This window comes from Microcebus murinus, chromosome 5, assembly GCF_040939455.1.
Source record: "Microcebus murinus isolate Inina chromosome 5, M.murinus_Inina_mat1.0, whole genome shotgun sequence".
NCBI classification, from domain to species: domain Eukaryota; kingdom Metazoa; phylum Chordata; class Mammalia; order Primates; family Cheirogaleidae; genus Microcebus; species Microcebus murinus.
The window spans coordinates 105,521,430-106,098,145 of NC_134108.1; the positions used below are offsets into that span (position 1 = coordinate 105,521,430).

The window sequence follows — 576,716 nt, forward strand, 5'->3', positions numbered from 1 at the left end:
TAATACAGTTAATCAATCAGACATTCAACTGTCCAGCCATCTCATCTATATGACCATAACCAAACACCCACCAAAGAGACTAGAAAACATATGTCCACACAAAAACGTGTACACATATGTTTATAGCAGCATCAGTCATAATTGCCAAAAAGTGGAAACAACCCAAATATCAACCAGCTGAAGAATGAATAAACACAACATGGCATATCCATTTAATGGAATATTATTCAGTCAAAGGAAGAAATGAAGGACTGTTAAATGCTACAACATGGATGAACCTTGGAAACATCACACTAAGCGAAAGAAGCCAGATACAAAAGACTAGATACTGTATGATTCCATTTATATAAAATGTTCAGAAGAAACAAATGCAGAGGCTGGGCATGGTGGCTCATGCCTGTAAACCTAGCACTCTGGGAGGTGGGCAGATCATTTGAGCTCAGGAGTTTGAGACCAGACTGAGCAGGAGTGAGACCCCCATCTCTACCAAAAATAGAAAAAATTAGCCAGGCATGGTGGCGCATGCCTGTAGTCCCAGCCACTTGGGAGGCTGAGGCAGAAGGATCCCTTGAGCGCAGGAGTTTGAGGTTGCTGTGAGCTAGGCCAACGCCATGGCACTCTAGCCAGGCCAACGGAGTAAGACTCTGTCAGAAAAGAAAAGAAGGAAAGGAAAAAGGAAAGGAAAGGAAAGGAAAGGAAAGGAAAGGAAAGGAAAGGAAAGGAAAGGAAAGGAAAGGAAAGGAAAGGAAAGGAAAGGAAAGGAAAGGAAAGGAAAGGAAAGGAAAAGAAGGAAAGGAAAGGAAAGGAAAGGAAAGGAAAGGAAAGGAAAGGAAAGGAAAGGAAAGGAAAGGAAAGGAAAGGAAAGGAAAGGAAAGGAAAAATACACAGAGACAGAAAGTAGATTAGTGAGTGGTTGCCACAGGATGAGGGTAGGGAAGAATGGGACTAACTGTTAATAGCCATGAGTTTCTTTTTCAGGTGATAGATATGTCCTGGTCTTAGTGGTTGTGGTTGAACAACACAGTGAATATAATAAAAACTACTGAACAACATACTTTAACGTGGTGAACTTTATGTTAAGTATCTCTCAATTTCAAAACTGCTATTAAAAAACAAAAGCATAGTAAACACTGCACTAAGGAAATTGACAGTTTATCGGGAGGATGTTTAATTTAGAAAATTTTCCCTCAAACATAGAGAAAAATGCACTTTGAAACTAAACAAGAGACAAAGCTAAAAAGAGGCAGAACCACTTTAGGCAATGAGGAACTGTTACCCACCTGTCTGCACCACTCCCCCTTGCTTAGCAGTTGTTTGTAATCTTGCAAAAAAAATATATTAAAGGCTAAAAATACTTACTTTTGTCTTGATATCACCAGTTAGGTTAAGCACTATCTATGGTTACTAAAGCCAGGCTGAATCCACAATCTTGGAAAAGGAAATTTGAAAGCAAGTAAGAAGGAATGGTAAAAAGAAAATGAGAGGGGAGAGCCAAGAGGAAGACAGAGAGTAGAATGACAAGAATGAATGGAGGGCTCCTCCCTCCATTTCTGTGCCATGGGCTCAAAGTGATCGGAGTCACTATTACATGCCCAGGGCTACAATATTTACTCTGGGAGATAAATATCAAGACGAGGCTGGGCACAGAGGTTCACTCTATAATCCCAGCACTTTGGGAGACCAAGGTGGGAGGACTGATTGAGGCCAAGAGTTTGAGACCAGCCTAGACAACATAGGAAGACCTCATCTCTACAAAAAAACTTAAAAATTAGCTAGGCATGGTGGAGATTCTCCAGATGCTTGACCTGATGAATTCAGTCTTATTTGAGAGACAAAGTAATCTACATAAATCAATCAGAGTGTTAAACTGTGAGGTTCTACTAGAAAAGGAATTTAGAGAAGGAAGAAGTTAGTATAGACAAAGTAGACAAAGAGGATTTCATGGAGGATTTGGACATTGGTTGGCCTTGATGGATGAGTAGACTTCAATAAGAAGAAGAAGGAAGAAATCTGAAGAGAGAAGTTAGAGGTAAAGCTATGAAAAGTTATGAATAGGTCAAAACAGAGTTTAATTGGAAAACAAGTTTAGAATTATGCCATATTGTATTCATTCTTCTTGTTCATTCTTTTTTTTTTTTTAGGAGTATCAAAACAAAAGTTTATTAAAACTAATGTCCATGCTTGTATAAATTCACTTTTTAAAAGGCTGGTACGATGCTTGTAAGCAAGGACATCTGTATCCTACAACACATAGCATTATTTTCTATCAAACTTGGAAAGCGTGCCACAGTAAACATGATTCTCGTTAGTTGGGTAGGTGAAACCGGATTGGAGAAGCATTATCACTTTTAAAGGAAGGATACCAAATGCTAAGCAATACATTGTCTTCAAAAGCAACACATTTTTTACTTCATGTCAATTCAACTTTCTTTGTAGGTAGGCATAGACATGGACTTGGAAGAAAGGTGTGATATTTATAGAAAAAGCCGGATAAGGTATTTCGACTAATTAAAATTCACCCACATTTACATGGTTAGCTTACTTCCTTGAAAATCTTCACATATAAAAAGTTTGATGGTAACTAGATGAAATGTGGCAAAAAGAGAATAAAAGCAGCTTGGGTTTTCAGAAGTGGGTCTGTGCCATGACAGGGGTCCTTCAGGTTAGGAAGTGGAACATAATCAAAGCTACTTAGTGTGTTTGAAAAAGTCACTTTCTATAATTTAGGGGAAATTCTTCTTGTTCATTCTTGAATGAACAAGAAACAAGTATCCAGAATCAATTAAAATAAATAAATAATAAATGTGTTTTTTATACAAGCAGAGAATGTTCACATGTTAGGGCACAGGCTCAATTCTACTCAGTGCTTTTTTCCCTAGCACTCCTAGGTAGTTTTTTTTTTTTTTTATCTCCTAATTAAGAATTGATCGAGTGTATAATAAAGTACACTGAAAGAACTCATGAGTTACTGTATTCATATGGTAGTCTATTAATCTATAGCCTCAGTGCGGGTAAATATAGTAAACATACACTTTCTACCTCTGTATGTGTCAACTTACCTCAGGTTCCTTGGGATTTGTGTAAAGCTGTTTAAGGAAAGAAAAAAATACAGCATTTAATTTCTGAAACTTACTAGATTTCTCTTCACAGAATACATGTTCTATGGAAAGAATTCGATTTGTGCTCTATTAATTGACGGTTGAATTATATGGTATATTTCAAGCTACGGATAAGATAAGCTCTTATTTTATGAACCTAAACAGTCTCTATAGTTCTTACTCTAAACAATGGAAATTGATAACCAGATACTAATCCCTATTGTGGCTGAGAAAAAATGAATCATAATTTGTGATAGTTTAAATTTATTAAAAATAAGTCATAGATCTAAGACTCTCAGAGTCAATAAATACATGACCACTTCCATTTTGGAGAGATTTTCCTTAGGAAAGTTGTAGAATGATTCCCCTAATGAAATATCATAATTCAAGATGCATTTTCTACGTGGTTTTTGAGTGTCAAATCTTACTTGGCATGTAATAAATTCTAAATACTAAAATATCAGCCTATCACTTTCAAAGAATGATATAATTATTTAATTTTAAGTTAGAAAATACGTACAACTATTTTATATAGAGGCATTTCTAAAAACCGTAGCAAAATTTTTAATAGTTACATAATTAAATGAAAAAAATCTTAGCAAATATAAATTAACTTACTATATATACATATTATATAAGTATGTACCTATGTATTAATATGTTTGGATACACACACACACAAGGTTGTTGCTTCATTGCAACATGTGTGTAATAGCAAAAACAAACAAACAAAAAAACACACCTTGGAAATAACCAAAATGTTTCTTGATAAAGTATCCATTAATTGTAACATACTGCCATTGTTCAATAAAATTTTAATGCAGACATTAGCAATAAAAAGAATGAGGTAGGGCTATATTTGCAGATATGGAAAGCTCTCTAAGACATATTGCTACATTAAAAAAAAAGCATGGTACAGTGCATAATGATATCACATGTATAAATTTTTATAGTGTATATGTGTATATATGTCATATTTCATCAATTCTAAGATGCACACTTTAAGCTTTAATTAGCAGCATTTTTTTCTTTCTTAGCATTTTTGTCTTTATGCAATATCTAAAGACATAAAATATCTAACCTTTATGTAACTGCATAAAATTGCGATCATTAACAGTTAGATTTGATAAAGTACATTACAAGTTGTCCAGGGGGGATACTCAATAAATTATTAATAATGATAACTTTGAGTGGAAGAGAAGTAGAGAAAGAATTTTACTTCTCAATGTCCTTACTCTCTGTATAGTTCTTTTAAAAGATTCATGTGTACATTTACTTGTATTATATGTATGCATGTCATATATTGTAACATAAATATATGGGGTTTTTTTTTCATATATAGCTTAGAAGTTAAAATTTAAGACCTAAAATTCCCTATGAATTTACCCGAGCATTCACACTCTGGAGGCCCAAAGAACACGGAGTGAATGCAGGATCAACACTTGTTCACCTTCTCCCAGCCCTCTCCTCCACAGACACTTGCTGCCACATGCAACCATTTTCAATTCCCACTACTCTTGTTCCTTAAGTTCAATTCTGAGGGTTCGGTGAACTTCCATAAAGTCATCTCTACTTATTTTTAGGAGCCATAGGATATTGGACTCCTCTACACCTAGAAATACTACAGTCAGCTAGCAAGTTGCACACTCGTGTGCCGAGTGTACAGCCAATTCAACCACGTCCCCTTTTCTAGTACCCATTTCTGTAACCCTATCCCCGAATGCACTAGCTCATTCACGATTAATGAAGGTTTTCTGCGTGCTTGGCCCCGGTGACTACATATAAGACCAACAAACCCCTCCAAAGCAAAATGCACAACTTGTGGTGACAGACTGTGGAATATACACGGGGTGGTCGATGTCAATAAAAGGTGAGTTAACAAAGGGCTGAGAGAGCCTGGCAGGAAGAGAAATTTCTGGAAGAAGCGAAACTTGACAGAGAAGGTGACGTATAAATCAGATCTGAAGAGCTGTCAGGAGAGGATGCGGGAGGGGAGCATTCCAGGCGGAAGGTGGGGGTAGCGGGTGCACAGCTACCCCCGAGGAGGCAAGCAGGAAAAGGCACAGCTAGCTTGAGGAAAGTTATAAATTCAGTGACGAGACCTTAGGCCTCTAAAAGTCTAGTGACAAGGGTAGAGGAGCAGAAAACAAGCCTGGAAGCTGAGGTATTTTGCCTGTTTTACGTTTGAATTCATGTAAGGCGGAATGGGGTGTGAAGTCAGACGTCCAGTGACGAAGGGCAGTGACTCAGCAGGGGTGCTGAGGCAGAATGTTCGCTGTGGGGTTCACCTCATGGAGGTGAGGCACCGAATTTTAGCGTGAACTCGGTCTCCCCAGAGGGACTCCGTCGAGGGAGGGCGCCAGGCTGCCGACGGGGGCCTGGGGGCAGGAGGCCGGCGCGCCCCCCAGCGCTCACTCACCCGGGCGACAGGTCCCGCTGCCGCCCTCAACTCCGCTCCGGCCTCGGCGGCCACCTAGCCAGGCTCAGCCGTTGGGAGTCCGCGATGGGTTCGCTTCAGGGCGCCCCGCGCGGCTCCCCAGGGCGCTGCTCCCCGCGGGCGCCGGGCTGCGGGCGCGGCTGCAGCGGCTCGGGCACCCCCTCCCCGCGTTCCCCGACGAAGAACTCGCGTGCTGCGCCTGGGGGACCCCGGGCACTGACAGATGGAGATGGGGTGTAGGGGGGCAGTGCTAGGGACGTGGAAGGATTGAAGCGTCTGCTGTGAGGAGATTGGCATGGAAATACGTAAATAGATAAGATAGTGTTTTCTATGACCTTCGCAGTTTTCTGAAGTTGCTTAGTGTTTGCCTTGAGAACATAAAATGTTTCCTGGTGAATCAGTTTGCTCAGAAACCTGTGTACTGGTGATGTGGCCTAGAGAACAGAAAGACCTTGAGGAAATCTCTCTTCTCCCCAAATCCCCCCCACACACACACACACACGCTCCCCTTTCCAGGACAGTTCTGCTTTTCCTCCCTGACGTCCTGTGACCGTCGGGTTTGGTTAGGTGTGTCCACTAAAGAAAAAAATCAGGCTTTTAAAGAATTCAAGTTAGTGTTACTCAGAAGTCGTACTGAGGAGTGTCCCTGAGCCGGCTCCAGAGCGGTGCGTCAGCCCCAGCTCCACATGCAGGTGGCGGGGCTCTGCACGTGCTCAGAAGTTCCATTAGAGCGACACTTCTTCAAGTTTTGGATGTGAGGGTAAGTCTAGCTGTAGATTACAGAGGCGTAATCATTAATCCTGTCAGACATTATCTTGTATGTACAGGAAGAGGGAACTTATCTTTGATAACTTATCTTATCATTGAACTTATCTTTTCTAAAAATGCAAGGATTCAGGCAAGAGAGTGGGAACCAGTGCTGTATCCTGCTTATTGTCTTCAGGACATTCTTCCAGAGGGCTGACTGAGCTCAGTCACCAGTCAGGGGCTGTGTGAAATTCTAGAATGAGCAAGCAGCTTCTTAGTTTGGCTGCTTTGTCTCATGGGTGTTAAAGTCAATCTTTGAATGTAGAACAGATCAATGTAGAATGAGGACTGGAAGGTCTTGTCAACGGGGAAAAAAAAAAAAACAATGAGTATAAAAATCACAAGTAAAGGTAACTAGGTAGGTAACTAGGTAGATCACAGTGATTACTCCATGAGTAAGGCAGCACAGTTGCTCACTTCCGGGGAAGAGGAACTAGCGTGTTCACTGCTTGCTACAAAAGACGCTGAGCCATGGGCCCTAGGTTCCTTAGCTGCCTCACAATCCACTGCCTGCATCTGGGCCCAGTGGGACTTGGGGGCGGGGTAACTGGCCTCCCTTATGATACTCCTGCCATTTACTGGGCCCCGAGTAATAACCACTCTCCCTCTTGTCCTCTGAGTCTCAGTGTCTACTTTGGGCACTTAGGAAGCTGTGGTAGGTTTTACACTTACCATCTTTCCCTGTCAGAGGTGCATCTATATATTCTGATACAGTAAGAAACAAATTACAGAATATCAGATCCTTAAAGAGCCTTAAATATATTCATTCATATGCCTTTACCTACAAATTCCTTTTTTGAAAATATAAAGAAATAATACTAATATAGACAGAGATTTTGTTCCAAAGATATTATAAGGGAAAATGCGTTTGTATAGGCAACAGGTTTCTTAGGCCAAACTAAGATGACTGTGTTTTTTCCCCGTCTGGCCCTCCCGCCTAGCTGGCCTTCTGGGGAGGCATGAGTCAGCATACTCATGTAACCAAGGTGTTACCTCCTATGTGAACCCATGTGATCATGCTTTCCCATGGCATGTTGCCACTATTGTTCAGAGCCATATATAAGCGCTTGCCATGTTCTCGGCCATGTTTTCACCACTGCTATATTCCCCTGACAATAAAGACCATGTCTCACCTGCCCACTGCTACTCGCCTTTTCTTCCAATTTCCAAAGCCTGTGCCTGAGCACACGCTAGCCACAGAGCATCCTCCTCACAGATATGTGTTGCTGTTCTAGGTTTGTAGCACCGTGATCCATGTGATAGTTTCATTAACTCTGGCAGAAAACTAGGTTCATGGAATACTGCCAAATGATAACACTCTTGAGAATGGGGATAAACGAAAAATATATCTTCCACAGAGTTCTCTTGAGGTTTAATAGAAAGTAAACACCATGCAGCACATATATAAGACATTCAGTGCCCAGGACCCTGAAAATTAAGTGTCCCTGAAAATACAATGAAGGAATATATACAAAAAAACATTTAGCACATTAGTACATGGGTAATGGCTTAATCAATGCCAGCTGTTAATAGCAGTAGTTTAGTATTAGTATAGTGAAGAAAAACACTGAACTGGCAATCAGGGGACCTGAGTCAGTCCTGGAACTGTGCTACCTAACAAATAACTAATTAGTTGAATAACCCTCAGATTGTGAAACTACTCTAGTCCTGGGTGTCCTCATTTGTAAAAAAGAAATGGGAGAGTTCAGATAATCTCTAAATTCCCTTCCAGTTCCAAAAATCTATAACTCTATGATGACAAGTTTGGTTTCAAGCCTCATTAATCGAGAGAAAGATGATCCTATTGACAGAAATAAAAACATCAAAATCATCAACTGGTAATGTCTAATGTTGTAAGGAATCTGCAATTAAAGTGCACAGATTCTCAATATTTGTTATGTTGTGATTTTCTTAACATACCACATGATTATTAAATAACAACTTAAGTAGCCAGCCATTCAAGTAAAATATATATAAATATTGAATAACTATCCACAGCTCATTTCCTCAAGCTTTTCTTCCAGGATTATCAATTTGTGGCTGTGCCAGCACATTTATACCTTGTTTAGTTGTCAATTCTATTTGGAAAAAACAAAAACAAACAAACAAACAAAAATTCTGCCAATGCAGAAACCCCAAACGTCTGGCAGCAAGGACCTAAGCAACTAATAAAATGATGCTCATTAAGGAAAATAAATGTAATCATAAAAGTATCTTAAATATACTCTCAGTAGATATCCTAATCTTATTACTAACAGAGGAAAACTATGTTTATGCCCCTTGTAATGGGTTATAATTTGTGCCCCCGTCCCCCAAAATATGTCCAAGTCTTAACTTCCAGTGCATGTAAATGTGACCTAATCTGGAAAAAGGGACTTTTCAGATAAAATTAAGTCAAGAATCTCAAGGTGAGGTCATCCTGGTCTAGGGTGGGCCCTAAACCTATGACTGGTGTCCATATAAGAAAAAGCAGAGGAGATTACAGATGCTGAGATGGGAAGGAAGGTCATGTGAAGACAGAGGCAGAGACTGAAATTATGCTGCCACAAACCAAGGAACTCTGGGAGCCACCAAAAGCTAGAACAGGCAAGGCAGGATTTTCCCCTAGAGCCTTTGAAGGGAGCATGGCCCAGCTAACACCTGATTTCACACTTCTTACCTCTAGAATTGTGAGACAATAAATTTTTGTTGTTTTAAGTCATCAAATTTGTAGTAATCTTTCATGTCAGCCCTAGGAAAATGAATATGCCCTTCTGTGAAATTTGTCAGAATCAATATGGAGTCACTAGTGTTAAAACAAACACAGAAAAACAAAAACAAACAAAACAAAACAAAAACCCTGACAAATAGAGCCAAGTAATACCATGAAGAGAGGATTCTCATGTTTGAATGCCTGATAACAAAACTATCACAAAAGACCTTGCAAGAACCACAACCTTGTACAAAGCCATCGCAACTTTACACACACACAAAAATATACTTTTGCAAGAACATCTGCCCAGCAACTACCTCTCCAACCTTAGATCGGCAGTTGTTGTTGATCTTTGTAGCCAATGTAGGAGTAGATGACCTTAGCCTAATCTTTTCTGCCAAAGGAATATTCTGTCTGATATCCAGCTTTGCGTCATTATTAGCACATAGCACAGACTGTACAATAACAATAACCTTGGTTTTATCTCCTTTATTGCAATACCAAGAAAACCCACATTTACTAACTTTGACTTGTTTTCCCTTTTACCTCAACAACACATCTTAGTCAATCTGGAAAGGGCAAGATTGTAAGGTCAAAGTCCCTACCAATGGGATGAGACACAGCCCAAGGTCTGCATTAGGAATAAAAAGATGAAGAACTTCCCTGTAACACGCTGCTGACTGGCTGCTTTTGCAGCCACTAAACTCCCTTCTGATCAGAAGTAAAGATTTTGCCTTGCTGAGACAATTTGCAGTGTCTGTTTTCTGAACGACACCACAGGCTACTTCCAACAAGTTGGGGGCTCGTCCAAGATCACCCATTCCCTTTGGAAGAAGGGATCCCTGTTCCTGGGGGAAACGTATCCTGCTACCTCATTGTGGCAGTCCTTGGAATCACGGCAACCAAGACACCCCCCCCCAAGCGGTGAATGAACCCAGGCTCTTGGCAACACAGGGAAAAGGGCCTGAGCAGGAACCGCAGCGACCAGGTAACTCTGTGCACAGACCAAGGTAAGACAAGTTGAGGGGGCAACAAAGTATTTCTTTGGTGGTCAGGACATCCTGGAGGGTGTGTGTGTGTTACTGAGACATGCCTTGGGCATGAAGCAACTGTGAAGTCCTGACCCGCGGTTCCGTGGCTGCCTCATATGACTGAAGGTAGTATCTAGTCTTGAACTGGATCCTAGTTGGGGATTTATACCAACACGCCAATGTTAAGAGGAGCCTAAATTCCCTCGAGTGAAGTGGCTGGAGACAGACAAAGCACAAGCTGAGAGTGTAAGAAACCACCCGGGTGGAGGGGTGGGAGGTTTGAACCTCTAGACTAGGACACACACACAGCCAGGAAGGATGGGAAATAACATGAGTAAGAAAATCTCTAGAGAAAATAATAGCAAAGATAAATTCCCTGATAGCCACTAGTACTCATAAATGGTAAAATACTGTTGTTTCATTGAGATGCAAGAACCCATTCTTAAATCCCCTTTCTCTTGACCTGAGTCAGAACTTGGGGATGCCCATTTTCTAGCCAGATAGACTTCTAGGTCTTGGTTTGACTCCAATTTCGTGGATGCCTAATATCTCATTGGTACCTCAGGTTGTTTAGTGGGGGATACCCCACTGAAACTCTCAGTGCCTCAATGTATGACCATTCCTAAAGTCCTCCTCCTTTTCTTTCTCCTAGCTGCCATGAGGGGCAACATTACATTATATGAATGAAATTTGGCCCAAGAATGGACCTCTTAATCATAATGCCATCTGCCTCTCAATTTTCTTGTTGCTGCTGGCACAGCAAGGGGGTCTAAAGTTCTCTATGTTCAGGCTTTCTTTAAACTTGCTAGAAATCCTAATCTTCACTCTGTCTGCCACATGTTACTTCTTACTCCTGAATCTCTTTCACAATCTTCACTTTCCCCAAAGGTGTTTCAGAAATCTTCCAGGCCACCACTCCCATCACAGGCTCAGAGGCATAGGAGGACAGAATGGTTTCAGGGCCCATTACCCAGGGATCAGAATACTGCTCCCCAAATCCTGGACACTCTGGCTCTGGCCTTGGCTCAAAGGGTCCCAGGTACAGGTTGGGCAGCTGCTTCAGATGGCACAAGCCATACACCTTGGCAGCTTCTGTATGGTGTTAAGTCTGTAAGTATACAGAATGCAAGGGTGATGGAGGCTTGGCAACTTCCACCTAGATTCCAGAGGATGTATTGGGAAGCCTGGACGCCTAGGCAGAGGCCTGCCACAGGGGTGGAGTCCTCGAGGAGGACTGTGCCAAAAGGAAATGTGGCTTTGGAATCCCCCACACAGTCTCTACTGGGGCACTGCCTAGTGGGAAGGGGGCTGCTGCCCTCCAGACACCAGAATGGTAGAGCCACTGGTAGTGTGCACCTGTCAGGTGTGGGGACCAAATGTCAGGTTCTTGGCTCCTAGTACCGAAGAATGGTCACTGGACTGAGTAGACAGAGTAAATGAGCAGACCAAGCAGATGCAAGCAGGCAAAGTGCCAAAGTTTATTAAAGCATAGAACGTTACAGACAAGGAATGGGTCAACCCTCACCAGTGGAAGAGAACTTGTGTTTAACAAGATTTTCCCTTTTATGCTGATTCTCTAATTTTATGTTAAGTTGAGGAGTGGAATATTCATAATTTTTCTTGGCAAGGGGTGGAGAATTCCAGGAACTAGGAACCCTCCCTATTTTTAACTTTGTAAGGCAATTTCCAGGGGTTGCCGTGGTATTTGTAAACTGGCATGGCACTAGTAGGTGTGATTTTTTACTATGTTAATGAGGGCAGTTCATTTAAAAACATTTTTAGCTCAACTGTGCACATGCTCCAAAGAATCTCTTTTGTGGCCTTGATCATATCTCTACTTTGTGGCCTTTCTACCTCTTTCTGGTTGGTCAGTCCTTGGAGACACCTATGTAGACCAAACATCTGTTCAGTCCTTGGAAGCCCCCTCTGGTCAATTTGTTCCCCCTATTGTAGACAAAGCATCTCTTAGTGCCATCTGCTCCTCTCCCTCCTTATCCTTACTTAACACACCCTCAGCCTGGAAAAGCTGTGGGCATTTGACACCAACCTGTGAGAGCAGCCACATGGGCTGTGCCCAGCAAAGCTGTGGAGATGGGGCTGTCCAAGGCTTCAGGGGCCTACCCCGCATACCAGTGTGCCCAGGATGTGGCACATAGAATCAAGGGAGATCATTTTAGAGCTGTAAGATTTAGCATCTGCCCTGCTGGGTTTCAGACTTGTGTGGGGCCTCTTACCCCTAACTTTTGGCTGATTTCTTCCTTTTGGAATGGGAATGTTTACCTGATGTCTGTTCCACCACTGTAACTTGGAAATAACTTACTTGTTTTTTATCTTACAGGCTGCTAGGTGGCAGGAACTTGCCATAAGTCTCAGATGAGACTTCTGACTTTGAACATTTGAGTTGATGCAGGGAAGAGTTAAGAGTAAAACTTTTGGGAACTACTGGAAAGGGATGATTCTATTTTGCACTGTGAGAAAGCCATGAGATTTGGGCGGCCAGAAGCAGAGTGATATAGTTTGGATATTTGTCTCCTCCAAATCTCATGTTGAAATTCCATCCCAATGTAGAATATGAGGCCCCGTGGGAGGTGTTTGGGCCATGGGGGCGTGTCCCTCATGAATATTAATACACCAATCATTCCCATTTATTCTTTTAACAACAGGAAATACTTATTAAGCATCTACTATGAGCCAGGTATTGAAAACATAGTGATGACTGAGTCTTCGGGTGAACACCATTAAAATATATGTCTTTACAACATTAATGTAAAAATACTGCAAGTTATGGACATCTGAATCATAAATAATCAAACCATGACTAAAATCTCATTTAATTCTCACCCAAGCCTGTTAGAAAGTTCAGAGAAGGTCAATAACTATTACAAGCTTCTAGAGCTAATTTATAGTGGAACCAAACTTGAACTTAGGTTTTTGAGTAAACCAGAGTTGTTTTATTTATCCTTTGCTACTTAACCTGAGAAATCAGACTGTGAATCCTTACGATTGTAAAGAATAACTCTCAATTCTCACTTTCCAACAGATTCCAATTTTCTACAAAGTTGCAGCCTGATGTATGGGTGGTTTAACTTATATAAACAGAAACAAAAATTAGGTCATTAAGTAAAAGAGAAACTCCGCTTTCCAGCCTGGAGTTTTCTTTCTTTTTAAGAGCTTGCCTCCGTTGTGCGCAAGGCACCTTGGGAGTTGTAGTCCTAGGCCGAGTCCTGTGGCCGGAGGCGCTAATCCATTGGGACCCAATCATCAGAGAATCAACTTGCTCTCCGCGCTGCGATTGGCTGGAAGTCAGCGGCCGCCCGCCCCACGCCCAGTCGCACAGTCTCTCCCGTCAAGGCGCCACAAGGGCCGGGCGGAGTGTGGCTGACTTGTCTGTTCCAGGGTCGAGTCGTCAGTGATACTTCAGCGCAGCAATGGCAGAACCGCAGCCCGCGTCCAGCGGCCTCACGGACGAGGCCGCCCTCAGCTGCTGCTCCGACGCGGACCCCCGCACAAAGGTGAGCACGGGACCTCATTCTCCCGCCCGGGTCCTGCGCCGGGCGGTTGTGGCCCGGGAGGGGCCGGAGCCCGGGACTCAGCCGGTCCAGATTCTAACCCATCCGGTCGCGCTGCAGGTTCCCGGGCCTTGGGCGGACGGGAGTGGGCCGGGAAGAGGGCCGGTGGTGTCCGATGGGGTGCTCCGTGGGGGCCGCGAAGACTGGAGGGGCTCCATTTCTTCGGGTAATTTCAAAGAGTGTGACTGTATTTGAATTAACTTGTTTATTTTGAGACGATAAGCCTGGCGAACCCAGGGTCAGGTTCCTTGTCTGGGTGTGTGTGTTCCACAGGCCAATTAATTTCAGAACTCCCAGTCATAGATTCAAAGGTCCCCTGTCCACGCCAGGGCCGCCCAGAATCGATCAGTTTTCGTTACCACCCTGACTGCAGGCTTAACTCCTCCAAACTAGTTTGGTCGCTCGAAGTTTGCGCCCAGAATTTCGCTTTTGCTTGGCTTTTGCTGTTGCCTAAGACCACATTTCTTCTGCCTTCCCTGTGTGGGGTGGGCCCCGAGAGAGGTTACAGAATCATGGAGCTTACATCTGAAAAGAATCAGAAATTCCTTCTCTGTCCTTCTCGTTTTACAGTAGTGACCTGGTAAGAGAAATGACTTGTTGCATATGAAGGCTTTTGCTTACTGAACATGTCTATACTAAGTCAGTGTAACTCACTCAGGTGTGGTACCTCCGTGCGTAGACGTAGCAGCCGCTGGGGGAGGTTATTCCATCAGTCAAGTCATCGGTGTCAGCAAATGCATTTGTATTTATTAATTTGATTGCATCATTTGTAAATTTCCTGATTATTGAATATGTGCTTTATGCAGACCTCTGAGAGGCAGATTGGTGATTAAAGACTTTGGTCTTGAATTATAAAGCTCCCTGGAAGCACAGAGGAGGTAGAAGTTTTCATAGGTAGCATCAATAATATAGTGTATGCATAGGGTATTTGGGGCCTCAAGGCCTGCATTTGAATCCCTGCTTGTGTCATTGGCTGCAGTGATCTTGGCAGGGCAATTGGGCTGAGTTTGTAAAAGGAGCATAAAAATATCTCAGAGAGCTGCTATGAGGATAAAATGAGATGAAATGTATTATGTTCTCTAAACTGTGAGGAGTGATACAATTCAAGGTTGTATTTCAGCAGTGAGGATCCGGGCATGCATCAAACAGAAGGTGGTGGTGGGCCCATGCCTTGAAATATGGGTGGGATTCCAGCAGACAGAGTACATGAGAGGGCTGAAGGGGGGAAGGAAGCATCTTAGCAAAATGGCAGAAAGATGCAGTACAGGCCATGGTTTGAAGCAGGGGTGGGGAACCTGTGGCCATCTAGATCCCTAAGTGTGGCCTTTTGACTGAATCCAAATTTTATAGAATAGATCTATAAAGCCACAGGTTCCCCACCCTTGTCGGTTCAGATTATCTAAGCAGTGGTGGAAAAGGCTAACATGGTAGATTGGGGCCAGATCATAGAGAGAGCTTTGGATGTCACATCTAAGGAAGTTATATTTTATATAGGTAGTAGGGAATGATTCAGGATTTTGAAACATTATATAAGGTAGATTGGAGGGATCCAAGTCTGTAGGTGATGAGACCACTTAAAAAGCTCTTCCAGGCCGAGCACGGTAGCTCATACCTCTAATCCTAGCACTCTGGGAGGCTGAGGCAGGCGGATTGCTTGAGGTCAGGAGTTTGAAACCAGCCTGAGCAAGAGCAAGACCCCGTCTCTGCTATAAATAGAAAGAAATTAATTGGCCAACTAATATATATAGAAAAAATTAGCCAGGCATGGTGGCACATGCCTGTAGTTCGAGCTACTCTGGAGGCTAAGGCAGTAGGATTGCTTGAGCCCAGGAGTTTGAGGTTGCTGTGAGCTAGGCTGATGCCATGACACTCACTCTAGCCTAGGCAACAAAGTGAGACCCTGTCTCAAAAAAAAAATAATAAAATATCTTCCAGAAGGTGAGATAAACAATGAGGGTCTCATTTGGAAATGAGAGAGCAGCAGTGGCAGAAAGTAACTTGTTTATTGATCATTTGCATCTTTGTTATAAAGACCAAAGAATATACAGTTGTACCACATCTTTGGCAATCTTTTGACTAACTTTCTTCAAAAGGCCAAATTCTTTTCCTTGTAAGTAGTGCTCTCCTGAAGATAATTCTTTTTACTGTTTCTGTCTGTGTCCTTTGATACACAGTAGAAAATGTCCTCAGGGTTCCCATTATTTCTAAATTACCACTACCAATTTCTGTTTTCACATCATTCCATTGATAGATAGATAGATAGATAGATAGATAGATAGATAGATAGATTTTTTTTAAGTATGGGGCCCCTGTCCCATCTGAGTGGTAGGGAATGGGGTCAAGGAAAACTTTTCAGTCTTGGTAACAGTTGAGCTGAGTTCTATCACATAGGGAGGAAGTAGCTTGATAGAGTTGGATACAGGGGTAGGAGTAGTAGGGAATAGCGAGGAAGAAGGAGGAAGGACAATGGCCAGATGGGTGGCTGACTGTCCTAGGCTATTCTCTGGAGAGAATCATAGTAAAATAAAGGCACAATGACGTGAGAGAACTGAGTCAGGTAATATAATGAAACTGTAGTTACAGGCTATGGGAGTTGAGGGAAGGGTGCACAAAACAATGATTGGGGTACTCAAAGAAAATATGAGAATTCCCATTATGTTCATTTATTTTTCTCACCCTGTAAAGATTTCTATTTGGTAAATATAGTTATACTGATATTGTAAGTGTATATGATTGAAATATATATACATTTATTGGAGGTACATGCTTTTTTTTTAAGCGATAAGGGTATGAAATAGAAAATGTTTGAGATGATCAGCTTAAGGAAGACAGTAATAAAATTCAATGTTGGAGAAGTATACAACAACCATATGTACTTGCTTAGGGGACTTTTCCCCAATTTGTCACATTCCGACATAGATTAAGTAGGGGAAATAACACTAGGAGGAAAGGAAAAAATATATATCCCACCATATTGTAAGTCAGGAAAAAAGAAAACCATTCATTTTTGTTTTGTGGGAGGTATGACACCTAGGGATAGAGAATTAACAAACCCTTTCCCCTTTTATAAGAATTTGACTTTTGGTTAATTCTCTGGTTCTGTTTCCCAGGAAACAATGCAAAATGGGTGTTTTGTTATTAGACAATTTTGCTTATGATAAAAATAACTCAATTGTTATATTGCATCTGGAGAGAGAGAATTATAAATACCTGAGAGGAAGCCATAGCTTTGGACTTCCTTGAATGCAGTGACTCTTATCACTGTCCTTTGTGGAGATTCTGGAAGCTGTGCCTATGGAGTTACTACTAGAGATATTGGCTCCTGTGACATAGGGATTTCTACATTAGGGTGATTCTCATACGTGATGTGGATCTTCTCCCTGCACCTGAGCTACGTAGACTCCTGTAAGTTTGATTTATCCTGGAAATAGACATATGGTGACCAAATACACTCATATCCTGTTGTGGGGGGCAATTGTATAAAGTATTTTTGAAGGCCTCAGCTTCTGGGAAGATGGAGTAGGCAGATTTTTCCCTGTTCTTCCTGCTAAGTACAACTAAAAACTCTGGACATGATATATAAAAGAAAAAGGAAGATTCTGAAAGGTGGTGAAAAAGAAGGCAGACTGGTGGTAAGTTTCCTGAGTTTTCTTTTTGCCTAATATAGCTGAGTTGGAGCTGAAGAAACTGGCAACCTGGAAATGCCGATGGATACAGACAAAAAAAGGAAAACCTACCGAAAGTCTGCTCTGTTTAGCCACAGGACCAAGAAAGGGACAGTATTCTCTAGCAAGACAGAAAACTTTTAGACAATAACTGCTCTACTCCAACTAGACACCACAGAAGAAACTGGCCCCAGCCCCATCCATGCCAGGAAAAGCTAAATGGGGAACCTAGACTTTAACCCGCAGGCTATAATGATGTGCCCAACCTTCCCCTGTCAGGATGGTGTCAGGGAATGCTGAGTAGGAAGCTGGGACTTTCATCCTGCTAGGCTTTTCCCACCTTGCCATGTCGGTGGAAACACATGAGAAACCTAAAACTCCACCCCAACACAGCAGTGGAAATATTTTAAGACAGTTATAAATGGGAAAGGGTGAAGGGATTTTAAAGAGAGGTAAGGTTTCCACACTTAATTCAAACTGATAAAACATCACCAAGTGACTGTGATAAGTTACATATATATATGTGTGTCTATATATATATATACATATATATATATAGTAACACCTAGAACCACATTTAAAAAGCTACAAAGAGATAAATGCAATAACACTATAGATAAAATTGAATTTTAAAAATGTTCAAGTGACCCATGGAAAGGCAAAAAGAAAGACAAAGCAAAAATGAATAATATGGCCAATTTCATCCCTAACATTCCAACAATTACATTAGATATAAGGACATTAAAGGCAGAGATTGAAAGGGTGGATTGAAAACCATGCCCCAGCTGTATACATGAAACTCATTTCAAATATTATACAGGAAAAGGAAGGAGAAGATGTACCATGCATACATTAGTCAAAAGAAAACAAGAGTGGCTATATTAATATCAGATGAAGTAGACTTAAGAGCAAAGAAAATTGCCAGAGATAGAGAAGTACATTATATAATAATGAGAGCTGTGATTGACCAAGAAGATATAACAATCATAAATGTGTGCTGCCAAGCAACAGAGCTATAAAACACCTGAAGCAAAAACCAATACAACTGAAAGGAGAAATAGAAAACTCTACAAATATAGTTGGAGACTTTAAAACTCCTCTTTCAACAATTGATAGAACTAGACAGAAAATTAGCAAGGATATAGAACTCAACACCATCAACAAACAGGATCTAATCAATATTTATAGAGTGTTCTACCCAACAACAGCAGAATACCCCTTTTTTCAAATGTTCACAGATCATCTACCAAAGTAGGCCATGCCCTAGGTCCTAAAACCAACTGCAGCAAATTTAAAAGAATTGAATCATACAATTCTCCAATCACAATGTGTTTTTCACCACAATGGAATTAAACTAGAAATAAGTAGCAGAAACATAACAGGAAAATATCCAAATACTGAGAAACTATACAACATATCTCTAAATAAATAATCCATATATCAAAGAGGAAATCTTAAAAAATATATTGAAGATTTCTCAGGAAATCTTAAAAAATATATTGAACTGAATAAAAATGAAAAAGAATCTCAGCTAAAAACAGGACAAAGAAGGAAATTTATAGCACTGAATGCAGAAATTCTAAAGGAGAAGAAGTCTCAAATCAATAATGTAAGTTTCCTCCTGAGAACCTAGAAAAAGGAAAGCAAAATAAACCCAGAGGAAGTAGAAGAAAGGAAATACTAAAGAGCAGAAATCAATGAAATTGAAGAGATAATCAATGAAACAGAGCTGGTTCTTTGAAAAGACCAAGAGAATTGGCAGAACCTGTAACAAGACTGATGATGAAAAAAAGAGGACACAAACTACCAATACTGTGAATGAAATAAGGGATACCACTGCAGACCTTGCTGGTGGCAGAAAGATAAGTGAATACTAAAAACAACTCCATATACATAATTTCAACAACTATGAAGGGACCAATTCCTTGAAAAACAAACTACCACATCTCACCTGATATGAATTAATTAATTTGAATAGCCTTATATATTAAGAAAATTATATATATAATTAACAAATTTCCCAAAAAGATATCTTCAGATCCAGGGGATTTCACTGGAGAATTCTACCAAATGTAAAAGAAGGATTAACATCAATTATACATAGTCCCTTCCAAAAAGTTGAAGAGGAGGGGAACACTTTTCAATTCATTTTATAAAACTAGTATTAATCTGATACCAAAACCAGATGAAGACAGTACAAAAAAAGAGAAAACTACAGATAAGTATTTCTAACCTATATAGATGTAAAAATCCTTGACAAAATATTAGCAAACAGAATTTAGGACAGGCCTGAGGCTTTGCAGGACAAACCTGCAGGTCCTCAAATTACACAACAAATATGTGGCCAGTGGTTTGTTTCTGATTTGCTGGCTTACTTATCTTAACATTTCTAGCCTTTAGACAAAGCTTCACGTCTTTGTGTATGTGTGTATATATATATATATACATATATATACACATATATATATACATATATATGTATATATTGTGTCTGTGTGTATGTAATTATATACCATGACCAAGTGGGGTTTATTCCAAGGGTAGAAGTCTTTCTGGTTCAATATTCATAAATTAATATAATCCACCATATTAAGAAGGCAAAGAAAAAAAAATCACATTTGCAACTAGATTGCTTGGGCTGGATTTTTTTTCTCCGCCACTTAATTCTCTCAGCAGTAAAATGGGGGTGACAATAATACACCTCATATGGTTATTGTGAAGATTATGTGAATTGGTTTCTTTAAATCACTCAAAACAATGTCTGGCACACAGTGGTTATGTTCCTGTTTTGATGAATGTCTTTGTATATAAATGTTTGTCAGAGTTTCTAATTATTTCCTTCAGTAGATTTTTAGAAGGAGAACATCTTGGTCAAAGAGTATGAATTCTTTTTTTTTTTTTTATGAGACAGAGTCTCACTCTGTTGCCGGGATTAGAGTGCCGTGGCGTCAGCCTAGCTCACAGCGACCTCAAACTCCTGGGCTCAAGTGATTCTCTCCTGCCTCAGCCTCCCAAGTAGTCTGGGCCTACAGGCATGTGCCACCATGCCCGGCTAATATATATATATATATATATATATATATATATATATATATATATATTTTTTAGTTGTCCAGCTAATTTCTTTCTATTTTTTTAGTAGAGACTGGGTCTCGTTCTTGCTCAGGCTGGTCTCGAACTCCTGAGCTCAAATGATCCACCCACCTCGGCCTCCCTGAGTGCTAGGATTACAGGCATGAGCCACCATGCCCAGCCGAGTATGAATTCTTGAAGACTCTTGAGATCCAAATTGCTTTCCAGAAAAATTGTAGGATAGAGATAGCATAGGTAGGGTTGTCTAACTTTGGGCAAGTATTTAGCATGGCATCTGTAGCAAAAATATTCTGTGCGTAAGGTACATGGATTTGAGTATAGCCTTTATGGACTGAACAGAAGTAATGATAAAGTCATTTATAGTCTAGCAATACTAATGTTGGTACTAGGAAGATGTTGAATAGATAAAATATAAACTGAGTCAGAACAGATTTTAAAAGATAGTTTTTAGATTTTATCCTTTTTTTCCTTAACAAGAGACCATTGATGGATGCACCTTGGTTGGATGTATATTATCTCATAATTCTGTAGGTTAGAGGTCCAACATAGGTCCCACTGGTCTAAAAATCAAGGTATGACAGAGCTGCTTTCCTTATTGGAAGCTCTGGAGAAGAATCTGCTTCTAAACTCATTCAGGCTGTTTCCTGCATTCAGTTTCTTTCCATTGTAGGACTGAGGTCTCAGGTTCCTTGGTGGCTATCAGCTTGGGAGGGGCGTGGGCATCAGCCTTTAACTCCTTACCTACATAGCCACCCAGCAGCCGCAGGGCAACTCCTTTCACACTTGCAATCTCTCCAACTTCCCCTACTGCCACACCTCTCTTCTGCTCTCTTAGCTATATCTTTCGGTCTCTTCTGCTTTTAAGATCTGTGTGATTACATTGAATCCATCTAGATAATCCAAGCTAATCTCTCTGTTCTAAGGTCAACTGATAAGTAACCTTAATTCTACCTCAAAGTCCCTCAGCAGTAGCACCCAAGCTAGTGTTTGATAGAATAACCAGGGACACCTCTAGATTTTAGTCCTAGCCTGCAACTCTCTCTAGAAACTGCAGTGCACTGCCTGAGCACCAAGTCTGGTGTGGGCAGGCCAGCTTTCCCCCATTAGGCCTGCTAGCTAAAGCCTATGTAATTGCCTATGGTCCAGCATGAAAGATCACACACAAGATTTTGTCCTGGAGCTGGCTTCCTCAAGCAGACATTGTAACTGGTAGAGAAGCAGCAGTCACTCATATTACCTGGGAGATGGGAATGTTTGTTATTTTTGTAGTGTTTACAGTGTCTTGTTTTAATCTGCTGGAATATGCAGTAAAAGTAGTCTTGCCGCTTGTTAAATTTTTTTTTTTAATTTTTAATTTTTGGTCTCACTTCTTTGCAGTCACAGAGTGACTTTGTAGGTATATTTGAGATTATATTTCAACAAGAGAAAACCAAGGCCTCGTTGTGTCAGGCCAGCATCTGGAGGTCAAGAGCTGCTTTTCTCTTTCTCAGCTGCTTGCTAAAACTGAGACTGTTAGGAATATAGCACCTGACTAAGAAAAGCAACCCAAATATTCTAGAAATATGTAACTTGCCTTTTAACTGATTATAAGCTGTTAAAATAAAGAATTTAATTATTTTCATTAAGATCAGTTTCAATAAGATAAATTGGTTTTTAGGCTAGTTTGGTTTTAAATTAGAATTTAAGTGCTTAAAATTGTAAATTTTGGCCAGATGCAGTGGCTTGTGCCTGTAATCCTAGCATTTGGGGAGGCTGAGGTAGGAGGATGGCTTGAGGCCAGGAGTTTGAGACTAGCCTAAATATGAGCAAGACCCCATCTCTACAGAAAAATAGAAAAATTAACCAGGCATGCTGGCACGTGCCTGTAGTCCCAGCTGCTCGCTAAGGCAGGAGGATTGCTTAAGCCCAGGAGTTGGAGGTTGCATTGTGCTGTGATGATGCCCCTGCATTCTAGCCCAAGTGACAGAGTAAGAGCCTGTCTAAAAAAAAAAAAAAAAGTATATCTTGGTTATTTAAAATTTAGCAAAATAGAAAAATGTAGTTTCCTAATGATGCTGAATGAAGTATATTTATATTTTATATAATGTGCATTATAGGGGAGAGTTATAGCTATCTGGCTGTAAAGGAAGTGATCAGAATTTTCAGGCCTGTTTTCCTAAGTCCATGTGTATAACAGAAAAAAATCTTTTTGGAAGCAATGATGAGGTTAACAGACTCATGGTCTGGGGTGTACCTATAGAAAAAGGAGACCTGAACTTAGAATCAGAAGCCTTGGACAATTAATTTAATTACTCAGTGTCAGTTTCTCATCTATAAAATAGGAATGTGAATATCTATAGATAGTTAAGACCTCACACACAGAGTTATTATACCTAATGAAGTCAAACGCCTAAGTAGTCTTAATAATCTCAACTCTGTGAATTTATATACTTTCTGCCTTTCTCTCAGTCAAGCCTTCTGCTTCCTGATATGTAAATTGAACAGTTTCACAAAGGTATTAGCAACAGTAAGTTTTTATCCTTCTAGTTATTTAGGAGTCTAGGACCTTGTCTCTTGCTAATTTACATGGTTATCAGTAAATGCTTCTGGAAGAGCATTTATGCATTCATTCAGAAAATAATATAGTCATCAAACTCATTATTTATAACATCAGTGCCTTAGTTGAGGTGGCCCAAAAGCAGAGTGGAGACAAGGCAGTAAATAGTTTCTCTGAGAGGTGGTCACTGAGACCTCTGAGAGTGGAGAAGGAAGGCCAGTAATATATATACACGAGTAGATTACCCCCTGGGCAACCGAGGTTCAGACCTGCTGGGGAGCCTCTGAGGGACTTTGTGGAACATGCCTCATAATTGCCCCACTAAGGGACAAGGATGCCCAGTTTTTTATCCACCTTTTTTTTTTTTTTTTTTTTTTGAGACAGAGTCTCACTGTGTTGCACAGGCTAGAGTGAGTGCCGTGGCGTCAGCCTAGCTCACAGCAACCTCAAGCTCCTGGGCTCAAGCAATCCTTCTGTCTCAGCCTCCCGAGTAGCTGGGACCACAGGCATGCATCACCGTGCCCGGCTAATTTTTTTCTATAGATATATTTTTAGTTGGCCAATTAATTTCTTTCTATTTTTAGTCACGACAGGGTCTCGCTCTTGCTCAGGCTGGTTTCGAACTCCTGACCTTGAGCAATCGCCTCTGGCCTCCCAGAATGCTAGGATTACAGGCATGAGCCACTGTGCCAGGCCTATCCACCATTTGGTGAAAGTCATTCCTGGAGTGTAAACTCTTTAGCACTTTGGATCTGCTCCAGCTGGGACTGTAGCCAAAAAACACCACTGGGCAGAGAGCCATAGGAAATTGTAGGTGATAGGTAAGGGAATTGCGTCCAGATGATGTCCAGGGTAGGGTGAGAGGGCAAAGTTTTTCTTTTCTTTTTTAACATTGTGTTATAATGGTAGACTATTTTTGTATCATGTTACAGAAAGCACAATTAATGTTGGTAAGAAGTGGTAAAAAATTAAAGGTGTGTAATATATACTGTTTCTCCTTAGGATTTTCTATTGCATCAGACCATGCTAAGAATTAAGGATCCTAAGAAGTCATTGGATTTTTATACTAGAGTTCTTGGAATGACGTAAGTAAAATATTTATTGGCACCTTAATGTTTAAATACCTGGCTTTGCAAATGTAGGGAATGGTTTCAGACCCATTTAAAAAATTAAAGTTTGTTTCAGAAGTAACAAAAGTCCTTCTGGACAGGAGTCTAGGCATGACTGGAAAGGACTCCTGTTAAATTCCTTTTCTCCTGTACCCCAGCCAGGCTCAATGTTCAACAAAAGACACAAATAGTTACATTTTCTCCAATCTCCCTTTTCTTTGATAGCTATCAGCTAAATCCTTAATATAGTCAGACCCCTCTTGATCTTCTGACTACTTTTAGCCTCTTGTTTATTTCAAAAAAGATACAGAGAAACTCAGACTTGTGGGGGGATGGGGGGAAAGGGCATTTATTGAAACCTTAAAACCTGTACCCCCATAATATGCCGAAATTAAAAAAAAAAAGATACAGATATAAGGATTTATAAAACTGGCCTTTTTTTATAGGCTGCATTTTCTTTTGCCAAACAGGTAATATCCACTGATCTTTCAATCCTTAAAGCATATTTACTTGTTTAGTTTTCTTTTTCTCCAGCTTTATTGAGGTATAATTGACAAATTATTTTGTTGATTTGTTTCCCTGGTTTTTGATCCTATTGATACATAAAGAATAAAATAATGATCTTTAAATTTACTGCTTAGATACACTCCATGGACATTGACAGCAAAATTTAAGAACTCAACAAATGTTTTTATTAAACTGAGTGGTATATATATATATATATATCTGAAAGAACAATAAGGTAATATAGTATATTTTTCACTGAAAATAAACAAAATTCTCTTTTCAAGATACCTGTTTCCATTTATAAATAAGTACTGATTTCAGCTAAATTTCATTATATTTGAAGAATTGATGAATTATAAAAATTTGCTTTTTTATTTTTGCATTTCAGGTATTTACAGAGGAATAAGTTTTTTATGAGGTTTTTCTCACTGATATTTTTTTCTCCTGCTTTTCCCATTAAAATAACCTAATTACATACAGTTCTTATTCTTAATAAAACTTGAATATCACGTTATGCCTTTTCTGATTTGTTTTGGTTTTGTTTTTGTTTTTGAGACAGGGTCTTGTGCTGTTGCCCAGGCTAGAGTATAGTGACAGGATCATAACTCACTGTAGTCTCAAACTCCTGGGCTCAAGCAATCCTCCCACCTCAGCCTCCTCAGTAGCTGGGACTACAGGTGCACACCACCACATTCAGCTAAGTTTTTTTTATTTTTTATAGAGACCAGGTCTTGCTTTGTTGTCCAGACTGGTGGCAACAAACTTGTGGCCTTAAGCACTCTTTCTGCCAAAGTGCTGGGATTACAGGTGTGAGCTGCTATGCCTGGTCATCCTGTTGTTAATGATTCAAGCTTGGGGTTTTTTTTTTTTGTAATTTCAGGCTACTCCAAAAATTTGATTTTCCTACTATGAAGTTTTCCCTCTATTTCTTGGCTTATGAGGATAAAAATGACATCCCCAAAGATAAAGATGAAAAAGTAGCATGGGTATTCTCTAGAAAAGCTACACTTGAACTGACACAGTGAGTATAAATTTCTTTCTTTTTATTTATTCTAGATTTTTTTAAAGGTGGTTTTAAAAAATCTTTTGTTATGTTTTATTTCCTTACTACTTTACTTCAAACCAGGTCTACCTAATCACTTCACATTTGTAACAACATATTTGAGTGTTTTTACATGGACCTTTTGGTCTCTGTATTGTTCTGGTGGCATAGTTAGGGTAAGTGAGATCATTTGTCTTATAAATAGAGATTATAACACCCTGCAATGGTAAGATGTTTGCCAAACTGTAGCTAACTAATATTTAGGTGCTACAACTAAAGTCTTCCAGCAGTTTTGTTCTTTTAATTATCTTGCTACATTTTTGATGCAGAAATTGTTATAGCATGTGTTCCTTTAAAAAGTTGCCAGACCATTTTATAATGATTAATATTCAAATTTTAAGGTATTTTTATAACTTTAACATTTAAAAATGTAGAAAAGTATCTTGACATTGTTTCTCTGCACTCTATAACAACTACCAAAAGAACATTTGTTTCACAGTGTATGATGTAGTGTGCTTCTTGTTTTAAAAGGAAGCTTTGGAATCAAACAGACCTAGACATGAGTCTTGGCTCTGACACTAGTTCTGTGGCCCTTAACTAATTTTATCACCTCTCATAAGTGGCAGTCTCGTCTATAAATTGAAGACATTCAAAACTAGCCCATGGAGCTGTTTTGAGGGCTTAAAGAAATATGAAATACTTAGCACAATGAATGATAGTTGCTATTATTATCATTATTGTTCTTACTGAGATGAGGTTTTATAGTCTCCTTAGTCTAGTTAAAATACTTTGCCCATTTGCCCTTTCTACAGTTGAATATATTTGTAGTAGCAGTGGTTAGACCAACTATGAAAAGTAACATATACACATGGTAAGACTTAAAAGACAGGTTGTTGCAACTTTCTTTTCAGAATATCTGTTCTACAGGACATTTTAGTTATGTTTTCACTCCTTTTGTAGCAATTGGGGCACTGAAGATGATGAAACCCAGAGTTACCACAGTGGCAATTCAGACCCTCGAGGATTTGGTATGTTTGTCTATTTGTATGTAATATATATGGTTTTGTGTGATTTTGCATTATGTACATAATTATGGTTATAATAAACCTAAAACATTAATGGCCTAATTATTAAATATGATCAATTTAATAGAGGTCTAGTTATTTTTATTTTCCATAAATAATGTTATTTGGGAATTATTTTTAGTCTTAGTCTAAATATTACATTTACTCTTTCACAATGATTTTACTTTAAGTCTCTGTATTATATTTCTAGTAGACTTTGTAATTTTAAAACAGAAGCTACAGTTAATTGTAATCCCAATTTCTGCTAGCATATAATTCCATCTGATATAAAATCTCTCAACTGAGATGACAGGATTACAGGCTTCAGTTGGCTGCTATATAGTCAACACCAATAACAAACCTATTAAGTATGAGTAAATGATTATTCTTTTTTAGTGTAGACTATTCTTTTTTTTTTTTTTTTCTGAGATAGAGTCTCATACTGTCACCCAGGATAGAGTGCAGTGGTGTCATCATAGCTCACTGCAACTAAACACCTGGGCTCAACCAATCCTCCTTCCTCAGCCTCCTGAGTAGCTGATACTACAGGTGCATACCACCACGTCTGGCTAATTTTTCTATTTTTTGTAGAGATGGGGTCTCGCTTTTGCTCAGGGTGGTCTCAAAATCCTGCCTCAAGCAATCCTCCTGCCTCAGCCTCCCAAAGTGTTAAGATAACAGGTGTGAGCCACTGTGCCTGGCCTCGTATAGACTATTCTTAACAGATTGAACTACATATGAGCCAGTGTTGATTTATTTTAAATAACTTATAGTTCAGAACAACTAATTAATTCATTTTACCTGGCCATTTAGACCTATATTTGTTCTTTAATATACTGTACATTTTGAACCTACTTGAATCAGTCTGTTTCTAAGTGCCTTATGCTTTGAAATAAACAAGTTTTGGAAGCCACTTGTAGCACTTGGATACCCTGTTGTAATTGTTTCTTCTCTGTATGTTTTTTTGGGGGCTGTCAACTTAGGTCACATTGGAATTGCTGTTCCTGATGTACACGGTGCTTGTAAAAGATTTGAAGAACTGGGGGTCAAATTTGTGAAGAAACCTGATGATGGTGAGTCTGCCCCTTATTGTGTTCAGTCCTCTCTTTAGTTAAGTAATTAATACTTACTAAGCACCCACAGAGGGCGCTGGGGTAGTAAAACACTTCGGCTGCAAATAACAGAAGTCTACTTCAAACAGCTCTTAAAAAGAAGGGAAATTATTGGAAGAATACATGAGTTTCTCAGGGAACTGAAAGATAGCAACTAAGGGTGGCTTCACAAAGGACCAGACACAGGACCTGGGGGGCATCAAAAACCTGGGCTCCCACTCACCAGACCTACCACATTCTCTCATTGGTCATCAGGCTTTCACTATTTTAGGGTGTATCTGGCCACCCAAAAATAAGTTCCTTAAAGTCTCTCTGATCTCAAACTCCTGTCCTCAAGTAATCCTCCCATCTCAGCCTCCCAAAGTGCTGGAACCCAGGCATGAACCACCACGCCTGCTTAAAGTCTATTTTATCTGATATTAATATAACTGTACCAGCTCTTTTTAGTTAATAATTGCTGGCATTTTTTTTCATCTTTTACAACTTCTGTATGTCCTTATGTTTTTAGGTATGTTTCTTGAGACAGCATATATCTGGATTTCCTTGGATTTATATGTATTATAATTATTTTACTTAGATCTGTTTCTGCTATCATAATTTATTTCAATTTTAATTTGAAACATTTCACTATTTCATTTTAATCTTTTTCTTTTTTAATTAACATATTTAACATCCAAATCATCTCCCTAATAAGAAAAGAACTTGTTCCCCTCCACTCCCATCATGTTACTGTTACCTAGACTGGAATATTATTGATTTATTTTTTTTTCTTTTTAGCTTTGGCTTTTTTTAAAAAACATAACAAAAAATATATTAAGGTATTTGATCACCTTATTTTCATACATCCCTTGTAATGTCTTAAGTACCTCAACCAAAACTATTTTCAAAGGGCTTGTAAAGCAAAGCTTTGGAGACTCTCTGTGCCTGGACACCTGTTTATATGAATGACAATTTTGTTGAAAATCCTAGGTTTATTTTCCTTCAATTTTGAAAATATCACTCTATTTTCTTTTTGCAAACAGTGTTGCTATTGAAAAATCTGCTTTCAATCTGATTATATTCTTTTGTATATTTTTCTGTTTTGTTCTGAAAGCTTTTTATATTATTTCTTTATCCTTGCCTCCTTTCTGGGAGATTTTCTTGAACTGGAATACCAATTAGTTAATTTTCCCTCAAATGTATCTGTTCTAATATTTAACCTATCTATTGTGTTCTTAATCATCCGTTATAATTTTCATCTCGAATTTTTGCTTGGTTCCTTTAATATTTTCTTGTTCTTGTTTTGTATTGGGGACATTTCATACTGCTCATTACTTTTACATGTTTAAATGGTTCTTGGTCCATTATTCTAATATTTCTTTTGTTTGAATCTATAATCCATTGTTTTGGGGTTTTTTAATGCTTATGTTTCACAAATTCCTGTTATTTTGGCCTCTGAGCCTTTTCCCCCTGCAGTTGTTAGCTGTTGCAATCCATCAGCCTGTGTGAACAGGGAAGGACCAGACCCCAGTACTTAACAACCCAAGTGATCTCAGGAGGATGGGCTGGGTGAGCCCAGAGTGGAGACCCCTTTGCACCTAGAAATGAGACTTAACACTTAACACTCCACCAAGCAGTTCTTCAGGTCAGGTCCTCCTGCTTTTTTCCTCAGGGAGAAGCAGTCTTAGGAGATACTTCTGAGGTTGTTATTTCCTATTCCTGGATATGTGGCGAGAGGGCTGGGGAGATCAGTTGGCCCCCACCTGTTTATCTTGATTTCTTAAAGCACAAAGCTCCTGCGCTGTCCTTATTTACTCCAAAGGACATCTGAGCAAGTGTGAGGGCAGGTACTGCTGCTCAAGGCACTTGGGGCGGTGGGGTGCAGGGGGAGCAAGAGCAAAACTCCTGTTTATTCTCCCATAGCTGTGATGCACGTCCTTCTGATCTAGGTGAAAACTATCGCCTCCTACACAGACCAGGTTAAAACAGTCATCCCGGCCGGGCGCTGTGGCTCACGCCTGTAATCCTAGCTCTTGGGAGGCCGAGGCGGGCGGATTGCTTCAAGGTCAGGAGTTCGAAACCAGCCTGAGCAAGAGCGAGACCCCGTCTCTACTATAAATAGAAAGAAATTAATTGGCCAACTGATATATATATAAAAAATTAGCCGGGCATGGTGGCACATGCCTGTAGTCCCAGCTACCCGGGAGGCTGAGGCAGAAGGATCACTCGAGCCCAGGAGTTTGAGGTTGCTGTGAGCTAGGCTGACGCCACGGCACTCACTCTAGCCTGGGCAACAAAGCGAGACTCTGTCTCAAAAAAAAAAAAAAAAACAGTCATCCCATCCCATCCCTAACCCTCACCACTAGGGTTTCTTTCTCTCTCACTCTCCTCCCCCCCCCTTTTTTTTTTTTTTTTTTTACATTTTCCATCTGTGTTCCTCTAGGTTTGATCTTGGGGAAAGGAGCCAAACCAATCCAACATCTTGATCCCCAGATAAATTTCTAAGGTCACATTTTTTCCATTTAAGCAAACAACTTTGACCTGTGACCCTTTCAATCCCAGTTATGAATTATTGGGGAAAGAATCTGATTGACAGAGTTTGGGTTACCTAGTATAGTGTTGAAGGGGCTGTGTGACCCAAGCACCTAGGTCTTTTGTGTGGGTAAGCCATGCTACCAGCTTCCTTCAGCCACCCCCTATCCTCTTTTTCTTCTTTATTTTATTATTTTTTTTTCCACTTCTAAAAGGTGTGATCTTTTTCTTCTTTAAAAAAAGACAATTTCTGTGACTGCTGAACTGGTAGCATGAAATGGTTTCATGAAGGTGAAGCAAATACCTTATAACTCTGAAACCTAAAAGATGCAGCTAGTCCCACAGTTTATTTCAGGAGGGCTGGTTTTCAGGTATGTATGGAAGATAACTTTTAGTCATTATGAAAAACATGCATTTGGGCAACACTGACAATATAGAATTTTTATAAATTAAAACTATAAACGAAAGAATGTACTTCATTAAAATGCCAATTAAAATTGAATTAATAAAATTTGTTTTAATTTTTAAGTTTTTTTTTGTTGTCTTTTCAATAATGAAAACTTTCATTTTATAGGTAAAATGAAAGGCTTGGCATTTATTCAAGATCCTGATGGTTACTGGATTGAAATTTTGAATCCTAACAAAATGGCGACTATTATTTAGTGCCATGAAAATGCTCCTTTGAGATTTTGGTGAAGACAGAGATTAAAAAGGAAACAATGTGATTCAAGATATTCAGATAGCAGAAGCATCTAGGACTGATGGATCATGGTCGCAATTCAAATTATTCTTAAATTCATTTCCCTTTCCTATTTCAGCTGGATTTTTTTCGCCTAACTGTTCAGTCATTCTGCTTTTAAAGTAATGCTTTATCTTATGTCCTTGAATATAGTTGTATAACTTTACTTTTTAGTTAATAATTAAAACAATTCCCTTTAGAAGCTGTATTTATTTGCCGCCTTCTATCTCCTAAATAATACGTCTCTTCAAGTTTGCATTTGAATCATCATTTTCCAAAAAAAAGTATTTAACATGTTTTTGTCATGGTTATCTTCTGGGGTTTCAATTCCTCAGAAATAACTTTTCACAGTGGAAAGTAAAGAACATAAAACAGGAGTGAAACTTCATGTGTACTTCAAACAGTACAAAGTGTTTATTTTACAAAAGAGCAGGTACTCTTGAGAGTAATTCAGGATCATGCTGACAAGAATACTGATAGAAAAAGTAGTTTCTTTTTATTTATAAAGTACATTTAAAGTTCAAGGACTAACCTCATTTAATTGGGAATGGGAAGAGGGAAAAGAATATTTACTGGGTACCCAGACACTAGACTGTAACATATTTTATCTCATTTAATACTTACAACTATCCCTATAAGAAAGAAAGCAGGCTAAACATGTAAAATAACTTTAGTGAATTGAAGGCAATATAAATAGTCTCAAATATTTAAGATCTCATCATCATTTTAGTATTTAGATTGTGCCTCAGAATTAGTACCTCACAATACCTCCTCCTGTCGCAGAAACCTGTGAATTTGAGCATTGTGCTCTTGGCTCTCGAGTCTCAGTACCATGGTGAGGGAAGAAGTAGAAGAAGTGTTAGCACAAGACTGCTCTAGGACCCCCTGTTATTCCTGCACAGGTAATGCTTGTATTAGTTGTGAAGAGACCTCCCTACTCCAAGGTCTTCTGAGCAAGTAGCCACGTGTAATAAATTATGTTCAGTAAAAACTTAGTTATCAGAAATCTCAGCGGTCTTCCCTCCCATGATTGACATTTAATGGGTTTTTAAATATCAAAGTGATTTTGAAAATCTCTAATGACCTGGAAAATAAAAACATCCAGTTTGTGGTTGACTACGTTTGGCTTTTCTTTCTGTAGACTCTAATGGAAAACCTTTGGATAGGCCATGCCAACTGTGCTTGCACTGCTAGAAGCACTTTACATTTCCTTTTTGAATGAAAAATTGATTTGTGTGAGCAGTTTAAACAAACAACAGTACTTACATACTGAAATAAAATAAAATTTCAACTAAGACTCTGTTTGAATTTTAAGCTTCTGTCTAACAAGTTCTTTATTTTAAAAAGCCTGGCGTTAGTACTGAAAGGATTTGAAAAGTCATGCAGGTTCGTTCTGAACTAGCAATAGATGTCGTTCTGTACAGCTGTAAAGTGGGTAGTTTCTATGGATAAGGAAGTGTGGGAAAGGTGGGAAGAGGAAAGTAAATAATAAATAAAAGATTGTGGTAGATAAAGTGCAAAGAGAAGAAAGGCCATATATCAAAAGGTGAGTCATAGGAACTTACAAAGACCAAATTTACATGTTGAGTACTAGAGTTAGCAAATAGAAGGGCTAACAGATTCGTCAGTTCATTCGCTTAAGCCTTATTTCCAGGAAAGAAGTCTTCTCTACTAAGTAGAGAAATATCTTTGCCAAAATATAGCCCTTGCTTATTCCTTAAATTCATTCATATATGAATTGAAAAAACTATACAGTTGACCCTTGAATAACATGGGTTTGAACTGCCTAGGTCCACTTACACAAGAATTTTTTCAACTAAATGCAGATTGAAAACTCAGTATTTGTGGGATGTGAAACACATTATCTGGAGGGCTGACTTTTCATATATCCGACTGTGGGACTTGAATATCTGAGGATTTTGGTATCCATGGGAGATCCTGGAACAAATCTTCTGCATATATTGAAAGATGATTGTATATCCTATCACCAGGCCTTGCCTGGGAAAAGAACAATTCACTTCCAAATTAACTTGCCTGAGAAGTGATGATATGAAAGGGTGAACTAGATCACAAGAAGTTTTCTTGTTTTCCATGATTACAATCAATATAGAATAAGGCAGTCTCCCATGAACTCTACATAGCTAAGAGTGGAACTCAGTTATGATACAGGTGGTTTGAGTTAAAAGCTGATGGCTGGAAGGGTATTTTGACCTGGATTGCACACAGTGTGTCTTAGTTCAGGGTGCTATAATAAAAATACCACAGACTGGCTGGCTTAAACAACAGACGTATTTCTCACAGTTCTGGAGGCTGGGAAATTTAAGATTGAGGCACCAGCAGATGCAGTGTCTGGTGAGGCCCCCTTCCTGGCTTGTAGACAGATGTCTTCTCGTTGTGTTTTAACAAAGCCAAGAAGTCGTCTCTCTGTCTCTTAAGAGGGCACTAATTACATTCATGAGGGTTCCTCTTCATGACATTACCTCTCAAAGGTCCCACCTCCTAATGCCATCACGTGGGCAATTAGACTTACACATGTGAATGGAAGGAGGGACACAAACATTCCACCCATAATACAGTGTACATAAATAATCTGCCCCAATGCAACTGCTTGTGAGGAAGGCTAAATCAGTAAGGATGCTTGCAGCTGGCAACAAGAAAAAAATCAACTATGGCCGGGCACAGTGGCTCCATGCCTGTAATCTAGTACTCTGGGAGGTGAAGGCAGGAAGATAGTTTGAGCTCAGGAGTTTGAGACTAGCCTGAGAAAAGAATGGGACCCCATCTCTACTAAAAGTAGAAAAATTAGCTAGGTGCACACCTATAGTCCCAGCTATTTGGGAAGCTGAGGCAGGAAGATCACTTGAGCCCAAGTTTGAGGTTGCAGTGAGCTATGATGATGCCACTGCACTCTAGCCAGAGCAAAAGAGCAAGACTTTCTAAAAAAAACAAAACACAAAAACAACTCTATCTGATATAGCAAGCACTTCAGAGAGTCCAAAATGGGTTGATAGAGGGTTCAGAGAGATCCAGAACCCCAGATTCCTCCCATCTTTCCCATTCTGTCACTTTCAGCATTTTTCTCTTTAGGCAAATACTACTTGTGATCAAAGATGCCTACCATGATTCCAGGTATCAGGGGCAGACCAACAATGTCCAGTGAAAGAAAATAACATTTTATTCCTTATGTGTCTTTAATAAGGAGTGAAAACCCTTTCCAAAAAAGTCCTCAGCAGAATTCTCTCATGTCTCAGCCAGAGCTGGGTCACATGCCTGTCCCTAATCACTGGCAAAGAGGATGGGGTCACTCTGACTTAGATGGATCATATTTACCCATGTTAGCTGTGCGAGGTGCACACTGGATCAAAATTGAGCCTGCCAGCCAGAATGGAAGAGCAAACGGGCTTTGGGGTAGGTGTAAACAGAAACTGCAACAGGGTGAAATTAGATATTGAGAACCTTGTTGGTGCAGAGTGCTGTCAGAAGTCAGGAGACATTTACTGCCCTCAAAAGAACATAGGTCTAAGATTGTGGTTCTCAACCATATTAGACTTAGCAGACCCTGTTTTAATGTTGTAACATAATACCTATGACACCAGCTTCATCATGAAAATCAAATTCACATGATATAACCTAGCCACATACATGATTTTAAAGAGTCAGTCAATGCCTTTATAATATTATAAAGGGGAAATAAAGTCAATTTGTAATAAAATATTGTGCATTTCAGTATGTAAATGCTCACATACTACTACATTAGAAGACAGTGGTCAGGTGCTTGTCCTGAAGTATGGAAGAAGAAAATCTCTTTAATATAGCCGGGCATGGTGGCGCATGCCTGTAGTCCCAGCTACTTGGGAGGCTGAAGCAGAAGGATTGCTTGAGCCCAGGAGTCTGAGGTTGCTGTGAGCCAGGCTGACGCCATGGCACTCACTCTAGCCTGGGGCAACAAAGCGAGACTCTGTCTCAAAAAAAAAAAAAAAAAGAAAATCTCTTTAATAATTGTTGACACTATTCAGTATTTTAAATGAAGACGGAATTTATGGCTCATGAAGAGTTATAATTTTACAACTTTAAATACATATTGAGGGGAGGGGGGAAATGGGCATTTATTGAAACCTTAAAATCTGTACCCCCATAATATGCCAAAATAAAAAATAATAATAAAAATAAATAAATACATATTGATAACAGGTGTGTTTTATTGGTGACTTAAAGAATGTGAATAATATTACTATTGGACATATTTTCCAAAATGGTGATCAATTCTTGCTAAAGTTAAAAGAATAACATACTCAGGTGTAGGATGGTTTTGTCCTTAGTGAATATTAAAATGATATATGCAAAGAAGCAAAACAATAGTTCTCCATTCAGATAATAAAAAGCAGGCTTTAAATTTGCTTCATTTTAGGATACTTTTAGATTTACAGAAATGTTGGCGAGATAGTACAGAATTCCCATATACCCATACCCAGTTTCTCCTATTTTTAAAATCTTACATTAGTGTGATACTTTGTTACAATTAATGAATCTATATTGATATTATTAACTAAAGTCCATACGTAATTCAAATTTCCTTAGTTTTTAGCTACTTTTTCTGTTACAGAATGCCATCCAGGAAATCACATTACATTTAGTCATAAAGTGACTGAGAGGCTCCTCTGGACTGATAGTTTTTGAGACTTTCCTTGTTTTTGATGACTTTGACAGTTTTGAGGAGAAGTAGGTATTTCATAGAATGTCTTTTAATTCGAATCTTTTTTGTCCTGATGAAACTGAAGTTATGGGTTTTGGGGAGGAAGATCACAGAGGTAAAGTTCCTCTCATCGCATGATATCAAGAGTACATGGTATCAACATGACATAGCACTGATGACACTGACCATAGTCACCTGGCTGAGGTAGTGTTTGTCAAGTTTTCCACTGTATAGTTATTCTCTGGCACTCCATTTCCATATTGTCCTCTTTGGAAGGAACTCATTATGTGAAGCCCACTCTTAGCGGGGAGTTATGTTCCACCTTCTTGAGGGGAAAAGTAGGCTTTTTACCTATTTGAATACTCAGTGGGACTTTCCAAATTTGTATGGGCCACTACAGGATATCTAACATCCCTACTCACCGTCCACTAAATACCAGTAGTGAATTCAACCAAAATGCCCCACAAGTCTTCAAAACAACCTCTAGGGGTCAGTACTGCCCCGTTGAGAACCACTGGTCTAAGATTTCCAATTTTGGTTTATTTAGAATGTGAACGGAAAGCATTTATAATGAAATCTGAGCGCAGAATTCATAGTTTTATGCTTTCCTCCTTATTTGCATATGATTTTTTTTCTGCCTCTAATTCTGCAGAAATTTATTTTAGCTATTTGCCTTTGAGCGAATCTTCAGAATATTCAACTTTCTTTTTACATAAATTCATTTTATTGCTTTATATATTTCATTCCATTGTATAGTCAGAATTACAAAGATAATGAATTTAACATGTTGGTAATGGACACAATTGATGTCTTTTAAATAAAGCCAGAATTTATGGCTCATGAAGAGTTATAATTTTACAACTTTAAATACATATTGATAACAGGTGTGTTTTATTGGAGACTTAATGTGAATGATATTACTATTGGACATATTTTCCAATATTTTGGAATATTCCAATATTTTCCAGATGAATTGTCCAAGCAACTCATCTGGGGAAGCAGAAATGCACAGGTGTGTCAGAGGTCAGCCAACTAGCTGAAGTTATTGAGCCTGCCAGGGCATCAGCTCTTTACTGAGGAAATGGTGAGTCAGGTTAATATAATAATAGGTTAAGTGGAAATTGGTTAAGAGAATTCCTACTGTAAATGCATGGAAATGAGTCCTATCAATATTAGCAAAGACTGCAGAAGACTTTTTTAAGTGCCAATACCTAGGACTGCTAGAGTTGTAATGAAATAAGCCCTCTTACAGACTTCATCCAAATTACACATAAATTTTGCAATATGTTTCAAGAGTTGTTAAAGTCTTTAAAATGGTCAAATCTTATCTGGTAATATTGTGATATTCTAGGAATTCTGTTTCCTAGAAAATAGAAATCTTAGTTTAAAATATATTCAATTTGTTACTTGCCATCATTTTTATGCCTGCACATTTTTGCATAATAGCAACAAATTAGAAACAAATGTCCAAAATGGGGAACTAGTCAACTTTTATAGCACCTACAATGATAGAGTATTATCTGTTCTATCAATTTTAACACCACTAAATTGTGTTTTCAAAGAGCACTTAAACATGGAAATGCTCATGCAATATTAAGTGAAAAAAGCAGGATGCAAACTTATGTACATCATGCTTTTGTTTAAAAAGAAAAGGAACACATACACAAAGAAATGACCAGAAGAAAATACACCAAATTGCAATTATCCCTGGCTGCTGGGATTACCAATGATTTTATTTCCTTCCTTACATTTTTCTGTATTTTCCAAATTCTCTAAAATGAGTATCACTTTTGCAATCTGGAATAATTAATAAAAAATATTTCTTAATTTGCTAGCATTTACTTTTTTCACCTTTTGAGTAAAATGAAATATTTTAACAAACATGTTTTTTCCATTACCCAAGGTTCTATTCAGGATGGGAACACTGAATAGAAGATATTTCTACGTTAAGTTGTTCAAAACTCTTTGGTTAAAATGACCACGTTCAATTCAGTAACATTCAAAATTTCTTTGTTTCAAGATAATGTTTAAAAAAGTTGACACAAGTAAAAACTCATGAAGAAATTTAGCATTATATTTTCATCCATACTGCCTACTCTTAGCTGACTGATTTTGAAGGAACTTTTCTTTCTTGCTTATATTCATTTTGTACTTTAAAACTGTAGTCTAAAATTGTACCGTGAATCTATGGAATCTATGGGCACAAGCAAAAGTGCTAGCCCATGTATATTGAAAACCAACACAGTGTGGTCATCCTACCAGTATTTTGAACCGCCTCACTGCTCCTGAGGGTACTCCAAGGGTGGTCCTGGTACCAGCAGCAGCAGCAGCACCTGGGACCCGGTTAAAAATGAAAGGTTTCAAGCTTTCTGCATCTCAGACCTGCTGAGTCAGAATGTGTGTGTGTGTGTGTGTGTGTGTGCAAAGGCCCTCCAGGCGATTTGTGTAGACAATAAAGTCTGAGAAGCACTGTTGTACAGACTCTTTTAAAGTCACCAGTATCAACAGAGAAAGAAGTACACATATCTTCAAAAATATGATTTTTTTCTCACCTATTATACATATAGTAAAACAATCATGATTTGTGGAAATAAATATAAGGGATATGTATCTAATCCACAAACACAGGGGTTTTTCTTTATTTAAAACTGGATTTTTTCTTTATTTTATTCTAAGTTAAAGCCCCCCATTTTCTGAGGGGTTAGAAACTGAATCTCAGTAAATTCAGGATTTCTCCTGCTGTGTTTATTTGAGGTAAAGTCTTAAATGCCTGTAATGTCTAGAAGTTTGGAGGAAGGTAAGCACCTAGTCTTCCATAGGTGAACCATTCTATTGGCATTTGCTAAAATGTCAAATATCCCATTTGGTCCTTTGTTTGGTCTATGTAGATTGCTGTTATACTATCATTCATTCTTACTGTTGAGGCTACTTCAGGTCTGGTACCTCCCCTGCTACTTGAGTCTTAGTATTTCCATGCTATGTCAGCCTACAGAAATCTCTGGAGCTCACACTTCTCTACAGCATTTACCTGAATGGGAGCACTGGATCATTCTTCTACTCTTACATTACATGAGACCATGGGAAACTAACTCTGGGATTTACATAAGGTCCTATCTAATACCTCTCATAGCCATTTCTTCTCAGGGATCTTGCTGAATTCCAAGGGGTCTATTTGGGAGGCCAAATACAGTCCCCTCAGCTGTTAGACCACCAGGCACCTCTATCTCAGGACTCTATGATTTCTCTTTATCTTAAAGCACAGGTGCAGAGGAAGGTAGTGCCTCTTCACAGGGACATATTAGGCCTGGGGGCTCTCTTTCCTGACTCCCCACCCTACAACTCAAAGCATAAGGTTTAGATTTTTGAAAGTCAAAAACCTTTTCCTTCTGTAACATCCCTGGGCCCGTGGTCTAGCTGCCTGAATGGGGATGAGCCTTGGGTTACAAAAAGTTGCAGGGAGAAAAGTTGGTATTTTAAAGTATCATGTCATGTGAATGATAGGATAAGGGATTTAGTGGAGTATGCACAGCATGATCAGAAGCACACAATTAAATATTAAATGTTCTTGCAGAACAGGAAGGCTGGAAGTATGAAACATGGATTCTATATTGAGAACATTATAATCTGTGGAGGCAAACTACATAAAACAACTGGAACACAGCAACAAAGCAAAATAGGAACAAGAATAAAGTAGGTTTAAAAACAATACTAGCAACCCTATTTGGGGCTGCTAATGGCAAGTTATAGCATCTGAAGGATAACGTTGATGCTTTCAACCCTAAATCAGCGGTTCTCAAAATGTGACATGCATCAGAATCACCTGGAGTCAAAACACAGGTGTCTGGGGCCCTCTCTGATTCAGTAGACCTGGGATGGGCTCTTGAATTAGCATGTCTAACAAGTTCCCAGGTGATGCTGATGCTGCTGATCATGGACCACACTTTGAGAACAATTGCACTAAGAATCAACACTCTCCACGGATTGTGGGTTTCATGTTACAAATTCATTATAAAATCATCTATTCAGCAGCCCTTCCTGATATCCCTTATCCTTTCACCTGTAGCCCCACCTAACATAATGAATGTGTCATTTGGGTTAGGCCCAATCTCCTTTCCAGAAATGGCATAAATGAAATCTCTATTCTTTTTGTTTTTAGAGATGGGGTCTCACTATGTTGCCCAGGCTAGACTGCAATGGATGCTCACAGTGCACTACAGCCTTGAACTCCTGGCCTCAAGCTATTACCCTGCCTCAGTCTCCCAAGTAGCTGGGACTACAACTGCATGCCACCATGCCAGGCTAAAATCTCTATTCTTGACAGCCCCTCTTCTATGCATGTATTTAAAGCTCAGAAACATACTCCTCACTCTGTTTCCCCTCTACTCCCTGTTTCTTCCAGTATACCCCAGGCAAACCCTGTTCCACAATGAACATATTCTCCCACATTCTCAGCATTTTGTTTCCACCCACTTTCCTTGTTCAGTAAGATTTCCAGAATCTGCTTCCAGAATCTACCTGAATGAATATGATGCTTGTAAACAGACTAGAGGCCAGAGAGTTAGGAATTAATAAGTGAATTTAGCAAGATTGATGGATATAAACTCAATAAACAAAAATCTATTGTATTTCAATAAAACAGCATAAACAATTAGCAAATACAATTTTGAAAATGGTTTCATTTAAAACAGCATCTGGGAGCTGAGCACAGTGGCTCATGCCTGTAATCCCAGCACTTTGGGAGGCCAAGACGAGAGGAATGCTTGCATCCAGGAGTTCAAGACCAGCCTCAGCAATATAGTGAGACCTCTTCTCTACAAAAAATTTAAAAATTAGTAAATTCTCCTCAAATTGATCTTTAGATTGAATGAAATCCCAATCAAAGTCACAGAAGGACGTTTGTGGAAATTAACAAGCTGATTCTAAAATGTATATGGCAATGCAAAGGGCCAATATGGCAAAAACTGATCAAGCAAAATTGGATAACTTTCTCTGCCAATATCAAGACTTATTATAGGCCAGATGTAGTGGCTCACACCTGTAATCCTAGCACTTTGGGAGGCTGAGGCAGGAGGATCACTTGAGGCCAGGAGTTTGAGACCAGCCTGAGCAAAAGTGAGACCCCGTCTCTACAAAAAATAGAAAACTTAGCCAGGCATTGTGGCATGTACCTCTAGTCCCAGCTACTTGGGAGGTGAGGCAGGAGGATCCCTTGAGCCCAGGAGTTTGAGGTTACAATGAGCTATGATGAGGCCACTGCACTCTAGCCTGGGTGACAGAGCGAGACCCTGTCTCAAAAAACAATACAACAAAATGACTTATTGTAACACTACAATAATTAAGGCAGTGTGGTATTGCTATAAAGATAAATAAATACATGAAAGGGACAGAATAGAAAGTTCAGGAACAGATCTCCATGTAATCTTTGTGACAAAGGTTTATAACAATGGAAGCACTGAAGGGAAATAGGTACAGGACATTGCAATAGGCAGGTTCCCAGGAAACAGACTCCAAGATGGAGATTCACATACAGACATTTTATCAGGGAGTGTTTTCAGGAATAACACCTGCAAGGAAGTAAAGAAAGCACAACTAGGACAGGACAGATTTGACTGTAATGCAGTTGCGACAGAGTCCTCAGCCAATCCCAATGAGCTTTTAGAGATAGTGCAGATTTAAGGAAGGGAGCCATGCCTGGCCTTTGTACCCCTGCACTGACAATTCACTGGATGTAAGCTAGCCCCAGGGAGGGAACCTAACCTTGGATGAGGCAGCTCCCTCCTAGCAAGGAAAATTCCCAGGGAGAGACTCAGTTGTAAGCTATCAGCAGGCAATATTTCTAGTAGTTGGAGGAGTAGGTATTTTGGCCCTGAAACAGAGATCTGGGAAGGGCACCACAGCAAACAATATGTTCTGGTTTTTGCGCCACTCGTATCCACTTACTTTATACAATAAAGTATAGTCCATCTGGGAGTCATTCCTGTAGGATTCTGATTGGTCTTTTTCTAGAGATACTTATTATAAGAGAAAGGTTAAGTGGAATTAACTACTGATCCTACTACTTTTGTTTGTTTGTTTAGAGACAGGGTCTTGCTATGTTGCCCAGGCTAGACTCAAACTCCTGGGTTCAAGTGATCCTCCCAAGTCAGCCTAGAGTTGTGGGGATAGGAAACATAAATGCTCTGAGTGGACAACTGGGAGCAATGGCGGTAAGGGAGCTACTCAAACAGATCCACTCATATTTCCACTCTTTGGTTTCTGAACCCATATATAATACCTATTGGGAAAACAGCATTAATAATGATCATTTGGTCCCTGAGCACAGGAAATCCCACCCCCCAAAAAATAATAATGAGCATTCATTTAGGGTTTATAACGTGTCCTAGAGGATAGCACTTCATCATCACAGAGTATGGTTTCCAAGATAGCACTTCACCTATATCTTCAAAAGACCAGCAGCTTCTGCGATAGGCTCAGTGGATTCCATGCTCACGTACCCATAACTACATCTCCTTTCTATAAGAGGGGCTTCTTGGTCTAATGAGACATTTCGTGAAATCTTGTGTTGGTAGATTACTCTTTAGGACTTTGGACACTGATGCGGGCTGAGGCCCTGTGCTCAGAAATGCAAGCACATACCCAGAATCTATGTTGATTCCCATCAAGATGAATTACTGCCCCTAAGAGGTAGAAAGGGCAATGAAGTCAACTTGCCACCACGTGGCTGATTGGTTTCCTCAAGATATGGTGTCACATCAGGGGCTCAGCACTGGTCTCCGCTGCTGACAGGTCAGCAGAGTTGAGTGGCAGTAGCTTGATTGGCTTGGCAAGTGGGAGCCAGTGCCATTGGGTTCATGCCTGGCTTTCATCTCTGCCTCTGTGACCAGTTGATTTGTGTTGCCAACCCTGGTGGGTGATGACAGAGTCTGATATGAACCGGCCATGTTTTCTGTCTTCTTCTGTGGTGGATGCTCTCTGCTGGGCATGCAATGCCAACATCTTCATACTTCATGCCCACAGTTATTGATCTGTTGCATTCTTCTTTCCCACTCCATCTTGTCCCTAATCACCCAACCTTTCCCATTTTAGTGCCTGATCAACCAGTCAAGGTATTGGCCACTGCTCTTGACTCTGTATATATTTTTACCTTGGGGCATTTCTTTTCCACACAGCACATCACACTAACTCTGCCCATTAGGATGATTACCACTCACTACTAATATTTAGGGCCACCCCTGCATAGCAGCGCCAGTCCCCTTTGGCTTGCACCCACATACCAAGTTGACACATCCATGAACCAACCTCATCCTTTTTCCTCTCTTGTCAGCTGCTCATGGACCTCCTGTCCCCACCCCATATGGCCTAGGGAAAATCTGAGGAAGAAATACTGATACAACTGTGTTGGATAACATGAGGGTCTGGGTAACCTGCCCATATAGCTCTCTTACAACAAGTGCTCCCTGCTTGTAAATCGTACAAAGTGTACCACTTCCATTGTATGGCAGCTTAATACTGGGTCCACTAGATGTTATGACTTCATGGGTCTCAGCTCACAATGGGCAGTTCTGGCCACGTGGTCACTTGCTTTTTCTTGGTCAGATGCTCCACCTTTACCAGTGTCCAGGCGAACTTCAGGAACACTGTGGAGATCTCTGTTTTGAATAGGATATAATCATCTATAATCATCTGCTGAAAATGGCATAGCCTTGCTCCAGAACTCTAGAGGTCTACGTTGTGATTCTCCCAGGGCTTGCCATAAACTCCACATAGCATCTTGTGCTATCACAGCTACCTCAAACACCATAAGGTCTGCTGGATCATTTTGACCCAAGTGGCGAGGCTCTTGCACTGCTGCCCTTATCTGCTGCATAGCCATTTCCTACTTTGGGCTCAATTCAGCTGGCATCCTCATGTGGCACTCAGTAAATGAGTTAGAGTAGTATTTCCAAGTGTGAAATATGCTGCTCCCCTACTCCAAAGAGGCTTTCCAGATGTTACACATCCTTCATGATGGGAGGTGTAAAGTTCGATAATTTGTCCTCTGGATTGGAGGGGATGATCTGGTATGCTGTAGACCCTGGGCCTTGTAAACACTTCAGTGATGTGTTGGGTCTCTGAATCTTTATATGGTGTATCCATGCTTTTTGGAGTTCCTGTGTCTTATCAAGACATCTAATGTATTTGTAGTTTCTTGTTCATTCAATTAAATAAATAAACATAATGTCAGCGATATAGTGGGCCAATGTGATGTTCTGCAGAATGTCCAGGTGGTCTAGGTCACTTCAAACTATGACACAGGTGAAAGAGTTACCATAGCCTTGGAATAAGATAATATATATTTTTTTGTTGTTTGTCTCATGAAAATGCAAACTTGCTCCAGTCCTTTGGAAAAATACATCCATCAGATCAAAGGCTGCATACTATGTAACTAAAGCTGTGTACAAAGATAGCACATCTGGTAGAACATCTGCAACTGGACAACTACTTATTGAGTTTGTTGTAGAACACCATCATCTTCCAGGATTAACTTGGTGTCTATGTAGGCCGGACTGCTGAGTTATATGAGATATGATGGTGTTCACCACCCCTGCTTCCTTTAGGTCTTTAAGGCTCACGTTAATCTCTGCCATTCTTCCCAAGATGGGTTATTGGGTTTTGATTTACTATCTTGGCCAGAGGGAGGGTGTTTCAATAGTTTCTAAGTGGCATACCCTATAGGCTAAGGAAGCAATATGGGAGTTCTGTCAAACACGAAGAGTGTCAGTTCTGATTATACAGCCAGAGGTGAGTGAAATGACTCTGGGCTGGAGATGTGAGCTGCTCCTGAGCCAGGACTTCATGTATTACATAAACCCCCAACCCCCTACTCTAACAAGGGGCTATGATGGTGCTTTGGGTTCCTAAGTGTCAAGGACAACTTGAACCTTCTGTCCAACAGTCTTCAAACTACTGGATATTCCTCTCTCCCTAGTGTTTGGGTACCCTCGTAAATGACTGTGGTCCCTCTAGGCAGGACTAAGGGAAACCATTACCGGCACGCTTGCTGTGGTTTGACAGAGTTATTCTTTCTGGCAACTTGGCCTCTCATTCAGCCGGTGGACTCTGGGTCTAAAAATAGGTTCGTGTCTGGAAACTGGGCAAGAAATTGTGATTTTTTAAAATATTGGGTCAATGGCCCTCAGTGTTTCTACTGTCCATCTTAGATTTCTTTTGATTGCATAGACTGAGACATACTTTTGTTGGCTCCATCTACTTCCCCCTGGGGAGTCCATGTCCTATTAACCTTCTCCATAGCTTTTCCAGGTGATCTTCCCCCTCACCAACTGCCTCCCTGACCTTACTGGTCATCATGATAATTGCACCCACCTTCTTTCTTTCTTTTTTTTTTTAACGTATAAATGAATTGCACATAGTCAAGCAACTTGTTTCTGAAGGTGAAGTGCATGGCTTCTGTCATGTTGGGACTTTTCATCCCCATTACTATTAGGCAGCTCAGTACTGTAACAGTATCTCCCACCGAGTAGGAACTACTGCAGAGTACAGAGTCCCCGCTGACTTCTCCATGATGCTGGTGTCCTCATCATTGACACTTTTTTTTTTTACTGTTTTGGAAGCTCTTATACACATTCCCGCGGAACATAAGTTAACTGGTGGGTTTTCTAGCCATACATAGAGTATCCATTCTAGCATGCCCACTTCTCAGAATAATTATATTGGAAGTCAGGAAAATATTATTTTGGGAGAAGAGAAAAAGGCAGTCACCAGAAGGGAGCATAGGGGGTTTGTGGGATGCTGGTAATGTTCTATTCTTTGAACTGGGTAGGCTTTGTGAAAATCCAAAGCTGTATGATTGTTTGTGCACCTTACTGTTTATCTGTTAAACTTCAATTAAAAATAAAAGTTGTTTTTTTTAAAGGAAGCTATCATAAATGGATAAAGAGAAACACTTTGTAGGTTAGAACCAAGATAGAGCATGTTCTCCCCAGGTTTTCACATTGATACCTCTTCGCTACAGAATATGATTTTCACTCATTAAAGAACACACTCTGCTCATTAAAAAGAATGTTTTTTTAATTCAAGGGAAAAAATAACATGGCTTCCCTTGAAACCCTTCTCTCTTTGAAAGGGGAACCTTTGTACACTGTTGGTGGAAATGTAAACTGCAACCACTATGGAGAACAGTATCGAGTTTCCTCAAAAAATTAAAAATATGACTACCATATGACCCAGAAATCCCACTGCTAGGTATATATATCCAAGACAAAGGAAATCAGTATAAGAAAAAGTTATCTGCACTCCAGTGTTTATTGCAGCACTATTCATAATAGCCAAGATTCGAAATCAACATAAGTATCCATCAGTGGATGAATGGATAAAGAATATGTGGTACATATACACAATGGAATATTATTCAGCCATAAAAAGGATGAAATCCTGTTATTTGCAACAAGTTGGATGGAACTGGAGAACATCATGTTAAGTGAAATAAGCCAAGCACAGAAAGACAAACCTCGCATGTTCTCACTCATATGTGGGAGCTAAATATTACCACAGTTGATCTCATGGAGACAGAGAGTAGAATAATGGTTAACAGAGGCTTGGGAAGGGTAGCAGCGTGGGGAGGATAAAGTGGGGATGCTTAATGAGTGAAAAAATATAGTCAGATAGGAGGAACAATATTTGATAGCACAATAAAGTGACTATAATCAACAAGTTAGGGTATACTTTAAAATAACTAAAAGAGTGGAATTGGAATGTTCCTAACACAAGGAAATGATAAATGCCTGAGGTAATGGTAGCCCAATTACCCAGATTTGATTAATGCACATTGTATACCTCTATCGAAATATATATACCATATAAATATATGCAACTATTACAGGTACCATAATAATTAAAAATAAACAAGAAAGCAAAAACACCCCTCCCATTGCTTCCATGAAAGTGTACCCATCTAGTTCTAATCCTATCGTCTTAACTCTTCCGTCTCCATTTCCTCCTCTTCCTTTAAATACAGATGAGATGAGAAATATTGAGTAGAAAAGAAAAGGAGCTGACTTGAGGCAGAGGACCAAGTTGCAAACCTTGACTCGACCACTAAATATGAGACCCTGAGCAAATGATATCTATGTGAGGAATCACGTGTTACCTATTGAGTCAAGACTGTGACGCTCACTTTACTTCCTCTCAGGGAAATTGATAGATTCAAGAGAGAAAAGTGTGCGTGTGAACCATCTTGTAAACCGTGCCGTAGACATTCTCTTCATATTCTGCCCTCAGCACTAGCCTTTTCTTTCTGTATAGTCTCTTCCTCCTTTGGCAATTTCATCTGCTTTCATGGCTTTAACTATCATCCCTTCGATAATGATCATTTAAGGAGATGAAAAATTAAAGCTACAATGTAAACAGAGCAAAAACATAAATATAATGAATATGCAATTATATTTGGCCTCAGTGTCAATCTTCCTAGACTTTGTGGACAGGCTGGTAGCTTATTTTCCCGCGTGGAAAAACTGCCTTTCACCTTTTGCTATTTATGTCCTTCTGGTTTTATTCCTTTTCTCTATCTTGTGATTGAGGCATTCTTCCTTTCTCATATTCTTGTTTTTTCATACTCCCTATGACTGACTGCTTCCTTCCCGTCTCCACCCTAAGGCAGTGGTTCTCAGATTTTAGCATACCAGAATGCATGGACGAAAACCCCCTGCTTTGTGAAAGAAGACGGTCACAAAGGACTGAATATTACATGATTCCCTTTGTATGAAGGGTCTAGAATAGGCAAATCTGTAAGAGTCAGAAAGTAGACTGATTCGTTCTTGCCTGGGGCTGGGGCTGGGGACAGTGCTGTAGGGAATGAGGAGTGACTTACAGTGGGAATGGGATTTCTTTTCGTATGATAATGAAAATGTTTTAGATTGGGGTGATGTTTACACAACTCTGTGGGTATATGAAAAACATTAAACTGTACACTTTTTTTTTTTTTTTTGAGACAGAGTCTCACTTTGTTGTCCAGGCTAGAGTGAGTGCCGTGGCGTCAGCCTAGCTCACAGCAACCTCAAACTCCTGGGCTCGAGTGATCCTCCTGCCTCAGCCTCCCGAGTAGCTGGGACTACAGGCATGCACCACTATGCCCGGCTAATTTTTTTTAATATATATATCAGTTGGCCAATTAATTTCTTTCTGTTTATAGTAGAGACGGGGTCTCGCTCTTGCTCAGGCTGGTTTTGAACTCCTGACCTTGAGCAATCCGCCCGCCTCGGCCTCCCAAGAGCTAGGATTACAGCTGAGCCACAGCGCCCGGCCTAAACTGTACACTTTTAACAGGTGACATACATTCCAATAAAGCTCTTAGGGAAAAAAAAGAATCACATAGAGGTCTTGTTAAAACAGATTTCTGGGCCTCATCTTCCAGGGTTTCTGATTCAGTAGGTATGATTCAATAGAATTCGGATTCAGAATTTCTGATTTAGTAGAAACTTGCATTTCTTTCCAAGTCCGTGAGTGATGCTGATGCTGCTGGTCCAGGACCGCACTGGGAGAACCACTGCCCTAGAGTAGCGCCATCCAACAGAAATGCAATATGAGCCACATATGTCATTTAAAATTTTTCTAGGAGCCACAAAAATATAAAAAGAAGTATGCAAAATTCAATTTCATAATATGCCCTAACACACTGTATCCAAAATATTTGCAACAGGTAATCAATTTAATATACTTATTCTTTATGAAAAAAAAATTTTTTTTAGACACAGGGTCTCACTTTGTCCTCCAGGCTGGAGTGCAGTGGCATGATCACAGCTCACTATAACCTCGAACTCCTGGGCTCCAGGGATCCTCCTGCCTCAGCCTCCCAAGTAGCTGGGCCTACAGGTATACTCCACCATGCCCAGCTAATTTTTAAATTTTTTTTGTAGAGACGGGGGTCTCACTATGTTGCCTGCGCTGGTCTCAAACTCCTGGCCTCAAGCAACCTTCCCGCCTTGGCCTCCCAAAGTAGGATTACAGGCGTGAGCTACCAACCAGCCAATATAATACACTTATTAATGAAATATTTTATATTATTTTATTTTTACAAAGTCTTTGAAGTCCAATATTTACAGCACTACACTCATACCATATTCCGAGTACTCAATAGCCACAGGTGGCTAGTGGCTACCGTTATGGACAGTCCTAGAGTATTCTTTTTTCCCTTTCTTGAAATGGACTATGGCTAAACCTCATGTATATAATGGTGATAATAACAGTCTATACCTAATAGGATTGTTGAGGATGTGAAATGAGTCAATACATGTAAAAATGCTTAGCATAGTTTCAGCCATGTAAATAAGTAGTCATTGTTATCTATTATTTCCCTAATAATAGTCATTGAATGAAAGAAAAAGATATCTGGCTCAGTACATTTTGAAAAAAATTGAAAAGAAAGACATGTTAGCTATTTCATGTTCTAATCTAAATCACTGAAATAAAATAATGATAGATTTTAACCAGTTTGTATAAGATAAAATGCTTCTGACTGGAAGAAACAGAAAATTCAATTCCATCAGATTTAAATAATGAGAAAATTAAATGCTGTGTAACTGGGACAGAAAGGGAGGGTACATTTCAGTTTTGGTTAATACAATTCAAACTGCAGTTGTCATCATTGTAGACAGGCTCTTTCTGTCTGTTTACTCTGAACTCCAGTATTGGTTTCATCCTACAGCTGGTGACTCTCTTGGTTTGGGGACAGCTGCTAGTGCAGGAGGCACTCAGAGTGACTGTCCCCCAACCACTGAACAAAGTCCTTCTCTTCAGTATAATAGGAGGCATCTGGGATGCTGGTTATGTGCTATTTCTTGACCTGGGTTTGCTTTGTGAAAATCCAACAAGCCAAACAGCGATTATTTGTGCACTTTACTGTGTATGTTAGACTTCAGTAAAATACAAAAGGATTCTTAAAAAGGAAACAACCACAAATGGGAAAAAAGAAACCCAGTAAGAGGATAAAAATGAAGTATGTTTTCCTCTTTTATAAGAAGTATCATATATGGTTTGCTTTTTTTTTTTTACTTAACGTTATATTGTGAGGTTAATCCATGTTGATATGTATACTAGAGTTAATTCATATCCCTTGTTGTATACTGTTATATAAATATACCACTATTTATCCATTCTTCTGTTACTATTTAAGACTTTACATGTTTTTCTTATTAGAAGAAACACTACTTTGAACATGTTTGCACAGGGAATAGATGTGAGAGAACTATTTTTAGGGTTACATCTAGGGGTTACAACTAGGAGTGATATTTCCAAGTCTTGGTACATGCCGTCTTCAACTTCACTGGATAATGCCAAATTATTCTCCAAGGCGATTTACCTATGAGGATTAGGTTTAGTTGCAGGTTATATGAAGTCCAAAATAACAGTGGATTTAAAAAATAGCAATGTATTTCTCTCTTACATCAGGTAAGTCTAGAGATAGGCATGGGGAGTGGTGGCTTCACAAGGTCATCAGTGACCCAGCAGACTTCTATCTTGCTGCTCCACCATTCTTAGCATATGGTCTTCATCTTTTTTTTTTTTTTTTTAACATGGCAACATTTCATCATAATGGTCTTCATCTTATAGTGCAATATAGATGTTAAAACTTTAATCATCACATACACATTCCAGCTAGCAAGAAGGAAGAAGAGGAAGAGATTTCTAAGTATGTCTGATTGGCCAGAACTTAGTTACCTGATCACACCTAACTGCAAGAGAGATGCTGGGATATGTAGTCTTTACTCGCGGTGACTAAGTGCTCTACTAAAAATAGTGGATTCATTTACCAAGGGAGAAAGGGAGAACTGATATCGGAAGTAAATGAGCAGCCTCTGTAACAGTGGTTATACGATTGTAGTGTACACGTCTAGTAAGAGTTCAAGTTGCTCCGCAAACTTATCAACAAGAAGGATCAAGTTTTACCTTTTTGCAATCTGATTAGTATGCAATGATTTCTTGCTTATTCTTCTAATCAGTTTTTATTTAGGTTTTACTATGTGCCCGTTTCTGCTGAAGGTGCTGGTACACAGCAGTGAATAAATCAAAGTCCTAAATTCACAGAGCTTACATTCCAGTGGAGAAAACAATAAACAAACAAGTATACATGTGTGTGTGCATATATAAGTCACATGCTAATAACTGCTGCTGTGGAGAAAGATGGAATGCAGGTAAAGTTGCTATTTTATATAGGTTGGGCAGAGAAGACCTCATCGATGAGTGACAGTGAAGCAGAAACCTGAAAAAAGTCGGGTAGTAAGCCAGGTGAACGAATAGGGTGGGGAAGAGCATTTTAGGCAGAGGGAATAGCAAAGAGGCCAAAGTAATTACAGTGGAGTGCATGAGAAGGAGAGTAGTAGGATCTGAGGCTGTCAGCTGATGTGACCTGGGCACACCTCGATATGTACTAGTATATTTGGACTTGTGCTCTTGTGCTGCTGCCATCACCATGAGAAAAACATGCTTCAGTGAGCCCCTGCCCTGGACTCCAGAATGGGACACAGGTAGCAGAACCATCCTGAGTGTCCCACAGGCTGAAGCAGAATGACCTCAGCTGATCTGCATGAGCAAGAATTAAGTGCTTATTGTTGCATGCCACTGAGGTTTTGTGTGTTTGCTATGCACCATTTTTGTGGCCATAAATGACTGGTACATCTCCAGTTTCTTAGTTTCTTGTTCTTTTTTCTAACTTGTTAAGTGGAATGATTAATTCAATTATTTACAATATTTTTTAATCTCAAAAGTATATTTAAAATATTTTTTTTTCCTCTGAGAACTGTTTTGGTCACATAAGACAATTTTTGATATGTAAAGTGTCCATTGCCATTCTTTTATAATTTTTTAAAGTTTTTTTTAATAATTTCAGTTTCTATTTCTTCCATTTTAAGAAAATAAATTTTATTTTGCAATCTTTTGATATTATTTCTAGTTGTATTGCATTGTGGCTAGAGATTGTAAACTGTATCATTTCGTTTTTCTTTTCTATTATTTTTTTTTGTTTTTTCCACAGTTCCAAGATGGCCACTGATCATTTCTTCTTTTTGAACTTTACTGTTTTAAAATTTCTTTGTGAATGATATGGTTGATTTTTGTGACTGCTCCTTGGACAAGAATAGTGTGTATTTTCTGTTATAGGATACTAAGTTCTATTTAAACTATTAAATCAAGCTTATTGATGGCTTAATTAAAATCATCCACAGCCTAATTATTATTAGTCTTTTTGGTACATCAAAATTTAAGAAATGCATATTAAAGGCTTGTAATAAAATTAGTTTTATGAAAATCTTGTTTTAAAAAAATTTTGCCTCATGTATTTTGCTACTAAACTGCATGATATATAAATGTTAATAAAAATTATATCTTATTCATTTACTGGGCTTTATATCATTTCAAAACATCCTTTTTCTGTATAATGCTATTGCCTTTGCATTCTGCTACATCTGAAATTAATGTTGCCACTCCTGCTTTTTGTTTGTATTTACCTGATTTTACCTGACATTTTTGCTCTTCTGCTTTCAAATTTTCAAACTTATTATTTTTTAACAAGTCAATCAAAGTGTATAGAAAAAAAGTTAATAGTTTCCCTCTCCTTCCCCAATCCCATCCATCTTGAAGAAACTAACATTAATGATTTGGTATCCATCTTTTGTCATCATTCCCTAAATTTATAAACATGTATACACATATTGTGGTAGGCTGAATAATGTCCCTAAAGACAACCAGGTCCTAATCCCTGGAACCTGTGAATATTACCTTATGTGGAAAAAGGGTCGTTGCAGATGTGATCAGGGATCTTGAAATGGGGAGATTATCCTGGTGGGTCCTAAATGCAACCACAAGCATCCTTATAATAAAGAGGCAGACGGAGATTTGACACTGAAGAGGAAAAGGCAATGTGTCATCAATAGCAAAGATTAGAGTGATGTGGCCCCAAGCCAAGGAATACTGGCAGCCACCAGAAGCTCGAAGAGGGAAGGAACAAATTCTTCCCTATAAGCTCTGGAGAAAGTGTGGCCTGGCTGACACCTTGATTTCAGTCCAGTAAAACTTAGACTTTGTATTTCTGGCCTCAAGAACTGTGAGAGAGTAAATGTGCATTGTTTTAAACCACCAAGTTTGTGGCAATTTGTTACAGCAGCCATAGAAAACAAATGCATAAGACAAATTTTTCCTCTTATTTTTTGTAAATTTGACATTATATTCTCTACAGTGCTCTGCAACTAACTTTTTTTCTCTTAATAATGTATAGATTATATCTTTTCAGGCCAATATCTATAGATGTCATTCTTTTAAATAATTGAATAATATTCCATGGTATGGATGTTTCATAATTCATGTATCCATTTCCCTATTGATGGACATCCTGGTTGTTTCTAGTTTATTATCACAAATAGTGCTGCAATAAACATCCTTGTGTGTGTTATGTATTTTATATACTGGGATTTATTTTTCTGGAGAGGAGAGAATAGATTTTTTATTCATTAGAAAAACTTGGTGGCTTTTGTTTGTTTAATTATAAAACTTTTATTTTGTTAGATTTAGGGGTACAAGTGGTTTTTGGTTGCAAGGATGAATTGTATAGTGGTGACGTTTGGGCTTTTAGTATCTGTCAACTGAACAGGGAACATTGCACTCAATAGGTAGTTTTTCTTCCCTCACGCTCCTACTACTCTCCCCCTTCTGAGTCTTCAATGTCCATTGTACCACTCTGCATGTCTCTGCACACACGTAGCTTAGCTCCCACTGAGAACAGACTCTTAAGAGGATCTATACGTAAGTACATTTTAAATTTTAGTAGATACTATCAGATTACTTTCCAAGAAAGCTGTAAAAATTCACACTCCCATCTGATTTGAATTTCCCTCAGGACAAGTGAAGTTGAACACCTTTGTATATTTTTTGGAAATTTGCATTTTCCATTTTATGCAATGCTTGTTTAGTTCCTTTGCTCATTTTTTCTTTTGGATTTGCTTTAACCCTTTTTCTGTCACAGATTTTAGAAATATTTCTCAAGTCTTTGATTTTACTCCCCTTCCATCAACTGGGACAGAATTTCCTTGCCCACACCTCTAAACAAGCCTGAGAATCTAAAATACCTTCCCCTGCATGCCTTAATCAAGCCCCACCTATCAGTTCTTCCAAACCATATTTTGGAACAGACATTTCTCCCTTATCTTTCATCCTAATCCACCATTGCCTAATGGACCTCAATGGTCTAATCTGCACAGATGCTGACAGAATCCACAGAGTATTAATTAGTGTGGGCTAGGTTACGCTACAGTAACAATGATCCCCCAATTCAATGGCTTGCAACAACAAAGGTTTATTTTTCCCCACACTACCCAGACACCGAGGGTCTCTGCTGCAACTAATCCTTATCTGTAACACTGTTGGTCATCTTGGCAGAGGAATAGAGAACATAATGGCTTCAGCGATAACGAATACACATTAGTTTTGCTTACATTTTGCTGGCCAAAATTAGTGTTCACATGGTCATGCTTGAGTTCACTAGAGTGAGAGTGAAATCCTTTTACAAGGTGAGTTGCTAAATATTTATGAAGATTATACAGTCTATGATACACACACTGATAAGTGCAGGCAGTAGAAAAATCACAGTCATACAGGGGCATTCAATGGCTTGCAGAAAGTAAACCAAGACCAAAAACCCAGAATAGCTGACTACTTCAATCAGTGTAATCAAATGGCTCCTCCCAGAACTGCTTTTCTCCTTCTATCAAGGTATGCAAGGACCACTGCCTGGGCCTTTCAGGCTGCACTGGATTGAACATCCCTCTCCCTAGGTTCAGACAGAGGCAGGACTCCTCTGAGGCTACTGCGCCGCTGACCCTTTTCTGGCACGGTGCTGTCAGTGCACAGATTTGTCTGTGCCTGTATTATAATGCCCTACATCATCCCTTCAAGCACCAGAAGCCTCTCATAAGATGCTTTTAGGACCAACCCTCTCTCTAAAAGAAAGAGGTAGGTAGTAAAGGATGTTTGTCCACAAAACACTCTTATCGATACTCTGTTCTTGGTCATTTCAACTTGGCTTCTCTAAGCCAGTGGTTTTTCTAAAACGCATCCTAGGTCTATACATCTTGGCCATTCATCACCCCCACTGTGTCTGGAGGTCTCAGCTGTCTTGCAGCACGGTCATATTCCTTTACCATCACTGTGGAAAGCACTGGTGCTGCTCACCCTTATCGGGCTCTCTTTCCCTTCTGGACACACGGTAGGACTGCACTTTCTGGCTTCCTTAAGGTTGGTTCTCAGACTAGTTCTGGCATGAATTTTGAGTAGAAGTGATGTCTGGTTTTTTTGGCCTAGAGAATTTAATTGTTAGTGGGAAACTCTCTAAAGTTCTCTCTTTCCCTTCTGGAAAAAAGATATTGACATTTTGAGGTTTTTACTATTGTGTAACATGGCCTCTCTTGATGGAAACAATTACATATGTTTTCAGGGATTCAAGATGCACACAACAAATTAAAGACACTTATAATCTTTGATATATCTTTAGACATATAATGAGTATAAAACGTTCCACAACATCTGAGGTATAGTCAAAGCACTCTTATCTTGCCATATCAAATTTAAATTGGCTCAAGCACCCAGGTGCCATTCAGGTAGGAAGTTCAGAATCACTCTATTAGCCTATTCCTACTTACCCTACATGATTTTTTTCAGTGTAGTCTACACACCTTCTGTGTCAGAATCACCTGAGTTTAAAACACAGACTCCCCGGGAACCCCTCAAATGAGTCTCTGGCAATAGGAATCAACACATTCCATGAAGTCATTCTTGTGCACATGATCTTTCTCAGTCTGAAATCACCTTGCCCTACCTTTTTCATCTGATTTTCACGTGACTTCTATACTAACACAATCCAATAGAACTTTCTGCAGTATAGAAATGTTCTATACATGCATTGTCTAATAACTGTAACTACTGTGGCTATTTTTTTGGGGGGGGGTACCAAATTTCTTTGAAAGAATGGTACAAATGAAAGAACTCAAGTGGATGTTTTGGTACAACTTATAGAAAAGGTAAAGGAAACCCCAAGCATGCACTGCCTTGGTGACCAGGGAAGTCACCCCATAGCACTGGGGAAGTTAGCCTAATGCTTAGCTCTATCACTATCTCCCAAAGTGTGCTTGTCAAAGAGACAGTCTGCCATGCCAGATTTGGGGGCTCCCATTTGCCAGAGTTTGTTGGTCACCCAATTCTTTGATGGATTTCACCTGCTCATTCTGGTAATGGAGCTCAATGAAGTCATACAAGTGAGGGTCATTTTCATCAGTGGTCAATTTGTACAGAGTCAGCAGTGACTGATACATGCTTTTTTCCAAGTGTAACATTCACGCTGTTGCATTCAGCCTCTCACACAGTCATCACTGTCTGGTTTCTCGATATCCTGAAGAAAGATTTGGCCACCTTGTTGGTTCTGTAGCCTTATCCATATCTCAGCATGTTCCCTCTCCTTTTGAGATTGGTGAAGTATTTAGCAAAGTTCTTCAAAGCCACATCATCATGGTTAAACAGGTAGACATAGGAGGTGCAGAGCTTCAGGTTGACCTGGCAGTTCATGGATGCCTCGGAGTCCTGGTGGTGTTCTCAGCACACCTGCGAGGGAGATGCAGTGGTCATGATGGTGGCCAAGTTGAGGCTGCAGTGGTGCCTTGGGGCGCCAAGGGCATGTGAGTAAGTGGCAGAGGGCTGGCTCCCAGTGGTCCACTGTGTTGGGGAAGAGCGCTGGGTTCCACTGGAGCACTGTTGGACACCTGTTGTGGCTACTGAGTTCTTAAACTGTGACCAGTATGACTGAGAAGCTGGATTTTAGATTGAATTTAAATTAAAATAGCCGCATATAACTGGAGGCTACCATATTGGACAGTGAAGTTCTAGACTGGTTAGTTTCTTGACATAACTGATTGAAGAATCTCTCTATCCCCTCTGTGCCTGGCACATAGTTTTTTAGGTTCCTGGTATATTAAGACATGGAGAAATGAAAAAATAAGTTTACAAAAACTGTGGTATATTTTAAGTGTCGACCTTATATTTACAAAGCAGCTTTACTGTCTTGTTCTCAAGATAATTACAGTATTTAAATATTAAATCATAGACACATTGGTGTTGATGACAATGCCTAAGAATAGTTATGGTACTCAATTAGCTTTCTGCCTTCAGCTTAGCAAATATAAAAGATGTATTAAGATGATAATGAATCCTGCTGTAGAATCCTCCACGTATCTTTAAAGTGTTTACAGGGAAAGATATACACTAGTGAATATAATCAGATCAGTAATATGCAAAGTAAAAAGGAATTTAAAACAAAGAATCCTACACATTCTGGCCTTCTAGAAGAGAATACAAAGAGAAATTGTGAGAAAATGATTTGACTGGAGAATTTGGGACTTGATGTTTCTCACTTATGCTTGGCAACCATTACTTCTCCCATCTATCTCCCTCAGCAGAAAAAAAAAAGCAAAGTTAAAAGATTGACATTCTGCAGCATTACAATAACATTAAAATTTCCTTGCAGATAATTCATTGTTTTAGCTCCATTTGTCTCATGTAATAATAAAACCCTGGAGAACTCATAAACAAGACATATTTTTATCAGCATGGAAGTGTGTATAAGTTTTAACTCTTGTCTGAAGTGAAGGCAAGGGACTAGAATAAGATAGTTATCACAAGGAAATTTACCACTAGTTTTCCCAGCTTTTTCCACAAACAAGGTGGCTAGTGCAATTAATTATACACAGAATGTAGCAAATCATACTTAAGTCAGAGAAAGAGAAAACTCAAATGTAAATAAATGGTTCAGACCAGCAAATAAATCAGAATGCAGACATGCAGGTCACAGTTTCCAACACAGGCATTAAAGTTGAACCACAAATTTGACTCAAAGCCTCATGGCAGCCAACGTGAAAAGGGAAACATATCCAGTTACAGAATCCACTTGTCCATGAGGAAGACACATCAGTTACTCAAGGGTAGCCAAGTATTTCATGATATTCTGGCTCTGAAAGAAAATTCTCTTGTATGATAAAGTCCAAAAAACAACCTTATAGTAAATGCTGTTGGGGTTCAGAAAATGATACCCCAAAACATTACGCTTTGACATGCTGAAGCAGCAACTTCAAGGTCTCTCTGACCCTTCCCCCAATATCTCAATCTTGTTTCTCCCAAAGCACAGGATGAGGCTGTTCTCTGAAGTTCCCTTATCCACCTAGAAACCGGACCCACCAAAGAGGAACATAATTGCTTTTGATCCCCTCCCTGAAATTTAATCAATTAGAGAAGATTAAACTTCATTATCACAGAGACTGAAAATTAAACACCATGCTTAGATCCCCAACTTTGTCCTAAACTATTGTCTGTTCCCTAATCCTATTACATTCCCAAAGAGAATCATTTGCAAACTATTGCCTGAATATTGGGCCCATTCATTCCCCCTAAAAATCATTTGCTACCTCTCAAAATTACCACATTTTCCCCATCTCCTCTTCCTCTATGAAAGATATATAGGCATCTGGACCTCACTGGGTTATTGGATAATCATCTTCCAGTGAGTTCCCTGTGCTTATGCACATTAATACATTTGTATACATTTTTCTCCTATTAATTTGCCTATTGTCAGTTCATTTTCAGCAAACCTGAGGGTGGAGGAGAAGCTTTCCCTCAGCACCTTTAAAATGTACTAGCAGGCTATGTGGAGCTCTCTTCTAGAACAGCTTAACATACACAGAAGACACAACACTTAAAATACAAGTCAGTATAACACACACCTGGCTGAGGTTCCTGTGTATGTAAGCTCAGGACAATACGGTTTGGTATGCAATTTTCTAATGGATCAGCTAGTACTGTGTACTGACTAAGGCAGATACATATTATTTAGAATTCAGTAACCCGATCAGCAGATGGTAGAGGGTTGACAGCCTTTTGTGAAGAGTGAGTCACATCATTAAAATTCCCTCCTAAATAGGAACATTCCTCTCTATATGGCAGTGTGATAAAGGGAGCCTCTGCAGGCAATGCAGAATTTTCCTTAAAAAGCAAACAAACAAACAAAAAAACAACAACTGTTCATTCTGCAATCACACAGGCAGTAGGAAATAACAAAAACAGAACAGCAACAAAAAAAACTCTTGAAATATATGAAAAAGTAAGTGTTCAGGACCATCCAATAGAGCAGAAGATCTGCAAACTGACATGTTTTTCTTTTCTTTTTATTTTTTTAAAGTTCACTTGAGTTACCAATATTGAGAGATCAAAAGGTTTCAAATCTGGCAACCAAAGATGCTCATACCATACTGAAGCAATCTGCTGGGCTGAGTACAGAGCATTTACCCACCTGCCTGGGCTCTTTAGGCATTGCAATGCCCTGTTGGAGAATGATAAAGATTTGGACAATTTTCAAAGAAGAAAGTATCAGTTGCTCACTCTCACTGTAGAAAAATCTGAATAATGCTCCTATGAAATGTAATTAATCTAGCATTTAGTCACTGGATCTAAGCCAATTAAATTTGAGGACATGTACTGAAAATTACTTTAGTTTTGGAACAGGTGATTCTGATCCATTCTTTCTGACAATTGGTCACCAACGAGATCAATTATACCTTAAAGTTCATTATAGCCAGGTGTGGTGGCTCACACTTGTAATCCTAGCACCCTGGGAGGCCGAGGTGGGAGAATTGCTAAGGAGTGGCAAACCAGCCTGAGCAAGAGCAAGATCCCATCTCTACTAAAAATAGAAAAAAAAAAAAAGTCATCATAATAAAATATCATCAGCATATAAGAAAATGGACTTTCTTATCTCCAAAGCAAGACAATAATCCAAAAGGGCCACAACTTGGCTATTTTATGCCACTTGAAATACTTTCTGATCTATCTGAACAATTCTATTGATCTGGACTTTCGAGGTCATACAGAAATCCTGGTTTTATAAGAACTGAGATTCTATATTTAACTCATGCAACTTAATCTGAAAGTAGTTCTTATTCATAGAATCAGAACATGAGAAATCATTTGAAGCTACATTCTTTTAAAAACAAAGTTTATTTTCCTAATTACAAAATGTACATTGTCAACAATTTAGAAAATATTTTACAATTACATTATTACCCTACCCCCAACTATTTATTTTGGAAAATTTCAAACCAACAGAATACAGATAAGCAGGCCAATTCACCCACTTACAAATGATGAGTCAACAAATTTCCTCAGAGCTTCTTGGCAGTCAAAGTGAAAAGGGAAAAACAGGCCAGTTATGTAATTCACATTGTCTATAAAGAGAAAACAACACATCAGTTACTCAAGGGTAGCCAAATGTTTTATGACTTTTGGCTCAGAGAGAAAATTCTCTTGTGTTCATATAAGGAACACAGAGTGATATCACACAAAACAACCTGTAAGCTATGTCTTCTAGAATTCCTCAGTGTAAGCAGAGGGTACAGGGTATGAGGTAGTAATGGGGTTTAAGAGCAAGAATTTCACCACCCAGCTACCTGGATTTGAATCCTGGCTGTATCGTTTATTTTATTATTTTATTTTATTCTATTTTATTATATCAGAATATTATGGGAGTACAAATGCTTTAGTCACATAAATTGCCTTTGCACTGCCTGATTCAAAGCTACAAGCTTCTCTATCATTTATTAATTTACTTTGATAATTACTTAACCTTTCTGTGCCTTAGTTTCCTAATTTATAAAATATTGTGATTAATAATACCACCTACTTCAAAGGGCTCTCATGAAGCTTAAATAAGGTGCCACTTATAACACACTTAAACATGGGTACAGGTACTATGTACCTGACACACAGTAAGCATCATTATTATTAAAGTAAATGCTAAAATAAATGCTTACACATTATGCTAATAATACAGAAGAAGGGCACTTGACCAACTAAGGCCTGAGGGAAGGTTTCCTGGAAAGAGGATGCCTGTGCTGGTCTAAATCTTGGTTTACTACTTAATTGCTCTTTGACCTTGGCCAAATTATTTAAACTTTGCACCCCATTTGCTAAAACTGAGATAGTCATCAGTGGTCAATAAGCTAATATTTGCAAAATTAAATGCACTAATATATGAGGATTAGATGAACAAATATACCAGAGCATGACTTTAATGACAATAAATATTTCCTCTTGGATCTGGTAGAAAAATAAATGAATTACTCTTGCATTCAACTTTTACTTGTGTCCGTTTTTCCAATTAAACAATTTTAATTTAGAAACAGTTGTACATAAATATCCATTCAGATCACAAGAAAACTACCTGGAAGGAATGTTAAGTGACATCGCTGGCTTAGCACAATTCTCCTTTTTGTGGTCTCTGACTCTGCTGACCCCTCTATCTTGCCTTTCTTTCCTACCTTGGCTTCAGAGCTTGCCAACTATACTTACCTGATTCTCCTTTTCTCTCTCTGGCCATTCTTCTCAGACTTCTTTGTGGGCTTTTGACCATCTGCCACCTCCTTTTAAAGTTAGTGCTCCTTGGGAGTCCTATCCTTAGTCCCCTCTTATTTCTTCTATATTTTCTCCCTGATTGATTCCATCCATGCCTAGGGCTTACATTACCAATTATAGGTTAATGTCCTCCAAATCTATTTTAGCTCAACTTCTTTCCTCATTCATAAACCTGTATACAGTTTATTGGACATTTCCCTCTGGATGTGGAGGTTCCCTTCATCAGCTCACAGTCACATTGCTATAGTCTCTCAGGGGACCCAAAAAGCTGGACCTTTCTTTTCCAGGTAAAGGAGGGAACAGCAGGAAACCAACTATTATCTTCATTACTGACAGTATTAGTTCCCTATAGCTGGTGTAACAAATTACCACAAACTTAATGGCTTAAAACCATACAAATTTATTATCTTATAGTTCTAGAGGCCAAGAGTCCTAAAATTAAGGTGTTGTCAGGGCTGTGTTTCTTCTAAGGGCATTAGGCAAGAATCCATTTCCTTGCTTTTTCCAGCTTCTGCAGGCTGCCTGCATTCCTTGGGTCCATCTTCAAGGCCAACAGTATAGCATCTTCACATCTCTCCCTTTGACCTCTGCTTCCATCATCACATCTCCTCTGACTTTGACCCTCCTGCCTCCAGCCCAGCCAAACAATCCAGTATAATCTCTCCAGACCCATAACTTAATCATACAATCTACAAATACCTTTTGTCATGTAATATAACATATTCATAGGTTCTAGAGATTAGGATGTGGACATCTTGGGGAAGGGGCATTATTCTGTATAACACAACTGACAAACTTGATACCGGATATTACCTGTGAACAAAGAGCTTCCTAATGCCAAACTCTGAAATTAAATAGGTTTACTTGCTTTGTAGCCCTGGACTAGGCACCCTCACCCCCACCCACAGACTTTGCTCTGGGAAAAGCAGAGGAGAACACTATAACAGTTCCCTTTTGTGGGAAAAGAGAGTCTGGCGTATCCACAAGTGTCTTAAGTTACTGAATAGTGCTGGTGACATTCCTTAGGAGGGTGACCAGATTGTGGGGTCTGATGATGAGTTCAAATATGGCCTCAAACTGGGTCTCTCTGCCCAAAGATTTGCTCTTCCTGTCCATTTTCACTTTCTACTTTTACTAACGAAGCATCCTTTGCCTGGAATTAAGTCCTTCTCAACTAGTCTCCCCCAATCCCGGCATCCAGACCCTCCAGCCTGCCCCACTGCCAAGGGTCCCTGACTCTCCAACATCAGCCAGGGTCAGACCTGCGCCCAGATTTCTAGGACTTCAAAGTCCACGCTCTTAACTGCTCTTGCTCAACTGCCTTGTCTTATGAGAAAGCTATTTAAAGTGGCTTTATACTTTACAAAGTACCTTTGGAATGGGCTTTATACTTTACAAAGTACCTTTGCACACATGATTTCATTTTAGCCTCGCAGCTCTCCAACGAAGCCAGCATGGGTATTACCCGCCGCTTTATACAGTGAGGAAACTGAGAAGGGAATTCAAGGCTCGGTTCACCACATCCTACTGCTACAGCTGAGAGTCACTCAGCAGCCTCCACATTAACCGCGCACCTAGTGCCTTCTAGTCCCCGCTCCTCGGAGAACCTTCCTGCACCTCGCACAACTTGCCGACCAGGTCTGCGCCAGTCTGGACTAGGCCACCGCTCCCTCCACTACAGGCGCCCAGGACCGTCCCTAGCCGAAGTGACGCGCGCCGGTGACGCCATACAGTGACGTTATGGTGACGTAACTTACCCTGAGCCAGGTGCCGCAGGGCAGTCACACCCTGGGGCCCCCTGCTCTGGAGGGGCAGCGGGTCGGGCGGGTGGGGAAAAGCCAAAGAACCCGCCTGAGGCAACCTCGAAGCCCCAAACCCCAAGACCCCACCGGTCAGCTATCGGCCGGTTGCTAAGTGACGCCAGCGCGCAAACGCGCGTGCGCGGCCACGGCGGTGTGCGTGAAAGCGGACGCGCGCCGCGGTGGCGGCGGCGAGGACGGCGGCGACGGCAGCGGCCGAGGGGGCGGTGGCTTCGAGCCGGGTGCGGAGCAGGCGGAAGAGGCGTCTGTGCCGCCGGCCAGGTCGCAGAGGAACATCGTTGGGGTGAGTGGCCCGGGCCTCGCGGGGGAGGTGGGGCCTGGCCGCACCTGCTGCGCGGGCCCGGGGCGCGGAGACGCGCGCCCCCACCGCACCCGCGCGCGCCGCTCCACGCCCCTCTGCCGCTTTTTCCGGGGGCGGGGAAGGCGCGGGGACGGGGGCTGAGCAGGGTCAGTTTCTGGGCCCGGGCGCTCGGGGAAGCCGTAGCTACGGGCCTGGGAAAACTGATAAGCCTGGAAGGTGTAGGAAGTAGGTGCCTGGGGGATTCGGGGTGCTCTGCCAGCCTCCCAAACAGAGGAGTTCGAACCAGGGGCAGCTTCGGTTCTCCGAGCAGCCTCGCATCCTGTCTGAGACGACGTTGCCCCAGACCGAGAGGCGGTGGAACCGAGGACCCCGGGCTTGGGTTCGGGAAGTTTGGGGCTGCTGGGGCCCTCATCTTCCCTGCCCTGGCCAGGCTCTGAGTGGGAGCTGGTTGTTATGGAGAGAGTTGTGAGTCAGTGCCTGTGTGCGGTGTCAGACACACCCACGATCTAGGGAAGGCGACCTGTCAGTATAGAAACGGGGCAGCCAACCTGTTGCCTAGAGTTTCCAACTTCACATGTAGGTGCATGTGCTTCTTTCTCATTTTATCACATTGTTGCTGCAGATTTTGAGACCAAGGGGTTGATATCTATCCTCAGTTATTACCTCCTCATAGTCTCAATAGGCTGTTAATGTTTCCCAGAACTGTGTTGTGCTTTACTAGGGGCAAGGAAATAAGGAAGCACTGTGTTTTGTTTTTCTTAAAAAACAGTGTAGCCTTGCTGTTTTCTGGGTAGAAAATACGGATTCTGTTCGATGCGTGGGCTGGAAAATGTTGATGATCGGAGTAGCCAGAGTGTAAAGGTGCAGCAGATCATCAGCCCAATGTTCTTTTAGTGCGCCAGGCTTCCTCATGGGTAGATGTGTAGTGGTTGTAGTTTCCATCCTTGGGAGGGAGGAGTATTGGAAATAGGGAAGAAGTTAGTCTTTTCTGACTTTCTGTTGTTTGAGGCAATACATAGAACCAGGAAAAGACAGACTGTACTAAAATTTAATAATGATTTGTGTAAGAAAGTTGAGAAAAAAATAACTTTAGAATTTTCATGCAGCTCTAAAATTCTGTGATTTAGTTTCATAACTAAGGATCTGTAAAGTATGTTCCCTGAAGTTCTAATAAAAAGATAGACTGTACTAAAATTTAATAATGATTTGTGTAAGAAAGTTGAGAAAAAAATAACTTTAGAATTTTCATGCAGCTCTAAAATTCTGTGATTTAGTTTCATAACTAAGGATCTGTAAAGTATGTTCCCTGAAGTTCTAATATCTTGGAACCAGTAATAATTTTGCTCTGTAACACTTAGAATACTTGGAATTCAAGATCTCTTCCTCTTTGGACTATAAAAGCTTAACTATCCTGGATTTGAGGCAACACAAGATCAGGAAAATGGGCCCCACATATACTCGCCATCAAATTGGTACTGACTGATTAAAATTATGGTGCTCAAATGATGGTAGTGTTCACCAGGGATTCGGGGGTAGGGGGGTAGACCCACATCTTAGGGATGTGGTGAGCATTATGGAGGGGAAGGGCATACCTCTAACCCTTGCTAGGGAGAGGCAAAGATATAAATGTAACCAAAATGTAAAAAAAAACCCAACCCAAAACCAAAACCAAAAAACATTTATCACGTGTCGAGCAGGTGGGAGGGGGGAGGAGGGGATGGGTATATACTTACATAATGAGTATGATGGGCACCACCTGGGGTATGAACTCGAAGCTCTGACTCAAGGTGGGGAGGGGAGGCAAGGGCAATATATGTAACCTTAACAACATTTGTACCCCCATAATATGATGAAATAAAAGACAATAAAATGAGAAAAAAAAAACAACAACCCAGCTTTTAGGACAGGAATCACCTTTGATTTCTCCTTGCCATATCCTCAGCTCTTAGAGTACTCTTACAGTGTTTGCCACAGAGTAGGCATGCAATAGATATTTATTATATATCATGCTGTGCATCAGTGGTGTATATAGATACACCTTTATCAGTGGTGTATATAGATACATCCTTCTATATAGATACATATCTATATAGAAAGCATTTAATTCAGTCCTTCAAGTACTTAATACATGTGCCCCCCTCTGCCCAGTATTATATTTGGGGGAAGGATTGTGGGGTTACATGTGACATAGAAACCCTGGCTTTTTTCCTTTAACAGCAACAGTCTAGATAGGAAAAGAAAACATATGTATGTAAAATAATTCTAAAACCAAATTAGTATGTAAACAAGTGCTATGTGAGGACTGAAAGTGAGGTAGAAATTTAGAAAAGATAGGACATGTGGGCTGAGTTAGGGAACTCATTGGAAGATTTCCTTATCAATTGAAAGCTCAGGTAAGATCTGAGCTGGTCTTTGAAATAAGTGTAAAATTTGAATTAGAGAAGAGATAAGAAATCATTTGCTGAGAAAATAATGTTAATTTGGATGTTGGAAAATATATTGAGCAGACTTGCATGTCTGGTGACTGGAAGGGAAGATCTCTGATAGCGGAATATTGGAGAGATAAGGTTTAGCAGGTTGGGAAGGCAATGTGTTAAAGACTAAGACAGGCTTATCAGCATCCCACTGATAACAAGATAGAGCCTGCTGGTAAGATAGAATGGGGCTTGTGTTAGAGTCTTAGGCAAGAGTAAGTGTTATCCTTACTTGAAATTAGGATCTTATGGCTGAACCAGGATGAGGTTGTTATATATTTTTTATTTCAATTGCTAATTGGAATAAATGCCTCACTAATGTGCATGCATTTTAGGTAGTCAATAGCCATGTCTCAATTTCTAAAATCTACCTGATGTACTTGGGCCATTCTGTTGGTACTGAATGACGTACCAAGAGTAGTCATCCAGCCACACTCGGTGACACAGTTTTGCTTTTGATTATCTCTGTGGGTTTATTGTTACTGCTGATTCTGTAAATAATATAAATAATGTTAGTTGGGAAAGGAGCCTTTCTGATGAAAAATACTCACAAATATTGACAAAAAGATTTGAGAATAATTAAAGACACTGCTGCTGAATATTGAGCTTTTGGTCTTTATTTATAACATCGTTTGTTATGTGAAAATTCTTTTGAGTGGCATGTAAACCTGAAGTGGAATTGCCAACCAAGACATGTAAAGTTACAACAGCAAATGTTCCATTATTTAACAACTCAGCAAATATTTATTGGGTGCTGGCTATAACCTACTCTATTGGGTGCTAGGAAGACAAAGATGAATAAGACACAGTATACTCCCTGACATACTAAGTACTCATTAGAGGAGCTAACCACTAACCATTGAATGTTGTCATAAATTAATCACTTTTGGAATGAATAAAGTGGTGGGTAATAGATTGTGTTGGCTAGGGAAAAAATTGATAAGGAAAGCTTTGAAGAGAAGAAATGGAACTTTAAGTTATCCCTGAAGGTTAAGTAGAATTTTGCTACATGTAAAGGGGCAAGAGTGGGCCAGCATAAGCAAAATTGCTGAAGATTAAAATTGAATGATGTTTTTGGAAATATCTTGAATTGTTTCTTGTAGGCCTGTTGCATGGCAGAAGTGATGAAACAGGAGAAAGGTATTTTTGGAGCCAAATTATGAGAGGGTCTTCTACTCCATTTTAAAAAGTCTAGACTCTTCCCTTCCCCTTTGAATTAGCAATGGAGAGCCACAGAAGGTTGAATAATCAGATCAGAAAATTAATTGACAGTTCATGTGCAGATTGCATTAGAATGAAGAGGCAGGAAGACCACTTAGAATGTAGATGAGCAATGTTGGTAGCCTGAAGGAGGACAGTGGGAATGGAAAGGTTGTAGAGGCATTTTTAGATATTAAAATCTCTAAATTTTATGACCAGTTAAAGGTGAGGGAGAGTGAGAAGTCAAAGGGGACATGTCTAGTTTGAGCAACTGGATGATTATAGGGACATTAAATTAGAAACAGGCTTTCAGTGGAGAGAAAAAATAATGGCATGTTAATTCTAAGGCCCCTGTGGGTGTTTAAATAGATCCACTAGGTCATTGAAAATTCTACTTCAGAGTTTATGAGATGATTAGGAACAATTGTAATGTAGATGACAGCTGAGACTATGGGGATAGCAACCTTCTGGGAGGTCTGTTAGTATAGTGGCTAACTTCAGGGACTTTGGTGTTAGGAATACCCCAGGTCAAATCTCTTTTGTGCCATTTATTGGTTGAGTGACCTTGGGCAAGTTATTTAACATCTTTAACCCTAGGCTTCTTATCTAAATATTGTTGTGGAGGTTAAGAAAGGTAGTATGTGCATAGTGATTAGCACAATGTCTAGTTTATAAATACTTTGCAAGTGGCAGCTGTTGGTATTATTAGTAGTAGTATTAATAGATGTAGAGGTAGTAGAAGATCTAACTACCCAGAAAATGGAGAGTGAGAACAGGATTAGACAGTGAATGGAACTTTTGGAAATAAACACTTAAATTAGTGTTTAAACTTAGATTAGTTCTTGTCTGAGTCCCGTTTGTGCTGGTATAGCAGAATACCAGAGACTGGGTAATTTATAAAGAACAGAAATTTATTTCCTCACAGTTCTCGAGGCTGGAAAGTCCAAGATCAAGGTGCCGGCACCTGGTTAGGGCCTTCTTGCTGTGTCGTAACATGGCAGAAGGAATTGTGTGGGCAAGAGAGACAGGGAAGGGGGCTGAACTCATCTTGGGAAACCATTCCTGAGATAACAAACCCATTCCCACTATAATGGCATTACGAGCCTTCATGGCCTAATCTTAAAGGTCCCCCCTCTCAACACTGTTGCATTGGGGATTATGTTTTTGACATGTGAACTTTGAGGGACACATTCAAACCACAGAAATTCTTAAACTTGAATGTATATCAGAAATACTTGGAGGCCTTGGTAAAACACTGATTACTGGGTCCCTCTCCCATTGTTTCTGATTCAATAAGTCTGAGCTTGAGAAGTTGCGTTTTAACAAGTTCCCAGGTAATGCTGATGTTGCTGTTCCCGGGACTACACTTTGAGAACCACTGACATACAGGTCAGATGAAAGAAGAGGAACCAGCATAGACACTAATAAAGATGTTGAGGTTTATTGAGAACCAGGAGAGAGTTTAGAAAAGAATAGGAATTTAACAGCCTCAGACTCTCTAGGTCCACTAGTCTGATTTCTAATTCCATAGATCTCATCTCATTTTTGTCTTCTCCAGAATCTAGTATAATGCCTAGTATGTAGCAATAACCTGTGAAGCTGCTTAATACTGTCCTTGTACCTGATTGCATGTACTTCACACACAGATTTCATTCATCCTCTTATATCTCTGCTGGGTCACAGGGAGGATGCTGTTTCTAATTTTATACACACTCAGAATAACTGCAGAAAATTTCTTTCAAATAGGTGACATGTAGCTATGTGCATTTGACTTTGTGTTAGATGCTCTCCCCTTTCCCTTTTTGAAAAATGACAATCCAATGTCCAAAGTAATTGTCAATGATATATACCAAGAGTCCAATCTATGTCCTGTATTAGGCATCTTGGAGTTTTAGAAGGGAAGCAAATGATATACTCCTAGTTTCTGGGACATTTACAATAAAGTGGATGAAATGGACAAAACCCCAAAGGAAAACAACAGGAAGGGGTATAATCACAGAAACATGGGTGTAGAGGAATCTGAATCTAAGGACATATTTCTTGTTTGCCAACATTCATTGGGTCTTACCTGTCATATATACTGAGGACTTATGGCGTATAGTACAGATGTTAGTCTTGTTCTCTGAGAGGAAGTTATAAAGAAGTTCCACTGTGTAAGGAAATCAAACAATAGCTGTGCAAAGTTATAAATACATTCGTAAAGGGATTTCAGGAATTAAATTGGAGCTTCATGACTGACAGGTTAACTACTCAATGTGCTTCCTGCTCATAATTCATATAAGCAAAAGGGTCATTAGTAGCTAGCTGCCATTTATCTAGTGGCTGCATTATGCAAGGCCGTTTCTATATATTGTTTAATCCTTATGATAACAACCTTGTGAATTCATTGGACGTCATCCCAATTTTACTAATAAGGCAACTGAGTTCCCGAGAAGAGTTTGTCTGTATAGTTTGTGGCCAGTGAGAGGTGAGACTGGGCTCAGGCTCTTTCTACTTCATGTCAACTCTGTGTCAACATGGGGCCCTAGAATGTGAACGTCCTGATGAAGAAATACAATCTCATTTCTGCTGATTTAGGAAGAGTTGATGGAGGAAGTTAGGATTGTAATAACTGCCTAAATATTTGAAGACAATTTGATAATATAGTTAGGGATGAAGGGGAAAGGGGGCTGGGCAATTAAAGACCCCAAAGCTGATTCTTCTGTAATGACATACTATATTTGACCCTAAATTTTTTAGATGGCTGACAGGAGATCTTACATAATCATTCCTATTCCCTATTTCTTTATGTATAGGTGCAAAATTCTCTAGAGGAGGAACTGTACATTTTCAAGCTAATGACATTTATAGTAAATTCAGAACTCTTTTTTTTAATCCTTTCAAATCTCACCCCAAATAATGTATACTTGAGATTTCCCAGGTAATCTCCTTTTTCTCCACACTACTAATTTCCACAAGTGTTTATTTTTAAATCTGTTTGCAAAATAAATATATTCTATGTATGGTTCAATGTAGTTATTCTGACTTGATTCATTTCTTGCATTTGACTGAGTCACACTTTTTGGTACTATTTTATAATAAGTTTCTGGAAATATAGACTGTAATTATCTTTGTAAATGATAGTCAATTTCAGCTAAAATTATAATAAATATTTCAATAAATTTATAATGTTACAAATGAGGAAACTGTTAAACCCTATATTAGTTATCTATTACTATGTAAAAAATTACCCCAAGCTTAGCTGCTTAAAACAACAAATATTTTTTAATCTCATGATTTCTGTGGGTCAGGAATTTAGGACCAGCTTAGTTTAGCTGGTTAATTCTGGCTCAGAGTCACTGAGGAGTTGTAGTCAAGCTTTTGACCCCTGACTCAGTCATCTGAAGGCTTGTTTGGGCCAGGAGGATCTGCTTTCAGGATGGTGTTCTCACATTGCTGTTGGCAGGAGGCTCAGTTCCTTGCTGTTGGCAGGAGGCCTCAGATCTTTGTTGGGGCTGCTTGAGTACCCTCACAGCATGTCAGCTGGATTAATCCAAAGCAGGTGATGCAAGAGAGAGCAAGGAGGAAACCATATGCCTTTTATATCCTATTTTGAATATATATACTGTCACTTCTGCTATATTTCATTTGTTATAAGCAAGTCAGTATGTTTGGCCCACACTCAAGGGAAGGCAGTTAGACTTGACCTTTTGGGGCGGTTCAAATAATTTGTGAACATATTGTAAAAAACCATAAATCATTTTTTATATTAAGCCATTTTCTCAGCTGAAATTGTCTCTGTTCCAGCACATGCTGTAAATTTTCTGACTCGTATATTCACAGTATTTTCTGGAAATGCTCTGAAAAAAAGGTAGTGGTTTTTAAAATTTAAAATAAGTTTTCATAAATTACAGATTTATTGTACATTCCTTGAAGTTTTGCATCTATTTTCACATTAGCTTTAATACTAATGCAGTTGGAATGCTTTCATTTTTATTCTATTTTATAATTTCTTCTTATATAATCTTGTTAATACTTAAGAGTTTTAATAGTTAATCCAAAATAGAACCAAACATTTCTAGTTAAGGTAATTTACCTTCCAAACTTTTAGAAGAAAAATGCTTGTTCAACCACTGTGTGAGGGTTTCATGTTTCAATTTCTATATACTACAGTGACTTTGGGTTACATGGCTTAGATGAATCTGTTAAGTTATATAAAAGTCCTTTGGGTGCTTTACAAACTTTTATACTTGAGTAAGGTTCTAAGTGGATACATTTTATTTCAAATCTCATTCTTTAGAACGTATATATGAGTCTTATAATTGGTTTAGTCATGAAACTTTTTCAGAATGTATCACAGTTAGGTTTATATTTTGGCATTTTATATCTTTAGATGTTAACCAGATCTTAACTTCATTACCTCTATCCCTAACAAGTATCAATTACCTGCTCACTCTTTTCTTCTAGCTGTTTATTTTAACTTAATTTCAGATAAACAGAAAATTTGCAAGGATAGTACAAAGAATTCGCATGTAACCTTCACCACATTCCTCAGATGTTAACATTTAACATTTACCACATTTGTTTTATTCTTTTTTCACTCTTTTTAAACTCCTGAACTGTTCAAGAGTAAATTGCAGATATAAACCCCAATCCTTCAGTATGCCTTTCCTAAAAAGGAAGATATTTTATCATCCTCAAATACTATTACTATGTCTGATCTACAAGCCTTATTCATATTTAATCAGTTGTCCCAATTGGCTTATGAATACCCTTTATAGCAACAAAAGAATAAAAATTCAATACACAAAAACAAAATAAAATAAAAAAACAGCCATGAGGTAAAGTTACTTTTGAAAAATATAGACCAGTTTTGTTCTTATTTATTTATTTATTTATTTATTTATTTATTTTTTTTTTTTGAGACAGAGTCTCACTTTGTTGCCCAGGCTAGTGTGAGTGCTGTGGCGTCAGCCTAACTCACAGCAACCTCAAACTCCTGGGCTCGAGCGATCCTTCTGTCTCAGCCTCCCGAGTAGCTGGGACTACAGGCATGTGCCACCATGCCCGGCTAATTTTTTTTATATATATATATATATCAGTTGGCCAATTAGTTTCTTTCTATTTATAGTAGAGACGGGGTCTCGCTCTTGCTCAGGCTGGTTTCGAACTCCTGATCTCGAGCAATCCGCCCGCCTCGGCCTCCCAGAGAGCTAGGATTACAGGCGTGAGCCACCGCGCCCGGCCTGTTCTTATTTATTTTTTAATAGAATGTCTCTCATTTGAGTTTTATCTGGTTATGATTAGATCCACATAATGCATTTTTGGCAGGAATACTGTAGATGTGATGTGTTTTTCTCAGTGCTTCATGTAAAGAGGCTAATGTTGTTGATTTGTCTCATTATTGGTGATGTTAACTGATGTTAACTTTTGACCATTTAGTTAAAATGGGTTCTTCCTGGTTTCTCCACTGTAAAGTTACTATATTTCCTTTGTAAGTAGTATCTTCTGGGGAGATACTTTAAGGCCATGTAAATAGGTCGTTACTCCTTAAACTTTTATCCACTAGTTTTATTGTAGGATCCATTGATGATTCTTTCTTGAATAAATTATTGTCATGATTGTTGCAAAATGAAGATCGTCTATTTCCCTCATTCCTTTACAGTTATTAGTTGGCTTTCCCCTCATTAATTAACTTGTTAATTCATATCTCTATGATCTCATGAATTCTGTGTTATTCAATGCCTTATAATTCTTTACTATCATTTTTTAAAAAATTCAAATTGTCCCAGATTTGTCCAATGGGAACCCTTTAAAGCTGGCTGTGTGTCATTCTGATATGTCCCCATCATTCTTTGATACCTCCTTATTTTCTGGTATAACAAGACAGTCCAGGTTCATCTCATATTTTCCCTGCCCTTTCCCTGCCCCTTCCCTGGAAGCAACTTTTTCCAAGGAATGATTGATAGAAAATTATATTTAGAAACAAATTCTCAGTGCTAGATGTGCTAACAGCTACTGGGGTATCATTGCTTCTGGGCTCTTTTAGCAAATAGATAGCAAGGGGCATGTGTGTGTGTGTACACGCGATGTGTGCGTATGTATATCTACTTTAGTTCCAACCTTACACTACAGGGTTTATTCTGTCCATTTCCCCTTTCATGTCTGTAACTCCTTTCTCCAACAGTGAGAACCGGCTCATTTTATTGACAACTTATTTACTTATTTGCATACTTCTAATGTTCTGAGAAAGCAGGTTCAAAATTGCTAACCTGGCCAGGTGTGGTGGCTCAGGCTTGTAATCCTAGCACTCCTGGGAGGCTGAGGTGAGAGAATCGCTTGAGACTAGGAGTTCAAGACCAGCCTGAGCAAGAGTGAGACCCTGTCTCTACAAAAAAAAAAAAAGATTATCTGGGTGTGGTGGCATGTGCCTGTAGTTCCAGCTACTAAGGAGGCTGAGGCAAGAGGATCGCTGGAATCCAGGAGTTTGAGGTTGCAGTGAACTTATGATGATGCCACTGCACTCTAGCCAGGGTGACAAAGCAAGACTCTGTCTCAAAAAGAAAAAAAAATTGCTAACCCATACCTCTGTGAAAAAGAAAAGAAATCCACTAACTAGAATTTACCACTTTAAAAAAATGTTAGCTTAAGGGCATATAATCCAAATCTGTGTTCAAAATTACAGTTCATTATCAACCCCCACCCCCTCCCAGGCTTTCTTCAGTGCGGTTATTTGAAATGCAGTTTGGTTCATTTGATTCTGTTTGTGCTTCATATTAGGCTCCCCTCCCTCCCTTATTGTTGATTTTATTTATTGTCCTTTTTTGAGTATGTGAAACATTGACATGTTTTCAGAAGTCAAAAAGGTATTCTCAGAGAAGTTTCATTCCCATTTTTTCTGTCCTTTCTAGCCTGTTCCTACTCCCCTGTTGAAAATTTATTTATCAGTCAAGAAGCTATGACCTTGTACATGCAGCTTTAGTAGAGAATAGCAAATTGTCTTCTAAAGTGCTTAAACCAATTAAATATTTTTATTTATTTTTAAGCCTTTATATTAATAACATGAGCATCACTTCTGTCGTGCCTGCTAATGCTCATGCTGCAGTTTTCAGTAAAACTAAAGTTCTGGAGATGAAAGGCAGCCTAATGAAGAAATACTTTTTTGTAACATCTCATCTAACATCAACTCATTGCCTTTTTTTAAAATTATTTTCGAAGGAAATAATATATGAACATGGTACAAAATTTAAAAATACAAAAGATTACACAGTGGAAATTTTCTCTTTCCCATCCTTACTTCACAGACATCCAGTTCCACCTCCTGGAAACAGCCTGTTGATTCATTAATTTGTTCACCAGATATTGATTGAGTGCCTCTTAAATGCCAAGCACTGTTCTGGTGTTTTGGGGATGCAGGGGTGAACAGTATAGGCCAAGATCTGCCTTAATGGAGCTTCCATTATATTGGGGGAGATTAAAATTAATAAAGTTTCTTGTATATCTGTTCAAAAATATTCTGTGAATATAAGGCATGTTTTAATGTTTATTCTTAAACACTTACTGTACCATAACTTGCTTTTTCTCATTATATCTTGGAAGCTGTTCCATATCAGCACATTAATGCCTACAGAGTACCACGTCATGGTTTTCTTAATATAAGCATGTCCCAAAATAAGCTAATTTGGATTATAAGAATTTAATTTTAGTAGTTTTATTTGACACCCCTAATTTAGCTTATCAGCACCTCACTTCATAAGTGCTATCATTACTAGGCATTTCCTGGCTTGCATCAAAAGCACCACTATGAGGTCATCTTTGAGTTATGTAATTGGTGGGTTGGTGAAGTTCACTCCTATACTTAATTTGTTGTTTTGAAGTAGCAATAACTTTGTGTACATTGCATTGTTTTCATTGATTCTTTGCTCTCTTTGCTGTTCTGTCACCCCTGATTAAAGGTTTAATTACCTAAACATTAAAATATGTATAATGTGTTAACTACTGAAGTAATTGTGTACCATTTATTTCATTGGTGATTAATTTCTTTTGATGTGGAGAAATCACCCAATGACAGTTTAAGGAAGGGTTAATTATCCCAAGGTGAGAAAAATCTCTACCTCTCTGTTGTCAGTATTTCTTTAGGACTTTCAATTAATTCTTAATTGCCTACACTTATTTGTCAGTGCTTGAGAAACTTCGAAGATCACTCACATTTTTTGTTTCAGGCTTGATTATAGTAAGGAACATATAGTCATTAAGTGGAGTGGTGAGTAGCTCCCATTATTTCTAACTTCTTCCATATAAAGAGTTGAATTCATATAAGTTGTATTAGAGTATGGTATGACTCCTTTTTGGTAAGAATTGACCTAATTCAGGTGGAATCGGGGAGGAGATGCCCAGGCAGCTTCTCTCTCATTCATGCAAACATGAGTTGACCTCTTGCTAGATTAAATAAGGCTCTGGGTACAAAGGAGAATAATTTATGGTTCCTGCCCAGAAATAACGTGTAATCTAGTGGGAAAGGCACATTCAAAGGTAGATGTTTGTAATGTGAAGTGGTAAGAGCTGTGATAGAAGTATATCTTGAAAACTATTTGCTTAGAATTTATATGCCATGAATACTTACTGTGTTTGTCCCAAAATAAAACAGGGTCTTATATTTATTTTTCCTCAAGAAGACACTCTGGGGCTTATTTTCAGGGGATTTTTTTTTTTTTTAAGTACGGTACAATCTACATTTATTCAAATATAGTTAAGTCATCTTCTTCTGGAATATCATTGTAACTCTCCAAACCCCGAATTCCATCCTGAATTTCTTGCGACTCTATTTACTTTAGAACCATTGGCCCCAATCTCTCATGCCTTGCCATAGAGCTCTCATGGGGCAGATGAGAAGGGCTGCTCGTCTTCTTTACCGCTCCGCGACAAAATGCAGGGGTTGTGCAGATGCGCTGCGTAGCCACGCCCATCGCTAGGTCTTATTTTCGGGGTGGGGTTTATGTTGGGCAAATGCTTAGAAATCCTGCTAGGGCTTATTTTATGGGTAGGTCTCATTTTCGGGGAAACATGGTAGCTGTCTGTCTAATAATTCTGTGGAGATAGCTAATAAGCTCTGGTGTTCAGAGAATGCTTCCTGGTGAAGGTGACACCTCACTAGACCTACAGAATAGGGCTTTACCTATGCAAATGGTGAAGGGAATATGTATTTTAGGCAGAGAGATGACAAGGTTTGTAGGGTAAGTAACCATAAGTAGCTTGATGTTTGTAGGATCAGAAGTAAGAGATAGGGCATCCTCAGAGAGGAGGCTAGAGTGGTAAGCAAGGGTCAGTCCAAGGAGGGCCACGTATGCCCTGTCAGTGTACTTGCACACCAGCCTAATAATACAATCATTAATAACTACCACTTGTCGAACACTTAACTATATACTGGGAACTGTATTAAGTGCTTTATAGATATTCTCTCATTTAATCCTCTGGGACCTTCACAAGTGAACATATGTAGGTGCACAGAAGTTGAATAACTTGTTCAAGGCCCTGTCTAATGAGTGTAGAGTGGATTTCAAAGTGCAGACTCCAGAGCCTTTTAATTGGAGAAGCATTAGGAAAATGTTGAGAATAGCATGATCATATCTTCATTTTGGATTGATTATTCTGTGGGCAAAATGGAGATAGAATTGAGAGAGGCAAAGTAGGATCAGAAGGATAATTGGGAAGCTGTTGGAGTAGTCCAGGTGAGAGAGGATTGAAACCTGAACAAGAATAGAAGATATTAAATAGGCATAGGAGTGACCAATTTGAGGAATACATAAGAGTTGAAATCAGAAGATTTAGCTAATTGATTAAGAAATGTTGGGGTCAGGGAAAGGAAGAGAGACAGGGTGTTAGTTTGGATTACTATGTAGAGTTACCACATATTAAGATACAGAACATTGGAGACAAATATGCATTAAGAGAAGATTAGTTTGGTGTGGGGTAGTTGATTTCAGGTGCCAGTGGGGACATGCAAGGGATTCATATGGCAGGCATAGGAATCTGTATGTATGAATCTGAAATTCAGAAGAAAGGTCTGGGTTAAAGATAGAGATTTGGAAGTTATTAGGTGGCAGTTGTAACCAGGAGAATAGGTAAATAAACTCACCTGAAAGTCATAACCCTGGGAAACATGACTCTTAAGAAGGCAGTAGTGAAAGAAGAGATACAGAGGTAAAAGAAGAACCAGGACAGCGGAGTGTCACAGAGGCCAAGGAAGTAGAGAGTTTCAAGAAGGCCATGTTCAACAGTGGTATGTGCTGCAGCAAGATCCAGGAAGGTAAGCACTGAAAAGTGACTTCCAGTTAAGAAGTCATTGCTAACCTTGGTAAAAGCAATTTCAGAGGCGTGGTGAGCTGATTATGAGACTTCAATGGATTCAGGAATGAATTGGAGGTTGGAAAGAGGCCAACTTTTATGAAAAGTTTGAATAAAAACTGGAAAAGGGGCCGGGCGCTGTGGCTCACGCCTGTAATCCTAGCTCTTGGGAGGCCGAGGCGGGCGGATTGCTCAAGGTCAGGAGTTCAAAACCAGCCTGAGCAAGAGCGAGACCCCGTCTCTACTATAAATAGAAAGAAATTAATTGGCCAACTGATATATATATAAAAAATTAGCCGGGCATGGTGGCGCATGCCTGTAGTCCCAGCTACTCGGGAGGCTGAGGCAGAAGGATCACTCAAGCCCAGGAGTTTGAGGTTGCTGTGAGCTAGGCTGACGCCACGGCACTCACTCTAGCCTGGACAACAAAGCGAGACTCTGTCTCAAAAAAAAAAAAAAAAAAAAAAAAAAAAACTGGAAAAGGGATTTAAAAGTATGTGTGGAACACAAGGTTGAACAGTTGGCTCTAAACTCTGAATATTCTCAACCTTGGGAAAGCTGGTTTGGGCTCAGTCCAACTAGCTGAATGTCCTCGATACTTTTGGGGAGTATAGAATAAACTCAAGAGAGTTGAGGTCAGGTGCTTCTGCTGTAGCCTGCGGGTGACTCCTATCATAGAATGGAGTGTAATTCGTTGTCAATACAGTATACATGTCAGAAAATCATCACCAAAGCGCCTCATCCTAAAATATATTTTTGGCCAAAAAAAGAAAAAAAGTGATGAAGGACATTGGTGGAGGAAACCCTGGGAAGAAAAAGATAGCATAGGGTGACTGTTACATGTTAGGGACTGTCCTATGCCTTTCATGTATTTTATTTTATATTATTATTTCTTATTTTATTTTATCCTCATAGCTACCCAATGGAGGCTGTAGGTTATGCCCATTTTCTAAATGAGGAAGCTGAGATCCTATATCTTCTTTATCCTATCCCAGGTTTTGTCACTGAATGGCTGTGACCTTGGGCAAGCCTTTCAGTTTTCTTATCTTTAAAAAGTTGTGGTTGTGATGCTTCAGTTCTTTCCAGCTCTAGGTTTTAGGAATCTGTGAGTATTTACTAATAGTGTTCTTATTTGGGCATGAAAAAAGGCTATTCTGGGAATTTGTGTCACCCCCCCCCCCCAATTAATAACTTAATAGTAACGCTGCCAGGTTGTCCAGACTGAATGATTTATTTTCCCATCACAAAGTGGGTACCCATTATGTATGTGGCCTTAGAAAGCTACTGTAAAATAAATCAAGTAAATAGGCTCGGTGACAGGCTCTCCGTCAGCTGTTACTGGCCCTGGGCTCATGGGCAAATAGCTACCTGCAACATTGTGTGATGATTTTAAAGTGTGTTATAGGTTAAGTGCTAAGTATTTTTTATTAATTTAGGAAGTACTTTGGCATGTGGCCTTTAAGAATTACATTATTATATTATCGTAAATCTTGATTAAGGCAACAAAACATATTTACTATGGCCAACTTCACAGCTGGGGTGAAACATTTTATAGTGTGTATAATGAGCCACTAGATGATGATGATTCTCTGTTCATATCTGAAAAATGAGAGTTGGGAAATGAATTAGAAGCTTTAAAGGTCTATTTGTGAAAATTAATTTCAAGGAATAGAGTCATGTGCCCAGTGAGTACTTAATAATTGAGGAGAAGGAAAAAAGGGAAATTATGAGGCTTTCAAAATTAAGTCCATTTTGGCAATGGTTAGAACAAAAATATAATGCTAATGTGACTGTCAAAAACATGCTTTACATCATGATGTAAAAAGAAACAAACTTAACAAATACTAGGCTTTTAAGATTATTCTCCCAAATTGGAATCCATGTATTCTATATATGGCAATCCTGGAAAGCAGAGGTCCTTATTGCACATGCAGTCTCCCCTCAGAGGATATTATGAACATTTATGGGAACATTTTTGTATTATAGGTAGTGTATTTTTATTTGTTTTTATTTTTTAAAATTCTAATTTTTTTACAGTTGGGATCTAACTGTTGCTCAGGCTGGTGTCGAACTCCTGGGCTCAAGTGATCCTCCCACCTCAGCCTCCTAAGTAGCTGGGACTGCAGGCACATTCCACCATGACTGGTTTGCTGGTGTACTTTTAAAAAGTGTTCAGTAGGTTATATATCTCTGAATTTTACTTCAGAACAGTAGCAGAACTATAACAAATTTTTAAAAATAAAAAGTGGCCCTTGATAGATCCTTTTTCACACGTTCACAAAAAAAAAAAAAAAAAAAGTGGGAGGCCGGGCGCGGTGGCTCACGCCTGTAATCCTAACTCTCTGGGAGGCCAAGGCTGGTGGATTGCTTAAGGTCAGGAGTTTGAAACCAGCCTGAGCAAGAGTGAGACCCTGTCTCTACTATAAATAGAAATAAATTAATTGGCCAACTAATATATATAGAAAAAATTAGTCGGGCATGGTGGTGCATGCCTGTAGTCCCAGCTCCTTGGCAGACTGAGGCAGGAGGATTGCTTGAGCCCAGGAGTTTGAGGTTGCTGTGAGCTAGGCTGAAGCCACGGCCTCACTCTAGCCTGGGTAACAAAGTGAGACTCTGCCTCAAAAAAATAAAATAAAATAAAAAGTGGGTATTGGGTTTGAGAAGGTTGATGGCCATTATATTAGTTTTCTGCTGATGTATAACAAAATACCACAAATTTACCACTTAAAACAACATGAATTTCTTTTCTCCCAGTTTCTGTAGGTCAGAAGTCCAGGCACGGCACAGCTGGCTTTTCTGCCCTGAGTCTTACTAGGCTGAATTCAAGGTGTTGGCAGGGCTATGATCTCACCTGAAGCACAGGATCCTCTATCAAACTCATTGGTTGTTGGCAGAATTTGGTGACTTGTTTTCATATCACTGAGGTCCCTATTTTCTTGCTGGCTCTCAGTTGGGGTCCCTCTTAACTCCTAGAGGCCACCCCCTAGGTCCTAGCCAATGAGCCTTTCCCAATATGGCAGTTTGCTTCTTCAAGGCCAGCGGGAGAATCTCTCTCCAGTTGGCTACGAGAGTCTTATGTAAAGTAACTGGAGTGACTATCCCATCATATTTCCAGATCTTGCCCACACTCAAGGGGAGGGGATTATACAGGCATGTACACCAGGGGGCAGGAATCTTGGGGCCATCTTATATTTCGGCCTACCCCAGCCACACGTCTTCATCCCTATCTATAACTCTTCACTGTCAGTGGAGTTCAATTATTTAAAAAGGACCACAATAGCTACTTTAAGCATTCACACAGGTATTGAGTACCTACTATATGCCAGGTACTATTCTAGGCACCGAGGTGCATGGGGTAGAGCCCTTCCTCTCGTGGAGGTTATCTTCTAGGGATAAATGTGGTGAAGAAATTTAAATGAAGTGGTGGATTAGAAGTGGGATGGGGGCGGATGAACTTTTAGATGGGGTGGTCAAGGCGTGGAGATCTGAATGGTGAGTGGCCAGTAGTGTGGAGCTTTGGGAACAAAACATTCCAGTAGAGGGATGGTAATTATAAGGACCATGAGTCTGGAATAAGCTTTGACTATGTTTAAGGGATAGTTAGGCCAGTGTGGCTGGAGCAGAATGTGTGAAGAGAGCAGGAATAGGAGATGAGTTCAGGGAGGTAGTTGGGTGACAGCTCACAGCCTGGTAGGCCTTGATAAAAGAATATGATTTTTTTTTTTTGCGGGAGGGATAGGGTCTCGGTTTGGCCTGGGATAGGGTGCAGTGGCATCCTCATACCTCACTGCAACCTCACACTCCTAAGCTCAAGCTATCCTCCTGTTTCAACCCCCTGAGTAGCTGGGACTATAGGTGTGTGCCACCGTGCCTGGCTAATTTTTCTATTTTTTGTAGAGACAGGGTCTCACTCCTGCTCAGGCTGGTCTTAAACTCCTGACCTTAAGCAATCCTCCCACCTTATCCTCCCAGAGTACTAGGATTACAGGCATGAGCCACTGTGCCTGGCCAAGAGTATGATTTTTATTCAAAGTGAGACAGGAAGGCATTGAAGGGTTTTAAGTAATGGAATGACTGATTTGATTTACATTTTCAAGGGATTTGTGTGGAGCAATGGTCTATAAAGGGAGGAAATGTATAAATACAAAGAGATACAATCTATAAAGGAAAAGAACAGATTCTTACGAGTGTAGATGAGAAAGGGACTCTGGCTAGACTGGAGTCAAGGAAGGCTGCCTGTGGAAATGGCACCTGAGTTGCATCTGGAGGATGGGAGGTGAAAAGAGGAATGGTGATTCCAGCAAGGCCCTGTGGCATAAGGGAGTATGTCAAGTGCTTGGAAACCTTAGGAGAAATGCCTGGAGTTAGGCAGGGGCCAGATTCCACAGGCCCAGTTAAATGATTTTTTTTATCTGTTGTTCTTTTATGTTAAGAGCCTTGGGAAGCCACTACAGGGTTTTAAGAAGGGGCAGGAGTCATGGAGGAAGAAGTTAAAGGAAGTGGTTCCTAGTGAGTTTTGTAATTTGAGAAATCTTTCTGGCTGCTGCATGGAGGTTGGTTTAGAGTGAAGTCTGAGTAGAAGCCAGGAGATCAGTTAGGAGCTATGTGGTGGTCCAAGTCAGAGGTGAAGGGTGGAATGGACTAAAATGGTAGCATGGAAGTTGCAAAGAAGTAAATCGACTTGAGAACTATTTTAGGAGGTAAAATCAAAAGACTTGCTGTTGGATTAGGTTGGGAGGTGAGATGGAGAAGGTATCATTCTGGCTTCCACGGCTGGATTCACTGAGCTAGGGAACATTGCTTGAAGACAGGGTTTTACTAGGGAGGGGCATAGAGAGGATGAACTGAGTTTTGAGGTACCTTTGAGAAAACCAAGTGAAGATGTAAAGTAAGCAGTGGTATCCAGGAGTCTGGAATTCAGAAAAGAGGTCTGTTGATATGTGTATGACCTATTTTGTTAATTTTGAGAACTCAAATAGGCCAGACACTGCAAAGTGCTAGGGATGTAAGGGTGAGTAACGTTCATTCAGCATTCAGCGTTTGTTGAATGCCTGCAGACCCTGAGTCCTGGTCACTGCTCTCAGGGAGCTTAACAACTAGACAGGTCCATAACAAAATCTCAATAAGGCATGATGAGAGCAGTGATGGAGGAAATGTAAACTGATTCAAGGGCATATAGACGGGACACCTGACCTAGATTGGCAGCTTCAGTGAAGGCTCTTGCCGGAGGGCATGAAGACTTTTCTGAGCCTTGAAAGAGGCACAATTAGCCAGACAAAGGGGAATGGGAGAAATTCTAATAGTAAAAGGCCTGGAGGTTTGAGAGGAGATGGTGACAATTCAGAAAAGCCAGCAGCTTTATATGCTGCCTTGCACTATAGGCTGAATAAGTGAGAAGGCAGTTCACTAGTCTGTGCTTAAGTCACATGTTTTTATGTTGGTGAGGATTGTGGTGGGACTCTATATAGCTGTTTGGAAGGAGAAGAGAATATTCATAGCTGGCAGGAAGTTTTACCTTTTTAAATTTACAAATGAGGTTACTAAAAGCCAAAGAGGAGAGCTAACTTGCTGATAGGAGAGGCAAGGCGCAGGTCTCTCTCCCAGAGCTCAGGCTAGGGTCCTTTATACTGCTACAGGAAATGAGTGCCACTTAACCGTATACTCTCATCTTCTCTCTGACACATTTATATGGAAAGAGAATGCCCTGGAAATACCCAGAATGCTGCCATTGAGTAATGCAGGTCTCCCTATGGGCTTGTCTTTTGGAGCTGACATCAGCCTAATGTTAGTTCCTTATGCATATGTTAAAGTGGACCTCTTTAATGGGTCTTTCCCCTTGGATTTAAACAGAGCATTCTTTCTGAAATGCTGGTGTTGGTACCCTCTTTGCATCTTTGTTTCTACCTACTTGTGTCTTTGTCCTTTTTTCATAGTATACTAGTCGTGAATAATAGTAGTAGTAGTAGTTGTTCTAGTGATAGTAGTGGTAAATGTTTATTGACCATTTATTATATACCAGACACCATAATAATTGCTTTGCTTTGTCTCATTTAATTCTACCAATAACCCTGAGAGCTAGCATTTTACTATTACCCACATTTTACAGAAGAGAAAACTGAGGGTTAGAAAGAGGTGAAAAAAAATCTATCAAAAGGTGTGTAGAAAACATTTACAGTAGGTAAATGGTGGTGCCAAGATTTGAATTCAGGCAGTGTGACTTTGAGTACTCTTTATTGCCTTTCCTAAGACAATCTCCAAAGCAGTGCTGTCCAACAAAAATATGAGTTACAAATGCAAGCCATTTGTGTAATTTAAAATAGTCTAATAGCCACACTGAAGAAAAAGTAAGAAGAACTGAGTGAAATTGATTTAATATATTTTATGGAGCCTAATAGATCTAAAATATTATTTCAACATCTACTCAATAAAAAATAAATGAGGGCCGGGCGCGGTGGCTCACGCCTATAATCCTAGCACTTTGGGAGGCCGAGGCGGGCGGATTGCTCAAGGTCAGGAATTCGAAACCAGCCTGAGCAAGACCCCGTCTCTACCAAAAATAGAAATAAATTAATTGACCAACTAAAAATATATATACAAAAAATTAGCCGGGCATGGTGGCGCATGCCTGTAGTCCCAGCTACTAGGGAGGCTGAGGCAGTAGGATCGCTGAGCCCCGGAGATTGAGGTTGCTGTGAGCTAGGCTGACGCCACGGCACTCACTCTAGCCTGGGCAACAAAGTGAGACTCTGTCTCAAAAAAAAAAAAAAAAAAAAAAAAAAATGAGGTATTTTACTAAGTCCTTGAGATACAATGTGTATTTTACATTTATAGCACCTCTCAGTTTGGACTAGCCACATTTCAAGTGCTCAGTAGCCACACATGGCATGTGGCCACTGTTGTGGCCATTGCAGCTCCAAAGGGATACAAGAATTTATGAAAAGTTTGACTCTGCATTCTGCTTTATGAGCCAGAGAAAGCAAAACCCTGCTGAAAATTGGAAGATGAGGCATTTGAAGATAGTAGTAATTCCAGGGTATGATCCAGTGACAGCACGCCCACCCTGCCCCAGATCCATTCATCTCTGACTTGAAGGAAGTTGGGGTGGGGAGAGTGTGGAGGTTAGAGAAGAGTTTGCTCTCCTATTGTAAGATTATCTTTTTTCTTCCCAAATTGAGACTACATTTCCCAAGATTGTTACTCATCGTAGTTAGTTTCTATAATACTCCATTTTTAAGGAACCTTGGAAATAAATAGGCATTGTTGGCTGGCCACCAGATTTTGCAACATTGTTTGTATAGAAAAGACTTTAGAATTCTAAGGCTTTTAAATAATTTGGTTTTAGAATGTCATCTTTTGTTAATTGTAGAGAGAGCAAGGTTGGGGAAGGAATCAGTTATTTGCTTTATGTTTTCTAAATTACAGCACAAGGAGAAGAGTAATGAACTTTGTTAGTGGGTATTTGGGGTAATGTGCATCATCTGCTCTTTCTCCCTCTGTGGCTAGCCTGGGCTTGGCTCAGAGTAAGCCTTTACCAGTTGTTGAATTGAATATTGGTTGAAAAACAGATAATTCCTGGAACTGAGCTATATGAATCGTTTCCTTCATTAACTTCCATTCTTAAACACTTGCTCCCCATAGGTCCTACCCATTATAAAAAGCAATGTGGGCTTATCCTAACAAACTAAATAACATGGAAGTGTAGAAAGAACAGATCCTATCCTGTGTTCTGAAAATGCAAACCTGCACATTGTCTAAAAAACACCTGAACCTGAGTTTTATATTTTTGTGAATGGAAAAATAGAATAGTGATAGATCAAAGATTTTAAGGGTGTGTTGACTCTCAGGATCATACTGTTGTTAAGGTTTATTTATAGTCCATTGAAAGTATTTATATTAATAGAATTGACAGTTGGAGAAAACCCTAAATTAGTAGAGACTTTGAGAGAGAACACTGGTAAAGGTGCTGCATAATAATTAAGTGGCTTTGTAAGTTCAAAAATATTTGGAAAAAAATGAGAAACATAGGAAGTGTGGTAAGGGAGTATAACTTGGTTAGTAAAGTGGAAATTAGGAAAGCAAGTACTTAGTGAATATTAGAGGAAAGGAGAGCATCTTAACAAAAATTTTTGATTTTAAATAGTTGAGATATTTTTTTAAATGGACACATATATGTTTGTAATTGATTCCTGAAACTGATGTGGAGTCCCACATTAGTGTTCACTGTATTAATAAATATTTGTTTATTACATCCTTGTGACATACCAGGAAGAAAGACCTAATCATTGTCCACTGGGATTTGGACACAAATTTAGCTAATTCTGAAAAGTCTTTTGTCAATTAAAATTCTCTCTGTATCGATGTTCACTCATTTCTCATTGTTTTGCTTCTTGATACAAGTCATATCATCAGTATCTTTTTTTTTAAATGCATCTTTTTATAAACACAAATATCTCAGCATTCTTGTAATAATTTCCACTGTTTAAATTTTATGAAATGTCATTTAATAAAAGATAAATCCGTTCTTGTTTTTAGAAAAGGAAACACTTCAGAAATACACTGAATTTAAACAAATCAATACTTTCCATTCATTCCCTGTCTTCTCACAATTCCACTCCCCTCCCTGGAGGTTAGTGCTGTTAACAGTGTAGTGTGTGTGCTTGCAGTCTTTTTTTAATGTCTCTATTTACTTAATTACTTCAGTAAATATTTAGGTGCCTGGCATGTACATATACAAATGTATTTAGATACACATGCATACATGTAAACATACAAACATACATGTTCCAGGCATGTACATATACAAATATATTTAGATACACAAACATATATACATATATTTTTTTTCATAAATGAGTCCTATTTTACTGAGGCTCTTTCATGTGCTTTGGAGTTCAGGTGAGGTACAGATCTATTCCATTTTTATTAATGGCTGCATTGTACAGATGCATTATAATTTATTTGCCACTTATCATATTGATGGACATTTAGTCCCTCTAGCTTTTTGCAGTTATAAGCAATTCTGTAATTAATAACCTTATATATTTCTAGAAACATAATCACTGGGCTACAGGAAATGTATATTTAAAGTTTTGATTCAGATTCTGCTGAACTAACCTCCCAAAGGCAGAACCAGTTTATACTTCCAATGCTATATGAGAACATTGTTTCCTATAATGTAATTTACTTATAGAGTTTTAGAACTTGGAGGACCTCAGACTATAGCCTAACCCCAGCCCTTAACCCCCCTTTTCAAGGAAAAACTAAGTCTTCCTGGACTTAAAAGGATTTGCCCAGGTGTTAGCCCTGCAGAACCATGAGCCCTTCTCTGGTTCTATCTTTGTTCTCCTGAAGGCATCTTAGTTTAGACACATTTTATTTTGTAAGGTTCTACCACAGTGTTTATCTGTTTCTGTCTCTTTGTTGACACTAAAAACAAACTTCATTTTCAGTTTCACATTTTCCATTAGTGCTGCTGAGTCCCTTGCCCTTGCCATGTTGTCTGCATGGAACATCTTTCATTTAATATCCTTAGAAAGCCACTTTTTTCCATTATTTAAACCCTACCCTATCCTCAGGGTGTATGGGTTACTTTCGATTTATCCCTGGGTACAACAAAGAGGGTGTTTTATGAATCTTGTTTCAGCAGCAGCAGCAGCTGATTCCATCTTCTTTGCCAAGGAAAACATAAGCTGCTTCACCTTTATAAACTTTGAGAAGGAAATGGACTGCAGGCATTTGTTACAGCACTTTTGCTACACTTGAATGTTTCTCTTTTGTCAAATAATGTGATGCTCTTTTAACTAATGAAATCTAGCTTAATATTTAAAAAATTTATTAACCGCAATTTATTTTTTACCTTATATATGACCTTCAGAAAATATTCTGCCTATAAAGTATCAATAGGTTTTCTTCTTCTTGTGTCAATATATTTATTCCTTAAGTACCTGCATTGTGGGTTTTTCTTATAAAATAAAGTATGGTCTCAGTGTCTTCTTTTGATGAGCTATGAGAATTAGTGCCAGTAACATCCCATGTTGGTCCTATAGCTGAGCTGGTAACATAGCAAGATTATAACTTAAGGTAAAGAATCAACTGATGAAATTCTAAGGGACAGAGATCAGCCTTGATGCATATTTCAACCATGGTAAAAGAAAGAGAATTCAATATTAGATGTGAATTAAATTTGGTCCATGAATGTTGTTCAAAACTGAGGATAGCAGTCTAATCATAAGCTCATCAATTATTCATTAGTGTCTTGAGGGTATTAGTGCATAGAATACAAAAGACCCATCCACTACCCTTTAGAGTTTTTGTTTTAAAACAGAAAGAAAAAAATACATTATTCTCTCTTTTTAAAGGGATTTTATTCTCCTGCAGTGTAGGTGAAGTGTATATGTACACTAGAAGAAGGTGAAAGGTAATCTACATATTTGCCTATTTATGGGGGTTTGTGGAAGTTTGGTGGTAAAATTAAGTTTGAAGCATGAAAATGTGACTTTTATAGGAAAAGTTTATTTTCCTAATCTTAGGAGACATGGACTTCCTGGACTTAAACTCTTTTTGCTGAGTTTTTTGGTCCTAAAATGGAAATTGTTGGCTTGACTAGTGCCTGTTCATTCATTCCCTTATTCTTATATGCACACTATAGATTTCAATTTGGGAAGAATTCTTGGTCATTTCAGAGGGCCCTTAGCTGAGCCAGTAAATGGTTGTAGTTTTGGACAGTAATTTTAGGGCTATGCAGGGATAATTATCTCTGAGTTTTATCCTTTTTTTCATCACAGTAGAGAATGGTATGTTGAAGTTAGAATAAAGATAATGCTCATAAAACTAAAGGGAAAGAGATTATATAGGAGGAAAAAAACCCAGACTAGTATGATTTGTGAATATTTTCTTTAGATTATGTTCTAGAATGGCACAATTCAACTTACAAATCAAGATTTTTAAGTTGTACTAATTTCTCAGAGTGGATCTTTTTTATTTTACAATTTCACAGAAAATAGCCAAGATATTGAGGTTTAACAAACTATAGTCAAAGTATGCACAGTAGAACATTTTTATAACATTCTACAAATGAAAAGCCAATTTCCTTTACACAGACAATAATGCAAATGTTCACAGTAGCTTTGCTACAAAGAAATTAAATTGTTGCAATTGATGATTCCACTGTTTTTAATGGGAGTTCATGCTATAATAACCTTTATTAATTAGGAAAATATCATATAATTTAAATCTCGGCAAGAATATTACAGACCCATAAGTTGCCACTGAAGAAATTAAACAGAAATGGCTTGTCCTGTATTTTCAAATATTATTACAACTAATAACCTCTGCACTCATCATGACTTTTTCATTGTTTTTTGGCTCCAGGTTCATATATTTTTCTGCTCCCAGCATACACTTCATACAATTTTCAATGTACTTGGGACCAATAAAGCTGAGTACAACAAAGGATAGTTACGTAATCTCTGAGATATATGTGATAGCTACTTCTTAGAGTTGGAATCCATGACTTGTCATTCCCAAAAGTCATCCCATTTTATGGAATATTGCCTTATAAGGAGTCACATAGTAGAGCATAAGAGCTAAGACTGGGGATGGTTGGTGGCTGGATGAGGTAAGTCTTTGGTAAACATTCAGAATTTAAGCTGTGAAAATCCGATGATAAGTTTTTGTACTTTTGTGAAACATAAGCTGAAGAACGTAGTTCATAGGGAAGAAAGAAGTATTATCAAAACAAAGGTTCCAGCCTAGGTTTAGTTGCTCATCACTCAAAGATCCAATTATTGAGACAACCAGGATTGCTAAGAAGAAAGGAATTTTTTAATAGGAAAGATGTCTTGTGGGGAGAATGGGCAAGCCGCCTCAAATACATCTCTCCAACTAATAGAGATCATGAACTTTTAATACATTGACTGCCATGTGAGTTGTATTTAACTCATGTGGCCTCAGGCCAGTTTTGAGCCTGGGGCCCCGTGAAGCAAAGTCCTACACTTGGTTCCTGAAAATCTTACTTGTTATTGTTACAATTTATATTGACAATTTAATTCTAAAAATGTGAATTGTGTTGCATATTACTCAGAAAACAATACAAAATAACAAATTAGGATCATTTTGTTTTAATGAAAGTGGCCTCAGAGAAAATTTTTGTTTTCTAGTGTGGCAGTCAATGTGTTAAAGGAGGGCCACATGGGGCGGGGCAGGTTGTGGTGTAACTAATAAGGGGCTACATGCATAGTGGGCAGGTTGTGGGGGATGGTGAGTGTTGGCATCAGGAGTCTGTCCAGTAGTCTTCAGAATCTCCTTTTGTCTTGCAGAAAATCCACCATTTCTGGGAAACAACTCAAAAGGTCAAGTAGTTAGTTAAGGGGGAGGATTATAAAAAAACCTATAGGGGTCATTGAAATTTGTTCATGGAGCTTGTTACAGAAACAAGCTTCAGTATTTGGGGGAGCTTTAAACAGAATGAAGCTCACATGGATCATTTGATACTTCGTATATTCTGTTGGAGGGATACCTTATGATACCTGATTTGAATGCTTTTGTTTGTTTGTTTGTTTGTTTGCAGGTATTGGGGAAAGGTTGTTTTAGTGTTAGAGATTGGATCCAGGGAGACTGAAGAAGGCTTGAATTGAACAGAAAATAAAAATAATATTGCAGATTATAAATTAGGCCTTTTTTTTTGCCTTGGGAGTCTTAGATATGCTGTGATTGAATAACAAAGGAGTAACTTCTTCTAGCCACTATGAAATTAGTTATGATTGCCAAAGTGAGCATGGAGCACTGTATGGTCTAGAAGAATACTTCTCAAAAGATGGCTCAAGACTGCTGGTCCAGAAAACATTGGCAAATAACAGGCAATCTCATAGTCTTTCATTTATATATATCCTTTGGCAACTTACTAATAACCAATCAAGTGAGTCATTAAGAATATGCAAAATGTGTCATTCCTAAACCCATTTTAATACTAGGGTTTATAAAGGATTCTGATTTAGTGCTCTTAGAAGTCTGGATACCTTGCAGTGTGTAGCAACATTGCAAAGCACCTGTCCCACATATGAACATGCATAAGTTAGAATTATTTTATAGTTTTGAGAGATACATATCATCAATATATGTTGAGTTGAGCTTTTCAGTTGTTTCTATTCTTGTTTTTTTCATTATAAATTGCTGTTTAGCCTTATCGTTTAAATTTGTTATAGGTTATTTAGTTAATGCTGTAGTATATATTGATACATATTTGTATCAACAGGATTCTTGTTCTGTAATTTTTCAGTAACTAGACTTTACATTGCAGTTCACATGTGAATTATCTGCCCATGTTAACAAAGTGAATATACATGTAATCCCCTAAGAGGATTTAAAAATGGCACTTTATTCTCATTATGGGGCATATTTAACTGGTCTGAAGAGGTTATGTTAACGTTTGAGAACTGCTGGTCTAAGGAGTTAGTTGGTGAGTCTACAAGTCAGAGTCCGAATCATTTCTGATTTCTTACGTGTCCCCCCAGCATGGTTCTTGTAAGTTCAGGACTTCGACAGACCTTGGTTTGAATCTGATTGGCTATGCCCTTGGACAAGTTACCCAATCTTATCTGTGTCTCAGTTTCCTATCTATAACATAAGAATGTAAAAAATACCTACCTATTTGAGTTTTATTAATATAAACAAGTGCTTTCTATGTCTTTACTGTAAAATGCTTAATTTGTTACCAGACTGTAATTTTTAAAAGCTGTTTTTGGGTTAAAATGTCCAAAAATACTTATTCAACAAATACTTTACTACTTTTTGTTAATTTTAGTATATGTTTCAAATAATCTTTAGTATTTCAAATATGGGGGTCACATTGTTATAAAATCTGATTACTAGGAGTAGCATCTCATATTGGCCATTTTCTTTCTTTTTTTAATCCCAACCTCTAGAACTGTGAGGTCATATTGACCATTTTTTTATTGTTTGCTTGTTCTGGCAATGTTACATTATCTTCAATCAGTGATTTCCTTCCAGGAAACTTTTCAATTCATCTGTCATTTTGTGAGCAATAATTTAATTAAAACTAGATACCATTTGGAAGATTCACTTAAACAGGCACATGTAAATTTAATATTTCCCATAAACAAGTAAGGACACTGCCTTCATCCCTGACTCTTTGTGGAATTCCCATTCTTCTTTCAAGACATGTATTTACAAGTCATGTATTTAGACAAGCAACTGTTTCTGAAATGCAGATCATGAGAGGGAGACAATCTTCATCCACATATCAAGTATTAGTAAAGCGTAATTGTTTTCTCATTTTTCTAGGTTAAAAATAAATATCAATAGTAATGTTAATGTTTTCTTCCCAAATTGCTATGGTTTGTATTGCACTCTCTGTGGTACATGAGCACTCCATTTTGGAAAGCAAGTAGCCAATTATTTGAATATTAACTTTTACTCTGATAGAAGAATATAACCGATAATATTCTGAATTCCTGTGTATTTAATATTCTGTTTATCATTTTTGTAGTTGTCTTGATATACTTATGGAAATATTTGGTTTTCTAAAATTCATAAAATCATGGCCTACTCATTTTAGAATTGTTGTCATCTGTTAATAGTTCTACTTTACTCAGGAGACCGTCTTCAAATGAGGTAGAGACTTTTGTTAATCTTTGTGTTGTTGTCACCTAGGACTGGGCCTGTATTGTAGAGAGAGCTCAATAAATCTTTCATCAAATTAATTATATACAGATTCAGAAGTAGTTTGTCCCTTGGCGAAGAAGTGGAGCATCAGTATGGTAATTGGTAAATGGAGTTACATGCACTCTCAGTAAAATAATCTTGTCAGACATTTCATGGTACAATTCTTTAGTGTTCAAAGCTGAGTATATCTATAAACATTTATTTACAAACCTATAAAATCATGGAATGACAGAACTTTGGAGCTGGACTGGATATTCTGTCTTCCCCAGAAAAACAGACATGTCAGGAGTCCTGTCATGTGAACTCCAGTCTTGTTTCTTGCTATAGCACTTCACTGGCTGGATGATATTACCCTTCTGTAAAGTTTATAGTTGGATTTGCAGAATATCAGAAGCAAGGTTACACCTAGCAGTATGGTCAGTCTTCACCTGTGTATTTAGACTTTTGGATGGCAAAGGTAGAGTATGTATCAAAGGAAGTGAAATATCCTTCCCGTGAGAAAGTAGAATGTGAATTTTTTTTTTTTTGAGTGTTTAAGATTCAGGCAGGACATCATTTGTCTCCCCAAGCGATATTAATTTAAAGTTTGAAGAATACTACTTCAAATTACACACCACATGGGTAACAAGAGTAAAAAGGAAATTGCTAAACCATATGCTTGTAAATGCCATCTCTTTCCTCAAGAGAAAGGTCCTTTATATTTTGTAATTAAAGAGCAGAAGGTCTTTTTTCCCATAAAGGCTCTTCAGTCAGGAAATACGCCAGGCAGAGCGCGCTCCCAGGGGAGATTCGTACAGTGTTCAAGGACTCTTTGGCATCTCCACCTTGTGGAACTTTGCTCTTTGACTATTTCCTGATTAAACCTTGGAGAATAAACTTTAATTCTGAAAAAATGTAGTTAGCCTTTGTTAAAGTAAGTTCATAAACAGTTATGCTTTGAGCTTTAAGTAAAGAATTTGATATTTAGGTCAACTTGGTTTTTTTTCTCCTTAAGAGGCAATTGTAACATGACAGCATTATGAACTACATATGGTACTCTCACTTTATTAATGGACATTGTTTATTTTGGTTATGAATGGTGTGGATTTCTTACTGCATAATAAACAGTAACTCTCAGAGTTTTAGTATTGCTGCTTTAGTCATTTTTTGATTTTTGATGCATTTTAATCCATGAAAGTTAACTAACCAAGAAAAATAGTGTAGTTTCTATACCACTGTCCCTGGTAAATAAATCCATATGAGGTCAGAGCCCTCAACTAATAATTGCATCATTTCCTGGCTGAGATACTCCTGTCCTCTGTTAGTGTTAAGTCCTTCTTCCTCCTGCCTTCCCATTCTTCTTCCTCCTACCTTGAAGGAACAGTTTGAGTAAGTAGATTACCCTTTCCCTATCCTATGAAGATCAGCAGCTGATCCAGGACTATCAACAGGAGCAAATCTCAGAACATTTTGTTTGCATCTGAGAAAATCTGCTTTAAATATAGAAAAAGTCAGACTGAAAATCTCTTAGGTAAGGATCTTTTGTTGGGTTGTATTGGCTAGAATATCCTAGTAGGCCATGTTACCCCAGTATCTGATATACCTGTCTTAGTGTAATGAACTTTTTTTTTCCTCCTGTCTTAATGTAATGACTCTATGTCCTTGCCTTTGAGTTAATTAATTTTTCTCTGTGGAGATAATATATAGTCCCTCTGCTTGCCATTTCTGTCTTAGTCACTAAATCAGGTACTAGTGGTTATGGCAAATTAATACACTTGTTCTATTATACACAAACTAATTTATTTTGTAATTTTATTGGCTAAACTTATTGAAATATTTGTTTATGATTTTGCTACAAATAAAACATTATTATAACATTTTTAAACATTGCAGAAATATATAGCACGCTATGTAAAATTTTCCCACGGCCCCAATCTATTGGATTAAGCCTTGTTAACAATTTGATATTTTTGCATTATCAGTGTTTATTTTTATTTATTTTATTAAACAAAAACTTTTACTATACTACCATTTTGCCACTTACCTTTTGCATATAAATACATATATTTAAGATTTTTCAGTGTCATCAGTATCTAACTTTATTTTTTTAAATAGTTTATAATATTGTATAGATGTACCATTATTTGTTTAATTAATTCCCATTAAATGAGCATTTAGATTTTTTCCAGTTTTTTGCTGGTACAGAATGTGCTGAAGCTTATGTCCATATGTATTTATTTTGTATTCTTGTGTAAATTTTTTCCACATGGCAAACCAACAACGTCTTTTATGGAAAAAAATCCAAACTTTCCTCCATTGAATTGAAATGCTACATTTATATAAATACAGATAGTCCTAGACTTACAATGGGTTACCTCCTGATAAACCCATGGTAAGTTGAAAGTATTGATCTCTTTACAATATTGTTTCTTTCTATTCCCAAACAAGGTATGCCTCTTCATTTATTTTTCTTAAATCCTTCCATAGAGTTTTATAATTTCCTTTACATGTCCTGTGAATTTATTCCTAGATATTTTGCATGTATTTTGCAGTTATAAATTGCAAATCTTTTTTCTCATATTTTTTAGCTAGTTGTTTTTGGCATGGAAGAATGCTATATATTTTTACATAATTATTTTATGTGGTCACCTTAGTGAATCTGTCTTATTTTCTCTAATATTTTTCAGTTGATTCTCATGGATTTTTCATGTGGGCAATCATCTGCAAATAATGATTATTTTGCCTTTTTGGTAGCTAATCCATTTACCTTTAATTTTGTTTTCTTAATTGCATTGTCTTTTGTTTCTGAAAAATGTTAAAACTTGTAAGAGTAGACATCCTTGTTTTACTTCTGAACTTTATGTCTGAATGTTTTTCTTTCTAATATTTTGTTATTTACCAGATGCTTACATCTGTTATAGTTAGGCTGTGTATATGTGTGTATCAAGCTAAGGAAGTATTCTTTTATTCCTCCTATTCAATTAAAACTTAAAAAAAACTTGGTAATGAATGTTTAAAAGGTATTTTAGCTTTTATTGAGCTAATTATATGATTTTTTTCTTCTTTGACCTTTTAATTTATGGGCTTAATTTTTCTTTTTTTTTTTAATATTCATCTGTCCTTCTTGGAATTGACCCACTTTGTTCCAAATCCTTCTACTAAATTCTGTTTTCCAATATTTTATGTAGGATTTTTTTCATTTATGTTGACTTTTGAGTGTATGGGTATAGTCGCATCTTCATGTCAGGGTTCTCTGTTGGCTTCATAAAAAGAAGTAGAAAACTTTACTTCTTCCCATATGCACAGAATACTTTAGATGACATTGAAATTATCTAATTCCAGACATTTTGTGGAAACTTGTTGATAAATCTGTTTGAATCTGGCATATTGGGAGGTCAGGGATCAGGAATACATTTGGGCAGGTAGAGTATCCCTTTTTCCTATCTAAGTCAAAGATTAAATAAGTACATCAGATAGGTAGACTCTGTGTTTTCAGGGCTTTTGCTAACATTATTAAATTCCCTGGTTGTTTCTGGAGCTATGCAGAAAAGACTTCACATAGAAGGACTGAACTCTTTTCTGCATACTCAATGCCCAGCATTTTCTTTGGAAAGCCTTGTTTGCAACCCTTTGGCCCTTGTTTGGCATCTGGGAGCTTAAATTTTGGAAGGGTTCTCTCCATTAACTGGTAAGAATGACAGACTGTGCCTAAACTGTGTGCACAAGCAGTGTGGTTTATGCTGAACACCTGCTTTTCTTCTGGGAGTCTGGAATTTGGACACATGCCAGGCAGGAGCTACCTACATGAACAGCCCCCATCAAAAACCCTGGGCATTGAGTCTCTAACAGGCTTCCTGGTTGGTGATATTACGCATGTGTTGTCACGACTTGTTGCTGTGATAATTAAGTATGTCTAATGTGACACCATTGGGACAGGACCCTTGGAAGCTTGTACCTGATTTTCCTTGAACTTCCCCCCATGTACTTTTTTCCCTTTGCTGATTTTGCTTTGTATGCTTTTGCTGAAATAAATCACAGTCATGTGAATACAGTAGTCTCCCCTTATTTGCGGTTTCACTTTCCACGGTTTCAGTTACTTGTGGTCAGTTGAGGTCTGGAAACATCAAGTGGGAAATTCCAGAAATAAACAGTTCATAAGTTTTAAATTGTGTACTATTCTGAGTAGCATGATAAAATCCTATACTATCCTGCTCTGTCCTGCCTGGGATGTGAATCATCCCTTTGTCCAGTGTCTCAGTTATTAGATTGAAAAAAAATAGCATAAAAAAAAAAGAAAAGAAAAAACATAGTATATATGGGGTTTGGTTTATCCAGAATTTCATACAGTCACTGGGAGTCTTGGAACATATCCCCAGGGAGAAGAGGGGACTGACTTAACTGTGTGCCGAGTCATGTGAGCCTTCCTCATGAATCATCGAACCTGGGGATGGTCTTGGGGACTCTTGACACAGGACCTGTAGAATTTTCATATTTGAAGAGATTTGAGCAGCTTTCAGAGTTTTCTTTCTTTCAGTAACTGAAGTTCGTTTTCCACACCAAGCTCAGCAACCACAACCTTTCTAACTAGACAAATAATCCCTATTCTTAGAAAAAGGAATAGGAAACATTGTGATATTAGATTGGGAACTGCAGGAGTGAATATTTCTCAGCTTCTCATTATAGGCTGTGTCTTTATTATTTAAGTAAAGTTTCTGAGAAGTTTTCAGCATCTCATAGGAGATGCTGTCCTGGATTAGAAGCTTCTGGAGAACATGGGCCCAGTCTGTCTCATTCTAGATATCATCCTAGCTTTTGGCTCATGGTGGGTACTCAGTAAATGTGTTCACTAACAAAGAAAACTAATTTCAGTTAAAAATTATTTTTATTTTTTGTTAATATGCCTTGGAATTTTTTGTTTGTTTCTGTTTTTTCCCTTTTATGTAGGTGACTAAGCATTGGCTCTAAATGTTCTTATGTACTAATTTTGAAATTGCTGGCAGTTGTGAAATTCATAAAGAAAATGAAAGACTTTTATATAATAATTCTTTTAGTTATTGCTACATAATATAGTTCTCTAAAACTTAATGACTTAAACAAGTAACTTTTATATTTCATATAATTCTGTGGATTAGGAGTTTGAACAGGGCCAAGCTGGGTTGGCTTATATCTGTACCATGTGATATCTCCAGGGGTTAGAAGATCTTCACATATCTATCCCTCAACTAGGATGGCTCAAATGGCTGTGAGCAGGTTGGAAGGGCTTGACTAGAATCATATGTCAGGGGCCTTAGTTTTCATTTCATGTGGTTTCCTTGGTTCTTCTCCATACAGTCTCAGGATTCTTGCTTTCCATGTGGCCTCTCCATCATGGTTGGGGCAACTTAGAATTCCCAAAAGAGCAAAAGCTTCAGGATCTGCCAAGTGTTCTTAAGGCTAAAGCCCAGAACCTCACTTCTATTGGTTAAAGCCGTTCCAGGGCCAGCCCAGATTCAAGGGGAGAGGAAATGGAATCTACTCCTCAGTGGGGATATGTGTGTATAGGGAAAGAAAAGGAATTGATGGCAGCTGTCTTTGGGATTATTTACCATAGTAATGATGCATTTGTACAAACTCCAGAACTTCCGATTCTCTTCATAAACTTTGATTTTAAATGATATATTCTTGTTTTTTAGCTGAAGCATCTTGATTTTGTATGACAGGCCAAAACAAAGAAATATTAAAAGATACTAGCTAGTTATAAAGTGTAACTTAAAAAATAATTATCTACTGTAACCATGTCATTATAGGTGTGGAAACAATCTCATGGAAATTAGAGTATTTGTCACAGGATCACATATGTAGTTAATGACAAAATAACTTTTAAAGCTTAAGAAACAGTTCAATATACAGTTTTACTGCATGAACTTCAAAAATATTTTCTCTAATTTCATTATCAAGTTAAAATTGGTGGTTTAAAAATTTTATTAATGTGTAATTTCTAAAACATGCTTTTTTTTTTTTTTTTTTTTTTTTTGTATAAGGGGGCAGACCCAAACCATCACTTTGTAGATAAACTAACCCACTGGTGAAAAAAATACTCATTTTTTGTATACAAGCTATGAGTTGGTGACTCTGTTAGCGCCATTTGTCTCTTTGCCATAAGATTCAAAATAGTATCATATCTTAAATGAAATTTTTTCAGTGGATATTTTGTTTGTATACTGTGTGACTGGATAAGGGATATGAGCCTGCAAGAGTCTAAATCAGTGACTGTTTTCCAGGCTGCTCATTAGAATCACTTCAGAATGGGAATTTCAATGCCCAGGCCCTTTCTAGTCTCTGAGGGGGAGGACTCAGCATCTTTTCTTTTTCCTTCTTTTTTTAAGCTCCCCATGTGATTTTAGTGTATGGTAAGCTCATTGAGAATCACTGGTCTAATTAAAATTATTTCTGTATGCAAATAAAAATTATGTTTATTCTATATACCAAGTGGCTATTTTCTGTACCCAGCAATATTCTCTTTATGTCTCCATTTGGAAAAACATAATTAACATGTAAATTTAGCAAAATGAAATTATACGTATTGAGAAGTGAAGACCTGTAGAATCTATTTACATATTTACATATGTAGAATTAATGTTTATGGTGTATATTGAAGAATTATAAATTTCCCTTCTGAGCTGGTTAACCAAAAATCAGTCATTGTTCATGACTGTTGAGTCATTTAGCAAATGATTTGAGTCTTAGCCATGACCTGGATAAAACATTAAGAGAATATTATACCAGAGAATGTATTCACTTGATATATGCATTGCATTCTTTCAGTCAGGAAAGAGTCTGGTTTTTTTTAGAGTGATGTACTATCACTGAAGTATTGGATAGTGATGTGAGAGTTTGTGTTGAAGAGGAATGAGATTTTGAAGTCAGGTTCCAGTAGCTTTCAGAATTTTCTGGCGGACCTAGGAAATTACCGTGTTAATTTGAACATTGATTGGGTAACTCAGCGAGAAACATACCCCAAACCCCCAGTCTGATCCTTTGTCTAGAGTACAGTCAGTTTTTGATCACATGTTAGACCAGGAGTTGGCAAACTATGGCTTGTGGGCCAAATGTAGCTCTTTTCTATAAATATTTTTATTGGAACATAGCCATGTTCATTCATTTACTTATTGCCTGTGACTGCTTTTAGTCTGCCACTACAGAGTTGCATAGTTTTGACATAGATTATATAGCCTGCAAAGCCTAAAGTATTTACTAGATCTGACTCTTTACAGAAAGTTTGCCAAATCCTGTGTTAGACTATTGTTGTATTACACCTTAGACTATTGTAACACACATTACTCACTCATACTCCTAAATAGATCCTCTTAAGCTGAATTGGTCTTTCATACACAGGCAATTGGAGATAATTCCATCTTTAGGGCTTTGGCAATGAGGGGAGCATGCTGCTAGGCCTCTGAGGCTCTTACTAGAGGGAACGAAGATTTTGCTCACTTCCCTGGGTTGTATGTTTCCTTGCCTTGCTCTTCCTCCATGTTCTGCATCTCTGTCATTGGCTGTTGCCCTGCTTTCTTGAGGGTGGCAGGTGGTAACAGGTTAACTGGAGCAGGCAGCTTGGGAACAGGTCCATGGGGATCTTCCACTGCAGTGGAAGGGGAGAAAGATCATTTTGACATGCTTTGCTAATAATTGCTCTGGATGTGGAAGTTTAAAGATTAGGAGCTGCTCCACCTTTAATTGTGGTTCAAGTGGAGAGTTCAAAAAAGTGTGGAAGTCTAGTGGAGAGCATATATGGTTTAATTCCCCTAGTCTCTGGTGCAACACACAGGTAGCTGGCTACCTCTGAGCAGTCAGCCACCTCTCCACCTGGGGCACCTGAATGCTAGCAAAGACCCTGACTCGTTTGCTGGGCACTTACTTGTCAAAGCAGTACCTGCAAGTACATTAGGAATTTAAAAATAAACATTTTTAGCTTTCGAACATAACTCTCCTTTCTAACATGTAAAGTTGTTAATCAAGTTTTAGCCTTTTGATTTTCAGTTAATTTTGTAGAAAGGTATTACATACAAAAGCTTACATACCTGTAAATGAGATAAGATGTAATGATGTTCTGGTAAACACTGACAACTTGATCATCAGAGCCACAAGTCTGGAATGGAAGTTACAGTCTTGAGAAAAATGTTGGAGTTGTTCTTTTGCTGGTGGGGAGGGTTAGGATGCTACTGTAAACTTTAATTGATAAATGTCAGGTTATTTTTGTGACTGTAGAAGATCATAGTTTTTTGAAAAATATTAAGATCGTTTCAGACAAAAACCTCTTATTTGAAATCTGAATACTTCATTTATTCTGTTTGTAATTTAGGCCTAGATCTATGGCTGAATGACTTTTCTATTGGGTATACCCAACCATGCACTAAATATATCTGTGTAAAATAGAAGTTATTCTGGTTGTTGATTTTTCTTTTCCTGAAGTACTATAAAGAATACAGGACCTGTATTTGGGCTCAATTTTCTAGATTATGATGGCTTCAAATGCTGTTAGTGTTTGAAGACCCTGACATTTTTGCTCTCCTACTGTGATAGGCAGTGAAGGTGGTAGAGTTAATGGGAAGCAGGCTAAATTGCATCTCAGAATAAATAGGTTAATATAGATTCCATTAATGATTAATTCTCTGTCATGTCATTTTTTTAAAAAGCACTTTAAGTTTTTAGTTAGCTATGTTTATGGTATGTGATTTTCTAAGTGTACCCCCCTCCTCCCACTAACTCTTATCCTTTCTTTATATAATAGATCAGCGACTATCATCAGTTCTACAAGATGAGTAACAGCCATCCTCTTCGCCCCTTTACTGCAGTGGGGGAAATTGATCATGTGCACATTTTGTCTGAACATATTGGTGCCTTGTTAATTGGGGAGGAATATGGTGACGTCACATTTGTTGTGGAAAAGAAACGATTTCCTGCCCACAGGGTAATTTTAGCAGCCAGGTGCCACTATTTTCGGTAAGTGTGTAACACTTTCTTGAAGATTCAAGTCACTATTAAAAAATGCTGGTATTTTCCACTCTAGGAACAATATGCAACCAAGCATAATGACAAATTCTAGAAGTCCCTCAATTCAACATCTATAAGAATTTCATCTTTGTAGACTTGTTATTTTTTGAGAATCACCTTTTCCTTTAGGAGCCATCTTAGAATTAAGGGATTAAAGGCTTCCCAGGCCAGATAGTACCCAATCAACCATTTTTCAAGGTCTCAAGAATATTTCTCAGGCTGAGTCTTTGTTGCCCTCACCTTCTCACAGTATATGATTAATGGGACTTAAAATGATTTACTGGCGAGTAGGCTTCTTGTCATATAGATAGTCTGACCTCCAGACCTGTTAATAGACATGTGTACCTCTTGTTTTGAGACTACTGATGTCCAGGACTTTTCAGTAACCCAACAGATTTGTCTAAGATACTCCGTTTGACAGTCCCAAATTGAAAGAAACTTAAGTATTGATTGAGACTAAGTTTCATAGTTATAGTAAAACTAAGACTAAATAAAATATTTATATATTTAGTTAATGTAAAAATCCCACTTATATAGAGCTATTGTCTGTCACTTGGACAGGATTATAAGTATTAAACTGATCTCTACTTACTCTACATTTTACCTGATATTAGTTAAAAGGAAATCATCATTGAATAGTCAATAGACTGATATTTTATCCTTGATAATGGGCCATATTCTATTTTCCAGGATAAAGATGGTTCATAGAATTATAGATATGCCTGGGAAACTCAGTATCTAACATGGAGATGGCAATAGCTCAAAGAATATTTTAGTTACTTTCCAGTGAAAACTGACATCTGATTTTTATAATCAGAATTAATTATGCCAGCCAAGCAGCAACACCTAGAGTCACACATGTAGTAAAGTGTGTCTTTTAGAAATATTTACTATTTAGCTAGAATTCCTATAGTTTCTTATGAACATTTTTAGAACTTCCCATCTTTTATGTGTAAAATGCCGCTGTAGGTGAAACCAAGAGCTTAGAAAAGAGTTCTGTTAAGAGTTCTAGCTTATGTTCTCCTATTCTTCCTGGTAGTCAGCTCTACCAAAGACATCTGGCCTTGGTCTCATCATTATTTGTTAGCAGCCTCTGTCCTCTGCACACTTTTCATTTTCTGTTTCTTTTCCTTTTTTTAACTTTTGGTCCAATTATTATTGCTAAAGTGTTTTTTTAGAGTCCACTCTTCATCAATGTAGAACTTTTCTGCCTTATGTTTCATACTTGTTAATGATTTATATCTTACCATCTTTAATAAGTAATTTGAAACAACTGTATGTGGATATCAGTATACTCTTTTTTTTTTTTTTTTTTTTTTTTTTCAGTATACTCTTAAAAAAAACTCAGGCCGGGCGCTGTGGCTCACGCCTGTAATCCTAGCTCTTGGGAGGCCGAGGCGGGCGGATTGCTCAAGGTCAGGAGTTCAAAACCAGCCTGAGCAAGAGCGAGACCCCGTCTCTACTATAAATAGAAAGAAATTAATTGGCCAACTGATATATATATATATAAAAATTAGCCGGGCATGGTGGCGCATGCCTGTAGTCCCAGCTACTCGGGAGGCTGAGGCAGAAGGATCACTCAAGCCCAGGAGTTTGAGGTTGCTGTGAGCTAGGCTGACGCCACGGCACTCACTCTAGCCTGGACAACAAAGCGAGACTCTGTCTCAAAAAAAAAAAAAAAAAAAAAACTCAAATACTTTTAGAAATTTGAGTATCATATTGAGTGAATGGAATATACTCATCTCACTTATTGACCTTGTTCCTGATGTCTTTGTGCATATTGAATGTTTGTAATATTTGATGTCTCACTAGGTTAAGCTCAGAGTCATTACCAAAGCTATCTTAGACAGATTCTCATTGCCAACACTATTTGTGTGCAAAGGAAAGTTAACTGTCAGCAGTCAGGAGAGGCCTAAGTGCTGTCATAAGAACCTATGGATTCCCTGGTAAGGACAAGCTAACTGTGCTGGAGGAAATTTTTCACAGTAAACATTGAAATTCTATGCTTGTCTTGTTGGTGAAGTTGGGGGTTCATATTTAGTGTTCTAAGGGGGCCTAGTCAAAACCACTTTTAAAGCATTGAGATAAAGACCATGGATCACACTGGAGTGGGAGTAAGTCTTGTTGAGGTCTCCCTAGCAAGGAGTAGTTTTTTAATTTGGTAATTTTAAGGTATGGTTGGATGCTTTCTGGACTAATGAAAACCTTCGTGGGTGTTTTTAGGCAGAATATAACTCAATGAAGAGGTATGCTCAGAATATGCATAAATCTTTTGCTGAATAGTTTCACCTGTTTTCCTCAGGCAAGCAAGAATGCCAGGTTCTGAGGGAGGGTGGGAGAAGTTCCAGGCAGGTATGGAGGTCAACCCTGAAATGCTGGTCCTTCTGTGAGAATCTTAGGAACAGAGAGAATTTCTTTCTCATTCCCGTTCTCTTGCTGTCACTTACATCTTTCTTGTTCTCCACCCTTCATTCCCTTTTCTGCACTCCTTGTCCTCTTCTGACCACCCTTTCTTTCCTGACAGGTTGGAGCTTTAATTGGTTCATAATATTCCTCCTAGACTAATAGACTAAGAAATTCAAATTCATTACATGATTGGATTGTCTAGTTTTCTTTTCTTAGATTAACAGATAAGCAATAATGTAAGGCTTTTTTTTTAATCTGAAAGACAAAAAAATCAAATCACCCATAATCTCATCAGTAATTTCATTTTTAATTATAAAGTGATACATGAAAGTCCTTGCCTCTCAGTCATCTAATACCATTCCCCAGAGGCAGCTGCTGTTAACAGTTTAATATAAATTTTCTCTGATTTTTCTTGATTGAAACACATATATCTATATATGCATATGTGCTTACACATATAAGTATGTGGTTATACCCTTTTTTCTATGGAATTCATATGGATCTGCAGTTTGACTTACTTGCCTATAATATCCTGAACATCTTCCCAAGATAGTACTTAATGATCTCTCTTTTTTTTTTTTTTTTTTGAGACAGAGTCTCGCTTGTTGACCAGGCTAGAGTGAGTGCCGTGGCGTCAGCCTAGCTCACAGCAACCTCAAACTCCTGGGCTCAAGCAATCCTTCTGCCTCAGCCTCCCGAGTAGCTGGGACTACAGGCATGCGCCACCATGCCCGGCTAATTTTCTATATATATTAGTTGGCCAATTAATTTCTTTCTATTTATAGTAGAGACGGGGTCTTGCTCTTGCTCAGGCTGGTTTCGAACTCCTGACCTCGAGCAATCCGCCCGCCTCAGCCTCCCAGAGTGCTAGGATTACAGGCGTGAGCCACGGCGCCTGGCTTAATGATCTCTCTTGATTTTTATAATGGCTGCACGGAATCTCAGTTTTTAAATTATTTTCCTATTGATGTTCATTTATATTTTTCCAGTGTTTCGGTATATATTCTTATACATTTCTTTACTGTATGATTTCTCTAGAATTGAGTCCTACAAGAGAAATTACTGATTTGAAGGGTATGCACATTTTAGATTTGAATATCTATATTTTTTTTTTTTTTGAGAAGAGTCTCACTTTGTTGCCCAGGCTAGAGTGAGTGCTGTGGCATCAGCTTAGCTCACAGCAACCTCAAACTCCTGGGCTCAAGCAATCCTACTGCCTCAGCCTCCTGGGTAGCTGGGACTACAGGCATGCACCACCATGTCCAGCAAATTTTTTCTATATATATTAGTTGGCCAATTAATTTCTTTCTATTTATAGTAGAGACAGGGTCTCGCTCTTGCTCAGGCTAGTTTCGAACTTCTGACCTGGAGCAATCCGCCCACCTCGGCCTCCCAGAGTGCTAGGATTACAGGCGAGAGCCACTGCGCCCAGCAAATTTGAATATATGTTATTAGAGTACTTTCCAGAAAGAGGTGTCCATTTATAAACTCAAAGCTATGCATGAAAGAACTTGTTTTCCCATTGCTTTAGCAGTGCTGGATATTAACAAACTTTTTAATTCCTGCCTGTCTGACAGGAGAATGACATCAGATTGGTGTTTAAATGTTTTTTCTAACTTTTATGTTTTCCTGTAGACTTTTACTTTTTAAATTGCCTTATCTTTATACTGATTTCATTGTTCTCAAAAGATCACTTTCATCTTCCTATTTAGCACTTTTTTTCTTTTTCTTGTCTTTTTTTTTTTCCTTTTTTTTAGAGATAGAGTCTTGCTATGTTGCTCAAGCTAGACTGAAACTCCTTGGTTCAAGCAAACCTCTGGAGAAGCTAGGACTAAAGGCATGCATCACTGCACCTATCATCTTTCTATTTAATATCTACATATCTTGAGCTCTCAGAATATCTAACTAGTTTAATTGTTTATAGGATTAATTCATAATAGTTTTAAAATCATCCCTCTTGCTTTCTTTGGAAAATTATTTAAAATGATTACTTTGGCTGGGTGTGGTGGTTCATACTTGTAATCCTAGCACTTTGGGAAGCCAACTTAGGAGGATCTCTTGAGGTCAGGAGTTTAAGAGCAGCCTAAGCAATATAGTGAGACCCCATCTTTACAAAAAATAAGACAAATTAGCCAGGCCTGGTGATACGTGCCTGTAGTTCCAGCTACTCGGGAGGTTGAGGGAGAAGGATTGCATGAGTCCAGGTGTTGGAGGTTGCAGTGAGTTATGTTGATGCCACTGCACTCTACCCAGGGCAACAAAGTGAGGCCCTGTCTCAAAAAACAAAGCAAAAAACAAAATAAAAATGATTACTTTGCATATCTTCACCCGAATCTTTGTGTCATTAGACAGATTTATGTATATATAATGTTGATAACCATTATTTCCTATATTTTGTAACAAATCCTATTTGAGATTTCCCTCACATGTTTCTTCTCTAATGTGCAGAGCATTACTGTATGGTGGAATGCGAGAATCTCAGCCTGAAGCAGAAATCCCTCTCCAAGACACCACTGCAGACGCGTTCACAATGCTACTCAAATACATCTACACTGGTCGGGCAACGCTGACAGATGAGAGGGAGGAGGTGCTGCTGGACTTCTTGAGCCTAGCTCATAAATATGGATTTCCAGAGCTGGAGGATTCTACTTCTGAGTATCTCTGTACCATACTTAACATTCAGAATGTCTGTATGACTTTTGATGTTGCCAGTCTCTACTCGCTTCCCAAGTTAACTTGTATGTGCTGCATGTTTATGGACAGGAATGCTCAGGAGGTGCTCTCAAGTGAAGGTTTCCTCTCCCTTTCTAAGGTGTGTCATTTGTCTGCAAGTAATTTATAGACATGCATTGTTTTATTTATACCTATACAGTAGAAATACAGCAATGGGCTAAGATAAAAAAATAAAAATCATTGGTATTGAACAGGTTATCTGGTCTAACCACTTGCATCTGGCTGCTGAGGCTCTAAATCATATAAGACAGAGGCTGATTGGTTCTGTTTTAAGGTTCTTCCAGTAAGTTTTGTATGCAAAAGAGACTATGTTGCTGGGTGGTTGTTTTCAAGGTGATGATAGTCAAATAGGTTCCTTTGTGGTATTGCATATTACCTTTGGTTTTGTTTTTCTCTGACAGAGAGTGCAACTAATTTCTTATAGCAAGAGGGAAATTTATAAAGGAGATCTGATGCATCATTGGATGTCTTTAAGTCCCTGCTTTTTTTGCTGGCTCAAAATTCACTGTTACAGATAGAGTAGAACTATTTTGTTCAAATCTTTCTCTCAACTCTGGGTGGTGATTGTCTCTCTTGTCTCTCTTTGTCTTGTTGTATTCCTCCTAGAACCTGGATATTTCTAATGAGAAAACCTATTGGAAAGCTATATGTCTTGATTTGTATGTAGATTTTGATTTTTATTGTTCTACTTAATTTTTTTTTTTTTTTTTTTGAGACAGAGTCTCACTTTCTTGCCCAGGCTAGAGTGAGTGCCGTGGCGTCAGCCTGGCTCACAGCAACCTCAATCTCCGGGGCTCAGCGATCCTACTGCCTCAGCCTCCCTAGTAGCTGGGACTACAGGCATGCGCCACCATGCCCGGCTAATTTTTTTTGTATATATATTTTTAGTTAGTCAATTAATTTCTTTCTATATTTTGGTAGAGACGGGGTCTTGCTCAGGCTGGTTTTGAACTCCTGACCTCGAGCAATCCGCCCGCCTCGGCCTCCCAGAGTGCTAGGATTACAGGCGTGAGCCACCGCGCCCGGCCGTTCTACTTAATTTTTAAAGGCAAGGATTTTTGAGGATTGTATCAGTATTGTTGGAGGCCAGTTTGGAGATCTGAGAACCAAAAATGTGGTAATGCAATAATACTGTAGAACAAAAGGTTTTGAATTTTAAATGTTGGATGTATCTTAATGACTTAAAAATGTACACTCTTCTTGAAGAACATATATATATTGACAGCTCCTTACTTTGCCATTTTTCTCCTTGCTGTTTTAAAAAAAGACAGGTGCCAATGTGTTTGGAAATACTAGATACTTGATGTAGTGTGGTACAAGATGCTTGACCAGGAAAGAAAGGTGCTAGCATCCTCTCTTGTTATTCACATAGCCATAATGAGCACGAGGCGTAAAGAAAGAAGAAGGTCAAAAAGAGTTAATTGGCTAAATATAAGTCATACTTGCAGTTCTGTAAGGTTTTGTGATTGATCATGCACATGGTTGAACTTCATAATAACTGGAATTTTACCTTTTTATCCTTTTCAGACAGCACTTTTAAACATCGTATTAAGAGATTCATTTGCAGCTCCTGAAAAAGATATTTTCCTAGCCTTGTTAAACTGGTGTAAACACAATTCAAAGGAGAATCATGCTGAAATCATGCAGGCTGTGCGTTTGCCTCTGATGAGCCTCACTGAACTTCTGAATGTTGTGAGGCCTTCAGGACTCTTGTCTCCTGATGCCATTCTGGATGCTATTAAAGTACGATCAGAGAGCCGGGATATGGACCTCAATTATAGAGGCATGCTCAGTAAGTACCTATGTATCCTAAACTCACCAAGAAGTTTTGTTTGCATCTATGCCATTCTCAACTACAAAACTATAGTACGGGTATAGATGATATATATATATATATATATATATATATAGGTCTGTGAATATACAGCTCTGCGTCCTATGGAATGTCTTTCCCTGTCTGTCATTCTGAGATTCCGTCTGAGATTGCAATTGCCTTTGTAGACCACCAAATAGATATTTCTTGCCATTCCTGGACAGATTTCTCCAGCTGCTCCCCAGAATGTCAGAAATAGACACTTCCCTGAAAAGCTTCTGCTCACGCTAAGATCTTTCCTCCACTTTCTCCATCAAATAAATACTGAGTATGTGCTGGGTACTTACTATTTTAGGTACCATGAGCATGTAGCTTCTAAATAACAACAATCATTGCTAACATTTATGTAACATACGTAGTGTAGCTAACACTTATGTAGCATTTCCAACACTTAATCACCACTTAATGTGATTTTTCTTAATGAAAATAGTAGCAATTTTAAAGGGCTTACTATGTATCAAGAATAGGTCCTACATGACTATTTAATTCTCAGAATGCCCCTTTGAAGTGAGTACTATTTTTGACTTCATTGTACAAATGTGGAAATGGAAACACAGAGAGGTTAAGTAACTTTCCCAAGGTCACACAGAAAGATGCAGAGCTCAGAGTCAAATCCATGTAGTTTGGCTCCAGAGGCTGTGTAATTAACCACTAAACTATGCTGCATTAATGTAAAACATAGTCTCTGTCTTTGATCCTTTAATTTCATTGTGGAAATAAGTCATAACTGCCTTGAAAAGTTATACAACAGTATTCAAGAGGGTACATGTTATGGAACTTCAGAAGAGGTAATGATTGGAATGAGGGAGGGAGATTTCGTAGAGGTTATGAAACTTGAGTTGAACCTTGACATTTGATTTGAATGGCATCAGGGTTGGGTGAATTTCACATGGGAAGACTGGTGAGGGTAATAGAGAGAGGTTAGAGCATCTGAGGCACCATGAATAGAAGACCTTGATTAGAGTAGCTGGCTTATATTAATTAATAACAAAGTATGTGAAGGTCAGCTCAAGCCAAATTATGGAAGTCTTTGAAACTAGATTATAATCTCCTTTATATGCAGTGAGGAGCCAATTTAAGAGAGGGAGAGTAGCATATGTACAGTGGTAGTTTTGAAAGATTTATCTACGATGATGTGCTTGAGGATTTGGAATAGGGAAAAACTGGATTCAGGGAGACCAATGAGGTGCGTATTTAATTTTTGCACAATTGATACAACCTTAAATCAGATTGATGGCAGGGAAAATGGAAAATAATGGATGTAAGGAAGGGATATCATGGAAAAAAATTAGATCTTGATGATTCACCAGATTTAAATTTGGGGATTAAGTTTAGGAGACAGTTACCGTATTCTATCAAATCTAAGAAACCATAAATTCTGAGGCACCGTTATTTTATGTACCACTAAGAAAGGAAACAATAGTGCAAATTAAACCATGACACACTATGATGTGTGTTGTAATTTCAAAAATGTTAAAATTTGAAAAGTAGCTATGTATTAGAGTCCAAGAAATAACAGTACTTTTATGAAGATGCTGAGCTTGTTTTTAAATTCATTGAGTTTGAGGATTTCTGGGACATGTAAGTTGTAAGTTCTGTTTCATACTAGTTATTTCCCTGAGTGATCTCTTCTTTACCATGGCTTCAAACACTCTTTTGAAATACTGATTGATCTTAAATAGGTGTTTTTAACCTAGACTTCTCTCCTAACTCATCAGACCTAGATTACTTTTCACTGGGCATAGAAGAAAAGTATAGGTGTTAGGCCAGATAAATTTGACTTTAAATCCTGATCTAGTCACTTACTAGTTGTATGGTCTGGTATTAAATTATTTAAGGAGTTTTATCTTTGATTTTTATATCTCTTAGCATTGTTATAAGAATTAATTGAAATGTGTGCAAATAATGTGTAAGCTCAATTTAGAAAGCCATTCTTATATTATTATTATTATTGATATGTTCTTTTTCGTCTCTGTATATCTGTGTGACAATTTTCACATTGATCACATGTGATAACATTTTTGTTTACTTGTCTTTGATCCTTGAAGGCAGAGATAATCTTTGTAGGCCTTATTGATCTTTGTATTCTGAACATTTAACACAGTGAATAGCATATAGCAGGTACTTGGTGAATGAATGCAAGGAGAAATGTCTAATAGGAAATAGCAACAAATTACTGGTGTTTAGGAAGCAGTCAAAGCTGGTGATAAAAGTACGGAAACCTGGGCTAGAATATAGAGAAAGAAGTAAATATCAAAGTCTGAGACTTGGAGACCTACAGCCAGGGGACTTAAGGTAGAGAAAGAGGAGTTGGAGAGGAGGGAAGATATTTAGAAGAGAATTATGGAGGCCAACCAGAGGAGAGAGCTTTTATATGAATGAGGGTGGTCAGTGGTATATCATGATGCTGGGAGGTCAAGGAGAATGAAAATTGAGAACAACTTTTGTATATAAATTGGGGTGAGTTGGTGAGTAGTCTGCACAGAAGACTATCTGCACAGTGAATGAAACTGTGAATGTTTGAAAAAATAGTAGATATATATAATATGCTGCCTCTCTGATTTGTGAATTGGGTTGAAAGGTAGTAGAGAAATAGTATATGGTAGCTAGAGAGAATAGTTTGGGAGAGATCCATGTAGAAATTAGAAGTGCTAGAGAGTGGTACTAGTTAGAGGGTCAGACTTGGATAAAGTGTAGGAGGATAGAGGTTGGAGAGGTAACAAGATGAGTTATTAATTTCAGACTTTCCAAATATTCATTGTCATATCTTCTTTTATATAAGCTCCTTTTCCCTCTTTTTTTATATTTGATTTGAGGTGCTGTTATAGGAATAGGCATGGGACATGGTTGCAGAAGTAAGGAGATGTTTTGGACATTTTACGTAGTTACTGGTAGGTTGAAATTGATCAGCTGATCAGTGTAAGACCTGGCTTATACCCATGGGATTAGCTGTGAAAGGGAATACTCAGCCAGTTGAGGCACTCAGTGCTGGAATGATACACTTACTGAGATTATTGCTCACTAAGGTTAAATTCTTCGTATTGAAGTAATTTATAGGGAGCTCTAGGAAGAGATTATATTATGTTTGGGAGTCTTTTATCTAACTTCTAAACTTGAGTAATAATTAAATAGCAGTCTGCTTTTCCTGACTTTTAAAGAATATGAATAGTAAAACCAGTTATATAAATACTAAGGAAGCATAACACTTTCCTATCCGATCCTTAAAAAACAGGTATTTTCTAAGTAAATGTTCTCTAAACATTCATATCATTATTTTCTTTAATCAGATTTCTTCACTGTTAGAAAGGATCTAAAATTTCAGAGCTGTTATTGGGCTGATTTGGAAAGATAGGTCTGCTTGTTTTGAAATTATTGACAGAATTTTTTGTTGTTGTTCTTCCCTAGGTGTAGGTTCTGTGTCTTTGGGGACTTTTCATGAAATGTAGAAAGGTTCTATCTTGGGGCTGAGACATAGACACTAATGCTTTTTCTTTCTTTGAGTTCATTATCATTGGTTACTGGAAAGTTTAATTTGTAAAGATGCACATCCTGAGGCTTTTACTAAATCAAAGAGATTTTTTTTTTTCCCTCTTTAAAAAAGAAAAGTGTATTCAAAGGGTGTTTTTAACTTACCTGTGATGGTTGGTCTTTCTGGAAGGTAGTTTACACTAGTTTTATGCATACATATATGATGATGAACATTCTTCTATACAGTTGGGGAAAGAAAATTAACTTTTTAATAAAGTTTTTTTTCCTTAAGATATTTGAACTACTTGTACCATATTAAGACCTATAGTTTTATCATAGCTGTAGAAATATTTCTGTTTTGAAGTTTAGTGCTTTTTCTATTAAGGCTAAGTTATACTTTGTTTTATACATCTTAGATTTTAGGCTGGGAAAGAACAGTAATTTCTTGTTTCTGCATGTTTATAGTAGGGAGCACATAACAAATTCTATTCTCAAGATTTCCTTATTGAGTAAAAGTCAATCTGTTCATAGGACTGATAAGTTAAATTATTGGTTAATGTGTGTGTGTGTGTGTTTTCATTCCTCATACTAAGGAGCTTGCCACTGTGGTATTATCATTGTTGGTTTATTTGCTTAGACTCCTACTAGACTGAGCTTCTGGAGGACTATAATTATGTCTTTTTGTCTGTGTTTCTCCAGCACCTAGCACAGTGCCTGAATCTAGACTTTTTTTTTTAAATAAATGAGTGACTGAATGAATCCATCCCTTGCTTCTAAACTAGACTTTAAATTCGTTTCACCTGTCATATAAAAACAGTAATAACAATAATGAACCTTTAATACTTTGAAAACTCTTTGACTTATGATACTACTGTGTTTTCCCAACTGTAGTTTGCTGTGATAGGGAAAGTCTCATCTCTAAAGTAGGGGGTTTATAAATCATCTCTAATAAGTTTTCCTCTTTGGAGGCATTTAGTGTCTATATATGTGCTCTTGTCTCATTAGATGGTGAGCTCCAGAAGGGTGAGTCTAGTACAGTGACCAGCACATAGGAGGCAGCTTAGGACATTTTTCTTCTTTGAATGAGTAGGTTGAGGGTCCTTTCAGCTCTGTGATCTTTCCAAGCAACTTTCCTAAATTACCAAGTAAAATCAGGACCAGAGCTGGAACCAAAGTGCTGGTCTTATGTCTCTTGAGGGGAATGGTGTTCCATAGGTTCTCCTGCCTGGCTTCTTTTTTATTTTCCTTCTGTGGTGTATCTGAGTACCAGTCTTTCCAATATGGAAAAGAGGCTTGCAGAAAATGAAGACAATGGGGAAAGTTAAGGTATGGTAGGAGTTGTTGAGAAAGTCATTTGTAATGCTATGGTTTCGGGGGAATATTCACAGGAAGGGAGGATCCATACATTCTTTGGGGAGGTCGAGGTAGGGAGTAGAAGATTATTTAAGTGACAGAATTGGGTAAGTAGATTGCAGTGGGCAGAGAACTAAGTCTGGATCCCAATAAGCCATCAAGGTGAATTCAACCATCTCAACTTACATGTAGTAGAGAGTTCAATAGAAGATGATTAAGACATAACATAAAGCAATGAAAGAAAAACAAAGGGTAATCAACTCAGCATCACTCAGATTTTCGGCCTCTGTAACTAGGGGCAGTTCCTCCTTCATTTCTCCTTAGTTTTTCTTTCTAATAATTGGCTTGTTTCTACCTAGCTGTAGAGCTTCAAAGCTTAATTTTTTTGCTTAATGTTTGTAAAATGCATTAAAAATTGCAAGTGTAAAAATATTATGATTGTTATTACTGTCTTGTTTAATCCCTACAACCTTGTATATTTTGAGAACTCTTTTCTCTACTGATAAACAAATACAGGCACTGAGAATATTTATGGTTTGAATCATTTTATTATGATTTGAATTTTCTCATGATCACTCTTCCTGTGATTAAATTAAGTGATTAAATTCATCACTTAATTATAGATTTTACAAAAAGTATTTGGAGTTGTATTTTTATCCAATGAGATATTCATAGTATAGTTACCATAAGAGAATTTCCACTTGTATAAAGTTCACCATTTTGAAGTGAAAGATATTCTCAGGGAATGAATCCATATCAAGAATTGTTAGAAAAGTTCTCAAGTACTCTTGAAGTAAACTTCAAAAGAAGACTTAAATTTGTGGTAGAAATTTTATTTCATTTTAGACTTTAGTTTTAGTCACTTGAAATTCTTGTGCTTAGTATGTCATCCCTAGCTTGATAAATTTTAGTGCTTAAGAAGCTTATATTTAGAGAAAATCAAAAGGTGACATTAGTTTATAAATCTGAAAGCTTGGTGTTCCCTTTGGCTTAGTCCTGACTCATGGTGTCAGAACTGGAGGAGAGGGTTCCAGGGGTCAGCAGCAGCAGACTTTGTTCTTCCACATTTTATACCTAAAGAAGGGGAAAAAATGTTTATTTTTACCAAGTAGTTATATATCAGTGATGCCTGTAAGACACAGATTCGAAGCTTTTGTTTGCTTGCTCGTAAACTGCTTCATCTCTAGATTGGAGGCCTCAGGAGGAGAGGGCCTATCTTTGTTGAGTTCACGAGGTCCCTCCCAATGCCTTACACAGTAACTGGTACAGATTGAGTCTTCAGAAGGTGCTTTTTGACTGAATGAATGCTTTATACTTACACTGTACTTTAGCATATATTATTTGTAGTGTAATTTTTACAGTAACCCTGTGAGGTGGGTTGGGCAAAGTATTATTTTTAGATGGGAAAACAGATTCAGAGAGACTAAAAGGCCTTACTCAGGGGTAGTGAGTGATAATGCCTGAGTCTTAAACTTGATTTTTTCACTTTAAGTACAACTTTTTTTTTCCCACTATACCAGGCTGTTTCTTCCCTGTAGGTCTTAAGCAACCTTAGAGGAAAGTGGGTGTTAGAAAGAGGGGAAAGGTATTGTCATCCATCAGAAACCCTTCATGAGGGAGGTTGCAAAGCATTGCGTTATTATAAAAACAGGGCCCCTGGAGACAACTGCTTGGGTTCTAATCTCAACTCTGCTACTTGCTAGCTCTGATACCTTGGGCAAGTAAGTACATCTAACTTTTCTCTGCCTCCACTTCTCATCTGCAAAATGGACATAAGAGTAGGATTATTAATGAGGAGTAAATCAAAGGAATTAATATTTGCAAAGTGCTTAGAACAGTGTCTGGACTCTAGCACATAATATACATTATATAAGATTTGGTAAATAAATAGGAAGACTGTAGATGTTATCACAAGCTGATAGAACTTAGAAAGTTATAAATCTATGGCATTTAAACTTCTGGTGGTAAGAAGTTGAGCATGACTAGGATTGTTTTGTTTTTGCTGAGTTGCCTCTGTCTTTTGCTAGTTGACTGAACCCCACGCCAGCTTCCATTTTTCAGCTGCATTTATTATCTTCTTCTGGAGCCACTCTCTTTACCTGTCTTCATTTGAAATTAATTTTTTTTTTCTCAAAAAATCTGCAGTGGTGAATTACTTATCATCTTTTTCCCTAAGAGCCTGATTATAGCTCACACTTTGCACTATTCAGATCACACAGCCAAGATGTATGTGTTCTGTGAGAATCCAGTATTTATTTATAGTTTGTAAACTTACATAGTTTTCTTGCAAAGTACTTTTTAATATGTATGTTTTATAATAGTAATGGCTATATTTTTTTAGAGCTTACTATGTGTTTTACAGACATCATCTCATTTCATCCTTAAACAAAAACACCTGGGGGATAGATATGGCCCAGTTGAGAAATTGAAGGTTAGAGAGGGTAACTTCTCCAAAGTGATACACTTGATTAAACATGGAGCCACTATTTAAACTCTGACTCTTCAAAGTCTTAACATTATTCAGCCTCTCGTCTCTCCCTGGAGAGTGTGTTTTAGAGTGTTAGGAGGACAGGTTCCAGATCTGTGAAGCAGAGTTTGCATCTAGGCCTTCCCAGGGATATATGGCACTTAGTAAATCTAATGTTGGAGAGGGAGGGGATTTAATAATAACCACAATACTGATGTTGATGACAGACTATCTGAATGTTTATTTTTAAAAATTCTCAAGTGAAGTAAAAATATATCTTCTTTTAAACATAATCTTTTTCTTTAAGCTATATTGATTCAGCAGTCCATGTATAACTATCACTGTGCTATACTGGAACCTTTTCTTTCTGTTGTTTATCAGATGTCTGACCTGTTTGCTTTGCTTTTGTACATTGTCCTCAGTCCAGATGGCAGGTACAGGTCATCTTACATGCTATTTTTGTTCAGTAGATATGAAATTTAAGCTACTAATAGAATGGGCTCGGCAGAGCTGATTTGTTTGTCCTAGTACATGCTTTTTTTTTTTTTTTTTTAGTATTATTAACTTTTAAAAAATAACATTAATCCCTAGGTACTTTTGTGGCTGTGATAGTGACATTAAATTTAAACTCTGAATGGTGTCTTAATCCTCATAGACATTCCATATTGTCTATCCCCATAAAACTATGCCATTTTTAAATTAAATGCAAATACTAGAGTCAACTATATATAGAATTATACAATCTAATTTTTCTATCCCCCAAAATGTAGAATAACTTAGTAGGTAACCATTGACCTTGTTTTTTCTGTTTTGAACTGTAGTACCAGAAGAAAACATTGCAACTATGAAGTATGGAGCCCAGGTTGTAAAAGGGGAGCTGAAGTCTGCCTTATTAGATGGTGATACTCAAAATTATGATTTGGATCATGGATTTTCTAGGCACCCAATTGATGATGACTGCCGTTCAGGCATCGAAATTAAGCTAGGTCAGCCATCCATTATCAATCACATACGGATACTCCTGTGGGACCGGGATAGCCGGTGAGTCATTGGCATGACAACCTAGGTTTGTGGTCATCTACTTTGGTTTTACAGATTTTGATGGTTTATTTCTTTGTGATCACCCTATTATTTTTCTTAAAGATTAGTTCTGGGGAAAGAGTTAAAGGATATTTTTTAAAGAATAGGTAACATTTTTTGTTTTCTTTATGCTTATAAAAGTAATGAGTATGTGTTTATTTTAGAAAATGTAGAAAAGCACATAGAAGAAAATAAAAATTGCTAGCAAATCAACATTGCTAATAATCTCACCACCTGTGACTAGTCTTTTTATATATTTGATTAGTAGGGTTTTTTTTTATTATGTATAGACACACACAAAATGGAAACCTATATAAACATAGTTTTATAAAATAAAGATTAGATGTACAAAAAGCTAACTTCATTTTATAATTTATGTATTGTGAACATTCTACTCTTTAAAAAAATATTCCTCTAAAATGTTATTTGTAATAGTTTTCTGGTATTCCACCATATGGGTTATTTATTTGCTTGATTCATTACTTTTGGATATTGTGACTTTTTTTCGTCTTTTTTCGAGATGGGTCTCCCTCTGTTGCCCAGGCTGGAGTGCAGTGGCACAGTCATAGCTCACTGCAGCCTCAAACTCCTGGGCTCAAGGGATCTTCCTGTTTTAGCCTCCCAAGTATCTGGTACTACAGGTGTGGGCCACCATGCCTGGCTAAGTTTGTAAGTTTTTTTAGTTTTTTTTTTTTTTTTCCAGAGATGGGTTCTTGCTGTGTCACTCAGGGTGATCTTAAAATTCTGACCTCAAATGGTCCTCTTGCCTCAGCCTCCCTAGCCACTGTGATTACAGGCATGAGCCATTGTGTCCGGCTATTATAACTTTTCAATTGCATTTTATCCTATGGATGAAGAGAAAAATTGTCTTTCAATGTGTGGATAAACGTCATCCTCAAAACAAATTTTTAAAAATATTTGATGGGCTTTATACTGGGAACCCACTCAATTTCTCAGTGGCTTCAGAATACTGCCTGCCTTCTAGCCACTGTGTTACTTCACCCTCTGTCGCTTCCAGGTCCATCGTGATGGCAGTAGTACCAGAGCAGTATGGGTGACCAAGAAATGAACTGCCACCTGTACTACTATTTATCATTGACCTAGACCCTCCATACCCATAAACTAGATTCTGTTCGTGTCGCTGTAGGTCTGGGCATGAGGGGCTTAATAGTAATGGTGATGATACCCTGCAGGCTTTACAAGGTAATGTGTTTCTCTTGTCAGTACCACCGGCTACCACCCTGGGCTTTTACACCATTTGAGCCAAGTATGAGGGAAGTCAACATTTCTCATGTGCATGGGTACTTGCGGTCCCCAGGTTACTCCCCCTGTTTCCTTTTTTTATTAAGAATATATTTCCTGGTATATATTTTTGGATATATGATGTTTAATTGGCAAAGTGGAGCTAATTCACATACCTCATTTCCAAGAGTCTCTGATTAATAACAGTATAATAATAATACTTATATAGTACTTTCATTACTTTTATATGGTAGGCATTGTTCTAAAAGCTTTTCATATTTCACTCATTTAATTAATAATGAAATTAGTATAAAAATAATAAAAGAAAAGGTTAGTCTGTTGAAACTGAAAGTAGTTATCATTTCTAGGATGTTAAATATTTATAGGTCACTTTGTTTTAGTGTGTACATTACATTCACAGGGGACTTAACTTTACCACATAACTGTTCTTTTCTCACAGAAATTGTTATCTTTCTAAGCAAAGGTGAAAAATTCAGAATCTTAAGCCAAAAAGATTCTGACATGCTGTAAAATTATATCCTGCATTACTGATAACCCAGAGAGGTTCAATAAAAGGTTATAACCAGTTTGAGACTGAGCGATAAAATGAATGGGAGTGAGGGGACAGTAGAAAATGAGGGGATGACACAAAATAAGCTGACCTTTTCTGGCCACAACTGTGGGTTGCAGCCTGACATTTATGGTCACCTAAATCTTTCGAGATTGTTCCTGTTGATATTACAGTACAAGTAATAACTGCATCTCAAATTTAAATTTGGTTCATGACAGGGGAATATAGATTTGTTGAGTATGGGACCAGCATGTAATGGTCCAGGGTAGCTGGCTAGAGGAAGATGATAGGCTGTTTTCATTATTGCCAGATTATTAGCTGGCAAGTTTTAAGTTGTACCCAAAAGAAGCATGCTTTATCTCTTCACTCATGTCATTTGTTTTTTTGCAGACTGCTTGTATGTGTGGGATGGTAGGAGACTGGGAAGTAGCAGGAGATAAGCTGGCCTCTGTGGGGAACCATTCCAAGTTGGCTTTCCTCCTGAGATGGGAGGCTGAGCACATTGCCCAGGAAGGGATAGGGAGAAGGCATGTCTCCTCCTTCCCTATTTTCTGTTCTTTCTCTTTCTCATGGATTTATTAATCTGCTAAGATGGTATGGGAAAGGCATCTGGCCATGTTTGAAAAGGAGCCAATGCTTTGTGTGTCTGATACATTCTAATCACTGTGCTAGACCCTGGGGATATGAAGATAAATATGGTATGGTCCTTGTTCTTAAGCAGTTTATTATTTGATAAGGCAGACACACAAACTGAGAGATAATTTCAATGCATTGTGGGTGAATGCTACAATAGAGGCAGGTATACACCTTTCATTGTTATCTGAATTTGTGCAGAAAATACAATTATTGGCCAGGTGCGGTGGCACACAACTATAATCCTAGCACTCTGGGAGGCTGAGGCAGGAGGATTGCTTGAGCTTAGGAGTTAGAGACCAGCTTGAGCAAGAGCAAGACCCTATCTCTACCAAAAGTAGAAAAATTATCTGGGTGTGGTGGCATGAGCCTGTAGTCCCAGCTACTCAGGAGGCTGAGACAGGAGATTTGCTTGAGCCCAGGAGATTGAGGTTGCTGTGAGTTAGGCTAATGCCATGCCCCTCTAGTCCAGGTAACAGGGTGAAACCGTCTCTCAAAACAAAAATAAAAACAAAAAATCAAATAAGAAAATACAATTATTGAATTCTATATTTTTCTGTAGCTTTTAACTTTTTTTAAAAGTATAGCTTTGTATTATTTTAATATGTTTTTTTTCCTTTTGATTCACAGGTCTTATTCATACTTCATTGAAGTATCAATGGATGAACTTGATTGGATCAGAGTGATAGATCATTCTCAATATCTGTGTCGTTCTTGGCAAAAGTTATATTTTCCAGCCCGGGTCTGCAGGTTAGTTCTCGTGGTTAATAATTTTGCTTTTTATGTAAGGAGATTTGGACTTTGGGAAGCAGATTGTGTTTTTCTATCTCATGGAAAAAGAGTTTTTCAGGGTATCAACTACCAAACACATCTGAAGTAAAAAACTTAGGGAAAATATAGGAAATTATATGTCTTAATATTTAGAGTATATTGTGGAACTATTTATCCAAAATGTTTTGTGTCATATATTTGTAATAGACATGTGAATAAGAAAGAACATTTGAGAAGTGGAAATGGTTTTAAAACTCCATGCTATACACTGAAAGCAGAATTATCGTTAGCTAGTGGGTATGTTCTTCCCATGAAAGCCATGAAAGATACTCCTGGAGGCTTCTCTGGCAATGCCCAGGGCCAGGAGGAGATTTTTGAATGCCAGTGCGCATGTTTTTCCCTGGGTCAATGGTTATCAGATGGGGTTTGAGAGAGCAGGTGTTTCATGTGGGGTTGGATTTGGGACAAGGAACGCCTAGCAATTGGGGCTCCAGGCTCACACTCTCCCTTCAACCAGAGCACCTCTGCTTTTATTGTTGTTTTGTATTGCAGCCTCAGGTACGATTGTTTTTAAAAAGTATCAAAGAGCTACTGTTCTAATACTTCATGTTCTCCCTTTAGGAATAAGGTATCATTTAAACATTTCAATGAAATTCTATAAAACATATATGAATTAATGAATTTGGGAGTTGGGAAACGTGGTTAAAGGCCATGAAATTCTGTTTTTTTCCTCAAAGTCAAAAGATCAAAGACAGAAAGTGATTGGTTCATTTACTCAGGTGTGGCAGGAAGAGAAGGTACAGGATATGGTGAGTGTAAGCCAAGAAGAATGTGGAGCTGGCCCTTTACCCACTCCCCTCCCCACCCTCACCCATGACCCCTCCTGACCTCCCACTGTGGCTGATTTGGAGGAGATGGGGATGCCCTAAGCACTTATTCTCTTGTTCAGAAGTCACCCTTGTACTTGTGAAACTTACGATCTAACAGCATAAGCCTGAATTCTTACCTCCACTAGGAACTCCACAAAACCTTTCAGCTTCTGGCACAGTAAAGAATGTTGCCTACATTTTTTTTTATTATGGATATGAGTGGACATAATATTGTTACCCAGGGTTCCTCTTGTGTGAAAATGAAGAAAATGAATTTTATTTCCCCATAGAGAGACTAAAGTATCTCAGGTCTCACGGTTGCTCTTTTATCAGAGGAGTTTTGAATGGATTAAAATGAGAAGGACAAGAAATTGAGTGAAGATTTCATATCTCAGAACTGCCTAGGGATACTTTGAGAGTGACAGAGGGGCCTCCACATGGAGGAGGAGATTGAGTCTGCATTGACTCAGGTTGTTACTGTTGTATGGGATTACAAAGCAGGCAGCATAACAATCAAAGCATCTGATATGGACTGAAGGACTTGGTGTTGGCATTTAATTTAAAACAACAGGAACATGACTTCTAGAATGAATCATCATGAATATATTATAATATCAGCTGTGATAGTTTGTGTGCTTTACCCACCTGAAAGCTCCTGTTGTATGTATGGAGGGAAATACGTGCCTTTAGTCATGATCCTTGGCTTTTAGAAAATACTTCCTCTGTATTTATTAATGAGCATTATTTATACCTTGTTTCCTTATTTTGTCAATCCTATCTGGCCTTGACTTTGTTGGTTTAGTTTTTATGTGTTTGGAGCCTGCTTGTATTCAAGATGGTAGTTGTCTTGGTATAACCAGCTTCCAACTCTGATTGAGAAAAACTGAGCAATGTGGTGTTACAGATAGTGATAGCAGGAAAAGGAAGGAATCTTGATATCCAGGTTAGAAAAATTTTAAAAAATTTATAACCACTTTAACTTATATTAATTACTACATTCCTTCATAAACTACCTTTTGTACTAGGTTTTGATAGTGTTTTAAAATGAACCTAAGAATAAGTATCTATTGATTATTCAAGGATGGCTTGCTGTTTCTTATCTTCACAATCATTTATTGACTACCTAAGCAATGTTCTAAATACACTTCTTCCAGGAACTTCACTGGGCAAATAAATATTTTCTTAGCATGTAAGTGTTCAATTTGTATTACGTTTGTTAATTTGCATTGTATGTCACCTTTGTTCTTTAGTGTCCTTTGTGTGTTTGTCTTGCCTCTAATAGTAACATTACAAGCTCTTGGAGGCAAGGAGTATGAATTCTAATCTTTCAGTATTCTTTTTTTTTGAGACAGTGTCTTGCTCTGTTGCCTGGGTTACACTGCAAACTCAAACTCCTGGGCTTGAGTGATCCTCCTGCCTCAGTCTCCCAGGTAACTGGGACTATAGGTGTTTTCCCCCATGCCCAGCTCCTTTTTCTATTTTTTATAGAGACAAGGTGGTCTCAAACTCCTGGCCTCAAGTGATCCTCTCAAAGTATGTGAGCCACTGTGCCTGACCTAATCTTTTAGTATTCTTGCATGGTACTCAGACTGTGACCTTGTATCCAGTAGGTACTCTATAAATGTTACATGGGTTTTGTGGTATCAAGGCACTGACTATATTATTGATTTAACAATAATATGCATATATATTTACTCTCTGGCGTGGTAAATGGTTCTGAACTGTTTATAAAGGTTACTTTGGGTTTTTTTAAGGAAACTGAACTTTGAGGTTAATCCTGAGGGATATGAGTATCATATATTGATGAAAGATTACATTTAATACATTTAGAAAAGAAGAGGTACTCTATGAATTGGGGAATGTGCAATTACCCAGTCCTGTCTCTGCATTTAGGCTAAACTGCATATGAATCAGCATTGTATAGTGGAAAAACAATGGGCTGTGGAGTTAGATAGAGCTCTTCTCAAATCTTGGTTTCACCTCATACTTGCATTGTGATAGAATTGTGCCTCCTTGAGCCCTGGTATCTAAATCCATAAAGAACAGGAATAATGACACCGTCTTTATTTTTGATGGGACAGTTAGATGACATATTGTATTTACAAGTACTGAGCACAGTGCCCGGCTAAAAGTAGAGGCTCAATAAATAGCAGTTGTTTGAGTTATTTTTTCATGATTTTGGAGACTCCCAACTGGTGTATGACCCTCAGAGACAGAGAGTTATCCCTGCCATCTTCTTTGGCTGTAGCAGCTCCCACTATGAGGGCACTGTTTCTTACATCAGAACTTAGTCTTCTTGCTACTTTTCCATATGGTCAGTCCATGCATAGCAATCCAAAATGTGCCTTACACGGTTTTTTTTTTATCTTAACAACCTCCCCGTTTTTGTATGTTTTTAGCATATTTTATATATTTTGATTTTGGTAAAACATTTTGTAGTTTGGTAAAATACATATAACATAAGTTTGCCATTCATTTCTCTTGTGGAATGAAATTCAGTCAGCTTTCACCTGGCCAAGATAGCAGATCTTATCTAACGGCTATAAGGATCAATTCAGGCTTCAAAGCCAGAGTAGTTGTTCCATCCATAGCGGTGAATGGAGAGAAATGATCAGCTCTTTCTGGACTCTTTTTAGGAATGCTTTGTGGATTAAGTGGGGACTGCTTTATGTAGCCAAAAGTTTAGACCAATCACCTCCCTCAGCCCCTAACTATGGATGAAGAATAGTGACTCATCAATTTATGTCTGGTCTTTCATATGCCCTCAGACCCATGCTATGTTTGCCAGTCTTCTCTTTCTCATGAAAGGCAATTTCTGCCTTATCCATAATCTGCAACCTTCAAATTGCCTTCTTGGCTATCTATAATAGTAAGCTCTCTCTCAGTCCTTTCCACAGTGTTCTCAGATTGTGGAGCTCAGGGCTGAACAGAAAACGCTAGTAAGGGGTGGCGAATGTTGAGTACCCTAGGGATGCTTTTTTAAATTTCTGACTGTTTCTCAACTTGGTGCTGTTAATTTGGCAGCCATATAATATTGCTGGAATATGAGAAGACTTGAACACATAGATGTGAATTGATAGAGGTGGCTTCAAAGTGCGCATATGACTCATGGGTTAGAATTATAAGTGTGATCTTAGTGTAAAACCTGGGAGTTGAGGGATAAGAATAGCAGGGCCAAAAGCAGAGTTTTCAAGGATTTGCCTGTTGGGAGAGGAAAGAAAAGAATAGATGGCAGAGGTATTTACTTCGGGCTGGTCGGAGAGATTAGAGGAAGATTCAGAGGATCACAGTTTACTGAAGACAAGGCCAGAAAGGGTGTTGAGAAGGGTGCAACTTGACAATTAACAATGTGGCACAGGAGGGATGAACTCGGTTAACACAAAACTGGACTTCTTTCTGTCTTTCCTTTTATTTTTTTTTATTTTTATTTTTTTCCTTTTATTTTTAATCATCAAAATGGAAAAGTCTCTCACTATAAAATTATAGTATATATTTTAAATATTGATAAAACTTGCCCTCTGGAAATGTACCTGATTTCTACCAATTGCACATAAAAATTCCTTTCTCTGAACTCTTACCAATGTAGACATTGTCAATATTTTGCCAATGTAATTTATGATTTGTAAAAAGGTCTTATTTTGCTTTGAATTGCTTTGATTATCAGTGAGTTAAAGTATCTTTTAATACTGGCCACTTGTTTTTTCTTATTTATGAAAAGCTTATTTTTGTCTTCTGTATTTTTTTCTGAGATGATTATCTTTCTCTTTTTGTCATGTGAAAACTTTATATCGATACATTGATACATTTGTGTTTATGTGACATTATCCTTTTGCCTGTCATGTATTGTGTACTTTGTTACTAGTTTTTAGTGTCTTATTGGTTTTTATGCCATATAGAGTTTTATTTTTTTAAAAATGTACTCAAATCTGTCAGTCCTTTTATGATTTCTGGTTTGGTATTACGTTAAAAGGGTATTCCTCACTCCAATATTAAAGAATGTCGCTAAAATTAAAAAAAAAATGTGTTCCAAAAAAATAAATAAATAAAAAATCATCACATATCTAAAAAAAAAGAGTGTTATATTTTCATACAGTTTTTCTACCACTTATTTTTTTAGTATTTGTATCTCAATATTTAATCCAGCCAGAATATTTTTCATATATCTTTTCAGGCAGGGATAGTCAGTTGACTAAAATCATTTATCCATAATCATTTTTTACCACACTAATATGAATGGCCATGTTTGTCATGAGCTGAATTCTAGCATATGCTCTTTTCTGTCCTAGTGATTTGACTCTTGCTGAAAGTGTTTTAATGATTGTAGTTTTCCTTCCTTTTTTTTTATTCCTTTCTTAGAATGAGAAATTGTGATGTGCCAAATGTGTCATAGAAGAAAAGGGTGTCGTAGAGTATCTGTCAGCCTGTCTTCCAGACACAGGGGTCACCGTTAGAGGCTCTAAGCGATGATAAACATCTTACTAGAATGGTTCTCTTTTCACTTACAACAAGAAATTTAGGCATGCTTCACCAGCTAAGGAAACAGATTTCTCTTTATTTATTCATCTGTTGATTCATTCTTCACTCATTCAACAAATAAGCACCTACTTTGTTCTATGTATTGTGCTTGATACTGACATCTTGGCCCTGAATAAGGCTGTCAGGGTTTCTGCTCTCATGGAATTTGGGAGAAACAGATATAAACAAATAGTCAAGAACACATCAGGTAATTATAAATGTTGTGAAGATGGTACTGTGATAGTGACTGGGGTTAGGGGAGGTTGTTATTTTAAATAGGGTAGTTGGGGAAGGCTACAGAGGGAAGGTGGGTGTTTTAGGCTGAGATTAAGGGAGCGATATTTTCTGGTCATTGTTTTAGATATTCAGGATTTCTTTGGTGTACATTGAATGTTATTCAGGAATAGCTGGTCTACTGCAGGAGGCCTCATTAGATGAATACTAAAACTGTACTGTTTTTTGGTATAAGGCACTTTAATCTCTTTTATTGCTACCATACATTCCAGGTCTCTCCTCATTCCTGCCGTCCTTAGATACACCATAATTTTTTTTCACCCATTCTCATTAGATTATAGTATCTACACAGTGCTGTAGATCTATGAGACATAAAACAAATGAGGAAATAAGCATTGCTATTTATGGAAGCATTATTTCCCTACCATATTAACATTGTATAAAAGCATGTGTGTCTTCTTTCTTTTCTCTTTTGTTCCTCCACCCCACCTCCCATAACTGAGTATTGATATATTTATTTACTTTTAAAGGCAGACACTTTTATATTATTTAGTGGTTCACCAGGGTGCTTTAGAGTCATAGCTAGAATTATGTTGAGCCATTACTATCTTCATGTGATTGGAGAGCTTCACAGTTCAAAAAATGCCTTATTCAGATGTAAAATAAACAGGAATAGGTTCACTTTAAAAAAGCAATTGCTTTAGTTCGTACTTAGAGTTGTCCCTCTACCTACAACTTTGATATTATAATTGGACTAGCATAGAGCAACCCTGCATACAGAGGAACATTTTCTTCTAAGAATGCAAAGCAAAATGTAGCCACATGGTGTCACTAAATTATAACAATTTTACTTGGAGCTAAAGAAAATTTGAAAATTGCTTTTTTGCAAAACCATATTTAAATATAAATTGTTCTGAAGTCTGTGATTTGTGAAATAACATGTGAAAATATTTGTACTATTTAAGTCTTTCTACTGATGTGGAGCATTAATTATGCCCAAAGTCCATAGATGTACATTCAGGTGCTAGCTAGCTCTTGAGTCATCATCTGCAAAGCATAGGAGATATGTACGCTTCTGTAGTACAGTTATTCAGTTTCATGTAAATAAGTTTTTTTTTAGACCTTCCTTTGGGATTTTGAAATAAATAGAGGAATAACTCAAAGGAAATAGGAGGTAGATTCTCTAAATATTTTTAAGGAATGAGAAAACAGAAAAAAGGAGGAATGAGGATAAAGAGAAACAAGGTTACAGAACCTCAGGGGAGGGATAGGAAAGGAACAGTCTAATATTTATTAAGCATCCTTTTGGGCCAGGCACATATCATTACATTATGTGATTTTCACAATAGCCCTATGAGAGAGCAGAACCACTTCCTTCACTTTACAAATGAGGAAATCGAGTCTTAGAAAAGCTAAATTTGCAACCAGGTCTGTCTGACTCCTCATTATGTTGCTGCTGCAGAAATTGAGGTAAAGAAATAGCTCTGCTTTAGAGTGGGAGGAATAGATATGGAGGCCAGTAGAAGCTTTTGCTGTCTCTTTGAGAGAAGCAGTTTCCAGGAATGCTGTAGGACAGGGCCTGCCGTGGCCAAATTCTTTTAGTACTGGTCATGGCCGCCCGACTCCAAGCATATGTATACTAATAATGATGATGAACAATTGGGGAAGTTTTTGTTTTAAAAATGCTCCAAAGGGTGTGCAGCAATCCTTTATGTAGGTGTGTTTTGTCAGTTTGTCAATAGAGTTTTGAATTTCCTTGCCCCTTAGTTCCCCGTAAGATCATATACTATTATTATAGAGTTAACCTAATGTTTTTAACTCCTAGTTTGTTTTGCTTCAGCTGTGTTTGTTTGTTTATTTATTTATTTTTGAGACAGAGTCTCACTTTGTTGCCCAGGCTAGTGTGAGTGCTGTGGCGTCAGCCTAGCTCACAGCAACCTCAAACTCCTGGGTTCAAGCAATCCTACTGCCTCAGCCTCTCGAGTAGCTGGGACTACAGGCATGTGCCACCATGCCCGGCTAATTTTTTGTATATATATATGTATATGTATATATATATATATATTTTTTTTTTTAGTTGGTCAATTCGTTTCTTTCTATTTTTGGTAGAGATGGGGTCTCACTCAGGCTTATTTTGAACTCCTGACCTCGAGCAATCCACCCTCCTTGGCCTCCCAGAGTGCTAGGATTACAGGCGTGAGCCACCTCGCCCCGCCATTCAGCTGTATTTAGAAGCAAGTTCCATATATTATGAAATTTCTCTTTACAGGGTCTCTTCACATCTTGAGTCACTATTTTTTTTTTAGTTGAGAAATTTTCTATTTATTATTTTTACCTAGAATCCTCTTATGAGGGGGAAAAACACAGCAAAACAAAAAACCGAAAACTACTGTGTTTTATGTTCAGTAAGACCTTGGAGAAATGGCTGTTTATGCTTAAGTTACTCAATTGAATCTAGGCCTTTTGTTTTATTTTGTTTAAAGGATAATAACATGTTGGTTGGGCTTCTTTTGTGTGTAGTGGGGGGATTGGGACATGAGCAGATAGAACAGAGTTGTCCTTTGCATTTTATTTTATAATTTTAGAAAATAAATTGGTATCTTAATAAGCCTATTGCATGAGATGATGTTGATAACACTAATAGCCTGTTATTATTACCACAAACAGCTATTGTCTCCTTTTCATTCTGGAAGAGCAAGAACTATATTTGGTTTTGCTAACAGTTGCTTCCCAAGCAGTTAGGCCCAGGATTAAGTTCAGCTAGCACCTTCCTAGGTGATCATTAAACATCCTTTTTCTCATGCTCTTCTTCTTCTCAAATTCCTTTACTACATATAGGATTTATTTGTTCAGACAGTCACTCAACAGACATTTATTGAACACCTGCTATATTGTAGGCACCTACTTTAGGTGGTAGGCATAAAAAGATGAATAAGATACAGTTGCTGTTCTCAAGAATTTCATGATATAATGGGGATGACTTCCTTCTAAAACTTGGTAAAGTAAAATATGGTAAGCGCAATAATAAAGATTCTATATAGGGTATCCAGGAGCATAGTTATCAAGGTGAAGAGAGGATTTGAACTGAGTCTTAAAGGACCAAGGGATTGTGTAGGCAAAATAAGGAATAAAGGATGTTTTGTATATTCAGGGCACTTAGAAAGGGTAGACTCTACACTGGATTTGACCAAATCTAAACCTTTACTCAAAGCTCTGGCTCATTGAATCCTTCTGCTTTTATAGCTTTATCCTTGGTTCTGATGAAAAATGCCCTTTTTTGTCTCACTATTCACAATTGTCTATTTACCATCTACCCACCCATACCTCCGACCTATGTCCCTAAGCTCAGAGAACGTACATAAGTGACAGTCTTCTCTCACTATGTTACCTTGATAACTGTGTCAGGTATCTGGGACTGACTTGGTTTTAGTTAAAACTAATTTTTAAAAAATTTCTTTCAACAAGATTAAAGGACTCCCTGTTAAGAACTGTAAATTAGATTGTCACAGAGAATAGTAAAAATTCCCAAGAAGTGAGGAAAAGTTCTTTTTTCAGAGCCAGGACATGAGCGAGTATGTCTTTTGCTTAGAAAAATAATACATTGTTGGGTACATGTTGCATATGAAGAAATGAACATTAGTGTATCAGTTTTCCTATTCAGGATCTCCTTGAGGACTCTGTTTTGATGTACTGCAGTTCTCCTGATGTTTAGGAAACTAGGAAACCTTAGCCAGGAAGCCAGTTTCTGAGCTATGAGGCATGGACTTGCATCTATCAAGTAGATAGCAAGGAGCAGAGACAAAAGTGAGCATGGAACTGGAACTGGAAACCCAGGAATTAATGGAACTGGGTAGGGAAACATATCCAGCTTCTGGAGGGAAAAAGAAAATGTTACCAGTGGAATAAAGCTTCATTGACTTTGGTTTTTGGAAGACCAAGAATATGGAGAAACAGCTAGATACTGGAGGTAAACAAACAAACTTGGACACAGACTTATTTCTGAATTACATAGTCATTTTCCTATCCTGCTTGTTCTTAGAAACGTTACTCCAAAGAAGATATTGGTTAAGTAGTTAATAATTCTCTCACTGGAGAGTTAGGCCTATGTATATTCAAATTTTACCCCACACTGCCTAGCAGTGATTGCTCTGATCTTTCATAACATTTATTGCCCAATTAGCCATTAGTTATATATCTTGTATACTTTTCTAATTATTTTATGGTTCCTGGACCTTGCTTTATATTCCTTAGGTAGTAGTTGCTCATCAGACATCTTGTCAAATCTCATTAGGCCTCTAACATCCCTGAATGCAGGGGCCTATATAATAATTGATTTTTCTAGAAAATATCCTTTTAATACTGCTATTTTTTCCAGTGTTAGAAGGAAATACCAGGAAACAAGATTTTATAATATTTCTTTCTGCAGAAAATATGTTTAAAGAGAACTGTGAGTACAAGTCCCATGGTTAATAAAATCATCAGAGCTTCTCAGTGATCATTTATAAATGGTACACATTCCCTAGATCATGGTGTTTTCTGTGGATACAAGGTTAGCTCAGGGGAGAGTAGACCAGAAGTAAAACCAGATTGCTTGTCGGCTGCCAGAAATTCTGGGCAGAGGGCCAGGCTTGGTTCACCTTCTAAAAATTCATCTCCAGTATGAAAATAGAGGGCTCGATCTCAGCAAGGAATGGTGGTAACTTGAACGCTTGGACTCCCTTTAGCCCAAAGTGCTTTATTGATGTGAAGAAAGGTGGGGGAGCTGATTGGAGTGGACTGGTGGCTTTGACCTCTTTTAAAAGCTGTAATATTTTCTTTAGCAGCCTCACTTCATTATGTTTCAAATTATAATTTCATAAGTTAATAATTGTTCTTCCAAATAATGTGGGTCATATATACACATGAATATGTTCTGCCTGATAGGAAGCTATAGGTTTAATTTCTAATAGTCATAGAAATTCTGTGCACATTATGAAGCTATTAGGATGTAACAGCTGTTTTAGTTCATCTCACCCTGTAAAGGAAATGTGATGCAGACTAAAATGATCAGTAATTATGTATTTTGAAAGCTAAATCTCCAGTTATAGAAAGAGCTAATTTACACATTAGATACTGATAAAACTATAGTATGCTATGAGTTTCAAAGTTAGTGTTATATCCTGCCTAAGACTATGAAAGAGAATCTGTGCCAAAAGACATTTTTCCTTCTTTGAAATCCTCTTTTGCATTGCCCATTGTAATTTTGGAGTTGCAAATCAACAGTAATGAAAAACTGCTTGATATTTTTCTAAAGAAAAAAATTAGAAGGACTGTTGGAGTAGGATTTAGAAGGATTTTATTTTATGTCTGTTGATCAGTGACTACCATCTGCCTTCCATTTAATGTTGTAGAAGCATGCATGCGTTTCCCAGTTCTGAACAGATGATGTGCATGGTTTGTTGAGATATATGTGTATTCTGGATGTGTGTGTGTATATATACCTACAGTGCTTAAAATCACACTTGAAGTGTAAAACAGATAATGAGTCTCCATTTTGGGCTCATTTGCATTTTCAGCTCTTATACACAAAACAAAAGACTACAATGACACTGATTTTCTTTTCTCCTTTAGAATAAGCACTAACCAGCTGTCAACAAATATTTTGATTAAACACTTTTCTTTATTGGGGAACTTTGGGGCACATTCTTTGTATAAACATATTGTTTTCTTTGATTTCAAGGGACATATTTTCAGTATGAGTCATAGATGTATCACACCGGTAAGCTGTCATGCACAAAATATATTTTTCTCTGTAAACTTCTTTTTACCATTGATTTCTCTAGGGCAAAAATATGGGTAAGAAAAAATATTTCAATATTTTCTTGAAATAAATATGGTGAATGTGTAATAAGCCTGCTTTAAGTGAACTGAAAGATTCATAAACTGACTTTTCCAAGAAATTTTTAAAGAAGATTTTAACAGTTCTTCTATTTACAATATAATTTCACTATTGGAATTTTGTTAATATTAAATATTTTGACATATATTCATATATTTTATGAATATATTCTAGTCTTTGTGAAATCATACATTAGCATGTTTTTTACAAAAATTATATATATATAGTACATGCTATTTTGAAACCTTGAACATATATCTTTATATTCATTGTGGCTGTCATTCAATATTAGTACATAAAAATCTGCTTTATCCTTTTTAACAATAGTACAATATTATAAATGCACTGTTTTTTATTAATGTTATTAACTAACGTTAATATTAGTTCTCTATTGAGGGACCTTTAGGATGTTTCCTGTTTTGCTGTTGTAGAGCAATGTAGTCTTTGCCCACTTATCTGATTGTAAACATGCAGAGTCAAAGGATTATATATATATTTTTTTGTTGTTGTTTTATTTTATTATTATCCTTGAACCTGGGAGTTTGAGGTTGCTGTGAGCTAGGCTGACGCCATAGCACTCTTGCTCAGGCAACAGAGTGAGACTCTGTCTCAAAAAATAATAGTAATAATTTCTCAAAGGATTATAATCATCTTAAACATTTTACTAAATGCTATCCAAAAGCATTGTACCAGTTTATTCCCATCAGTGTATGATAGTATCTATTTCTCCACATCTTTATCAACAATGGGCATTATCATTATTTTTAATCTTTGTTGAGCTGATAAGCAAACCATGGTCTCTCATTTGTTTTATTGTATAGAGTTTTGATTACCTGTATTTGTAAAATTAAATAACTGCATCTGTTTGTTGATAGGCATCCATGTTTTCATAGAAAAGATGAAACTTAAGTTAGCTTCACGGATGTGTTAAGTTTTTAGTAGAGGGCTTTTCCTGTGAGGTCATCTAGGATTGTGGTTCTCAACTGGGAGTGATTTTGCCCTCTATCCCAGAGAACATTTGGCAATGTCTGGAGGCATTTTTGAGGGGATGGGAACTACTGGTATCTAGTGGATAGAAGACAGGGATGCTGCTAAACATTCTGCAATGAACAGGACAGCTCCCTGCAACAAAGAATCATCCAGCTGAAAATGTCAATAGTGCCAAAGTTGAGAAACCCTGATTTTGGAGAAAGTTGAGGTAATCCCATTAGTGAAGGGGGCTTCAATTAGGGTGTCTTTGGTTAAAATGGAGAAAGAAAATAGCTGTCAAAGACATTTCAAAAGAAAAACCAGTTAAACTTTGTGACTGATGGAATATAGAGAAAAAACAAGAAGTTGCATCAAAAAGAGTTTTAAAGTTTGGAACCTTATGTGGCTGGGAAATGGGATAACACTGGTAAACAGAAGTTGCAAAGGAGTCAGTTTGAACTAGTTGCAGAATTATTGTTTAATAAAAAATGGTGACATTTTTTATTATCTGCTTTGCTTTTGTACATTGAGATTCCAATTTTATGCTTGGGGACAGAGTTGTATTTAATTTTGGATTATGGAGACTCTAACTAGTACCAAACATTTGGTCTCAGTTTCCTCTTTCTGAAATGTTCTTCCCTCATATCCACTCCTGAAATCCTATCTGTTCCTTTAGCAAGCTGAAATGCCACTTCCTCTATGAAATTTTTGATCTCGCAAATGAAATAAAAGTATTTTTTCCTCATTTATTCAATAAATATTAAGAGTTATCAAGTGCTATGCTAGGTACTAGAGCTAAGGTAGAGAATTTTGAACACACATCCCCAGGCCTTATAGAGTTTGTATAGTTTAGTAGGAGAGTCAGATATTAAACAAAATAATTACTTGTAAATGAAGAATTATAAACTGCTATAAATGTAGCGAAGGAAAAGCACAAATGGACAGTAAAGGTATAAAAGAGGAATACAATTTAAAGTGGTGAGTCAAGGATATCTTTTAGGGAAGAGATATTTAAGCACAGACCTAAGTGATGATTAGGAGTTAGATAGGCAAAGACAAAAAGGAAAAGCATTTGGAGCAGAGACAGATAGGAAAACCTCCTGGGAAGAAAGAGCTTGGCCTGTTTTAAAAAATGAAGAGAAGTCATTCTGGCTGCAGAGTGGCTGCCAGGATAGAGGGAAGAGGTAGGCAATGACCAGGTTGTTCAGGGCTGGGAGGTGGGAGGCACATTAAAGAGCTAGTAGCAGTCTATCAAAAGTGCTGTCCCTGGGAAGGGTTTTAAGCAAGGATGTGACATAATCTGACCTTGTCTCCTTTGTGGGGAATGGATTGAGGTGGGTGGGAGTGGGAAGCAGGGGGATAAGTTGGGAGACCTGTGTTGAAGTGCAGAGCAGGTGTGGTAGTTGCATATATAAAGATAATGGCAGTGGAGTTAGAGAGAAATTAGTGGATTTGAGATGTGTTCTTCAGCTTGTGAGACTTCCAAGGAGCATTGTTGAATATACAGGTTTGGGGCTGAAAAAGGAGGTCTGGGCTGGAAATAGAAACTTAAGAAAAGTTATCATAGAGAATGATAGGAATTGATTAGATTCAAAAGAGGTAGAATGTGATAGAGTGTAGAGGAAGAAGAAAAACCTAGAGACCTGGAACCTAAAGACCTAGAACTGAGTCGGATGTGCTCCAAAATTTGCTCAAGTAGAAGAGAAGGAACAGCCAGCAAAAGAAGGGATAAGCAAGATAGTGTGGTTTCAAGAAGGATGGCCAGGTCAATGATGCCACATGTTGCTGGGGGAGGTCGAGTAGATGAGGAATGGGGATTGTCTCCTGGCCTTCGCAACAGAGTGTGCTGTTCACCTTGGCAGGAGTAGTTTTACTGATATAATAGGGGTAGAAGTGAGATTAGAGTGGGTTAAAGAAGTAAATGTGCACTTAATAAAATTAAAAATACACATGCCCATTGAACCAGCAATGCTTCCCTGTTGGTAAAATTCATTCAAAGAAAATGTGTATGTAAAGATGTTTATTGAGGCATGTTTGTAGGGTCAAAAAACTGAAAACTACCCAAATGACCATCAATAGGGAATTAAAACCAAAAAGAATTAATTATATCCATATGAATTGACCTAGAGGGATTTCCATAAAAATTGTTAGATGAATAACACATATTGTAGATAGTATTAATTATGCTCCTGCTTCTGTCAATAATCAAATAGCCTTACCAATCTATATAAATGTTTGTATGGATTTATATGAGGATAGAAAATGGTGTGGAAGGATACACACCAAACTTTAATGTTGATTACTTTAGGAAAATGAGGATAGGGCAAGAAAAAGAGGAAGATAGTATTAGGTTTTTATTTATCTTTTGTTGTACTTGCTATAACATTGTTTTTTTAAAAATTAAATAGGGATTTGAAATTGTAAAACAAAAAGTTTTGGGAAATGAGGAAATGGAGAAAGAAAGAATAGAGAACTTTTTTGAGAAACTTTGCTGTGAAGGTGAATAAAGGTACAGTGTGGAAGCCAAAAATACCTGTGCTTTTTAAAGATGAGAGGTACTAACCAAAGCATGTTTGAAAGCTGATTAAAAGGATCCAGGAGGAAGAGGTCGAAGAGGGAGAAAGATAGCCAATGGAATGAGACATATCTTCATTTTGTGTAATGAGAGGACAGGAAGAATATTATATTTTTATAGTATGATGACTTCTGTTTCCCTATGCAGCCTTTGAGACTGCAAAGCATATGTTTTAAAATATGCTGTACAGAGTTTGGGTCTGAAGGAGTCTGACTCACATGTTGATCTTCGGAGGGTTTTTTTTTTTTTAAACAAAAATTATTGACATTTTATTTTGAAAATGAAGAGTTTTGGGGTGTTGTTAATAAGGATGCCTTATGCTACTGGGTGCTTTTACACAAGTTTTTTTTTTTTTTCAGTTCTTTTTATTTTTTTGGTTACTCTCTTAGACTCCTCCTTACTCTTAGAGATAGGCTTTATTATTCTCATTCTACACAGCCTCAGGAAGGTTACGTTCGTTGTTCAAGATTTCAAAACCAGAAAGGTTTATAAGTCTAACCCCAGATATGCTGAACTTCACAGTCTGTTATATTATACAGTGTCACCAAGAAAGAACCCACACAGTCAGTTATACAGTGTCACCGATTTACATATTGAAATAACTTTCTCCCCGTTATTTGTAAGGCTTAGGAGATGCATGCTTGGTCTAGGACCTCATTGTTTTCAGGGAAGTTTTGTTTATGATATTGGCTTTATCAAGGGATTTTGACAAAGTCCACATAGTGATACCCTAATATCACTGTGTATTTATAGACAGGTAGAGCCTTATCAAAGACTTTAGAAGGTTTATATATTGTCATAATGCCTGGAAGAAGGAGGAAAGTTATTTTTTATTAGCTAAGATGGTTTATAAGACAGGTAGTACCCACAATTACCAGACATTTTGAGTATTTCATTTGGTCTTACCTGGGAGGTATTGCCCAACTGTTATATGTCACAAATGAGGAAACTGAGACCTAGAGACCATAATGAGCTTACAGTCACACAGCTAGAACATAACAGCTGGGACTGAAGCTTAGGTATGTCTGACTCTAAAGGTCTTTTTAACACACAATGCTGTCTTTTCCATCTCTGTTTATCATCTTTTGGCATTATCTTTGTTTTTTTGTGAGGCTTCAAAGATAAAAAATATTGTTTTATTTTGGACTTCAGGATTCTGAAATAATAGCTTTTACTACAGGGTGATCAAATTCATTCTCTCTCTCTCTCTCTCTCTCTCTCTCTCTCTCTCTGTCTCTCTCTCTCTCTCTTACACACACACACACACACACACACACTTTACAGGACAATAATATCCATATGCCTTGTATCTTTTAATCTTCTAAGAGCATTTAATACCTTTGGTAGGTCTGGAATCTGGCAGTTGCCAGGTATACATTTGGATGCTTAAATTGGTAAGTGGAGATACTAATTTTGCTGCTGTGGTTACTGAATGGTGCTAGATTGAAATCATTTTCATTATCAAAGAGTGAGATTCATACTAGATATCATTTTATTCAGTCTATTTATACTGTGATGATAGGGCATGCAGAAAGGCAATATTAGCATGTAGAATGTTAGGATGTGCCTCTGGGATATGCATCTAGTGCCCTGAGAAACTTTTCTAATTCCTGAAGACAGAGGCATTTCTATGGTAACTGTGGCCTTTCGTATATGGTGCCCTTGTTATCTGAATATTGGATATCTCATGCCTTGCCGTCTTGAAGGTTGCATAGGGAACAGAAGTAATCATAGTATAAAAATGTCCACTAATGAACTGTCCACGTGTAAAATTAGTTCCCACTCAAACATTCATCCCTGATGAATACTCTCCCTGCCCATCCCATTAGTTACAGTGTTTCTCTGATTGTTGGAAAGATGTAAAATTAGTGTATTCAGTTGCAAAGTTAAATTTTGCAAAAATACAGGAAATAATGATTTCATTAAATCAAGAAAAGTGAGGTTGAAGAACTGCCAGACTCACATACGAAGCCATTAGCAAATAAAATTCTGGCAGTATTAGACTAGTAAACAGTTGAAAAAGAGAAAATTCACCAAAATGATGACATGGTAGGCATTTTAAGAGAGGAATCTATTAAAAATTAAATTCCATTAGTGATGTCCAGATATTTTTGGAAGAATATCCCTCACTATAATTGTGCTGAGACAGTTAGGAAATGTTAGAAAAACTATACTAAAAAGTATCTAACAAATGTTTATTACTACTTCTACTATTTTGGTTAGCACATAGTTGTATTTATTATTTAAATTTTTAAAATTTTGTTAAATAGAAGATAAAATATGCTTATATTTAATCTCAAATTTTAACTTAATGAAACCGTTTTTCCACATTCGCTAAGAAATTTTGCTCCCTATTTTAAGTGAATTCACTTTAAATGTCCTTTCTCAGATAACTGTTGCCCTGGAATAAGGAGAGCCTCCTGTAATGGGTTGTGTACTTGTCTTTATTCATCTGTCTTCCCTCTACAGTTTTGCTGGTAATGAACAGCAGCAACAAACACTGGCTTGGAGAGAGAGAGATAGGTGTGACTCATCTTGAGTAAAATTGTCTTTTAACCAGTGAGGCAAAGAAACAGAACCTTGGTGAGCAATAGTCTGTTCTAGAAGAATGGCTAACCACCAGATTATACTTTTATCTTGGAGGAAGGACTCAAGGTCACTCTTTAAATCAAAAGACATTACATAAATAAAGATTTCCAGTTTGGAGGTGTTTAAGGGGAATGTAGCAGTGTTGTTTTTGAAGTCTTTGTTTCTATTCAGTAGCATTACCTATACCTTTGATGTTACTCAGATTCCAGGATGAATACATTTTGGAGCTTCCTAATCCATTTGAAAAGGAAAACGTGTTTGTAACTTTACCAGCCTTAATTTGGCCCACTGGTAGACTTGGCAGGCTTAGCTGCAGCAGCAAGAGTAGCCTCTGATGTGCCCTGCTGGCTGCTTTTACTGCAGCTGAGGTGAAGCCCATTATTTCTGGGGATGACATTCCTTTTTGGATTTTTTTTTTAAGTCTTAGCATCTGGGGAATACCCCAAGGTTGTGGTGGTGTTAGAGAATTCAGTATTTTGGGGTTTTGAAATATGTGAAAAGAACGTATATCAGTTGAAACTATAATGCACGGTTGATTTTCTGGTAACTTCCAACAGCATGCAAACCCTATTCTAACAAAATCAAAAGACTGTTTTTTGAGTCTTAAAGTAAATGTATACCTTAAAGCCATTTTCTAAATAGAGCTCATTTTTTATAACTCACATTTGCATTCATGCTTCCCTTGAATTTAGGCCAGAATATTTATCTGCAATTTAAGTAGCAACATGTTAGTTAAGTGGTTGATTTAAAGTAGCTGGCATTTCAATTTATTTTTCTTTATTGGAAAAGTTCATCCCTTTGGGAGGGGTTGAATTAGTCATTGTGTAGTTTAGATAACTCCTTTGATCTGGGGACGAAACATTCACAGGATTTGTGGAGTCATCTGTAACACTTGTGTGATGGGCACATCATGAATGTCTTAATAGTTGTGAGATTGCTCTTCACTGAAAAGTATGATGTGTGACTGACTCCACCTCCTCCATTTTATGGCATATCATGTAGTGTGTATATCATGCTAACCATACATCTTAATGTTTGCACAAGAATTTTACTCTGAGATTTACCTTCTTATAAGCTGAAAAGGTTCAAATCCATGTGGTTTCTTTTATTATGATGATCAAGAATATATTTTCATTAAAATGTTGGTGACACTAAGACAACTAAATTAGTAAATAGTATATTTTGTTGATTGTCTTCTATGTATGCAGTATTAAAAACATTATGGAGGTATACTGGACCCAGAACTTCCTCTTCCCAGTGGCTTAGTAATCAGTCCTAGATCTTTCAAGGTGTATCATTTAGTTAGATTACTAATGGGAAGTGTTGCTATTATCTATGTTTTTTCAAGGGTGGAAAGATTATTTCTGTTGGCTCTGGCTATTATGGCAGACAGTATCCTACATTGTCTAGAATATTTTAAAAAGACTTTTTGCCTCCTTATTTTCTAGAGAGGCCATGTGTCCCAACCCTCAACTAAAATTAGAGACTATGGTGTAAAGGCTATCCAGATTTTTCTTTCCCAGCACTCAAAATGTCAGTCTTAAAGATGCTGGGATTCAAGTAAAGCTGGCTGAGGTGACAGCTTTGTTGTTGGATCTGTTTTAGTGACTGACTTGCCCCTCCAAATCTAATCAATATCAAGCGAAATTATAGTCCCCTCACCACTATCTTGGCATTAATTTTATTTTCATATTGACCCTTCATGGTGTGTCTTTTGCCCTTTTCGTTTTCATTACGCTTAGTGTCTGATGGCTTTTTAAAATACAGTTGGCCCTCTGTATCTATGGATTCTGCATCCGCAGACTCAGCCAACCACAGATTGAAAATGCTGTATGTGGGAAAAGCCCCTAGTGAAAAATAATACAACAATAAGAAACCTACAGATTTAAAAAATACAATGTAACAATTGTTTACATGCCATTTATATCGTAGTACATATTTAAAGAGATGATTTAAAGCAGCAGTCTCCAACCTCTTTGTCACTAGGGACTGGTTTCATGGAAGACAGTTTTTCCACAGATAGGAGGATGGTGGATGGCGAGTGATGAGGAGTGACTGTAAATACAGATGAAGCTTCACTTGCTCTCCTGCCACTCACCTCCTGCTGTGCGGCTTGGTTCCCAACAGGCCACAGATCAGCCCAGGGTTTGGGGACTGCAGATTTAAAGTATACAGGAGGATATGTATAGGTTATACTATATAAATACTACACCATTTGATATAAGGGACTTAAGTATCTGTTGATTTTGGTATCCCAGGGGGTCCTGAAACCAATCCCCTGTGGATACAAAGGGACAACTGTATATTAACAATATGCTAATCTGAGTGGTCAGAGCCCAGGACATTGATCAGGTTATATTTACTATGCAGCCATAGAGTCTTCTTTCTTTCATTTTCTTTATCTTTGGGACTGGGCCAGCCTTGCCATATTGTTCTTCCTCTTGAGCGTTTCCTGTAGTGTAATAAGTTCGCAGAACACTGTGCAACCCGGACGTTGATCCTGTGATCTCATTCTTACTCTCTTTGCACGTGATCCTAAATATGCTGGACACTGCTTCAGGTCTCTGTACTGTGTTCTTGGCCTGAAGAAGGGAAAATCCCAAGACATAGCATTGGACTTACAGAAAGAGAGAGGCCCTTAGTTGCCCTTGATCCTAAGCCAGATGCCCTAGTCTTGCTTTCCTAGATTCATGCTTTGTGGTATTTGGGTGCTGAGCCAACTAATAATATGGTGATACTTCTATTTTATTCAGTTTTTGATTTCTTAGTCTTTTTTTAAAATGTAAATACACATGGAAAGAATGGTAAATGGCAGAGTAGGAATTCCTGGTCTTCAGCCACCACACTATCAAAACCCCTAATAATTTCTACATTCTAAGTGTTTTTAAAATCTATCCTCTGTTCTTCCTACTCCTTGACTTAAATCCTGCCTTCAGTGTCTCTAGCTTGCACCTTTCCGGTCTCTTTGCCCTTGTCTAGTCCATTTTCTATGTTTCTGTCTTCCTAAAATGCCAATTAAACATATCAATTCCCAGTGTAAACCTTTCAGTGGCTCCTCCCCATCTGTACCATGAAACTTAAGATCATAGCACAGAGGCAATGTAGTATAATGATTAAGGGTGGAGTTCTAGAGTCAATCTGCCAGGCTTTAAATTTAGCTTTTGTGTATCAGCTGAGTGATTTTGGCCAAGTCACTTAAAGAGTTATCCTGAGGATAAAGAGTTATCCTCAGTTTGTACACCTGTAAGATGGAGATAACAATAGTGCCTTCTTTGTAGGAAAAGAATTCTATGGTGACTAAATTGCATAAAACAGTGTAAGAATAAATGCTTAGTAAGTGTTAGATCTCTGCATACTTTGTTAGTCTCATTTCCTGTTGAAACCTTTAGCTCTAACCAAACCAAATGGCTTATAAATTCCAAATGTATGCTACTCTAGTTCATTAATCTGTATCATTAAACATAATGCGGCCTTTGCCCAGAACGCACCTTACCCTGTGTGCTGCCTGAGCACTGCCTTCCATCTTAAGATTTCACAGACCAGTCTGAACAACCTGAGTACTGTAGGCATTGAGGATTCAGCAAAGTACAGTTTGCAGAAAATTGCCTTCATGGAAATTGTGTTCTAATGGGTAAAGACAGACAATAAACAAAATAAATAAATCAAGGACAGGGACTAGGGAAGAGGATATTTATAGGGTGGGGTTTGCAATTTCAAATAGATAAGGCCTCATTATAAAAAAGGTGACATCTGAGTAAAGAAGATTAGTGGACAAGCCAATGTGGGCAAAGAGTGTTCCAGGGAACAGCAACTGGCCCTGATGCAGGAACACACCTGGTATGATTTTGGAATGGTAAGGAGCCCACTAGGGCTAAAGCAGAAGGAAAGTAGTATTTTTTTTTTTTTTTTTTTGAGACAGAGCCTTGCTTTATTGCTCAGGCTAGAGTGAGTGCTGTGGCGTCAGCCTAGCTCACAGCAACCTCAAACTCCTGGGCTCAAGCGATCCTGCTGCCTCAGCCTCCCCAGTAGCTGGGACTACAGGCATGTGCCACCATGCCCAGCTAATTTTTTCTATATATATTAGTTGTCCAATTAATTTCTTTCTATTTATAGTAGAGACGGGGTCTCATTCTTGCTCAGGCTTGTTTCAAACTCCTGACCTCGCACAATCTACCCGCCTCAGCCTCCCAGAGTGCTAAGATTACAGGCGTGAGCCACTGCGCCTGGCCTGAAAGTAGTATTTATATAAGACAGTGTCAGAAAGGAAATGGGACCAGATTGCATAGGGCTTGGTTGAGTGAGATGAAGAGCCAGTGGGGGATTATTGAGCAGAGGAGTCCTGTGATCTGATCGTTCTAACTACTAGGTGGACTATAGGTTGTACAGGGGCAAGGGCAGGCACAGTCTAACAAGAATAATTTAGGCAAAAGGTGGTGGTGGCTTGAATGAGGGTAGAAGCAGTAGAGGTGGGGAAAAATGCTTTAGGTTCTGATATATTCAGTATTTTAAAGATAGCACCAATGGCTTTGGCCAATAGATTTGATATGGGGTAAGAAAGAGAAAGGAATCAAGAATGCTACCAAGGTTTTTGGCCAGAACAGTTGAAGGATGAAATTACAGTAGACTGAGATAAGAAAGAGAAAAGGTTTTGGAGAAACTCATTTTGAGCATCTTGGATTTGAGATGCCTTTTAGATATCCAGGTGGAGTTGTTGAAGAGGCATATCCTATATCTAAAGTCCAGGGGTGAAGTCTGAGCTGGATATGTAAATTTAGGAATTATCAGCATAAGGTGCTTCTTAAAGCTGTGAGATTGAATGAAGTCACCAGTGTTCAGAGGTTGAGGACAGGAGGAGGATCCAGCACACAAGACTGAGAAGGAGCTGCCCGTGAGGCAGGAGCAGAGTGGCGTCTTGGCAGGGTGATGTCTTGGAAGCCAAGGAAAGAAGCGTTTCCACAGGATGAAGTGATCAGCTGTGTCAGGCTGCCGAGACGTCGTGTAAGATGAGGACCAATGATTGATGACTGGATTTGGCAACAAGGAGATCCTGCATGCCCTTGCGAAGCAGTTTTAGAAAAGTAGTAGGAGGAAAGCTTGATTGGAGTAGGTTCAAAGTGAAGAGAGGAATTGGGAATGGCATGTATAGACAACTGTTTCGAGAAACTTACCCGTGAAAGAAAGGAAAACAGTAGAATGGTAGTTCCCTATTCTCTGGAGGCTTAGCTACACAGTTACTTCTGGTATCAACTCTCTGGAAAAAGTTATTTTTGAAGAAACCTAGTTATTACCATTAAGATTTTTTTCTTTCCTGACAGCTGTCATTTTGGGTTGCTTACCTCCTTTACTCTGACAGTGCCTAAGTTAGGTCCTACAGAAATCTTGCTTTCTTTCTAATTTTCAAATAGGAAGGAAAAACTACTGTTCTCAACCTGTTTGGGAACAAAGATACTGCCCTCCAAAGCAAATTACCAGGACTGTCAGTTTGGAGACATGGTATTTCCTAAGACTTGGGGCAATGCCATGTGAACAAAGGATAGCTAATACTTACTGAGTACTTCTTCTGTGCTAACAGTGTTGGATGTTTTACATCCATTATCCATTTAACCATAATAGCTAGTTGGGTGATTAGCTATCCAACTAGCGAAGTGATAGAGCTTCATAAAGAGAATCTTACAGGTAAATCACTGGGATTTGTAACACCCCTTTTAGCATCATATTTTATCTTACCAGCTTTGATAACTGATTAGAATATCCAGGGATGGTTTCTGAATGTTTCTGAAGTGCCAGACACATTTATGGAACTGGACATTAAAAGGATTTGCATTTTAGGTTACTTTTTAAAAATATTACGAATTTATGGTTAAGAAGGTAGCCTTCACTTTTTTAAACTGAGAGGCAAGATTTTGAGAAAAATACCCTAATCCAATGAAAACTCCCTGAAAGATCTTAAATCCTTAGAATTTACAGGTCCCCTTTACCCATAGGTTCTGTTGTCCCTTTCTGCAGTTATTGATTTTTCCTGGTGCCTTTTCTATAATGTCTGCCTGGCTGTATCCACCTCCTTATGGATTTATTGCTCATCTTCTTACACTGCTGTCTTTAGAGGAATGCTATGTCAAACTTTTATCCCTTCTATCGGGTTACAACAATTTAAAAGTAGATTGTGCTCTTGGCCTAAACATGTTGACAATGACCCTTAACAATATTTGAATTAGAGTGTGGTTTTCAGGTGAACATCTTAGTGCACTGTTTTCTCTTTATGTATGGACCTCACTTCTTTATTTATTTACATATCTCTAGGGAAAGATAAATGCCTGAATTGGGTAAGAAAGAAATTCTGCTTTGAAATTGCTCTATTCTTTATTCCAAGTGCTATCTAGGAAGGCACTATTTTAAAATTTTGAACTTTGTAGGCACATTTTTATTTTAAAAGAAGAGGAAAAATGACTTGAAAAAATGTGTTGGTAAAACCTGAAAAGAAAGCTCTAAAAAAAGGACCCTAGCCTGACAAGAGAACAGAAGAAATGATTACTGATGATTTCAATTTCCAGTAAATTACAAAGCATACGTAATAGGCTCCAAAGAGAGATGATTCCTATGGCATACTTCATGCTGCCTTCACAGATAAGTGTGTAAATGAAAGGAAATGAATTGTTTCAGCCTGGCAAATCTATACCATTTTGGTGGAGTAAAAATGAATGAAATTGAAATAATTCTATCACTCTTTACTGAGAATAGAACATATAAATGTTTTTGATATGTTTCTAGAGAATAGTATACTTATAGATTTTCTTCAAAGAAACATAGTTTTGAATCAGAGGCAACTAAATAAGTAATAGTATTACTAGTATTACATTATATTTTATATAATTTACACTGAAAAATTTGAAAATTGGAAATACTGTTTTGTACCTAAAAAAAAAAACAGACTCCTTAGAACTTAGAAAATTTGCACAATGAGAAAGAAACGTCATTCATGTATTCATTTAACACATATTTATTGAAAGCCTACAGTCTGCCAGGTGACATTTTTAATAAGATAGAAAAAGTCTCTGCCATTAAGGAGCTCATATTTTAGGGGGAGATGGATAAAAACCATCATGTAGACAGTTTTATCATTTTACTCATTGTGTGACATGTGCTATGAAGGAGAAGTTTAGGATGTTTAAGCTGAGACCTGAGGAAAGGCAGGAGATAACCAGGTAGAGGGGAAGGAAAAGTGGTATAGGAAGAAGGAGTAGCATCTATAGAGACCCTGAGATGAGAAGGAGCTTGGCAGGTTCAAAGAACTGGGAGAAGCAGACAGTTGGGCAGTGTAGTGTGGGTGGAGCGAGTGAGGAGGGGTAGAGAGGTACAAAATAAGGCTGGAGTGGTGAGCTGGGGACAGACCTGTTAGGGCCTTCTAGATCATGTTGTGGACTTTGAACTTTATTCTGAGAGCAAGGAAACTATTGAAGGGTTTTTAGTAGGTTTGCATTTTTAAAAGATAATAGGCAAAGGACTTGAATAGATATCTCTCCAAAGAAGATATATAAATGGCAATAAATGCATGAAGATGCTCAACATCACTGGTCATTAGGGAAATGCAAATCAAAACCACAGTGAGATAGCACTTCATACCCATTAGGATGGCTGTTATCAAAAACAAACCAAACAAACAAACAAAAAGATGGAAAATTACAAGTGTTGGCAAGGATGTGGCGATATTAGAAACCTTGTGCATTGTGGGTAGAAATGTAAAAATGGTGCAGCTGCTGTGGAAAACAGGCAGTTCCTCAAAATGTTAAACACAGAATTACCATATGATTCAGCAATTCCACTCCTAGGTATATGTCCCAAAGAGTTGAAAGCAGGGACGCAGACTGATGCTGTACACCAGTGTTCATAGCAGCATTATTCACAATAGCCAAAAGGTAGAAACAACCCAAGTGACTATCAACAGATGAATGGATAAACAAAATGTGGCATGTACAAACAGTGGAATATCATTAAGCCTTTAAAAGGAATGTCATTCTTAAACATGCTACAAGATGTATTAACTTTAAAAACATTGTACTGAGTGAAATAAGCCAGGTACAAGAGGGCAAATACTGTATGATTTCACTTATATGAAGTATCTAGAATAATGAAAATTCCTAGAACCCAAAAATATAATATGGTTACCAGGGGCTGGGGTGGTGGTGCATGAGGAATTATTGTTTAATGGGCATAGTGTTTCTGCTTGGTATGATTAAAAAGTTCTGGAAATGGACAGTGGTGATAGTGAATATACTTAATGACATTGAATTGTACTCTTAAAAATGATTAAAATAGTCACAACAAAACACAATACAGGCATACTTAGGGTTTTCTAAATCCTGTTGTGGATTTTGCGGGTTTGGTTCCAGAACACCTCAATAAAGCAAATATTGCAGTAAAGCAAGTCACACAAAATTTTTGGTTTCCCAGTACATATAAAAGTTATGATTGTAATATACTCTAAAGTGTGCAATAGCATTATGTCTAAAATGACAATGTACATACCTTAATTAAAATATAATTTATTGCTAAAAAATGCTAACAGTCATCTGAGCCTTCAGTGAGTGGTAATCTTTTTCCTGGTGGAGGCTCTTGCCTCTATGTTGATGGCTGCTGACTCATCAGGGTGGTGGTTGCTGAAGTTGGGGTGGGTGGAAACTTCTTTTTTTTTTTTTTTTTTTTTTTTTTTGAGATAGAGTCTCACTTTGTTGCCCAGGCTAGAGTGAGTGCCGTGGCGTCAGCCTGGCTCACAGCAACCTCAATCTCTGGGGCTAAGCGATCCTACTGCCTCAGCCTCCTGAGTAGCTGGGACTACAGGCATGCGCCACCATGCCCGGCTAATTTTTTGTATATATATTTTTAGTTGGTCAATTAATTTATTTCTATTTTTGGTAGAGACGGGGTCTCGCTCAGGCTGGTTTCGAACTCCTGACCTTGAGCAATCCGCCCGCCTCGGCCTCCCAAAGTGCTAGGATTACAGGCGTGAGCCACCACGCCCGGCCGAAACTTCTTAAAATAAGACAACAGTGAAGTGTGCTGCATCGACTAACTCTTTCTTTTATGAAAGATTTCTCTGTAGCATGTGATGCTGTTTAATAGCATTTTACCTATGGTAGAACATCTTTCTAAATTGGAGTTAATTTTCTCAAACTCTGCTACTGCCTTAACAGTTCGCTTTATGGAGTATTCTGAATCCTTTGTTGTCATTTCAATAGTGTTCACAGCATCTTCACCATGAGTAGATTCCATTTTAAGAAACCACTTTCTTATTCCCTAAGAAACAACTTAGATTGTTCAGATTTTATCGTGAGATTGCAGCAGTTTACTTACAACTTCAGGCTTCACTTCTCATTCTAGTTCTCTTGCTATTTCCACTGCATCTGTCTTTACTTCCTCCTCTAAAGTATCAGACCCCTTAAAATTATCCATGAAGGTTAGAATCAACTTCCTCCAGACTTTTATTAATGTTGTTATTTTGACCTCCTACGAATCAAGAATGTTCCTAATAGCATACGATGGTGAATCTTTTAAAGAAGGTTTTCAATTTCCTTTGCCCAAATCCATCAGAGGAATCACTGTGTATGGCAACTATAGCCTTACAAAGTGTATTTCTTATATAATAAAGCTTGAAAGTTGAAATTACTCCTTCACACATGGGCTGCAGAATAGATGTTGTGTTAGGAGGCAGGAAAACAACATTCATCTCCTTGTATATCTCCACCAGAGTTTTTGGGTGACCAGGTGCATTGTCAATGAGCAGTAATATTTGGAAAGGAATCTTTTTTTCCTGAGCAGTAGATCTCAACAATGGGCTTAAAATATTCAGTAAATCGTGCTGTTAACAGAGGTGCTGTCATCCAGGCTTTGTTATCCATAGAGCACAGGCAGAGTAGATTTAGCATAATTCTTAAGGGCCCTAGGGTTTTCAGAATGGTAAATGAGCAATGGCTGCAACTTAAGGTCACCAGCTGTACTAGCCCCTAATAAGAGAACCAGCCTGTTTTTTGAAGTTTTGAAGCCAGGCATTGACTTCTCTTAGCTATGAAAGTCCTAGATGGCATCTTTTTCCAATATAAGACTGTATTTTCTACCTTGAAAATCTGTTGTTTAGCACAGCCACCTTCATCAGTGATCTTAGCTAGATCTTCTAGATAACTTGTTTCATCTTCTACATCAGCACTTGCTGCTTCACCTTGCACTTTTATGTTATGGAGATGGCTTCTTTTCTTACCCCATTAACCAGCCTCTGCTAGTTTCACACTTCTGCAGCTTCCTCACCTCTCTCAGCCTTCATAGAATTGAAGAGAGTTAGGGCCTTGCTCTAGATTAGGCTGTGGCTTAAGGGAATATTGTGGCTGGTTTGATCTACTAGATGACCCAAACTTTCTCCATATTAGCAATAAGGCTGTTTTGTTTTATCATTTGTTTATACACTGGAGTAGCACCTTTAATTTCTTTTAAGAACTTTTCCTTTGCATTCATAACTTGGCTGTTTGGTGTAAGAGGCCTAGATTTTGGTTTATCTCTTTTGATATATCTTCCTGTCTGAGTTTAATCATTTCTAGCTTTTGATTTAAAGTGAGACATGTGTGACTCTTCCTTTCACTTGCACACTGTGAGGCCATTGTAGGGTTATTAATTGGCCTAATTTCAATATTATTGTATCTCAGGGAATCGAAAGGCTCAAGGAGAAGGAGAGGGATGGGAATGGCTGGTCAAGGGAGCAGTCAGAACACAAAATATTTATCCATTAAGTTTGCCACCTTATGTGGGTGAGGTTTGTGGTGTCCCAAAACAATTAGAATGGTCACATCAAAGGTCACTGATCACAGATCACCATAACAGATGTAAGAATAAGGAAACGATTGATATATTGTGAGCCTTTCCAAAATGTGATGCAGAGACATGAAGAGAGCACATACTGTTGGAAAAATGGTCCCGATAGACTTGCTGGATGCAGGGTTCCCACAAAACTTCAATTTGTAAAAAAAGCGACATCAATGAAGTGCAATAAATTGAAGTGAAATAAAATGAGGTATGGCTGTATAAAAAAATCACTGTGCATATCAGGAATACATTTTAGTACAAATTGTAGGAAATTTTGGCTTAAATAATTGAGGTGCTCATTTTTCTCAGATAATAGTTTTATAATGTGGCATTGGAGCTCAACAACACCTTCAGGTGCCAGGCTATTTCTGTCTTTTCACTCTGATATCCATAGTATGTTGGCGTTTGCCCTCATGCTCATCTCTGTAGATCTCCAAATGTTTGCTCCACTTCAAATCCCTTTCAATATTATAGGCAGGAAGAACAAGGAGGACTAGCAGGAAGGGGCAAAGCCTGTAACAGGAAAGAAAAAGCTCATTCACTAGAATCTTCGTGTCATCCTGCATTCCTTTTTCTCATGTACCACATCCCAAATCATGTACCACATCTAAACCATCAGCAAATCCTCTTGGCCCTACCTTGGAAATATGTCCAGAATTGGAACCACTTTTCACCATATCCACTGTTACTACCCTGATCCACGTCACTACCATCTCTCTCTGAGATTATTGTAGTGACTTAATTATCTTGTCTTCCTGCTTCCATTCTTGCACTCTTACACAGTCTGTTACTAAGACATAATTCACATATCATAAAATGCACCCTTTTAAAGTGTATAATTCAGTGTTTTTTAGTATATTCAGAAGATTGTGCCGCCATCACCCATTATATAAAGCCAGAGATATTGTCCCTTTTTAAACATAGGACGAAAATTTTCTTAACACCTTCCAATCACTCTTGTTTCACACAGGGGTAAAAGCCAAATGTCTTGAATGGTCTGCAGTTGCCTGCGTGATCTGGCTTCTCCTTACCACTCACACCTCATCTCCTACAACTCTCTCCCCTTTTCACTCTTTTTTAACCACATTGGCCTCCTTGCTGTCCCACACCAGATGAGCACCTACTTTGGGACCTGTACACTTTCTGTTCCCTGTACCTGGAATGCTTCCTCTCTTACCTCCTTCCAGTTTTTCCTCAAGTGTCACCATTCCAGTGGGCCCGTTCCTGACCACTCTATTTAACATCATAGGCCCCTCCCCTGTGCACACACATACACACACACGCATCAACTCTGGCCATCATTCACGACACTCCCTCTTTCCCCCTATTTTTTTTTAGTTTTTATCACTTTCTAATGTACTCGGTGTCCCTGGGGGATTGGTTCCAGGACTCCTGCAGATACCAAAATCTACACATGTTGAAGTCTCTTATATAAAATAGCGTGGCATTTGCACATAACTTATACACATCTTCATATATACTTTAAATCCTCTCTAGATTACATATAGCATCTAATATGATGTAAATGGTATGTAAATAGTTGTTACATAGTTTTACTTTTAAAATTTTTATTAGTTTAATTGTTATATTGTTTGTAAATTTTTTTGAGTATTTTTGATCCATGGTTGGTTTGAATGTATGGCTGTCGAATCTATGTATCGGGAGGGCCGACTGTACTGTACAGTTTACTAACTTATTTTGCTTATTGTCTGCCCTTCCCTATTAGATTATAAACTCCTTCAGGGCAGGGTTTTTTTTGGCTGGTCCTACCACCTTGGACAGGTTGAATGAGTAGATGAACCATTTAATCTTTCACCACAACCTACAAAGGAAACTAGCCTCTAGATCAGAAGAAACAAGAAATAAGTTGTGAATGGGTGTTGACTGAGCCCACTGAAAGTTGAAAGAGCTGTTATGGTAGTGCAGTGTTTATTTGACAGATATTTATTACTAAGAGCCAATCACTGAAGTTACCGATGGCAATTAAGACATTTGTGTTCCTTGCATCATAGAGTTTATATTCTAGAGGGGCAATATATACAATAGGTAAGTAAATCAATAAGTGAGATAATGTTAAAGAACAGTGATTGCTATGAGGAAAATAGGACAAAATGATAGAAAATGAAGGTGGGAAAAGAGGGGAAGATACTACTTTATGTTCTGTAGTCAGAAAAGACCTTTCTAGAAGGTGACATTTGAGCTAAGACCTGAATGACAGGGAGGAGCCTCCCATGTGGATATCTATGAGAAGAGCCTTCCAAGCTTGGGAACAAAAACAAGAAAGAAGGCTAGAACAGATGGAGTGTGATGAGTCAGGGAGGGGCAGGAGATGAGGCTGGATAGGTCAGATTGTTCAGGGCCTTGTTGGCCATGGGGAGAGTTTAGATTTTTACTTTAAGCTAATGTGAAGTTGTTAGATGGTTTAACCAGAAGAGTAAGGTGACCTGATTCACATTTTAAATGGGAACTTACACTGGAATAGGGTTCACAAACTCATTTGCTTTCAATGACCAGGTAGCGTAAATGTATGAAGCAGAGTCATATAAACAAAATAATATTCAAACTGCATTGATAATGGCAACTTTCTTTTGGTATAAGTGTTGGGAGATGATACAGAGGTGGCAAACAAATCAGAGTGCATAAGCACTGTGTGTAGGCTTTCCTGAGACCTACGTCATTTATGCCAAGAGGAGTTATATGCCCAGTCTTGCCAGTTCTTTTAATTTCCCAAAATAATTCAGGAATACAGAATGTTTTATTAAGCTCTTCAATTTATATATTAGCAACTAATCTAAGTACTTCATAAAAATACTATGAGCCAAATCGAACAGCCCTCCAGATAGGATAGGGTCTTGTCGATGGTACTTTGCAGTCTCTGGGTTAAAGTGATGGCAGTGGAGATGCAGAAAAGAACATGGGGATGAGATACATTTTGATGGTGGTAATGACAAGCGTGGTGATAGAGTGGATGTGGAAGACGCAGGAGAGAAGGGGCAGAAGGAGGCATCGTTCTTGACACTGGGGTCTGGTGTGATTAATTGGGTGAATGGTGTTATAATTTACTGAGATAGGGAAATCTGGAAGAAAGGCATATTGTGGGTGTGAGGAGACCAAACGTTTAGTATTGGGACTTACCAAATTTGAGATGCATGAGTCATCCAAATGGAGATTTCCAGAGAGAGTTAGATACACAGTACTGGTGCTTCAGAAATGAATCTTGATTGGAGATACAAATTGGGAATTATAATTACTGACATAATAGAGGAAATCAACTAGGGTGAGGAGTTAAGAGAGTAGAGAGGAAGGCATGTGTCTAGCCTTAAAGTCGTAATTGTGTTCCTTGATAACTGTCCCTGGTCTCCCCAGTGTATGTACTCTGTCTGTATAAATTTGTGGGTTAAACATGTAGTTAAGTTTATATAAATTTTCTACTTGAGAAAATAAATTCTGTTTTATCTTTTTAGTATGCATGACAATAATCCTAGGGACCTCGGGAGTTCTACTCACATACAGCTAGAAGAAAGTGACTGGTTTTATGTTAAACTTACTAGAAGCAGAGGAAGAAATTGGAGCTTTGACTGATTCTTAGTGGGGATTTCAGGGTGTAAGTCAATCCCAGAATGAAAATTTTATAGTTGGCCTCTATACTCATGCTCTAGTTATTAAACTCCCTCCTGTTAGAATTCTTCCCTCCCTTCTGTTTTTATTACCACTTTCTCATCCTCCTTTCCTGCTTTCCTGAAATACTTGAGCACCTACTATATGCAAGGCATTGTGTAAGCATAGGTAATGTAATAGTAAGGCAAAACAAAACCATGAAGCTTTTTGTCTATTTTCAGTAATAATATATGTTCAAATGTTTTACTATTCTGACATTCATTTTCTAATTTTTCATGTTTTTTATATGGGAAGGTGGGAGGCCTAAAAAAGAAAAATTAGAATAAATATAAATAATATGTATTTCACTTTTGGAGTCTTTTATCTGAGACCACCAGAAACATTGTCATTAAGTTTCTATTAGTGTTTCTATTAGTGCTGGACTAATAGAAAATTAGTATCCAGCATTAAGACAGCTATTGTGTTTTCTTGACTTGCTGTCCTTCTGATCAAGCCATAAATGTGTGTGAAAGAGAAGGGCCCATTTAGTGCAGACCACATGATGGTGATGCTGTGTCTAGAGTTTTGCCACTCTGGCATGTAGCATCATAGAACTCAGCATGAAATACATCACAGCTCTGCTTTGCTTTGGAGTTCAGTGGAAAGTTATGATTTTATGTTTTTAAAAAATTAATACTTAAACCCTTAGGTATCTTAACATTCACTTCCAGTGAGGCACAGCTGAAGCTCTCCTGCTAGTTGTCCTAAGTCTTTGGTGTTCAGAGATAGTGTTTTCTTGAGATAGACTTTTTATTTTATAAATCTTTATAAAGTTTGCACTTTGGGTTGACCTTCAGGTATAAAACATACTGCTTTTGTTTAGTGCTTTAAAAAGAACAAAAAGTAAATCTGAACAGAGCTAGGCTTTTCTTTTTTGTTAGAATTTTGTATCTGCTTTTACAGCATGTAAGTGCCCAGAGGCATCTTAGGATGGACATGATTTTATCAATCTTAAATAAAAAATAAATGCTTTATAGGTTTGGGATTTGCAAGTGTGTAATACGCTGTAAGTCAGTGAATCTGTTGTAATACAATAAAGTTTATTGTAGCATAAACCAATTTATCAAAAATATGGCCCATGGATTACTAGCCTAATCCATAAAATGGGCCCCACTATGGAGCATTTCATATTAATTTATTATACCTGCACCATGTGTATTATTACTTAGCACTTATTAAATGCCAATAGTTTTTTGGGCACTGAACAAAATCAAAAGATGGAACTTGACCCAGGCCAGAAAGTTGTAGCACAGAAGCAACATAGAGGAAGATAAGTCCTGCTTTTCTGTGTGCCTCCGTTTTGGTACCTGTGCCCCAACTATACTTTTGAGTCCTAAACTATTTCAGTCCCATCTTAAAATTTGGAGTACATATAGAAACGCTCATGATTCACGTGTCCTGTTTATTATAGGTATTGATAAAGAACCTTAACTTGTAAGAGGGAAGCACTAATAACATCAACATCCCTGCCCTGAGGGGTTTCTAGAAATATTTATTTCCCTCAGTTTGTGGACTCTAATAGAGCACAATTTTTCTTTAGTTGCATATCTGTGAGCCTAATTCCATATAGAGCCTGACACAGAATCATGTTTGAAAATATCTTATTTTTAATAACTGTAGTCAAACCTCATTTGTCTCTTATAATTGGTCTATTTTCCATTTTATTTGTGGTGGATCTCTGTACTCAAGTTGAAGTGGTTCACCTACCAGTTTTGCTTTCATCATTTGGCTTGTACTCAGAGAACACAGGTCATTTTTCATATTATCCTGAGAAAAATATAATCAAATCTTTTAAAAAATTAATAGACAATTCACAGCCAACTAGAAGTGATTTGTGAGTTGTTTTTGATCATCTGTGCTTCTGCTTTTGGTTAATAGAAATAATCAAAAGTTGGCTGTGGCACAATATAATTCTTGAACAGAACAGTGGTCATCTGGTTATAAATACAATACCAGCCATCTGTCCTACAGGAATTTAGGCACCAGTGTCTCAGATGCTTTGCTTAACTTCTGTCCATCGTAGAAATTAGTGTTAACCCTGAGTTCATTTCGTTACATGAATAAGTATACTTAGTAAGACTGATGTTGGTAGTATTGGGTAGAACTGAGATATAGACATTAATTAAGGTTTCATTAGTTGTTGACATTAGTTAAATGTGCATGTGATTAAAAATTTGGTAAACAAAGGGCTGTAGGCTTAGTAAATTTAGATTTAGAAAACTAGGTAATCATTTGGGGTACTGAAATTACTCCTGCTTATATATAAGAAATAGTAAAAGAATGTTCTGTAGATAACACTTGTCACTCCTAGCATGTACTTGGATTTCAAAGTTAAAATTGCAATGAACAATTTATCATTTCTCCCACTCCTCCCACTCCCATTTGCCTTTTATTGTTCAAGTTGACAATGTATGTGTTCCTCAGAAACTCCTTAATTCCCCAAAGTAATTTCTAATTTTGTCTCTTGATTTTAATACTATGAATTCCATCATTACTTTTTTATCTTAAGAAACTAATGAATTTCTAGGCATTAAGTGTGTAGGAGTAGATTCATACTAGGATATTTTTTCTGCCAAATTGGCATTTTAGTACTATGAATTTGCAAAGAGTGGTTGTGGATTCTAACATGTGGGTCTGATGTTTAATTTTTATCAGTAACTTTATTAGCAGGGGTACAGATTAAGCTATAGCATCAAAGAGACCCAATGACATTGATAAAAATAGGATATTTTTGCTCTCACTTAACAGTCCAGGCCTGATAGGCAGGCTATTCCTCACAACCTCATGGAACTCAGCCTGGCAAGGTGGCCCTGTCATCCCTCAGATGTGACTTCCACGGTTCCTTTGGTGAACTCTGTGATAGCAGAGGCATGCATGCCCAGTGTGTTAAGACCAAGGCTTGAAAGTGTTATGCACCACTACCACTCACAGTCCATTGATGAGAACGTAGCCACTGGCCACACCTACTGGCAAGGGAAGATGGAAAGTATAATCTCAAGTTCAGTAGCCATTTGCCAGCTAAAATTTGCTGTAGAAGAGGGGAGGACAAATTTTAAAGGTCTGTTACTCCATCTTATATCTGATGTTTTCTTAGTGTATGCCATAAAATTCAATGTCATGTTATCAGTACAGGGAGCCAAAGTGAAGTACTTTCCCTAACTCTTCCCCTAACCCTTACCTCTCAAAAATAACTAAAACTAAGGAAATATGCTAGTCCCCGCTACTCAGGAGGCAAAGATGGAAGGCTTTCTTGTGCCTATGAGTTTGAAGCTAGCCTGGGCAACATAGCAAGACCCTGTCTCTAAAAAAAAAATACACTTGCCCTTTTGTTAAAATGGAAGATTAACTCATACATTAGATTTTCAGAATCAGCAGAAATGGATAGAATTATTTCCTGCCCTGTAGGAGTCTTTGATAATCTTTATGCATTTACATATCCACAAAAATATATCAATCAGAAGGCCTGTTGGCCATTTGTGGAAGGATAATAAAAGGAAATTTACTGAGATAAATTCTGAAAGAGCATGCCCAAGCACTTTGTAGGGGACCTGTTGTTTCCAGTGTCAGTGGTATGGCTGTTGTCTGATGCCTTTGTTCATTCGGATCATCTCACTTTCTTTTTTGGAATACAGACGTATCAGGCATCCCCTTGAATCCTGTGTAATTCTCTATGCACACAGAAAATGCACCAGTCATACAATCCATAAATACTTCTGATTTCTGTGAGAGTGATTTCTCATGATTAAAAAAAGTAGCTAGGAGTCACAGTGACATATTTTCTCCTTCCCTAGGAAATTAATTTCTGATTATGATTTTGACTGAGATTGAAGTGGTTTAACTACAAGGGATAGAATGTTGCTGATCATGCCATCATGTATTTTTACCCATGTTATAAAATGTTATTAAAAAATTAATAAATAATTCTAGTGCCTATGTTGGACTTAAATGAATTTTACTAAGGGGGAGTCATCTCTAAGGGCTTCATCACCCAAACACTGACCAGCTAGCCAGATTTAGCTGGTTTTCCCTTGTTTGACACTACTACCCACTCCAGATGCAGAGAGAGAAAGAGAGGGAGGGAGGGAATGAATTATTCTAATCTCTGTTGACTCTTCATTGTCAGTCTTGAAAAATTTAGCAGGAGGTCAGAGATCAAAACTCTTTGTGGGTTTATTTTATAATGTTTATCAAGCAAAGGTGGCTTTAAGAAGTAACTGAATTTCTTACTTAAATACTACCAAAATGAATATCAGCTATGCCAAAACTAAAACTAGTTTTTGAATGGAGAACCAAGTAACCCCATGTTATTTAGTCAGTGTGTACATTTTTCAGAAGATAAATAATGTTGGACTTACTAGAATGCAGTTTCGCATAAAAATCATGTTCTACAGGAGACAACTTAGATAATTTTGTGGTCAAGGTAGCTCATTCATTTATTAAATAAACATTGATTTAATTCTTGCTACTTGCTCACCATTCTAATACTAATCCATTTTTCTACTTTCAGGCAAGAGTCCTCAATTTTTAAGGCTTTTTTTTAGTTGTTGGAATCCTAAGGAGAAGAAAAATTTCTCAGCCAAACTTACATTTCATAATATATAATCATTAAAAGCTTTTTCCTGATACTGTTCTATCGTCTAGAAATGGAAACTCAGCCAATAGCCAGCTTTCCTATGATAAACCTTCTATACTTAAAAATGATTTGAGGTCATCTCCAGGATTCAAAAATTTTGTCTAGTTTCTCTTTAGTCACCTTCTTATATATTTTTTAAATGAATCTATAAGCCAATATATGTTGATAGCAATAAGTAACTGTGGAGAAATCAGAGTAATTGAAGGTTCATCCCTGCTTTCTAAGAAATTTGTTTAGTTGGTGAGGAAAGACAAGTTATGTCTTGTCACTTCATAATAATTGAAGAGATGTCTCAAAGCAGCTTAGTGAGAAATTAACAGTGTAGCCAAAAATGCTAAAGGATTCCAGATAGAAGCAGAACACAGTGTTTGAAGAGTGCAAACTTTGGAGCTACACTGCCTGGGTGTGAACAGTGGCTCTGCCATTAACTAGCTATATGTCTGAGCAGATGCTTAGCTTTTCTGTGCCTTGGTTTACCCATCTGTTAAATACAGTAATAATAATACTTACCTTAGAGCATCATTATGAAATTTAAATTAAATTAGTTAATATATATAAAATGGTAAGAACAGTGCCTAGTACATAGTAGGTATAATAAAAATAATAATAGTGATGATGATGATAAGAACCACTGTAAACCAAAATGTTGTTGGAAGATCTTGGGGTGAGATGAAGTCAGAACTCTGGTTGTAAGCAATGGGAACCCCCCTTGAACGAGCTCAGGTGAGTGAAAAATCAGGGGTTCTTAGCTTCTGTAACTGCCGAAATGGCAAGGCCTCAAGGGTAGCTGGAGCTGAGACAACTCAGACACTTCAAAACCCCTCCACTCCTCTTTGCTGGTTTTTTCTGCATGTTCGTTTACTGCATGCAGCAAGTTGCCTCCATACCTTGGGAAAACATGACCAGAGATAGGTCCTGAGCCGTTGCTCACAGTATTGCCAGCAGAGAGGCCCTGCAGCTTGCATTTTCTCCCCCCACCCCCCAGCTTTTATTTTGAAATTTTTCGAACAAAAAACAGTGTTGAAAGAATTTTAAAATGACACTTTATGATACAAGTATGTATAAATCCAAGCATGTTACTATATTTATCACATGTCTATCAATCTCCCATCCATCAATACATCTTTTAAAAGTACACTTGCAAATAAGTTGCTGATATCCTCCCAAATACTTCAGCATGGATATAATAAATTTAGAGTTCAGTATTTGTTTACATTTTTCTTTTGATGTAAAATTTACAAAGAAATTCACAAGTCTTAGGTATATATGCACTGATTTTTGACAAATACATACACCTTGTAATCCAAATTGTTATGAGACTCACATTTTATAATCCTAAATTTTAAAAGATCTGAGGAAATGGCTCTGACTAGCTCACCTTGAGCCTGGCGCCCATCCCCCCTAAGCTCATATAGATGGAATGAAGGAAGCAGCATTTCCCACATGTAAGACGATGCTGTGCTCGACAGACAGAACTATAGATATCTGCAGGAGAGAGATTTCTGGAAGTTGAATTACACTAACTGAATTTGTGCTATACAAAAAGCATATCAGTTTCACCTCCCTTCGAAAGCTGCCTCTAATGTCCCATGTTGACGATTACTGATGATTTCTTTATTCTATGTACCTATGCTTCATTATTTTTTTAATTGATATGGCACTTTTCCCCTCAACTTGTTTTAAAAAATAGATTATAAGCTCTTAAGGGTAAAGATCAGTTCTTTTCAAATCTAACCTTATTCCTTGTATAATGTGATGATAGATATTCAAATACTTCTCTAACCAGCCAGATGCTTTACACAATCAGCAAAGTGTTTATAGCCACAAATAAGAGGAAACTGTGGGCTTAAAAGCTTTAAATAATAGTGAAGTACACATCCTTATGTAAAAGTACAGACATTGGCTAGCTTCAGGGGTTGATTAATTTGGCAGCTTAATGATATTGTCAAGGATCTAGGATTTTCCCTTCTTTAAACTCTGCCATCATTATTATGTGAGCTTTGCCCTCAAACTGGATCCTTTCGTGATCACCAGATGACTGTTACAGGTCCAGGAATCATGTCTAGATGCAGTAACATCTTTTCCCTTCATTACTTAAAAGAGCTAAGAAACCTTTCCCAGAATCTCCCTAGAAACCTCCATATATTGTTGGCTACAACTCGTTGAAATTGTCAACCCAATATCAATCACTGGGGGTAAGGATAAATGGAACCATGGTGATGACTGCTCAAAATTTATGCCCGGAAAGGGCATCCCTCCTCTTTTCACATGGAGAGGAGAACATACTGATACAATTATGATTCTGCTAGTAAAAAGGAAGGAAGGAAAATTCTATAGGCAACAGATAGCATCTAATGCTCAGCAATATCCCTTAATGGAAATGCCTGATCTTGTCCTCTGAAGGTGGTGGTGGGTGGAGCATATTAAGGAAATTCTATATTTAATTCTTGTTGTTGCCTCAATGCTTTTTCAGATGGTAACATTTGATACTGCACTGGCCCTGGTCTTCTAGGTGCTTAATATTTTTCTACTTCTGAGAATTTATCAGTCTTTGACTCTTATTGTATTTTGGAAATGTGCATTTTATTTATTTCTTCTTAATTTTATCTGGAATTAATTTCTATGAGCCTAGTGTCTAAGCCTAGGTTCTCTGGAAAACAGCCTGCGACAAAGATTCAGGTGTTGAACTTTGAGATTTTCAGGTCTGGGTCTATAAGAGTAAGGGCAAAAGGAAACGAAGCAAGGAAAAGTACACAGAAATGGATTTGATGTATTATAGAGCTAGCTTTTGCTTTACAACAAGCTATGAAGAGATGTGGCAGGTCAATTGGCAGGCATGTTCATCATCCTTGTCAACAGGATTTCTCTGAAATGGTTGCAAGGAGGAACTACACTTAGAGTAGTCCTTGGAAAAGAGAAAGAAAGGGGAAACATATTTGCCAGATTTCCTCCTCTTTCCTGTTCCTAGTTGATGGAGGTTTACTTTATAGGAAGTAATACCTCCAAACCCCCAAGTTGTGTCATTCTGGCCCTTTGTGGCTGCTCAGGATGCTAGATCTCATGCCCTACATTGTGGTGTTTCATACAAGTCTAAAAGTGACTTGGATGGGGCATCCACTAAGAGAAGTAGAGGGGAGGGAGGAGGGAGAGAGAGAGGAGTTGACTGCAGCTGTCTGAAAAGATACACAAGGTTTATGTCCCAATATATGTAAGAAGGTTGAAGTCAAAATTTTTTTGGTCATAGCATTACTTTGCTGTTTAATTACTGGCTCACAAAGTAAGCCAGCTACTACTTTTGTTATCCAGAGCTCTAAAGCTTGAGATAACTGCCTTGTGAACCATTTTACTTTTCACTGGTCTGAGAATCTCGTACAAGAAGTGTCTACAGTGTTCCAGAGTTCACAAATCACCTTGTTCTTGTAGATCTAAATCAACATCAACTTCTTCACAGTCATTCTGAACTATGACCTGGGTGGCATGTAGTGGTTCTGGATACCCTGGGATTGTCCAGCGTCTCCAAGTTTATCAGGATTGATGGGTTCTTTGGAGCACTAAACACTTGGGAATCCTTTGAGTTTTGGCTTTGAATTCTGAAAGTTCTTACAAGGCCAGCTTCTTTTCAAAGAGACCAGTTTTCACTTTTAATTCAGAATGCAGTGAGAATATTGTGTTGAATTGGTGGCAAAAGAGGCACAATCTGATGGAATGAAGGAAAGAATGACTGTCTTGGGTTAATTTGGTCTTTGTTTTCCTCATATGTGTCTTCTACTTTCTTTGGTTAAATATCTCCTTGTTTTTTCCATTAGTGTACTTTACTCAGATCACTATGACTGCTTAATAGATATTACAGAGTAATAGTAGCTGTTTTTGTGTGGGAGATTGAAGGATGAGCTTGTCAGAGATGAATGTTAATTGGCTGCATCTAATAAGGCTGAGGAGAGTTCTTGCTTCTGTGTCATCCTAGGAACGAACACAAAGCATTTGGACATTCCCATCATGTCACCAGCTGAATGCTTTTGACCTGTTCTAATTGCCTATACTGGGCAGCTCTGACAAGTGTGGGATAGATAGCGCTTTGAACTGCATTGGAGGCATAGGAATTCTTTGCCAGTCTCTGGTTTGTGCCATCCATAGTTTTGAATGTGTTTTGAAAGGATCTGTGTTCTTCCACCTGCTTTAGGGACTGACCTTAATCTAGGGACATAAAGTCACATTAGGCCTATTGGTGTTTAAACACACAGTTCTAAATGTATCTGGTTAGTTGAGCCCTTCTTATCCCTATTTTTTTTTTTAATTCATGGAATGACTAAGTGTTACTTCATTTAATGTAACCTTGAAAATAAAAAATACTCCCACCCCCCATTTCCTAGTCCTATGAAGATGATTACCTTTCTCTTTCATTAACTTTGGGTACTTGTTTTCTGCCCTAAAGCATGAGGCTACTTGTAGGACTGATTTAAGGTGAGATATTTTCTCCATTTTGAGGCTCTACTTATGAGCTAGAATCATAAAAATTCAAGAATTGTGCCAAATTTTCTTTTGTTGATGACTGTGATTTAGTCTGTTATGTAACTGTAATGTATAATTTACACATCCTGAAGATCATCAGTCTCTGTACAGAGTGACTATATTTAATCCTCACTTCTTTGGAAAAAGAGAACATTACCAATTATCTTTGAAACTGTGTTTGTAAGACAATGCACATTGATCCACCCTCTGTCTCTATTTTTTAATTTTTGGTGCGTCAAGTAGCACTTTATGATTTATTCTATGCTTTTCATGTATAAAGGATAAGAGGAGAAAGAGCTTAGTAGCTGAAGACTATATCTTGCGGCCTCCCATTGCTTATATTGTCTGAACCAAAAATAACAGACATAATATCTCTACCATCTCTGTTAAAATGCAGGTCCAGGGAGAACAAAAGGGCAAATCTCTTCCTACTATTATCTTTTAGTTGCAGAAGAAAAGTGTGGAGAGAGGATATTGAAATAAATTATTTAATGATGGACAGTTCTATGTTTAGTGCTAAGAAAACACTTCTTTTTTCTATGTCATGATGCCACTAGTTCCTGTGTGATTTAAAGAGTTTATGAAAAATAAAATGGTTAATGTTAGTTTCCTAGTATCTTAGCCTTTACAAGTCGAGTTTCAAGCTCAAATTCCATAATGATGTCTTTTTAAAACAAATTTGCTTATTTACCACCCAGCATTTTGCTTCATTGCCTTGCCCCCAGGCTCTGCTTATATGAAGTTGTCATGATGTAGAGGAAATCTTGACTGTTTTCATGTAGGACTGTGTTCCATTAAAAAAGAAAGTCTTGAATAAGAAAATGATGTTCTCATTAAATCAGCTCTTTAAGAGTAGGTGGAAGGAATTGCTATTGATCTAATGGATTTAATAGTTCATATACAAAGTCTGTGTAATAGAAGTAATATTTTGCAGCTGAGTAACTGTAGATTAATAAATCTTCAGATAGAATTCTGGAAGCATCTGTGCAACTAGAAAATTACTTTTTCTTTCCTTTTTTCAGGCACAACTGGACTAAATCTATTTCTTAAATACTTTTGAATTAAATTATATCCACATAAGTAGGTCTACTAAAAATTATATGAAAAATTGAAATAAAATCATAAAATATAAATGTTGGGTTCTTGGCTACATTTACTCTGGTGCCAGTCTGTTTGGAATGGCTGCAGTGTTGAAGGGTAACCAGAGGTCACTTGTAGAAATTCTTTCTTTGTTAGAGGGTTCTTTAATAGCTAGTGGTGGTCCATTTTAGTTTTTAGTTGGATGAAGTAGTCCTTTTAAGGTGGGTGGTGAAGTCAGACATTTAAGCTTCTCTTCAAGCTTTCCCTTTGACCCTTTTAAAACCTTTTTCTTTTATTCTACCCACTGAGACCACATCACCAAGCTCTCCTTCTTTGTCATGAAAGGCCAGCTATTCCCTTTCCCCTCCCTGCCCTAACCTTTAATGAGTGGTTGGTTCTGTGAAGATATGGGGACTCCCAGGACATGTGAGATTTTAATAGGTATGAGTGACATTCTACAGACATTTTGTAAGACATGAAAGGGGGTGGGCTTTGTTTGTGTTTTGTTCTCATACAAATTACATATTCTATTCATGTATTACACCTATAATATTCAATTTGGGTAGCATATACTATTTGAAGTTTCTTGAGGAAGTAAGTAAAATAATAGTAATGATAATAACAGTGGTATTAACAACTATACCTCTGTTTATTGAAATGAAAAAATGTGGAAGGAATTAGGACTGTTAATAAATTTACAACTAAAACAATAGATGAATATTAGGAATAACAGCAGTACCATGTGTTTTTAGTAGAGCATTGCAATTTACGAAGCACTTTTTACACACTCCATCTGAGGTTAGTGTGCCTTATATGGTAGCAAGGGGGTGGATTGATTGGACTCCTATGGTTTCTTTAGCCTTAAGAGCTCTGGATCTAAATCTTCACACTAGCAATTTTAATTGGCATTCTTACTGTACTCTAAGACTGGTTGAATAGTCAGATAGAGATAGTCTACTATTGGTGGCAGCTGTTCTTCTGTATGTTTAATCCTTTCCCTCCTCTGCTTCTCACACCACTGTCACTTTCCAGTTTGAAAACGAGAGCATATGCAGCCATCTTTATTTACTTTTGTTCTGTGCTAGCATTTGCCTTCTACTAAATGAGGTTGTCCTTTGTGTGACAGCTGGCAATTTGTTTTTACAGTCAAGACTCATATACTGCATTTTAGAACCTGGGATATGTTAGTATGGCTACAGAAATAAAAATATCATCTGAGCGAGCACTGCACTGGTGTTGGTGAGCTACAGACAACTCCCCCCCACTTCTTAAAAATGCCACCACCTGAATGTGGCCAGTTAATGGCATTGGTACTTTTGCTTGTTTACTCCACCTCTTCTGAGAGTTTCACAATCAATGGTAGGCTGCGAGAATAGCTGTACATAGACATGTCTATGTGTATGTTTCTCCATATTAATCTTTTTCCCCAAAGCAGAATCATTCCTTTGGTTCATTTTTATGAGCAGTAACCCTAATTTGATTTTAATATCAGCCCAAGGATTGTTTCTTCTCTTCCATTGCCGTTGGAGTTGTTGAAAGCATTATGGAACTTTTTAACCAAGATGGGAGTGCTTCTTAAAATGTGACTTTGTCAAACGAAGCTTAAAAGAAAAATTGTGTAAGCCAAGTATATACCTCAGGGTTCCCTGGGCTCTTACAGGTTCTGTGGTTAGGCATTGGAGTAAAGGTGGGGCACTGTGAACTCCTTGGAATTTATACTTGGAATGTATGATTCAACCCAGTTAAGAACTACTATACTTGTTAACATAGTTTTTTAAACTGGATTCTTGTTATGCCTTTGTTAACTTTGCTGTTTTTAGACTATACATATTTTAACATCTTATTTTTACATGACACGTATCATAATGTTAAACTTTAGCATTAGGCTACATGGAAATACTTAGGTCGTATCTACAAAATTCTATCAGCATAGTAGTTAGTTGAACATATTTATTTAAAGAATGGTTTATAATAATAAGGATTTATTTTAAAAATCTGCCCCATCAGAGTTAAAATCTCACTTCTCAAAGGTGATGAAGATATTTTCTGAAATTTATTAAACTGTCGATGACTGCCTCTAAAAGAATTAGTTGTGTGTTTGTCTTTTGTGTGTGTGAAAGGGTCAGGCAGAGTAGTTTACCTCCCAGCAACACAGTTCACTCCGTTATGGAAACTGGTAAAGATTTTGTAGAGCATGTTACACAAAGGTATTAAAGAATTCAATTCAGCTCGGTAAGCAAGTTCCCACCCTTGTCTTGGCACTGGAGATACAGTGGTGAATGAATCTACCTCCCTATTCTTAAACAGCTCACAGTTTACTGGAACAGTGAATTTTACAGAGGTCATCTCAATTGATGACAACTCCTTTATAGTCGCCATATGGTGTTTAATATGCACATGTTCCACAGGCACTCTCTGATTAAACAGGTGATGCAAACCATGCTGTCCCTTTCCTTCTTTAAAACCTAGTGATAGTTTTTCTTTGCCGTGTGGATCAGGCTCAAAATCCCCACTCTGAGCTTTGAAGAGGGCCCCAGACCATTTCATTCCCCTTCCTCTACTTGTACACATTTAAAGTTAAGTCCTTCCCAGAATTACACCGTATGTTTGGAATGCCCTTCTTGTCATCTAGCTAAGCAAATCTTTTACTTTTTGCCTTTTCATGTAAAACTTTTCTATATTTATGGGGGTTGGGAGGCCCAAATCTGTGGTTTTCCCTCATATTTTGAATTTTGCCTAATGAATATGCACTTAATCATTATAATTTAGATAGGATTCAAGCTATACTAAAGATATTTACAAAATACTATGGGAACAGAACACAGACAGGAAATTATTATTTCTGGAGAATTCAGAGAATGTTTTATAAAGAAGGTAATATTTATCTAGGTCTTGAAGCATGTATAGGAGTTTTTTTGGGTGGGAAGGTTATTTTGGGCAGAGAGAACAGTGTACAGTTATGCGCCACATAATGAAATTTTGGTCAGTGACAGACTGTATGTACGATTGTCCCATGAGATTATAATGGGCCCGAGAAATTCCTATCTAGTGATATGGTAGTTGTTGTAACCTAGTAGTAGCACAACACAGTAATCATGTGCTTGTGGTGATGCTGGTATAAATAAACCTATGAGCTGCCAATTATATAAATGCATAGCAATACAATTATACAGTATATAATACTTATTAATAATTAACTATGTTACTAGGTTGTATGTTTACAATAATTTTCATTGCAATTTTAGAGCGTACTCCTTTTGCTTATTTTTTTTTTAAGTTAACTGTAAAACAGCCTCAGGCAGATCCCAGAAGAAGCCATTTTTATCATTGGAGATGGCAGCTCCATGTATGTTACTGCCTCTGAAGACCTTCCAGTGGGATAAGATGTGGAGGTAGAAGACAGTGATATTGATGATCCCAACCCTGTTTAGGCCTAGGCTAATATGTGTGTTTGTGTCTTAGTTTTTAACAAAAAGTTTGAAAAGTAAAAATAAAAGTAAGAAATTTTAAAAATAGAAAAAAAGCTTATAAAATAAGGATATAAAAAAGAAAATATTTTTGTACAGCTGTACAATGTACTTTAAGGTAATTGTTCTTACTAAAGAGTCAAATAGTTTAAAAAAATAAGAGTTTATAAAGTGAAAATGTTACAGTAAGCTAAGATTAATTTATTATTGAAGAAAGAAATTTGTTTTTATAAATTTAGTGTAACCCAAGCGTACAGTGTTTATAAAGTCAACAGCAGGACACAGTCATGTCTTAGGCCTTCTCATTCACTTACCACTCACTCACTGAGTCACCCTGGGCAACTTCCAGTCCTGCAAGGTCCATTTATGGTAAGGGCCCTATACAAGCATACCATTTTTAATCTTTTATATCATATTTTTACTGTACCTTTTGTATGTTTAGACATGTTTAGATACACAAATACTTACCATTGTGTTACACTTGCCTACAGTATTCAGTACAGTAACATGCTGGACAGGTTTGTATCCTGGGAGCAATAGGCTGCACCATACAGCCTAGGTGTGTAGTAGGCTATCCCATCCCAGTTTGTGTAAGAACAATCTATGAAGTTTGCACAACAATGAAGTCACCTAAGGGAGTATTTCTCTGACTGCAGACTGTATCCCTGTTGTTAAGCAGCATGTGACTATATATGAAAAGTTATGGCATCATGAAAGAACATGACATGTTTAGGGAATGTGGCTGAACTGTAGGGTGTATATGTTCATTTGGTGGTGCTAGGACAAAAAGCCATCAATAAGATTTATACAATCTGAAATGCAAAAGCCAGGCTCATGTCGTTCTTTAAGTATGCTGTGTACTAGCATGTTACCAGGCAGGTTTGGTCACTTGATATATATTGTTTTGATGAGACCTGAAGCTAAAGTTAGCTGGCTCTTTGATCAGGGGTGGGAAACTGTGAGAAATCCTTTAAGAACCATCTTTATTCATCATTTATCAGGCACTCATTCAGCAAATATATACTGAGGCTGCTGCTTTCGGGGCAATGAGGGAAATATAAAGATATTTCTGCCCTGTTTGTGCAATGCCTCTTCCCAAAATTAGAGTTTTATTTGATTTTTCTTTTGAGAAGCATTAATTCTATGCCATTTTATTATATTTTATGCATGCTTGCTGCTAAAGTTCTGTGTACTCATTGCTCTCTCTGAAAGGTTCAGAACCATTTCAACCCACTCCCTCCCCACTCCCCTACTTTATTTCAGGAGTTCTCACTCTGCATTTTGAGGAGAACACAGGTGCTCAAATAGCTGGCATTTTCTGTGTATTGTGCCTTTCTAGCCAGTATTTATAAGGTCAAGAAGGCAGATCATGCAGTATTATAGATGTGAGAGCTGATTTGTACTGAACCTTTTAGGCCTAACATATCTTAGCTGCCATTCTTACAGTTGATGCAAAGAGAACATAGTTTAGCTGTAGCAAGGAAAAACTGAATAACACTGAAAGCAAATGGATTTTATTCTTAAAGATTGTGCTTCTGGTAATATGTCCTTTTACCTGTGTGTGGAAGAACATTCAAACCTATTCTTAAGAATTATTTCAAATTTATAATCCCATCCTTTTTTTCCCATTCTCATTTATTGAGTAACCTCCCATATGTGAGCACTTTGCTGGGTGTTGGGTTACAAACAGTAAACATTATGCTCCTTGTCCTCAGGGAGGGTACAACAGTTATTCTCAGCCCTGCTATGCTTTAATTGTACATATAAGCCTTAAAAAATACAGAAGCTAGATTCTCCGCCCTAGAGATTCTGACTCAGTGGTTCTAATGTGGGTAGGGAAGATTACTGACCAGTAAATAGGGAAGTACAGTTCTCTGAAGTAGGCTGTGGGATAGTTTGTAAGCATAGCTAAGGAGCACCTAGCCTAGTCTTAGAAGGTCAGAGTTGGTGGAGGATTGGGGAGGGTATGGGTTCAGAGTGAAAGGCAAAAACCTGTCTTGGTTTTTTTGGGATAACATGTATAGATTGCAAGAAGAGAGAACACGAGAAATCGGTAGTTTACTGTGGGGAACCTAGAAGAAGAGGCAAGGAGCAGTGAGAGGTGAGACTGGAGAAATAAGCAGGGATTCCTCAGCCAGGGCAAGAAATGTGAATTTTATTCTGGAGACAATTGGAGTCAGAGAGCAATTGATGGGTTTTAAGTAGTGGAATGATAAGATTTATTATGTTTTCACATAATCACTCCTGCTGCTCTGTGGAGAATGGCTTTGAGGATATAAGAATAGAATTTGAAGACTTTTACAGAAGTCTAGGCAAGAAGTGACAGTGGCTTGAATCAAGATAGTGGCAGGGGAGAGGAAAAGAAGAGGACAACTTTAGGAAATGTTTAGTTAGTAGCATATACTGAACTTGGTGAAAAGTAGATGTATGTGTTGGGGGAGGTAGGAGACATGAATGTATCAAGACTAGGTTCTTAGCTTGGTGTGATGGCATGGTTGGAGATACCATTCACTAAGATGGGAACACAGGAAAACAGAATTTGGTAGAGAAAGGTGATAACCTATTGAGTTTGAGGTACAAGAAGTACAGCTGTCAACTGGACATTTGGGAGCAGGATCTGGGAGACATTCGCATGTCAATACTAACTGAAACTACGAGTACATGAGATGATTTAGTGTGTATAGAGAGGGAAGGTCTGGGATAGAACCCTTAGAAGCACTTACATTTCAGGAAAAAATGAGAAAAGGGGGAAGCTTAGGAGACTGAGAATGAATCGTAAAGGTAGGAGGAACATCAAGAGAGTGAATTGTCACTTAAGAGAACTTTTTGAGAAGGAAGGAGTGACGATGAACAGGGTTAAATGTCACAAAAAGGTTAGTAAGCAATTTCCATTTTCTTTAACAACAAGCTTGTTGTGTCAGAAGGAAGCACAGTTGCATGGTATGGAGAGAAGTGGGTTGAAGGGTGTGATGTAAAATAATCATGAGTAGGCCATGGTTTCAAGACTTGTGAGAAAACGGTAGGATGGATGGTGGTAACCAGAGGTGGAGGGGTTGAAGGATTGTTGAGATGGGGAAATTTGATTATGCTGTTCATTCCCTCCTGGAGTTATCATTCATTAAAAGCCCTCTATAAGCCAGATTCTGTGCTGTATACTGAGAATAGATTCCAGTCCTCATGGATCCTAATTCTAGTAGTACATGTCTACACTCCAATGTTTATTGCAGCACTATTCACAATAGCCAAGATATGGAATCAACCAAAGAGTCCATCAACAGATGAATAGATACAGAAGTTGTGGTACATATATACAATGGAATATTATATAGCCACAAAAAGAATGAAATCTTGCCATTTGCAACAACACAGATGGAATTGAAGAACATTATGTTAATTAAATTAAGCCAGGCACAGAAAGACAAATCTTGCATATTCTCACTCACACATATGTGAGAGCTAAATATTAAAACAATTGATCTGGCCGGATGCGGTGGCTCATGCCTATAATCCTAGCACACTGGGAGGTTGAGGTGGTCGATCGCTCAAGGTCAGGAGTTCAAAACCAGCCTGAGCAAGAGCAAGATCCCATCTCTACTAAAAATAGAAATTAATTGGCCAACTAAAAATTTATAGAAAAAATTAGCTGGGCATGGTGGCACATGCCTGTAGTCCCAACTACTCGGGAGGCTGAGGCAGAAGGATTGTTTGAGCCCGGGAATTTGAGGTTGTTGTGAGCTAGGCAGATGCCGTGATACTCTAGCCTGAGCAATGGAGTGAGACTCTGTCTCAAAAAAAAAAATAAATAAATAAAAAAAATAAAACAATGGATCTCATGGAGACAGAGAGTAGAGTGATGGTTACCGGAGGCTGGAAGGGTAGTGGGGCATGGGGGAGAAAGTGGGGATGGTTAGTGGGCACAAAAATATAGTTAGATAGAATGAACAATATTTGATAGCACCACAAAATGACTTTAATCAACAATGAGTTAGGGTACACTTTAAAATAACTAAAAGAGTGGAATTGGAATCTTTCTAACATAAAGAAATGATAACTGCCTGTGGTGATGGATACCAAATTACCCTGGTTTGATTAATTCACTTTGTATGCCTGTATCAAAACAGCACATGTACCCTATAAATATATATAGCTATTATGTACCCATAATAATTAAAAATAAAAATTAAGGTTAATAAATGAATAGCAAACAAATAATAATTAGAAGTGCTATGAAGGAAATAAGCAACATGCTGTGGTCAAGAATAACAGCGAGGCCCCCCTTAAGACTGTGTGGTCAGGAAAGTCCTTTTAGAGGAGGAGCCTTTTTAAACTGAGATCTGAAGGAAGTGAAGGAGACAGAGTTAAGGCGCCTTGGAGAGAATATTTCATTCAAAGAGAGCATCAAGTACATTGGTCCTGGGAAGGAGCTTGAGGTGTTCTAGGAATCAGCAGGAATGGGTTTTGGTGGCTATAATGAAGTGACTTGGGGAGAGCAGTATGAAATGGTGCTGGAGAGTAGGCAGCCATGAGACCAGTTGGGTCATGTATGCCATGATATTAGTTTGTGTTTTAATCAAGAATAATGGGACCAGGTTTGGTGGCTTATGCCTGTAATCTTAGCACTCTGGGAGGCTGAGGTGGGAGGATCACTTAAGGTCAGGAGTTCAAGATCAGCCTGAGCAAGAGCGGGACCTCGTCTCTACTAAAAAATAATAATAATAAAAAAGAAACTAGCCAGACAACTAAAATAGAAAAAATTAGCTGGGCATGGTGGCACACACCTGTAGTCCCAGCTACTCATGAGGCTGAGGCAGGGGGATCGCTTGAGCCTAGAAGTTTAAGGTTGCTGTGAGCTAGGCTAACGCCAGGGCACTCTAACCTAGACAACAGAGCAAGACTCCATCTCAAAACCAAAACAAAACAACAGAAGAATAATGGGAAGCCATTGGAAGATTTTAAGCACAGTGACACAGCCTGATTTAGGTTTTAAGAAAGTCACAATGGGCTGTTTTGTGGAGAACGAATTATAAATGGAGGTGGGGCAAGAATAAAAGCAGGGAGATCAGTTAGTGGCTGCCTGGATTAGATTGGTGGCAATGGAGATCACTTGAGAAGAGGATGCAGGATTAAGCCCTGAGGAATGCCAGCACTTAGAGGTCAAACAGAGGAGACAGAGCTTGCAAAGAAAATTAAGAATACAGCTAATGAGGTAGGAGGAAACTCAGGAGAAAGTAGTATCATGGAAGCGGAGAAATGGGTGTTTTAGGAATGAAAGGAGCAAGTAACTCTGTTGAATGATTCTAATAGGGTCATAAACATGTCTATGGATTTGGCATTACCTAGATTAATGGTTACTATTGCAAAAGAATTTTCAGTGTTGGGGGGTACAGAAGTGAAAGGAAGTGAGGAATTGGTGCTATGCCAATAGCACTGGTGTAGATCTAATTCATTCTTTTAAGGGATATATAATGGTTCATGAATGGTTCTGCCATAATTTATTCAGCCTTTCACTATTGGTGAGCATTTACTTTGTTTTCATTTTTGTCACTGAAAATAATGCTATAATAAACATTCTTATCTCTCTTTCTCTGTGTCTGTCTCTCTCTATCCATCCTTATGCATTGGTGAATTTATTTATATTAGATAGGTTCTAAGAATGGGCTTACTGGGTTGAAGGATATACATATTTTATGTAATTTTAACCGATATTATAAATTACTTTGCCAAAAGGCTGTAACAATTCAGATTTTCACCAACAGTTTATGAGAGATTGATGATACAGGAGAAAGGGGATCTAACTGAAGGCACAAAGTTCTTGAATAGGTAAGAGGAGATGTGGTCCAAAGTTCATGTGAAGGGATTGAACTTTAATAGGGAAAAGGAGGAAGGAGAAGATTTTAGATGCCCATAATTTTGTAAATTTGGAGGTGGTAACATGAAGAAATTATGTATTCTCAGTCAAACAAAATATGAAATCATCAGTTGAAAACAGAGGACTTGGAAGGCTCAAAGTATAAACTAGTTCCTAGAAAGTAGGAAAGGGAGCATAATAGGATTGCTGGGCAGTGCTAAATTTGAAGTGAAGCCTGATTGTGTGGTTTTTCTCTAGTTGTATGCAGTTAATTGGGCTTGTGCCCAGAAGAGGTAGCTACTTGGGGTCATCTAGGGCTGGAGTTTGCCAGGCAAGGATGATGGAGAGAGAGAGGGACAGGGAAGTGAGGGTGCTCTGCAAGGCAATTATTATACATAGACCATGGAATCTAAGCTGAATAGAGGAGGGAAGTGAGGACAAAAAGGGGTTGTGAGACTGTGGTGGGATCAGTGGATTAGAGGGTTCAATGAAGGAGAAGAGTTTTTAGCAGTGAGGGTACTAAAGCAAATCAGTGGGAAGGATGTTACAGCATGCAATGTTTGGATTTGGAATTTTGGCAGGGCTATGATTTCTCTCAGCTAAGGCAAGGAGTTGCCCATGGATTTGGGTCACTTCATAAGTTGAAAATATTGGGTCACCAAGGTTTAGTGGAAGAGTCCCTTGAGATGAGGATATCAAGAGCCTGGGATGCCAAGATATTGTTTGCATAGTATAAATCATTGTTGATACGTGATGACAGGAGCGAGAGTGGAGGAGAAGTAAGCCAGAGGTATAAGTTTTCAGTTTGGTGGAATGATGGAATGAGTGTGAAGTTGGTAGGTAATGGTGACAGGAGTGAGTGGGGTGTGAGCTTTGAAAGGACAGGGAGTGTTGTAGGCAGAAGGGGAAGAAGTGGTTGGGAGTAGTCATGAGGAGAAGTTGTCTCCCACATCCCCTGGCCTTGGGGTTTATGGGGCATTGAGAAAAAAAATAGTCACTTCTTGAGGGAGCTGCTAGGTATGTGTGTTTAAATGCTGGTGATAAGAAATCAGGAGAAAGAGGTTGGAGACGGAGAGGTTGGAGAGCTGAAGTGCCTGAGAAGGGAGAACACATAGATGGGCTGGCCGTAAAGTCTTGGTGGAGAGATTAGCCTTGGCCTTCTGGAGCAGAAGGGGCAGGGCACAGGGCCTCTGCAGGTTGGATGGCTAGAAGCCCTCTTTTCTGCAGAAGGTAGCTAGAACAGCTACTGAGAGTAAGACCATAGCAGACTGGGTAGGAGAAGTTAGAGAAAAGGAGCAGGTTTGACATAGCAACTGTGGAGAATGAAGACTAGAAGTGACATGTAGAAAGATCATCAGGAAATGATGAGGGCTCAGCTGATATTGGAGACTGTGAGTTAGGCATAAACTTTTTACTTCCCTCCCTTTTCATTACATATGTAATGTCTGTTTTTCCCTGTTCTCACCAGACTGGATTAATTGGTTTCTCATCTGTTTCCATATTATTGATCATCTGCTTTTATATTACTTACCACATGTGTTACAGTGATTTACCTGTTTTCCCCTTCAGAGTGTGAGTTCTTGGTCAGTAAGGCTTATTCGTACTCTCTTCATGATCACCTAGAATAATGATGGGAATATAATAGGCACTCAGTTAATGTTCATTGAATTGAATCGAATTACACAAGTATGGTCATTTTATTTTTCTAATAGTTCTTTTCCTTCATGAATCTGATGCCATATATTCTAAACAGCTTATTAGTTTTTGTGGGCAATGTGTGCTCATTAAGGATAAGCTGCCCTATTTCCATGCTATGCAAGAGCAAGACCGGAGCAGAAGATTTAAGATATCCCACTCATCTCTACAGGTTTAGTATTAATGTATTTGCCTTGGGGATTTCTGTCAGCAAAATATCTGTTTGCCTTGTTGATGACCTTACACATGGTCACAAGGACATTCTTTGAGAATATGGTGAATGGCCATATTCCTCTGCAACCTCTTCTCCGAGCGTTCTTTTCCTCGAGAGCAAATGATACTGGGCTGTGTGATTGCAAAGCTGCAGGAGGCTGGACATGAAAGAGAGAGCTTTTCTTGTAAAAACAGGAACCTAGCAAGCAAATTAAAAAGTCACCTCACTTCTAAAATGTTGGAAATATTATACTGACATGAAGACTATCCAACCATAGAAAAAATATTAATTTGCCCATTAACATGCTCATATTATTTTGTGGGTAGTAAAATTGAAGGTACTTTAAGTATTATTCATATTCCATGTCAGTAACCAAAGCTCTGGAAGGAAGGAGGCTTCCTTAGGTTTCCTCCAAGACAGAATTATCGAATCTCATGTTAGAAGGGACCATGAGAGCACCAGGTCTGGCCACCCAAGCCAACATCTGAATCCCCCTTTCAACATCCCGCTCAGGTAGGTGTCCAGCATCTGCTTGTATATCTCTAGAGATCAGCAGAGTTCCTGAGAACAGAAACCAAGTTCTGCACTGACAAAAGAACATTGCAGGTTACTATCTCTGCAACGGTTGTTCTCAAACTTTTGTTCCCAGCAGCCCTTTAAACTCTTAAAAATTATTGAGCACTCCACAGAGCTTTTGTTTCTGCATATATATCTATCAGTATTTATTTATTTATTAATTAACTTAAAAATACAATAATAAACCCATCACATATCAACATAAATAATATTTTTAATGAAAAATAACTATTTCCCAAAAGAAAATAAGTTTAGTGAAGAGAGTGGCCTTGCCAAATCTCCTTAATGCTTGGTATAATAAATAGAAACCAGCCGGATTCTCATATCTATTACTCATTCAATCTGTTGTGATATCACAGTTGAAGGAGCCTATAGAAAACTCACTTATACATACATGGGGGGGCAAATAACTTCTTAGAATTAAGACGTTTTAACCTTATGGACCTCCCAAAAAGGTCCTAGGAACCCTCAGGAGTCCCCAGACCACACTTTGAGAACTGCTGCTCTCTCATATACCAAAGGATGAGATGAATTGGTGATGTAAATTGGTAGGTACTGCAACAAAAGAAAAAAATAGATGCAAAAGGGACCAAGAAAAATGTAGTCACACTTGTGGTCAACAGGAATTGGGTGCCTACCATGTGCCCAAATGCAAAGCACTGAAAGTACAGGTTGAGTATCTCTTATTCAGAATGCTTAGGACCAGAAGTGTTTCTGATTTTGGACTTTTTTGAATTTTGCAACATTTGCATTATCCCTATTGGTTGAGCATCCTTAATCTGAAAATGTGAAATCCAAAATGCTCTAGTGAGCTTTTCCTTTGAATATCATATCAGCACTCAAAAAAGTTTCAGATTTTGGAGCATTTCAGATTTTGGATTTTTTGATAAGGGATATTCAACCTGTACTAACACCTATATCAGTTGTTCCTTATCTTCTTCAATTTGAAGACTCATTTTGGCATCAAAAAATATTTCAGGACTGAATGAACTCTTTTTGCTTATAGCCTCCACTAATTGATGGATGCTGTAAGTAAAAGTGAACCAAAGATACTGCAAATTTAATTTTAGTTTTAATAAATTTCTACCTTATTCATCACAACAGTATCTGTGGACATTAAAAAACGAATACTGGATTATGTTTTATACATTATACATTTGGTCTGCAGGCAGCACTTAGTGCCCGTGGGGATTTGCAGAGTCCTTGCAAGTAACTCTGTGCCTGGCCAGTGTATCTGCCCTGCCACCTATGATTCACAGGCCGGGAGCTGAAGTCATTCATCAGTGCTTATCACTAGCATTGAAGATGTTTTGAGTGATGAATTTGTTTGGAGATTGTTTTTAACCTTTCAGAGTTTTGATGCTTTCAATTAAGATGGCTAGGTATTGTAAAGAAAAGTCAAAGATGCTTCCGGGGCTTCTGGTTGTCTTCACTTGCCCTTCTCTTTCTAAGAGCAATGGACAGGCACTTGCTGATCAAGCACGTTCGCCTGCCCTGTGAAATGTTGCTAAGAGTTAATGGAAGAGAAGTGGATTGAGAGAGTTAATACTGAGTGAGAGAAAAGTGGAAGTGTGGTAATAGTGCAAGGGGAGGAGTGAGAAATTAAATGGTATCTTTTTAGGAGTCTGCCTTATTGCAGTCTGCATTGCTCCTTGGGGATTTTTCTACTGAGTACAAGAAAATCAGCAAGCACTTCTTGAAAAACCCAGATGAAATTACTGCCATAAATTTTTATTTTTTTTCATGGTATAAAACCCTTAATTTAGATGGGGAGGGTTTATTACCAGTGTTTTCTTGGCATGGCTAAGTTCAATTAATTTCAGATGACAAGCTCCAGGTCCCCTCTCCCCCTCCCCACCACCTTCCCCCGCCCCAAGTATGTGGAAAGTACAATTTGTTATTGGTTTGCCTTTGGCTCTGGAGACCTCATTAAGGGCCTGAGAAAGAGATTTTTTTTTTTTCTCTCTCTCTCTTCTCCTCTCTCTCTCTCTCTCTCTCTCTCTCTCTCTCTCTCTCTCTCTCTCTCTCTCTCTCTCTCTCTCTCTCTCTCTCTCTCTCTCTCCTGTCTCTCTCTCTCTTCTCTCTTACCTCTCTCTCCTCTCCCACCTTTCTGTTTTCTGCTGGATTTAGACCATTTGCATTGTCACATGGAAAGTATGAGTGGTATATGTGTGGGGAAGCTTAGCAGACAAAAGTGGTCATGTTTACACCTTTTAAATATTAATGTGAAATGACTGTTGTTAAGAAATTGTTAGCAATTTCTGTGTTCAACTAAGATACGGAGCTCAGCTTAAGATGAGGTTTCTGAAAATAATGTGGGCACATTTAGACAGGAAAACTTACTTAGCTGCTCTGACAGTTCATATGTAACATACTTGATTGTTTGAAAGCAGGAACAAGATGTCAACAGCATATCGTATTTATTCACATTCTTAGGGCATAGCATGCTGCACCTTCAAGTTCTTGTTCCTATCAGAATACTGTGAGCGTATCTTGCAAACGAGGGGAATAATCTATCGTGTTTTGTTTTGTTTTTCTGTGCATGGTAATATAGAATCTATTGTAGTGTGAATAAAAGGAGTCACAAGAGATTCATTATTGGTTGTGAAGTGTGTACTGTCTATGTCTCTCTGCATGTGATTCTTTATTTTACTTACAAAGCAGATATAAAAATTAGAATTGAGGTGATAGAGAATATATATTGCATAAATAAGCAATTTAAACAAAAGTTTTACCATTATAACAAATACCCTGCTTTAGAGGTTGGAGATTAGAATCCTGTTACATTAAATGCTTGACAATTAATTAGCTATTGTCTATAAAGTTCCCAAGATGACAAGTTACTTAAATACTATTATTAGGAGTAGCTGGATTAGTAATAATAATGTTCAAGTGCCATTGGCAACAATGAAGAGATTTTAAAAATAAAGATAAATGGGTGTGATCAGCGCCCCAGTGATTTGTGTGCCGCATGCAGAGCGGGCGGTCCCTGTGCGCAGTGTTTCCTGAGACTGCGGCGCGGAATGTGCAGTCCTTGGCACACTGTGCTGGGGAGGATGACACAAAAGTGCTTCATTTGTTAAGATTTCTTCTCTGGTTTTTTTTGTGTTGTTTAACCTTTTGTCAAAATAGTGTTCACTTAGCAAAATTAAAGAGAAAATAAGAAAGCTGACAGAAAAGAGGCTAGACAAAAGACCACGTATAAAAGGTGAACCTCTGGCAGTTGGTGACAGGCATTGTCTAGACTCCAAGTATGTTAGATCATTCATTAATGTGTTTTTTTAAAAAAAGATACGTTAATTGATATGGATAAAAATGTATGGGGATTTAACTTGATTGTACAGGTTTTTGTTCTGTGGAGTTTATATCTGCAGGGCTCCATTTGTTTTGGATGTGATTTTGTGAGAAAATCAACTTGGAACCCAGAACTGGCCTAATGTCAGTAGTTGAGGGTGGGAGGGGGGAATACCACAGTAGAGGATACACATCAGTCCTTTTTATGGAGAGTGAAGCTTGCAAGAGGAATGGTATGGGCCTTCTTGATTTTCAGAATCAAATAATTTTAAAATCGGATGGTGTGCAGAAGCAGTGGTGATCATCAAATATCTCATGCCCCCTTTATGTTACCCAGCCCTGTTGCTACTGGGTTTGGGCTACGGCACTTGCTCCGCCAGTGGCTGGGCTGAGTGGAAGGGATGTAGGCGTAGCTGGGCCAAGGTATTTAAAGGCCAGTGTGCCCCTCCCAAACCTGCGTTACTTCCTGCTTTGTATGTTTTTAGTACTAGCTAAAAGAAAAAAATATAATAGAACCATACAAATTTCAAAACATGTATGTGCCTCTAAAGGATGAAAGAATTTTAGCTTATGTTACATATAGCTGTTTAGTGCAGTCTGCCGTTTAGAAGTATGCATAGCATTCTCTTGTCCGTGAACATGGAACGTGGACAACAGACTCTGGTTCTGGGGTTGTTCATATGAGTCCTGGGAAAGCCTCACTGTGGAAAAGCTGGGATGGGTTGGATTTTGTTTTAGATATTACAGATAGGTGCGTCAGGCAGCCAAATTTATACTATAAACCACTTTTTATAAATGATTAGATTTCTGTCTCAGATAATTTGTTGGGAATTACTTGAATGTTGATCTTGCTAGAGATTTTTATTAATTTGAAAATAACTTTTTAGTGTTTCCATAACAGTAAGATTCAAACAAAGCAGTCTTGAGACTAAGGGGTACCTCAGCCTTAAATCCATTTGTTTTCAGTATATCTAATTTATGTTATTCTTATTGATACTTTTCTATAAATATGGCTGCTGCCACCTCGGTTGGTTGCTTGCAGTTTGACTCTAGCCTCACTTGTTTAAGACTTAAAATACCTTCAGGCCTGCTTAGGACTTGAGAGAATAGCCAGATCTGAAGCTTTTGCTTGCTGTAATGGCTGCTAAGTGTTTGTTGGAATTCTGTAGTAACAAAGTTTGGAAATTCTCTAGTACACAAGGACTTTCATGGTTAATAGGTCTAGTTGTAAGGAGCAGTCATCTGGATGGACATTAGTTCTTTCTTGTTAAATATTCTTTCCAGTTTTCTTCTCTTCTCCCTCCATCTTTCTTGTTTTCTTCTTTCGTCCCTACTTCTTCCCTTCCCTCCCCTTTCCTTCCTGCCCTTCCCTCTCTCCCTCCCTCCCTCCATATAATAAAATGATAAATTTGAAGAAAGGGACTCCATATTGTTGCCTTGTGCAGGGTCCAAGAATCCTGATCATTTTGAAGAGCTAGCCAGTTCTAACGTTATACTTAGGGAACATCTTACTGAATGTGTAGCATCTTTTGTGATGTGTGAAATGAGAGAGAATGCAGTTTGAGGGGAAAAAAACATATTCTTGGGATATGCATTAGAGAGTATAGATCACAGATCAATACAAAGTTCAGATAATACTTTATCCAGCAACTGTATGTGACAGCAATGGGAGGTGCAAAAGTTCCCTCCATGTGTACATTTTGAGAAATGCAGTGTTTTTATTTGGTACAGTTGCATATTCATTTCTAACAGACTGCATCCTAAAAGAATTGGACTTTTATAGATTCTATGAATATTCAGAGAGTCACCAAAACCAGTTTTGTCCTTTACCTTATGTATCTAGACCCATCTGTCATTTGCTTCTAGATGGTTCTGGTTCTGTACTACGGCATTTGCCTTTAGAGAAAAAGGTGTATCTTGTGTTGATGAGGGGGCACGCTAGTACCTTTGCTGCCCTGCTTGAAAGTTTTCATCCTCAGGGTGGATCTTGGAGGAAGAGAGTTGTGTGTTGGGGTGGGGGCAGGGGGACAGGGGGACTGGACTACAGGGCAGGCCCTGCCTAGATTGGGATTTGGCATCAGCTCTCTTAAGCCTTTAGGGCATTGTTTTGGACACTGATGCAGCCAAGGAAGGCATGATGGCTTTGGCCACTAGTAAGTCATCAGGGTACTTGGCAAGCTGGCAAAAGCTAGACATCTTATCCATTTGCATTTTAATTGGAATGACCGTTAGCTGAAAGCTGGGATTTTTAAAGTTGTCCCATGAGTCCTTTCTCCCTTTACCCTCTCATTTTCCTGAAGCTGATTTGCGTCTTTAAAAAAATGTTTTTCTCAACATTTTAAACCCATGCATGCCCCTTTTGATGAACATAGAAATCTTACATTTCCTTTAATGTAATTTAAAACATCAATTAAAAAGTAAAATTGTAATAAAGAATTAAGGCAATTACAGTCTTAGAAGGATGCCCTTTCTTTCCTTCAGTCACTTGAGATCAGTGTGGAAGTGGGGCTGGCTCACTTGCCACAAGCGTTTTTCGTGTTCTTGCTAGTAACAGAGCACAGCATAGGTCACTTTCACATCAAGCCTGTTCAACTGCTTTGTTTTCATGGTCACAGAGGGCAGGGAGAGCCTGCTTTGCACATATAGTATATTTTATTATAATTTTGAAAATGCTTTTTCAGATTACACATGTGCCAGTCTTCCCCCCACCCCAGAATTTTGATACAACTCCCATACCGTCTCCCACCACCTCCCTGCTTTAAATGCCTAAATATGAAGAGAGAAACGGATGAAAGTAATTAAGATGGGATAAGTAAGACATTCTTATTCATGAGCACATCCCTGTCTCTCTGCCACCATCCCCTTGGGGCTGTGTTATTGCTCTTCCTCTTCACTGTCTTAACCCCTCCAGATCTACCCGCATGGTCAGCTGGGCCCCTGTCCTCCAGTCTTACTTCCACAAGAGCAAGCCAGCGTCATCAGTGCTCATCGCAGTAGTAATTCTGCTCTGTAGAAACCTGTGGGGTCTTATGTATTAAGATAGTGTTTGGAAAGGCTGGGTGCAACAAGTAACACATGAAACATGTAACAAATGCTAATTCTGTTCCTTTTCCTCCTCTTCCCAGGATTCAGTGTTTTTGCTTCCAGAATCATCTTTGGGTCTTCTAATGTATGATAGTAAAGAAGGACAGGTTTTTCATAAATGAAATTCTGATTAGGTTTTATCGATTCATCCATGTGTCTCCATTTTTGCTAACTCTGGTTCCAGTTCTCCTTGGCGTGAGAATAGGTCCTCTGCATTCTTTCATTGGTAAGAATGGATAGAGAAGAAAACTAACATTCTTTGAAGATCTCCTTATGTTAAGTTATAGGCACTGGCGCCTGAATCCTCACATTCCCATGAGAATGATACCTCACATTTCATATTTGAAGACTAAGCACAGTGATGTCATCAGCCTAACTTGGTCTGTAGTGGTGGAGTCAAGATTCAAGGCCAAAGCCATTGTTCTTTACCTTGTACAGAGTTGCTTTGTTGGTTCCAGTGAAAGGAGTGATCCTTTCAAACATGTTCAAACTTATCTGTTCTTTGGGTTGGCAGAAGAGGAAAATAAAAAAAAAAAAGATAATCATTATTCTTTTGAAAATAAACTACCTCATTCTACCTAGTAGCTATTTGATATAGGATCTGGGGCGATGCTTTTATACCTTACAGTTTTTTGGTTGTTTTTGTTGTTTTTTTTTGAGACAGAGTCTCACTCTGTTGTTTGGGCTTGAATGCCGTGGCATCAGCCTAGCTCACAGCAAGCAATCCTCTTGCCTCAGCCTCCCGAGTAGCTGGGACTACGGGCTAGCTAATTTTTTAGCTAGCTGGGACTACCATGCCCAGCTAATTTTTTCTATATATTTTTAGTTGGCCAATTAATTTGTTTCTATTTTTTAGTAGAGACAGGGTCTCGCTCTTGCTCAGGCTGGTTTTGAACTCCTGAACTTGAGCGATCCTCCCACCTTGGCCTCCCAGAGTACTAGGATTACAGGCATGAGCCACTGCGCCCAGCCCTACTTTGCAGATTTTATTTAGTAGAAAACCAAGAATATTATAACCAATTTGCTCTATTTTAGTTATTATAGATAGAATTATGATCCTGATTCATATGAAATATCATTGTATTTTCAAGAATTATTATAGATTGGCCTAAGGGAGCTTTTCTGGTAACCTGTAAAGGTAATCAAAGGTGATTATCTTTTCCTACCTCCTCAGAAAAATATTTACAGCTCTTAACTTTGGGGTTAATATGAGTTGTAATGATGAAAAAATAATGTGCATACAACAAATCTTTTATACTGTTATTTAAAAACTGAAATGTTCACATATAGAAAAAATGAGTAAAAGATATTTCTGTAAGTTTGAACTTGCCATCTGTGCTCATAATGATGTATAATAGGCAAAATAGAGTTCCATAATTTTTATAATCTCACTCTAGAGTTTCGATTTTAACACCTAAGGATTAGTTATTACTGCACTAGTGCTGGCAGCCCAGCCATTATCCTGGGCTTATAGAGAATTCACTCATCAGGCTGGGCAGTGATTCACGCCTGTAATCCTTGCATTCTGGGATGGCGAGGTCAGAGGATGGCTTGAGCTCAGGAGGTTGAGACCAGCCCAAACAAGAGTGACCCTGCCTCTACTAAAAAAAAAAAAAAAAAGAAAGAAAAAAAAATATAGAAAAATTAGCCAGATGTCATGGCATGCTGCAGTAGTCCCAGCTACTTGAGAGGCTAAGGTAAGAGCCCAGGAGTTTGAGGTTGCAGTGAGCTATAATGATGCCATTGCACTCTAGCTGGGGCAACAGAGTGAGATTCTGTCTCAACAACAAAAAAAAAGAATTCACTCATCAATGCAGATGTGTATGTCCATGTAAGATCTGGTTTTGTTTTACTTTGCTTCGATTTCTTTTTTACTTTCCGGAACATTTTTGAGGAGAAAGACATCAGATTTGATTAAAAAAATTTGAATTTGGTGAGGGAAATTTGGCAATGGAAAGATGATCAGATAATAAAATGATGTGCTGAGATAAACATTGTATTGTATGTATGAGTTACCACCATTCAATATGAAAAGATTTGCTACTGAACTTTGTCCTTTGGAAATGGCATTTTGAACCTGTGGCCACTGGAGGGCGCTGCGCCACTGCAAACCACTTATTCAAGTCAGAAGTTACCAAATCTCTTCATTTTTTCTTCTCACTAAAAAGATAAAGGATTTATATTCTTATAATGCCGACTCAGTTCATACTTAACATTCAGCCTTTAGCTGTGGAAACTTGTTTGAATGACAGTAATGGCTTCATTTCAAGTTATTTAAATGTTTAATGCTGTGTAATTTAGTCAAATGTGTATAATCCTTTATTTAACTAGATGAAAATAATATACTGTTACCATTGTTTTTAGCATTAATTAATGTGACTAATTAAAGTTAAAAACACTAAAACCAATTTCCCTGGTTTGTTGCATGATCAGACTATGGAGTGTTTCCCTCTGACCCAGGCTGGTTTTGGTTCAATGCTCATCTCCCCTCAGCCCTGCTCTATCCCTACAAAACCCCTACACCCCTCTATTTTTGTAGTTAATTTGATTTCATTGTACAGACAGCTACTCATGGTAGCAAAACTGATTAACTGTAGATTCTTTTCGTCTTAAAACTTGTCTTTGCAATGATAGGAGCTTTCTAATATTATTTTGTTATTCCAGAATGAATGTAGTAGCAATGGTTAAAATCACTAAATTACTGTCAGCACTTAAAAAGAGGGAGAAAAGACAGAAGCACATGCTGACATCACTAGTCCTGGACAATGTGAGATGAGTGAGAACTTATTTTCAGCAGGAAAAGGTAGAACCTCAGTATTCCTGCCTGAAGATCCTGTCAGCACAGCTATTGCTGCCATTGACTCTCAATAACAAGGAAAAATAAAACCAAAGCCCATACAGTTTTCAAAGCTTTAGTCTGGTCTTGGCAAATCAGATAAGTATAAATCAAAACCAGGTAACACATTTCTGGCTGCCTTCTTATACCACTGTGATGTGTTATATTAAAACTGCTTATTGCAGTTCTCTGTTTGTAGGCATAAATAATTCTTTCTCATTAAACATTGCTCCTCTGGGGTGCCGTAGAAAAGAACATTTTTACCCATTGTAATTGTTGATAAATATTCTTTATTCAAAGTAATTGGTAGGTTATAGCACCACAGAATTTTTGTCTATAATCTGGACAATTTTTTTTTTTTGCCTTAAGAAATAACATTGAATGGTCAGTTTTTTAAAGGGCTAAAAATACAGGAATATCTCATTATTTTTAGGTTAAATTCTAGATTAGAATTGTTTCCTAGGTTTAAAAAAACATCTATAAACAGAATTTTCCAACTCCTTCTCATAGTAGTTTATATTATCATATTATCATTATATGCAGTGGCACTATTCTATTTTGTGAATAAAATCTTAAAAGAGTACATTTAATTTCTCGATCAATCTTATTATCTAGCACATTAACTAGTTTTTTATCAGTAATTTTTCAGAAGAATTTATATATTTGTACCACATCATAATTTTGCTTACCATAATAATAAACCCTACACACACACACACACACACACACACACACACACACACACCCCAGTTCTCTCAGTTGGGCAAAACAAATAATTAAAACAAAAATATGCTCATTATTAAATATATGCCATATAGCACTTTTAGGAGACGAGGTTATGAAATTCATGATGAGAGAGTGATACAAGCTTAAAAGCCATTATCTCAGATGGTTTATTTTTTTCTTTTAAATTCACAAATAACACAAATGCCCAGCACTTTAAAAAGAGTCTTTTCTTCCATTTGATCCTTACAAAACTGCATTAGGTGGTAGGTATAAATATTATCCTGATTTTATAATGAAGAAAATGGAGGCCTAGGAACATTAAAATTGCTTTCCCAATCACGGAATAGCACAGAGTAAAGCTGGACCTGAGCTCTAGTTCCCTGCTCCTAGTAAGTGCTCTTTCCTCTATATCCTCCCTCCTTTAAAATTCAGGGTGCATTTGTCACCAGAGGCTCTGGAAAAAAAAGTAAAAAACATTCAGGATACAGTCCTGAAGGGGTGGTGTTGAACCCCGAATGGAGGCTGTGAACCAGGAACGTGGGAGTGAGAAGGCTGACCTTTGTTTCCCAGCTTGTTGCAGACCGACTTGGGCCGTTTCTCTGTGCCTATTTCCTCGTCTCTAAAATGAGATCCGGTTAGTCTTTTTCCAGTTGTATCTACGGCAGAGTAAACAATAGTAGAGAAATTTGAGCCTGGGTGTAAAAGCTATTTGCAGTGTAGTTTTTACCTTTTGTGTTTTTTGAAAGGGGAAATTAGCTCTTTTCTTTTTCTTTGTGTGAAAGAAAGTCAACAAGCTTGAGAAAGAAAGTATTGGAAATAAACACATAGATGAGGCATCCTCAGTCATAGACACACAAGGAGGTATTACTTTAATTATTCTTAATACACCCTATTTGGCCAGGTGCAGGACTTTAGGATTTGTTTTTCTTCCTTTATTGCCTCCTGTGTTTATAGTTTCTTCTCACTTGAGAATGAGATTTTTAAAAATATATATTTATTGGTGTGTGAGAATAGGCTGATTTCTTTAAGAGATGCAATGTTGTCAGTGTTTGACTGCTAAGATTAAATTCAGTCATAAATTAGAACATAACATTTCCTAAAGACATTTTATGTTTTAATCAGTGCTAAGATGGAAAAGATAAATAACTACTAAAGTAGCAATAAAGTGAAGAAAGTAAACAGGTGTTATTACTTAATATTATGCAAGAAAAAATAATTACTTATTAAATACACATAAATACAAGCTCGAATGATAGGTATTGGTTTTAGCTCACTGATGTGATTTCTCATGATCCTGTGTATCTGGACTGAGGACTTTGTTGGCAGCACCCAAAACACAATGCTGCTATTTAGGCAACTGACGCTTTGTCTTTCTTGCTAGCACTTTAATATTAACACTTCAAAGTATGTATTATTGTTTCACAATATTGTGTTTGCAGGTACTTTCCAGGGACAGCAGACATGACTTTCATCTCTACTACAAATCTACTACCCTGTTCTTGAGGCCATTTCTTCTCCTGTGCTCGAGTTTCATTGTCTTTTGTCCCTTTTTGTGTTTATGATCTAATTTATACTTGCCCTCAAAGAGGTGTCTCTCAACATGAAGACCCTCATAAACAGCTTCTCCCTCTTACCTCAGAACTTGCACCACTTTTTCTCATCCGCATCCCTTTCTGTATCGTTTTATCATGGCTTTTATGCTCGTATCCAACACTTACAGTCCCCCAACTGACTCAGAGGAAATCGCAGTATGCTTAACCGGTGCCTTCTCTGGGAAAAATCTATGTGCAAGTGTTGAGCCCTTTTTCGGTTCTAGTTCTCTGCTGCCTTTGACCTTCCAGATCTTGCTGACTTACTTGAAATGAATTCTAAAACCTACATGTCAAACGGACTCAAGTTTTCTCCTGTCAGATGTTCATTTTTACCATCTCTCACCTTCGTTGCTCTTCTGATTGACAGGGCTCTCCAGGGCTCTCCAGGGTTGTGGATTCTGTCTAGCCTGGAACATCTAGTACTCAGTTCCCTTCTTTCACATGTCAAATAAGAATGAGCCTTAGAACTGGGTGTGTCTTTTGAGATTGTAGCATCCACGCTTTCCATTTCGTAGGTGAGGTATATGGTGCCTAGAGACCGTGTGGGGTTTGCCCAGGGATGTGCAGCCAGCGAGCAGCAATCCCGGACTAGCTCCCAGGCCTGACCCTTTGTCCATTCGGTGGCATTTCTGCTACACATTCTGTCCGTCTGGCCACCACTGAGTGGAGCCCCTGCAGGGTGTGCACATGTAGGGACTTGACACCAGCTGCTTTTAGAGACTGCTAGATCATTAGCCAGCTCCAGCAGATCATCCCGCATATTGCTCTACCTTGACTTGGGGCTGTTGCTTCTCTCTATCAGAATTACAAAGGATGAAAGCAGAGGATCTGACAGCCAGAAATGCTGTATTTCTGGAATTAAAAACAACAACAAATTAAAAAGACAAAATCAAAAGGCAAATGTCAAAGTGGGGAAAAATACAATATTTATGAGGGGAAAAAAAAGATTAAAATCTTTGCTATTTTGCTGTTATAACCGCAAAGGAAAAGATGAACACCTCAGAAGAAAAATGGGAATAGGACATGTGACATTTAGAATAGGCAGTTCACAAAAGAAGGCATGTAAATAAGAGGCCATGTGAAGAAAAAATCGACATCATTGTGAAACAGAGAAACCATTTTGTGCCTATCAAATGGGAAAATATTTTGAATAATGCTCATAGTGTTGGTGAAGGCAAGGTAAAACAATCTCTGTATGCTGGTCCTGGAAATTATAGAAATTATGATACATATACAGGATGGAATTGTGCAACTGTTAAAAATGTTTTAGGAAAAATTATATGATACAAAAATGCTAACAAGTGAGGAAAAATGCTAAAATAATATTTTATTTTTTTAAATGGCATATGTGTATATGCATTTTTTTAAAAGCTGTAAGGAAATACACCAACTGTTAAAAGTGTTTTATCATTGAATAGAGAGATTATAAATAATTATGCTCTTCTTTAAATTTTTTGCCCTTTCTGATTTTTTTATAATGAATGTTACTACTTTTGAAATTTCAAAAAGCATTAAGAGGTTGCAGCTTTACCTTCAGATCACACATTCTTTGCAGAGCTGCTGGTTTTTGTCTGACCTTTTAAGAAGCTGTCTACCACTCGTTGGTTTATAGAGCGTGTCTCTGTAATAAGGTGAAAGCCTCATGGCACAGTGAGAAAAGACCTGACCTAGGAGCCTGGAGAGGGGACTATGCTATGTGAGTGCATTGTGGCCTGAGTCACTGCCCCTCCTCTGGGCATTTCTTCATTGAGAGAGAGAGAGAGAGAGAGAGAGAGAGAGAGAGAGAGTTGGTCCATGGTTTCTATAATGTTCATTATATCTCTAGAACTGGATAATTCTGATTTTTCCTCAACCTCTTTAGCATCCTCCTTTCCTTTTCCTGTCCCCTAATATCATCTCATTAATCCTAAATTGGGAGGGCAGACCCACTTTAAAATCTGACTCCAGGAAGTTTTGTTGTTGATGAGTAGGGGGAAAATATCCTTGGACAATTTTGAAAACCTTGCACAGAATTGCTTTTTCTAACCAGAGACTTTATTCTCTATTATAACTGTTTCATACTTTTTGCATACACTTTAAAGATCTAGACCAGAGATCAACAAGCTTTTTTGGTAAAGGACCAGGTAGTAAATATTTCAAGCTTTGTGGACCACATAAAATCTCTGTTGCATGTTCTTCTTTTTTTTAAACAATCCTTTTAAAAATGCAAAAATCTATTCTTGGCTTACAGGACACAGGCAGGCCATAGTTTGCTGACCTCTGTTGAAAACCTAAAAGGAACAAGACATTATTTTGTCATACCTGGTGGATACTTGTAAACTTGATCCCCTCCCCACTCCCAGTTTCTAAGATAGGTCTTCAGACTATAATTAACATAATCTTTTAGGATGACAGAAAAGAATTTATATAATGGATAACCAAAAGCACATTATTTTGTCCAGTTCCTCAAATGTCTACATAACCAAAAGCTCAAAAATGGAATCTACCTGACAAGACTGTTTTAAATTGTTCTTCATATTGTGTCCTTTATGCTATTCCAGAAAATATCTTAGAATCCCAGATTTGGGTGCAGACTCCAAAATTTAACCCTCATGCTTTCGGCAGAGCTACAACTAATGTTTTAAACTCCCTCTTCTAAACATAGGCATTAAACACAGATTTTAGAGTCAAACAGACTGGATTTGGTCCCAGCTTGGTCATTTATCAACTGTGTGGCCATTTCAAGTTAGTTAGCCATGCTTGGTCAAAGTTTCCACATCTCTAAAATGAGGACAATTGTAATACAGGCATACCTTTTTTAAAATTGCACTTCACAGATATTACGTTTTTTTACAAGTTGAAGGTTTGTGTTAATTCTGGATCCAGCAAGACTCTTGGCTTCATTTTTCCAAGAGCATGTGCTCCTTTCCTGTCTCTATGTCATATTTTGGTAATTCTCACAATATTTCAAACCTTTTTATTAATATTTTATTTGTTATAGCGATCTGTGATCAGTGATACTTGATGTTACCACTGTAATTGTTTTAGGACATCACGAACTGCACCCATGTAATATAGAGAACTGAATCAATACATGTATATATTCTGGCTGCTCCACCAACCAGCCATTCGCCTCTCTCTCTCCCTCTCCTCAGGCCTCCCTATTCCCTGAGATACAACAATGTTGAAATGAATCCAATTTATAACCCCAGGTGGCCTCAAAGTGTTCAAGTGAAAGGAAGAGTTGCACATGTTTCACTTTAAATCAAAATCTAGAAATGATTAAGCTTGGTGAAGAAGGCATGTTGAAAGCTGAGATAGGGCCAGGTGCAGTGGCTTACGCTTCCTAGCACATTGGGAGGTCACTGGAGGCAGGAGGATTGCTTGAGGCCAGGAGTTTAAGACCAGCCAGGGCAACATAGCGAGACCCTGTCTCTACAAAAAAAAATTTTTTTTAATTATCTGGGTGTGGTGTCTTGTAGTCCTAGCTACTTGGGAAACCGAGCCAGGAGGATTGCTTGAGCCCAAGAGTTGGAGATTGCACGGAGCTATGATCGTTGCCATTCACTCAGTCCAAGTGACAGAGTGAGACTCTGTCTCTAAAAAAAAAAAAGAAAGCTGAGATAAGCCAAAAGCGCTAAGCTTCTTGTGACAAAAAGTTAGCCAAGCTGTGAATGCAAAGGATAAGTTCTTGATAAGAATTCAAGAAATTGAATTTCCAAGTCCAAATAAGTACTCCAGTGAAAACAAAAATGATAAGAAAGTACAGTAGCCTTATTGCTGATATGGAGAAAGTTTGAGTGGTCATGATGGAAGATCAGACCAGCCACAACATTCCTGTAAGCCAAAGTCTAATCCAGAGCAAGACCCTAACTCTCTTCAGTGAAGAGAATGAAGGTGAAAGAGGTGAGGAAGCTGCAGAAAAAAAAATTGAAGCTAGCAGAGGTTGGTTCTTGAGAAGAAAGCCAGGAAAAGCCACCGTTTCTATAACATAAAAATGCAAGGTGAAGTAGCAAGTGCTGATGTAGAAGCTGAAACAAGTTATCCAGAAGATCTAGCTAAGATCATTGACAAAAGTGGCTATGCTAAACAACAGATTTTCAAAGTAGACAAAACAGCCTTATATTGGAAGAAGATGCTATTTAGGACTGTCATAGCTAAAGAGAAGTCAATGCCTGGCTTTAAAGCTTCAAAAAAATAGGCTGACTTTCTTGCTAGGAGCTAATGCAGCTAATGACTTTAAGTTGAAGCCAATGTTCATTTATTATTTTGAAAACCCTAGAGCCCTTAAGAATTATGCTAAATCTATTCTATCTGTGTTCTATAAATGGAACAACAAAGCCTGGATGACAGCACATCTGTTTACATCATGGTTTACTGAATATTTTAAGCTCACTGTTGAGACCTACTGCTCAGGAAAAAAGATTCTTTTCAAAATATTCTCAGTGACAAAGTACCTGATAAACCAAGAACTTTGATGGAGATGCACAAGGAGATTAATGTTGTTTTCATGCCTGCTATCACAACATCTGTTCTTCAGCCTATAGATAAGGAGTCATTCTGACTTTCAAGTCCTATTATTTAATACATTTCATAAGGCTGTAGCTGTCATAGATAGTTATTGCTCTGATGGATGTGGGCAAAGTAAGTTGAAAGCCTTTTGGAAAGGATTCACCATTGTAGATGCTATTAAGAACATTTTGATTCATGGGAGGTCAAAATATCAACATTAACAGGAGTCTATAAACCTGTTTACAAAACCTAATGGTAATTCCAACCCTCATGGATGACTTTGAGGGTCCAAGACTTCCATGGAAGAAGTAACTGCAGATGCGGTAGAAATAGCAAGAAAAGTAGACTGAGAAATGGAGCCTGAAGGCATAACTGAATTGCTGCAATCTCATAATACAACTTTAATAGTTGAAGGTTTGCTTCTTATGGACAAAGAAAGAAAGTGGAGATGAAATTCTTGAGATAGAATCTACTCTTGGTGAAGATGCTGTGAACATTGTTGAAATGACAGCATAAACTGAGTTGATAAAGCAGTAGCAGGGGTTGAGAGATTTAACTCCATTTAGAAAGACGTTTTACTGTGAATAAAATGCTGTTAACAGCATCACATGCTACAGAGAAATCTTTCATGAAAAAAAGAGTCAATTGATGCAGCATACTTCATTGTCGTCTTATTTTAAGAAGTTTCTACGCCCCCCCCCCAACCTTCAGCAACCACTACCCTGATCAGTCAGCAGCCATCAGCATCGAGGCAAGAGCCTTCACCAGCAAAAAGATTACCACTCACTGGAGACTCAGATGACTGTTAGCATTTTTTTTTAGCAATAAAGTATATTTTAATTAAGATATGTACATGTTTTAAGACATAGGCTGTTGTACACTTAATAGAGTATAGTACAGTATAAACATAACTTTTATATGCACTGGGAAACCAAAAAAATTTTGTGCCTCACTTTAATGAAATACTTGCTTTATTGCAGTGGTCTGGAACTGAGTCCTCAATATCTTCAAGGTGTGTCTGTACCTGCCTCATAGGGTTGCTACAGTTGTTAGAGGAGATCAGACTTGTAAACAGCCTTGGCACAGCTCTTGGCACAAAGGAAGTGCTCAACTGATACAGGATTATTATCATCTCTGTTTGTTTTAAAAGGATGTTCAGTGTTCTTCCTTAGGAACTGATTATAATCTTGAATAATAGTCCATCCCTGGAAGTGTTTTCATAAAACCTCCATCTTATCTACTCTGGAATTTATATCCAGTCTACTGGACCTGTGGTCCATTTCTTTTCATTTATTCCTCATTAGACATAAAAAACAATGAGTGATAACCCCCTGAAGAATAAAAATAAAACACTTCCTCAGTAATTTTAGTTGTGGTTCCGTAGGTCTGATTCTCCTGTGTGTTGGTTATTATGTCTCACCTTTGCCCTTTCTGTGCCCTTCTGCAGTTGAAGAGCAAAGGATCCTAAACAAGGATTTCATTATCATTTCATTTTCTCATCAAGTAAATATTTACAGAGCATCTACAGTATGCTAAGCACCGTGCCTGGAGCTGGACATAGAGCAGTGAACGAGACTTAGGCTCCTGCTTTGTGCAGCTTAAGTTCAACTAGGAGAGATAGACAAATGTGATTTGAAGAAATAAATGTGATACTTACTGATAATGTTTGGAAGAAATTGGAATGGGGAAATGAGCTAGTAAGTGGTTAAGTTCGCAGAGGGAGCACTTAAGCAGGACAGTCAGGAAAGGCCTCTCTGAGTAAGCTAACACTTGAATTACAAGAAGTTGGCCATGCAATAAGCTGAGGGAAGAGTGTTCTGGGCTAGTAGACAGCAAGAGTAAAGGCTGTGAAGTGGGAACTAGCTTGGGTGTTTGAGAAATAGAAAGAACGCCATGTGTGTCTGAAATCTGGTGGGTAGATAGTCTACAGAGTGTTGGGGGAAGGTATTGCTGGCAATGAGTGCAGACAGGTAGACAGGAATGAGGTCCTACAGGGCCTTAGTAATGTGGAATTTATTCTAAGTATGATGAGAAACCACTGGAGGGTTTAAACCAAGTGATGAAATAACTTGGTTTGTATTTTTGAAAGATCACTCTAGTGTGATCTAGTGTGAAAATGGACTGTCGGGAGACAAGAAGTCAGGTGGGCTAGGAAAAGTGAGTAGAAGAGATTGGGAAGGAGCTGCCAGTGAGGTGGGAAGGAAACAAGGACAGAATTTTCATGGAAGACCAAAGAAAACAGTTTTTCAATATGGGGGGATGGGAGTGGGCAGGAGATGCCACACAAGACAGATAAGAACAGAAAACTGACTCATGGATGTAGCAAGATGGATGTCAGTGCTGACTATTCAGACCCATTTCAGTGGAGTCGTGGGAGGAGAGGATGGAGGCTGAGGAAATAGGGATAGCAATAAATGCAGGAGTTGAAAGGAGTTGCATCAGGAAGGGAAGCAGAGAAATGATGAGGCTGTAGGGAGACTTGAGGTCAGGAGAGGATGGATGCTAAGGTGTGTTTGTATGTGAATTGGAATGATACCACAGGGGAGAGGGATTTGATAAGGTAGGAGAGTGGACCTTTGCAGGGGCCATGTTCCTGATTATGGGAGAGGGGCGAGGATCCTGAGTGCAAGTGGAAGATTGGCTTTAGGTAGAATGAGGTTCCTTCTTTCCTTATAACAGGAGGAAAGGCAGAATATGTAGAATGGATGTGCACGAGCAGAGCGAATGGGACAAAAATGGAAACCTTACCTTCATGTTCAGCAATGCTTGTGCTTGCTGGGTCTTTGTGAGATGTTATGGCCTTTGAGCTCTTTTTTGCTGCATTGCTGAGTTGTGCTGTGTATTTTCTTTTTCCCATCCAGGCCATGTATCTCAGATACAGATCTGTTTACGTGTCTGTCTCCGCCACTAAACTGGCATATCTTCAACAAGAGTGATTATCTTTGTATCTCCAGGCATAGCTCAGTGTTTGGCAAGAACTGAGTTGAAGGAATGACAGCTACATCAGTACAAAGGACTCATGTAACAGCTACACAAACATACTATAGAAAGGAATTTGAGAGCATGAACAAAATTAAATGTTTATATTACTTTAGAATAATTAATATGATTTCTTTTTTTCAAGTTGAATAAATTGTTACCAGTCATCAGGGTGAGGAGTAGCTAAAAGTTAAAAAAATAAAGGATCACTTCACTACCACCTGGAAGATGGGCTTTTCATAGCTTCTTTCAGTAGGGATGAGTGCCTGGTTGTTTTGGTGGGAAGCACAGTTCTAGGTTCAGGAGAAAATAAGAACTAAATGTGCATGGAAAAGCAAATCCCAGTATGGTAGCTTGCTTGTGGGGATCTCAAGTAGCAGGGTAAGTAGAGTGTTTAGAGCAAGAGTAAATATTAATGAGAGATGGCCTAAAGCAGACTTATGCTGAAATGAGTGAGAATAACTTTGCAGAAAGTTACAGTTGAGCATGTGTGGCTCTTTCCCAAATGCTTTTTACTTGGACTAGGAAAAAACAGAACAAAACAAAATAGCTACTTTCCCCATCAACATTATATAGCACATCCTAAATGAAACATGACTTTCTGAGTTACAAGCTGCCCCTGGCAAAGAAGCTGGTTGTAAGAGCATAATCTCAATGCGTGCCCTGAAATTAATGTTCCATGGGCCCTCCAGATTTGTGTGACATACTGTAAGTTATATCCAACCCAACTGTTCTTTTAACCACCTGCATTAAGTATCATGAAATGAGTTTCCCTGAAAGGAACCATCTGAATATAGAAGCTTTTATACCTCTTTAAATCCTTACTGCATGACCCTAGGTCACTGCTGTTGATCTTGGGAGCTATCTCTCCCACTTTCACTCTCTTGCCCTTAATGGATGGGGGTCTCCACACCAGGCTTGCTTTCTTTCTCAGTTGCCAGGTGCTGGCAAATGGTGCTGGCAGCCTCACTGGGGTAGGGTTGGGGTAGAGGCAGGCACTGGCCCCAGCATGTGTCTCCCCTTCCCAGAGGCCTGTGGGGTACCAACTGAAGAAAGGTCACAATCAAAGCTGCTCACCCCACAGAGTTCATTTTCTCTGGACTCATTAAAATGCTGCCATTACCTTTCCCCTGGATTTTTACTTTTCAAAACATTTTATGATATGCAGCCTCATTTTATTTTATATTAAGCTGACAATTTAACATCATACCAAGTATCAACTGGGAATACAATTCTGCGCTCACTGTACTGTGCCATCCTACCAAGTTCTGTCTTTGTTACTCAGCTCTCATTCAGAAAGAAATTAATTTGAATTACATGATGCTATGGTTGTCCCCTTCAAGTACTAGACTCTCACATAGCCTGGAAAAGTATCTGTCTGTGAATGTACTCGAATCTTCCCGGTTATGTGCCATTCCTCTTCTCTCTTTTTTCCCTTTCATATCATCATGGAGACCCCTCATGTTAGACTTAAATCTTTGTTTTACTCAATGGGATCTACTCAGTCTCTACTCAAAGTGATTTTTAAGGGCCCATTTGTTTCTGTTTTCTCTTCCTTTTACCAGAGAGAAGCTGATACAGAAGGAAAGGCATTTTTTTAGTCTAAATACAATGCTCTTTGTTTAGAGAGCATTTTTAAGAGAAGAGAATTTTTACATTGCTGAGGGTGCCGAGGTGTTTGCTTACTTCCCCAGGAGGGTTTTGAGCAGAGACCACATTTGTACCCATTATCTCTTACTTTAAACCTGTGTGATGGCTATTTGCTGTCTGCCAACAACAGTGTGATCTGTTCAGGAAGCACAATTCTTGGATGAGCACTGGATCTAAAGTTGACATTGGAATCATATACTCAGGGGAAGAAAAAATTTAGGTCAGGCAGGGAGTAACACAGGCAAGTTTTCAGGCTTCTGTTCAAATGGATCTCAGAGTACATTTTCATTGCTTAGAAAAACAGGTTTCATGGGTGTTGTGGCGTGTTCTGTACCTGAACTACAAGCAAAAACTAGAGCTTTTTACCTTTATGCTTTTTTTTTTTTTTGCATGGAGACAGTCTTAGGAAAAGATTTGATGTTCCCACCCATGCTTAATTTAAATGGGAGGCTAAAGGAGAATGTGTAACCCACCAATGGCCCATGTGACTAGACTTTTAGCAATCTCACCTGTACTTTCACAAAAACTTCTAAGCAGAGTGCTACAAGAATATCTTGGGTCTTCTACCTTCAATTCTAGGAATGGTAGAAATAAGCTACTGTTTATTAAGCTCCAATAATGGGTGGGCACTCTGCTAAGTACTGAATGCATGCTGTCTCCCAACCTGCACGAGGCCTACAAAGGAAAGCATTGCTCCCCTTATATATATATATATTTTGAGACGTAGTCTCACTTTGTTGCCCAGGCTAGAGTGAGTGCTGTGGCGTCAGCCTAGCTCACAGCAACCTCAAACTCCTGGGCTCAAGTAATCGTCCTGCCTCAGCCTCCCGAGTAGCTGGGACTACAGGCATGGGCCACCATGCCCGGCTAATTTTTTCTATATATATTAGTTGGCCAATTAATTTCTTTCTATTTCTAGTAGAGATGGGGTCTGGCTCTTGCTCAGGTTGGTTTTAAACTCCTGAGCTCAAACGACCCACCCGCCTCGGCCTCCCAGAGAGCTAGGATTATAGGCATGAGCCACCAAGCCCAGCCTGCTCGCCTTATTTGTAGATGAAACTAAGTGGCAAAAAGCTTAACCAGAGTCATACAGCTGGTTAAAGGGCAGGACAATACTACATTTGTCTGGCTGCAAAGAGTTGCTCATTCCTCTATTCCAAATGATGCTTCTCAAGTAAATCCTAAGTACTGTATTGCTTTTTTCTCTTCTATTTCTCTATACGTCTATAGAAAAGAACATTTATTTAAAGATTTTAGTGCTCCTTACAACTTGAGGCTTGGATTCTGAATGTTCTTGTTCTGGGGTATGTTGATTGAGCAGTAATGCAAATGATAGCTGTGTGTCTTGGTGGCCCAGTCACACAGATGTGCTTCAGAAAGGGAGTGTTACCTCATATAGCAGTGATTCAAGTCTGGGCTTGGATTTTAAAACGTTGGAAACTTTTGAAGAAACGGGCTTTTTTTTTTTCCTCCTAAGATTGTAAGAACTTTGGCATTGTAGTGTTAACTTAATCACTGTCTCATGTTTGTCATGTAGCCAACTTATGTTTTTACTGAAATGAGGGAAAATATTCTTTTTATGCTTTCCCTTTTCTCTTGTTCCATTTTTTCCCCCACATACACTGTGTGGATTATCAGATATAATCTTAAACCCAGAAATTCAGTGTTCTGTTGGCCAGGGTCTGGCTAGTGCTGTACGGGTGGGCAGCCGTCCTTAGGGGAGCTGGATGGATGGAGCGTCTGAGTTCCTGTCTCTTTGCTGTGCTCCGCTTCGGGCCCTTGTTGGCCTCGACTCACCAACATATTGCATATTTGGAAACTCTCATAGTCAGACCAAAGCTCAGGGAAATCTCTACTCTTACGGTTTTAGATGTGTTCTTATAGTTTCCATTTGATAATAATATAGTTTACAGAGAACTTTTCAAGCTTTTTGAGAACTCCTGAGACTCTTATTTTGTCTTCGCCTGCAGCCAAGATAATTGAAGCATTGCTGATCTATTTCAGCAGCACTTCTTCAGGTAGGATGTGATACTATTTGGGATGTTCACACAGACCAAAGGGAACACAACTTGTAGCTCCTCCTGGAGCTATAATTCTGGTTCTATATACGATAAAAATGAAATAGAATTTTAGCTCACAAGACATACCAAGGCAACTTGGTCATTATACAGTAGCAGCCTCTCTTGTAATTTCCAAAGTTTCCTCTGATTTTCAGTTTCCCTTCTTCAAGGAAAATGGGATTTCTTAGTCCTTCCTTGTAGCTGCTGAAATAGATTAACGCAGAGTTTAAGTGAAGTAAGTCAGAGTCCATCCAGAAGCCAAGAACCTACCTTTCTTCCTTCCTTTAGTTTCTTGCTTTGTTTGCCTATGCACATTTCTGCTCAGCGAAGAAAGACCAAAGATGGTCCTCTAAGGAAAGGAAGGGAAGCAACAGAATCAAATTTAGTGATACAGAGAAATTTGGAAAAAGTGGTTAGATGAATGATGAGATTTACCCTTATTGCCATCTATGTTTTCTCTAAAAAAATGGGAGACAGGATAAAGATACAGTCAAAACTATTTTTACAGTCAGACTATTTTTCAAGCATCCACATGCCCAGAGACACCTAAAATTAGACCAATAAATAGACATGTCAGATGATCTATATGAGTAAACCAGTGTAATATTCAAATCAATAAAATAAAAACAAAATATTTTAAAGATGGCAAAGCTCATGAGGGCAGAGCAGAGTACCCAAAAATATATAAACTTCCTTTACACGTGCCCCTCCTCATATATATATATACACACAGACAGAGACTGGGAGTAAAATTTTTGAACCTCTGACCGCCTCCTTAGTAGGAAGCACTTGAAGGAACAGAGAGGAAACAGTGCGTATTGACCGCATGCTACGTCCTCGTAGGCACTCACGCATTCTTCTGTCTCACCTAATCCCACGCAGCATCCCTGTGCAGCAGGAGTATGCTCATTTTTACTGATGAAGAAGTTGAAGCTCAAAGAGGTCACATAGTTTAAAAAAAAATTAAGTGATGGGGCCAGATTGCAAAAACAGGCTTGCCTGACTCCAAAGACCTTGTGTGAATTCTCTTTCCACCAAACCATGCTGCCTCTCTAAAGAGCCACTGATGGCTTTACTTGACGTGTTTATAGCATCTTTGCTCTTTTTGAATCAAGTGAGTAATTCTTAAATGACTCTAGGATAAGAAGACCTCCTGTACAGGCTTTATAAAAAACAAATATCTCCAGTTAGTACTGCTTTCATCCTCACTTTCTTAACTATAATCAGCATTGATTCTTTCCTATTCCCTGATAGCATTAAGTTATGAGAGCATTAGGCTGACAGAAAATAAAATCAGCAAATATAGATACTGCTCAGTAGATCAGTAAAATGTGAGAATCGGCAATAGTTAAAGTACGTGTTATCTAAAAAGTGTGGACATAAATACAAAGCATAGGCATTATAAGCATTTCAGATAAAGATAACTTTGTTTGCTAAATAAGTTTGTTTTTTTCCCCCAAGTATAAAGGAAAATACAATCTTGCTTCTGAGCACCTTGTTATAAGCATGAATCTACCCCTGGCATGTCCCATAGAGAATGGTTTGATCTTGTAAAATAAGCCATGTCTACTCAATTTGATTCAGATGTTACATCTGGCACATAGTGGGTACTAGGGAAAAGTTAGTTGAAGTGAATCACTCTCTGTCTCTAATAACATGTCTTTTAACTACTTCATTTTGTTTCTGTTCCTTTTACATCTGGATTGTTTTACTCTCCTCTAATTTTGACTGTCATCCCCAGTAATTAGAGAAAGAAAGCACAGATTAAGGTTTTTCTTTTTGTTTCCCCACTTCTGCCTCAGTGGAATTCATGCCATTTTAGGAACCCTTCCTTTTTTGGGAAGAAACCTGTCTTTGTCATGCATCCCCTGGTCCTCAGCCTTTATTAATTATCTTCAAAATTCCACCCATCCCAGGTGTCACTTCCCTTCAGCCTGGGTGTCATGGGCAGGGCCCCACATATTGTTGTTGTTATCCTCACTCCCTGTGCATATTTTAAAAATCAGTTAACAAAAGTTTCTATTTAGAAGCTCCAAGGGAAAATTAGGTAGAGTAATAACATTTTCATATGATTATTTGCCACGTTGGCATTGAGGCAGAGAAATCTGTTAGAAAAACTGTTTGCTCTTTTCCCATGTGTCCATGTTGAATAATATAGAGCTAGATATGCCGTCTCTATTCTGAAGCTGTCATGTGTTATAATAACTGGTTTGACACTTATTATCTTTTTTAATGCAAAAAGGAAATTGTCAGAGTTCACAAAAGTAAAATAGATCCTTTGTTATTTGTATTATTTTCACTTGAAAGTATTTTTTACCCTCTTTGCCTTGATAAAGCTGAAGTTTGTATGGTAAAAGACGATGGCATGACATGAAATGCCAGAATTTGGACAGTATCAGAGCAGAGCAGGATTCAAATGAATCATTAATTGGTATTTTTTAGAACCAATGTTTATAAGCAAAGCTGTCAACTCAAATCACAGCCTAACCTCATAGGATCTTAGTGATTTATCAGAATAATTATTCATCAGTGACTTTAATGTGTCTTCCTGGAGTTAAATGTGTGCTTTCCACACTGGTTCACAAGCACATAACATCCACTCTGGCTTCACTCGGGCCTGCATTCATTCTGAGGCATGAGAAGGGAAGATGTAACCTCACAAATACACTGAATTATGCTTTTAATTTTATATCCCTGGGAGGAATTTGTGATCATATTATTCCGGCCATTGTGCTGTGTAGCCTTGAAAACAAATTTTAAAATGCCAAACAGTTAAGCTTAAAAACTGCTTTCATTTACTTTCAATGAACCTTTGTTATTCAACAGTTAGATTATATGTACTGAAAAATACAAGGACAATCCCAAATTAATTTTCTCCAGCCTGCCAAATGAACATTCAAGAAATCAACTGGACATTTCCAAATTAACTTGCCAGTTTACATTCTTTGAAGAGTTAGGGAGAAGGGCTCTCGGAGTGAGCAGCGGTAGGATGGACTTGATAAGACCACTGAATCTAGAGCCATTATGTTACCAGGCCTGCCACCGCCACTGCCTCCCCCAGCAACCCTCAGGGAGTCCCTCTGTAATCCTCTGTAAATCCTTTAGGATTTAGTGTTAATTTCAAGGGTTGAGCTAGATCCTCTCTCCAGTCTGTTGCCTATCCTAGCCCTCTGTGATTCAAAGTGGGAAGTATGGCAGCAGCTTCTGCCCAAGAAGCAGCAGGGGCCCAGGAGATCATGGGCATGCCATTCTTCTCAGAACTATAGTTATTTCTATATTGGAATAACTTCTTCATTTTGAGCAATCAACAAATATTAAATGCCTATACAGGAGATGCTGTGCTCAGTACTGTGGGGCAGGAAAAAAACCCAGAAAACATAGTGGATTTGGCCGACAAGAAGAGAGCTAAAAGAGAAGAAATCGATGCGTCAAGGCAGTGTATGTTGTGTTGGATGGATGCTTTGTGTAGGACTGGTGCTACTAACGGAGGCTCCATAGGCCCGTAGCTGCAGAGCAGGAGCGTGCATGTGCAGAAGCAGGCCTGTGGGAAACAGAGTCACAGACTGGACAAAGATGGGGGAGCAAGTTCACTCCTTTTAAATGTAACCATTACTGGGAGATTTTTCTGAGAATAAGAGTATTACTATTACAGAAAATTTAGAAAATAGAAAAACATGTTGAGTAGGTAAAAATCACCCATAACCTCACATTCCAGAGCTCATAACTTCTGTAGTACTTCAGTCTTTCTTTTTGGTCACGTGTATGTGTGTGTGTTCTTTTCAAAATTGAATTTCAGATCATATCATGTATGTTTTACATTCTGATTTTTTCATTTAACATTGTTTTACTTTTCTCCACATTATTAAATATTCCTTGAAAATATTTTTGAGGGCTGTGTAATATTTCATTATATAGAGGTACCTTAATTTGACTTTTCTTATATTGAAGTGCATAGCAATTGTTTCTGTTTTGGTATTATAAATAATGCTGTGATGAATATTCTTGTATGTAAATGTTTGCTTATTTATCTGATTATTTGAGATGTAAAAAATTATTCTCTAATGTCATATAGTACTTAATATGGCAGTTGAAGAGTTTGAACTGGAAATTTTAGACATTAGATACCATCTGCATTTTTTTATGATGTTGAACAAAAATTTCGCTCTAGAAAATAAATTGTGTGTCTAAGAAAGAGACAGAAGGATTCCTCTCTGCTGGGACAGGTGGAAATAAAATGAAGAAAGAGCTGTAATAACTGATGCTGATATCTATTTATTGACTCATTCATTTATGTGAACCAGGAGCTATGCTAGGCCCTGGGAATGAAGATGGCTTCAATTAGTTCGGGTCACGCTCAGCTTTTTGTTTTCTTTTTTTTTTTTTTTAAGACAGGGTCTCACTCTGTTGCCCAGGCTAGAGTGCATTGGCATCATATTAGCTCACTGCAGCCACTTACTCCTGGGCTCAAGTGATCCTCCTGCCTTAGCCTCCCAAGTAACTGGGACTACAAACGTGTACCACCATGCCTGGATAATTTTTAAAATTTTTTTTGTAGAGATGAGGTCTTTCTATGTTACCCAGGCTAGTCTCAAACTCCTGGCCTCAAGTGATCACCTGCCTCAGCATCCCAAAGGGCTGGGATTACAGGTGTGAGCCACCACGCCTAGCTGACTTTCAGCTCTTTCTAGAACTACTGCAGTAGCCTTGTAACTAGTTCCTGTTTCCACTCCTGTTTCCCTCCATTTCCCCTACGTTACAGGGGAGTATGGGATAAAACCCAATTTCTTAATATGACCTACAAGGTCTTAATATGACCTACAAAATTGCTGTATTGCCTCCAGCCTTACTGGGCTTTTTTTGCATTTCCTAAAATGTGCTGTGCTCTTTCCTATTCTAGGGTTTTTCCACATGTCACCTCTCTTCCTAGAATACTCTTTCCCTAGTTTTCACCTAGCTACCTCATACTTACCTTAATCTCAGCTCCATTTTTACTATCTGAGAGAAGCCTTTTTTGACCACCATCACCCCTTATCTTAATTAAATCCCCTCATACTTTCTTTTATAGAAACCAAGTATTTTTCTTTAAAGCATTTATCACAATTTATAACTATACCTTTATTTGATGTATGTCTTCCCTGCTAGACTAGAAGCTCCATGAGGACAGGGATCACAACTGTCTTGCTCACTTTTACCCAGTAATTGTCACTGACCTTGTCATATGATAGTGATGAAAGAATAAATGAAAAGTGAATAAGACAGACATAATCCCAGTCTTGTTAGGGTTTGTTCTCTTACTGAGCTTCCATATTGACTCTGAGAGTAAGACAAGAGGAGAAATCAGAAATGATGAATGAGGGTTTTAATTTAGATGGTTGGTAGACTAAAAGATACCATTAACAGAAAAATAGTTAGCCTAAAAGATAAGTCAGATTAGGAGAGAAATGATGAATCCAATTTTAGGCATGTAGAATTTAAGGATGAGAGTTGGATAATCCATTAGAAAAGCCCAGCATACCAGTACCAGTCTCTTGCCTTGATAAAATAAAGCCCTAACCCAGACCTGTCATTCATTTCTTATGTTGGGACATTATTCATGAATCAGGGAACTCATATATATTTTTTTTTGATTGAGGCCCTGGAGAATTTTTTTTTAAAAAAAGTATATTGCATTTGTCCTTCTGATTGCAGATGAATAAATAGAAAGGATAAAACCATCATTTTATTTTCGCTTAAAGACGTGGCCTTCTGCCACCTCCGTCACTGAAGCCATGATGCCTCCTTCTTCGTTTGGAGGAAGAACAAAAGTTGAGCCGTTTCTTCCGTCTTCACCTCCCCAGCCAATCCTCATTTCCCCTCAACCCTCACTTCCATTATTTTGGAAAAATATCTAAATTAGAAATTTGAGGATCTTCTTTAGTGTTTTCACATATCTATCAGGATCTAACCATAGTACAGCCTTGCAGTATTAGATTTTGAATATAGTGTTTAAAGTCTTGGTATTTTGCAGAATTGCAAAGATAAATTTAAATTGGAAGCTGATTTTGCCCAAGAAATAATAGAAATATTCTTTGCTCTGTGAAATGTGAGTAATGCAAGAGTGGGCTTGATTATGACTTGAGCAGGATTATAGATCTTAGAAAGGTAAACCTAGATATAAGCTCATCTGTTCATGTTACAGGTTACAGGTCTAGCATATTTTTAGAAAATGAATGAAAGTGTGAACCAAAATTCGTCTCATATAGGTGCCTTTTGGCCTTGTGTCTATAGAAGTTACAAAATTTTATTCCTGGACTAGTTTCTTATTTTTTATTTGATTTCAAGATTTAGGCTGCCTTTGACATGTTAGGAAGGTACGAGCTAGAGGTCATACTGTTTATTTTTAATTATATAAAAGACCAAGGAATTGTCTTTTGCTGCTTGGGCACCTTTCTACAACAGTGCCCAACTCTCCTTTTCTGTAACCAACTCAGCCTGACATAGTTGTACTTGCTGCTTAACGCTCTGTAAAATGTTATTTAAATATTTCTAACTTATTGTTTCATGCTGGGTTTTATGGAACATAAATTTCTATTTAGGCCACTAATTTACAGTAGAAGTTTGTTACTAATATCACTGCAGGCTCCATTCATCTAAAAATATTGCTCATAACCTACACTAAAAATATGTTATATATTTGCACTGTATGTAAACAGTGTTGTGTTTTATTAGTGTACAGTGCTTTGTCTATGGAAATGTTGGTATTGCAGCATATATTTAGAGAGGATAGGAATACAAGTATGGTGGAAAGGCCACAGAAAAGTGAAATCCCTGTAGGATGGGATTTATGGAGTTTTCAGAGCACATTGCAGAAAATCTACATATAATACCCACATTTTCTACAAAGACAAAGTGGAATCTTGCAGAATTTTCAGAGAAGCTCTGTTATTTCATGTATTCTCCATATTTCTATAACAGGTTTATAGAGGATTGAAACTGCAAATATATTCAGCTGAAAAGAGGCAGTCATTATTGCTTTAATGACCAAATTTTTACATTCAAAAATATTAAGTGGACCAGAAATAACATAAGTTGAATCTTCTTTTTGGTAATGAAGAAACATAATTCCAAGGAATGACATTTTGTTTTCTTTCTGTGGGTGTCCTTGAGCTGGAGGAGATGATTCAGGGGATGGACGATTTAAGACTTTGAGTTTCTTTGGATCATTTTGAGCAACCTTCAGTTACTATAAGTCACATAGACTGCTGTAAGCACCTGTATTCAATTGTGAGCTCTAATCCTGTCCTTCACTAGTAAAAATAAGGGAGAGAAGTAGATTAATTGTGAGTTAATCCTAGTTACACAAGTTAGTTTTGTTCCTGAGGTCCTAATGGATTTGATTCCCTGGGTGAGGCAGAGCATTTACTGGCCTTATCTTCCTCTCATTGACAGAAGCATCACTGCTTGGCACCACCTGGTGAACCCAAAGTTGCTACTTTTGACAAGTTGAAAAGATTATTGTGCCTCAAAAACAAACTGATTTACATTGCCAGTTAAGCCACCCAGATCTAAGATTGTATCACTTTTTAAGGGTATGTTGAAATTTGATATCCATGTTCATAAATGGAAAATCTTACAACTTGTTTAAAGTACATTTGCAGAAAATTAAGGCCACTGGTTTTGGCCCCAAAATAGTGATGCTGTTGTAAGTTTACCATCCTGTATTTACATCATTCCCCAGAGCTCCAAAAGCCATCATCTGTGATGAAGGTTTTTTATAAACAACACTCAAAGAATTTTAATGTAGCAAATGAATCTTGGAAAACTGCTGTCTTTTCTAATTTACTACTTCGTTCAATGCATATTACAGGAGAAGCAGTGAATCATGTAATTGAATGTGATTTTTAAGGCCTCTGAGGTGGCACTTTCCAGTTGATACTGGCATTTTGCTTGGCCTATTGGACTGAGGCAGGAGGGCCTCTAGTCCTCCTCTCTTTAGAAGGCAGAGTGTGGAGGGTCCTTTATTAGTGATGTGCCACTCATTACACCTTTGCATGCTGTCTATCATCACCTTGCTCTACCTAGGCACACTCTCTACCAATTCTTCTCTTATTGGTTGTTTTACTTAGAAACTTCAAAAATGTTCATATTAAAATGATAAAACATTTTCCAAAAGCTAATTGCTAGATCACTAGGGCAAATGGGATGAAATCTGAGTAATAAAGATTTTCCAAAAAGGACCTTTTTCCTGAGTTCACAATAAAACCAACACTACCTAATCAATATTTATATGCACGGATGTGGTATTGCATGTAACTCCCAGAGCTATTATCCACCCATCTTCAATTTATGCTTCCATTTGCAAGACAGAAACATCCTTTGGCTTACTGAAAATTCTGTGGCTAGTGCTGGGCACAGTAGTTCATGCCTGTAACCCTAGCACTTTGGGAGGCCAAGGCAGGAGGTTTGCTTGAGTCCAGGAATTCATATCAGCCTGGGCAACATAGCATAACCTTCGTCTCTACAAAATAAATAAATAATTAGCTGAGCATGGTAGTATATGCCTGTATAGCAGCTACTCAGGAAGCTGAGGGAGGTGGTCCACTTGAGCCCTAGAGTTGGAAGTTGCAGTGTGCTGTAATTGCACCACTGCACTCCAGCCTGGGCAACAGAGCAGGGCCCTATCTCAAAAAAAAAGAAAGAAAGAAAGAAAAAAAGAAAAAGAAAATTCTGTGGCCAGGATTATGGTTCCTCTGCCATCTAAGCTTGGCCAGTTACTCACTCACAGGCCTGCACTGGGCAGGATGATAAATGTGAAAATTGGACTGAATTTCATGGCTAGGTTCTCTACTTTATTTTCTCTCCTCCTGTGGTTATTTTTTTTGTTCTTATAGAAAGGAAAACAAAGACCATTTAACAACTGCAAAGCACACAGTCTGCAGAGACCTTAAAGATTACTGGCAACAAAACATATTTATGTCTTTAATAAGGAATTGAAATTTACCACTTCACTAAATAAATTTTCCTTCTCTTTTCTTTCTCTGTTCTTTCTCTTCGGAAACTGTTGGTATTGGGAGAAACAGTTTAGGCGACAGGATGTTATACTGATGTCTTTTTTTTTCTGAGGTAACATTTTATAATGTTTCCTGCCAATGATAAAATTTTCAGGTAATTCTATATTTTAGCATATGTGGATAATTTTGAATTAAATATTAAAATATTTTACATGGCTTCCAGGTGTTTTGAGACAGAAAGAATATATGCCATATAATTAATGAAAGTGAGTGTGAAAGTTTATTGAAAGGGCAGAAGATGTGACTGTGGAATAGAGGTGATACATTATACTTCAAGGTGAAAAATTGAGTGATATTTGTACAATTCAAATTAAAATTACTCAGATAAAATGATCATGTTGCTTGTGTAATGGTCCTCTAACAAAATCTCTCTTAGAATGCCACAAATTATTAAGGGTATTTTAAGAGTGGGTCCTTTAAAATACTCTCATCTCTCTTTTCCAAATCCCTTAGGATATGTGGTTAAGCACATTCCTAGAGACTTTATTTGGACGTGAGGGATCCAGAAGCACTGTTGAAAGTCAGTGGAATAAGTTGGACTGGGCCATCTGCTTTTGTCTCATTCAGAATATTGTTCACTATTCGTGTATTCCTGAATAGGCTTTTTTCTTTTTTGGATGCAACTTCAGAGTTTTACAAACATATAAATAAGAACAGTAGGTCTGCAAATTGATATTTTATCTCCTTATTAAGAAATGTAATCATTTTCATGGGTTTTTTTTGTTCTCTTTTTATAATCTTCTAAATCCCAAATCTATCCTTTTGGGATTATCCCTACCTACATAATCAGACAAAGTTAAATATTTTAGTTAAAGAGTGAGGCTGAGAGAAACTTTGCTCAGAGAGAGGTAGTCAAGTAACCTTTGAGGAGGGTATAGAAACTATATTTCTATCTATAAATGTTCTTTGATTAGTAAAGTTTTATATACCAAGTTTGTGATACTCATTGGCTCTTTCACCAAATGTTTGAGTATCTTTTCTGGGCCTATACCGTATATAGTAGGGGATTTAATCTCTTTTGAGTTGAATTTTAAGACACTATCCTAGGGAAACTTGAGAATGACAGAGGAGAATAAAACATGACTTCTGCCTTCCAGGGGCTTACAATTTGATAGATGCAAAATAACTCTCACAGAGCAGTGTATATTGAGATAACAGAAATGCTCTAGGAGTCTAGAGGAAAGAAGCACATATTTGCAGGATGATCAAGGAAAGCTCAGTAGAAAAAAAAAAATTTCTACTGGGCCTTGAAAGATGCCCAGGATTTCTTTAGATAGAAGAGACAGAAAAATGTATTTCTGGTAAAAGTTATAGGAGTGAGAAAGGGCGTATTTAGGAAGTGGCAAGCGCTTTAGTTTGGGTGAAATATAAGGTGTATGTAGGGGGACAGTAGGAAATAAGGTTGATGTATAGGCTGGGGTCAGAATATGGAGCTTTAAGTGTGCCAAGCAAAGGTGGTTGAATTTATGTGACAGCTGATTGTGAGGATTGAAAACTGGGAAATTTCCCAGTCAGAGCTGTGCTTTAGAAAGCTATACTGGGAGGCTATGAGTAATGTAGAATGGAATGAGGAATAGAGGGAGAAATTGGAATTCACAAAGTCTATTTGGAACTAATGGTAAAAAGGCAGGTCTACTTTAAATATTATATACAGTATACATATGCCAGTTATACCTAAATAAAACTGTTTAAAGATAAAAAGAAAAAGGGAAAGATACTGAGGGCCTGAACTTGGAAATATAAAGGAAAGGTCAGATTCGAAAGGCATTTTGGAAATAGAATCTACAGAGGAAGATGGAGAAGTGGGAGTCAAAGATGATCAAGTCTTTAAGCATGGATAATTTAGGGAAATGGTGGAGCCAAATAGAAATAATGTCAAGAAGCAGGAGGAGAAAGCTTCTCTGATGAACTGATGAATCTCGTGGACACATTGAAATACCAGCAAGATATCAAAGTGGCTTTGTCCAGGAGGCAGGTAAAAATTTAGAGTAGTGTTGCATGGGGTAAATTACATTTTCAGTTGACACTGCACAAGCTGAAGCTATGGATATGGAAGAAATTGCTTAGCAAATTTGTAACTCTAACTTTCTGTGACTTAAATTAAACTTCCTAGTATTCTTGATTAATATCTAAGTTGGTGTTGTGGTTGAAATATGGGTAGAGATAATTTCTGTGATTTTTACATTGGATTGATTACTGAGATATTTGTATATAGAGACTCTAATAGAGCATAAATTCAGACACAGATAAATAGTTTTATATTTGTTCATGTGAAAGTGACAGGAATCCTCTTTCTTAGGTATAGGGGGAAAAACTTTGAGGAAAAGAAGAGTCTGACTGCTTCTGGAAACCAAAGCTAAAAGGGACAAAAATAGAGTGAAATTCTTTTCTATAGCATTCTCTTTTTGTGGTTTTGGGAAGCTGTCCTAATAACTTTTTCTAAGTCTGTAATCCTTTTTTGTTTGTTTTAATTCAGGACCACAAATAGGAAAAGCTGTCATTTGCATTTTCATTTAAGCAACTCTCTTATTAGCACATGCTCTTGTGAGTGTTCCCTGATTTATTGACTGAAGTTTAGTGCATTCTGTGTGTATGTTTGGTTGTGCATAGATTTTTTTGCTGTTATTGCTCTTAAATTTTGGTGTTTTTAATTTGTCAATAATATAGTTCTTCTAGGCATAATTGGTATTCCCAATTTTCTAGTTTTCTTAAAAATATGACTCTTAGAATAAGTGGCAGGCATTTATTTCTAGCTCTGTTAATTTAGGGTGACCATTCTTTCTTTGGGGTTAGCACTACCTTGCTCTACATCTCTGCTTTCAGCTTTTCTACCTTTATATTTTTAAAATACTAAGCCATTTACGGATAAAGTACAACCTCTGAATTAATTTATCTATTTTTGTAACTGAATTGTACCTATAGAGAAATATCTTGAAGTTTTCATTGAAGACCACAAACAAACCAACAAAAACACTTTGCCTTCTTTAAGAAAGAAAAGAAGTGTAGCTCAGTTTCAATCAACTTTAGAGAGGTTGATATCACTATAAATTGTATATCTATTCAGGGAATAATAATAATATGAACAACTTTATACTAATAAGTTAGACAACTTAGTTGTAATGGACAAATTTATTGAAAGATAAAAATTACACAAGTCACTCAGGAAGAAATAAATAACTGGAATAGCAATATAAAATAAATTAAATTTAAAGTTAAAAGAAACCCCAGGTCCAGAGGCTTTACTGGTGAATTCTACTAAACATTTAAGGAAGAAATGACACCAATTCTACAAAACTCATCTACAAAAATGAACAGAAGGGAGTATTTCCCATTCATTCTCTGAGGCCAACATCACCCTAATTCAAAAACCAGATAGAGGCCGGGCGCTGTGGCTCACGCCTGTAATCCTAGCTCTTGGGAGGCCGAGGCGGGCGGATTGCTCAAGGTCAGGAGTTCAAAACCAGCCTGAGCAAGAGCGAGACCCCGTCTCTACTATAAATAGAAAGAAATTAATTGGCCAACTGATATATATATAAAAAAAAATTAGCCGGGCATGGTGGCGCATGCCTGTAATCCCAGCTACTCGGGAGGCTGAGGCAGAAGGATCACTCAAGCCCAGGAGTTTGAGGTTGCTGTGAGCTAGGCTGACGCCACGGCACTCACTCTAGCCTGGACAACAAAGTGAGACTCTGTCTCAAAAAAAAAAAAAAAAAAAAAAAACAAAAACCAGATAGAGATACTTTGTAGAAAGAAAACTACAGACCAATATTCCCCATGAAACATAAATTAACAAAACTTTAGCAAATTGAACCTAACAGTCCATAAAAAGAACAGTGCATCATAATCAAGTGGCTTTTTCCCTCTGGAATGCAAGGCTGGTTTAACACTCAACAATCAGTCAATGTAACTTACTATGTTAACAAAACTGTATTAGTTTGCTAGGGCTGCCATAACAAAATACCACAGACTGGGTGGCTTAAACAGCAGAAATTTGTTTTCCTACAATTCTGGAGGCTAAAAGTCCAAGATAAAGGTGTTGGCAAGTTCAGTTTCTTCTGAGGCCTCTCCCATGGCTTGTAAACCGTCTTATTGTGTCCTTACATGGTTGCCCCTCACTGTGTGGCTGTTATTTTTTCTTATAAGGACAATTCCCCTATTGGATTAGGGCCCACCATAATGAACCCATTTTAACTAATTACCTTTTTAAAGATGCTGTCTCCAAATATAGTCACAGATTCCAAATACAGCCTCAGATACTGAAGTTTAAGATTGTAACATATAAACTGGGGGTGGGAGGACAATTCAGCCTATAACACAAACTACAAATTATATGATCATCTCAGTTGAGAGAGAAAAAGAATTTTATAAAATCTAACACTCATTCCCCCAAAATATCAGCAAACAAGAAATAGAAGAAAACTTCCTAAAGCTGATAAAGGACATCTATAAAAAACCAACAGCTAACTTAATACTTAATGGTGAAAGACTGAATGCTCTCCCCCTTCATATCAAGAATATGTCAGTGATATCCACTTTCATGACTTCCATTTAGCATTGTACTGGAAGTTCTAGCTAGTGTAATAAGGCAAGGAGGAGGAGGAATAAAAGACATCCACTTTCAAAAGGAAGAAGTAAAACTTTTTATTCTTAGGCATAATCATTGTCTATGTGGAAAATCCAATGGAATCTACAAAAAAGCTACTAAAACTAATAAGTTTACAGGATATAAATCATTGTACAAAAATGAATTGTATTTCTATATACTAGTTACAATTAGCAATTGAAATTTTAAAAATATACTAATTATGATAGCATCAAAAAGAAACTGAAATACTTAGAGAAGAAACCTGACAAAAGATGTACAAGACACTGAAAACAAAAACAGTGCTGAGAGACATTGAAAAAATAAATGGAGAGAGATACTGTGTTTATGTGTCAGAAGACTCAATATTGTAAGGATATCAGTTCTCCCCAAATTTATCTATAGATACAATGCCAATTAAAATCCCAGCAGGCATTTTTGAAGAAAAAGACAAGCTGATTCTGAAATTCATATGGAAACACAAAGAAGCTAGACTAGTCAAAACAACTTTGAAAAAGTGCAAAATTGGAGGCCTACCATAACCTGACTTTAAGATTTATTATAAAATGACTTTAGTCAAAATAATGTGGGCTGAGCGTGGTAGCTCATGTCTGTAATCCTAGCACTTCGAGTGGCTGAGGCAGGAGGATCACTTGAGCCCAGGAGTTTGAGACCATCCTGGACAACATAGTGAGACCTTGTCTCTACAAAAAATAAAAAAATTAGCTGGATGTGGTGACATACACCTGTAGTCCCAGCTACTCCAGAGGCTGAGGCAAGAGGATTGCTTGAGCCCAGGAGTTTGAGACCAGACTGGACAACATAATGAGACCTTGTCTCTACAAAAAATAAAAAAATTAGCTGGATGCGGTGGCACACACCTGTAGTCCCAGCTACTCCAGAGTCTGAGGCAGGAGGATTGCTTGAGCCCAGGAGTTTGAGTCCACAGTGAGCTATGATCATGCCACTATACTACAGCCTGGGCGATAGAACTAGACCCTATCTCAAAAAAACAAAACAAAATGAAAGCAATATGGTATTGATGTAAAAGATAATGGGACAGAATAGAGAGCCTTGAAGTAGACACACACAATTATGGACAACTGATTTTTAACAGATGTGCAAAGGCAGTTCAGGAGACAATGGAAAGTTTTTTCAATAAATGGATATTCATATGTAAAAATGAACTTCAATTCATACCTTGTGCCATAGACAAAAATTAACTGAAAACGGATCATTTATCTAAATGTAAAACCTAAAATTATATGACTTTTATGGGAAAAAAGAAAACATAAGAGAAAACCTTTGTGACTTTGGCTTAGGCAAAGTTTTTTAAATACAGCACCAAAAGCACAATTCATAAAATAAAAAGATTAACAAATTGCACTTCATCAAATGTAAAACCTTTGGCTCTTCTAAAGATATTTTTAAGAGAATGAGAAAGGATAAGTCACAAACTGGGGGGAAATATTTGCAAATCATAATATCTGATAAAAAAACTTTATATTTAGACTATATGAAGAAAGCTTACAACTCAAAAATTTAAAGAACAAACAACCTCAGGCTGAAAGGGGCAAAAGGTTTGAACAGATATGTCATCAAAAAGGATATATAAATGGCAAATAAGCTCGTGAAAAGATATTCAAACATCATTATTCATTTGGAAAATGCAAATAAAATCAAAATAAGGTACTACTTCATACCTATTAGATTGATTAAAATTTATTTATTTATTTAAAATTATTTTTATTTATTTATTTTTTGAGACAGAGTCTTGCTCTATTGCCTGGTAGAGTGCTGTGGTGTCAACTTTAGCTCACAGCAACCTCAAACTTGAACCCTTGGGTTCAAGTGATCCTTCTGCCTTAGCCTTCTGAGTAGCTGGGACTACAGGTATGCGACACTACGCCTGGCTAATTTTTTTTTTCAGTTGCTCAGCCAAATTTCTTTCTTTTTTTTTTTTTTTTAGTAGAGATGGGATCTCTCTCTTGCTCAGGCTGGTCTTGAACTCCTGAGCTCAAGCAATCCTCCCACCTCAGCCTCCCTGAGTGATATGATTATGGGCATGAGCCACCGCGCCCAGCCTTAAGGGTGGATTTGACTTGCACTAGGTATTCATAATGGAGACATGGAGGTCTGTGGCTATAAAACTTTGTTGGTTCCTTTACCCCTAGAGGGTGAACAGAATGACAGTGAAAGATTTCCTGAAGCACAAAATTTAATTACTTTCATAGATGGCAAAAATTAAAGATTTCATCAATAAAGTTATCCAGCTTTTAAAAAAATGTCCTGTGAAGAAGTGATTAGTAACAAATTCCATGGGTTGACTGAGTGTCTATATGGTATATGAAGAAGCATTTCGTTTTATTATAAATTCACTAGCTATTAGAGTGTCCTGTTGTTCTTACATTACACTAGTAAATTCTTTTTTCTTGGAAGGGAAAATAAATACGCAACTACAGTGTGCATAATCATGTTCAGACTAATGTTGTTACCAACCAAAAAACAAATAGCAATGTGTTGTCAGCTTCCTGGGTAGAAATGACATAAGGGGCATACTGGTTTTGTCATTTCTCATATCCAACTGTTTGATGATTGCTGTGATATTGTTAAGTTGGAAAGGAAGAAAACACACCTTAAATACACAGAGAAAAACATGTAGAAATAAGATTGTTAGCATTTTGTTACTGTGTAAGATTTAGATTCAGATCCTTGGAAATTTGATGTTGTAATGGAGAAGTCTGTTAATTTATGTGTTAAAGTTTAATAAGCAAACAGGTTATTTCCCTGAAAAACTTACATTAGCATTGACTTGCCACTCTATTAAACCTTTTTGCTAAGATTTTCTAATTGATATTTATATCATAAGCTAGTTTGAGATGATCCCCTAAAGATAATGAAACAAATGAAACAACACAAAGCTTAAACTATCCATGTTATGTTGCAAAGCATGATAGAACAAATCAATTCAGGACATAACAATAAGAAATGAAATGACTCTTTAAAAATCAAAGGCTACATGTTAACCTGTACTTTAATCAGTCTTTGCAGATAATTATATTTGCAAATTAAATGTATATTTGTGTAGTGTGAAGTGGATTCTTTGACCAATGAACATAATTTTCAACTATGAAGGTATATTTGGTAGGGACAGACTAAGCTCTGTTACAGCAACAACAAAAAGAAAATCTCAGTAGGTTAGCATAAAAAAAGTCTATTTCTTGTTGACACTGCACGTCTCAGGACCTAGACTGATGGAGGCTCCTCTATCTTATGCCTGTACCATCTGGAACAAGTCGCCTTCTTGGTCACAGCAGCAGGGAAGCCAGATTTGGAGATTCATGCACTAGCCTTTAAATTTTTCAGCATGAAAGTGACATGTTCTTTTACTCACAGCCCATTGGCCAGAATGAATAACATGGCTCCACCTAACTGCAAGCTAGCTGGAGAATTGTGCTCATGGATATACAGTGATAAATAAATCTTTGCTATAGAACGATGGTCAGATTTTTATATAACATGAATTCCACTTTGCCTGGTGTCTTTGAAATAATACCTTTAATAGAAAGTTTAATGGCATATAATTAAAGTATTCAACTGGCAAAGATGCACATAAAATGGCCGTTTTTATGTTATACTTAAATTTTTTTGTGTATTCTCATTTGTTTTAAGGAAGCAAAGAGAATATTCTTCAATTTACCATTATTCATATAAGTGGTAAATTGCCAGTTTCCATTTTCCAAATAATCAAAATGACCTTGCTTCTGACCACAAAGTGAGACTTTTGTGTTTGTATAGAAATATGTTGCTACAATGAAAACTCACAATATATTTTTGAAAACTGCTAGAATGATTTCACATGTCTTTAGTTAGGAGTTCTTGTATTAGGGATCTGTCTATTCTAACTTTTACTGAGTTATTATATTTTAGTTTTTCTCCCAATAAAGCTAAACCATTGAGGAAGAGAATCTTAATACCATGACAGGATTATCTTCAGCTTTTGTTTAGGCTATTTCCTTACTCTTTTGTGGGGACAAATCAAATATAGAAGGAATCTGGGGTAGCAGTGACACGGACTATTTGGGTCCTTTTATATTCTTAACATTAAGTTCATACTCAAATCATCAGATCCAAAGATATTCAGTGTCAATCTAGCCCAGTTATCTGACCTATTAGCTTGTAAGCTCTAATATAAAGAAAGAACTCATTTTGCAGGTAGGAAATGAAGGTTAGTAGAAAAGAGAATCCTCAGAATAGTTCTAGGCCAAAAGTGACTTATTTGCAAACAAATGTTTTCATCTGCTGTTTTGAACTGCTTTTTGCTTGAAAAATTAGTTACCCATCACAGACTCGGCAAAATCTGGACCTTAATATGACTGCAACACTACATAGAAAAATTTTTTCCTTGGGGCAATGTTTTATTACGAAAATAGAATAAAACCTTTGAAAACAAAATGATCCTTTCTAATTTAATGAAAAATTTGTTATTTTTTATTGTTTTCTGTGTGTGAGTTATGTGCAACTTTAAAAATAGTGCACATGGCTCCCAAGATGAAGAGACGTGTGAGTTATATATGCTTTACGAGGCCCCGGGCTCAAAACTAGTATGAATTAAATACAACTCATATGGCAGTTAATGTGTTAAAGCTTCCTCTCTGGGACTACAGTCTCCTTAGGGTTGCTCATCTTTATCAGTTCTGGTATACCATGTTCATTATGACATCATCTTCCCTCAGATATCATTCCTGTGATGTTAAGGCACAATACTTGTTAAGCACTTACCAAGTATCACACACCAAGATTTATTAGATACAGATATGAAAAAGACATGATCTGTGCGTTTGAAGAGCTTACAGGCCAGTTAGGGGAGGGACGAACATGTAAAAATGATATTCCAATATAATGTTGGAGTGCTTAAGAGCTTGATTCTGAACTCCCCTATACTCTACCTATACTCTACCTATACTTTCCTTTCTCATGTGTATATGCTTCTGGCTCTTGAATTTGTTGCTCTGGCCCAGGTCTCTTCATTATGTTCTAGCTATTGACTTGAAATCTCTACTGGGAAATATCTCTTAGGAATCTCAAACCTAATATGTCCCAAATTGAAACCTTGATTTTCATTCCTCTAATCAGTTCTTCTCCATCTCACTAAATGTCACGATTATCCATCCTGTTGTTGGTCTCTAAGCATGGGAGTCATCCTTTATTCTTCCGATTTTTTATTCTCCACACATTTCAGTCTGCTGGAGAATCCTGTTGGTTGTTTTTTTTTTGAAACAGAGTCTCACTTTGTTGCCCAGGCTAGAGTGCCGTGGCGTCAGCTATCTCACAGCAACCTCAAACTCCTGGGCTCAAGCAATCCTTCTGCCTCAGCCTTCCAAGTAGCTAGGACTACAGGCATGTGCCACCATGCCCAGCTAATTTTTTTTCTGTATATTTTTAGGTGTCCAAGTAATTTCTTTCTATTTTTAGTAGAGACAGGGTCTCACTTTTGCTCAGGGTGGTCTTGAACCCCTGAGCTCAAATGATCCATGTGCCTCGGCCTCCCAGAGTGCTAGGATTACAGGCATGAGCCACCACGCCTGGCCTCCTGTTGGTTTTAACTCTTCTGAAACACACCTTGAATCCACCTACAGCAGTCCACCTCCACTGCCACCATTCCAGTTGACACCAACATCATTTGTTGCCCAGACCATAGTAGTCTCCTGACTGGTCTTCTTGCTTGCCTCTCTAATTAATTCTTTAGGTAGTAGCCAGGCAAATCTTCTTAAGGTTAAAGAAGGTCAAGTTACTCTCTTTGGTTACAGTTCTTCAGTGATGTCTCACCTTCAAACTCCTCCAAGGCCTAAGAGACCTTAAAAGGTTTGATCTCTGCCTCTACTCCTTTATTCTTATCTCATATTTCATTCTGCTTCCCAAACTGAGCTATAGCCACAGGTCCTGCCTTGTCTTCCTTGAACTTATCAAAGTTCTCCCCACCTCAGGGCTTTGGGTTTGCTATTTTCTCTGGATATTCTTCTCCCTGGCTGCTTATAATTTGGATCTCATTTTAAATATCACTTTCCCAAAGAGGCTTTCCTGATAACCCTATCTTTATCATGTCACTGTTTTTATTTCCTTCAAAGTGCTTATTATAATGCCATGCCGATGATTTTGCAAAAAGCTTATGGCAAACTGTTAGAGCAGGGGAATGATTTAAAAAAATTGCTGATATTTGAGAAGATATGTAAGAAAGACTACAAAGGGGAGAAAATATTTGCAAACTACATATATGGCACAGGATTTGTATCCAGACTATATAAAGAACTCTCAAAACTCAACAATAAGTAAACAAACAACTCAATTTTTAAAAAGAGAAGGCAAAAGATTTGAATAGGCACTTCATCAAGGAAGATATTCAGATGGCAACCAAACAGGTGAAAAGATTCCCAACATCATTAGTCATTAGAGAAATGCAAATTAAAACCACAAGGAGATAACAAAAACCTTGACGAGATATCACTACACACCTATCAGAAAGACTTTATAGAAAACAACTGATAATACTAAGTCCTATCAAAGATTGAGAGCATCTGGAATTCTAATACATTGCTCGGAGGAATGCAAAATGGTACAGCCACTTTGGAAAACAGTTTGGCAGTTTTTTATAAAGTTAAACATACACCTATATATGACCCAGACATTTCATTCCTTAGACAAATGAAAACTTACATTCACACAAAAACCTGAAAGAGAATGCTTATATCAACATTATTAATAGTTGGGAAAAGCTGGATATAATCTAAATACCCCTTCAATTGGTAAATGGATAAACGATCTGTGATATATCCATTCTATGGAATACTACTCAGCAATAAAAAGGAATGAGCTACTAATAGGCACAAACAGCATGTTGTCTCACATGTTTTATGCAAAGTGAAAAAAGCAGGATTCAAAAGGCTATATACTGTATCATTCCATTTATATGTCATTCAGTAAAAAGCAAAACTATAGCATTGGAAAACAGATCAGCGTTTGCCAGGGTTAAGGGTGGGGTGAAAATTTCAGTACAAAGAGACAGATACAAGTTTTGGGTGATGGAGCTGTTTTGTGATTGCTGTGGTGGCAAATACATGAGTTTATGCATTTTTTAATGTATAAACAGAACATTACACCAAAAGGGTGAATTTTACTATTTGTAAATTTTAAGATAAACTTGAAAACAAAAAGATGATGGGCAGTGCTCTTTAAGTATTGAGTAAACCTTGATTTTGGATTTTTCTGTTTCATCATGATGATTGGCTGTGCTGCCAAGGCAACAGAATTCAGTTTTTATTCTTTTTTCCAGAAAAGAGGTTTCTGATTATAGGATGTTGGTTTCTCTTGGACAGTCCAGATGGCAATGACATTCTTTAGGCTGATAATGTTATATTGATTCTCCTCATTTTTATTAGCTTTTGTTACATGAGTGAGGTTTCCTTTTTCGTGAACTGACATTATTTCTAATATTTTATAGTAATGATGCTTTTTAAAAACCTGTGAAACAATTTTTTTGACTTGTATTCTCTTAAGAGTGTGATGATTTTCATTGCTTTGTGACCCAACATTCCATTTGTGAGCTTTAAATTCTTTAACCCCAAAAGTAGACTAATAAGTTATATAACAGAATGTTTCCCCCATTTTTTTTAGACTTTGTGCTCATCTCTTATAAAATAGCTGTGTCCACCAGAGGACATGAACATTAAGTTAACATTTATCAGACAGTGTTTTGTACTCTAACTTCATTATATTTTGTAGCAATCCATTGTGCAAGTGTTAGGTTAATTACTTGAAGCCTAGACCTACTTGCTTGAAAAATTTTCATTTTGAAGTACATCAGAGTCATTAATCACTGCACCTTTTGATCTCCTTTGAAAAAGTTACTAGCATTTATTTTTTCTATTATCTCCCTCAACAAAAGGGAACCACTTTTCGTCCTGCTGACGCGTGACCTGGTGTGCATGGCTCTGTTTCATGAGTATGTAGAATAAAGGGTTGGATTTAGAATGTGTCTTTAACTTTCCTGCACCATTTGAAACTTATCTCATTTTCTGATATCTTCTTCTACAAAGCAGCTTGATTTATTTATGTGGCAGTGATTGCAGTTGTAGCATTTTAATTCTTTCTATCATCTTTCTCCGTTTGGGATGATATGCAGGGAGACATTTGTTCCAGTAGATATCATAAGAGAATGCTGAAGAACTAAGCAAGTAGGGTCATTCTTCATATAGAATCTATCCAGTTTTCAGGCTATCCTCAATCAGAGGAGTGGTGCCGTAGTTACATCCTCAGCTACATCATAGCATTTCTTTTTAAAACTTGTCACTTAAAAACTATAAACCAAATATTTAATAGCACTCTGGATGTTTACTTTGCTGAGCCTTACTGTTGATTTTGTTGTTTTATGGAATGCTGTAGAGGAGTCCATTGTTAATCACTTTGAACCCTATAAAATATGTAACAAGCTGCTAAACAGAATGATGACAACGGAGTTTCATTTGAATTCATGCAAATGTAGAGGTTTCCCAGAAAGCCATTTTTAAAGTGTGAGCCACATTTTGAAAATAAAACAAAGAATAAGGCCTTGGAGTAGAAATCTGTAATGAAACCCATAATAGCTGAAAGAGTGCAATAAATTTTGTGGGGAGAGCTTTCCATTTTCTGTTCCTTTTCAAATTCTAATACTAAACTCTATTAGTAGTCTCTATAAAATAATGAGACATGAAGCCCTGCTGGTGTAAAACTATTACTAATCTGTTACTTTGCATAAATTTTCACTCAAACTATTGTCTGTGGTCGTCTTATGAAGGACCTGTTATATGCTTTCCAGCTAAACAGATGAGACCTATTAGCTATCTTCTTTGAGTGAATGGTGTTGGAATTTGCAGTCATTGCAGTTTTCACAGGTTGGGAAGAGAAAGGGATTGCTTACAAGGAACATGAGGGTATTTACTCCAGTCAGAGAGCTGTGTTCTTATGTGAATTGATGTTCTTTTCACATCAGTTTCATTGTCACATTAAGGAAAGACAGAAAGGTATTTTTACTCTTATTTTAAAAACAGATATATTCTAAAGTGGACACCCTCCTACATCTAGGTCATGTCACTGTTTTACTTTCAGTAATTATAATAAGAAATTTATCATTTCCTCCCTCATAAACCCTGATCCTATCCTTGTCTTACCTATTTCACTTCATGGCACCCTTTTTGTTTCTTGGTCACACAGACTTGTAATTTAAATCAGTTTTAATTCCTTTTCTCTTCATATGTTTAAGCAGTTGCCAAGTTCTTTGGATTCATCTTTCATAATTTCTCTTATATCCGCCTCTATTTTCCATTCTCATTGCCAGCATACTAGTGCAGACCATTATGGCCTCATGCCTAAATTATTACATCTTTAATTGGTTTTCCATCCTCCAGTTAATTTCCTTCCAATCCATCCTGAACATCACCACTAGATTTATCTTACTAAAACATGGCTTTTCTTAAACTTAGTAATTTCAAAGTTTGGAAGTGATTGCAATAATAATTGAAGCTATTAGTGTTATTAAGAGACAGCATTTTATAGTGGTATATGGTATTGGCTACAGAACCAAAATGATATGAATTAGAATCCCAGATTAATTTCCTAGTAATGGTATAATCTTAGGGACTGAGTTACTTGGACTTTTTGGGCTTCAGTATCCTTATTTGAAAATAGGGAGGACAATACTATAGTTGTCATGAGGAATAACTCTAATATGTAAAATACATAGCTTAGTGGCCTCAATTAATGATAGTTATTATTGGTAGAAGTATTGTTGCTGTTACTGTTTTCTGTAGGACAAAATGGAGAAAGGGAACAGAGAGAAGAGGATGGAACCAGGTAGATGTCCCCAATTAGAAAGTAAAAGGAAAAAGAGCCCTTCTACATTGGTAGATGCTTCTGAAAGAATGAGTTTGTATTTCTTGTAATGTTTACATTTTTAAATATATCTAGGTCTCCTCTCCTCAAATAAACTACAGGCAGTAGTTTTCAGATACTTGAACTAAAACTTCTTCACAAACCCATGGGTCAAAGGCCACTGGTTTTGCTGACTAGAAACTTACTCCTGACTTTCCAGATTGCAGTTTCCTATGGAACAGTGGGTGCCAGGTGGGAATGAAAAGGAGAGACAGGTGTAAGCATGGCTTGGGAACAAATGCCAAGAGTAAGGTAAATTGGGGTAGAAAAGTGGAGGCAGAGAGTGGTTGACATTTTATCCAAAAAGTTCAGGGTGAAAAGGAGGGGATGAAATGGGATACTAGCTATAGAAGGCCACCAGGGTGAGGTGGGGATGGTGGTTTTCACCACAGACTGGAGACATAAAGTAGGTAGGATAGAGGAAAGAGCCAGTGTTGAAGGTGAGTGTGGAAACAAGGACCCCATGAGTTGGAAGGACTAATGATGCTATTAACATTTTATTCTTACATGGCTCTCTGGCACTGTTGTTGTCTTAATGTGTGGTCACCATCCTTGTACCATGGAAAAAATGGGAATCATTACTCTTTTGCCTGTCTTCTGTAACTCTTGATTGTTATAATATTTGAGGAATTTCAAATGTTTGCCATTTACAAAACAATTTTAAGGTCTACATTTAAGACTAGTGGGAGTTAGAAGAGGTGGTGGTGGACACTATATGAGACAACTGTTTATAAAAATTTCTCACTGCCTGAAAACTCAGAGAGAAAATGGCAGAGCATCATGCTAGGATCACAGTGACTAGAGATGATCACCTGTCTTCAAAGAACTTACACTTGAGTAAGCACAAAATATCCATGATATAAGATATTTACTCATTAAACAAATATTTTTATGTTTTTAACACAATGTGTGCCAACTTCTTTGCTAGGCATTGGGGATACAATGGGTTAATGAGACAGAGGCCTTCCCTCAAAGTATTTATAGTATATAGATGTGTTTTTAGCTCCACTGTACAGTAATAAGTCTCATTGGTGTGGTACAAAGTAACAGTACAGGGGTTTAGAGTAATCAGAGCTCATGTGTAACTGAAAAATCAGAAAGAAACCATTTGCCATTCATTTAAGCTCGTCTTGAAGGAGTGGATAGACTTTCAATAGACAGAAGAGGTTAGTGAAAATCGAGTCAGGGTAATTTTCTGACAGGGTCAGCAACAACAAAATAATCAAAGCAGGGTAACTATTTGGACAGCCAAGAGATATTAGAGGATAAGTGATAGATGAAGCTTCAAAGGTCACCTAGTAGTTCTCAATCTTGAGTGTACATTAGAATCACCTGGACAGTTTGTTAAAGTGCAGATTCCTTTCCCCCTTCTGAGTCATGGAACCCAGAGAGTGGTCCAGTAAATTGCATTATTTTCTGAACTTCTATCATTTTCTGAACTTACGTTTTTCAAAAGTACCTCAGGTAGTTCCAATTCAATTTACCTTGGAACTACACGTAGAGAAACACTGACCTTGTGTCCCAAACATTCAATTAGTACTTAAACCTCTTTCCAAGCATCTCTGCTATTTGCTAAGTGGTTGTCTTCCCTTTGCATGAACTGGGACTCTGTCTTCTTCTTTTTTTTTTTTCTTTGTTTATTTTAATTGACTTATAAAATTATATGTATTTATTATGTACAGCATGATGTTTTGAAGTATATATACATTGTGGAATGGTTAAATCTAGCTAACTAATGTATTACCTTACATAGTGATCATTTTTGTGGTGAGAACACAATTGATTATCAACTGTAGTCGCTATGCTTGATCCTTTTATTTAACTATAGATCTCTTACTCCTTTTATTTAACTATAAGTATGTATCCTTTGACTAATATCTCCCTGTTCCCATAATCTTTCCAGCCTCTGGTAACCACCACTGTATGCTTGACTCCTATGAAGTAAACCTTTTAAAGATTCCACATGAGTGAGATTATGCACTATTTGTCTTTCAGTGCCTGGCTTATTTCACTTAACAGAATGTCCTCCAGGTTCATCCATGTTGTCACAAATGACAGGATTTTTGTTTTATGGTTGAATAGTATTTCATTGAATATTCTTTCATTTTTTTTATCCATTTATCCATTGATGGACACTTAGATTAGCCATTGTGGATAGTGCTACAGTGAATGTGGGAGTGCAAATATCTTTTCAACATACAGATTTCGTTTCCTTTGGATATATATACCCAGTAGTAGGATTGCTGGATTATATGCTAGTTCTATTTTTAATTTTTTGAGGAACTTTCATGCAGTTTTCCATAGTGGTTGTACTAATTTGCTAATTTACATTCTCACCAACAGTGTGCCAGTGTTCCCCTTTCACTCCATTGATTATTTCCTTTGCTGTACAGAAGCTTTTTAGTTTGATGTAATCCCATTGATCTATTTTTGCTTTTGTTGCCTGTGCTTTTAAGGTCATATTCAGAAAATCATTGCCCAGACCAGTGTCATGGAACTTTTCCTCAATGTTTTCTTATAGTAGTTTCATAGTTTTAGGACTTACATTTAAGTCTTTAATCTATTTTGAGTTTATTTTTTGTACATAGTGAGAGAGAAGGCTCTAATTTCATTCTTCTTCAGGTGGCTATCCATTTCTCCCAGTACCATTTATTAAAGAGACTGTATTTTTCCCATTGTATATTCTTGGCACTTTTGTAAAAAATCAGTTGGCTGTAAATGTGAAGATTTATTTCTGGGGTCTCTATTTTGTTCTACTGGTCTGTGTTATCTTCCATCTTTTTGATAATAGTCATTCTAACAGGAATGAAGTGGTATCTCATTTTGATTTACATTTCCCTGATGATTAGTGATGTTGGGCATTTTGCCAACATCTGTTTTTATGCCAGTAGTGTGCTGTTTTGGTTACTGTAGCTTTGTAGTGTATTCTGAAGTCAGGTAGTGTTATGCCTCAAGTTTTGTTCTTTTTGCTCAATCTTGCTTTGGCTATTTGGGGTGGGCATCTGTCTTCTGAGGCAGCCTATTCTTTCTTTGAGTAGACTGCTGCTTAGAAAGTTTTTTCCCTTTATTGAGTTGAAATTTCTCTATCTATTCTACCCATAATTTTAGCTCTCCCCCTCAAGGTCACAGAAAACAGTAATAGGCCTTTTCTAATGTGAAGGCCCTTCACGTATTAGAAGGCCTCTCTTCTGTAAGCTGAACACATCCAGGTCGTCTCTTGTTTTGGTTTTGAGTCCCTTCCCTATCCTAGATGCTTGCTTCTGCATTCCAGTTTTTGCATGACCTTTGTAACATGTAGCACCCAGAACTAAACACTATTCCTCATGGTCTCTGAATTGTGAGTGAATAGAACCCAGATGGGCCATGTGGTTATATCAATTATTTCCTCCTATGGTCCTTGTAAATATTGTAATGGAAAGTTGGGGACAAAGAGCTGAATGAAATCACCTTTATCAGGAGATTATAGGCCCTCAGAAAAAGAAAGGGATGGGAACTGGGAACTGGCTTGTAGTTTTGGTAGTTGTCAGCTGTTAAGTTTTGGAATGGAATATAATGAAATAAGCTACCATCCTTATCTCCCCCCAACCCCACATATAATTTTACTCTACACCTTGGCTTATAAAAATATTCAGCTCCATCTTCCCTCTTATGGCTTTCTTTCTCCTCTCTTCTCTTTCTTTTTTTTTTTCCCTTCTCTATGTGTTATGGGTTTTGCTTGTGTCAGGTTAGAGAGATTATCTCTGCTTTCCCCTCATGTCAGGTACTTTCAGGTAAGAGGAAATGTAATATGTTTCAGGAGAATTTTGGTCACAGAGGAGAGGCTTTGGTTGGGGATGGAGCAAAGTTTGCCGTTTCTATCCTTTCACTTCCTCTTGTGTGGCCCTTGACACACTCTGATTACTATAGCAAGGCTTGGGCTCTGGAGTTAAGTTAATCAGAGCTGTGGCTGAACAAGCTGAATTTAAATCATAATTTACTTTGGGAGGGTTATTTAAATGTAGGTCTATAGGTCTGTTTTAAAGCTATTGAACCACGACCAAAGAATGTTCAAATATCTTCCTGCAGGCTTCATTCATACTATGGCTACAATTTTAATTCAGTTTTTGCATCCCACCAACTTCTTAAACATTATCCTCAAAAAGCTTAAATATCATTTGTGTCAAGATGGGGTGTATTTCTAACGTGATAAACTGTACTGTATAGCCCTTTTTCCAATATAGAGGCTTGGTGAGTAGGGAAAGGGAGAGGAGAGATGCAGATTTTTTTCCCTTTCCTAAGGCAGCTCTATAATAATTTTTCTAGTTTTATAATCTTAATTATTGAGAAAAGATGTCTAGTAATTAGCTCTTTTGTGTCAAAGTTCAGTATGACTGGACAAAGTCTGTACTGTAACATCCTGGGATTTTTTCCACTTTCTCACTTTTTAAAAATTTACTTTTTAATGTTTTATTTTTAATTATTATGGGTACAAAATAGCTATATATCTTTATAGGGTATATGTGATGTTTTGATACAGGCATACAATGTGAATTAATCAAATCAGGGTAATTGGGGTATCCATCACCTCTGGCATCTAACATTTCTTTGTGTTAGGTACATTCCAATTCCACTCTTTTAGTTATTTTAAAGTATACCCTGACTTATTGTTGATTATAGTGACTTTGCTATCAAATATTGTTCATTCTATCTAATTATCTATATTTTTGCATCCATTAACCATCACATTTTATTCACCCCCTGCCCTGCTGTCCTTATCAGCTTCTAGTAACTGTTATTCTTCACTCTATTTCCAAGAGATAAGCTCCCCTCCCCTCCCCTCCCTTCCTCCCTCCTTTCCTCCTTTCCTCCTTTCCTCTTTTTCTCTTTTCTTTTTCTTTTTCTTTTTTTTTTTGAGACAGAGTTTCACTCTGTTGCCTGGGCTACAGTGCTGTGGCATCAGCCTAGCTCACAGCAACCTCAAACTCCTGGGCTCAAGCGATCCTCCTGCCTCAGCCTCCCGAGTAGCTGGGACTACAGGCAAGTGCCACCATGCGCCTGGCTAATATATATATATATATATATATATTTAGTTGTCCAGCTAATTTCTTTCTATTTTTTTTAGTAGAGACAGGGACTCACTCTTGCTCAGGCTGGTCTCAAACTCCTGAGCGCCAACGATCCACCCACCTCGGCCTCCCAGAGTGCTAGGATTATGGGTGTAAGCCACCACGTCCAGCCAGTTGTTTTCAATATTTAGTTTTAACGTATGAGTGAGATGACTCAGGAGATTTGTCTTTCTGTGCTTGGTTTATTCCACTTAATGTTCTCCAGTTCTACCCATGTTGTTGCAAATGGCAGGATTTCATTCTTTTTGTGGCTATGTAATATTCCATTGTGTGTGTGTACCACAGTTTGTTTATCCATTCATCTGTTGATGGACACTTAGGTTGATTCCTTATCTTTGCTATTGTGAATAGTGCTGCAGTAAACATGGGAGTGCAGATATCTTTCCGATACACTGAATTCCCATCCTTGGTTATATAGCCAGCAGTGGGATTGCTAGATCATATGGTAGTTCTATTTTTAGTTTTTTGCAATTTCTCACCTTTTAGCAACATGCTAAATTTGTTGGTGACTGTTAGAGTTCTTGTTTCTTTTGCTGCTGGTGCTTTTCTTCTAGAATAAGGATGTTAGTATGCTTTACGTGAACTTAATCACAGTTTCCAGATATTACTAACATTTAAAGTTTTTTTTAACTTTGCTGAATTATTTGCAGCATCTTTTTTTGTTGCTTGTTATACTGAATGATTGAAAAGTCCGTTGAGCCTCTTCTTATCTTTTTGATCCCAAAATTGATAGCTGAATTATACAAATTGTTATATGCACTGACCCAAATTCTGTGTTTATAATTGATGGGTCATGCAAACTTCCATGATTATTGATAGAGCAGCAGGATTTTTCTGAGTCTTCACACTACTACAGCATTTTGTTTCAGTAATGGTCAACTTTTACAGATCTTGACATGTTTTCATTTACTTTTTTAAAAAGTTACTGCAGTCAAGTAGTCTTGGCAAAAATCCAAGCAGTGACAGTTCTTTTGATGAGTTGTAAAATTGCTATTAATAAAGAATAAAAATATGATGACATAGGGATGAATAATTATTATTTATTTATTTTTTGTTTTTAAACCAAGGAGTTTTGAAGAACATTTAGACTTTCTAATTAGCCAGGTACATAGGAATTTTGCCTGTCCTGGTTTAATTTGTTTAGATTTTTTACACGGTTTGACTTTAGGACTTTGTGGTATGTGCTGGAGAGATTGATCCCATTCTGCCTATTTAGTGCAGTGTAGTGAGCAATTGCTTTGGTGTCCAACAGACCTAGGTTCAAGTTCAACTGTATGACTTTGGGTAAGCTACTTGTTTAAGCCTCAATTTCCTTATCTACAAAGTATAACTAACACTAAACCCTACCTCATGGTTATTGCCAGGATTAAATGAAATCATTAATGTAAAGATCTCTATCAGTGCCTGGTATAGAGTTAGCACTCAATAGAGGAAGCAGTGGTGAACAAGACTGTGAACACAGATTCTAATACAGAGTCTACTGGTAGAGATGGACACTAAACAAATCCTTATAAAAATAGTTGCTTAATTATGATTACCTGTGCTACATGGCAAAAGTACAGGATACATTTAATGAGGCTACCTTTCTATGACCAGTCCCTTGTAATGGTTTATACTGAGTGAAAATGCTCTGTCTTCAGCTAGGCGAATACTTTTCTGCTAGATGGAGGCAAGTCCCCAGTTATCTTAGCTATGTAAGCAGAGTCCCCAGCAGTCTGGTGTCTCACTTTTTGTTTTGCTCTAATGTTTTACCCTTGGGTTCAATGAGAACTTTCCTTAGAGGATCTGCAAGGCCTTTGTCTCAGGGGATAGGAATTACATTACAGACATTTAATATACTCTTTTAACTACCACCTAGGATTCTAGAACCAAGTTTTCTATTTTTTTTCTTCTTAAGCAGTACTTGGCATGATGTTCCATATTTAGGTTCTCAGTAACTTATCTTAACCAAGAGGTAAGCATGTGGTCTTTTGTCCTTCCTACTATACCCATCTTGCCAGATTATATGGTAATAGTATCAATACAAATGTCTTCTATAATTGTAAATACCATGCATTCATTTCAAGATCTGCTGATATTTTTTATTTCTTAGGTAGTTATTTGGACATTTCCCTTTTTCTATTCAAAAGTCTGCATTGAATGAAAAAAAATGTGATGATATGACTAACACAAAAAGAAGGTTTAGAAAAATGTCTATTTTAGGAATGTTTTTCAAAAACAGAATCTCTAATCTCCTTTGAATGGATGACATTTAATACTTCAGAGTAATAAAATGATAATACCAGAAGGAATGACTTAGAAGACACCTCGCTGGATCACACTAACTCTCTATCAGGTTAATACATCTTACATTAAGTATATACTGGTTGGTCAGTACCCTTCTTGGTAGACTTTTACTTCCTCCAGTCTTTTATTAGACTTTTCAGCTTAACTGTCGTCAAATATGGGGGCAGTCAACAGAAAAGGAATTAGAACCAAAGAGTTCTATCTAGGTTTCTTTGCCTATAGATTATTTAGGAAAGTAATAGCCAGCAGATAGTATTGCATCAGTCAGAATAGGCTGGGTTATACTCTACTAACAAACAACTCTAAAATCTTAGTGCCGTGTTTCTCACTCATACAACAAATTCACTAAGAACTGGTGAAGGGTTTTGCTCATTGTAGTCACTCAGGGACCCAGGCTGAGAGAGACTCCATCTCAGTACATGCTTCCATATCACAGAGTCAGGGGAAAGAGAGTTCTGGAGGATCTCACTCTGGCAATTAACTATTCCAACTCAGACATGACTCATGTTACTTCTACTCACAACTCACATGGTCTCCTCCAGCTACAGAAGAATAGGAAATTGAGTCTTCCATATGCCTAGAAGGGGAAGAGAACTGAATCTACATATCAGTGAGTAGAAATAATGACTACACTTATGAAAAAATGAACGAATCTTCTTTTCATTAGTTAAATACCATGGGGCTGGGGGTGGGTGGTAGCTTTTTAGCACTTTGACAAGCCAGCCAGACTGTTTCCATAAAGCTATTTTACCATTTAAATTGTGGCATACACATAATATAAAATTTAGTAGTAATAATAGCAGCCAACACCAACGTAACACTCTGTGTAATCCTCAGAACAATCCTATGAGAAAGGTACCCTATTTATCCCCATTTTATAGAAGTGGAATCTGAAGCACAGAGAGGTTAAGAAAAAAAGTTAAAGTCACATGACTACCAAGTAATAAAGCCAGAATTTTAACTCTGGTAGTCTGGCTCCAGAGTCTGAGCTCTTAATCACTAGGCTGTATGGTACTTTAAATTTTTTAGCAGACCATTTTCCTTATTATTATTGCTTAAATAATTATTCTATATGCCATAATGGAGACTCCAGTTCTTTAGAGGGGAAGAATCGAGGTATTGACAGGGACTGGACTAGAAGACCCAAGAAATTTCCTTCAAGCCATGTGATTCTATTATGATTCTGGAGTAAGTTCAAAAGATATTTGTTAAGTATGCCAGGCACTGTGCTGGCTCTGTGCATTACTGCAGTGAATGTGATAGACATGATCCCTATTGTCTGCTCCCATGGAGTAGGTAGTCATTGAAGGAAAACACGAAAAGTCCAAAGGAGGCGGTATATGGACAGGGGGTAAGCCTCTTTTAAATGGTGAAGGGAGGTTTCTTGTCACTGGAGTTTAGGCAGACAAAGAGGGGAATAAGGTTTGTATGAAGAAGGTCCAGAGCTTAGTGAGCAGGTAGCCCTGTGAAGTACTGGCAGAAGCCTGTTATGAACAGAGCACAGATACCAAAGACAAGAGCAGGTTAGGTCCCATGGATGCAGGTTGGTAAAGACAGTTAACTATTAAGCAGGGAAATTACATGAGCAGATTTGTGTGTTTAAAAACCACTCTAAGCAGAGGTTGGAGTGGATTGGAGGGAACAAGGAGTAGACTGGGGAGACCAATAAGGAGACTATTATAGTAACGTTGGTAAGATATGCTAGTTAGGGAGCTAGGGTGGTAGCCACAGGGGCCAGAGATGTAAATAGATTGGAGAGATTTAGAAGGAAGCTGGTTTAAGACTTGATGATTAATTGGAAATGTGCATGGGGGTAGGAGGTGGTATGGAAGAGGCAGGGAGTGAAGTAGATATCAGGGCCTATTTCTGATTTCTGGCTTGAGCAGCTGAGTGCTGGCTAATCCCTATAAAGAGAGAATGGCAGAGAAGCCATTTTGGAGGAAGAGGAGGAGAAAGCACTCTGTACCCTCTATAGTAGGAAACAGGAGTGGAAATGCCAAGATAAAGGGAGAGTAAGACAGGAATAGGGTGTGCATTGTGAAACGAACATGAAAACACATGACAAAAACAAAAGGGGACAGCTAGACAGTGACACAGCTCTAGGTTTTGAGGTATAGAAAATTAAGCTAGGAAAAACACATTCTCACCCCTTCATCTAGAAGCAGGACCATCCCATACTAATCTTAAAGTGTGTTGTGTATTTGCTTTTCTGTTCATAGAGGACATTTGTCTGTAATGGCAGTGCTTCAGTCTCTGTTAATAGGCCTCATAGTAGTCTGAATCTTTTCTTCTCTGATAAAGTTAGTATAGAAGTTCAGTTTTGTTTGGGACATTATTTATGTGGCCCATTATACCACTACAATTCATTCGCCTGCAAGTAAATATTTGATTTACAAACAAAGCAGAAATCAAGACAATTCTGTCCAACTTGAGTTTTTTACAATGCTTTTTTTTTAAAGCCTTGATACTTGTGTATTTAATATCAAATTAAATACAGAGACTATTCTATATGACTTCCTCCTACCTTTCCCCTTCATAGCCTTGAGGGATGTCTGTTGTTGAGCAGAATGGGTAGGGTGAAGTTTCTGGTGGCGTCATATTAACATCTTTGAGTATATTCTTCCTTTCTAGGTGCTTTGGACTTTTGTTTTTATTGTATATGTAGATACAGCAAGACTCTGTTATTATATGAATTCAGATCTTTTACAGAATAAATGTCCCCACAAAATAACAGTGGAGTCTAACAAATGCCTTCTTACCAACAGCAGCATTATGAAGGTGCTGTGATTGTGTTATACGTATTTATATGCATTCTAGTACTGGGAAGATATTCTCTCTTGTTGTGATTTTTCCTGGTTCCCTAAAATAGAAACTTTTGCCTTCTCTGAGGGTGGGGAGGAAGGCTTCATGAAAAAGACTGGGTTATCTTCCAGCTCTATACTTCCCAGTTGTGTAACTTTATACATGGTGTATAATGTATGGTATATAATGTATAATGTATGACTTTAACTTTTGTTTCTATCGTATGTAAAATTGGACTGTTGATAACATCTTCATAGGTAGTTGTCAGGAATAATAAAGTAATATATGTAAAGAACTTAGAATAGTATCTGGCACATAGCAAAAGCTCAGTAAACGTTCACTGTTACTGTCTTTGCAGTGTTACTCAGGATGAGGTGATATGTTTTCCCCTCTGTATTTCTCTATAGCATCTAGATTCTGTATTCAGAAACCTGCAGTCACCCACCCACTCCCCCAACTTGCAGGAATTGGCAAAGAAATGGGGAGGGACTATGTCCATCTAAAGGAACTACTACCACCCAGCCCCTACACTGGCCCCTTTTGGGTCATAGCCTACCTCAGCTGGCAGCCACGCAGCACTCTGGGCCTGGGATTGGAGTGTCCAGTGTCTGTCTGCTCTTCAGGAGGTTCCTCTTTTACCTTGGTGTTGCCTCTGAGTGCTGTAAAATAGTGGTATTTACCTCGGGTTATGATTCTTTTCATTGCCTTCATAAGCAGTCACCCAGCTTCCCTACTTCTCTTCAGGGTGTTTCTGGGCAGCACATGATAAAATGGATTATATTTTCCTATAGCAAAAACAAAGGGTAAATTACTCTGCTAACTTAGAAGTCAGTATCAAAACAATTCTAGATTTGGCCAGTTCCAAATTGGAAAACCCAGATCTCCTGGCTCCCTGACCAATGTTGTATCTACTCCAGCTCATTATCTCTCCTTTAAAAGTTCTATAAAATATACATAAATGCTTAATTAGTATATGTGGTAGAGAAGACCCTAAAGCACTATAAAGTAGATACCCAGCACATTAAAATATATCTATTATGCCATAAATTTGACATACCTAAAAGTAGTATGTTAGCTATTATATAAACTGAACATTTAATTAACACTACTGTTGCTTGCCTTTTTACAGTTTGGAAGGGACTTGATAGAAGAATTTAGAAAGCTTGTTCAAGCATGCTTGACACATTCCAGAAATAATTATGAAAGTTGTCCAGAAATTGTCCTATTATCTCTGAAACCTATTCCCAACAGTCCCCTCATATTTACACCTGCACACCACCTTTGTCATGGTCACCAGTTATTTCCACAATGCTGAATCCAGTTCTGAGTCTCTGTCTTGTTTCACTTGTCAGCAGCATTTGATTCAGCTGATCATACCCTGCTCCTTGAAAAACATCATTTACTCGACTTCCAGGATACCACTCTCCCCTGGCTCCTACTCAGTGTGTTTTGCCAGTTTCTCCTCTCCCTGACCTCTAAAATTAAAGTGCCCTGCGCTTTGTCTGTGACCCTCTTTTCTTGTCTATACATACGCATGCTCAAACTTGGTGCCCTCAATCAGTCTCAACGGCTTTAAACCATTTCTATGCTGAACCCTCCCAAATCTATATATCCAGGCTGGACTTCTCTCTTGAACTTCAGATTCATAAATTCAGCTGCCTACTTGACACTTTTACTTGAATGTCTAATAGGCATCTGAAACTTAACATAAACAAAGCCACACTCCTAAGCTAGCCTCTAAAATCCCCCTCTTCCTGCCGTCTTCAGTAGTTTGGTAAATAGTGACTGTTATTTTGCTCAGGCCGCCTTTCTATCACAGCCTTCATCTAGTTTGTCAGTAAGCCCTGTAAGGTCTGCCTTCAGAATTTTTCAGAGCGTGATCTTTTCTCAACAGACCCCACCCCTAATCATGTCCGTCTCCTATCTCCCACATAGATATTACAATAGCCTAGTAATAAGTAATAAGCTTCTACCCCTGCCCTCTGTAGTCTTTTTGTAATCTAGCAACAAAATTGATGCTTTTAAAATGTAAGATCATGCCAACATACCTAGCCTCTCCTACAGTGATTTCCCATCCTACCCAAATCACACTCCCTACAGTAGCCTACAAGAGTCACACTCCCTACAGTAGCCTACAAGACCTCACATTGTCAGGTGCCCCATTGCCTCTCGGACTTTCTTTCTAACTACTCTCTTCCTTGTTTTATTCATTTCACCACATTCTTTGCTGTTCTTGAACACACAAGGCATATACTCTCGCCTCAGGACCTTTGAACTTGCCATTCCCTCTGTTGGAAGCTTTTTTTCCCTCCAGATATCTCATGGCTCATTTCCTTATCCCGATCCTTCAGGCCTTCACTTCCATGTCATTTTCTCAGTAAGGCCTTAGTAAGGCCAAATGCCTATCTCCTTTCAGTTTTATTTTTCTCCATAGAATTAATCACCACATACTAAATATATTTACTGATTTATTTTATTTTATTTAATCTGTTTATTATTTCTTTCTCCACTAAAATGAAGCTCCCTAATACCTAGAACTGTACCTGGTATGTTGTAGTAGGTGTTCAATAAATATACTTATAAGATTGAAAGGTGAACTTTCACACTTCCTTTGTAGTCTTCAAGGGAAAGGAATCTGTTCATCCAATAGAGGCTGAATGACCAAAAAGTTTATTTCCTAGTAGTGTTTATATTTGAAAGTATTGTCTTATTGGTAGAAACAGGAGATGTTTTTGATTAGTGTTTCTTTTTATTTCTTCCCTCTGAACTCACATGCTGTCCCATCACTCCCAGACCCCTGATGGAAGAATTGGAGTTATCTGCTTGCCGCCTTTGCTCTGAAAGGCTATTAGCTATAGTCTGCACCTTGCATCATTTCTCTACTTCAACAGTTTTTCTGCTGCCCAAGCTTATATTGAGGATCCAAAGTATCTCAAAGCATTTTTTTTTATGTACTAAATCGCCATAAGCTATAAGGAAGTAGTAGCATTCTTCAAGCTAGATCTTGTCTACGAATGTTTCCATGTCAGTGTTGTTGAAGTGGTGGAAAATGTCCTTCCTTCTCTGTCCACGGAGATCACTGGGTTTTGGAGCCAGGTGGGTTTTTTAAAACTAGAATTCTAGCTCCAACACTCAGCCAGCTCTGTGTGACCTTAAAAAGGTGGCTTAAAATGTGAGACTGGGTCTGACATGTCACCTTTCAACACAAGTTACTTCTCTTTGCCTTTTCTGCCCTTTTTGCTTTTCTTTTCCTATTCCCTACCCACAAAAGAGACTTGACTGCTGGATTTTTAAAACCCTAAAGATAGAGATCCTATTTGAACCCTGCTTAAAAATTATATTCTAGGTTAACCTTGAATATTTCAGTATGCTCTTTCCCCCTTAATTATCCTTAATGAAACCATCTTCTCTACATGAACTATGTACTGAGCAGAAAACCTGGAATCTTCACTTTGCAAGCATTGTAAAGTAAGGCACATATGTCTTGGATATAAGAGTAAAGATGAAACACATCAGAAAACATGTGGAAAGGGCATTATAGTTTTCACAGTCCTTCTCAAGATGTCTTTCTTTTTCAGAGAAATAACAATAAACCCAGAAAAAGACATATATCATTTTCACACTTCTTCTTTTCAGTGAATAGAAGTAAAGATTAATAATAATGGGAAAGAACATGAATCCATGCATCTTTCTATATTTCTTCCCTCTCAAACTGTTGTGAGCTGACAGATTCTGCAGTTGATAAGCCTCAGAGCCATGGGGACAGGGGTAAGATACTGACGAGGATACTGACCTCCCCTTTCCTTTCATAGGGAGTCACCAGCTGCTGTGACCCTCCATGGCTATCCTGAGGCAGTGGGGGACATCCAGGGGAGCTTTGTCATTAGCATCTTTGTTCTTCTGTCTTTGTGTCACCTTGACCTATCAATCTTAAACATATACACATGATCATGGTTGACTCTCTATTTATGTATTCATACTCCTTAAGCCTTGAATTTATTATAATTTGTATTAATTAAATATTTAATATACATTACCACTAATCCAGCCCTTTTTGATATCATCTTTGATTCTGCATATTTAGAGGGATAAGGGAAAAAATGGCTTGCTCTAGATATCACACAAAGTCGGGAAAAGCAGAGTGATTGAAGAGTGGCGCACATATACATATTCCTATAACTACAACCATCATCGTGGTAGACATGTAATTTATAGCACTTCCTGTTTACCAATACTGAGAGAGGCTCTCTCTGTGACTTGAATAATGCCGACAGCTGCTCTGTAAAAGACTGTAGTTCTTACTGAGGGTAAAACCAAGGGCTAGGGAGCTCTGCAAGGCATTCAAATCTTTCTGCTCTCTTCTTTTTGTGAAAAACTCCCTGAATGAGCATGTTGATGTTAACATATATTCAAATTAGAATTGGGTAGATATTATTGCTCTATTAGTTTCACTTATAGAAGATTCTATAGCCTTTCTTCTCAGTGTTACATGATAAAGTATTTGTAGAGAATGGAATGGGAGATTTGGATTCAAGATGGGAAATTAGAATGTGTCTTTTTGGGTGTTCCTCACTCTACTGCTTATATTGGCTGAGGGCAGGAATCTTTACCTCTTAGCCTCATTTTTTTACATTTAATAAAATGATATTTTCTATATATCAGTACTAACCAGAGGTTCTATGTAACTTTCAATTTCAAGATACTTAAGAATTTATGACATTTAATGATTTTTCTCCAAATTGTTATTTTGATACTCAGAATGTTAATATCGACCATACCCATAGGTATGTGGTTATACTCAAACACACTTACGCCTTGATGTATTTTCACAAAGGTAAAGATCTGTGCAGTTTTTTAGTTCTAAAGGTTGGTTGTTTTTTAGTGTGTTCTAGATTTTTTTAAAGAACAAAACTTTAATCATACTTTCTTTAAGATTAAATTTAATAGTGTTCTGTGTCTCATGCTTGTAGAAAGGCTTAGAAAAAAACTGTGTGTACAACATGAATTTCGTAGCATTACTCTGGGCTAACAGTGTCTTAGCTGTGACAAAATAAGTTAAACTTATATTAAACATTTTATATGCTCCCAAAACTCTTGGGATACAGAATAAATAAAAACATCCTTCCTATTCTCTAAAAGTTTCTACATGGACAGATACAAAGTTGACCCTCTGTACCTGCGAGACCTGCATATGTGGATTCAACCAACCATGGATGGAAAATATTTGAAAAAAGGATAGACATGGTGGTTCACACCTGTAATCCTAGCACTTTGGGAGGCTGAAGCAATAGGATCATTTGAAGCCAGAAGTTCAAGACCAGCCTGAACATAGCAAGGCCTCATCTCTATTAAAAAAATACCAAAAAAATTAGCCAGGTACGCTGGTACGTACCTGTAGTCCCAGTTACTTGGGAGGCTGAGGTGGGAGGATCGCTTGAGCCCAGGAGTTTGAGGCTGCAGTGAGCTATGATTGGACCACTTCACTCTAGCCTGAGTGACAGAGTGAGACCCTGTCTCAAAAAAAAAAAAAAAAAAAATTAAAAATAATACAACAATAAAATAACACAAGTAAAAAACAATATGCTATAATATAATCACATGGTATTTTACATTGTTTTGGGTATTATAAGTAATCTAGAGATGATTTAAAGTATATAGGAGGATTTACATAAATTATATGATGCAAATACTGCACTATTTTATACAAGGGGCTTGAGCATTGGCAAATTTTGGTACCTACAGGGGTCTTGGAACCAATCCGCAGAGTTATCTGAGAGAAACCAAATATCTATAGCTATATACATGAAACAAGTAAAAATCTAATGTGTAATCACAAACTTCTGTGTGGTAGCTGACTAGTGGGGGAGTACGTAAGAAGAGACTATTTGAATTTGAATTCACCTTTTAACAAATACTGAGTGCCAGGCACTATTCCAGTCACTGAGTATATAGCAATAAACTCAACAGACATGGTCCCTGTTCTTATGAAACTCACATTTTATGGTAGAGCAAAGAAAGACAAGAAATAAATAAATATGGCAGTTTCAGATATGATGAATGGTAGAAGAAAATAAAACATGGAAGAAGGATGAGAAACTTTAAATTGGGTCATCAGAGCAGACAAAATTTGATCTGAAGCTTAAATCACAGGAAGCTATCAGGCAAGTAAAAATCTCAGGGGTAACATTGCAGGCAAAGGGAGCACTCTGCAGAAACCACAGGGTTGGAATGAGTTTGGTGTACACAAGGACCAGTGTGTGCAAGAGGTCATGCAAGTGATAGATCTGAGGCTGGAGATTTGGCTAGGAGCCTGATCATATAGGGCTATCTTAAGTGTATTTTCTTTTGCTGTAACAGAATAGCTGAGCCTGTGTAATTTATAAAGAAAAGAAGTTTATTTGGCTTATAGTGCTGGGAGCTGGGAAATCCAAGGGCATGGCAGCAGCTTCTGGCAAGGGCTTTTGTACTGCATCGTAACATGGTAGAAAAGCAAAAGGGTAAGCGAGTGCATTCGAAAGAGACGAAACATGAAGGATGGCCTCTCTTTATAACAACCCACTCTCAAGATAACTAATTTAGTCCCATGAGAGGGAAAACTTACTTTCACTAGAATTAACCCTAGTCTTGAAAGAGCGGTATTAATCCTTCCTAATGACCTAATAACTTCCTAAAGGCCCCACCTCCCAATACCACCATACCAGGCACCAAATTTCCAACACATGAATCCTGGGGGACATGCTCAAACCATAGCAGAGGCCCTGTAGACCATGCCACAGAGTTTGAATTCTATTCCAAGTGAGGTGGGATGCCATTTGAAGATTTTAAGCAACTTTTTAAAAACTAAAAAAAATTTTACTCTTGTGTAATGGAGATACAGACAGGCATGAGTAGAAGCAGAGAGCCCGGTAAGGTGTTACACTGCCCCTCTGTCACCTCTAGAGGAGAAGTGGTAGGGCTGGGCCTTGGGTGCTGGGAGTGGAAATAAGAGCCATGGGCAGATTGAGGATGTGTTCAGAGCTTGCTGATGGAGTAGATACAGAGAAGGGAGGAGAGACATTTTTGGTTAAGTGACTGCATGGTGGTAAGGAAGACCTTGGGGAGGAGCTGGTTTGAGGGATTGGAATCAAGGTTTTGTTTTGGCCATGTTACCTTTGAAATGTATGGTTCTCACCTCTATTACTTGTGGAAGATTGAACAAATTGTTTCACTTTTCTCATCTGTAAAATGAGGATAGTGATAGTATTCATGCTATATGATTGATTTGAAAATTAAATGAATTAATGCCCCTGAAGCACTTAAAACATGACTGGACACATACTAAGTTCTCAGTGTTAGCTATTGTCATTGATACTGTTATTATTACTATTATCCATAATAAGCCTGGTGCCGTGGTTCATGCCTGTAATCCAAGCACTTTGGGAGGCCAAGGTGGGAGGATTGCTTGAGGCCAAGAGTTTGAGAGCAGCCTGGGCAACATAGCAAGACCCCATCTCTACAAAAAGTAAAAAAGAATTAGCTGGGCATGGTGGTACACACCTATAGTCCTAGCTAGCTACTCAGGAGGCTGAGGTGAAAGGATTGCTTGAGTTCAGGAGTTTGAGGTTACAGCAAACTATGATTAGGCTACTCCACTGCAGTCTAGGTGACAGAGTGAGAGTCCATGTCTGAAAAAAAAAAAGAAGAAGAAAAATATCATCCATAATAATAGTAGTATATATACAAATGAAATGTTGAAGAAACAGACAGTAGGATATATGAGTCCGGAGCTCAGGAGAGAAGTCAGGACTGGAGATAAACCTTGATACTTATCAGATATGGGTATTTAAAACCATGGGACTAGATGAGATTGCCTATGGGGAGGGGAGAGACAAGGACTGAGGAATGGGCCCTCCAACCTTTAGAGGACAGGAAGAAGAGGCAGAGCCAGGAAAGAACTGAGAATGAGCTGTCTGAAGACAGGAGGGAAACATGAAGGTGCTGCCTTGTGGAAGCAAAGTATAGAAAGCATTAAAAGAAAGTAGTCAACCGTATCAAATGATGCTGAAAAGTAAGAGTAAGAAGAAGACAGACCTGACCATTGGCTTGGCAAAGAGTAAATTAATGGTAACCTTGACAAGAGCCATTTCAGTGGAGTAATGGGAATGAAAGTCCTATTGAAGAGGCCAGAGAGAACGGGAAGGTAAGAAATGGGGCAGTAGCTGGAGAGGGATGGGGGTGTGGGATGTCTTGGGAAGCTTATTTTAATATGGAGTATTAAAACATGTTTGCATGCTAATTAGCATGATTAAGTAGAGAGGGAGAATTTTTGCTATGAGAGAAAGGGAATATTTTATAAGATTAAAGTCCTTGAGTAGTCAAGAAAGAATATGATCCAGGAGAGACTTTGAAGGACAACAGAGATACTTTTTCCATTGTAAAAGGAGGCGAGGCAAAGTGTGGACATAGCCAAAAGTAAGATGGTAGATTTGGTGATAGAATGGTGCTAATTTTTGTTTAATCACACATTTTTTTTTTTTTTTTTTTTTGAGACAGAGTCTCGCTTTGTTGTCCAGGCTAGAGTGAGTGCCGTGGCGTCAGACTAGCTCACAGCAACCTCAAACTCCTGGGCTCGAGTGATCCCTCTGCCTCAGCCTCCCGAGTAGCTGGGACTACAGGCATGCGCCACCATGCCCGGCTAATTTTTTATATATATATCAGTTGGCCAATTAATTTCTTTCTATTTATAGTAGAGACGGGGTCTCGCTCTTGCTCAGGCTGGTTTTGAACTCCTGACCTTGAGCAATCCGCCCGCCTCGGCCTCCCAAGAGCTAGGATTACAGGCGTGAGCCACAGCGCCCGGCCAAATCACACATCTTTTAAAATGAAGTCATGAAAGAGTAAGAGAGGTGGGGAGGAGGATTTGAAGTATTCACAATAAATCGGGGACCTAGACAAATGCTATAAGCCAAAAAAAAATTCATTAAAAATAGTTTTAAACTGCATTCTGAACAATAAGAAAAAAATAAGGGAAGGGATAATCTTCACCTAGAAACATGATCTGATGCTATTTGCTACCAATGATGAAACAGAATTATTAAAACTTCCATTTTCTTCAGTAAAGAATTTGGCCTTCAAACAGGAAAGGAAAAGACAAACGTGGTTGAGAAGGAATTGAAGCCCAGGGTGGGTAAGAGAGTCAGAAAGAGAGTAAATGAGTATCTGCTACTTTAAATTAGTTCTGTTCTCCAGGTTCTGTTAAATTACATCCTACGGTGCTGGGAGAACTTTCAAATCTGATTTTGAAATTTTCATTCACCATAATTTCTAGCCAGAAGGCTAATATTACAGGTAATTTTTTTCTCCCAAAAGAAGAAATTCTATATACAATGAGCAGTAGGCTTGGCTTTTATCCCTGGCAAAATTTTAGAATCAACGATTAACTTGATGGTTTATGAGCATTTGAGAAAAAATGCGTCACACTAGTATCCAATTTGAGTTGTCTAAAAATAAGTCATTCCCAGATAAATAGATTTTCCTTCAGGGTTTTGTTGTTGGAAAATTGGGGCTACATGGTAGATTCAGCGTATCTTGATTTCAGCAAAGTGTTTGTTGAAAAACATCAAACAAAACATAACATTTTGTAGATAAGAGGAAGGATAGACTAACATTTAAGTACCTGTGTGTGCAAGGTACCTGATAAGATGATGAAATTATATAACAGAGGCCAGGACCCTTGGCCCCTTTAGGTTAGCTGGAAATCACTGACATGAAGTGCGTAGATTAATAGGAGAAAGGCATACAGATTTATTTAATGTGTGTACATGGGAGCCTTCAGAATGAAGGACCAACCCCCAGTGAGATGCAGAACCCTGTATACTGTTGTGAGGTTACAGAAAGAATGTGGGCTTGAATCCTGGCAAAACAAGTATGGGAAGGAGGGAGAAGCAGAATTCTGTTGAGGGGCAATAAATGATTACTAGAGAGACTTCAACGGGCTTGAAAAACATACAGTGGTCTGGGGCAAAGTCTGTTGGGCCCACAGAGCCGACGTAGTTTGTAACAAAAGTCTGTCCAAATTTGTTGACAGACTTTAGTCTTCCTTCCTGTGTTATGGGTTCACTTAATGAATTTGGTAGGTCCAGATTTTATGCAGATAAGGGAACTTCAGAGAATCCTATGCTTTGGGAGAGCCTGTGAGAGGTGAGGGGGAGGTGGTCAGAGGGACCTTGAGGCTCCTTCAGCTCAGCATGTAAAAACTCCATGTTTTGGGATATCAGTCTCTCAGCCCCAACAATATTTGGAGTGTTGGTTCTTGAATCAGTGATGCTTACAAGGTCTCTAATGGGGGTGTCATGGGATTTTATTCTTGTCTCTGTCCTGACTAGAAACCTAGAAGAAACTATGGTAGGCAAACAGAGAGAACTAATGTGGTAAATGACAGAGTCAAATGAAAAATCATCTCATCGCCTGGATAAGCTGTATTACTTAACAGTCATTTGGGAACCATTCATGGTCCATTCATTTTTTCATTTTTGTTGAGATCTCTGTGTCAAATACTGTTCTAGTGTTGGGAATATGTAGGAAAACAAAGAGAAGCAAATCATGGACTTTGAGGCTTCAAGGACCTTACAGAGTCAGCCAAAAGAATGCATCATTTGAGCAGGTGTTAACATAGAGGTATGTACCTACGTCTTTGGGGCCTAAAGATGGAAGTGGTCAGTTCAACCAGGGTGCTCTCTGTGCCGTGCTCCCTTTCCTCCCAAGCGCCCAACTGAAGAAGAGTAAGTTATCACTTCAAGCTCCTCTGCTTCCCTTTGTAAAAAGTCCTTCATGAAGCACCTCTTGATGTTTAAATGTCAGGGATGTAGCTCATTAATCTTTGCAGCCTGTTATGTCTCACACCCCCACCATCCTAACCCCCACCACACTTACCCCACCACCTTTACCCCCACCACCCTCACCTCTACCTCCCTTACCCCATCACCCTTACCTCTATCTCCATTACCCCTACCTCCCTTACCCCTACATCCCTCACCCCACCACCCTTACCCCTACCTCCCTTACTCCTACCACCCTTACTCCTACCTCCCTTACCCCACCACCCTAACCCCCACCACAGTTACCCCACCACCTTTACCCCTACCACCCTTACCTCTACCTCCCTTACCCAACCACCCTTACCCCTACCTCCCTTACCCCTACACCCCTTACCCCACCACCCTTACCCCTACCTCCCTTACTCCTACCACCCTTACTCCTACCTCCCTTACCCCACCACCCTTACCCTACCACCCTTACTCCTACAACCCTTACCCCACTACCCTTACCCCTACCACCCATACCCCTACTACCCATACCCCTACCATTCTTACCACCACCACCCTTACCCTCCTACCCTTACCCTACCCACCCTTACCTCACCCACCTTACCCCTACCACCCTTACCCCACCACCCTTACTCCTACCACCCTTACCCTACCACCCTTACCCCACCACCCTTACCCCACCACCCTTACCCCTACCACCCTTACCCCACCACCCTTACCCCACTACCCTTACCTCACCACCCTTACCCCTACCTCCCTTACTCCACTACCCTTACCCCACCACCCTTACCCCACCACCCTTACCCTACCACCCTTACCCCTACCACCCTTACCCCTACCACCCTTACCCCACCACCCTTACCCCACCACCCTTACCCCACCAACCTTACCCCACCACTCTTACTCTACCACCCTTACCCCCACCACCCTTACCCCTACTACCCTTACCCCACCAGCCTTACCCCTACCTCCCTTACCCCTACCACCCTTACCCCACCACCCTTACCCCTACCTCCCTTACCCCACCACCCTTACCCCCACCACCCTTACCGCTGCCACCCTTGAAGAAGCACCCTTCCCAGAACCTCCAGCCCTCTGAGTAGCTGCTCTTTGTGCCTGGTTCCTTTGAAGGACCTGCTTACCTCTTTCTATCCAAATACAGAAAAGTACCTTCACTTATGCAAATGTTGAACATTAACACTTCCTAGTGCCCGGGAGCAATGTTCCCTCAAACATTACACTGTTCTGGAGTAACAAACTATGAAGGTTAAGTGTACAGGAACAGCTTAATCTTGTAATCTAATAAAACTTACTCTAGTTAACATAGCACAGGTAATAACGTATCTCATCATTATTGTGCTGCATTATGATTAGTCAGAGAAGGGTCGACCTAAGAGAATGCAATTAGTATTTCTTTTATGCAGTGAAAAAGATTTTTGTGGGTTTTTTCTGCTTTTTGTTAGTTCTCTGTTACCTATAATTACCTCTACTGTTGACAGGTGGGTTTTTTTTTTTTTTAGGCCACTCTAATTTAATCTTTTTGGTGTACTCATAAACACACATACAAATCCTTTGACACTTAGGTTAGAAAAGCAAAATTCTAGCACCACTTCTAGCTGCAGGGATTCCCTCTTTTCCCTTCTAGGATGGTATCTTTTCTGTACTTCACTTACCCCTGCCGTATATGTTGCTCTTGCTCCTCTGGTGTGGTCTTTTCTCAACTTTAGCTGTTCACTGGAGTCATTTGGGTTAACTTTTACAAAATCCCAGTGCTTAAATCCCACCTCACAGGGAGTCTGATTGAACTGGTCTGGTCTGGGCCTGCCATCAGTATTTTTTTTAAAAAGCTCCTTAGGTAGTTTTAATATGCAGCTAGGGCTGAGCTGTGGTGCCATAAAAGGATAGAAATATAGCAGGTTCTTGGTGACTTGTCCAGGAGGTTCAGCATAAGCATCATGGGTCTGTAGAGGGCAGAGAGGTCCTGCTGGGCCTGGGATGTAAGATACGGAACATAGACTCTACTCAGGAGTCTGGGGAGACAAGGAATAAAAGCTTCATTCAAACATTTCTGAAATGTTTGGAGGGTATTGGAGGCTAGATGGTCTAATCTCCTAAATTAGACATCAAGAATTATATCCAATTTAGCTTCCTGGCGAGGCTTACCATTAAGAGTACCACATGATTGCAAGGAGTACACTGGAACTCCCCTTCCCATATTCTCTCCCTGGATGTACCTTATACATAGAATCCCAGAGCTTTTGTTAATGGCCCAGAGAAAACACAAACCCAGGAATCCTTGAGTAAGTATGCCAGAGGTAGTCAGATTACGGTTTGGTTTTATACATTTCAGAGATGCAGGAGTTACAGGCAAAAAAGTAAATCAATACATGGAAGATGTACATTGGTTCCATCATGGCCACAAACTCCGTTTTAAGGTTTTTATGGGGTCTTCTTGGCCAAGAAGGGATCCATCGAGTCAGTGGAGGAGCTTAGGATTTTATTTTTAGTTTACACTTGAAAGGAATCCTAAGTCATCTTCATTTTTATATGAAATCTTGAAACCTCTAGAAGTTAAATGTGCTGCCTAATGTCACACTAGTGTTATACGTATTAGAACTAGAATGAAGATCCACTTCTCTTAGCCACAAGTTCATTGCTTTTTCTATCACATCATATTGTGTTCTGATATATTCTTCTGAATATTTCCAGTATAATAAAGACCTCCATATTTTGAAAACAGATTGACTTTTGTAACTCATTCACATTCAAGCCTAGCATGTTAGATGATCTACCTGATATTTGTGGTCCATAGTTGACTGAAAATTTACAATGATTTGAAGCATTGTCAGTGAGCCAATTGTTGAACAATATTGTATTTTTTCTATATCACAGAGAATTTCTCAATTGCTTCAAAATTTCTTCCTTATAAACTGAATGGACAATATGACCTTGTGGAATGAATTTTGAATGGACTATGCTATCTGCTTGCTGACACCTGACACAAAGATTTTCATTTTAAAATTAAAAGTGAAAGCCATAAGATGCAAATGCCTTGGAGACATAACCCATATGAAATTCATTCACTTATTTACAAGCTTTAATTAGTCAATGAGTGAATATAAAATTAATACTAATAGCCCCCACTGACTTAGTTCCTCTTAGGTACCTAGCTCCTAGATACCTTGAATACTTATCTCCAGTAATTCATAAAAAATGTTGCATGCCAGTATTATTTCCATTTTGCAGATAAGAAAATCAAGCTTATGAAAGATAAAGTAACTTGTCCGAGGTCATGTAGCCTGTAAGTGAAAGAGCTGAACATGGTGTCGACTCTATTTAAAAATATAATCATTTATTCATGTTAGACCAACAAAGCCTGAATTGAATCTTTAAGATTCTAAAGATATTCTTCTAATCCATGTTATCTGACCTATCATTTTTTATTATATGATTTAACTACAGAATCCCAGTACTGACTCTTATCCTTTGACCTGGTAGATTTCAAGTTTGTTAACCATTTCGGCTCTGGTTCCCAAACATGGATGAGGGATTTACTTATAACTCATTAGTATTTGTGTCCTTCGGTCACCTTATGATAATTTACAAAAAAGTTCATGGGTTTTGATGAAGGACCTCATGATATACATGTGCCTAGAAAACTCTGTGTAAAATAATTAAGTAGGCAAATAATGACTCCTGTGAAAGGCTTTAAAACAGAGAAATTCTTAGTGATCATGCTGAGATATTCTTTTCACAGAAGACCTGTTCTTGGAATATTAGATCCCTATTCTACAGGAATCCCCACTTCACATCTTTATTTCATTTAGAACATTGGTTCTTCTATCAGGACCAACATTCTGTTTTTCAAATATCATGCAATGCCTTTTACCATCCTGAAACAAAATTTATGGAAAATATAACCTATTCACACACATAAATTTTTTTAAAAAATCGATATAACCCCAACTGTTTTTTAAGTGGAATTTAATAGGCTTATTCTAAACTTTGTAAAGTATAAAGGACAAAAATAGCCAAGTCACCTACAAAGGAGAAGAATAGGGTGGGAAAATTTGCTTTATTAGCTATCAGGGCTTATCAGGAAGGGGCACATGAGGGCTTTCTGAGATGGCTGGGTAGGATTCCTTTTATAGCAGCTTGCTAAGTTATGCCTTTATACCTTATCCAATTTTGTGTATATTGGTTATATCACAATGAAAAGGGAGTTTGAATAAATCAATATTATGTTCTAGCTGTGTCATAAAGGAGAAATGAAAGGAAAGAATTGAACTGGAAGACAAAAATGCTCCAACAGATTCCCAAATGCCCCCTAGAATGTAGCACCCATCAATGAAAACCTCCAATTTAGAAAATTAAACGACGTGGAAGTTTACAGTTGCATTCGATGGCACTTTTTTTTTGTTTAGTGAATTAAAGGACTATTTTTTAATTAGTTATCCTAAATCCCTCATGTTTCATTCTGAACCCATTATCACTGATCCTTAATGGAAACTGAGAGCAACTGATCTTTACTTTCAGCGGCAGACATGCATATTTTTGACAAACTTTTCTGTTTTATATTTGTATTCTTCATTTTCTTTTCTTTCTTTGTTTCTTTTGCTTTATTAATGTATTCTGTACTTGTCATTAATGAACTTATTTATTTCATTGATAATTTAACATTGGTCAGAACTTCTAGTGTCTGGCTAATGCCTTACTGTTGAGTGTCATCTCAAAATTGAGTGGCATCTGCCTCTCATCCATTTATGTGATCATGGATGAAAATGTTAGACATACAGCATGGTTGTGATGGGCCATATTACTGTGAACCACTAAAATCCTCTGTTCCATGTCCCTTTATCCTGAGGCCAGTGTATAGTAGCAGACATCTTTGAGATGGGCTGTCCCATCTATAAACCAGCGTAGGACATATAAGTAGAAAGGAAGACCGAAGTCAGGCTTAAAAATTATTAAATTATTAATAGATAACTATAAAATTTGAAACCAAAACATATGTTCAAAAACAAATGAATAAAATATTCTTATCTTCTAAATAATCTTGCCTCCTAAAACTGTAAATGTTTTCTAAAACATTTTTATTATTAAGCATCCTTTAAGATATTATAAAAGGAAATATGAATCTTAAAAGTGTTACCCAATCTTATTACTATAACATTTAATTTTTTTACCTTATTCAACTGTTATAAAATACATGTCAGTTACGAAGTATATGAAGTCTTTTTAAAATTTTGTGCTTTTCTTTTTCTTATGTAACATTATTTTTTAAGCTTTCTCCATGTAGCCATGATGGGTACCAATTTTAGTGGCTGCATGGTATTCCATCTTTTTGATAAAACCTTACTGTTGGATTTAACAAGTGAGAAGCCTTGACAAAGGTCCATGACCCAGGGATTTTACTAAAGGCACAAGTTTGAGTCACTGCTGGTATTGCTGCATGGATACAAATGAGTTTCTCAGCTTGTGAGTGAGTATAGTCCCCTCCCCATCATAAGCATTTCAGTACTACTGAAATGCTTCGTTATTTTCTACTGGTCCTTATATGCACAGTAACTCTTACAAAGTCATTAAAGAAAAATACGCACATAGGGTTATATAACTTGCTGGATGTGAGTTATCACAGGAATGATGCAGAATAGTGTTCATTTTAGTGGCAGAATGGGCTTTGTTAGTGTTATAAATTGTTGTAGTCTTCTACTTATGGAATAATTAAAAGCTTAAAAGGATTTACTTTTTTGTGTTATTTATTTGTCAGGGAAATGAGATGTTGTCAGTGGTATTTCAGAATTTGTAGATTTATAAGTACCTTGGGATAAATCAGTTTTGACTATTTTGGGTCTAATGTAATTTATTTATATTCCCATGTTGTTACACATTTAGTTTGTTGAAAGGAAGATTACTTTGAGCATCATAAAAAGTGTTAAAATATTTTCTTATAATATTTTTAAGCCAATATTTTAGAATTTTCCTAAATTAACATTTTTCTTCTTTCATGAATAGATTATGTTCTGATTCTTTTAATCACAATGAATTTGAAATTTCAGATCAAATAAAAGAGATTGACTAGAAGTTCTCATAAATAAGATGTTCAAACATTTCTGAATTATGAACACTATTTTTATAACAGTTTTGTTGGTATATAATTCACATACCATACAACTCACCTGTTTAAAGTGTACAATTCAATGGTTTTTAGAACCATGATAAATTTTAGAAAATTTTCATCACTTTAGAAAGCAACCCTGTATTCTTTACCTATCACCTCCCTACTAGTTCCCTAGCCCTTGACAATTAATCTATTTTCTGTCTCTACAGATTTATTTATTGTGGACATTCCATATAAATGGAATCATATAATATGTGGTCTGGCTTCTTTCACTTAGCATAATGTTTTCAAGGTTCATCTATATTGTAGCATGTATCAGTACTTCGTTCCTTTTTATGACCAACTAATATTTCATTATATGAATATACCACATGTATTTATAAGTTTATCAGTTAAGATTGGGATTGTTCAAGAGTTTGAGATCTCTGACCGTTGAACTGATGGGACTTACTGATAGGATTAGATATGAGAAGTTTTTCCTGTAACTAACTCCTAAAAAGAATAATTGAAAAATCGAAAAATGTCCTAGCCCTTTTTGTATAACCCTTCCTGGGATAAGAGAAGGGTTTTGCAGTCAAAAATTAAATCTACTCACAATTCCTCAAAAACAGACTCCCAATTGAGCCATCAGGATGATGTAGGGGAGAGCAGAGGACACAGGCCACTATAACATTAAACCTCAACCAGGTATAAAAAAAACCTTGAGAGACAGGGCCAACACCTAAAAAGATTATAAAATGACATACATTAAAAGAGTACACTAGCAGCATTCCTAAATAAAGGTGAATCCCATTCTCAAAGTTTATGCTATTTTTTTTCCTTGAATAGACACACACAGCTATTTTATAAGAATGGATTCACTGATCTTTAGCCTGCCTATCATGCTATTTTATAAGAATAGATTTAGTGATCTTTAATCTACCTTGCTTAAGGACACTGGTTATCATATTTGTATGCTCTAGTCCATACATTCTCATTCATGGTGATACCACACCAAGGGAGTAAAAATTCATTCCTGAGATCAAAAAGAACTTACTCTTTTTAGGTACAAAATACAGATATACATACAGTATATAAACACACATACAGAATAGTTGTGGAACTAAAATTAATGGGGGGAATATGTTTTAGAAAGCTCCTTAGAAGGGCAGTAATGAAAAGCAGGTTGAGAAATATTGCCAAAAGGAGGAGATTCATTACTCTAAAGAGACCTGAGATATTTCAGGCTCCATTAGGGGATTTTCCCAAGGATCTCCTATGGCCACTGTCCCCAACCCCAGGTACCGGTACATAGCTTATTAGCAACTTGTTAGGAACTGGGCCACAAAGCGGTAGATGAGGTGCAGCCAGTGAGCGAAGCTTCATCTGTATTTTCAGCCACTCACCATCGCTCTCCATCCCGCCCCCCACCTGAGTCTGTGGAAAAATTGTCTTCCATGAAACCAGTCCCTGATGCCAAAAAGCTTGGGGACCACTGTCCTACAACAACCAGGAAACTCATATCCTCACTCACTCATACTCATCCACACATACATTCTCTCTTCCTCTCCACATACGTTTTTTTCTCTTTTTCTCTAGAGAGGTACAAATGGTGGGGATGGAGAGGAGAAATGGCCCACAGTACACCTGGGTAGATAAGTCTAGACTGTCTGGTCTGTAAATGGACAGCCTCATATACAATTAGGCCAATTTCTGCATCTGAGCCTTAACACATTTACATGGTGGTTGCGCAACCCTAAACATATTTCTCCCTATACTTAGAGTCAGGGAGAGTGATTTTGTGTAATTTATTTCTCTTGGAAAACTCCTCACATATCAACACTTTTGTTTCATCAAGATCCTTTATATTTTTCCCTTAAATTTCCAATGCAGTTAAATCTGACTCTTTATGGGCCATAAGCAAAGACATAAATGATAATAGAAAAAAACATTCTTCAATTATAGGAGGCAAGAGTTCTAGGGTGCATTATTCAGCTGCTTTCTTTTTCCATGGTTGAAAGCTGATAAAACAAATGACTTTAAAAAGGCTTTCCTTTTTTTTCTAATCTTCCCTTTTGGGAAATAGTTAGCTGTGATGATCAGTTATCCAAAACAAAGGCTGCTTCATATTATGGGAAAATGAAAAGGCAACTAGAACTGATGCTCATATTCATATTTATTCAACCAATTATGTGTCAATACCTTGTTAGGTGCTAGGGCATAGAGAGGTGAATAAAACGAAGCCTCACTTCATTTTATTACAGTCTAGGCTGAGGATATGGATTAAAAAACAGTAATTATAACAATAGAGACTGCCCCAGAGTGTCCCAGGCAATGTAAGAGCATGGAGATGGACGCCTGACTCACCAGCAAGCCTACTCAAGCATCACTTTTTAGGAGCTGCCCTTACAAATAGACAAAGTCTTTGGGCAAGGGATGGGACCTGCCTGTCACAGAGAGCAACATAGCTTCCAGACCTTGGATAGACCAGCATTTTTGTACCCTTTCTGGAAATGTTGTTTAGTAGTGCTTTAGAGATGCTGAGTGCTGGAGAGGAAAAGGGCCACGCCTTCTGGTGACTGTGTCCCAGATTCTATAACCTCCCTACCCATGCTTTGTAGTTAAACGCACAATTCAACAACTGTCTGCATCACTGAAGAATGCTCCTTGGAGTTTTTGTTCCTCCCCACCCACATCCCAGTGGCTAATCAGATGTTTCCACCCTCATATTGGGTATTGCGGAATTCTGTTAAGTATAATTTCCATCTGTTTCTATACATTTCTAGCAAATGTGTAGTATATCAGCAGTGTTTTAATGCTCCATCTAGCCAATCTGTCTGGTTCTGGCTAACGCCTCTGGCTCCAGTAGGGCTTGACAGGCTCTGCTAGAGTGTTTGAACTTGATCCTGAAATCAGTGAAGAGCCATTGGAAGAAATATGAGCAGATAGGATGCTTCCCCCCACCTTTTCCTTTAGGACTCCTCTTGGCAGGCAGCAAAAATATAGGATCAATGGATAGGAATTAAGATAGATGAGGTTGCCAAACTAAAGACAAAAAAAAAAAAGTAGGAGATTGTCATCATAGTCTAGACAAAATATGATGAGGTTGGGCTTATGGGGATGATGAAGAAGAATTGAATTAGACAGGTATTTAGGTAATAAGAATAATTGACTAGAAGTAGAAGATCACTCTCTAGCTTCTGGCTGGGGTGCTGTATTAGTTTCCTATTGCTGCTGTAACAAAGTTCCAGACTTAATGGCTTAAAACAACACAAAGTTATCATCTTAAAGTTCTGGATGTCAGAATTCTGAAATGGATTTCACTATGCTACAATGAGTGTGTCATCAGTGCTACATTCCTTTCTGGAGGCTCTATGGGAGAAAGCATGTTCTTGCCCTTTTCAAATTCTAGAGGCTGCATGCCTCCTTCCATCTCAAAGCTAGCAATGGTTGCTTGATTTGTTCTCACATTGCATCATCTGAAATGATCTCAGCCCTCTGAAGCATCTCTTCCCCTTTGAAGGCCTTTGTGATTACATTAATCCCACCCAGATAATCCAGGGTAAATAATCTCCCCATTTTAAAGTCAGCTGGTTAGCAACCTTAATTCTTATCTGCAACCTTAATTTTCCTTTGGCCGTACAGCCAAACATATGCACAGATTCTGAGGACTAGGACACAGACGTCTTTGGGAGGCAATTATTCTACCTACTTCCAGTTCCTGTATTGATAATGGTGCTGTCTACTAAATTGGAAAAGGAAAAAATTCAATTTGGAGTGGGAACATTGAGGTGGTAATGTTTATTTTAGATATTTAGGAATTTTAAACATTTTTTAGAGACGAAGTCTTACTCTATAGCCCAGGCTAGAGTGCAGTGGCGTAATCATAGTTCACTGCAGCCTTGAACTCCTCCTGGGTTCAAGGGATCCTCCTGCCTCAGCCTTCTGTGTAGCTAGAACTATAGCACTTGCCACCATGCTTGGCTGATTTTTAAAAATTTTATGTAGAGACGTGATCTCACTTTGTTAACCTAGCTGGTCTTGAACTTCTGGCCTTAATACTCCTGCTTTGGCTGCCCTAGGTCCTGGGATTACAGACATGAGCCACTGTGCCTAGCCTAAGGTTTTAATTGCCTATGGAACCTTTTAGTTGAGGTGTTCAGTAGAGAGTTGGAAGTGTGGGTCTGGAGCTTAGTAATTCTTAAGTGAAGTGTTGTAGCTTAAGGACAGTAGCTGAAATCATGGCATGGATGACTTTGCCTAGGACAGCTATATAGAATAAAACAACAAGGCCAAGTGGGACTCTAAATAACACCTATGTTTGAGGAACAGAGTAATGGAGGGGAGATCATGGATAATAAAAGAGAAAGATACTGATGAAGAGCATAGAAAGAGGCGGGAAGAGAAAAAGGAAAGAATGGTATCACAGAAGAATGGGGTAGTCGGTCACATTAAGAGTGCACAGTAGTCAGCAGGACTGAAAACTATCTGAACAGATCTCATAGAGTGGTGGGGAGAAGAACAATGTCAGCATGCTGAGGAGTAAGTCGGGAAAAGAAAATGGATATTGATGTGAAGGAAAGAAAAGAGAAAGAGAGTAGCCAGAGCGAGGGTATAGGTTTGACAAAAGATTTGGATTTTTGTTGTTGTGTTTGTTTATTCTTTTAAATAATACATGGTTGGGGAAAACAATGAATTCAAATCGGCAGGGTCCTGTGACTTTCATCCTCCATTATTCAAAGAATTAGTAAAATTTATTGGGAGAGCCACTATGAGCTATTATTTTTGAGATGCCGTGAAGCACAAAAGACAGCTGTAAAAGCTAGAGAAAAGCTTCTGGATGACCCCAGTAATTATGGATGTCTTCCTATTCCAGATAGCAGGGAGAATATTACAACATATCATCAAACAATCCACTTAAAATAAGCACCTTGACAAGCACGAGGCACTGAATAGCAATGACTTTGTTTTTGCAAACGGTGAATTCTGTCAGTTGTTAAGTCTCTTGCAGTGATAGACAGTCAAGAACATAAAGAAGGGATAATAAATGTAACACCTAAACTTTGATGAAACTTTCTGTACTGATATTAAATGAGTATATGGCCGGCATAATAGCTATGATAACAGCATTAGTCAGTGGCAGCATTAGCAGCTTTGTCTGGTAAGTGTATCGTGTGCCGGGCATTGTGCAGAACACTCTACACGTAACAGATCATTCAGTCTTCACAGCAGCCCCATCAAGCATTATAATGGTTATAATAGAACCATTTTTCTGGATTATTATTGTTCCTATTTTATGGATGGGAAACTTCTTGAAGGTTATAGGGGCACATCACATTCTTAGAAAATTATGTCCTTTTTTGATCTCTGTATTTTGGAATGTGATGAGTAACCGGCTAATCTAGAGAACAACCTCAGATGCATAATTGGTTAAAAAATAAGCCTCTTGAGAAAAGATTTAAAACAGGCCTTACAAACTAGAGGTCTCAACAATGACATTTTTGTCTGGCCTATGGATTTGACTTTGGAGAATTTTATTTTTTTATGTAGTCAAATTTAGTAGTCTTTTTCCCTTTTGCTTCTGGATTTTGAGTCGTTTAGGAAATGTTTGTCTACTCTGAGAAGACAGAGGAATTTACCATTTTCCCCCTTAGTACTTAATAGTTTTTGCATTTTTTTATATTTAAATCTCTGATTCATTTGGAATTTATCCTCATTTATGGTATGAAGATGGTTCTGATTCTTTTTCTGTATGGCTATCTAGTTGACCTAGCAGCACTTATTAAAAAGTTCATCCTTGATCTGAGATGTTGCCTCTATTAAATAATATGCATATATTTTCATATGCAATTTGGTTCTATATCTTGGGTTTTCCACACCATCTCATTGAACAGTATATTCATGTACTGATACCATATTATTTTATTTTCTTTATAATATGTTTTAATATCTGCTCTTCTTTTTAAAGGTTTTCCTGGCTATTTTTGCTAGATTGCTCTTCTGAATTAACCTTATAATCAATTTGTCTAATTCCAGGAGTGCAGTGGGTTGTGGGGCAGGTTATGATATTTTTATTGGGATGTTATTAAGTTTAGAATTAGAGAGTAGTGGCATACTATGATCTTGAGTTTTCCTCTCCAAGAGCATAGTATTAATATGTGTTTCCATTTGTTCAAGTCCACTTTTGTGCCGTGTTCTTTCTTGCATATTGCCCCTCTGTCTGGTCAAGGTTAAATTTGGAGAGCTGGTAAGTTTAGGTGTTATATTTCTTATCTCCTCTTTATGTTCTTGACTGTCTGTCACTAAAGAGACTTAAGAACTGATAGGTATATAACATCCAAGTGGAACTACCTGGCTGGCAGTCAAATGTGGGTCAGGAAGTCACAAGGGAGAGAGAGGTTGGACTGGAGATACATGGTGTAGGAACCACTTTCATTAGTAATAAGTGATTTCAGGAAATGACATTTTCACTATTGCACGCTCTTTAAGATAGTTATTCAATAACATTCTCTATGGAAATTCCTCAGTGAAAGTATTTATTAATTCATGGGAGATATATGACCAGGTAACATTTTCATGTCTTCTTATCAATGAAAGCGATGTTTTAGATCTCATACTCATTTTTAAATCTTGGATGGCACAATTCTTCAGTTTCATGGAATAAAAAATATGAAGTTTTTGAGATTGTTTCATTGACTAAATTTTTGTTTCTAATTCCAAGATGGAAAGATAAATGAGGCTGGGCATGGTGGCTCACATCTGTTACCCTAGCACTTTGAAAGGCCTGTAATCCTCACATTTTGGGAGGCTGAGGCAGGAAGATTGCTTGAGGCCAGAAGTTTGAGACCAGGCTGAGTAAAAGCAAGACCATCTGTACAAAAATAGAAAAATTAGCCGGACATGGTGGCATATGCCTATAGTCCTAGCTACTGGGGAGGCTGAGGTAGGAGGCTCACTTGAACTCTGGAGTTTGAGGTTGCAGTGAGCTATGATGATACCACTACACTCCAGCCAGGCCAACAGAGCAAGACCCTGTCTCCAAAAAAAAAGATTTTCTGAATTTTATCAACTATTTAAAAATATTCAAATACAGATGCTTATTATTGTTTAAATCATTAATTTCTTAGAGCAAATGGAGTGATGATGTTTTTAAATAAAAACTCATTCGTGTGCTATAACCCAGAAAATATAATGGTTTAGCTTCAGAACTTAATAATTTCAGAATTAGATTCACTGTAAGGAAATGACTAGATGAATTAGTTTGAATTATGTGTTATTTTGGGGTTTATACTCAGGAAATCACACACACACATATAGCTACTCATAAGGTCACATATTTTAGAGATAGGATTTTCTAGAAATCCTTAATCAGAAAAGTAAACAGGAGTTTATGAATATCTGGGGTTTTGTTTGTACTTTAGAAATATTTTTATAGATTAAAAATAAAAACTTAAAAAACAACTGCTGGCTACTGTATATTATGTATTATCTTCCATTTCAAAACTACTAATAATTAACACTGATTAAACTCTTATAGACCATCTCAGAAAGTAATGCTACGGTGTTGCAGTTTAAGCCTGCTTGAGGAATCAAGTAATTCACATTATGTTGTAGGCCAGCAACCGTTTCTTTAGTGGATATTTGTCTAGCTCTCTGTTTTTCTATAGCACCAGTACCTGCGATAGTACCTAAGCAATAGAATTTCATATCATTTTCCCTCTTGAGACTTGTTTTGGGTTTTGTGTGTGCTGAGAATGTACTAGAGGGGAGGGATGGTAGAAATTCTATAGCCTTTAGCTTTAGTTGCAGACAAAGAGGGTTAAAAACAAAATTAATTTAGAAGCTTGTTGTTGGCAAGACTTAAGAAATAGTAAAACATGTTGCCTCTTCTTTGCATACAACTCTTTTTTTCTATTGATTCTACACAGCAGCTCTTTTCTTTGGAGTATGGTTTTTCAGAGATTTTTCTTGTTATTCCAATATGCAAACATAATGATCTTCACAGCTATATCTCTTGACACAGGGCTAAGATGTCAATGTGGTAGTCTTAGAATTATCTCAACCCAGACTGAAGAAAAACAAACTTTGGTGAGTCCATCTCCCTATCCATATTACAAAGCTTTGAATTCTTCAGTCTTCAATATATTTAACCTTTAGACATTAGAATAAGTGGGCAAATGGAATAAGAGAATGTGAGAATATTTGGAAAAAGGTATAGGATACTGCACTGTCGCTTGGACTACATCATGACTTTCATCTAAACAGAGTGCCATGGTTGGGACAGTCTGAAGTTTCCAGTTTCTCCCAGTGATCTTATGTGGTCCCTGCAGAGAAGCATGCTCACTCACTACTCAGGTGCCATGATTATAAATCAAGTCCTTCCAGTGTGGATGAGTAAAACTCACTTTTAGATTATATGTTAGCTGTTTCATTGGGATTCCGTTTGTGGAAAAATCAAAACAGTTATCACCAAAAAGAAAGCAGAAACCAGCCTTCCTTTGATCTGATTATATATCAGAGTTGGCCCCTTAAGGTCCTTAAATGCAGGGATTCTTGAATCAATCTGTATGAGTAGGCAAGCATCATGGATTTTGTTAGTCTTCTAATTGAATCTGGTTTTTATCATTATTGCATGTTTTTTTCAGAATTTTCTGTTGATCATCTTTGTTGTCATGAGCATAGGAAAATATTGTAAAAATATTCTGGGAAAATGAATTACTTTGCTTTTTGTTGAAAACAATCCCTTAACTGATTTTGTCTTACATATTTCCCCACATTTAACCTTTAACTACTCAACTTATCTTCCTTTTTCTAAGTTAGGACTGGAGTCTGGTATTTTGGGAAAATGACCTTTTTTTGTGAGATAGGATCTCAATCTGTTGCCCAGGCTAGAGTACAGTGGCATCATCATAGTTCACAGCAACCTGAAACTTCTGGGCTCAAGCAATCCACCTGCCTCAGCCTCTCAAGTACCTGGGACTACCAGTATGTACCATCATGCCAGATAATCTTTTAAAAAATTTTTTGTAGAGACAGAGTCTCACTATGTTGCCCAAGCTGGTCCTGAACTGCTGGCCTCAAGTGATCCTCCCTTGGCTTCCCAAAGTGCTGGGATTACAGACATGAGCCACTGTTGCCAGTGGGAAAACGACTTTAAATGCATGACCATAATTCTTTATGATCCTAGCCAAACTCTGCAAGGGGCTGCTACAGGTTGCACACAGGAAGGACTGTGATTGGTCTGTTCCTTGTTCTGATCCAGGCATAGCCAGGCTTGTTCACAGGCATCAGAAAGGGTAAACATACCTGATAATTGGTAGGTCTTGAACATAAAATTTCAAAGAACCAAAATTCAGAATTGATTCCCTACTGAAAGAGCTTCCTCGTTTATTACTCTGAAATGATCTTTCAATTTAGGCTCATTGTGAAAGCTGCCATTTGAATTGGACTGGGAGCAAATGTTGGAATTTATTGAAAACAATTCATTGCTTAATCTGTGGCAATTTCATTTTATTATGTGATCAACAGATGTGTTGCAAGTTGAATTCACAAGGAAAATAAAAGTTTAAACAGTTAAAGTATGGTCATCAGATAATTTTCCAGACCTGTAAGAAAATAAAATCTGTTTGAGAAATACTCATCTGCAACACAGGTATTTATCCTGCTCTTTCCTCGTTCATTCCCATCTCTGTCCCCCTTGGTTATGTCTGTGCGTTTATTTACAAAAGGCAGCCAGGTAGTGGAAACAGAACAAGGGATTTGGACTCTGAAGACCAATTCTGGACCTGGTTCTGTCACTTACTAACTGTGTGAATTCTCAGACTGGTAATTGAGCTTCTCTGAGCTTGGTGATAAAAGTACTTGTCCTAAGTGGGTGCTGTGGTGCACACCTATAGTCCCAGCTATGCAGGAGGCTGCATGTTTTAGGAGAGTCCCAGGACAACATACAAAAACCACCCTCCAAACTGAGATGGTGCAGACAGACCAAACAAATGACCCAAGCCAATCCAGTGTAGAGAGTTAGATGAGTTTTTTAGAAGTACTTACACAGGACTCTGATTCCTAGTCAGGATAGGAATCCTCTGAGCACTAACTCCTGGGCTGGGGCAGGAGTTTTTGGGAGAGTAAGATCCACACTGACTGCCTATTTGTGGAGCCTTAAATTTCTTTCTGGCAAGTGACACAGAGCTCGGCTGTCGCGCGCGCTCCCTGTCGCTCGCTCGCTCGCTCTCGCTCGCGCGCGCGCGCTCTCTCTCTCTCTCTCTCTCTCTCTCTCTCTCTCTCTCTCTCTCTCTCTCTCTCTCTCTCTCTCTCTCTCTCTCTCTCTCTCTCTTTCTCTCCCTCTCTCCCTCCCTCCCTCCCTCCCTCCCTCCCCCCCATCATTGTATATTTACATACAATACAGGTTAAGCATGCACAGTACTTCCCATTAGGTGGGAATTTCAGTTTACAGTTAAGTAAAAGATACTAAGGCAACTTAAAACAGTTCAAGCTGGTCTTAAGACTTATGACCGTCTTTGCAGAAGGAGCTACTTGAGAATACCTTTTGTGCTTTGTATTTCTTTAAGCTTTTTTGTTTTGATCTATGTCTTTAAGTTCAAAAGAAACTTGCATGCGTTCTGTTACACATTAAAAGCCAGTGGTAGGGAACTTGCATTTTTCCCTCACTGAGGCAGGGGGATCACTTGAGCTCAGGAGTTCTAGGCTGTGGTGCGCTATGGTAGTGCTTGTGAATAGCCACTGCACTCCAGCCTGGGCAACAAAGCGAGCCCTATCTATAAAAGAAAAAGTACCTGTCCTCCTCCCTTACCAAAGCGATTATTGATTTCAGATGATACGTTACATATGGAAACGTCATTTCCCCCAATGTGATTTTGTTTATTGAGATCACACATCCAGGACTAGTCTTTTAATCTTCTAACATGGTTTTGAGGATAGAGGTATAAGAAAACTATTTTTCCAATCCTTCTAGTATTATCACTGAACTCTTTGGAATTGGAAATGCCAGGTCCTTACTGTAAATGAAAATGTAATTCCATAATCTAAGAGGTTTTTCCAAGTACCAATTCTGACAAGAAATTTAATGGAATGGTAATGTATGTATATTCCTTTACAGTGCGATGTGGGCTTGCTTAAACTTGCTGATAGTCAGTAGTATTTGGAGATTTTTAAAAAATCAATTCTCAGGCCATAGATCAAAATCTCAACTGCACTTATAGCTTGGCAAAGAATTTTGCCTTTGGCCTGTTCTGGTGCTCCTTAGAGTCACTCTTTTCTGAGACTCTAAAATGTTAGAGCTAACTCTAAAATGTAGGAGCCAATGATTTGTTTGAAGGTGCTAGGTGCGCCACCCACAGAGTTGCAAAGAATCTTTCCCTATCTTCTCCTGCCCTGCTTGTTGGTTGGATCCAAGCACAGGTTTTGGGTTTAGAGGCCTACCATTTAGCCCACTTGAAGGGTAGCTTACCAGTACATCTCCCTGCTGATCCCGTAGTTCTTTGACATCCTCTCCACTTTTGTTGATTTCTGCAACACCCGTGTTTCACCACTCCAACCCCCAACATCTTCACAAAGCTTTTACTGCCCCAAATACTTTTTTAAAATTTAATTTGTAACTGTTGTCCACATGTAACATGGAGAACTGTTCTAAGTGCTGAGTTGTTTAACACTAGAATATTACTCTAGTGGTCTATGTATGATTAATATGGAAACTCAAAGAGGCTTTCTGACTACTTTTCCTAATCACATTGACTCCTGTGTGAGAGTGTTCCGTTTTTAGAAATTGTAGAACAAATCTGGATAAAATAACTTGAAGGTTTTGTAGTCACAAAACAGTATATCATTTGTACTGGGAATGAAACACTAGCTGTGTGTTATTTTTTGTTTTTTTTATAACAGAACCAATAAAATGATTAGTATGTGTTTTTGCAGGAGCTTATTTCTTGTTATAACCTCAATATTGGAGCAGAAATTAAGTTTCTGAATTTGAATCTGATTTTTCAGACTTCCAACTTCCTATAAGTTTGTATGAGCTGATGCAGGGTTCCTGTTTTTAGGTCATGGCTACGTGGCTTTTCTAGAAGCTATTCTTTTTCTAAGTGACTGACGGGAATCATTACTCTCTATGGCAAGAAACCAGAAGTTGGCAGGAGCTCTACAACTGCTGTCCAACTGGATGTTTTTTAACCATTGCGCCAATTTCCAAATTTTCTTCAGTTACAGGGCATCTGTTTTCTTTTCTTTCTTTTTTTTTTTTGAGACAGAGTCTTGCTTTGTTGCCTAGGCTAGAGTGAGTGCCATGGCGTCAGCCTAGCTCACAGCAACCTCACACTCCTGGGCTCAAGCGATCCTTCTGTCTCAGCCTCCCAAGTAGCTGGGACTACAGGCATGAGCCACCATGCCCAGCTAATTTTTTCTATATATATTAGTTGGCCAATTAGTTTCTTTCTATTTATAGTAGAGACGGGGTCTCGCTCTTGCTCAGGCTGGTTTCGAACTCCCGACCTCGAGCAATCCGCCCGCCTTGGCCTCCCAGAGAGCTAGGATTACAGGCGAGAGCCACCGCGCCCGGCCTCATCTGTTTTCTTAAAAAGGTTCAAAGCGAGTAATACACACGTAGTGACAGTCCTACCCAGTTCAATTGTGAGGGGCCAGGACCTTCCTCAAACAAACTTTCTGTTTAGGACTCTGAAAGAAGCCAGAGAGCACAGTGCATTCCTAGAATTGCACAAGTCAAAGCTACAGCCATCAGACAATTTTTGTATTTGTTCCTGAAACTCTCACAGTGTGATTTTGATTTCTTTTGATTGTTTAGAGGTATGAATCAGACAAAGATTGCTTTGTAACGATTGACAGTAAACACTGAAAACATCGTGATTATAGCAATATTCCTACCTCAGCCTCTTCCTAATATGAATTTTTAAACACTGGAAAGAAAAGAGCCACGGCTCTAACGTAAAGAGATTTCTGAATTTGTCTCTTTTCCGAGAGAATTAATTGAGGTAGGAAGTATTTCAAGTAGGGGCAACTCTGCAACTGAGCTCTACCTTTTCACCCGCAGTTAAACAGTTCTACTTTTATCATCTGCTTTGCTGGCCAGGGCCAATTTGATAGTAACAAGCCTGGAATGAAACACATCTGTTTATTTTCCCTTATCTGTGGTAACAAGTAGAAATGCTTTTGCTTATTTGAGCTTTGCCCTCCTTAGAATCTTGATATTTGTTTTGAATTTGGTTTTTGGCAGAATGAGATCCCTTGCATGCCAGACAGGCTCGGGGATATGTATTTAGTAGTTTGGGGCTTTGTTTTCTTTTTTTATTGACTTGCTTTGGGCTGAAGCTTTCAATTTTTAAATGTCTGATTCTTCTGCTGTTGTCCTAGCTGTGCCAGTAATGAAAGCATCCTCTATTTTGCAACTGTGCTGGAGAAGATGCAAATCTGTCTATTCTGTTTCTTTGTCTCGTGAGGCTACTACTGTTTTAAGATATTAAGGACTCACAAAATTGTGCTATTATAAACAAAGAGTATTTATTCTCTAAGTTTGCTGAGGGGAGAAAATGGGCTTGTGCTCTAAAGGAATAGATCTATATTAGATACTTTTTTGTAATTATTTTTTATCGAGATATAATTCGTATACCACAAAATTCACCATTTAAAGTATACAATTAAATGGTTTTTAGTATATTCAGAAGATTGTGTAACCATCATCACTATCTAATTGAATATTTCCAGCACCCTGTGGATAAAGAAGCCTTATGCCCACAAGTAGACACTTCTCTTTCCCTTTCCCTCCATGCCCTGACAACCACTAATTTGCTTTATGTCTCTATGAGTTTGTCTGTTCTGGGCATTTCATATAAATGGAATCAGGTAATACGTGGCCATTTGTGACTGGCTTTTCCTTCACATAATGTTCTCAAGGTTCATCTGTATTATAGCATGTATCAGTACTTCATTCCTATTTATGACTGAATAATGTTCAATTGTATTAATGGAATATTCAACATTTGATTTATTCATTCATCAGTTGATGGATATTTTGGGGTTTTTTTAGTCTTTTGGCTGTTATCAATAATGATGCTATAAACATTTATGTATTAGTTCTTGTATGGACATATGTTTTTAGTTCCCTGGGGAACTAAATCAGAACTTAAGAAATAGGAATACTGGATTATATGATAACTCTCTTTTTAACTTTTTGAGGAACTACCAGATTACTTTCCATAGGAGCTGCACCATTTTACATTCCCACCAGCAGTATAGGGTAGTTCCAGTTTCCTAACATCCTCACCATCATTCCTTGTTACCAGACTTTCTGACTATCCCCATCCTTGTGGGTATCTCGTTATGTTGATTTGCATCTGTTTGACAGCTAGTGATATTTAGTGTCCTTTCATGTGCTTACTGGGTATTTGTATGTCTTCTTTGGAGAAATGCCTTATTCAGATTCTTTGCTTGTTTTTTAACTGAGTTGATTTTTGTTTATTCGCCCATTATTTAATTGGGTTATTTGGTTTAATTGTTGAGTTTTAAGAGTTCTTCATGTATTATGAATTCTAGACCTTTATCGGATATATAATTTGGAAATATTTGCTTCCGTTCTGTGAGTTGTGTTTTTGTTTTCTTGGTAATGTCTTTTGAGGCACAGAAGTTTTTAATTTTGATAAAATCCAATTTATTTTTTCTTTGGTTGCTTGTAATTTAAGTTTCTTATACCTAAGAAACTATAGCCTAATCCAAGGTCATGAAGGTATACGCCTATGTTTTATTCTAAAGGTTTTATAGTTTTAGCTCTAATGTTTAGATCTTTGATTCATTTTGAGTTAATTTTTATATATGGTGTGAGATAGTAGTTTGGGGCAGTCATTTTGCATGCAGATATTCAGTTGTCCCAGTATCATTTGTTGAAAAGATTATTCTTTCCCCTATTGAAATGTCTGTACACCCTTGTTAAAAATCAATTACTTATAGATATTTGGGTTTATTTCTGGACTCTCAGTTTTATTCCATTGGTCTGTATGTCCACTGTTATGTCAGTACCACACTACCATCATGATTACTGTGGTTTGTAGTAAGGTTTGTTTTTTTTTTTTTTTTTGGAGACAGAGTCTCCCTCCGTTGCCCAGGCTAGAGTGCTGTGACGTCAGCCTAGCTCTCAGCAACCTCAAACTCCTAGGCTCAAGCAATCCTTCTGCCTCAGTCTCCCGAGTAACTGGGACTACAGGCACGCTCCACCATGCCTGGATAATTTTTTCTATATATTTTTAGTTGTCCAGCTAATTTCTTCCTATTTTTTAGTAGAGACAGGGTCTCACTCTTGCTTAGCCTGGTCTCGAACTCCTGACCTTGAGTGATCTGCCTGCCTCAGCCTCCCAGAGTGTTAGGATTACAGGCATGAGCCACCACGTCCGGCCTGTAGTGAGTTTTAAAATCCAGAAGTATGAGTCTTCCAACTATTTTTTTTTTTGCAAGGGACAGATTGTTTTGGCTATTTTGTGTCTTTTCCATATGACTTTTAGGAACAAGTTGTCAATGTCTGCAAAGAAGCCAGCTGGGACTTTGACAGGCATTACTTTGAATCTGTAGGTCACTTTGGGGAATATTACCATCTTAACAATATTTAGTCTTTCAGTCCATGAACACTGGATGTCTTTCTATTTATTTAGGTCTTCTTTAATTTCTCTCAACAATATTTTCTAGTTTTCAATGTATAAGTCTTACACTTTTGTTAAATTTATTCTTAAATATTTTATCCTTTTGATGCTATTATAAATGGAATTGTTTTTTAATTCCATTTCATATGGTTCATTGCTCATTTATAGAAATACAATTGATTTTTGTATATTGATTATATTAGCTATTTTTAAAAACATCTTGTTATAACTTCAAATATATTGGAACCAATTTATAATGCCAGATGTAGTCTTCCTTGAGATTTTTTCAAAGAGAATATGTATAGTTAACATTTATTGAACACTTCTCATGTGTCAGGTACTAAGCTACTACATATACTACAATAAATTATTCTCATTTAACGCTAACCTCTATCTCCATTGTACAGTGAGAAATCTTTTCCCATAGTCCTACAATAAATAAGTGGCGGAGCTGGGACTTGAACCAGAGGTTTTTATGGTCATGAGAATGAGCATGAATACTTTCATAGTCAGGAAGACAAGTAAAGCTTTTTGTTTAAAAGAAGTTAAAGCTCTGGGAGAGACTGAACTAGCCTTGGAGAGTGTATTTGCTGAGACAAGGGGGTGCTATCCTAGGGAACAACCACTGGGTTTTAAATGAAAGAGGATGAGAGTGCAAAAGGGCCTGAGAAGGAGTGATCAGATAGGCAGAAGAACCTGGGGAGAGTGTTACAGCAGGTGGGGGAGGAAGGCTTTTGAGGAAAAATGGTGTTTAATCATGCTAGATACCTCTAAGTCTGTCAAATGGGATAAAGACTGAAAAGAGGCCATGGGGTTTGGCCTTTAGGTGGACATTGGGTGGATGATCTTTCAGATCAGTTTCGGTAGAGCAAAAGAGAAAAAGGACAGGTAGAGAAGCTAAGCCTAAAATGAAAAAGTGGAATGAGGGCATATAAACTATGGGTTCAAGAAGTTTGATAAGAAAAGGAGGACAAGCGGGGGATGATTTCTGAGAAACAGGTATATTGTTTAAGAATCTGGGATGAGAGGAAGTTGTTAGTGGTGAGAGAGAAGGAGTAGCTGATGGGACAGGTGGAGGAAGGGACTGATGAAGGAAATAGGACTGGATCCAGTCAGCAACGCTGGTGGAAAGAGATGCCTTGAAAAGGAAGGAGTGACAGGAAAGAGGAAAAATAGTGAAAAGATCAGAACATAGTCAAGTGGCCACTCCTAGCTGCAAGGGAGTTCAGAAAATATGTTTTTATTCTAGACAGCTATGTGCTCATCTTAAAAAATAATCAAGGTTGGTTTACTAAGGAAGCAGAGTAGAATAGATTCTTGAGTAGGCAACTCACAGTCTCTACCATAAATAACCAAACCCATCTCCGGTGATTGGTGAGCCTGTATATAGGATACTTAAACTTTTTACTACTCACCAGTAACCTCGTTTTACTGACAGATAAATTGACACTCAGGAAGGTTAAGTTGCCGCAGTTCACACAATGAGTAGGTAGCATAGCAGAAACTAAAGTCTTCATGCTTCCAAATCCAGAGTTCTTTCAGTTACACCATTGCCGTTTGTGATTATGTATGTATAGTATTTGTAGTTCAACTAATAGACAATTTTAAGATTTAGAGCTTTACTTCCAGATATCCTAAATACTCTAAATCTAGGTAGTATTAAGTATATTATATTAAAGCCTAAAAAGAGGAAAAAGTCACTGGGATTTAGATGTGGTCCATTGGAAAGCTTTTTATAATGGATTTCATTTAGTTTTTGTTGAAAAACTCATTTGGCTTTTGAGACACAGTTATTTCTCAGTGTTTTTGCAAAGTGTTTACAAATTCTTCCCACCACAGGACCTGCTATTATATCATAAGGAACACTGGTGAAAGCTATTCCTGAACACCATTTATTTTAAAAAACAAACTTTTTCCTAGTAAAAACAAATGTTTCATCTTAGAAAACACATGATGGAATGACAATAGCGTGATGTCAAAAGGCTCTGAACTGAGGAGCAGGGGGAGTGTGTGTCCCCACAAGTCACTTCTCGTAGCCATAAAATAAAATAGTTGCTTTTTAAAAAATGTGTGTGAGAATAAATTAGGAAAAAAACAGTGAGTACTTGTTAAGTTGAAATAAACAGATAATGTCAAACTCTATTTCAGCCATGAGCTCATTTTCTTCTCCTTCATTGTCAGAGTTAACCTATTTGGGGTTTTCCTTCTTTTCCAGACCTGTGCGCCTGTAAGGGGAGGGTGAGTAAGCAATGAAATCGTTAAGAGCTGAAGCTCAGGTAGATGGAGGATGCGAAAGGGACTGGTCAAGGCCATTGCCGGATAATCAGCCTGTGACTTTTATTGTCTCTTTTTAGTTTGGGTTGTTCAATGACAGCCCTCAAGAGGGTATTCACCACCTCCTTCCTATGTATTTTGCCTGAATGCATGATGATATGCAAGGTAAACTCTGGTTCCTTGGTATGGCCTCAATTCCTAACACTCAGGCTTGATCTGAGAGTGAATGAGAGGGTAGGATCAGGGAGTAGTGAGAGAGACTTGCAAAACTGGAGCAAGTACAATTTTATACTTTTTTCACTAATCTTTTAACCATAGTCTATTTAGGTTTTAAGACCTAGAGAAGTCATTTAGTTCAGTTATTTTCAAATTGTGCTCTATGGAACCCAGTGATATGTCAGGACCAAGAAGGTAGGAGCTCCTTGGAGTTAGGAACTTGTATCTTGAAGAAAGTTGTAAATATCAAATGAAGTCATGTCCCTATTGTACTTAAAAATTCTCAGGGATCCTTTGTGTGGCATAAAGTCCAAGATCCATAGCTTAAAATACAAAGCCTTCATGATCTGCCCACTCTGTGCCCACACAGTTTCTTCTCTCCCATTCTCTGTATTCCAGTAGTACCAGACTCCTGCCCCTTCAATAACTTGGCGGGAAATTTACAAATCTCTCCATTTGCACTTGTTGTTTCTGCTACATGAATGCTTTTTCTGTCTTTGTCTGTCTAGTGTATTTCCTTGCTCCTATCTCAGTTATCCCTAGAGTTAAATAGCCACCTAACCCTGTCCCATCACTCACTATCTTGTAATCCTGCTCTGTTTTCTGTATAACAACCATCACAATCTAGAATGATATCTTTAATGTATTTGTTTGTGTTCTCTGCTTTCCTCATTCTGCACACTCCTTTCTAGCAATCTCCTGGGCTCACATGGCATCAGTTAATAACAGATCTTCATCTCCTGCCTAGTTTTTTCTTCCTGCTTGCAGCCAGCACACTGAAATATAGCCACTGCATAGCTTCACTAGCATAATGCATAGGCACCTCAAATTCACAACAGAATGCCTCAAGCTAACTAATCCTACCCTCCAACAGGTTCCTCTTTCTTTGTTCTCCTCTCAGTGAGTTGGCCCAGCCACAAAGCTGGATGTCATCTTTCATTCCTCCCTCTTCCACAGCCAGTCATTTCAGTTTGGTGATTCCTTGTCCTTAAATTCTTTTCCAGTCCATCCTCTTTTGTACATGGGCATTGTAACAACTCATTGCCCTTTACTTGCTTAAATTATATACTGTCTTTTTCCAGGTCCTCTAGAACAGTGCTGTCCAATAGAAATAATAACTTATTTTAAATTTCCTAGTAGCCACATTAAAAAAGATAAAGAGAATCAGATTAATTTTATAATGTATTTTATTTAAACTAATATCTCCAAAATATGAATTCAACATGTAATCGATATAAAAATTATTAGTGAGGTTACTAAGTCTTCAAAATACAGTGTGTCTTATATTTATACCACATCTCATTTTGGATTAGCCACATTTCTACCTCTAAATAGGTAACTGTATCTAGCGACTACTATATTTGATATCACAGCTGTAGAATGTGGAGCCTTAAAGTGCTGACATTTTCTTTGGTAGGTTCCAGCCCAGAGTGGTGAGGGTAAAGCATAAAGGAAAACCAAACAAGGAGAGAAGTGTGATGTGTAGACCTTACCCTGCTGGCCACCACCTCACAACCACAGCAAGACACACAGTAGGTTGTTCAGCAGATATGGCCCCCTCCCATCTTCTATTTCCCATCAACTTCCTCCAACCCTTTGACATCTGTTCAGAAGGAAGTGTGAACTTCTTTTATCCAAGTCCACTACTGGAAGGGCAACTCAGTATGTGTCGAAGATGAAGTTGGAGGAGGGTGAGGGAATTCTAGAGACAAACCAGGTTTTGCATCCAATACACTGACTGAGCTTTTTGACTCTGGTTGTGTTTTTCTGCAGTCCATTTTCCATACTGTAGCCAGATGTTCTTGCTAAATGCAGACCTGACTCTGTCATCCCCCTATTTTAAAATCTCTAGTGACTCCCCATTGTTTTCAGGATGGAGTCCAACATCCCTTTTGTTAAAAGTTTTCCTTGATTTGGCCCTGCCTACCTTTTTACTTCTCAACCACATCCCTCCCATCTTGAATGCTGTGTGTATTAGCTATATATTGCTGTGAAACAAATTACCCCAAACACAGTGACTTAAAACAACAGGAAGCATTCATTATCTCATAGTTTCTATGGGTTTCAAATTTGAAAATAGATTAGCTGAGTGGTTCTGGCTTGAGGTCTCTGTCTTGGTCAGTTTGTGCTACTATAACAAATATTATAGACAGGGTAGCTTATAAACAACAGAAATTTATTTCTCTCAGTTTTAGAAGCTAGAAAGTCTGAGATCAAGGCACCAGCTGATTTGGTGTCTGGCAAGGGCCTGTATACTGAATTATAGGCGGTTGGTACCTTCTGACCGTGGCCTCACATGGTGGAAGGGACAAGCAAGCCCCCTCAGGCCTTTTATATAAGGGCACTAATCCTATTCACGAGTCACCTCTGTCATGACATAATCACCTCTGCCTCCTAATACTGTGACCTTGGGGGTTAGTATTTCAACATACGAACTGGGGGAGAACACAAACATTCAGACCATAGCAGTCTCTTATAGGATTATAGTCAAGGTGCTAGCAAGGGCTGTAGTCTTCTGAGTCATGACCATGCTTGAGAGCTGTTGGCAGAGCCTTAGGGCCTCTCCATATTGGCTTCTGTAAAGGGCTCCTGGAGTTGGAGTGTCCTTACAGCATGTAGCTGTCTTCCCCTAGAGAAAGTGATCCAAGAGAGAACAAGCTGGAAGATGGTCAACTTTTTGTCGTTATCGTTTTTGCTGTTGCTTTACCTAGACTTCAGAAGTCACACATTGTTGTTTCCATATCCTATCCAACAGGATATTGGTATGGGAGAGATCCACACAGAGACATGAATAAGAGAAGACAACCACTGTGGGCTATGTTGGAGGCTGACTACCACTGTGTGATGCATCTGTAAAATTTCTTTAAGACCTCTGGCATGCTCTGACTTGTGTGTGGACACTCCTACTGTGTGGACACTCCTACTGACTTGTGTGTGGACACTCCCACCGCCACTGATGACCCCCTTTTTCCATGCTATTAGAGTAGCCTATATTTCTCCGATCATAGCACTTAATCACATTTTATTATAGTTGCCTGTTTCTTGGCCTATCTTCCCCACCAATCTCTTAGTTCATAAGGGCGGGGATCACATCTCTCTGATTCATTGTTGTATCCCCAGTACCCAGCACAGTACTTGGCAACATGTCACAGGCTCTCAGTAAATAGTTGTTGGTTGAAAGGATGAAGGAAGGGATGGGTGAATGGGCAGATGAATGATTGACCAGACATCTTAGCTTTTCTACTAGACTCTGAACTCCTAGAGAACAGTACCCTGGTCTTTTCATTTCTGTATTTCCAGGGTATTACATAGTGCACAGCAGATAATAGGCCCCTAAGAAATATGCCTTTCTCTTTCCTTCTCTTTCTTCCTATTATTTTATTTATTTGTTTGTTTTTGAGACAGGGTCTCACTCTGTTGCCTAGGCTAGAGTGCAGTGACATGAGCATAGCTCACTGTAACCTCAAACTCTTGGGCTCAGGTGACCCTCCTGCCTCAGCCTACTGAGCAGCTGTGAATACAGGTGTGTACCACCACAGCCGAATAATTTTTCTATTTTTTATAGAGATGCAGTCTCTCTATGTTGTTTAGGCTGGTCTTGAACTCCTGGCCTCAAGCCATCCTCCTGTCTTGGCCTCCCAAAGTACTGGGATTACAGGCACGAGCCATTATACCTAGCTCTTATTGCTTTTAATGGAATAAAGATGTTGAGTGGCTCAACATCTCTATTTGTCATTAGTGGTAAATCTGACTATATACAAAAATGTACCTCTTGATAACTTCTTGTTGTCAAATGCTACTGACATTTCTTTATAAGTCAACATTGTAATAAGATCTCTAATAATTTATATTTGTGATGAGAGTGTTTAACCCTAGCAGTGTTCATTCAGGCTTAAGCAAGTACCTTGACATGGAAGGTGTTTTGTGAATGATTGATGAATAAATTCAACATACTGATAAGTGCTCTTTACTAAGTAACTATGATGAGGCTTCAGATTGCATAAGACGTGTAGTTTTTCTTAGATCTTGATTTTGTTAACAAGGAATTACTGACATCTAAGTTGAATAAGTTGTTTCTGTTTCTGGATTTGAAATTTAGGAGAAAATTGATCTACTCCTGTGGCTTCAATTGTTTCTAAGGTCAGTTCTTTTCAAGTGCTCTGATAGCTATGTAGAAAGGCAGCAAGTGAAAGGGGGACTTGTTGACAGTGTTGGCTTTGCCTCCTTCCCTCAGAATATGCAGAACCTGTTCTGGTCTATTACCAAGAACCCCGGGCATGAAAGCAATAAGATATCAGAAATCTTTTTATAACATTGACTAACATGGTGATCTTTGGCATATAGTAGATGCTCTATCAAGATTGGGTAATACCCGCTTTCTCTAGGCTGTTTTTCCTAGCCTGGAAAGGAGTTGGCTGTGTTTCTGGTGGTGTCAGGGTCCCCCAGGAATGAGTGACCAATCCATTCTGGCAGAGAGGTAGTTCTTTGGACCATCTAACAAAGCTCCTGGTCTGCTCTCTTCCTTAGTTCACTTCCCAACCAACTAAAGTAATGCGATCTAAATGTATTGTGCTTTTTCTGTATTTTCTTTTCTTTTCTTTTCTGCACTCCCTTTTACTGTTTTCCTCTCCTTCCTTTTGGTGATGATTGATATTTTTATCCCTGCTTTCTTCCTCTTGCTGGATCACCAAGACTAGTTCCTCACCTTGCCTGCTTTTGTCATGCCATGGAACCTAGACTGTGGGAGAAGGACTCTCCTCCTGGGAAGCCTTTGCTCCAGAAACTCACAGCTGGGATTAGCCACTCTGGGCTTTACTTGGCGTCCTGCCAGAAAGTGGTCTTTTGGATGATGTGCCCTGATTTTTCTCTATATGATCTTCAGAGAGATCTGTCCAGGAAGCATGTGATGGGCTTCACAAATAGACTGTCTGAGGTATCCAAATCTTGAGTTGAGTGGCCTGTTAAAACAGGTCTGTGTCAAAAGTGATAAATAGTTTTTGTGGATTTTGAGCAAGTTGCCAATCGATCAGCTACCATTTAATGAGAGAGAAGCCCTGTAAGAGGAGCAAAAGCCCAGCTGCCTGTTTGGGAGCCACCTGCCTTTTCTCTTTACTTCATTTTCTTGCTAATGAAGGAACCAATTGGTTTAGAGCGATCAATGCTGACCTATTAGGATCAGACATTGTTTTGGCATTGCTAAGGCAATTAAATTCAGCAGGGTGAGGATTAGAGAGAGAAGGGCTAGGGAAAAAAGGAAAACAAGCGTTTTTTTAAATTCAGAAACAACCACTCTGGTGTTAGAGGTATAAGAAAGATTAGTTTAAAAAGAATTAATCATTAGAGCATTTTCTTCCTTGGTAAAATAATCAGAAGATTTGTTGACACTGGTTCTTAGATTTAGGAAGATAGGAAGCTCTGCTTCACTGATCTGACTTAAGGTATATACCTTTATTATTGTCTGCTTTCCTGTTTAAAGCTGTGACTCATCCAAAAAGCCTTCTCTAAGAGACTGTATCATGTAATAGGTACTGTGACCTATATGTGCTAGTTTTTCCAAAGCAGCTCTGATTTAAGATCACTTGGCCCCATATCATTTGTTAACAGATGGTGTGGTTCAGAAATTGTTAAACAGTCTATCACTGAAGACTAGATCAAGAGCATAGTATATAAAACCCCTTGAGAGTAGGGTTCATGAGCTCATCGGGGAACACACTCCTCCCCTTAATTCCTCCACCCTCAGCATGGTGCCTTCCACTTAGATGCTCAATAAATATTTGAATGAATGAATGAATAAGAGGTTGGGTCTCTAAAAATGGGTAAGCTTTGAATGCTTGGTATTCCAGGGTTAGGGAAACAACAGATATAAGCACATAAAAGCAGGAATGATAGAGTAAATTAGGGAGGCCTTAGGTTCTTTCTAGAGAGGAAGGCATACACTAAAGCAGGAGTTCTCAGACTTTCGGGTTTCACAGGCAGACCAGTGCAATTTCCAAAAGTAATTTTGCTGAATAAAGATGTTGACTGTCACTGTTGTTCCATAATACCAAAATGTAGAGTGGAGCTAATTTTGGCAATAAAGTGAGGGGCAGTTCCTTAAATTACTTATATTGTATTTTACTATATTAAAAAATTCTATGTAGTTCTTTCTGTTTCATACTAAGGAGAGCTGTTAACATAGACACGGGCATTGGCCTCCAATGGCTTGGTGCTTGTAGAGTGCCCCCCTCAGAGTTGTCAATAAGGTTGCCTTCCATGGACTGCTGATGGTGTGCCAAGGAAGCACACTGACAAGCATCACTGCCATTATCTCTTCATAATGACAATGAAGCCATGTGTCAGTTGAAGCCATGGTAACCATGGAGGCGATACTGTGCATGTTCCTCAAAGTTATTTAATGTCATTGATTTGGAGAGGGTATCTAACATCGATGCCTGGTTGATCTTTGATCCCCTATTGGTTTCCCAGGCTTTTTGTCTTGATTTATATGTCACCTATGGTTGTTCCTTTTATCTTATCCATGAAGATTTAAATATCTTGAACAGGGGGTATTGTTTTTTCAGAATGCTTTCTGGGATTTTCATTGGATAACTGCCCCTGAAATTGCCAGAGAGCTTTATATCAATAGTCGCACAACTTTTTGATTATGTAGCCATTAGTAAAAAAAATTTTACATGTGAAAAGATGATCAACATCATTAGTCGTCAGGAAGATGCGAATCAAAACTACAATGAGATGCCACTTCATACCCAACAGGATGGCTGGAATCAAAAAGTCTGGTGACAATAAATGTTGGCAAGTATATCAAGGAAATCAGAACCCTATAAACTGCAGGTGGGAATGTAAAAATGGTGCAGCTACTTTGGAAGCAGTTCTGACAGTTCCTCAAAAAGTTAAACATAGAGTTACCATTTGATCCAGCAATTCCATCTCTAGTTATATACTCAAGAGACATGACAATATATGTCTACATAAAAACTTGAACATGAATGTTTATAGCAGCATTATTCAGAATAACCAAAAGTGAAATAATCTGAATGTTCATCAACTGATGAATGGATAAACAAATATGATATACCCATTCAATGGATTATTATTTGGCCATAAAAGAAATGTACTGATACATGCTACAACATGGATAAACTTTGAAAGCATTTTGCTAAGTGAAAGAGGTTAGTCACAAAAGATCACATGCTATATGATTTGATTTATATGAAAAATCCAGAACAGGTAACTCTACAGGGACAGAAATTAGATTAGGGCTGGAGGAATGGGGAAGTGATAGCTAAAGAATACAGATTACTTTCTGAGATGATGAAAATATTCTAAAATGTGTTGATGGTTGTACAACTCTGAATGTACTATAAACCACTGAATTGTATACTTTAAATGAGTAAATTGGTATGTAAATTGTATCTTACCTAATCTGTTACAAAAAGATTTTTGAGTGGAGTCCACTGATATATTTATTCATTTTAAAATTATATGCATGTATTGCTGTGCTATTATATGCATAATAAACATATAAAAATATAGACACTTAAAAAGTATATAGTAAAAGTAGTAATGATAGAAATTGTAGTATTTTCTTTTTATAACCAGTGAATCAGAATCTTATAAACTCCTGGAGTATATGTACCCCACATTGGAAACCACTTTCTTTGACCAACATGATAGAGATTATTGTGTGTGAGACAAGCCCGTGTAGGAAGGATAGGTTTGCCAAGTCCAAAGAGCCTGATATAATTGTACTGTCTACAATCTTTGGAAGTGTCTCTACATCTCAAGGAGAATGAAAGCGTTCTGTCTTCTTGTAGCCCAGCACACTCTGAGATATGTGATGGCACCAGCAGAAAGATATTTCCAATCACTTCATTATACCATCAGGAAGAAGTTTGAGTGGCATGTGATGACAATCAATGATGGCCCTATAACCTCATATTTCATAATTACTACTAGACTATATTCAATATGTATGTGGGACTGTACAGAGAAAGAAAGGAAAAAATCTATTCCCAGCCGCATGACATAAAGCTATATTTTTATTAAGAGCTTTGACTGACAATATAAATAATAAATCACCAACATAAAGCTTGAGACACCAGAAGCCAGAGAAAAAATATAACCTGTAAAATGTACCATACTAGTATAGTTTAATATTCACAGCACCCAAGATTTTAAAGCAATTGTATACCAAATTAGGGTATCTAATATTTTAATTCAATATTTTCTTTTTTCATGTGAGTTAGTCTTCTTAATCCTTTGTGCCATTTCTTTATCATGTCAGCTGACAGTAATCCATTTGGATATTTGTCATTTGAGTGGCTCTTGAAAAGGGTAGTGAATAATTACAGCACGTTTTTCGCATATTCTTTGTGTACTATAAAGTCACTCTAAAGTACGGTCAGTTGTGAATGAAAGTGAACACCCAGTGACACCTAGCACAGGTCTGTATGTGTAGTACAAGTGTTTCATATGTGTTTATTGTTGATGCTATTGATGTTGAAGGGTTAAAGGGAGAGTATTTTGAAATTTCCTGGCTCTATTTGAAATGTACAAAGAACATGGTATTGCATTTGCTTGTTTTTTGGTGCAGTAATGTATCATTAACAATTTATTGTGGTGTATCAAGCCCTGAAACAGACCACGTCTTGAGCATATTTCTCTGGCAGACAAAGGTGCAGATTTTATGTATTGAGTTAAAGGAAATGAGACTTTCCCAGCAAGGGTAAGTAGAAAGAAATTTGGCTGTAGATATAATATATGTCTTTAAAATGTGGTGAAAATAAGCTTAAAAGATTCTTTATTAAATTTTTACCTCTATTAATTAATCTCTGTACTATAAATTATCACAGATTTCCTGCCAGTTAAAGACAGTTAAAAGATCAACTGGAGAGTGGTACATTACATAGTCCCCAAAATAAATTATTATTGTACCACTGTCATTCTCCTCTTTTGTTTAAAAAGCTCTTTTGCTAGTATAAAACCTGTGATATAACTCAGATTTCTTTCTTGAGAAAGGGTAAGACAATGCATCATAAAACTCAATTTATTAACCCCTTTAAAAATATAGCTTTTATGATGACATTTTAATACTTCAGAAGTCATGAAGGTTTAATTTTAAGTTCCAGTTTAAATGATCCTCAGATTTTTGATATTAGTCTTTATTAGAAAAAGAGTCATTTCAAGGTTAAAGTTTAGAAACATAATAGGTGTTTTTATACACATACAAAAAACTACTGGCCAAAGGATTGATGGACACTGTCGTTTTCAACACATTTCATTTGAAAAGGACCATATTGAATCTATAAACAAACTAAATTCAGTTGATAGATTTCCTTTCAGTCAATATGAACTCCGGTAATACAGGGAAGAGATAGGAAAAGCTAATATACTGTGTACAGAAAATACACAAATGCCTCACTATTCCAAAGCATCTTTGTTCCCTCTGCTTAGTGAAAAACATAAAGCTGAAAACAAATCATTGTAAAAGTTTAAATAGACTGTAATCTTAATAGCTAATACAGGTACTAGGTTATACTGTCTTCCTTTTTCTATTTTTAAAAAACAGAACAAAACAGCCCCTGATGTTAGGAAGCTGATGCTGCTCTTGTTGTACAAGTCAAATAGGACAGGAGCCCTCGTTAGTAACAGCGTGGTTTGGCTCCAGCCGATTAAACTGTGAACCTCAAAGCTGTTTCACTAAAGCAGACTTTTTGTTGGGGGCAGTTATACTAGGAGCATTTTCTTGGCACAAAGTGTACATCTGAACATTTAAATCCAGATATGCTAACAGATGTCTCTTGAGCATCATAAAACTAGATTTCACTTGAGTGAGGAAAATACTTTTTCTATCATTTTTTTTATTTTTCACTTGGAGATTACATTTCACTTTAGATGACAGTCCTGCGGAGTGTGATTAGAAAGGGTATCTAAGAAGGTAGAATTGACGCATCCTATCAGTGTGAGGTGAGCACACACATTTCAGATGAAATTGATGCTACCTAGTTCTGAGAATATGGAATGCTAATGAAACAGGCCATTATTTTTTTCTTTTGGTTTTCAGGTCTCTTTGCCACCAATGTCTGACACACTGTGAATTCGCTCTTCTCCTTTATGATTCTGCATGAATGTATTTGGCATTTGGGCAAGAATTTAGTGGAATAGCTTATCTATTGGCTGATTTCTCCTCTGGGCACAGATGGAACAAAATGAATGATATGCTTTTAGAGGGTTTCTCCCAAATCCATATGTTATATCTTGTGGCTGTTACTCATAAACTTTGACCAGATATCAACTGCTGAATAATTCATATTAGATATATTATCCCTTCATATGGCTTTTGTCTAATCATTATAGACTTAATATAGTTTCTCTCTACAACAAATATGTAAAAATTTTATTCATAAACATAATAGTAGTTGAAAAAGAAATGTGCTTTTATTATTCAATTTGAAGTTTCTAGGAAGGTAAATGAATATCCAAGATTAATCTTAAATGCTTCCTTGTTTGTTCTATCTGCAAGTATCTTTTCTTATTCTACAATATAGAATGTCACTTTAGAGGCTCATCAAGTACACTTTTTGGCCAAATGGAAAATTGAAACCAAAAATATCAGTAACATAGAGTAGACTTTTAGGGAATAAGAGTAAATCAGAAAATGTATCCCAGATATAATTATCATTAAAATTGCATTACATTTGTACCAGCCAGAATTTTAAAGTTTGATCTTATAATACAGGACCAGAATTCTCAGCACTATCACCTGCTAAATTGATCCTGTGAATGCTGTATTGCACATTTGTGGCAGTAGACATTTACTTTCAACTGAAGTCTTTGGAAGAGCAACTCATATTTCTCTAATTCTGTGCTTTTTTCTTTATTCTTCTTATATTCCATTTAAATTGAAGTTAATTTATCATGGACGTTGTTACGTATTACCTTGGAGTTTTTCCTTATTATGAAATTTAGAGGTGGCAAAATTGACATCCTACCTTAAATTATCCTCACATGACACGAGGTTTTCTCAAATGAAGTTGTTTCTTGAAACTGGTAGTCTAAGGGGAATGAAATAACAAGAGGTTTTTTGTTTAAGGTTAAATAGAGGTTTTTTGTTTAAGGTTACAAATGATAGCTTACCAAATAATGCTATAAAGATTATGTCGGGCACAGTGGCTCACACCTGCAATCCTAGCACTTTGGGAGGCCAAGGTGGGAGGATCACTTGAGGCCAGGAGTTTGAGACCACCTAGGTCTCAAACTATACAGCTTGGTCCCATTGCTATAAAAAATTAAAAAGTTACCGAGACATGGTAGTGTATGCCTGTAGTTGTAGCTCCAGGGGAGGCTGAGGTAGGAGGATCACTTGAGCCCAGGAGTTTGAGGCTGTAGTAAGCTGTGGTCACGCCACTGCATTCCAGCCTGGGCGACACAGTGAGACCCTGTCTCTTTAAAAAAAATTAGCAATATTATTTAATCTCTAACAGTCTGCCTGTTTTTTAAAAAAATTGTAGGCATATGTTGATTTAAAAAAAAGTATGTTCTTAGAGATATCTAGCAAATATTCTATTTCTTAATATTTACACGGTTAAGCCTATAATCCTAGCACTCTGGGAGGCTGAGGTGGGAGGATCACTTGAGCTTAGGAGTTCAAGACTAGTGAGCAAGAGTGAGACCCGTCTCTACTAAAAATAGAAAAGAAATTAGCTGGGTGTGGTAGTGTGTGCCTGTGGTCCCAGCTCCTTGGGAGGCTGAGGCAGGAGGATTGCTTGAGCCCAGCAGTTTGAGGTTTCTGGGAGCTAGGTTGATGCCACGGCACTCTAGCCGTGAGGGCAACAAAGTAAGACTATCTCAAAAAAAACCATTTTTTTTTTCACTATTAACCTGTCTCCACATTTATTTTACCACCTTCATTTTTAATAATTTTGTACATAAAATTAATAGTTTTATATAATTATTATTATTGTAACACTTTACTCTTGCAATAATAAAACACACATTCAAACTTCAGCTGACTATTAAGATTTTAATATCAAAAGTACATAAGGATATTTTCATACCACGTTGCACCTAAGATACCTACCTCTATTTGAAAATGAATAATCAGATATTAACACTGAATCTGGATAACATACTTTGTTCACAATACTGTGGTTACTATGCTAGTTAATTATGGTAGGACCCTATGTGATCACTGATATATTCAGGGATGCCAGATGGGCACTGAAGCAGACCTTAGGCTCTCAATACCCTTGCAAAGACTGAAGCTAAATAGCAGATAGCTACGGTCAAAGACAAGCTTGACCATATCCCTATACTAACATTGGATGGAACTTGGTTTCCATATGTTCATAGTCATGCTAAAAGAATCCTGAACATTTAGATCTGATATGGAGCACGTGTATTTTTGTCAGTATATTCCGTGCAAGATGAGACAAAATTCATTGTGAAGTCTGGAGGTCCTTTATCCTGGAAATGTTTTTCTGTTGAATTAGCCACCATATTCAGGCATTATCTTCTTGTGAAATTTTAGGTCATTCAGGAGTTATCATATATTACCCAATCAAACTGTTTTCCAATCTTCTGAGGCCTGAAAGTACTGTGATTTTCTTTATTGATTATGTGACTATTAGGAAATACTAATTGTGAAGCCCTTCTAATATGTGTCTCATGGAAACGGGTTATTGCAGTTTGTAAATGCTGACTCATCTAACTTCTGTATGAATTAAGCAGGCCTTTGTTGGTGGGATACATTTTGCATATCCAAAAGAACCCATTTGCCAAAGACCTAGGCTCAGAGGAAAGATAAAAAAGGATTTATATGTGATAGCAATCTTTGTCTCTTTTAATACCATTTTATTGAATTCTTCATAAGGTGAAAACTACTCAGTGAGTCTAAAGATATACAAATTAGGCCTGGAGAATCAAGCATATTTGATGTTATAGCAGAGAAGCAGTAAAACTTTATATAATGCAGTGTGCTTTATTTTTATATAGCCTAATTCACAGTATCACAAGACACTTTACAGAAAGAATCAATTGCAAGCTTAAAAGAAAAAGGAAACTTTTAAAGTGAGATTTAAGGGCAGAATATATTCTGATTTTGTACTTATCTTGCAACTGAGTCAGAATCACTGTGCCTTATAGGCTACCATTATTGAAGTAAGGCTTAAGGTTTCCCCACTGAGCCCTCTACTGCCAGCCTGCCAAAGGAACGTGACATATGACTGAGGAGACGCACATGTTCCCATGTGGCTCGTCAGTTATCCAATACAAAAGGTGCCGTCTCTGCTGCAGCACACTCAGTCATCCTTGGGCTTGGACAAAAGTCCACCCTAAGTCCATGTCCCTATTTATCCTCGTGGTTATCAACCCAGGCCTTCAGTTGGACACCGATATATTTTCCATTGTACCTTCTGATTTTATTCCAGCCCCTCTACTATCATCAATTAATTAATTCATTATAATTCATAATTATGTGTGCACACATGCATATGTGTGTGTGAATTTTTGTTTTTTGTCTAAACATTTAATACACTTGTAAGATCCCTTTAAAATTTTCTTGAAAATGTTATTAGCTAGACTTTAAAATTTTTGTGAAACATACAAAAGAGTGTATATATTACACATGTATACATTATATGAATGTCTTAGTCTGTTTGGACAGCTATAATACAATATCATAAACTGGGTGACTTATAAATAATAGAAATTTATTTTTCACAGTTCTGGAGGCTGAGAAGTCTAAGATCCAGGTATCAAGAGACTTGGTGTCTGGTGAGGACCAGCTTTCTGGTTCAGAGAAGGCATCTTTTAGTTGTGTCTTCACATGGTGGAAGGGGCAAGCTGTCTCTCTGAAGTCTCTTTCATAAGGGCACCCTCATGACCTAATCATCTCCCAAAGTCCCCAGCTCCTAATACAGTCATCTTCAGAGAGTTAGGGTTTCAGCGTATTAATTTTGGGGGCACATACACATTCAGTCTATAGCAATGAATTTTAATAACATGAAGGCCTATTACTCGCCACTTAGTGTAAGAGATCAAGCGTTACCTGTTCTTTTAACGTCTTTATTATGCTGGATCCTCCTATCCATTAACACGACTTGTCTCTCCATTCACTTTCATCTTTACTGTCATTCAGTAAAATTTTATAACTTTCTCCACATTTTCTACATCTTTTGGTTAGGTTTAGTTCTAGGGGTAACATTTTTGTTGCTATTGTGTACAGTATCTTTTAATTCAGTATATTCTGCCCACTTGTTTAAAAATGTGTAGAAATGCAATTGAACAGAAGGAACAATGTTGATCATCCTTCTTGTGTTTGTTAAATTTAAAGGGAGTACACTTTCATTTTACTATTAAAAAAGACATTTTACTATTAAAAAAGACATTTGCTATAGGATTTTGATGGATGCTCTTTAAAAGGTTAAGGAAATTGCCTTATATTTCTGGTTTGCCAAGTGTTTGTTAAATTTTTGAATAGTAGTTAAATGTATCAGATGCTTTTTCTGGAAATATTGAGACAACCACATAGTTTTTCTCATTTAAAGTTAATGTAGTGAATTATATTTTAAGATTTTTCTAATGTTGAACATACCTGGCATTCCTAGAATAAATCTCACTTGGTCATGATGAATTACCTATTATTATGTTATTGAGTTTGTTTGGCTAAAGTTTTATCTAGGATTGTGCATTTGTGCTTATGAGGTCACCTAGAATTTTCTTACACATTCCTTATCTGTTTTCAAGTTATATCAGCTTGTAAAATGTGCAGAGGAATATTGCCTCTTTTTCCTTCCATATGAAAGAATTTGTATATATTAAAATTGTCTGCTTTCTGATTTTTTAGTAGAACTCACCTGTTAAAGCTTTTGGGTCTTGTAGGAAGACTATTAACTGTTGATTAAATTTCTTTATATTTATAACTTTTAAAGTCTTTATCTAGTTAAGTCCAATGCCTACGCTTCTTCTTGGACATTTGTACTAATTTCTCTTTTTTCGCTGTGAATGGACCATGTATTCTTCTTTCTTTGCTAGTCTCATTTTCTTGAACACTAGATATTCTGAATATTATAATGATATGACAGTTCTCAAAATTGCTTTTCATTGTAGGCTGTGGTTGTTTGCTTGTTTAGTAACTTTTTAAACCTACTTTTATAAAGACTGACTTCTTAGTTATGTGTGGCTTCTTTATGTTCTGTGTTCTGTTAGCTTAGTGGACAGTTAGTATTTTGACGGAGTTTTTATTAAACATTTGGAGTGAAGAACAAAAAAACGTTCCCAGTCTTTATAGATTTGCTCTGTGTTAAGATATTATTTCACCACACAGCCAGGCTGTTGACAATTTAGCCTTAGCCTTTATCTCCTGCTCTCATAGAACCTGAAGGCCAGCCAGACTTGAAAGCGTAGGGGCTTCTCAGGCCGTTCTGAGTGTGCACCCAGCCCTGGGAATGCGCATGGCCTTCTCTGTTCCCATGTATTCACAGGAGTGGTAAAATACCCACATGTATCTCCTTTCCAGACTTCTTCCTTCCCAGGTTCTCAGTCTATCTATTAATTGTCTCAACTGTTGTCCCTTGTTGTGGCCAATAATTGTGCCTTTAAATGCTTTCAGTAAAAGGCATTTGAGAAGCCACTTCAGCCCTGGCTAGGGTTTGAGGCCAGCAAAACAAAGGTGAACCTTTGAGTTGGTCCTTAAGGGAGCCACCAGTTAGGTCAAAATTCACAACCATAATCACTTGAAAATAAGGTCCATATCGCTCCCTCTGTCACTAGAGACCTGCACTGGGAGCGTGGGCTGCTGTCCTCACAACCACCACGGCTCTGAGGCGCCAGGGATGACAGGTGGGCAGTTTAAAACACCACAGCACTCTCTTGTTGCTGCAGCATCTTTCTTCACCAAGCCTTCCCCCGGTTGTTGCAAGGTGCTATGGTTTGGATATGGTTTGGCCCCCACCAAGTCTCATGTCGAAATGTGATTCCCAGTGTGGGAGATGGGCCTGGTGGCAGGTGTTTGGGTCAGAGGAGTGGATCCCTCCTGATGGCTTGGTGCCATCCTTGAGGTAGAAAGCGTGGTTCTTGCTCTAGTAGTTCCCATGAAAGTCCCTGCCCCACCCTCACCCCCAAAAGCTGGTTGTGGTTGTCAAAGAGCGTGGCACTGCCTGCCTCTCCCTCGTCTCCTCTTCTCCTTGTGATCTGCACTCGCCACTCTCCTTCACCTTCCACTGTGAGTGTGAGTGGGGGCACCCTAAGGCCCTCACCAGAAGCAAATGCCGGTCTCACGTTTCTCACACAGCCTGCAGAACTGCGAGCCAAACCAACCCTTTTTCTTCATAAATTACCCAGCCCCAAGTATTCCTTTATAAGAAAATAAAGGTTTTGATTAGGTTCCAGAGTTCTGCAAAAGTTCACTCTGACAATTTTTATAAGAGCTCATTAGTTGATTTTTGTGAGGATATGGAACTCTGGTCAACCTACCTTCCTTCCTTCCTTCCTTCCTTCCTTCCTTCCTTCCTTCCTTCCTTCCTTCCTTCCTTCCTTCCTTCCTTCCTTCCTTCCTTCCTTCCTTCCTTCCTTCCTCCCTCCCTCCCTCCCTCCCTCCCTCCCTCCCTCCCTCCCTCCCTCCCTCCCTCCCTCCCTCCCTCTCTCTCCCTCCCTTCCCCCCTCTCCTCTTTCTTTTCTTTTCTTTTCTTTTCTTTTCTTTTCTTTTCTTTTCTTTTCTTTTCTTTTCTTTTCTTTTCTTTTCTTTTCTTTTCTTTTCTTTTCTTTTCTTTTCTTTTCTTTCTTTCTTTCTTTCTTTCTTTCTTTCTTTCTTTCTTTCTTTCTTTCTTTCTTTCTCTCTCTCTCTCTCTCTCTCTCTCCTCTCTCTCTCTCTCTCTCTCTCTCTCTCTCTTTCTTTCTTTCTTTCTTTCTTTCTTTCTTTCTTTCTTTCTTTCTTTCTTTCTTTCTTTCTTTCTTTCTTTCTTTCTTTCTTTCTTTCTTTCTTAATACAAGATCTCAATCGATCTCTCTCTCTCTCTCTCTCTCTCTCTCTCTCTCCCTCTCCCTCTCCCTCTCCCTCTCCCTCTCCCTCCCTCCCTCCCTCCCTCCCTCCCTCCCAAGTTTTTTTTTAAATTATTTTTTGTAGAGTTGTAGGTCTCCCTGTGTTCTCTGGGCTGGTCTTGAACTCCTGGCCTCAGGTGATCCTCTCATCTCAGCCTCTCAAAGTGCTGAGATTACTGGTGTGAGTCACCACTTCCAACCCGTAGTGTTTCTTACTTCACCATTTTTAGTTATGTCACTCCACAAGTTTTAGTGTTATTTTCATTATTCTTATCTAAACTTTCTAATATCCATTGCTTAATTTTACTTTGACCCATGGATTATTTGGAAGTATGTTTAGCTTGCAAATGTGTGTGTTTTTAAAGTTATTTTTGAGAGATATATGTATATGTGTGATTTTTACTGTTTTCCAGTTAATTGATTGTGCTCGAAAAATGTTATCTATATGATACTGATCCTTTAAAATGTTTGACATTTACTTTCCAAAAAAATAATGGTCCTGTGTACTTGAAAATAATATATATTTTCAAGTTATTTTGGGAACATTTCTCTCTTCTCTCTCTCTGTCTCTCTCTGCCATCTTGCTGTATTGCCCAGGCTGGAATGCAGTGTCATGATCATTGTTCACTGTAACCTCAAACTCCTGGATTCAAACTATCCTCCCACCTCAGCCTCCCAGAGTGCTAGGATTATAAGTGTGAGCCACTGCATCCGGCCTATTATTCTCTTTATGTCCATGTTATTTTAATTATGTTTCTCCAGTATTCTATATTTTTTTCTGACTTCTTGTTTGGTTGATGGATCAATTGCTGAAAGTAGTTAAATCTACCACTGATAATGGATTTGTTAGTTTCTCACAGTCTGTCACTTTTTACTTCATATATTTTGAAAGTATGTTATTAGCTGTATACATACTTAGAATTGTTATATGTTTCTGAGAAAACCTTTTATCAATATGTAGTTACCCTCTTTCTTGAGTAATGCATTTTATTTAAATGTCTGTTTTTCTAATATCATTTTAACTTCTGCATATATGTTTGACATATCCTTTTCCATACCTTTAGTTTCAGCCTGAAGCGCTTTATTCTCCTTCAGTTGCTTTCTCACTGTTACATAATGCATAGCTATAATTCTGGGGCTTTCCTTTATTGTTATCCTTGAAATTCTTTTTGTCTTTCTCCTAAATTGGATTCCCTATTTCTTTGTTTTCCTTTCTCCCATATCTTGATTTACTTCCTTGTTTTAGTAGAGCAAATCCCCTAGAAGCTTTATCAGATTATAGAGATTATAATGGTAATGACATGATGACAGCCCTTAATATTCCTGTCTTTTGAGTCACATTGCTCCAATTTGAACTGGTTGCCTTCTGAGTTTTAGCCCATCCTTACCTGCCTTTCACCCCCAGTTCCAGAGGCATCATTGGCTGTTGGTTTCTGAGACTTTTCAGGATTCTGTAGCTTAATCTAGATTGAGCCTTATCTCCCCTTGTTATAAAGAATCACCTTTCTCAGCTCTGTTAAGCCAATTTCCAGCCTACAAAATTTTGTCATTATCTTTTATCCTTTTCTTCTTATCCTTGTGGCTTCGAATTTTTAGAAAAGTCTTTTTATAGAAGTTTTAAGGGATTTTGGTGAGACTGAACTTTTGGTCAGTGGTTATTTTCCTCTCAGCTTTTTGACATTATCCCACTATCTTCTGTTGTTCTTCAAAAGTCAGCCGTCAGTCTTATGGTATGATATGCCTCAGCATATAATCTGTCTCTTTTCTCGCTACATTCCAGATCTACATTTTGGCTTTGATGTTGTGTGATGTGTGATTTCCTTACTATGTGTTTAGGCATGGATTTCTTTTTATTTATCCTGCTTAGGGTTTTTTGGAATTTCTTTCTTTTTAAATTTTTTTTTTTTATACATATGGGGCAATATACATGGATGGAATTTCTTTATCTGAGAATTAGTATCTTTCAGTAGTTGTGGGAAATGCTCATCTATTACCTCATTGAATTGCTTCTCTCTTATTCTGTGTATTTGCTCTTTCTAGAATCACAGTTAGATTAGATGTTAGATTTCCTCACTCCTTTATATTTCTCAATATTTGTTTTTTATGTTTTTATTTCTTTATGTTTCTATACAGCATCCTGAGTAATTTCTTTATCTTCTATTTTGTTAATTCGGTATTTGATCTTCTGGTTAAAGCATTCATTAGATTTTAATATAAATTATTATTTTTATTTTCATGAGCGTTATGTGGTTTTCTCCTTAAATATGCTTTGTCAGCTTACATAGTGTGTTGCATTGTCATACTTTCAATCTCCTGCTTTTTAAAATTTATTAAGCATGTTCATTTATATTCTTTATCTGTTAATTCTCGTATCTGGAGTATTTGTTAGTCTAATTATACCATTTGTTATTTCTGCTCTCATTGAAGCTTGTTTCCTCATGTTTTTAGTGATTCTTTCTATTGTGAGCTCATTTTTCTTTGAATTCTTTTTGTGGGAATTATTTGAGAACTGCGTACAAGTATGTTCCTCTATAGTTGACTAGGTTAGCTTCTCGCCAGCACCTAAGGGCAGACTACCAACCAAAGATCATTCAAAATGTCATTTTTAATTTGGGGTTTTTCAGGCTACCCTGGTAGGGTGGACTGTGACCTGAAAGAGAAATTAACATGCACTTAGGAATTCTCAAAGAATTATTTTTTCCTTTTGCGCATGTGCGTGAATGTTTTTTCCCCTGTTCTATTCAGAGTCAAGTTCCAATTAAACAAATCTGTCTCCTTTTGTAAGACAGATTTCTTTTGTCTTGCTTTCTTTTTTTTTAAGTCAGCCACTAAAAACATTACCTTTTGGGAGTTTGGACTTGTTAAGAGGACTCTGGTTGGACATCTTTCCCTGCTGAGATTTTAGGCGTTGTCTCCCTCTCCTGTGCATACCTGTGGCATGTTAAAATCCAAATTGGACCAGGGATCAGCAGATGACCTCAGGGTAGAGTGATCATATATCTTGGTATGCCTGGAAGATTATGAATTTGCTGCTGCTTAATTATTCATACTCAAAAGTGTGCTGGTTTGGGCAATAAATTATATGGTCACCCTACCTTAGAGCAAACACCAGCTCTAAGACTTACTCATCCCTGGGGAATGATTCTTTATCAAAGATTCTTGCCTCCACTTATTTCTTATACTTTATTGCCTTCTTAACTATACTTTTAAAAGAATTTTAAAATGTTTTATTCATTAGTTTTAGTTGTTTTTTATGAGGAGGGGATTTCTCTACACATAAGTCACCTATTTGCTGGATATGTAAGTCCTGCCTATATCTTTTAAAAGTTCTTTTCCAAGAAAGAATCTAAATATTTCTTTTTTAGGAAGAACTTACTATATTCCTTCCTTATAACAGCCTATTGATTATATAATACTTCATAGATTAGAAAAATCAGTAATTCTATTAAAATGAAAAAAGAGGACTACATGGAAAATTTATGTTTTGGGTAAATATGATTATGGGGAAAAAGAGAGTTACATCTTGATTAACAATAAACCTTCTCAAATACTATAACTGGGCATTCCAAGGAGAGTCCTCAGTTATTAAAGTGAGTGAGGGATGATTCTGGGTAAATCTAATAGAAGGTGTGTGTGTGTGTGCGCGCGCGCATACACGTGCATGTGTCTGCATGCACACGTGCATGTTCTTAATAATTTGCATGAACCCAAGAATCAAATGCACAGTAAATTGAAAAACAAAAAGCCAAAGTACAAGTTAAATCTTGTTCCTCATATTTAAGTAATAGATTGCTTTGGCCTCGGGCATAACAGTTGCATACTGTCATTTGTTTCTCATATTCCTAAAAGGTGCCATAATAAATAATGTCTGTCCTTTCATCCCTAAATAGAGAAGATGATTTCATTCTGTTATAATTGTCTCCAATGGAAACACTAATCCTAGCCCAAAAGTAGCTTTCTTGCTGTGCCTAATCTGGTTTCTTCCAAGAAGAATATATTAGGCAGCAGTATGTAGTTATATACTAAAATTCAACCTCTACAAAGGAATAAGAAAGCATTATGTAAAGTGTTTACTTTTCATTTGTCTGCATATCAAAATGGACTGATAACAAGTTCAATAAAAAATGTATGTACTTTCTGAATAGAATAAGATGATTATAAACAAAATACAGTAGGTTCAGATCAGTTAACCTGATGAAATATTGGAGACCTCATTTATCAATTCAACAAATTGGTTTAGATAAGCCAAACTTTGCTTAAGGAACTTATTTCTACCTTGGAAAGCAGTCTTTAGTATCAGGCCAGGGAGGGGACTGCTGTGTCACCAAGTAGGATAATACACTTAAAGGAAATTATGACATACAGTATATTCAGATGGCAGTAATTGTAATTCTAATTATCTAGTCTATTCAAGGTACTGGATAGCCTTTTATGATTATAACTACTCCAAGAAGGACAAATACAAGGTAATAAGCATACAGAGCTCTTGAGTACCCAGAGTGCATAGACTAGCTAAAGTGAATGATATCAGAATACATCAGCTTGTCTCCAATTTTCTTTGTACACAATTGCAATAAAATTTGATGTGCATTGCAGGGTGTTAGGAGGTTTCTTAGTGGTTAATGATTACATAATGATTTCCCTTTTATCAGAGAGTTAACACAGCTCTTGTTTCTGGACTTAGAATAATTTTTGTTACAGCTTTCATCCTGTTTAACTTAAATGTCTATCTGCATACATGCTTTTATCACTTGAGGTATGTGAGTTTTATACATTAACTTCTACACGTGGTATTTATACCACATAAATTGTGGGAAAGTTCTGGAATATAGGATAAGTTTTCCTTCCTTTAATTTTATTCCTATTTTTTCTCAATTCCTTGTTTTCTACCATACTAATCAATATTAACCCCCAAATTCTTTTTCATCCTTGGATTATCCTTCAACATTATTTGTAGAAAACAGGTCCACATTTACTTGGCCTTTAGCCCAACTGTATGTGTTTAACTCCTACAATCTTTAGTCTTAAATCATTCTCTCTGAGCTTTTCCTCACATGCATTTCTTTCCCTAAATTTTCTTTACTTTGTATAACATCTTTCTTTTGGGTGCAGTGGCTCACACCTGTAATCCTAGCCTCTGAGAGGCCAAGTTAGGAGGATCGCTTGAGCTCAGGAGTTTGAGACCAGCCTGAGCAAGAGTGAAACCCCATCTCTACTAAAAATAGAAAAATTAGCTGGGCATGTGGCACGCTCCTGCTGTAGTCCTAGCTACCTGGGAGGCTGAGGTAGGAGGATCGCTTGAGCCCAGGAGTTTGAGGTTGTGGTGAGCTTTTATCATGCCATAGTACTCTATCCAGGGCGACAGAGTGAGACTCTGTCTTATTCAAAAAAAAAAAAGGAAACTGAACTCCCCTTCCTCACTACCCACTTCATATTCTAAAAAAACAAAAATAATAAATAAATATATATTTCTTTTAAATCTTTTGTGTAAAAAAAATCCACATGAGAACTATTTCTTTGTGGTTTCCCATACTCAGTAAGCAGCGAGGGATAATCTAGAGTTTGCCTTTTGTTCTCAAATCTTGGATATGCTTTCTGGTCATATTGAACAAGACATGTAGGACTACAGACTTGCCTTTAGTTTCTTGCCATGGTTACCACTACACTTTTTTGGTTGGCTCAAGGTTAATTGCTTTGGGAAATTTTTAGCCAAGTCCAAATTTACGTTTTTAGTTTAGTAATAGACTGATTTCCAAGACATACTATTTCTGTGTTAAAAGAACTATAGTTGCACAGTCTACAATATATGCATCTATCCCCAACAATCTAACAATGGCTGGATATTCCAACTTGCCCTTTTCCACACACCTTGTCTTCCTTGAAGAAGTGTGTTCAATAATTTAGATGGTTAAATTCCTCTGAGCAAGAAAAGGTCTGATATTGTTGCCAGAGTTCAAATATCTGGTAACCCTTCACACTGTGGTTAGCAATGATAGACTGCTGGAAGATGTTCCCAGCCTCAGCCCTCTAACTTAGATGCCTGCTGACTTCCCATCCTTCATTACTGGATTCAGTGACTAGAATTTGCTTCTGCTAGAACTTGCCTAGAAATTTGTAAGCACCTTCAGGACACAGGCTTTCTAATTCACACTAACACTTCTTAATGCCAAGCCACTAGCACTATAGTAGGCATCTTATGATTGCTCAGGAAATATTTGATGCTAATACAAAGCAGGACATAAGCAATTTGGTTATTCAAATAAGGCTGTATATTTTTCCTGTTGAACATGATTTTGACCAAGTTTATGCTTTATTATTATATTGATTGTTAGTGCTTTATATTCTGAGAAAGAGCTCACGTGGACAACATGACAGCATTTCCTGGCTTATCTAGTCCCGGCGCATCTTTCCTCCTGACTTCTCCTTCAATGCTGGTTTTATCACGGAACTTAGAATTTCATAGATGGATGAATATTGAGAGTGATTCAGTCCCTACTCCTGCCTTAAAGGCGGGAACATATAAAAGACAACTGTAAGCCTCTTTCCCCCCACCCCTCCAAATCTCCAGAGTGATGGCTATCACATCTCTGCTGCTCCGAGAGGCGGCCTTGTGTTTCTTGGACATTGTGTTCCAAAGATTACTAAAATGTCGCTGCTTACTCTGAATCCCTTTCCTTGTCACTGTAGTCGGGGAAAAAAAGCCAGTGATACCTTTCTGAGACACAGTAGGTGTAGCCATAGGTCTGTCAGTGCTTTCAGGGCTACATAAAAGGCATCGATTCCATGCTGATTTCTATGCAGGGTTAGTTCCCTCTGTAGGTATCATTGTGTGTGCATGGAGGTTGGAGGGGTAGGTAGCCTGTCTGAATGCATGCAGAACTTTTTTTTTAAATAATTGATTTCAAATTGAAAACATTTCATTTATCAATTTGTTCATTCTATTGATTATGCTAAAAATGAGAAGTGTCTGAGAGGCGGTTCTTTCATTAGAACACAATAAATTAAAATGATACATTCAATTTTAAAATAAGAATATTTACGATTATCTAGAAATTTCTGAATATTAATAAATCTATCTCTGAAGTTTACAGAGTATAACTTTTCTGTGTTATCACCCCTTACCCCATATGTAGTTTGACTGTTGATATTTAAAAAGCTTTTCTGAAAGATCCTAGGCATGGAAGCAGAGTTCAGTGCTGTGTACCTTGATATCTGTATATTCCTTTTTCAGTTTTGATTTTTAATGATATTAACTTTTAAACTTGAATTTTAAACCAATATTAATAAGCTTATATGTACCTCCCATCATCACTAAGTATGGTAGAATGCTTTCTCAATCAGCCAGGCATGGTAGCTCACACCTATAATCCTAGCATTCTGGGAGGCCAAAGCGGGAGGATTGCTTGAGGTCAGGAGTTCGAGACCAGCCTCAGCAAGAGTGAAACCCTGTCTCTACTAAAAATAGAAAGAAATTAGCCCAGTAACTAAAAATAGGAAAAAAAAATATAAGGGTGTGGTGGCACATGCCTATAGTCACAGCTACTTGGGGGGCTGAGACAGGAGGATAGCTTGAGCCCAGAAGTTTGAGGTTGCTGTGAGCAAGGCTGATGCCACAGTACTTTAGCTCGGACAACAGAGCAAAACTGTCTCAAAAAAAAAAAAAGTAAAATAAATAAGGAAACCATCATAATAAGTTTCCTTCAGTATGTAATGGATATTTAAGTAATGTACTAATAATGTGGGAAATACAGAGATGATTTCATCATAATTCCTATATTCAGTAAACTTTGGTCCTTATAAAATAGTGAACCCTAAGTTTTTGGTGCTGGTCACCACAGATAGCAGCCCTCAAGCTGCAGAGAAACTGATAGGAGGACCTCACTGTACCCCTCTCCCATAGAAAAAGAAATGCACGCTTGCACAGTATACAGAGAGACCTGGGGTGGGGGGAGAAAAACATGGAAAAAGAAACAGAGCGATAAGGAAGTGCAGCTGAGAGTTCTCAAAGAATCTGAAAGACCTTTTGTATACTTGTTTCATAGCAAGTATAAGATCCTATGGCTGGAGGGGAAGGCTTTTGGATGTGTCAGGTGTGGAAAGTGGTAGAAATCATACCAGGTTTGGGAAAATTGTTGGAAGGAAGACTGGAACGAAAATCATGTGGTCTGAGTGGAAGGCACAGAGGGAAAAGCCAGGGAGTCTGAACAGCCCTTCTACGGCTGTCTAGCACCACTTGGGTAGACCATGGTCTCCACGCTGAAAATGCCAAGAACATATCCTCTAAAAGGGGAAAACAAACACAAAAAATGATAAATTAGTAGTTCTTGAAAATATGGATGAAAAGGGTTTTATCCTCTTCTGCTTCATACTTTAAAGTGTGTTTATTTTCTTAAAGGATCTGTGGATTGACGGAGCAGGATTTTCTTCTAGCTGCTGCAGCACTGTGTTAGATTTTGGAAAATGGGTTATGTCAGTCCACACCAACCCACTAAAACCCCAACTCACAGCTGCAGAAATAGCCTGAGGAAGTGACAAATTAGTGTACCTCATCATACTGTGATTGGGCTTAGCATCTTTTAATAACAAGTGTGACTCCGTGTGGTAAGAGAATAAACTAGCAGTTTTACAAAGGTATAATCTCCCAGGAATTTTGGTGATATTTAAATTTTAATCACTTTAGATTTGGGGCTATGAGTGAGCTGAAGGTATGACTAAAATTTCTATAACTCAAGGTCCAGAGACACTTGTTTCATGTTGGCACATGAGACTGATGGCCCACGAGATAGTGAATTTTGTGCATTGTATGATTCCCATGAGATTCTCGGGGGTGTGGGGCGAAAGCATATCTCATTGAACCTACTTCTTTTATTAATACGTTGAGGTGTTGTGATTTGTTGTTGTTGTTAGTCTGTGGATAAAATTATCTTCTTTTATTTTATTTGGGTTACTAAATTTTGTTTATTTGGGTACTAAAATTAGTACATATAATTCTTCCCTTCAGTTTTATAAAAATTGGAAATAGACACTGAGGCCATAATTGGTACTTAAAATGTTATTATTTTTCCCAGTTGTGATCACAGGTGAGATATTGATATAAACAGTTTGGAGATATTAGAGAAGGACAACAGCCATACTATACTTACTGGATTCACTGTGGGCGCATGGCTTATTTTGTGAGCTAACCTTGTTTCCGCTATTTTCAATGTGCTGGTGTGCAGATTACAGAAAGATTGGGAAGCTGAGAGATTTATTATTTACAGAAGGTGGGCAGTAGAGTCTATTGCTTTAGGAAAACACACAGCTCAGAGCAGCAGCCTGTCCGACATTAATGAATCATGGCGACGGCAGTGACCTTGAAGAGTCATCCATCTCATTCACCCTGTGCCTCTGCACAGGACTGTGTCTCACAAACACCCCAGGGCAGAATGGGCCTGTCTGTCATATGCCAGACGAGATCCCAGGAAGGAAGGCCCGCAGTCTCCCCTCGTCCTCCCAGTCAGTGATCATCTGGTAATCCTAAGTCTTCTTAGCATCCATCACAATCATACAGGGCTGATTTTATTCATTGCTGCCTGATTGTTGGAACACTTTCAGAGTTTAAATTTCTCTGTCTTTTGGAAAGAGGGCCAAAGTTAAACTCTAGCAAAATAAAAGGTTTCATCTGTGCACAATACCCAGAATGGTAAATTGTCCCAGGCGGACTGGATCGTCTTTCAGTAAACTAATGCTGCTGAGATCCATTAAAGCAGTGGGGGGCTGCCAAGTCCTCACATCCCAACTCATCAACTTGTTTTTTTGCTGACCACTCAGTCAGTCAGCAAGAGCAATGTGATAAGTCCTGGATGATAAACATGGTTCTGTTGCAGAGACAAAATGGATCACAGCAGAGAAGAAAAAATGTTTCAGATGAGAAAAACAAATGCCAGGAGCAAGGTCCTTTTAGGTGAGAGCAAGTCCTTTCATATCCAAGAGAGTCTCATTTCCCATGTGGAAACTAGACAGGAAAAAAGTTTTTTTAAATGTCCCACAGCAGGCACTCAGCCTCAGAAACCTGCAAATTTGCAAGCATCTCCAGGGAAACCCTTGACACCGTGGCATGTAAAGGGCAAATTTCAGTACTTGCTTAATAGAGTAGAGACATTTGTTGCAATGAAATGCAGATCTGCTGTTAGTGAGAATTTATTGTGCTGCTATAGCATCTTTATTATTTCCTATAAAATACAATCTGATTTAAAAATAACTGGTCTTGTGACACTTACAAGGTTGAATCTGATGGGATGTCCATTGCAGATGAATAGCTCTGTAAATAATTTATGTCTTTTGTCACTTGTGTGTGGATTCTCTTAGACCTATAGTAATTAGCAATAAGTTCTGGAGTAAACTAGAGAGTGAAAGTACCAAAAAGTCATATAGGTTAGTGAGTTCTATTGATTCTTTAAAATAATTCTATAGTAACGACCATGGGAAAGAAGCCAGTGTGTTTCTAAGTCTGATTAATAGCTGATTTAATTCATAAGCCTTAAAGCCTAAAGCAAAGATTCATTTGTTTTCAATTCTGTTTTATGTTTTTTGGAGCATTGAAGCTTGGATAGTTTATTTAAATGAGGTACATTTATGACTTTTAATATGATTGCCCTCCCATTTACGCAGAAAGTAATATATTATATTCGAAGAGGCAGGTTGAGTGAGTAATACCGGCTATGAAACAAAAGAAGGCGATCTGAATTCCATACTGGATGTCACTTCTCTGCTAATGCTGACATAATCAAGTCCCTTATATTGCAAGGAAAAGAAATCTGCTCGGACTAGTTGAAAAAATTGGAACTTACAATTAGGATACAGGTATAGTTGATGGAACCAAGGAAGGAATTGTGGTCAGACACCCCATTAGAGACCAGAATAGGGACTGGAAAGTGTTTATGAATTGATGTTATTTTTGTCGTCCTTCCAGGGCTGTACAGTTTCTTGTTTCTCATCATTGCTTTTATCTGCAGACAGGCATTCTCATTTTCAGTGAGAATACCTGCCAACCATAGTTGCCTTTGTTTCAAATTTAAATTACTTCCAATTGAAGCAACACCAGCTGACTAGCTAGAACCCTAATTCCTAATTCCAAATTCCTAGAAATACAATCTGATTGGCCCGGCTTGGTCAGGTACCCAAAGAGCTATGGCTAAGAGAACAGGGGTAAACCCAGCACCAGATGGGCACCATGGCTAATGTTCCAATTTTGCCCAAGATATTTCTTGTTATTCCTCTTTTCTTTCCCCTCTCTTCTTCTATAAGTATTACAAACATCTTTAGAGCAATTACTTTATAAGGTGCAGAAGGCGAGAAAAGGTGCAGAAGTTGTTTAGGCAGAAGAAATGGCAGGAATGTGAAGCTGCACAACATGGAGTGACCTGTATACAGTTTGTGTTAGTAGAGCATCAAATGAGGAGTGGGATGGCATGAAGATGAGACTTGAGGGGCAGGTGATTCGGACATTCTGTTAGGAATCTTGGACTGTATCTTGAAAGCCGTTTGCATATTTGTGTTTTTTTCTGGAGGTTGGTCATTGAAGGATTTTCAGCAGAAACTGAGAGTCAAATTTTGTATTCTCAGAAGCTTCCTTGGGCAGAAGTATGAATTGGATGGACAAGAATAGCAATAGAGACATTTGAGTGTCTCAAGTAGGAGATGATACAGCCCCGAACTAGGGCAGAGTGCTGAAAAGGAGTGACAGATTTAAGAAATATTAAGTTGGAACAGTGGGAAGTACTTGTTGATTGGCTGTAAAATGAGGAGAAAGGAATCAAAGATAATCCAAATTTCGACCTGGAAACTGGTGGCATGGTGGCATGAACTAAGATGGAAACCAGCAGCAGGTTTGAGTGAAAGACAGTGAGTTCAGAATTGAACAACTGAGGTTGAAGTATCGGCGGGACATTTAAATGGATATGTCTACAGCCTAAGCATCTGAGTCTGAAACCGAAGTCAGTGCTGGAGCTATGAACTGTGACTCAGGAGTACTCCAGTGGTAGTTAGAGGGGTACGAATGTATGCAGTCACCCAGGAGAGCATGCAGAGCAGGAATCCTCAGCCTGGGGTCCATGGATAGGTTCCTGAGGATCCAGTGAATGTTCTGGTTGTGTATAAAATTGTGTACATGTTTTGGAGAGCAAGGAAAGGGTCTGTAACTTTCATCAGATTCTCCAGTGGGTCCACGAATCAAAAAAGCTTAAAGAGTTCTAGTGTAGAGCATACATCAAAGGAAGCGATATTTTCCCACAAGGGGATGAAAATTGGTTCTTGGGGGGCACAAAATACTTTACTCTTTTTTATGTCCAAAGTGCAGATATACATACATAAACACATATACAATATACCCATGGTATTAAAATTTCAAGGTGGAGGTCGATTAAAAAAATGTCTTAAGAGGCCCCTAAGGAAGTGATAATGAAGAAAGGTATAAAATATTTGTGTGGAGTAAGAGGAGCAGTGGGTTCTCATCTGTTTTACTGTTAGTGTCTAAAAGCCGAGGACAGAAAGAATCTATAGTTTTTATTGCTGACAGCAATATTGCTATACCACACCTTTTCTTCCTTTCTATTATCACATCACCATCACCACCACCACACATATATACTATCTGAAAAGTTTATTACAGTGAATTGAGTTTACCAAGGATACACAGAATAAAGGAAAAACTTCGAGTTTTTCAGGAGGGAGTCTTTTTTTTATGCCATTTCTGGTGCAACACTTTCAAGATGCTGTACATAATAACTCTTATAAATATCTTAGAATTAGCACATTTTTAAATCAGTCTTGCACATTAATAGATATGTCTAGTTACCCTATCTGCTGACTGATAAAGAAAGCACCATTTGTGGTATAGGGGAGCTTGAAGCTTCCAAGGATTGTCATCCCCTGGGTCTCTACCTCTTCTTCTTTAGCTAATAATTTTCTCCACTGAATAATTTTGAGCCATCACTGCGAACATGACACCAGATCTATATGTTGAGTAACTTTACAGAATCAAAAAGGACCTAATCTGGTCCTTGAGGAGCTTCTCTTACCCCCAAAAGTAAAAACAGCAGTTCATTTCAGAGGCCAGCCACTGCTACAGTGTGACTATCAGAAATCATGCTGTGAGTCCTTCTCAGGAAAACGTAAGTCACTGTAAAGTATCAAGAGGCTACCACTTCACTGGGTAATGTATTATGTATATTCACAATCTTAATTCTTTTATACGTCGCTTATGAAAAAAGATGGACAAATTAACTAAATTTTAGTAATCTCTTCATTATTTTATTTTAATGTAAATTATTGACCACCCTTGGGGCCAGAGCTGAGAGCAGCAAGTTTTGGAGGGGGAAAGCAAGATCAGCAGGTTTCTGGCTACAGTGATTCATTAAGACAGAAATCGTTTATCTGTATTAACTCTTATTCTAAAGTGTTCTCATTTTTAAACATATGTGGGGAAGGGTTTTCATAGGGTAAGTGTCTACTTTGTGTACTTCAAGAAAAACAGCTCAGCCCTTTGAACCCGTATTCTTCTTGAATCCTTATCACCAGACCTCCACCGGCAGGACATTGAGAGCATGCTTTGTGTGTTTTCCTTACCTAACCAAAGACCAAACACAGCAAAATTGTGAAAGCTACGATACAGGGTTGCTAGAAGAAACTGAACATATATGACGTGAAGGAAAGATCATCGTTCTTTCCGTTCTTAGTGAATGATCATAAAGCTGAAAGGCTTCTTTTTTATTCTTCCAAAAAGGCTTCATAAGATAGATCACCATTAAATTTATCATTCTTTTCCACTTTCCTTCATGGACAATCACAGTTGTGTGCTTGAAACTATTTAGAAACATTTCTTTCTTTTTTTGAGACAGGGTCTCACTCTGTTGCCCGGGCTAGAGTGCCGTAGCGTCAGCCTAGCTCACAGCAACCTCACACTCCTGGGCTGAAGCAACCCTTCTGCTTCAGCCTCTCAAGTAGCTGGGACTACAGGCATGCGCCACCATGCCCGGCTAATTTTTATATATATTTTTAGTTGTCTAGCTAATTTCTTTCTGTTTTTTAAGTAGAGATGGGGTCTCGCTCTTGTTCAGGCTGGTCTCCAACTCCTGAGCTCAAAGGATCCTCCCACCTCGGCCTCCCAGAGTGTTAGGATTACAGGCGTGAGCCACCGTGCCTGGCCTAGAAACATTTAAATGTTTAGCAACTTCCAAAGCATTTGGTTTTAAGTATGTCTTTTGGTCTTAATTCATAAATCATTCTTTTTTGTTAAGGAAAAACCAGGCCTCTGTTTTACATATACACCTTGGTTCTTTCCTGTAATGAAGTACACAGTATACACATGCTTTATATGATGTGCTTTGGGGACAGCTTTCCTTTTCAGAACCTGCATCTCGTGTCAGCTAACTGGCACCCACAGCGCTGGGGAAATGGAGTGGTTCCTTGGTGACTTCAGATAGCTATCAGAATTAATCTGTAGATGGGAAAAGATTTTCCTTGAAAGGAAGCTATAGGAAACTGCAGAGCAACGCTTGGTATCTGTCATTGTGAGGGGACACTTAGGCCATGATAGAGGCAAGGAAGTGGAGGGTGCTTATTTTGCAAATTAAAATTGTGACCCTCTTTTCTAGCTAAGCAAAAATCAGATTCAATGGGTTTTTAAAAATATTTAACTTGTAAGATCTTTACATTTTGATAAATAAAACCCATCCACTTATGATGCAGGTTTTACTCTTTGTTTTATTCTGGCATTTTCTTACTTTGAAGCACTGGAGAACCAGATACTTTAAGGAAGCAAAAGATGAGAGCCGGAGTTCAGTGTAATCTCTTCCTTTTGAGTGAGAAGTATCCAGTTAACATGGAAAGGAAAATCTTTGTTTTCTGTTGTTTCTTCTGAACCTTGTTTCCTAAAACCAGCAATTGTCTAATTTGTGAGCAGTCTTTCCTATCAGTTTTTAAATATAGAAATTATTTTTCTATAATTTGTCTTTAAATTTTTCATTATTGACCGTACAGAAATGTTACTTGTGGATCGACTGGCCCTTGAGGGATTGTATCTTCAGTTGCAAGTAGCCTGTTTCTTTTAAGTATGGATGGCATGATTATAAGTATGTCAGATTTTTACTTAAGTTATAATGTTCTGAAACACAAACTTGCTATTTAGCTAGACTCAAAGCATAGCTCTTCACTTCCAAGCTTGTGAGCTTGAACAAGTTGGTTGACTAACATTGTGATTATGCCTCAATTTACTCATCTGTAAATGGGCATGGTGATATTGACTACCTCATAAGTTATGAGGATTTAATGAGCTAAAACAGGTAAAGTACCTGGCATACACTAAGTATTCAATAAATGTTAACTACTTTTTTTAATTTGCCATAATTATTATAATTTATTATTATGAACTGTTCAACATTAGCCTGGATATTAAAAGTGTTACAGTTTACCCTAGTCCAAAAAACACCTCGGAGACTGGATTACTCACAGTCTCCACCAACTGCTGTGGAATTCCTGTTGTCATAGGATTCCAGTGTCCTAGGGCTTGAATCGTTTACACAAAAGTTGTATCTTGCTGAATGAGTTTGAGGACTCTCTGGGAGAAGTCTTGGAATAGAAAATATTCATCTCTTCTCAAGAAATACATGGCCTTGTCTTATTCATCCAACTATTTGGTTTAGGTTTTCTCTAGTCTGATATGTTGGTATTTTCCATTTTATCCTGTTAGACATGCTAAAAAGGAGTAAGGTTAAAGGATTTGCTCTAGGTTAGCTGGGTTTGGTATAGTAGAACTAGGCACAAAACCAGTTTGACTGCTATTTGTGGATGTGATTTATTACATAAAGCCCCCCATAGCTAATGCAACATGTGCCATATCACATTAGCTGCCAAGGTCAGGCAAGGAATAGTGCAGTTTTCTATCTCCTGGATTGAATTGCTTAACTGTTAATTCTAAACAATTTATCATAAATATTTAAAGCAAATAACCAATTCTACTTAATCATAAAGCACAACTCTTATTACTTTGAAAGCATTTGCATGGAAAATTACACATCACTTTAATGTATTTTCTGTCTGTTTTTGTGTCCATATAGAAATAGCAAACCACAGATGCATGATGACATCATCATCACTGAACCACAGAAGGAAGCAAAGGAAATAATTTTGTGAGCTGAGGAGTTAAACTGTTCTCTCCCAGCTTGGCAGTACTTTTCTTAATATTTTTAGGAAGGAGTTCCTGTGTGTAGAGTCAGCTGCAAGATCAAGGACAGTTGACATGCATTCCTGCAAAATGAGCCCCAATTTTAAACATAGTGTCCTCCAAATGTCCCTTGGCACCAATGAATGTGATTTTTTTTTTTTAATGCTACATTAGGTTCTCTAGTTCATCCCACTCAGCTCCATTGCATTTTCTCTAATGTTGTGTCCAATTTTAAATGACTTGAATGATGGGCCTTCCATCTTTTACCTGGCCAGTAACCCCGAGCGCCCAGGATCCTCGAGGCCTCACTCCCTGTGACAGCCGTATTGCAGCAGACCTGAGAAAGGGGTGGCAGAGCTCACAAGGTTTTAATTGCTGCCTAATAGGCTATAGCAACCTGAACATTTTATTAAGAGAGCATTTAAAATTAGCATTATTATTCCAGAAGATGCTTTCACACTGCAGTGAAAATCATGCTGAGAGAATGTCTGATATGTAACCTAATTTCACCATTTTCTTAATTTCTTCCCATTACTGCTAGTAATATACCTCTCAAGCCATTTTATATTCTTCTCTTTGTACTTCTCTGATTACATAAATAATTTTATCTCTTCCCTTTATATTTTTCCCAGAGTATTTGTGATAAGCATAATCCTGTGAATAGAATTAGAATGTATTACATGCATATGCTTCAGAGTTAGAATAACTTTTAAAGAAGCAGAGACTGATGAATCCCATGGAAGTAGGCAATATACACCTTCTCAGGACAATAATCAGGATAGTTTTTTCCCCCCTTCATTTTTCTCTTAGATCCTTCCGTTCTGTCATTTCTGGGCTACTCTCCTATTACTGAGACTCCATGAGTGAAAGGCAGATTTCAATAATATCATCCTTCTAGAGAGAAATTTTTATTTCTCCTCAGTGATGATATTTGAGCAACTCTGCCATCATTCCATGGTTATTTAATTCTATTGTATTTATAAGCAATTCTCCAACCTGCTGACGGTTGTCACTTAGAAACCTTACTGGTGATATTTCTTTCTTCTGCTATATTCATCAAATCCTGCTGCCTCATTTCTGCCACTGTACATTGTGATATAATCCCACTAGAATATGGCTACCTTGCAGAAAGGGTTTTTGAACAAAAGAAACAATGTCTAATTAAAATTTATATGTACCAAGCCCTAAGCATCAAGTTTCATATTCTGTATACCACTGGGAAAATTATTTGTCCTTTGTTCTTTGGGAGCAATTTATACTTTTCTAAGAAATAATTTCACGTAAATATTATTTACTATGACTAATCTTAACAATCTTTTAAAATGTTTGTATTCTTAAATGCAGTTCTTATAATGATTACCATTTGTTTATCCACATTGATTCACTCCTTTAGTATTTGAGTGCATTCCAATGGACACTGTACTGGGTTCTTTGAAAAAGAAGATGAACAAGGAATGGTGTCTGCTTTCAGAAAGATCACAGTCCAGTAGGGGAGGCTAAGAAGAGGACACTTAACTCTTACACAGTGTGAGGCATGCTACAATAGAAGTTATATGAGCACTGATAAGGGAGAAATTAATGCTTCTTAGGATGAATCAGTACTTGTGGGAGATTGCATAAAGATGTGCCATTTGATCTGGGCTTTCCAGAAGTTAAGGTTCACTAAGGGAGCAAGCAGAGAAAGGCACGCCCAGGAGTAAGGCAAACCAAATGAGTAAGGCAAAGATACCTGAAATACCTTTGGGGATGACCCCTGATTCAAACATAGGGCCTATAATAGAAGTAGCTAACAATAGATCACTCCATTTTTTACAGCTTAAATTTTAAAGCATAATATATAATCCTCCAATTTTATGTCTCTTGTAAATTGGTAGCATTACCAGTTGTCTATGGTATTTGTCAAAGGATTTTTTAAAATTTTATTTATTTATTTGTTTTAGGGACAGGGTCTTGCTGTGTCACCCAGGCTGGAGTACAATGGAGTGATCTTAGCCCACTGCAGCCTTGAACTCCTGGGTGCAAGGGATCCTCCCATGTAACTAGGACTATAGACACAACTACAAAACATGACTAATTTATTTTTTAAAAAAAATATTTTTTTTGTAGAGATGGAGTCTCACTATGATAACTCCTGGCCTCAAGCAATCCTCCCTCCTCAGCCTCCCAAAGCACTAGGATTACAGGTGTGAGCCCTGTGCTCTGCCTATCAAAGAATTTTTCTCTTTTTGAAAGATAGGATCTTGTGTGATTTCACTAGTAAATTTTTTTCTTTTTATCTAACATGTATAATTTTGCTAGCCCTCCAATGATAACAGAGACCCAATAGTTCATTCTGTTGAGAATTAGGAAAGACCAAATGATTAAAATCAACAGATTATGCCACAACCCCCAATTCTCAATCATCTCTCCCCACCTAAGAACCTCTTGAGTCAATATTTTGAACACCCTCCCTAGGAACTTGCTCATAAATTGAAAAATTGGCTAGTTTGATTTTTCTCCCTCCTTTCCTTCCTCCTCTTTCCTGCTAATGAGTGGTGAAATGGCCTAATGACTAGGGCCAGAGGGAGAGGATAGCAGAGCAGAGAGCCTGAATAACCCACACACTGAATTACAGCCCCTGCATAATTGAGTTTTCTTTGGCTTCCTTCTTTCCAGAATTCAGCATTTGACAGTTATTGAGGTATGCACTGTTTCTCCAGGCACTAAGACGAGCTGTGTCTTCCGTTTCTGCCTCGATCATTTTATTCAACTCCGTGGGCTAGTTGGCTTGTGCTTCTGACAGGGACTCCATAAAATAGGCTGGGAGAACTCAGAATGACACAGTTCGTTTTTCTGCCTAGAGTCAAACACAGAATGGCCTTTTCATGCCCTTGTCTTGTTAGATGGTCCATGATACAGGCTGAAGAGCGTCTGTGTGGCAGGAGCGGCCCTGGAAGATAAGGAAGGTGCTGAGTGGATTATGAATGCAGCCCAGCTTCGCACAGGTCCCAGGATGGGAAGTGGCTGTTGGTAGTAGGATGAACAGTTCTCCAGGTTTACTGGGGAGTGCGAGTGGTTTCCTGAAATGTGAAACTTTCAGTGCTAAACCCGGAGCAGTCCCAGGCAAACCTGGATGGTTAGCCATCCATTGTGTTTAACTTAACTTTTTTTAGCTTAACAAAAAGGTCACACTGAGCTGAAATCATTTCCTATTGTCTTTAAATCCTATCTGACTCATTGACCAACCCAGGAGGGCAAAAATCTGAGAATTTCCCCAGCCTCCCTGAAATAAGCAATAAAATGGAATGGGCCCTTGTTGAAAGCTTTCGTCATACTCACCTGCTTCTTGCTCTCCACTCCTCTGATTTAGATCCCTTGGCTGCCCTGTTCCCCACGCCTCTGAGCTATTTCTTTGTTCTTCCTCCCCCTCCTTTTGCTGCTGCTGCAATAACTCCAAGGATTAAAGAGGATGTACAGTATGTACTTTCTCCTGCTTTGGCAATCGCTTCTCATGGCGCTGCCTAGATGCAGCTGGCTGGGCTGGGGCATTAGGAAGCCTCCAGGGGACTCACAGCTGAATCTATCAGGTCCCCTGCAGCAGCTGTTATCTGAAGCAACTGGGTTATGCCAATAGCAGCAAAGGAAGGTTGTGGTGCGGGAGTGCAGGAAGAACACCAAACAATCCTGTTTCTGCTCCAGAGGGTCTAAATCACCCCATCTGCACGTGGAACATGGTGATTATTCTGGAGAAAGTGGGAAGGGGAGGAGATGGTGTTTTTCCACAGTTATCAAGATAAACAGAGCGGCCAATGCTGTCTGCGCAGCTGTTTCAGTGTGACGATGAGCTGAATTATTTTATTTTTACTCAGTGGGAATTAACACCTCCTCCCCTTCTTTTAGAGGGAGGGGGAGAGAGAGACTGCACCTAACAAAATCAGTTGATGTCTTGAATCTTTCTGCAGGATGGTAATAATTTATGGAATTGTCTGGACATATCCTTGTTTGGACATTTAATTAGTGGAAAAAAAACTAATCCAGAAAATAAAATAGCTAAGTAATTAGAGACAACCATTTGAGGAGGTACAGCAACAGAGTGAAATGTGATTTCAGGACAAGAGGCATAAAGAGTCATAGCCCTGAGACTAAAGGTGGAGAAGGAAATAGGAGAAATGCTTATTATCTCCTGTATCATTGTCCTAAGTACCAAAGTTAGTGGTTTTACTGTTGTGGCTATAGTATCTTGGAAGGCCCAAGATCTCAGACTTTGTGAGTCCAGCAAAGATCCCAGCTTGAACCTTTATCTTTACATGAATAACCAAAGGGATGGATATTCTTGTGAAATATAGTGGGATTTTTTTGTTTGTTTTTGGGTTTTTTTTTGAGACAGAGTCTCACTTTGTTGCCCAGGCTAGAGTGCCTAGTGTCAGCCTAGCTCACAACAACCTCAAACTCCTGGGCTCAAGCAATCCTTCTGCCTCAGCCTCCCAAGCAGCTGGGACTACAGGCATGTGCCACCATGCTTGGCTAATTTTTTCTATATATTTTTAGTTGACCAATTAATTTCTTTCTATTTTTAGTAGAGATGGGGTCTTGCTCTTGCTTAGGCTGGTTTTGAACTCCTGACTTTGAGCGATCTGCCCATCTCAGGCTCCCAGAGTGTTAGGATTACAGGTGTGAGCCACCACGCCTGGCCAAGATATAGTGGTTTTGGATAATGATGGCAGATTCTTACTCTCTTTAGAACACAAAACCTCACTAAAATGATAGTAAAAGGATTTTCTTTACTATCAAGGATAAAGAAAATGGGAAGAGGAGGCAAAAACATAGAAGAGAAAGCTGTAAAGTGGATAAACAAATGGTAAATGATTTAACAGGCCCAAGAAAACTAAATCCTACGCTACTGAATACTTAAATACTTAGGAATTAAAGGCACAAGTCATCTCTGAAGTGGTGGTGAATGAGGTGGGTAGAAAGGGCTAAAGTGAGGAGGATGTTTAACGAGGTGTTTATGAAACAATGCAAAGCTCTAGATCCTCTTCACTTCATAGAACTTTGTTTCTCTCCCACTTTCAAGGCAAACAGGAAATTTATTTTCTGATGAGGGTAAAATGAAGCATCCCTAAACCAAAAGAGATACTATGCACAGTTGAGAAAGGTCATATAGGAGGATTAAGTGGTCATACATTGAGACCCCACCTCTCAGTGATACCTCCACACATGTACACACACTCTCCACACACACAGACAAACACTTCTGCACTCCTTCACCACTGGGCTTCTAGAACTCTGGAAGTCAGGCCCACATCTTCCATGTAGGGTTACCTTCCTAGATAATCTGACCACTCCAAGAGGGAAGAGCTAAAATTCTAAAAGTGGAGTTTTCTTGACAGTTGACCATTTAGGTAACCCTAAAGTGAATGTAAAAGTCTATAAGCTTTACTGTATTCTCAGAATATCCCATTGTATTTCTAGTTTCCTTCCTGACAAACTTCTTGACAACCAGACATCTGAGGAAACTAATATGAAACATAAAGACCAAAATAAACAGGGAAAAAAACTATATAGGGAGATGAAAACTTAAAAATCAAACAAACAGAAAATACATTGTTATCTTCAGAAAGATTAGAGTACATATGCCAACCCTAGACTAAGAAGTATCCATGAAAAAGGAACATTTAGAGAATAAGTAGTATAGTTAGAAATTAAAACATTAAAGCCGAATTGGAAAACTCAGTAGACAGCAGATGATAAAGTTTAGGGTAGAACAAGATGACAAAAAAGATGACAAGTAGAGAAAGTTAAAAGTACAAGTCAAGATAAGGAGGTCCAATATCCAAAACTAAGAGTTTCATACAGAAAAATAAGAAAAAATGCAGGAGAAGAAATTATTAATAATAACAATAATTTAAGAAAATTTACCAAAACTGAAATATATGGGTCTCCAGATTGCAAGGGCCTTCTTAGTGCCAGTGGAAGAAAATAAACCCACACCAAGGCACATCATCATGAAATTTCACAATACTAAGGATATAGAGAAAATCTATTAATGTATGCTTCTAGAGCGACATATTATTTTTAAAAAAGGAAAAGGGGAAAGAGAAATCAGGTAAGATATCATAATGACTTCTCAATAGCAAAACTAGAAGATTGACAGGCAGTAGGACAGTACATGCAAAGTTCTGAAAGAAAACTATTTTCAACCTAGGCCACACACAGTGGCTCACTCCTGTAATCCTAACACTTTGGGAGGCTGTGGCAGGAGGATCCCTTGAGCTCAGAAGTTTGAGACCAACCTGAGCAAGAGCAAGACCCCATCTCTACTAAAATAGAAAAATTAGCTGGGTGTGGTGGCGCATGCCTGTAGTCCTAGCTATTCAGGAGCCTGAGGCAAGAGGATCACTTGAGCCCAAGAGTTTGAGGTTGCTGTGAGCTTCATTGACGCCACTGCATTCCACTTAGTGTAACAGAGTGAGACACTGTCTCAAAAACAAAAAACAAAACACAACCTATTTTCAACCTAAGATTCTATACCCAGCCCAACCATTCAGATTTGAAGGTAAACTAAAGATAATACTCAAAGTCTTAAAATTTTTATCATCTAGAAACTACTTCTCAGGAAGCTATTGGTAGATGTACTCCATCAAAATGAGAGTAGATCAAGAAAGAAGAAAGTGTGAGATGCAATGCAGGCTATTTAACACAGGAGAGAGATGAAACGAATCCCTAGAATAATGCTGAAGGCAGATCCCAGGAGGACAGCTTGCATAAGGCTTAGAGGGCAACTTGACTTAACTGAGACTGGAAGACTTCTAGGAAGTTTAAAGACTGAAACTAGGAACACTTCTTCAAGAAGAAATTGCTACACACATCTGTTGTGTCAGAACACCTTAGGAGTGTAGTCAATTAAGGGAGAGTTGGAAGAACGAGGTAAATTACTGTTGAGCCTCATACAAAACTAAGCAAAACAAAATCAAGACTATTTTTATTGCTAGCAGGGAAAAATGTGTGGAAAAGTACTCCATGTATTAGTTGTAAATAACATTTACATAATCATAATATAAACACTGAATATTAATCCAACCAAAATTATAATCTAAATTGGGGGGATGGGAAAAGGTGCATGTGGAGAGGGGAAGGCTAAATCCTCATCTTCTATAGCAGTAGCTTGGTAGAAAAGCCTAAAATCGAAGATCAAGAAGTAGCATTACAAGCATGTTAATTATAGGTGTGAGAAAATTCTGAAATAATAAATTAAAATAGGTAAAAATGGTTGCCCCTGGGGTAGGAAAGAAATGGAACATGGAAGGAGTATTTTTCATAATAAACTTTATAGGCTGCTTGGCTTTTAAAGCTCTCTGTGTGTTTTGTGTGTATAACTTTATTTTAAAAGTATAAAAGAAGAAAAAGAAATAGTTAAGCCAGCTTTTGTTTTGTTTTGTCTTGTTTTCATGAAGGGTCCAAGAACCATAGCAGTAGCAATGACTATTAGTAACATAATAGATCTTTCTTGCTTATAAAAAAAAAATCCTCTCTCACAAAGTATACATTTTACTTTATGTTCATTCACTTGTAAGTTTTTCTTTTCTTGAATTTCTGAAACCAGTGTGAGGATTGACATTTTTTTTTTTTTTCTGATCACTGGCTTAGCACTAATGCTGTACCAGTAAAGCCTAGGTCATGAATGGTTGAACTCTCAAGAAGCTTTGGGAGGGAGGGGGAAAAAATCCTTGCCAAACTATTCCATCTCCCACCTGTTTGTTAATCCACCAGAAATACAGATTGGAGACAGGCTTCAAAACTGAACTTCAGCCGGGCGCGGTGGCTCACGCCTGTAATCCTAGCACTCTGGGAGGCCGAGGCGGGCGGATTGCTCGAGGTCGGGAGTTCGAAACCAGCCTGAGCAAGACCCCGTCTCTACTAAAAAAAAAAAAATAGAAAGAAATTAATTGACCAACTAAAAGTATATATACAAAAAATTAGCCGGGCATAGTGGCGCATGCCTGTAGTCCCAGCTACTCGGGAGGCTGAGGCAGGAGGATCGCTTGAGCCCAGGAGTTTGAGGTTGCTGTGAGCTAGGTTGACGCCATGGCACTCACTCTAGCCTGGGCAACAAAAGTGAGACTCTGTCTCAAAAAAAAACAAAAAAAAACTGAACTTCAGCAGTGCATAGGACTTGTAATACATAAAATATGCATATGGAGAAATGTCTTTTAAAATGATTGGGCAGACTGTTAGGTTTGAATGTGTCCCATGTCTGCTCAGCTCCTACTATAAGTAGCAGACTCTATAGACCACCAAATAGTGCCACTTGGAGCAGCTTGCTATTTTGGTTTCTCTTTCGCTTGTACTGAAAGTTCTAGCACCTTGACCAATTTTAGCAGCAAAATCTCTTTTATCAGTAGTGCTGAAATTAGTAATCCTTTATGCTGTTTGGAAACTTGAGTACAGTGAAATCAGTCATGTACTTCCAGCTATAACAATCCCTGAAATAGTGTATTATACATATCTGTACCAGTTTTGGCACTTAGGACAAAAATACTTGTGTGTGTCTCTTCTCTCTCTCTCCCTCCCTTCCTCCTTCATCTGTAATTGTTTGCATTGCTTTTGGTATTGTATTAATCTTGGTGGTGAGCATTTTTCTCAAGTTTTCTGTTGTATTATTTTTATTTACTTTGACTATTCTGCTTCTTGCTAATAGCTTTGTACATAATTACACTGATGCTTGCATTGCATCCGAAGTAAATCTCTAGATTTTTAAATTAATATTTCTGATCCATTCCAAGGGGGAAAGGAGGTTCCTAAAATCTTTGGTGAGTATTGAAGCAGTCTTGGGATAGCAGGTGGCATATGTAGGACTTTATGGTTTGGGCTTGTTTTGTCCAAATATATTCCAGTTAGTACTCTGAGAAGCTGTTACCTGGAATACAGATTTTTATGCATGGGTTGTAAGGAACACAGAGGCTTCAAGGGACAAATGTTCTATCGAGCTTCGAAATCTCTAGCCTGAAGATGAGCCTATATTATCATATAACTCTAGATATATAATATATGGCAATATATATTATATATTGCTATTATATATATGAACCTATATTACAATTGGTTGTATGAATGTGTGGGGTATGGGTTTTCCATAAAAGGAAATAATGCCTGCAAAGTCTGTACATGCATTGTATTCAGAAGCTGTTAGCTTTTATTTTGATTCCAATGCTAGTTTCTTAGGAGGCTAGAGTGAAGATTTGTGATTTCCTCACTCCCTGTGCTCTCTTTATTACTCTCTTGGTTTTCACACTTAGTTCTCGCTTCTGTTTTTCAGACCATCTTCAGCAATTCCTATCTTATTTTTCAAGGTATACAATGTTTACATTCTTAGAAGGATTCTTAGATTTTTCTTTGGGGAAGCTAATTCTTTCTCCTTCTATTGCCTCTCTTCCTCTTCTATTTAATCCTCTACTCTAAAAGGAAAAACAAAAGAAAAAATTTTCCTCCAACCCTTAAAATTTTAAGTTATAATAAATGGCATATACCCACCGTAGTCTTAGGTTATAAAAAAGAGAAACTTCCGTTACTCACCATGATCTTAAAGCAGGCATGTTACAGGCCTTAGTCGCCAAATGCGTTCTTACAGATTCATGGGGAAACTAACAAATTTAATTTTCTTCTGCTTTTTCTCTAGTGCACAATTCCATTAGATTCATTTGTCTGCATTCGTGGAATTGTGTAGCCTATTGGATAACCCGAAAAAGATAATGTAGCCATTTTAAAGATAAAACTAGTGAAATTCTCTCCCCTGCCCCCAGCATATAGGGCTAGAGGAAAAGTTAATGAAAAAATGCAAATGTTGAACTTTAGGTAATTTAGTTCTATTTCTTAAAATATACTTTGTGTTGGTTTCAAATGTTTTATTGAGTAATAAAATTGGTTAGAGTTATTCCCACGTGGGAATTTGTTCACATTAGCACTTAACAGAGACAGAAGAAGGCATTGGTTTATTCATATTCATTTTCTCTCTGTCTCTCTTCCTGTCACCCTCTACCTCCTCCCTACCCCCTTCTCCTTCCTTCCCTCTCTCTCTTAGTCATTTTTCATTTTATATACTCCACCTCTCATTTTCTGTCTCTATAATCCCTTGAAAATTACAATCTGAAAAAAACCAGAAAGATAAAAAGAAAACTAAACCATGAAATAAGCAAGATATTTCTTCCCATGAAATTCAAATCAGTTCTTCTTTCCAAATGCTAAGAAGCCTACTTAATTAGATTTTTGCTATATCCTACTAAATAGCTGTAATAGGTGTACTATGTCTGTATGTCAGACTCATTTACATTATAGCCATGTTCTTAGAGCTAGTTGTGCCTTCCCATTTGACTCTTCTTTTACTCCAGAAGGTAGAGGTTTTATAACTATTTATCTTTCTAATTTAGCAACCTTGTCTATAAAGTTTTGTGCTTTAAATAGATCATCTACCAATTTATTTGTCATTTATCTCCTTCCTATAAATGTAAGTTTCATGGGGAAGGGATTTTACCTGTATTCTTCAGTCCCTCACGTCAGCACCCAGCGACAATAGCTAGCACATAGTAAGTTCTCAGTTAATGTTTGTCGGATGAGCAGTAATCACTGGGAGTGGGGGGCGGAGAGGGAGTTACTTCTCCTTTAACTATGTTTGTATTATTTTGGTCTTTGAAGCAAGAGTAGTTCCCAGGGAGGACTTTTAAAGTATATATTTTGCTAAATTCAGTGTTTTAAGGTTAAGCTACCATATATGAATATGTAATAAGCTCTTATGTTTGTCTCCCTACCTCTACTACCAGTGTGGAGCCTGAGACAGAGAGGAATTGAGGAACTTACCCAGTTTGTTTGCCTAATGCATTATGAATCTCTGACTGGCACCCAGGTCTTTCTTTTGACTCAGTTCTTTAAGTCATACAGTTTGATATGATCAAGCTTGTGTCCTTTCTAGCCCATTCCTCATAGGGCTTAGCATAATTTCTTGTACTTAGTAAGTATCTATTAAATCTTGACTAATAGCAGATTTTCCCGGTATACCTGTAAAGGCTACTGACTGGTAAATGTACAACCAGGAAATTTAAATGAATTAAATAAATTTTAGATCTTACATTATTTTCATATGATTTATATAATATTATAATTAAGTTTTTTCTGTGATATCAATTCCAAGTATAATTTCATAAATTGAAGGCATATTATGGCAAATTTTAGGTTCTGTATATTTCAGGGCCAGAAAAACCCTACTGTTCAAAATTCACTTTTCCACCAAATAAAAAACAATTAAATATTTACCTCTAATGTTGGAGTGACTTTCTATTTTGGGGTTATAATGTATTAGTTATACATAATCCATGGGTCATAATGTATTAGTAATTATTTATTTCCCCCTATCATATCCCTTTTATATAATGATTCTATGTAGCATCAGTTTTCTCTGAAAAACAATACGACTTAGTGTTTTGTTTGCCCTTCAGGTTGAATAGTGTGGAGGTGCTGGAACATGATTACTCCCTCTGCAGGGCCAATGGTCAGAAAGCATCAGGGCTGCTCTCTGAGACACTAACCTCTGCTCAGGCTAACTCTGCACACAGTGTTTAACCTTTCGATAATCCTTCCTCTCCCAAATAAGCAAATGCTGCTGGGGCCCTTTGCTGAAGTCAGGAGAGGAGAATCTGTAGCTCCATAGATCAGCCAGAGGGAAGGTTTTCCAAGAGTAACAAATCTTTTCTGTTGCAACATGCTTTTTCTAGAAGCTTTTTGTTATTCTGGCAGTAAACTTGTTTTCCACTTGCTGCCTTAGCAACAAGACCTGAAGTTACTTCCCCTCCAATCTGTAGTTTGATTAGAAGAGCACTGACATTATACTCACAACTAGAAGAAAATTTTATATTGAGGAAACCCACAGACGTTACCTGAACCTTGGGTTAGAGAATTATTCATGTCCATTCTTAGTATCTCCTGGAAGGGAAAGGTCAAATAGGAAATCTTGGAAATGGTGACTCCAAACTCTGGGTCATCCCAAATTTCTAGTAAATGATGTAGCTAAAGGTTTTGTTAGGTGACTACCTCTGGCCACAGCCAAGAACAGTTTTGTCAGAGTTCTTCATGGCCACTTGGAGAAAGAGCGTAAATGTCAAGGATCTCTTCTTGTGTACCAGTTTTAGGCTAACTCTAGTTTCCAAGATTCTTTGTTTAACCTAAGAATATAAAGTTCAGTTTGAGAATAAAACTTAGTTTACCAAAGAATAGAATTCTGATGGGTTTTGGCTTTAGTTGATCCCTTGAGAGCTCATTTAAGTATTTTTTACCAAATTCAATTTTATCTTGGAATGGAATGCTCTCAGCGCAGAAGTCAGGTGATGACATAACTGAGGCAGAGGTGAAGGGTTAACTATACCATAAGTGGGCTCATGGTATACCAGGACTGAAGACTAGAGAATACCAAGGGTTTAAAGAATTAAAGAAAACAAGTTGCTGTTTTTCTGTATTTTCTTTAGTATGTTAAAGGTGTATGTGACTTAGAAATTAAATCTGTTAGCCATCCTGATAAGAAATGATGGAAAGATAGATTAAGAATAAGCATTTGTACCTTCCCAGAGCAGGCAGGGAATCCAATGAAATCTCCAAAGCAAAATGCTATTTTACTGTAAGGAAATGCTATTTTTCTTAATAAATTAAAACTCCTAACTTCCAGTGTTTATACAAAAAAGAAACTCTTCAGTGGGTATGGCTAGTTGGAGCACATGGCCCTCACCCTGGGTTTCACATTCTCTGCCAAGGAGGGCAGCTTGACGGGGAGGAAGGACTTGAAATTTTAAACCCAAATATGGGCAAAAGGTTCTTCCCTTGCTTCCTCATGCATAGGTAAGACAGATCAAGAAATTTTTATTTTTTATATTTTTATTTTTTGAGACAGTCTCTCTCTTTGTTGCCCAGGCTAGAGTGAGTGCCCTGGCGTCAGCCTGGCTCACAGCAACCTCAATCTCCTGGGCTCCTGAGGCGATCCTCCTGCCTCAGCCTCCCAAGTAGCTGGGACTACAGGTGTGCGCCACCATGCCCGGCTAATTTTTTCTATGTATATTAGTTGGCCAATTAATTTCTTCCTATTTATAGTAGAGACGGGGTCTTGCTATTGCTCAGGCTGGTTTCGAACTCCTGACCTGGAGCAATCTGCCCGCCTTGGCCTCCCAGAGTGCTAGAATTACAGGTGTAAGCCACCGCACCTGGCCAAGAACTTTTTAAATAGAGGATCAAAGCAGGAATACCACAGAGCCAGGTAATCTACATTCTGAATGTAGCTTGCTTTCTGTGGCCCATGGTACCCATCCTGAGGTACCCTAAGAGGAAAGAGGAGTCCTTGCCTATGTTTTTGGAGTCTGCTCCCCGACCTGCCTCCTTGTGGATGCACCCTTTTAACATCCATAGTCAGTAAGACAGTAGACCCCCTTATCCTCAGGGGATACGTTCCAAGCCCCTGTGGATGCCTAAAACTGTGGATAGTACCAGCCCCTATATATACTGTGGTTTTTCCTATACATAATACCCACGATAAAGTTTAATTTATAAATTAGGCCCAGTAAGAGATTAACAACAATAACTCACAACAAAATAGGGCAATTATAACAATGTACTTTAAGACAAATTATGTGAATGTAGTGTCTGTCTCTCTCTGTCCCTCTCTGTCTCTCACAGTATCTTATTATACTGTGCCACTGGTAACTTAAACCATGGAGAGCGAAACCTTGGATAGAGGGGCACTGTTATACTCTCCCTGAAACCAGCATTCTTGAAGTCCAAGCCAAGAAATTCTGCATCCAGCAGTCTACCCCTTGAATTACTATTTAATGATATCCTACTCTGCCAAGGATTGTATTAGATATTTTAAATACTTATCTCATTTAAATACCCTGTAAAATTTGTGTTATTGACCTCATTTTATAGAGGAGGAAACTAAGGTTCAAAAAGGTTTAACACATCTTTTTCCTAAGTGACACATGTAATTAAGTGATTGGGCTGGGCTATAAACCTGATTCTCCTGGACTGTAAAGTCCACATCGTTTCAAAACTCTGTAATACCTTTCAGTTTTAGAGTGCTGTCCTAGGAGGGTTTAGGTTTTCTTTTATTAAAGAAGAGAGAATCTCATTCGCCTATAATCCTATAGCTCCTAGAAGCTTCTGTATTGAAACATCCTGTTCTGAACGGTGTTCAGTATCCAGTCTTTGTCAGCCACTTGAAGACAGCTAACATAGGGAAGGGAGGAGAATATTGGAAACAGACTCTTACACTGGGGCTCGTGTGGGCAGCATTCATCCTCATCAGAAATGGCCAATCTGTTGCTTATCTGCCTTCCTCGGCACTGTGTAAGTTTTAATTATCTTCCAACTGTCTGAGCTGCTGTTGAGGACCTCTGTGAGAACAAAGGATATATATTACATTTTTCAGCAGTTCTCTTCTCTGCACACTGATGAATTCACTTGCTGCCACTGCCCTTATTATCAGGTTAAATCAGAGTCTGACTGTGCACTGGAGAGATGGTGCTGAAAAGGAAAAAAAAAAAAATCTTAAACTTTACCTGTTATTTAAGATTTCCTATAACTGAGAAAATGTGGTATCTACTTCACCTGTTTAGGTGTTATGACCCAGAACCAAGTTTTGCTTTGTTTTTCCAAAGAAGTAAAAAGAGAGAGAGGACTATCTCTCGTCCCTATTCTCTGGATTTTCAATAACTTGGGTAGTGATAACTTCTCTTTTACCTTTGGGCTGCTCCATGGCGAGCCCCTGTAAAGAAATTCGCTCATGATCAGGGATGGTCCCTGCACGGCCTCCTCCCCTCCAGTCATTGCTCATGGGTCAGGGCCCTCTTTCCCCTGAGCCCCTAGCGCCTTTGGATTCTGTGCCCCAGCTGCTGTTATCAGTTGCTGGTGTTGGGCTGTTAGTCAAAGCCTATTTGCCATGTCTAGATCTTTAGCATGGGGAAGAAGTGCAGGATATTTACAGTTTGCTTGGGGAAAAGAAGCATGGCTTCTTTCTTTTGATGTTACTGTTTTTTAAAATGTGTATTTGAGTAAGGACTTTATGCCATTTTTGTAAATTATGCTGTAATTTTATAGAGACTTAGTATGGTAGAACTAGAATAATTAAACTTGTTATGAGCATTACATATAACAGGCTAATCAAAAATTGTGATGTAAAGTGGTGAATTGCTAATTTGACCTCAGGATTATGTAGCAGAGATAACATTATCTTCATTTATATAGAATTTTTTATCTGGAGGCATCTCTCAGTGCTTTTCCAACCATACATATTATTTTGTTTATTATCACAAACACTATCATTAAGGCTGTAAAATGTATTCCAGTACAACTTTTTATTTTCAGTTGCTTATAACTGGGGGATGAGGGAGGGAAAGCTTGCATATTTTCTCCCATTCCTGATATTTACACTGGGTAAAATTTAGGAAATGACTGTTACCTAACCTTGGAAAACCTGGTTCTATGTACTGTTTTAAAAAGAAAGAAAAGGAGAGAAGGAACATTATTGCATCCCCTTAGGTCAGCCTGGACTATATTAACCTTAAGAATCGCCAGTGGGGAAAGGCCCTGTTAGTCACTTCCTTGCTCTTTTGTGCACATTAGGAGAGCTGTGTCTCCTCTGGTAGAGACCTGACCTAGAGAATAGGAAAATGGTCTGATCAAATTCCACCAAACCACATCCCCTCTATTCCCTCCAAGGTTGCAGACAGCAGCACTCAGGCTGTCACGGCCGTGCACGGTTGAAAATGCTATGCCGGTTGAGTTCCTGTGGGTTTAAAGATATGGACAAAATTAGATTCCAACCAAGGTGCCTGGTTTAACACACCCCTTCCCTTCCATAGAGTGCCAGGGAGATTGTCACTGCCAACAGTAAAGAACAATACAATCTGTACTACCATTAAGAACTTACTTTAAATGAATCTACCCACCCACCCAAACCCAGTAAAGTCAGCACCTTCTCTCTGCCTTGAGGGCTCAAGAGATTAGGGCCAACCTGCTGCTTCACCAGAGGGCTCTGGTTTTTGTAGCAGTTGCCCTGATTCTTAGCACAGGAAGAGTGGAGTCTCCTTGCCATGGGTGTGAGCACGCTGAACAGCCAGTCCAGGAGATAGCTTTAATATTGGTTATGAAGATGAGTGATCAGCTCGTGTCAAGGAGCAGATGGCTAAATGAGGTACTCAGGGAATGCCATGAGATTCAGGCTTGAAGAAACAGGAGAGAAAATAGCCCATGATATAAAAACCCCAAATATAGTCTCCTTAATGTGAATTTCCTAAATCAGCATTTACATTATACAGTTAACTTGGAGTGATGAGAAATGTAAGGAAATTACCGAATTAGTGAACACCAATTAACTCAGAACTAAAATTATATCATCTAAATTGAAGGTTGTTTTACACAGCAGAGGGGAGGATATTACTAAAACCTTGCCCAGTCTGTCATAGCCTAATTGAAATCTGTTCATCTAATATACCCTATCCTTCAGAGTGCATAGTTCATGATTTGGAAGAGCATTATCAGTTAATCTAGTTATTTTCCTGGTTCTTCCTTTGAATTCTGTAAGACAGTATGTGGCACATTCCCCATGGAATTGTGTGATGCTCAAAAGAGTGAGTTTGTCTGTTCATTAACCTGTGAACTGTCAGGTCCCTTTGGAGAGTGAAGAGAGCAAGTTGCTCCGAGGTTAGTGCTGGTTTGTTGGAGATGAAGCCTCCAGGGAGGGCGAACAGGCCAGGATGCTCAAGGCCTGCCCTGTGAAACTCTGCACTGTGTGCAGATGCCAGATTCGTGTGGCCAGGAGGGAGGCTGCAGAGCAGGCTGGGCCCTCTCTGCAGATCACTTCCTCTGGTCAGGAGCAGGCTTCCCAGCAGTGAAGTGGGGGGGGAGGGCTGGCGTAAGTATATAAGGTTAACTTCCTAACAAGTTTTTAGGAGCAATATTAAAATAAGAAACTGTGAGTAGTTTTCAGTAGTTTCTGGGATTTTTCCTTTTAGAAAAGAAAGCAATATTGATTTCATGCATTTGTTTGCAGTGGATGAAATGTTCCGTTGAGTCAGAAAGCATTTGCTTTTGCCTGTATTTGTGTACTTGTGCACAGGCACTTTCCTAACCATTCAGCGAGGGTAGAAGCTGTTTGGTACTCTCCAGTGTAAATATCTTAGGGACATATAATTGAACTGACATTCAAGGGTTCAACTGAACAGTACCTAGTTTGATTTCTAAGTAAACCAAATCTAAGTTTTATTTAATACTTAATTCTCTAGGAAGTGACATCTCCCTAATTTTACTGTAATTCTTCCAGGCTCAGTTGGAGCTTCCCTAAGGAGCAGGTGCAGGGTCTGAAGTCAAGTACAAAGTCTCCTTTAGTCCATATCCTCATACACTGTATGTTTAAATGTATCTTATTTTTTATCCTTGGATTGGTTGTATGGAAGCTTATTTTCAACAAATTTTCTTTTCTTTTTACCCTCAGGTATATTCGAATCGTTGGGACTCACAACACAGTGAACAAGATTTTTCACATTGTGGCTTTTGAATGTATGTTTACAAATAAAACCTTCACTCTCGAGAAGGGACTGATAGGTAAGTATTGCAATTACATTTTTGAATATATACTTAGATATTTTATCTTCAAATATTTTGTTTTTCCATTAATTCATCTTAATCAGCTCTAAGGACTTTGGTTGATTCAAATGCCTTATGGCTGAGGTGACATAGGGGATGGCTTACATTTTTAGAAGTAGTCAAAATAATAATTTCAGAAAACTTTAAAAATGAATATAAGTGTTATACTGGTAGTTAGGAATTGCAGATATTTTAGTGATTCAATCACACTTGCTAGGTAGGGAATGCTTATGATAGTCAGGCAAAGCCTTTCCTACAAAGAGTTTTTCTATATTTAATGGTAGGTGAGTTCAGGTAGGAAGTCTATATAACATTGATCAGATATTCATACTTTCCAAGGCTATGCAGGTATTTTGGGCTTTGATTTGATATGAATGGTGTGCTCACCTGGGGGAGTTTTTTCTTTTCTTGGATGTATGAATCCATATTTGTCCAGTGTAGCCAAATTTACCTCAAGAAAGTGCCTCCAGATAATTTAAATGGAATGACTGAATTATCTTTGCAAAATTTAGGTTATTGGGTAGAGAAATACCGTGTGACTGATCTTTGGAAAGGGTATTTCTAATTTTGGTTTAGTTGGTTGTTTGATTTCTGTTGTGTTTTGATTTTGTTTCAGGTAATATTTAGTCTGGCCACTGTGTACAGTCCTTCCCCGGTCTTGACAGTCTGGATATCATGAGTGGCTTTTCCCATCTAGACTGATTGTTCTGCCTCTCTTTTCCCATGCCCATGGGTTTTTATTCATTTCCTGTGAAGATCATAGTTAGACCAATTTGATCCTTGAATTTGTACCATTACTGCAGCTTCTTTGAGAAGGGACTGTGCATATTCAGGTGTGGGGGATAAGCTGCCCCTGCCTTGTATTACCTAAAATAGAATTCTGTGCCTTTGCAAAGGAACTCATGTTTCCTCTCCTTCTCAATTTCTGTCCATACTGGGACACATGTTCATACTGACGTATCTCCTACAAATGTGGTTATAACTATAATGGGAGAGATGAGTTTGCTAATTCTTTGAAAAGTCATAGCCTAAATGTTCCTAACACCTATTGTGTCTCAAACATAATCCTTTATTTAGGGAAATTTAGGAGAGTAATATTAATAAAGTAGCAGGAGTGGAAATTTTCCAATGTATAGAGAGCTTTTAGAGCTCAACTAAAATGATTATTTTGATTTTAATTTTGATATGGATATAATTTTAATATTAAATATAAAGGTTAATAATTTTGTGACTTTAATTTGAAAGTAAACATTTTTTGAAGCATTATCTAATATTATGGTCTTTTAATTCTGTAGGGTGTATGGAATTATGGTATGGAGGGTAGTGGGAAGGGCACATTTTTCACCTGAGTTCTTCTGTAGACTGTAGGCCTCATTGTGTATGTGATTGTGTAGTTAAGAGAGTCCTCAGTGAAAAGGATCTAAGACCCTTCAGATTCACAAGATGGGTAGCATCTGGCTACTCACTTCAGCCCCATGCACTTCAATTTTGAACATGCTGCATAGAAGGTGCCATGTACATAAATTAGTTCCCCTTTCTTTCCGGAGGAACAACAGGTTTGTGGACACTGTAATTATCAAAGAAACAGGCCTATCTGGCGTGAAAGCCTGTTAAAGAATGAGACTGAGGATCGGTTGTAGCGAGGGATGCTGATGTTGGTCTGCATGTTTTGTCCAAACTGAGCTAGTCAGCATTGTCAGAAGCTGTAATAGTCTCAGACGTGTCAGGAGACGAAAGAAGATTACAGAGATATAAGAAGTGTTTTTGGAGTCTGGTCACACACTTTTCTTCAAGCTTTTTTCTGTGATGCTCACTGCAAAGACCACTGCAATCATCTGCCTGTCTGTCATTGTCCCTCAAATGGGAGCAGTGGTGCAGGTAGGCAGATGTGCACATGCACCTGCCAGCACATGGCCTGTAGAGGGATCTCCCCTGGCCCTCCTTGGGACTGTCTTCACAGCTTAAAGCTGCCCCACGCTGGGCAGTGGTGTGAGTGGTGAGGGAGTTCATGAGTATCTCATCCCATGCCTGATATTGCAGTTCTGTTTACTGTGCTGTTTAAAACAGTAATGGTCAGCTTTCCATGTTGATTATTTCAGGCACAATTTAGGAGCACATAGGCCTTGGCTAGCCACTCCATGGGGACCTTTTAGAAAGGAGTGGTCCTCTAGCCAGGACACTGATAAGTTGAATCACCTGAAGTTATTTTTAAATTCTAGATGCATACTTCTTACTCCTTCCTATGTCCTGTGAAATGTGCAGTCCTCTCTTGAGAACCACTGATATAAACTCTAGATTTTCATAGGAAAAAGGAAAGTAAAACTAAAATAATGTCATCTTGAGTCTCAAGCCTACTTTTATGTTTCTAGATTCAGAACCTCTTTCGTTCACAGTTCCTGGTCTTCCTTTCCCAGTTCAGGCTCTTCTTATTATTCCTTTATAGGCCTTAAAAATGACTTTAAAAATATTTGAATTTTTTTAAATCAAATTTTAGTATTATTGTGTAGAGACATACCATGGTGAATGTACCTGATCTCGTCTGACCTTGGAAGCTAAGCAGGGTTGGGTGTGATCAGTGCATGGATGGGAGATTATTAATGTTGTTACTTAAAATGTATAATAATGCCAGGAAATAACATAAATAAAAATAACCACATTAACAATATGAAATTCTAGTCTTCTTTAACTATCAAAAGATTTCTTTCCCATTTTTTATTTATTTTGTAGAGTATCATTTGATCTTTTGGGTAGATGCCCAGTAGTGGAATTGCTGGATCAAATAGTAGATCTACTTGTATCGCTTTAAGGTGTCTCTATATTGCTGTCCACAGAGGTTGAACTAGTTTGCAGTTCCACCAGTAGCGTAGGAGTGTTCCTATCTCTCCACATCCACTCTAACATTTATTGTTTGGTGACTTTTTGATAAAGGCCATTCTTACTGGAGATAATTGATATCTCATTGCAGTTTTGATTTGCATTTCTCTGATGATTAGAGATGTTGAGCATTTTTTCATCAATACATGAGTGAATTAATAAAATGTGGTATATGTATACCATGGAGTACTATTCAGCTTTAAGAAACAATGGTGATATAGCACCTCTTATATTTTCCTGGATAGAGCAAGTATCTCAAGAATGGAAAAATAAGCATCACATGTACTCACCAGCAAATTGGTATTAATGGATCAACACCTAAGTGGACATATAGGAAAAACATTTATCGGGTGTCGGGCGGGTGGGAGGGGGGAAGAGGGGATGAGTATATACACACATAATGAGTAAGATGTGCAACATTTGGGGGATGGTCACGCTTGAAGCTCTGACTTGAGGGGGGAGGGGTGGCATGAGCAATATACGTAACCTTAACCTTTGTACCCCCATAATATGCTGAAATAAAAAATAAAGACATTAATTAATTTGAAAAAAAAGTTTCTTTCCCATTTTTGACAACAGCACATCCGTCCTCATGTTCCTTCATTTGCACAGATTCATGGGGATGTAAATTCCTCCAGGTTCATATATCCATGGGAAGGGCCCTAGCTCAATCATATTGCCCAGAGCTGGCCCCTTTTCCCATCCTTGCTGCTGCTCCCATAGCCCCTTCTCATTTGGTGGCTGTGTCTAGATCTTGCTGGGATGTATTCTCCTTTGGGAGAGCCAGCCTGTGATGACTGTCTCTTCTCTGTTAGGAGGCATTTATAGGAAATCCTAACCTGTCTTACCAATGAAGCATGGAAGAAACAATTAGAAGAGTTGTGACCACTATTTTGTAAATCCCAAAGAATGTGTTTGTTTTACCTCTGCAATCCAGTCTGTGATATATACATAGCATTTGCCAAGTCCTTCTACTTTTTCATAATGATTTCCAAATCTTCCTTTTCATTTAATTTTGTATTTAAATTCACTTTTTTTATTGTTCTACTAGTTATCCAAGTAGAGAGAATGGTTCCTATCACCTGGCTTTAAAGAACTAGCAATTCATAGCTTACCTAGTTTTATCTGTATGTGATTTATCAGATTATTTTGATGTCAGTCTCAGACGTTTTATCATTTCATCCATAAATACTTCATTATCTCTAAAACTAAGGCCTTCTTTTTGTAGCCATAATCATAATACCATTATAGTACTCCACGGTTGAACAGTAATTCCTTAAGGGTATTAAATATCCAGTCAGTCTTCATATTTCCCTAATTGCTTCAAAGTCTGTAGTGAGAATATGTGTTTTTATAGGTTGTTTAAATCAGAATGCCGATAAGGTCCATATTATGCAAATAGCTGTTGTGATTCTTAAATCTCTTTAAATCTGTAGTTTCACTTCCATTCACTTGTCTGTCTCTATCTTTCTCTCTCCGCCCCCCCACACCGCCTCTTCCCCCCGCCCCCCCCCCCCGCCCCCATCTAATTATAATTCATTTGTTCAAGAAGCTAGGTTTTTGTCCTTTAGAGTTTCTAACAGCCTGGGTTTGGGTCATTGAATCCTCATGGTAATGTTTAGCTTGTTTATCCATTGCATTTCTTGTAACTTGGTAGATAGAGGCTTAATCAAATTAAACTATTATTTTTTGTAATGACACTCCCCAGGTATTGTTATATGTTATCTCTCAAGAAGCTTAGAAAATCTCTGGTTGTCTCTCTCTTTTAGATGTTCACATCCATTGATGATAATTTCCTAGATCCACTATTTCATAATTTTGGATTGCAAAGTGGTTATATTCTAATTCTGCCATTCCTTCTGCATTTAGTTGCAGAAAGAGAAAATTTTCCTCAACAGTCATTTGGCAATCCTGAGAGGCAATTTGTCCAAGAAAAGAAGAATAAATGTTACAATCTTTCCTTTTATTGACCAGTTTTCAAACTGAAGAGGTGATTCTCTAGCATCCTCCAAAAGTAACCAATAAGATTTGTTTCTGGAGTGTTTTTAGGGACAGGTGATTATATTTTCAATTTATAGGATTAAAACATTTGACATTTTTAAATCACTTGCAGTTATTATTAATTATATTCAAGTTGTCCCATCTTTAGCCTCTTCAAATTGGTTCTTGAATTCTTTTGACATGACTTCAGTGGTCTTCAATAGTACCAGGTTTATTTTGTACATTTCCTGCCTTTGATCTGGAATCAGCCATTTCTTCAATAAGCCTTGGTTCTGTTAAGTGGGAAATGAACTAGGGAAAATATATATGACATATAAATTATTTATTTATAAATATATATGACATATAAATTATTTATATGTCATATATATTTAACATATAATATATAACATATATAACATATAACATATAATAATTTATATATGACATATAAATCATTTATTTATATGTCATATATATTTAACAGATAAAATATATAATGAATGTATGCTGATACTTCTAATTCGAATTCAATAGTACGAGGTTTAACCTTTAGATCTTTCATCTACATTTTTCCATGCCGAAAATCTTGGTTATCAGTGATACAGCACAATAATTCCTGCTTTATCGCCAGCACATACAAAACAGCCTTAGAATAACAGTACCAATACTATCATGAACCATATGATTACTGAAAACCATATGATTACTGAAATTATTTTGGGTCCTTCTATCACTAAAGATGTACAGTAGAATGGCTATATTTTTAAGTCACTTGAAATGATTCTCTATGTGGTTATGCCACCATTTCAGTATACAGTGAGGTTCATCTGTTCCATTCTACTTTCACTATTTAGGGTTTGCCTTTAAAAATTTTTTGTTATATGAAATACATTGTTTCAAAATCAAATCTACAAAAGAACTGTATTCAGAAAAATCAAGCCTCTATCCCTGACCTTTCTACTCATGTAATTGCTCTTTCCCCCTTAGTTTTTTTCCTTCAATTTAAAAAATAGGAAAAATATATTTATTTATATATTTATTTTTTATATCCCCTAACATTCTTAAATAATTGGTAGCATACTATATACATACTTTTTTTCACTTTGCTTTTCTATACTTAACATTTATTTTAGCTAGTTATATAGAAAGATATTTCTCATTTCTTTTTAAAGCTATAGGGTACTCATCAGGATAGATATACCATAGTTTATTTACCCTACTGATGAACCATTTGGGTTGTTTGCGGTCTTCTGCTACTACAAATAGTGCTATTACCTTATGCATAGTCTTTCCTATTTTTGCCAGTGTATCTTTGGGATATATTCCTAGAGGAGGGATTATATAATCAAAGGGTAAATGTACATATAATTTTGCTAGATATTGCCAAATTCACCTTCATAAGGATTATACCATTTTTAAATTCTCACTGGCATTGTATGATAAAGACCGTTTCTCCACAGGCTTGCCAATGGGGCATATTGTCAAACTTTGGGTTTTTGCCAGTTTGATAGGTGAGAAATGATATCTCATTGCAGTTTTAACTGCATTTCTTTTATCAGAGAAATTGAGCATCTTTTCATATGTTTAAGGGCCATTTGCATTTTTTTTCTTTTTAAAATAGCTCTTATGAGTCTTCTAGATGAACAGAGAATATGTTTTTAGTAAGACTTGGGGGAGCAGTAAACACTTTACTTTGATATTAGAGTGTGTTATTTAGTATTACAGGAGTCTGGTTTTCCTTCCTACAGTCTCCTTGTTCTCTAGAAAATATAAGCTCTCATAAGTCCCTCTCCGTTCGTATCCTTGGCTCTGCCTCTCTTCTTAAGAGATAATAACTAAAGCATGGAGCTCTAAGTTCAAAATTCAAGACCCCTTAACCCTTTAAAAAAAAGGATAAGAAGGTCCTGTTATCGGCTTCAGGTCATAAATGTTACCTCTGTGTCTGCCAGCATGGATCCAGAAAGGCTGGTGGCTTATTGTTCTAGTGTCTTGTTAGTGTAGTAGTCCCCCCTTATCTGTGGTTTTGCTTTCTGTGGGTTCAGTTGCCCAAGCTCAACCATGGTCCAAAAATATTAAATGGAAAATTCCATAAATAAGTTTTAAGTTATATACTGTTTTGAGTAGCATAGTGAAGTCTTGTGCTTCCCACTGTGTCCCTCTGGGGACATGAATCATCCTTTGGTCCAGTGTATCCATGCTATATATGCTACCTGCCTGTTACTGTGTAGGAAAAAACAGTGTAGAGAGGGTTCAGTACTGTCCAAGTTTTCGGGCATTGACTGGGGTTTTAGGATGCATGTCCTGAAGATGGGGGGGGGGCTACTGTAATTGTGCTATCTGAAGAGGAACACTGCAGCCCATATCCATCTGCTGCTATCTTCAATACCACCAGAAGCAGACAGAAAAGAACATGTTTTTCCTTCCTCCCATCTTCCAATCTCTTATCAATTTCTTTGATTGGAAGAACCAGAAGCCAACCTGGTAAATGAAGTCTGGGAAGTATAGTTTGCAAAGGTTTAGTGTTGAGCAAGGGAAGGAATGGAGCTGAAAGCAAACAGATGACTGGCACAAAAGCAGAAAGACAGACAATGCAAAAGGGGCTTCTTCCAACAGGAAACAGTATGCAATTCAAAGTAGCTGGCTAAGCACATTGGCAGTGTGTGGAAATATGTGTAGTGGAGAACAACAGACAATGGCACAAACAGGTGTGGAGAAAGGTTAAATATTGCCTTTGGCCATAAAGGAACCCAACTTATTCTCTTGCCTAGTGAGATTAGGCTTATGAAAAATGGTGTTTTGAGCTGGGCCTTGAAGAATTCAGTAAATATTATGGAGCATTACAAAAATGCTAATTTACGTGGCCATAAAAATGGGTGACACTTGTTTCCCTCGGAGGAGCTGAAGGCAGTAAATAGAAATAGGTGGTCTGTGATAGCTACTGTCATTTAAAAGTACTTTGAGATTGTAACAATATGTTTAGAATGCTGTAAAATTTCTGGGAAAATAAACAGAGCTGGAAATCTGTGCTGTGAAGGGCTTTTGGCATCCAGTGAACTAGAGATATAATATGACTTCTGTGCTTCACAACTGTGTTTATTAAAGTAAGTGCCCTCTGGAGCAGAAACAAAGATTTGGAGTGGGGGAGTTCATTAACAGATGAAGGTGTTAGAATATGGTAAAGACGCAACTTTCTTCTGGCTTGGCAGAGGGGCCCTAAAAACCTTAATGCAGATAGTTTCTTACGATGGCACTGGTAATCTGGACTAATGTAGATCAGGAGGCTTATTTCTTAGACTTATTTCTCTAACTAGATATTTAGGCTGGTTCTAATTGCCTGTGAAGCTTAATTTCTTTAGCTACTGTAAATTACGTGGCATTAAGCAGACATTTATTAAGAGACTGCCAAGTGTATCTTAGGCACTGGGGAAGAAAAGCACACAGGTATAGTTTCTGCCTTGGAGGATCTTACGATCTAATAGAAGAGAAAGACACTTAAAGAGAAGGTGACAAACACAGTAAAGTAAGTGACATATTGGGAGGTTTCAGCAGATGCTGTGGGTATGCTGAACGGGGGCACTAACCTGAGCTGGGGAAGTGGTGTTAGGCAAGAGATCCCAGTGAAGGGAATGAATTGGGCCAGTCCCTAAGGAGAGAGGAAGAAGGGGGAAAGTTCCAGAAAGAAACACGCAAAAGAGTCAGCATGGGCAAAGGCTTATCATCAGGCCCACTCCACAGCCAGAGCTCCTTCCAGTGGACCACCTTGCACCTGGTAGGGGAAATGGAGAAGTTACAGTTACCTGTAGTCTTTCACTTTTCCTCTGGAGAAGATAAAGCATTATTTTCTCGCAAAATCTTAGTTTTGTAAAAACTCTGATAAAGTAAATAGCCTAGAGTAATGAATACAAGAATATAATACAGTTTGTTTGTTTGTTTGCTTTCCATGCTGGGAAGCTGGTGTTCTCAAATAAGAATGGATGCAGTTCTTATGTGGGATCTGGAATCATGTAGAGGGGATGGTTAGAAAATGGCTTTCTGATAATCATCAGAAATCAGGATTCTTGGTTTAGTGTGTGGTCAGATGTATACTTAAGTATCCTTTTATTACCCTTTTTTTTTTTTTAAGAATAAAGACTACCTGGAAAAAATTTATTGCTCTCATTTTACAGGATTTACTTCTGCATTTTAAGGACTGAAGTTTTTGGACTCTGTATTCCCTCATTATAGCAGGGATATATAGATACAGCAGTGTGTGTGTCTAGGTAAATGTCAGCATGCACAACTTGTTTTTAAATGGCGCATCTTGGACTATGTATCCAGCATTATGTGATAATAGAGCTTTCTCACAAACCATGGTTCTGCCTCAGACTGGCATTATGAATAGCCAGGTTGTAAATAGGCAAGATATTTCTCTGGCACCGACTGTGAAAGATATTCTGCTGGTCAAAGGGACAGAAAATCTAATTTTGTGGCCTAGTCCTTAACCCAATACCCCCAATCTTCCATCCCCAAAACTAACTGGTAGGTAATTTTTTAATTTAATATTTTGAGTAAGTATTACAAGAATATGTTTGTATTGCCTCCCTTTTTATTAAAATGGTTATACATATTCACATCTTTTTTCAATGACAGTGTTTCTTGGAGCTCTTTCCTTAGTAGTACATATAGAGCTTTCTTGTTCATTTTTACATTTGTACAGTATGCCACTGTACAAATCACCAGTCTTCTTTGATAGACATATAGGTGTTCCCAGTCTTTTACTATCAACAACAATTCTGTAATCACCCACTATATAAATGGTGCTGTTTAATCAGAGGCAGTTCTCCAATAAAGCCTAAAACAAAAAAAAATCCTTTATGACCCCCAGGGCTGATTACATAATTTGTGGGGCAGATGCAAAATGAAAATGAGACCCTTTGTTCAAAGAGCAGGGAAAAAGTGCCATTAAAGCCTTTAAAAAAATTTTTTTTCTCCTTTCTTCTACAGTCTCTTTCAACTTGGCATGCTGTTTTTTATTTGCTATTTAACAACATTCTAAGTTAAAAAAATTAAACTTTTAAATTATTAGCATGAATTTTACCATTCATTTTTATATTGTACAATGGTGCTGTTCTTTTCTTTTTTTAAAATCTCTTGGGCTACCTGAAAATGGTGGTTTTAAATGCAAACATCAGATCATTTCTCGTATGCAGAATTACCAAAATTAGACAATTCACATTTGGTAGCTCATGTGTGTATGTGAATGTAGTTCTTACCAAATGGTAAAAATGCTGCCTAAAGCTTATTGAACTATTTTTGTTTCACATCTTGGTACACATTCTACCGACACCCTCTACCTTTGGCTTATTGATGAATAGATGAGTAAGGAAGGACTTAAAGGCAGGAACTGTGAGTTGTCCTGTCTTTTCTTTTCTTTCTGTGTCACTATGTCAGTATGTGTATTTGGCTAATACAGGGCAATAGGGGTGAAAAAGGATATGATAGAGTTTCCTGGTTATTAGTGCTTCTTGGAGTGCTTTTGCCTTCTTTGTACATTTGAGGCAAGTTCTGACTTGAAGGGAAAGCACGGCCTCTCGGGACTGTCAGCAGCTCTGCCTGCTCAGCCATAGACATAGTCACCTTGTGCTGGATTTGAGTCTCATAACTCCCATGCATTGTGAGTCCACTGAATTCTGTGCTCATGGGACACCGTGAACACTGTACACAAATTGGGGCAGTAAGGAACAGTGGACACCCCGTATTTTGCATATCTCCTCTGCTTGTGGGCTTGCTTCATTGTCTTCAGACCTTATTTTTAAAACATAAGTTCATTTTTCTTGAGAGTGGGTTCAAGGGGAAAAAAATCAAAACAAAAGTTTAAAGACAAGATTATAAATAATTTTAAGACAAGAAGAGTGGAGCATTAAACTAAGTGAGTCCCATTAGAGTGCAGGGCTTGTCTGACTGCACAGCTCTCAGGACCAGGAAGGAAACTGGTCCTGCTTGCCACTTCATCTCACATTGTTCTAGAAGTTCTGACAGCAGGGGCTAGCAGGGACTAGGGATTAGGGGGTGGTGAATAAGAAATAGGTGTAATAAATATTGGGGAAAAGTGACCAAATATTATTTGCAGGTGGATAATGTACCCAAGGGCATGAATTAAAAAAATATAGAACTAATGAGAACTCTAAGGAAGATAGCCAGATTCAACACCATATATATGTATAACCAATGGTTTTCTCAAATCCCCCAAATAACCAGTTAGTATAATAGGGAAAAAATTCTATTCCACTCATAGTAGCAATGAAAATTATAAAATATCTAGTACCAGTCTGTGAGTCACATTTCTTTATACCTAGTTCATCTCCAGCCATATTGCCAAGGACCACCCATCTCTGACCCACTTCACGCCCTTAGTGATGAGATAGGGGTCAGGAACAAAGACTGGAGGCCGCAGGCTGCTGTGTGCTCACAGATAGTGTGGCTGCAAGGTGAGCATGCTGGGGAGACTGGCTGGAGCTTTTAACCTTTTTGTTTTCTCCCACAAACAACAAATACCTACTAGGAATAAAGTTAATAAATCCACAGGTTTTATTATAAAGAAACTATAAATTTTTAAGGGGCACTGAATAATGGAAAGACATATTCCTAGATAGGAAAATTTTATATTGTAAAGATGATGGTTCTTCCCATCTTACTCTAGAGTTTTAACATAGGACTACTCAAAATCCCAACTGTGGTTTTTAAAAAATTTTTGGCTAAGTTTTCTTAAATTTTTTTCCAAGAGGATAAATAAATGGAAATATCCTCCCCAAAATAAAACCTAATAAAAAATAAAAATATGAATGAATAAGGGGTTTATTGCCACCGGGTATTAAAATTAGTTCTACATTCTAAAGTAGCATGGCATTAATGCAAGAATAAACTGGTAGATAATTAAGCAATCATCCAACCTCTGGATTAGATCTCAGTACATGTAAGAATATAGTGCAAAATAAAGATAATATTTCACATCAATTAAGTATAGAAGGGTAATACAGCCAATGATTCTCAGATAGTTAACAATTGAAAACAGTTATGTAAAATTCTTTGCTCATTCTGTAGACCCAAACAGTTTCTTATAAACAGTTAGATTTTACAGTGTTACTCCAAAAGAGCTGTAGGGAACCGTTAAGAAGTATTTATCTGATCTCAAGTAAGGAATGACTTTCTCAGCATAAAAGCAAAGGCAGAAACCATAAACAGAATTCAAAGGTGTTTGACAAACTGGGAAAAAATAATTGCAACATACATGACAAAATAAGTAAGAAAAAGATATGCATCCCCAAGATAAAAGTATACAAACTGCAATTTATTAATAAAGAAAGAAAAAGAAACATAATAGTCAATAAACTTGAAAAAGTTTGATCTCACTAGTAAAGAAATACATATTGAAACATACCATTTTTTGGCTTAATTGACAAATATTTTTATTTTTTATTGACATGAGCATTCCAATACTCATTTTTCATCAAACATCAAACAATACAGAAGTATATATAGCAAAATAAAATATTTTCATGTTTTAACTTCATTAACCTGATTATAACTAAAATTGAGCATCTTTATATGTTTGTTGACCATTTCTATTTTTTTATGAATTACCTCTTCACATTCTTTGCCAACTTTTCTCCTTGGTTGCTTGTCTTTTTATTTTTAGATTATGAATATTATCCTTAGCCTTTTGTGTACATTGCAAATATCTTCTGCCAGACTATTAATTACCATTTTAACTTGGTTTATGGTGTCTTTGCTATTTAGAAGTTTTTTATTTTGAATTGGGTATATCTCTCAGTCATTTTTTTCTTCAGGATTTTCTGATTTGATTAGAAACTCCTTCCCCAGCTCAAAATATAAAAATATGCTCCTATGCAATAGTTGTCAGTGGTTGGTTGTTTTGTTATTGTTGGATTGTGTATATCTGTGTGTGTGTGTGTGTGTGTGTGTGTGTGTGTGTGTGTGTGTTTAAGCATTTAATTCTTTAATCCACTTAAAATTTCTTTCATGTTTCATCTGAGGTAGGGGTTTAACTTTTATTTTTACAATTTGTGGCCAATTGTCTTGAAATTCTTTTGATTATTCCATTATTTCCTTCATCAATTTATCATAGATTTGTATATCAATTCTAACTTCTCCATCATACCATTTAAATCACTGCAGGTTTATCATCTATTTTGGTATCCAGTGCTGCAAATCTATACTCAGTTATTTTTCTAATTTTTCTAGGCTATTCTTTCAAATTTTCTTTTCTAATGAATTTGAAAATCATCTTGTCAAGTTTTTTTTAATTAAAAATAACACTTTTTTTTTTAAGAGGCAAGGTTCCACTATGTTGCCCAGATTGACCTTGAACTCCTGTGCTCAAGCCATCCTCCCACCTCAGCCTCCCAAGCAGGTGGGATTACAGGCGCACACTACTACACCCAGCTCAAGTTTTATTTTAAACTCCTGTCAGCAAAGATATTTTAAATGAAAATATTTAGTATTTATTAGTAAGGTATGAGAAATGGGCAGTCTTCATATGCTGCCAACATATGGATGGTACACGTTTTCTAGAAGACAATTTGGCAATATATATTAAGAATCTTTAAAATACCCCGTGATTTACTACTTTGACCTTTACTAAGTTATCCTAAAGAAATATTTAGGAACATTTCTTCTATGTGAATGTTCGGTACATTGTTATTTATGATAATCAAAAAAGGGGAAGGACTACAAATGTCCAGCAGTATGGGCATGATGGAGTAAACTGGCACGTGCACACACCATCATTTCTGTACGGCTGCTCATAGCATAGGCCATGCCCATAATGGAATGTAAAATAGAAGTAGGGTGCCATCTTCATGGCCAGATTGATGCCAGTATTTTTAAATTAAAGATAATATATGTATTTTCATATGTGCATGTATTAATGTGCTAAGACAGCCATTAAAAAATACCCCACAGACTGGGTGGTTTAAATGACAGAAATGTATGTCCTAACAGTTCTAGAGGCTGGAAGTTCAAGATCAAGGTATCAGCAGGTTTGCTTTCTTCTGTGACCTCTCTCCCTGACATGGGGACGGCACTTTCTTGCTGTGTCTTCACATGGCCTTTTCTCTGTGTGAGCACATCCTTGTTGTCTTGTCCTCTTATTATAAAAGGACATCAGTCATATTGGATTAGGACTCCACTCTTATGACCTCATTTAACCCTAATTACCTCTTTAAAGGCCCTACCTGTCTCAAAATACAGTCACATTCTAAGGTACTGGGGGTAAGAGCTTCAACATGTGAATTCTGGGGGAACACAATTCAGCCCATAACAGTACTTAAAAAAAGGCTGTAAGGAAGAACATCAAAATGTTAACAGGTTTTCTAGATGATGGGATTACCTGTGATTTTTATTTTTTTAATTACATTTTTGTCCCTTTGCATATTTTATTCAGTGAATGTGTTACTTTATAATCAGAAAAAATTAATGTTTCTTTTTTAAGTTAAGCTATTTCCATATTGCCTGTCTTAAGTAAGAGACCAGGCAGAGTGGACAGGGCCGGCACCAGTGCCTTCTGTGCAGCTCAGCATACCCTGTACTACCAAATATAGCCCACTAAATTAAGAAAAACCCTGTTTCTAGGTGAGATAGGGAAATTTCTTTATGAAGTACAGTGAGTTACCTGATGATTCAATTGAAGAGTCCTTGAGAATCTGGATGAAAGATGCCACATAAAAAGAGCATATACCGTGCAATTCCATTTATGTACAATACTAGGTAATGCAATCTAATCTGTAGCGACAGATAGCAGATCCGCAGTCCTCCGAGGCTTGAGGAGGAATTACAGAGGGGCAGGGGATGATGGAAAGCTTTGTTATCTTGATTGTGCTGATAGTTTCATGAGTGTCTGCATATATCAAGACTCATCACACTGTATACTTTAAATATGTACAGTTCATCATATGTCAATTATATCTCAAGAGAGAAGTTTAAAATGGGAGGGGGCACTGGCAGAAAAGATTTCAGTAGCCTTTGGGGCATTGCAGCATTGCTTATTAAAATAGTGATGTGGGCTAAATGAAACCTTTAGGATTTGGAGGCTGTTAGAGCAGACTGCTGTATAAAGGTCTTGGGAGGGGGCCTCTAAGCCTGATGCCCCTTCCTGCCTCATAGTCCTATGTAACAGGGTTTGGGTGTGTCACGGTTTTGAGTAAAATAAAGGGATTGTGTGAGAGGAGAAGCCTAGTGGGTGAGCCAGTCTGGGACACAGCAATCTTTTTGAATTTATTGGCTCATTAATATTCTGAAGATGGGTATGTTTCTTTTATAGCTGCATTAGATACTTATCTTTTTAAAGACAGGAATTGGTATAGTGCTACAAGAGAGAAATGTACTTAAAAATCACAACATTACCTGTGGTAAAATTATCATAAAAACTACCTAGTGCTCAAGCAGGGGATTACTTCAATTCTACCTCCATAATGACAGAAAGTGGTCGTTGGTGAAGTTGTTTTCCATGAAGCTGTGATGAAATCAACTAAAATGGTAATAAAGCAGAGTGTAAAAGTGAGGGACTCAAGTGGGATGTAAAAGTGCAGAAGGTGTTAGAATGTTCAAATTGGAATCTTCAGGAAATGATTCTATAAAATATCAAATATGAATTGATTGGGTTCTTAGTTCAGGAGCGTCAGGAGTGCAGGCAGGTCGCGGGGCTGCGGGGACACGAGGGAGGTGGACACCCCATCCCAGTCCCAGCCCGACTGGGCAGCTACCGTTCTGCTAATGGGCAGAGGGCTGGAAGACAGAGAAAGTGGTCTTTGGTGGCAAAGTATAGTTTAGGAAAAAGTATAGTTTCCTTCTTCCTGGCTCAGGGAGTCAGTCACCCTGGAAGCATTATCATAATGTTTTCCAATGATTCTTTAATGAATTAATGTTCAGTAGATGCCTGTTATAAAAAATTGAAAGCACACCTCAATAAAACCTCAGTGAGCTATGGAAGCACACTAAAATACACATGATCAGAGATTGTTTTATATTATAGTAATAACTTTTGTATTGGTATATTATCCCAGATGGACAGATCTGTCCCCTTCTTGCTACCATTGTTACTGGCACCCTAATGCAAGTCTCTCCTCACAGTTGTCATTTCTGTCTGCTCACTGATCCCTCATTCCATTCTAGTCCTTCTCATTGTTCTCCACAATCCAGCCAGTGTTATCTTACCAGAACACACCTTTGCTCAAAATCACTCAGGAACTTTCCATTGCCCTTAGGGGAAAGTTCAGAATTTTCACCGTATCCCTCAAGGTCATGCATGATTTAGTGCCTGCATATTTGCTTCATCTTGTACTACTCCCCATCCAGCTTTTTATATTCAACCCACACAGGCCTTCTTTCCATTCCTAGAATGCTCCATTTTTTTGTCTGACTACAGGGCCTTTGTACTTGCCATTCTCTCTGGTATGCCCCTTACCTCTCCTCGTCCTCAGCCTCAATTCATCAAACCTCACCCCTTTTATTTAGGTAAGAGTCTATTAAACCTTTAAATTTCAGGCCTTCCCTGACTCCCTATCCCTAGTCTAGGTAAAGTTTCTTTGAATGATGCTCATAGATCTGAGTTTTTTTCCCTTTCAGATTACTTAATTTTTTTTTGTAAATACACATTTATTCACGGGGTTTGATAATAGAAGGGATTGTGTCTGTTTTGTTCACTGCTGAATTGCCAGCACTTGGAATCTTGACACCCAGTAAGTGTCGGACGAATGAATGGAATGATGTGTTGCATTCTGAGGACCAGAAGATCAACCCAAATCCTGGTTCCCACTCTGCTGCTGAGTTCCTATGTAATAAATAAGACAATATTGCTAAGCCTCAGATATCTCAGTTATAAAATAAAAATAGCTAACCTACTGATGTGGTGTTTTCTTTTTAGTATCCTTTAGGTGTAGAGAATGGTGTTAATCATATATGTTGGGTCATAATATGCCATCCTCAGTGGTCTATGCGGGGCTTTCTCTTATATTAATATTTCTTCTTACTTGAACCCTGCCCTTTTCCCCTCTCTCTATGGCATCATCTCTAGTATGTTTGATTATTTTCTTAATATGTACTTATTCTTGTGAAATCTATAATTTGGAGGGGTTGTATATGTGCTTTAATTTTCAAAAATGTTTTTATGCTATCAATCTTATTCTTTTTCATATTTTTCTTACCCAGTATTTTATTTTTAAGATCTATGCATCATTGCATCTTACTGTTACTTAGTATTCCATTATAATAATTATATATGTTATTAGCAAATTTATATAGAGCTCACTATGTGTGAGACACTGTTCCAAGCCCTTTATATAAACTCATTTAACCCTTACAGCAGTCTTTCCAGGTACATACTGTTATTATTTTCATCTGTTTCATTCTTTCTTTCTCCTGGTGATCGATACCCAGGTTGCCTCCAGCTTCTGGCTCTCAAAAAAGAAGGCTGCAATGAATTTCCTTGTATCTGTCTCCTTTGCACCCCCGTGAGAGTTTCTCTGGGACCTTTATCCGACGTGAGATCTCTGAGTACTAAAGAATGTACGTGTTTATTTTGTGCCATACTTCAGATTGCCTTCCTGCATGGCTGTGCCAGTTCACACTCCCATCACCAGCAGTACACAGAGTTCTTTCCTCTTCATGTTCTCTCCCACATTCAATGCATCTGGTGGCTCACGCCTATAATCCCATCACTTTGGGAGGCTGAGGCAGGAGGACTGCTTGAGGCCAGGAGTTTGAGACCAGCCTGGGCAATACAGTGCCTGTAGTCCCAGCTACTAGGGAGGTTGTGGCAGGAGGGTTGCTTGAGCCCAGGAGTTGAGAGCTGCAATGAGCTATGATCATGCCACTGTACTCTAGCCTGGGCTACATAGAGAAACCTTATTTCCAAAAAAATAAAAATAAAAAAGCTTCTGCTTTTCTGCTCTTTGCCATTATTATGGCCATAAACTAGTATTGCATTGCTGTTTTAATTTGCATTTCTCTGATTCCTAGTCAATTTCTCATCACCGCTACTGCTGCCACCCTCGTGCAAGCTAACACCACCTCTCCCACCTGCTGCCATAGTCTGCTCAGCGGTGGCCCGTATCCTCCCTAGTTCTTTTCATTCTTCTCCACACCCCTGCCAGAGTAATCTTATTGGAACACTCTTTTACTCAAAATCACTCAGAGGCTTTTTTCATTACTCCTCTGAAATGATAGCTGTCCTAATGATGACCCATACTTGCATTCCTAGGATACTTGCTACTTGGATGGTGTAGTTTCTAAATAATTATTGAATTTGGTTGGCTAATATTTATTTTATAATTTTTGCACCTGTTTTCTTAAATAAAAAGGGCCTATAATTTTTTTTCTGAACCCATCTGTAAGTTATTTTATAAACAAAGCTATATTAAAATGACCTGAACAGCATTCCCTCTTCTATTTTCTGGACCAATGTGTAATAAGATATAAATTGTCTATTCCTTGAACTAAGTGCTCCTCAAAGTTCTTTTAACCATAAATTTGATGGTTTGGTGAACTGCCATACCTGTGGGATTCTTACGAGGGATTCACCAGTTGTGTGGATTAGCCAAGCAAATTAACGTATGTCCATGATCTCAGTGATGCCAGAGAGAGTTAACCTGCTATAGGTGCAGAATGGTGTGTTTTCTCTTTTGTGCCCGTTGACTGCTGTAAATAGAAATTCCATAGTCAACTGATATCTATTGTCATCCATTCATTTGTTTTACTGAATTTTAGCCACAAAAATTTTGAAGTGTAAATTGTGTCTAATGAATATTAAGGAGCCTTCCTGACCTCAACCCCATCCCACTGATTTCCTGGACTCCTCTTTCCTTCCCCATGGAAACACACTGCTTTGTTTTATTCCTACTTCATCCCTTCCTTCCCTCTGGCCTCTGCTCCTTCCCATCTGTTTGATTTTTGTGACTTCAGAGGACAATTGAGTTATTTGAGCCTGAAGACAAGGAGATTGCCAGAAGGGGTAGATTTGGCAAGACTGGAATAGTGGGCAGCAGAGGGAGGGTATTTGGTCTCTGTAAATTTGGCAGGTGATAGGAAAAAATTCTCATGCTGGTATGTAGTTTTATGACCAGAGATTTGAGGGTAGATACATGATGTTAGTGTCAACACATACCGGCTTTAGCAAATCTGGGCAGTGCACACCCAGTCTTGCTAGTTCAGACTACTTTGGTAAGCTTTGTGTCATGATTCTCTGCATCTCAGTCTCAGCTGGAATGAAATCAGGACATGTGACATTACTATTCAGACATCTCCCATTCTTCTAAGTACATATTACTTTAAACCATAATAGTAATTTTCATATCATGTTATTTTTATTTTTCAATTGGCTGAGGACACAGTACATGCAGAGAAGATTATTCATCAGACAGTAACTGCCTGGCACCCACAGGCTACATCATAGCAGTTAAGCTGAGATCCAGAGACTGACAAACAAGCTATAAAAGCTAAAAGGCAGGATTTCTTGTGCTAGATCAGTTATAATAATTTCACATCACAGTGCTTTACATATGTGACATTTTGTATAATAAACAATTAACTGCCTGCTTTTGACATTTCAAAGTTAATGTGAAGAGAGTTATAAAAGACACTGTAAACATCACCTCCCCAAATGAAGTGGTAAATGCTGTCGGCCTCTGGGAGGGTGAGACCTAATTACCGCTCACCGTGCACTCTGTACCTTTTTACTACTACTGGCGTTTCATTGTCTTTGATAAACAAGATAATTGATATAAATGAATGTGATCCTGTAAAATGGTTCCCCAATTACAGATTTTCATGCTGGAGGTATAATTTTCCTTATGGCACATTACTGTTAATCTTTAAATGGGTAGGTTGGTTAATCTGCCTTCCACAAGAAGACATTGAGTGAGTCACCTCTTATCGCAGATGACAAAAACTTTATAAATAGGGCACAGGAAAAAGGAGTAATGATCACATTAATGAGCAAGCGCCATGTGGATTTTTGAGCGGGAGGTTTAGAGGTGGGAATGCAAGAAAAGTATCTTGGCGAAAGAGGACATGCCGTCCTCCTCAGGAAGAGGACAAAGCAGCGTGTGGTGCAGACAGACAAGGCTCAGCTTTCCCCTCGCCTTCCTCATCCGGCCCTCCTCAGCCAGGGCGTGATTTGCCGCACTGACTGACTGACAGGCCGGGGATCGCAACCAAGGAGGCCTTAATGTGCTTCCTTCCTTCATATTTGGTGGAAGGCTTTGCAAAATTACCATTTTGTCACTTATCCTAGTACTCAGCGTTCTCAATCCTCTTTGGAAGGATCTCTTTAGAAAATGCCGAACAGAGCAAGCAGAAGAGCTGCGTACGTTTGCCCCCAGCTGGGAAGTCTGGGATGAAAGGATTGGCAGTCTACTTTGAAATCCTGTTTCTTTGTATATATGTATTTTACAAGAAGGAAGAATGAATGAAAAAGAAAGTAGGTAAACACTTAGGAGAGAGTGTAAAATGGCATATCCATGACTTCCCTTAGGGAGTGTTGTGTACCTTATCACTTGGAGTCTTGGTGATCTAAAATAATAATAATAATAATCATTATTATTACTTGTCTAAGGCATTCTAATATTTACTTTTAAAAACTGATTTAAACTCGTGGCCAGGAAAACCATAGTGAAATGAGATTTCTTCCAGGACAGTTCTCTTTGGCAGTGTTATCACAGAGCCTTTCAAACATCCAGCATGCTAAGGGTGGTTTGCTGTCCAGTTTAATGTCATCTCTTCACCGAACGAATGGGCTGCCTCCCTCCCCCTCTTCCACTCTTGAAAGGTTAGCCTTTCTTCAGAATAGTACAGGTTTTCCTACAACATCTGTCAACTTGGCAACGAGCACACCCTAAGGAAATTATGAACATTTGAAGACCATCTAAATACTGTAGGGAACCTTTCTCTCCCTTTTTCTCTCCTCGCTCTCTCTTCTCCCTCCTGCTTTGCCCCAAGAAGAGTGGGGCAGCCACATGGCATTTTCACTGTCTATCTCACTGATAAATTATAAGCCTATTTGTGTCTGTGACTTGTTTAATGTGTTTTGATTTGCTTATTCCTTTGTGATAGCTCCTGAAACCTCAAAGCAGCGACTATCATAAGAAGGCAGGCTGTGGGCAGACCCCTTTGTTTAATGAAAAGAGACCCCCTAACCACTGTACTGTTACCACAAAGAGGCTTCTTTGGTCTAATGACTCAGATGATCTTGATCTGATTCAGTAGGTCAGAAATTGCTGTCCCCAGCAAATATCGACCAGAAGGAACTGCTTTCTTGGTTATTCTGAAACTGCCAGCTGCATATTACACTAGCAGGTGCTAATAGTTTTTTGCAGGTCAGTAGAATTGTTATTGGTTCTTCCTTCATTTGCCCCTTATCCTTTTACAGTTACAAGGTGGCTGATGAGGATACGTCCCCTATTTCACGTAACACCCAGATTTCTGCATGCTGGTCTCACCTCCTGTTCCACACGGGGAAAATCCTGCCTCTCCATATCTGGGGAAGTGCCAAGCCTGGCTCTTATGTTTCTCTGAAACTTTCAAATTTCTCAATATTCATAAGATGGTAGGGAGAAGAAGGGATTATTCTTTGTATAGATAGAGAAACTGAGTCACAGGATGGTTAAATGGCTTCCTTGAGATTGCCTGGGAAACCACTTACAGAACTGAGGTTAGCTCTTTTGGTACCTGCCTTCCAGTCCATCGCCTTGTCCAGTAGATCTTACAGCAGAAGCTGGGAAGGAAGAGCAGCCATTTCCCCCTCTCAGAATTAAAGTGTGTAGACATGATGAAAAGAGCTAGAATGCAGAAATGAGATACTTATTAACAGGCAAAACCAAAAATATTTATAATGAAATGTGACTTTAAAATATTTGTGACTTTAAAATACTTGTGGCTCGCGCCTGTAATTCTAGCACTCTGGGAGGCTGACGTGGGCGGATTGCTCGAGGTCAGGAGTTCAAAACCAGCCTGAGCAAGAGCGAGACCCTGTCTCTACTATAAATAGAAAGAAATTAATTGGCCAACTAATATATATAGAAAAAATTGGCCAGGCATAGTGGCGCATGCCTGTAGTCCCAGCTACTCGGGAGGCTGAGGCAGGAGGATCACTTGAGCCCAGGAGTTTGAGGTTGCTGTGAGCTAGGCTGACGCCATGGCACTCACTCTAGTCTGGACAACAAAGCGAGACTCTGTCTCAAAAAAAATAATGTGTCCATTTTTCATTTCCCAAAGCTCTAAGTATAGACCATTAAAAGAATTAAAAACTGTAGTAAAAGGCTCTTCTTAAATTACCTTTTATTGTATTTTAGACAAGATTTTTTCATCATACCCTGTATGTCTACTGAAGAACATAACATGAGTCTGCTTCCTCAATCTAGACTAACTTTGGCCTCCAGAAAGTACTATGCATTGTATGTTTTGCCAAGGTTTCTTTCTTGTAACAGTTCAGCAGCCTGAGTAGGGTTGTTCCAGGTGACTTGGAAGATTCTGGCTGCCTTTGAAGCTAGGTAACCAGATTCCCTCAGGTCCCCTGAGTTCACATCTCAGGAAGCATTCCCTCAGTCACATCCAGGGACTTGCACAGTTTACTCACAGCCCTGGGCTGGTGCCTCAGCCTGGAACTGTGAGGGTGCCCAGGGAGGCACGCTGTTTGCTCAGGCACCCTGTGTGGTTGATGAAGGAGTCTCAATTCTGTGCTCAGTATTCAGAAGTTCAAACTCACTTTCTCCTAAATTACAGTCCTGCTCCCAGGAGATCCCCAGAGATTCTTTTCTTCTCACACTACTCAGTCCAGGATGTTTTGTAGGAGCTAACACATATGAGAATTTGGTGTTCTCTCTAGGCTTTTTCTCTCTACCTCCAACGGCTGTGGCAGGAAGTTTATGCCAAAGTGGAATTGTAGGAGCATATTTGCCACAGATATGACTGGAACATTTTCTTTACAACTGCAGTCCCCAGGCCATGGACTGGTACTGGTACTGTGGCCTGTTAGGAACAGGGCTGCACAGCAGGAGGTGAGCAGCGGGCAAGCAAGCAAAGCTTCATCTGTATTTACAGCCACTCCCCATCGCTCACATTCTGTCAGATAGCAGCGGCATTAGATTCTTAGGAGCTGGAACAGTACTGTAAACTGTGCATTCAAGGTGCATTCTAGGTTGTGGGTTCCTTATGAGAATTTAATGGCTGATGATGTGAGGTGGAGCTGAGACAGTGATGCTAGCACTGGGGAGGGGCTGCAAACACAGATTATAATTAGCAGAGAGGTTTGTATAATTCTTGCATTATATATTACAATATAATAATATTAGAAATAAAGTGCACAATAAATGTAATGCACCTGAATCATCATGAAACCATCCTCCCTGCCTGGGTCCTTGGAAAAATTGTCTTTCATGAAACCAGTCCCTTGTGCCAAAAAGGTTGGGGACCGCTGCCTTATAACGTGGAGCTCCATTTAATGTTTGAACACCTCACTATTGGTATTACTTTTAGGAAAAACTCAAATTTTATAGTTATTAATGCATGTTAAAGAAATATTATTTCAAGGTCTTAAGACTCAAGTCAGAATCAATTTGACTTGAAATTGTTAAGGTTTGAACCAGATGCAGTCTCCAGCTTAAAAAAAAGAAAAGAAAGCTACTACTTTGTTAAAGGGATAGTTTTTTTTAAAAGCACCAAAATCTTCCTATAAAAAAGTATTAAATAAACCACCACTTCTTTTGGGGGGCTTTAAACTACGTTTTGTACATTCTTTGTTCTCTGACAATATGAACGAGAAACATCCCCTGAGCTATGATGACATCTCTGTTCTTGCGTCACAAAATTGTTGTGACCTGACAAGACCTTCAAACTAGTAGTGTAGAAAAAATTAACTGTTGATTTCTTTGTCTTTTAGGACATAATGAAAAATAAATCCTTGTGAATACAGCTTATAGAAAAAAGATGGCCTTTACATTATACCTTTTTTTTTTTTTTTTTTGAGACAGAGTCTCACTCTGTTGTCCGAGCTAGAGTGCCATGGCGTCAGCCTAGCTCACAGCAACCTCAAACTCCTGGACTCAGGCAATCCTCCTGCCTCAGCCTCCCAAGTAGCTGGGACTGCAGGCGTGCACCGCCATGCCCAGCTAATTTTTTCTATTTTTGGTAGAGACAGGGTTTCGCTCTTGCTCAGGCTGGTCTTGAACTCCTGAGCTCAAACGATCCGCCCGCCTTAGCCTCCCAGAGTGCTAGGATTACAGGCATGAGTCATCGTGCCCGGCCACATTATAACTTTTTGAGAAAGAGTTTCTAAAACTTGCAAAACCAATTTCAATGACTGTTTTTATGTTGGGTATTATTTTCCATGTGTCTGCATAAATAACTTGCCAGTGTATTTAGGGGGTAGGTGTAGAGTCTCTTTCTCTGACAGGTTATGTCCAGAGAAAATTTTAAAAGTCACCCCAATTAGATATTGCCTATTAGTTCAAACATAGAGCTAGATGTTAGAATATCTTTTTTTTTTCACACCTGTAAATGCTTTTGTCCTCAATTTTAAGGTCTTGCTTGTACAGTGAATCCCTCTTTGATATACTGTAGTGGTTACTGCTGCTAAACATCTGATGCTTGATTCTTTAAGGCCTGTTTGAATGAACTTTCTCAGTTAAAACCTCCAGCATTTAAACTACAGGAGTGTCAAACTACACATATGAGGGAACTTCAAAAATTTCATGGAAAAGTGGGATAAAAGATAAAAATTAAAAATATAAATTTTATTTCTCAACATAAGCTCCATCAAGTTCAAGACACTTTTATAAGTGATAATATCAGCCAGTTAGACCATTCCTAAAGAACTGAGGGTCCTGGTAATTAACCATGTCAATGCAGTCTTTTTTACATTATTAACTAAAGAAAAATGGGTGTCCTTTACAGGTATATCAGGAAACAAAAAAAACTCAGAAGGAGCCAAATCAGGACTGTAAGGTTGTGCTTAATGATTTCTCATCAAAACTCTTGCAAATTATCTTTGTTTGATTAGAGAAATGAGCAGGAACATTGTCATGGTAGGGAATGACTCTCTGTTGGAGTTTTCCTGGGGAGTTTTCTACAAAAGCTTTGGCTAACTTTCTCAAAATACTTTCATAATATGCAGATGTTATCATTCTTTGGCCCTTCAGAAAGTGAACAAACGAAATACCTTGAACATTCCCAAGCTTTGCCATGACCTTTGCTCTTGACTAGTCCATTTTTCTTTGAATTGAAACTTCTACCTCTTGGTAGCCATTGCTTTGATTGTGCTTTGTTTTCAGGATTACACTAATAAAGCCATGTTCCATCTCCTGTTACAATTCTTCAAGGAAATTCTTCAGGTTCTTGGTCCCACTTGTTTAAAATTTCCATTGAAAGCTCTGCTCTGGCCTGTAGCTGATCTGGGTGCAATAGTTTGGGCACCCATTAAATGGAAAGTTTGCTCAACTTTAATTTTTCAGTCAGAATTGTGTAAACTGAACTAATTGAGATGTCTGTGGTATTGGCTATAGTTTCTGCTGTTAATCATTGGTTCTCTTTAATTAGGGAATAAACAAGATTAATTTTTCCCTGAAAGTTGATGTGGATAGTCTGCTGCTTCAGGCTGCTTCTTCAACATTGTCTTGTCCCTTCTTAAAAGCAGTTATCCATTTATAAACCACCAATTTCTTTGGGGCATTGGCCCCATAAACTTTCCATAAAGCATCAGTGATTTCACCATTCTTCTACCCAAGCTTCGCCATAAATTTGATGTTTGTTCTTGCTTCAATTTTAGCAGAAATCATGTTGCTGGGATGGGGGCTCTTTTCAAACAGCTGTCTTATCCTTCTTAGTGCCTCAAATTAGATCCTGTTTACACATACTACAAGTTAGTATGAGTTTATTTTGGTACAAAAAATTGTGAAATCCATGCTTCTTTGAAAGAATCCATAGTTCTTTCATAAGATACAATTTTCCAGGATCTTTTTGAAGACCTCTCGTAAGAAAGTAAACTACAATTATTTTTGGAATGTGCTTTCTTTCAAATGCCCTAGCATAAGGAGAGAGAGAGAATTCACTGACCCTGGTGAACTTGTACCTTTGAAATATACCGTCACTTTGCCATCTTACTTCTGTCCCTAGGGATAGCCATCTCTGATTTCTCATCTCTGAAAAGAGGACCACTTCCTCTGAAGTTTTTAGAGCTATAACTTCATAAAGTTTGCATGTGTTTGAAGGGGAGAGGATAGAAGGGACCACAATGAAGTTTAGAATAGTGTTACCTCCTCCTGCACTGGCTGAAATGGAGCCCAGCGAGATTGTCAAAGGCCTTAAAGATACGGTGTGATTTTGCAACCTTGGTGATGTAAAAATTGAGGCTAGAAACAGGAATGATCAGAATACTTAGATTAATAGTAATTAAAACAAACAAAAAGCAAAGAAAGAAGGAAAAGGGGCTCCAGCATTCAAAATGCACAGCCTGGTTTCTTCCCGTGGGCTTCCCCTGCAGGTATGGAGAGGTGGTCACGACCGAATCCCTTGGAAGTGGTGTTAGGTAGCGGCTTTCTCACAAAGGCAGCCGAGGGAGACTTTGGGAAAGGAATAGCTTGAAAATTATATGCCATATATTAATCAATGATTTTTCTTTGGTGATGTGATGATGTCATAGATGATGGATCAGTGATTTTTCCTAACCTGATAGATACAACTAAGAATTAATGTAACTACATACCTATGGTGTAGAATACATTTTTTGCAGATTTTTGGGAGTTTCCAAGAAAGAGAGCCTTGTTCTCTAATTAGCTATTGTTCCTTTACAGCTGTTAAGACATAGCAGCTGCGGATATTTTTTTCCTTTTGAATAACTTGACAGAAGGCTGGATTGCAGTTAGGTTGGAAGCTTGCCTGATCTGGGGCAAGTTCCTATATAGGCCTGGGGATAGAGGCTTCTAGGGTTTTTCCCCCTTAGGAAAAATAATTTAGGTCTGTGAGGGAATATCTAAGTATGACTTTAAGCCAATAATCTTAGTTATCTTTTTGAACAGGAAATCTTTCGTATCTCTGTGAAAATGTTGGCAATAGAAAACAATCTACTCTGAGACTATTAAGTACTTATTTGCTGCATGAACCGCTGTGCTGTTAGAAAACAATTTTGTGATGAAAACAGCCAGGGAAACATTGAATAAAGCCCAACACAAGCACAGTTTTTGAAGATGACAGTCCTCTGTAAGTGCTAAGTGTTATTTCATTTTAAAAAATCAGCTTCAAGTGGGTTTTTCCCCACCCCCGTCAAAGGTGATATCTGGAGAGAGTTAAATAACATGTCAGTCTTATCTTTAAATATAGCTGGTACAGGTGGCCCTCAGGTCATGTCCTACTGAAGTAATACTGCCTTTTTAAAAATTTATTACTCCTGAATTAAATTTACTGGCAAGCTGTTGGCTACCCCTGGTGCTGCGTAAGAACGGAGAGCAGTGAAATTGTTTTCAGATCACTTTTTCTGTAGTTCCCCGCAGTCTGAGTCATTCCAATATTCATACGCTTGCAAAATGTATACACTTTGTTAACATGCAACTTTTGCATTCAGAGGCAGCAAATTAAATTTGTCTGAGCAGAATTGCTATGTGCGCAGAGGGGGAAAAGTAATTTCTGCCCAGGCAGTTCCCCTTTGCCTTTTGCTCCTAGCACATGCTTTTTAAATAGGTGTGTAGCTGAAGGATGGCAAAGGAAAAGCAGACAGAGACAGCCGCAAGACGCTGGGTTTTGGCAGTAGGTTTTGTAAACAAAGTGACACAAATTGGGGCAGAAATTCCAGTGGGACAAGGGAGGAAACTGGAAGACCAGAAATATAGCACAAAGCTGAGCTGCATCCAGATGGTGTTTTTAATAAATTTATCAGATGCATATGAAAGACGATAATGAACATTCAAAATGGGGCGTGGCCCAGTCCCTTTGGGAAGAAAAACAGTATGGAACCTTCTGTGCATTGAAGTCAGTTAGAATCACTCTCGAATTCTTCTCAGTAAAAAAGACTACAGAACTTATGTAAACCATTGAGTAATTATTAGGCAGCCCGATTACGTGGGCTGAGCTTTGTATTTCTAGGAGGAAGAATTAATAACGGAATTATTTCCTGCTGAAATGGAGGAAGTGGCCTATATATGTTAGGAAACCCAATGGTGACATTTAGGATAAACTTTTTCTGTCAGAATTCCTATAGTGTGACTAATGCAGACATTTCTCCCCCTCAGGCCCAAAGACCTTTTTATAGTCTTTAAAAGCTGCATTGTTATCTATGTTCTTCCTCTCCCTTTGCCCCACTAAATGTTTTCTCTGTCAGAAAATATTTTAGTCTACCAAGAGTGACCAGACTCTCTGTATGTGGGACAAACATTTAGGGGAGAAGTTGAGAGAGCAGAGGGTGTGTGTAATGCTTATATAGCAACTCTTCTGCCTCGGGCATTTTTGTTTCCTTTTTAATGTTTAGATCAAGACCCAGAGATTGATCATATTTTACTTTTCTAAGAAAACTTTCACTGAGAAAGCAGTTTTTTCTGCTTTATTCAGTAACTTTTGGATTTTCTTAGCTTTTATTAAGGAACTATGTTAAGCTAGGTTGAGTGCCACAACCTTACATAAGCATCATTTTCCTGCTCTGATTTATTCACTCAACAAGTATTTATTGAGCACCAACTATCTGCTAGATACTGTTTCTTGACAATGCGAATACAGCAGTAAAAAAAAAGAAACAAAAATTCCTGCCCTTACGAGACTCATGTTCTAAACCTCTGATTGTCAGGTTAGATCAGATTGAAATACTCCTTTGAATATTAAGAATTGGAACAGTGCTAGAATGATTGTCTCATCTTAGTGATTTACAGAAGGTAAATCCACTGGGTTTGTGCCCAGGCCCCTCTCTTCTTTCTAGTTGTTGGTATCATTCAGTTATTATAGTCTTAATTTGACTCATTATCAAAAAGTAGAAATGAGAATTAAGAAAAGTGGCAGTCCTGTGATTTTGCATGACACCTTATGAAGTAGATAGCAGAGTTGATTACCAAGTTAGTAGCCTTCCAGCCAAAGCTGTGTCTTGAAAGGAAATTTGAGACTTGGGGCAAATTTCACTGATGTGGTCAGTCTCTGTGGGGTGTGTCTGTGTTGGGCTCCCTTTGTAGATACAGGCTTTAACTAATACACATTAATAATTATGTTGAGATCAAAGTAGCAACCATGGTATGATATTCTCCAGCACACAGATACAGGATTCTATAAAAAGGCAAAATTCTCTAATGTAGCATATGTGTTAGAGCACCTCAAGATTTAAGAGGGTCATAGGGAGATATTACTAGAACGGTTTTGCGTAGAAAATATGTTAGATACTGAAAGAATATTCTTTAATAAACCCATTTGCATTATTAATAAATGTATTTTTAGAAAAGGAATGCTGAGTGATTATCCTAGCCTTGTTTCCCAAAGAGCTTGAAACCATACCAATAATGATTTTGTGATAGTCTCTGTTGTAGGCACACTAATTGAATCAGATTATCTGAGGATAAAATTCTGAAGCAGTAAGATATAGTGTAGGTGAAAATCAACAAACTAAGGGAGAGGTAACAAAGACAACTAGTGAGACCAAGTTGTCTATTGGGGATATCAGCATGCAAGGTAATTATTAAAGGTTTTATCCTTTCAGAGGCTTACCATCTTTCTGGTTTTCATAAAAAACAGTGTTAAAAATGTGTGAAACTTTTAAGAAAAACCAATATTCCATAAAAGCAAAAATAGATAAATGGGATTACATCAAACTAAAAAGCTCTACACAGCAACGGAAATAATCAGCAGAGTTGGAGGGAATATTTGCTACTATGAATCTAACAAGGGGTTAATATCCTGAATATATAAAGAACTCAATTCACCTAATAGAAGATTCCCAAATAATCCAATTAAAAATGGACAAAAGACCTAACCAGATATTTCTCAGAAGACTTACAAATTGTTAAGAAATATATTTAAAAATGTTCATCATCATTAATCATCAGGGAAATGCAAATCAAAGCCACAGTGAAATACCACCTCACCCCAGTTAGAATGTCTGTTATCAGAAAGACAGAAAATAAATGCTGGTAAGGATGTGGAGAAAGGAGAACACTTAGGCACTGTTAGTAGGAATATAAATTAGTACAGCCATTATGGAAAACAGTTTGGAGATTTTTCAAAAATAGAACTAACGTTCTATCCAGCAATCCCACTACTGGGTATGTATCCAAAGGAAAAGAAATCAGTTTATCAAAGGGATACCTGCACCCCCATGTTTACTGTGGCACTCTTCACAATAGCCAAGAGATGGAATCAACCTATCAGCAGATAAATAGGCAAAGAAAATGTGGTACATATTCATAATAGAATACTATTCTGCCATAAAAAACAAAATCCTGTCATTTGTAGCAACATGGATGAAACTGGAGGTCATTATGTTAAGTGAAATAAACTAGGTACAAAGACAAATATCACATGGTGTCACTCATAAGTGGGAGCTAAAAAAGTTGATCTCATGGAAGTAGAGTAAAATTATAGTTATCAGAGGCTGAGATGGGTGGGTGAGGGGCAATAAAGAGAGGTTGGTTAATGGATACAAACATACAGTTAGATAGAAGGAAATAAGTTCTAATGTTCAGAAAAGAGTGACTATAGTTAACAATAATGTATTGTACATTTCAAAATAGCTAGAAGAGAGGACTTGAAATATTTCCAATATATAGAAATGATAAATACTTGAGGTGATAGATACCTTAAACACCCTGATTTGATCATTGTACATTCTGTGCATATAATAAAATATACATGCCGCATAAATAAGTACAAAGATTATGTGTCAATAAAAAGTGTTTAAATTGCAAAATAACTGTTAAGATCCTTTTATTGTTCAGAAGAAGGGAATATGTAATTTAAAATTTTAGGCTTTATTAAAGCTAGTATTCTTGTCTAAAATTTAAGAATAGTAAAAGAATAGAAATGTAAAATATAACTTCCAAACCAAATCAACAGAGATAGCTGGTAGGGAAAAGAAAAGAAGCTATTCATCCATTTAGAAAACTGGAGCAAAATGTACAGAAAGGTGAGGAAAGCAGCAAAGAAAAAACATAAATGGAAAGAAAACTGAATCTAACTAAATATATCAGTAATAACAATTAACGTAAGTCATGTAAATCTGCTACTTGAAAGACAAGGACATTGAATTTTTATAAAACCTATTATGTTATTTACAGAGACCAGAAAAATAAAGAGGTGATGCTAAGGAAATAGTAGCCAAAGTAAAGGTGCTATAGTTATTTGACCTCAGACAACATAGACGTTAGGGTAAAGACATTATTAGGAATAAAGAACAACAGTATATAATGATGAAAGTTTCAGCCCACCAGAAAGAGATAATAATTTAAAATGATATACTTGAAATGATGTGGTCTCAAAGTATGTAAATCAAAAGTTGACAGAATTTTTAGGATAAATTGATAAATCTATAGTCATAGCAGGAGATTTAAGAAACATCTCCCAGTAATTAGTAAGCATATAAGTGACTTAAATAATACAATAGGTTTGAGCTAATTAACATACATAGAATCATATGTCCCCCAAATTAGATAATACACATTCTTTTGAGGCATTTATCAAAAGTTAATAAGAATTAACCATATACTAGACCACAAAACAAATCTCAAATTCTAGTCATATCAGACAGACCACACTTTTTTGTTCACATTACAGTGTAATTAAAAAATCAGTAACAGGGCTGAATGTAATTAAAAATCAGTAACACATAGCTCATACCTATAATCTCAGCACTTTGAGAAGCTGAGGTGGGAGGATTGTGTGAGGCCCCAGGAGTTCAAGACCAGCCTAGGCAACATACCGAGACACCCCCTCCCCATCTCTACAAAAAAACAAGAAAAACTAGCCAGGTCTGGTGGTGCACGCCTGTAGTCCCAGCTACTCAGGAGGTTGGGGCAGGAGAATTGCTTGAGCCCAGGAGTTTGAGGCTACAATGAACTATATTGGTGCCACTGTACTTTAGTCTGGGTGACAGAGTGAGACCCTGTCTCTAAAAAAAAAATATATATATATACACACACACACACACACACACACACACACATACATACATACATATATATATCAACTTTTAAAATAGCATATATCCTACAAACCTAAATTGCAGAACATTCTACACAATACCTGACCAGCACTTTTCAAAACACTAAATATCAAACCTTGATTTTAAAGGCAAAACAGGAGTTAGAAGTAAAATACAGCATTAGCTTTAAATACATTTGTAAGAAAAGAGATTCATGAATTAAGCATTTGCTTCAAGTAGGGAAAAAATAGAGTAAATTCAAAGGAGCAGAAAGAAGAAAATAATAAGAGAAGAATTTAGTAAAATAGGAAATAAACAATTGACAAAACCAAACATTGGTTCTTTGAAAGTGCTAGTAATATAAATAAATCTGTGTAGAACAGATCAAAAAAGAAAGAAAAGGTACAAATGAACAATATTTGGAATGAGAAAGAGGATATACTATGAAAATTTTTATGCCGGTATATATGAAAATGTGAACAAAATGGAAAATTTTCCTGAAAGAGCCAAGAATGTATAAGATAATTTTGAAGAAAAAGAATAAGGAAAAGGAGGGGGAGGAGAGGCACTAAGAGATTACTATGAAATTATCTTAAATAGTAAGTAAGACAGCCTGGTAAAGGCACATGTTGGGCAAATCTGTCAGTGAAACAGAATACAGATTTTAAAAGGAAATGCAAATATATATGAAAACTTTATATGTAACAATTAGTGGGGAAAAGGATGGACTGTTCATTAAATGATAATGGGAAAGTTGGTCATTCCTATAAAGATGAAAATAATCCTATCTCACAGCATACCAAAAATAAATTCTGAATAGATTAAAGAACCAAACATGAAAAGAAAAATATGAGAACTTTTAAGAGAAAATAGAGGAAAGTATTTTAATGGGTTTGGTATAGGAAAGAATTTATAAACAAGAAAGGAAAAACACAAATCATAAAGGAAAAGATTAAATATTTAACTCAATATATTGACCTACAAAGCTTTGGCATCCTTCAAATCAATTAGAAAATAGAAAAATAGGCAAAAGATAAAAACATGCAGTTGACAGAAGAGAAATTGAGAACGATTTCAGAGGGAAAAAAGGGAAAAATGTTCAACTTCATTTAACAAAGAAATGAGAAACTAGAGCCACATTGAGATCTCACTTCACACGCATCTGTCTGACGTCACCACCAAGAGTTGGTGAGGATGTGAAGCAATGAGTTGGGAGTATGAAGTTTTACAGCCACTTTAGTGAATAATTTGGCAATATCTAGGGAACTGGACAGGAACTCATAGCAATGAGTGCTAAAAACACATATATTCTTGGGATACTTCACTTAGTAGCATGGGTTCCAGCTCTAACCAGTAAAACACATGATGTGCTATATCGCCGTTGTTTCTTAGAGCTGAATAGTACTCTACAGTATACATATACCACATTTTATTAATCCACTCATGAAGTATACCAAGAATGGAAAAACAAGCACCACATATACTTACCAGCAAACTGGTATTAACTGAGCAGCACCTAAGTGGACACATAGGAACTACAGTAATTGGGTATTGGGCAGGTGGGAGGGGAGAGGGGGGCAGGTATATACATACATAATGAGTGAGATGTCCACTGTCTGGGGGATGGTCATGCTGGAAGCTCAAACTTGTGGGGGCAGGGGGGCAAGGGCATTATTTGAAGCCTTAAAATTTGTACCCCCATAATATGCTACAATTTAAAATAACATATATTTATATGTAGATCTATAGATATCTCAATCGTGGATATTCCTTTAAGAAACTTACTCAGGAACACAAGCAGATACCTTGGTTTGTAATGGCAAAGAAATCAATGGTAACAATCTAAATGCCCCTCTGCAAGAGACTAGATATATAAATTTTGGGATATTCACTCATTGAAATACTTTATATACTTTAAACAAATTACCAGATTTATCTGTCTGGTGAATCTTCCTTCATCCTGGTTTCATATTTGGAGTCCATGTTAATATTGCTCACCAAATACCCCGTTTCTTCTCCTGGGCACCTCTCCGGGGTGCACAGCAGAGTTGTGCTTTCTCATCCCCTTTGAAGTTAGGTAAGGCCATGTGACTTGCGTTGGTCTATGAAATGTGAGCAGAGGGATCTGTGTGTTACTTTGGGGAAAGGGTTTTAAGAACCAGTGCCCAGCTTACTCTCTTCCCACTGTTGCTGTGATTGAGGAAGCACATGTCAATATGAAGCCTCTGTCACTGGGATCCCTAAGTGATATGATGAGCAGAGCCACCTGGCTCTGGCTGATCATCATTGAATACATGGGGTGAGGGAAAGACAAATGTGTGCTATGTTAAGCCACTGAGAGAATAGGGGCCTGTCTGTTACTGCAGCATAACCTACCTACAGTATTATTGTACATCTCAGCTCAATTTTTTTTTCTTTAAGAGATGGAGTCTCTCTGTTGCCCAAGCTGGATTGCAGTGGCATGATCATAGCTCACTGCAGCCCCAAACTCCTGGGCTCAAGCAATCTTCTCACTTCAGCCTCCGGAGTAGCTGGGACTTCAGGCACATGCCATCATACCCAGCTAATTTTTTTAAAAAAATTTTTAGAGGTGGAGTCCCGCTATGTTGTCCAGGCTAATACCAAACTCCTGGGTTCAAGCAAACATCCCACTTCAGCATCCTGAGAAGCTGGGATTACAGGTACAAGCCACCAGACTCGTATTAGCTCAGTGCATTGTACATCTTCTGCTACTTCCTTAAGTTCTGTCTTCCAAATCAAAGAATACAGACAGCCCCTTTTCCATGAGATGGAGGTACCATGTCTTACTTACCCTTTTCACCTCTGTTTCTTTCTAAAGTCATGGTGAGCTTCTCTGAGCCCCTTCTGTGCCAGTAAACTGTCCTTACAGGCAGTTTCACCTGTGATTTTTTCTTGTTGCTTTGAAGTTAAGCTTCATAATCAAGGGATTCACCACCAGAAAATCCATCCCCTCTCTCTCTCCCTCCTTCCTCCCTTTCTTTCCTTATCTTGGGTGGCTTTCCTCATCTACAGAGAGCAAAGCAATTGGTGAAGGCATATGTGGAGGGCTTAAGTACAGGCATGCCCAACTTTGGAAAATTAATGCGTTGCTTAGAAGATATATACAGAATTTTTTACTCTACATCATTATAAATTTAAAATTGTTTTGGCATGGTGGTAGTATATCTCACCCTTTTTCTTTTGATAAGAGTATATTATTATACTGAAAAGTACAAGTTTACATATCTAATGAGAAATTGTTTTCTTTTGCAATTCACTTTTCAATTATCCTAAGTAAACTACAAATCTTGAATGTAAGTAGCTAGGGTTAATTGTAGATTTGAGTTAAATAACTTAAATGTCTGAAGAAAATTGTAGATTTTGGGCTTTAAATGCACAGAAAAGGTCCTAGGGGCCCTAAAAGGCCCTTACTTCTTATCATTTTCTTCTCGGTGTTTAGATAATCTGTGTCATAGTTGACAGGCATCATTTTGTGGAAGCTCTTGACTTTTGTAAGTGAGCAGGTTGGTGTGGACTCAAAGTATAGAGACTCATAATAAAAACAGAGCTAGTGTTTCAAGATGAAACAGTTCATGAATGAAGGAAAGAACATCTGTGTTGCAATGTACAGAATAATAAAAGAATCACAGCTGAGGACAACTGTATATTCTGAAAAGGGATTGTTACTATGTTCTGAATCACTTTCCTATTTTATGAATTCTAAAATTCTGAATTTATCATATTTATTTAAACAAATCCTCAGAAGAATAAATGTAATAAATATCTGCAGCTTAGAGACTAATAAAACAAATGCCTATGTACCCATCACCTAGCTTCAGAAACAGAATAAGACCAATATTTCTTGGAAATGAAATCAGTTAATGTTTAGACCTTTTGGTGGTGGTGGGGGGGTCCTCCTAAGATTTTATCTCCCCTCTTCCCAAACTATCTTCAATTTTATGTAATAATTCCCTGGATTTCTTTTTTAGTTTTACATTTATGTAGATAGCCCTAAACAAAGTATTTTTTAGTTTAGACTTTTTAAAGACTTCGTATAAATGAACTCATACTCTTGTTTTTCTATGCCTTACTTTTTTTACTCAACATTATGTTGTTGAAATTCACCCATTTAGATATAGCTATAACTCATTAATCTCAATTTTAGTTTCTCATTATAGAAATATTCTACAATATATTTATCCAATCTATATTTTATGGGCTATCATGTTTCTTTGTTATAAACTATATTCAGGTTAATTGCTACATGTGGTTTGGTTTGTTTCAACCTTAGGTTCAACTTTATTTTTAAAGCTATTTAGCATGGAAAATATATTTATATCTTAAGATAATCAAGAGGCTCTAATTTCCGTTTTATCATTGATTTGAGATAGCAATTAATTAATTTCATTCTGAGTATACTATTGAGGTATATTTGGCTTCTCTTATCCTGATACCAAATCTTGTGTTTGGATTCACAGTTCCTATGGAGAATGTTGCAACAATTTCTGATTGTGCCAGTGTGATTGAAGGAGTCAGTCGGAGCCGAAATGCCTTGCTGAATGGGGACACTAAGAATTATGACTGGGATTCTGGCTACACATGTCACCAGCTAGGAAGTGGTGCAATTGTGGTTCAACTGGCACAGCCGTACATGATTGGGTCAATACGGTAAGAATATTCTTTCTCATTCATTAGCTTTAAAATGGAAGGTACACATACAAGTTCTTATTTTTTTGTAAAATGATCCTAATAACTCCAGTGAGCAAACTGTTCTTTGCTCTAAATAGCGAAAAGGGAGTGGGAGTATAAAGAGAGGAGATGACAGTGAGATGTAGGGTGCTTGTTTGGGTTTTCTGGTGGGAAGGTACACCAAAATTAGACTTATGGAGGAACTGGATAAGAGGCCTCTCTCTGGGTATGGCAAACCTCCTTCTCAAGTCTCATTTTGTCTTGGTTAGAGACTTACAGGGTAATGCCAAGAGACGTTATATAGAATGAAAAATCATTTTTGACTTTAATAAATGACTCTATAAATGAAGCAAACATCTGAATATGAGGTCTGGTTCTAAAAGATCTTAGTGATCTTTGTATCTGGGTTTTTTGTTGTTCCTTTTTGTTTTATTTTAAGAAGGGAACTTTAACTTTGTTTGATTTATAGAATTATATCATTTTTAAACATGAAACTGGCGACATCCCCCAGACTGTGTACACATGCATGGCCTAATGAGGGATGTGTTCTGAGAAATGCATAGTTAGGCAATTCCATTGTTGTGTGAACATCATAGAGTGTCCTTACCCAATCCTGGCCAATGCAGCCTTCTACACACCGAGGCTATGTGGTACAGGCGATTGCTCCTAGACTGCAAAGCTGTACAGCATATGATTGTACTGAATACTATAAATAGTGTGACACAATGGTAAGTGTTTGTGTATCTAAACAGAAAAGATCCAGGAAAAATAAATATTAAAAAAAAGAAATGGTACACCTGTGTCAGGCACTTTACATAAATGGAGCTTGCAGGACTGGAAGTTGTTCTGGGTGGGTCAGTGAGTGAGTGGTGAGTGAATGTGAAGGCCTGGGACATTACTATATCCTACTCTAGACTTTAATTTTTTTTTTTTTTCTTTTTTGAGACAGCGTCTCGCTTTGTTGCCCAGGCCAGAGTGAGTGCCATGGCATCAGCCTAGCTCACAGCAACCTCAAACTCCTGGGCTCAAGCGATCCTCCTGCCTCAGCCTCCCGAGTAGCTGGGACTACAGGCATGTGCCACCATGCCCGGCTAAATTTCTCTCTCTATATATATATATATATGTTAGTTGGCCAATTAATTTCTTTCTATTTTTATAGTAGAGATGGTGTCTAGCTCTTGTTCAGGCTGGTTTTGAACTACTGACCTTGAGCAATCCGCCTGCCTTGGCCTCCCAGAGTGCTAGGATTACAGGCGTGAGCCACCGCGCCCAGCCTCCTACCGTAGACTTTAAAAACACTGTTCACTCAGGCTACCCTATAATTTTTTTAAATAAAGTAATTGTTCTATGACATGATGACATCACTAGGGAATAGGAATTTTTTAGCTCCATCATACTCTCTGGGGACCATCATCATAACTGAAACGCTGTTATTCAGCACATGATCGGACTTTTAATTCAGGAAAGCTATCTGGGTCTTGAGTAGGCTGCTTCCCCCCCCCCCTTCTTTTTTCAACATTCTAAGAAGGGATCTGAAAGGCTAATGTAAAAATGTAATGCAAATATAATATTAAGATATGTATATACACAGACACATATAAATATTTCTGTCTCAGCCTGCCAGGGCTAGAGGTGTTGGCAGGACATGACTACCTTGCCCACATCATGCTCCATCGTGTTTGCTTTGTTGTTTCCTATTCCCATTTTAAAGTCAGCATGTATAAAGAAAAAAATAGCACAAAAAATAATGTAGTAGGATTCTAATGAGCAAAGGTTTATCTGTGTTTAGGCTAATAACCACAGAGGTTAAAGCTGCTTGCCAGGTCACTGGGACACCCTGAGGAGTTGATGCTGGGTTTCTAGGAAAATTCAGACTGTGGATTTCTTCATTTAAATTGTCAACCTCATTTTATAAAGGGCCACATCACAGGCTAAGTACCGTAGGCAACAAATCACAGATAGAGAAGCCCTGAGTTCATAGTGGGGGCCAAACAACTCACTTTGTGCTTAGGAAAGGGGAAGAGACAAGCCACATCAGTCTAGACAAGCCACTAGTACAAATAAACTCCCATCAAACAGCAAACAACGCCCCTTCCTTTTCTCAGCTGTTTACACTAACTAAAACTCATAAACCACCTATTTAATAAGCTATTCTAGAATTTTTGCCATTGATGATTGGAAACTTATCTGTATATTTTCCTATTACAAGCTGTCTCTCTTCACTTTAAAAATCCAGAAAACAATTGTCCTTCTTTTGTCTTCTGGCACTCCTTACAGTCTTCACAATTTCTTGAAGATTACCAGTCGTGTCTCTAAGATTACATCTGCAATTTCTTCCAGCAGGCTTGGGGTGTAACTCATCTGAGTCAGGAGACTTGAAATCATTTAAATTGACTAGATACTCTCTTTCTCTTCACCTATTTGGGACTTCAATTTTCTCTTTATTATGTTTGTTCTGCCATTTCTAATTTGAAGACCAGTCTTCTTGTCAATGAAGATTGAAGCAAACAGGCAGCTTAGTAGCTCTGCCCATTTTCTTTTAATATTCTTTGTATTCCATTTGCTTGCCTGGTACCCTGGGCCTCCCTCTCCACCACCGCCACCATCTAACAGCGTTCCATGTGCATCTCAAACCAAGACCTCAAACCCAGACATCTAAAATGGAATTCCACTATCCTCCTCCTCCCTGCTCAAGTCATCTCATTCAGTTGCAGCTCTCTTATGCCTAAATCGAAAACTATCCAGTGTGTCTGAGCCAAAAACATGAGAATCTTTCTGAATTCCTTCCTCTCCATTACCTTGTGATACAGCCCCCTTAATGTCAAGATAGGAGGGGAAATTAAAGGGGATACAGTAGGAAATCTAGAATTTTAGGTCCAGCAGGGACCTCACTAGGTCAGTGCCAGGGTGACAACTCAGAGAGAGACAAACCGGCTCTTCATTGTGGCAAGGCCACTGTGGCCTGTAGATCTACCTAAAGAATCAGAGATGTTGAATCTGACCACAGCACAGAGTGTCATTAGGGCTTAAGGCAAGAGAGAACAGTGTCTATTTGGTTTTCTTAAATATGGAATGAAAATGGTCCCTCCAAACAATTTTTCTTTTCCTCACTCAGAGGGGGATGAGAGCATGAATACAACTAAAGACAGAATTATATATCTCAGCACAGTATGAAGCCTCCGACTTCCTTAAGCCTAGCTATTGTTTTTTCAGTAAGAAAATCCATGCAATTGAAGCCCCATATAACTGGCTGAGCGTTCAAAGAGACACGTCTCTGTGAAACCAACATTATGTTGTCAGGAACTGCATTTGCCTCTTCTGTGACATTATTAAGAGGGAAGGGAGAGAGATTTCGTAGCCACCAATGCCTGTGGACGATGCTGGATATCTTGGCAGGCTGTGGTTAGCAGTAGCTGATGTAGCCAGATAGACGTTTATTGATGGGAAACTAGATCAGTGGCACCTCTTCATGGGGCTAGGTAATTGACCAATGACAGGTTGATTAGTCAGTGACATTTGACCCACAGCTTCTATTGCTTGTGATGACTGAGTTGCTTTCCTAGTCACTGTATCTGAAGAAGCTGAGCAATTCTGAATCAACACCTAGGGGGAGGGCATTACAGAGCAGAGTGACTAACACTTCCCCATCTAGGCAAGAGGAGAGCTAGAAATCCTGGAGTCTCTCCCTCTGTCTGCAGTGGGGCCTCGTCTCGTGGTATACTGGCTGTAACAATTCTTGTGTCTTCACTCTTGGCAAAGGACTCAAAGATGAATATCTTGATCATTGCATTCTTTATTCCTAAGGGAGGACATAATTGTTTTGGGTATAAGTGTTTCTTTTGTTTGCCTGTTTTCATAGAGAGAAACCATTTCTTCCTTTCCTGAGAGTTCACCCTGTAGCTACGCAGACAAGCAGAGCCGTCTTTCTTGACAGACAGAAAATGCATGGGCCTAACAGTAGTCAGTGGGAGCCTTACCCTCCTAGTGAGTCGGGTTCCAGTACCCCATGGTATCTTGCAGAGGGTGAACTGAGACATGATCTCTGACCATCCCTGTGTCCCCCTATTTCATTCAGTCAACAAAATGTACTAAGCCTTTTACCGTGTGCCAGGCACTACTTACTGTGGGCGCCGGGGCCCAGCACTGAGTAAACAAACATTGGTGCTCTTGTGGAGCTGGCATGCTGGTGGGGACGGGGGAGATAAACAGTAAACAAACACTGCTGGTGATATGGCAGAGATTTGGACATGTTATGGGAAAATCAGGAGGGAGACCCAGGGGTGGAGACACAGTGCAGTTTTAGAGTGGGTGCTCAGGGGAGGCTGCACCAAGAAGGGTGATGTGTGAGCAGAGCCTAAAGGATGGGAAGAGCAAGCCCTCTAGGGATCCTGAGGGTGGGCATCACCGGCAGGGTGCCGAGGCCCTGCAGGGGGCGCACGCCTGGCAGGCCGCAGGAGCAGCTAGGAGGCCCTGCGGATGGAGAAAGGAGGCAGGGGAGAGCAACAAGCAAGGTGAAGGAGGGAACTTTGAGAGGGTAACAGCCCTGAGATGCTTTGTTACCACCTTTCTACTCAACACCAACTACCAAACCCATTCCACTCCCGCACCCGATCCCAGCGTGTCATCAGCATTAGAGGAGAGCAGGGGCAGGGCTGGGAGGCCCTCAGACCTTTAGAAGCCGCTGCCTCTGTTCCTGACCTGCCTTGAACCAACCAGCTTCTGGAGAAGAGACTCTAGTTCCTACCATTAAATAGGAACCTCTCTCCCGCTCTTCTGTATTTCTTTCTCTTTCCCTTGGCAGCCTAACTGGGAAATAAAGGAGTTTGTCCTTGTTGTTGCTAGGTTTATAGGCATAACAAAAGGTATTGATTTTATTTTAGAGAAAAAAGAGAAATTACTTGGAATGTGCCTTAAAAGTGGATAATTGAGTAGTAATTATATCATCTTCATGCCATTTAAAAAACATTAAAATTTAAATAACAGGAAATCTTTAGAGGCCTGACCACATAAAAAGACCAGAGTCATAATAACTAACCAAATCTATCTAAATGTCTTAGTTTATAGTTACTCTGTCAGCTTAGTTTAAGACTTATTATTGCCTGGGTACAGTTGCTCATGCCTGTAAATCCTAGTACTTTAGGAGGCCGAGTGAGGAGGATTGCTTGAGGACAGGAGTTTGAGACCAGCCTGAGCAACATAGTGATACTCTGTATCTACAAAAAAATTAAAAAATTAGCTGGTCCTGGTTGTGCATACCTATTGTCCCCACTTCTAACCTGGATGACAGAGCAAGACCTTGTCTCCAAAAAAAAAAAAAAACAACAACAAATAAAACACTTATTATCATTCTACTTAATTATTATATCCTTTTTAGTGTTTTCAGGCTGATATGAGAAATCAAATATACTATGCACGAAGTATAACTATTACCCAGTCTTTTTCTTTTTCAGCTAATAAATGCAGCACTTTGTTGAGACTCTAATTATGATAGTCAATTAAGTCAACACTTTTTAAATTGGCTTGAAAGTTATGGTTTTGTAATTGGTATGTGCAATAGTATAACTAAAATACCCATAATGCTTTAAGTAACAAACCTAATTATAAGTAAGTAGGCTGTCCAAAGATGAGATAGTCAGATAGATGCAGCTAAATAAACCTGTCATTTCTCTGGGTGTTGTATTAAGGAGTTAATGACACAAAAATATTTTTAGTTCCTCACTTGGAAAATGTTATATAAATGCAATATGTTAGGACAAAATAGGTCTTGCCCAAAGTATGTTCTTGATGGGTATTCAAAATTTCTTTAATCTGTAGGGATGAAGCTCTTTTTATTTTGCAGTAAGAAAAAATAGTTCTAACACTTATAAAAGTTAATATCTGAATGTCTGAATCATAGATCAGTTTATGTCTTACAGTTAGTTATTAAACATAAGTTAAAAGAAGTAGTAGCATGTTGATCCAAAAAAAAAAAAATTACATATGCCACAGTGGTCCTTATTCATCTGTCATATTCTTCTTTGTGAACTGTTAAACCCATCCCAGCTTCAACTGCCCTTTCACTATGGTATGGCTACAACCAACCCTAGACTACCTATTCAGTTTGTAAATTAACAAGACCTCTTTTTTTTCCCTATCCAAATAAAAAATAATTCTTTATTAAATTTTCTTAAGAGTGTATAAAGTAACATGGGCTTATGACAATGTTTGAAACCATGCTATAATGGTTTTAAGAAAACAATAACAATTTTTTCCAATCTTCTCTCTGCCTGTCTCACCTCAATAACCAATATTACCATCACCATAGTTATGGAAATATATAAGCAGATATAGATATATAAAGGTAGTAGTAGTGTTTTTACAAAACTATGATTATTCTAATAAAAATATTCTACAACTTCCTCTACTTAATAGTGCCTCATGGTTATATCTTAAGTCAAAAGATGTGTGTGTGTGTGTGTGTGTGTGTATGATTCCTTTAATAACTGTATAATGCTCTACAATATGTATTTATCATAATTTATTCAACCATTCCCCTATTGATGGACAGTAGAATTATTTCCTTTTCTTAATCACTACAAATAATGTGAAAATAAGTATCTTTCAACATATATCCTTCCACATTGGTGCTTTTGTTTCTACTGGATTAAGTTCCATGAGCTGATTAGGGTCACAGTATATGAGAATTTTAAATTCTAATAGCCATTGCCAGAGTTAAAAAAAAAAAAGAAAGAAAATAAAATCTCCTTTTGACTGCTATTTTTTCTTCTTCCTACTGCTGACCACCCTCCTCATCCACTTCCCTCCCAAAGGATAGGCACAGAAAAGAAAAAGGAGAGGAATCATAAAATATTCAATTTTTTTCCTATTTCATAGTTCCAAATGAAGGCTTAGTTGATAAGGGTGGGGAGAGAAATTGAAGCTAATGACTCAAATAATGTTTTGTAATTATTTGAGTATTTTCTATGTCTCTGCAACCCTCAGTCTCCAGTAGGACCACAGATAATCTCAAATTGAACATAGTGATTTTTTAACATTGTGATGGGCTTGAATCTTTGCAGCGGTTTCCAAGTGCCTAGTATGGTTGTCTGTGCTGCGAGTACTCAATAAACACTCATTGACTGAACTGACAACATAGTATGTTAGTGCAACTAAAGGGAGTTCTATTTATCAACTAAATTGGACATCATATCTGCTCAGTGTATCTGATCTAAGTGTATGTGAGGAAACTGCTAAAGATCTGGCATCTTGAGCAAATGACCGAGATCAAGCTCTGGAGTTAGACACTGACGTTAGTGCAGGTAGGGATGCTTGCCTCGCCTGTTCCACGCTGTTTCCGTCTCATTCTGTCTGAGGGCTGGACGGGCAAGCAGTACATCTGTTTACATTAAGACATCCTTCTTTGCAATCTAGAGAGCTAGAAATTTCCTTTTTATAGTCTGAAGAATACAACAAACATCTAAATATATGGCTCTTCTAGCTTGGATTAAGATTGCCTATAATTCTAGTTGAAATTGGAAAGATAGTATATACAAAATTTGCTTCATTTCAGTCATGCTGAGTGTCATGTCACAACCCTGAACCAAGGCATTCTTCCTTGTCTCACTGATCCATGATTTATTACTAACTGTTGTTTCTCTCTGAGCCTCTCTGTATCACACTAAAGTCTTCCCTTATTACCCTCAAACTCAGAGCTCTAGTTCCCAGAAAAATCATAGAATAAAGAATTGTATCTGTGGTTCCCAATAGATGCTAGAGTCTGAACTGTGTGAACGCTTAGGGGGCCAGAGATCCTGGAACCTCAAAACAGTTTGGGGACATAGTAAATATGCCTCAACCAGTTTCATCCTAGAGGTATTTCAAGACTAGTGAGTATTGCTATGGCAACTAAATTGTGTGTTATCCTGTCCCGAACTCCCATTGGAAAAAAAAAAAAAAATTGTGTGTTAAAAGTACAGAAGGGGCGCTAGAATTCAGATGTTCTTTGGAAAAGCAAGAAAGGTTAAATGCCCAGAGAGAGAGAGAGAGAGAGAGAGAGAGATTGATTTACCTCACATGCCAACCATTTATCTCTCTTGAGTAATTGGAGAACTTGACAACTAGTCATCATAAAATATAGGTGAGTACATGAAAAAAGAATCCTTTTAGTTTTCAAAGATTAACCTATCAAGAAGGCATTTTTTACAGAGGATCTGAGCCCCATCTGACCCATAAACCTATGTTTAATAATTATCCAGAATTGTTGTTTAAGATCCTTCTAAAACAAATACTTCACAAATAGTGATTTAAGCAGCCATTTTAAAAACCAGAATTGTTCACCTTGGAACATCAAATGAATGGAAAGCATCCACATCCTCCTCCTTTGGTTTTACTTTGGCAGATGTTTTATATATTGCTGCCCCAGGGTAGGCCATACAGAGTCACAGAAATGTGGCTGTTCTCATGAGAGCTAAGAGGATAGGACGTTCAGCAAATTGAAATTTCAACAAACTTAATACATCAAATTGCTTTAATATATCTTCTGAGTATTAAGTGAATAAAGCTATTCTGAAAACTGATGAAGGGTCACAGTCATTTAACGTTAATCCTTGAATTATTCCAAAGCAGTTATCTACCTTTGAAGATATTCATATTCCCCAGGTACCCTTAAATTGGAGACTTTTTCCCCAGGAGCCCAATTTTGTCACCTTGTTAAGATGCTGTTGGTGCATCTTAGTAGCACCTGATGTCAGTGTATTTCTCTTTCTCTTTCTCTCTCTCTCTCTCTTCTCTCTCTCTCTCCTCTTTCTCTTCTCTCTCTCTCTCCCCTCTCTCTCCTTTTTTTATTTTCCAAAGCTTAGCTCTTTGTATACTGGTAACCACAGAGGCACTTAAGCAACCCACTCTCATATATCTAGTTAAGAACGAGCAGAAGCACTGAGATCAAGAAAAACTATTTCACCTCCCATTTCTGAATCTTTCTCCTAGGAAAAAATGATTATGATGTTGGGCTGGTTGGTGCCCCACAAGGACTCCTTTCAGCGACTTTTCTGGACACTCAGGGGCTTAGCTCTAGCTGAGTGAGGAATTTAGTTTTTAATTTTTTCTGCTGTGTTGCCTCGTTCAGCAGTGTATCACATTCACTGCAAAGAGTATTACTTACATAGATAAATGCAGAGTATGCTTTTACTTCTCCCTGGATTTTCTTTTCTTGCAGCCCTTAAGACCTAATGGTGAGGATCCTCTTTCTTCCTTTCACCTTCTGATGCCTGAAACCATGTCCCTCAATCATTATGACATTACCAGCTTTGCCACATTATTCTCTTACTGTAACCGAACACCAGCCACGACTGTTGAGACTTTCTATACAGTTTGATGTTTACAAGTGGCTAACGGTTCTTTTAGCTGCCATGGTTTACAGTAGTTCTGGAGCTTTAGCTGCTTCCACTGTCTTCATTTATCAAATAAAGAAACCAAAGTGTAGTTTGAGTGTTTCCTCCTCTTCTCCATCATGAATATGGAGACGCAGCTGGTGCTAAAACTCCACCTGGAAGGTTCTAATCTGTTGCATGATCCTACAGAGCCTCTATGGCCTTAAACAGAAAATGAGAGAAGGCATCATATCTTCTGGTTCAACCCATCCTTGTTTCCTAAGGCTGTAAATTGTAGAAACTTCCAGTAAATGTTACAACTAAGACTTGACAACATTTGTTTTTGTTATTGTTTTTTATTACTCCTCTTACTATCATTCCCAAAACATTTGTTTCTGTTACTAACACTCATGTACTCCAAAGGAGCTTACATTCAGGTTGCATTTGGCTGCAAATAACAGAAAACCTCATTGAGAAAGACTTTTTAAATGTCTTTTAGTTTTATTTTAGTTTTGTTTGTTTTAGTCTTATGTAACAAAAAGTCCACAGGGAGGTTGCTGCCAGTATTGGTTCTGCAATTCCGTGATCTCTGCAATTTTCTTGGTCTTTTTGCACGTGTGTTTTTGCCCTAGAAAAACAAGACTGCTGCTACAGCTTTAACTACGGTGTCTGTGTTTAGGCAGGAAGGAGGACAAAAGGATAAAAGGATAAAGAGCTCTACCAGCCAAGTCTGTCCCTTTTTATTAGGAAAAGCCAAAGCTTTATTTGAAGCCTACCCAGCCAACTTGCACTTAGAATTATTAGGAAGGGCTGTGTCACACCATCAGCCCTAGCGAGGTTGGCTAAGAAATTGAGGGTCACGGTAAGGGGCTGGCTTATCTAGCCAACAGCTCTGCCACAGAACCCCATCTCTTGTTTGATGTTTCATATCTGCTTTAGAATTTTAACAAATCTCTATATTTTGTTCCATATTTTTAAAAAATTGTATTGAAATATTCACATGCCATACAATTCTCCCATTTAAAGTGTATAATTCAGTGAGGGCTTTTTCCCATTTATTTTTAAGTTTCCCTTAGAGCCCACAGCATCGGATGTATCTAAAACAGTGATACAATAATTACATTTTATATTATTCTCAGTTTCACAAATGTTCTATAAATAAAAAGCCTATGTCTAGTTGCTGCACAAGTCTGATCCAAAATGACAGGCATTGTTGATACTGTATATGTTTTATTTCTTATGCATGAAATTTACTTCTTGAAAAAAAAACCTGCAAGTTTCTGTTACAAACATTGAATCTACTGGTTTTCTACAACTGGTCTCCTGTGCTTCACCAACACAGTGAGAACTCATGTACACAGTGAAATTTAGGTGGCAGGGCAAGATCCTAAGTACCTTCCGATTGTTCAAAAGGAGAATAAATTTTGTTTGGTATGGTTTTACTATAGTTATATATATTTTATCATATCCAAATTCTTTTTAAAATTGTCAATCCATACGGAATCTGTTAACCAGGTACATTTGGTTAACCAAAGCATCTGTTACCTAACCAGAGAATTGACTATTCTTTTGTACATATAAAATTTCAGTATCAGAAACGTCACCGCATATCTGTGTTATTTTATAGTGGCTGATTAATCATGTCAAAAGTCTTAGTAGAAATAACATTTTCAGTCTTTAAGATCCAGGGTTTAAAAAGTCATGTCCATCTATTCTGGAATGAAATGATACATAAAAAGACCTCTGACTTTCAAAGAGGATATGGGCAATGACTGTCATATTACCTCCAGTGTTTTCCACCCTCTGACTTCTGAGATAATTGTGGGGTGTTCGGTAGGATTATAGTGAGTCTTTCTGGCTTTGAGGACATTTGAAAGAAGAAGTACGGTCAGTGGGAAGGTAATTATAGCAATGCTATGATTTTAAATCTTGGGAAAAGTTCAAATACCCTCTGCTTTTCCTTCTACCATTTCTTTCTGCTTTTCCCTATATCCATCTTCGCTCCTCCCTAAAATTGTCATCATGGAGATGTTGATCAAATTGGTGAGTTTGCAGGACTCAAGAGTGGGCCACAGTTCAGTGGAATCACTTCTTGTGTGTCTCATCTCCTATGGGGCCCTAAGTGGTGTGGGCCTGGACACTGCTGCCTAGGAGGCCCCACCTTATCTTATCTGTGGTTTTGCTTTCTGTGGTTCTGGTTGTCCCCAGGTAGCCATGGTCCAAATTGTTGATATTAAATGGAGCATTCCAGAAATAATACATAAGTTTTAAATTGCATGCCATTATGATTAGTATGGTGAACTCTTGTGCTGACCTGCTTCATCCCACTTGGTACATGCATCATCCCTTTGTCCACCATAGCCACACTGTATATGCTACCCACTTGTTAGTCACCTAGTAGCCATCTCAGTTATTAGATCAAAAAAACATAGTATATAGTGCATAGCGTTTGGTACTATCCATGGTTTCAGGCATCTACAAGGGGTTTTGAAATATATACCCTCATGAATAAAAGGAGACTACTGTACTAGAATGTGTATTGGGTTGATCCTTCCTTATAGAAGGATCTAAGAACCAAGAATAAGTTTTGAGTGTTGAAGAAGGCAGAGAAGGCCTCCTGACTTGTTTGGGTTTGAAGCTGTTCAGACACAGTTAGCTTGGGAATAGGAAGTGTTCCACGTTCCTAATGCAAAGGGTTTTGGGGCCAGAAGTTGCACTAATGATAACGTATCCCTTTGTTTCTCATTTGCTGGAACATTCCTTGGTGTATACTTACCTCAAGAACCTTAGGGGAAGGGGTTGTTGGGATCTAGGATGGTAGATCTTGTTCCTCAGTCCCTTAGGCATGTACCATTTAATTGGCTACAGATGTCCAGTGCAAACCCTTATCAATTCTTTTCCTGATATCTAGCCCTTCTGTATTCATTTCTTCTCTGAGGTTAAAAAATAATAAAGCACATATAATCAAGCACTATCTTTATTAGGAAGATCATAGTAATCCTGTTAGAAGTAGATAAAGCATTATCTGTGGAGAATTGTTTGAGAATTGGTGTTAACCAGATAAATAATATCTTATTGATAATAGCCTTCCCAGTAAATAAGAAAATGGGTTTGTCATGATTGTGTTCACGATAGTCAGATTTTAACTGTACATGTTAGACTCAGAGACAAGTAGAAAATTCATGGAAATCAGTTGGATCTATTTGGGAAGAACATGTTAAACAGATTCATCCATTTAAAATTGGTTCCATTAAAGATTCTAAATGAGTAGTTCTGTTAAAATGCTAAGTACAATAAGGTTTTTATTGTTCTATGTTTATAGACTGCCTGGTCAGCTATCTTGTAAAATGCTTTTTATAAAAACAATAGACAGAGCTGGCAAGGGGATAGATCTATACAAATCCATTTCTCCTGGTGACCAACAAACAACTCAACACTGTCAGCCTAATTGGTGTTTAGTCTGTGATGTCATCTTCCTCTATAACTGATACATTATTATTTTACTGATGTCATAACGGCCTTATAAATGACTATATAATTTAGGTTTTTGGTATATTGTTTATTGACTTTAAACATCTCTATTCACTCTACTAATTCCATCCCCTTTGGTAGGGATCTGGAGGGTAGTGGTCAGTGACTATCCTATTTGCACATCTTCACTTTGAGAACGCAGCTCCTGGGCATTTTGGCAATTCAGGGAGTATGAAGGGTTTGGGAATGGTTTTCATTTTTAATTGGAGCTATTGCTTCTTATTTTATTATTAATTTTTTGGCATGATTTTCTTTCTAGTTTTTTTTTTTTTTTTTACTCTTAGGGGGAATACCACAAATTTGGGGTGAAAGACAAGCCAAGAATTGCCAGTACAGTTGTCACAGTAACAAAGATAGGATTATGACTATAGCAGAATCTACAAAGATCCACGTGGAATTTGCTGTGTGAAAATCTATTGAAACATTCAACAGAAGAAAGAGACTTGAGACATTTCTAGGCTAAGCACAGCCTTAGTTTAAACTGTACCTATATTTCTTACCTTGGTGCCATAACTCTTTACTGCTCAATAAGAATAGCTTTAAATTTTCTTTCCATTTCTGGTGTCAAGAAACTTTTTCTATAAAGGGATAGGTGGTAGATAGATCCTTTAGACTTTGCAGGCCACACATACAGGCGCTGTTGCAACTCTGCTAAGGGGGCATGCTGTGTTCTGATAAAACTTGACAAAAAGAAGCATCCATAGGCCACAGTTACCAATGCTTGATCTAGTCAGCTCCTTTCCTCACTAACATCTCTGGCCCATATAAGTAAAAGTGAAAAAGAAGAGAAGTGTTGGAGAAGTTTATTTTCCTCTTATGGTTTCAAAATATGCGCATGATACTTGCAAGCCTGTTATTAAAAGATGTGAATATTGAAAATCAGCATTTAGTTTGGGAACAAGATATATGACCACTGGGGTTTTCCTACTGTGTTTCATGGGAGAATGAGCCTGTGGGTCGCCGCAAGGAGGGACACTAGGAAATCTGGAAGGCAAGGCTCCAGCCCCCACTCTGACCACAGTAGAGCAGTTCTGTTTGCATCTGTTTTAGATGCTGAGATTCTTCCAAGACATTGTTTATAAAAGAGGTTCTGCTGCTAGAGAGAGTTTTTTAAACTATTGGTTTATATTTTTTGCAATTAGTATAATGCCTCTTTATAAATGAATACTTTATAAAAAGTACCAAAAGATTTATCATATGTATATCACTTAGTAACTAAAAGGAAAAAATAGAGTTAAAAAAAGGAACCACAAATCATCTAAATTAAAATCCATCTCCTTCTCTCTCTTCCCTTAAACACCTGCCCCGCCCCTTTAACAGATCTGAGAGGGTATGGTTCTAGAGCAAGTCAGAGGCAGAGTTGGGACTTCTGTCTCCCATCCGCTGCCACGGCCACTCATTACGCCGCTTGCCTCAGAGTGCCATTGTGTCCGTCAGAGGCTTAAGGAGATCCCTGGAGCCCGTTGTGGTCCTATAGGCCGAGCAGGTTACTTGAAGCCTCACCATTTCTTGTTTCCTAGTCCCAGCACCAGCTCCTTGGAGGTTACCTCAGGGATGTTTCCCAGCCCCCAATACCTAAATGTTGGTTTTCTGAACAGTCTGCTGTGTCTCAGCTGCCTTAGTTGGGTCCTCTTCTGCCTCTCCGCATAAAACTCAGTGCTGGCTCTTGGGGATTCAGTGCCAGGGTGGGAGGATCCCAAGACATCCGAGGTCTCTCCCACTGTGGGCACAATCCCTTCCCTGGCTTGTGAAAGTTCCTAATCTTCCCTGTCCACACCTCTCTGAATGAGAGTCAAGGCGTGCTACCGAGTACCGGGGAGGGGCGAGTGTGCCTGCGCACTGGTGTCTGCGCACTCCCTAGGCTGTGCTCCCTGGGTGCCCGTGTGGGTCCTGTCAGCCAAATGGGAAGAAAATTAAAAGGGGTCCAGAAGATAGGGTTATAGGGCATAGGGGAGATAAATGTTTGTTCTTCTTGATGAGGAAGGGTGAGCCAGCTAAACAAAAGAAACAGAGTTTAATTCGCAGAGTGGGGTATTCTAATGAAGACTCATGCTGTGCTTGCATCAATGTCGCAAGGTCTAGCTGCAGCGGGCCTTAGGTGGATAGGAGCGATGTATTCTTCCCTGCCTCCCTCTCTCAGATTTCCTTCTTTCAACCATCCAGTGTCCGTCACTGGAAAGCCTGGTTTCTGAATAAGAGTTTACCCTGGTAGCTTGCCTGGAATACATTTCGAAGGATTACTGTACATGGCAAGGAGACTGGCCTCTGTGCCCAGTGCACTCTGGTGAATATTCATGTCGGTACCTGTGAGGGTTATTTCTAGAAAGGCAGCTCTTGCAGAATACATTCCGAAGAGGGAGTGCTTGCTCATATCTGACAATCCTTCAGCCAAACAAAAGTGGGAGGGAGGGGAAGCTACTTCACAGTTCTGGCAAGTATTCATGAGACAGAAACTACATCCTCACATCCTCTGCAGCAGTGGGGAGAGCTGGAAACCCTCCCCATGCAGAGCTTCCACCTGGGCCTCCCGCTCTGGGGAGAATAGTATATGTAGTTCCAGAAAACAAAATGGCAACTGCCCATTTAGCTTTTGGTCTTGTAACCCACACCAGTTTGGTTTAATTACAGCTGTTTAGCAGTTAGGAAAGTTGGAGTTATTAATGCTTATCTGAAAACTGAATTAAAATTTATGATCCTGGCTTTGAAAACCTGGATCAAGAAAATTTTACTGAGTAGCCAGTGATCAAAAGAATTCCATTGAAAAATGTAATTAGCCATTTTTTCCTCTAGCTGTTACAAAAAATTACACAAAATATTGCTTTTTTCCCCCCAGCTTCTCACTGTTTTTTCAAAAGATTTATTACAGTTACATAATTAAATTGATTAATTATCTTTTGTTTATAAGAACTTATAGTTATTAATAGTAGTTAGAATTTTTACCTTTATATACTGGTAGAGAAGATGTTGCTATTATTATTCTCATTAATGTTGTCTTTCTTTTAATGGTAAGTCGTGTTCCACATGGAGGATTATGATTTATTAGATACCTCAGCCTTTAGTCAGAATAATCTACTTACTGTAAGTGTTTAAATTTTGTAGCACTTGCAACTTATTATAATTTTTTGTGTTTTAAAGGATGGTGGTTTTCATGTGAAAACCTTCACAAAACATTTCATGAAGGAAGTTCATTGGAGAAGGGACTAACATATAGGAAGTTTAAGAACAAGTAGATGAGGGCCGAGCACGGTGGCTCACACCTGTAATCCTAGCAGTCTGGAAGGCCAAGGCAGGAGGATTGCTTGAGGTCAGGAGTTTGAGACCAGCCTGAGCAATAGCGAGACCCTGCCTCTACTAAAAATAGAAAAAACAAAATTAGCCAGTCAACTAAAAATAGAAACAAAATATTAGCTAGGCATGGTGGCGCATGCCTGTAGTCCCAACTACTAGGGTGGCTGAGGCAGGAGGATCACTTGAGCCCAGGAGTTTGAGGTTACTGTGAGCTAGGCTGACACCACGGCACTCACTTCTCAAAAAAAAAAAAGAACACGTAGATTAGAGAGAGAAAGACAGGATTCCATTGTCCAGGGCCTACCAGAATACAGCTTTGAGAAGCGGGAGGCAGCAGTAACTTAGTAGAGAGCCTGGAAGGAGGAGTGAGCAACAGCTAGCACTGGTGGCATTGCCAAAGGAGGGTGAGGGTCTGAATTGGGTGGGCAAGTGTTTTAAAGTCATTTTCAGCAAGAGCTCAGGACTTTGTAGATTGTGCCCTGTGGGGAAAAGAAGATGATTTAAAGCTGGAGCAAAGGTTGAAACCCAGATCTGATTTGGGTGAAAAGGTCAGGCTGATAAGAAAGAAAAAGAGATGTGGGAAAATAATACTGGCTGTGTCAGGAGAGACCAGAGAAAAGATTTGGTAAGAACAAAAACAGAGCGATTACATTATTGAATAGGAAGACTTTTGCCTTGTAGTTGATGCCTGCTGGAATGTTCTCTTGACTGTAGTATTCAGAGACAAGCCTCCTCACCTGTTTTACCCTTCAGTTCTCTCCCTTTATCAGCAGTTTGAGAGAATACAAAGATCTGCGTGTAGCTAAATTGTGATTTCTCCCACAGACACAGATTCCTATGAAAACTCGACCCAAGGGAATAGAAAGGAGCCGTGAAGCTTATTAAATTTCTCTTTGGCTCTGCTTCTTGGTGCTTTGTAGGCTGGGTGTATGTGGACACATTAGCATGTGGTCAGAAAGGTGCAGGAGAATAAGCTCCAGAGACGAAATAGGGGTTAGAGTTGATGTTTTCATAAATTATCTCTTACGTGAGACTCTCCAAAATGGTGCGGGGGTCTGGGGACAAAGTACTGGCTTGGGGGGGAGGCTTCTTTTCTAATTGAAACATAATTCAGTCTATGGAGTGTTGAAAATGCTGTACTGGGATGAGCTATGTGGGTTTTGAGAGAAGGGTGATTTATCTGTAGTGCTTCTCTTTCCAGCATGTCTCCTTTCCTGCTTCTGTGTTTAACTCAGTAGAGCTATGATCCGCAAGGCATTTTGCTAGGGACCATGAAGAATACCAAGACCCTTGGCCGTGTGTGGTCCCTGCACTCTAGAAGCATGATCAGGTGGTTCCTCCTGAATAGATTTGGTCCTAAAAGCTGAGGGGAGGCCGCTGTATGGTGTTATGCAGAGAACCTGGAGCCACGTGACTATACTCACCAACCTGTCCCATGGCAGCCCACATTGGGGCCATTTTGTTACACAGGGGTCATAAGTGGTTTTGTTTTGTTTTGAGCCAGTCTTGCTCTGTTGCCCGAGCTAGAGTGCCATGGCATTGTCACAGCTCACAGCAACCTCAAACTCCCAGGGCTTAAGCAGTCTACCTGTCTCAGCCTCCCGAATAGCTGGGACTACAGGTATGCGCCACCACACACAGCTAATTTTTTCTAGTTTTAGTAGAGATGGGGTCTCACTCTTGCTCAGGCTGGTCTGGAACTCCTGAGCTCAAACAATCCTCCCGCCTTGACCTCCCAGAATGCTAGGATTACAGGCGTGAGCCACTGCTACTGGCCAATAAGTCTTACTTAAGTAAGATCCAAGAAGTAAAATTCTTAACACTCAGCTTATAGATCAGTGAGTTCTGAGCTCTTTAACATGTCCTTCTCTTCTTCTCACCCTCCTAATAATTTCATAGAATTGAGGCCAGGGAACAGAAAAACTCACACAGATACAAATTGCCTTCAGCTCTTAACAGAAGAAACTGATTCTGGACTTTAAAAATCACAATAGCCCATAATACTCTTCCTAGCAAATGAAGCTAAACACGAACTGGATGTGACACCCAGGGAGCTAAGCCCTGTGGTACGGGGAGGACCTCAGCGCTTCTGCCTCTTACACATCCTTCTCTGATCCTGCCGGTGAGCCAAATGAGGCCTATCCCACTGGTTGTGTACACTTGTCATGATGAGGAAGCTGCTGGGATCAAGGCAGATGGCCTCGTTGCAGAGAGGGGAATTGATGATGCCAAATTTTAACACAGGGAAAGATCTGTAAAAGCTGCCTACCTGCTTAGTGTGTCACTGCCCAAAAGGCCTTAAACTATCCTAAGGCCATTTGAACAATTCCCAACACTTGCTGCCAACATCTTGCTTAAGGAAGGGGCTGTATTGGGAAGAGTCACCTTCAAAAATATAAGAAAACTGCTTTTCTTCTCAAGAGCTGTTTGGCCTGGACAAATTTTTCTTATATATCCACACTGAAAGCATAAAATGAAAGGATTTTCATCAGTTTGGACTGTGTAGTATGAAGTCTCTAGACCATAAGCCTAAGCCAAAATTTATTTGTTAAAAAAAAAAAGAGTTTGCCAAATGATTGAGTAATCTGTAAAAGCTTGCTTGGGCAGTGTTTAGCCCATGCAAGAAAATTAACCAAGGAACTTAGAAAATCAGATTTGCATTGAAAGCAGGAAATGTGTTGATTATAAATTGTTTTTTTCCCAAATGTGATAATGTATGCAAAAACATTCTGAAACCGGTGAGGTCTGTGCAAATGTGAGGTGGTATTATGATTAGTTGTTCACATTCATTCCATACTCAGTATCCATTGAGTTTTGCAGCTGCAGCCATGACACTTCTTGGTAGGACGGTGTTGGTTTATGTTATCACCTAAAACTTGAAATTAAAAACGTAATCCCTCCAAAGAGTGAAAAGATGATCTCAGCTGTTAAACGTTGGTAGTTATTTATTGTCTCAAAGTTTTGGAAAGTTTTGTTCCATCTAGCTATCCACAGTTATATCCTGTAGGCATATTCCCTGTTGATATTTTTCCACTTTCAGATAACTCACCCGGATTATACTGTATCAGATGTAAGATTTGACAGGAGGAAAAAACCCTCCCTTTATTCTCCCCCTTCTCGATGAGCCAGCCTACATAGTGCAGCCCAAGTGCATACTTTGCTGCCGCCTCACACTGCTCATCCTGGGGCTTCAGTGACTAAACACAGAAGCGACATGTGCCAGACAACCGAGAGCTTCCACTTGCCTCCTCCCCTGGCCAGCTGCTAAAGAATATTGTTCACCGGTGCCACTGTCTCTTCCCCTTTTAGAGGAATCACTCTCCACATCCCAGATATGAGAAATTAAACACTGTCAGACAGTACAGAGACTCTCTGATTTCCTCTGGCTAATAATGTATTTCCCAAGAACCCATTCCAGCTGGTGAGCAGCCTGGATTTCCCTCCTCCTGCTATTAGAGGACGACTGGTATCCCCTTTGCCCTAAGAGGCTGTGGCCCACTCAGAGGCAGGACCCCCGTGGTGGCAGCTTCCCAGGGGTTCTCATGTCTGGAATCTGCAGGGCAGCCACCTGGTCTACTTCACACACTTTTGATAAAACATTGTTACTTGGCTCTTGTCTCCTGCTGAGAATCTCATTTTGGGCCTGCTGTCCTCCAGCAGCTCTTCTCAGCTGCGCCTGCTCCCCACCTGAGCACGAAGCTGCGCAGTCGAACCCTGTGACAGCTGACAATAAGGAGCCCTCTCATCTCTGGGAAAGTCCCTGTTTCTCACCAGTAAAGTTGTTTTTCTGAAGCTGTATATTAATTCCTTCTGGCAGCTGTTGCACTCCCTCCTGCCTCTCAAGAGTAGAGATTAGAATAGAGCCCCTAACGTGTTGTTTGTCTTTCTGCTTCTGATTCAGAAGAGCGAGAAGCGGACTCTCCTGAGTCAGGTGACGAGCCGCAGCACCCCTCACCTTCCCCTCACCTTCCCCTCACCTTCCCCTCACCTTCCCCTCACCTTCCCCTCACCCCACACCTTCACCTTCCCACTCGCCTCTGAGGAGTCTCTTCTTCTGCGCCATGGCCCCCAGGTCCTCTCTGTTCTGAGAGTTAGTCCGCCCTCTCTGACCCCCCTTACCCCTCAGCAGCAGCCCACATAGTCTTGGTACTTTTCCTGGCCTTTCACTCACTGACCCTGACCGTACCCTCCCTGTCCCTGTCGACACTGCTCCCGGGCGCCACGGCTGGGGGCGTTAGAAACTCTCATTCCACCTTTGAGAGGCTGCCTCCCTGCAGCTCCGCTGACCCCACTCAGTCCACTCTAAGGCCTTTTGCCTTGCCGCCCACGCCGCAGTCCCACCTCCCAGCTTCTACAGAGAGTCCTCTTTCAAACTTGAATGAAAAGACTGCCATCCACGGGGGGGCTTTCCCACCATTCCCGTCCTCACCTCTCTAGTCCTGTAAGCCATCTCGGCATCATTGCCTCATTTAGCCGTACCTCTCCTCTTTGTTGAGTGCCTTTTCTGTCCTGTGCCCTCCACCAGGAGCTTATCTTAGGCCCTTTCTGTTCCAAATGATGAAAACCAAGTAAAGATGGCTTAAGCCATAAATGGTGACTTTACTTAAATGATTGGGAGAATTCTCATGGAATACTAGGTCAGGAACTTGAGTGGCGCTCCAGGGACTGAAAGCAGACATTGGCAGCTGTTAGGGGTCCAGGCAGCTCTCCCTGGGCCGCACTGCCTGCTTCTCACTGCAGATGATTTTCTTCGCTGCTTTGTGCCTGTGATGAAAGAGGGTCGCCCCAGAATGTCCACACTTTTATCACCTCATTTTAAGTGAACAGAGCCAATTAAGGTAGAATCTCTACATTTCTGAGAAGGGAAATCTGATTAGTTCACCATGGGTCAGGCAGCTTTCTAGGATGCAGTTGTGCCTACAGTATAAACTGGGCTCAGGAGCCTCCCATATCTACCTTGAGGTTGGGCTAGAAATAACTCTAAAGAGAGGAGTTACTATGTAATGTACAGACATACCGAAAATACCTCTGCATATGCTATAGCAGAGAATTCTAAAGTGTTAGAACTGGAAGAGCCCTGAGAAACCATCAAATCTAGACATTTAATTTCACAAGGGATGAAACTGAAGTATTAGTTAAGTGACTGGCCTAATGTAACTAAGTCTGTACTCAGTATATATTTTTTGAATTATTGAATGGAAGACAGTTATTTCTGAAGAGCTTAAAGGATCTTTAACAAAGAATAGTCTGTATCAATTTTTGAGGTCAGGAGTATTCTTTGACTTTAACTGAAAGATTAGGAATTGATTTGATGACAAATTATTACAATATTACTAATATCCTGACAGGTGATCTTCCTTTAGTTGTTTGTTTTCACCCAAATGAGAAAAATCTTAGCACAGCAGCAGTATGGCCCCTGGCCTTCCAGTGGGGTCCTCCACAAGTGCCGGGCAGTTAGAAACAGGCGAAACGGGCACTTGCTCCTGGTCTAAAAGGCACCAATTCAGTGGAGAAGCTGTTGATCTCAACTGTTAGACCTCAGCCATTGTTCGCAGTCTGGCACAGAATTAATCCCTTAAGAAAAGGATGAAAAAAATGCCATTCAGCACAACATAGTTTGTCATCGCATGCATAATGCAGACTTTCCAATTAGAATGCTACAATTTGGAAACTTTCTTCACAGACTGATGAGAGAGCAATTATTTTAAAGAAGGGAAAACTCAGTCCACTGGGTTTGCCTCAAGTCACTCCTGACTCAAGCCGCAAAGACAAGAGTTTTGAAAACATATTCGTTATTGAATTTTATATCAAAACACCGGCAAGGAGAGCAATTAGTTGCTGTAAACTGAACCCCTGGTAATCAATGGTATGTAGCCAGCCAGAGCATTTATGGAAGATGTAAGCAAAATCGCATCTGCTAATCAATTTGAAAAAACCAGCACTTTACTGCTTTTAGAGAAACTCCACGATGAGAATAGGGAAGATGGAGGAGACAACATTTAATAACACCAGGCATTTCACGCGGTGCTCATTAGTTAGAGAGGTTTGTGGCAACAGCTAAACACAGACCCGATCTGCATCAATAGATCTTGGCCAGCAGCTTCCTTTCTTCAGCCCGATTTGAAAATGGCTTCTGATGTGTGGGGGAAGTCTGGATGGCTGCGTTTAAGGAGCTCATCTCAATTAAGGTCATAGGGAGTGTCTGTCCTGGGCAAGCTCGCTGTGCAAATATTCCCAGCCAGATTACAAGTCAGAAATATCTCTGTGTTGTTGTAGGTGCAAAGACATAAGAACATACTTTGCAGGCGGGGAAAGAAGTGAAGGGAGTTGGTGGGTTTTTCAGTTGTGCCTTATCAAAACAAAATTCCTCTCTATGGAAAAAAAGAGATTGAGCCAATTGTTTTCTTCAGCTGCGCTTGGGTTTTTTTTGTTTGTTTTGTTTTGTTTTGTTTCAGTCAAATCAAGAAAGGGATTTTCATTCCTGGCTAAGCCTAAATTCCAAGCAAATATGCATCCTGGCACATAAATTAGAAGATCTTTTTAAAACTCTGCAGCGTAGGTGAGCCTGAGCCTTAGGCTTGATGACCCGAGATCCATCAGTGTCCTTTTTGCACTCAGGAGTCACTGTGACCCCACATTTCCAGCCCCCAGGGACTCTTAATAGAGGAATACAGAGGAGATGTCTCAGCTAGTATATGCACTTGGCTGCTGTTCAGAAAAAGGAATTTAGGCCAGGAGAAATTATTGAGGTAAAGATCGATAGACTAAGCTAATAAAAATTAATATCCTCAACATGCAAACTATGATAGGCAGTGGATTAATATCCTTTAAATAGAGAGGACATTTTGTAAGTCATTAACAAAAGGATAAATGTAAGTAGAAAATGGGTAAAAATGGTCAAGTTCAATGGTAAGTAAAAAACTGCAGATTAATGAGATATATTTCATCTATCAAATTGGTAGTATTTTTAAACAATACACCATATTGTTGAAGATGCACAGAAACTGGTATTTGTTATACACTGCTTGTAGTATGAGTATAAATTGATACAGATTTTTGTTTAGGGTTGTAGTGAAAAGAGGTATACAGCTATTTTGTGATACATATCAAAGCCTCATGATGTTTATATACCTTGCTCCAGGAGTTTCACTTATAGAAACTTTCAAAGGCAATAATCATAAGATTTAGCTAAGAATGTTCGTCATAGATTTTTTTTGTAACAGTCAAATGTTATCAACTACTTAAATGTCCAATAATAAGAGACTGATTAAATAAATTACAAGATATCCATACAGTGAAATACTATGAAGTCAGTAATACGATATAGAAGAATATTGATGATACAAAAAGATATTCATAATAGACCATTAAGCAAACAAAGCAAGTTACAAACAGTATGCACTATGTGTATGTGTTTTAAAAATTACTGGAATTGCGGATGGTCTTCATTTTAAAATAATAATTTGCCTTGAAACAAATTAGAGGACTTTATAGAATAAGCTACATATAGAGCATGCTATATACAACTCTGAAAATTCTTCTAATATTCTGTCACTCTAAGAATCTCCCCTAGAACACTTATGATACTCATAATTGGTCTTCCATTTTTAACTTCTCCATATGCCATATCCTCAAGGCAGTCATTTTCCATGAAATATTTTGAGATCTGGTTAGGTTCTACCCCAAAAAGGATGGATTGTTTTTATTTGGATATTCTGTAGAAACACTAACTCATGATTATCTAGAAGGATAGCAGTTACAATAAACCTGGCTTTCCATAAATAATTCAAAATCCCATTGGAGAAAGTATCCTCAACACTGTCTTCCAATAAACCTGTTACTAGAGCTGTTAAATGAAGAGAATGAGGAATTAATTTGAAGCTTTTCTCTGGTTTTAATCTACTGTCACATAATTATAAGTAATATCAGCCCACAACATGTGTAGAACATACACCATGAACAGAGCTCACATATTGGAAGTAGAATTTTTAAAAAGAGAAGGATCAAAAGTCTTTCTAAAAGGTTTATAATCAAAATGAGAGCCAAACATAGAAATAAAAAATACACTTTGAAATTACCCAAAATAAATATAAATTATTAATAGCATGGGCTAACTACATAAAAGTACTGAGAGATTAGAATAATATTTGTGGAGATGACTAATGATGGAAATGATTCACTTTCTTATCAGGCAAATTTGTGTAACCTAAAAGCAGAATTTTTGGACACTTAAGAACAGTAGTGGAATGTGTTCTGATTCATTTAGAGTACTTTGAGAGATTAAATACTCAGGTGAATTAAAGGAAATCAGTAGGTGTCATCTGTTTAAGCTTTCCCAAACCTTTTAACAGTTTTCTCTGTTTAAAATATGAGTTCCAAAGTATTAGGTAGTGTGGGTTTAGTCATTGATAGCAAACAGAATTGCAATTGAAAACAAGGAACAGAGAGAGTAAGGGGAAAGGGAAAGGCAATCCTAATCCTCAGTAATAGCTTTATAGGTAACACTAAACTGAACTTGTGGGAAGGATTTTCATTGATTATAATTGCAAGATTAAAGAAAAATAATACAACTATTTTTATAGAGAATAGGTTACAGATTGTAAATTATGACCCAGATACATCAGCTGGGAGTAAAGGAAACATTTGGCAGCAGGATTTTAGAAATGAGCTTTGGGTCAGGATGCCAGGTTGGAACCCTGTACCTACCACTCACTGTGTGAGTTTAAATAAGTTACTTAACAGCTTTAAGCCCTGCTTTCACCATCTATAATTTGGTAAGCATAATAGCGCTTGCTAACAAATATTTAGAAGGATTTAATAAAATAAATTGTATACAGCATTTAACACAGGGCCTGATGCACAGTTTGCGTTAAAGAAATGTTGGCTGTCATGATCACTATTATTGCTGTCATTACAAGGAACGTATTTGTTCAGCAAACACTGAGTGTAAAGTTCTGTGTGTGACATTATGTTGATCACTGAGTATAGAAAAATCAGTGAGACATAGGCACTGCCTTCAAGGAGCTCACTGTCTATTCTAGCAGGTTGAGGAAGCAAACACACATGACCAACTAGAAAACAATAAGATATATCGTGTACGGGAAGGACTTTTAAGTCTGAAATCATAGAAAGCAGTGATCCTGTGGCACTGTCAGAAGCAAAGTACTGACCCTGTATTGCAATGCTCAGATTCTTTTTTTTAAATTCTTATATTTTAAATTGAGGAATAACACAGTGCACAAATCTTTTATATATAGCTCAATGAATACTTACATGCAGATATACCTGTGTCACTACCACTCAGATCAAAACTAGCACATTTCCAGCATTCAAGAAGATTCCCTTATTCCCTTTCCCAATTGATATCTACCCCAGAGGTAACCACTGTTCTGATTCCTGTCACTAACAGGTAAATTCTATCTACTCTGAGCTTCATGTAAAGGGAGTCATACAGTTAATGCTCAGCTTCTTATCTGCACAGAAAAGGGCATAAGAAGAACAGAACCAAGATAATCAGTTTCTAAAAAATGAGTAAGAAAGTTTTACTAATGAATATATGTTTGCTTGTATCTCTAAATCAGATAATCTTACCGAAACTATGCAAAAATTCTGGTGAGAATGAGATGGAGCCTAAAACATGATAATAAAAGTCATGAGGTTATCACCAAGTAGAAAATACAATTAGAAAAATCAGTTAGAAAGCACAGATTCCCCCATGAGCAGTGGTCAGCCCAGCCAGCCTGGAGAGATCTGAAAGAAGCCGGAAGGATGACTTAAGGACGTCTTCTCCCTGTAAGCCGATCTAAAGAATTTTGCCACTAGGGGGACAGGCTGCTGGGGATTGGGTGACTTGTAAAATAAACTCCTGAAGAGACAAGCCTCTCACCACAGACCGACTCCACCTCTTCTCTTCATACTTTTGTTGGGATTCATTTTCTTTTTCTAGTCCTTGAAGTGTGGTAGGACAAAGGATACAGGTGGGAGGGAGAGAATGGAGAGATTCCCTGGTGCCTGTAGCCTAAGGAAACAGCCAGTTAGAACATTTACAATCTTTGTCTTTCCCTTTGTTCAGGTTACTACTTTGGGACTGTGATGATCGAAGCTATAGCTACTACGTCGAGGTTTCTACCAACCAGCAACAGTGGACAATGGTTGCCGACAGAACTAAAGTCTCCTGCAAGTAAGTTGCATCCTTTCAGGAATTTATTCCATTTGGAATCAGGTTCCAGAGAAGATTCACAGAATCACCAATTTTTTTTTTTTTCTTTTTGAGACAGAGTCTTGCTCTGTCGCCCAGGCTGGAGTGTAGTGGCATGATCACAGCTCACTGCAGCCTTGAATTCCTGGGCTCAAGTGATCCTACTGCCTCAGCCTCCTTATGAGCTAGGACTACAGCAGGCACACTCCACCATACCCAGCTTGTTTTTTAAAAAAATATTTTAGTAATGGGGTTTTGCTATTTTGCCCAGGCTAGTCTTGAACTCTTGGCGTCAAACAATCCTCTCACCTTGGCTTCCCCAAGTGCTGAGATTCCAGGTGTGGGTCACCATGCCCACCCTGAATTATGTTCTTCTTTGGAGGTTGAAAACATATTTTAGTGATCCTTTACTTTAGTTTTAACTATTAAGTACTTGTATGAGAATTTGCTTGATGTGACCAAACAAGGTTTCTCTATCTTGTGGTATGAACTTTACTCACACTTCTGAAAATGACATGTGTACCTAAATAGGGAAAAGAAAGATATTTTCCTTATGCAATCCTTTCTCAGGTCCTCCTCCCACATCCCACACTATCCCGTTAGGATTTTGTTCGTCCTTAGAGAATTTTGCTGAAGTGATACGCACATTAGTAGTTATTCTGGAGTTTTATTCTATACCCCACACTTATATTATTCCTAGGGATAGCTTTAACTATCCCCTCATCTCAGTGTTAGCTGTGCTATTACACAAAATAAGGAAAGCCTTGTATCTTAGGCTCTCCACAGGCAAACAGAGGCATGTAATGCATACGGCATTGAGGCTCTGTTTGAGCTTGCCCGGTTGCAGGAGAAGCTAGGAGGAAGGATTCTGTGATTCTGACCAGCTGGCATCATGGTGTGTGGTAAGAGCTCAGTGCCTTTTTGTGTAGAGCCAGAATCTCTGAGAGGCAAGGTAGAGCAAAAGGCTATTTCTTTTTTCTTTTTTAAATCGAGATCTAATTAACATAAAATTAGATAGAATTCACCCTTGTAAAGTGTACAATTCAATGGTTTTTGGTATATTCACAGAGTTGTGCAACCGTCACTACTATCTAACATTTCAGGACATTTTCCTCACCCCAAAAAGAAACCTCTTCCTCATTAGCAGTCACTCCCCATTTCCCTTCAGCTCCCCCAACTCCAGCATCCAATTTCTGTCTTTATGGATTTGCATTTTCTAGACATTTCATATAAATAGGATCGTATAGTATGTGAGCTTTTTTTCTGGCTTTTTTCACTTAGCATAATATTTTCAAGGTTCAGCCGTGTTATAGCATATGTGGGAATTTCATTTCTTTTCATGGCTGAATAATATTCCATTGCATGCGTATATCACATTTTGCTTATCCATTCATCTGTCAGTAAGCATTTGAATTGTTTCCTCTTCTTGGCTATTATAAACAGCGCTGCTTTGAACATTCCTATACAAGTTTTTGTGTGGACATATATTTTCAATTCCTAAGAGTAGAATGGCCAGGTCATCTGATAATTCTGTGTTTAACTTTTTGAGGAACTGCCAAACTTTTATAGAGCAGCTGCACCATTTTGCATTCCCACCAGCTATGTATGAGGGTTCTAGTTTCTCCCATTCTCACTACCACTTGTTGTTGTCCATCTTTTTGATCATAGCCATCCTAGTGAGAGTGAAGTAGCATCTTAGGGTGGTTTTGATTTGCATTGCCCTGATGGCTAGTGGTGTTGAGCATCTTTCCATGTGCTTATTTGACCAAATTTTTTAATAGCATTAATGATGCCTTGTTTGATGCAATGTCTGATACCATCACCACTATTATTATTGTAATTATCAGATAGCATGTTTATATTGGTTAGGTTACCACTTGCTACTATAACAAATAAGCTTCAGGATTTCAGTGGCTTTGCACAATAGTTTATTTCTCAGTCATGTGACACTGTGAGTGTTCCTGGTTGTTTAGTGGCTCTTCCCCACAGGTGACTGAGGAATTCAGACAATTTTTATCTTGTGGGTCTACCATGACCTAGGCCCTCATCAGCCTTAGCATGTAGCTGGCAGAAGGGGAGAAGGTTCTGAAAAGCCTTGGCCTAGGTGTAGTGTACATCCTGTCCACTCACATGCCACTCCCCAGTGGAGCATAAATCTTGCAGCCGTCTCTGCCTCTTTTTCAAGGAGCAGAGCTGAGATCTAAACCCAGGGCTCTTGCCACGGTACCACATTGCCTCCTAGGACTCAAAGCATTATTACTAAACAGGGCTAAGCCAAGCTAGATGATGAAAAGAGGGAAATGAAGTGGCTAACTTATTTCCAATCTCCTGGAACCCTTTTTATACAATAGGAAAGCCTCCAAGGCCCATGAACAACCACCTTTCATCTTTCCACAGTCTGTTTATTGGGTCCACACCTCTCACACCAGACGCTCTGCTTCCTGAAAGATTGTCATCTTTTACATGTCATACTGGTTACTGCCACCCATCTCTTCTCTCTTTTTGTGTTATAAACTAAATTCGTCATCTCTTTTATGTCCCTCTGTTGGAGATGCTATACAATGTGAGTTTTCAACAAGAGCTGGCTGACTATTGACTAGGTACATGTTATTATTATATTTATTACATGTTGTTATTATTATTTGTATTTAGTTAAATGATTTTTTTTCTTATTTCAAAAACTCGTTCACTCATCAGATCCTCTCCCAGTAGCTTTGCATTAAGTTGTCAACATTTTTTTCTCTTTTTAATTATTTCTTTCCATCATTTGGTGGATTTAAATAATTTATATGTTTTTAACTTTGTACTTTAGCACTTAGATGCTATAGCAGTGTTTTACAAATTAATAAATAAATAATACATTAGAAGAATAAGAGTACCAACAAGAAGGCAAGTACCTGTTAACCCTCTTAAGAATTTTATGTCTATAGGCATAATCTGAATCTGTTGTACCTCCCATTTTCAAGTTAGGACTTAAGAAATATAGAAGATACGCAAATGATAAAAGATAAAAGATTTTCCTTTTTAACTGATATACTCCAGAGCAGACCTCAAGACAGAATTCTATTAGTGCCAAGAATTATAGCCTGTTCTTTGTTTTGAAATAAAGTATGTCAATCATGTTATAAGTGAAATTATATGGAATCTTTAAAGATCACAACTCTGCCTCTTGATAGCATTCTACCAAGTTGAGAAATCAGAGCACAAAATTTTGTTGTCCCATGGCAGATCCCTAGGGAATGAGATTCTCCAGTGTGTCTGTTAGCTCTGCTTCTGGTGTGGGATATTTTCTTTGATAGCTCCCCTAAGTCTTTTCTACTATAGTTGGAGCTTCTCTTGGTTTGCTTTTAGGATAAAGGGTCAATTTCTATTGTAAGCAATCCTGTTTTTGTAGTGACAAATTTTTGAAAATTACTTCTTGCCCCTCTTTCTTCACATAATCTAATTGTATACCCTTTAGCCTTATTTCAAGACTTCATTTTCTAATCACTCATTTCTTTTCTCTGCTGTCCTCCAAATTGCTGAACTCTAAAACTGTTTTTAACATCAATTTTTAAATTATAAATGTAAAACATGCACATGGAAAATTAAACAGTATAGAAGAATATATGTGAAAAGCAAAATTTTGCCTTCCAATCTTCTGTTCCCTTCCTCAGAGATAACTACTTTTGACCCCTTTTTTTGTTTTTGTAACTTCTCAACAATAAGTAATATCTTATACCTGTTTAATTTATCAACTTTACTAACTCCCTGCTATTAAAAAAAGAGAAATTTAGCTCACTTAGCCACTCTTCATTTTGTTAGTTATATTTATTTTTAGTTCTATTTATCTTTTAAAATTAAACTATGTATTTAAACCTCTGTTTTTTATGGACATCATTTATGGCCAACATTTCTTAATTCTATGTTGATGAGGAAATTTCTACCCGTACATTTCCGTCTATTTTTCCTCTTTCTACTTCCCATCTTCTATTAGTTGTTTTATTATATTGACATTGTAAATATAGCAAAACTATACTATATAAATATGATTTTTATTTTTTATTCTATACCTATAGTTAAATCTTCCATGTGTTAACTATAAATTGACCCAGAAAGGGAAAAAACACTAAGAACTAATTGTAATATTATGATTATATAAACATTGTTCAAAACAGATCTAGTAATTGACTACCAGTAGATCTAGAGTAAAGAAAATATTGTTCTGTGTCACTAAATTTGTGCCCCTCTTGGAAGAATTGTACTATATTCGGATCAAATAAATTACATTTTCTTATAAGTGTTCAGAATTATTCTACATGTTGTTTAATAGCTTCGTATGAGACAGCTTTTTGTTTTCATGAAGTTCCTAATTGCTTCTTTTTCCTGTTAGAGAAGCTTACGAAGCACCTCTCTATAGCTATGGGCCTAAAATTTCTTTTTCCTTCCTGTCTAGACTGGTAACACTGTTTCTTTGATTTCTTTTTCTTTTTGTGTAATATAGCAAAAGGGTTTTATTAACCCATTTTCCTTTGCATGAGATATTGACTTTGGGCCTGGTTACCTTTCTAGATCTGGTCTTCTGAAAACCTGATAGAAATGAAATGTCAGCTATGTTATTAAGCCACATTGCTTGGGATAAAAATTACCCGATTGGCAAATTACATTTGGCCTGGGAGGACTGTAAATACTCATATTCCACAAAAAGAAAAAGAAATCAAAGAGACAATATTACTGACCTACATAGGAAAGAGAAATATCCAAAGCTATAGCTTTGGGGCTCCCTAAGTGAGATGACTTTTGTAACTGGGCTTATTCCTTGTGGTTCTGGGATCTATGCTTCTGGAGTTGTTGTAAGAGATGTTTACTTCTCTTTGGAATGTGAGGCCTCTAAGCCAGAGTTCGTCCACACCTGCCGATTGTTGGATCTTATACACTTATTTGAGCTCTCACCTGTAGGCCAAAAAGATGAGCTCATGGACAGTTGTGCAGACTGCTGCTACAAAGAGTCCTGCTGGGAAGAAGTATCCAATGCTGTCCTGGTAGCTTGTTGTGTTTCCTTTTCTCTCTCTAGGTGAATTGGAAACCACATATGTCTTGTTTGGGTCTTTTGAGCCTGACATTTTAGTAAGGAAATAGCTTGCGGCTATTACATTGCACAGAGTAAATCTATGGGTAATTTTTTTTTTCTTAGAGACAAGGTCTTACTCTGTTACCCAGGCTAGATAGAATACAGTGGTGTAGTCATAGCACACTACATCCTTGAACTCCTAAGCTCAAGTGATCCTCATGCCTCAGTCTCCCAAGTAGCTGGGATTCCAGGCACATGCCGCTACACCTGGCTAATTTTTCTTATTGTTTAGAAACAAGAATCTCGCTAAGTTGCCCAGACCTGTCTCAAACTCCTGGCTTCAAGCAGTTCTCCCGCTTTGGACTCCCAAAGTGTTGGGATTATAGGCATAGCCCCCATACCCAGCCTGTAGGTAATATCTTTTTAGAAAATGTATTTGGAAAGCAAATTTTCAGAATTCCTGCATGTCTGAATCATAGTTTGACTGGGTATAAAATTCAGCTATTTTTGGAAGTTTGGAAGCTTGTATTTATTACCATGTAGCATCTAATGTTGCTGATGAGAAATCTAACAGCAATCTGATTCTTATTCTTTGTGGTTATTTATTTTCCTCTATAGATTCCTTTAGGATCTTCTATTCAGTCTTGGCGGTCTTAAGTTCGTAATGACATGGCTGGGTGTGGATGATTTGTCATTCATCCTGCTCATTTGCTTTAATATGGAAATCTGCCCAGTTGTCCTCAATTTATAAATCAGTAATATTTCATATGTTTAACATTTTCTAGAAATTCACCAAAATTTTTCATTTGCTGATGTCCTCCAGTTTTCAATGTCTTTATGAATATATTTCCTTTGTATTTCTTTAATGGCGTGTCAGTAGTTTCCAAGAAGGGAGAGAGGGAAATGTGACTACAGTCTCTGCAGTCTTGAGCCTGAATTCCCCAAAGCTCTGCAGCGTGGGCTGACTTGTAGTCAGCTGCTGACAACCCTCAGTGACGCTGCATCATTGTCCTTTCCTTCCTCGTGCCTTGCTGTGTCTCTGCCATGTTGTATAGTTGTCTGGTTTCCTGCCACAGTGTACCCCTGACATATTGACCTCATTTGTGGTCATTTATTAAACCATTTCTTTACTTTGTCATGGCCCTATTGAATAATAATTATGTCTGCCAAAGTGCTAGTGACCTCGGCCATCATCTGTCTGAGACTGCCCTTGGCAAATAGTCTGGCAAATGTAAATGATTAAATATAAAGAATTAGGTAATAATGAAAATTTCCTTTTTTCCCCTTGAGAATTCTGTGGTCCTAATATAGAACTACCTAGTCTTTCTAGCTTTTAGCTTCTAATCTTATCACAAATTGTCTATCTGCCTGCCAGATTTACCATCCAGGTTACCTTCTGAATAAGTTTATTCTCAACCTAGATTCAACCTAGATGTTTATTAAAAATGACATTGCAAAGAGTTTCTAATAACTTTAGAAAACACATAATTAGAATTTTTAGTCCTGGCGCGGTGGCTCACGCCTATAATCCTAGCACTCTGGGAGGCCGAGGCAGGCGGATTGCTCAAGGTTAGGAGTTCGAAACCAGCCTGAGCAAGAGCGAGACCCTGTCTCTACTGTAAATAGAAAGAAATTGATTGGCCAACAAATATATATAGAAAAAAATTAGCCGGGCATGGTGGCGCATGCCTGTAGTCCCAGCTACTCGGGAGGCTGAGGCAGGAGGATCGCTTGAGCCCAGGAGTTTGAGGTTGCTGTGAGCTAGGCTGACGCCATGGTACTCACTCTAGCCTGGGCAACAAAGTGAGACTCTCTCAAAAAAAAAAAAAAAAAAGAATTTTTAAAAAACATACAAAATTATAGAAGTATTATACAAGTAGGAAAAAAATTATGAAAGAAGAAAACAAAAAGGAAATATGCCAAAATATTAATAATAGCCTTCGTATAGTGGGGTTATGGAAATTATGTCTAATTTTCAACATTTTTTGACCAATCTTCATGTAGTTCTTTTAAAATCTAAAAGAAAACAATATTTGCAAAAAAATTTTTCTTGCTGCAGTCATAAATGTTATTTGTCCTTGCCATTATTTGAGTAACATATGCTGACAGAGTGGCATGGTTTATTCACTGCCAGCAGTAAACAGAGAAATTAAATAAATGCTATACACAGCGATATCCTAATCAGCTTTTCAGAACTTGACACTACTTATCCCAAGCATAATTGTGCTTCCCTGAAAAGGACACTTGAACCACATTTTCCTTATGTGTCAAAGCCCAGTTCTCTTTTTTCCTTTTGCCTTTCCTTGGGATCCTAAAGTCCATTTCCATCTGAGTTTCCCCTCTCAGAGGGGCCTGGCCTACTTGGGAGGTTGGAGCACCCTTCAGAACAGGCAGTCCCTGCAGCATCCTAACGTGAGGAAGTTTCTCCCCTGTGCATTCGCTGAGAAGCACTTTGGCAGTGCTTGGAGGTCAGCTTGGCTGTCGCCAGGTCTTTAGCATGATTATTCATGTCTGAGAAGCATTGCATGTCTGCTTGCTGAGTGTCCTGGCACTGGGTCCTGGGCTCTGTTTCCGTATCTGGTGCTCTTTATGCACTAGGAATCTTAGGAAGAGGAATCATACTTCTGCCTCTAAGTGTTGCAGTAGCTGAAGACAACAGGGTAAATTAAAGATGGAGCATTGCAGCCTCAGGAAACTCCCCCTAAGTGTAGCAAGATTGAAAAAAGGTACAGTTACACCTAGACAATGTACTGTGCATCTTCTTCGCCGTTGTTAGTGACAAAGTTGAGAATGCTTCCTTTCACCTGCTTTCTTAGTTTGACACTTAGCAGTCAGGTTGGGTTGGTTCCAGGAGGTCACTGCTAACCATGTGATTTGGATATTTGCGCAAAGGACCCCGTGTCACTAATGTGGCGCAACAGAAAGAGCAGGTTGTAAAGGAGAAAATGTCTTCACCATTGATACGACTGACGACTGACGAGAAGCAGTTGGTAGTTAGTGTCAGGTTTCCATTTCCAGGAAGAAATTGAAGCTCTTGACTGTCACATAGATCCCTCATTGAAATATTACTATTTCTTCTGAGTTTCTGCTGTGGTAACAGACGGGGCTGTTCTCAGATTTCTCTTCCCTGCCAGGTTGGAGGACTGTGCTTGCTTGTTCCTTCTAGAAGTGTGAGCCAATTAATGGGCTCTGGTTGTGTAATTGTCACTTTTGAAATGCTCGATGAAGATTTTATTTTTTTCTTTTCATACTTAATTCCATTTTTCTGCACAGCATTTGACAGTAATGAAAAAACCAGTCATGTTCTTTCTGTTTTTTGTTTAAAGGGCAAATATTGGTGTTAATTTTGTCAAGAGTTTTAGAACTTGAACGATAAAAGAAACATGTACATGTAAGAGGAATGGGAAAAAAATGAAAAAAAAAAAAACCCAAAATTCAGATAGCACACATGCACACAGAGGTCAAGTCTGATCCTAGGCAGATTCTTGTGATAATAATGAGATATCAGAGCTTGCTCTATAGAAGGCATCTATATATTAGACCATACTCGGAGACACTTGTTAATCAAACTGTTACCTATGGGGTTATGAAGTACCATGAGTTGATGAACAATTGAGAGTTGAAAACGTCAATAGGGAGTCAGCCAGTCATACCTGCACATTTAGGGGGATTTATCTTCTGTATTGCAGAAGATTTTTTTGAAAAAATTTTCGCATATGTTAGAAGGCACACAGAAAAAGTGGATTTTGCTGCTAAAAGTATGTGAATTGCCTGAGTTCTAAATTTAGAGCTATTAGCGGGTTCTGTGGACCCCAGTGGAAGGTTCTTCCCTACCCAGAACATTTAACATTGAAGGAGCTGGAAGGAAATAAAGTCCTCTTGTGTAACAAAAGATCAGGAGGGAGAATCTAAGAGCTCCCATTTCCCTCTTCCTTCCTTAACCCAGGAGCCACGTTATTCTGTGAGGGTAATAATTTTTCCATGCCTGTTATAAAAAAAATGAGGGATACCTCAATAAAACTTTCTCAGTGAGCTGTGTTAGCACACTTAAAATGTACATGGTCAGAAAGATTTTTCTTTTATTATGGAAATAACTTTCATATTAATATTACATTCCAAATGACAAAAATAAATCAAGATCACACTATTTCAACCACCATTATCTCTCTCCTGCTCTGCTCCTCTCTACTGATTGGCCTCTCTGCACCCTCCCATGAGTTGACTTTACTCACTGTATCCAGAGTTGCACTTTTCTGGCATTATTCCCACTTAGGACCCTTCGCTGACTGCGTCCTGTTGCTCTCTGGATCAAGACCAGAATTCTTCATGTGGCCTAAAGAACCCTACACAGTCTGGCCCCTCCTGCCTCTCCAGACTTCCGTGTCACATTCTCTATGCTCTCCATGTTCCCATCTCCCGGGCATCCTCTCTCCCCCACCACCGTCACGCTGTCCTCCTGCAGAGCCTTTGCTCAGGCCGTGGAGCCCGTACCTGAGAACCTTTTGTTCTCAGCTCAGGGCCACTTTCTCAGGCAAGTCTGCCCTGACCACCCACCTCAATCAGATCACTTTGTCGTCTCCTCTCATACAACCGAGCTACTTTCCTTCACAGCCTATATTGCAGTTTGCAGGAACCCATTCCTTGACATGGTTATTAAATTATGTTGTTCTTCCCCACCAGAAGGTAAGCTGCACAAGAGCAGGGATTTGAGCTGTTTTGCTCACTGTTTTATCCATAGTAGCCTAGCAAGGACCTAGCACTTGTGGGGCTTAGTATATGCTGGTCGTCTGAATGGATGGACACGTGAGTGCCATCACTCTCTCTCCAGTCATGTCTGTGAGTTGGTTCCATTGTCCTGTTACTGTTGGGAGCTGTCATTGTCACAGAGCTCAGTCTGGAAGTCTGTCCATCCCAGCTGAGATGCTGTCGCATGGAGCAAGGAAAAGATTGTGGGAGAGAAGAACAGTTGCTCCTGATGATGCAGTCCTTGAAGACTATGAATGTCTTCCCAACTCTTCTTTATTAATCCATTCTTGATCTATAATTCTTGATTCATTTATAGCCTTATTGTACAGATTTTAATTCAGTATTACAAGTGATTCAGTTTTCTCTAGTCTCTATATCTATCCTTGCCCCTCAAGTTAATAACTTGGATCTTCTAGTAATAGTTTTCCATTTGAGGTTGGTTACTGGCCGGAAGTCCATCACCTTTATTTTTACTACCCTTAGAGACAGTAAATTTTTTTTTATGGAGAGGCCAAATGCTTCTACAACTGTTTGCCACCTGTGCCCCTTTCACTTCGAAAATTGATTTGATTTAAAATCCCAAGTTTGTCTGGTTAATATGTTTCAATTGCTCCTCTGGATTTACAGAGTAAGAATGTGAAGAAGAAGAAAAAAAAACTGAACCTAAACTCTGGAGAGGGACTCTAAACCACTCGCCAAGGCATGCTACATACCTCTCCCCCCAGGGTCTGTTCACAGAGCAGACCTCACTCTAGAATCCTGGAGCTCTGTATACCTCCATGGCCTCAGGATGCCTGCAGGGGCCAGCCCCGCACTGCTCAGAGAGGTGCTCAGTTGGCACCCTTTACCATGACCAACCTTGATTAATCCCTTTTCTGAGGTGGGCACTGCCAGTAAAACATGGGAACTGCCCCTCAAGGGGCCTCTAGTTAGTCACATAACCCCAATGTTTATAAGCAAACTGAGCGCCAGACATAGTAACAGCCAGCATGGGTGTCTGCAGAAAAGGGTAGTAGAGCCGATTTGTTGGTCAGTGAACAAAGGTAGCAGGAAGGAAAGGCATGGTAGTTTTCATCATATCTTCTTAAAATTTTGTAAACTGGCTCAGTTTACCAAATTATAGTCATATGTCAGCAACCAGCCTAAGGCTCTGTCTTGGTAATCATGGATGATTAATACTGGCTCAGCTCTATTCCAGAGTGCTAAGGGGCTCATGTTTTCTTCCTGTGTTTAAAAAACAAAAGAAGAATGAGGAAAAAAGTGTTTCTGTGAATTCAGGGGTCCTGCACGCACACAATGTCAATTTTCAGAGCTGAAATTATCTGGCTCATTCTCTTAGCTTCAGCTGTCTCTTCCATTCGTATTTTCCACCGGCCCCTTCTAGAATGGCTTCTCAAACTCGATTTGAAAGAGGAAGCTCATTGTCATCTTTGTCCACTAAGCATTTCCTCCCCTGTGATGTCCCTCTGATGTTTGGTGGTCGCCCCCTCTCATGGGCATCTCCTGCCCCTTTCACTCTTTCCCCCTCTTTGCTTTCCACAGCCAGGGAGGTACCACACCCCTTCCTTTATACCTTTTCTTCATTCTTTCTATTCCCATCTTAATTTAGGCCTTCATACGTCTTTCCTGGAATGTTTGTATAGCCTCTAACGGATATTCCTCAGTCCGTACTCTGTGTCTGTTGCTGTTCTGGTGTCTGGAGCACTGTTGCTGGGTTGTTCTTGCTGTGAGTCCTTGATATCCTGAACAGGGACCTTCCGTGGTCTCCTGAGGAAAGCCTCAGATCCTTGCCTGGGTCATCTTCTGTCTCCACATGACCAGCTTTCCCAAACATGTTGTTTTCGAATATTCTTCCACATGTTAAACCAGATGTCCAGATTTCAAATATATAATTACTATATATCTCTGACTCTAACCAAACTTTCCAACCCTTATCTCTTTAATTCTCTCCTCACGGTCATGTTCCTACTTTCCTTTCAGTCTGGCCCAATTACTGTTGTCAGATGAGCCCATGCTTTGGATCAGCTAATTATCTTTATTTCCTCTGGCTGTTCTTTAGTCTCTACCAGACCCAGCCAAATGCTCCATGAGTTCTTCCTTGATCTTTCTCCTCCCAAACACAAGTGACTGCTTCACTGTGTGAATGTCCATTGTAATTTGCTCACATGTAACTGGATAATATTCACTCTTTCTCGAATCTGTTTCAGAGAAGGGAGGAAATAAGGGGGTAGGCTTGGAGGGAGGTTGCTTTTTTAAAATCTAGCCATTTTTCAAGGTATACTGGGATTCATCCCCTTGGAAGTACAGGGCTATATTTTCCCAGGGTAGCCTCCGTAAGTATGTAATCAGATGCACAGCCCAACCAACTTTGATTCAGTCTGATATTTGTTGAGTGACCTTAGTAGGTGGAGGCTCATACATACAAAATTGTGAGGGAAAATACTGAAGAAGAGACAGGACATTTCTCCTCTGAGGGAACTTGCAGGCTATACAGAACATTTGGGAACCATCTCTGCCTCTCTCTCTGTCTCTGTCTCTCTCTCTCTCTTATACACACACACGTACACAGACACACATGCGTGCACAGTATAAATAAGAAACAGGATCCTAGAATCATAAAATATTGTAACTGAAAGTACCTTGGAAATGATAGTCCAAGCCTCTCATTTTACAGATGAGAACTGAGACAGAAGGCACAGTGCCTCTCCCAAGTTCTCATCTAATGGCAGGCCCCATATTAGAACCCAGTTCTCCTGACTCTTGAGTCATTTTTTCCTAGAATTTTGCATGGTCTGTAAGACCATAGTCAAAAAACAAACGTATAAGTGCTGAAAGAATATAGTCATGATTAGAGTATGGAATGAAGCTAGGGAAGTTTTTCTGAAAGATGCATTTTGACCCTACCCACCTGCTACTGGCCCATGTCCAAGCTGGGACAACTGGTGATTTCCCAACTGAAGGAACCTATGGATTTTAGGTTTTAAAATCACATGAAGGTACCAGTCAGAAATAGGCTCACCTTCCAGAAAGTGTGATGAAGGCAATGGATTATAAAGAAAGCAACCTGTATTTTCATATGATTTTCTACCTTGCTCTCACTATTACTTCTATAGACTATTAATCTGTCCAGTCTATTAACTGTATCATAATTCATACTTTAAAAACTGGTTTTAAAAGTATAGCTTCTATACCAGTGGGCAAATCTAGATTATCTAGGGACTCATTATCCAGGTTGTATTATAGTGTATTAGCCTCTGTTTTTCTTCCCTTTTCCTTCCTATTGCCGATTTAAAAAAAAAAAATCATTATGCTGTTCATTAGGCCACTTATTAGACTATTTCCTTCCACCAAAAGAGACTTGCACGTGTGGGTTTTTTTCTTCTGCTTTAAGCCAAGATCCATAAAGTGTATTTTTCCCCACAGTTGACATTTTCTTTTCACAATCCTTTAAAATGGAATGTAAGTGAATTTCACCACGGTGTTATAAATTATATACTGAGTATCAGTAATAAACATTTCTTACAAAGTTTTAAAGTGTAGTTTCAGAGTGGTGATTATCTGGAATTGTACACATTTACCAGCTGCTTTGGAGGGAGTTAGCGAGTACTTTCTGCTCATACACTTTTCACCTCTTTATCCAAATTTATACGACAGTGTGGAGCCCATGTAATAAACCTAAACAAAGCCAAAGAATGTTTATTCCTAGTAATGTGATTCAACAGTCTTGACCTGATGAGTGATCATCTTGTCTGTCCTTCTACCTCCAGGCAGGGTTGTACGTTAAATTTGTCTCAGCAAGCCCATGGGTTTACCCTGGTGAGGAAGACTGGACCATATCCCTTGCTTCCTCATTGCAGGTTCTCAGAGTATTCGTGTAAATTTTTGATTCTCAGGCAAAGGAAGATAGCACATGTTGGTACTGCTCTATTAGAGAAGAATAACTTGTTTATATTGTTCTTTTTTCCTTCCTAATTCTCTAGGGAGTTACTGAATTCTCTGTAGGATTTAGCAGTGCATATATAGGCTTAATAGAAATTCTGACTGCTGGAGCTTTAAAATGTATAGTTTTTTCTCTAGGATAGGCTGAGAGTGGGGAGAAGAGGGTCTCCTGGAAGCTTGTTTGTTTGTTTGTTTCACATTTCTGAGTCTTCTGAATTCATTTTTCCTAATTAAAATAAAGATCCAAACCTATGCTAATCTAATGTTGAGGCCACAGATTTAAACTAACAGGATTTGAAAGTTCATGTTCTCACAGCACCATTGAGCTCCTCCTGTCACAGCCTCTGCCTGTTTGTGGCTGCTTCTAATGGGCTAATCAAAAGCCTCTATTGCACAGAGATGTGGTTATATGGCCCTGTGAAGACAGGGCCACAACAATGTTAAGTAGTAATCGAGTTTTTAGCAAGATGTGGCATGTACTGAGAATCTACAATTACAGATGCATTCATTTTTGGATTTCTAGTCTGATTTTCAAATTTATACCTTTCACATTGCATTAATATGGTATTCTTACATTAATATTAATTAACTTTATAAATTTTTGAGGAGATGAGAAGGGAACACAGGGTACAATCTTCTAAGCTTTTCATGTTTGGAGATAGAACAACTGATATTTTCAGGCAGTGTTTTCTTCTTTTGCCACTTCCTTAGTTAAGATTATTATTCAACTAATATTGAATCATTGCCCTGCCAGGAACCCCAAACTGTGGGGCATGGGCCTAGGCTAACTCAAAAATTTGATATTTACCCATTCACTAATTTAGCAGACATTTTTGCACTGCTGCTTTAGGTCAGGCTCTGCGCTGGACACTTCCCTCTTGTCGCGGGCTCACTGATTAATCTTCCTGGGACCCTGTTAGATTGAGGGCCCTTGATCCAAATGCAAATAGACACTTTTGTGGATTCTGACACAGTGTAGCTAGACTAGACACTCTGAGTGAATCAGTAGGACAGTGTTCATAGGAGCGAGCAGCATGCTAAATCTGGAAGCACATACTACATAGGTGGAAAGGGCTTGGCCTTGGTAGATAAATAAAGCTCACTCATTCTCTCTTCAGTCTGCCCGAGGGAGTTCACATGTGCCTTTCAGGTCAGGTCTTCCCAGAGACGGCAGGATTGTAGGCTGCACACTCAGCCAGTCCACGGCTTTGTTACCTTTGTGCTGGAAACAATAACCTCAGCCACAGGGAGGCTTAGGAAAGTGACTGTGTTTTGTTGCGCTCCTGTGCCAGGGCTTGGCAGCCCTCTCTGATGGTAAGTGTGATGTTCAGTTTGTAATGAGCACTTGCACTTTCTGTAAACTGTGTAATAGTATATAATAGGCAGTCATTTTCCACTTATCCTTGATAACAGGTGGTTTCTGTTTGGCTTTTAGTGATAGCCAAAATGTGGGTGTTTTTATCCCCCTCACCAATATGATAGATTTTCAGAGGCATCTTTTTTTCACAAGATAGATTAACAAATTGTTTCCTAAGTTTGCCCAAAACGTGTAACGGTTAATATTGCCTTGCCTTAAAAAAGTCAAAGTCAAATAAAATGGTTTCAAAGTAGCCATTTATGATAAAATGACTGTGTATGTTCTTCAGCTCGTTTTGGCTGTCTCCTGGCTGCGCTTTGACTCAAGGGATTAGTATCTTGAAATTTAGCCCAATAGCTTGGATTATAAAACTGCCAAGTCTTAAATTATTGTTTTAAATTTCCTATAAGAGATTATATCTTAAGTTTAAAGTGAATGCGCACTGGATGGCTTGGTACCCTTCCCTGAGAGAGTAAGGGGGCTGCTGTGCTGTCATCCTTCTCCTCTGAGCCACACATTGTAAGACTGAATGAGGTGCTTGCCCGGATTTTTTTTTAATCACTGGAAAATACACTTAGAATAGAAATAGACAAAAGCGTTACATTGTAACCCTCCCCGCCTCTGTTTAAAGGCTTCTCTTTATTTTCCCTTACTACTTGGAACACACCATAAGATTCAGTGTTTTTCTGTAATAAGTTAAGATTGCTTTCTCATGAGACTGACTTTCCCCTTTCTGAGAAATGGCTGGCATTATCTATTCATTCGTTCGGGTCTATAGGCCTCTTGCTAACCATTTACCCCTATTGGACGGCTTGAGTAAGACCAGCAACTGTTGATTTTGTGGTGTCAGGGAAGTCTTATGAATCACAGTGATGGGAGCCCTGGTGCTTCCATGATCACTGGGCACTGCCATTTATCTGTCACAGAGGTGGCCTTCCTGCAGATTTCTTGCCTGGGATTTTGATGTGTGTGACTTGCTACAACCAGGATATCAGTGAGTGGTAGCAACTGAGATATGGAAGTTGCTTGAGCCAACCTCATATTTAAGAGTATTTTGCCCTTTTGGCACAAAAGGTAGGATTTGCTCGTCAGAATGACAGATTGATCCCCTCTGTGTGTGGAGCTCTGTGTGGAGTTATGCAGAAAAGAGAAGATAGACCACTTGCCTATAGTCTGTTTTGAAAACATACACATCAAAAAAGCCTCTCCTTTCAGCTGGCTGTTCCCAGGTGTCACCTAAAAAGCAGACTGGGGTTGAGTTATTGTTTGCTTCCCATGTCTGCTTAAAAATTCAACCAAATCACAGAAGGACAGGTGCTTAGTTTAGGAAGACAGTTAGTTTATTAGAACTAAAAAGCAATTGAATCGCACCTGTATAAAGTTTAACTGCTCGGCAGCAAGGTGTGGGAAAGTGTGGGCAGAGACCAGGCTTCCCCTGAGCTCCTTTTGCAATGTTGCTCGGGGAAAGTGCTTCCCATCCATGTGGCACATCCATCCTCTACCTTTGTCCCCAGATCTGAATCTGGACACACTATCTCAATGACTGGGGTTTGGGAGCGATGGTTTTCTTCCTCCCGCTGTGCCTGCCGTTAAAACTGCTACTCTGTATGTGGAACTGAATCCATTCTGCACATGAAATGCACTGACCCAGGTAGAAGCAGATTTTTAATCAAATGTCATTAGAACAACCCATTTGCTGCAAAAATTTCTGGAGTCCTAGTGTTACTATGCCTACATTTTCCAGTTGTTTACTGGGATCTGATTTCTAGCCCAGCATGTTATCTGTGGGGTTTACTGAGATCAGTTGAATTAAATTAGGATTTATAGTTCTTCTCTTTACTTAGGAGTGTACATGGAGATCCCCTGTTATAGATACAACATTCACAGCATTTGCCTGTTGGCACACTGTCATAACCCAAGTGAGGGTCTTTCCTTCAAACTAGAAGTTTCCCCTACATCTGATTTGGGTGGTATTAGGTCATTAAATATGAAATGTCCAATTTAAAATCAAAAGTGTAGTTTATTATATCTCAAACAAGAAGCAGTACAGTTAATCAAAGTCTGTATCTAAACTGTCAACACAGTTTTGCCATCTTAATGGTAGCTTGTCTACCGGCAGTGAAGAAGCCTGGAGAGCGAGTGGTGATGAAATCGCAAAAGGCGTTTTTCCACAGCTTGTTGAGAATTGAATATTTTTCCATTTGAGAAGTGTTCCAAAGCCTAGAAGTGGTAGTCAGTTGGTGCAAGGTCTGGTGAATTCAGTGGATGACACAGAGTTTCCAACTCCAGCTTTTGTAGTTTGAGCAGCATTCTTTTTTGTCACATGTGGTCTTGTAAAAGGATCTTCTATTGACCAATCTTGGCTGCTTAATCACAAGCGTCCTCATCATTTTGTCCAGTTGGTTGCAGCAGACATCTGCTATAATTAGTTGACCAGGTTTCATGAGGCTTTAGTAGATAATATCAGTGCTGGACCACCAAACACACACCATTAACTTTTCTTTTTATGAATATTCGGTTTTGGACTGTTTGGGCAGTTCATCTTTATCCAACCTTTATGCCAAATTTGGTGATTGTCAAAAAGAATCCATTTTTCTCACATGTAACAATACAGTGTAGAAGTGGTTTGCCTTTATGTTATGACAGCAAAGAAAGCAACTTTGAGACAATTTCTCATCTGACGCTCATTTAATTTACATAGTATGCATCTATCCAGCTTCTTTTCCTTTCCCATTTGTTTCAAATGGCCCAATATTGTTGGAACAGTAACGTCAAACCTTGCTGCTAATTCACACGTAGGTTGAGATGGATTTGCTTCCACTACAGCTTTCAGTTCATCATTATCCACCTTGTTCTCAGGTCACACATGTGGCTCATTTTCAAGATTAAAATCACCAGAATGGAACTTCTCAAACTATCTACATACTGTGTGTTCATTAGCAACATCCTTCTCAAACACTTCATTGATATTTCAAGCACTGCATTGGTTCCATGATGGAACTCATATTCAAAAATAACACAAATGTTGGACTTATCCCCAGTTTTACAAAAATTGTTCTAAAAAAAATTTGAAAGAGAATCACAAGCAAAAACATACGTTTGAATGACTGAGGTTTTATCTTCACAATAAATATAAAACAAGAATGTCAAAGTGAAATGTCAGAGATAACTGTCAAACAGCACCTAAGGAAATTGGACATTTCATACTTAATAATCTAATAATTTAGATTTCAGGTTTGAGGATTTGTTGAAATGATGTCATAGACCAGTGTTCTTCTGTAGAAATGTCTGGGTCATATGCTTTATTAATTATACTGCAAATAAAAAGTAAGGTGAGAGGTGGGAGCTATGGAGAACTCAGGATTGTATTTTCGGAGAGGACCTAAAATCTATGCTAGTGCTGCTAGTTCCTGGTTTCCATTCTGTCTAGAAAAGAGGCCGAAGAGGAAAAGCACCTAAAAGAGGGTGTGGGAAAGCAATGTAAAAGCTGTTGTAATCATTATTACTTCTCAAGTGAGGCATTCCTTTCCTATATAAGAGCATGTAACTTATATTTTCTTGAGAAATAAGAATTCTGGCATAAAGCTATCCAAGTGTCAGGCTCCTGGTTCTAAAGTCCTGTCCCATGCAGCTATTTTCCCGAGTGATAAAGCCTGCCCTTTTAACTTCTGGCCTCAGGTCTTCCATTGTCATTATGCCCAAGGGGTCTGTGGACACAATTGTGTTTCAGTATCTTTGGATTCCTTGTGTATTTTATTTTATGCATTTGAAAACATTGTGAGGAGTTCATAGGCTTCACCAGACTGGCAGATATCCATGGCACAAAAAAGGGAAGATCTAAGGGTCAACCAAATATTCACATATGAAAACCTTTGGATAAAGCGGACATTTCAATAAAAATAGGAAGTGCCAGTTACAGATGTCTTTTTTTTTTATTATTGTGTCATTCCTCTTACCTGACTTCTGTTGATCTCCTGTGACCTTTGCCTTCTGATATGCACCCTAGGTCTGGGGCCATTTGCCGCAAAGATGAGCATGGCACGCCCATCTTTGTCACTCTACCTCCCCACGTTAAACTTGGAAATGTGGTGATCTCAGTTGTTAAACTTGAGCCAGTGGTGATGGGAGCCAAATGGACTTCACAGCAAAACCCGAGCCTTCCTTGTCAGCTCAGGTTTCAGAATCGTTTCTCTCTTTGTAGCTGCATTTGCACATTAGTCCTACAGATTTGTTCTAAAAGATCAGGGCCAAGGAATGTGGCCAGCCCTAGGCTTCCCTGTCGCCCTTGCTCTAACCCTCCAGTCCTCCCTGCCTTCTTTCAGGACTCCCTCATCACTGATGGGGAAGTACAGTTTCTACCTGCAGGAAACCTATGCAGACCTTTATCCATTCATTCAACCCATTTTTATGAAGTACCTGCTATGAGGTCAGTCCTATGCCAGGCAGGAATCTGCCTGACCACAAAATTAAAGAGCTCACAGGAGTGGGCTTGCACTTGGCTGCCCTGGGTGACTGCCATGGTTCAGGCTCCCTGTAGCCTAGCAGTTTACTGTGCACCTACTGTGTGCTGGGCACTTCACTCGTGGAGGGCTCACAGCCTGCCCCCAAGGGAAGGACAGGCTAATTGCTAGAATTAGGTGTGCATGTATGAAAGTGAGAATCTATGTTAGAATCTATGTTTAATATGAAATTGTATTAATCTTAGCCTTTCTATTAGGGACTGTGTTCTTAGAGTACTCACCAGTATCTTGCCACCAGAAAGAAAAGTGTGAAATGTGGCAGCATTATCTGCACATGAAAAATAGGCAAAGTAAATAGGCAAAATAAAAATTCCTGGGCTGGAAATCAGGAGGTGTGGCTCTCAGCCGTGGTCCTGCCATTGACTGGAGTGTCCTGGGGCAAGGCATTTACTCTCTCTCTGTGCCTCTGTCTCCATGTCTGTAAAGTGTTGTTCCTAAAACAAGGCCTGGTGCTAGGCTCTGAGGGCTGGGGATTTTTGTTTTTTAGGAGATGGGGTCTTGCTCTGTCGCCCAGGCTCGAGTATAGTGGCATGGTCATAGTTCACTGTAACGTCGGACACCTAGGCTCAAGCAATCTTCCTGCCTCGGGCTCCCCCAAGTAACTGGGTCTATAGGCATGAGCCACTGTGCCCAGCAAATTTTTTAAAATTTTTTTGTAGAGACGAGGTTTCACTGTGTTGCCCAGGCTGGTCTTGAACTCCTGGCCTCAAGTGATCCTCCTGCTTTGGCCTCCCAAAGTGCTAGGATTACAGGTATGAACCACCATGCCCAGCTGGGGACTGTTTTGATTAAAATAGTACCGTTCATTGTTATGTTATTGATACAAATGTATAATAGTTATGTAAACATAATATATAATGGATTTACCTCCAAAGTTCCTTCTATCCATACATGCCAGAGCTCTAAAGCCCTAGGATAGTGTGTTGCCTGGACAGATGTACACACACCCGCATGCATATATGCTTGAGTCGAACCAACCCCTGTAGCTGCTTCTCTCTGTCTCCTAGCCCCTTGCAGCTGTCATTAACCGTCATGTGCCTGCACCCACGCAGCTACAGGGTGATAGCTCCACCTCCAGAGCAAAGCCTGCCACCTCCGATACTCTTCTTGAGAAGTGAGAAAACAGAACAACAAGCCGAAATATATTAAACACCTCGAGGTTCCTGGAGATGAAGGCTGTAATAGATATAGTTATATATTTGAAAGAAATAGTCATATAGAACAACAAATAGAGATGCTGAAGCACAAGGTCAAATGAACTTGTGTTCAAAGAAGGGTCAAGAAGTTAATCTTTTTCTGCTCAAATCATAAAGTGCATACCTCATGGCTGGAAGCCTTTTCCTAATGAAATAGTAACATCCATTAGGTGTTGGGTGTGCATTAAAAATGTCTTCACATTTGTATTTTTAGCATGGACACAGTGATATCAGTTAAAATAATTAGCCCTTGCCTGTAATCTAAAAGCCTTATCTCTCTACTCTTACTTTTTTAGAAGGCAGATGTTTTAAAACTGATTTGAAAATCAAATTTGCCCTTCAGTGATTTCATTTGGAAGAAACAGAGAAGTAAACATTATAAAGAAGGCTTTTCGTACATTATGCATGCAAATGTGGCAGCCGAATTCAAGTTCACAAGTAGAGGTGGATGACTGTTCTGGTTGAGAAAGGTTGAAATGTTTAAATGAATACAAAGGTCATCGACCCACAGACTGTGTTCTTCTGTCATTTGGTAGCAGGGCTATTGCTTCATGTTAAACTGTACCTGCCAAAAGGAAAGAACTGAAAGGCCCTGCCAGGAAAAGTGAGGCCACATTAATAGGGCAGTGGCTGTGTCTAAACAGTCCGGGTATGCTGTTATCAAGCCCTGTGTTGACACAGTGGAATGGGATTAAGGGGGAGTATGCTCTTTTGAAAATACTACACTGCTGGTGTTGAGACTTTGGAGGCTCTGGTCACAAAAATTTGAATTTGTGGGGCAACTAATTTCTCTGATGTATTTATGAGTTTGTCTGATAGCCCCTCAAAGGTGAGGGCTATGTCTCACTTATCTTCAGATCACCACAATTTAGCACAGAGCCCGACATGTGGTAGGAGCTTAAAAATGGTGGGAAAAAGTGGATGAATGAACTTAGGAATGAATGAGTTAGTGGTTATATTTTGGGGGCAATTTTTCTTTTTTCTTAATGGAATTTCAACACAGATTTTGACAAACTTAATAGTGAAAGATAAAGTTTTCACTAGGGAAGAGCAGAAAATGAGATTTAAACTAGCCCAAAACAAATTCTTGCTCAGTATCCTGAAGATCAAAAACTTGAGCCCACCTACAGATCTGGAGAGAAGAGGTCTTCCACCAAGGAAGTGTGGCCACCCTGCCTAAAATTTGAATTAAAAATCCAATTGGCCCAACTCCTTGGTGGGTAGATCCCAAAAGGGGATAGATTGCCAAGAAGGGCTTGCAGGGTGGGCCATTACATGATACTAATCCATGGTCCAGAGAGGCTTATTAAAAAGTCTTCATTTAATGATCTGCAGCTCAAAAGTCCAATGACAGGAACCTTTTGGGAAGATGTTTCTCTATGCTATACTACATCTCTCTTGTGTCTTTATTTCTTTTCTGTTTGAGAAGCTTTATTTATCTCAGGTTTCTTGGGGAATACGATGGAAAAATTTCTGGGCTGTTCTAGTTTCCACCCTCCTTTCCTGCCAGGAGGATTCAGACTGGGCGAGAGGCTTGTTCCATTTGGAACTCATGTTCCCTCGCCACTCACTCCTGGCACTCTCCTCACACTGCACAGGCAAGAGCCCAGTCACCTCTGTCTTTGAACAGCTGCAGATGGCTCCCAGAGTTTCTCTGAATACATTTAGCTGAAGCTATTTATGTATGTGTGTATGTATGCATTTACTTTATTTACTGATTTAAAAATAAGGTCTCACTCTACTGCTTGGGCTACAGTGCAGTGGCATAATCATAGCTCACCACAATCTCAAACTCCTGGACTCCAGTGATCCTCCTGCCTCAGCCTCCCAAGTAGCTGGGGCTACAGGCACGCGCCACCACACTCGGCTGATTTATTTTTATAATTTTTTGTAGGGACAGGGTCTCAATGTGTTGCTTAGACTGCTCCTGCCTCAGCCTCCCAGAGTGCTAAGGTTATAGGCGTGAGCCACCACACCTGGCCTGAAGCTATTTACGTATCTCTAATCATTGGATATTATAAAAGGGCTTTCTTTCAACAGGCCTGTGAGCACCCACCGCATGCAGGGCGCAGAGTGAAGCACTGCATTCACACTTGCTGTCCTGTGTCCTGGTCAGGTTGAGAGTTCACTGACCTTGCTCCTGTGTCCTGGAAAGTGGATTTTCTGCCTCACAGGCCTTCAAGGAAGCCTTTGAAGGCAAGACTCTAGGAGGCCTATTAACAAACAAACAAAAATGATAAGAGATCTTCTCTGGCTTTCTTATGAATTTAGGGGAGTCTAGGGTGTAGCTGCCAGGTGTATAGATGGCTGATCTGTCAGGAAGTCAAAACTATGCCAGTTCTGCTAATGTGTCCTTGTATCTCTCAAAACACGGTGTATACAGAGAGATAGTGAAGGAGAATCTCTCACATCGGTTTCCTTTAGGATTGAGTACTGTGGTGGGTATGAGTCTAGAGAGGTGTACTGGCCACAGTGGCTCATGCCTGTAATCCTAGCACTTTGGGAGGCTGTGGTGGGAAGATTCCTTGAGACATCTCTACAAAATATTAAAAAATTAACCAGGCATGGTGGTACGCGCCTGTTGTCCCGGCTCCTCATGAGGCTGAGGCAGGAGGACCGCTTGAGCCCAGGAGTTTGACATCATAGTGAGCTTTGATCATGCCACTGCACTCTAAGGCAGAGCAAGACCCTGTCTCCAGAAAATAAAAATAAAAAATTTTAAAAGAGAGGAACACTGGTGTTCTCCATCTCAGCCTGCCCCTGAGGGGCCTCCATCCCCAGAGTGGCAGCTGTGGGCTCCGCACTGCTAGAGGGAGAGCAGGGAGGCCCCTGGCCAGCTTCACAAGGTGACCCACAGTGTCTGCTGACAGGATGTCCTAAGGGAGCTTAGTGGCCCCTCAGAGGCAGCTCGCCTTAACCTCCTTCTTCCCCGACCCTTCCACACGAGCTAATGCCTTTTTCCACATCCACTTTACGTATTCACCCAACCTGGAAATGTGTAATCGTTCTCAACTCCCTTCTCTCCACCGTCCAGTCAATTCTCTTTGCCACTGTCCTTCTTATTGACTCTCGGCAGCCTCCCCTCAGCCTCTCCCTCCACCTCCAGTCTCTCTTCTATCCTGTCTCTTGAGCTACTGGTATAAAACAGAGCTATCGTACCACCACCTGCCCACAATCCCAACACCTCAGCCTGACGTGCGAGGCCCTACGTAGTGTGGTCCAAGCTTGCCATCCACTTCATCTCGTCTTGCTGCCACGTACACCCTCTCTTTCCCTGCTGTGGACACTCGTTCTCAGGATGCAGTCTGTGCTGGCTCATCTTTGAGCAGTGTCCATGTGCCACTGCCTGCAGTGCTGGTCTTTGTTGGCCATCCCCACCCCCACCCCTTCTCTGACTGTGAATTCTAGGTCATCCTTTAAGCCATGCTCTATGTTACCTCCTCTGTGTATCCCATCCTAACACCTCCAGACTAAGAGTAACTAGAATTCCCAACTCAGGCCAAACGTGGGAAAGACCTTCTGCTTTTTCCTGGTCAGTCCAGAAACTGGACCCATGGACTTGAGGAAGGGGGAGGGAGGGTTTCAGTCAGTGGTTAAAGGATAAAGCCACTTAAAGGGTTTAAGAGAGGAAAAGTGTTCTTTTTTTTTTTTTGAGACAGAGTCTCACTCTGTTGCCTGGGCTAGAGTGCCGTGCTGTCAGCCTAGCTCACAGCAACCTCAAACTCCTGGGCTCAAGCAATCCTCCTGCCTCAGCCTCCCAGGTAGCTGGGACTACAGGCACGTGCCACCGTGCATGTCTAATTTTTTCTATATATTTTTAGTTGTCTAGCTAATTTCTTTCTATTTTTAGTAGAAATGGAGTCTTGCTCTTGCTCAGGTGGGTCTCAAACTCCTGAGCTCAAACAATTCCCCCGCCTCAGCCTCCCAGAATGCTAGGATTATGGGCGTGAGTCACCATGCCCTGCCGGAAAAGTGTTCTAATTGCACATCTCTTCTCCGGCGATGAGGGCAAGAACTGGATCTGGTTTATTCAGTGCTGCTTTCCTGCCATGCGGTAAAAGCTAGTACATGTTAATGTGAGTGAATGATCCAGGAGATCATCTGTTTCCTAATCTGGAACTTAAAAGAACTTAAAAGTCACAAGTGAGACTTGAGGACCTCTTAGAGCACACAATCAGTAAAGAGAAAATTCCACTCCAGGGTATGTACCATAGAGAGATGAAAACATATGTCTGCATATAAACTTGTACAAGAATGTTCCTAACAACATTAGTCATAATGTCCCAAAAGTAGAAACAATTCAAATGTCTATCAACTGATGAATGGATAAACAAAACATGGTGTATCCATGGAATATTATTTGGCAATAAATATACTGATACATACAGTATCTGATACAGTACTGATACATACTACAACATGGATGAGCCTTGAAAACATTTTGCTGAGTGAAAGAAGCCAGTGAAAGACCATATATTGTATGACTCCATGTAAATGAAACATCCAGAATAAACAATAACAATAAACATCCAGAATAAACAAATGCATACAATCAGTAGATTATTGGCTTCCAGGGGCCAGGGGATTGAGAAGAATGAGGAATGACTGCTAAAGGGTACAGGGTGATGTACCACCCTGTTTTGGGGTGATAAAAATGTTTGAAAATTGAGTGTGTTGATGTTTGCACAACTCTGTGAATATACTGAAGACCACTGAATTGTATACTTTAAATGGGTGAATTTAAAAGTATGGGAATTATATCACAATAAAAACGTCAGTTTTTAAAAAAGAAAAGAGAGACTGTAGAACATTTCCAGACCAGAGCTGAAAGTACCCTTACAGGAAGGACTCTCAGCGTCAGTGAGCTGGGCAGCTCTGGGCAGTAGCACGGCCCTCACTTTGCCCCACTTTGCCAACAGGAGCACTGCAGGTTATAGACCCCTGCAGCTTTTGGCTCACAGCAGGGCCACATGCTATCGGTCGGGTTTACAGCTATTGAGAAAGGAGGCTGGGCTAACACTGCAGCAGAGAAACACAGCTCTTCTCTGCCTTTTCCATACAGTTCTTTTGAGAAGGAACAGAGGTGTGGTTGACAGATTTGCTTTGCCTTTCTCCCCCATTTCCTGCACCTACCCACCCCTTCTTTATTTCTCGCGGTTCTCTCTCCATGGACGGGCTGGACCAGGGATCACTTCTTAAATGCATTTTAATTTATATATTCAAATTCATAGATTTTGTTCTATGGCTTTTGGTGAGAGGAGGGCAAAACACAGACCAGAGTGCCCTGCTCTCACAGTAAGAGGAATGGCCCTATCTTTCTCGCATGTGGCTGAGCCACAGCAGGCCACTGGCAGCCAGTGCAGGCCTCCAGTGAGTCAGCTCAGTGGCCTTGGGTTGATGAGCTGCCAGGCTCTTGATAGACCATCCAGCCGCTTTATGGCCCACTTTATGTGTTGGCCACTAGAACACAAGTATAAGTTCCTACTGTAAATGGAGTCTTACACTGGCGTTGTAGTGGGTTCTAAGTCAATAAAATTCAGATTTTAAAATCAGAATGATCCTTGCCCTTAGTGTTATAGTGGGCATAAATATATATAAATGCGGGAGTTAGAGACATTTGCATGTACTTTACCTGATTGAACAGCAACTCTCTTAAATGGCTCTTTCAATGTGAAAACAATCTTATCTGTAGCCGCAGAGCTACATGTGAGATTTTAATTTTGCACTGGCAATGTAGAGGTCTATCTAGTGCATGGTTTTCAAGTAGCATGTCTGTGTTATCCCACATAATACATTTTTACTACCAATTATTGTCTGACCTAACTCACTGCTGGTAATTCAATTTGATTCTTTGATGGCATCATAAAATATTGATAACAAAGTAGATAATAATAGAGGTGTAAGAATGGAACCAAGAGCCATTTTTATTAATGCAAGTGAAGTCATAGCAAATATATTTGATTTCTCCTGATTCTGTAATTCTTACCATTATTCATTCATTCAACAAATAATAATTAGGCACCTACTAAGTGTTAGGCACTGATCAAGGCAAACAAGATCTCTGCTTTCATCAAGTTTCCATCCTAGTGGGGGGGAATAACAGATAAATGAGAAAGTTTTAACTGCTGATAAATGCTATGAAGAAAATGAAACAGGGTGGGTAGAAAGTGACTAGGCCATGGCAGGCAAGAAAAAGCTACTTGAGGCCAGAAAGGCCATTCTGAGAAAGTGACATCTGTGTTGAGATAAATGGTAGATAGAAGCCAGCCTTCCAGAGGCTTGGGGAAAAAGAATTCAGGGAGAGTTAAGGCCTTGAAGAGGGAATGAACATGGTGTATTGCAGAGCAGAAAGACGGCATGTGCTGCTTGAGCCTGGGGAAGGAGGCAGAGGCAGGTATGAGATGGACAGAGAGACCAGTAGGTCTCAGGTTGCGTATGAACGTTAGGTTTGGTAAGGAATGTGAATTTATTCTAGGAGCAGTGGGGAGTTACTGGAGGGTTTTTAGCAAGGGAGTAGTAAGAACTACTTATTTCTGCTTTTTAAAGTTCACTCTGGGTTACTGTGTAGAGAATGAATCGTTGGGGGGAAATGTGGAACTGGGAGATTGCTAAGGAAGCTGTTGCTGTAACCCGAATATGAGATGACAGGGATTTGCACTGGGCAGTGACAGTGGAGATGGTAAGAAGTGGTTGGCTATGGAAACCAGGGTCAGCTTGGGAAATGGGGGAGAGGAGAGAAAGAAAGGCCTTGCTAGTGTTTTCTGACTCTGTCCTTGGTCCTGAACATTTCTCCTCCCCCACCACCACCCCCTTTTTAAAAATCAATGCCCAGAAAGGGATGCTTCTCTGGTTTCTGATGAGACAAAGCAAGAAGGGATGACTAATGTGATAGATGACAGACATGAGATTCAAAATGATCTTTCTAGGCCCTAATGTGGGACCAAACCAACAGGATGAGATTTAATGGGGATAAAGGTGATGCTCTCTATTTAGGTTCAGAAAATCAATTGTACGAGTACAGGATGGGGGCAGTCAAGCTTGAGAGAAGTTTATGGGAAACAGAGCTATGGTTTTAGTTGGCCACAAACCCAATATGAGCTAATAGGAAGGGGCTGCTACAAACCTTAGGCAGTCTTAATCCACACTGGCTACATAGTGTTCTTATGGTTATACGACCTTTGTGTTGGCCAAGGCATGTTTGGGCACATGCGTTCATGCTTAAAGAGGTAACTTGAAGATGGCCAGATGATGAGAGTTTAGGAAGCTGCTATGCGGGGGGGACGCCGGGACCCATTGAAGGAACTAAGGAGAAAACGAGATCAAAGGGATGGTGGGGTCATCATATTTATCTTTAAGTGCAAAGCTGTCTTGTGGGAAAGAGACCCTAATTCTGTTAACCCCAGAGGTTAGCATTAAATGCTTTTTTTATTCACACCTTCAGCACACATTTAGTGAGCATCTATCTATTCTTTGCCAGTTACTATTTTTTAATGTATCAAATGTTTTGATTTTTAATTAATATATTAATTAATATATTTTAAGAGACTTTTTTAGAGCAGTTTTAGATTCACAGCAAAATTGAGAGGAAAGTACAGAGATTTCCCATATACCCTCTGTCCCCACACATGCATAGCCGTTCCCCATTATCAACACCCCCCACCAGAGTGGTACATTTTTTTTTTTTTTTTTTTTTGAGACAGAGTCTCGCTTTCTTGCCTAGGCTAGAGTGAGTGCCGTGGCGTCAGCCTAGCTCACAGCAACCTCAGACTCCTGGGCTCAGCGATCCTACTGCCTCAGCCTCCCGAGTAGCTGGGACTACAGGCACGAGCCACCATGCCCGGCTGATTTTTATATTATATATATTAGTTGGCCAATTAAATTCTTTCTATTTTTATGGTAGAGACGGGGTCTCGCTCAGGCTGGTTTTGAACTCCTGACCTTGAGCAATCCGCCCGCCTCGGCCTCCCAGAGTGCTAGGATTACAGGCGTGAGCCACCGCGCCCGGCCCAGAGTGGTACATTTGATACAGTCACACCTCACAGGCACCCAAAGTCCATAGTCTTCATTAGGGTTCACTCTGATGTTGTACATTCTTTGGGTTTGGACAAATGTATAAAGACATGTATCTGCCATTATAGTGTCTAACATTGTATTTTCACTGCCTTAAAAATCCTCTGTGCTCTACCTATTCAACAACCCCCACCCCACCAAATCCCTGGCAACCACTGATGTTTTTACTGTCTCCTTAGTTTTGTATTTTCCAGAATGTCGTCTAATTGGTATCGTATAGTATGTAGGAACTATGGTACTCACTTATGGCCCAGAGAGACAGTATATAAATAAGTAAGTGTAGTAAAGTATTCCAGATGCCAGCATGGAAGTATGCACTGAATACAGTAGGGACACAGTAGAGGGAGTGGCCATTCTACCTGAGATGGGTGGAGGAAGGTCTCTTGGTGGGAGTGTCACTTATGCTGAGCCTTAAATAATGAGTGGGTGGGCCGGGCGCGGTGGCTCACGCCTGTAATCCTAGCTCTCTGGGAGGCCGAGCCGGGCGGATCGTTTGAGTTCAGGAGTTCGAAACCAACCTGAGCAAGAGCGAGACCCCGTCTCTACTATAAATAGAAAAATTAATTGGCCAACTAATATATATAGAAAAAATTAGCCGGGCATGGTGGCGAATGCCTGTAGTCCCAGCTACTCGGGAGGCTGAGGCAGGAGGATCGCTTGAGCCCAGGAGTTTGAGGTTGCTGTGAGCTAGGCTGATGCCATGGCACTCACTCTAGCCTGGGCAACAAAGCGAGACTCTCTCTGTCTCAAAAAAAAAAAAAAAAAAAAAAAAAAATAATGAGTGGGTGTTGTCCAGGACACTATCTGTGGTGAGGAAGGACACTTGGAAGTGCTTTAAGCAGATGAAGCAGTGCATGCAAAGGCATGAGGTGTATTCATGTAACTAAGCATGGCTTGGCATGACTGGAGGCCAGGTTGAGAGGTCAGCTCTGCCTGTTCTTGGTTTGAGGGTGAGGGAGATTTGTCCAACAGTATGCCTTAGGCAGCCCCTGAGGTATAGTACACTAAAGGGAAGGGGCTATAGAGAAGGCAGAAGGGTCAAACTGGGACCAGCTTTCGAAATTTCTAGATACTGTGTTAGGAAATTGAACTTTATTCTTTAGGTAGTGGAGAGGCATGATAAGACGGTGACTTATTTGGGCAGATAGTTCTGGCAACACTAAGCAGAGTGAATGGGAAGCAAGAGGGACCAGAGACAGAAATATCAGGGAGCAGCTGTCATAGAAGAGAGGTAGTCAGAGTCCACACTAGAGCTATGGCAGTCAGGTGATCCAGGGTAGAAGCTGAAGTGGGCGGAGGAGGGGTTCTTAGGGCATAAAAATTTTGTTATAACTCTATACCTTAGTGCCCTCGGGGGGCAAAGGGTAGAACAAAGTTGGGGGAGTTGACCAATCACCAGGCTGAGCACCTGAGGGCAAAATAGTCAGAGATCCAGGAATTTCTTCAGAGGAAGATACCACACATCAGTCCAGAAAGGCCACTATTCCCAAGTCAGTCTGCTTGTAAGAGCACAAGGTACCTCTGCCAAGAAAGATTACCAGCCCCATGCCACCTTCCCCATCACGCTGTCACTCAGGGCTCTATCGGCAGTAGGAGCTGCAAGCACAAAGGAAAGTGATCCCTTGGTTTTTTCCTAGATGTGGAGCTGTGACCTTCTGCAGGTGTCTTCGTGGTCTTTCTGAAGCACTCTTGAACCTATTCTGCAATCAGCTAACTCAGCCTGTCACTGTGGCCAGCCAGCCCCGCCATCATGGCTGCCTTCTGCTGTTGGATCACTTTCCTTGCCTGCCACATCAGAGTAGAGGGGACAAGGACAGTAACTGACGCTATTTGTCTAGGGCTCTGCAGCATTCAGCCAAACCCCATTGTGTGGCTCTTTATTCTCCAGCTCTTTTTGAGAGTTTCATTGTTTAGGCCTTCAAGAATCTTTGGATTAGAAATCTGAGGAATTCAAAGCCAGGATGTAGAAGAATGTAAGCTGTGAACCACCTACTAAATATGTGCTCCTAAAACAACACTGAGTGGCAGCACTAATGACTACAGCCAGGACTTCAAAGTACAAACCCCAAAAGTAGTCTCACTGGGAGATAAATCAGGATTCCAGAATTCTCAGAAAACTTGAAAGGAAATTTCTGACCTGCTGTAAACGGTGTTCTGCATGTCTTTGGAGTATAGCATTTGGTTTCCCTCTTAGTGACTTTGCATATGGGAACTTGAGGCACATGCTGGATGAGAAAGCCACTCTAGGACACACTTGTTAAGTATGACCCTCACACCGCCCCAGCCTCTGCGTGTGTCAGCTGTAAAACCCTGGGTCGAGTGTGGTTACAAAGTCGATTGCCTCTAAAGCAAGCCTGCTGTCTCTGGGTCTTTGTTTTATTCAGGGCTGCTCTGTCAGCTGCAGACGTGCCTTTGATAGGCCACAGCAGTGTTTTTCATGTCTAACTAGTGTGTTAATGTTTGTGAGAGACTCTGGTTAATTGGATCCCCATGGTACCACAAATGACTTTAGAAGCATCTCTTGTCAGGGGCGATAAGTGCACGTGCGTGTGCGCGCATGTGCATGTGTACACATGGGTCCTCACACTTGAGCAAGCACCATGAGATTTAAGTGTTCTTGGGCCCAGATCTCAGGTTTGAGGGTTTTAAATACTTGCTTTTCCAAAGTCAAAAGTCTTGACATCACCCCTGGCTTTTTAACCTTTCTCCTCTCCCACTCTTCACTCGTGTCTGCTGTTTTGGGAACGGTTGGAGCAGCCCAGCCGGGCTCATCTTGCCCCATGTCTAGCCCCCATTCCCAGCTCTAGGGGTTCTGTCATGAGCCTCTGCCATCTTGCTGACTGCTGTGAGCCACCCGATCCCCCCTTACTGATTCCTTTTGCAGAGTCGTAGCACCAGTGAGTACCCCTATTCTCTCATGCCTGCAGTGCTCTGCTCGGTTACTGTGCATGCTTCTGAGTACCGGCCTGTTTCCCTGCTCTGCGTGGAGAAGGGTGGCCACAGTCAGTCGCTCATGCACAGGTTGTCATGCTCTGATTGTGCAGTCTGACCACCTCGGCAGGAATCAGCATCTTATTAGTTGTCCACAGAAGAGATGGCTTCCCACTCCCCTCTTTGAACCCTGAGGTGACCTATTCCTAGTAATCTGAGCAAGCCTAACTAACATTCCTATGCATGGAGCAGAGAGACGGACAGGGCATATGAGGGCGGATGTGTTTAGAGGGGAGTGAGCAAGGCACAGGAAGAGCTAAGTACTTTAGAGCAACACAGACTAGTGTGCCTTAGGATTCGGGACCCCTGGAGAGTAGAGCAGCAAATCCTCTTTTGGCCTTTGGCCTCATACTTTCCCTCCACCAATGGACTGCGCTCACTCATCGAGCACTAGTATCATTAGTCATCTCTTTCTGTGTGTGTTGTACCTGCCTTAAATGACTTGGTGTGTGTGGAGGTAATCTCTAAGTGGTAAATCTCTATACAAAAGTAAGATGTCATTAGATCTCCTCAGCTAGGTCATAAGCTCCTTGAAGCCCAGGGTTGCACCTGATGCTTGTTTGCACTCTCAAAATAGTCCCTAATATCCCAGCTCTTCACCTGGATGACTAAGTGGCCCCTTGCAGCCAGGTGAGAGTTGACCTCCCCTGTTATTCTCATTCACGGCATGTGTTCTTTTCCTTCAAAGCACCTGTCATAATTTGTAATTTTATGTTACTTACCATTTACTTATTTATATGTCTTTCCCATTAGGCTTTAAGTTCCATGAAAGTGGAGACCCTGTCTGCTTTGTTCATATCTACATTCTCGGCACCCATGTAATGCCCAGCAGCACATGTTAATTTTTTTCTAAATTTACTGAAGCAGTGGTTCTTCAGGAGGACATTAGTAAGTTTAGAGCCAGAGAATGTCCCTGTTCTCCTAGATCCACCACTGGGGAAGCTTTGGCCTTCACCTTAGGTTCTGCTGGGCTGGTTTCCTAATGTCCCCTGAGCATCCTGCACTTTCCTACTACCTATGAATTTGACTGCTGATGACTTGGTTCAAGTGACTCTCAAAGCCTCTAGGACACATCACTGGGCAAGAGGTGGCAATGACCATAGCTGATTTATTCCTATTCTAGTTGTCCATGGCGTTGTGGGGAAAAAAGACATGGATGGCTTTGGGGCCCCACATGCAGAGGGCATTTCTGCCCTTGAAATTGTGGTACAAGTGCAGAGGCTGCCCTGGTGGCACCCACAAGAGAGCGTGCTCTCCCATATCTTCCTGTCCATGGTGATGATCTTGCCCTCTTGTCAGAGAGCTCATTAAGACATCCATTCACCACATCCCAGCAAGAATTCCATCAGAAGTTAGTTACTTTAAATTAAATGGGACTTACTGACCCTCATGTATGGATTTACCCTAATTAGATTGTGAAATTGTAGCATCATTCTTATAACCTTGAAATTACATTTTTATTCTGAATTACCTAGACTTGTAAACAATGTAAGCACCACCTAACACACATAATCTGCAGTAAGATCCATGTTAAGCTGTACATTTGTAATCGGTGATGTTGGGATAGCTTTGATTAAATAAATCATGAAAATCATAAATGGAAAAAAAAGTTAGCTCTATCCCTGAACCAGCTACATAATAGTTTTTGGCTTAATAATGGAGCATTCTCTCTTTTGCAGATCTTGGTCTTACGCAGGTTTTTCTTTTATATCTTCACCTTTCATTTATGGCACTCCCTTACCCTTGTTCAGACCTTCCAGTCGACAGAGCTTCTCCATTTCTACCGCTTACACATTGTGTATACTGTGGCTGATAATCTCTAAGAAGCCTTTGTGTGAGGCGTTTTGGTATTTTTTGTCCAACATTGGTTTTGCCCCAAGGATCCTCTTGCCCAAGCAGTAGCATTGGATTTGGACAATCCTTTTCTTCCTCATCATAATGAGATGGCCCTCATCCAGAAATGTGCTCATAGCTATATTCAAGATTAGGAGTATGGCTCAGAGGGCCAGGGGCTTTCCAGCTGAGCCGGGCAGGCAGTTAGATAAATCCAAGAAGAGGCATGACAACAGAAAAAAGGAGGTTGTCCAGGCCACAAGATGCAAATGTTATTACTAAGTTGTCCATACCTCATAATTTTAAAGAATGTCCAGTCTCTCCAAAAGACTATAGAAAGAAGTAAGCCCAGGACAGGGATTTCCAAAGCAAGATGAGAAAGTGGGAAAGTTTAGGGAAAATATTGGGGCTGTAGGTAACCTATTTAAAAGTAACTAAATAAAAACAAAGGGACAGAGGGAGTAAAAGAAAATGGCAGAAATGAGTGGTATAACAGGAAGGCACACATGTAGATGGATGAGGAACTGGGTAGGGAGGAAGGAGACTTACATCTAAGTTCAGAATTCCTGTATAGAAAACCTTCCCCTGTTGAGAAGGGTGATTATTGAATGCTATAGTTTAGTGAGATTGACTGTTGGGATGCTGTTCAATTTTTTGTTGTGATAATCTACGAATCTACCCCCAAACTCAAGATTAGAACTTCATTTCTGCTAGCTTGCCCTCATTAGATTTTTTTTTTAAGTGAAGAATAAGTAAAGAAAGCTGGAATTTGATACTGGAAAGAACAGATGTGGCCGTACACCTGTTTAGGTGTGTGTAACACATTTAGCTCTAAACATGTGTTTTACATTATGTGTAAAGGTACAAATGTGAGTGTTTCTATTTTTGAGAGACAGAGGTGAGTGTTAAGTATTTTTTACCAGAATTCTGCCCATTCATGGTACTCCCATAGCATTATATAATACATCTCATTTTGTCCATTATTAAAATCAGGGTTCTTTCATTAACTAAATAAACTAAATGAATTATCAATGCTAATTTAGTTCTTTCTCTCTCCACCAATGTGATGTTTAAGAATTTTTATTAAGATAATTTTAAATGTTGTATTTCAGTGGCTATAAAAGCACTATTATTGAAGACAAATCTTATATTTCAGTGTCCAATTCATAAGTGCTTACACCAGTCTCTTCCTTCTCTGGGCTTCATTTCTTCTTCTGAACAATGAATAATTATTCCAGCGGCTTCCCACTCTGTAAGGATATTTGGAAGATAAATGAGATCATATCCCTGACAGCATTGCCTGCTCTTCAGAGGAAGTCTGCAATATTGTTATTAGATTATTATTATTATTCTCTTCCAAACTGCACCCCACATAATGCTTGTGGTACCCATGGTCTAGCTAGGCTTTCCCTGGCAGAATGGCTTCAGTGCAGTGGCTCATGCGGGGCTGCTCTCAGAGATCACTGTGACATTCCGTGGGCAGGAATTTAGGGGTGTCTTTGGCCCATGTGTCCATGAATCTGGGGTGCTGGGATGTCTGGGACTGAAGGGAATATGGTAATAATGGCTTCCTGGGGGGAGGCTTTTGGACAGGAGGTGGCTGTGTAATTATAGGAAGGCAGGTGCTGATTTACCTATTTGCCAGTTTATTTTCTTTTGGGAGGCAGTGTTTCAATTTACTGCATTCCTTGGAGGTTTGACATATCAATTAGATGTTATCGACAGTAAGAGAGGGGCAGTTGCTGTAGATGTGAAGTTTTTACTGGTAGGCCATGAAATGACACCCCAAGGGACTGTAACAGAGTGGCGTGATAAATATTGTGTTACCTGCACATGGGCAGAGGGACTGATTAATAGGGGAGGATGATTCTATCTCCTGCACTAAAATGTTATTTATTCATTTGCTGTCAATCAAACCTTCTGTTCTAATTGGCTGAAAGGTTAAATCATCAAGATCTGCTCGTAAACCAGGTTAAGGCAGGAAGAAAAGCAGTGCTAAATCATAATCAGTGGCTTATTTATTTCTCTGCATTGTTGCATCTCTGTGACCTTGGCGAGCCTTGGTCTACCCTCTGGTTACAATAGCAGCCCTGAGCCAGGACGCACACGTGTGGGTAGAGGGAGCTGGGAAGGAGGCGATGTGTGTCCAGGCGCGGTGCTGTCACCAGAACCTGAAGAAGGAAGGCAGTGATGGTGCTTGGTGTGACATTGCCTCTGCATCATTAGACCGCTGCTGTTCTTTCTGCTGCATTGTTAACGTATAGCTCTCTTGTACAACGCCTGTAAAAAGAAGAATTATTTTTGAAAAGACAAATATATTTCCACACTAACAGTTTTATAAAGATGTCAGCGAATAAGTAAAGGCATCATTAAATCACATTTTAAAGGCAGCCTTCTCGTTGTGATAAATCTGCATTATCAAGTCTCATTTCTGAAATGAATCATACATTGTAAAACTTTATGAGAGTTGAGTAAAAGATCCCTGTTGGCCAGTACAAGTGTATATTGTCAAACCATGCAGAAAGGATAGCTTCAAATCCCAGTGAAAACACTGATAGGGTTACACCCCTTTCTTCAAAGCAATATTTCAAGTACAAGTTACTTTTGGATGGTAAGGAGCTTTTCTCACTGCTAAAGTAGCTTATTCAGAGAAAGCCGAGAGTAAACTCCTGTTCAAAGGATCACTGTACTCAGGTTGGTGCTGTGAGAACACAGCTTGCTCTTCAGAGAGGCTTGTAAAATCAGCATTCCAGAACTGCAGCGCCCTGATGGGGCACGCTCACCACCTAGGACAGCCCTGAGACATGCCCCCCACTGCCATAGTCCCAGCCTCACACCCCCTGCTCCCACCTCCACTGCCACCAGACCAGAGAGGCAGCACGCTTCAGCCTAAGGAGTGGACTGCTGTTTTGTTATCTTAATAATTAATACGTTCATATCCATGGCTGTTTATTTTAATATTTTAAGCATAGACAGCTACACCAACACATGACTCTGATATACCATATTACCATATTAACTACCGTATGATATATTGTTGATATACCATATCAAAAATATATCAGCCAAAGAGGGTCTAAATAATTGTCAGCTCCTTGGAGAGCTGAGTAAAGATGGCAGGGGTAGCCAAATGTTCAGTGCTGGAAATGATTTGTGTTTGTGTGCGTATTTTAGGTCATCATGTTGTGCAGCGGTGTAACAAATGTTTGTTGGTGGCTTGTGTGGCAACACCACCCAACATTACCTGCTTTTTCATCTTTTTAATGACTGCTGAGTTCATTTTACTGTAGGAACACATGCCTGTCTTAAGACCACCTGACTTTAATTGTTAGTCAATGACAAAACATTGCTGTTGTATTGTTCCATAGTAAGATCTCAAGTGAGATGCATGACAATCAGGCTCCTAGGCAATGTGACAAAACTGGAAGAATTTCAACTCAGAAAATCAGAAGGATGGAAGTTGAGAAGTGAATTTAGGTGGCCAATTCAGTAAAGAGGGAGTGTTTAGTCTAAAGAAGAAAAAGTGATAGCAATGACTTAATAATGTCCCTCTCCTCATCCTCCTTCTGAAGAAACAGACTAAGCAACACTTGAATGTGTGTTGCTTCTTACTACACCATGTACAAAGAACTAGTTAGGCATCACTACCTGTCAGTGTAACCAAACCTGGTGCACAGCCTGGATGCGCACTCAGAAAAAATGTACGAGAGAGTGGTCTATTAAAAAGTCACACTCAACAAATGGATTGTTCTTCCCACATCAGATAAAATGTCATATATAATTAGAAAGTGTCCGCCGGGCACGGTGGCTCACGCCTATAATCCTAGCACTCTGGGAGGCTGAGGCGGGAGGATTGCTCAAGGTCAGGAGTTTGAATCCAGCCTGAGCAAGAGCGAGACCCTGTCTCTACTATAAATAGAAAGAAATTAATTGGCCAACTAATATATATAGAAAAAATCAGCCGGGCATGGTGGCGCATGCCTGTGGTCCCAGCTACTCTGGAGGCTGAGGCAGGAGGATCGCTTGAGCCCAGGAGATTGAGGTTGCTGTGAGCTAGGCTGATGCCACGGCACTCATTCTAGCCTGGGCAACAAAGTGAGACCTTGTCTCAAAAAAAAAAAAAAAAAGAAAGAAAGTGTCATTAAATTTTAGGGCCTGAGAAATATACAGTCTGTTGATCAGTTGGGATTTGAGAATAAAGAAGATTAAGTCAAAATGAACAGCATTCCCTCTATAAAGCTCCCAGTCATAGCCTCAGTACCTTCTTGGGAGCTCCTGGCTGTGCTACACACACTCAGCCTCAGGGTTAGAACCCAAGTAAGAGTGGGGAGACATTCCATACCAAGAAAGTCAGGGCCTGGACATAGGCCACACCTATTGGAATGGAACAGAACATTTGGAAAGGGTTCTGCAGTGGAAAGGAGTACAAGTCAGGATAAGCAATCCTCAAGCAGGTCCAGCAGGTGCAGAGGGTAGTTCTGGACGACAGACAAATAGCACAGCCTAGAAGCTGGCTGGCACTTAGGTAATGTTCCAGGTAGGTGGCAACAGGTTCAAAAACAGACTGTAGCCCAAGGAGGGCTGGGAAGCTCATCGCAGGACCTTAGGCCTTTTGAGAGTTCAGGGGATTGGGTTGAGCCAGGGTTCAGGGCCAGAGTTGCCCACAGTCTGCTTTTGTCCAGCCCCTAAACTAAGAATAGATTTTACATTTTTAAAGGTGCTAAAAAATAAAGAAGAATATGGGACAGAGACCTATGTGGCCTGCAGGGCCTAAAACATTTACTATCTGGCCCTTTACAGAAAAAGTTAGCCAACCATGAGGTTAGGCATGGAGTTGAATACATTGATAGAATCGTTATTGGAACCAGAGGTGGGACGCACTATTGAATTACCAGGAATCAGTGAGAGCCAATTCCTGGACCCAAGTACATAACCAGAGCAGGATCCAGACCAAGGCTCACCTAACTGTGGAGCCACTTCCTGTATTTCCCCTTCCAGAAAGAAGACTGGAGGAAGAGCCTGGGAGAATCTGCATGTGAGAGAGGGTCAGGTGGGTCCTGCAGCAGACAGGACATGCCTCAAGAACACGGGTGTGGTGGCAGCAGGGTAGTGCCCTACGTTCATAGTGATAGCTTACAGCGCACTCACCCAGCCTCTGTCTCATCAGATTTTCACAGCCACCTGCAGGGTAGCATTTTCCAGTTGTGAGAGCAAAGACCCAAGAGATAGTGATTCACCCAAGGCCGTGCAGCTAGTGAGGACCAAAACCTAGGCCCAAACCTGGATGTTGTGATTCCTAGTCTGGTGGACTTCCCATCCCATCACAGCCCCTCTCACATCATAGTAATCCTGAGCCAGCAACCCTCTGCACCTGGCTAGGTACCTTTGGAGTACTTTTGAGGGCTGCATTTGGAACTTTTCTGCCCACAGTATTATCTCCTTATCAGTCACTACTGCTAAAATTATCTTCCTAAGACTTCCTGATCTCTTACTCCAAAGCCTCCTATGATTTTTCAACTTGCTGCCCTCTACCCAGCGGGGTATAGGCATGACCTATCTGTTACAGAATAGCAGTTCTCAAAGTGTGGCCCCCTAGACCATCAGCATCACCTAGGAACATGTTATTAAATAGAAATGCAGATTCTCAGGCCCCACCTCACACCTACTGAATCAGAAACGCTAAGAGTGGGCCCAGCAGCCTGTGTTTTAGCATGCCTTCCAGGCGATGCTGAACTTCCCAAGTTTGAGATCCCCTGGAATAAGCACATCAGAATGTGCATCAGAAGCATTTATGAATGCATGCCTGCACCTCCTCCCCATGGGACACCCTGGACGGGAGCATTGCTGGTGTTCTGTCTAGAGGGTGGTTGCCGCGTTCCTCACTGATTATGAAGGTGTTAGTGACAGCTACAACACAATTCATTGTATAGTGGTTCTGTTATGAGAACCAGTGAGAATTTCACTGCCACAGCAAATTCTTCAGATGCTGTCACCAACTGCTAAGCATTCCTGTACTAGGGGGAAATAATAGAGTTTAGGAGTATGGGACATAAACCTGCTATTATTATACATGCAGAAAACCTGCTTCTCCAGGGACTGAGACTTGGGAGTTCCAACATCTAAGATCTTCGGAGGGAACTGTATTTCCCAAATGCTTACATTTCTGTAAAAGGCATAATGGACTCACCCAGCTACCATAGTCCCAGCCAAGGACTCCCAGGAGTGCTCTGCAGAACCTGTACCAGTATGCTGGTCCCCAAATCTGTCTGCTAATCTGGGCATTTTGAAAGTTGGGAATCATAGTCTTTCCCACAAAGGCTATAAAATTGAAGATAAAAAAAAAAAATCATACGAAACAAAAATAGCCATCATTCACTGGAGGCCCAGTCACATATACTGAATCAACAAACTGTGTGATGTCAGAGTTGCATTCTTAATTTAGCATTTCCCCTTCATGATGTTTTGTCATATCCAAAAGAAATGGTTCTAAAACGGCACTGGTCAACTTTAATTATAGAATAGAGCAGTGGTTCATCATAAAGAATGAAGGGTGAATATATAGACATACTCCCCAAAGTCTTAACATTGATATTAAGAGCCTTCTCCATAGGGCAGTACTTAGGCAAGGGGTGGAATAGAAAAGAGTTATGCAAGGGATGGAATAGAAAGGAGTTATTAGCGGCAGTGGTGTTAGATTGGGGGGAGGGATTTAGTTAATCTCTAGTTTAAAGGCTCTTTGGTATGAGTTTCAGATCTAGAGTTCTGCTGACTTGATGGAAAATAAAAAAACAGCTGAATGATAAAACAGCTGAAATTTCATCTGTCTCTACATCTCACACCCCACAGCCCTTCAGGACTGCCCAGCAGGGCACCAGTGTGATCCTGATGGTGGCAGAGCCATCACAAGGGAGGAGATGAGCAAATCATCTGGCAACTGTAGGAAAATCCACTTTGTGCTTTCACACACTTGGTTGAACTTTTCAAAAATATTGACTAAACAACTTGCCAGCTGTGATTACCAACAGCTCTATTTGACAATCTTTGACAGAAAGCCAATGGGCATGTGCGACGTCATCTAGCGCTAACAGGGCCTTCGTTAGAGCCTGCGAGGAGATGAGCGCACTCCTGGACCTGGAACAGCCATTCCTGTCCCCGTGCTGCTTGCTGGAGCGTCAGTAAACTGTTTGCTGAGCGAGCCAAGAGGCAGACATTGAAACCTGCCTCTGCATTTCCATCACTCTCAGGGTTTTTTATGTTCCGATCTCCAGGAACACAAATAATATTCTTTCTAAGATGCTGCAAAATACAAGTGATAGAAAATATCATGGAAAAGGTGAATTGCCAGACAGTAAGCCCTCATGACCGAGAGCTTATTCATAAAATGATGACAAATTTATTGCGCACATTCACTGCTGGCTTTCTGAGATTAATAGCTGATCTATCTGATTTGAAAGGCTGACAATAGAATCAGAAAGAGTTACTGGTCAGTTTTCTCACCCATCCCGTTCACCCAGCAACCCTCCTCCCCAAGAAATAATATAGAAAAATAAGCTGATTTAGCTTCAGCAACAACCTTATGGTATTTTATTGCAGGAGATTTCCATGTGCCAAGGATAACTTTTAACCTTGTTGAATGCAATTTGACTTCTTGGCATCTGCCTTCAACTCTGTAAAACCCTCAGGGCAGGAGACTAGCACAGTGAATAGGGGTAGATTGAAACACAGTCTGAAAGGAAGCCATATTTTCTGATGTGTCTCGTGGCTGCTTGTTTACTATGAAGTAGTAGTCATTGTTTGATATCTTAGCCTTGGGGGCAGGAACAAAATTCAAAGCAGGTGTTAAGAAATACACTGCATCAAATCTTGGGCACACACATAACACAGGAAACCTAGGTTTGCAAAATATGGGGAGAGAATCTCTAAGGTTGCTGGCCTGAAGGGAATTAGGATTCCTCACAAGAGCAAGGGACCTCCCAAGCAGCCTCCCTCTCCCTGTTTTTGCTCCTCTGACCAAATAAAACGATCTGATGATTTAGATGGCCTACCTCCAGTCTCTCTCTGTGCCTAGCTAAATCCCCCTGCCTGTCTTGGCATCTGATTTTGTGTCATAAATTATTTAGCTTATCTAACTTAAAATATGTATTTAACGTATGACCTTGTCACCTGCCTGTCTCATTGTCCACCTGCTTGGTGAGCTCACAGGAAGCCAGCAGTCTAGCTCAGTCCTTCCTACACTCTGGCATCTGCCTAATGCCACACGGCAGCCTGGTGGAAGGCACTGAGATTCGAGGAGGGAAGCAGGGCTGCAGGGGAAGTTAGTTCTTGCCTGCCTTAGGCCAGTGTGTGGCAGGAATCTGGGGAAGAGGCCAGAGAGGGACTTGGAACCAGCCAGTGGAGAGCGAGGGGCCTGAGAGAGAACATGCACCCTTTGTAAGTCTAAGAGAGGTCTAGGCCAACAAGGATTAGACCCAGAAAGTCGTCAGTGCCAAGCTGACAGGTGGTGATGGTGATTTCTTTTTAATCAAGAAAATTTTTGAAAAGGAGAAATGATTTTTTAAAATTCCACGTCTTTGACAGAAGCTGTCCCAGAAGGAAGAGGGTTGCGTGCCCATACCGCTGCACAGCAGTTTGCAGATCAGTCACTGTCTCAAGTGTTCACTTAGGATGCAATGCTTTGTGTTGGATATGACAGTTAATGCAAATTCCAGAAAGGGCCTTTATGGGGCCTGCCTCCAAGACTTGTCACCTTTTTATTACAGAACTCATACTTAGAGGTTCCAGTGCGTTAAATAGCTCTAGGCTAATCTTGGGCAGCTCCGTGCTAGGAGTGATCGTTTTCTTCATAGAGAAACATTTTTTTGGACTCTGAAGATTTTTTAAGCTTTTCCCATCGCCCACAATTTCTTATCTGTTCAGCTGCAAATATCAGGCCCTCAATGGCTGAAGAGGGAGAGTCTATTTTTAAAGTTTTTACTGAATATCTGCCTGGTGTTAGGTGCTGAATGAATTTGGCATGTCATCGGATCTGGAATACCCGCAGGGGCTTACTGTGATTTTTAGGTATGAAATTGATCAGATTTGATTCTAAGAATGTCTAGGGATCCTTCTGGAAGGCCACTCACTAGCTTAGCTGTGTGTGCTCTAGTAGGTTTCTGAGGTCAGGGCCCAGTTTTGTTTTGCATGGGCTTTTGGCATGAATTTCCATAAAAGCAACTTTTTTTTTTTTTTTTTTTTTTTTTTTGAGACAGAGTCTCGCTTTGTTGCCCAGGCTAGAGTGAGTGCCATGGCGTCAGCCTAGCTCACAGCAACCTCAAACTCCTGGGCTCGAGTGATCCTTCTGCCTCAGCCTCCCGAGTAGCTGGGACTACAGGCATGCGCCACCATGCCCGGCTAATTTTTTATATATATATCAGTTGGCCAATTAATTTCTTTCTATTTGTAGTAGAGACGGGGTCTCGCTCTTGCTCAGGCTGGTTTTGAACTCCTGACCTTGAGCAATCCGCCCGCCTCGGCCTCCCAAGAGCTAGGATTACAGGCGTGAGCCACAGCGCCCGGCCTTTTTTTTTTTTAAACCTGAAATTCTGGGGCCATTTAGTCTTCCTTGTGTTCTAAATCCTTTTGTTATTTAAAACACTAGGAAATGAAATTGCCAAATTCTTAACATTTAAGAACTGGTTCTTGCCATTGCCTAGCCCTCACATTCCAGCCTGCAGTCTGGAGGATGGGGCGGCCGGGCAGTTACACGAGCCCCTGAGGAGGAGGCCCCCCTGAGGAGGAGGCCGCTCTGCTCCCAGGCGGAAAGGCGCCACTACTTCATTAAGCCAATAACTTTGTGTAGCATTGTTTGCTGGGGACAGGGAATCCCCTGGGGAAGGCACATGGACTTTGCTCTCTCCTTACCAGCCTCCAGAGGTGCCTGCTGGCAGACACTGTGGCCCAGCGGCTGGCTCTGTCGTCGCCAATCAGTGGAGACCTAGACCTTGGTTTTTGTATATTTCAGGCAAATTTCAGCAAAATTCCCAAGCTCCTAAGCTAGGCACTGAGAGGTCAAACGTTGGAATGAACAGCGTGGAGCCCATGCAGGGCCATGTCCCATAGTCCTAGCTGACCCCTTCTCAGCCCCCTGACTTGCTGATTTCCCTCCTCATGCCAGCCAGCAGTGGGGGGCCTGAGAAGGGTCAGTTTGTGGACTCAAAATGGGAGTGGCAGAATGTTGGTCTAGACGCTCTGCCTGGCTCCTGGAGTCTGGTCTGAGTGTTTATGCCCAGGGACAGCTAGGAGTTTTGGCCTCCCAAACAAGTGGCAGCAAGAATTTATTTGTTAACTATACAAACACACACCCGCTCAACAACAGACGGGCTTGAGGCAGAGTAAATATTTTATACAAAATCCATATGTATTAGAGCCTTTGGGAGCTCCGAGGACATGGAGAGACCCTGGATGATTTGAGGATGAGGACCCCTGCCACCTCCCGTCTCCACACTGTATCTTGTGAGTTGGTTTCTTATGGTTCTTTGAGGCTCTAGATGCTTAAACTTTGAGCAAGAGTAGCTTGGACAGTAGCTATTTCTGAACCCATCTCTTATTCCCTTATTTGTTCAAAATCCTCTTAGTGATCTGAACTTTGCAAAATAAAATCTTTGTACCTAAAGAGCTCAGCTTCTCCCGAAAAAACTAACAAAGGCTCCTAAAGAATACCTTTTGCCCTGAGGGAGTTAGAGGAAGGGAGCTATTGGCCTTGGAGCTCAGAGTTGTGTGACCCACTTGGTGTTTGGGAGGGTCTGGGACTTCTGACCACACAGCGGTGTGTTCCAGACACACTCCTCGAAGAGTCCCAGGTTTCCCTCTCGGCCTCTATGGTCTCTTGGGGAAGGCAGATAATAGACAAGAGCATAGGCCATTAATTATAAGATCCAAGTGTGACAGAATCCCTATTAGAAAGAACACATCTCTTCAAAAGACTTACTAGACATTTAGAACTGCTGCAATAGAGTTTAAATTTGTGAGGGAAACCATTAAACCTTGTAAGAAAGAAATGCCAGACCAAGAGGGTGCTTTATAGACACTTAATTTGATTGACTAGGCCTCCCCTGTTTCTACCCCGCACTAAGCTCTTTCCCAGATGCAGACACACACACACACACACACACACACACACACACACACACACACACACACACACACACACACACACACACACTCTCTTCCACCACCGCTTGTGTACAAACATGGATACAAAGACAGGAAGAAACATGAATTTGCTTTTTTTCTGCATGATACTCAAAACCATTGCGTTTCTAGCACAGCTGCTGCTGCAGGAGAGAGAAAAGCACTTGGCCCCAGAGTGTGTTTATGTGTTTGAGCAGAGAAAGCGATTTTTGTTGCAAGAAGCTCTAAGTGAGACAGACAGAGTCAGAGAATGAGAGAGAGAGAGATAATTATCTAAATTATGTTCGTGCTATTATCGAAGACGAATATAGTTAAAATGTAATTAAATATGACGGGCTAGCAGGATGTAAGCCAAGCTTTGGAATGCTAATCATCAATTACCGCATCCCCTTAGGGGAATCAGGGAGCTGTATGGCAAGGGGTGGGAGCAGGAGCTTGGGGATGGGGGCTGAGAGAGATGTAGAGTATTAAAACAGCCCCCACCCTGTTCTCCCCCACTTAGTCATTCAAATACTCTGTGAATGTCCCTGGGACACATACCTTTCTGTAGCTGCCCCAGGGGTTAGAAGCTTTCAGCTCCACTCCTATGAGGAGCCAGCAGGAGGGTCCTGACCTTCTCTGGGAGAAGCAAGCCCTCTAAAAGGGAATATTATGCTATGAGAAGAGGAGGTGAAACCCAAGACTGGCTTATGTTATAGCAGTAACTGCAAGTGCATTTACCAGAGAGAGGCTTGACATTCCCCCTCCGCTAGAACGCATAAAATGCCCACCTGAGATCCAGGAATGCCAGGCGGGAAGTCAGAGACTGCGGGACTGTAATTAGGGTGCCACGTGTCTGTGCCGCTCCCACCACTCCTTCCCCAGCCTGCACGCTACAGTCACTGGAGGAGGTTATAAAGGACTCTGACGCCCAGATTTTAAGTTTTAATTGGTCTGAGGTGTGGTCTGGGAGTTGGGATATTTAGAAGCCGGGCAGGTGTTTCTGATGTGTGGCCAAGGCTGAGAACTGCTGGTCTAGCTAGAACCAGATTTCTGCCAACCACAGGAAGACAGGCAGCAGGGACTGAAGACTATTATCAGTTCTCATATCCTTGTGGGAACTTCAGCTGTACCTGTCTCAAGGCCAAGAAAAAACAGTGTAAGACTATATATATTATTAAATTTTTAAAACACTGAAACAAGGCCGGGCGCTGTGGCTCACGCCTGTAATCCTAGCTCTTGGGAGGCCGAGGCGAGCGGATTGCTCAAGGTCAGGAGTTCAAAACCAGCCTGAACAAGAGCGAGACCCCATCTCTACTATAAATAGAAAGAAATTAATTGGCCAACTGATATATATATAAAAAAAAATTAGCCGGGCATGGTGGCGCATGCCTGTAGTCCCAGCTACTCGGGAGGCTGAGGCAGGAGGATCGCTTGAGCCCAGGAGATTGAGGTTGCTGTGAGCTAGGCTGACACCACGGCACTCACTCTAGCCTGGACAACAAAGCGAGACTCTGTCTCAAAAAAAAAAAAAAAAAAACACTGAAACAATTTTTATGTTAGTTCTGGTGCTAGATCCCCAAGTAAGTTTGAGGTTGGTGGGATTTCTGTACAAGAGTTAAAATCTTAAATCATTCCATTTTTACCACCACCTGAGCTCTTTCCAAGGCTGGGGTAGAAACCTGGCCCCCTCCTCGGACTGGGTGGGCGATGTGAGTGAGCGAAGCAGGCCAGGGCGGGCTCCAGGCAGTGAGACAGCCCCCAGAAGCTGTTCTCAGCTCCAGCCGCATTGTCATGCAGGAAAAAGGACTCATGCATGCCTGATCTTCTGGTGTTTGAGAAAAAACAGAAATCTGTATTTTGGTGTTGAATCTCCTGATTTTTAAAAATACTCAATAAACCAGCAAAACATGTCTATGAACCTCCCACGTGCAACTTCTGATCTCAGTGAGCCTTTGGCTGATGAGCATGTGACCAAACGGTCACTAACGCCATGGCTGCTAACGCTGTGTTGCCCTGCTGCCTCCGGTCTGCAGTCAGGTCAGAACAACTCGGCCCCGTTTTTCCTAAGCCTGGCACATAGATGTTCTTCATAAATAGTTGCTGAATGGACAGACAGGGTGAATGGGGCAAGCCCAGAATTCCCTGTAAGTCTGGGCAGCGAGATAGCCATAAAACGCAGTTAAGCATCATCCAGAACAATGAGCTTACTCCTGTGCTAGGGGAGGCTGAGGCCTGCACCCTGAGGCTTCAGTTTAGATTGGCATCAGCGATCTGAGGCTGACGGAGCTCTTTAGAAGGGAATGAGCAGGACCGGGGTGGATTTTGCGTGTGCTGCGTAGGACACCCTGTCTAGCTCTGCCTCTGTGAGACAGCAAGGAAAGACATGCAGGCCCAGTTTAAGAGCTGCGAAAAGGTAGTGATTCCCTTGTTACCCAGTGCTGTGGAAAATGCCCTCTCCCTCACATACCCGGTCCATAGATCATCTTCAGATAGGATAGACGAGATGAATGTGGTCCTTGGCCCCCACAACCCCGTGCCAGACGCTGAGAGCAGCAGGCTGGAGGGACGGCGGGCAGCGGGGGCCAGCCCGGGAGGCGCTCTCACAAGGAACTGTCAGAGGGATCTTAAGGCAAGGCTCTGTGTTCACTCAAGGCCTTTAATACCCGTCACATCTCAGTGCCAAACGACTTGGAAGGGCACCGCCGTCACTGCTGTAAGCTCAGTTGACAGGGGACAGCCTTTATTATTTCCTCCCTTTTTGAGAATCTTTTCCAAAGGCTCACACTTGCCTTCCAGCTGTGCTCCCACAGGTTGTAAATAAATCTGTTCTCCACATACCCTTTCCATCCCTTGTCACCACGGGCCTTGCTCCTTTTTTGGTCCTGCTTTTTTTTTTAAATTTTAAATATTTTTATTTTTGTCAAAGTTACACATGGACATAGATTTAAGAGTCAAATAGAAGCACAAGACTTATAACAAAAAGTAGCAATCTCCTGCTTCACCTTTCCCTACCCTAAGTCCCACTCTCCAAAGGCAATTGCTTTCCTTTTCCTCTTCTAAACAAAAAAATTAACATTTTGAAAAGATGTATTCAAAGCAAATATACTTAATGTCATTTAAAAATCAAAAACTATAGACAGCAAAATGTCTCCCTCCTACCTACCTCTGCCTCCAGAGATAGTTTATGCATAAACAAATGTGTGAGGCCAGATGCAGGTGTCTCATGCCTGTGATCCCAGCACTTTGAGAGGCTGAGGTGGGAGGATGGCTTGAGGTAAGGAATTTGAGACCAGGAGAGGCAACATAAAATTTGTGAGATACATCTCTACAAAAAATTTAAAAATTAGCCAGGCATGGTGCCACATGTCTGTAGTCCAGCTATTCAGGAAGTTGAGCAGGAGGATCGCTTAAGCCCAGGGGTTCAAGGTTACAGTGAGCTGTGATCATGCCACTCCACTCCAGCCTGGATGGCAGAGTGGGACCCTGTCTCTTAAAAAAAAAAAAAAAAAAAAAAAAGAACTGTAGTCTCCCATTTTGTTTTGTTTTCTCCAAGATCTCGGCATAATTTAAATGTCTTTAAAAATTCACATCAACTGTGGATTCGGCTAATACATATCATTACATCATTGGCCCTTTTTTTTCAAATGCAAATTTTTCTATGCCTTGGAGATCCCTTGAGTTTCCCTCCCTCCGCCCCTTCAGCTGCTTCCTCTTTCGTGGTGGGGATAGGGATCTGCCATAATTTACTGAACCAGCCCCCAGTGATGAGCGTTTGGGTTGTTTCTATTCTCTTGCAGTTCAAACAGTGCTACAGTGTAGTTCCCATTTCTGCCATTTCCCTATGCTGTGAGCATGTCATGAGTTAGTGCAGGGGAATTGCTAGCTCTAGCAGTGTATGTTTCTAATATCTTGCTAGTTGGAGGTGCATGAGTTTACAGTTCCTCCAGCAGTGTGTCAGAGTGCCCGTGTTCCCCCACCTTGTCCAGCATAACATGTGATCAGACTTTTAAATCTTGAGGCAAATATGTTCAACTCTTTTAGACCTATTGTTTTGGTCTGTGCCTTCATATTCTAAATTGTATGCCTCTTCTGCTATTTCTTGATTCCATTAGTGAAAATGTCTATTGTGGTCTTACTTTGAAAGATAAGAATTTAGCCTTGTCACCCTTTCCTCTCACAAGTCCATGCATATTCTTCTCTCCCGTAGCTTCCTGCTTAGATAGATCACAGTTTTTCTTTGTATCAGATTGTTTGCTTTAGCATGACTATGTAACTGTTGTTCAGAGCCAAGCCATACAGTATACTACAATCACCTTCCTTTTTCTATCATTTGTTTTTCCTAGAGTTGAAAATTGCTGAGTTTTCCATGTACCTAATTGATTTTCTACATACTTATCACTGATTCTTCCCCGTAACTCTTGTCAGAGCAGCATAAATTCTCCTAACCTGGCCCAACACATCTCTGATCAATCAGTTTCTTTTTCTCCTCTGAGATTTCTGCCCTGGGGCCACCTGCCTCCCCCCTTCAGTCTGGACTGGTTGTTCTCTGGGCCTGTTGTGCAGCTGTTATCCTGGTATCTCCTGTCCACCATCCCAGGAATTCCTATTGCCTTTATTCTATGCCAGATCCTCCATTTCCTGGATCCCATAACTGTCCTTGTCTTAGTTCAGTCCTTTATTTTGAAGGAGCACATTTTCTGGTATTTAATTGTGAATGCATTGGAGGTGATTTTTTTTGAGATTTATGCCTGAAGGAAGGTTTCTTTTTTCTGTCCTCACATTTGACTGGTAATTTGGCTGGGAATAGTACTCTGGCTGGGAACTAATTCTTCCCTCAGCATTTGGGAGGAATTGCTCCATTATCTTTTAACCCCCAGTGTTGCTTTTGAAAACTCTGACGTGTGTCCGATCCCCAGTTCTGTCTGTTGGCCTGCCTGTTGCCCTCCAGGAGCACTGAGGTCTTCTGGAGTTTCTCAGGAACGTGCTTTCGTGCAGGTCTTTTTTGTTTGTCACAGTGGCTACTCTGTGGGCCCTTTAACCTGGAAACTTCCGTCCTTTGTATTTGGGAAAGTTTCTCATGATGAGGACTTTAAGGGCCCTCAGGCTCACGCTTTCGCTGCTTTCTCGCTGGAGCATCTGCTAACTGGATAGCGGGCCTCCTAGTTTGAGCCTCTCATTCCCTCAGCCTTTTTCTTTTATTTTCTATCTTTGTCATTTTGTTTGACATTCTGGGAAATTTCCCCAACTTATTAATAAGTTTCTAACCTATTTGTTGAATTATTCACTTCACCTCAGAGTTTTAATTTTATGAGTACTTTCTTTTTCTCTAAATGTTTCTTTTTATATCATTTTATTCTTATTTCAAAGATATATTAATAATAATGCTTTCTTTTATCTTTCTGAGGATAACTTAGGGTTTTTTCCTTGAAGTTTTATTCTGCTTACTGAATTTTATCTGTATCCTCTGAGTTCTCTCCCCCCATTTGCTTTTGGTCTCATCTTTCATGTTAGAGTCTTTCCTTGGCGATCCCTGACTGGCTGTTCACCTTTACAGGTAAGACATTGAAAAGCCGGCTGGAAGTTCTGTAGGTGGCTGGGTGTGTGGGCTGCGCTGAAGCATATCAGCGGGTGGGTGTTCGCTGGGAGACCGCCCACTCGGTGAGAGCCGCACCCTGGCGCTTCCGTTCTTCAGGATCTGCACGGCCATTGCCTCCAGTCCTGCAGATACTAACTTGGTGGCCGATTTACCAGAGAGACCTTCCTTAAAGCCATGTGTCCGTCTCAATCTGTTCACACTGTTTTATTTTTGTTCACAGCCCCTCTTTAACTCTGATAAATTTGTGTTTTTGTCTGGCTTCCACTGGAATGTAAGCTCCTTCAGGGCAGGGACTTTGTTTTCTGCTGTATTCCAGTTCTAAAATGGGCCCATCCCATAGTAAGCACCTGACAAATATTGATGGAAAGGAAAGAGAGTGGGTCGTTATCTTTAGGGCCCTCCTCTTGGGCCGGTAGGAGTCTCCAGAGATGCCCTCCGGCCTCCTACCTTGGAGGTTAAGCCTGGAGCACGGTGGCCCGAAGGCCGAGTGGGGAAGGGGTGGGGGTGTCTCATCACCTAGAATATTCACTTCTGTGTGACTCCTCTGCTCCCAGCCACCGCAGGATCCCACCCTCTGCTATGCCTGGCGCCCCAAGCTGTCTCTGCTCAGGGTCTCCAGAGTGAACAACCTGCTGCCACAGTGCAAGAGCACTCATCCCGCTGTGCAGCACTAGGGGAGGGGGTGGGGAGTGCACCTGCTCCTCTCCGTGCACTCTGCCAGCCCTCCTGGTTCCGCCCTCTGCACGTCTCCACCCTCGGAGACGGCTGCTGACTCGAGGACTCGAGCCTTTCTGGGATTCTTGAGTGTGAATCCACTCGCTCCCTGCGTGTCTTCTCTCTGAGGTGCTGACACAGAACGATGCCATGTTTCCTCATCCTTCCCCTTCCTTTCCTTTCTGGTTGTGTCTGTGTGTGTCTGTGTGCGTATCGTGTGTGTGACACATAGCACATATATTTGATGGGAAGCATATATACATTTCTTTGCCACCTTTTTAGTGGAGGGAGCTCCATAAAGACCAAAGACTAAGCCATGTGTTCGGTTTGCTGTGTTTAAGTGCCAGTCTGGCCCTGCCCAAATCCTTTCTTATCTCTGTCTCTCTAGTGTTCAGCAGGTCTGCTGCAGGAAGTTTCTGACATTTGCATTAGATGCAGTAGCGTCACGTAACTTTCCAGATTCAAGAGGAGTAGGCACCCTCAGCCTTGGCACAGGATCCGGAATCATCAGAGAGGCAGGAACAGGAAGGCCGCTCTCGGCTGAGCCCTGCCATCTTCCTTTCTCCTGGCCCTGCTGTCTTCCTTTCTTTTGGGCCTGGGCGGTGCCGTCGAGAAGCACTCACACACGCCCCGCCTGTGCTGAGGCCACTGCACACTCCTCCCCGCCCGGCCGCTGGCCTGTCCTCTGCTTCCTCCAGCAGCGCCACATGGCAGTCACACCCCTTCTGGGGAACCAACTCCACTTTTCCCCCTAATTTTTATATTTGCAGTGTAGTTCATTCTGCCTCTGGCAAATTCTTTCTCATATAAACGCAGACACAGTTTTAATCCCTGTCTTCTCTCTTTTCTTTTTATTTCAAGAACCATTTAATATACATAAAAGAATAAATAGTAATATAACACTCACTCACATACTCATTCCCGAGAACTGACCGTACTTAATATTTTTTGCATACACTCCAAGTCTTTTCATTTTAATCAAAGAAATGAAACATTCCAGTTAATGTTGAAATCTCCTTTGTTCCCCATCAGTGGTCTCATTCCTCGCCCTCCCCCCAGAGACAGCCACTGGCGTGAATTTAGCTTATATCCTTCTAGAATATTTAAAGATACTTTACAGGCATATGTGTTTCCATGAGTAACACATGCAGTTTTGTGTGGGATCCGCATTGTATGTAGTATCCCACAACTTAGCCCGGGCAGTTACACGAGCCCCTGAGGAGGAGGCCGCTCTGCTCCCAGGCGGAGCATCCTCACACCCCCACCGGGGTTTTCACCCCAATTTCACGGAGGAAATGGAGACTTGAGGACGCTGGCCCTGCCTGGGGTCAGCTTGTGATCTACTCGTGTGATCCCCGCGTTTCTGCCCACTGTGATTTCCAGCCCTGGAGTCTGGTGGGAAGCTCACCAACTCACGGTCGTTAAATCTGGCTTCTGTTGTCCACTCCTCACCTGACAACTCTGATAGCTGCACAGGTGACTTAGCTTCTCTTTGCCTCAGTTTCCTCTCCTCTGAAATGGGATTCAAATTGGCTGCCTCCCTGCCCAACGGATCATGTCACAAACCAGATGAGATAGGATAAATCATGCTGGTGAGGCACTTTGTAAGCCACACAGTGGTCTGTGGATGGGAGAGGCTTTGAGGATGACATACTTGGCCCATTTTTTCACTTTCCTTATTAACAGACAACCTACCGTGTTCCAGCTGCATCCCTATGATTTTATATGCATTACAATATTTAATCCTCATTCCTCAAGCCGTAGCTTTAGAAAGATTGTTTTCTGGCTTGTTTATTACTACTATGGCAACAACATTTTTTCTTCCTTTATAAACATCATATCCATAGTATTTCAGCCTCATTATGGGTTAAATTGAGTTTATGGGTAGGCCTTGGAACCCCATCAAAATTTATAGCTGTATTTCTGTGGAAAAATTGCTTCTAAGCATCAAAAAACCAAAGTACAGGGGAATTTTTAGAACACACCAGTTTTTAAGTTGGGACCACTGTACTGTTTGCGTTGTTCTCTAATTAGTTTGTGAAAGGATAGCTAATCTCCCTGGTGAGATTATAGACTTCTTAAAGGTGGGCACTACATCTTGCATGGATCCCCCATAGTACCCAGCAGGTGCCAAGTTCAAGAATGTAGTCAACACATACTTGTTAATTCTTCCAAAGCCCAGCTGCCTGTCTTTCCCCAAGAAGTGGGTGCTGATTACAGTTGCCTGGGTGCCCCTGGGAACGTCTGTGGTCATCATCATCCTACACTGTCAGACTTGATGACTCACAGATGAGGCCCACCAGAACCAGTATGTCTTGTCCAGGTTCGCGCGGCTGAATGGTAATTATAACAGTAATAATAATATCAACTAATTGTTTTAGTTCTTTGTATGTGCCAACACATGGCTAGATGTTTTACATTTGTTAGTGTATTTAATCTTCACAAAGTAATTTTAGATTGTTATTTTTATTATTCCTATTTTACAAATGAGCATATTAAGGCCCAGAAAGGTTAAGCAACTTGCCTAAGGTCACAGAGCTGGTAAAAGCACAAAACCGAGATCCAGACATAGACAGCCTGGCTCCAGGCCGCGAGCTCTCGGCTGCTGTGCTGTGTGGCCCGCCCCGGAAAGCCCAGCAGTGAGCCTGCTGCCTGGACTGTCAGCCAGCCACCCTCTCAACTGGGGCTGCTTGGCCTGATAGTGCAGCGCTGGCATTTTCACTGGCTTCGTCTCAAGTGATCTATATTAAATCCTTGGTCAGTAGGCAAGACGGGTACTTTTTTAAATGCTTGCATCTACACTCCACCAACTTCTAACAATACAGAAAAGTACAAAAGTAAACTAATGATTCTTGAAATCCTTCCATCCAAAGCTAAAATCTTGATTTCAGCATTTGCCAACATTTTGGCAAACATTGTTACAGACACCTCTTTGAATACGTACGTGTATAGAGTCACGTTTACAGCTGGACATAATTGGGACCGCATTCTAGATGCACCTCTGTGACCAGAGGAGTGATGTTATTTCTGTCAGTGTTGGACAGATGAGGAAAGTACCTCTCAGAGAAGAGCAGTGACTGGTCGGGTCAGAGCCAGTACAGGCTTGAGACTTCACTCCTGTATGGGGTTTTTGGTTTTTATTAAGCCCTCAAAGCAGAGACCATGTTTATTTTTGGCCTCCTTGCTCCTTCCACCGCCCCGTCTGCACCCAGTGCTGGCTGTGTGCTGGGGGCCGCCAGGCCTCTGGTGCCCGTTGTCCTTCCCAGAAAGAAGCTCGCCTACCGGAGAAGAGGTTCTGTGCACTCGGAGTGGAACATTTGTGCAGCTGTCAGTGAAGCCCAGTAAAAATGGCGGGGCAGCTTTCACATGGATGAAACGGTGGTGGTGGTTTCCCGCCCTGGGAAATCTTGGCTGAGGCAGTATCCTTGGAAGTCCCACAGTGACTGCAAGTGTGGCCCAGCTGTGGTGACGGCTGTTCCAATGCCACCTTATCATTTCCCTATCAAGCAACGTTTCAAGTCATTTTGAAGAAGTTCAGGGGAAATAGAATCTGATAGTTGGGCAAGGAGAGATGTTCATGACCTCGTCCCAACTAAGCAACTTCCCTTCCTACTGATATTTGGTCTTAGCATTGGTATCTAGTTCTGCTGAAAATGAAATCATATATTCACCTCTCAGGCTGTGTTAGTGAAAATGAACTCTAATGTGATTAGATATTAATGCAGTATAATGGAGGATTGGTATTAAATTGAGACCTTCTGATCTTATTACCCCTCAAATGCTCCCTCCCGCTCAGGCTGCTGCCCTGCTTCCCCAAGCAGAATCGAGGGCGGCGGGGCCAGAGCCCTGGGCCCTGGGCTGCTGCGGGAGGGAGCCGGTGTAGGGAGAGAGGAGCGGAGGGGCTGCAGAGCAGTGGCAGGGAGAGGGAGCGGTGTAGGGAGAGAGGAGCGGAGGGGCTGCAGAGCAGTGGCAGGGAGAGGGAGCGGGCTCGCTGAGCCGCACTGCAGGGACCTCCTGTGCAGGGTGGAGGGCGGAGCCGGCGGGACCCCAGGGCCAGAATTCTGGGCCCGCCGGTGCGTGTTGGGGACAGGGAGCTTCCACTGCAGAGTTTTACCTTTATGTCGAGCATCGCTTGAAGACTTGACAGGCAGCTGAGACGAACAGCATCCTCACTGTCTCTCCTACTGCCCCCTCCGCACCCCAATCCTTTTTGTGAAACTGTGACTTGAACCTGATAGTTGTCAGTGGCTGTTGTGGCTTATCCTAGTTCTGTTTGCCTTTCCTGGAGGCATGGTCTGAGAGGCAGGCAGGGGTCCAGCTTTAGTATGTGCATGGCTTCCTTTAGAGACAGGGATGGGACTCTGATATTCTGCATGGTGTGAACCTCGGCCAGGGGCAGTTCCCCTCATTTCTCCTGGCCTGCTGGGGGAAGGGTGCCAGTGGGTGGTCAGTTCCACTACTCCCCTTGGAAGTGACAGCCAGGCCTGTGGAACCCCCACACGGCCGCGAGGGCCTCCCCGCCAGCCCGCAGGCCGTATCCCGCCCAGCAGCCCCCCACGAGACCTGGGGGTTCTGGGAGGACAGCAGTCCCCCACCACGAAAATGGACCACGAGCGCAAGCCCTGGGCATGGTCACATGGCATCACCTTCATGTATGAATAATAGCATTTTTACAGAGAGAGTGATTTTTCTTATTCTGTTTCTAGAAAATTGCTTTCAGAGGCACAGACTTTGCACACAAGATGGTAACGACTTTTTAATGACCTTAAGGGGACTGGTGTCCAGGCAGCAGTGAATCAATCTCAGTGGGAGGTTCATAGTGAGAGAGAAGATGGAACACCTGAAACCAAGAGGGGAAAAACAAACTGCAAATACATATATTTTCTTTGCTAGCATTACTTGGTAATTAGACAATTATAGGAAACAGCTTCCCAGCAGCTGGCATTTCCACTGTGAGAGCGGAGGAGGAATGGCAACAACTGTGAACTCCTCACATTTATTACAGAAAATATTACTGGAGTTTACAGTGGTGGGTGCCACGCACTCCTCCCGTGCGCTCTGATGAGCTGCCGAGCCTCAGCCCGAGACGGACCCTCCTCCCGGGTTTGCTCTGGGCCTGCTCTGCCGGCCCTGCCCACGCCGGTCAGTGAGGACTGGCCTTTCAAATACCGGGGACGAGTTTGAGCCACCCAGAGGCAGGCCAGTCCTGAGAGTAGACGGTCTGGGGGCGGTGTTTGGAAGCAGAAAAGGGGGCAGAGGTTTGTGGAACACTTGCCTCCTCCCCCGTGCCACCACGCACCTGGGGCGGTTAGATGGTAGCGCGTGACCCCACTGCACACCCCGAGTGCCGGGACCCCGCGGCCCCCACGCCCTGCCCCGCCAGCCCACTTCCCTGCCCTCTCCCACACGCTCAGCCCAGGAGCCTCCCACTCTCGTGGTGGCTGATGAGTGGCTGCGGCTGTTCCGCCGGCAGCCCTCTGAGGTCGCCCCACCGTGACCCCACTGCACACCCCGAGTGCCGGGACCCCGCGGCCCCCACGCCCTGCCCCGCCAGCCCACCTCCCTGCCCTCTCCCACACGCTCAGCCCAGGAGCCTCCCACTCGCCTGGTGGCTGATGAGTGGCTGCGGCCATTCCGCCGGCAGCCCTCTGAGGTCGCCCCACCGTGGCCCCATTTTATAAACCAGGAAATGTATTTTGTGAGCTCCTTCCAACCATCATTACATTTATATGTGTCGGCACTGCACTGTTGCCATGATGTGACCCTGGTCTGCATTTTGTGCTTGCTTATGGGGGCTTTATAAGAATTCTAAGTGACATTCGTAGATGGGTTGGGGTGCCTTCTTTGACAAGATTATAGGCTCCCAAATAGGGACACCGCGTATCCCCCGCCCCCCCAGCCCACATTAGGTGCCGCCTGCTGCCCTCCTTCAGCGCGGTCTCCCAGGGACAGAGGCCTCCCTCGGGACTCCGTCCACGCTGTCAGCAGGGTTAACGGCACCGTCTAACCGGGCAAATGGTTGTGTCCCCTCACAGGTCCTGGCAGTCAGTAACTTTTGAGAGACAGCCTGCCTCCTTCATCCGCATCGTTGGAACACACAACACAGCAAATGAGGTAAGCGTGTCTCCTCACGAGAGGTGCTGTGATATTTCATGATGTGCGGCTAAATGCTACATCCTGAGCTAAGCGGGACTGTTTGTTCTGCCCGCTAATGGCTCGGTGTTCAGACAGCTTGGTACAGAAGAAAGTCCTGCTATTGCACAGCTGGGACATCATTATCATTTCGGATGTCTCTCCACGAACAAATGAACACAGCTCCCACTGCTTTGCTTATTCCTGTCTGCAGAGCTGGCCACTACAGAGACCTTGAGAGGTCAAACTCCCCGTCCCTTGTCCCTGAGTCCTCAGAGTCCTCAGCCTCCCAAATGACAGCAATTTTATGAGGTTCCTTGCTTGGTCCTCTGAGCATGTATCTTACAGATGGCCATGCTGTTGACTTAGTTTGAGTATCACACTCTTTTATATTGTCGTACTTCATTTAGTGTGTCCCTCCAAAGGCCCTCAAGTTAAAGATAGAAAGCATAAGGAAGGGTAAGATTAAAATTCAAGAGGTAAATGAGGAGCATAAAAATAGTAACAGCCCTGCAATCTCACCCTTGCATGATCTTCCTCAGATCTATACAGGACTGGCTTTGTGGGCGTACCACTAGGACAGTCATGTGGGGCCCTGTGCTTGGGGTTTAATGCTCTATGGCACCATCTTGAAATTCTTAGTTTTTTTACCTTTGAATTATGCTTCATAAGGGGATGCCCCATGGGACAATGGAGCACACACCAGGGGCTTGGGGCCTCTGCTCACATGTGATCCTGCCTCCTGCCCCGTCTCACCTTCCCAGGATGGGCTTTTGGCCATCCACTCCCTGACCCGTGGTACCTGGCCTCTGCTTGGCCTCCTCATCCTCATCCTGCCCCACGACCATGGCACCTCCCGGCCCCAGCGGGGCCCTGGCACAGTAGAAGAAGGACCAGGACCTGGTGTGAGTCTGAGCTAAAGGCACAGGATAGGGCCCTGGTTCCTGTGAGGGCTGCACTGGCCCGGGGGACCCCTCTGCCAAGGGAGACAATGTCAATTAGCAAATAAAACACAGCAGGACAGCTCAAGAGAGAGACTGAGGGAGAAAGGAGAAAATTTTTTTGCTGCTCTTTGAACACGGGGCTCTCCACCTTCACCAAGCAGCTGGGCCCCGCACATTATGGAGTTGGCCCTGGATCCATGCATTGCCTTCGTGGAATCAGAATTTTCCCAGAACACATCAAGGTGTTTAAAATGCTTCAAGAAGCATCTTAAAAAGTGAAAATATTGTGAGATAGTTTATATTCATTTTGCCTTTTCTATTTATTTAGAATAAAAATGATCCACACCCACAATGTGTTTCTTGCAGACAGCAGCTTGCAAACAGAAACCTGGAACTTTTTCTCTTCTTTATTTAAAAACAAACCTTAAAATTACAAAAGTAAACCAATTGATCTCTAAATTTGGAAGCTAAGAGGAAAAAAAGTTAAACCAATTGATATTTTTTAAAGCAAAATTTAAGAATTCTAAACATCAGGTCATAAAAGCCCTTTTTTCTTTTCATGATGTACCAAAAGTAAATTTGAATCTGTATTTTAATACATATTTGATCCCACAACCAATATCATATTTTTAAAATTTTGCCAATAAATCCCAATTATTTTTACCATTTAAGCTATGTTAAATTAATTATGTATCATTTAGTAAATTTGAAAACAATTGAAATTCATCTTTACATAGTAATATATCAAACTAGAATTAAATATTTTTCATTTGCAGTCCTTGTTTCTTATACAATGAATCCTGCTGAAAAGACCAGGTTTTTCCTTTAATTTCTAAGTGGAACTTGAAAGTTTACATTACAGCAGAAGGAATTCTCAAGTCAGAAAAGGCTGAGAAGCCCTGAGGGAGGCCTGCTCTGAGTCCCAGCCCATCACCTCAGTGGCCAAAGGAATAAAGAAGAAATCATGGATGTCTTTTTCCAAAGCTATTCTAGATGAAGATATAATTTCCATTATAGATTCTAAAGTTAGAGTACAAGATCTCTCTTCCATGATGGGTCTCCCAAAAATAATCTGTGCGAGGGTCCCAACCACTTTGGTGGAGCCGGACCAGCCAGTTTGAATGGGTTGGGTGGTAGGTCACTAGCTAAGTGGTGCTCTGTCACATTTGGCTGATGAATAACTTGCTCATCGGCCTTATTGAATCTACCGTACTATTGATCAGGAAGAAAAAGCCTCAAAGTAGTGTTGTCAACTGGGAAACATCTTATGTCATAAAATAAATAAACTAACAGGATACCATTCTCAGAGCACACAGAGGGCACAGTCAAGCTGTTCAGCTATTCACTGGGCATCAAGAATATGGCAAACCCTCAAAGAACATTCTTCACTGCCGCACGCTGGGTTCTAGGACATTATTCGAAGTGGTATTCCTATCGCAGAGAAGAGCAGAAATGTGTGTGGGCGGAGTTCAGAGGTGTGAGGCATGGGGCTGCGTGAGGGACTGAGGAGAACTGGGGTTGGTCAGGCAACTCCCAGGAGACAGCTCTGAAGGAGAACTGTGACACACAGCGGGGCGCTTGCCACCTCATGGGGGAGAGGCAACAGCCGGAAAGGAGGCTGGGGTGAGAGTCCAGGGCAACCCTGATTGATGGTCCCCTGGTAGCCAGAATTGTGGGGTCAGGGCACCTCTTTCTCACCAGGAGGGTGGCCTACAGGGCAGGGAATACAGCCTGCCTGTCCCCACTTGTTTGCCAGGTGACATGAGTGCCTATCTCAGTCAGCCTGGGCTGCTGTTGCAGAATACCATAGACTGGGTGGCTGAAACAACAAATGTTTGTTTGTTTGTTTGTTTATTGAGACAGAGTCTTGCTTTGTTGCCCAGGCTAGAGCGAGTGCCATGGCGTCAGCCTAGCTCACAGCAACCTCAATCTCCTGGGCTCAAGTGATCCTCCTGCCTCAGGCTCCAAAGTAGCTGGGGCTACAGGCTTGCGCCACCATGCCCGGCTACATTTTTCTATGTATATTAGTTGACCAATTAATTTCTTTCTATTTATGGTAGAGACGAGGTCTCACTCTTGCTCAGGCTGGTTTCAAACTCCTGACCTCGAGCAATCCACCCGCCTCGGCCTCCCAGAGTGCTAGGATTACAAGTGTGAGCCACCGCACCTGGCCAATAAATGTTTATTTCTCACAGTTCTGGAGGCTGGAAGTCCAAGATCAGGGTGGTAGGCAGGGTCAGGCTGTTGATGAGGGCCATCTTCCTGGTCATGCCCTCACTCGACCTTCTCAGAGAAAGACAGACAGGCACAGAGAGCTCTAGTCTCTTCTTTTTCGTATAAGGACACTAAATCCCATCCTGGGGGCTCCATCCTCATGACCTCATCTAAACCTAATCACCTCCCAAAGGCCCCACCTAATACCACTCCACCGGGGGTTGGGACTTCAACATGGGAATTTGGGGGGGACACAAACATTCAGCCTTCCCTTTAGCCGCTGAATGTTTGTGAGCTCAAAGACTTCGTGCTGATTTTAGGAAGTACAGATGGAATTGGTTTTTAGCATGGACAGTAATATTGTCTTCGTGCATAAAAGGAAGAGAGAAGCGGGTCAGTAAGTCCTTTGCCGCAGCCGCCAGGCGGCCGTTTCCCCAGGTGCTGCCCATGCGGACAGCAGCAGGCGGCGTGGGGGCCCTGTGATTGAAGGTGCACTGGGGGCGTGGGGAGAGGCCGGCCTGTGTGAAAGCGGCCTGCGCTGCTGGCTGTTCAGAGGGGCCTCGAGTAGTTTGGCGGCCGGGGACCAGAGAGTGCCTGTGAGGACACCCCGACTCCGCACACCCAGCTGCTGCTGGGACAGCAGGGGGACCCCCACGACGGGAAAGCCGGGGAGACAGGCTGGGATGTCTTGCCGCCGCAGGCACGCGTCCGTCCCACCCCGTCGGCCAGGCCTCCCGTCCGGGGCGCTGTCTGTCTGCTGCATGCTAATCTCCCCGCTTTCGCCCATGCCGCAGCCTGCCAGTCCGCGCGGCTCAGATTTCTTGATCGCCTGCGCTGGCACGCTTCTGATTTCCTGCGGCCTCCGCGCCTCTCCTCGGGGAGGGCGCGTCTGCTGCCCGCATCTGTCTCTCATCTTCCTTTGTGAGCACCACGGCAACGAATTCATTTAATTTTTTAGCTATGTTTACGACTTGTGTCAATAAATTCCCCTAATGCTTACCTCTTAAAGACTCCACCACTTCTTCCGTGACCTCCTGCTCCTCGTGCACTCGGCACCGTCCTCGTGGTTTCCTGCGACGACTCAGAGCAGTGTCCTTTCCTTTCCCTGGCCTGGGGCTTGTCATCCTCTGCCCCCCCCCCCCCCACCCTTCGCTCTGTAATCTCCTTGCGTGGGTCTGGTTCCCGCACCCCCGCGTCTCTCCTTCACCCTCGAGCGCTGTTGTCCTCATCCTCTCTCTGCCCACGCCGCCGCTTCCTCCGTGCCCGGCACTGGCTGGCAGACGCGTGGCAGTTTGTCTTTCAGGGCGTCCACCTTCCCTCCGACTTGCATTCCTCTGATTCTCCTCAGTGCCTGTGACCAGAAAGGTCCTTCTTGGCCATTCCTCAGTCACTTTATGGTGGTCTCGGTCCCAACTTCGCAAACCCGTGGCCATTCCCATGTGGTTGCCCGCCTGCCCCTCCGCCAGCCGGGGGAGGCGACACTGACCCACGGGGGAGGCGATACTGCTCCCTCCTGCGTCTTCATGTCTGAGCAAGGCTGGAAACGGCCTAGACGACAGCACCGCACGCCGCACACCGCGTGGAGAGCCTCGTGTTTCCACCCCGCGCTGTGTTCAGGGCTGCGCTGGCGCTGATGTGTGGGTCTCCACCAGCCCCCTCGTTTTCATTTCGTTAATTATCTTACAAAATAACTAGGGCACACACCTATGTCTTTAAAACAAATCCAGCCGGATCTAAATGAGATCAAGTCTGTGGACCTATGAAAATCCGTCAGCAGTGTTAAAGAATAGCAGTGTTTCTTTTTGTGGCTTTTATGAAAACCTGGGTTTGAAAGTTCTGGAGTGATTTTTCAGTAAACAGGGAGTCCAAGGGCACAAGCATCCCTGGGGGTTAAAAAGGACTGTAGGAAAAAAATCCCTTTGCAGTATATAGAGGGAGGGTTCCTGCTCACAGAAACCCGCAGGAAAGCTCTTGCCAAGTCAATAACAGAAACCGAGGACGGTATTGACAGGCCTTAGGGCTCTCAGGGCTCCATCTTGCTGCGTCTTCGTGGTGAGGACGAGGCCGTGCCGTGTGCATCTTCGCGCCCCAGCGCCCCGCCTAGAGGCCTAGCTGCAGGACCGAACGACTCGACCTGTACGTCTGTCCCGCCCTCTCCCAGCAAGTCAGTCAAATACAGGAGTAAAGAAAAGATTTAGGAAGGCAACTTTTCACTATCAAGAAACCAAGGCGTTCCAAGATAGAGCTTCTGCAGTCATGCTGAGGATTTTCTCACACCAGAAAGCAGCAACTTTTATAAATGGAAAAGTATGCGTACCAAATATCTCAGCATCTCCCAGCTTAGGACCCTGTTAATAAAAATGATAACTATGATAAACTACAAGAATAGCAGCTAGTGTTTACTGAGCACTTACTGTGTGCCCGGTTCTATTCCAAGCCCTCCGTGTGTACTACACCATTCAATCCCCAAATGTGAAGTAGGCTCTACTCTGACCCTCAGCTTAAAGATGAAGAAACTCAATACCAAGTGTCGACAAAAATGTAGAGCAATAGGCAGTTCTTACCCAGTGTGGGTGCATGAACCGATCCAGCCAGTCTGGAGAGCGCTGCGGTGTGTCCTGCTGAGGCTGAGCACGTGGACACGCTGCCCCGTCAGCGGGTCACCCTGCTGCGTGCACTCAGGGGGAGCTCCCGTGCGAGTCCTGGTGCGAGTCCCGGCGCGAGTCCACTCTCCCCCAGCACTGTCACCACCCAACCGTCCAGCACAGAGACAGATGGACAGCGCCAGCGCATCACACAGTGGACACGGCCCGCGCACATGACTGTCACAGCTCGATGAAGGAAGGAAGCCAGACAGCAAAGAATACAACGTAGGATGACATCCACATAAACCTCAAAACCAGGCAAAGCTCAACTGTGACATTTATGCATACACAAGCAGTAAAAATGCTAAGAAAAGAGAAGTGGGGGGATGACTATTGTCTCTGCCAGGTATGCTTTCCTCAGGGTAGGGGAGGCACCACTGGTTTTTGACCCAGGTAGTGTTTTATGGGTGTTCACTATAAAATTATTCACCAAACTTTACATAAATTTATATTTTATGCACCATTTAGTGTCTAGTTTTCACAATCAAAAGTTTGGTTTGGGCCGGGCACGCTGGCTCGACCCTGTAATCCTAGCACTTTGGGAGCCAAAACAGGAAGTACCTGAGGCCAGGAGTTTGAGACCAACTTGAGCAACGTAGCAAGACCCCCATCATTACAAAAAAAACAGGAAAAAAAATTAACCGGGCATGGTGGCATACACCTGTAGTCCCAGCTACTCAGGAGGCTGAGCCAGGAGGATCGCTGGAGCCCAGAAGTTTGAGGTTGCTGTGACCTATGATGACACAGTGCAGCCTAGGTGACAGAGCGAGATCCTGTCTCATAAAAAAAAAAACAACAACAAAAAAAAAAAAAAAAACTGGTTTTAATGAAAAAGGAAATATTGATGAGGAAAGTGAAGCTGAGAGATGCTAACTAATTTGCACAAGGTCACCCCACTGTTGAGTGGCAGAGCCAGGATTTGAATCCAGGCAGTCTGGCTCTTAATACCCAGGCTGCTACGTCTCCCAGACAGGCATAACAGACAGTGATGTGCAGAATGAGCCCAGCTCTGCTCTGGCCCGTAGCACTCCCAGTTAGACATCGATGAACAGGTGGCTCCTGTGAGCACGCTTGGTACACCTGTTTGTGCTAGATCTCGAGAAGAAACTGAGGCAGGGCCATTCCTTAAGGCCGTTTACTGCCTGATAGAAATCAGTCTCCATAAAGAGGGCCTTAACTCCAGGTGCCATTTCGAATGGCCACACCGGGTCAGGGTAGGGACATCAGTGCAGTGGAGAGACGGGAGGCGGCAGCTGGTGAGGGTGGGTGCAGGGCCAGCACTGGGGGCGGGGGCACGTCCCTCCTTCGTAAAATGGATCAAGCGATCTCTCGGCCCCTGGGGTTGGGCAGCCATGAGCGAGCTTGTGTCTTGGAGGGTTTTGGAGGGTGGGGGGTCGCAGATCAGTCTGCACAGCGCTGTGTTAAGGAGAGTAATTGGCCTGTGAACTTGTCATAGGAGAGTCTGTGCAAGCCGGCTCCGCAGGACAGAGAGTCTGCAAGTGGCTGCTTGAGCTGCCCTCCAGGGCCACTCAGCTCGGAGCCTGGAGTGAGGCAGAATTTATTTACAGGCTTCTGGCAGGCCGGTGAGTGGCTCTGGGCTCCCAGTGCCATCCTCGTTCCCATAGCAACATGTAGCTCCAATGAAAAAAAATAAACAAGGAAACAGACTCAGTAAAAAAAAAATACTAAATACATACTCCTTCCTGGCCTGGCGATGATTTCCCAGACCCTCCTCCCCCAGGTCTGATCACGCCCTCTCTGGCTCCCTGAGGACTTCCTGAGGATCATCATCTCCGCCCAGAAGCCACCTCAAAGCATCACATGCTGGCTCCCAGGGCCAGAATTCCCATTGGGTTAGCAGCTGCCTGAAGCAGACAGCCCTGGGGCAGGGAGATTCGAGCAAATGGAGAGGCGAGCCCCTCCCTGCCAGAGCTCCTGGTCCTGGGGAGAATTCCAGCCTTCAAACTCCACTTCTGCAGGGGAGAGGACCTGGCCCTCCAGGGTTTCGTGTCCCAGCGACTGGGAAGGGATGTCCACAAAGAAAACCTGCTCAGGAATGGAAATAATGGCAACAAACCCAGGTTTCAGATGCCCTGTGTGGTGCATGCCGGGACTAGGTGCTGGGCCAGAGAGAAGGTAGCACAGGAGCAGCAGGGGCCGGGGTGCAGGGCAGTCAGGCCCAGCGGGCAGCCTGGCACCTATGAGTTTGCCTAGTAGTCGTAGCAGGAAGCTTCGATGGGGTCCCTCATTGCACTGCAGCTCTTGAGGGCAGAGACCGTGTCACGGCATCTTGTCATGGCACACAGCAGCTCCTCCACAGCTCAGACCGAGGCCAGAGTGTCGGTACAGGATTCCGAGGGAAATCAGCTCTCCGGACTCACTTACGACAACCTGGAGCTAGAGAACGAGAACTGAAGATTACACCGAGACCATGGCTGCCATGTCCTTGTAAAATGGTAGAAGTGTGGTGGAATGAGAAAGTCTGGAAGCATCGCCTGGCTGGCGGCACAAAAATGGGGGCTGGGGGTCGGGGTGGGGTGCAGTGAAAGGTGAGCCATCCAAACACAAGCAGTACTGAAGGATTTACATACAGATAATGATCAAGGCCAGGTGCTGCAGAAAGCCAGGCTAAGAGGAAAGGGCTCTGAGAAAGAACCATAGTGCACAGGGCAGGGGCAGGGTGAGCTAAGGGGGGGCCAGGCCCCAGAGGGAGGGAGCCTTGGAAGAGCTGTGTGGCCCCAACAAGTCACTGCACCTCCATCCTCACAGGACACTTGTCTTTAAATAAGGAGAGTGAACTAGATCTTTAAGATTCCTTCCCAGTGACACAAGAAAAAAGGCAGAAAAATATTTCATTTGTTGCATAATTATAAAAGAAGACCTTTGTATGGACATCTTTATGCTTGAACATATATCATGAAAGATTTTGCCAGAAAAAGAGAGGAAGAGCGACACAGCATTGAGCGTACGTCATCATGTCAAGCCCTGTGCGGTCCTCACACCGTTGTACTGGAGCAGCAATGATTCTGCATCCTCAACTGGCCTGGGTGACACTGCCCACAGGCCTGGGTGGGCGAGTGCCCAGGAGCCTCCCAGCAGCGACATAAATGGAAACGCCCCTCTCGGGAGGCTACTGTCCAGCGGTGTCCCGCTGCAGAGCCGGCGGTCAGGGACGAGGCTGGGAAGCTCCGTGCAGCTGGAGCCCTCTGAGACCAAAGGCACACACCGGGCCTGGCCATGGGGAGTTAGGAGCCACCCGGGCAGCCGGGGCCACACGAGCCAGCATTGTGGGAGAGTGGGGCCACGGCCAGGGTCTCCTGGTGCCTGTCCGGCAGGAAGAGGGCCTTACTGAGGCCACATCTGCCAGGTAGAGACACTCAGGCATCCCAGAAACCCGCAAACAAGGACATTTCCCTTTCTTTGTTTCTTAGTTTTTCAAAAAATTAGCTAAAAGATGCCTCTACCACTCTGCAGCCAAATTAATGAAGATAGAAGAGGGAATCTCTCTCCCCAGAACTCTGTAGGGTGCACACATGAAAAATAGCAGTCAGGAATTCCAGGGCTGCTTGAGGTGGTATGTGTTGGAAAGGCTCTTTTTCCAGAACCTTCCAAGAAGCAGAGTTGCAATTATGTGAGGGTACCTAGCCTTTGTGGATATAAGAAAATGATATTGGAAAGTTAAAAAAAGTTGCTGTAAGTAAGCACAGCCATCCAGAAACTTACTCCCATACCTAGCAAGGGGTCAGTACTTGTCAAAAACATTTGGGCAGGCCAGGTGCCGTGGCTCACACCTGTAATCCCAGCACTCTGAGAGGCCAGGGTGGGAGCATCGCTTGAAGCCAGGAGTTCGAGACCATACTGTGCAACATAGTGAGACCCTATTTCTACAAAAAATAGAAAAATTAACCAGGCATGGCAGCACACACCTGTAGTCCCAGCTACTCAGGAGGCTGAGGCAGGAGGATTGCTTGAGCTCAAGAGTTTGAGGCTGCAGTGAGCTATGATGATGCCACTGCACTCCAGCCTGGGCAACAGAGTGAGACCCTGTCTCAAAAAAAAAAAAAAAAAATGGGGTATCCTGTCACTTGTAAACAATACTGAAAAATTATTGTTCACAATTGGAAATATTTCCTATGAAATGAAAGAACTTGTTTCCTTAAGAGAAAACAAGATGTTGGGCTGTTCAGATACGCATATAAAACCACAGCTTATTAAAAGGGAGGTTTTGTTGGAAGCACGTGATCATCATTTTTTTTGGTTGTTTTTTTTTTTAACCTCCATGACACTCAGAGAAGTTCATAATGTTCAAAGGGACAAAAATAGACAGTCTGTTCAGTCTCTGGACGGACTGTTAGCTTCTGCCCTGAGATGAGCACAGAGAGGTGCTCGTGCCCACCGCCACCGGCGTCAGCTGTGTCTACTGAACGTGGGCCTGTGATGCCACCACAGCAGCCCCCATGGGAGGGATGGGAGGCTTCAGGACAGTGCCAGTCAGAGGCCGCGGCTTTGCATCTGACTTATGGGCAGACATCATTGAGGGAGCTATGTATTTTATAAAGATACGTTGCCTTGTAAATGTGAGCTGAAAGCTTGGATCAGGAATCCTATTTGTATCGGTTGGCATGAAAGCAGTGTGTGGAAATGACTCAGGAGAAACCAGGAAAGCAAGGCAGAGCCATTGATCAACATTTATTAAATTTTCCCAATTTCTGCTACAGTTCACAGTGGACCCTTAGGCCAACTTGGGAAAATTAGCAGAAGCCTCTGCTTTTAAAAACCTTAAAGATGCATCGAGCAAGTAGTGCTTGGGGAGTCCCTCTAACGAGAGGCCGCAGTGGCCGGCGGAGGACTCGGCCCGGCCACCAGGAGGGGCTAGCGCGTCGTGTACACCCTGCCGGGGTTCGCGGAGGAAAGAGCACCCCAGACTGTCTCAAACATGGGGAGAATTATGGCTCCCAGACAGGCAGGGCAAAGTGGCAATAAACAGCAGCTACAAAAAAGGACACCCGGATTGTGACTGCGGCTGTGTCGGATTCAGACACACGACTACGTTTCAAATTAGCCGGCTCCTCTCAGGGGAGAGATGCAGAGGCCATTGAAGACGGTTCAGCGAAGGTGCCCCTTCGTGAGCAGCGGCAATCCAACAGGCTAATGGGAGACTCCACTGCGGAGAGGGGCAGGGAGGGCGGTGCGGCCACCGGGTAATGGTTCTGCATAAATCAGCAGCGCGTCTCTGCCGGGCGCCTCATCCGCCTGCTCACACCCTCTCCGAGGGGCACCGCAGCCTGGGGGAGGTTTGGAGGGAGAGGCCGAATCGCAGGCGCTTCTGAGGACAGGGGGACTCGGGACTTGGCTGTTCCTCCTAGAGCGAGGCCCAGACGGCGGCAGCGGGGGGGTGGATGGCGGGGGTAGGAAGTGGGCTGAGGGGCTTGGGGCTCCAGCGGGCAGGAGGAACGGGGCGGGAGGAGCGGGCACGTTTCCAGATGCCGACACCCCTGCAGCAGGGGTGGGAACCTCAGCCTTGCTCGGACCATGGTGGCGTTAGAGTGGCCCAGGACCTGGCTGGGTGTTGGCTTACGTGTGGCCACGTTTGGTTGGAGGCTGGGGGCTTAGAGCATGGGCCAGGCGACTGAGCCAGGCACACTGTTCACAGAGGGTGGCCAGAGTGGGCAGGGGACAGGCTGCCTGGGGAGAGGTGCCGGGGCCCAGGCCTTTACCTGGAAGCACTGCCTGGAAGACCACTCCTCTCTGCCTCCCAACCATTCAAGGCCCCCGTGTGAACACCTGCCTCTCTGGAGCCTTCCCCAGCCACCCTTGCAGACAGAATTAGCTCGTCACACCTCTGAGCTATTACTGACCGTGCGCTGTTGACACGGTGTGTGTGTGTGTGTGTGCGTGTGTGTGTGCGCCCGGCCAGCCCCAAGGTTGGGTCCCGCTTGCAGAAAGTGAACGCACGCCCCAGTGCACGCTGCCTCTGCCCTCCGGGGTCCCGACGCAGGGACCTCATCGGAAACCAGCCTGCTCAGTCTGTGCCCAGGGAGGTCATCGAAGGTTAAGAAACAAAAGCTGTGAAAGGGTCTGTGCGAACCTCGCCGCAAATGCAGGTCTGCGCCGGCGCCCAGCACGTCTGCAGTCTCGGTCCCTCCCAGAGAGCCAGACCCTCTCCTCTCCTCTGTCAGTCTCATCGGGTCTGTTCCCACGTTCTGTTCTTTTCTCTTTAAAAATGACTTCCTGTTGATTCCAAGTTGCCAAATTTTACCTCAGGGGATTTCAAGGTTAAGGGTTTGTTTCATCTGCTTTCTTTAAACACTACTGTTATTTGAATTTGTTTCCACAGACACGTATTCCTTTGTAACTTCTTTAAATTTAAGAAATAGTTTTTGGAGCCTCCTTTGTCCAGAGTCTCTGGGCTTGGCCTCCTGCCCGCTGCCCGCCCTCCTGCACTCCAGGCTTCCCCAGGCTGCCTGTGGCTTCACCACCCTCTGGCCGGACAGCGTGGGTGACTCTCCCCACTGTCCTTCCGCACCAAGTCCTCCCTCCTCCACCCTTTCCTGCAGATGTCTCCTCCCCCTGGAAGCCTGCCCTGCCTGCAGCGTGCTGGCTGGGTCCCCTCCTCCCTGCCCCCAGGGCTCCTTGCTTGTGGCTTGCGCACCTGCCGGGCACCTGTGAAGAGGGCGTGACTAGGGCCTGCGGTCCCCGTGCTGTGGACTGTGCATGTGCGCCCTCCAAGCCTGCTCACGTGCACGCCGCGCCCGTCCTCTGGCCGGGCCCGCGGCAGACGTGGCGCTCACCGTGCACAGAGCCCTGTTCCTCCCGGCCACCCGTGAGGGTCTGCCTCTTCACATCGCTCTGTCTGTAAGACGCTCTTTTCCACTTAGGATCTTCACCACCGGCTAGTGACTCAGTGCGATTCACTGTTGCCCACGTGTCGCCTTTGAATCCGGCAGAGTCCGTGTGGCTCCGCGGAGGGCTTGGAACCAGCTCTAAAGTTAGTTGGGATGTGGGGTCCCGGGCGGCGCGGCCCTGAGGCAGAGCAGCAGGCATTAGGGCTCGGGCTGCCAGGGCCCCTTAACTGGGAAGAGCCTGCCCCGAGCTCCGCAGCGTCGGGAGAGAAATAGTTATGATTTCTTAAGGAGAAATATCCGTCGGAAAACACAAAAACCGCCAGTGGAGATGGGCTGTCGGTCGTGTTAGGTGTGTTGGGAATAACAGGCGTTTGCATTATTATCTGCAGACAGACTGGCTAATGGGCTGGACACAGTTGTGCAGTTAAACGGCCCCAGTCGGGCGAGAGGCAGATTCGGCTGGAGATGGGAGTGACGGTGGCAGCGAGGGCCCTGCCCCAGCCGGGACGCCCGTCACCTGCCTCAAGCCCCTCACCGGGACGAGAGCTGCTACCCGGCTTCCCCAGGCAGCAGAGACCGCCCTGCCCCTCACAGGCCCCTTCTCCGGAGAGCGCTAGGCCATGCTGAGATCTTTTTTAACTTTATTTCTCAATCCAGGGTTTTTATTGATTGTTTATTCCTGCGCAAGGCCCTGAGCGAGAGGAAGGACGACTGAGCCTCGGTCCTTGAGTCAGATCGGAGCTGACAGCTCCATAGACCAGGCAGGCAGGGGTGGGCTCTGGGGCAGGACGCGCCCGAAGGCTCGGCCGTGGGGGACGAACTGGCCTGGAAATTAACAGGACTGGAGAACCTTGCAAGAGCAAAAGGAGAGAAAAGCCATGCAGTATGAGAAGGGACAGCTTGAGAAAAGGTAATAAGGAGTAGGACAAATGTAAGTCAATTCTGGGATTAGTGTCAGCCTGGGGCTCAGAGGAGCAGCTTCGGAGCTATTGATGGAGCGAGAGAGCAGGGATTACACAAATAACCGATTAAAGAACACGATGGGGCGGGATAAAGAGCTCCGGTGTCAGAAGGGGGCAGGGCAGCGAACTGCAGCCTGTCCTGAAAAGGCATTGTTCATGGCGGTGGGGACGGGTTTGACCCTGGGTCCTATTACTGGGGAGAATGGCTGCTAGCCGGTTGGGAGAGGCTTTGGCGGAGGCGGGTTAAGGGTGCGGGGTGTGGCCCCCGAGGGCCCTGTCCGCTGGTGGAAAGAGGGGTGCCCACAGGTCAGCAGGACCACGTGGTTAACCCACCCCAAGTCTTGGTGCTTCAAAAGCTCACAGAATGTTAAACTATGGAGAAGACTGATTAATAGTTGCCACCTAGACGGAGATTCTCAAACTTACCCTGCCTAGCTCAGCGCAGAGCTGATGGCCCAAAATAGTTTTCAAATCTCCATAAAAGGTTGTCCCGTCTGACCTAGACCTGTCTGGCCCTGACAGGCAAGTGCCTGCAGATGGGCCTAAAGAGGGGGATTTTATTTTAAGAAAGGAAGGGAAAGGCCGCGGGTGGTGGCGCACGCCTGTAATCCCAGCACTCCAGGAGGCCGAGGCACGAAGATGGCTGGAGCCCAGGGGTTGGTTTGAGGTTACCGAGAGCTATGATGACACCCCTGCCCTCCAGCCCGGGTGACGGAGTGAGGCCCTGTTGCCATGGAAAGGAAGGGAAGGCGGCAGTGCCCGCTGCATGCTGGGGTGGCCGCAGGGGGAGGCGAGGGCACGGCCGGCGCCGGCCTCGCGCGGGATCGGCTCCCTGGAAGAGAAGACGGCCGCTGCCGAGCAGAGTGGGCGGCCAGGAGCTCTCGTGGTCTCGCTTAGTCTTCACGTGAGAGTCTGAAATGTGAAATTGAAACAGTGGTCGATTAGTGAATTGAAGTGGGTGTATGGAAAAAATAGTGATGTAGGAAGGTCAGTGCAGAATTTATATTTTCAATGTAATTCCACCATTCGTCTCCTCTGGGAACTGGATTCCACAGCAGGCGGCGTGTGTGTAAGTCACGCGTGCTCGTGCCGTGGGCGAGGGACAGGGCCCGGGAGGGTGGGGCCGTGGTCTCGCCGCCTCCGCCCCACTGCGTGCTCCCTCAGGTGGAGTGACAGGTGTCCAGCCAGCCCATACCCGATACCAGTGCCTCATCCTGCAGCCGGACAGGCCTTACCCAGGCATGGACTCACCAACACTGGCAAGTCCGAAGTCCGGTGGCTCCTCACCTGCCAGCAGGCCCCTGGGAAGGAAGGGTGAGGGCCAGTTCTCCCAACGCCGGGTGGGCCAGCTGTGCGTGCGGCCCTTGCGGCTGTCCACGCAGGGTGCAGATGCCCGCCGGCCGTGTCCAGTTATGCGCTTACAGTCTGTTCTTGGCATCTGCACCCAAGTTCAAGAGCAGCTGTACAAGTTGCATCATCTTATTTAAAAGCTGGAGCCTTTGACTAATTTAGAAGTCTAGAAGCCAGAGAGAAGAAAGAAAGCCTCAGGATGTGTTAGCACTTCATGGAGAGCTTCCCCTCCCCCTGTCCCCACAGCCCCTGTCACCTTCTTGCTTTGTTGATCAGATCGTCCCCTCAGACACAATATGCTCTTTCTGAGAGTAAGTGTGGAGAACTTTCATCCATGGGTTTTAGCCAGTGTGTCTTGAAAATGTCTTCATAATTCTGGAGAAGTTCCAGTTACATTTGAAAGCATTTGCATCACTCACTTCCTCTTCAGTTGTTCTGAGTTGGGAGCGTCTCACTCAGGCTGAGCCCCCTCACAGGTCCCAGGAGGTGATGGACCCAGGGCCTCGCACACAGAGGTCACCCTCGGAGTTGTCACAAGGGGGGCTGCGAGCTCCGTACAGGGCGTGAGGGCAGGGCCTGTCCTCAAGGTGGCCCAGGGCACAGTCGGTTCAGGCACACTCTCTGGCAGGTTTAGAAAATACAAAATGTGCATATCTGGAAACTGATTCCCTTAAAACCGCCAGCATGCTCCTAGGAAGGTCAGTCTGCAGAGCACAGACCGAGGCCCACTGCAGAGGGTGGGGCTCTTGCCCTTCAGAGAGCTGGAACAGGCACCCAGAGAGCGGACTGTCCGCGTGCGGGCTGGGCAGGGCGGGCCGGCATCCCTACCCCGCCCGACCGCGCTTCTCTCCTGCACCCGCAGCTCACGCTGGCATGTCACGTGCCTCGCGCCCAGCCATGCTGCGTGTTCTCAAGGTCAGGGCCGCTGTCACCGTGTTCTCTGAGGGCCGTGCCCAGCGCCGTGCCTTGTCCGCACAGGGCTGGCCCAGCGCCGGCAGAGTTCAGCGCGCAGCGGGCAGGCCAGCTCTCCTGGCTCCCAGCGGGTGGCGGAGGGCACGTGTGCCAGGCCGGCCGAGCCGTGTAAGGGTGGAGCCCAGGCCCTGCACGGCGCCCAGCGGGGTGTGCGTCAGCCCTTGCGGGCCAGGGAGGATTATACGGCAGGCAGGACCTTGCTCAAGAGAAGCGCCCTCCTGGCTCTTGTTTCATAGCAGCTTATTGAGGTGTGATTCTCACGCCGTGCATTCACCTCATTTACAGTATACCATGAGTATGAGTCAGTCCTCACCGAACATCAGCAACAGGTTTTGGAAACTTGGGCTTTAAGCAAAATGATGTTTAATGAAACCAATTTTACCACAGGGTAATTGACGTCAACAAAGATTAAGTTTCTATGGCATGTTTCTGCTCACAACAACATCACTAAACCAAATAAAGACCAAAACACTTCTCATATAAAACACTGAAATACACATGACCTACGCATACAGCTAAGAAAAATTAATGAGAACAAGTAAGATCACTGTTTGCCCAGTTAGCCCAGTTCTGGGTCAGGGTGGCTGGAGCTGTGCTGGTGGCCCGGGGTGCCAGGCAGATGCCAGCCCTGCAGGACGCCGCGTCGAGGGCTCATGCGTGCCACACTCGGCCACGCAGACACGCCGAGGACCTAACAAGAGTCCCTGGAGAAAACCCAGGCGGATGGGGGGACAGGGAAACCTCCCACCTGGCCCCGGTGGGAGTGGATTTTGCTCGACCTTATAACAAGACGACACATTTGAGGAACTGCTGTCCATCACCTTACAGAGTCGGGCGGCCAGCACCACCACCAACTGCTGACTTTCAACCCAGCTGCCAAATGCAAAAATACATTAATCTGAAAAGAAAAAGAGTCCATGAGACAAAAGTAAGCAAAAATGGAGTGATCCAGCGTGGACACGTTATAGGAATCATGTGGTGTCTGTAACTTTTGGAGGACAGGTTCATTTGCTTTTGTCCCGACTGATGGAAACGCGTTTACAGCCTCCTGGTTGCTGTCAGGGGTCTGCGCGGGGCAGGGCGGGCGGGGGAGGCCAGGGCTTCCCTGACTCCCACGTGGTGGCCCCAGCGCTGGGCGGGACAGGTCCTGACTTGTGGCAGCTTTGAGGTCACACCAGCCCGTCACTCACGGGGCCCTTTGCTTTCTCATCAGGTGTTCCACTGCGTCCACTTCGAGTGTCCGGAGCAGCAGAACAGCCAGAAGGAGGAAAACGGCGAAGAGTTGGGGACAGGGGACACCAGCCTGGTCGGTCAGCAGCTTGACCCGCACGCCCTGCGGGCCCCCAGCAGCAGCTCACTGCCCCCCAGCCCGCGCTCCAACTCGCGCTCGCCCAACCGGCAGCACCAATAAAGGAGGCAGGGGCCTGGTGTGACTCATGGGCCCAGTGACAGCAGGAAACAGTGTGTCCTCCCTGAGCAGGGGCCTTTGTTGACTGTCCCCACCCCACTCCTGGCTGCAGAAGCAGACGCAGAACAGGTTTTCTCCCAAGGACAGAAAGGGGCTGCCTTGTTCTCCTCGATTTGCTCGGTCAGGCTGGTCTCCCGGGAGACGCGGGTCCTCAGTCTTCACCAGGTCCCGTCCGTGCGTCTGTCCGCTCCTCCAGGCGGGCGCAGGAAGCAGAGGGCGCGTGCGGGGACCCTGCTGGCCGGAGGCTGGGTTTCCGCACTCCTTCACTTGCATGGGACACGTTGCCCTGGCAACTACGTGATTTCTTATTTCTTGTAGTTATTCTCCATTTGCCGAATCATAGGTGTTCCAGATCTTTTTGAAATGCTCTAACAGCAAATCACTTGTTTTCATCCCTTTCGACGCTGTAATTCCCCTCCCCTGGTTTTGCGCACGTCTCCTCGTGACACGCACCCGGGCGCGTCCGGTTGGGCGCGGAGGAGCCTCTGAGGAGGTTCGACACAATACACAGTGAGCAGAGCAGTCTGTGGACAGAGTTAGTGACCACGCGATCGCTGAGTTATCAACCTGTCATTCCGGAAACGCACCCAGCCTGCAAGCTGGGGCGGCTGACAGGAAACGGTCGCTGTGCTGGGTGCAGGTGTCCCGCGTGGCCGCCCGGGTCTGGCGGGCTTAGCTGCCCTCGGGCTTTGTTTAGTTCAGGAGGCAGCCGCCGCCCGGCAGCGTCCCACGAGCAGGGGCTCTGTGGCCTGGAGGTGGCTGCCAGGCCCCTGCGCTCGGCGGGCGGAGCGGCCGCTCTGAGCAGCTTTCCTCCTAGTCACCATCACAAGGGTCTCGTGTGACTGCTGCAGCTCCGTCTGGCTCTGCCTCTGTGATCTCCATCCCAGTGCACCTGGCCCTGGTCACTGCTTGGCCACCGTCTGCCCTCCTGCTGTCCCCAGACTCCCGCCGCCTCCGGACGGTGTGGCCAAGAGGGGTCACGGGGTCCTCGGTGGTCCTGCGACCCTGCTGGGAGCAGGGGTGAGGGCTCCGGGCCTGCTTTCTGGCGTCTCAAAGACACATTGGCTGGGGGTGCAGGAAGAGCCAGCGGGTCAGCTGTTTTCTCCTAGTTTAACTTAGTGTCGAGTGATTTACCCGTGTTGCAATAGTGGGGTGGCGTCAAACTGCGTGATTAAACGAACGGTTGTCTTTCTGCGTGAGCACAGCAGCAGCACACAGAGGGTCCCTGGGTGGGGGACAGCTGCTCCTGGGGGCAGAAGCCACGGTCCCCTCCCTCCCCCGGCTCTGCGTGTGGGTGAGCGGACGTCTCCCCCAGCCGCACCAGGCATTCCATAATGAGAAGAGGTTCCAGGGACAAATGGCAGATGGTGGGGCGTCCGCCGGCCGTGGGGCCTCCTGCACGTCACTGCCCGTCAGCACCCAGCAGTCACCGGCTAGCACAGAGCTCCTGCCCCTCAGCACGCCCTCACACGGCATCCCCTGCCCAGATGGGACAGGGCCAGATCAGGCATAGCGAGGGCAGAGTTCAAATGCCTCGAAAGATCGGTTCAAGGACTTCTTTCTGGACGTAGAAGTCGCCTGTCCAGGGGCCCCGGGCCTGGAGCGCTCTTCTGACCCGGGGACGAGGGGTGGCTGGCACAGGCCGGCAGAGGCACGCACCGCGCAGCCTGGCCCAGGCCACAGCGGCGGCTCCTGCCCCCTCCTGGCCTCGGCAGCTTCCTTCTGTCTTCCAGCACTTTAGAGATGCCCCTTATTATCAGGTAAAGAGAAGTAAGGGGACAGCGGGGCGGGACGTCAGCGGGAAGGACCGAGGGCAGGTCTCACACCCCACCCCGCTGTGGCTGCCACTCACTCAGACGGAGGCCTGGTCTCTGCTCCCTTGCCGGGCTGCGCGGGTGCCTTGATGGGCTTTCTGATTCGGGGCAGGAGGCTCTCGTACACGCAGCGGGGCCGGGACACCACAGTCAAGGTGTGTCACAGCAGACACAGGGCGAGGCCATCGTCTCCAGGTAACGGGGATGAGTGGGCAAGAAAGGTCCCCAGACGGCCCCCAGAAATGGGTGTTGCCAGAACTCCCCCACCCCCGCCCTTCATTTCTTAGCATGTTTTTTGGGAGAGTAGAAAGAAAACTTCATTGGGGCTTTTGGGGGAAGCCTTCAAAGTCACCTTTGGCAGCTCCTGGGAGGGCCATTTGGGGTGGGGTCCCAGCAGCTGGCTCCCGGCGGGACAGTCCTAGAGGCAGGCCTTGCTGCGAGCACTTGCGACATGGATGAGAACAAAACAGCTGTGCAGACATCTCTCTCTCACATACACACGCACACTTGTTCTCCCGTTTTCTGAGTGCTTTTTCTGTTTTTATTCTTCTGATTTTAGTTAGAACCATGTGCTGTGATGGATGTGGGACTCTTCTCCATTGCTCTTTAAATTGTCACTTTTTAAATCTTATTAAATGAAGTGTTGATTCCTGACAAATACATTTAAAAAGTGTTTTATTCCTAGAAGAGCTGGGAAAAGAAAGGGATGTGTTTGTTAGACTGATTCCTTGGCAAAAAAAAAATGAGTTTTTGAATTGTGCAAAAAATTGCTCAGCAGTTACTCCGTCGCCCCAATTGTCAAACTGCTGTTCAGACGGCTGCGACCCAGTCAACCTCACCTTCTTTTTAATCTAGACGATAATCTAGAGCCAAGGGGAAAAAAAGGTAAAATCTGCAATAAAAAGTAGAGCGTTCCTCGCACTGAGGCCACTTGGCAATAAACGGAGTGTTCCCTGTTGCAGACTTCATTTAAGAACCTCCCTTTGGACAGGGAAGAAACGTGTCAAAGAGGAAATGAAAATTAAATCTGCCTCCTTCCAGGAGTTTCTCCTCATTAGCATTTGCTGCCCGGTGTTGTATCCGAACCCGGCCTTCTGTGCGGTGACCAGCTCCTCCGCAGTGGCCAGGCGGTGGTGGCGGCGGGCACAGGCCATGCTCCATTTACTTTTGTGGCCGCAGCGATTGATTCTGCATGTTTATCCTGACAGCAGTTCCAGCGGGAGCCCAGTGCTCATTAGTGGCCCTAGGAATTTCCAGTGCAGTTCGTGGTTCTGTACCACCATGGGTTTTATTATGATGATATTAAATTACAAGTCATCCTGGTGCCTGGCGTTTACTCTGGAGTTTCCGGAAAAGAGAGAAGGGAATGGCTTAGACCTGCGGTCACCAACCCCCAGCCTGCCGACCAGCCCGCTCCGGTCCACGGAGATGAGCAGAGGGCCAGTGAGGAAGCATCTGTGTTTACGGCCACCCCCACCCCACCCCCCCACCCTCCCACCCACCCCCCACCCCCACCCCCACCCCCACCCTCCCGCCCCGTCACTCGCATCGCCACCCGGCTCCGCCCCCTGTCAGATCAGCGGTGACCTGAGATTCTCACAGGGCAGGCACCCACTGCAAACTGCGCATGCGAGGGACGCAGGCTGCGCTCCTTGTGAGAATCCAAGGCCTGATCTGAGGCGGGGCTGAGGCGGGGATGCTGGCGCTGGGGAGCGGCTGGAAATAGAGTATCATTAGCGGAGAGGTTTGACTCCACAGTAAATGTAATGCGCCCTAAAACCATCCCCCCCACCGCCCCGCCCGGGGTGTGGAAATAATTGTCTTTCATGAAACAGGTCTCTGGTACCAAAAGGGTTGGGGACTGCTGGCTTAGCTGGAGGGACAACCAGACGCCCCCATAGACACTCCTATCTCCCTGCCTAACACAGACTGAGACCCTGCCTGGTCCCAGGATTCTGAGGGCCTGGTGGTCTGCAGAGCGGATGACAAAGGGGGTGGGAAGAGTGAGGCCAGCACAGGTGGGCTGAGGAGGCAGGAGAGGCCCAGGGGTCCTCTGTCCTCACGGTCTGTGTGTGGTATTATCGAAACCTCAGGGGCTTTCGGTCTAGGTCTAGTTGCGTGTTGCACAAAGACAAGGAGGGTTGCCAAGGAAGAAGGGAATTTTTAATGCGACAGACATCAGCAGGTCAGGAGAAGCTGTCTCAAATCTGTCTCCCCAACTAAGGGAGACGTGGGCTGTTAGAGGAGGGCCACGTGCCGTGGGGCAGGCCGTGTGTAACTAACCAGGGGCTACATGCATGGGGGCAGGTTGTGGGGGGGTGAGCCTTGGCATCAGGAGTCTGCCCAGGGGTCTTCAGAGTCTCAACCCTTTGTCTTGCAGAAGATCCACCATTTCTGGGAAACAACTCAAAGGTCAGTAGTTAAGGGAGAGGCATCGAAATCTGTTCCGTGGCGAGGGCGGTTACAGGTGCCTTGCTTCCAGCAGGCAGCAGAGTGGCTGTGCCTTGCTCCTGGCCTCCTGGGTGCACCTCTGAGCACACTCCAGCACACGCAGGCCCATGTCCCCCCAGCCAGGATTTTGTGCTGGGCTAAGGCTGGGGTGAGGGGCAGGTGCATGGAAGATTACGGAAGAGCCACATACCAAGTGTTGGAAAATCACTGTTCTCTTTTTATTATTTTATTTTATTTTATTTTATTTTATTTATTTTATTATTTTATTTTATTTTATTTTATTATTTTATTTTATTTTAATACAGAGTCTCGCTTTGCTGCCCAGGCTAGAGTGAGTGCCGTGGTGTCAGCCTAGCTCACAGCAACCTCAAACTCCTGGGCTCAAGCGATCCTGCTGCCTCAGCCTCCCAAGTAGCTGAGACTACAGGCATGCGCCACCATGCCCGGCTAATTTTTTCTATATATATTAGTTGGCCAATTAATTTCTTTCTATTTATAGTAGAGACGGGGTCTCGCTCTTGCTCAGGCTGGTTTTGAACTCCTGACCTTGAGCAATCTGCCTGCTTCGGCCTCCCAGAGTGCTAGGATTACAGGCGTGAGCCGCCGTGCCCGGCCTGTTCTCTTTTTAAATTGCTCATTTAACCACTTGGGTGCGGCGCTCACCGGCGCGACACCTCGCCACAGCCGCGCTCGCAGTCCGCACGGCGGCTCGTGCTGTGCGTTGACGACGAGCCCATTTTGCTCTTGTGTGATGAGGAAAGCTTGAAAGCACTGAAAGCTTGTTTCACTTTACAGGCAGCTTTCCTTGTAGTGTAAATCAGAATAGGTAACATAGACATATCTGTTTTCAATACGTTATTTTTAAATGTTCACAATTTTATTTTGATAAATGAAAAATTAGAAAAGTCGAGTTTTGCTATTAACGCTAACGTCGACGCTCGGCTGTGGGCGCTCATCTGTGGCTGTCGACTGTAGCCGACGCTCGGCTGTGCGCGCTCGTCTGTGGCTGTCGACTGTAGCCGACGCTCGTACCGAAGTGGTTAAAAAATTAATACAAGTAATGCCTACTCATGGAATAACGTCCTGACCCAGCAGAAGGGGCGAGCGTCTGGCTCCTTCTTGGCTCTGGGTCACTCTGGACCTGGCCCATGTCCTCATTCGCTCCTTCCGAGCCACGCCACCGGCCACAGGGCTCCCTGCCCCTGCACCCCACAGCCCAGCCTCTGCCAGGCCAGCCAGCTGTACATGGACACCCCCTCAAGCTACTTTCTTCTTTTTTTCTTTTAAAGAACTGAAATATTCCCCCAGAGGCCTCCAGACCTAAAAACTCACAATCATCCACCTGTAATTTATGATAAATGTCTTGGAGCATTTACCATTTGCATCCGTGAGTATTTATAGCCCTGAGAAGGGAAGACGGGGGAGGTGGCAGAGGCCTGGAGCCACACACCTGTCCCTGCCATTGTCTCCTGCTTGGCAGAGTCCCCTCGGCCTTCTTCCCCAGGGCTGTCACTGGCCTTCGAAAGCCAGCATCTGGTTGCTGCTCCAGGCGGAAGGCACCCAAGCAGAGACCCTGGGCCAGGGCAGTGGGGGAGGCAGACAGGAGGCCCGAGAGGCCTTCAGGGCAGTGTCTGGGCCCCGGGTCGCTGGTGGTGAGGCTGTCCGAGCCCGTCTGTCTGCCGCGTGCAGCCCGCTTCCCGCCGTGCGGGCCCGGGGTTCTGTGGCCGGGGGTGTGGGCGCCCGTCTGAGCAGCACTGGGGGCTCTGCACCGTCCTCCTGCGCAGCCCAGGCTCCTGGCTAGCCCGTCCCCGTCCCCTCCCACCTGGGCCGATGGTGCCAGGGCCGGACCGTGCAGGCCTTGGGAACCTAAAAGTGGGGCAGGTTGCCGGGGCCTGGCGCTCCCCAGGCGGCTTCAGGGCAGCCTGCCGCAGGCGACCTTCGGGGAGGCCGCGCCCGCTCGAGGAGCAGCCAGGGTCTCGCCGCAGACTTCCTGCTATGAGTGTCACCGAGGCCATCCGTTCTCCTGCCAGTGCCCGGGGAGGTAAGAGGACGGTGGCTCGGGGCGCAGGGCAGAGGTGAGGCTCCTCGGGTGGCCGCGGGGCTTGGCCACGAACTCCTTTTGCCAAACTGGTGTCTGACCAGGACTCACCAGAGACTCGGAGCCGCCTCTGCCTCAGGGTCCCTGGGCTTGCAGGGTCGTGGTGCCAGCCCTGCCCCTCCCAGGCCTCTTGGGGCTGGGTGGCCCTGCCGGGCCTGGCTCTAATGTTCTCGGAGCTGGGTCCCAAACGCTAAAGCGGCCCATGGGCAGAGCCGCGTTGGGAATGCGCCACGGCGCGGAGGCGGCCTCACCGCAGCGGCCCAAGGTGCGAGCTGTGTCCGCGGACCTGCGCGTGAGCCGCTGTGGCTTCATTTCGGAAGGTGACGACTTCTTGTGCCCCCTTCAAGTCCCCCTCCCGCCGCCCCCTGCCCGCAGCCGCCTCGCGTGGACACAGGCCGCCCGGCCCCCTCTCTGCAGGCCCAGGACAGGATGGGGGTCTGCCTGGGCTCCCCCTCGTCCCCTCCGAGCCTCAGGCGGGGCTGGTTCCGAGCCCACTCACCTGTGGGGACCGCCGGGCACGGGGGGGGGGGGGGGCGGGGGGCTCGCACCAGGACAGCGTGACGCCTGCCCTGCGGCGCCTCCGCCTGGCGTGGAGGGGCCGGCCAGCTCCACACCAACACCGCCCGCGGCCGATTCGGTGCCGTGTGTGGTGGGAAGACAATTCCTTGTCACTTTGAACCCAGGTCCACTTCCCTTGTCATGTCTCCTGCTCCGAGCCTGGCCTTGGCTGCCACCCTTCTTCTTTATGTCTTGTGGCTTCTACATGACAAGCCCATGAGGTTTGATAGCCACTTCCCCCGTTGATCTTGCTTCCCCAGGGACACAGGACCGGCCCCTCCCAGCACGTGGATGTCCTGTCGCCCCACACCCTCCCCTTTGCCGGTGGTGCCACAGCCGAGTCCCCAGCAGCCTCTGCCACTGCGACAGACCCGTGTGGGTCCGTGTCCACACGGGACGTGAGGCTGCACACGCAGAAATCGGGCAGGTGTCTGTTCTCATCCCGCATAGTCTCCTCTTGGAACCTGAACCCCAGACTTCACATTGTTATTAGCTCCCACCTGGCGGCTCGGGCCGACCCCTGGAGCTCCTCGCCAGGCACAGCCCAGGCCTCACAGCAGCCCAGGCCTCGTCCCCGCGGCTGACCACCCGGCTTTGGGCCACCTAGAGCTGACAGCGTGTTCAACAGTGGGTTGGTGTAAGTGTCGAGAAGTCAAAACCCATCACAGAGCGCGCTGGGCTTTGCCATGCTGCCCCCAGGCCTCAGGTGCAGACCCTGAACCTGTCACCCTGTCGTCCAGCTCCTGCTGAGCTGGGGACAGTAAGGAGCAAGAAGAAAAAACGGGCCTGGCCTGCCTTCTCCTGCCCTCAGGCACTTACATCCCAGAGGGAGGGACACACCATCAGAGGGCAAATGTGGGCCCAGAGCGCTGTGCACCAGAGGGGAAGAAGGTTGCAGGCCGTGCAGGTTGAAAGCCAGGGAAGCTTCCAGAGAAAGTGGCAGACAGGGTGGCAGCCTGTTGCCCAGGCTGGTCTTGAACTCTTGGCCTCAAGTAATCCTCCTGCCCAGCCTCCCATAGTGCTAGGATTACAAGTGTGAGCCACCGCACCCAGCCTACAGTCCTGTTAACATTCCGTTCTTTAATTTTGGTAGGGAGTGACGGCAAACTTTAGGGACAGCCTTTGCCTTCTTCCATTGACAAGATTTTCCCACCCATGAGCAATGCTCATCTTGCATCACCTCTACCCAGTACTTGCCCAGGGCTTGGAAGGATAAACTCTTCTGAAACAGATACACATTTCATTGACCCCTTACCTACCTGGGACCTCAAAACTTCCTGTACATTCTACTTGTTTCACCTGTTTTAATTTTAAAGCTCTAAGGTCTTGGACTTTGAATTTGAGATGGCAGACTGCCAGTTCGAGAGGCAACTTACTAAATTTAATGTGCACAAAAGGTAAAATGAGCACATGCCAGGCACGGTGGCCCACACCTGTAATCCTAGCACTCTGGGAGGGTGAGACCGGCAGATCGTTTGAGCTCAGGAGTTCGAGACCAGCCTGAGCAAGAGCAAGATCCTGTCTCTACTAAAAAAACAAAAAGAAATTAGCTGGACAACTAAAAATATACAGAAAAAATTAGCCGGGCACAGTGGTGTATGCCTGTAGTCCTAGCTACTCGGGAGGCTGAGGCAGGAGGATTGCTTGAGCCCAGGAGTTTGAGGTTGCCGTGAGCTAGGCTGACGCCACGGCTCTCTAGCCCGGGCAACAGAGTGAGACTCTGTCTCAGGAAAAAAAAAAAAAAAAGTAAAAAGAGCACATGTTGTTGCTCTTCCTCCCTCGCTCCCTAAATCATAAGTAATGACCAAAAAGATACATAGTGTTTGATAGACCAAACAACAAAACAGAATGGCAAACGAGGGGTGGCAGACAAGCCAGAGGGCCGACCTGGGCCCTGGGCAGGCTGGACTGGACGTCCCCGTGTGGGACGCAGCACGCAGACGCGCGGCTCTCCTGGCGCGCAGCGGCCACTCCGCCACTCGCGAGGGACGGGCGTGGTGCCTTCCCTGCCCTGCTCAGCGGCTGTGCTTCGCCAGGGCGCACAGCGCAGGCAGACGTGGCTAGGGAGTCGCCACCACGCGGCCTCGGTTTTCCCGTCTGTCCAATGGTGCCAGCAGCAGCACTTCAGAGCTCCAGTGCCCGGCCTTTCTGGCACCAGGGACCGCTTGGTGGAAGGCGATGTTTCCACGGGCGGTGGAGCTCAGGCGGCCACGCGAGCCGTGGGAGCAGCTGCGACTGAGACGAGGCCCCGAGTGCTCCCCGGCCCCCGGCTGCTCCCCCAGGACCCCCCTTTTCCTAGGTGTCCTGGAAGACAGTTTCTCCATTTTCTGCAGATGGGGGGCGGTGGCGCTCTGCACCCAGTCCCTAGCAGGCCGCCAGCCAGGACTGGTCCACAACCTGGGCGTTGGGGACACAGCTGCAGAGGACTGTGAGGATCACACCCCGGTGTGTGCGCCAGAGGCGTGCCGCTGTTCCGATGGCCCGCTGACGGCGTCCGGCCAGCTACAGCAGTGGCCCGTGCGGCTGCATTTTTCCTCTGACGGAGCAGTCGTGAACCCGCCGGCACGCCTGCCCCAGCCGTGGCTCCTCCGTCCGCTCCTCTCCGCGCCACTCCTCCTGGCTGCGGCTCCCGTCCTTGCTGCTCCCTGTGGGCTCGCCAGGTCTCTGGGGCACCCAGCACCTCCGCCCGGGGGCCTGGTCCTTGGGGTGCGCAGGCCCGGGCAGACCGCCGACCCGCAGGAGCTGCAGTGGGGACGCTCCGCTGCGGCAGCTGAGTGTGGGGCCTTGGGTGACAGACCGTGGAGCAGTCCCCCGGTCTCCTCCCCAGGCCCTGCCTCCCGTCTCTGCCCCGAGTCTGGCTCTGGCACATGCATGTAGTCATACAAGTTTGCTTTCATGCCTGGCTTCTTTCACTTAGAGTGTTTTGAGGGTTACCCACACGGCTGCAGGATCAGCATTTGTTTTTTCTTTTTATGGCCAATGTCTGCTGTGCCACGTTCTGTGCACCCGCCATCCCTCCATGGAACTGGCTGCCTCCACCCTTCAGCTCTGGTGAGCAGCGCTGCTGCGAACACGCGGTGCGTGTACTTGAGTCGCTGCTGTCACTTCCCTCAGATGTGTCCCCTGGAGTGGCATCGCTGTCACTGGGCCATTGCTCACTCTGCATCTTACCTTCTGAGAAACCAGCGCAGTGTTGCCTGGGCAGCTGCGCCATTTGGCTTTCCCACCAGCACCGCACAGGAGTCCGATCTCCCTACAGCCCTGCCAACACTTGGTATTTTCCGCTTTTTGATTATCACCATCCTAGAGGAAGTAAATAGCCAGACTTCTTACATGCGGGCCCTGTGCCTGGGGCACACGTCTCAAGAGAAAGCGGGCGGGAGTCTTATCACACGTTCTAGATCCAGCCTGGGCGCTGGGGAGCATCGCTTTTGTCATGTGCACCAGTCATTAGAAGCAAGTCACCAAGGCTGGCCCACATCTAAGAGGAGGGAGCCCCGTTTTTGACAAGAGAAGTGCCAAGAGCTTAGGGAAGGAACGTTTTGAAATCACGACATGCCCATGGCACTTCTCACTCGCTCTCTTAGAGCAGCAGTTCCAAGTGTGGCTCGCCACAAGGAGTTTACGTCGGGATGGACATCGGCACGCTGCTGCCTTCGTCCAGAAAGTCTTGTCAGCTGGCATAGACCAAGGGCTTAGCCACCAAGTCGACTCCCGTCCCGGGACCAGCTCCTCACCTCAGCCTCTAACAGCGAAAGGACATGTCCCCGCCACCCCCAGCAGCACTGTGACCACCAACGACCACCCCACGCCCGCAGCCCTCTCCCTGGTTTACAGGGCTTAAAGTTTATACAATTTGAGAAGCCCCCACTTATAAAAAAAAAAAAAGAATAAAAATTTTATGACTACAAAATTAGGTTCAATGTGAATATAAGGAATGAGAAAAGAATTCACAACAAATTACACATTTTCTAAGGTTGACAAATACCCAAATATCAAAAAATCTGATTTTACTGGCTGTGGGACACCTCTGAACACTTTGTTCCTCTACCTTGTTGGGCTATGTCCTCTTTGCCCCTTCCCGTGATAATGATTTTGTAATATCAGAGAGGACTAAAACGATTCCTCAATCTTTCCTATAGCATGGCTGATCAAAAATTTGTTTTTTGAATTATTGATACTTCAGAAAAATTTCTTTCATCTTCACAACTCTTATTGGCATAGTCATGCGAATTTTAGAACCGTTGCAAATGTGGGGAAAGCCTTACCAAGTCCTTTCATGTCTGAGCTAGATTACGGAACATGTCGCCCATTCCTGAACTCACCTTTAATCCTCGGGAAGAGCACGGCGTGTCACACCGCACCCGCGACCGCGAGCACACTCCCACAAGAGCACACTGCTTGGGGCAGGCGGGGATGGATGAAACTGAACCTTCCTCTTTTAAGTCCACACATCTGCTGACTGCAAGAATGTTCCAGATCTAGCATCTGGCTCCACACATTTCAAGCCTCATTTCCCCTCCACGACCCACCTCCTCCCTGTGCCAGGTTCTGTGGGGCGTGTTCACGTCGCAGTTCCTACAGCCTTGGCCTTGCGCCAACGCCGGGGTGACGGGCTCCGTGGGCAGAAAGTGTCCCAGAGGCCAGCCCCACCCCAGGAAGGCTGGCCGTGACCTGCTGACTATGGAAGGAATTGCACACCACACAAATGTGTCCCTGACTCTACTTACCCATAGCCAGATCCCCAAGTGCCACGTGGCCTCACCCAACAGGAGAGAAGTGTGATGGAAAGGAAGCTGGGATGGAAACATTTGGGATGGAAGCTCTTAACCAACTGCAGTCAAAGCACCTCACTTTCGCAAATTTTATAAAATCCTGGGAGTATTCTAACACAGCGCCAAGGCTCAATCACCAGTGAGGGGCCTCCGGCTAAATAATTCCGCAGCAAGTCACACTTCTGCTCCGCCGTATCCAACCAGCTCTGCCCCTGCCGCCCGCGCCACACCTGCCGGTCCCCTCTCCTCCACCATCTATCCTCCCTCTCCACTGGATCATGCCGCCAGCGTAAACACGTGCAGCAGTTTCTCCTCATGTAAAAATGAACTCTCGTGCCGCCGCGTCCGCCCCACTGCCCGTCTGCCTGCTGCCACTGCAGCAAAACTCCTTGAAGAAGAGGCGCGTGGGCGGCCCGGCCCCCGCCCCGTGGTCGGTGCCCAGGCCCAGACGCGGATGTTCCAACAGCGTCTCTCACAGCGGCCACTCCCTTCTCCTTGCTGCTCTCCCCGTGGCTTCTGGGATTCACTCTTCTTCGCTCTCTTCCAACTTGGCTTGCAGCTCCTCAGTGGTCTCCTTTGCAGAATAGGATCCTCCTTGTCCCCCTGGACTTGGTAACATCGAGGTGTCCCCAAGCACAGCCTCCAGCCATCTCTTCTCCCCATCTACACTCTCTTCTTCGGTGACCTCGGCCAGGCTTGTGGCTTTAAATACTGGCTGCAATTCGAAAGTGCACATCCCAAGTGCACACCACTGTTCACGGCAACATTGTCACAACAGCCAAAACACGGAAGCAGCCCCATGTCTGCCGACGGATACGGAGATGAGCAAAGTGGCACCTACAGTGGGATTATTCAGCCGTGAGAAAGAGAAATCCTGACATGCTACGACACGGGCGGACCTGGAGGACATCACGCTAAGTGCAATAAGCCAGTCACAAAAAGACAAATAATTGCACAGTTCCACTTACCCAGTCAAATCCACAGAGGCAGAAAGTAGAATGGTGGCTGCCAGGGGCTGGGGAGGGGAATGGAGAGTCATGCGTTAATGGGCCGAGTTTCGGTTCTTTAGGCAGAGAAGAGTTCTGGAGACAGATGGTGACTATGGCTGTACATCACTACATTTGATAACACTAAACTGTACACTTAAAAATGGTTGAGATGGTAAATTTCATGTTATCCCACCACCATACAGAATCTGGAAAAAGCAGTGCTCCTCTGCAGCTGGCCCTCTCCACCGAGCTCCAGAGCGGCACACCGGGCCTGCTGCACGCGTCCAGCCGGGAGCCAGTCGCACCTCAGCTCCGTCTTTCCCTCTTGACCCCTCGTGCTCCCGCCCAAGTCCTTTTTTGTTCTGGAGACAGGGTCTTGCTCTGTCACCCAGGCTGGAGTACAGTGGCGTCGTCACAGCTCATTGCAATCTGGAACTCCTGCGCTCAAGTGATCCTCCCGCCTCGGCTCCCGGAATGCTAAGGTTAGCCACAGTCCCTGGCCCCAAGTCCTTGATTAGCGGAGTATCCATCCTTCCAGTTGTTCAGGTCAAAACCTGAAAGTAACGTACGTATGATCCCTCCTTCCCTTTCACCCACTTCCAGTCTGTCAGCAACTTCTGCTGTCTGCACTTCACGGCCAGTCCCGAAGCCAGCTCTTGTCACCACCTCCCTTGCCACCTTGCAGCTTGGGCCTTCAGTGCAGGGGCCTCCTGCTTCCCCCCTCCCTGCCCTCCAGGCCACTGACCCGACACCCTCCATCGCCGGCCTCTCAGTATGGCTCTGGCCCTGTGCGTCCCAGCCCTGCTGATTTTTTGCACAGTGTCGCCCCTCTAATATTCTCTGCACTTCCCTTATTTTGCCCCCCCACACACTGTAAGCAGTAGTCTCGGTCACCACTGTACCCCCAGAGCCTGGGAGGTGCCCCCATTTGAGCTCCCGCGGCACAAGACCTTTGGGGCTTGTGTCCTGGTCATTACCCTTCCAAGTTGGGCACCTTGTCACCTGGAGCAGATCCCTCTCCTCCTAGCCTGGACTCCCTCCCAGACCGGGCCTCCCGACTCCCAGGGAGGGCCCAACCTCCCACCCTCCTCTAGAGCAGAATTTGAGTCGTAGCGACCTCGCGCGTGTTTGACTGTAACATAAGGCTTATTGCCCTTTGCAGTTCTGGAATCATCTGCTGACCTGCTATGGACAGAAGTGAGCTCGTGCTCCACACACACGCACGCCCTTCCCTCTCCCAGCCTCCTAGTAGAGTTTCACCACAGAGTTGTACCAGAGCAGTGTTATTTGTATTTACATAATTTGTATGTAAATGTTTTTCACAGCTGAGTCATGAAGGGTCTATGGTTCCTCTTCCCCGATATTTATTATTTGGCATTAATAAATTGGTTTTGCTTTTTTGTTTTTGAGAAACCCAAGCCCTAAATAGTTTTTATTTGCTTAATTTTCTGTATCTACTTCCCATCTGAGACCGCAGACCCCCTGCTGGGAGTGCAAATTAGGTGCCGACACTGGCCCCACGCGGAGGGGCCTGGCGCTGCCCACAGGCCTCCAGAGCCTGCTGCGCCCGCCCTCCCGCAGGCAGCAGTGACGATGGCTGCAGGGCAGGTACGTTTTTGGGGCCCCTGCAGACCTTTCTTGGGTATTGCTATTGCACCCACGTGGGGTTCTCCTTCTCAGTGACCCCTTCTCGGGGGTTGAGGGGTTCATGGTTCGCCCTATGTGGTGCTGATCGCTCCCTTGACCACACCCTTTCCCCGTGGCTTCCTGCTTCTCCTGCCGCCGTCCCAGGGGGCTTCTCTTCCTGCTGCGGATTTCCGAGCCATGAAAGCCTCCCTGAGGCGAGCAGCAGGGTGCTGATGGGACCCCGGCAGTGGGGAGAGCCTGGGCGTTGCAGGCTCCGAGGCCACCAACCCTCTCTGCTATTGCCCACCTGCCTGCCTCCGCCACAGGACCCTGCGCTTTTGTCCTTTTGATTGTCTCTGAGGACTTTTCATCTACCCCTGACAACTGCGTGGTATGTCCGCCATAAAGCTGTGGGGACGGGTGCCACTCCCCTGCTCCACCCCTGCCGAATGTGTCTTAAACACTTTACACAGACATGTCCTACGCACCAAAGAGTTCACACAGCAGATACATTCCTCTCAGCCCTCCCTCTGGGAAAACTTTCGTCACCCATCCTATGGGCCCTTCCTTGGGTGGGGTTTGGGTCAGGGAGACACTGTCTTCCTACCAGTACCAGGCACACAACCCCCCACAGTGACCTCCTTGCTGCTGGCACAGGCTCGGCCCAGTGACCCGCCTTCCCCCAGGGCCAGCCCCGTGGCCTCCCAGGTAGGGCCACCCAACAGAAACCAGGCAGGCAGGGGTTCAGCCTGAACACTTACCGGACGTGTCACCCCAAGTAACGCAGAAGGACTAATGCACAGCCCCGCCCCAATCTCTTCCCAGCGCCGGCCAGGGCGACACTGCACTGACTTTCTGGCTATGCCGGGACACTTAGGAGAACTGGAGATACAGAGACGGCCAGACTCTCATACAATTGGTTTAATTTTTTTTTTCAGCAGGAGAAAAAAGAATAAAGTTACAAGATTCTTTTAATATTTTCACAATGTTAAAACTAAAACTGAGCTCTAGGCTATGTGTGTAAGTAAATCTAGAACACAAAAGGGTTAAATAAGATTTTCTCTTTTAAAGATACAAGAATTTAAGCTTTCCTTACATTTAACAAACTTCACAGAACAGACACTGCAGGGGAACAAGCCCTTCCTCCCCTACGCCCAGCTCTAAGCCAGGAAGTGCGCACGGCTCCGATCCCTGTGTGTGGCCGGCTCCCAGAGCCGCTGCTGCCCACTGCTGCCTCCACGCAGCAGCCGGCGGGGCCTGGGGAGGGCCAGGAAGGTCGCGCGGCCTCTTCGGGACCAGAGCTTGGTGGGGGCCTAGGCAGGCCGCCTCACTGAGGAAGGCCATGCGGTGGCCAGAGGGCCGTGGCTTGACAGCAGTGGTAAACGCTGGACAGACCTGGCCCCTCTTGCCCTGGGCTGCCCTAGAGCAAGACACTGGTCTGGGTCCTGAAGCAAGAATTAAGGCTGGGGATTTTGCAGCGGATTCCACTCTGGTGGGGGTGGAGGGTGGGAAGAGCATGATTTCCTATTTCAGTATTTCGGATCAAAAAACATTTGCAGTTGCAGGTGTTCAGCTGTTAATCTGCAGACAGAGTTGAACTGTTTGTAGTTTTACAAAAAGGAAAGTTGCTGGGTTACACTATTCCAGTAGCCTACGTGCGGGCAGAGCCACACCGCCTCTGCAGGAGCCTCTTGCCGCCACCGACCTGGGTCAGCTGGGGCACTGGGAGCAGGGGGACTGCTGACCCCCCGGGCTTTCAAGGGAGCCCTAATCCTGTCTACTTGCACCCCCCCCCCTTCCCCACCTGGCCCAGGCTGCTGTGGCTACTGAACTCCTCTCTGCCCACCCTAGGCGGCACAGGCTGCGAAACACGCCCTCCCACTCCCACCTGCCAGAGCAAATGTCACTCCTGGAGCTGGGCCACAGCCACAAACCACTCTTCTAGACTGACCAAACCCCAGTCCCTGTGAAGTGTGCTGCCTGCCCTTACTAAACTTGCTGAGTGGTAGACGTGGCCTGTTGTTCTTGGGCTGTGGGGCTGCATAGAAATGAGAGCGGAGGCACGGCACCATCGCCCGGGCCCCCTGGAGGTGCGAGCAGGCTCCAGCTGGAAGGGCAGAGTCTGTGGGCAGCAGCTTCCCTAGTTGCTCCCAGCACTTCTACTGATCCCTGTTGGCTACGAAATGTCTTTTTAAAAACTCCCAATATAGAAATCTAGCTGCAGAGGTCAGGCTGTAGACCCCAGCCACAGCTGCTGTGCTGCCATTAGCCTTATTTGATCAACTGCCAGATCCCTGCACTTGGCAAATGGCAAACCAGAGCTAGTGGGGTCAGTGTGCTCTGGTCGCTTCTTGTGACCATGGGTCCTGTGTAGAAAGGTGGGTCTTGTTCGTGGACTAGTCTTGAGTGGAGCTAATTTTCAAAGTGAGGTTACTGTTTCTCTTCTTGTGTGATGAGTTTTCATAGTAAGTCAGGTAAAAAATTTCCATAAGAATCTGTCTCCCCACCCCCATTTCCAGCTCCATGGGAGAGCGAGGCCACCACCCAGCCCAGCCACGTGGCCAATCTCAGCAGCCTCCTGTGGCCAAGGCACGAGTGGCCGTCACGTATCCTGGCTACTGGGACTAAGGATAAGTGAAGAGGTGAATGGCCGAACATTAAACAGAGTTTCTGGCAAAGCCATGTGCGTCGTGGGAACTTTAACACCAGCTTCTACTCCTCTATTAACTCAGAGTCTCCATCTGGAACACTTTCCGCTTAAGGCTTTTTATAAGTTTGACTCCAGCAGTGACAGGTATGTGTTGTTTTAAATCCACTAGCCATGCTCAAAAAAAAATATTCTTCATGTTTTAATTTTATACAATGGCTAGCAGGCACCTTAGTAACCAGCCAGAAATCAATTTCAACCACCATCAACCCCTAAACTACAGTACCAGGATGGCTGGCTAAAGAAAGGAAACGGACTGGCTGTAGTCTGACATGTGCCCAGTACAAGGTATCTGGCTGACTTTGTCCTAAATAAGGCTAACATTAGTGAACTAAGAACAGCGTCATGTGGTGGCCATGCCCGGCCTTCAGGAGCACCCCTCCCCGATGCGCTGGCAGGAGCGCCCCACTTTCCGGTCCAGTTTCACCATTTTCATGATGGCTTCCTCTCGGCCGCGGCCCATGTGGTCAAACGTACAGTCATGCTGCTCGGGGAGGCGATGTAACATACAGAACACGTAACCTGCAGCAGCGAGAGGGACAGAGGAAAGAGTGTTAGGGTGACCTCCAAACGCCCACAGCCTGGCTCTTACCCTTGTCCAGGGCACAGAGGGGACATCTCGTGGGGGCACAACGGTCACCGCAGGGGCTCTTGCTGCTGAGGAGTTTATTGTGACACACCCATCCTGTTCCAACTGGGCCAGTACTGACACTCCACAGCTGCTCAAGTCAGTCTGACACCCCCAGAACTCCCAATTAACGGCCACTCAGAGCTGTCCCTAACTGGACCCCTGAAGTGAAGAACCCCAAGTTGACTGCTATAGTGAGACACCACCCATTCCCTTGGAAATGAGTGGGCTCCCAGCCCCCTGCCCACCATGCAGGCAGGAGAGCACAGGACTGTCAGCTCGGCACTTGCCTGGCTTGAGCAAACTGTGACATCCACCACAAGACATGCACCATCTCTCAGAGGCAGGGAGGGAGGACAAATGATTATGGCTTAAATAATAAACTACCTCCTGTACAGCAGGGCTTGGGAGGATGGTGGGAGTGATCAAACCCAACCCACAAGTGAGTGGAGACTCTCAAAGGAAAATGGGTTGTTTTAAGCGCTAGAAAAGGTATTTCATGTAAATAGAGGAAAGGACAGAAATGTTGAGCTCAAACCTCCATCTCTAAGGCACATGGCGCTTCTAACTCCATCTGGTAGGTGGGAGGCTGCAGTGCCCACACCCCCCACTTGCCCTGCCCTCCCAGAAGTGAAGGAGGCCACAGGTCCTCTCTTTTTAGAGCAGAGAAGTCCAAAGGCGACACTGTCCCAGCGAATAAGAAAAAAAGACCAGTGAAGCTGGCCGAACAAGGCACTGAGGAGACCGTACAAAGTCCTTCTGCACAGAAACCCATGCGGCGAGGGACTCGGGAGAGGCTCAGAGAACAGAAGGAAACAAAGAGCTGCATCAAGGTGTAGCGCATCCCCTCTCCACTTGCTGGTCAATTTCTAGAAGCGCTGACAGGTGTGCCTAGCACACACACCGGCTGTCCCCTGGGTCTGTTGGTCCTCTCCTTCAGGGAGGGAGGGAGGACAAGATCTGGTCTAGGAAAACGACCCGCCCATGCTGGCTGCTCCCCAGCAGTTGGATCTGGCCACACCAGCAGGCTCTATGGCCTAGCTCAGGTCTGCAGGGGTGAGCCTCCTGGTGAATCCAAACCCATTCCTAAAACTTCTCTCCCGGTGCATCTGGAGCAGGCATCCGCCAGCAGCCTGCCGGGACAGCGCTCTCCTCACTCTCTCTCCAAGTCAAAGGCATTTCTTCTCAAAGCTTTTTTTTTTTTTTTTTTTTTTTTTTTTTGAGACAGAGTCTCACTTTGTTGCCCGGGCTAGAGTGAGTGCCGTGGCGTCAGCCTAGCTCACAGCAACCTCAAACTCCTGGGCTCCAGTGATCCTTCTGCCTCAGCCTCCCGGGTAGCTGGGACTACAGGCATGCGCCACCATGCCCGGCTAATTTTATATATATATCAGTTGGCCAATTAATTTCTTTCTATTTATAGTAGAGACGGGGTCTCGCTCAGGCTGGTTTTGAACTCCTGACCTTGAGCAATCCGCCCGCCTCGGCCTCCCAAGAGCTAGGATTACAGGCGTGAGCCACAGCGCCCGGCCTCAAAGCTCTTTCTTTTAAGCCCAGATCCAGGCCATGAAGAATGGGTGACCACTCCTTGCAAACTGTGACTCATCCATCCCTACATCCTCAATTTCTTTTCGGAGCTGTGGAGGCTGTGGATTTTAGAAGAATAGCAGAAGTTGAAGCAAGGACTGAATGGCCAGGACTGACAAGAGTTTCAACAGCCTTAAGGTTTAAGATTAACTAAACATTCAATGGCCTTAACTTTTAAGATTAACTTCACCTAGACAATATTCCTCAGCCTGAGGGAGGTGGGGGTGGGTGCAGAAAGGGTGGTCTTAAATGGCCAGGGACCAACCTGCCTCAAGGATGTAGCTGACACTCACACCCTGCTTGGAAGCCTTGAGCTCAGCCTGCGTGCAAGGACGCATGCCCACTGCCTAGGGGCCTGGGCCATCCATTGTGCAAGGAAACATTATTAACTGCTTCCCAAGGAGAGCAGGGCAATATGTTTGACTCTAAATTGGGATTCGGTTTAAGGAAAAGAACAGATGAAATTTTCGTCTCCCGAGAAGCTGAGCTCCCACTTGGTCCAAAAGGAAAGTTAAGATTAATGAGCTCATGTGTTATATTTACTGTTAAGTTCATTACTTGAAGATATTGGATACCAGTTGTCTTTCTCCTAAAGGATTTCACAGCAGGAGCATGGATGGCCTCAATATGCATCCCCATCTAACAAGCAAAATGATCTTTTCATAGCAAAGCCTACCTGGTGCGGAAGAACCTGCTGCCAGTTGGGGCTTAGGGTGGGGGCACCAACAGGATGGCATCAGGATGTGTCTACAGACATTTCTACCACCAAATCCTTATTTATTTCTGTATCATCAGCATCTATAATAACAGGGCAGAAGGACCCCTGCTGCCCCTTCCCTTCCCTTCAAGATCCGGGGATGATGATTCAGGAGAAGGTCCCAGGGGCCCTTCGCTGCTTCTTTTTTTTTTTTTTTTTTTTTTGAGACAGAGTCTCGCTTTGTTGCCCAGGCTAGAGTGAGTGCCGTGGCGTCCTAGCTCACAGCAACCTCAAACTCCTGGGCTCGAGTGATCCTTCTGCCTCAGCCTCCCGGGTAGCTGGGACTACAGGCATGTGCCACCATGCCCGGCTAATTTTTTATATATATATCAGTTGGCCAATTAATTTCTTTCTATTTATAGTAGAGACGGGGTCTCGCTCTTGCTCAGGCTGGTTTTGAACTCCTGACCTTGAGCAATCCGCCCGCCTCGGCCTCCCAAGAGCTAGGATTACAGGCGTGAGCCACAGCGCCCGGCCCCTTCGCTGCTTCTGATGAATGCTGCCGGCTGAACGGAAGCTGCAGGAATGGATTACCACTGGAATAACAGCCCCTGGCTTGACATAACACCTCATTAGTCAAAGGCAGACCGATGGAGGGGAGCCTGGACTGGTTCCCTCGCCCCTGCCCCCAACGTTTGCTTAGATCTAGATCGCCTTCCGCTGGTGGGCAGGCAACTTGGTGGATTTGAGAGCCCCAGGACTGTCTGGAAAAATAAGTAGGGAGTGATAACTAGAGCAACTACCCCCAACATTCTCCCCACGCACCCAAGGATTCTTCATCCAGCCAAAATCGTCTTACTTCTCTACCCAAGTTCTGTGTACCTGGTTAAGACATACCTTGATACTTAGCTTTGATTTTTGAAAGGTGAAAACTATTAAACAGCAGGTAGATTTTGGAAACAGAACTGGTAACAATTAGAATATATGGCAGTCTAATTCACTGGGGAAAAGTCTGGGAGGAAATTTTGGAAGACTAACTTCCCAAGCTGCTGCACTGAGACTGAGGTTATGAGATGGCATAAATTAAGTTCGATTCTCTCTCCTGTCAGGATCACTCACTAAGAGGAAGTTACATGCTGGAACTTGTCCCAAATGCTGAGTAGATACTATCCACTGACAGCCACCGATGGCTGATGCATTCTGGTGTCAGTAGTTAGGAGTGGGCTGTCCTGGGTATGAGGGAGGGAGAGAAGAGGAAGAGGGTGGGAATGACTGGTGGGTGGGATTAAATCTTTATCCTCTTTTCTTGGTACCCCCAGATCTGCTCCTAGAAACTGCTGCAAGTGTTATGAAACTAAATTGTTCTCTGACTGAAGTCTAGATACTAGGCTGGGTATGCAGAGAGATGAGTTCAGGCTGCTGGGGAAGACGACTGCTCCCCATTTCAGTGATGAGCACAGTTTTAGCGCATGAGGGATTCTCAGTCTTGTCTTGGCTAGGCCAGCCTCAACACTTCCTCTACCCCATGCCTTAGAAAGTAGGTGGGGACCTTCCGGAGGGGGCCACAGAAGGTAGTGTCTAGAAGACATGAAAACATAGAGGACACAGAACTGATCAGCCAAACCATGACACTGGCTCTAGTATCACCCAGAGCATCATGCAATTCTTTCCCCCTCCATATTTAAAAGAGTTATATATTAAAATTAAATTTACTCATTCACATACATATTATCCCATGTCTACATTCTCCTTATGTAAAAATGAACTGTTTAGCAGCATATAATTTTAAAAACAATTTCAATATACATTTGTTTACAATAGCTATACAGCATACAGTGCTTTGGAGGGATAAAGAAGGATAAGGTGTAGGGGAATATGATTAAAAGAATGCTCACCCCCAAAAGAGAGGAAAATAGCCAAAGTAAAAGTTTTTGAAAACATGAGCTGCTTACTAAATGTGGTTTAACCTCAGCCATTTCCCCTGCCAAGTCACGTGACTGGCTGCCCTGCTCCTCCGAGCCCAGGATTACTGGATTTTCATGAAATACTGGCCCAGGAGGAAGCTGCAGAGCTCCTTTAAGACTGCCTGAGTTGGCCGGGCAGGTGGCTCAGCCTGTAATCCTAGCACTCTGGGAGGCCAAGGCGGTGGATCGCTCAAGGTCATGAGTTCCAAACCAGCCTGAGCGAGACCCTGTCTCTACTAAAAAAATAGAAAGAAATGAATTGGCCAACTAAAAATATATAGAGGAAAAAATTAGCCGAGCATGGTGGCGCATGCCTGTAGTCCCAGCTACTTGGGAGGCTGAGGCAGTAAGGTCGCTTGAGCCCAGGAGTTTGAGGTTGCTGTGAGCTAGGCTGATGCCACAGCACTGTAGCCCAGGCAACACAGTGAGACTCTGTCTCAAAAAAAAAAAAGACTGCCTGAGTTGTTTTCAGAAAACCTGCACAAGACACTCAAGAACCTGTGGGCGTGTTTGCTTACTGGCAATGAAGAGCGATTTGGGACAAGCCCTTGATTAAAAAGGGAGGGTGAAGCAACTCTGTAAATACTTTGTTCCACGGCCCCACCCTTCCAAGCAGGGCCATCCTGGGCACGGGAAGAGGGAGAGTAGTACTAGTGAGGAGGCCCAACCACAGCACATAGTGCCAGTCACCCCTTGCGATCTGGGCTGGAAGGTCTCCCCAGGGTCTCTGACAGCTACACCCTCAGTTTGAGAAGACCCTCTTCAGCTGAGTAGCCACCATCAAGAGGGGCACACGGAACAGGAAGGGAAGAAGAGGATGCCTGCCAGACAGCCACAGTGGCTGAACCACCACAGGCTGTCATCCCAGGGCCCTGCCCAAGCCTGTGGCTATGGACAGCTGTTGATGGGGAGAGGGCAATAGCTTCTCTGACTCTGTCACTAACGGACACACAGATTAGGGCAGAAGGCAAAGAAATACAATTCAAGACCTATCTAAACCTCTGTCCTAAAGGAATCCCACATGAATGAGAAACATAGAAGGCAGCTTTCAGGTCACTCAACCTAAACAGAGAGGCCTGGGGGGCTTCTCTTGGGATGACAAGTACATCAATGAAGGCCACTCATGTGTATTAACTAGCACATCTGGACCCATTCCTCCCAACACAGACACAGGGCCGATGGCCCCAGTGACCCGTGTTCCACAAGAGACTTGAAGACGCCCTATATCTGAAGGGTCTTGGAAACACGTTTGCAGAAGAAAACTAAACGGAGGCTCGTTCTTTTGAGATTCATAAAGGTTTGACATGCAGGTTTCTAAAAAGGCTCATCTGGTGGGAACCCAACTTCAAACTTTACTCTATAGCTTTTAAAACATCTGAAATTCATACAGTTCACTCAGATGCTCACAGCCACACCTCACCTCTGTTTACACAGGGAGGGCAAGTGGGGGTTTAAGACTAAACCTACAGGACTGAGAGCAATCTGCACAAATTCCACCATTAGGAAGAGAAGCCATAATACCCAACACCTTGCTCTAAATGCTACCAAAGTTGTAACAATATTTCCCATTTCACTAACTTATGTACAAAAATCAACTACTGTCACTGCCCAGAGGAACATGCAGTGGCATCGCTCAACCTAGCAGGTCTGTATTCTGTGGTCTCTACCTCTTGGCAGTGCTGGCATGCAGGGCGCTGGGGGCAGCTGAACCAAGACAGCCTGTTTGTCTGCTAGTTCTCTTCCCCCCACAGGCCACAGGGAAGGGCTACTCTAGGGGACAAGAGAGGTGGGTGGAGCAGAAGCCAGGGGACAGAGGGAAGGACCCGGCTTACATCCTGGCTGAGGTAGGGCTCCTTCCCTTGGCTGAGGCCCGGGGCCCCAGGCCAGCATTTCCCTCCCTGCCCTAAGAACCGACTGGGTTGGAATTGTCCTTTCCCAGAGAATTTCCTGAGGAGGACAAAGAAAGTAATGCTGAAATTCACAAAGTTTGAGTTCTTGACATTTTTATTCATTCTGTGCCAGACAGAAATGTTGCTTATCAGCTTTACCATGGGTAAAAAGCACCCCGTAAAGTTGGCAAAACTGGCAGCTCTGCACACTTTGTTTTCTTTCAGAATCCCCACTTGGAGCTCCCCCCAAGTGGCTGTTTTTGGGTTTTTTGGAGTTTTTTTGAGACAGGGTCTCACTCTGTCACCTAGGCTGGAGTTCAGTGGCACGATCCTAGCTCAATGCAGCCTTGAACTCATGGGCTCAAGCGATCCTCCTGCCTCAGACTCCAGAGTAGCTAAGACTACGGGCCCTTGCCACTATACCAAGCTAAGTTTTAAATTTATTTATTTTTTTTAGAGATGGGGTCTTGCTATGTTGTCCAGGATAGTGTTAAACTCCTAGCCTCAAGTGATCCTCCAGCCTCAGCCTGCCAAAGTGCTGGCATTACAGGAGTGAGCCATTGCACCTGGCCCCTAAGTGGTTGATTTATTAAAGCCTGAGACCTCCAGCTGCTCGGGTGTTTTTACCTCACTTGCAAGAAATGTTTTACACTTTCTTGCTCATTTGAATTTCAAATTGTCAAAAGTTCAAGCAGAACCTAAAAATACTGACAGGCCTTAGGGACTGAGGTACTGTTAAATGCTCTGCTGGTGTGCGGCCTGAGGTGGCAGTGTGCAGCTGTCTGTGCACAGAGTGTCCACCCCAGGTGCCTGCTCAGCAGCCCCCTGGCCTGAGCTGGGTGCAGCACAGCAAAGAGGCCAGGCAGGTATGTCCAGTTCCAAGGTAGATCAGAGACTATTCTTACAGACACACATGGGCTCCAGCAAACAAAACCTATCCAAGACCTCCCAAAGCCTCCTGAGTTAACCCTCCAAATCTCAACTACTAACAGGTACCACTTCATATCTAAAGTGTCTATTCAAAAAATAAATGGCAAATATGCCTGACCCACATGGCTGAAACATCCAGGGAAGCTCTTTCGAAAAAAGAATCACATTTTTCCTGCAAGGTAAAACTTTTTTAAAGCTCAGGACAGCTCACTGACCTCATAGCTCATTTGTAAGTACATGCTGAGAACAGCAGGTGGCTGCAGGAAAGCTTGTTGGAAAGCATTAGCCATTTATACTCCCACCAGCAGCAATCCCTGGATTACACCACATCCGCTGACCCAAAGCCCAAGGCAGAATTTGTAGCACAGAAATGTATTAAAGGATCTTAATGCGTTTTATTTCATCAGGCCCATGGCACACGCAAAGCAGATGCAGGTGTTTCGGGAATGAAATGTATCTGCTTTACATTCTCCTCCATCCCTGGCTTTGTATGGTGAAGGGAAAGTCATTACAACACCCCGGTAAACAGAACTGGATCCTCAGCTTGCTGAGCTGGCTGACATAGTGCTCTGCTGGGCTGAGAGAAGAAAACCAGTAGACGGACAGAAGTCAGCTGCCCAGGGCACTGGAACCCAAGCCACAGTGAAACACCAACTAGGTATTGGTCTGTCTGTTTTTCAAAGGAAGGAGAATTAGAAAATTCCACTCTACTCCTTAACAATTTAATAAAAAAAAACACTAAATAATTGAGACAGTTCTAATACAGAAGCAATCATTTGCTTTCCTACAAATCAATTACAACATCAGTTGCATAGAAGCTAAATGTTAGAACCTAAAGAGTGTGGCAGAGGCAAAGATGCAAATACCTCAAGCAAAGAGCTCCATGGGCAGCCGTGCGGACTCAGCAGAGGCCTAGAGCCCGCCCTCGCCACGAGCCATCACATGGCTCTAAGAGAGCAGTGTGTGGGGGGGGAACTGTGTCATAGTTCAGCTTAATGAAGCTCCTGATGCAGTTAGTACACACATAATTTTAAAAGTATAAAAAAAATTCATCATTGTTGATATCCTTTATTACTGTTTCTCCAGATAGCCCCATTCTTGCAAAAACCCTAATTACCCATTTCCTCTCTCCTGGGGAATATTTGTCCTGTTCCAGTAATGTCTCCTTCTATCACTTAGCTCAGGTAGCCCTCACTCTACCTGACAGAGAACAAGCCTTCCATTTACTCTTGCCTCTCCCCAGGAAAAACCTGTTTTTGCAACCTGGGGGATGAAGTGGGGGCGGCAGGATGCCCACCCCACAAAGAATATGGTGACTTGTGAGAATTCTGCCACACAAGCCTTTTAACGCCCAGTACACAGGAGAAGGGGGCTAGCTTCAGGCTCATATTCCAGGCTGTTTTATCTGGAGATGCACATATATTTAAAAACTGAGAGAAAATGGCTCAAGGCAGTTTTTGCCACTGAAATAATAACTTGGTCTTTAAACGTCATTTCAGTAGCTGAAAGTGGGTGGCATTAACCACTTGGTACCTGGGGCAGCCTTTAGGATCCCAAAAAACTCCTATAGGAGGTGCCTATACTCCTGGCTGTCCCCTCCCCCCACTTTGGGCTCTCTCAGGAGAAGAGTGTTATACAGGCAAGAAACTTATGTTTTGGGGGTGACCTTATCCTCTTTTCAGCAGGCCTTCTCTTTTAGCATTTCCTTATCCTTTAAAAGATTATCTTCTCCAACAAAGCAGTCTTCTATAAAACCAGTTCCAAAACTTCAGTGGAGGTAAGCAAAAAGGCAGTACCCATCCTATCCAGGAGCTCGTGGGGGCACAGACTAGGCCCATGGGGCAGCTCAGTTGCCAGGCTCCTGGTGCGTGGCTCACTAGGGAACCAAGACCTGTGCAGCCCTCCCTGAAGTCACTTTTGAAGGCAAGAGCCAGCTCATCCAAGTCTCAGAATCTTCAAATGGCAATGCAGTCAGGGGGTATCAGACTGCAAATGCCACACCTCTCTATCTAGAGTAACACCTCAAAAAGAAGGGAATATTTTCTATCTTTCTCTGCTGGCCTTTCAATCCACATGCTGGGGTCATAGGAGAGTACAAAGATGACAGATTGGAATTGGGAGAGACCTGTAGTACCATCCCTGTCCCTGCTGTCATGGTAAGTCCCTTAACAAGTGAACCTCAAGTTCTCTTTCAGGAATGTGTCCTTTGAACCCCCAAGTACTGGATTCAGGTTCTAGCTGTACTGCTCTGACAGCTGTGTGGCTCAGGGTGAGCCATTTAACCTTTCAGAGCCTCAGCTGTGTCTTCTGTAGAATGGGGATTTACAGAAAATAATGCCCAGGAAGCATCTGACACATTGTCAAGGCAGGCTGCCTGTTCCTGGGATGACTCTGCAAGGCGGTGTTATCCCTCTGGCCTTACACGGTATTGCTGACATGCTTGGCATCATGGCCCTGCCCCAGCCTGGTCCCTCCTCCGCTGCCCACGCAGCATTCTTCCCGCCCCAGTGGCCTTCACTTCACAATCCAGACTCCGGCTCTCTTCTCCTTCAAGAAGTCACTACTGACAACAGAGAATGAACGTGGACATATTCCTCCCAACATGGGATGTATACGTTTCCTCTCTCCCTCTCCACAAATCTGTTTTTACAGACTATAAATGCATGCTAAGTGACAAGCTCAGTAAAGATTTCTTTTGCAGATATGCAAATTTTGGAGAAACTTGATTTAAATATATGAAGACTACATGGTGCAGCCTGGAAAGCATTCAGTGGTTAGGGACAACATGAAAGGGACGTGAAAGTTTCCAAGGACAGCAGAGAGCAGCTCTCTGCCCCGGTGGAGGCATCTCCACAGGTACAGTTGAGAATTCTGCAAACTTCTCTCACAAGCACAGGCAGAGCACGTGTTTCCAAGTTCAGTCACGTACTGAGCACTTGTTGAAAAGCCTCGTGTCTACTTCCCTGAGAACGTCAGGCTGAGGGCTACAGGGGAAGTAAGAGCAAGAGAAAGGAACTGGCTGTAGACCCTCTACAATCAGGTTTTTACCCAGACTGTGCCAGTATCACATGCACTTGTTTTATGCGCTTCTTTTAAGAACGAAGTCACTCTACACACTTCTTGTTTTCACCGCAATAACTTGAAAAGGTCATTCTGAGGAGCTTAAGAGTATGAGCGTGCTTTTCTCTGTCTTCACAAAATCTGAGCTTTACAGTCACAAGTCCCACAACATCTGCTGTCCACTCTTACAAGAGAGTGTGCTGGGGAAGGAGGAACAGAGAAACTGGCTCACTGATTCTCCCCTCCCCAAACTGGCTTATTGAGTCACACCTCCCCTGGAGGAGAGGAAGCTTATTCAGTGGAAGAAGAAGGTTTTCTGCAGACAAGAGTTCAAATTTGAAGTCACACTATGGACTACAGTGAAACCCCACAATGAAGGTGCTAATCCCACAGCCCAGTTCCATTTTAGTTGGAGGGGTAGGTGCAGATGTGGCTCAGGTATGAGGACTTCACCAAATGGTTCCAATCTGGGTATGAAATACACCCCGTGAATGGAGACTAAAAACTGCTAAATTCAATGACCCTTTTCAGTTCTTATTTATTAGCATCTAGAACAGCGGACTACTCATGTGGAACCCAACACACCTGTTTACCTTGTTTTCCTTCTCTTTCTCTGCTTAGCTCCTCATTTACTGTCCTTGAAATATTAGAATTAGTGCTGAACCCTCTTTCTGTACTCTCTTCCAAGGTTTAAAATTTGAACTATATATGCTAAAAATCCTGAAATTTATCTATCTGCCCCAGACCTCTCTTTGGAGCTCCACACCTCTATATTCAATTATCTACTTGGTATCTTGGCTCAGATTTCAAGACACTTGCTAGTTTCCCACAAACCTGCCTCTCCTCCAGTGTCTCCCCTTCTAAGAGAACAAGGCCACCATGCAGCCAGTTCATGACACAAACCTGGAGTCATCACTGGTATCTTCCTTATTCTTCACATTCAGTTACCAAGTCTTGTGAATTCTAGTTCCAAAATCAAATCTATTCTCTTCTTTCCATCTCTACTGCAACCACCCAGTCAAAGCCATCAGTACCTTTTTGCCAAGGCTACTGCAATAGCCTCCTCTAGGTGGTCACCCCACATCAAATCCATCTTCCTCACAGCAGCCAAAGAGATTGGATACAACCTTGTCTGTGATCACTGCACCCCTTACTTAATGGTTCCCCACTGACTGCAAAAACAGCTTCCCCATTGTCGCATGCTCTCATCCCTGGCTGTGGCTTCCATGCCCCTTGTGTCATTTACCCCCTTGCACTCTGTGTTCCAGACACACCTCCTAACTAAATTCTTATTTATTCAGGCCTCAGCTTCAATGACTCTTCCTCAGGGAGGCAGTCCTGGACTCTCAGACTAGGTTAGAGCCCCATTATACACTTTCAAGCCATCTTGGACTTTTCCCACAATCGCTAGTCACAGTTGTCACTTAATCTCTTAACTTGTCTCCTTGGATAGATTTCAGGATATCAAGCACCATGCCTCTGTAATTTATCACATACCCTGTATGCCAAGAATAGTGCTTGGTTCACTCAAAATATTTTGATCAAATGAATGAATGAGAAGTTAATTCCAAAGAGACTGTGTTCTCTGAACCCGAGCAGACAAGCAAAGGTCAATCAGGAGCTCCAGTGGTTCAATTCAGCATCTTTTCCCTAATCTCTCAACAGTACTTGTCCACTTTTCTCTGTTTCTTGAAATACTTTCCTTTCTCATCTTCTGTGATATAACACTCCTGGATTTTCTTTCCACCTTACTGACTGCTGCTCTTTGGAACCTTTTATGGCTTCTCCTCTAAAGATTACCCCAGAATGAAGTCTTCCTGCACTTTTTCCGTATATATTCCCTCCTTTAGGTAATCTTATCTAGATCCAAGTAGAATCTCAATGCTGGTGCCTCTTAAATTTATACTTCCATCCATGAATTCTTCCTCTCAAATCCAAACTCCAATATCCAACTGCCTATTTGACAAACACCTCCAACCAGAGTGGCTAATAGGAATATTAACAGTAACATGTTCATACAGAACCCTTAAGCCTCCTAACCCTATATAGTTCATCTCCTAAACTTCCCTGCCTCAGTGAATGGCAATATATGCACCCAGCTGCCATTCAAATCAAACTTAGGACCCACTCTTGATTCCTCTCTTTCCCTTACTCCTCACACTGATGTTATTAGTGGTCTTGTTAGATCTAAATGATGTCCTCAATCTGCCCTGCACCTCCTCTTCTTCTCACGCATTCCTGAGACAGGAATGACCCCAGCATGCTGACAGAACAGAAAGAAGGCCAGCAGGGCTGGGATGCAGTAAGGCCAATGACTCCACCAGGGCTTGCTAGAGCCCACAAAGAGTGGCCCTGCTTCTGCCTTTGCTGCTCTCCAAGCTTTCCCCCTTCACAGCAGTTAGAGGGATTTCTGAATTTTTTTTTTATAAATGATCTGAGATGTACTTGTTTTATATTAATATTTGTTAATTCCTCTTTAAATAGGTAACATATGAATATAATAATTCAAATTGTATGAAATAATATTCAGCAGACATCCATTTTCTGCAGGCAAATAAGAATAAGAAAAAAAAAAGAAAAAAAAAATATTCAGCAGACAGTAAGCCTCCCATCTCATTCTCTCAGTTACCTAACCCAGAGGCTAGGCAACCATCAGTTTTTTATGTGTTCTTGAGAGTCTATGCATACACCAGCATTTATGTTTCTCTCTCAAAGGATTTTAAAAATGTAAATCAGATTATGTCACTGCTTTGCTTAAAACCCTTCAATGGCTTCTCACTATGTTTACAGTAATATTGAGACTCCTTGCCAAGGCCTGCAAGCCCTCACCTGGTCCCTGCCTGCCTCTCCAACTCTCCTTCCACACTGTGCTCCAGCCACACTGGACAGCCGTCTGCTCCTCAGCTATGCCCAGCTTGTTCCCAGCTCCAGGGCCTTTGTCGTCCTGTCTAGGGCACTCTCTTCCCAGCTCTCTGAACGACCGGCTCTCCCAGCTTTTCCATCTCAGCTCAGCTCTCATGTCCTCCCAGAGGCTGGCCTCTCCATCCCTACATGTGTCTCCCCTGGCCCTCATCACACTCTGTCATTTTATTGTATCACAGCACCTACTCCTGTCAAATATTATCTTATTATCTGTTCCCTTGTTTATTGCATAGCTCCCCCAAAGAAAAATAGCACCAAGAAGTCAGGGGCTTTATCAGTTTTATTCCCTGCTCTTCCCCTAGGACTCAATAAAAATTAGTAGAATGAATAATTTGCCACCTCAAAAAAAAAAAAATCTGAGTCAACATTTGACTCATTAAAAACAGAAGACAATTACTTCTATCAATAAAACAATGTTCAATGCTAGTAACTGTGCCCCTCCCCCTACTCCCAGGAGGTGACCCACCACCACACGGTTACCTGGGCAAATGGGTGCAGTGGGCACAATCAAAACACTATTCCTGCCTGCCTTTAGATGTATCTCATATTTTTTGCAGTAGCAGGTTTAGCTTCCTAATTATGCTTTTCTATTGCCATTATTAATATGAGCCTATATTCACTGAGCTCACTCTGAGAGGCAACACAGAACTGTCCAAGATTGCATTAGATGCTCTCCTAGAATTGAAACTGCTGTAGCTCATGATCAGAAGTGAGCTGAATACAGATAATGAAGAACTGAACACAATTATGCATTCCCAGTGACATTCATTTCCTACTCTACCCTGGTATGTTGGTCAGGTACACCAGATTCCATGGAAAATGAATCTTGGGTTTGGGGGAAGAGCAATTTAACTGATGCAAGAATATTAGTACAAACCTGGCCCTATAGTTTGTAAATCTGGACACCTATTCTCAATACCCTCGCCATGCCTTCCTGGGTAAATGTATAACACAGCAGAGTAAAGCTCAGGAAAGTACATGTCACCCTGAGTATTAAACACAAAGATACACAAACCACACTGTGTGCTGACTCACAGCTGTAATCTCCCAAGGGCTAGCGGGCTGACATGGTTTAAGAAAGATGAGCATTTGGATATGTGGAAAACAGTGTCCTTAGGATCCAGTGAGGAAGAGACCTGGTATACTCCTGAAAGCACAGGCAGCCAGGCTGTCTCCTTGGACCACAGGACCTGTCCTTAAACATAGTGCCACTGCCTGCCAACTCCCACTCTACAGCCTAGAACGCTTATCTCCTAGGCAGCAAATGCAAATATCTTGACTGATATTTAACAAAAATTTATGGCTCAAGGAGAAGATCTAATATCAGCTTGGAATGTTCATCCCTAGCTGCCCTGCAGCCCCAAAGTTCTTTTCTGGAGGAGCCGTCAGAGTAAATGAAGCCAGCCTGCCTCAGACCATGCGGAGTAGGGGCTGCTGTGGAAGACAGCTATCAGGCAGAGTGCCCCACAGGCCAGTCCCATCTGTCTCCCAGCCACCCACTCAGGCACTGTTCATTTTAGCATGTGCACCAGTTGGTGAGGCCTGTGATCTTGTACAAGGAGGTACCCACCCAAAGCAAAAAGGGGCAATCCCTGTCATCCCCTCCTTTCGACTGTGTCCCAGGCACTATGGTAGGAGTATGGCAATAAACCGTATTGTACTGGTGGCTCTACTTCTCAACTCCACTGGTGACAACAAAGAAAGAGAACACCCTTCAAATCTCAAGAGGGAATAAGCAGTGGCACCTCCCAGGCTCAGGGAGTCACGGCCAAACTCCACTCTCAGGTCAATGCCAGTGCTCTTCCCACATCCATTGTCACAGCTCCATTTTCGCCCCCTCTATGTCCTTACACTTCTAGTCTTTCTCTACTCTGTTTCTGTCTCCCCTCTCTCTGACATCTTGATTTCCCTTTACTTTTTTGTTTCTCAAGGTGCCGCAGTATCTTTGGTTGCCTTAACACCAGATTGACAGCGGAGGGAGCGCAGGCCCAAGGGCAAGCCAAGTTTGGTGACGTTGGTGAGTACACACAACAAGTAGCTGTTATCTGTGCACCTCTGATCTGCCTGCAAAGCTCACAGGAGATTTGTTCATTTCCTACTGAGCTCTTCTAATCCTGAATAGGGATGGGAATGTCTCTACAGACAAAGAAATGCAGAAAGGCAAGCCGATTCTTGGAGAAGCCAGCTGATTCAATTATTAATATTTTAGGCACTTCTTCAATCCACTATAGGGATGACACATCCCCCTTTTTCAGTTTTTTGCCTCTGAACTTTGCTCCAATATTTCATGGTTAGTCTCAACTACCCAGTTCTGAAGTGTAACAGTTCCTTCTCCCACTAGTTAGGAGAGTGCCATCACTCAGCACATATTCCCAGCCTATCCAGGGCCTGTTCCTGTTGAGTCTGTGGGAATGTACCATCTGACAGGACCTGTGGGTCCTGTCTCAGGCACCTCACTCTCTAGCAGCATGGTTTGAGTCTCAGAGACTGAACAGTTCTACTGCCTCCCGACACCAGGCACCATGTGAGAACCAACAATACACAAACACTCCATGCTTGGATGTCTGGTTATTAAACAGATACACTGACTGGTAAGGCAGCCTTCTCCATATCTGCCATCCAAAAGATGGCAGTCGTCTCCAAATGCAAATTCTCTTTTTGTAACACTAGCTATAGTATCGATCAACACCAGACTTTATTTTGTCATAGAATCCTATTCAGGCTCATTGCTGGTGACAAGATAGCAAAACATGAAGTGGCAAGGCTTTTCTTAAGAGCCTGTGTCTTAGGCTCCAGTAGTTGAGGAGTAAGCGCTGTCATGTGATCTTATCAGGACTGTAGTCTGCTTAGGTAAAAGCACTTTCCAGAAGCAGAAACCAACTTCATTGATATTGATCTTCTGAGAAGAAAGGTGCTATAGAAATCTCATCTAATAAATAAAGGATTCAGGCTCCAGTGTTGGGCTGTCAGTCCAGCAAGGGAAAGAAGCTATCAAGCTCAAGGAGTCAAAAGTATTTATTGGTCACCTGTGCACTATTTACAGAGCTCTATCCTAGGGGCTGTGTGGAGGAGAAGGAAAAAAAAGAAGTCACTAGTTCCTGCCTTTAAAGACAGCTGGAGACACATGGAGGGCAAAACAGCTGAAGGTCATAGGAGCAAAGCAAGAAATCAACTGCAAATAAAATCAATACAATTCAGCGATGCGTAATAAATCGGAGGCACTAAGGGGAAGTCAACTGCATAGGGTATCCTGAAGGAGGTAACTTTTCAAAAAATATGAGGTCATGAATTAGCACTCAGGAGAAAACAGAATGTAGATGTCAACAGGAATTAAGTGCTACTTTCCCTCATATTACCCAGATGCAGTGGGAGACAAAAAGGTGGCAACGCTGTGGACCCAGTCCTCCAGAAGCATCTCATCTAGATGTGGTAACAAGCGGCATATGGGACACAACTAAAAACAGTGCACTGGATGACTACTCATTAACATCATCTTAAGTGGGTTTTGCACAGTAGGGTACTCCATTGTTACCATTCAATGTTCAATAAAAAACAACTCTAAAACGTGGATGTGGTTAAGCAATGGGCTAACTTCTATATGGTTGAAAATATGTACAGCCCATGCTTTATTCATCTTCTCACTCTTTAAGGCACCCCATGGGCCAGTCTAGGGACATGAAAAAGTGTTGGGATTCTAGGAGTTCAATAGACCTGGCTCAAACCCCAGGTACTCCCTTCATATTTCTGAGTTACTAAAACTTCAAAGGCTGAGTTTTCACCTCTATAAAAACGGAGGTACCATTTGTCCAACAATGCTTTTATAAGGGTTAAATAATATAAAACAAGTGCAGGCACCCAGTATATAGTAGGTGATCAATGCAGCTATTCTTTTTCCTTCACCCAAAGGATGATGACTGCAGGATGCAGGGTGCTCACAGTCTATTTAAATGTTTACTAAGCATCACTGCACACCAGGTACTGGTACACCTGTAAGAGCTGAGAACCACAGAAAAATAAGATATGGCCCCTGCCCTGCAATATTCACGGTTTGGGGGAAGGATAGACATGTAGACAGACACAGATAATTTCAATATGCTCAGAGAAATATATCATAAACAGAGGTCCACCATGGATCTCACAGAAAAGACTTTTGTGCAGGTCATAAGGAAATCACAGGGTTTGTTTAAAAAGACACTAGATTTTATGAAGGCTTCGGGTCAGGAAAACTGTGGAGACAAACACTTAGCCCAATCTGGCATTCCCATTTCTGACCCTGTTCTTGATGTTTAAATACCAGTTCTTTGGTCCTCGTGAATGAACCTGCTCCTGGAGGAAAGGGGCTGCTGGAAAGTCCAAGCCACTGTGTTCAAATATGTAAAGAACAGGCTTGCAGAGGAGGAAAAGGATTTGTGATAGGTTGCTCTGGAAAGCAGAGTGAGAAGGAAGAAATATGTGTCATCTAAGGAGACTGGGTTTAGTTCAGTGGCAGAAGCACCTAACAGTCTTAAGTTGCCCAGCAAAAAGAAATGCCATACTCTCTCCATGCTGGAAATCCATACAGTGGCTGGATTACCCACTGGGGCACTGCTGCTGGGATTTCTGCAGCATCAGCCCAGGGGGCCGGATTGGCACCAGATGGATGACTTCTACGGTCCCTTAAGTGCTTGGATTCTATGTCAAAGAGTGGCAGGTTTATTAGGCAGGAATAAGAGACTAGTGTGGTTATAAACAGGTTTGTGACCTCCAAAGAACCCATTTTATTCATGCCCAAGATGAAACACAGGTTTTATTTATGCAAATACACCCTTCCCCAAAGTTGAGTATTTAATTAAACCCACAAGCATACCAAATAATTTAAATTAAACCAAGCAAGCATGCTACTCTGATAGTATATATGTCTTGTCTGATTTTTTTTCTTTCCAGCAATAAAAATTCAAGGGGGAGAAAAGTATGCAAAAATTAATAATGCTAAGGTTCTCTATCTAGATCTTAGTCCTTTAGCCAAATAATCCACTGGGAAAACCCTGAGGTGGCATGTGTACCCTGGGCCTCAAGAATTTACATGGCGACTGGCCCAGTCACACTTGGTGCTTGGGCCTACTCCAATATACTATTCCAAAAGGGCTTTCCCCTAATGATAACCAGCAGGCTCACCAGAACACCACATTTCTTTGATCTTAATTTTTTTTTTTTTTTTACATATTAACACTGACTGGGTACCCATCAGAGGCCACATACTCTAACAGGAGTTGTGGGAAGCTATAAAGCAACATGCAGTCCTGGCTGCTGCGGATTTTAAGTCTGGCAGGGAATAGGAGACCAGTGGAAGGAAGGCATGCATTATACACTCATGAGGTGTAAATTTCCAAATGAAAGACAATGGAGTTGACTGGAACTGATATGAAACTTCACTGATGTGGGTCTTACTCATTTGAAATTTCCAGTAATTCTCTTTAGTTTTAAATTACCTTTGTGTGTCCTATGAAAAACTGAGTCTACCAAGTGTATAGGCAGTATATCAAACTTTGAGGTACACCAGAATCACCTAAAGGACTGCAGTTTAATTTTCTAAAAAAGGAGCATCCCCTCTACCAGGAACTCTGAAGTACTGGGCTGAGGCCCACACTTTTTAGAAGAACCTACTGGAGTGACTAAGAGTGCCTAGCAGCAGATATTTGCATTCAGTGTGCTAAACACAGATCACTTTTCACTATACATTAAAGGCCCTGGAAAGAACATCTCAGGTATTAATAAAACTTCATGAACAACTTAATATTTTGAAAGAGAAAAAACTTTAAATCCCATTATTTTCCATAAATATTAACTACTTCGTATGCTTTTATTTTTTCTTTTTTACCAAAACCAGTCTTTATTTGGTGGCATGGCTGAGAAGGCTCCATACAAGGGCCACAAGTCCTTAGCAGTTTTGGAAGCTGAACTAAGAAGAGGCTAAGGGAGTCAGGTGTATTAGTTTGGAGGCGAGACCAAGACATGTACTTCAAAAGAGACATGCTGGGTTCAGTGGAGCCAACAGGTGGTATAAGTAGCTGAGACCTGATCTTAAATTTGAGATCAAAGGCTGCATGGAATACCACTACCTAACACATAGATGTGATCTAAGGCCAGTGACACTTCTGGTATCAGTTTCTTCCTTTATATTTTTTTAAAAATGAGGCTGGACTAAATGATTGCTTAGGCTCCTTCTAATCCTAATGGTATATGATTCTATTATCTACCTACCTATGTATTTTTGTGATTTTACATTTAATTCAAACAAAATCTTTCCAAGTATCTCTCAGTGAGGTTTGCTTTCATCACCTCAAGAAAGAAAAACCTGGATCAGCCTCTTGGATAACTGTTATGATACTGGTTGGAGAGAAGAGAGCCACTCTCAGGGTACAGGCTCTCCCCTCTCTGGCCTAACAGGCACGTGACATATAACTACACACAAAGGGAATATGCTTCATCTGTAAGCAGAAATGAATCTATGGGATGGCAGAATTCTTTATAACATAACTTTGTTGACCTTTAAAGGCCACAGGGTAGCCTACCATTGGCTAAATCATCTGTTTTTGGAGAATGTATTTGAACATTTCCCATGTTTTCCTAGAATGTATTCATCAGCTACAACTTGTGAGGGACAGCTATGATAAACCTATAGCTAAATCACACTTAATGGTGAAAGACAATGTTTTCTACCTAAATCAAGAAAAAGGCTGGCCAGGTGCGGTGGCTCACACCTATAATCCTAGCTCTCTGGGAGGCCAAAGAGGGCGGATTGCTTGAGGTCAGGAGTTCAAAACCAGCCTGAGCAAGAGCTAGACCCCATCTCTACTAAAAATACAAAGAAATTAATTGGCCAACTAATATATATAGAAAAAATTAGTCGGGCATAGTGGCGCATGCCTGTAGTCCCACCTACTCGGGAGGCTGAGGCAGCAGGATCGCTTGAGCCCAGGAGTTTGAGGTTGCAGTGAGCTAGGCTGATGCCACGGCATTCACTCTAGCCTGGGCAACAAAGCGAGACTCTGTCGGAAAGAAAGGGAAGGAAGGGAAGGAGGGGGGGAGGGAAGGGAGGAAGGGAGAAAGGAAGGGAGAAAGGAAGGGAGAGAGGAAGGGAGGGAGGGAGGGAGGGAGGGAGGGAGGGAGGGAGGGAGGGAAGGAAGGAAGGAAGGAAGGAAGGAAGGAAGGAAGGAAGGAAGGAAGGAAGGAAGGAAGGAAGGAAGGAAGGAAGGAAGGAAGGAAGGAAGGAAGGAAAGGGCAAGGATGTCTCAACACTTCTTCAACATTATGCAGGCAGAACAAAAAGGCAAGAAAAAGAAATAAAGGACATACTGACTGGAAAGGAGTAAAACTGCCATATTTGCAGATAACATGACCATAGATTAGAAAATCTAAGGCATCTAGAACTAACAAGTAATCTAGCAAGGTTGTAGTGAAAAACATAATATTAAAAAATTGACTATTTCTAAGTGGCAGCAAAAAAAAAATCTAAAAATAAAATTTAAAAATTCCATTCACGGTATCATCAAAAAACTAAAATATGAGTAAATTTAACCAAAGATATACATTGGACAATAAAAAGTGTGGCTGAGAAATTAAGTAAGACCTAAATAAAAGGGGAGACATATCATATATATGGGTTGAAATAGTGTTAAGATGGCAATTCTGTTAATCTTTTTGTAAAAACAGGTAAGATATTTTAAGGGTGAACAGATTCTTCACAAAAGAAAATATATGAGTGGCCAAAAAAATATGAAAAAGGTGTTCAACATCACCAGTCTTTAGGGAAGTACAAAATTAATATGCCACATACCCACTAGAACACTAACAATATTAAATGTTGGCAAGGATGTGGAGAAATTAAAACCCTAATGCACTGCTTATGGAAATGTAAAATGATAGAAGCCACTTGGAAAAGATTTTAGCAGTTTCTTAAAATGTCAAATGTACACTTAACATTTAACCTGGCAATTCCACCCCTATGTATCTACCCAAGAGAAATGAAAACACACGTCCACACAAGGCTTGTGCATCAATGTTTACAGCAGCTCTATTTATAATAGCCCCAAACTGGCAACAAACCAAATGTATGTCAACTGGTGAATAGATAAAGACTTATGGTATACCCATACAAACAAATACTATTCAGCATTAAACTACTGATACATAACACAGATGGATCTGAAAAACAACATGCTATACAGATACAAAACTATATACTGCATGAATGCACTAGTATTAAAAATCCTAGAAAAGGCAAAACTATAGCAACAGAAAGCAGATCAGAGGTTGCCTGGGCCTAGGGTAGGAAAATACAGGGACTGACTGAAAAGAAAAGTATTCTAAGAAGGGTAACCTACCCAAATAGCTTTGATAAAATTATTATTGTGCTGTTATTGCTGCTGATTCGACTACAGAAGCAGCTGCAAGTCACCTGTCAGCAGGGTGTGGGTGAGGATGTGACAGGCTGCAGCAGATGTGCCCTGCACACTCTCTTTCAAGAGCTCAGTATTTGAGGCTCCTTTGCTTAGGAAGGGGAGCTCTTCATGTTTCTGATATCTTTCTATATAGCCCTGTCGAAAGACATATGGTAGGCTGGATCTCTGGGACAGTGCTGCACTAAAGGGCTAAATACATGGAGTTTGTGTTCAGTAAAAGGCTTGATTTGTTTTGCTCTAATACCTCAACTTGCAATTTATACAGGGGCAGCAGAGGGACTAATCTACTTGGTTTTAGACTGGAACACTTACACATTAAAGATTAAATGGGGAATACAGATAGCATACTTGTGTTTAGGTGAAAGTATAGTGAGAGTGAAAGGAAGAGAGCAGCAAAAGGCAGAAAATCTCAGAATTTGCCTCTAGATTTCCAATTATCCCTAGCTCTCACACATATCATAACCTCCATCAAAAGGCTTTTTTGTGTGTGTTTTTTTGTTTTAGGGAGGGCAGACAGGATACTTCCTTGTCTTGAGTCACAGGTAACATACACTCCAGTTGCTCTCTTAGGAGTACTGGAGAGGCTTTGGACTTTCAATGCTAGACTCAATATAAACATAGGAGCTCCTAAAGGGCTGGGGTCTTTTGGTAACGTTTTCTCTGCATAACACTAGGCAGAGCATGGACTCTCTACTCAGTGGCAGTAATGATAACACTTAACTAGCCAAGTAAGGTTTAATTGTGATGAAGGATCTTAGGTGATTCCCTGCATAGCAGAGTTTTCTGAAGGATCCAGGCTAGAACTCTGTGCATGGAATAAGGTTTTTTAAAAAACATATTGCATTATTTTCTTTCCAAGACATAGGGCAGAATGCCAAACATTCCCAACAGGTTCACACTTGCATGAGAATTAAAATAAAGGCACAGACACATGGGCTGATTTTTGATGCTGGTGAACTGGATCAGCCTGGTAATTTCATGTCCCCAATATGTTTCGTAATCACTTCAGCTCATTGCCCTACTCTGGACATTGGGATATCACTATTTATTCACCATGCAGCCCCTTATAGTGGTGGCAACAGCTGCTGACACATGCACATTCCTTTTCATCAATTAGTTCACATTCTTCTTGCCAGATCATTCCCCTAAAAAGACTCACCAGCCTTTTTGGCTTTCCTGCATGCTTAATTTAAAAAAAAAAAAAAAATCAGATCAGATCATATTGACTATATTTCAAAACCGCTGATGGCTTCTCACTATAAACCAACATCAAAACTCCTCAGATTAGAATCTGTAATCCCTTTCCTCTCTTTCTAGCAGTCTTTCCTCACTTGATTCCAAGGCTCAATCCAGCTGCACAGAGGTACTCTCCAGAACACCAGAATAAAGGGAAGAAACACTCCCTCTTTTTCTACATCCGAGTCCCATCCTTTCTTTAAAGCCTCAATTGCAGAAACTGTCCAGAGTCTTCCAGTTGGAATTAATCTCTCCCTTCCCACATCCCTATAGTGTATGGCTTGTACTTTGGTAAAACTCTTTCTTATGGTAGGCTGCCTTGGGTAACAATTATTTTATTGTGTGTCTGCCTTCCTCTCTGGCCCAGCCAATCTCCATTTGAGTGTACATTAAAATCATCTTGGGGAACCCTGGAGATTCCAGGATTGAGGAAAGGTAACTACAAGATGGACCCAGAACACATTTATATCAAAGAATAAGGAAATGCTCCCAACCACCCCCCACCCCAAAAGATGGGGAGCATGTCACAGGAACACAGGAGCCAGCTTAAAGGAACTTCCACTGGCCAAATTTGAGACAATCTGAACACCAAAATAATTAAGTATAGTCGGCCCTCCGTATCCATGGGTTTCCATATGGGTGGATTTAATCAGCTGTGGATAGGAAATAAAGTTACGCCTATGATGGTTATGTCTGTACTGACACAGACTTTTTCTTCTTGTCATTATTCCCTGAACAATACAGTGCAACAACTACTTACATTGTATTTACATTGTATTAGGTATTATAAGTAATCTAGAGACGATATCAAGTATACCAGTGATTGTGCCTAAGTTGTATGCAAATACCACACCATTTTATATCAGGGACTTAAGCATCCTTGGATTTTGGGGGTCCTGGAACCAATCCCCCTCAGATACTAAGGGACAACTGTACAGTAATGAATCATAAACTACTGAAAAAGGTAACAGCCTATGAGTCCATAGTGATAATAGATAAATAAATGGGGGAGAGGAAGAGGCTTCACTTACAGAAGAATGGTAAATGTAGAAGGAGTGCTAGAGTTAGCAAACCGCTGCTTTGCAACCATCACAGTAAAGATGGGTTTAGGCAAGAATCATCAATGGATGCTGAATCTAGGGGAAATTTTTGATGAGGAACAGGGCACTTACAAGGTATTAAAGTGTTTTCTCACAGATTGCTTATTAGGTGCAAGGGGGAAACAGTAACTATGTAGTGGAAAAATCAGACAACACTTTGACTGAGTGAGCAAATCAGAATTAACATCAATAATGAGGGGCTGATGGACATCTTGGACATCTGTCCCTCCCAATATGAAACCCTGAGAAGGACACATTATTATTTATGTAGTATTCTGGCTGAGAATATGGACCCTGCATTTAATTATGAAGAAACCTCAGACAAACTCAAAATAAGGAGCATTCTATTAAAAAAAGAAAGAGGTATGTGTGTAGGATAGAAGGCCATATTCTTTAAAAATGTCAATATTATACACAAAAAAAGAAAGGCTATGAAAATGTTCCAAATTAAGTGTCTAAAGAGATGCGGTAACTAAATGCAACATGTGTTCATGAACTGAATCCTATGCTGGAGGAGAAACATGCTTTTAAAAAGGACATTATTAGACCACTTGACAAAACTGGAATACAGCTGAAAGATTTGATAAAAGTGCTGTATCAGTATCAATTTACTGAAATTGATAACTGTGCTATGGTTATATAAAATAATATCCCTATTCTTAGGAAATGTTCACTGAAATTTAAAGGGGTAAAGGGCCATGAGGTTTGTAACTTACTTTCAAATGATCCAGAAAAAAATGTTGTTTCCAAATAAAAAGCTGAAAATAATACCTGAGGACCCTTCCTGACTTAATTGCTTAGAGAGGGGTCCAGATATTCTAATTTTTTTTAAAGCTTCCAAGATTAAGAACTACCTAGAGCAGTGGTTCTCAAGGTATGGTTCTCAGACCAGTAGTATCAACATCACTTGGGAACTTGTTCTACTGAATCAAAACCTCTGGGAATGGGGCCCAGCAACCTGTGTTTTTTTATTATTATTATTTATTTATTTTGGCATATTATGGGGGTACAGATTTTAAGGTTTCAATAAATGCCCTTTCCCCTCTCCCCCCACAAGTCTGAGTTTCCAGCATGACCATCCCCCAGATGGTGCACATCTCACTCATTACGTATGTATATACCCGCCCCCCCCCCAGCAACCTGTGTTTTAAAATACCCTCCAAGTGAATTCTGATGCCCTCTCAAGTTTGAAACCACTGGCCTTGACTATTTCTAGCTCCTATATGCCCAACAAAACCTAACAAAATGCTTTGTGCATACTCATATTTCAATAAATGCTGCTGGATTTGGTTTGACAGTGAATGATAAGGCAGAAATGACCACTGAGGCATTTGTAAGACAATAAACTATCCTAGAAGCCCCAGCTAACACATCACTTTGAGCTTATAAAGTGAACAGAAAACTTATTTTGAAAATAATAAAGGAAGTCAGATACTCAGGAGGTTAGTAAAAGCACTACTATCCCCAAAAGGGACACATCTGCTTATAGTTTGTTAAGTCACCATCAAGTGAAAATATACAAAAATTTATGCAAGCCCTTAGACTGACATTTAAAAATTAATTCTGTGGTTCTAGCAAGCAATGCACAATGATTAAAAAGCCAAGCTGTGGATAATCATGCAAGATCTGCTTAGAGAAGACAGCATTCACGTGGCTGTGAGGTGGCCCAGATTTGATGAAGATGGCCAGATTTCAGAAGAACATCCTCTAGCAGATAAGACTCCTGCAATGAGAATGAACTAATCAATTTGCCTACTGAGTAGAAAATGAAACACATAAATCCATTTTTATGCAGTTGTTTTCTATCCTGAGAAGTTAAACTGTTGAAGGTACTCTAGGATGCAGGATATAATCCCAGCCTTGCTGCCACATGCCTTTTCTAACTGGCACCCTGAAAGATTTCACAGGAAAAGGGTGTTACTTTGGTACTGTTGATTTAAAGGTTATCTAGTCACAGTGAGGCAGAGGAGAATTCCTCTTCAAAATTCACCTCCTTATTGAAAGCCCATGGAGTGTCTTAGCAATTAACAATTCCTATCACCTCTAGCTGTTCCCTATGTGAGAAGGCTCAGAACTCGCCTTACAAATTGCTCTTTTGAAGATCAAAGGAAAGCTGAATGTGTCTGTGTGTGCTCTCGATGAGACTGTAATTTAATGGAATTTTTAGAGAAGGCTTCACTGGCAGTGTTTGGATGACAGCCCCGGGGCGGAGGATTCAGGGGAGCTTGGCCACTCTTCCCTTTGGAGCATCTTCCCTGCCTTTAATTGGCACCTCATTAGAAATTAATGAAAATGACATCCTCTGTTCTTCCTGCTCTAGGCATCGAATGCTACAAAAAGGCCCATCACAATTCATAACACATTCAATTTATATAGCAATGGCTCTTAAGCATTATTTATGAGATGTGAATTTCTTGTCAGCAGTTAATAACCTGTACAGAATGGAAGGGGAATGGAAGAAAAGATTGCGAATATATATATAAAAAAAAGATTTTCTGCAGTAAAGAAGTGCTCTGTTTGAGTTCAAACTACCTTCCTGAGTCTTCACTTTCAGTAGTAAATTACTGTGTTTTCCCCCTCTAAAACCTTTCAGGGCAGTTAAATGTCTCTCCAACACTACATGCATTCTCAAGGAAATAACTGTACAATTCACCCTTTCCTAGAGAGATCCAAGCAGACGGGCAAGAGAATACAAGAGTTATTTATTTGTCAAAGGCAGTCCCAGGTATTTTTAAGGCATGTTCCCATTGCTGTCCTTCATCTTTTGAAGTGTGGCAGTTGACTCAGTCATTTTTCTAGTATATAAGAAATGCTCTGTGTGGGCCAAATTGAACTCCTAGCCCTCTCTAGGAAGGCTACCATCTGGAAGGACTGCAGCAAGCTCAAGGCTTTCTTCCCCAACAGAAAAGTCAAATCTCGCTATAAGGACTCTTAGAATTGGGCATAAGCCAAGGGACATGTAGTTAGATGGTTTAAAATCATCTAATGTAGTTAGATGGTTTAAAAAGAATGCACATTTGTGACAAACCCAACAGGCACTTAGCAATCCAGCCTCCTACCCATGAGGGTAAAGAGCATGGCAGAGTAATCGGACTTACCAGAGATCAGTCAAGTTTGCTTTATTTGGGGAAATGTGAAGTTATCTAACTTGCATTTCTCAGTTTTCTTCGGCTGGGTGCTAAGAACTTAGGAAAGTAGGTGGTTTGCATCAAAGTTGAAGGGTAAACTGGCAGACTTGGTTACAAGACCTTTGGATCTTAGCACTAAATTGTGAAATCTCACTGCCTGCCTGACAGGGAGAGGAAGCATTAGCCACTGCCAGGGGGCAAGACAGCACATTTGACAAACGACTGCTTGATCTACTATGGCAAATCCTGTTTAATACCCAGGATTCGTTACTTTAAAGAAGAAAACAAGAATAGAAAGTACAGGAAAATTCCACAATTCTAATTTAGGTACAACCAAAGGCCTATGTTATAAAGCAACAGCCAAAATGGCCAGGTAGGCTCACAACAATGGTAATGGAGTGAAGTGCTGAAACTCCCCAATAACTCACATGAAGACTAAAGCCAAGTGTTTCAAACCGAATCCAATTTTTACAAAATAAATCCATTTATTTATTTATTTAGAGACAGAGTCTCGCTTTGTTGCCCAAGCTACAGTGAGTGCTGTGGTGTCAGCCTAGCTCACAGCAACCTCAAACTCCTGGGCTCAAGCAATCCTACTGCCTCAGCCTCCCAAGTAGCTGGGACTACAGGCCTGCGCCACCATGCCCAGCTAATTTTTTCTATGTATATTAGTTGACCAATTAATTTCTTTGTATTTATAGTAGAGACGGGGTCTCGCTCTTGCTCAGGCTGGTTTCGAACTCCTGACCTCAAGCAATCCACCTGCCTCGGCCTCCCAAAGTGCTAGGATTATAGGCGTGAGCCACCGCGCCTGGCCAGAATAAATCCTTTTAATAAAGGGATTTTTTTCCTGTGGAGTTTGGATTTGGTCAAGAGTTGTGCTTGGGGATCTGGAGGGCCACATGTGGCCTTGAGGCTGCAGGTTCCCCAGCCCTGTGTGGGGCAAAGTTGGTTAGTCATCAGACTTCAGAGTTTCTTTGACTAACCACAGTATCCCTCCCTGATCTATCTCACCAAGAATTTAAAATTACCTGGCAGGGTTGATCAAAACAGCCCAAGAATAAGGTTCTGATTTACCTGGGCTGTACCACATGCATGAACATAACTAAAGTTTGGAAACTCTGCTGATAGCCTTTGCTCCCACCACTTATCTTAACCCTCTTTACCTTTCCCACAAGCATTTAATAGTGTAACTAAAATGCATTTTTTTAAAAAAATAAAAACTTCTCTGGTGACACCTGGACTCCCTGTGCTGGTCCCTCTCTCTGTAGTTGAATGTACACTTCTAATCTTGTGGAGGACCATACACATCACAGTGTGTAACAAACAGAAATCTGGTCATGACAGGAACAGCAGTTCCAACTTAGTTTCCATGAGACACTAGTACACTCTCTTCTTCTGTATTTCCAAAAGGACAGATAATTGAGGAACAGGAGCAGCAACGGTTGCCTTTTTAGAAAACAGAGAACTTCCAGTAACTGAGATTTTATAACTGCTGAGTGAGCTATTTAGTCCTGGCTGCCAGCAATAGTACTTGGAAGACATCTCCAGCTATACTAGAAGTGAAAGGGAGCTTCTAAAGGGTACTTCTAAGGATGAAAGACAGGATTCTCAGAGGCTAAAGGCAGGTGTCAAAGTCTGCCTGATAACAGCTCTGTTCCCCAGAACAACTTTATAATATTATATTTTAAAATCAGGAAATAAAAACAAAGACAGAAAACTGTAAATCAGCCTAAAATAATGCAGCTATACAATTTTGTTCCTATGTTGATATATGTGGTCAAGAGGAGAGAAAGCACTGGCCTAAGTTTTGTTCCACTCTGGGTAGGCATAACATTTCAAAACATATATCCCGCCACTATGCCACAATTCTAAGAGGTGGTATTACACAAGCGAATACAGAAGGAAAGGTTACTTTAAAGTTATTTCCAAGTATTAACTGACTGAATGAATTAAGGTTCAAAGAAAACAATTTTCTAATCAAACCTTTATTTAAAAGAGATATGGAGGAGAAATATTCCATTTATCATGAAGAGTAAAAAGCTAATCCAAAATTAATTTAATATCTGAATTTTATGGTGCATAGTCCATAATTTTGCTAGTTTGGTAACTTTCTAAAGTCATGAATGAGAAGGAACCAGAATAAATGGTGGGGAGCAGTTACTGAAAGTAGTGAGCAGTGACAATGTAACACTAATGAAATATGTGTGAGAGGAGTTGGGAATGTTTTTGTCTTTTTTGTATGTGTAAGAAGAAATGATGGGTGTTCAGAAGCAAGAATTCTGTGCTCCTGATTTCTCAAGCTCCAAACGTATAGCATGCGGTGCTATAGCAAACCTATCTACAATACTCAGGAGATGAATGAAGGACTTCAGCCACTTAATTTCCAAAGCTGGGCCAGGGTGTTAGGGACATAGTCTCCATCATGCCATTGGGGGAGAGGCTTACCACAGCGACATGATCCCAATTCCTGCTGCACCAGCTCCAGTTTGGTTTGGCACTGGAAGCACCGACGTCGACTCTTCTGTTTAGATCGGCTGGTTTCCTCAGACCGTTCAGTATTCTCCAGTAGTCGTGGCCGTTTTACTGGCGAAGCCTCATTCTCAGACTGTGAATCTGACCGAAACAACACATTAGGGGATACGGATTAGCGTACTAATTAATGTACTGCCAGGCATTCGTCTGACCAGGCCACTCTCCTTGTCTGGGAAGGAACTGGACCCATGTAAGCAAGGGAGCCGTTCTGACTTGTTTGGTTTATACTGCACAAACTGTGACAGGTATGTACCTTTACTGTTGACTTCTAAACAAGCTGGGCTTGAGCTGGAGAGGAGAGGAGGGTGGGAGTGGCTCAAAAAAACCCGAGTTCTACACTGTTTTAAAAAAATAGCTAAGTTTTCATAAGGAGACCACTCCAGCTAGAAATGGGATCCTGTCTTTGTCAGTACCCCCTCAATGGGCCCTAGATGTTTACTGCTTATAGTGGTCATTTACCTCTTCTTGGGTATTTGCTTATCCTCGAGTAGACTGCAATTCTTTAGAGAATGGAACATAATCTAATGCGTCTTTTTTATCACAATGCTTTCATAATTCCATACTAAGCCAGTGTTTGATGGGTGATCCATAATCTTTTCCAGTAAAATTACTCACATTTCTACTTCTAAACACTCAAGAATGAGGTTTTAATACTGAAAATTAGTCTAACTTTGTTCAGAGTGAAGGGTCCCCCCGCTTGTTCACAAGCAAGCTGTCCCATGGCCTCCACTGTGGGGTAGTACAGTGGCAGGACCTGGCACCAGCACCTGGCACCTTGTAGTGGTGACAAAATGGCAGGTGGAAGGTGGTTAATTGTATGACAAATTGTCTTATGTAACTTCAAAAAAGTAATTAAAATGCAATAAAGTTCACATCACAGCCAGGCTGTAAATGACTCTTGCCTTCCAAAACAGGGCAGCACTCAGGGGCTCTGTACTCCTGGATTAGCTGCCACTGCATGCTGAGGATGTAACTCTTGCCAAAGTTCCAAATAGTTTCTTTAAATAACCTCTAGAAGGGAGTCTCCTAAATGATCATCTTCAAAATCATCCAGATCCTACTACTTCTCATCCCTCCACCACCCCTACCCTGGTCTAAGCCATCACCCTTTCTTCCAGCCTAGTATAAGAGCCTCTTAAGTCATCTCCCTGCTCACCACCTTGCCCCTGCAGTCTATGCTCCAAATAGCAGCCAGGTGATCCCATTAAAAATCAAGTTAGAATTATGTTACTTCCCTGATCAAAATCCTCTAACAGCTCCCCTTCTCAGAGTAAGAGTCCCAGTACTTACTATGACCCTCAGTGCCCCACATGATTTGTCCTCCCCTTACCTCCTGCTGCTTTCTCCTGTCTCTCCGTCTATACCAGCTCCTTAGTATCTCCTAACTCTGGGCCTTTGGACCTTCTGCTTCCTCTGCCTAGAACACTGTTCATCCAGATCTACATAGGATCTTCATCTCTTTTAAATCTTTGCTCCAAAGTCACATTTTATTTTCTTTTTTTCAGTTTTATTTTACAAGGTCATATTTTCAATGGTTTCTTCCCCGATCATCCTATCTATACCACCCAATCTCCCATCCCTAGCACTTCTCCCTTTTCTTGCTTTATATTTTTCCATAGCGCTTATACTTAACATTATCCCCTAGAAGAATGCAAACTTCAAGAGGGCAGGAAATTTCACCAGCTTTGTTCACTGACATGCCCTCCATGGCTATAGCTCAATAAATTTCTTGAATGAATGAATCTTCTCCTAGGCAGTCCTGATTTTCTATTTACAGTGGCTCTAGTGAGAAGCCACAGCTGTAGCATGCTGTCTGTGTGCCTTTCTCCAGCCTCCCTGTGTGTGAGGAAGATGCTGCACTTCACCCACCACTGCCCACTCACACTGACAGCGATGATGGTTTGCTCACAACCCGCCAGCCCCACTGCACTGCACACTGGCATACAGAGGCCCTGCACCATTCTTAGCAATTGTAAACTTCATTTTTCATCTCATTTAATTCCTGCAGTCCTACATGACATTTTCCCCCAATACAAACCAACTAAATAAGGCCTTTGAAAACAACTGAAACCAAGTTTAGCCTATTTCCCAGCTCAGCTGAGCAAAGTTGTCCAAACCCAGTCTGTGTGGTGACCGAGGCAGCCACAGACACAGCAGGCCCCCTCTTCCTTTTTCTAGAAGAGCAACAAGCAACAATCTAAATGTAAATCATTACCAAGCAGCTAGCCAAAAGGAATTCACCTTGTATGAGCCACAGTGCTCTCTGGGGGGCGGGGAGGCGTCATTTTACACAAACCAGCAATTGTACTATTTGTATTAATAATCCTGTGTAAGGCATATCTTTTTTTTTTCTTGTAACAAAAGAAAATTCTAGAGTAAAAGCATAACAAAAAAAAAATGATACTTGTTCTGAGACAAGGTCCTACATGTGAAACATCCTTAGAAGAAGCTATTCCCTGGGGCTGGGTGTCAATACAAGAAAGGGAGGCAGTTGAGGCCTTTTCATCATTAAGATGGCTAAAATTTGGAGGGCTTTGGCATGATGCCAGCACATCTCTGATGTAAAAGAGGACCACTCAGATTCTGAGCTTCTTTCATTCACACCTCTGATAGAACTGTCTGGAAATGCAGAGTTCACATTCAAAGCTCCTTCCACATGATTCTGTTCTAAACTATCAAATGTTCTATCTACTTGCAAAGCACCTGCCTCCATTTCTAAAGCACAGCTTTGCTGCAAGGAGAAGACAATTTAATTTCAATGTGGCAATAGAGCAGGAAAAAAAGAAGAGAAAAAAGAATTTCAGTTTAACTTTGCTATTCATAGGCTAACTATTTTCAAATAAGCAAGGGAGTGAGATGTGAAGAAAATTTTTTCAACGTATGATTCCTATGATTGGGGAGATGGAATTCATATTTACATTATCTTAATTGGTCATCAATCATCCCCTTGATGGGACCCCCAAAAGTCAGGAGGCCTGTCCATTCCTGATCGCTTTTCCTCTTAATTCCCCACCTTATCTGACCAACACTTGTTCAATAACAATAACAACTCTAAGGAATAAGTCTACATGGACCTGTGCTGAAATATTCCTTTAATCATTCCACATTAATATAAAGACCACTGAGTTGTTTGTTCTGGCAGGCTAGGCATGGGATATTCCTGAATAATGGGTCCTAAGGGAGGTTTCTAACGCTGCCACAGCATCTGGCTGCGCTGCATTGGCCATCCTAAAAGAACACCACTGAGGCCTAGTCAGTCCTCTGAAAGTCCATGTCCCAGCATCCATGTATAGAAAGTCTGAGCCACAGGAAGCAGTCCTTGATGATTCTAAACCAAGACAGATAAAATGTCTGAAAAAGTGTGTTATTTTTCAGAAGTAAGGAACTATTCCCAAACATTAAGAGATTCACAACTTTTAAGCTCTGAAATATGCCCATTTACCCTTCCCTCAGTTGATATTCTATCAGATGCCCTCTAATGGTCCCTACCACAACAAGAGAGGAGAAATAAGCTCCCCAAACGGTTTACCATCCTCCACATGCTGCCTTCCAGGAAGTTGATTGTGTTATATATAATTTCTTGGAGAAGCAAGCCATTCTTTGGCATTTTCTCACAAGCCAACTTTGTGTTTTAAGTAGAAGCTAATGAAGTAAATAACAGTCTATAGGATCATCATAGTCAGCACAAGAAATTTATATTTCCTCTGCTAATTACCTAATGAAATCTTGTGCCATAAGATGAGTTGCCTAAATAAGAGAAACATGTCCAGGGCAAGGATTCTAATTATATGATAATGAACTAAATAATTCAACTATTCAAATTATAAGTTTTATGTCAATTAGAAAAAGACTATCAGAAAAAAAAAAGATCCAAATATCTTTAAAATTAAAGTAACCATCTACTTTCCATAATGAATAAACTTTGATTATTTATTTTTTGCTCACAAATATCATTCCTGTTACTTTGAAGCATTTTTTATTTCCTCAACAATGACAGGAAACACCTAATAGTCTACTTGCATGCTCTGAACTAGGGCAGTAAGGGTTAAATATGGAGAGAAAGGTGAACAGAAATAACTCTTATATGCAGCTCTAACTGTCAAAAGAACGGAGTCCTTGCAAGGAGCATGCTCATTAGCAGCGGGAGGAGCTGCCATGGCAAAGCCAGAAACTGCTCCCACCCCAGGAGGTAAGAGTGACTTCTAATTAAGGTCCTTCATAAAGGGCCAACAAAGCAGATTTTTTTCCAGTATGCCTTTTCTTAAGAACATAATCTAGTCTGGATATACCCACGCAGAGCTGTCACACTCCCATGCCAGGTTCACAGCTCTTGGTACTCACCAGACCCCCCCTCCTCTTTCTCTGTAAATGTTTAACAGAATAAGAAAGATATCGCATTGGCTCTTCTAGTACAGCAGTCCCCAACCTTTCTGGCACCAGGGACTGGCTTCATGGAAGACACTTTTTCCACAGGGAGCAGGGTGGAGGTGGCGATGGGGAGCAGCTGTAGGGGCTGTAAATACATATGAAGCTTCCCTCGCCTGCTGCTCACCTCCTGCTATATGGCCTAGTTCCTAAGTTTCATGGAAGACAATTTTTCCACAGCGTGTCAGGTGGGGAGAAAGAGGCGGCATCAGAGTTCAGGTGGTGATAGCCCAGTTCCTAACAGGCCACTGACCGGGTACTCTGTTGGGGACTGCAGTTCGAAAAGTCTGATCACAAATCATAATGTGATTAAATAAGGAAGGATTATCTTAAGAAAAAGTATCTTGCCTATTAGCTTTCTTGGTATGAACATAACTACTGCTTGATTTGCGAAAGAGAAATAAGTACTATATAGTTGCCCCTCAGTATCCTCAGGGAATTAGTTCCAAGGTCCCCCCACATACCAAAAGCCAAGGATGCTCAAGTCCCTTATATAAAATGGCATAATATTTGCATATGACCTAAGCACATAATTCTGTATACAGCTGACCCTTGAACAATGTGGGTGCTTGGGGTGCTGACCCCTTGCACAAAAATTTGCATACATTAAATAACTTTTGACTGCCCCCAAACCAAACTACTACAAACAGCTTACTATTGACTGGAAGCCTTATGGGTAACATAAACAGCTGACTGACACATTTTGTATGCTATCTGTAATATATATCATATTCTTACAATAAAGTAAAACATAAAAAATGTTACTAAGAAAATCACAAGGAAGAAAAAATATATTAACTATTCATTAAGTGGATCATCATCATAAAGACCTTCATCCTTGTCTTCATGTTGAGTAGGCTGAGGAGGAGCAGGAGGAAAAGGAGGGTTTGGTCTTGCTGTCATAGGGGTGGCAGAGGTGGAGGAAAATCTAAGTAGACCCACACAGTTCAACCCCATGCTGTTCAAATGTCAACTGTACCTTAAATCACCTCTAGATTATAATACCTAATACAAAGTCAATGTTATATAAATAGTTGTTATACTGTATTGTTTAGCAAATAATGACAAGAAAGTCTGTACATGGTCAGTACAGATGCAACCATTCATTTTTGTCCCCAAGTATCTTCAATCCATGGTTGGTTGAATCCATGAATGTGGAACCAATGAATATGGAGGGCTGACTGTACAGTGATTTTAAAAACATAATCTGAAGACAGGAATTCTTCTAATTATACTTTCCATTTTGAAACTATTTTTCAACCGGAAAGATTGACTGGAGACAACAAATAGAGCCACTTCCTTTAAAATTCTGTTTTGTCTCTGACAGAAATTCATATTTGTTCCTTACTGTCACTGTTCTTGTCTTTATTACTCATGTTCTCTCCTGAAATTTTCCAAATAAATTGTGTCAGGCCTGTCAGAGTTGAGTCCCAATCTCTCTTAATCTCTTATCACTGTGCAGCTGGCAGCCTGCACACACCCCAGGCTGCTACCATGGCTGTGGCGTTCTGACATCTCAGGTGGGCTCTTAGGCCTCTGCACAAGCCAACACCCACAATATAGGAGAACAGGAGAAGGGAAGTGGCAACAAAAAGAAGAAAGCCTTCTCCTATTCCCTTTGCCCGCATCTTTTCTTAGTCTATGAAAGAAAGATGAATCTGTTTAATCTCAGGCTCTATGACAGCTTTTGAGGTACTCAATCAGTTTTTTTAGAATCTATCAGAGTCTCTTGACAGACTGACATTTATGATCCCAACAGCCATGTGCAAACATCAGTAAGAGCAATAATTAATGAACCCTCACACATCACTGCTGTCTCTCCTTCCATTTGAAAGGAGCTTAAGCTGTTAAAACCTCTGTCCATGAAAAATACCACTCTCACTGGAAAAACTGATAAAAAAAGAGGCTTGAAAAAACCTATTTTACAGGTAACTTCTCTCTGTGTTTCTCCTCATGCTTCACTTTCATAGTATATGAAGGATTAGAGTGAACCTCTTCTGGCATTTTACTCTGTGTGCCATGAAAGACTTTAGGAGAGAAAACTTCCCCATTACTCATTTAAAAAAAAATTTTCCCCACTTCTTTTGACTGGGATTTTCCCTTCTTATCTTCCTAATGGCCCTAGAATAATTTTGGATTAACATACCTGTTGAAAAGCCATTCCATGGACAGAGAATGAGGTTCAATAGGCTGATTATTAAAATTTTGTGGAGAATGACACCATCTTCATTTAATATGGAGATGAAGATGAATCTAGCTTGCAATACACCTGAGATGCCATGTCCTGGATCATAACCATTTTAAAAGTCAGTTGTTCACAAACTACTAGGCAGTGTAATTCCTAAGCATTAATTCCTCTCTCCTGCTGGAAACACCAGATTGGGAGATCTAGAGTGGCCGATCAGCAGGGTTGACTATCTTGGGAGTCTCTGTCCTTCACGGTATGCTCAAGAAACATAAGGGATCAGAAACCTTCCTGGGGCTAATCGTTACCATCTATCTGACTTTGGTCCTCATAACAGCAAGGCAGAAGCTGCTTCTGAAGTGACTCCTTTGGCTGGAAGACAGCATAAAGAGCAGCAGAACACACAGAAGTAGGGAGTCATGATAATCTGTGCCATTCAGGAGATAAGTACCCACATACCCCAAAGGCATTTTCTAGTTCTAATTTGTTTTTAAATTGTTTTTCTTGCTGTGTTGCCCAGGCTGGTCTTGAATTCCTGGTCTCAAACGATCTTCCTTCCTTGGCCTTGTAAAGTGTTGGAACTAAAGGTGTGAGCCACCACTGCCTGGACCAAAGGCACGTTTTAAAGACTAGGATTAGATTTCTCACTTCGTCACAACCCACTCTCTCCCCTCCAATTCCTGGTACACAAGAACCTGGAAGCTTATTTTGGTGGTACACACCTTGATAACAGAAACAAGTGATTATGAATTCATCAAAAAATCAAGTAGGAGAAGCTAACAGGCCATGGGCAGAAAGCTATTCATCAAATAAAACAATCTTAAATAAAAGTCATGGCACCAGAGTCCAACAGTTATAAAGAACAGAGTTTTCCCTCCAACTTTTCTTTCTAACCTGTATGCCTTCTATTTCTTTCTTTCTTTTTTTTTTTTGAGACAGAGTCTCGATTTGTTGCTCAGGCTAGAGTGAGTGCCGTGGCGTCAGCCTAGCTCACAGCAACCTCAAACTCCTGGGCTTAAGCAGTCCTACTGCCTCAGCCTCCCGAGTAGCTGGGACTACAGGCACGTGCCACCATGCCCGGCTAATTTATATATATATATATTAGTTGGCCAATTAATTTCTTTCTATTTTTTATAGTAGAGACGGGGTCTCGCTCAGGCTGGTTTTGAACTCCTGACCTTGAGCAATCAGCCCGCCTCGGCCTCCCAGAGTGCTAGGATTACAAGCGCCTGGCCTTTTCTATTTCTTTTTTTTGCCTGTTGTGCAGGCTAAGCTTTCTAGTATAATGCAGAATAGGAGTGTTGAGAGAGGACACCCTTGTCTTGTTCCCAGCCTTAGGAGGAAAGCAGTCAGTCTTTACTCAACCTTTTAAACAATTTCAAACATGCAGCAAAGTTGAAAGAATAATACAGTAATCACCTGTATACACTCCATTCAGATTCAACAATTGTTAACATTTTGTCATATACCTTAAACTCTCCCTTTCATATTTATACTTTTCCTTCCCAACCATCTGAAAATAAGTTGTAAACATCAAAATACTTCACCATGGAATACATACACATTTACTAATGAAGGCATATATGGCAAAATTATCACACCTAAGAATACTAAGAATAATGCCCCAATATCATCTAATATATTATCAAATATAAATTATCCTTATTGTTCTTAATGGCTTATATAATCAAGTTTCATGTATTACATTCAGCTCTATGTCTCTCTAAGTCTCTTTTAATCTAGAACAGTATGTTCTTCAAACTGTTCATTCATTCAAATAACAGACTTTCTGAACAGTTTTTTCTGTGGAATATGCCACATCTTGGATTCCTTTCTTCTTTTGTTTTCTGCCTTTCTTCCTTTCCTATCTATCTACAGATCTATCAATCAATCTGTGGCATCATTTAACTTTTAAGAAAGATTTTTAATTGTACACCTCCTCTGTTACATATGCAGAACCAAAAATGTAAAACTTTCAGCAGACACCTAACAAGCCCACATGGTTGGAGGGTTGGCACAAGTAAAGGGAGGTACTGTGGCATCAGCCCCATTGCTATTGCACCTTGGCAGTGGGGGGAAGAATGCTCTTCCTCCAATTGCCTCCACTGCACCCCTGCTATATACTGGACATCAGGATATGGTTCACCTGTGCCTTGGCAAGGAGTGGATGCTTAAGCAAATGTTAGGAGATGAGCTAGCTACTAATTCTCTCAACCATGATTTGTTTTAGTCTGATGGCATTCCCTGGGGCTGAAATTTATCCCAGAAAGCCACACAAATCATTCCTCCAATTATCTTCTTTCCAATGGCTTCTTGGCCTTTTTCTGATTGCCCTTCCCCTCTCTATTGACTCTACCCTATTGTTTAATAGTTGCTATAATGCATCTCTTCATAGCTATATCACTCAACTTTCTAAAATTCTTCCTTATTTTAAACCTAAGAAAACATTTCAGCAGATTAAAAAACAAAAGCTAAGGAAGGTTCATTTCCATTTAGTGCAATAATATTCCCCGTTTATTTAATCTGTTTAATTTATACAGGACTCTAGATTAATGGCCACTCTGTTAAGGGCCATGATGAGTCAGTATTTCTCAGCACCTACTTTGTGCCAGGCACTGGGCTCTGAACTGGCAGATCAAAATGGTACAGCAGTGATCTCTTCCCTCAAGGAGGCCACAATCCAGAAGGAAAGATGTATAAACAAATAAACCTATAGTAAATGGTATATTTATATATGAATGGAGTGCTATGAACACAAAAAGTGAAAGTGATAAAACCCAGGGGGAAGGACGATTAAGCAGGAGATGAGGGAAAGGTCAGAAAAGGTACCTCCTGAATTTAAGAACGATATTATATGTATGTAGACAGATGATTTCCAGCTCATACTTGTCATCCTTGTATTCTTTTCTATGAGGCCTGCCTTTCAGAATATAATTTGTATATAAGTTGTTGCTCATCTATCTTCTTCTCTTTACCCCAAATCATCAACTAAATAGACCATTTCACAGTCTAGGGAGCAGAGGCAATTGAGGAATGCCAGTTTGGTGGGCTTTTAGGGAAATAAAGCTGTTGTTTATCTTTCCCCTCTCTTTGACCCTACCTATTTCAATTTTTTCCTGGGGGTTCATGAACATCTCACTAAAATGTGAATGCTCAGCTCACAGTTTTCCTTCCACGATGTTTGTTTACCTTGATATTGGTCTATCTGCTCAGACACACACATGGTTTTTATTGTCAATTTTTCTCTATCAGGAATCTTCCAAGCCCATTTTATTTTTATTATTGAATATTTTATTTTGAGATAATCATAGGTTCTCATGTAGTTATAAGAAATAATACAGAGAGATCCCATTTACTCTTCACCCAGCTTTCCCCAATGGTAACATTGCACAGAACTCTAGGACAACACCACAGCCAGGATAGTGATATAGATGCCATCGAGACATGCAACATTTCCGTCACCACCAGGATCCCTCACATTGCCCTTTTACAGCAAGGATTACTTCTCTCCCTTCCCCCTTGGTCCCTAGAACCCCCAAGCTATGCTCCATTTCTACAATTTTGTCATTTCAAGAATGTCATCTATATGGACATATAAATGGAATCATATGGTATATAATCTTTTATCCAAGCTCATTTTTAAGGCCACTCATCATAGCAGTTGGGTATGACAAGAGATTCCTTAAGTTAAGCTTCCATAATAATTGCAGTAATGAACACTAACACAAAGCACTTATTCTTACCAGTACTTTCTAAGTGCTTCTACATATAAAAAAACTCACTTTGGTTTTGTAATAAGGCCATGAGGTAGCTACTATTATTACCTGCATTTCACAGATTTAGAAACTGAGGCACAGGTTAAGCAAACTGCCCAATGTCACATACATAGCTAGTAAGTAGAAGAGTTTGAATTTGAACACAGACAGCCTAGTCTCAAGTCTTTGCTTTTAACCACCATACATCCTGTCTCCAATAGTTGTTACATTTTAAGATTCTACTTCTGTTCTCCCATGAGAGTACCTTACCATGAAGACAAGTTTGTGTTACTGTCTATGTATACAAAGACCCAGCTGTCTCTGGGATGAGGGTGGGGACAGATCCTGAGCCAAATAGGAGAATGAAAACAAGCTCCTCTCTCCATTCCACATAGACTCCTCTTCTCTAAATGACTGTCAATTTTTCTAGGATACATCTCTGTTGCTCTTAGACTATAAGATAATTTCTCATATCACTTTCCACTCCTGCTAATTCTCTAGATTGTAGTCACAGTATTTAATTTATATAAAATAAGCTTTATTCTTTCTTTTTTGATGTGCTTTGTTCCACCTGTCATATCTTGGACTTAATATTGGATGTAGACACGTGTTATTTTTTAAAACTCCGTCCACAAAAGTTTCTTTACTGATTATTTGTAGGATGACACAGAACAGATTCTTCCAATGGCACAGGAAAAGCCAGATACTTCCATTTGAAATTTTGTTTCTCTTAATAACCAGATAAGGCAAAACATGTCTTCTTTCCTTTATATGGACCCCACAGGCAGAAGTTAAAGCTTCCTCTTCTTAACCACTCTCATAGCCTCCCATAGCTCAGCTGACAAGTCTCATATACCCTCCCAGTGCCTTTTTTAATAAAGAGACCTCATATATTCGAGTATGAGAAATCTGGTAGATGAGCTGTAGGAGGCTATGAGGGTGGTTAAGAGGAGGAAGATGCTGGGTTCATTTGAAAAACTACAGCTATTATCCCTGTTTCTTAAGTGCCATTTCCACTGCACTAATTAATGAAAGGGCATCACCAGGAGCTAAGTTCCACAAAGAGGTGGCTAGTCAGCACAACCTGTCAGGCCAGCAATACAGTAGTCATCCTACATGGTTGATACTGGGCCTAACACCACTTCCTTGTTTTAGCTTCTTCATTAGCAAGATACCTCCTACCTGTTCAACTAAACCATATTACTTTTTCCCATAGATGTTCCAGTTCGCATCACAACTAATGAATTACCCTCGATAGATAACCTTTCCTTTTAATAACATATGTGGGTATTTTAGAGTTCAGTAACATTACAATGCATTGATTTTTAAAAATATTACATTAATACAATCAGTACAGCACAAAATAAGTTAGCACTACTAAGGTAAAGCAAAATAGATAGAAAAGCAAGATTATGAAACCTAGAGAAAGACCTACTTCTCAAAGTCCACATGCCCAAATCCTGTAATTTCTGTTCCTTGACCACAATCAGTCTATGATGAGAGTTCAAACACTCTTACAATAAGATTAGTTTTAAACTTCTGTTCTACTATTTTTTTCTAGTGTTACCAGAAAAATAAGATCAGTCAAGATGTATTTTCATCCATCTAAACAAAGAGAAACTTGAGAGGTTCATAAAGTAGCTATATATCCAGATTTATTTTTAAATACAGTAAGTCTTTACTTAATGTCATCAACAGGTTCTTAGAAACTGCAACCTTCAGGGAAACACACAACAGGTCCTCAACTGAGGTCATTTTGTTGTAAAGCCGATGAGAAAAAAATTGGTTCTGTCATACATTTGTTTCACTTACAGTTGGAGTTTCCAAAAATCTGTTGATGACCTTAAGTGAGGACTTACTTAAGTAACTGTGTATAAAATGTAACTGTGTATAAAATGGACAATACTGTTTCCATTTTCTTAGAAAACTCATACAGAAGTTAAACTTCCTAAAAATATGGAACCAGTCTTCCATGTACTCTGTAGTTATATGAAGCCTAGAAGTTTTCAAATCATGCCATATAAAATTATATAATTGAACAGCTGGGTAATATCTGTTACTATGGTCACTTCCTCTTACTGTTGACTTATATTTGAAGAGGCCTGGAGGGAAGGGACAGGCCAGAAGTCTCAAATAATATTGTATAGCAATATCTTGGTTTCCAAAGTATGGATGACTTGCCCAGGGGTTAACCTGATCTGGTACTGGGTCTTTTTCCAAGAGGACTGAAAACAGGTGTCCTCTGTGAAGAAACACTGAGTATAGGGGTAGGGAAATGGGTAATGATGAATGAGACACTAATTCAAGTAAATTTTCTGAATTTTTGTTAAAAGCACACATATAGACAAAAAGTAAAACATTCTCATGCAAAGAGAATGCATTCTCACCCCTATGAAGTTTAAAAACACCCCCAGGCAGGACAGTTAATCTTCTAATAGTTTTGTCTGACTTATAAGATTCTAGGGTTAGGGCAGAATCAGCTATGTATGTTTAGTACTCCAGTAGTGCTCAACAAGATGATGATGATGGAAGAGGAGGAGGAGGTGGTGGAGGAAGAAGAAAGAAGGAAAAAGATCTCTATAACAGGACAAGTTCCTAATGATGGTAAATCTTGCAACAGGAGACTGTCATCCTGTGGAATGTACTCCAGGTTTAATGCACAGGAAAAATGTTTCAACATTTATATTTTGCTGTTTAAAAAAATCAGCTTGAATGCATAACTGAGTAGATGCTAAAATTAAATAGCTGATTTGTTTTTAAACTATTTTTGTTTCTAATTTAGCATCAGCTTAATTCAGTTCCTTTTCCTACCTATCATTTAGTTTCTTCTACCCAAAATCTAATCCTTTGACTCATTACTCTCAAGGCAAATCCTTAAGCTTATAAAAAAATAACTTCTGTGCCTTGTTTTAACTCCTTTTTATGTGAGGCTAAATGAACCTAAAGTTAGATGTCTTCTAGTATAGAAGAGTGCCCAGAGAAAGTTTTGTACCTTTTCTTCCCCCTGAATGAGTGTATTAAGTGTTCCTTACGCAGGGATGTGTCGGCGCTAATGCAGGCACTACAAAGTGTGCAGAGGGATGGGGAGTACTGCAGAAAGCTGCCTAAAGAAAATGGTTTACAAAGGAAAGATAAATAACCTTATTTGTAAAACAAGCAGCTGGAAAATCAGAGGCAAAAAATTCTGCACAAAAACTATCAACATAAAAATTATCTTTAGTCCATATTTGAACCATGAGAGAAACAAGTGCCTAACATTTTAACCTCAATTCAATTTTGCTCAACTCTTTGCTGAAACAATTATCATCAAGATGTCCTATGAACAACAGCACTAAAAATCAGCTATATAGTAATGCTAAGTTCCCAATTTTGACAATTGTACAACGGCTATGTAGGATAAATCCTTGATCTTAAGAATTACACACTGAAGTTTACTACAAAACGGTATCAAGTCCACAACTTACTCAAATGATTAGGGGTATGGATAAAATACACACGAGAGAGAGCGAGAGAGCGAGAGAGAGCGAGCGAGAGAGAGGGAGAGCGAGAGCAAGAGAGAGAGAGAGAGAGAGAGAGAGAGCGAGCGAGAGAGAGGGAGAGCGAGAGCAAGAGAGAGAGAGAGAGAGAGAGAGAGAGAGAGAGAGCGAGAGAGAGAGAGAGCGAGAGCGAGAGCGAGAGCGAGAGCGAGAGCGAGAGCGAGAGAGAGAGAGAGAGAGAGAGAGAGAGAGAGAGAGAGCGAGAGAGAGCGAGAGAGAGCAAGAGAGAGAGAGCGAGAGAGAGGAGAGAGAGAGCGAGCGAGCAGGAGTGAGCAAGCAAGCAAGCAATAAGCCAGTGTGGTAAAATGTTAACATTAGGGAATCTGAGTAGGGTAGTATGTGAGAATTTTAGGTAATATTCCTATAACTTCTGAAGTCTTAAAATTATGTTAAAAAAGAAAAAAACCCCACAACTATACGCCAGGGTAGTCATACTTAGAGATGAATGGCTACAAGTGCCTGCTGAATTCCTTCCCAGAAATGCTGACACTACTCAGGTCTGATGGGAAAGTGCATGACAAAATGGTTGTAGCAGGTAATCAACAGGAAGGTCAAAGCTCGTGCTTTGCCAGGTTTGTAGTGAAGTCAAAACTTACCTGTAAGTATACTTTAATGATTACTCGCAGACTTTTCATGTCATCTCTTAGTTTAAACTTCCTCCAACCTGAATAAGGACCCATTTCTAATTGTATCAATTACTGCGACTGCTGTTCCAGGAAGGATGATGACCAAAACCTTAAGATGTGATTTTAATCTTCTAGAAATGGAGTTATCAACAGGATGCTGAGAAAGAAGTAGAGCTGAATCTCGTAAGTTGCAGGAACTATCGGTTAATGCCAAGCTGCAAACAAATTCTGCCACAGCTAACACCTCCCATTCAAAACTACACAAGTTCACTTCCCCCATTCAGTTTTCTTTTAAAAGCCATCCTGCATATTTGGACATATAATTCAAGCACTGGAAAAGAGTAGTTCAACTTTTTCTAGAAAAAAAGCAGCAGCAGGCCTAGCGCGGTGGCTCACACCTATAATCCTAGAACTCTGGGAGGCCGAGGCAGGAGGATTGCTCAAGGTCAGGAGTTTGAAATCAGCCTAAGCAAGAGTGAGACCCCATCTCTACTAAAAAATAGAAAGAAATTAATTGGCCAACTAAAAATATATAGAAAAAACTAGCCGGGCATGGTGGCACATGCCTGTAGTCCCAGCTACTCGGGAGGCTGAGGCAGAAGGATCGCTTGAGCCCAGGAGTTTGAGGTTGCTGTGAGCTAGGCTGACACCACAGCACTCACTCTAGCCTGGGCAACAAAGCGAGACTCTTTCTCAAAAAAATAAATAAATAAATAAATAAACAAAAAGCAGCAGCAACCACTGCAATTTTTCAAACAAATATGTATGTTCCTTGGTCCATATTCAAGGTAAAAATCTTAAAGGTTTGTCTACAGTAGTCTCTTTCTTTATCCCCTGCTAAAGTAACAGAAAAATTAACACAATCTGAGTTAAATGTTCTATCTTCTTGCTTATATATGTATACATTTTTAATAAGTTTTGAAAGGGCAGATGGATGTGGAAATGCATAACATGTAACTATTTCCCCCGTCCACTGAACTAATAGAGAAGTGGTTTATTTAAAATTCTGAGTTGTGGTTCTGCTATTCGGGAATGGTTTTCTGAAACTCTGTGGGTGGATACTGGTAATGAAACAGAGAATTCAGAACGACAGGGAGCATAAGGCCAAATAAGCTTTTATAGCAGAGTATGTGTATGCACTAAAAATAATTATACGTATATAGCGGGAAGCTGGTTAACTGAGCCCACACAGGCACTTGGCTGTTCAGATAACTAATCACAATATGAAGTCCCCCATGACAAAAATGCCTCCAAGGTTAAACTGTCTGATTTTTAATCACAAACTACTGAATTTATTGGCTAAAGTATCTTCTCATGTTGTTGGCTTGGATGCAACAGCCAGTCTTTTTAACCACGATTTTAACAATAAGAAAACTATTAACCCTCTGTTGCCCCTAAATTGTGATTTACTCTAGAAAGGAGTTCTCAGTTATAAGCATAAAAGATTAGATAAGAGCTCAGGAAATAGGAGTATTCATTTATTTAGAAGGCAAGCTTGTGAAATCTCTGTTAGGATTACTTTTCACCAATACATTCAATAAAATTGAACTTTTAAAACAAAGCCTAGAAAAAAAAAGCAAAACAACAAAAACAAAAAAGAAGTTTGATTTTCCCAGTTCTAATTCCCAACTTTCTGTCATTCATAGCCTTCATCAATTCAAACAAGGGCTAACTGCTCTCCTCCTTTCCAGAACTCTGATGACCTCTCCCTACTTTCTATGTCTGTATTCTCCAATCTGATTGGCCTTGGGTCCTTATTACCAGTTTCTGATTGCAACTCTTTTTCCAAACAGACCATCTGTGTGAGTCTTTCTCACTTTTCTCTACACTATCCCCAAATTTACCTTCATTCTCATTTCATTTGGATCATCAGATATCATCTACTATTCCCTCCTAACAACATTATGGTTTGATCTATTATTATTCATCCTAATTCATAGTATAGAAATCAAGGCTCACAGAGAAATCCAACAACTCTTATAAGTTATGAGGTTGGTAAAAGGAGCCGGGCGCGGTGGCTCACTCCTGTAATCCTAGCTCTCTGGGAGGCCAAGGCGGGCAGATTGCTCGAGGTCAGGAGTTCAAAACCAGCCTGAGCAAAAGCGAGACCCCATCTCTACTATAAATAGAAAGAAATTAATTGGCCAACTGACATATATATATATATATATATATATATAAAATTAGCCTGGCATGGTGGCACATGCCTGAAGTCCCAGCTACTTGGGAGGCTGAGGCAGGAGGATCACTTGAGCCCAGGAGTTTGAGGTTGCTGTGAGCTAGGCTGACGCCATGGCACTCACTCTAGCCTGGACAACAAAGCAAGACTCTGTCTCAAAAAAAAAAAAAAAAAAAAAAAAATTAAAAAAAAAAAAAAGGAAACACTGGAGTGTGTTCCCATGTAGTCTGCCTCTAGAGCCCACATTCTCAACCATCATCCTTTACTTCCTTTCCTTTAGGATCAGGAGCTTTAACTTGGGTACATTCTTATCCCCTAGATTTCCTAAGAATCGTGTCATAAAAGAACCACTGAGGCTACCCTTTGTCTTTAACCAATTATTAAATCAGAAATCAGTCCTTTGTCCCAGATAACTTTGAGTGCAAAAGAGTGCACTACACACTCACATTTTCCTCTGATTTCTACCCAGAGCCAGCTAAAACAAAGCACAAAAATAACATGAAGAATGAACTCATTTAATAACAATAATTGTATGCTTCACATAACCAATAAACAAGAGATTTCAAACAAATTTCTAGAAACTGATAAAGAATTGGAGTGGGTTGAGGCTGAAACCTCATGGATTCAAGCCACTGTGTGCAGGGAAAGTCTTATGAGGCTCTGGTCTCAGAAGCAGCAGGAATAAGGAGAAGCAGAATGAGAAGGAGGGCAGAAAGCAGAGGGAGTCAGTAAAAGTGTATCTGCAGAACAACTGTACTAGTCTGCACCTCCCACCCTTGGCAGCTAGTCCACATTTACCCAGACTAGACAGCTCCTCTTTAAAGAAACTGAATATTCAAACCTAGGTATAAAAATAAAATAAAATACAAGACAAAAGAAGAGAAGAGAAAGGAAAAGAAAAACGAAGGGGAAGGGGAGGGGAGGGCAAGGGAAAAGAGGGGGGGAAGTGGAGGGGGAGGAGAGGAAAAGGAAGAAACTGAGTAGTCTATCTAGGCCAAGCTGTTTTTTTGGTCCCTTGTGGTCAAATTCTTCTTCTGAATTTGAAAGCTTGACAGCAAGTTCTCAACCTTCTCACAACTAACTCTGCCAGTTAATACCTCCACCCCACTCTCTCCCACACAGATTTCCCAGTAAAAATTCCCACTCGAGAAAGTGATGTGGTAGAAAACAGTCCTACCCTCCCAATTCATCCAGGCCTTCTTTCTTAAAGGTCAACAGAAAATCAAGCTTTGCCAGAAAATGAGTAGAACCAAAATCATGAAGAAGACCAAGATAAACATAAAAACTGGCCCCACTGATAACTCAGCAAACAGCAAGAGCACAATGACAAATCTAACCACTAATTAACATGCTCAGAAGACATTAGTGTAATTATTATATTCATAAGAATAGGATACTATGAAAAAGAAATCTTAGGAGAACCAATGTGAGCTCCAGGAAAGTATGATTATTGAAATAGAATCAAAAGAAGAGTTAGAAGACAAAGTCAATAGAATCATCCAGAAAACAGAGTTGAAGACTACGAGAAAGGAGGTAAGAGAAAGATGATCACCACAGCAGTTCCAACATATAAATTATAAATTATAAGAGTCCCAGAAAGAAGAGAAAAAGTTGGGAGATATCAAAGACTTCTAGAGCTGAAGGAAGACATCAGTCTTCAGATCTAAGGGGCCCAGCAAGTATTCAACATCTTAAGTGGATAAAAAGGATTCCCATTAGACACCACACTGCAAATATCAGAATACTAAGGATAAAAACATGACACTAAGAGATCTAAAGGTGAAAACAATCCAAATATATTACTTATAACAATGAAAATCAGTGGCACCTTTACTTCTCAGTAATAACATGGAATGCTAGAAGACTAGGAAGCAATGATTTTCATTCAAGAATTCTTACACAAGATAGAAGTGGGAAAGACATTTTCAGCTATGCAAGAACTCTAACACTGCTTTTCTTAGGCACTAACTTCAGGATGTATTTGGAAAATGAAGGAATAAAATAAATAAAGCGTGAGCAGTAAAAGGAAAGTCGAGGGTGACACAGTAGGCTTAAAGAACATCTAGTCCAGGCATCCTCAAACTACAGCCTGCAGGCCATATGCGGTGTGTTTTTGCTCGTTTGTTTTTTTACTTCAAAATAAGATATGTGCAGTGTGCACAGGAATTTGTTCACAGTTTTTTTAAACTATAGTCCGGCCCTCCAACAGTCTGAGGGACAGTGAACTAAAAAGTTTGAGGATCCCTGATCTAGTCGGTTGTCCAGATTGGAGCAGAAAGATGAGGGCTCCAGAAAGGAAGTTACAAGTATAATTTATAGATACAGTTAAGCAGGAAGTAGTGACATAACACTAAATATTGCAGGAAAAAAGAAGTCCAGTTATAAACGCCAAAGGGGAAAAAAACTATCAAAGAGTTATATATAAATATAAAACATACATAACAATTAAAATATAAATATAAAACAAACCATTAATAAAATGTGGCATGATTTTTGAGCAATTGATAGAATATAGCAAATAACTAATTTGGCTTTGCCGTAGGAACATTCTCTTTCAATGGCCTAGAGATTGTGACATTAGACCTATAGGAAAAGAAATATATTCTTAGCATATAACTTGGTGGCCTGGCAGGGTAAAAGCACTTACGGAGTCAGAATAATGTAAATACCATGTTTTAGAGGTTTTAGAAACAGCCTATGGACATAACATGGAAGATTTGCTTGCAGTTACAGCCTGGATGTAAATACAGGTTGAGTATCCCTATCCAAAAGTCTGAAATCTGAAATGCTTCAAAATCTGAAACTGACTGAGCTCTGGGCCATGTTGCTCAATGGAAATGCTCACTGGAACATTTCAGATTGCAGATTTTCAGATTTGGGATGCTCAACTCGTAAGTATAATGCAAATATTCCAAAATCCTAAAAAATATGAACTATGAAACACTTCTTATCCCAAGCATTTTGGATAAGGGATATTCAACCTGTAATTAACCACCATAACAATGTAAAAATTACAAGTGTAGCTGACAGGAGATATGATAAGGAAGTTTCTCTAATCAGAGGTATGAATATCCTCATTAAGAGATGGTGCCAAAAGTCAATGTATCACCAAAGAGAAAAATAAAAACCAATAATAAACTACCAAACGCTGGGCTGAGGAATAATGTGAGCTAAATCTTCATTTCATACCAGTTGATGTCTCAAAAAATAGGGCTTTAAGCATTTTTTTCTTCCACAGTTATAAGGTAACTTACAGAATGAAAGTACTAAAACACAAACTGTAGAGAGAAAAGCTGGTCAGTTTTGTGGAGTAGGATTATCTCCAGACTATCACTTTCTCTTCTAAGCTATTCTATGGTATAATGTGCTACCATATGTAACTTTTGTAAAAAAATGAAAACTTATGATTAAAAAACAAAGAGAGTACCACTTGTTCTTTCTTTGTTCCCTTCTTCTGGATTGACTGTAGTACCCAGAGAAAGTGTCACTTTGGCCCACTACAAATTTAAACTATTTAATGACAGCTTGGATTAGCTATTACTTGGAGATCCTATTTTCCCTCAGACCATAACATTTCTCCCATCACAACCTCAGCTCTCTGCTGCTACTTACAGCTCATGGTACTATCTATTTCTTTATTCAGAAAATATTAACAGGCTTACCCCCTATTTCATTTTGTCTCAGCTAACTGTGCATTTCCCTGTCTTAACCTTCTCCACACCAAGAAATGCCATGACCCTGTCTCTCCCCCTCCAACCACCACTATTTATTAGTTTTTAATGGCTCAACTAACTCCATAATGAATAATTTCCATGTGCTGCCTTTATTTCCTCGTTATCAAGAGCCTCTTTAATGACCTCAGGCTTTGATTTCCCACTACATTACACAAAATTTTTTCAGGTTTTCCAAAATCTACTGTTACCCATAAGCAACAGCTTTCCTTAGTCCTCCTAATTCCTAACCCCTCTTCTCATGCATCTTTCATGATCCTGTAGGAAGCTTTCTCCTTTCTGTAGCTTAACTCACTGGCTCCTCTTTCTCTTTCCTGCCCCCTGAATACAGTCTTTAGCCCTTTGTTCTTCTGTATTCATTCCCTTACCCATTTACACAGCTTTAATCACTGCTTCTAGATTGGCAACTTCCAAAATAGGTCCATATTTATAATTTCCTACAAGATTACAATAATCTAAAATTTAGCTTGAAACTGAAAATAGTTTCTACTGGTTTTTCTTCCCACTCCTTCCCTGACATCAGTCACAACTTTCTTCCCTCAGTTCTCCAGGTTTATATTTCTGCCTTCTTTCTTCAGCCAACTCTAATCAGCCATCAAATCTTTATTTTTTAAAATCACCTTTCTCAGAGTCATCTCTCTTTCTCTATTCCAACTGGCCACTACTCACAGAACACTCTCTGAATAAATAAGTAGGATTTGATTTTTTTGTAAGCTGAATATTACTTTACATGCAAAAGGAAAAAACTTATATTAACCCAATGATAAGGCATTTTACAGACTGAAGGACTCTCCTATAAAATTAATTCTTAGTTTATGTGGCATGTAATATTGGGTTTATCATATCAGGCTTTTGTAAAATGAGGTGAATCTAGGCATAACGTAAGGCATAAGAGAAAAACTACAATTTCTCTAACAGCAGGAAGTGTCCTGATAGGTTAGTTTTGAAGATACTGCATAAAGAGGTGTATTCATTTAAAGGCACAAGTGACAAACAAACGAACAACCAGAATGCTCATAACTCCTGGATCAAACCGGTAAGCCCTCTTCAAAAGTATTCCTCCGTGGCTCTGCTACAGACTTCTATCTCAAAGGTCGAATTACTGTGCTTTAGTGAATCTGAGTGATTGAGGTTGAACAGAGGTATATCTCAATCTTCCCAAGTACTTATGTGCTACTCAAAAGCATTGCCAAGTCACATTTGAAGTTTTCCATTCATTAGAAAATACTGTCCTACTGTTACACTTTCCCTCCACATTCCAGTATTCCTTTATCACCTCCTGGTGACTCTAAAGAACTGAACTCTAAGCATTTCCCTAGGAAGGTAATGCTTTAAAAGAAAAAGGTCACATTAGTATTATATTTGCTCCTAATGAATGGCATAATCTATCCTTCCCTGCCTGCACTTTTTGAAATAAACGTAAGTTACATCTCTTGCTCACTAAAGGTGGAATTAGTTGTATTTGTTTCTATACTTACTCTCTTTATGGCATAAACTCCCAGGGCAAGATGCATGTTTATCACTTCTTTTGCATGTTCCTGTAGAATCAAAACAGGACTCTGTCACTGTGGTCTTTTAATAAAGTGCTGGACTGGCTGACTAACCACAGTGTCTCAGCTGGTCCTATATTCCACATAAGCAACCACTTCTGAAGGTGTGATCCATAACTATGCCAGCAGGCAATACAATAAGATTACAGCTTTAATCGGCCATGATCATGAAATATTTCTCAAGACCCTTCATAAGGGAGGTGTCTTGGAAGCAGACATAGGTATGAGGAATAAATGCCAGCCCACCTGCTGGCAGGGGAGGCAATGGGACTGTCTTTTCAGATAGATGAGCAAGCAGGAAAACGGATAACACAACTTGTCTTGGAAGCAAGCAGCAAGATGAGGCAGTAAAAACCCATCAGCATACATCATCCTATCATGGCCCAGTGTCATCCTCAGCCTCTATTAGCCCTCGCTGCATCAGCGCAAGTCCCAGACACTTTATCCTGTTTATAATTGCTGATGAGCAGTAATAAGGCCTCCAGGCCTCAGCTCCGTCCGTTCCACTTCGGCACCCACCTATTAGGTAATAACTTTTATTTACAGCCTTGCTTGATGTGCTGTTCTATTAGTACAGCTAGGAACTGAGTAGGGCGGAAAAAAAAAATAAAAAAGTCTCCTTAATGGGCAGTATCATTGCAAGGCTCAGATGATTTATAGTGCAGCTTTGTGGCTGTTCTATCATGCTGCTTCTGGTTAGACTGCTTTGGGAAGGCTACATTTCTAACATGCTGCCCTTTAACAGGCAAACACATGTTACGGGACAGCACCTAAAAGGTACTCCCCAGACCCACCTATCCCACCAAAAAAAGAAGCCATCAAAAGTTTTAAAGGAGGAGAGGGGAGAAGGGTATTAAATTCCCTTGATATCCTTTTCAAATAGTGTTGGCTCAGGCATTGTGCCCCAGTGGAGCAATAGAACAGCTAATTAATGGAAGTTCAGGGCTCTTTCTCCTTGGTAAGAATGCAAGCTGTGACAAAATAAATGACCATAAATGTAAAAAAAAAAAAAAAAAAAAAAAACCACAAAAAACAAATAAGCAAAAAACCCACCCAGCTATAACTGCATTTGTGGATCCAAGCAAACTGAATTTGCACAAAGGATATGGAGCATGAGAAGCACAACACCATAGCCTAGGCTTTTTACACACACACATCTCCAAAATAGCATCAAGCCATATCACGCTTTACTTTACTTTTTATACTAGAATGCATTTTTATTTTCCAAGTGCAAAAATTCCTCTTGATGAGACTGGCACCCTAGCTTGATATTCACTTATTCACTTATATTCAGCCTTTTCTCAGAAGGGGAGCCTCTCCTGAATAAAACACAAACAAGGCCTCTGAAACAAGCCTTTGACTTTTAAGTCCAGCGAACTTGCATATTATGTACTGAGCCTGCCTACAGCACAAATACAGCAACTGGTGGCAACGGGACCTAACTCTCATTTAGGGCTACAACTAAAAAACAGTAAGCTTTCCTTGACCTTTCCTGAAATCTATACATTGTGTGAGGTGCTTCTAATCTTACCTACTATTATTTACACTCCCTAATTCTATTTTTTAACATAAACATTGAAGCAGACTAAAGTTTTTATAAAGGGAGGGAAAAAACAAAAAAAAGCATTTAGCAGGTTATTTCCCTTCCCCAGTCATCCACTCGACCAAAACCCACACACTTGTCAGTAAACGGCCACTATGATAAACCATGATGAACTTTGGTGAGAACTGCATTTTTTTTCCTATGGCAAAACATGGCAAGATAGCACCTTTTTTTTTTGAGACAGAGTCTCACTTTGCTGCCCAGGCTAGAGTGCCGTGTCGTCAGCCTAGCTCACAGCAACCTCAAACTGCTGGGCTCAGGCAATCCTCCTGCCTCAGCCTCCCGAGTAGCTGGGACTAAGGCATGTGCCACCATGCCTGGCTAATTTTTTCTATATATTTTAGTCGTCCAATTAATTTCTTTCTATTTTTAATAGAGATGGGGTCTAGCTCTTGCTCAGGCTGGTTTTGAACTCCTGACCTTGAGCGATCCACCCACCTCAGCCTCCCAGAGTGCTAGGATTACAGGTATGAGCCACCACGCCCAGCCAATAGTACCTTTTTGATTACAGAAATTTTTGCAATCTTGCCAAATATTTTATATTAATTTTATCCCCTGCCCCAGGGTCCTCCTTCAGGATCCAAGATGATGAGTGCACAAGGTAAAGCATTTTTTAAAATACTTTTTTCTTGCTTTGACAGATTTACTGTTTTGATCTTTCTTCGATGGTTACATTAAATGCTAATAAAAAATGAAAGGTTTATATCTTCCTTAATATTCTCCTGATGGAAACTTGCATATTACATAAGTAGGTCAAATTTCTAATTTTCTGCCTCAAATGCTGATACTGCAGACCCGAGGGAAGAGCTATACCTGAAGGACCAACAAGAAAAAAAGAAAAAAGAATTGAATTACACATCTGGATTCACACCCAAAGCCATCTTCCTTTAAAACTCCACAGAGCAGAGGAAGATTATGAAGTCCTCCTCAGAAGAACCACCTACAGCATGTAATATTGACCAATATAGTTTGTAGTCACTAAACTCTCCAGGATTAAATGTATTGGTTGAAATGCTTCTGTGTATATTGACTTTACCAGGAGATAAAACATACAATTGTAGGTATTGCTAAGATTTACAGGACAACCTCTGATTTAAAACCAACACCCTTTAGCTTCTGAATCAATTTAAAAGATCTTATATATAAACTTCTCGGTAACACAACAGCAAGGAAACATTTCCCTTTAACTGGCTTCTGAATACTGATGTCAAAGTGTTCAGCACATCAATCTTCTCTTAACTCCCAGGTGAAAGGCTGTTTCTTCTCTTCTCTTTGCAAAAACAAATAATAATATTACAAGCAGAGCGCCCAAAAGAAGTGAGTCAAGGAAAGGTCTGGGTGGAAAAAAGAGAAATAATCAATACAAGGCTATTCTAGTTCAGGTCATGTTCATCATACTGAAAGGAAAATAAGTGATCCAAAAGGATAACCATGGGAGGGCGGGAAGAGGGAAAGAGAGAGGGAGGGAACGGAGGGGTGGGGGGAGGGAGGGAGCAAGTAAACATAGCAGGCAAGGGATATATAGCAAAACTGAATTAACATGCTTCTTATAGGGTGGAAAGATGACACTTTTTGGAAAAACTGCCTTGATGTTTAATGGGACAGTTTCTATTACCATCTGCTTCAATCTTAGGCAATACTACAGCTCCCTTATGCCATGAATGGTTATTTTATTTGCTACTCTACTAACTATAATCACATTTAAAACATACAGCATTTTTTAAACCATCATTTTTCAAGTCTATCAGAGAGAGTATTATCTACTCAATATATTTGCTAGAAGAAGAGTAAAAGTGAATATTGATACAGTAGAGCAAAAGTCTGTTGATAATCTTGTCAAGTCTATAAACGTGTCTATGAATTTTTTCTTATTTTAATTTCAGAAATAAAAGGACTATAGAATGAAAAGGCAAAATAAAGCCCTTTAAGAGTAGGCAACTAGGGCAAGCACAGTGGCTAATGCCTATAATACCAGCAATTTGGGAGGTCAAGGTGAGAAGATTCCTTAGCTGCAAGTTTGAGACCAGCCTGAGCAACATAGCAAGACCCTGTCTCTTAAAAAAAAATTTTTTTTTTTAAATAGCCAGGCATGGTGATGCATGCCTGTAGTCCCAGCTACTTGGGAGGCTGAGGCAGGAGGATGCTTCATCCCAGGAGTTTGAAGCTGCAGTGAGGTATGATCATGCCACTGCATTCCAGCCTGGGTGACAGAGTGAGACCCTGTCTCAAAAAAAAAGAAAAAAAGGAAGGGAAAGGGGAAGGCAAAGGGGAAGGCAGGAAAAAGGTAAAAGGGGAAAGGGGAGGGGAGGGGAGGGGAGGGGAGGGGAGGGGAGGGGAGGGGAGGGGAGGGGAGGGGAGGGGAGGGGGGCAACTAACTAGGGAGGAAGAGGAGGGCAACTAACTAGGGAGGAAGCAATACCCTTTTTTTCATATGCTAAAAAGTTTATCCCTTGATATTTTCAACCTAAAGCCAAGAGGTAGTCAATGCCATACTTTGATGATGCCAACCCACACCACAACAGAGGAGCAGAGTTCTTGGGCTAGTCACTTTCAAGGATCCTGCTGCAGAGACTATTTATACAAGTAAACTTAAGACAAGCATAGTTCTCTATCTGTCCATTACAGGTTAAATGTTAAGGTTTATTAATGCAAACTGTAATAAAAATATAAAATAACTTTTGCTATAATTTTGAAAATAAGTCTTAAAAGATGTCACATAGCATGTCTTTTTTTTTTTTTTTATTTTTTTTTTTATTTATTTTTTTTTTTTTTGAGACAGAGTCTCACTTTGTTGTCCAGGCTAGAGTTGAGTGCCGTGGCGTCAGCCTAGCTCACAGCAACCTCAGACTCCTGGGCTTGAGTGATCCTTCTGCCTCAGCCTCCCGAGTAGCTGGGACTACAGGCATTCGCCACCATGCCCGGCTAATTTTTTATATATATATCAGTTGGCCAATTAATTTCTTTTCTATTTATAGTAGAGACGGGGTCTCGCTCTTGCTCAGGCTGGTTTTGAACTCCTGACCTTGAGCAATCCGCCCGCCTCGGCCTCCCAAGAGCTAGGATTACAGGCGTGAGCCACAGCGCCCGGCCAGCATGTCTTTAAATAAGAAATCCTAATATAAGGCAACAAACTTCCCTCTTTTCCCACAAGGCACTTAAAACATAATAACTTCATGAAGACAGCCACCCAAACAACCAAATATCTTCCAAATAAAATTACCTAAAGAAGATAACGCTTAAGGTATAACTTGACAGTTAGAAAGATGAAGGACAAAAGGGAATCTTCTGGTGGTTTGTTGCCAAGGGAAGCAAACTCTTTTCTTCACAATATACTTGTTCTTGGCAGGAATATTGTAAGAATTAAAAGGGAACATGTGGAAAACATTCTGAGCTCTTTGAAAAAATGTAAACTCTGTCTAGTAATCTGAAGGTGTGATATGCTTTAACTCTCACATTCTAACCAAAAGCAACTTGGGACTTGGCAGTACGTTTCAACTCTGTTGATTGTGGATATCCCAGAGCTCTAAAAAGATAGCAGGGGTAGAATGGAGTAGGGGCAACCACACACCCTGCAGTTAATTTTTTTCTGCTTAAATATTAAAATGATCATGTTGCTATTTTTTTCTATCTAAAGATTACACCGAGTTTAACTGTTAATAGTTCTGTGTGGCTAAAAGCCAGCATCTAAAGAAAAGTTTTTCCTATCTAGCTCACAAGACAAACTGATCTTTCATTTGCTACTACAGTTACTTTTGGCAATCTGCTCCTTATTCTCAAAGTTATCCCAAAGAAATTTCTTAAAAAGAGTTCCCTCTCTCATTTTAATATGTAAACCAAACCACTACTACACTGCTATCCACCTCTAAATTACGATAATACCCTTTACTTGATCAAAACAGTAGTCACTTGAAATATAAATGGAAATCAATTAATCAACCTCTCAGGTGTTTACTTACTAAACCACATAATAATGAGTCTAATGCTAATCTGTAGATCTAATTTTCAAAGAACTAAAGGTCACTATCAGTTTTTCACTCTATACTCCTACCTGAAATATGTGGTCATATACCTATACTATGTATATATTTGTGTGTATGTATATGCTATATATAAACTGTATGTGTAAACTAAAATGTATGTTATAAAATGAATTTACAAAATAGAAGTTTAAGAAGGCTGAGATAAAGAGTTTTTGCAATTTTCCCTTACCTAATAAACTGTACATTGTATGCTCTTCATCAGAGACCAATGACTTAAAGAACCACTTTATTGTAGCCTAAGTATTCTTTTTGTAACACACATAATCACTAAGCTCAAGACTGTTTCAGGTCTAACCTTGTATGGACAGATCAGCTGGTCAGTAAGATCTCACTTAGGGTCTCACTCTTGGCTCCTAAGAAATAACACCACTGTAAGGTAATTATTTACTGACCATTTATGCCTAGAGGCTCATGCCGGATCTGTCTGGGAGATCTTTGGGAGAGCCCCTCATGGTAGAAGCACCACAGAGCACGTGTCAGAGTCAAGAACCCCACTCTTGAAGAACTTACGTATAAGTACTACAAAGAACATCTGGCAATATAACAATAACAATTAGTGATTTCAAGAAAAATTATCAGAATCCCCACCATGGGCAACCTGCCAACTGCAGGACAGAGAGAAAGACAGAGACAAAGACAGTTAACCTGTGGTTCTCAAAGTAAATCACTTAATTTATCTTTCAAAACCAGGATGTTCTGTTCTCTATTAGAGTCAGGGCCAGTATTCAAGGCTGAGGCAGTCCGGCTAGTCTGAGAGGGCACAGAACGGGCTTCTTAACCCTTTGCACTCGAATGTTGAGTGTGACTCGACATCAGTAGCAGCAAGAGAAAAAAGCAAGCAAGTGCAAAGGGTTAAAAAAAAAAGTACAGCAGGCTGAACTTGATGACCTTTAATGCCCATGCTGAGAAATGTCAACTTTTCCTCAGGCTTTTCAGGAGATGGCCTGCACACTGCATTAATTTCCTTCCAAGCCAGAAATTCTCAATCTTTTTCTAGCTAAAAAGTATGTATTCACCTAAAGGAAGGCCTAGAAATGTGTCACTGAGAGCTCAATGCTTCTCATATTTCACTTATGAAGATCTGAAAATACGACCTTCAGTTCCCACCATAATACTGACATGCAACAGAGAATGTGATTAAAATAAAATTAATTAATAAAACTGGGTATGGCAAAGAATGCTGGTACTTCTACTTTATTCTTCCTTACACCTAAAATACCTATTGATGTTTTTATCAACACCATGTAGTTGGTATGCCACTGTAAAACACAGTATCTTTAATAAGATTATAATAGCAGCTACCAATAATTGAAGGTGTACAAAGTGCACTTACACATATTATTTCTTTTCTTACATCAAACCTTTAGATGGACTTATCATCTCATTTTACAAAAGAAGAACAAGTTTTGAGATGTCAATTTACTTAAAATCACCATTTGTAAGTGGCTAAGCTAGAATCTGAAACCAGATCTGGCTCTAGAACTCATATTTTAAAACTACTTCACTATATGCTATATTTCTAAATTTGTGTTTAATTTTTTTCATATTTTATTCAATTATATGTTTTTCCACTGTCTGGTTAGGAGAAGAAATAATGACACTAAAATTTGAAAAGCAGTAACAAGATGTAGTGAAAAAACAACACAGGCCTTTGCATCTGAAAGATACGTGTCCAAGTCCTGGCTCCATTACTTACTAGCAATATTATCTCTGGAAATGTACTTAACTTTCTGAGTGCCCTTTTTTCATCTATAAAAGAGGAATAATGATAACTATCTTACAGAACTGTTCTGAAGATTAAGTGAGCATGTTTATAAAGTATATTGAATGGTGCCAGGCAATGCAGTGAGCATGCAATAAATGCCATTTTTATTTTTAGATACACAAAATAGTATAGGATCCGAGAGCAGGAAACAGATCTACCTAGAAGATGGACACAGTACATGATATTCAGAGGAGAGGTTTCTGCTAGTTTCAGTGTCCAAGCTGAGCGCACAAGTCTCTTCCCCAAACCTCTGAGGATGATCCATTGTGCTCAAGGTTCACTCCTTGACTGCTACCTGAACAAGCTGGTAATGCTAACAGGTAACTCTGCTCTGAGGGCCAAGACTGGAAGGAAAGAAGACAGACTAAAGTACACTGTTCATTTGAGGTTTTGGATCTCAAATCAAAGGGCTCTCAATGTTTTCAAGCTTCTGGCTAGAGGGGGCAGGCAGCTGGCTCTCAGACTGCCCACTGGCTAATCAGGACAATCTGTCACTCCAGGGCATAGTTCTCTTCTACCTCAATCAAGTAAAGAAATTCACTCTACCTGGTAGAGCTTGGGGATTGGACACAGGAGGGATAAGAGCGTACCAGGACTATTTTACATACCCCTGCCTCAAAGCTGGCCATTTGGAAGAGAAGAGTAAAATTAAGTTCTATAGAGTTCAGTGCCTGGATGTTACTCTGAAACTATGCAAAGACAGGCCTGTTTGAGGTTTGACATCAAACTATCAGCATGTAAAGGAGCTGAGGTTTCAGTGTAAGTTTGTACATGGAAATAGCTTGTGCTATTTTTCTTGGGGAGTTATAAGGACTTTTCAAGTTATGAAACATACTCTGACTGTGACCTTTAGAAAAACAATAATTATTTTGACTCTTCCAAATATAATCCTTTAGATATTTTAAATTGCAGGAAGCACTATTTAAAAAGGCAAATATTGTTTAAAATAAATTAAGCTATAGGCTAAGGGAACAATGGGCATTTTGACTGCTCTTTGGATAGCTACAAGATTCATGACTTCATGTTTAATACAAATGTCACAGATGCACAAAGATGTTTTTGGAACTCTATGCATCTCAAAAGAATAATTTCAGCATATCCACTGCTTTAAGATGAACAAGAGAAAATAATTTTTCAAAACTACTAGGATACTATAATAGTCAATTTAAAATACTGATTTTTCTATATTAAAACTTCTTTCATCCTCCAGCCTCCATTATTCAAACAAAGTTTTTTTTTTTAGTAGGTCTAAGACTTAGGCAAATTAGCCATATGCTACAAACTGGGCAATGATCTGCATTTTCTGTATGTTTCATGTTTTAGTAACATTCTTCAGATATCAGGAAGTAGGTAAATTTTGCTATCCACCTTCTTAGATCTAGGGCCAGCATTAACTCAGTCAATCTGACCCCCTGAAGATTACCACTCTGATCTCTGCTCACACTCCACTCCCAATACTAAGCACATAATGTATCACTTCACAATTGATGGAAGAAATTAGAATACCCTAATTTAGAAGCACGTCAATTTAGAACCAGTTGCTAATTTCTGTGAAGAATTCAGATAAGGATGAACTCACATAAGAATGATGTACATACCTGTACCACAGGATCTTTTGGTTGGTGTGATTAACGAGACATGAGCTGTATCTGTGCATGGCCCACCTAGAAACAGAAAGGCAGGCACATCAGTCAGGACACATATCCTCTACATGCTCATAGTTACTTCTGAATCAAGAGAAACCTAAAAAGTAAAGGATCATGCTGCAAATATACAGGAGGAGGAGGAAAGATGGTAGAGGTGATGGCGGGTTAATTCTAAGGACCTAATTTTAGTTCAGCAATTTACTCTAAAGTACTCCATAGTCTTTCTACATTCTAACATGCTTTTCATAAAAAAAATCAAGTCTTACAAAATGTTAACAAGTTAAAGAATAAAAATTTAATCAGAATTCAGATCTGGTTAGAAGAAATTACCCGTAAGTTTAGGAAAATGAGTTCTTCCACAGAATGATAAGGAGTTGGTTCCTAACCTCTTAGACTGGTCTCAGCAGTAACCTTACCTCTGAATTTATTTAAAAACTAGCCTTGTTTGAAGAGGGAAACTCCATAAGAAACAAGAAACTGCTTAGCAGAAGAAATAAGGATCATTTCAATGTATAAGGAAAGTATTACTGATCAAGGAAGAGTATTTAGTTTTATTATAAGAAGTATTATATGAAGAGGGCCTTTATAGAATCTTGGTGGGCCCAGAGATCTGATGCACAGGCATAATTCAAGAGTATGCAAGGGATGTAATTAGTCAGTCTTCAGAATCAGGACTGAAGTTGATATTGATACTGTATACATAACCCCACATCTCCCAGTGGACATGCCCTACGTTCTGAATTAAGAAGTTACTATACAAATATGAAGATCAGTGGTTCTTGATATCCCTGGCAGGGGCAGTGGTGATGATCATAAAGGAATAGAATACACAGGCAAATGTTACACATTTATTTTGAAAAGGCTCCCTAGGTGACCATGACTAGCAGAGGAGAAACATGGTTACTTGGCATAGTTCAGCAGTCCCCAACCTTTTTGGCACCAGGGACCAGTTTCAGGGAAGACAATATTTCCATGGCCAGAGGGGGGTGGATGGAGGATGGTTTGGGGATGATTCAAGTGCAATATATTTATTGTGCAGTCAAACCTCTTGACTTATGATAATCTGAATTTGCAGCTGCTCCCCAGCACTAGCATCACCATCTGAGCTCCACCTCAAATCATCAGGCATTAGACTCTCATAAGGAGCACATAACCTAGATCCCTCACATGTGCAATTTACAGTAGGGTTCAAGCTCCTATGAGAATCTACTGCTGCCACTGATCTGACAGGAGGCAGAGCTTAGGCAGTGATGCAAAAGCTGGTGAGCAGTTGTAAATACAGATGAAGCTTTACTCACTCACTCACTGTTCACCTCCTGTTGTGTGGGCTGGTTCCTAACAAAACAAGACTGTACTGGTCCACAGCCTGGGAGCTGGGGACTGCAGTTGTATATTACCTATGACAAGATTTCATATCATTGAAGTTACTCGCTGAAAAGCAAGGAAAGATGAAAAGGCTCTGAGATCTGTTCCTAGGGTTTACACCACTAAGATTCACAGGATTAGAAACTTGGAGATCCCACCTAAAAATTTCACCATTAGCCCACTCTTTCTTTTATCAAGGACAAAATGGCAACAGCCCTTAAGAAGACACACAGGGGAATTTTTAAAAGGGAAGAAAAACCAAGTAAGTACATTGTTAACTTCAAAGAAGACTTAGTAAATACCTACTATATGTCACCAGAGGTTAGTCCCACAGTCTGGGAGTTTATAATCTTTGTAGGAAGACAACATTTATGCACATAAATAAATAACAATACACGACAGCAATCAATAGCTGGATGGAAAGTGGTCGGTCAAGTGCCAAAGAACATGAAACAGGCAATAAATGCTAGATGTAATCAGGAAGAAGGACATTCGCCATTGGCCGGCATTACATGGAAATCCAACAATTTGAAAATGAGGCAAGAATAAATTGGAGAGCTTTGCAAGTCAGACCAGAGAAGAGGGTATTTTAATGGAAAAAATTTCTATAAGTGTCACACTCACCAGAGAATGCTTAACTTACTAAAATTCTAGAAGTTCAAATGGGCAACTGTGACATAAAAATAGGCAACATGAAGAGACAATGAGCTACAGACAAAACTAACACAGACTCCACAATCTCAAGAATCCTGTTGGTTTTTACAGCTCCATAAAATACTGTAGCTTCTGCTTCCATTTAAAGTTTTTTGTTTGTTTTTATTAACTGAAGCATTCTTATTTCTTGAATAGTATTAAATATAGGCTTTTATAGAAGACTCAGTTTAACTCTGGCAATTACTCCCTACTTGCCAAGTAATCTTGAATGAGTGATCCTTACTTTCTTTAACAAAAAAATAGGAATAGCAAAATTGCCAATAAGCCAGATACTTATTATGAATCATCTACATAAAAGGCTTCATCAACTATAAAGCTTTATATTATGTATCATTAACACCTTCTCTTCCACCAGGTTTCTTTTTCCTTTACTTTTTCCTGTACCTGCAGGAATCAGAATCTTCCACCAGATTTTGCTCCCAGGGGTCAAAAATCACGTTGTCATCTACCTTTGAGTGATGGCTATTTGGACATGGGTGCTTAATAATGCTCATCATGACTAATTATTTAATTTTATCAGAAGAGTGATGCACATTTTTAAAGAACTTTTTTTTATGAGCTATACTATAAAGTATAACATAAGAGAATAAAGTACATTGGTCTTAAATGTACATCCTAAGAGATTTTAGATATACTTGTGTAATGACCATCAGATAAAAATATTAGAATATTTCCAACATACAGAAAGTTCTTAGAATCACTTTAAAAATATAGACTCTGGAAATTTTCATGCAATAAGTTGAGGTGGGCACAGGAGATTTGTGTATATTTCTAAACGAGCTGAGCACAATGTAAATATTAACAGCCCAGTTGGTTCCAATTTCTGATTACATTTTATTATGCCTTACCATAATAAATATCTGGCCAGGATCACTGAGTTCTTACAACAAAGTGAGCTGCACAGACCACGAGACTCAATAATGACTAGTTACCTACCAAAATACTTTTTTTTAAAGGACAAAATAATTCATCCAGTAAAATTATAAAAGAAGGGAGAAATCATCAAATCAAAATGCCTAAAGAAATTCGGCTGGGCGTCATGAATAGACAACCCATATTTACAAATGTCCTGGATGATTATCAAATAAGAGAATATCTACCTCATCTTTAGGTTGAGAGTTTATTATTTTAAAAACTTCCAATGAATGAATTTCTGTAGATTTTGGCAAATACTCAAATAACTTTAAGGCTACCTAGCACATCTCAATATGCATCATCATGAAAGTGTTCTCCAGAGAGCTTGTTAAACTAACAACCCAATCCAATGTATTCACTACATTAAAGTACAAATAGAACCATAGTTGAGCCAAGACAAATTGACAGCAAGAGTAACGGGTAGTGATAATACACCCCAGCTTTGATAATTGGGCAATATTATAAACAGAGAGCTTTGAATTAAATTTGGTCTGGCAGACTATAACCTATGTAACACTTTAAAATCTAGAACAGAAGCATATGAGCACCACACCTATATTCTACACTAAGTGTGCTGTCATCTAAAACTCCCATACTCTCACATAAAAGGAGCACCGCAGGAGATTATAGTATCTACCCTTAACAATTACAGATAATTTCAAATCAACTTTATTAAAATGAATGCAGGGAATAAGGACTACACAAGGGAAACCTCTTTAGGCTTCTGTCCACAATAATAAAAATATGCCATGTGGTTTCAGTAAACAAAAAGGTTTTGAGAGATGATGGTAAGGATTAAGGTCAGTGGATCTGCTACACCAAAGGAAGTTGCTTTTCTTTTCTGGATTTTCTAATGCCTGCAAGAGGGGTCGGCATATGTCCCAATAAATCACTATCAACTCTTCTCCCACTTTTGGCCTTTCTTCTTTCCAAGCAACAGGGTAGACAGAGATAGAAACTGAAAAGCAAGGTAAGAAAAGCTCTTCATGATTGTGGGTTCTGTAGGTGAATGTAGAGAGAGTATGTGTGTTGCGTGGGACTCAGGTTGGGAAAATAAACATATTTCTAAGCACAGAACAATTCAAACCATTACCTTCTAGTCTGTATCAGTGTCAAACAAGTTTAGAAAATAAGTTTTGGGGTTTTAACTGTTTAAAAAATCATAAATTTCTTTGCTTAACATTACAGGGTCTCTGGAGGTTCTAAACCAGATGATGTTAAGCCTAACCAACCTGAAGTAACTTTTAGCTAGTCATCATGAGTGCTTGTGCATCATGAGTATTTATTTTGCTAAAGCAAAATGAGCTATACTATAAAGTATAACATAAGAGAATAAAGTACATTGGTCTTAAATGTACATCCTAAGAGATTTTAGATATACTTGTGTAATGACCATCATATAAAAATATTAGAATATTTCCAACATACAGGAAGTTCTTGGAATCACTTTAAAAATATAGACTCTGGAAATTTTCATGCAATAAGTTGAGGTGGGCACAGGAGATTTGTGTATATTTCTAAACGAGCTGAGCACAAGTTTTTTTTCCCCCAAGTTTCATTATCTGGAGATATTTTATAACAGACTAGCATTTTGCATTTGATATTACATTCAGAGAACTTTTTCCTTAAAAAATGTCAAGTTTCAACAATTTGAAGTTTGGAATTTGCAAGCGAATAATGCCTTTGATAGCATGGGGTTTGTGACCAGAGGAGAATGAATATCCTACCTTTTCTTCTAGGGATGTTTCTATTCTTCTATTAAAGATATAATACATAATACAGCACTATGGATTGCATTTGCAGTCCCACATAAAAGCCACGAAATGATATTCTTCAGATGAATTTCTAACAAGTAGAAATCTTTACAACATTTGCAATAAGGCAGTGGATTTTCCTGGGGAGACAGTACTGATTTCAGCCCTGTAAAGCTGAAGACATGGGTCAAATCTGCATACTCACTTCATTGTAACCTACAAAAACAGGACTAAATAAAGGTAGCCCATTAACTATCAACATTCACATTTCAAAGTGAAGTAGCAGAATTCTTAAAAATTTTCAGAGTTACTGAGCATGCCAAAAAACCCTGAGCTACCTACTCATGTAGTAGTCAATCTCATAGACTAGCTGAAGACTGTAACTCAAGGAGGAAAGTAGAGAACACTAGTTTAGAGGAAGGCTGCATTTAGCCTAGCAATCCTTTTAAACACTCAAAATCAAAGGCTGAGTAAATACAGAAAAACTGTATTTCTCTTTAACCTTGAAATAGAGATCAAAAATCTACTCTGAAAGGTTTTGTTAAAATAGCTGTGATGACAGGTTATTTTTGGCTCCTGGTTCCACCAGCCCTCACTGGCTGCAGTTAAACCATGTGCTTAAAGCCTGTCAATTAGAAAAAATGGACTGTCAAGGAGTCGGTCAGCTAAAAATTGCCAGAAGCTCAATAATCAAATATTCTACTATCAGCCCTTTCATGGTAACTGCAAAACATTAATACACAAAAATAGCCATTCCTTTTGCAGATTTATAACACTTCAATTTTCTTGCTTAATTAACATGACATTTACATAACAGTATCTAATTAATTACCAAGGCAAGGCACTGTGGGCTAATTAGAAATGCATCATCCTTTTTTAACCAGCTTGTCAATTCTATTCTATCATAATCTGTACACTGTTTCCCTTTGCAGCATCTCACTTTTCCAGGTTCACAGTTCTAAAGGTGATTTTGGACAACAAATTCAAGAGCTACAATTCCCTCCTCTCTATAAAGATTCAGAATATCTTATCAAGCATTTCTTTTTTTTTTTTCCTGGTTCTGTTGTATATGTTTATTTTTTATTTTATTTTTTTTTATTTTAGCGTATTATGGGGGTACAAGTGTTAAGGTTACATATATTGCCCATCCCCCCCCCACCTCGAGTAAGAGCTTCAAGCATGTCAATCCCCCAAATGTTGCACCTCTTACTTGTTGTGGCATCTCACTTTTCCAGGTTCACAGTTCTAAAGGTGATTTTGGACAACAAATTCAAGAGCTACAATTCCCTCCTCTCTATAAAGATTCAGAATATCTTATCAAGCATTTCTTGATGAGACTTCTCAAAAATACACCAAAAAACAAAACAATGAAATGGATATAGTGAAATAAACTACACTGTTTCCTGATATATCCATGTTAAGAATGTAAAATTATCTTCTAAAAACTTCAAGTTATCTGTATTTCTTGAGCAGTAAGATATTCCTTCTTTACAAACCTTCAATACACACAGGGAGATTTAAAATAGTAAAGAATTGATGGTAATAAATGAGTATCGGATACAGATCAGAATGCACAAGAAAATGTCATCTCTTCAGAAAAGAAAATCCATCCCCCAACCTCATACTAAACCAACAATTCATGATGTATTTTAATCAAAAAGGGCATAACTAACCTGTACACATAACTGAGTTTGAAAAGCACCATCCATTAAAAACAAGGATACATGGAGATATACTGAGTGGGAATCAAAGTATACAGGAAATCTTGTGCACAGATAATAGCCCTCCCATTTCTCAAAATGAAGCTTCCAAATTAAACCATTTACAAAGCTTATTAAAAGATCTAAGTGTTAATCTCTCAAATTAAAAATTCTAATCCTAACTCAGTGCATGATCTTTCATATCATTTAGATCTAAATTACAGATTTATGAGAAGGGGATTTTCAAAATGGGTCAGAAATTGCTATTGGTAACTTACCTAGTTTGTTCATAAGAGTGCCTCAAAATTTCAGTGCATTCCACTTAATCCCCTTAAATAATTACAGGCATGCCTCGGAGATATTGCAGGTTTGGTTCCAGATCACCACAGGAAAGCGAATATTCCTGAAATCAGGAATGCTTTCCATTTACATAGTACTGATGGACTCTTTAGAGGAATAGGGGTGGACATCTCAGCTGGGGCAAGGGGATGTGTTTTGGAAGGAATGCTTGTCTCCCGACCCAGCAATACAATTAACAGAATGAACCTCAAGGGCAGATGCAGTTTTATTCATCTTGGTCACCTAGTACACTAGGTATTCAAAATGTATTTTTCACTACTAAATAAAAATGATGGAGGCCAAAAGCAGTTAGTGAATATACCCAGCTATTCAGAAATGAAATTACTAATAAATGCAATTGATTTTCATCATATTTACATGTAGATCTAGTATAGCAGTTCTTAAACTTTTTGGTCTTGGGACCTTTTTACACTTAAAAGTTACTGATGACACTAAAGAACTTTTGTATATGTGTGTTGTGTTATATCCATTGGTATTTACCCTATATGAAATTAAAGTTGACAAAATTTTTAAATGTTTTCATTTAAAATTAACAAAATTACATATCAACATAAAAACATACTCTTTTATGAAAAATGACTATAAAGAAAATAAATAGAGTGACCTAGATTATAGGAAAACACCTGGATCTTCCTATCTGCACCTACATTCAATCTGTTGCATATGTTGATTACATGCACATGAAGAAAACTTGCTCTTACATAGATATGTAGTTGAAAAAGATAAGGCCTTATGAATTCCCTTAATGGGTCTTGGGAACCTCTACAGGTCCTCAGACAGGACTTTGAGAACCACTGGTATAGAAGAAAACAGTGAACCTAAAGGTTAATATAATTTCTAATTTCTCCATATTACCATATTACTTACATGCCAGTTGACTTATTCTAGTCTTGCAGAGACCAATTGATGCACTAAGTGTAAATAACAGTAAAAGGTTTGCCTATTCTTAACAAAATGTTAGTATTTAAGTAAATAAAGGCAAGGGATAGTGGAATAAACTCTATAGTCGTAATTTCAAACCAAGATATTCTATGTCTGCTACTTATGTAGGAAGAGTAAAAATATGTTTTATGGAATTCAAAGGTTTCTGGACAAGCCATTAAATTTGTTCAATTTCAGTTTTTTAGAGGCACGATCTCTCACCTAGAACACTTATGACCAAAACAGAGTTTCCCATATATTAAGATGCTGACAAACACTCACCATGAATACTTAAAATGTAATAAAGCCAAACAGCAATTAACAATAAAATTCTAAGACATCACCATCTTGTGGATCAAAAATAGAACCCTTTTTTAAGAGGTTAAAATATCACCTGGCTAATAAAATCAGTTCTAATTTTAGACACTATTTTGTGTCTCTCTTGTGACAAAGCATACTTAATATGGATATGAAATCAGAGGCTGTCACCTCTTCAATTTAGGCTTCAGTTTTGACTATTTACAGGATTAACTAAGGCCCAACTCAGATTTCTACATTTGCATTTTATCATCAACACAAGCATGATTCTCATAACAGCATTAATGGAGACACCATTCAGCATTACAAGAGCCTTTTTTTTTAATGCATAGTTAGTTCAGTTAGCTCTTGGCCTGCATCCGCAGCTGATAGAAGGCTGCAGTGCTTTCCTTAGAAAAGGAACTGACTTGTACATGTTCTTCATAAGAGGCTTCAGAAAAAAATGAAAAAAGACATATATTTAGACCATAGGTACTGCCCCATGGACTTATAAAAAGAGCTTGGAACACAGGTGCCCTTCCTCTCTGACTCTTTGCTAAGCCTCTCCCAGAGTTAGCTGTATCATAGCTGGAGAGTGTTCACAGTGACACTAAATGGAAGGTATCTTAGTCCAATCTTGTTTTTACACACAGAAGTGAACACTGTCAGGTCTCACTGATAGGACCTCTCTTTGAAACTAATAGTTGAAAATGTAACAATTTGAATTATGTAGTGAAGGGGTTATACTTATATCTTAGAATTTTAAAAATTCCTTAATATTGTACAATCCTATTATATTTAATAAATCTAAAGAATCATCCTTTAGATGCATCAAAAAGTGAAACGATTTAAAACTAACAGAGGCCATGAATATAAAATATAAGGTTATACAGTCATTCTTTTAGCACTGGCAGTTCTGAATTTTCAGAAAAGTTCACAAACACAATTAAAATATATTCATGAAGGTTAAAATAACTACCTCTAAAACATTCAAATCGATGCCCCATTATGATTTTTTTCAGCCAAACATTTTTGTCATAAATAAAGCTTCAATTTAGTTTAAAACAGCATAGTGTCACCTATTACCTGTACCTACACAAAATAAAAACAATATGACAACTACAAAGAGCTAAAGCTGTGTGAAGTGTGGTTATTCACTATGACCTTTACTTTCAGAGAAGTACAGAGCATTTAGTTTAATAAGACCATTAAAAAAATCTGTATTTGTAAAGGCAGAGTAGAAGAGTAGAGCGATGATACAGCTTCAAAACCTAGTCTGAATAGCAGTAACTGTATAATGTTGCTGGGTACAGTGGCTCATGCCTATAGTCCCAGCACTTTGGGAGGCTGAGGCTGTAGGATCGTTTGAGGCCAGGAGTTTGGGCAACACAGCAATATCCTATCTTTAGAAAAAAAAAATAAGAAAAATTAGCTGGGTGTGGTAGTATGCGTCTACAGCCCTAGTTACTCTGGAGCAGGCGTCCTCAAACTACGGCCCGTGGGCCACGTGCAGGTGTTTTTGCCCGTTTGTTTTTTTACTTCAAAATAAGATATGTGCAGTGTGCATAGGAATTTGTTCATAGTTTGTTTAAACTATAGTCTAGCCCTCCAACAGTCTGAGGGACAGTGAACTGGCCCCGTTTAAAAAGTTTGAGGATCCCTGCCCTGGAGGCTGAAGTGGGAGATCACTTGAGCCTAGGAGTTTCAGCCTGCAGTGAGCTATGATCATGCTACTGCACTCCATCCTGGACAAATAGAGAGACACCTTGTCTCTAAAACAAACAAACACATACTATATAATCTCATATGAAATCTTTGTCTTTATAGGGAACTAACCTTTCAGATTTGGAGACTTCTTAAGATACTCCTGAAAATTAGTATTAACATTTGCTAGTATTCGCTATGCAAAGGGAAATCTTAGCTGGGCACAGTGACTCATGCCTCTAATTCTAGCACTCTGGGAGGCCAAGGCGGGAGGACTGCCTGAGCTCAGGAGTTCGACACCAGTCTAAGCAAGAGCAAGACCCCATCTCTACTAAAAACAAGAAAATTAGCGGGGCGTGGTGGCATGTGCCTGTAATTACAGCTACTTGGGAGGCTGAGGAAGGAGGACTTCTTGAGCTCAGGAGTTTGAGGTTGCATGCAGTGAGCTATGATGATGACATTGTAGTATAGCCAGGGTGACAGAGCAAGACTCTGTCTCAAAAAAAAAAAAAAAAAAAAAGCAGCAGCAGCAGCCTCAACAAAAGGAAAGCCAGGGCACTTTGCTATTTTCACTTTTATCTGTAGTGTTGTCTCAAAGAAAAAAAAAGATAAGAAATACAGGAATTCCTTGGAGGAAGCAATTAGTATAGATGAAATAATTTTGAGATGAGTCATAAAGGGCATGAATAAAAATGATAATATGCGTGGCATGGTATCTTCAGGGGACAGCAAGGGTCTGGTTTAATTAAAAGCTGAGCATCAGTGCTAGGAGGGGTAGGTAGGTAGACACGCTGAGAGTCTAGATTACAGTGGAAGATATCTAATACAAGACTAAGAATCTGGATGACTATATAGGCAGTGATAAATCAATGAAAGAATTTCCTTTATTAACATGATATCAATAGGAAATTAGGTTCATGGATTAGGAAAGTAGAAATAAAAACACAATGATAGGCTGGGCACAGTGGCTCACGCCTATAATCATAGCACTTTGGGAGACCAAATCAGGAAGCGCTTGAGGCCAGGAGCTCAAGATAAGCCTGAGCAACATAGCAAAACCCTGTCTCTACAAAAAGTATTAAAAATTAGTTGGGCATGGTAGCATGTGCCTATAGTCCTAGCTACTGAGGAGGATTGCTTGAGCCTAGGAGTTTAAGGTTGCAGTGAGCCATGATGACACCACTGTACTCTAGCCTGGGGCAACAGAGCAAGAACAACGCGTTTCCAAAAAAAAACAAAAAAAGAAAAACAACAGCCAAGTACCACAATGGCAGCAGTGACAACTTCCCACATCTTTAATATTTCTTTTTTCACTGAGCTAAGTAGGGAATCATAAACAAACACAAATTAGGAAAGATAAACAATAGCAGAGTAACTAAGAATAAATTTTAGTTTATATTTTAGTTTGATACAATATATATTCTGAAGTTAAGAGCACACTTTAATGGTAGAAATGTTAAAAATAAGAACACTATGTATGACTTTATTCCAATAAATTTAGAAAGCTAGATGAAATGAACATTTTTTATAATAAAAATTAATCACTAAAACTGACTTAAAATGAGGTAGAGCATATAAATAGTCCAACAATCATGTAACAAACCAAAAACTTATAAGACCTAGTTGGAATAAAGTTATCAGGCTAGTCAGTTTTATGAATAAGTTCTCCAAGATTACAAAGAATAGATACGTCATATAGTGCCAGAATATAAGATGAAAAGTTGCATTATAGCATAGGAAAAGATGAAAAGTTTTCTGTAAGATTAACCTAATATTAAGACTAGACATAAATAACAAGCCTATCATACATAAACGGAGACAAAGTTAATTCTCACTTATTAAAAAGATATAAAACTTCCAATAAAAGTAGCATTTTGAATCCAGTATACTGAAATAACTAGTATAATTTATTCAAGTAATGTAAAGATGAATTAACATTGGAAGTCTATTAAATTAAGAGATTATACATCCAAGGAGAAATACCATAAAATTATCTCAACAGATGCTGAAAAAGCATTTTATAAAACTTAACACTTATCTCTAATTAAATTTAAAGAAAGGAATTAGGAAGTTATATATTAGGAAGTTTCTTTAACCTGATAAATAATATCTATAAGAAATCTATAATAATTTATAATACTCTATAAAGAAATCTATAATACTGTATCTGTGGAATACTACTAGAAAAACTAATGTAGTTTCGTTAGTCAGGAATATGAAAAAATCTATAAAGCTACAAAGAAGAAATTCTAGCAAGAAGTGCATTAAGGTCTATTTTAAGAAAATAAATCTTTGCTCAGTAACATATAAGAAGGCTTAAATGAAGAGAAACTACATTCCTATATGAGAAGACCTAATGGTTTATAAAAAGGTCAATTTAATCCTAAATAAATCTATATATTCAATATGATCCAAATCAAAACCACACTGTAATTTTTAACAGAACCTGACAAGCAGAATATAAAATTTATTAAGAGAAAATATAAAAGAATAGCCAATAAAATTTAGAAAAAGATAAACTAAAGGAGAATAGCTTTATCAGATATTAATATATACAAAAAAGCTATATTCCAGTTTCAGGGATATACAAGTAGACCAATGAAGTAAAATAAAGAGCCTATAAATAGATTTATGTTTACATAACAGTAATGGCATTTCAAACCAGGACTAGTCAATGAATGACTTTGGGATAAACGGTTATGCATATGGGGGGAGGAGGTAAATCCTTATACCTCATAGAATATACAAAATAAGTCCAGATGTGTTCAACAGCTAACTATAGAAAAAGATAAACTATAAAAGTATTAAAAACATATAGAAAAGTATTTTAAAACCCTGTCATTTAGAAAGTTTTCTAAGGAAGAGACAAACCTAGAAGACAAAAGACCAAAAGACTAAATTTTTCTAATAGAATACAAACAAGGCACCCAAATCAAAATTAGAAGCCAAGTAACATACCAGAAAAAATTACTGACAATATATATAACAAAGACTTATTACCCAGAATATATAAAAAAATTCCCACAAATCAGTAAGAAAAAAACAGCAAATAAAAAATAAATAAGCAAAGAACACAGAAAGGCAAATCACTAGAGACTTATAAATAGCTAATAAACATATAAAATAGTTCTCAATATCCTATCAGGAGATGTCAGGAAAATGTACGTTAAAATGAGCTACTCTTTTACCCAACTTGCCAAAAATAAAAACAAAAAGAAACACCTAATGTTGGTAATGGTGTGGAATATAATCACTCTCAAACACGATTCTTAGGACTATAAAGTAGTATAGTCATTTTGAAGAGTAATATTGCTATGTATATAAAATTTAAAATATACATATTCTCTGACTTGTTAGCTCCTCTTCCATGTATTTATCATGGAAAAATAACACTTAAACCATTAGTCATGTGCAAAATGATTATTTGACATGGTTTATAAAGGTGAAATCTTAGAAACAGCTCAGGAGAAAATAATTTAAAAACAGACAGTAATAGTATAGTAATATGGAATACTATGCAGCAGCAGTTTAAAAAGAATTAGTCAGATCTCCATGTGCTGACCTGGAAAGACATCTAAAATATATTTCATAAAAAAGCAAGTTACAAAACACTATGTGTAGTATGCTCACATTTATATAAAAATAAACAAAATCTTATATATATGTAAACATATATACAATTGCATAGTAAAAGAAGTTATAATACAAAATAAATAAACAAGTGGCTATTACTGGGAAGAGTAGGAATTTGGTAGTGGTGGTGATATTAAAAGAGAATTTTCAGGCCAGCAGTGGTGGCTGATGCCTACAATTCCAACATTTTGGGAGGCCAAGGTGGGAGGACTACTTGCCAGGAGTTCAAAGACCAGCCTCGTCAACATAGCAAGACCCCAACTCAACAAAAAATTAAAAAATAAGATGTGTGTGGTGACGTGCACCTATAGTCCCAGCTACTTGGGAGGCTGAGGCAGGGTAATCGCTTTCGCCCAGGAGTTCAAGGCTGCGGTGAGCTATGATCACACCACTGCACACCAGCCAGGGTAACAGAGCAAGATCTTATCTCTTAAAAAAAGAAGAGAAAGGAGAGAAGAAAGAAGAGAGAGAAAGAAAGAAAAAGTATTTTCACTTTCTATTCTATCTAAACCTAAGTCTCTCTAATTTAAAAATGAGAATGTGGTCATACTTCACTTGCATACTTAAAAATATGATTAAAAGTTAAGAAAGAAGAAAAAGAGCCAGCAAATGAATAACTTTTATTTTGACTACAGCTTGAAGGTCAAATGACATTACAAATACTTGAACAAGTTCCTACCCAACTAACATGGAATAGAAATAATTTCTATAAAAAAACATTGCAAACTGCTCAAGTCCTGCATTTTGACAGGGATTAACTTAATGATACCACCCATTGATTCCTCATAAATTACAGCCATTCATTCAATTCAGTACAGTATATAATACAACTGAACATTATCATACTATACTGCAAAGTATCAATCTTTTTAGAACACAGCCCTAATAAAAAGTAGCATGCTTTACAGACCAGCTTTAGGATGAATAAATAAATGCACTGGGAGAAAAAAAACACCTTTAAATTAGAATCAAAAGAGACATTTAAAGTTTGGGCATTCTTCATTATGGGAAAGAATCTTCCACTTTGAGACTATTATATATCAGAAAAGCTCCATATGCTGTATAATTATCTCTGATAAATGGCCTGATGCTTTGAGCTTCATTAGAGAAAAGGGAAGAGAAAGACACACACAGAGAGAACTGTAAATAAATCTCCCCACCATATTTCACTTAAGATGAGCCCAGCAGGAAGTCATAAAATATTTTTTAATAGGTAATATTTTCTAAATGCTCTACTGCTCTACCAGAAGAAGCCAGCCCATTTTGTCCATTATTTGGTTGGCTTCCTAAAGTAGGCATAGTCTGAAAAAGGGAAAACTGGTTTCATTCAGAGATTATTAGAAATTTAATTGGTAAAAACAAACATATTAAAAGTTTAGCCAGTTGGTAGCAGTGATATTAGGTTTCCAGGGGACAGATAAAGGCTTCTCAGACAGAAATGAAGATGAGTAGTCAATGAAACCCAATGCTTGTGCAAAGACCCAGAGGTAGTCTAACAAGGACATGTTAAAAGGCACTACCATTTAAAAAAAAACAACAAAACCTTTGGGGGAGCTAGGGTATCACCAGAAACCAGTCTCCAAGAAAATGATGGAAATCTACTTGCTCAACCAAATTACTTTAACCACAAGTAAAGTATGTTCTCAAATTTCTATTTTGGGAATCAGTGTCTTATTAAAGGAAAATCCAGTCAGCACTTGGAAATGAAGCTTTAGTCTATGGCAATTACCCAACTCTGCTGTGGTAGCACAGGAGCAGCTATAGACAATATATAAATGAATAAGTGGGGCTGTGCCCCAATAAAACTTTACTTTTGAACACTAAAATAAGAATTTCATATAATTTTCCTATGTCACAAAATACTATTTGATTTTTTTTTTTCAATCATTGAAAAGTATAAAACTCACTGTTAGCTTGTGGGTAGTACAAAAACAAATGATGGCCTGGATTTGGCCTGTGGGCTACAGTTTGCCGACCCCTGTTGTAAACTATAGTTTTATATAAGTGCTGGTTGCTGCTTAATTCCTAATATGTGCCTCCACAGAGCTTAGAAGAGCATTCTCTATGAGGTAGGTCCTCTCTAACTGCTAGATCAGAATGTCAGAATATTTGAAAACAAGCTTATTTTTTGCCATTAATCTTCCCTAGTAGCAGGCATCCACTCTCTTCCTCTCCTGCCTAGCAAGAGATAGACCAGCCAAGGCCCCTCCCACACCTCCATTTCCATCCAACATTGCCAGTGGGATGAGGAATGGGGGGTGGGGTGGAGTTGAAACCCGGTAGATACATACATCATAAGGCTCTCAAACAGGTCGTAAGTAGGGATGCTCAGGTCCTTAAAAGCATGACAACAGAAAAGCTGACTTATAGATAAGAGATAGGGGGGCATTTTCTCATCTTTAGGTCTATCAGGTAAGACTCAGCCTTAAGGTGAGCAATCACTGGTCCATCCCTTAAGAACAACAACCGAACAACAACCAAACAACAACTGATTCCAGTATTTTAACTACAGGCTGACATTATCCTTTCTCTCTTCAAAAGTTGGGACAAGAAACATAACTACGAATCATATTTCATCTCCTTTAGGAAAAACCTGGAAATTAGGAGAATAGTAAATACGTAGTAGCAAAAGCAAAATGAAATTTTAAAAATTATTTTTAAGAGTTTGTCCAACACCCTTTCCTCTGGATAGGCTACATTTGCATGCAATGTCCTTTAGACTATAAATCACAATAGGGACCGGCAGCTATGGTGAGGTGGTGGAGAGCCAGGCCTTTGTACCCAGACTGCTTGGTGATCTTTAGCAAGATACTGATCACCCTGTGCCTGCATTTTCATACCTGTGAAATGGGTAAGACAAAAATATCGACCTTACAGGGTAATTATGAAGATGAAGTAGGTCAATACGGTTGACCCTTGAACAACATGGGTTTACTGGACAGAGGTCCACTTACATGTGGATTTTTTTCAACCAAATACAGATCAAAAATACAATATTACTTGTGTATACAGAGGGCCAACTTTTGATACAAGCAAGCACTACAAGGCTGACTTTGGGACTTGAGTATGTGCAGATTTGGATACTGAGGAGAGAGGTCCTATAACCAATCCCCTAAATATACTGAGGGATGACTGCATATAAAGTACTTAGAACAGTGCCTGGTACTTGATAAGTATAGTGGTATTAACTATTCCCAATATTACAGCATTTAAATGCTGTGACAAGTCCTTTAGTCACTATTTGAATTTGTTTACATTATTTTTTGAAAACGTTTTTAATAGCTAAAGTTTCATGGACTCTTCTGCAAACACACAGTTTGGGAGAGGGAGAGATATGTGCATGCTCAGACAGAAGAATACCACTTAAAGCTTTTTGATATCTGCTTTAACTGACCTTTAGTCAGGTGTATTAAGAAATTATTTTGGATAAAAATCAGTCCCATTTCTATGCTTTACTTTTGTCAACAGTTATTACTCTATCTGCAGTCTTTTCAAAACAAATTGTACCCAGATTCTCACCACCTTTCCGCTTATATATTCATTTAACAATAAGTTGAAGACAGATAAAGCAATACTCATTCTCTTAAATATCAAGGAAAAAATTAAAATCCTTTCACAAGGCCCAAAGGTAACACAGCATTTCTAGCTCTATGCAACAATAATGGATTTGTAACTATTAAATAGTTTACAAATTATGTGGTACTTGGATTTGGCATCCCAAACCTATTTTCCAGCAACTACTACATCTACTTCTCCACATCTCTCTAGGGGAAACTAAGAAGGACAAACAGATAAAATTCTGGTCCCTTGAGGATAGATACTGAAATATTAACATAGGTAACCACCTGTTGCCTCTTCCTTCATCTTTCTTCTCCTAGGCTGGTCACAACCAAAGAAATTTACAAGGTGTAGCTGCATCAGGCTGTCTAATCTCACCTGGCAATCTACTTGGTAATCGCTTTATTTCCTACTGACTTACAAAACACTCACCATACGGCTTGAACAAACCTGAGTTACTTTTCTCACTCCCCTATTCCCCAGCCCTAAACCTGGCACACATCTCTTTAGGATAGGTGCTTTCAACCTAGGTGAGGCAGTAAGGCCCACCTGAGAAAGCTTTTGCAAATGACACACTTATTAACACATCTACTAGTTACTGCCTCCCTTCCACCTCGAAATTCTTATGCACCTGTTTGGGAGTACAAGCCAGAATCTCAGGGAGAGGCTTATATACCGTGTTTCCCTCAAAATAAGACCTACCCGTAAAATAAGCCCTAGCAGGATTTCTAAGCATTTGCACAATATAAGCCCTACCCCGAAAATAAGACCTAGTGATGGGCATGGCTACGCAGTGTATCTGTACAACCCATGTGTTTCGTCGCAGAGCGGTAAAGAAGATGAGCAGCCCTTCTCATCTGCCCCATGAGAGCTCTATTGCTCGACATGAGAGATTAGGGCCAATGGTTCTAAAGGAAATAGAGTCGCAAGAAATTCAGGATGGAATTTGTGGTTTGGAGAGTTATGATGATGTTCCAGAAGATGACTTAACTATATTTGAATAAATGTAGATTGTTGTACTGTACTTAAAAAAAATAACATATCCCCTGAAAATAAGCCCTAAGGTGTCTTCTTGAGGAAAAATAAATATAAGACCCTGTCTTATTTTTGGTGAAACATGGTATTTGAAAAGGTGACCTCACGTATAGAGACCTAATCTTTATCATTTCTGTACCCAACACTTAACCTAGTGCCTAACATATAGTAGGTGCTCAGCAAAGATTGCTAAATGAATATAAAAACCATAGGTATAGTTTATTAAGGTAACTGACCACATAATCACCAAATCCAAATGCCTCTTTGTCAAACTAAAGCATCAGCAGCATTTTCACAATGTCATGGCAATATGCTACACTGGTTGAAAGTATGGACTCTGGATTCAAGTTAGCGTGTTAGAACATGGGCACCACTGACAAGCAGTAGCTCTGTAACTTTGGGCAGAAGTTACTGAACCTCTCTATGCTTCCACTTCCTCTTCTGTAAAAAATAAGCATTATAAAAACTACCTACCTTCAGAGGCTATATTGAAAATTAAATGTTACTGAATCTAAAAAGCTTAGAAGATTGCTTATTAGACTATAGTAAATATTAGGTCATTAAATGTGAAATGTCCAATTTTGAATCAAAAGTGTAGTTTACTGTATCTCAAACAAGAAGCAGTACAATTAATCAAAGTATGCACCTAAACTATCAACAGTTTTGCCATCTTAATGGTAGCTTGTTTATGCCTGCAGCAAAGAAGCCTAGAGAGCAGAGTAGTGATGAAATCATGAAAGGCATTTTCCACAGCTTGTTGAGAATTAAATATTTTTCCTTGCAAAAAGTATTCCAAAACCTAAAAGAAGTGGCAGTCAATTGGTGGAAGGTTTTTTGCAACATGTGGTCTTGCACGAGGATTGGCCTATCTCTACTGACCAATCTTGGCTGCTTAATCACAAGTGTCCTCATCGTTTCATCCAATTGGTTGCATTAGACATCCAAGGTAATTGAATGACCAGGTTTCATGAAGCTGTAGCAGATAATACCAGCACTGGATCACTGGGTGTACGCAAACACATATCAAGGTTTCTCAACCACAGCATTACTGATATGTCAGGCTGAACAGTTCTTTGTTGTGGAGAGCTGTCCTATCCAATGTAGGATGTTTAGCAGCATCACTGACCTCCAGACATTATCAAATTGTGGAGTGGGGGGAGGGAATCACTCCTGGTTGAGAACAACTGATATACTATAATAAATGTATTCAATTTCCCCTGCTAAATAGTAAATTATTTAAGGACAGGGATTATGACTTTCCTTATTTTATATTCTCAAATATTACCAAATATAATAGTTTATGATAGATTTAGATAAATATTTGTTATCTGATAATCTTTCCAAAGTCAGTAGACAGAACATCCTACTCTACCATATTTCTAGATATTCATTAAACTTAAAACACTAAATTTCAACCTTGAATAAAGCTCTTAGAAGGCAAAACCTTCTATGTCATAATATCCCTATAATTTTCAACAAACACCATCAGATACAACTGTCTCAAAAGAGACAATTATAGCATTATAAAAATTAAGTGGACAATAAACTTGCATATCACATACATAACAGTATTTTATCACTGAGGACATACAGAGGAGTAACAAAAATCATTTCCCTCTCCCTTTAAATACACTATGTTCTACGAAGTATAGTATTATCTCAGATAAATTCTTAGAAAGAGTCAAGGCCCATATAATGCCACAGATACGGTTTCAATCCAAGGCTCCTAAATCAGGGTTAAGTTTCCTGGACCAGGGGTTCTGAATCCTTGCTACACATTATAATCCTCTGCAGAGTTAAAAAGAACATATCCTTGGGCCTCCCACCAGACCAATTAAATTAGAATCAGAGCATGGTGAATATTAAAATTGTTTTAAAAATCCCCAGTGGATTCTAATGTGCAGTTAGAGCTGAAAGCCACTGCTCTAGATTGGTTCAAAACTTCATGCACGTTGACAGTTAATATAAAAAGCTATCTCTTAAGAAAACCTTAAACTTTATGGAATGGCTGAAACTCATTCTATAACTTGCTGAGCTTAGGCCCTATATCTGAACACTTATCTTGAATTAAAAGAACCGCTGTCTTTTTTCTGGGATAAGGCATTACCAAGAAGCTCATAATATATATGGTTCTTAGGCTGTTCTCCCTACCACCTCTCAGAATCTGGACACTTACATTCCTCTTTACTTGGTGAAGTTACATTCAGTTCTGTCGGAAGCGGCTGCTGGCTGGGACTAAGAGTTGGCGTGGTTATCGAGGTATTGTTGTTGTCACTGGTGGTCTCTTCGGAAAACAAATCTGATTGGCTGTTACTTGTACTTGGAGCGGAATCATCGTCTGGTTGTTTCTTTTGAAAATCTGGAAAGAGTGAGAAAACCAATTTAATCAAGGAGTTCAGACTTTTGAGTAATAGAAAACAGTAGAAGTTAATGCAAAAACTAAAGACAACAACAGCAATAATAAAGACTAATTTAGGTGATTAAAAAACAATGGAAAAAAATACTGGTCAAAAACATATAAGATTGGTGGAGCTACCTGGAGATGAAGTTTCCCAAAGTTCTTATACTATTCAGAAGAGAATGGCAGACACACTGATTTTTATGTTTGATTTTGCAAAGCCAAAAGCAATGTTAACATTTTTAAGGGTAATCACTAAGGAAAAAAGGAATAAAGAAAAGTTGATCAAACTTTTCAGAAGGAAAGGTCAAAAGGAAAAGGGCAGCACGGAAAACAATATCGCAAATAGAAAACATGTAAGATGGTAGAAATACGTATAAATATATCAGTAATGGTACTAGATGTAAACAAACTCAACTTAGCTAAAAGAAAGAAAATTTAGATTAAATAAAGTCCAATTATTATTAATATGTATTCAGTGTGCAGGAGACATACTAAAAACATAAACACGAGGATAAAGAAAGTGTTTAAGTAAAAATGACTCTTGAACAACATGGGTTTGAACTGTGTGGGTCCATTTATATACAGATTTTTTTCAGCCAAATGCATATACAGGATTTGCAGGATGTGAAACCTGCCTCTACTGAGGGCTGACTTCGCATATAAGTGGGTTCCACAGGGTAGACTGCAGGACCTGAGTATGCTGGGATTCTGGTAAAGGGAAGGGTCCTGGAACCACTCCCCCATGTATACCAAAGGATAACTATACACACACATCCACACACACACATACATTTTTTTAATACCAGGCAACTAAATACAAATGAAAAGAAAGCCAGTATAGTGAGAGTACTGTCAGAATATGTAAACTTTAAGGCAAAAACCACTATTAGAGGTAAATAGGATCATTATACAATGGCAAAACTAACAATTCACTAAAGCCTCAAAATACATTTGCTCCCTCCGTGTACGCAGGGGATTGGTTCCAGGACTCCCACATATACCCAAACCTGCTGTCAGCCCTGTGGAACCAGCAAATATGAAAAGCTGGTCTTCTGTATATGCAGGTTTCACACCTTGCAAGTATTTTTTATGTGTCTGGTAGAAAAAAATGGTATATAAGTGGACTTTCAAAGTTTAAACCCATGTAGTTCAAACGCCAACTGTATGTAAAATGAAAATGGTTATATACAAGAAACTGAAAAATTTTCTATAAGTGAAGATTTTAATATTCCTGTCTCAAAATTATTAGTAAAGTTAGAGAAGATTAATAAACATAAATAGATTCGAGTATCCAATAATTAGAGAATAAATTATTTTCAAACATGTAGAATATTTATAAAACGTGACTAAGACCTGGCTAAACCTTGACCACGTATTAGGATATAAAGCAAAAGTCTCAACAAATGCCAAAGAATTAGTAAGATACAGACAATATTATTTGAACACAGAGTAATTAAGTTAAAAACTGATTTAAAACCTCTATATATTTATGAATTTTAAAAATATACTTTAAACTCATGGGCCAAATCAAATTATAAAATAGAAAATACTTTATAATTAAATGATAGTGAAATTACCATACACCAATATTCAGTAAAGATAAAGACACATACATTACCAACACCCCAGTCATTTCATTCCTAGGTATATGCCTGAGAGAAACTCAACACACATATTCAAGAAGACATGTACAAGGATGTTAATTATATATTGTTTGCAATAGTAGAAAGTCAGAAACTACCTAAAGGTCTATAAATAACACTATATTGTACACAATGAAAACAAATAACTATTGCCATATATAACGACATAAATGAATCTCATAATCAAAATGTTGAAAAAAATAGTAAGCCACCACATAACATACGAGATTGTACTGTATTTACATAAACCTTAAAAACAGGCAAAACTTAAATATATTTTTTAGGGATATACATTCTTAAGCCATTTTTTGAAACCCCCAAATATTAACATAATTCAGGATAGTGATTACCTCTTAGGTTAAGAGAAGGTAGTGTGATGGTGAGAGACACAAAAATATTCAAAGAAATAGGTCATGTCCATTAACAGAAAATAGATTTTAAAAGGCATATTCATTCATACAACAGAATGAATGAATTACAATTGTAGCCTTATTTATTTAACTGTTCTATGGCAGTTGAATGAATAAGGCTACAAGTATAACAGAAAAAATCTCAAAAAAAATGTGTGAGAGAAAAGCAAGCAACCTATATAAGGATATATACAATATAATAATATTCATATAAAATTTAAATATATAAAAATGCCATATATTGTTTATGGATACAAAATGACAATAATTATAAGATAAAAACATTGGAGGAAATAACAGACCAAATTCAAGACAGTGGTTATCTCTTGGGGGCCAAGGATTAAAGAGAAGAACAGGCGTCTCCTATTCTGCCATTTTTTATTTCTTAAGCTGGTGGTAGGCATGTGAGTGTGATTATTATCTATATTTTCTTATGTTTCCTTAAGAAAATCTAATGCTCCTTTGTGAAATACAGATTATTCTTTACTGTATCAGTTCAGAGAAGTAAAAGATCCTTACAATTCCACAGTCTTATCTTTTGAACCACAGAGAAGCTGTTGCTATGATGTTCCATAACCTCATCAGAATCACTACATTTTGACATATTCTGAGAATAAGAATATCTAGCATTTATGATGCCATTTACTATGTACCAGGCACTGAACTAAATGTTTTATGTGTATAACTCACTTACATTCAACCTCAGGAAAACCCTAAAAAAGAAGGTATTAATATAAATAGCATCATTTTATTGATAAAGAAACCGAGATTCAGAAAGTTTAGGTAATTTCTAAATTAACAGCTAGTAAGTAACAGGGACAGGTCCATTTGACCTGCAGTTCCCAATCCCCAGGCTGAGGACTGGTACTGTGGCCTGTTAGGAACTGGGCTGCACAGCAGGAGTTGAGCGGTAGGTGAGCAAACAAAGCTTCATCTGTATTTACACTGCTCCCCATCATTCGCATTACCACAACAGTTCCGCCTCCTGCCAAATCAGCAGTAGCATCAGATTCTCATAGGAGCACCAATCCTACTGTAAACTGAGCATTTGAGGGATCTAGGTTGTGCATTCCTTCTGAGAATCTAATGCCTGATGATCTGAAGTGGAGCTGAGCCAACGATGCTAGTGTTAGGGAGCAGCTGCAAATACAGATTATCATTAGTGGAGAGGTTTGACTGCACAATAAGGGTAATGTGCTTGAATCAGCCCCAAATCATCCTCCAACCCCTACCCCTGGTCCATGGAAAAACTGTCTTCCATGAAAGCGGTCCCTGGTGCCAAAACAGGTTGGGGACCGCTACATTTGACAACACAGCCCATGGTCTTCAATCACAACCAGAGGCCATAGCATTGTGAGCACAAAACTAACCTAAGCAAGAGGCCTTCATGCCAAACCCCCAACCACTGGCAGCACCAATAGCGAGTGCAATGTATGTAGCCAGAGGTACTAAATGCCGTGCCCATCAGTGATCTAAAGGCTCCACTGCCTCTTTTCTGTGTATTTATTTCTCATAGCTACTTTCTTCTTTATGTTTTGACTTTGTTAAATGGCTTATTATCTCAATGTTATTTGTATAGCACCTTCAAGAAAAGAGTCCTAGATAAATGGAATAAAAATACTGCAATAATGATACTTTATGTCATGTCATCTCATTAGCTCTCCTATGTCAATAATCATTGTGTCCCTCCCATAATCATTTCTCTACTATTTAATTAGAAATGTTATAAGGATCTAAAAGAACTGAAACTGAGTCATCATCTTATCTAGGGAGGAGAAAGAGGGAGGGGGGAGAGAGAGAAGGTTAGAAATCCCAAAAGTCTATTCCAAAGGTGAAGGGGAGCAGATTTACATTACATGTAAAAGAAATAAACAACAAAGTACTAGGCAGAGACTCTGCCTGGAAACAGTGCAGATGAAGCATCCAGAAACAGCTACTTCATCTGATCCAGACACAGTAAAGGTCGGTTCATTTGTTATTCTACCATTCTCATATAAATGAAAAAACTAGAAATATCCAAGCTAACCCATGTCTACAAATGAGAAAAAAATTAGGAACAAGTATCAATTGGCTAATTGTATACCCAAAGATGTAAACTTATCTTTGAATAAAGCTGTGAGTCTAAGAGAGGTTTATGGGAATAAATCTTTTTAAAAACAAACTGTTATTTGTAAAACCTGAAAAAAACCTTTAAACAATAATGGGATTACTATTCAAGAGTGAAAAGCAATTGCTTCTCTACTTTTTGGCTAAGATCAAGTGAAGAGTGAATAGCAACCAAGATCTTGGCAGTTTACCTCATTATCAACTAAGGAGAAAAATAATTTCTAAACAAAAATACTCTTGAAACTCTTAGTATCCAGAAATGGAATGTTTTTCATAAGATAAAGTGACCTAATGGTGCCAGCTAAGCCAAAATGGCCAGTGAAGTCACTGGGTTGGCTGCCAACATACTCACTGGGCATATTTTTCTCCATTGTTTTCAGAATGATTTTTTACAGGTCAATCTTCTTACTTTTTACAAGATGCATCTCAAAAGCCTGGAAGTACTGTGGAAAAGCACTTTGCCATGTCCTGCTAACAAGCCCATTCATCCGGGCAATCTCTCTAGAACCATATGTGACCTATCCACTACTCAAAAACTCAATTTGACATGCATATTTTCCACTATTCATCTCTTAGATGCACTCTACAGATTTGGTAAGATGCTTAGCTTACTTACACCCAAACTCCACTTCCAGATTATGACAAAAATTTGTCTTTCAAAATAGTTTCATCAAAGCAGGGAATATACAAAAGTGATTCAGAAAGAATTTCAGAAATTTCACTACTTTTTCTTTGAAAATAAGTTAATTCTTTTTAACCTTGTTGAGTAACCTACTTTTTTCTCTAAGCAATGTATCATGAATTATTTTTGTCAAATATAGATCTGTATGATCACAAATGAGTTCACAGTCTGTCCATTTATAGATATAATAAACCAATTCACTATTGTTACACATTTTCGGTTACCAATTTTTCACTATTACATATAAGATTTCACTGAGCTTCCCTAGGTTATATCACTAACGCAGATCAACTGGTAAGAGAGGATACACATTTTTAAAGCATTTGGTACATATTGTCAAATTCTCTTGGCATAATACTCTGCAATATCCCACAGTACGAGACTTACTATAGTGTCTAAGAATCATCTGTCCAATTAACAGTCTCCCACATCACACAGGTTCCAGGACAATAATGGTCCCCAATATATGTTAACTGGATAAACACGTGGCCAATGTTTTCCTGTAAAAAGTCCATCACTGGATTACATTTTAAGTATTTATCAACTGTTATTTTAAGCCTTTCACAAACAATTTTGTGTGCTTTTAACAGTACTTCTAGCATCATGTGGGTTAGCATTTCTAAAAGATAAAGTGCTCAATACCTATGAATTGGGCTCACTAATAAGACTTCTATATCATTATCATAGACACTAAAGCTGGGTATAAAGAAAATAAAATTGGAAGTCAAAGAAGAGCTAAGAATTAAATGCCTACTATGAGCCAGGCACTCTGTCAGGGGCTTTACCTTTATATTCTCATTTACCCCTCCAAATAAACTGGGCAGTAGATGTCATCCCCACATGTCAGTACAGGATAGTGGGCACGGGAAATGTGGGCAACCTACCCCCTTCTAACAAATGCTGAAGCTGGGGTTTGAGACCCACATTTACCTGACTCTAATGTCTGTGCTCTTCCCACTATAGCATGTACCACTGAAGCAACCACCTCCCCAGCCTCCTAAAAATGCAATAGCTTGTAGCCTGCACAGGAGTACTTTGCTGGTTCCCACATTTCCATGCCCAGTCTCCAAACTCCACCTGACTATATACCACAGATTGTAACTCCATGATCATACTGGAAGCTTTAGTTTGTTATTTCATACCATAAAATACTTCACATTTCAAGTAGTCAATCAAAGTAAAATAAAAAAGGTTGCCAGGGGTTTTGCTTGTTAACCCACTTACAAATAAAAATTCATTTCCTGTATCTCAAGAGTTTGGTTCATGCAAGGTACTATATAATAGGGTTCTGTTCATCATCCTCTCTCCTCCCAATTTATGTCCATAATAGGCTATAGCCTCTATTCATACATATATTTCTAGGTTTCTAAAGTTGCATAGCTCCCACCTCCCTACTGTAAAATTTAAGTAACTTATTTTTTAAAATTACAAAGCCATTAGCAATAGCCAGCCAATTCATAAACCAGACTTCTAGCTTTCTGATTAAAATCTTAATAAAATTCTAAGTAGTTGGATGTCAACCTGGGTTAATAGCCTTAGCAAGAAAAAACTGGTTTAAACAATAGTAAGAACCAATGGACTTGGTTACTATTAAAACCTTAAAAGGCTTGGAACCTAGCTTATGGGAAAAATTGTGATCTATTCAATGTGGCTGAGTTTATTTAAACTTCCTGTCATGAATAATCTCTTTTCAGCTTCTTTAAAAAACAAAACCATAAAACCTTTACCCTACCAGATACTCACCTACTTTCTCAGGATGATTCCTTCTCTTTAAAAATTAGGCTGTCTTCATTGATCTCAGAATAGACAGATTAATACTGTTTTGTTTCTGTGTGCTTTTAAACAAGTTCAAATATATATATATATTACATGCCACCCTCAAGCATACATCCTTCTAATGATAAATGACTCCTATCCTGTATTCTCTATTTATGTCCATTAATGTGTGCAATTTGAGGATCTCAAAAATTTAAATAAATCTTGTTTTCTGCCCTTCCTATCTCGTGGGATGGTACAAACACTCACCTAGATACTGAAGTCAGAAGCCCTGGAATCATCTTGAACTCCACATGCTCCCTTAATTTTACATCTCAAAAATCACCAAATCTAGTCATTTATACCTCCTAAATATCTCTTGACTCCATCCACTTCTCCATTACCACTCTAGTCTAAGCCATCATCATCTGTCACATTACTTCAATAGCATCTTTGATCTTCTCTCTGCTCACTCTAATCCACTCTCCACAATGCAACCACAGTGTCTATAAAAACCAAATTCTGATAATGTCACTTCCCTAACCCCTTGAATGACTCTCACTGCCTTTACAATCAGATCCAAATATCCTAAACATGGCTTAAAAGTTAGGAGTCCCTTCAAGAACTGGCTATTTCTTCTTAAGCCACTGCTCCCCTTCACCCTCTGCCTGCTTCAGCTGAGAGGATTCTCCAGTGGTTTTGGCTTTTCAAACACTCTATGCTCTTTCTCAATCTGGAATACTTGATCATGGCACGTGGGAGATTTTATCCTGATATTCACCTTGGTAATTCTTATTCATCTTTAAACTCTTAACATAAGCACTACTTCCTCAGAGAAGTCCTTAAGATTACCTAAAGAAGGCACTTCATTAACTATTTTTTGGAAGGTGCGGTGGCTCACGCCTATAATCCTAGCACTCTGGGAGGCCAAGGCGGGCGCATTGTTTGAGCTCAGGAGTTCGAGATCAGCCTGAGCAAGAGCGAGACCCCGTCTCTACTAAAAAAATAGAAAGAAATTAGTTGGACAACTAATATATATATATATACATATATATATATGTATATGTATATAAATTAGCCAGGCATGGTGGCACATGCCTGTAGTCCCAGCTACTGGGGAGGCTGAGGCAGGAGGATCGCTTGAGCCCAGGAGTTTGAGGTTGCTGTGAGCTAGGCTGATGCCACGGCACTCTACTCAAGGCAACAGTGAGACTCTGTCTCAAAAAAATAAAAAAGTAAAAAATAAATATTTTTTGGATGAATGAATGTCTATTCACTGTATATCCCAGCCCCTATCAAAATGCCTGCCACATAATACACAGTATAGATTTCTTGAACTTATTGGATACTGATGAATACAAAAAGTTGAAGAATATTAGTTCTCTTAGACAGTAATAGATTTTATTTATTTATTTGTAGAGATGGAGTCTATGTTGCCCAGGCTGGTCACAAACTCCTGGGCTCAAGCAATCCTCCCATCTTGGCCTCCCAAAGTGAGGGATTATAGGTGTGAGCCACTGTGCCAGGCCATAATGGATTTTAAATTGCTATAAAATTTATTTATAGGAGGCAAGAGCACTTATACATACAGTAGAAATATCAAGACCCCTGCCAATAAGCAGATGTTTGGATTTTATAAATTACCCCCGCACATATAAAAATTTTCTTTCTTACAACTCATCATAGGTAACTGATCCAGACATTACTCAAAAGGTCTCACAACTCACTTCCTGTTTGCTTAGATTCAGGCCACAAAGCTACAAACTTTTGAAAATGGAGATAACATTAGACTCGCTCCCAAAAGCATGTCCTCAAATATTTCTCCCCAAAAAACAGGCAACAAGAGACTATATGAAGTTGACAAAGCTTGCTCTTATCAGTAATTAAGCTTGTTTTATAATCTAGTTTATCACAGAAATCATAAAGATCTTAGATTCTTCACACCTACAGAGCCAACTGCTCAGAAGTGTGAACTAGCAAAAAAAATTATTTGGAGTGAGGCTTGTTTCTTATACAGCATTTATTGTGCAGACTATACAGTTTTTCCAGTAATAGTGTTTCATATTCATTTACAGGGCATAAATTAACAATGTTAACATTACAGCAAATATCTAACAATCCATTAGTACTACAAGAACAACAAGAGACACATTTACCTCGTTTCAGTCTAACCACAAAACGTGTCAATTTTTTAAAAACTGAAAACGGAAGTTTTATGAATATTGTGACATTAATCTAGTTCCAACAAAATGTGCATTTGATGATGATGTGTGTGTGTGTGTGTGTGTGTGTGTGTGTGTAATCAGTTCAACCATCAAAATTACCAACACGAATGGATGTATCATGGAAAAATTAGACAAAATGAAATAGGCAAACTAGCTGGGTGTGGCGGCTCATGCCTGTAATCCTAGCACTCTGGGAGGCTGAGGCAGGCAGATTGTTTGAGCTCGGGAGTTTGAGACCAGCCTGAGCAAGAGCGAGACCAGGTCTCTATTAAAAAAAAAAAAAAAATTGGCCAGGCATGGTGGCTCACGCCTGTAATCCTAGCTCTCTGGGAGGCCGAGGAGGGCGGATTGCTCGAGGTCAGGAGTTCGAAACCAGCCTGAGCAAGAGCAAGACCCCGTCTCTACTATAAATAGAAAGAAATTAATTGGCCAACTAATATATATGTAGAAAAAAATTGGCCGGGCATGGTGGCGCATGCCTGTAGTCCCAGCTACTTGGGAGGCTGAGGCAGGAGGATCACTTGAGCCCAGGAGTTTGAGGTTGCTGTGGGCTAGGCTGACGCCATGGCACTCACTCTAGCCTGGGCAACAAAGCGAGACTCTGTCTCAAAAAAAAAAAAAAAGAAAAAAAGAAAAGAAAATTGAAAGAAATCAGCTGGACAACTAAAAAATATATACATATAAAAAAAATTAGCCAGGCATGGTGGCACATGCCTGTAGTTACAGCTACTTGGGAGGCTGAGGCAGGAAGATCACTTGAGTCCAGGAGTTTGAGGTTGCCATGTGTGAGGCTGACGTCATGGCACTCTAGCCTGGACAACAGAGTGAGACTCTTGTCTCAAAAAAATAAAAGGCAAGCTATAGCCTAAAAACAAAACAAAAAACTTCTAACATATTCGTTTACAATTGATCCTTAATACCATCTAAAGATATCCCCTTCAAGCTGTTAATCCTTAGTGATTAATCACTCCAATGCCACAGTTATGGCATGAATGTAACTGCTGGAGAAGCTGGAGCCTGGAAGATTTTTGTCAGCCTGGACCTATGGCTTCTAAAGTCCCATAAAAGCTTCAGTGACAACAGAATAGAGCCCACCCGAGTCAGAGCTTCAAGCATGTCCATGCCTTAGATAGTGTGCACCCCACCCATTAGGTGTGTATATATTCATCCCTTCTACCTGCCTGACACCTGATGAATGTTATTACTATATATGCACTTAAGTGTCGATCAGTTAATACCAATTTGATTGTGAGTACATGTGGTACTTGTTCTTCCATCTTGGTATAATTCACTTAGTACAATGGGTTCCAGCTCTATCCAGGATAATACAAGAGGTGCTAGCTATATCATCACTGTTTTTTGTGGCTGAGTAGTGCTCCATGGTATACATATACCACATTTTATTAATCCACTCATGTATTGATGGGCACTTGGGTTGTTTCCACATCTTTGCAATTGTGAATTGTGCTGCTATAAACATTCTAGTGCAGATGTCTTTTTGATAGAATGTCTTTTGTTCTTTTGGGTAGATGCCCAGTATCTACCCAGATCTTTTGGGTAGATGCCCAAGGATTGCTGGATCAAATGGTAGTTCTACTTGTATCTCTTTGAGGTATCACCATATTGCTTTCCACAGAGGTTGTACTAGTTTGCAGTCCCACCAGCAGTGTAGGAGTGTTCCCATCTCTCTGCATCCACACCAACACTTATTGTTTTGGGACTTTTTGATAAAGGTCATTCTCACTGGGGATAAGTGATATCTCATTGTGGGTTTTTTTTAATTTTATTTTTGAGACAGTCTCACTCTGTTGCCTGAGCTAGAGTGCCGTGGCATCAGGATAGCTCACAGCAACATCAAACTCCTGGGCTCAAGCAATCCTTCTGCCTCAGCCTCCTGAGTAGCTGGTACTACAGGCATGTGCCACCATGCCCGGCTAATTTTTTTCTATATATTTTTAGTTGGCCAATTAACTTCTTTCTATTTTTAGTAGAGACAGGGTCTCACTCTTGCTCAGGCTGGTCTCAAACTCCTGACCTTGAGCAATCCTCCCGCCTCGGCCTCCCAGAGTACTAGGATTACAGGCGTGAGCTACCATGTCCCTCGTGGTTTTTATTTGCATTTCCCTGATGATAACAGAGATGTTGAGCATTTTTTCACGTTTGTTAGCCATTAGTTTATCTTCTTTTGAAAAGTTTCTGTTCATATCCTTTGCTTACATTTTGATAGGGTTGTTTGATTTTTTTTCTTGCTGATTTTCCTGAGTTCTATATAGATTTTAGTTATTAGCCCTTTGTTGTATGTGTAACATGTGAATATTTTCTCCCATTCTGTAGGTTGTCTGTCTGCTCTCATGATAGTTTCCTTGGCTGTGCAGAAGCTTTTTAATGTGATCAGGTCCCATTTATTTGTTTTTGTTGTTGTTGTGATTGCCTTTGGGGTCTTCTTCATAATTCTTTGCCTAGGCCAATGTCTATAAGAGTTTTTCTAACATTTTCTTCTAGAATTCTTATGGTTTCATGCCTTAGGTTTAAGTCTGTTATCCACCGGGAGTTGCTTTTTACTCCCGTTTTAGATCACTGATTTTATAATTACAGTCACAGTCCTCGTGCTATCAGCCTTTTGTTTTACTGTGTAGAAGTAATAGGAGAAAAAAATAACTCCCACTGGCACCTCCATTTTGTAGATGGAGGGTGGAGGTAGGACCACTTAGGAGTGTTCCTGCTCTTAGGCACTAATGTTTTCTTCCATCTTGGTCATCCTTGTCCTTGCTTAGCTCTATCCATGAGGGCAGTTCCTGAATTTAATAAATTATTCCTACCCTCAATATTCCCACTTCTACTCAATCTTAAGTCTTCCTTTATTTAAGGCCTTTTGCTAAGTCGACCACTGCATTTGTTCCAGGAAATTCAATTGGGAATGGTGATGTTAACTTTTGAGACACACTTTCCCTGAAAAGTTGTAAGATGTTCAGTACAAATTTTTCAAACAATATATTATATTTTAAGAATGTCAATCTCTTTCCCAAAGAGTAAAATACCACACACTGGTTTAAACTGCTAAGAGAAATTTTTCTAAAGGATTAAATGAGTTTACTAACATTTTCTTATTACATGTATTAAAGCATATCAGGAGATGTCCAGAGAAGATGGCCATGATTTTCACAAGATCAGGGCTAATTTTTATCCAGTGAACCCAAGGTAGCAGAATACATTATGTATATATAATTCACAATCCTCCAAAAAGTATCTAATAACAAAAAAAGTGTTCTTTCTGAAGAGCATTATGATAGTTATGGAAAAGCTGTAGCTTCACATAAAGGGTTATCAACTACAGATATAAGAGATTTCTCCACTGGTAAGAAAAGCTCGTACACAATTAATCTACATATCCTCTGTCACAGTGTGGTTTTTAGGAGCGCAAAATTGGTCTGCCTGAGTTTAAATCCTGACTACCTCATTTTTTTTTTTCAGAGATGGGGTCACACAGGCATGAGTGTAATGGCGTGATCATAGCACACTGCAACCTTAAATTTCTGGGCTCAAGCAATCCTTCTGTCTCAGCCTCCCAAGTAGCTAGAACTATAGGCATGTGCCACCATGCTCAACTAATTTTTTTATTTTTTGTAGAGATGGGGGTCTCGCTGTTACTCAGGCTGGTCTTGAACTCCTAGCCTCAAGCAATCTTCCCACCTCAGCCTTCCAATGTGCTAGGCGTGAGCCACAGCTCCTCAGCCCTGACTCTGTCTCTTAATAGCTGTCTTTATCCCAGGGACCCACAGTGAAGGAGTGGCCCTAACTGGAAACACTGCTGGTCTTGTGGCAGAGGGAAAAGAGAAATGGAATGAGAAAACTGCTCTTCAAGTTTCTGACCATAGTGGCACATAAACTTGTCATTCACATTTATTGGCTAGAAGAAGTCACGTGGCCAAGTCTGATGATGAGGTCAGGGAAGTATTATCTTTCGTGTGTGTGTGTGTGTGTGTGTGTGTGTGTGTGTGTGGTGGGGGCAACAAATACATGGGAACAATAATGCAATCTGAGGTTTATAACATGTATGCACAGAAAATTTTACATATAAAATTTGGAACAATCTTATTAAATTATATGTAATATTATATATGTATATGGGCACATTTTCCCCCTCAGGAAATGCAACAAAAATATTATATTCTGAAAAGTAAATCACAGATCACAGACCAGAAGGGCTTAAAAGAAATCTGATTGGGTTTGAAAAAGTCAGATTGCAAACATATGGCATTTACTAACGATTTTATAATACCAGATCAGTACTTCAGTCCTAACTCTGATTTTCCCTGCTGCTGATTACTAGACAGTGTGGGCTGGCAAAATAATCTGAACTTTCCACTAGGCTGCATTAAATTCTTTTATAGCCTTATAAAAATATGAGTATAAGCATGCAATAAAACCATATTAAGCAGATACTGGCTTATTGAAAATAAGGTCTTATTTGAAGACCTTTGAATTTCCAGACAACTGACAACCTTGTTCTTCATAAAACACCAGATAATCTACCCCTAATTCACAAATTTTTGTTTTAAATTAATAAGGCCATGCTATGTTGATTTTATTTTATCTTTTACTGACTACAACTCATGCTCATTCTAGATTCTCAAATGGACACAGGCTACTAAGTCAATGTATTAAAATATTTATAGCTCCCTATCAGATAGAGAAAACAATTTATTAGAAAGTCTTTCTTAGGAACCAACTATGTCAAACCTAGTCAAATAATCCAATCTGGTTTGTCTAAATTTCATGTAACGTAAGTGAAATTTGGTATAACTAACATATTTAAAAAATATTTTTCATTTGGGAATATGCTTTTATTTGTAAGTATAACTGTTTTGAATGGGATGGGGGATAGGTAGAAGTTTCCCATTCTAAAATCATCTTTCAGATATTTAACAGCATGTAATATAGGCAAATTTCCTCTGTTGTTAGCACTCAACAAATTAGTGATAAAGTTCTATGTAGATACAACTCTCATTATCTCTACTCTTTTATATGTAGCCCATTAAGAGGCCTTGTAAACAAAAATTCTTTATAACGTCTAATAATTTAGGAAATTCACTGGGCTTAGATCTTGCATTAGTCTAAGAGATGATACTTACCATTATTTCTGACCAATGGGCAAAAGGAAAATTATCATAGATAATGCCATTGGCTTTTAATGAGTGATGCTATAAGAAAGAGCCATGTGGAACACACTATTTTTTGAAGAACTTTTACTGAAAACATTGTTCACTACTCTTCTCACTATCCATTTCAGAGTTCATAAGATGTTGATATGAACTATTTGTTCAGTATTTCCATTTTTGCTTTGACCCCTATGAAGCTCGAATCTCAACCTGCACTGCCTTTAATAATTACACAGATGTTTATGGCATAAATTTCTTTAATTCCTCTTGTCTTCATTTTACTAATCAATGTGAATTTTCCCTTTGTCCTGATATCTTCATTTAGAAAGAAAAAGCTATAGTAATATATATGGTATTTTTTACTAAACTACCATTTTCAAGAAAGGTGATAATAAATGATAATAATAATAAACTCACTTTTTATGCAGGGGATTTCATAAAGATAACACTTGAAATAATATATATTTATATCTGTATTTAAGTGAAGGCTACTGATAAAACCACAGGATGAAAAATTATTAGAAAAACAAGTATATCAAATTAGAAATAAAATTTTACATGAATTGCATTAGAATTTCTACATGGGGAACCACAGTTGTAGATTTCATCTCATTTTGTCTTTCATAGTAAAAAATGCATGCATAAGAAATATCAACTAAATAGAAGTAAATAGGTTTTAAAGCAGGACATGCCAAATCTAAGTTAAAGATCTAAAAATGTGAGGAGCTGAAAAGTAATGCACAAACACAAAAATGAACAGAGGATGTTTAGGAGGCTAGCTACAATGTTGCAAAAGCAGTACAATTTTCCTTACACTTTACACTTCAATTGTCTCAGCACAAATCATACAAATCTGAAAAGACTGGCTCAAAAAAAGAAAGAGTAATTATTTTTGCATCTTCAAATGTACTTTATCAAAAGGAAAAACATCTCCCCAACACAACCCACCCCAAAGCTTGCATTTCACCAAAGTGATCTGCCCCTTTCATTTGGCTTTGTATGTGAATAACACTGTAGTGCAAACTCAAGGGAAAAGGCTAGCATGTCAATGAAGGCTGCGGCACATTTCCAATTTCTCTTTTAATATTGTGTTTATCAATTTGATAGATGTTAAATTCCATTCATCTTTTTTCCTAAAAACTAAAACTGAGAGTGACAGGAAAAATTACATTCTCTGCAGCAAAAATGTTGCAGAGGCATTAAAGACACCTAGTCAAGAGTGAACTATGGCTCTAGCACACAGGAGCTCAAATTCTGCAAGATGGCTAAAGGACCAATTTTAGTCATTTCAGATAGGTTAAAAATGTTACCTTGCAACTATAAAGAGTGTTGACTAGCCTTACTTTCAACCAAACTAAAATCCAGCAGTAAGATTTTTGTTTTTTTTTTTAATTAAATAAATCTTCTCTATTAACCATGTAGTCATGGCCAGAAATAAACACACCATAGGCAATAATTAGTGTACTACTATGGGTATAAAAAAATGGTGCAGAGGTTCAGTTTAAAGGGGGAAGACATAACAAAACTGGCTTTTCTAGTGGTGATTGTAATCAGAGGGACAGATTAAAGACTTTGGAATGAATTTATATTGGAATGGTATTTGAGTTGGCCACAATTACTTATACAAGATAAGTAGTTCTTTGTGACTGCTCCCCTGACAGAGCTGGCCCCAAAATCTGTATTATTTTTTACCTTGTCATTTTAAAATAGCTTCCTAGAATATACAAATGTAATTTTAGAGCTTAAGAGCTTTCAGAAATAATCTGCTACAAGGTTTCTGATCTAAAAACAAAGTCAACAGTACCATCAGCATTTTAAAGAAACAGAATAGAAAAGAAAATAATAGAGTGCACTACACACAGCAAGGTCAAATTTTGTTTTAGAAAACTTTTTTTTTAATTTTTCATTATTTTTAAATTTTTTTTTCTTTTTTCCCTGTATCAGTGTAAGTACTACCAGAATGTTTTAGAAAACTTTTGATTTTGTAATATATATTTTTATGCACATATATATATGTATATTAGATCACAATATAAAATATAGTTCTTATTGTAGGTTGTAGTCAAAAAGGTTACAATACCAATAACAGAGTACATAAATTTTATATGAGGAAACTGAGGCACAGAGAAGGAAAGAAACTAACCTGTTCTGGGCATCTTAATCACTGTGGCAGGATCAAGTGGGAAACATACTAAAATGTCTGATCCAAAAAATGAAATGTCCCCCATTGCTAATCTATACTTTGCCAAGTAGGTTTTTGTTACTTACTATAAATTATATATTATATTAATCATCTATTATTTAAAATATACCCTAAAAGTCTAGTTCAACCATTCAGATAAGTTGTAAAATACTAGTCCTGAATGGTACTGAAAGACAAATAAATCCTTCTTTATCTTCACTTCTCTTTCCTGCAGATGTTTCTTGTAGTGGAAAGCCAGTAATAACAAAATTTCCTTATGATTATTAAAAAGCAGCTCAAGAAGTATATATCTCAAGAATTTAAATATGCACACATTTTCCCCCTTAAATTGACCAAAGGTATAATTTATTTAGTCCACGCGTTATTTGAAATGTGCATACTTTTTAATCCACCAATTCTAATTTAAGAAAAGTGTTTTAAGGAAAATAAAACAAGTAGAAAAAATATATATAAAAAACAGTGGTAACATCACAAAAGAAAATGGGTATCAGCTTAGAGGGATTCCCAGTAGCCAAATGTGACAATTTGAACATCAATAATAATATAATAATAGTAATAAATTATAACTTATTAAAGTTAAAAAGTAGGAATCCATGGGTTTATACTTATACAATTAAAAAATGGGCAAAAAGGAAAAACTCACCTTTACGGCCAAAAGACCATAGTGTCAAAGTATCTTTCATAAATTTCTCATTAATTATAAAGGAAATGTAGTGATTTTTATAGTGGAGAGACCTGAGGACACCACCTTAATCACATGCCTCATGATATGATGCACTGAGGACTCACCATCATTTTTGTGATATTTCTCCCCAAAATGCTTACGCTGAATCTAATCATGAGGAAGTATCAGGAAAATACAAATTGAGGGACATTGTAACCAAATAACTAGCTTATAGTTCTCACTAATATCAAGGATCAAGGAAAACAAAAAACAGACTAAGGGACTACTACATACTAAGGGAGATAAAGAGACATAACAACTAAATGTAATGAAAGAATAAGACCTTGATTAGATGATTGTGGGGCTAAGGAGATAGCTAGCTATCTACAAAAAGGATATTACAGGGACAAATGATGAAATTTGAATAAGAACTGTGGATTGAATAATAGAATCGTGTGAGCATTAGATTTCCTGATTTTCATAATTGTTCTGTGGTTGTATAAGTGAATGCCCTTGTTCTTAAGGAAATACACATGGAAATATTTAGGGATAAAAGGACATGATGTCTTTAACTTACACTCAAATGGTCCTGGAAAAGATGCACAAGTGTGTGTGTGTACATACATATACACATACACATACAGAATGATAAACAAATTGGGTAAAATGTAAGCAACTGATGAATCTGCATGAAGCATATATTGGGAGCTCCTCTTATTATTTTTTGCTGCTTTTCTTTAAGTTTGAAATTATATCAAAACAAAAGGCTTTTTAAAGGTATGTCTACAGAAGTAACTCAAGTGTCCACTGAGGGATGAATGTATAAACAAAATGTGGTATATACAATTTCACTGTATGTATTTTCTTCTTAAGGAAGAAAAAATCCGTCACATGCTACAATAAGGATGAACTTTAAGGACATTATATTAAGTGAAATAAGCTAGTCACAAAGAGACATATACTATACACTTAAGCATTAAGATGGTGACTTTTTTGTTAGGTAAATTTTGCCACAAAACATATATAATGAATTAAAATTTTTAAAAAGATGCATATACAAGAATAGTCACTACAATCCTGTCTGTGTTAAACCACCAAAATATCCTTTGATAAGGCTTATCTATGTATAGACAATGAAAAAAAGTGAAAAATGAAGGCTTATAAAGTACTATGTTTAATAAACTGTACAAAAATAAAGTTTTTAGCTTTTTTTAGTTTTTTATCCATTTCTTTCTCAGAGCCTCAGTGGATATGCACTGTACGTTTAAGAATATTATTTTCTAAACTGATGTCATGATTGGTTTTTTTATAGTAAGCATGTATTTTCAAAAATATTAAAACCAAAGCACAGACAACATGACAAATACCTATTTATCCCACCACGTAGAATTAACTAATTTTAATATTTATAATAGCTGCATTATATATATTTGTGCATAAAAATTTTTTAAAGTATTACTACTAGTAAGCTGCTGCTCCTCCTGAGTGCCATTCTGCTTTGTAAACATAACCATTATGACTTTGGAATAGCACCTTGCAGGTCATGTATTTATACTTGTATTACCCATGCATATAGAGTATTGGTTTTCTGAATTTACATAAATAGTATTATACTGCATGTCTCCCAACATAACTAGCTTTCCTCAATGTTAGTTTTCCCATATATTCATGCTGACACATATGTATCTAATTTATTCATTTTAACTTCTGAATACTACTCCATCTTATGAATATATTATACTCCCTTGTGTCTCCTTCTGAGGCAAATCCCTGTAAATCCTTGACAAAGCTAGAACGAAAATGTGTATAGAAAGGTTAAAGAGGGAGAGAGTGGCCAATTAGTTCATCCTGTGACTTTAAGTATGTTTTGAAGCGGGCTATCAACAATCTTAACCTTCAAGTTTTTAGAAAATATTGACATCAGATAGACAAATCCTGAGATTCTATATATTTTTAGATCATCTCATTATTCTCCCCCAAATTTTACAGTCTTGTAAAATTGTCCTTTAGTAAGGAAGTAAATAAAAGGAATAAAACACTAACTTGTAATACCCCATAACTTTTTTATTATATTAACACAATACAAGGAAACATTTAGAAGAAGAGACAGTTGGTAAACATTCTTTATGGCACAGTTTCTCAAAGGTGTCAAATTTTGGAACACTGAAAATATAGCCTGTCAATCCCAGCTTGAGAAATGTTATCTAGGTTTTATTTCTAACCTATCTTATATTTAAAACAAAACAAAACAAACCTGTTAACTTTAACTTCCATGGTTTTACTTCTAACTCAAAAATAAAAACATCCTAGTTAGCTTGAGCTTTAAACAAACCCAAGTTTCGATCCTAGATACGATCCTACAGCTACTAAGATATAGTGCTGCCCCAAGCAGCTTATGCAATATAGATTCAGATCCTTCTTGGTATGCCTTGCTTTCAAGTCCTCTGTATCTGGAATGACATCTAAACATCCAAGACTAATGTTATTGGCAAAGACAAATGACTATGGGGGCCTATTGACAATGAAATGGTACAGGTAAGAATTCTATAATAAATTTTCTAACTCATGCCAGAAACTTTTTTTCTCTCTTAAGAAAAACTAAAGCACCAAATGGGGGGAAATGACTTTCAGTTGATTTCTCCTATATGACTGTCTTTGGAGATCCTACCTCAGAATGTCCCCCTGGAGGCCCAGGGGGAACCCTGTCATTTAAAAATATCCCATTTTATAAATAATTTCCCTTGTATATTCTTTCCAAATCCAATTAAAATGGTACATTTGGTTCAGTTTTAGTTGGTAAGATTCATTTCAAGTTCACAAGTTTTAAAATGTCTCTATGAAATAAAAAGTCATGAGCCCTTTCATAAAGAGCTAACTGACCAACATGCTAAGGAGAACTTCCTCCTTGATTGCAATCAAAGGCTGCATTGCCCTTCCTCCTCTGCCTTTACCACACAGGAGGAAGCAAACTGTGTCATCAACAGATATTAATAATAAAGCGCTCTAGCAGAGCTACTTCTACTCCTAAGGTCTTCAATACCTTGATGGCAGAAAAAAGGCCAGGCTGAGATACAAAAGGCTAGAGGACTCTCTGATCAGCTGCTTAATCCTTGAAGATCTGACGTGTTAGGCTGCAGAGCAGCCCTGGAAGCCTTCTTCCCCCATGTGTGGACTCCCATGAAGGAGCCAAGTATGGCCCATTCTGCTTTCACTCTCTAACTTCTCTGTTCTTTGGCACTTGTGCTAATTAGCTCATATTTTCCCACATAACCCCCTCACATATAATACATACTAAGATCATGTGAAGTAAAAGTCACTCCCTGCAAGAAAAGATGTTAAGCCTCGAAAGTTAATCTTTGATTCACTCGACTTTGTAGTAAACATTCAGGAATATGCTGGGTTGTTATCAAGTGTTTGTACTTGGTGAACAGGCAGCCACTTGGCTGGTCTCCATAACAGCTGAGAGGGTACATGACAGCACACCCTATACTCACAACCTATACTCACATACTGGGAGAATAACAAAGGTGAGCTTCTTAAAGGGTCCAAGAAGTCCTCAGCTTTATTAACGAGTAACAGCAGTGGCAACATGTCCTTTGTCCCCACAATGGAAGTACCACAATGGGGCTTTGTGTGGCCCCATCCCAATGGAAGTACCACTATGTGTGCCCTGTTCTGGGCATAGATAAGCTCTTTCCTTGATCTATATTAAAGCATGAGTACCTTTTACCTATCAGCTGATGACTGTCAATCAATTATATTAACAACATCACCTAACTTCATGGGCAATCTGGATGCTAGAAAAATTTTTATCAAGAAGTTACTTAAGCTTTCACCTCTAAAATGGTGATGGGTTGGGGTTATAATGTTTGTTAAACAAGCATTTAGAACTGTCACAGTTCTCTTAAAACCAAAAATCTGATATGAACTTACAACTTGTGAAGTACAACTGTAACATAATCTAAATTCTTCCTGTAGACAAGTGCATATTGGGCCAGCTTAAAGGAAAATGTAAGTTTTTATACTTATTTAAGTATGAAAATGTTTGACCCAATTTATGCATGAGATGAGGACACAGAAGGGGGGAAAAAAAGAATTTCAAGGCATTGTTATAATTTATTCCTGCACTATGAGTGTGCTTATCCTCTTTAATTAGTTGGAGTACACCAACCACTGTTTGTATTACACTTCATGATTTGAGAAAACTGAGATAAGAATATGGCAAAAAATAAACTGTTTACTGACATCCAGGGTCAGGTTCCATTCAACAACCCTTGTCAGAAATTTTATTCTACTGAACCCAAGATTGCTAGCTCATGCCAGACACTGGGAAGACTACAACAGGAAGGCTACGCCAAGGCTTAGTTATCACTTGGATAATACTAAAAACATCTTCTACTCATTTCTGGATATTTTATGTTGTGTGTGCTTACTCATGATATCTTACAAACCTTTAAAAGGTCCTAAACTAAAAATAGAAATGACCATGGGATACCTATTCTCTGTTCACTAGAAGATTACATAGCTTGAAGAAAAAGAATATGTTGGGATAGCAGGCTATTAGGTCATTAAATATGAAATGTCCAATTCTGAATCAAAAGTATATCTCAAAACAAGAAGCAGTACAATTAAAGTATCTGCCTAAACTATCGACACAGTTTTGCCATCTTAATGGTAGTTTGTTTATGCCAGCAGCGAAGAAGCCTGGAGAGCAAATGGTGATCAAGTCACAAAAGGTGTTGTCTACAGATGGTTGAGAATTGAATTCTTTTCCTTGCAAGAAATTGGCCAAAGCTTGGAAGTAGTAGTAGTCATTTGGCGAAGAGTCCGCTGAATACAATGGATGACAGAGTGTTTCCAAGTCAAGCCTTTGTAGCTTGAGCAGCATTGTTTGTGCAACATGTGGTCAAACACTGTCCTGCAGGAGGATTGGCCTGTCTCTATTGACTAATTAATCTTGGCTGCTTAATCACCAGCATCCTCATCATTTCATCCAGTTGGTTGCAGCAGACATCCACTGTAATCAACTGACCAGGTTTCATGAAGCTGTAGTGGATAATACCAGCACTGGACTACCACACACAGACCATTAGCGCTTTTTTTTGATGAATATTCGGTTTTAGACTATGTTTCGGCACTTCATCTTTATCCAACCACTGTGCCAAACATTTGTGATTGTCAAAATTAATCCACTTCTCATCATTCATAACAATATGATGTACAAATGGTTCGCCTTTACATCATAACAGCAAAGAAAGGTAAGCTTCCAGAGGATTTCTCTGCTGATGCTCATTTACTTCATGTGGTACCCATCTATCTAGCTTCTTTACCTTGTCCATTTGTTTCAAATGGTCAAACACTGTTGAAATAGTAACATCAAACCTTGCTACTAATTCACATGTAAGTTGAGATGGATTTGCTTCCACTACAGCTTTCATCCAACTCATCACTATCCACTTTGGTCTCAGGTCACCCACATGGCTCATTTTCAAGATTAAAATCGCCAGAATGGAACTTATTAGCCACATCCTTCCTAAACACAGCGTTGATATTTTAAGCTGGTCTACACTGCATTGGTTCCACATTGGAACTCATATTCAAAAATGACACAAGTTTTTGACTTATCCATGGTTTCACAAAAATTGCTCTAAGAAACAATCTGAAAGATAATCCCATGCCAAAATGTGCATTTGAAAGACTAAGGATGTACTTTCACAATAAAAATAAAACAAGAATTGTCAAAGTGATGTCAGAAATATGAACTGTCAAATTTAGTACTTAGGGAAACTGGACATTTCATACTTAATAACCTATACATGACTAGAATTTATTTAGATCCTGCTCTTTAGGTAAGAACCACATTACATTTTTACAAGCTCCAAAGCAAGTTGGTATGTTAGGCAAACTGAAAAAGTACTGTCTGCCCAGGGAGATAAGTATATGTTATATAAAAGATGAACTCTGATTTTATAGTTTTGGGGTATTGAATCACATAGTTTACCATTTCAATTATATTTTAAAATTTTAAATATATTTAAAATTTACATGTTAAAGTTTGCTTACCAACCTAGTTTCTGAAGTCTCTATTTCTATTTGGTTTATTTGTATAATTTCTTTATTGATAGTCTCCATTTGATGAATCACTGTAATCATACTTTCCTTTAAACTTGTTTATAATTATAATTTTGAAACATATTTATAATTTGAAGTTTTAGTCTAAGTCCAATATCTGGGCCCCCTCAAAGGCAATTTCTATTGTCTGCTTTTTTTCCCCAGTGTATGGTCACACTTTTCAGTTTCTTTGCATGACTTATAACCTTTTGCTGAACATTTTCAATATATTATACCAACTCTGGTTACTTACCCTCTATCCCCCACCCAACCTCAAGTCTGGGGCCCGTTATTATTTGTTTAGTAGTTCGGCTGGACTAATTCTGAGAAGTCTATTTACCCTGCAGTGTATGCTACCTCTGATGGACCCCCTCAGATTTTTTTCCTTGTTTTTATCTTTTGGCCTAGCTTCCTAGGGGTTGCCCTGGGTTCACATAAACCTCTTATTGGTCAAAGGTAGTGCTTAAGCTTCCTTAGCCAGTTAGATTTTTACCTTTTACTGTTGAAAGTGTGTATGGAAACTGCTATCATTTTTCAGAGAATTTATGATTTTGTCCTGTGTTAGCCCAGGGAGAGTAGACTTAGAATTCTACTCTGAGAGGGAACCCTACATTCTTGGCTACACTTGCCTGGGGTAGACCTTCCATAACATGGAGCTTGGAGAGGTAGTGGATGGCAGCTGGTTGGGGCTCAAATGCCATGGGCTCTTGTTGTTCTTGCACAGATTTAGTAGACTTTTTTGAAAGCATTTTTCCATTTGCTGTATGCCTTTAGGACAATTTGCAGAGACATTAATGTTATGTTTTCTTTTTAATAATTTTCACTAAATGGTTGTTTCACTGGGGAGATGGTCCACTGAGCTCTAAACACCACCATTCTAGAAATTCTCACCCTGAACTCTTTATTTCTAGAAAATTAAAACATCAACATGAGAAGATGGAATCTGCACCTTTCCTAGATTGGTGGTATGTGCTTGCTGTATTTTTTTTTTTTTTTTTTTTTTGAGACAGAGTCTTGCTTTGTTGCCCAGGCTAGAGTGAGTGCCGTGGCATCAGTCTAGCTCACAGCAACCTCAAACTCCTGGGCTCAAACAATCCTGCTGCCTCAGCCTCCCAAGTAGCTGGGACTACAGGCATGCACCACCATGCCCATTTTTTCTATACATATATTAATTGGCCAATTAATTTCTTGCTATTTATAGTAGAGCTCTTGCTCAGGCTGGTTTCGAACTCCTGACCTTGAGCAATCTGCCCGCCTCAGCCTCCCAATCCACATAATCTTGATTTCCACT

General features: G+C 39.9%; 3 protein-coding genes, 1 long non-coding RNA gene, 1 other non-coding gene and 1 pseudogene across 5 annotated transcripts in view; 2 read left to right on the top strand and 4 right to left on the bottom strand.

The window, feature by feature from the left end:
- Window positions 1-13,374: 13,374 nt before the first annotated feature.
- On the top strand, window positions 13,375-32,307 carry GLO1 (glyoxalase I). The gene is made up of 6 exons (XM_012746871.3): window positions 13,375-13,577; window positions 23,931-24,013; window positions 25,425-25,565; window positions 26,547-26,614; window positions 27,634-27,723; window positions 30,848-32,307. Exons 1-6 carry the CDS (start codon window positions 13,494-13,496, stop codon window positions 30,934-30,936), a joined length of 555 nt encoding a protein of 184 aa, XP_012602325.1. The 5' UTR covers window positions 13,375-13,493; the 3' UTR covers window positions 30,937-32,307.
- Window positions 32,308-54,026: 21,719 nt separating this feature from the next.
- Window positions 54,027-56,592, bottom strand: LOC142861029 (ferritin heavy chain-like; annotated as a pseudogene).
- Window positions 56,593-56,704: 112 nt separating this feature from the next.
- On the bottom strand, window positions 56,705-62,938 carry LOC105861375 (uncharacterized). Its single transcript, XR_012919332.1, has 3 exons — window positions 62,594-62,938; window positions 59,919-60,004; window positions 56,705-59,463 (listed from the first exon to the last, which is right to left on the bottom strand). It is a non-coding gene; the product is annotated as an uncharacterized LOC105861375 (long non-coding RNA).
- Window positions 62,939-62,945: 7 nt separating this feature from the next.
- On the top strand, window positions 62,946-453,928 carry BTBD9 (BTB domain containing 9). The gene is made up of 11 exons (XM_012746790.3): window positions 62,946-63,293; window positions 100,740-100,951; window positions 105,857-106,220; window positions 107,669-107,933; window positions 116,124-116,343; window positions 119,459-119,578; window positions 316,036-316,145; window positions 352,668-352,857; window positions 379,117-379,224; window positions 436,441-436,519; window positions 453,683-453,928. The coding sequence occupies exons 2-11, from the start codon at window positions 100,767-100,769 to the stop codon at window positions 453,878-453,880; spliced, it is 1,839 nt and encodes a 612-aa protein (XP_012602244.1). The 5' UTR covers window positions 62,946-63,293; window positions 100,740-100,766; the 3' UTR covers window positions 453,881-453,928.
- LOC142871289 (small nucleolar RNA SNORD45) lies at window positions 427,646-427,727 on the bottom strand. Its single transcript, XR_012919540.1, has one exon. It is a non-coding gene; the product is annotated as a small nucleolar RNA SNORD45 (small nucleolar RNA).
- A 17,156-nt stretch (window positions 453,929-471,084) lies between the features above and the next one.
- The window catches only part of ZFAND3 (zinc finger AN1-type containing 3), a 321,862-nt gene continuing 216,230 nt past the window's right edge, over window positions 471,085-576,716 (bottom strand). The window contains exons 3-6 of the mRNA XM_012746789.3: window positions 552,243-552,425; window positions 532,063-532,128; window positions 500,983-501,150; window positions 471,085-471,477 (exon numbers count right to left, since the gene is read on the bottom strand). Of these exons, the coding sequence (XP_012602243.1) occupies window positions 471,323-471,477; window positions 500,983-501,150; window positions 532,063-532,128; window positions 552,243-552,425 (572 nt within the window). The 3' untranslated portion in view covers window positions 471,085-471,322. The remainder of the gene's footprint in view (window positions 471,478-500,982; window positions 501,151-532,062; window positions 532,129-552,242; window positions 552,426-576,716) is intronic.

What these genes read in the sequence shown, in the direction of transcription:
- BTBD9 (XM_012746790.3), top strand. Translation starts at nt 100,767, where the DNA reads ATGAGTAACAGCCATCCTCTTCGCCCCTTTACTGCAGTGGGGGAAATT. An exon ending in GTTTCCTCTCCCTTTCTAAG is followed by an intron (nt 106,221 to 107,668) that starts GTGTGTCATTTG and finishes TATCCTTTTCAG; the next exon opens with ACAGCACTTTTAAACATCGT. An exon ending in TACATGATTGGGTCAATACG is followed by an intron (nt 352,858 to 379,116) that starts GTAAGAATATTC and finishes CCCTTTGTTCAG; the next exon opens with GTTACTACTTTGGGACTGTG.
- GLO1 (XM_012746871.3), top strand. Translation starts at nt 13,494, where the DNA reads ATGGCAGAACCGCAGCCCGCGTCCAGCGGCCTCACGGACGAGGCCGCC. An exon ending in ACGCGGACCCCCGCACAAAG is followed by an intron (nt 13,578 to 23,930) that starts GTGAGCACGGGA and finishes GTTTCTCCTTAG; the next exon opens with GATTTTCTATTGCATCAGAC. An exon ending in ACTAGAGTTCTTGGAATGAC is followed by an intron (nt 24,014 to 25,424) that starts GTAAGTAAAATA and finishes TTGTAATTTCAG; the next exon opens with GCTACTCCAAAAATTTGATT.